We start from the raw sequence: 576,716 nt of genomic DNA on the forward strand, positions 1-576,716 counted from the left end.
AATTGGTCTGGTCACTAAGGGGTTAGAAAGAACAGTGATGATGCCCTCAGGGGTGTGATAACATGATTAGTGGGAAGATTAATTTGGAGGAAACACCATCATTAATAGTCACACACTAATTAACATAATCTTGACTGACTGATTAAAATGATATTAATGAAATCTACTAAGCAAGAAGCCATCATAGTTTAAAACTATATAAACAGTGGAATATATGTGCAGTTTGTTGGGCATGGGGAAGTTTTCATGTACCCTTCAGTCAGAATTTGCTGTCAAAAAATATTGGTAAATCAGTTTTTTTAAATCTAAAGAATATGAGAGATGCCATTTATTTTACATAAGTGGGCTCTTCTCACTATGTTAATGTCAAATGTGGATGAAATACCTATGATTTACCTATATATATGATTTACCTATGTATATGAAATACCTATGATTTATGATGAAATACCTACCTATGATTTAGACATGTTGTGGAGCTCAGAAGGGAAGGAGGGAATTTAGATTTAGGAGCACAGATTTCGCTAGATACAGTTAGGTCCAGAAATATTTGGACAGTGACACAATTTTCGCGAGTTGGGCTCTGCATGCCACCACATTGGATTTGAAATGAAACCTCTACAACAGAATTCAAGTGCAGATTGTAACGTTTAATTTGAAGGTTTGAACAAAAATATCTGATAGAAATTGTAGGAATTGTACACATTTCTTTACAAACACTCCACATTTTAGGAGGTCAAAAGTAATTGGACAAATAAACCAAACCCAAACAAAATATTTTTATTTTCAATATTTTGTTGCGAATCCTTTGGAGGCAATCACTGCCTTAAGTCTGGAACCCATGGACATCACCAAACACTGGGTTTCCTCCTTCTTAATGCTTTGCCAGGCCTTTACAGCCGCAGCCTTCAGGTCTTGCTTGTTTGTGGGTCTTTCTGTCTTAAGTCTGGATTTGAGCAAGTGAAATGCATGCTCAATTGGGTTAAGATCTGGTGATTGACTTGGCCATTTCAGAATGTTCCACTTTTTTGTACTCATGAACTCCTGGGTAGCTTTGGCTGTATGCTTGGGGTCATTGTCCATCTGTACTTTGAAGCGCCGTCCGATCAACTTTGCGGCATTTGGCTGAATCTGGGCTGAAAGTATATCCCGGTACACTTCAGAATTCATCCGGCTACTCTTGTCTGCTGTTATGTCATCAATAAACACAAGTGACCCAATGCCATTGAAAGCCATGCATGTCCATGCCATCACGTTGCCTCCACCATGTTTTACAGAGGATGTGGTGTGCCTTGGATCATGTGCCGTTCCCTTTCTTCTCCAAACTTTTTTCTTCCCATCATTCTGGTACAGGTTGATCTTTGTCTCATCTGTCCATAGAATACTTTTCCAGAACTGAGCTGGCTTCATGAGGTGTTTTTCAGCAAATTTAACTCTGGCCTGTCTATTTTTGGAATTGATGAATGGTTTGCATCTAGATGTGAACCCTTTGTATTTACTTTCATGGAGTCTTCTCTTTACAGTTGACTTAGAGACAGATACACCTACTTCACTGAGAGTGTTCTGGACTTCAGTTGATGTTGTGAACGGGTTCTTCTTCACCAAAGAAAGTATGCGGCAATCATCCACCACTGTTGTCATCCGTGGATGCCCAGGCCTTTTTGAGTTCCCAAGCTCACCAGTCAATTCCTTTTTTCTCAGAATGTACCCGACTGTTGATTTTGCTACTCCAAGCATGTCTGCTATCTCTCTGATGAATTTTTTCTTTTTTTTCAGCCTCAGGATGTTCTGCTTCACCTCAATTGAGAGTTCCTTAGACCGCATGTTGTCTGGTCACAGCAACAGCTTCCAAATGCAAAACCACACACCTGTAATCAACCCCAGACCTTTTAACTACTTCATTGATTACAGGTTAACGAGGGAGACGGCTTCAGAGTTAATTGCAGCCCTTAGAATCCCTTGTCCAATTACTTTTGGTCCCTTGAAAAAGAGGAGGCTATGCATTACAGAGCTATGATTCCTAAACCCTTTCTCCGATTTGGATGTGAAAACTCTCATATTGCAGCTGGGAGTGTGCACTTTCAGCCCATATTATATATATAATTGTATTTCTGAACATGTTTTTGTAAACAGCTAAAATAACAAAACTTGTGTCACTGTCCAAATATTTCTGCACCTAACTGTATCTTTCGGTGGGAGCCATGTCACTTTTCTAGAGCCTTTCGTGCTTTTATCGGTAAACACTGGGAGAAGAATGGGTATCATTGCCGCGCTGCCGTAGTCAGAGAAACATCCAGGAGTAGGTCAATAGTGACTGACTACGGCAGCGCGCCAATCATACCAATTCTTCTTCTACTGGTGTTGGCTGTTACATTCGTGAGGCTGCTGCAGACGTCATTTTGGTCATTTCCAGTTGGTTGTGACTCACGCAACCTACCAAAGTGAGCATTTCCAACACATTACTTCAATCATCTTTATTGGATAAAACCCCAGATTGCGCTTTTTTCCTCCAGCTCACTGCAGTGCTTTTATTGGTGGCATTTTGGGGTACAGAATATTTTGGAACAGTTTACATGTATCCGATGCTCTAGACTGAGCATTTAGATCAGGGTTTCCATTTGAATATCTGAAACACAAGATTCAGATGAAAACTCCAACAGATCCATTCACTAATGAGGCAGGCGGAGTTAATCCAGGCTCCATTTGGTCTCTGTTTAGGGGTGTCTGGCTTTTCAGTGTTGCACAAACCTATGTTATTTATATTTACAGTTACTATTTGCTTACTTTCTGCATGGTGTACACTCATTTTGTTTCTATCTTAGGCCTCTTTCACAAGTCCCTGAAAAACACGCAAGTTTTTCACGGACGTGTCAGAGGTGCGTTTTGCTCTCGTTGTGCCGTGTGTATGGCACTACGTGTGTTCTCCGTGTGTTATTCATGATAACACGTGGAGAAGGGGAACTTTCTACTCACCTGTCCCTGGCGTCACCGTCCGTGGTGCTGATCTTCGGTCTCTGCTCCTGTCGACTCCCCGCTGCTGCTGCTTCCGGCCGCAGTGAAGTGAATATTCAATGAGCATAATGAGCGGCGGTCAGAAGCAAGTGACAGCAGCGGCAGAGACTGCAGGGCTGGAGAAGGTGAGTAAAGCTTTTTTTTCTCACGGACACATGTCTTTTCTCCGGTGTGTGTCACACGGAACACATCCGTGTGGTCCGTTAGCATTACATGGGACACGTTTACGTTCCGTGTAACACTCGTGATGCCGGAGAAAAATGGACATGTCGGCGTGAGAAACACACGGACACACGTATGCACGGAACAGACACACGTTCCGTGCGAAAATACTTACGTGTGTCCAAAACCATACGAATCCATAGGTCTACATGTGTACGTGTCTCCGGTACGTGAGAAAACTGCCAAACACGTACCAGAGGCACGTACGTGTGAAAGAGGCCTTAGTAAGAGGCCACAGTGTGAACATGCCTCTATGCATTGAATGTATACCAACTTATGCTTTGGCTAATCCTTTTGGTTTTGTTAAAACCTAGTTAGAAGTTCTCACAAAGATGGTAAATTGAAAAGTTGCCATTTCCCTACGTGAATGATTTAAGGGCTCCTCCATGCTATGAAACTGGTATATTACCAACTGGTAGGCTGGTGATAAAAAGCTGTTGTATAGACAGGTGCAATGTCTCATAATATAAACACCTAGAGCAAGTTTTATCCATATACTTATAGGATGATAAAGTATATGCAGAATATAGGAAACTGAAATGTAATGTAAATATGGAATATAATCCATATGTGCAGTTATTAACCATATGTCATATTTAAACAGGATTGCAGTACATCACATAATGATGAAAGCGTTGTACTGACATCTGCTGTTCCCTGTAGAAATTTCCAACATTAGAAAAACATCCTTGAAATATGTTTCATTTTTTCAAATAAAGGTGTATTAAATAGGAGAACATATTATTTAAGACCAGACATTAGCTAGTTAGTATTCTGCAACGTGACTCACCAATTACAAATGTCACATGGTACATGGGGGAGGGTTGTTGCATATTGTGTATTGGGGTGTAGGGTGCTGATAAGAAATTTATAAGTACATACTTCCCAACGTACAAGCATTCTGGTAGGAATCTGCAGACACAACATTATAACCAACATTCACCTCCCAATGCATAAGTGAGTGACATCAGACAATCTTTAAGGGCTGAGAGGGCTAGGGGCCGTTCCCATCTGTGATTTTTTTTCTCAGCCCTAATTGGACCGAGAAAACAATTGCAGCATGCTGCGGGTGTAATCTGATCCATATTCACTCGCACCCATAAAAGTCTATGGGTGCAAGTAAAATATTACACTGTACTCGCATGACACCGGAGTGCAGTGTAATATACACATCGGCTGATAGTGGATAAGATAGGGAGACTAGTCCCTCCCTCTCCTCCGCAGCTGTGATCCGATCACAGAATCGGATCACAGTCACATGACACTCGGCTCACACTCGCAGCAGAGTTTGAGCCAAGGGTCATTAGCATATCACATTCAATACTCTCACATTGGATGCCATACGTTTGTGTGTCCCCAGCCTGATGCTGCAACTCTTCTACTATATACCAGTTGCTTACCATTATGTTAGTGGTTGAAGTGCTGAATCCTTTTCTCTTCAGCATTGAAAGATTATAAACTAAAAATATTAGCAATGGGAACTACATAAAATCACCCTTAATGAAAAGTCACCAAGTACTGTAACTGCCACACATGTACTAAGGCAAATGAGCTTGGGTGAAGAAGAAGCACCAAAGTATTCTGTTTCATACATATATCAATGTCAACTATCCTAACAGAATAGATGAGAATACACTATAGTAATACTGTATAGCAGGGATTAGAGAAGGTCAATGCATAAGAGCTCAATTTGATATTACACTTAACAAATTGTCCTATTGTGAGTTTTCAAGAAAGCAAAAAAGTGTCCAGCAAAAGGAATGAAAATGTAATTATTTATTTACATCATTCTTCATTAAAAAAAATAAATCCTAAGATACTAAGTAAAATAATATTGGCATGTTTCAAGCACTGGATCTATTTTAAAATGAAGAAGATAATAAATAGTTATATTTTAATTCACAACGCTGGATACTTTGGATGCTTTCTTGAATTTACTGCGCACCTGAACAAAGGGTGTAGTCTGAGCAGGAATTTCCAACTTTGGAAGGGGATGAGTCAATGCACACTTTTCTATTTTCCTATCATGGGTTTTCCATGCCGAGGTTTTCTGTAGGACATTAAGCAAATTGTTTGAGTTGTTTTAACAGTTCAATGACAGATTCAACTTTGTAACTTCTGTACGCATGAATACAATTAAAGCTATGTGGAACCTCAGTGTTAACAGACATGTAATACTATCATAACAATGTAACTACTGTCCACATTTAAAGATTATGCTACAAACCCAATCAACAACTATTCCAACATGAATAGTCATAGGCAACCTTCAAGACAAAGGTTCGTATTTTTTGAACCATTCGAGCAGAAGTGACCCAACTTGGAGAGTTCTGGAACCATGAATAAAGGTAAAAGATTACAATCAGCCACATTAGTAATAAAAAAAACTGTCTGTAAGGCCTCAATCACATCTGCCATAGGATCCATCCTCACAGACGTTGCTGTAACCAAATATACAAACAGAATTAACTGACGTTCAGTAGAAAGGGAACACAACATTGCTATAGTTCTCTGTCTCCTTCAATGTTTCACCCCCGTATAGTGGCCACCAGCTACCAGGTTGTGCTGGAATTTGCAACATGGTCCACTTTTAGTGAATGGGGCCAAATACAGTTGCGTGCAGAGACGGGTGGCTGTGATCACCACCATGCAGTGAAATATTAAAAGAGGACACAACACTGCACCAGAGATTTAAAAGTGATGGCACATCTGATAATACAGTCATTTGGCATTACATCGTCATTAGGGATGAGCTAACCTGAACTGTAAAGTTTCGGGGTTCGTACTGAGCACCGTATGTTTGAGTCCCGAACCCAAATGCAGACCTTTACCTGTACTTCCAGTTCCTGTTCAAGTTTGTCATCCGAATAAAGCCTGTTGAAAGGCTGCAGAGCAGCCAATCAGCAAGCTTTTTGGTGTGGGCAGTTCTGGCCCCATCACAGCCATGTCAAATATTGGCATGGCTGTGATTGACTGCCACACCACTGTGAAAAAAATAATAATTAAAAAAAATGATTTGGGCTCCTGCTCTATTTTTTCGGCATAGGTAAACCAGATGGCTATGGGCTGCAAACCCCCAGTGGTCAGCTTTACTGTGGCTGGTTATCAAAAAAAGATGTGATCTTATGGCATTTTTAAAAATTATTTAAGTTAATAATTAAAAAAACAAAAAATGGCTTAGTGTCCCCCCTATTTTTATAACCAGCCAAAGTAATGCTGACAGCTGGGGGCTGGAATTATTAGGGAGGGAAGAGCAATGTATATTGGTCCCTCACATCCTGAAAATAGCAGCCAGCAGCCACTCCAGCATTGGCGCATCACATTAGATGCGCCAATTTTCGCATTTTACCATGCTCATCCCAATTGGCCTGGTGTGGTGGCAATCTGATATATGGGGTTGATGTCAGCTGTGATTTGTCAAAAATCACTGCTGCCATCAAGCCCTAGGCTAGTAATGGAGAGGTATCTATGAGACTCTCTCATTACTAACCATCTAAGTCAATTAAAATAAATACAAGCATAGAACAATCATTTATTTGAAATTAAAAAACACACCCTCTTTCACCCCTTTATTAAACCCCAAAACAGACCTGCAGATCTGTTGTAATACAGAGGGAGAAGGTGGGCAATTGTTTCTCAAAGTACCCACACTTGGCAAGTTCCTGGGCCAAGTGATAGGTGTTCCCCACTCTAGCGCTTTGTTAAAGAAAGTACAGACCATAAAAGAATTGTGATTTGCAAACTGTGTTATACCAAAATCTGCAGGAACCTGACAACTATCAGCCTGACCACCACCAACATGCTCAGACACATGTCATCCATCCATCTGACTAGGTGGACCAAATGCCTCTGTCCACAATAAGTGTCTATGGGTGACACCACTGCCTTTTCCCCTGTGCTATGTACTTCCCAATCCCTTGTTCAGGATGCAAGAGCAGATGCCTCCTGCCCTGCACCTGCCATTGCACATTCTCAAGTACCATAATCAACATTGTTTCATTTTTTTTGTACCAGGGCAGCGTTCAGCTGTCCCTACTCTAGGCCTTCGAAAGCAAATGTATATGCCCAACCACTCACCCCCAAGCCCAAACACTAATTAACATGTTGCCAGACTGCTTGCCCTGGAAATATTGCCGTTTGGACACTGAAGTGGCTATCACTTGATACTCGGGCCCCAGCCGCCACTATTTTTCCCAGGGTGCTATCCTCACCTTACACCAGCACATGTCCCATAACATCACCTTGACCAATCAGTTACTGGAAAGGTCTACTTAATGGATGTGCTTATAGCTAGGGATGCTACATTTCCCTCATGGCATACTTAGTGAATCTTGTGGAGGGCGAGATTGAGTCGGACCATGGCATGGCACACGTGCTTCTGATAAACGATTGCAGGCCCTAGTTCCATAAGGGTTTTCTCCACCTCATATGCCAGTTTCTGCACCTCCTCCTCTTCATCCTCCATCTCTGTTTTGTCATCTCGGAGCATGTTGTCCATATCAGTCACAAACTGGAATCACTACGACAATTCCTTGATGAAGCAGCAACATGCTCTTGAGAAACTAATTTGTTTAGGTGACAAACAGTGCACTGACTCAGTTATTGAAATGTATAACAGACCATAAAGAATTCTCATCACTTAGTGTGCAACCAGGCATGTATGCTAATGGCTGTAACCTGGTGGCAGCTCTGAAGCTTGGCAAGCTTGCAAGCATACCATATCTGGCCCAAGTTCTCATCTTTATATCTTAATGGTTCAGATTTTTCTGAAACCATACCCAGATTTGCCTGAGCTATTTGTCAAGGTACGCCACATGTGTACGTGACACGCCCGCACCGGGGCCTGGGGGTACTCACTACCGGGCCGGATCTGTTCTGCTCAGAGGATGTCACAGGGACAGGGCCTGGTTCCGTGACATTGGCGATGTCATTTTAAATGAATGGCGGTGGGGATTATTTACAGGGAACAAGAGTTTGTGACGCCACCTGTAGTATGCGGCAAGATAGGTGCCGCTGCTTCAATTCAGTTCCCTGGGGGTCGGTGGTGCTGCAGCTGAGTTGATATAGCTCTCCACAGGTAGAGCTGGGCCCAAGGGATGGTGGGAGTAGTAGTCTTCGCAAATGGTGGAGATGCAAAGGTGGGGTACAGGGCCAGAGGCGCAGGCAAATAACTGGGCAACACAGAGATGCAATCTCAAGATTTTACTCACTGTTGAAAGTTCCTGGTTTACATGACCAGTCAAATGTCGCCACAGGAGTGCTGAGTCCTTCTGTGAAGGCCTCCAGCCGATTCCCGGATAGTTCGGAGGCACAACCCGATGCACCCTTCTGTGTTCCTTTCCTGGTCGTCTTCCTGTGCTGACTTCTCCCACCTGTCCGACGCCTACACACAAAGAGCCCCGAGCCAGTGTCCACGGACGATGTCGGGTGGCTTGAAGCTCTATCTTTTGGCCCTATCTATGTGGTCACCTTTTCACTAAATGTGTGCAGATGTGGTTTGGTACTTGCAGTAACCTCAGCCTCCGGTTTGCTAGCTGAGACTTGTAGTTCTACACTAGTTGAGGGGCCGGTCCCCTTCTGCGGTTAAGTCCCTCCTCTCCGGTAATCCGATTGTAGAACGAGACCATGGGTGTATGTCACACTTTCTCTAGGACCCTGTTATGATCTGGTCACCGTGGACAATCACAAAAATCCCATCAGCAGAAAAACACAAGAGTAGTTGGAACCTGAGCTGACTGCAATCCCCTATCTGTCAGACCACACTAGACGTAGCTGTGGAGCGTTTATAAACACACCTAGACACCTTGTCACAGCCGGAGAAACTTACTACACCTCACAGATAGAAATGAGGAAACCTATCTTGCCTCAGAGTAGTCCCCAAAGGAATAGCAAGCCCCCAACATATAAAGCCAACGGTGATGTAAGAAAACACAATACACAGATAGGAAATATAGATTAGCAGAGGCCCGACTTCCTAGATAGAACAGGACAGGACAGATAACTGATTGTGGCCAGCAAAAAAATCTGCAAAAAATACCAATCTCCTGAGAATAAAAAATACTGAAACCACACGGACTCTCCCCCACTATATCAGGTACTCTTGTAAATAAGGGTGGAAATAAAATACCAAAAAAACCACAAGAAATACAAAAGTGCGAATAATCAAATAGAACAGGGAGAATCTCCCTTTTCTCCTTTTCTTGCAGTGGGGCCTGCAGAGGGGGAACCCCCATGCTCATCAAAACAGAAAGACAATTCCTCTCCTGCAAGAAAACAGACTTTAAGCAAAACGAAAAGAAACACAACCACCCTTAGGTGTGGTTCAGGCAATAAAGCAAAGAACTTGCAACTTATCTGGAATGGTACAGGCACGGGATAAATGGAAGGATAAACTCCAAGCCAATTCAGAGACTGAGGATAAACATCTATCACCGGCCCCAGCCAGCAGACACTGCTCTACTATATAGCCCAGGCTGATCTGCAATTTGGCTTCCCAAGCCCCCAATTAACTCCCACACCTGTTGAGTCACAGTCAGCTTCACCCCCAGTCCTGACCACCAGAGGGAGCTCCAAATCATCACCCCTTCGGATGACATTCACAACAGGACCCCTTCTCTCCTGTGCTTGGGCCGAGCTGCTCCAGCTCCAGACCACAGGTCTTCACTCCTCCACTCCTACTTCCTGACCGACTAACCTTCTACAGTGTGTTCCCACTAATTAAACCCCACCTCCCAGCCGGCCCCCATAACCCTGGTGTGATGGAGTGTTGCTAAATAGGAGTATATCTGTGTTTGTGTGTATACTGATTTGTGACCTCCTCCTTACCCGGGAATGTAATACCACACCTCTGACTGAGGTGCAGTACCTCTGTGGCGACTGAATCCTCAGGTGCACCACACTCCCCCACAAATCCCAGCACGTCCGTGGGCTGGAACACAAACAGAAATACAACAAGTGTTAAGACTTGCAAAATATTGAATGCTGTTAACAGGTAACATAAAAATATTTTCTTCCCTTTATGGGAGGCACCATTTCTTTAACATTACAAAAATTATTACTTAATATACTTTGGTAATAAAACTCTGCAATAAAATATCACTTCAACATTTTAACATTTTCAGGAGTCCAGGGTGATTCACTTTCTGAGTGTCCTTTGTCACCTGCTCCCGGTATAAGCAATAAAAGCAACATAGCAAGTGGGGGACCCGCCACCAACAAACCCCCAACGTAGGGTCTGGGTAGGCGACAGAGCGTTCCTGACCATGCTTCATTTCTTTGGTCACACCAGATGGGTTTTAACTCCTGTGGTCCATGAATTCTGCTAGAGGGCACGGTAACCAGTACAAACTGTTTACAAACAGTTCAGGCTGTTCATCGTCCACATCCCTATCAGTCTTTGAAAATTAACAGGTTAACTTTACTTATCTATACATATATACCATAAAAAGAAAACTATTATTATTTCTAAGCCAGGTTAACTATTTATATACTGTATATACTGTTCTAATGGTTTTTCTTTATTGGCTGCATTACAGGTGCACAGCTCCCTAGCTGAGAACACTCCAGTAATCCAGGCATGCCGTAGCTAATGACAGGGGTCTGTTTCCTGGTCTCAAGACGCACTCTTTAGGGTGCTGACTTTGACAGGTTCCCAGTCTGGTGCTTCTGGTCACCACTTCAGTGCTGTTTCCTCCTCCAGGCGGTTGATTTTAACATCTAGGGCATACTAGCCCTTTTCTCCCTTATGCCTGGTATAAACAATGAAGTCTCCCTGGTATAGATCACGGCCTGGGTGACCTTTCTGGAGTTGTGATTTGATGTCCCACCGGGAAACAAACACTTCAGAGGTCAGCCCCAGGTTCTTTAATAAAGCGTCATCCCTTATCCAGGTTGAAGCGGACCACCTTGCTGTGTTTTAGAGGTCCCCGCTCTGCAGGTTGGGCCTTGCGGACTTTTTGTTTGGCCTGCATGTTACGGGCCTCCATGGCCTCCCACCGAGCCCAGCACTCCACTGCCTCTGTCGCCAGCTTGCCAATTTTCCACTGGCACAGGACCTCGGTTGCACTGCAGTGTATTGCGCCATGGGCTGCTTCCGCACCCCGGGTATGGTGGTGGGTGGGTGGCAGAGGGGCCACCAGTCCTTCCCCGCTACCGGTCATCACATCCCAGGCCAAGTATTGGGGAACCTAGCTAGGTGCAGGGGCCGGTGGGATTGCGAGGGGTCCCACCAAAGTGTCCTCGACAATGTCCTCAACCATGATAAGGACTTATGGTTTTAGGTTGCAGCAGTAAGGACTGTAAGGCTATAATCCCTGCCTAGATGCCTCTAACACACTATCCATTTTCCACCAGCTATCCCTAAACAAGTTACAGATAAAAGAGATATTATTAAAGAATTGAATAGATTAAAATTAGCCATGAAAAGAACCTTTGGGTTAGAATAAAAGCAGCTTTCTCCAGCAGCTTGCCCTACACTAAATGCAGAAAAGAGTGCTATTATTATAGAATAGAATAGATTTTTTATGTAGCAGCTGTAAGGTCTGTAAGGCTACAATCTCTGCCTACATGTCTCTAATTCACTATCCAGTCTCTATCAGTTCTCCCTACATTAATTGCAGCTAAGAGTGGTATTAATAGAGAATAGAATAGATTTTAAAAAGCCTTCAGAATGACTTTTGGGTTAACATAAAAGCAGTAAGGTCTGTAAGGCTAGAATCCCTGCCAACATGCCTCTAATACACTGTCTTTTCTCCAGCAGCTCTCCCTACACTAATGGCAGCTAAGAGCACTTTTATTAGAGAATAGAATAGATTGGAATAAGCCCTGAAAGGGACTTTTGGGTTAGGGTAAAAGCAACAAGGAATGTAAAACAACAATAATCACTGCCTAGATGTATGTAATACACTATCCAGTCTCCACCAGCTCTCCCAACAATAATTGCAGGTAAAATTGGTACTATTAGAGTATATAATAGATTGTATACGTAGGAGCTACAAGGGCTGTAAGGTTATAATAACTTTAAAACACTATCCCTTCTCCCGCAGAAGCTCTCGGTACACTATTTTTGGGGTACAGTGCTCTGAGATTTTTGTCATCAGTTCTAATATAGACCCGGTAGTGAGATGCGGCTTACCAATCACAGTAATGCCAGTAGCCAACATGACTATGGCCTTACCGTGATTACCAGGCAAACTCTGCATGTTTATTGGCTGAAAAACAGATGCAAAACATGCGAGACAGGGACTCAAACATGGCGCAAGAGCACAAAGATTCTTGATTGAGTGCTGAGCACCCTGATGCTTTATCGAGTACCAAGCATTGCCAAGCACGCTCGCTCATCACTAAATATGAGGTATTTTAAGCCACAACAAACCCCTTAATTCTAGAAGGTGCAAAAGTGACAACATAATTCTGGTGAAAGACGTACAACAGGTTTAGGCCCTGTGCGCAATTACCGGATTTTACCGCGGATTTTTTGCGGTTTTGCTGCATGTTTCGCTGCAGAAAATGTTAATAACATCTCTGCAGTGAATCACCAGCAAAACCTATGGGAAAAAAAATCCTGTGCGCACTAGGCGGATTTTGACAGCTGCATGTTTTGCTGCGGGATTCCCGCAGCAAAAACAATTGCATGTCAATTCTTTTCCGCACGTCGCTGCGGGATTTCACTCCATTGACTCCAATGTAATCGTGAAATCCCGCAGGGAATAACGCAGGCAGCAAATTCTGTGCGGTTCACTGCTTTTTCCTGCGTTATTCCCTGCGGTATTTCGCGGTTTACCTCCGGTAATGTACATCGCTTGCCTGCGGTTTGCAGGGAAGTGATGTCATTGCAGGAAGAGGAAGCGGAGCAGAGAGTAAACACACACACATCACACACACACACAGACATCACAGACATAGAACACAGACACAGACACATAGAATACACATAGAAATCAAACGGAAATATAGAAAACAAAACACGTGGGCTCCGCTGCATATTTACCGTCCAGCCGAGGTAAGCACACAGCGGCGGCCCGGTATTCTCAGGCTGGGGAGGAAGAGGGGCAGGGTTAATGTCCCCCGCCTCACTCCCCCTCCCGCAGCCAAGAATATCAGCCACAGCTGCCCTGGGACTGTCGCATGCATTATGCGGCAGTACCGGAGTGTCCCTGGCTCTTCTTGCTGCCGTGTAGCAGTGGCAGTCAAGGTAATACAAGGGGTTAATGGTGGCGGATCACCGCCATTAACTCTAGGCTTGATCATGGCAGCGTCTATGTGACAGCTGACATGATCAACCCGTAAGTAAAGTGAAAAAACACACACACCGAAAAATCCTTTATTTTAAATAAAACACAAATAAGCCTCGTTCACCCTTTTATTAACCCCTCCCGAAACAAAGCTCCGACGTAATCCACCACTCCGGCGTAATCCACAGGTCCTGCACTGCTTACATCCAGCCGCAACTGACACACAGCGCTGAATGAATGCAGCCTCGCAGCGAGACAGCAGAGGTAATTACCGGTCATTTCCCACGGCCGGTAATGTGAACTCACTGCCGACCGTGGGAAATGCAGAGTGTGCTCACAGGGACTCTATCTATCCCTCTATCTATCTATCCTTCTATCTATCCCTCTATCTATCTATCCTTCTATCTATCCCTCTGTATGTCTATCTATCTATTCTTCTATATATTCTTCTGTCTATTTCTCTATCTCAGAATGAAATGACTTTTTTTTTTTTCTTCAATGTGCTTTATTGCATTGAATGCAATAAAGCACATACCAACCCGCACGCGGCAAAACCGAGGCAATACCGCGAACAATGCCGCGGTAAAACCGCGGCAAATCGCATGCGGTTTTCTGGTGCAGGTTGCCGCGGTTTTTTACCGTGGGTGCGGTAATCTTTGAATACCTGCGGAATTTTCTTGAGAAAATTCCATTTTCCAGTGCGCACAGGGCCTTACGTTGATTTTAAAATGGAATTTTGTCTTAAATAATCTGCATAATAGTGTCAACCTAGGACAACCTCCAATTCTTTTTAGTAGGAGCTGTACCTGGGAGCAGCCTTTGCAGAGGCGACCCAGCTGCTGTGTTGCTTTCCATACATGGTCTACATCCGGCTGCCTGCAGAGCTGGTAACAGCTGATCACTGGGGTGTCAGATGTTGGACCTTCACTGATGTTAATGTTATATTGATGACCTATCTTAAGGCTAGGTCACACATATAAAAGTACTGGGCAACCTCTATTTTTTTATTTTTAATCCTTGAGCTATAATTTTACTACAACCTCAGAATTTTCTCCTAACATTACAGATGTCTCTCGTAGTATTAATCATGACCTGTAAGATGTAACACATGTTCCAGATCTTTCACATGAAAAGCTGTCAGTGTGATTCAACATAGTTATGTTTTGTTTTAAAGTAAAATGTAATTATAAAACATTGGCTCCACATTTCTGGCTCACGGCCCAGCTTTTCAAGGCAGAAAGGTTAATATTAGCTGGAGTATAACCACAGCTGGGGCAGACATGACTTTTGCACTCCAAAATGGATAGAATAACATTTGTTGGAAATTTTAAATAAATTGCTGTTTTTCATATTTGCTACATTTTTCTAAACCAGGGTTTTCCTACATTAACTTTTCTATAACTTTGGTGGGAGACTCATGTATGGGATCTCTGCCATCTTTATAATGCCCCTTTGGATTTCCTCCATTAGGTCTGCTTCACATACACTATTTTTGCATCTTAAAAAAATAATGTTGAACCAAAAAAATTCTTTAAGCATCAATGTGAAACCATTCTTCCTTCCCACATACAGCTAATATCATTCAACAATATCTTCTGCGTAAAAAAGGACAAAGGGTCCTGGAAGTAATAATATGGCCCCCATAGAGCACTGAACTCAACATCATTGAGTCTGTCTGTGATTACATGAAGAGACGGAAGGATTTGTACAAGCCTACTACATCTGTGTTGGTGCCTACCCTTCCTGCTTCTGCTGCCGGATAGAACCACATTTTCATGGATAATGCAGGGTGAGAACATTAATCCTGTGTTCTCTGGGACATGTAGTGCCCTCTAGACTTGAAGTTAACCTCTTAGTGTTTACTTACAGCTGTTTAGCTTGGGCGGGACTGCAAACTATTTAAGCTCCTTATGTGGTATCCTTATACCCATAATTCTGTTCCCGTGTGCCAGAATTAATTTGGCCCCTGAGTTAGGAGATGTATAATTCATTGTATGTGCTGATACTGAGGATTGAGAAATGTGCATTCTTCTTTGTATTTTGCTGCCATATACTGGCTGATGTACTGTATCTGTATGTAATCTCCTCGCCATACCGTGTAAACGGCTGGAAGAATCCTCCCACCTCAGTGCTGAGACAGTGTAAAATAGTGCACACAAGATCATTCTTGTCTAGTCTAGCCTTGGGAGAGGAAGAAAGCACTACTGCCACCACCAGAATGTTTATACTAGTCCATGCTGAGGGGACATCATTCTCCATATAATTACCTCCACAAAAAAGTGAAGATTCATACAGTCAGGAGAGATAATGTTGAACAATGTCTTTCCTGCACATCGTTTTCTTTTTATGCACCTCCTACAGGAACCATTGTACCGTGACTTCTACACCACAAACAGGGTCTGCCTTACTCCCTACTATAAAGAATGGTAGCGCTTAAAGCTAGTGTGTCACCATAGGGAGCCAACTCATTAAAGTCCTTCCTTCAGCGTAACATTACCCTGACTTTATATAATATTTCTTCCAATAACAAGTGAATTGATCTGTACTTTAGCCACCCTGAGAGGTCTTAAACCTGCTGGTTCACAAAGAGAAGAAACCTTCTCTGATGCACAACATACTAGTGTATCCTAATTGGAGAACTGTGCCTTTAAGGGAGAGTGTAACCTGTTATTTCCTTCAGTAAACAAGTGTTATGTTTTCAAGTTCACACCTGTGTATGGTTGCTTATGACACGACCTACCCAGGGCCGGGGGTACTGGGAACCGGGCCGGACTAGTCCGGGGACGTCAGGGGTGGCGGGCCCAGCTTCGTGACCCTGGCGGTGTCTTTTCAATAATCAGGATGATGATGGGAGTTATGTGACGCTACTTGCGGTGTGCAGCTATGGGAGGGAGCCGCCGCTGCGTAGTCTCTCTAACTACTGGGGCTGATGGTGTGACGCAGCTAGGATATTTTAGATTTCCGCAAGCAGAGCTAGGCCCCAAGGAGGATGATGGTGGTTGTAGTGACGGTGGCGCTGAGGCACAGGGCAACGGCAAGTAAACAGACGACACAGGGGCTGCGGTTCAAGATGTTTACTCACTGATTGTCTTTTGTGCCCACGGGGTGCCGGTCTCCACCAAGTTGGGCTCGAGGCGATCCTGAACTCTTTGGATCCCGCTGCCAGTATTATGACTGGTGGGCCCTTCCTCTATGCGCTCTGTTGTTGGCGTGTCCCCATGGCTTAAAGCTACTTGGGGTCCCGTTCTTGTATGTACAAGTCCCGGTCCATCCACAGGCAGCGCAAACCTGTAGTGGGCTGAATCTAAAGCCCACTTTACACGCAGCGACATCGCTAACAATGTCGCTGGTGAAAGCACCCGCACCCCGTCGGTTGTGCGTCATGGGCAAATCGCTGCCCATGGCGCACAACATCGCTAACACCCGTCACACATACTTACCTGCCTAGCGACGTCGCTGTGGTCGGCGAACTGCCTCTTTTCTAAGGAAGCGGTTTGTTCGGCGTCACCGCGGCGTCACTAAGCGGCCGCCAAATAGAAGCGGAGGGGCGGAGATGAGCCGGCCGAACATCCCGCCCACCTCCTTCCTTCCTCATGGCAGCGGCCGCAGGTACGATGATGTTCCTCGTTCCTGCGGTGTCACACATAGCGATGTGTGCTGCCGCAGGAACGACAAACAACCTGCGTCATGCAATAGCAACGATAATTGGGATTAGAACGACGCTTCAACGATCAACGATTAGGGGAGTAATTTTGATCGTTAACGGTCGTTTGTGCATTTCACACGCCACAACATCGCTAACGAGGCCGGATGTGCGTCACGAATTCCGTGACCCCCAAAGACATCTCGTTAGCGATGTCGTTGCGGGTAAAGCCCGCTTTAGTCTCAATTCCCAGGCTCTCTGTGCTGCTGTGCTTCGGACACTAGGTGAAGAAACATGGAATCTCCTCTCCCGGTAGATTTATTAGGTGAGCTTGAAGCGTCCCCTAACCTAGGGCTCCACACCCCGACTGCGCCGGTCCTGGTGAACTGACACCGTATCCCACTGGCAACTGTAACAACCTATGGCCCACCGACGTCACTAGGAAAGTCCTTTCTCCACCGAAGTCCCTCCTGACTCCCTCCTCCAACTGTCACTAACGGTTCTTTTGCTCCTCCCAGTCTCCGGTGACAACTCCTCCCTGGCCCCGAGTCCCGGATCCAGTGGGTCAGGAGTTCCTAAGTGCGGTGGCATCCTATAGACCCAACCGCTGTGGTGACCACTTTTGTGACCTGACCCTGGCCCAGTCCTCATTGGGGAGGGAAGTTTACTGTGGGTAAAGTATGTGGTGTTGTGTGGAACAGGCACTGGTCACCTAGGAATCCGGGATGAGCACAGCACCTAAAATCAGGTTCAGTAACCTGTGGCGCCTGAAGCCACACTTACAATTGCATTAATATGAGCACTCTATCTCCTGCACCCAAAACAACCTCTACAAGAGCACCCCCATCATATACATTGCTAATAAGTGCACCCTCCTGCTATTGATACTGTGGATGCAAAGGAAGTATTTCCAGAAGCCCACTTAACCTATTGTGACATTGGAACTACACGTCCCAGCTGCCCTTTCTGCAATAACTGGGGCCTGTCTCACGGCTCAGCATACTTAGCTTTTGCTATCTACTAACAATAATAGCTCTACTAACTTTGGTGTTCTCCTATGTGGTTTAGCTCTTGTGTTTCCAGTGGATATTCCTGATTCTGACCTCAGCTCATTAACTGACTTTTTTCCTGCATGGCGACTTTGTCCCTACCTGTATTTCTTCATTCTGACCCAGCTACCCAAACATTTTTCCTTCCAGCTTGCACCATTGGCCAACAGCTACTCTGAAAACTAAATATGCCCACATACCTATATGGGTAAAAAGTAAAGGTCCGACCTTCCTTGTGACCTGATTTTTGGAGTAGCTGGCACAAAGTCTGTTTAAGATTGCTCTTTGTAGAACCGTCACATGATCACTAACAGTGCCCCCCTATCACCTACATCCAGAAGATCTGTGGTTAGTTCTCCAACATGCCTGGAGCAATCTCGTTGCCAACTACTTTCAAAAACTATGTACCGTATCTTGAAAAATTAATGTTGTTTTGAAGGTTAGGGTCGATAGTGTCAAATATTAATTTGATTTAGATTTCTGTTTTCCTTATTCACTTTGCATTTTGATAATTGATAAAAATAAACTATTAATATTTATATTTTTCAAGCATTCTTACTTTGCAGCATTCTTCGACACCAAACTTTTGTACAGTACTTTATCTAAAAACTCCCTTGAAGAAGCCACAATTTGTTGGCGTGACATGTGGGATCTGCAGTTTATCCTGCTTCTTATTCACATAAAAAGTAATGCCAAAAGGGTTATGTGCCTTTACTTTTTTGATTTGCTACTCTACTACTGAATTTGTTATTATTTTTATTTTTTGTGCCCCTTTCATTGTTTATACTAGATACTTCTGTCATTCTTTTGTTGTATTGCCCATGTGTACATTTGTATATTTTGCAGGGAGACAACTTATATCTCCACCCTTGTATATTACCATGGAGATCGTGTGTTTTGTGCTAAAAAACCCTTTTTGATTTTGGCTTTTTAATTGGTTTCAAATTGTGTCTATTTATGGTACCTAATAAAGATTTACAAATGTAGCTAGCAATATTCAAATTACATATTATATTATATTAATACTGGTGCTTTGTATTTTTTTACATTTTGTATTTTTTTTTCTTGGTATTTAGTACAGTTTGGGTGATGGTTTTTATCTTTTGTATCTAAAAAGCCTTTTACTTTATGAAATGGGACAATTTGAATTTAAAGAGAACCAGCCAGCAGGAGTTTCATATATAAAGTAAAACCAGTGCTATACTGGTGCTAGGATACTTAATGTAAGCATTACTTCAGAAATATGTGCAGGCGAAATTCCAGCAATGCACTGCTATTTGATTGACAGGTGCAACTGACTCGCCCGCCTGAGGGCCTTAGGGGACTCGGTGTCGGGCCGGACTAGTCCGGGTTAGTCAGTAGTGGCGAACCCGTGACCCTGGCGGAGTCAATTAACGTAGCGGTATTGGGGGACGATGGTAATAAAGTTTATATAAGATTTATGACGCCACCTGTGGATTGCGGCTTTGGAGCCACGGCTGCTGGATGGGACCTCCGAGGCTGGTGTTGTGGCAGCTGAGGTGCTTCTGCTCCACACAGGTAGAGCGGGTACCTCTGGGCAACCGTTTGTAAAGTCTATGGTGGATGTTGATGGGGTGCAGGACAAAGGAGACGACACAGGGCTTGCAGTCAATATGTTTTACTCACTGTTAGTCTCACAGTTGTCTGATCGGTTACCCAGGGTATGCCAGGATTCACTGATCCGGGCCTCCGCCGATCCCGAGCAGGTCAAAGGTCAGTACCGGTGCACCCCTCAATGTGCCTTCCCTGGCTATCTCACTAGCGCTGACCTTCACTTGACTGTCCTGCGCCTCCGCCATCCAGCCTGTCCAAAGGGTGGCTGACCTTGGTCCTTTTATTGCTCCCCCTTGCAAGTGATGGGTGGCAGGTTGTGGCCTCGGGCACCTACAGCAATCACCTGGGCCGTCGGATTGCTAAAGGAAATGTCTTTCTTTGTTTAGCCTGGGGACCGTTCCCGTTATTGCAAAACAGGACTGCCGCGGAAACACCATCACATGTCTCAACGCTGGCAGGAAACTTGCCAGGTCTTTCACCGGGAAGGAACAACCACGGGAAGGGCAGTCTCCAGTCAAGGAAACCGCCTATGCCAAAACATGGTATCCATCCACAGACAGCTGTTTCGGGGTATTTGCCCCTCATCAGTGTGGAGTAGGAAACTGGCTAGTGGGAGCAATGCCTAGTAAAAGACTACATAAGCAAGGATGATTGACCTTAGGGAGATCAACATCCAGCACCACGGAGACACCATCACGTGTTTCTCAACGCAGTTATTCTAGAACAAGGCCCCCTGGGAAAATATGCAAAACAGGACTGCCGCGGAAACACCATCACATGTCTCAACGCTGGCAGGAAACTAGCCAGGTCTTTCACCGGGAAGGAACAATCACGGGAAGGGCAGTCTCCAGTCAAAGAAACCGGCTATGCCAAAACATGGTATCCACCCACAGACAGCTGTTTCGGGGTATTTGCCCCTCATCAGTGTGGAGTAGGAAACTGGCTAGTGGGAGCAATGCCTAGTAAAAGACTACATAAGCATGGATGATTGACCTTAGGAAGATCAACATCCAGCACCACGGAGACACCATCACGTGTTTCTCAACGCAGTTATTCTAGAACAAGGCCCCCTGGGAAAATATGCAAAACAGGACTGTCGCGGAAACACCATCACTTGTCTCAATGCTGGCAGGAAACTAGCCAGGTCTTTCACCGGGAAGGAACAACCACGGGAAGGGCAGTCTCCAGTCAAGGAAACCGCCTATGCCAAAACATGGTATCTATCCACAGACAGCTGTTTTGGGGTATTTGCCCCTCATCAGTGTGGAGTAGGAAACTGGCTAGTGGGAGCAATGCCTAGTAAAAGACTACATAAGCATGGATGATTGACCTTAGGAAGATCAACATCGAGCACCACGGAGACACCATCACGTGTTTCTCAATGCAGTTATTCTAGAACAAGGCCCCCTGGGAAAATATGCAAAACAGGACTGCCGCGGAAACACCATCCCATGTCTCAACGCTGGCAGGAAACTAGCCAGGTCTTTCACCGGGAAGGAGCAACCACGGGAAGAGCAGTCTCCAGTCAAGGAAACCGCCTATGCCAAAACATGGTATCCATCCACAGACAGATGTTTCGGGGTATTTGCCCCTCATCAGTGTGGAGTAGGAAACTGGCTAGTGGGAGCAATGCCTAGTAAAAGACTACATAAGCAAGGATGATTGACCTTAGGGAGATCAACATCCAGCACCACGGAGACACCATCACGTGTTTCTCAATGCAGTTATTCTAGAACAAGGCCCCCTGGGAAAATATGCAAAACAGGACTGCCGTGGAAACACCATCACATGTCTCAACGCTGGCAGGAAACTAGCCAGGTCTTTCACCGGGAAGGAGCAACCACGGGAAGAGCAGTCTCCGGTCAAGGAAACTGCCTATGCCAAAACATGGTATCCACCCACAGACAGCTGTTTCGGGGTATTTGCCCCTCATCAGTGTGGAGTAGGAAACTGGCTAGTGGGAGCAATGCCTAGTAAAAGACTACATAAGCAAGGATGATTGACCTTAGGGAGATCAACATCCAGCACCACGGAGACACCATCACGTGTTTCTCAACGCAGTTATTCTAGAACAAGGCCCCTTGGAAAAATATGCAAACAGGACTGCTGCGGAAACACCATCACATGTCTCAACGCTGGCAGGAAACTAGCCAGGTCTTTCACCGTCCCCGTTATTGCGACCAGATTCTTCCACCCCGGTGTTCTTGATGGAAAAAGTCTACGGAGGCCTCCCACTCATCCGTGGCACTCTGAAACCCTTTTCCTCTTTGTCACCTGGGCCTAGCAGGACCCCAGGGTCTTCACCACAAAACCAAATTCTCTTCACTCCTTTCTCTCAGACTTCATGTCACAGACATCCTCTCACAGACTCCTGTCAACTGTCACTTCTCTGACAGACTGCCCGGTTCAAACTTGAACTAACTGGTTTTCATAACTACCCCGCTGACTCCTCTTACACTCCCCCCTGCCAGGCTCCACCCCTCAAGGACAGTGAATGGGACTTAAGGCCCCATAACCAGGTATACTGGTTGCTGCTCCTCAGCATTAATGGAGGACCTGCCTTAAACCCTGACCCAGTGTGTGACCTAACAATTGGTGTGTGCAGATTTTGTCTGTGAACCGGTAGAAGACCCCCTTTTTACTCAGGATGGGATACAACACCTCTGGATGAGGTGCAGTACCTCTGTGGCGACGAAAGCCTCAGGGGCGCCACACAACAGGAAGGGAATGTGTGGGTCAGGTCTTGCTATATATTTCCGCTCCTGTCTGTCCGCGTGTGCTGGAATTAACATCTATGATGGCGACAGGGGGAGTAAGGCCAGGCAGACAGACAGAAACTGGAATAGATAGCAAGAGCCGACCCACATATCCCCTTCCTGTTGCACCTGTCAATCAAATAGCAGTGCATTGCTGGAACTTTACTCGCACATATTTCTGAAATAAAACCTCCAATCTCTGAATAAAAGGTATGCTTACATTCAGCCTCCTAGTGCCAGTATAGCACTGGCTTTACTTTATATATAAAAATCCTAATGGTTGGTTCCCTTTAATCAGAAAGACCCTAAAAATATACCTCCGTCTTGTCCACTACCTAACGCGGAGGTCGGCACCCTAAAGAAATGAAACAATATGACGCCCCCACTCTCCGAAGGCTATCCCTCACCTGCTCTACCTTGCCCTAACAAAAGTTATGAAAAGTGCTCACATCTAAGGACAAGGTGCAGATAGTGTTGGTGAAATTTTAATAAGTGGACAACCAAAATTGTGTATCAAACGCACACATGTACCAATTCCACCTCACAATATTGAAAGAGGTTTAGGAACGGTTTTGTACAGTAGTCAGAGAGGGGCCATATAGATACATATACGCTATTATTGAACTCTCCCTCTTGTCCACTGCCTTTCGCGAAGGTCGGCACCCTAATGATAAGCGATATGGCGCCCCCACTCCCCGATGGCTATCCCTAAACTGCCCTAATGCACCCAAGCAGTCAGTAGATAAAGTGCTTATGCTAAATAAAGTGCATAGTAATATTTATAGGCAGACAGAATGATCATTAGAATGGTCAGAAGGTACTTATCGTATAGAAAGCCATGTGTGCGTCCCTCAAAACTATCAGTTGACTACTGGTCAGCAGAATATTTTAAGATATTTTTTGCATTGTTATCTAGTAAAAATGGAAAAACCCAACAAATGTTATGTATGTTAAGATATAGATGTAGTGTATTTAATATTTGGCTAATACTTAAAAGTAACAACGTCTTTCAGAAAATGGCTCATGCAGATGTTTGCTTGGCGTCATTAGCGAATTATGAAATGTTTCTATGAAGTGTTTCTTTTGTTCATTTTCACTGTGAATATAGATTAAAATAGGGTTTGTTGGTAAATACTAGTTATATCAAAATTAAAATAAAATGTCACCTGTCTCATATAAATTTTGTAATTTTGATTAAACTTTTTTCATATTGTCTTTACTAACAAACCTTATAATCAACCACGTTCACCTTAACCTCAAAGCGACATATTTCTAGCTCTGGAATGAGTTCCATCTGCTCTACCATACCGTCATACCACAAACCTATTTCCCAGCCAGAGAGACATTGTATAGCCACATATATAAACACTGTGGGTCGGCACATGTTAATAACACCTCTTACTTTGCTGGCAAAATAAAAGAAAAATAAATGTATATTACAAATGAAACAAAGCTCTCACTTTGCTGGAACTCCGTGCTGCACTATCAACATCTGTAGTGGTAAACTGTGCGCTGATTAAGCCAAGAACTCCCCCCTTCTCTTTTTATCCAGAGGACTAACCTTTGGCTAAAAAACTCGCTATGGTCTTTCAAAAAAAGAAGTCCATAAATCGAAAAAAAATGACAAGCTAGAACTAAGGAGGTCTGTGTCTTTTCTGGGTGGTCTAGGGAAGAAGAATAAAAATTGGCTTGTTTAGACAGAATATTCTCAATCTGTTACATGTCCTTGTGAAGCAGTAATAAGATACTTACATAGTAAATAGAACGGCTATTATATTGTCTTTCACATATTTTATCAATTTTGTCCAGTAGATAGTACAGTACATTTAACTATTGTTTCTGGGAATATACATTGATGGCCTTAATCTTAGCATTAACCATCAATATATGATCAGTTGGGGATCGACCCTTGAGATCCTGGTCAATAAAACAAGGGTGGAGCAGTGTTAGGGCTCATGCGCACATTGCGTAATTACACGCATTTACGCTGCCTATTGCACTGCAGCGTAAATGCATGTGTCCTGCGTTCTCTGCACAATCTATGTAGATTGTTCATGAGACATGCGCAGGATGATTTTATGAACGCAGCAATTTGGGTGCTAAAATTTTGACCCAAATCTGTGCGTTCAGAAAAGTAGCATGTCAATTATTCCGTGCGCTATGGATGCAGCTCCCACTCTGTCTATGGTGGGGGCAGCAGCTATAGCGCATGAAATCGGTTTTCTTCTACAAAAAAACTGCATCCATTATGCAGTGTTTCTGCAGCGATTTGAAGTACACATGTGCTGTCAAATTGCTGCAGAAATTTCAGCAGGTACGTGCGAACAAGGACTTAGGCTGAGGGTCACACGTGCGTTTAAAAAAAAAAATCAGTCTGGCTTTCATCCAGAAAAGTGGTACGAATTCATTTTTCTCACTTGTCATCCATATACAAACCATTTTTTTTTTTTTACTCAGCAGCTATTAACCATTTACAGTTTCCTATGGTACAGAATTGTAATGTACCTGTAAAAATGCTATACTGTGGCTATGTATGACATGTGATTTTTTCACAAAAAGAAAGAACTGGTCATCACCACTGCTCTGTTGAATAATATTGATATTGAGTGCTGTCTAATAACACAAATTGGATAGCACTTGTCCGATTTATATAGGGATGTCAACGAGCCCTAAAAATGGTTTACAAGCACATAGAAAAACCCACCAAAAATAAAAAATAATGGATAGGCTATAGAATTGCTTTGATAGAAATTTGATCCACCTGGAATTTTACAAAAAAACTAACCCTTTCTGTGAATCACTTCTTGCAAATACAGCACAAGGACAGCCTGCCATCATTTCACTGGCTTACCTAATTTATTACCACAGCCTTCCACTCTGTTCTCATCGCAGTTAACTCCAACCTCTTCTTTTCTTCTCAGGACCACACAAGACATTATCTTCCAGCACTTTAAATCTGTGTCGAGAAGACAGTTTAGGCAATGCACATCGTGATGTCATGATAGCGACAAGCATCATAACATCAGAGGCTTACATGGCCCCAGAGCGAAGATGCAAGTCAAATTCCAAAGTCAAATTTGAGCGAATTGCCAAATCTGAAATTAAGCAGGTTCTCTCATCACTAATTCTCTGTGCATCTTCTTTTGGTTGGACAGCAATGTAGCTGTACCTCATTCCTTTTAACCTGCGTGGGCTGATCTACAGTATTGGACACCATTGCATCTATGGATAATTATTCGCCTCTGGGAACATTTTTTTAATTAAATCTATGTATTTTGGGATAAAAAAATGTTTTTTTGCAATTCAGTTTTATTAAAAATGTTGACCATTTGTATTTTACATGCTCTTCCTTTCCAGCACATTTTGTAGTCTATGGTTATAAATCAGCAAGAAGAGCTCAGAAACAAGGAGGTAAAAGTTAGAAACTACCATTGGACTGCCAAAATGAACTCACGGGTGGATTCTTAAGGCCGCTTTACACGCAGCGATATCGCTAGTGATCTCGTTAGCGATGTGACACGCCCAGATCATTGCTACGATTTGCTGAGATCGCTCATAGGTTGTTTTGTAGCGGTCACACGTACCCATCTCACAAACGACGCTACATCATTCAGCGATATACTGTTTGACCAAGGCGGTCGTGTGGGCACCGTCACACAGCATTCCTCCTAACGATTCCGGCAACGACAGAGGTGTATAATTGTCCATAGCATACACCCAGGTATGACACCAATCAGAGCGGAGGAGGCATGGAGCATTGCTTGTAACATCACGACTGCGTTGCTGAAGACGGACGCAATAACGATGTTGTTCGTGGTTGGCAGGGTGTCAAACGTAGCAATATGTCTGCTGCGTTCGCAATGATGAACAACATTTTCAAAATGAACGACGTGTCAACGATCAATGATTTTCGCTATTTTTAAGATCGTTCGGAGTCGCTCGTAGGTGTCACACGCAACGACGTCGCTAACGACGACGGAAGTGCGTCACGACAACTGTGACCCCGACGATATATCGCCAGATAGATCGTAGCGTGTAACGGGGCCTTTAGTTAACCAATTCTGCTGCCATCAATAAACAGTACAAAACACAGGAAAAGTCAAATTTTTCCCCTACCTGATTAGGCCATATTTTATAAAGCTGCCACTTTATGCGGCAATAACTCTGAAATGCTTCAACATAGCCGAATAATTCTGAGAATGTTTTTTCATGACATATTGGACTTCATGTTAGTGGTAAATTATGGTTGATGTGAATTGGGTTTATTTAAGATAACATCAAAAATGTTAAAAAAAAATGAAAATTTTTGCAGACTGAACATGAAACAGCAATTCAAGATTTGCTAGTTTTTTTTTTTTTGTACTCTGTTCACTGTGGTAAAAGTGATAAGACAGGTCTATTCTTTGGGTCAGTCCAATAACAGTGATACCACATTTATATCATTTTTTATGTTTTGCTGCATTTTTACAACAAAAACGATGTTATAGAAAAAATAATTGTTTTTGCATATCTCTATTCTGAGAGCTGTAGCTTTTTTATTTCTCCGTTGATAGAGCTTTTAGGCAGCTTGTTTTTGTGGGATATGATAACGATTTCAGCTATACCATTTTTATTTACATATGACTTTTTTTATCCCGTTTTATTCTACTTTTTTCAACAGTATGATAATAAAGCATAGTTTTTTTTACTGAATTTTTTTAAAGGGTTAACTAGTGTGACAGTTTTATAGATCAGGTTGTTTCAGGTGTGGCAATACCAAATATTGGTATATTTTGTTTAATTTTGTTTGTACATAAATATACTTATTTATTTACTTATTTATTGATACAATATTTTTTCCATTCATTTTGTTATTTATTTTGAGAATTTAAAAAAATATTTTTTACAATTTGTATAAACTTTTTTTAAAACTTTTCTATTTAGTTCCTCTATGGAACATTAACTTTTATTTGTCTGATCACATGCATGGCAATGCATTACACTTGTCAGTGTGACACTAACAGAATGCTCCTGGCATGGTCTAAATAGCCACCATAGCCTGCAAACCCAAGGTCGTTATTTGAACTTGGGTTGCCATGGCAACTATCGACAATTCTGTGATCATGTCATGGGGGTCCTGATAGGGTGGGAGCACTCTCCCTCTCCCTGCAAAAGGTTGTGATCGCTATTGATCACAGCATTTAGTGGAGTAAACAACCAAAGGTGGTACGGGCACTGTAAACACTGGACATACAGTAAAACGTCTGTGTGTGGTGTTCAGCTTATCCCTACTTTTGAAGCCAGAACAGTGCAAACAGGTGATCGATTAGATGGCAAATAATGTTTCCAGTCTGTTTCCCTGCACCTATATGTGTGAATTAGGTGCTAGCTTAAAAAAAATGACTACAATAAAGATAATAAGGTGCACACTAACCACTATAAAAATATAAACATGAAAAATGGTAAAGCATTACTGCTATAGGTATATGCTATATTGCTTTACCATTTTTATGTTTATATTTTTATTTGTGGTTAGTGTGCAGCTTATTATCTTTATTATAGTCATGCATTTTTAGGCTAGCACCTAATTCACACATATAGGTGTTCAAGTCAGTCTTTTTTCTGATTAGCATGCAGTTTCTTCTGAATGAGAACCCAGAACCCTGCCCTATTACCAGACCCTATTCATGATCCTATATAGCCAGGAGCCTGTCTGCCCATACTTGCAGATTTTTAATAGCACCTTTAGAGGCATTAAGGTTAGGTTCCCGAAAAATTAGAGATTACTTTGTCATTGGTTTTCGGGCTCATTTGCATTGATCAATACATTTGCTAAACATCTCTACTACTGTCAAATATTCATAGCAGTTTTGCAATACCATTTTTCATGTATTTCATTTTTTCCAGATAGCTAAATGTATTTTTCATAGTATCCCTATAGCAGCAATGCTTTACCATTTTTCATGTTTATATTTTTATAGTGGTTAGTGTTCAGCTTATTATCTTTATTATATATGTTTACCAGCACCATCCTGTCTTCCACATGGTTCAGTCTCAGTAGCAAAGAATCTGGACAATGTAATCCTCAACCTGATCCTCCTTTCTAACACCATGGCGACTTCCAGGAGACAAGGGATCCCATACTCGGACACTCGGAGGAGCGAGTCTTTAAATTTCCATTAATTGATTCTGGCTTCTCTCCCTGCCCGTTTCAAGAGGCTCATGAGGAGATCATGTATAGTGATGCCCAACTATCTGAGCAGCCAAGGTTAGTAGAAGACAACAATGTGCAAGGATAATTAGTGTTTGAAGCGATCGATGATAATGATGATGATGATGAAGCAGTTGTGAACAAGTAATGTTGTTAAATCAATAAGTCAGAAGGATGACCAGAGTGCGGAAGTGTAAGTGTGGCACGCCTGAGGCTTCAGTCGCCACAGGGTACTGCACCTCATTTAAGGTGCAGTATTCATCTCGGGTAAGGAGGGGGTTAATCACTGGTGCTTCCACATTTCCCCTTACATACATCTTAGGTGCCTTCTTACTGGGGACTGGACTTGGGTGGGCTGTGGGACATCATGAAGCATGGGACTTTCCCGGTCACTAGGACAACCACCTGGGGGGGCACCATTTGGGGTAGAAGTAGGAGCAACCTTTACACAAAATTTTCAGTCAAGTTGGGACTACAGTTCTGGCAACATGACACCACTTTCTTCCTTCTTTCTTCACAGAGCCTGAGACTTGGAGCAGGAAGCTCAGCCCGGGCTCCTCACTTCTGAAGGGGCATCCCTTCAGAAAGGACACTTTCAAACACCAATGGCTACCTCTAACTTACCCGGGAACAGCTGGAGCCCATCACGGCAGAGATCGGCACCTCCGGGCAGCCCACGGACAGTAAGTAAAGACCTGGAACCGCAACTACTGTGTCAGCCCTTCGTTGTCGGCGCCGGCGCCTCACGATTCGGCGCCAACGGCCCCTACTACCTCCATCATCCTCCCTGGGGCCTAGCTTCACCTGTGGGAAGCTGAACTATCCTAGCTGCTACACCATTCACTCCAGAGGACAGTGACCGCAGCAGCAGCTAATCCCTGGCCGCATACCGCAGGTGGCGTCACGAGACAACTACTGCTTCCAACATCCCCAATCCTCATCATATTCATCCCATCCCTCAATCTCCTTTTGGTGTACACCTTGGGGCCACGAAGCCAGGCAGGGCCACCTGTGACATCCCAGACAGCGATGAGTATTTTACACCTGTCCCGTGGGGTGCTACATAAGATGAGGTGGTGGACAATGAAGTCACTCACTCAACCTGGCAAGATAAAATGCAGACCAGGGACAGCAGTGCAGAGGCTCAGAAGCACAGCAACCAGCAGGAAGAGGCAGTGGGGTGGCCAGAGGGAGTGTTATGATCTTAAAGCAATTAATAAAGGAGCAAAGGTAACACACTAAAAATGTTAACTGACCTTGCTGATACCCTTACAGATTAGAGATCCCTACCCTGCAGTCCCTTCTGGTTCCTGCTGGAGTTGGACTAGCCCTGACCACAGTCTATACAATGGCAACTTGTGCCTACGCTATCTTATTGGCCATCCAGCACTTCATGTTCCTCCTAATGAACCAGAGGTTAGAAAAGAATGCAAATTACAGTATAAACAGAAGGGGCCTTGTGCTGAAGTAGAAAGTGATACCAGATTCAGTAAGACAAATAAAAAATACAAAATAACAGAGAAGATGAAGATAGTTGCAGAGTGGGCAAAAAGTGGCAAAGAAAAATATCCTAGAAGGTATTCCACTGACAGGCAGAAATTAACAGCAATATGGCTGGACTTTAAAAAGATACTATCACCAGCAGGAAATACCAGCAGGAGGAACTTACTTAAAAACTTACTTAAAGCCAAACTCAAAAGGTGATTGGACAGGCAAGCGAGTAAATGATTAGACGTGTCACCCTAATAAAACCAAAGCACAGATAACACAAACTAAACACCAGTAGAAAAGGTGAGTCTACTGTGGTCCAGCAGACAATGAACCAACAACAGAGCACACATTCAAGGGTTTAAATCCAGACGCATGACAGGAAGAAGGTAGACAACTGTTCCCCACAGCACCCACAGACAGTAAGTTCCCAGGATAAAGAGTTAGGTGTTCCTTTGAAGGGCTATCAAGCAGCCCTCACTCAACTGGCAAAACTTTGTTGAATCAACCAAGATAGTGAGTGGCTATGACGCCATAATCAGTGGAAACCTTCAACTTCTATCTCTACTCACACACTCGCTGCTCTCAATTATAGAGGTAGCATTGTATACGGACCTTTTGGAGATGGAGAAATTATGTATGTGGTCATTTAGGCTTGTGGACTCTGTGGCTTTCAGCAATCTGATAGCAGCGGCCATCCTGCGGTGCTTTGTCTCCAGCAGCCAATATATTTCCAGGTGTGATTTCCTTGCCTTACAACTGCACGTGTCCCATGCCATCACTATGCCCTGACCAACTGAGTTAGGTTACAGCAGCAGTATACCTATAGAAAAATTGTAAAAGCAATATACCTTGCCTATATGCCTCTAATCCAAAACTATCCCTCCTCAAGCAGATATCCCTACACTGAATGCAGCTAATAGTGGTATTTATATGAAATAGAATAAATGTAGGCCTGAAAAGAACTTTTGGTTTTCAGTTGCAGCAGCAAGGTCTGTAAGGCTAGGATCCCTTCCCACATGTCGCTAATACGCTATTCCTTCTCCAGCAGCTTGCCCTACATTAAATGCAGCTAAGAGTGAGATTATTAAAGACTAGAATAGAGCTTTTATATAGCAGCAGCCAGGTCTATGTGGCTAAAATCCCTGTCTACAGGCTTCTAATAATACACTATTCTTTCTCCAGCATCTTGCCCTACACTACATGCACCTAAGATAAGTATTATAACAGAATAGAAGAGGTTTTTTAGGTAGCGGCAGCAAGGTCTGCCTATAATACAATAAACATTTTCCAGCAGCTTGCTCTACACTAAATAAAGCTAAGAGTGGTATTATTATAGTGTAGAATAGATTTTTTAATGTAACAGCAGCAAGGTCTGTAAGGCTAGAACCCCTGCCTACATGCCTTTAATACACTATCACTTCTCCAGCAGCTTACCCTATACTAAATGCAGCTAGGAGTAGAGTTATTATAAAATTATGCCTGAAAAAGACTGTTGATTTTATGTTGCAACAGCAGGTACTATCAAAAATTCAAATAAAAGTGGACTCCTGTTCTGTTGTAAAAAGATAGTCAACAGTAATGGTTAAACATGATTTTATTACGCATTTCAGAGACCATATCTCCTTTCTCAGATAAATCACACATGTTTATTTGAGGAAGGAGATGTGATCTCTGAAACGTGTAATAAAATCACGTTTAACCATTACTGATGACCATCTTCTTACGACAGCGCGAGAACCCACTTCTATTTGAATTTTTGATAATAACTCCTCATGGTGCCTGCTGCAGCTATAACCTACACGCTATCAATAGCAGTTGTGACTATTTTCTTAACTGTATCAGGTGAGCACATCTGATTTTATTCTACAAACGTTTGTAACATTAGTACCCTATTAGCACCTTTTGTCTTTTCAATCCTCTTCACATTGAACAGGAGGTACTGTCACACTATAGCACACTGTACTGTTTCCAGCAGAACCTCTCCCTACAACTATTTCTGGGTACTGTGCACAGAGCATGGCGTCACCGGGTGTTATATAGACCAGTTAACGCGATGCTGTCGGCCAATCACAATAATGCTAGTAGCCAATATGTAATATATATATAAAAATGAGCAGCAGCTCACAAGTGAGTAAAAACAAAAACCAGCACACAGTATACACCGGTGCTATAACAGGGCATACATAGACGAGCCCACATCAGATCACCCTAGGTAATAGGAATACAAGATGGCAACCTTCCGAACAAATAGGGAGCCTCCTATAGAATACCCAGAAGATGATCAAAACAACAAACAGAGACACATACCTCCTTATTGCCAAATGCTAGAGGCCACAATGACGAGCAATAGTGTCCCAAAAACTGCTTCATTAAGGATCAAGAAAAACGTATTTCTCATTTAATCCCCTATAGGGAACGTTCTTACCAGATCCTGAAGAGATGGCAGGGCGACTGTACCAAATTACTAAGGTTTCCTAGGGGAGCCGTCAATCAGCTCTTCAAATCCCACAGGAATGCCACGGAATGAAACTCCATAAGTCTGTCAGAAACACTCACTCCCAATGCGTTTCTTGGGGATCAATCATCAGGGGAGTATGGGTGAAAAGCCTTGGGTACTGCCTCAAAAGTCTCCAAAAGTGCAGTAATGTCATGCCCAAGATACTAAAAAATAAGACAAAGTGTATAAAATAAGCCCTGAGCAGTGTATTATAAGGGCCTATCTATATGCCCCATAGACAAGAAACTCACCGCACACAGCGTGTATCATAGTGAACCTTTTGAAAAGTGCCGCGCTGGCGTCCCGGAAACATGCTCCATTTATATCCCGGCGCATGCGCAAAGGCACAATAACGCTCAGTGACGTGCATACCGAAACCGGAAGTGCACGTCATCGGGCGCCGTGTCTCAGAAAGAGCACGTAGCCCAATCCAGTGACATCATATCCTGGAGAACCGCTCGCACTGAAGGGATAGGGCGCGTTGCCATCGCAACCAAGATGCGACCTCACAGATCCAGAGCGGCGGTTCACAATATTTAGCACATGCTGGCGAAAAACGCCGCATGGTAGGCATAAGGCCATACATGGCAGTGTATCAAAATTGAGATTGACACTAATATCCACATAGCAGGTAGGAGAGATATATTTTGTAAACTAGAGATTAAAAACAGAGGATCAAAGCAAAGATTGTCCCGAACAGGTCTCACAGAGAGCCGAATAACCATATGCAGTATACCTCTATAAGTCAATCAGAGGTAAAAATCTCTTACAAGACAAACTGGAAGAATCAATTGAAAACCCAAAGAGTTGGCCCACAGGTTGTCCCACATTATACCCAGGCCATCACGATTATAGGGTAAAATAAACCCAGCCTATGTAGATTGAGGGCTGGCCAGCGACCACGTAGGAGAACAAAAGGGGCAACAGACGCAACATGAAACGACAGGAACAGATGAAACTAAGGTGCCCGCTAGCAAACCCCTACTGTAGATCCTCTCCCTACCTATCATGTGGGGGTCGGCACCCTATAAGAGCCCGCAAGTATGGTGCCCCCACTCGGCCGTCGTCTCGCCCTCCTATACTTACCCTATATGCTAAAGTGCTCCTACAGGAAGGGTGTAAAGGACAGTGACTCATTCAGACCTAATGGTGCCATCGTGTCAAGGTTGTAAATCCAATAGCACTCCTTCTGGAGTACCTTTTTGTCCCAGTTTCCACCCCTGGGCGGGGGATGAATGAGGTCAATCCCCATGATTCTCAAACTTCTCAGATCACCATTATGGAAGTTGTTAATATGTCGGGCGACCGGGGTGTCATTCTTTTTGAGGATGTCATTCTTGTGTTCCCCCACTCTTCGTCGCAGCTCCCTGATAGTCTTCCCAACATAGAGTTTTCCACATACACATTTCATCCTATAAATGACCCCCTTTGACTTACAGGTGATCATTGATCTTATGGGAAAACTCCTACTGTTCTTTTGGTCCGAAAACTCCTTGCCCTCCTCAATGAACCTGCAATTCACACAGTCGTGGCATTTGAAACAGCCCCTAATTGCGCCCCCCGCCGTCGCCGGCCCACCCTCGCTGAAGTGGCTATGCACCAGTCTGTCACCCAGGGATCTTGCCTTCCTATAAGTGACAGACGGCTGCACTAGCAAATGTTTATCAATCAAGGGGTCCATCTGCAAAACATGCCAATGCCTTGAGAGAATCCCCCTGAGGCTACTCGATCCATTATTGTAGGTCGTGATGAACCTCAGGACGTCTTCAGGCTCTTTTTTCCTCTCATTAGGGTTCAACAGCTTAGTGCGATCCATATTGTGAACAGAAGTATACGCTTTATGGATAATGCCCTCAGGATAGCCTCTATCCCTTAAATGTCCCATTAGGTCATGGGCCTGTTCCTTGAAGCCTGCTTCCTCAGAGCAGTTACGCCTCATTCTTACAAATTGCCCTTTCGGGATTCCTCTCTTCAGTGGGACAGGATGGGCACTTTCCCACCTAAGTAAAGAATTAGAGGACGTCGCCTTCCTAAATGTGGTAGTCAAGAGGCGGCCATCCGTCCCTCTTTCCACCCACACATCAAGGAAGGCCAGGCTGTTTATGCCCACCTCGCTGGTAAATCTAAGGCCAATGGTATTATCATTGAGTTTGGCAATGAAATGGTGGAAACCCTCAATCTGGCCCTTCCAGACCACGAAGACGTCGTCAATGTATCTAAGCCACAAGACGACGTCCTCGGTGTCCAGAAGGCCACCAAACACCACAGTCTCCTCCCACCAGCCCAGGAGGAGGTTGGCATACGATGGGGCACAACAACTCCCCATCGCAGTCCCCCTGAGCTGGTGAAAGAGCCTCCCTCCAAATGTAAAGATGTTCCTGGTGAGACAAAACTCCAAAGCTTTTATAACGAAGTCATTATGCTGGCGGAATTGACTACCTCTCGACCCCAGAAAGTATCTGACTGCCTCCACTCCTGCCGTATGTGGGATCGATGAATACAAAGCTTCCACGTCAATGGAGCAAAGTAACATCCCTTCCTCAAGGAAGATGTCTTCTATCCTGCGTAAAAAGTCAGTTGTATCCCTGAGGTAGGAATTCAGGGATAACACAAAGGGGCGCAAGATTTTGTCGACATACACGCTGAGTTTCTCCGTTAGGCCACCTATGCCCGAGACAATGGGGCGACCTTTCAAGGGGCTCAAGCCCTTATGTATTTTGGGCAGAATATAGAAGGTCGCCACCACCGGAAAGACAGGCAAGAGATACTCAAACTCGTTCTTATCAATTAAATTGGACCCCAATGCCTCCTCCAAAAGGATCTTCAACTCCTCCCTATATCCCTGAAGTGGGTTGGAGTCCAGCATAGCATAGCAGGATTCATCCCTAAGGATATTCAAACAAATATCCTTATAATCACTGGAGTCCAGTATCACCACATTCCCCCCTTTGTCAGAGGGTTTTATGGTGATACTGGAATCATTCTCCAGACTTTTCAGGCTGAATATTTCTGCCTTGGTTAGATTATAATGACCCCTATGTCTCCCCCTGTTGTCTCTAATGTCTTCAGTGACCAGATTGACGAATATATCAATTGCGTCAATCTCGGTCATGACTGGGGGCATCTTCATGCTCTTGTTCTTTAGACCAGTGAAGGGGCCTTCGCCCAGATCATTCGGGTTTGTGTCTCCAAGGTGGAAAAGTAGTTTTACATCCTGGAGAAGTTCCTCTGGAATCCCAAGCTCAGCTGATGTTTTCTCTGTTTGTCTACCAAAAAACTTCTTCCATTTGAGGCGTCTTGCAAAAAGGTGCAAATCCTTAATTGCCTCAAATTCATCAAAGTCAGTTGTCGGCACAAAAGACAAGCCCTTGTTCAAAATGGATAAATCCATCTCAGTGAGGGATCTTGAAGACAAGTTTATCACCTGAGGAGCCCCGCCTACACTTGTGGGTTGAGCTGTCCCTTGCTCCTCAGGTGATATTGGTTGTCTAAAAAACCCCCCCTGTTGCCAAAATTATGTGAAGTTCCTCTGTAGTTGGACCTTCCCCTTCCTCTCTGTTTTTTATATTGTTGTGGGGGTCTAAAAGAATTGTTCCTAGTATCTGAGTCAGAGAACTCTGCATCCGTTGAGGAGATGTCAGTCTCACTATGTCTGGTATTACGATTATTAGGAGGGAAATAAACCCTATTCTCTTTAAAGTCTTGGAGGTCCCTTATATAAAATTTATGTTTCTTTTCTTTTAGTTTGTATTGGAACTTCTCAATTACTCCCTGCAAAACTAGCTCTTTGTTTGCAAACTCAACCTCGTTTGTGAATTTACGGGTGATATCAATATGTTCCTTAAGAGAATCCTCCAAGCTAGTGAGATTCTTTTTTTCTTCCTCTAATAACAGTCTCATGAGCCTAAGGGAGCTTTCAGTCGCCTCCTTTTCCCACAGGCTCATGAAATCCGTATTTTTATGTCGGAATCCAGGCTGCAGTGTAATCCTTAAATGCCGTGGGACTATCCTGTCCTTTAGATAGCTCTCCAAAGACTGGACCTCCCACCACGATGTTATGCGTTCCTTATAAACCCTGGTGAGATCCTTAAATGCCCCACTCAAGGTGGGTGTATATCTCTTTAATACAAGATTCTTTTCGGAAAATACATCTCTAGCCTCCGTGGCCCATTGTCTAGTGTCTAAATCAGTAGAAAGGAAACCTGCCATTAAGCGAAGGTATTGAATACAAAAATAGCAAAGAGCCCTGGGGATCCACAGTAGCAATAGTGTAAATAGCTGAATCCAAGAGGAGCAGTGAACAATAGGATAAACAAGACCTAAAAAATAACGTTTATTAAATATATATATAAAAATGAGCAGCAGCTCACAAGTGAGTAAAAACAAAAACCAGCACACAGTATACACCGGTGCTATAACAGGGCATACATAGACGAGCCCACATCAGATCACCCTAGGTAATAGGAATACAAGATGGCAACCTTCCGAACAAATAGGGAGCCTCCTATAGAATACCCAGAAGATGATCAAAACAACAAACAGAGACACATACCTCCTTATTGCCAAATGCTAGAGGCCACAATGACGAGCAATAGTGTCCCAAAAACTGCTTCATTAAGGATCAAGAAAAACGTATTTCTCATTTAATCCCCTATAGGGAACGTTCTTACCAGATCCTGAAGAGATGGCAGGGCGACTGTACCAAATTACTAAGGTTTCCTAGGGGAGCCGTCAATCAGCTCTTCAAATCCCACAGGAATGCCACGGAATGAAACTCCATAAGTCTGTCAGAAACACTCACTCCCAACGCGTTTCTTGGGGATCAATCATCAGGGGAGTATGGGTGAAAAGCCTTGGGTACTGCCTCAAAAGTCTCCAAAAGTGCAGTAATGTCATGCCCAAGATACTAAAAAATAAGACAAAGTGTATAAAATAAGCCCTGAGCAGTGTATTATAAGGGCCTATCTATATGCCCCATAGACAAGAAACTCACCGCACACAGCGTGTATCATAGTGAACCTTTTGAAAAGTGCCGCGCTGGCGTCCCGGAAACATGCTCCATTTATATCCCGGCGCATGCGCAAAGGCACAATAACGCTCAATTTTGATACACTGCCATGTATGGCCTTATGCCTACCATGCGGCGTTTTTCGCCAGCATGTGCTAAATATTGTGAACCGCCGCTCTGGATCTGTGAGGTCGCATCTTGGTTGCGATGGCAACGCGCCCTATCCCTTCAGTGCGAGCGGTTCTCCAGGATATGATGTCACTGGATTGGGCTACGTGCTCTTTCTGAGACACGGCGCCCGATGACGTGCACTTCCGGTTTCGGTATGCACGTCACTGAGCGTTATTGTGCCTTTGCGCATGCGCCGGGATATAAATGGAGCATGTTTCCGGGACGCCAGCGCGGCACTTTTCAAAAGGTTCACTATGATACACGCTGTGTGCGGTGAGTTTCTTGTCTATGGGGCATATAGATAGGCCCTTATAATACACTGCTCAGGGCTTATTTTATACACTTTGTCTTATTTTTTAGTATCTTGGGCATGACATTACTGCACTTTTGGAGACTTTTGAGGCAGTACCCAAGGCTTTTCACCCATACTCCCCTGATGATTGATCCCCAAGAAACGCGTTGGGAGTGAGTGTTTCTGACAGACTTATGGAGTTTCATTCCGTGGCATTCCTGTGGGATTTGAAGAGCTGATTGACGGCTCCCCTAGGAAACCTTAGTAATTTGGTACAGTCGCCCTGCCATCTCTTCAGGATCTGGTAAGAACGTTCCCTATAGGGGATTAAATGAGAAATACGTTTTTCTTGATCCTTAATGAAGCAGTTTTTGGGACACTATTGCTCGTCATTGTGGCCTCTAGCATTTGGCAATAAGGAGGTATGTGTCTCTGTTTGTTGTTTTGATCATCTTCTGGGTATTCTATAGGAGGCTCCCTATTTGTTCGGAAGGTTGCCATCTTGTATTCCTATTACCTAGGGTGATCTGATGTGGGCTCGTCTATGTATGCCCTGTTATAGCACCGGTGTATACTGTGTGCTGGTTTTTGTTTTTACTCACTTGTGAGCTGCTGCTCATTTTTATATATATATTTAATAAACGTTATTTTTTAGGTCTTGTTTATCCTATTGTTCACTGCTCCTCTTGGATTCAGCTATTTACACTATTGCTACTGTGGATCCCCAGGGCTCTTTGCTATTTTTGTATTCAATACCTTCGCTTAATGGCAGGTTTCCTTTCTACTGATTTAGACACTAGACAATGGGCCACGGAGGCTAGAGATGTATTTTCCGAAAAAAATCTTGTATTAAAGAGATATACACCCACCTTGAGTGGGGCATTTAAGGATCTCACCAGGGTTTATAAGGAACGCATAACATCGTGGTGGGAGGTCCAGTCTTTGGAGAGCTATCTAAAGGACAGGATAGTCCCACGGCATTTAAGGATTACACTGCAGCCTGGATTCCGACATAAAAATACGGATTTCATGAGCCTGTGGGAAAAGGAGGCGACTGAAAGCTCCCTTAGGCTCATGAGACTGTTATTAGAGGAAGAAAAAAAGAATCTCACTAGCTTGGAGGATTCTCTTAAGGAACATATTGATATCACCCGTAAATTCACAAACGAGGTTGAGTTTGCAAACAAAGAGCTAGTTTTGCAGGGAGTAATTGAGAAGTTCCAATACAAACTAAAAGAAAAGAAACATAAATTTTATATAAGGGACCTCCAAGACTTTAAAGAGAATAGGGTTTATTTCCCTCCTAATAATCGTAATACCAGACATAGTGAGACTGACATCTCCTCAACGGATGCAGAGTTCTCTGACTCAGATACTAGGAACAATTCTTTTAGACCCCCACAACAATATAAAAAACAGAGAGGAAGGGGAAGGTCCAACTACAGAGGAACTTCACATAATTTTGGCAACAGGGGGGGTTTTTTAGACAACCAATATCACCTGAGGAGCAAGGGACAGCTCAACCCACAAGTGTAGGCGGGGCTCCTCAGGTGATAAACTTGTCTTCAAGATCCCTCACTGAGATGGATTTATCCATTTTGAACAAGGGCTTGTCTTTTGTGCCGACAACTGACTTTGATGAATTTGAGGCAATTAAGGATTTGCACCTTTTTGCAAGACGCCTCAAATGGAAGAAGTTTTTTGGTAGACAAACAGAGAAAACATCAGCTGAGCTTGGGATTCCAGAGGAACTTCTCCAGGATGTAAAACTACTTTTCCACCTTGGAGACACAAACCCGAATGATCTGGGCGAAGGCCCCTTCACTGGTCTAAAGAACAAGAGCATGAAGATGCCCCCAGTCATGACCGAGATTGACGCAATTGATATATTCGTCAATCTGGTCACTGAAGACATTAGAGACAACAGGGGGAGACATAGGGGTCATTATAATCTAACCAAGGCAGAAATATTCAGCCTGAAAAGTCTGGAGAATGATTCCAGTATCACCATAAAACCCTCTGACAAAGGGGGGAATGTGGTGATACTGGACTCCAGTGATTATAAGGATATTTGTTTGAATATCCTTAGGGATGAATCCTGCTATGCTATGCTGGACTCCAACCCACTTCAGGGATATAGGGAGGAGTTGAAGATCCTTTTGGAGGAGGCATTGGGGTCCAATTTAATTGATAAGAATGAGTTTGAGTATCTCTTGCCTGTCTTTCCGGTGGTGGCGACCTTCTATATTCTGCCCAAAATACATAAGGGCTTGAGCCCCTTGAAAGGTCGCCCCATTGTCTCGGGCATAGGTGGCCTAACGGAGAAACTCAGCGTGTATGTCGACAAAATCTTGCGCCCCTTTGTGTTATCCCTGAATTCCTACCTCAGGGATACAACTGACTTTTTACGCAGGATAGAAGACATCTTCCTTGAGGAAGGGATGTTACTTTGCTCCATTGACGTGGAAGCTTTGTATTCATCGATCCCACATACGGCAGGAGTGGAGGCAGTCAGATACTTTCTGGGGTCGAGAGGTAGTCAATTCCGCCAGCATAATGACTTCGTTATAAAAGCTTTGGAGTTTTGTCTCACCAGGAACATCTTTACATTTGGAGGGAGGCTCTTTCACCAGCTCAGGGGGACTGCGATGGGGAGTTGTTGTGCCCCATCGTATGCCAACCTCCTCCTGGGCTGGTGGGAGGAGACTGTGGTGTTTGGTGGCCTTCTGGACACCGAGGACGTCGTCTTGTGGCTTAGATACATTGACGACGTCTTCGTGGTCTGGAAGGGCCAGATTGAGGGTTTCCACCATTTCATTGCCAAACTCAATGATAATACCATTGGCCTTAGATTTACCAGCGAGGTGGGCATAAACAGCCTGGCCTTCCTTGATGTGTGGGTGGAAAGAGGGACGGATGGCCGCCTCTTGACTACCACATTTAGGAAGGCGACGTCCTCTAATTCTTTACTTAGGTGGGAAAGTGCCCATCCTGTCCCACTGAAGAGAGGAATCCCGAAAGGGCAATTTGTAAGAATGAGGCGTAACTGCTCTGAGGAAGCAGGCTTCAAGGAACAGGCCCATGACCTAATGGGACGTTTAAGGGATAGAGGCTATCCTGAGGGCATTATCCATAAAGCGTATACTTCTGTTCACAATATGGATCGCACTAAGCTGTTGAACCCTAATGAGAGGAAAAAAGAGCCTGAAGACGTCCTGAGGTTCATCACGACCTACAATAATGGATCGAGTAGCCTCAGGGGGATTCTCTCAAGGCATTGGCATGTTTTGCAGATGGACCCCTTGATTGATAAACATTTGCTAGTGCAGCCGTCTGTCACTTATAGGAAGGCAAGATCCCTGGGTGACAGACTGGTGCATAGCCACTTCAGCGAGGGTGGGCCGGCGACGGCGGGGGGCGCAATTAGGGGCTGTTTCAAATGCCACGACTGTGTGAATTGCAGGTTCATTGAGGAGGGCAAGGAGTTTTCGGACCAAAAGAACAGTAGGAGTTTTCCCATAAGATCAATGATCACCTGTAAGTCAAAGGGGGTCATTTATAGGATGAAATGTGTATGTGGAAAACTCTATGTTGGGAAGACTATCAGGGAGCTGCGACGAAGAGTGGGGGAACACAAGAATGACATCCTCAAAAAGAATGACACCCCGGTCGCCCGACATATTAACAACTTCCATAATGGTGATCTGAGAAGTTTGAGAATCATGGGGATTGACCTCATTCATCCCCCGCCCAGGGGTGGAAACTGGGACAAAAAGGTACTCCAGAAGGAGTGCTATTGGATTTACAACCTTGACACGATGGCACCATTAGGTCTGAATGAGTCACTGTCCTTTACACCCTTCCTGTAGGAGCACTTTAGCATATAGGGTAAGTATAGGAGGGCGAGACGACGGCCGAGTGGGGGCACCATACTTGCGGGCTCTTATAGGGTGCCGACCCCCACATGATAGGTAGGGAGAGGATCTACAGTAGGGGTTTGCTAGCGGGCACCTTAGTTTCATCTGTTCCTGTCGTTTCATGTTGCGTCTGTTGCCCCTTTTGTTCTCCTACGTGGTCGCTGGCCAGCCCTCAATCTACATAGGCTGGGTTTATTTTACCCTATAATCGTGATGGCCTGGGTATAATGTGGGACAACCTGTGGGCCAACTCTTTGGGTTTTCAATTGATTCTTCCAGTTTGTCTTGTAAGAGATTTTTACCTCTGATTGACTTATAGAGGTATACTGCATATGGTTATTCGGCTCTCTGTGTGACCTGTTCGGGACAATCTTTGCTTTGATCCTCTGTTTTTAATCTCTAGTTTACAAAATATATCTCTCCTACCTGCTATGTGGATATTAGTGTCAATCTCAATTTTGATACACTGCCATGTATGGCCTTATGCCTACCATGCGGCGTTTTTCGCCAGCATGTGCTAAATATTGTGAACCGCCGCTCTGGATCTGTGAGGTCGCATCTTGGTTGCGATGGCAACGCGCCCTATCCCTTCAGTGCGAGCGGTTCTCCAGGATATGATGTCACTGGATTGGGCTACGTGCTCTTTCTGAGACACGGCGCCCGATGACGTGCACTTCCGGTTTCGGTATGCACGTCACTGAGCGTTATTGTGCCTTTGCGCATGCGCCGGGATATAAATGGAGCATGTTTCCGGGACGCCAGCGCGGCACTTTTCAAAAGGTTCACTATGATACACGCTGTGTGCGGTGAGTTTCTTGTCTATGGGGCATATAGATAGGCCCTTATAATACACTGCTCAGGGCTTATTTTATACACTTTGTCTTATTTTTTAGTATCTTGGGCATGACATTACTGCACTTTTGGAGACTTTTGAGGCAGTACCCAAGGCTTTTCACCCATACTCCCCTGATGATTGATCCCCAAGAAACGCGTTGGGAGTGAGTGTTTCTGACAGACTTATGGAGTTTCATTCCGTGGCATTCCTGTGGGATTTGAAGAGCTGATTGACGGCTCCCCTAGGAAACCTTAGTAATTTGGTACAGTCGCCCTGCCATCTCTTCAGGATCTGGTAAGAACGTTCCCTATAGGGGATTAAATGAGAAATACGTTTTTCTTGATCCTTAATGAAGCAGTTTTTGGGACACTATTGCTCGTCATTGTGGCCTCTAGCATTTGGCAATAAGGAGGTATGTGTCTCTGTTTGTTGTTTTGATCATCTTCTGGGTATTCTATAGGAGGCTCCCTATTTGTTCGGAAGGTTGCCATCTTGTATTCCTATTACCTAGGGTGATCTGATGTGGGCTCGTCTATGTATGCCCTGTTATAGCACCGGTGTATACTGTGTGCTGGTTTTTGTTTTTACTCACTTGTGAGCTGCTGCTCATTTTTATATATATATTTAATAAACGTTATTTTTTAGGTCTTGTTTATCCTATTGTTCACTGCTCCTCTTGGATTCAGCTATTTACACTATTGCTACTGTGGATCCCCAGGGCTCTTTGCTATTTTTGTAGTAGCCAATATGGCAGGCAATCACCGCATGTTTAGTCATTGAAAAAAAGCCGCAAAACGTGGGACGGGGACTCAAATATGGCACCCGAGTAACAGGATACTAGATCAAGTATTGAGCATTTCGAGCATCCCAATGCTCGATTCAGTTTCGAGCAGTGCCGAGCACGCTCACCCATTACTGGTTATACCAAATCTTGTCCTAGGCTTTATAGTTCCACTAATACCACAGTACTATTCATCAGAGATCTCACTTTATTAGGAGAGCCCTCCTCAACACCACCTTTTGTGCTAGAAACCAGGGAGTGATAAAACTAAAGAGACTGCAGTGCTCTGAACTGCTCAAGAGACAACTTGAGAATACCCATTAATCATATATTTGGTATTTATTAAATTATAATTAAGAATAAAAGGGGTGTTTCCATTTTAAATATATTTTTTTACCTCTTTGCATTAATATTGTTGGCACTAGGATACCTTGAGTTGCCTCAGAAACTGAGCTCCCTCAGATGCGAGCTGTATTACATAGCTGAGCAATGATCACTGCTGTCAACCATTTAGATGCCACTGTGAATCTCTGATAGCATCATTTACATGAGAAATTGCAGAGTACGAATGGGAGACAGGGATTTACACTACATACTGCAATATGCAACACTGCAATATATGCTATAAGCGATTGGATATTTGCAGGTCAAAGTGCCTTAAAAGAAAACAGTCGGACGGATTTGCTATATAATCTGAAAGGAGCATAATATAGGGTACAATAGCATGATACCAGGGATGTGTCACTTATTAGGAATCACCGTATCCATAAAAGTCTGTTCTATCCATCCATAGAATTAATTAACTCGTAAGGTAAACACTGTAAGGCTATGTTCACACACAGCGTTTTTTACCTGCGTTTTGGGTCCGTTTTTGCTGCAGAAATTTCTTGAGAAATTCTTGTAACCTTTCTGCAGACATTCCCCAGCAAAACCTATGGCAAAAAAAATTAGCTGTGCACACACTGCGTTTTTTTCTTAAGAAAATTCTTTCAGTAGATTTTCTTAAGAAAAAGAATGAGCATGTCACTTCTTTTCTGCAGCTAACTGCGTTTTTTGCCATAGATAATTGGCACAATAACGCAGGGAGCAACCAGCGGTAAAAACGCATCAAAAACGGACCGAAAACGCACCAAAAACGCACCGAAAACGCACCGAAAACGCACCGAAAACGCAGGTGCGTTTTTGGTGCGTTTTTTAACACAGGTGCACTCTTAAGAAATTTCTTAAGAAATTTCTTAAGAAAAATCATTTTTCTAGTGTGAACATAGCCTTAGGCTATGTTCACACACTGCGTTTTTTACCTGCGTTTTGGGTCCGTTTTTGCTGCAGAAATTTCTTGAGAAATTCTTGTAACCTTTCTGCAGACATTCCCCAGCAAAACCTATGGCAAAAAAAATTAGCTGTGCACACACTGCGTTTTTTTCTTAAGAAAATTCTTTCAGTAGATTTTCTTAAGAAAAAGAATGAGCATGTCACTTCTTTTCTGCAGCTAACTGCGTTTTTTGCCATAGATAATTGGCACAATAACGCAGGGAGCAACCAGCGGTAAAAACGCACCAAAAACGGACCGAAAACGCACCAAAAACGCACCGAAAACGCGGCAAAAACGCAGGTGCAATTTTGGTGCGTTTTTTAACACAGGTGCACTCTTAAGAAATTTCTTAAGAAATTTCTTAAGAAAAATCATTTTTCTAGTGTGAACATAGCCTAAAGGGAAAATATCTAAATGACAGAATTGTGAGTTTTTGGTCACCACACCACTCTGAAAAATTATCAAAAAGTCATATGTAATCCCAAAAAACAAGCCCTCACACAGCTTTATCAAAGGAAACGTAAAAATATTATGGCTCAGCTACTTCAGCAGAAAAATAAAAAGGCTATAGCTCTTAGAATATAGCATTACAACAACAACAGAAACTTAACAAAATGATATAAATGTGGTAACGCTGTAATCAAACTGACTCAAAGAATAAAGCTGTCATCAATTTAACCAGAAGGTGAATGGTATAAAAAAAGAAAAACAAAAAAACAATTCCTGAATTGCTGGTGTTTCTTAATTCTGCCTACCAAAAATTGGAATAGAGAGTGATTAAAAAAAATTATGTGACTGAAAATTATACAAAAAAAACCCCATCAATTTGTCCTGCAATGAACAAACTCTCACATTATATCAGCGGAAAAATAAAAAAGCTATAGCTTTCAGAATATAAGAATGCAAAAACAATTATGTTTTCCATAAAATTGTACATTTTTTTTGTAAAAGTGGCAAAACATAAAAAGAGGATATAAATGTGGTATCACTGTAATCATACTGACCCAAAGAATAAGGCTGTCTTATTAATTTTACCACACAGTGAACAGCTTAACACCCCCCCAAAAAAAAATAAAATCATGATTTGCTGTTTTTTGTTCATCCTGCCTTCCACAAATTGGAGCCATCAAAAAATGTTATGTGCCCAGAACTGGTATTTATTAAAAACGTCAACTCATATGGCAAAAAACAAGCATTCACATGACTCTGTAATTGGAAAAATAAAAAAGTTATAGCTTTTAGAATATAGTGATGCAAAAACAATTTTGTTTTTATTGTGTAAAAGCGGTAAAACCTAAAAAAATATATAAATCTGCCATCACTGTACGTGCAGTGACCCAATGAATAATATTGTCTTATCACTTTTACTGCAAGAAGAATGATGTAGACAATCCATAAAACCAATTCTTGAACTGCTGTTAATATGTTGATTCTGCCTTCCAAAGATTTCAGCAAGATGCAGCTCACATTTGTCCTGCTCTCAACACTGAGCGCTTACTCCAGGGTTTCCAAGTAAAGCTCTGAAATAAACAATTCAGACAGAACACTTAATGGAACAGTTTGATGGTCTTTTTTCGGTTGCAGAGTTAGTGACAGGTTCTGGGTCAGAGTCTCACTTTACCTTGTGAGACTCTCCTAATTAAATGCATTCCCTTTCCTTTGGGGAGGAGAGGATTAATGTCAGTTTACCTTCCAGCAGCTCCTGACTCCTGGTCGGGTGTTTCCGGTTGGGACCACACCCAGGTCCTATATATACACTCTGCTTCCACCAGAGGGTGCTGGTTATTTTCAATTATTTGGAAACTTGACCATGAGTAAGTAGCTGGAGACATCCTCTCTCTGTTGTGCTTTTGGCTGCCGTGTTGGTGCAGCTTGCAGATGTTTGTGGTGTGCGTGTTACAGTGTGGAAGTTACCCTGTAGTCTGTTTACTTCCTCCCTTTTATGTTATTTTCCCTTGTGTACTTTTAGTGGTCCCTTTGTGTGTGGTTGCCATGTGTATAAGTTGCCGTTGTTACCCCTGTTTTGTATTTATTTGTCAGTAGGGTTGTTTACTTCTATTCTTCCCCCTTCCCTCCTTGTGGTGGAGAGTGGGTCTTATCATCAGGGGAAAGGACATGACATAGGGATGTCTGGGCCACCAACCTAGGCCCTAACTTCAAGGGTACCCCTGGGTGTGAGAGTGAGTGCAGGGGCACCAGCCTTATGGCCAGCATAGGTTTCCCTGTGTTCCATGGATACCCGTGACAAATAGTCACTGTAATGAGTCCAACTTTTTAAGCACGCATAAAAGCACTGTCACCACAGTTTCTTATGCACTTTTGAAAAGACTGACACCACTGAACAGAGGCCAGATGGAGCCCAGAGTAATTATGCTTATTCATTATAGTGACTCAATCCCTCAGGGGTTTCATCTGATTCACGTCATTCAAATATTTAGATGGAAATCCCGATGCAAGTGGTTAGTGCAGAACATTGGATAAATGTGCTCCAAAATGTTATGTAAAATGTTCCAAATAAAAGCTTTAACTGAATGCACCCAAAAAACCCAAGTCCCCACTCAGGTCCATCATCTGTCAATGAAAATATGGGGGGTTACTGGTAACACAAACGCTTTGGAAAAGCAGTATGGCTTCTCTCCTCCTTAAAAAATCCAGTAAATTCTGCCCTCCAAAATCCAAATGTGCGCCTCCCTGCTGAGCCCCACAGTGTACTTAAAACTGCAGCTAGCATCAACATTTTCATCATTACTGAAGCAATAGGAGCTTGCAAAATTTAAGGCCTCCCTGTCTCCAGAAGCACAAACTGGGCACAATGTATGGGCATTACAATGCACTCGGCACTACAGTGGCAGATTTGCAATTTTCAATCAGCAACTTCCACTGCAGGTTAGCTTCTGGAAACACCCATGAGTCAAAATTGTCACTGTAAATTACCAAATAAATTACCAGAGGGGTGTAAATTCCATCATGGAGTCACTTGAGGGAGGATTCTGTTCTTATGGTGCTTAGTGGTTCTGTATATGGAGACCACAAATTATTCTATAAAAATTCCAAGACTCAAATAACACTGCTTCCCTCCCGAGTCTCACTGCGTGGTTAAGTAGTACTATACAGCCACATAAGGGTATTGTCACGTTGAGCAGAAATTTTGTGACAAAGTTTGGTATCATTTTTACCCATTTTCCTTTGTGAAAATGTAAAATCTTGGGCTAAAACTACATTTGTGTAGTAAAATTATAATAATTTTCTCTTTACCACCCAATGGCATAAAGATCTGTGACACACCTGTGGTGTCAATATGATCACTATACCCTTAAATTAATTCATTGAAAGATATAGTTTATAAAATGAGTTACTTATGTGGGGGTTCTGCTGTGCTGCTGCCTCAGTGGCTCTGTCAATGTGACGTGGCACCCGCAAACCATAACAGCAAAATCTGCACTAAAATATGGCACTTATTCTCTCTGAGCTTTGCACTGTGCCTCAAAAATAGTTTACATGCATTTTATATGCATTTTTATCTCTTGTTATATATCGATAATATGGCGTTCATTCTCTCTGAGCTTTACACTCTGCCTCAAAACCTTTTTCACCACAAATGGGGTAATGTATTCTGCAGGAATTGCAAAATAAATTGTATGGTCCGTTTTCTCCTGTAAAGCGGGCTTTACACACTGCGATATCGGTCCCGATATCGCTAGTGTGGGTACCCGCCCCCATCTGTTGCGCGACACGGGCAAATCGCTGCCCGTGCCGCACAACATCGGCCAGACTCGTCACACATACTTACCTGCCCGGCGACGTCGCTGTGACCGGCGAACCGCCTCCTTCCTAAGGGGGGCGGTCCGTGCGGCGTCACAGCGATGTCACTGAGCGGCCGCCCAATAACAGTGGAGGGGCGGAGCTGAGCGGGACGTAACATCCCGCCCACCTCCTTCCTTCCGCATAGCAGCCGGGAGGCAGGTAAGGAGAGCTTCCTCGTTCCTGCGGTGTCACACTGAGCGATGTGTGCTGCCGCAGGAACGAGGAACAACCTCGTTACTGCTGCAGTAACGATTTTTGAGAATGGACCCCCATGTCACCGATGAGCGATTTTGCACGTTTTTGCAATGATGCAAAATCGCTCATCAGTGTCATACGCAACGGCATCGCTAATGCGGCCGGATGTGCGTCACCAATTCCGTGACCCCAACGAGTTCGCATTAGCGATGTCGTAGCGTGTAAAGCCCCCTTTACTCTGAAAAAGTGAAACCTTTTGGGCAAAAATGTATTTTTTCATTTTCACTGCTCAACTTTTTAAAATTCTGTGAAACACCTGTGGGTTCGAGGTGCTCACCACACATCTAAATAATTTCCTCGAGGAGTGTAGTTTCCAAAACTACACTTGTTGGGGGTTTCTACTGATTAGGCACATCAAGGGCTTTGCAAACACGACATGGTGTCCGCCATTGATTCCAGCCAATTTTGCCCTCTATAAGTTGAATGGTGCTCCTTTCATTCTGAGCCCTGCCGTGAGCCCGTTTTCAGAAGAAATTGCCCAACAAACTGTATGGTCTATCTTTTCCTGTTACTGCTCAAATAGTAGTTTTACCACCACATATGGGATATTTGCATACTCAGGAAAAATTGCCCAATAGGTTCACCTTTTCCTGTTACTCATTGTGAAAATGAAAAGTTTGGGGTAAAAGCAACATGTGTGGGAAAAATGCATTTCTTCATTTTTATGGCTCGATATTATAAAATTCTGTGAAACACATGTGGTCTCAAGGTTCTCACCACACTTCTAAATAAATTCCTTGAGGGGTCTAGTTTCCAAAATGGGGTCACTTGTGAGAAGTTTTGTTAAACTGTGTTCTGGAAATATTTGCAATCGAGGTTATTAGAACTTAAATGGTTAATTTTTAAGTCCAACCAAGCATTATTAAAGAGAGTTCACTGAGGGTGACTACTTCTTCCTCTTGAGCTTTATTCGCAAGATCAAATACATTTTCGTATTGCCAAAGCAAGTGTAGTTCTTTAAGGTAAGGAGGGGGCTTTTGTACTGTTTGCATGGCTATGTGGGGACCATTAATCTATTTGAAGGCTTATGTGGAGGCCATTATACTATTTGAAGGACTATATGGAGGCCATTATACTATCTGAAGAGCTATGTGGGGGTCATTATACTATCTGAAGAGCTATGTGGGGGCCATTATATTATATGGATGGCTATGTGGGGGCCATTTTAATATTACAAGGGCTATGTGTGCGCGATTATACTATTTGGAGGGCTATGTGGGGGTGATTGTAATTTTTGAAATACTGAGGCCATTATACAATATGGAGGTCTGTGTGGGGGCCATTATACTATATGGAAGCCTATGTGGGGGCCATTTTAATATTTAACGGGCAATGTACAGGCCATTATACTATTTGGAGGGCTATGTGGGAGCCTTTATACCTTATGGAGGGAGATGTGGGATGTGGGGGCCATTATACTATTTGGAGGGCTGTATAGGGACCATTATACTGTTTACAGGGCTATGTGGGGAGCCATTACACTGTCTGCTTGGCTATGATGGACCCATTATACTGTATAGAGGGCTATTGGGGCCATTATACTGTACACAAGCAACTATACAATGTAAAGATTTGAGTGGGGTCCATAAAACTGTGTGCAAGGCTGTTTCAAGGGCTGTTTTGAGGCCATTATGGTGTTTGGAGGTCTGTGTGGGGGCCACTTTGCAGTTTGGAAGACTGTATGGGGGCTATTATGCTGTTTGGAGGGTTGTGTGTGGGCCAATATACTATTTGGACAGTTAGTGGGGGACATTGTGTGGAGGGTTGTGTTGGGATGTTGTGTGGAGGGTCATTATTTTGTATGGAGGAATCCACTGTGGTGGTACTTTTGTTGGTATAATACTTTATGGGGTAATGAAAGGGAAATGTAGGGGCTTCAGTAGGAGGAAAATTACTATACAAATGCTTCAAAGTTGTGAGATACTGTATGTCCTTCTATTACCCCACCAAAAATTATTTTATTTAGGAGGTCCAATTAGAACTGTTATGTGGCCCCATGATTTCTATGTACGTTCCTGCACTCACCTCTACTGTGCTCCCACACATATCATTATTCTGGAGCGTGCTCTTCTATCCCCATTATGTTGTTGCCTGCCTATGATTGGTCAGTATTAGAAATATGGCAGAAGTACTCGTCCTCAGTGAAAGTCATTTGGTAATGCCCACTTGGACTGAAAAAAAGTAACTGTTTAGATGCCGAATTATATGACGGGTAATATTTTTGCAGTGGAGAATTAAAGTAAAAAAAATAAAAAGGACCTTAAAATTCTGCTCTACATTGCATATTACATCATATGTCCAGTTCGGCATGAAAAATTTGGTGATAGTTCCTATAATACTACTGAGCGAGCACCCCATCATTTTAATATCTTCATATAGGTCAACTCATTGATAGTCTCGGACCTGAGATATATGATCATTAATTATGTTCTCCCTTATTGGTGCTTGTAACAGAACAGCCTTCTTTTTTTAATAGGTTTTAATTATTTAAGAAATATTAAGATATAGTTGTATTTTTTAGTTATCAATGTAAATTGGCGGTGTGCGCGGGTCTGTAGTAGTCAAGCTCGAGGGGCTTCATCTGCTTGTGCTCAACAGGCCTCCTTCAGTGAACCGCGCCACAGAGCAAGGGGAAAGGGGTTGATGGCGTTGTTCCTGGTGGGGTGTGTGGACTTTATGTGTGCAAGTGTCGCACCCCAGGGCTATGGGGTACTCGGTCCCGGGCCTGGGTCGACTGGGGAAGTGTCACAGGTGTGGTGGCCGCTGCCGAGTTCCGTGACCCTGGGGGGTTGCTTTTAAAAAGGGAGTATTACAGGGGATAAGAATAATAGTTTTTGTTGTGATGCCATTTGCGGGTTGTGGCAATAGAAAGGGAGCCGCCGCTGTAGTCTCTCACCGGGGCTGATGTTAATGGCAGCCGAGATGTTGCAGCCCTCCACTAGTAGGGCCTGGCCCTAGGGGATAGATGATGGTAAGTATTTATTTAAGTCCGTCAGTGACGACAGGGTGCAGAAAGAAGGTAGACCACACACAGAGGGGTTGCAGTGTAACTGGTGTTTTACTCACAAGGTTTTGCTGGCAACCCAATGGCGGCTGGTCCTCACCACTGGTCCCCTTAGTTCCAGTGGTGACCTGGTAACTTTCTTCCCCTGCACCTGTCTCTGGTTGGTGGGTCCCCATTTGTTGGAGCGTCTGGGGGTCCCCTCCTGGTTATCTTTCAGTCTTAGTCCATATGACAGGTACAGTCATATGAAAAAGTTTGGGCACCCCTATTAATGTTAACTTTCTTCTTTATAACAATTTGGGTTTTTGCAACAGCTATTTCAGTTTCATATATCTACTAACTGATGGACTGAGTAATATTTCTGGATTGAAATGAGGTTTATTGTACTAACAGAAAATGTGCAATCCGCATTTAAACAAAATTTGACCGGTGCAAAAGTATGGACACCTCAACATAAAAGTGACATTAATATTTTTTAGAGCCTCCTTTTGCAAAAATAACAGCCTCTGGTCGCTTCCTGTAGCTTTTAATGAGTTCCTGGATCCTGGATGAAGGTATATTTGACCATTCCTGTTTACAAAACAATTCCAGTTCAGGTAAGTTTGATGGTCGCCGAGCATGGACAGCACGCTTCAAATCATCCCACAGATTTTCAATGATATTCAGCTCTGGGGACTGGGATGGCCATTCCAGAACATTGTAATTGTTCCTCTGCATGAATGCCTGAGTAGATTTGGAGCGGTGTTTTGGATCATTGTCTTGCTGAAATATCCATCCCCTGCGTAACTTCAACTTCGTCACTGATTCTTGTACATTATTGTCCAGAATCTGCTGATACTGAGTTGAATCCATGCGACCCTCAACTTTAACAAGATTCCAGGTGCCGGCATTGGCCACACAGCCCCAAAGCATGATGGAATGTCCACCAAATTTTACTGTGGGTAGCAAGTGCTTTTCTTGGAATGCCGTGTTTTTTTGCCTCCATGCATAACGCCTTTTTGTATGACCAAACAACTCAATCTTTGTTTCATCAGTCCACAGGACCTAATTCCAAACTGTAACTGGCTTGTCCAAAAGTGCTTTTGAATACCTCAGGCGACTCTGTTTGTGGTGTGCTTGCAGAAACGTCTTCTTTCGCATCACTCTCCCATACAGCTTCACCTTGTGCAATGTGCGCTGTATTGTTGACCGATGCACATTGACACCATCTGCAGCAAGATGATGCTGCAGGTCTTTGGAGGTGGTCTGTGGATTGTCCTTGACTGTTCTCACCATTCTTCTTCTCTGCCTTTCTGATATTTTTCTTGGCCTGACACTTCTGGGCTTAACAAGAACTGTACCTGTGTTCTTCCATTTCCTTACTATGTTCCTCACAGTGGAAACTGACAGTTTAAATCTGAGACAATTTTTTGTATCCTTCCCCTGAACAACTATGTTGAATAATCTTTGTTTTCAGATCATTTGAGAGTTGTTTTGAGGAGCCCATGATGCCACTCTTCATAGGAGATTCAAATAGAACAACTTGCAAGTGGCCACCTTAAATACCTTTTCCCATGATTGGATACACCTGCCTATGAAGTTCAAAGCTCATTGAGGTTACAAAACCAATTTAGTGCTTTAGTAAGTCAGAAAAAAGTAGTTAGAAGTGTTCAAATCAAGAAATTGATAAGGGTGCACATACTTTTGCACTTGTCAAATTTTGTTTAAATGCGAATTGCACATTTTCTGTTAGTACAATAAACCTAATTTCAATCCAGAAATATTACTCAGTCCATCAGTTATTAGATATATTAAACTGAAATAACTGTTGCAAAAACCCAAATTGTTATAAATAAAAAAGGTTAACATTAATAGGGGTGCCCAAACTTTTTCATATGACTGTAGCTTCAACCCTTTGGGGTCGGTTTCTCTGTTCTTGTTCCCTGGTTCTCCCGTTGCTACTGTATCCTAAACTTTACAGTTGGTGAGGTCCTGGATGGTCCCTTCACCATGCAGGGGGGCTCTGTACCCCATTGTTGCTATGGTCCCGGGAGTACTCCTCCATGCTCCACCGGTAACCACTCGCCTGGGCCCTCAGGTCACCGCTACACTCTCCGTCAGTACTGTACGTCCATCTTCTTTCACTTCCACTCACTGACTGCCTGGCCCCTCCTTTCTGGTCATCGTCTAGTGGACTGGTTCAGTTCCACCTCTAAGTGGCCATCCATTGGGTCCAACCCTAGCCCGTCACCAGTTCTGGGGGGTAAAACAGGGATTAAAATTAATGCTTTGGTGTTACCGGCACTGGTCTTCTAGGTCCCTGGGTTTAGGACCTGCATCTTTGGCAGGATGCAGTTCCCTGTAGCTCCTGATGGCTTCAGGGGCGCTACAAAAGCCATATCTGACCTTAGGCCCTCATGCAGACCAGGGTTTTCCCACCGAGAATTTATTGGCACAGATTCTTGTTTCTTTTTCAACAGTCTTTTGCTAACAGTTACGCACAGTATCTTGGTCACATCATTACTGTGGGCATGACACTTGAAGATTGAATGGAATGGTACATTAGACTTCAATGCACACTTTTACTGCATATTGCTCCATAGTTCCTGGTACTACTGCTACTGTTTAAACATCCTGTTCCTCACTGTTTGACACCATGGTTTCACTCAATAAAGTCATAGAATCCTGCATGGCCATGGTAACATGTCACCCACAGGGAATCAATACTTTTAACAATTTCTCCTACCGTTGGACAAAGCTCGTCTACTGGTGAGTTTGTGATGACCTGTTCGTGCAAGTCTATGCCAAACCTCTACTCTAGGCTTAGTACCAATGGAGTCAGTCACTACCTGGGAACTTGAGTTCGGGTCTGGTACTCACTACTGCGGAATAGGAGTGATCTGTTGTCCAGTCTTACACTGGAGTCCTTCCGACATGCTATTAATTCTCTGGGATACCCTGAGAGTCTGGTCAAATTATCTCTACCACAGACACCCACTTTTTTCGGCTTGCACACTTCTAGCTACACCTCTCACAGATGCAGCTTGCTCTACTTCTTACTCTCACCTACTCTCCTACTCTACTCATCAAGCTGTAATCGAGCCTGGCTGTAACCTGCAATTGGAGAGAAGCTCTGCGTCACCGATATATAGGTGCAAAGTGGAAAAAAACAGACAAATATAGAGAATACCCCTGGCTGTAACCTGCAGCTGGCTCCTCCCACTGTGGGCTTCCTACAGCACTTTACTGTTTGCTGTCTCACCCTCCCTGTTGCTAGGCAACACCTAACCTCTTTACCAGGAAACAGTACCTAAACTGGCCACATGTGCACATTGTACATAAACAAATTATATACCTAAACACCATTCATATTGTTGTACTGTAATGATGACTGGTGTCTTCAGGACGGGGCACAGGGGCCTAGGACCCTCTTAGAAAGTCTATAGGGCTTTATTCTTAGGCGGCTCCTTAGGCTTAGATTCAAGGATGTAGCTCCACCCTACACAACGATACAAGCCAGCAAAGAAGAGGAGCACTCACATGAGTCTGTAAGAATCGGTAAGAATAGCATTACACTTACAACTAGGATAGTTGATGAAATACAAATTTTCAGGGCCGGATTATAGGCGGGGCAGGCGGGGCTCCAGCCCCGGGGCCCCCCCACAAGAACTTCTGAGGGGGCCCCCACCACCATCTGTGTGGCCGCCATTTTATTACCGCCGCAGTGGTTCAGGACCGCACTGTACCTTTAAAGAATTTCAATCCTGGCCGTCACTGTGCTGCAGACACTCCCACTGCATGCTGTGTGGGCTGCGTTTGCAAGGATGACGTCACCGCGCGCTTCCTGCAGAAGAGGAGCTTGTGGGATGACCGGAGCAGAGGCCTCAGTGGTATGTATGACGTCATCCATCATGGTGCTGGGCAGGAGGCTGCAGTGAGGAGGTAGCAGGACGCCGCTCCAAACGGGATTCCATAGTGTCAGCGGCCGCTCTGCCGGGATCAGTGTGAGATATTGCAGGAGTGTGAACTGCTGAAGATCAGGTCGGGCTGTCAGTGCCGGGTCATCAGGTCGGGCTGTCAGTGCTGGGTCATCAGCCTCATCCTTCCCCTGCAATAACACACTGAGCTCCAGCAGAGAGCACAGACCTCACTACACAGATCCTGCACTGATCATATCTGAGCCTGCAGGACAGCACAGATTATACTATATGGCCCATATTACATATAGAATCTGTGAGGTCCTGTAGGCCCAGGTGTGCTCAGTGCAGGACATTGTATATCTGTGTATACAGATTAGTGTGATATACTGTGTACACACATCAGATGGCATATAATAATGTGTATTTCGTATAACATCTGGTGTCTGTATCACAGTAAACCCGGTCAAATGCAAGGACCCTGGGCTGCCGAGGTGGCCCACTTGCGGTGGCAGGAGTGGCGTACCGCTAGTCAGGGGGGAGCCAGTGCCTGCGCTGTCACCGGGCTCCCACCGCCGAGGATCACGCTTTCAATTGTATCAGCATCGCAGTTGCCGATACAATTGAGAGCAATGATGAGATGGAGCGGCACTTTCTCTCTCATCATTCTCCCCGCTGTGTCTGTCGGCGCTCTGACAACTCAGCAGCGGAGCACAGTGATGTCATCACTGCACGCCTGCTGAGAGGTCAGCGTGAGCGACATCAGTAGATGCGCCGAGGAGACCAGAGCAGCGGGGGAACAAGGAGAAGTGAGTATGTACAATACCTGTGGCTAGACGACCATGGAGGTGCATTAAATGATATGGTGGCTGTATACTACATGAGGATGCCTAATGCTACTGGGTCTGCACTGTGCTATATAGGGGCTGTATACTACATGAGGGTGCCTAATGCTATCTGGGTCTGCACTGTGCTATATGGCGGCTGTATACTACATGAGGATGCCTAATGCTATCTGGGTCTCCACTGTGCTATATACTGGCTGTATACTACATGAGGGTGCCTAATGCTATCTGGGTCTGCACTGTGCTATATACTGGCTGTATATTACATGAGGGTGCCTCATGCTATCTGGGTCTGCACTGTGCTATAAACGGGCTGTATGCTATGTGAGGATGCCTAAAACTATCTGGATCAGCACTGTGCTATATAGGGGCTGTGTACTACGTGAGGATGCCTAACACTATCTGGGTCTGAACTGTGCTATATACTGGCTGTATACTACATGAGGATGCCTAATGTTATCTGGCTCTGCACTGTGTTATACAGGCTGTATACTACATGAGGATGCCTGTTACGGTTGCTGTGGCACTGGAGACTATGTCCAGATTTCTTGCTACTGCACATGTGCAAGCGCTGGAGACTAAGTCCTATCTTGGAGCCATTGCACATGTGCGGGTGACATCATCGCTGACACGAGGTCACATGTCTCTGACACCTTCTATGCCGATTGGTTGTTGGTCATGTGCTTGTAACGCTTTGCTCGGTGATAGGCCAGCGTGATGTCATTTCTGTCGTTCTGGCAGCGGATTGGCTCTGGTGTCCTCCATCTTGGATGAGGCACAGAGTCTATATAAGACCCTGACGCACGCCGCACGGCGCTCAGTCCTCTTGGTTCATGCATGAGAGTAGACGCTCTGTGCACGTTCCTCTAGGCATCTCTCTGTCTATGATAGGTGAGCGCTACCGGCAGGGTAGCGTTCTTATACCTTACAGCTTCAGCTGCAGTCCGTATCCTTACCTCTTAGGGGAGCGGACAAAGGCAGGTGCCTGAGGCACATGGTCCGGCTGGGCCTTGTGATTCTACTCGTAGGTGGACGTTGCCGTAGGGTAACGTTCCTTATACTGCGTCTGGTAGTTGTTCGTATCCTCGCACACTAGGGGAGCGAACAGAGGTAGGAGCTTTGTGCAACTTATGCTGCTGTCCGTCTCTTTTGCATGACTAGAAGAGCAGACCTAGGCAGGTGCCATATCTAGTGGTTCGTGTCCTCGCACACTAGTGGAGCGAACGCAGGTAGGAGCCTTGTGCGGCTTACGCTGCTGTTCGTCTCTTTTGCACCACTAGAAGAGCGGACCTAAGCAGGTGCCATATCTAGTGGTTCGTGTCCTCGCACACTAGTGGAGCGAACGCAGATAGGAGCTTTGTGCGGCTTACGCTGCTGTCCGTCTCCTGGCACCACTAGAGGAACGGACCTAGGTAGGTGCCATTTCACACTCACTGCCTTTGTCTCTGTGATTATTAACAGAGACCATTCCACACACCCTCCAAGTAAGGGAGGAATTGCCTTATTTACTAATTATATTCCTCTGTGAGTTTAACAGAGGTATTGCACTCTGCCATAGTCTGCAGCAGAGTCTTTGCACGGTGGACCCTGACTGTCTGATACTCCTTTAGGTTTTATTATCAGACAGCCCCCTGTAACAATGCCTAATGCTATCTGTTTCTGAACTGTGCTATATGGGTGCTGTGTACTACGTGTGGATGCCTAACACTATCTGGGTCTTCACTGTCCTATATATGAGCTGTGTACTATGTGATGATTATTGACCAAAGAAAAAAAACCCTTAAAAGTACATTTTATTATTTCATGTTAAAACAATCCCTAGACATATACACATAAACAGGACAGACAATCCCAAATCTGCCAACATCCAATGGAACCCCTCTGTAGTCCTAACAGAAAGGAGCAGGCAAATAAATGGGGTAAGTCAAATTATCCCCTAATGAACAAACAATTCATGCTGTATCATGATAAATCCAGTATCGTGAAGGAGTACCAGAAAAATGATAATGGTGCAACCAGGGTATGGCCCAAATTCCCTTCAAAAGGCCCTACCTACCCGCGGAGGTTGGCACCCTAGACCTGGACGCAATGGCGCCCCCGCTCACCGATGACTCACCCTTTTTTCCCTCTACTGATCTCATGTGCAGCTATTCTGGGAAGAGGAGGGAGTGTGGGGAGGTTGCACCAACAAGCTAATCAATAAATGAGGACTCAAACACACATATCAATGATACAGTAGATTTTTCATATTTAAACAGTGTTAAAGTGGACCAGATCAAAAAGAAGGATCACATTCAATATCAAGGTACAATTTCGGATCCTGAGTGCTAAAAAATTCCCCTAGCACCAATCCAGTAATTATCCAACACGCTTCCAGTTGGACAAATAGTGAAATACATTAATGCCTATTCGGTATATTGCATACAGCTACTGTGTATCATAACTAGATCATACAATAGATGCAATCCCTAAGCTAATAATCAATGCAAACGGTGGCAAAGGTCTCTTAAAGGATCACAAAAATAAGATCATTTGATCCCAGAGCAGTCCTCTCTATAAGCTATTAGGGACCATCCACCAGGTTATATCATAAGTAGGCACTTCACAGAAGGCAATTATCATAAACTTTCATAGAAGGCACATTACTATTGTGTATTTCACAAGAATGCAGTGGGTCACCACCAGAATCAATCAGGTCCAAGTAACCATACAACAAATAAATCTGATGTGAACATAGTACTTATCTCATCCTTGAAGTGCTATGAATGGTGAAAATACACCTGGGTCCAAGTTGACACCTGTAAGAACTTGCCCAACGCGTTTCCCCCCGATCACGAGTCACATCGGGGTTCATCAGGGGCACCCTATTAGGGTAAGTAGCACTGACTGCAGTCAGCCACGTGTGCACCTCGGTATCCGTCACCGTCGTTCCAGGAAAAGTGCAGGGCGTCAGTGTTTTAAAAATGGCGCCAGACGCCACCCACCAGCAGTGATCCCGGATGTGAAGTTCCGCCCCCACCGTCATAAGTAATGACGAAGGTGAGGGAAGCCCAACAGAGCGTTGCCCATATAAGGTATAACACAGGAGCAGGCAGAACGATGCCCACGTCACAGGAAGTGACATCAGCAGGCTTCATGTCAGAGCGCTATCTCTGTGATGCATAATGTGGAACGCAACATGCGTTCCACTGGGATTATGCCGGATATAGTGACCGGAGAGAGAAGAAGTTATAGTAAATGACTTCAGATATAAAGCGCTAGAATTACTCACAAAGGGAGGGGAGGAAAAACAACAGCATACAGCCTTTATTATGTGACAAACCAAACAACCAACAGATAAATTGCCAGAAGTGGCACGTAGAAAAAAGGCTTATGTGCTGAGATGATAAGCATCCCCCACAGAACAAGAAGCACCTATAAAAAGTTCCACACAGTTGAGACAACACTTAAGCAAATTGAGCCCATAAGGGTTAATCCATCGGCAAACAATTATATATATATATCTACATATCTCATTTTGACACCCAATAGATATGGTAATTAGTGTCAGTAGATACATTTATAGATTAAACGACCAAGCATGACAGCATAATAGTTAACCCTCCTTATATAGTATTATAACCTCACATTAATTAGTAACATCAAACAGATCAAGATCCAAACAAGTAAACTTATTATGGTTACTAAGGTTTGGGGATATTGTTTTAATCAGACAAATACACATAGGGTAAACAAATCATTATCCCATATCAAATCCCTGAACGGTAAATCACGGCAACATGATGGCTCGTGATAAAAACAATACCGAGCCATAACTGACTATACTCAAGGAAAAATAACCTAAAATATTACAGGCTCAGTCCAAAATTGGAAGGTCCGGGACCAGGAACCAACAAGGGGGGGGAGGGGGGTGGAGGGTGGGGGTTGAGGGGGGGGGGGGGGGGCTGGTTAGATAAAACTAGAGAAGACCAACTGTTCATTCAGACCATTAGGGTTGACAGAATCTAGCCAAAAGATCCAGCGTGTCTCCCTCTGCAGGAGTTTCTTGTCCCAATCTCCTAAACGAACCGATAGTGGGATCACCTCAATGACCCTAAAGGAGATAGAGTCAAGATTCCCATTATGGCAACTATTCACATGGCGAGCTAGGGGGGTATCTTGTTTATTTCTGATGTCACCCAGGTGTTCACCTACCCTAATTTTCAATTGTCTCTTAGTCTTGCCAACATAGTCTTTTGGACAACTACATGTGCACAGATAAATAACGCCCTCCGTTTTACAGTTAGCAAAGTAGCGATTTTTATACACTCTGCCTGTATTCGAGCTTTTAAATTCTTTTGAGGGAGAGACATATTTACAATATGTACATGATCCACATTTAAAAGTCCCCACATCTCTACGGTCTAACCATGTTCCACTCGTATTTGAAGGGGCAAAAAAACTGTGGACAAGTTCATCCTTTAGGGTTCTTCCCCTCTTATATGTGATCGAAGGATGATCACAAATGGCCCCGCCAATATCCGGGTCACTCTTTAAGATGTTCCAGTGTTTCCTCAGTATTGACATAATCCTACCATTTTGATCATCATACATCCCTATCAATCTCGTCATGTTGTTATCATCACGCTTTGGAGTAGAAATCAGAAGATCACTTCTGTTCTTATATAGAGCATTCTGATGCGCCTGGTTGATCACATCTACGGGGTACCCTCGTTCTCTAAATCTATCTTTAAGGCACTCTGCCTGCCTGCTGTATTCCACAGTCGTTGTACAGTTCCTGCGCAATCTGAGAAATTGGCCTTTGGGAATTCCTGCCTTCAAAGTTCTTGGGTGATAACTTTCCCAATTTAAAAGGCTATTAGTGGCATTAGGTTTCCTGTATATTGTGGTGCTCAAATTCCCATCCGGCTCCTTAGTTATCAAAACGTCCAGAAACGGTATTTTACTACCACCAATCTTAAAGGTAAACCTAAGTCCCAAATCATAGTTGTTAAGATGTTGAATAAACTGACTGAATAAGTCAACTGGGCCAGCCCATACCACCAGGATGTCATCAATGTAGCGCCCCCAGAAACGAATCTGGGGGCACCACACCGAATCATCCTCGGTAAACACAAATGTCTCCTCCCACCAACTCAGGAGCAAATTAGCGTATGTGGGAGCACAGGGGCTCCCCATCGCAGTGCCCCTGAGTTGGTGGTAGAACTTGGTATTGAAAATGAAGTAATTATGTGTCAAAATAAACCGGATCAGTCGCAGCATGAACTGGTTATGCGTGGTCATAGAGATGCCACGCATCCCCAAAAAATATTCCACTGCTTTGATGCCAACATCATGTGGAATACAGCTATAAAGAGATTCAACATCTATAGATATTAAGATGTCCTCTGGAGCAACAGTCAGTCCCTCAATTTTGCCAAGTAAATCCAAAGTGTCCCTTAAGTGTGAGGGCAAGGCAGAGACAAAGGGGCGAAGGATCTTATCGATATATATGCTGCACTGTTGGCATAATGCATCGACCCCTGAAACAATGGGGCGACCTTTCAAGGGATTGACCCCCTTATGCACTTTTGGAAGTGCATAAAAGGTCGCCACCATTGGACATTTTGGGAACAAGAAACTGAATTCATCATCAGTAATAAGTCGTAACGTTTTTGCTTCCTCTAGTAGAACCCTCAATTCTCTCATATACACCATGGTGGGATCTTGTTTAAGGATCTCATACGTATTCCGATCGGAAAGGATCACCTGACACATGATGAGGTAATCCTTCCGATTCATGACCACAACGTTACCTCCTTTATCAGAAGGTTTGATAACAAGCTCAGGATTTGCACCTAAATTTTGTATAGCAAATCTCTGAGCCTGAGTAAAGTTGGGTAAGGCAGGTGTAGATCTTGGGTTGATTTTTTTGATATCATCACAGACAAGTTTAAGGAAGATATCAGTGCTTTTAAATTCACTGACAGGGGGCATCCTTTTACTCTTAAGTTTTAAATCAGAGAAAGGTCCCTCCCCCTCAATTCTCCTTCCCTCCTCCTCCAAGTCAACCAGTGTATTATAGTCAGACAGAAGGTCTGGTGATATCCCCAACTGTTTACATTTCAACCGGTCATGATTGGCAAAAAACTTTCTCCATTTAGGTTTACGAATAAATAGATTTATGTCCTTAACCCAGGAAAAAGCATCAAATCTGACAGTGGGTACAAATGACAGTCCTGATCTTAATACTGAACATTCAATGCTGGTCAAGACATGGGAGGAGAGATTCAAAATCTGTAAATCCCCAGAGACTACTTGATTTTTTTGTTGTTGTATTGTTGAGGCTTCCGCCTCAAGTCGTACGGACCCAGATCCCGCATTTCTAAAAAAGAGGGCATTGATACTGATGGCACTGAGGACATAGAGGAAGAGGAGTCCCCAGAGATGAATGGTTGATCCCGAAAGGGGGCCTGAGTGTTTCTCCTCTCTGGGTTTCCTCTCCATCTTCTCTTAGGAGGTCCCCTATTTCTTGATCTCCTATTGTCCATATCAGAAGATTCAGCGTCTGTTGAAGAGATGTCACCAGGACGTTGTTCTTTAGTTAGGAAGCTATAAGCTTGTTTATCTTTGAAGTCTAAAAGATCTCGGACAAACTTTTTATGCTTCCTGTCCTTGAGACTGATCCTGTACCTCTCAATAGTCGTTTTAAGTGTCGTTTCCCTATTTGCGAAATCTGGGTCCGTCTTATACTTCAGAGCCTCTTCAATCAATCTCTGTAGATTAATAGAGGATTTTTCAAGTGTGACTTTCTCCTCCTCCAGCAAAATATTCATGAATCTCAATGAGGACGCTATGGATTCTTCTTCCCATTTAGCTAGAAGTCCATCTGTCCTTGATCTATTAGCTGGGGTGATGGTGATTCTCAGACCCCTAGGGACGATTTTCTGTCTAATATAGTTATCAAGAGACTGGACCTCCCACCAAGACTTGATGTTCTCCTTGTATGCCAGTGTCAGGTCTGAAAACGTATTTCTCAATGAATGACCCTGTGCCACATTGGTGCTAATAGAGGACTCAGAGAATGCTTCTCTAGCGTCATCCAACCAACCATCCACATTTAATGAGCCAGAAAGAAAGCCAGCCATATCATAAGATCAGCCAAAGACCAGAAGAATTTATGTAAAGGGTGTACTCACAATTATTGACCAAAGAAAAAAACCCCTTAAAAGTACATTTTATTATTTCATGTTAAAACAATCCCTAGACATATACACATAAACAGGACAGAGAATCCCAAATCTGCCAACATCCAATGGAACCCCTCTGTAGTCCTAACAGAAAGGAGCAGGCAAATAAATGGGGTAAGTCAAATTATCCCCTAATGAACAAACAATTCATGCTGTATCATGATAAATCCAGTATCGTGAAGGAGTACCAGAAAAATGATAATGGTGCAACCAGGGTATGGCCCAAATTCCCTTCAAAAGGCCCTACCTACCCGCGGAGGTTGGCACCCTAGACCTGGACGCAATGGCGCCCCCGCTCACCGATGACTCACCCTTCTTTCCCTCTACTGATCTCATGTGCAGCTATTCTGGGAAGAGGAGGGAGTGTGGGGAGGTTGCACCAACAAGCTAATCAATAAATGAGGACTCAAACACACATATCAATGATACAGTAGATTTTTCATATTTAAACAGTGTTAAAGTGGACCAGATCAAAAAGAAGGATCACATTCAATATCAAGGTACAATTTCGGATCCTGAGTGCTAAAAAATTCCCCTAGCACCAATCCAGTAATTATCCAACACGCTTCCAGTTGGACAAATAGTGAAATACATTAATGCCTATTCGGTATATTGCATACAGCTACTGTGTATCATAACTAGATCATACAATAGATGCAATCCCTAAGCTAATAATCAATGCAAACGGAGGCAAAGGTCTCTTAAAGGATCACAAAAATAAGATCATTTGATCCCAGAGCAGTCCTCTCTATAAGCTATTAGGGACCATCCACCAGGTTATATCATAAGTAGGCACTTCACAGAAGGCAATTATCATAAACTTTCATAGAAGGCACATTACTATTGTGTATTTCACAAGAATGCAGTGGGGCACCGCCAGAATCAATCAGGTCCAAGTAACCATACAACAAATAAATCTGATGTGAACATAGTACTTATCTCATCCTTGAAGTGCTATGAGTGGTGAAAATACACCTGGGTCCAAGTTGACACCTGTAAGAACTTTCCCAACGCGTTTCCCCCCGATCACGAGTCACATCGGGGTTCATCAGGGGCACCCTATTAGGGTAAGTAGCACTGACTGCAGTCAGCCACGTGTGCACCTCGGTATCCGTCACCGTCGTTCCAGGAAAAGTGCAGGGCGTCAGTGTTTTAAAAATGGCGCCAGACGCCACCCACCAGCAGTGATCCCGGATGTGAAGTTCCGCCCCCACCGTCATAAGTAATGACGAAGGTGAGGGAAGCCCAACAGAGCGTTGCCCATATAAGGTATAACACAGGAGCAGGCAGAACGATGTAGCGGCAGGGTAGCGTTCTTATACCTTACAGCTTCAGCTGCAGTCCGTATCCTTACCTCTTAGGGGAGCGGACATAGGCAGGTGCCTGAGGCACATGGTCCGGCTGGGCCTTGTGATTCTACTCGTAGGTGGACGTTGCCGTAGGGTAACGTTCCTTATACTGCGTCTGGTAGTTGTTCGTATCCTCGCACACTAGGGGAGCGAACAGAGGTAGGAGCTTTGTGCAACTTATGCTGCTGTCAGTCTCTTTTGCACGACTAGAAGAGCAGACCTAGGCAGGTGCCATATCTAGTGGTTCGTGTCCTCGCACACTAGTGGAGCGAACGCAGGTAGGAGCCTTGTGCGGCTTACGCTGCTGTTCGTCTCTTTTGCACCACTAGAAGAGCAGACCTAAGCAGGTGCCATATCTAGTGGTTCGTGTCCTCGCACACTAGTGGAGCGAACGCAGGTAGGAGCTTTGTGCGGCTTACGCTGCTGTCCGTCTCCTGGCACCACTAGAGGAACGGACCTAGGTAGGTGCCATTTCACACTCACTGCCTTTGTCTCTGTGATTATTAACAGAGACCATTCCACACACCCTCCAAGTAAGGGAGGAATTGCCTTATTTACTAATTATATTCCTCTGTGAGTTTAACAGAGGTATTGCACTCTGCCATAGTCTGCAGCAGAGTCTTTGCACGGTGGACCCTGACTGTCTGATACTCCTTTAGGTTTTATTATCAGACAGCCCCCTGTAACAATGCCTAATGCTATCTGTTTCTGAACTGTGCTATATGGGTGCTGTGTACTACGTGTGGATGCCTAACACTATCTGGGTCTTCACTGTCCTATATATGAGCTGTGTACTATGTGATGATGCCTAATGCTATCTGGGTCTGCACTGTGCTATATACAGACTGTATACTACATGAGGATGTCTAATGCTATCTGGCTCTGCACTGTGCTATATAGGAGTTGTGTACTACATGAGAGTGCCTAATGCTATCTGGCTCTGCACTGTACTATATACGGGCTGTATACTACATGAGGGTGCCTAATGCTATATGGGTCTGCATGTTGTATATGGGGGCTGCTTAATGTTATATGGGGGCTGCATAGTGCCATATTGTGGCTGCATAGTGCCATATTGGGGCTGCATAGTGCCATATGGGGGCTGCATAATGCCATATGAGGGCTGCATAATGCCATATGAGGGCTGCATAGTGCAATATGGGGGCCGCATAATGTTACATGGGGGCTAAATACTATATAAAGGACTATGGGAGCTTCATAACACTATATGGAGGAATATGGGGGCTTCGTACTACTATACCCCCAGAGTTGTATGTCCCCTCCACCCCGCTGCTGTATACACCCTCAGAGCTGTATGTCCTCCACCCCGGTGCTGTATTTTTAGAAATAAAAATGCTAACTCCGTTGTTTTCCACCAGGTGGCGCTATAGGTGGTTTCATTGCGTAGCGCATGGCTACTTTACTATACCTAGACACCACTTCTATGCCTATAGCTAACCGCCATTCTCAAGTTAATGGCGGTGGACAGGATATGGGTGGACACACTGTATATAAATGTATAAAAATGTGTCTGTGTGTGCATGTATGATGTGTATCTATGTATGTCAGTAGATATTACTGTCTAGATTTATGTCTATTTATGTGTTTTTGTGAATTTCTCTTGAACGTATGCCTGTATGTGTATGTATCTGTGCATGTCTATGTGTACAGTGTGGAGGGCACAGTATGCTGAGGAGGGGGATTGTGAGACTGAGGTGCAGTATCGAGAAGGGGCAGCATGGTGGCCAGTGTGAGGGCACAGTATGGAGGGCAAAGTATGCTGAGGAGGGGGAATGTGAGACTGAGGTGCAGGATAGTGATTTTGGTACTGAAGGGGCAGCATGGTGGTCAGTGTGAGGGCACAGTATGCTGAGAAGGGGGAATGTCAGACTGAGCTGCAGTATAGATAAGGGGCAGTATGGTGGTCACTGTGATGGCACAGTATGGAGGGCACAGTATGCTGAGAAGGGGGAAAGTGAGACTGAGGTTCAGTATAGATAAGGGGCAGTATGGTGGTCAGTGTGAGGGCACAGTATGGAGGGCACAGTATGCTGAGGAGGGGGAATGTGAGACTGAGGTGCAGTATAGTGACTGGATAGTGAAGGAGGTAGGCAGTGTAGAGAAGGGGCAGCATGGTGGCCAGTGTGAAGGCACAGTATGCTGATGAGGGGAAATGTGAGACCGAGGTACAGTATAGAGAAAGGGCAGCATGGTGGTTAGTGTGAGGGCACAGTATGCTGAGAAGGGAGAATGTGAGACTGAGGTGCAGTATAGAGAAGGGGCAGCATGGTGGCCAGTGTGAGGGCACTGTATGCTGAGAAGGGAGAATCTGAGACTGAGGTGCAGTATAGAGAAGGTGCAGCATGGTGGCCATTGTGAGTGCACAGTATGGAGGGCACAGTATGCTGAGGAGGGGGAATGTGAGACTGAGGTGTAGTATAGAGAATTGGCAGCATGGTGGCCAGTGTGAGGGCACAGTATGGAGGGCACAGTATGCTGAGGAGGGGGAATGTTAGACTGAGGTGCAGGATAGTGATTTTGGTACTGAAGGTGAGGGCAGTATAGAGAGGGGACAGCATGAGGAACAGTGTGAGGGTACAGCTAAGGAGGGGGAGTGTGAGGAGGGGGCATAGTATAGACATTTGGAAGTACAGTATAGTAGAGACACAATGTAGAAGATGGTGTGAAGAGGGAGCCCAGTACTGAAAGAAGAGGCCATGTACCATAAGAGGGACATTGTGTGGGTCATTTTGTGCAGGGAGCACAGTGAGGGTCAATTATTTATTCAGCGTAGGTCATATATTTATATTTAGGAGCGTTACAATCATTCTGCTATTTATTTTTAAGGGCATAATATCAAGATGTGCTGCAGAAGACCCAGGAAGTCTGCAGAGAAGAGCTGTAGAAGTGAAAAGTCATCATGACGTCTGGACAAGATGAAGAAGAAAGATGACTCCGATCAGAGAAGATGTCACCTACAAGGTACCTGGATGTAAATGTATGTTTGTGATACTCAATGCTTCTCATCAGGACTGTGGTTCCTGTATGGTCCAAAGTCTGATAAATACTGATAAAAACTCCCAGCATTTTCTTACAATTGTTAAGGACATACTGGGAGTTGTTAATTCATGTGATTCTACTGTATATAGAGTGCTAGTGATGTATTACTGTACTGCTGGTGGTTCTGGTAATGTATTTATATACCTTTTACTGGTTTCTACATTAATATTTATGTCTATAGCGTTAAAGGTTTGTGATGAAAGTCTCTGTGACTGCAGACTTCTGAATCCTCAGTGTGCACACTGTCAGGACTCTCAGATGCCAGCAGTGAGAGCTTGAAGGCAATAACCACAAGTATAATCACAATTCACTTATATTGAGGCTGCACATGTCGCAGGCGGAGTAGGGGACGCTGCGCTCTCCCACTGCTCGGGTCCGGCTGCCGCTGCTGCTGCGGCCTCTGCTGCTGCTCGGTGGCTCGAGCGATGGGCCGGATCCCGGGGACTCGAGCGGCGCTCCTCGCCCGTGAGTGAAAAGGGGTTTGGTTTTGGGGATTTATTGTCCGTGACGCCACCCACGGTTGTGGTGATTGTATGGACACCACCGCTGCTCTGTATGGGGATCCCGGGAGTGGTGACAGGGAGCAGCTGAGTTGTTAGTTCTCCCCTCCGTGGGTAGGGGTTGGTTGTCCCGGGGCCCAGTGATGGGGTGGGGGATGAGGGATGGCGGGCCGGTGCAGGGCTTGGTGGGGTGCAGGGACTCGGGGGCAGCGCTGTGCCTCACGGCACTGTGGTACTCACTCAGCCTGAGACGGGGACACAGTTCTCGGTAAAACACACGGCTGGAAAGACGGTTCCCACGGACGGCTGCTGTTGCTTTTCCCCGGTAGTTGACGGTGACGGTCCCTTTTCCTGCACCTAAGTCTATGTTGGTAGCGATGGGTTCCCACCGGTAACCCGCTCCCCGGCTTGGATATGGGCCGGAGGAGCCCCTCTTTGCCCGCAGGCACTGGCCCTGAGAAACTGGTGCCTTGGCGGTGGCGGTGTCTCTCTCTAGCGGTTGGACTATTGCCTTCAATCGGGACTTGGTTGTTGGGAGACCCAGAGGTCCCCTTCACTGATGGATTTGGCAAATTCACGGCGACTCCTAGCCTTGCCGGGATCCGAAAGGCCCCTGCCAATGGTGCTGGCTTCTCTTCGTATACCGCTCCGGTACCGCCGGGCCACCACCCGTCCACGGTCCTTTCGGCAACCTCCAAGCAGCCTCTCCTGCAGACGTTCAACGCCGTCTGCTAACCTTGCTGTTCTCAGTCCGGGGCACACACCCGGACCAACTTCAGGCTTTCAACTGTCACTTTCTCTTCCACGTTAACTCCTCTCTCTTGCTCCTCTACCACTTCACTTCACTTCAGCTCTCACTACTCTGAACTCTAACTTCTAACTGCCTGGTTTTCCCGCCTCCAGGGCTGTGAACTCCTCGGTGGGCGGAGCCAACCGCCTGGCCCACCCCCTGTTGTGGACATCAGCCCCTGGAGGAAGGCAACAAGGATTTTTGTGTAGCTTTGGTGTACCTATCCGGGGTGTAGGGTGTGGTGGTGTCATGACCTGTGACCCCTGGCTTGCCCAGGGCGTCACACACATGTCTAATTTGAATGTGGCAGGAAGTAGGCAAATCACATACTTGCGGTGCTCTGACTACTTGCTCATGGCATGGGAAAATCATGACAGCGTGCAGTCCGCAAGCTGTGAGAATTTAGAAGTCTGCAGTCATATAGAATAACTACAAATTTTCATTGTGGACCTGGACAACCCTTTTAATAATAAAATTAAGCCCTGTAGCATGCCCAATCCTAACAACCTGTAATATACTCAATGTAAGGATTCAACTCCGCTTGCCAATTCCAGAAGTGGTCACATGACCACTTGCAGGTCATTTTCATACTTCCAGTCACAATTAGCTTCTCTTCCTGCTTCTCTTTATGGGCTGTAGTATTTCACTGAACATTGAGAGAATTAGGAGGAGCAGCTCATCGGCACGTGGCAAGTGTGAAAATGGCGTATAAGCGGTCACATGACGACCACTCAAACCGCATAAGCTGTGTATAGGAGGGGGCGCCAAACTGAACAATCCCCCTCTGATACTGTATATTGTATACTGTGTACAGACATCAGCTGTTATGTACTACTCCGGAGATAATACAATAGAGAGCACATTGTTATTTTTATCAACCATTGCTGCCAGTGAAAACTTTCCCTTTCTGCATTTTTACTATTCCTTGGCTGTCTTAACATTGGGATCACTAAAAAATGTGAGTAACTCTACTCTGTGTATGTGATGGCTGTGAGTGATCCTGGACTGTATCTGTATTGTAGTACTGTAAAACTGAATGTGGCAGAACAACAGGATAGGATCCATGCTCATTGGATTTATATCTAAATGCTACAGTTCGCACTCTACTGTTATGGCTAAAAATGTTAACGTTATGGGGCCCCCACCAGATTTTCTGCCCAGGGGCCCCCACCAACCTTAATCTGGCCCTGCAAATTTTGTAGGGACTTCTTCTTTAAACAAGTTGCTGAGTAGAAATAAGATTAACTTTGTACTTTATATGTGAGGAAGAAGCAGGGGAGAGGTACAAAGTATGACTGCCGCATCAGATTATAGAAGGTTTGTCTGTAGTCTCGACACATCAATACATTAGCTACAGTCACAAAACAATTGAATAGATTTAATCAAAATACATTTCCTCCTTTTTGATGGTAGGTGTTTGGAGGTATTAAAAAGACAATGTACCGTACTTACTTTCTTATGGACATCCTCCATTTCCTAGATTTTATTTTCCCTTACATGTGCACCTTCATCCAGTGTCAGCCTCCACGTGGCACATTTTATTTTAGCTGTACCGCAGGTTTATAAATTAAATAGTGTTGTTAAAAACACAGCTGGTGGAGTTGGTTCTCTAAAAAAAGGCTGTTTACATTGTGACAAAGTACAACTATAGCTTCTCTGCTGCGACTTTCTGTGTGGGCCCTGTAATTCTGATATAGTGAGAGATTACATAACTGCAGCTGTACAAGACACAACAGCAGCCACTAAAAGACTAACATTTCCTATACTATTCATCAGATCTCTTCATGGTAAATGTTTCAGTAAGTGACATGCTTAGACAATACAGTTCATGAGTGAGTGAGCAGTAAAATGCTTGAGTGCTCAGTACTTGAATCGATCAGGTCGGACACTCATATGGGCTCGATTCGAGTAACAAGTAAAAGGCTATATGCCCACGTTGCTTTTTTTACGTGCAGATATTCCGCACATAAAAAAGCATGTGTGACGCCCATGGACTATCAGGTCGTCACAGGGTATTGCGCAAGCTGTCCTTCTGCATGGTATTCCAAGTCCCTCATGGTTCTGGGTCCCTAGCTAAATAGTGTTGCCTCCAACAGCAAATCAAATCCTAGATACACCCTGCACCACACCCGGACCAGACACAACAGTGGACAGATTGAGTGGAATAGAGTCGCCTTCCTGGTGGGTCGGGAGAGTGAGGTAAGGAGTGTAGTGAGTAGAGAGAGAGAGTGAGAGGAGGTCGGGAGCGGTGGCTCCTAGAGAAGCTGTCTAGGTTGCAGATGGTGGTCTGGGCCTAGATGAGTTGAACTCCCGGTCACAGGGGATTGTGGCAAGGTGCCTGGACCTGTTGAGGAGGACAGCCGGCAGCCGAGCACTATCACCGGTCTGGGACCAAAGGCACAACGGGGTACACGGACTTTAGGCCGGGGAGTAGCTTCAGGCAACCCTACAATTCACCTGAGGAGAACGGAGCCTTTATGATCTATTCCCACCCGCTCCAAAATCGGGGCATTAGCGCAACGAGGGGGATAGGACTTTCCAATCCAAAACGGTCCAGAAAATCCCAAGCATGAGCCCTGAGAGCCAGCTCCCACACTTGGCCATAGTGGGGAGCGGGGCCCAGCAAGTTTCACACTACTGGGCCACCACATAGAAGTCAAACTTAGTGCCAGGAGGCAGGTCACGGGTCACCAGGCAGCACTATTGGGGACGGGACCCGAACGAGCTCCTCTAAGTGGCAGAGGCACCCAGAGAGTTGGTTTACCCGGTTGTCAGTGTCCACTTATTAACTGAGTACAAAAGTGACCCCTGCATCCCACGACATTTCCCCCTTACCGAGTCCCGGGGCATCCCCCTACCCGTGGAGGGCTACGACACCTTGCTGCCCCACTCCATCACCCCAGGTACTCCCAACGACAGTGACGGTACTCCCAAATTACCATACACCACGGGTGGCATCACGAACTATATATCAACTCCCCTGTAAATACCCCCTTTTATTTGAGTTGCCGCACGACCCCGGGTCTGGAGACCCTCGAGCCACAGCGAACCTGGATCAGAGCAGCTCGGCTGCTCCCACGGGGGTGGCACATCTCAAACTCCTGGCGTCATGAACAGGATACGAGCAGGACCCACTTACCTGGGTGACGTGCGCCTTGAAAATCCAAACCGCGAGTCTAGAGTCCTGTTTCCCGCCATTTCCGCCATTTTCTGCCATCTTTGGCGCCAAAACGCCGTTTTCTCGACCAAAAGCGCGCAAAGAAAAAGCCCTGCCCTTCGTCCTGAGAGTTAGCATGGAACCTGAAGTTCCCAGAGGGCCATAGCACAGCAGCAAGTGGCGGGTGAAAACCGAGGGGGCCTGACGGCATGTAGCAGTGGAAGAAAAGCAGGAACGCCAGGACTCTGCCATACCGTTCCTGGACCCCGTAGAGGAAAGATGGCGGCTGTGTGAGACTAATCACCGGAGCGTGCTGCTCTTGGGACCGCGACCTGGATCGAGCAAGAGACGGAGCAGCTTTGCAGGAGGATGCGGACGCAATTCCTCTTCATACTGGACCACTGGAGGGAAAAGATGAGGAGCCTGGCAGTGGCGGTATGAGCCCGTGAGATCGAAATCCCACGTGAGGAGTGGGTAAGTGGTTACCCAGTCACAGTTGATTTCCCTAATCCGGCCTATGCAGCTGTGGGATTCGGTTCGCCCCCGCTCATGGCGAGCACTTCACCACCGTTACTCCCGTCATCGGCGGATGCCAAGCTGCCAATCCCAACAACAGCAGCGGAACCTTCAGCCAAAATTTACAAAGAGCCAGCTGCGGAGCTCCTGGCACCGTCACCCGATCAGGTCACAACAGCGGTCACCCCGACACCGGCCCGACCAGACCCAGCCGCATCACCGGACCCGTACCTTGATACGGAGCACCCGAATTCCGCAACCCCGGCTGCGGAGCAGTCGGTCCTTTTCCTTATCATGGCAGAGGCGGAACCTAAGGAGTTGCCAGTTCTGCCACCGTGTGGCATCCCGGCGGCTGCTGGGGCGGCAGGAGTACACCTACAACCCATGCCAGTAAGGGAGGCGAGGCCGGACGCTGACGCCCTCTACTGGGAACGACACCAGCGTAAGCTACAACAACAACAGGAGATGACAAAACGAGACTGGTGATGACGGGAGATTGCCACCCGTACCCAAAAACAGAAGGACCAGGTGAGAAATGCTGCTTCCTGAGTCCGAGGGCCGCGGTACCGTGGCCTCGTAGATCGTTTTGACCCCGACCAGGGATGGGGGTTCATCCGGGAAGCGAGTCTCACAGCTGGGGTGTTTGTCTCCCGGCGGGATGTGGCACCGCACCTCCCCAGGGGACACCCCGGGCGGAATCGAGAGCCGGAGGATATGGTTACGTACACCCAGCATTGTGGAGAGCAGGGCTGGTATGCCCTGGATGTCACCAAGCAGGTGATGCCTGAAGAGGAGTTCTTGCCGGCGTCCGTAGTGCGTAGCCGTAAAGAACCATGTCTGTGCAGAACCTTGCCATTTAAAGTTAAAAATATTAGAAAGTCTGTGCTTTCCTTTTTTGTTTTTCATAGTTTATTTTCCTTGCATAGTAATAAATAGTAGTGTTTAAAAAGAAAAAAAATAACAAATAATCATACCGGGTTTAATCAACAGAGAATCTCACCAGATTAAGAAAAGTTAATGTAATGTTTGCACCAGGTGCATGGACTCCGTTTCTCATGCATATATTTTAGTAGTAAATATGGACCATGGCCACGGGACTGGTTGTGGCCAGCACGGACTTGTGCTCATTGTACAAAGTTGCACCACCTGTGCCTACCAGAGTCCTCTTTTCAACACCCTGGACCTTAACCTGGTCATGGACCCACAAATAGGAATGCAGTGGGTCAGGTTGTTTGGGTGGTGGGTTGATGGGATCCGGGATGTTGGGACTGGACTGTCGCAGGAAGAGGCTGCAACAGAGTAGGTTGAGCCTCCGCTACTAGCATAACTGGTAGCGTTCCATGGTTAAAAGGATGAACTCTAAATGTTAAAGTAACGTTTAAGTAATGTGCCTCCCTAATGTGGGATGTAAGTTTTAAATAAAATGTTATCTTTCTTTTCTTGCAGTTACAAAAATAAACCTCTGAGTGACCTGTATCTCGAGGATGAGCTACGTTTAACCAAGGGGGAATGTGACGCCCCTGGACTATCAGGTCGTCACAAGGTATTGCGCAAACTGTCCTTCTGTGGGGTATTCCAAGTCCCTCATGGTTCTGGGTCCCTAGCTAAATAGTGTTGCCTCCAACAGCAAATCAAATCCTAGATACACCCTGCACCACACCCACCAGACACACCAGTGGACGGCTTGAGTGGAATAGAGTCGCCCTCCTGGGAAATCGGGAGAGTGAGGTGAGGAGTGTAGTGAGTAGAGAGAGAGAGAGAGAGTGAGAGGAGGTCAGGAGCGGTGGCTCCTAGAGAAACTGTCTAGGTTGCAGATGGTGGTCTGGGCCTAGAAGAGTCGGACCCCCGGTTGAAGGGGATTGTGGCAAGGTGCCTGGATTTGTTGAGGAAAACAGCCGGCAGCCGAGCACTATCACCGGTCTGGGTCGAAGGCACGACGGGGTACACGGTCCCTACATCGGGGAGTAGCTTCAGGCAACCCGACAATTCGCCTGAGGAGAACGGAGCCTTTAAGATCTGTTCCCACCCACTCCAGAATCGGGGCATTAGCGCAATGAGGGGGATAGGACTTTCCAATCCAAAACGGTCCAGAAAATCCCAAGCGTGAGCCCTGAGAGCAAGCTCCCACACTTAGCCATAGTAGGGAGCAGGGCCCAGCAAGTGCCACACTACTGGGCCACCACGTTGAAGTCAAACTTAGTGCCAGGAGGCAGATCACGGATCACGAGGCAACACCATTGGGGACGAGACCCGGACAAGCTTCCCTCAGCGGCAGTGGCACCCAGAGAGTTGGTTTACCCGGTTGTCAGTGTCCACTTATTGACTGAGTATGAAAGTGACCCCTGCATCCCACGGCATTTCCCCCTCACCGAGTCCCAGGGCATCCCCCTACCTGTGGAGGGCTACGACACCTTGCTGCCCCACTCCATCACCCCGGGTACTCCCAACGGCAGCTACGGTACTGCCAAATTACCGTACACCACGGGTGGTGTCACGAACTATATATCAACTCCCCTGTAAATACCCCCTTTCATTTGAGTTGCCACACGACCCCGGAGACCCTCGAGCCACAGCGAACCCGGATCCGAGCAGCTCGGCTGCTCCCACGAGGGCGGCACACATGTTTTGGCAGGAAAAAAGTAGCTGAAAAAAACGCATGTTTTTTTATTGTTTCCCATTTGTTCACATAAGTTTTTTCTTGCTTTTTTAGTCATAGTGATTGCGGGGGGGTTCTTGCACATATACCCCCATGATTGCCATGGACCTGGATCTCGATGCTACAAGCAGTGCTCGCACACCCAGCAGTTTAACCTTGTAAATGCTGCGATCAATACGATCACAGCATTCAGAAAGCAGGGAGAGGAATCGCTTGCCTCTCCCTGGTGATTGCATCCCTGTAATGCTATCACAGGGATATGATTGCTGGCATGGCAACCCTGTTTTGTTACCTTGACGTCTCCGGGTTAAGCTATGTGCCCACGTTGCGTATTTGCATGCAGTTACGCTGCGATCTGCACCGCAGCGTAACTGCATGTGTCTATGAGGATTATGCAGGAGACGTGCGCACGTGGCATATTAGAGCCACATGCACTACATGTCACTTCTTTCCTGCTCTCTGCATGCAGCCCTCGCTCTGTCTATGGGAGGGGCTGCACTCAGAGCGCATGAAATCGGCTTTTTTTTTTTCATGACGGACTCTTTTTTCTGCAGCGATTTGAAGCGCACGTGTGCTGTTCAAATCGCAGCAGAAATTTCTGCAGGGAAAAACGCTACGTGCGCACATAGCCTTACTGAGCTAGTATGCATGGTGTGTGAGGCAAACTGCTGCCCTATAATCCACTATAGTGATAAAACACTGCAGGGGATTATAGAGACATATGTGAGACCACACAATGGAATATGATTTATCCGAAATTTTATTCATAAATGTACACACAAAATAAAACAGGAGTGCACACACATACTCCTGGTTACTAGTAATCATCAGTTATGAGGACATTAGAACCTCACCAACGTGGGGACCAAGACCGGACAAGAGGTGTATAAACTATGCCTGGGAAAGTATAAGGCTAATTGCCACTCAAAATAACCCCTAGGTTATCCCCCAGCATAGTAGGTAAACTCCCTCCACCTGGCTATGATACCGGGTAGTGCAAATACTGAACCGGGATGCTCAAGGCAAATCCGATTCAAACACAGTGTTAAGGGTACATACCGGAAGTCGAAGCAAGTAAGGGAGCCGGTCCAGGGTCCACGCCCGACGCGCGTTTCGGGTACCTTTTTCAGGGGCACCACACGCTGTCATGGACTCCTTTCCCTCTCCCTTAAATACCCCGTAGCCTCCAGGTGATGTCCATCCGTCCATCCGCCGTGCGCACGCGTACATCGCGTCATGGGGAAATCGTATGCAAGCCGGCGGTCAGCGGAGACCCAAATGCGCATGCGTTGGAGAAAATTCTCCGATGACGTCTTTGACGCATGCGCATGGCCTCCTAAGATGCCGCCGGGTGCATACACCCAAGACTCTCGTCTGGACGGTGCGCTGGGAGGGCCAGAAAGGACATCACAGATGGGCAGTCCAAGGTACCAGATAAGTCACATATTACGCATAGTGTTGGTAACTAAGAATTCAGGCATGCCTCATCCACAGTATAGGGCACGGCCTTCATCAGGTCACATAATCACCTTATAAGGTTTATTATTAATTATGCATAACTATAGGCTATACACACAGCGGTTACAAACATGTGTACGCTAATCACATACACAGTCTGTGTCCATAATTAGACAGCCGTGTCACATCTCACATGATGAATGCATGCCGGCTCAGCCGAATGTCACAGTCACATCGGGGACACATCCGCTCGGCTAAACCATATAAGAATCACGTCTCCACCATATGGGCATATATACACTCGGATGGACCCCTACATATACTAACATATGGAAAGGGTTATTTTAGCCAAAGGAACTACATAGTCACACAGTAAAGAGACTCGTCATATTAACGTGTCAGTGTGCCTAAACATCAGGTCCATGCACGTGGACGTGACCACAATCAGGAACCCCCAGACGCCGCCAGAAGTCCCGAAATGGCCACATCCACATCAGGGCACAAGATGAAAAGGCTGCACGTCCAGATCAACATCCGTGATAAGGGCCATATACAACTCATGCATGCGTATGGGCGTGACCACATACCGACACCCCCGGACATGGCCAAGGAGTCCCGACATGGCCACGCCCCCATCCATCCAACCGAACATTAACGTACGGGGTGAAAGGACTGCACGTCCATGTTGGATCACAAAACAACATCCATAGTTGGATCCATATATATTGATCCATATATGTGGGCGCGGCCACAGTCAGACACCTCCAGACACAGTCAGAGGTCTCGACATGGCCACATCCAATTGCATCAAACCAGAGTGGAACGGCTGCAAATCCATATTAGGCTTCCAATCACTAGCGAAAGTGGGTCACTCTTTGCCCTCTAAAGGTAATACTCGCATTCAACATTATGAATATCTTCTTAACACATCAATTGCGAATTTAATTATCATCACAAATGCTGATGCATAGGTAGGCAACAACGCGAGGCCACGTTGGGTATAATAATAATGTCCAATAGTGCTTCAAAAGGCAGCCATCAGGTCTTTTCATCCTTATGTTTGGTTCCAAGGTCATATCCCATCGCCAGGAGGACACACGAGAAAGGAGAGGGGGAAACAGGGAGTCCACAATTCCTCAGATGAACAATTACTGGAATAAAACAACATGCAATTAAAAAGCAGCACGACAATCAGAAGATAATGCATCATAGTCGTCCATAGGACGAAGTTAGAGAAGCTTAACCCTTACGACAGATTAAATGGCCAAAGGTTCCCCATCCAGGGGGTCTAGGTATTCAGAAATGGAGCAAAACTAAGTTGTTCATTCAACCCTGCCGGAGCAAGGGTCCCCAGGGAGAAAATCCACCTACTTTCTAATCTCAGGAGGGCCATCTTGAGGTCACCCCCACGGATCCCACCGCCGACGAGGTCTATCCCCACCACCCTCAGCCCACCAGGGTCACAATTATGGTGGACCTTGAAGTGTCTGGGGAGAGTCCTCAACAGCGATAGGTCCGTCACGGCAGGCGCCCTCAAAATGTCGCGTACATGCTCGCGTATACGAATGCAGAATTGTCTTGTGGTCAGGCCCACATACACTAAATCACAGGGGCACTTAGCATAGTATATTACGTGCGTGCTACTGCACGAAATATACTTCTTAATACGGAAACGTTGTTTCCCATCAGCCGAGGTGAAATCCTTGCCCCTGATGATGTTACCCGACTTACATGTGATACAATCACCGCATGTAAAACTTCCCGTCCTTGGGGTATTGTGTCCAAAAAGGCCCCCAGATGTCTTGGTCACATAATGGCTATCCACCAGGAGGTCCCGTAAACTCCTACCCCTCCTTGAGGTTAGCAACGGGACCCCCGGCAGATCACTAGCCAGAACTGCGTCCGTCTGTAAAATGGGCCAGTGTCTGGACAGTGCATCCCCGATCCGTCTCCACTGACCATTGTAAGTGGAGATAAATCGAGTATGGTTCACACCACCATCCAGTGACCTTATGTTGTGCCCGTACAGGAGATGTTCTCTGGATGTGTGCTTAGCTCTCATATACCCTTGCTTAATTCCGCGGGTACCGTACCCCCTCTCCCTGAATCTCACACGAAGCTCGTTGGCCTGATATTCAAATTTTTGGGGTGTAGAGCATATCCTTTTGGCCCTCAAAAATTGGCCAGCAGGGATAGCTCGAATAGTTGACCTCTGGTGAGCAGACGAGGCATGTAACAATGCATTTACGGAAGTGGTCTTTCTGAATAAATCCGTCTCAATCATGCCCCCCTCTCCAACCTCCACCATAACGTCCAAAAATTCCATTTTGTGTTGATCTGCCTTATAAGTCAATTTAATATTGAACTCATTCCGGTTTAACTCCTCCATAAACACATCCAGCAGAGATCGTGTCCCCTGCCACAGGAGCAGCACATCGTCGATGTACCTATACCAGCACACTATATTCTGGGCAAGCGGCAGCTCGTGTAAAACCGTCTGCTCCCACCTGCCCAGAAACAGCCCCGCATACGACGGTGCACATGCCGCCCCCATGGCGGTACCACGTCTCTGCAGGAAGTACCGGTCTTTAAAAGTAAAAACGTTATGGTGGAGGATGAAGTCCAATAATGCCAAGATGAATCCACATAAAGGTCCTCCCCATGAGCTACAGGACAGAAAATATCTGGATGCCTCAATACCCTGTTCGTGTGAGATGCAGGTGTACAGGGACTCTACGTCCGCTGTGACCAGCCACATGTCGTCCTCCATATGTACCCCGTCTAATTTCCTCAGTAGGTCATTTGTGTCCCGTAAATATGATGGTAAATTCTGCACCAGTGGTTTTAAGTAAAAATCCACATAGGTGCAGATAGGTTCACAAAGGCCACCAATCCCCGAGACGATAGGGCGTCCCGGGGGATTGGCGGCATCCTTGTGAACCTTGGGTAACAAATAGAAAGTTGGTAATCGGGGATTTTTGACCAGGAGACCATCCCTAATTTTTGATGTAATAATCCCCTCTAGTAAGGCCTCCTCTAAAATGGACATCAATTCCATTTTATACACAGGAGTTGGATTTGTGGCAAGCTTCGTATATGTCTCCTGATTATTTAACTGTTTGAACGCTTCACGTTCATATTTTACTGTAGGCCAAAGGACCACATTTCCCCCTTTGTCCGCGTTTTTTATTACTATGTCAGTCATACTGCGTAGTTCTTGTATAGCAGTACGCTGCTGCCTAGTCAGGTTGTCACCAGAGCTATACCTCGGGATCTTTTCCAACTCCTTTGTGACTAGCCTGACAAAGATCTCGATTTGCAGGCAGATGGACAGAGGGGGAAATGTGGTTGATCTTGGTAATATTTCCCTCGGGAAAGTCATAGATAAGCCGCCATCAGCCTCTCTCTCCAGCTCTTCCAAAGTGGCGATAGCCTCCCTCTCCCTCTCTGTCAGTGACTCCTCCCCTTTATCGACCTTATGATGGAGTTTATGTAGAACCAATTTTCGGGCGAACAGGTGGAGGTCCTTAACAGCAGTGAAAAGGTCAAAGGTGCCCGTGGGCACAAATGACAATCCCAGCTGAAGGACCTGCACCTGGGCTTTGGTCAGAGCATGGGTAGACAGGTTAATTACCTCCAGTGGACTTTTTTTATTTTTCGGTTGTTCCTGTGATGTTGTGGGAGATATGCCCTTTCTCTTCCCCTGGGTGGCTCCTCGGGTCTGTCTGGGGCCTCCATTAAATTTTTTATTATTGCTATTCAAAGGCACATGGTTGTCCTCTTTTTCCTCCACCTCCGTGCTATCCCCCGAAGTACGGGACGAGATAGAAATGGATCTGGGTCTATTATAATTGGGTTGGTGTGCCCGTGGTATGAAAATTTGTTCAATTGTTCTTTCTGTGTTATTCACAGTTCTATTTTCTAGATCCATGGATTTTAGGGCACGCGATAACACGTGGCGGTCCCATATTAATGAGGCATTTAAAGAGGACCTCACCTGTGGTTTTAATAGCAAGCCCGATAATCAGGCGGATATGCAAAGATTGAAGCAACTCTTGCATAAGAGAACAAAACTTTGGTGGAATAAAGGTTTTTTGGAGCAATATGTTGCCAGGGGACTAATACCACGCGGTCTACGTATTCAGGTTTTTCCCTCCTTCCCCATTCAGGAAGAGTGGTTTACTAATGCATGGGAGAAGTGTGCAGACACGTGCTCCAAACAGTTTATGGAGCTATTAATCAAACTAAATGAGGCTAATGTGGGGGAATTGGAGGTTGAGATTGAGACTATACAAGAAAAACTCAAAAAAGATCTAACGGAGGAGCAACTGACCAAATTCAATAAAGAAGTTGATGGGGAATTTGTAAAATGGGAGAACGAGATAAGGACAACTAAAACTAAGAAACTCCAAAGAGACATTAATGATCGGGCTAACAAGCAAATGTATAGATGGAGAAAAGGCCGGGCACACCAACCCAATTATAATAGACCCAGATCCATTTCTATCTCGTCCCGTACTTCGGGGGATAGCACGGAGGTGGAGGAAAAAGAGGACAACCATGTGCCTTTAAATAGCAATAATAAAAAATTTAATGGAGGCCCCAGACAGACCCGAGGAGCCACCCAGGGGAAGAGAAAGGGCATATCTCCCACAACATCACAGGAACAACCGAAAAATAAAAAAAGTCCACTGGAGGTAATTAACCTGTCTACCCATGCTCTGACCAAAGCCCAGGTGCAGGTCCTTCAGCTGGGATTGTCATTTGTGCCCACGGGCACCTTTGACCTTTTCACTGCTGTTAAGGACCTCCACCTGTTCACCCGAAAATTGGTTCTACATAAACTCCATCATAAGGTCGATAAAGGGGAGGAGTCACTGACAGAGAGGGAGAGGGAGGCTATCGCCACTTTGGAAGAGCTGGAGAGAGAGGCTGATGGCGGCTTATCTATGACTTTCCCGAGGGAAATATTACCAAGATCAACCACATTTCCCCCTCTGTCCATCTGCCCGCAAATCGAGATCTTTGTCAGGCTAGTCACAAAGGAGTTGGAAAAGATCCCGAGGTATAGCTCTGGTGACAACCTGACTAGGCAGCAGCGTACTGCTATACAAGAACTACGCAGTATGACTGACATAGTAATAAAAAACGCGGACAAAGGGGGAAATGTGGTCCTTTGGCCTACAGTAAAATATGAACGTGAAGCGTTCAAACAGTTAAATAATCAGGAGACATATACGAAGCTTGCCACAAATCCAACTCCTGTGTATAAAATGGAATTGATGTCCATTTTAGAGGAGGCCTTACTAGAGGGGATTATTACATCAAAAATTAGGGATGGTCTCCTGGTCAAAAATCCCCGATTACCAACTTTCTATTTGTTACCCAAGGTTCACAAGGATGCCGCCAATCCCCCGGGACGCCCTATCGTCTCGGGGATTGGTGGCGTTTGTGAACCTATCTGCACCTATGTGGATTTTTACTTAAAACCACTGGTGCAGAATTTACCATCATATTTACGGGACACAAATGACCTACTGAGGAAATTAGACGGGGTACATATGGAGGACGACATGTGGCTGGTCACAGCGGACGTAGAGTCCCTGTACACCTGCATCTCACACGAACAGGGTATTGAGGCATCCAGATATTTTCTGTCCTGTAGCTCATGGGGAGGACCTTTATGTGGATTCATCTTGGCATTATTGGACTTCATCCTCCACCATAACGTTTTTACTTTTAAAGACCGGTACTTCCTGCAGAGACGTGGTACCGCCATGGGGGCGGCATGTGCACCGTCGTATGCGGGGCTGTTTCTGGGCAGGTGGGAGCAGACGGTTTTACACGAGCTGCCGCTTGCCCAGAATATAGTGTGCTGGTATAGGTACATCGACGATGTGCTGCTCCTGTGGCAGGGGACACGATCTCTGCTGGATGTGTTTATGGAGGAGTTAAACCGGAATGAGTTCAATATTAAATTGACTTATAAGGCAGATCAACACAAAATGGAATTTTTGGACGTTATGGTGGAGGTTGGAGAGGGGGGCATGATTGAGACGGATTTATTCAGAAAGACCACTTCCGTAAATGCATTGTTACATGCCTCGTCTGCTCACCAGAGGTCAACTATTCGAGCTATCCCTGCTGGCCAATTTTTGAGGGCCAAAAGGATATGCTCTACACCCCAAAAATTTGAATATCAGGCCAACGAGCTTCGTGTGAGATTCAGGGAGAGGGGGTACGGTACCCGCGGAATTAAGCAAGGGTATATGAGAGCTAAGCACACATCCAGAGAACATCTCCTGTACGGGCACAACATAAGGTCACTGGATGGTGGTGTGAACCATACTCGATTTATCTCCACTTACAATGGTCAGTGGATACGGATCGGGGATGCACTGTCCAGACACTGGCCCATTTCACAGACGGACGCAGTTCTGGCTAGTGATCTGCCGGGGGTCCCGTTGCTAACCTCAAGGAGGGGTAGGAGTTTACGGGACCTCCTGGTGGATAGCCATTATGTGACCAAGACATCTGGGGGCCTTTTTGGACACAATACCCCAAGGACGGGAAGTTTTACATGCGGTGATTGTATCACATGTAAGTCGGGTAACATCATCAGGGGCAAGGATTTCACCTCGGCTGATGGGAAACAACGTTTCCGTATTAAGAAGTATATTTCGTGCAGTAGCACGCACGTAATATACTATGCTAAGTGCCCCTGTGATTTAGTGTATGTGGGCCTGACCACAAGACAATTCCGCATTCGTATACGCGAGCATGTACGCGACATTTTGAGGGCGCCTGCCGTGACGGACCTATCGCTGTTGAGGACTCTCCCCAGACACTTCAAGGTCCACCATAATTGTGACCCTGGTGGGCTGAGGGTGGTGGGGATAGACCTCGTCGGCGGTGGGATCCGTGGGGGTGACCTCAAGATGGTCCTCCTGAGATTAGAAAGTAGGTGGATTTTCTCCCTGGGGACCCTTGCTCCGGCAGGGTTGAATGAACAACTTAGTTTTGCTCCATTTCTGAATACCTAGACCCCCTGGATGGGGAACCTTTGGCCATTTAATCTGTCGTAAGGGTTAAGCTTCTCTAACTTCGTCCTATGGACGACTATGATGCATTATCTTCTGATTGTCGTGCTGCTTTTTAATTGCATGTTGTTTTATTCCAGTAATTGTTCATCTGAGGAATTGTGGACTCCCTGTTTCCCCCTCTCCTTTCTCGTGTGTCCTCCTGGCGATGGGATATGACCTTGGAACCAAGCATAAGGATGAAAAGACCTGATGGCTGCCTTTTGAAGCACTATTGGACATTATTATTATACCCAACGTGGCCTCGCGTTGTTGCCTACCTATGCATCAGCATTTGTGATGATAATTAAATTCGCAATTGATGTGTTAAGAAGATATTCATAATGTTGAATGCGAGTATTACCTTTAGAGGGCAAAGAGTGACCCACTTTCGCTAGTGATTGGAAGCCTAATATGGATTTGCAGCCGTTCCACTCTGGTTTGATGCAATTGGATGTGGCCATGTCGAGACCTCTGACTGTGTCTGGAGGTGTCTGACTGTGGCCGCGCCCACATATATGGATCAATATATATGGATCCAACTATGGATGTTGTTTTGTGATCCAACATGGACGTGCAGTCCTTTCACCCCGTACGTTAATGTTCGGTTGGATGGATGGGGGCGTGGCCATGTCAGGACTCCTTGGCCATGTCCGGGGGTGTCGGTATGTGGTCACGCCCATACGCATGCATGAGTTGTATATGGCCCTTATCACGGATGTTGATCTGGACGGCAAGCCTTTTCATCTTGTGCCCTGATGTGGATGTGGCCATTTCGGGACTTCTGGCGGCGTCTGGGGGTTCCTGATTGTGGTCACGTCCACGTGCATGGACCTGATGTTTAGGCACACTGACACGTTAATATGACGAGTCTCTTTACTGTGTGACTATGTAGTTCCTTTGGCTAAAATAACCCTTTCCATATGTTAGTATATGTAGGGGTCCATCCGAGTGTATATATGCCCATATGGTGGAGACGTGATTCTTATATGGTTTAGCCGAGCGGATGTGTCCCCGATGTGACTGTGACATTCGGCTGAGCCGGCATGCATTCATCATGTGAGATGTGACACGGCTGTCTAATTATGGACACAGACTGTGTATGTGATTAGCGTACACATGTTTGTAACCGCTGTGTGTATAGCCTATAGTTATGCATAATTAATAATAAACCTTATAAGGTGATTATGTGACCTGATGAAGGCCGTGCCCTATACTGTGGATGAGGCATGCCTGAATTCTTAGTTACCAACACTATGCGTAATATGTGACTTATCTGGTACCTTGGACTGCCCATCTGTGATGTCCTTTCTGGCCCTCCCAGCGCACCGTCCAGACGAGAGTCTTGGGTGTATGCACCCGGCGGCATCTTAGGAGGCCATGCGCATGCGTCAAAGACGTCATCGGAGAATTTTCTCCAACGCATGCGCATTTGGGTCTCCGCTGACCGCCGGCTTGCATACGATTTCCCCATGACGCGATGTACGCGTGCGCACGGCGGATGGACGGATGGACATCACCTGGAGGCTACGGGGTATTTAAGGGAGAGGGAAAGGAGTCCATGACAGCGTGTGGTGCCCCTGAAAAAGGTACCCGAAACGCGCGTCGGGCGTGGACCCTGGACCGGCTCCCTTACTTGCTTCGACTTCCGGTATGTACCCTTAACACTGTGTTTGAATCGGATTTGCCTTGAGCATCCCGGTTCAGTATTTGCACTACCCGGTATCATAGCCAGGTGGAGGGAGTTTACCTACTATGCTGGGGGATAACCTAGGGGTTATTTTGAGTGGCAATTAGCCTTATACTTTCCCAGGCATAGTTTATACACCTCTTGTCCGGTCTTGGTCCCCACGTTGGTGAGGTTCTAATGTCCTCATAACTGATGATTACTAGTAACCAGGAGTATGTGTGTGCACTCCTGTTTTATTTTGTGTGTACATTTATGAATAAAATTTCGGATAAATCATATTCCATTGTGTGGTCTCACATATTTTGAAGTTAGATTGGAATGTTCCATCTATATTTAAATCCTATATATGGGGATTATTGCAGTCAGATGACAGTTGCCTGACATGTATTATCACAGTACGTTATACCCCTTTTTCTCTATGAAAATTTGTTCAAGGGGATTATAGAGACGTAGAAAATAAACACAGAAACAATTGACATGCTGCTTATTTCGTCTGCCACAAAATCTGCAAGGAAAAAAAGAAGCAGCACAGCAAGTCAGGATTCTCATAAAGTTTGCCAGGAAGCTTTTTCCTAGCTTTTATTGATTAAAAACTGCAAGGAAAAAATCCATGAAAAATTAAAAAAAAAGCCACGTGTGGATTTGGAAGCGCAGATGTTGCTGGATTTCTATTTTGAAGGGGGGGGGGGTCATAGCATTTGTTGGGAGCCTTTGTGTTTTCAGTAAGGTGGAAGCCCCATCTATTTCCATTAACAGATGATGGCCCTGATTTGTGTTTTTGTGGGTTGAGTTGAATTCTATTTAGTGGGGATTTTGGTGCAAAACATTTTCAATCAGTTCACATTTGTCCTATGCTTTATGCTGAGCAATTGCATGGGGGTTTCCATCTACATTTCCGAAATACGTGATTACCTCAATTGATCCATTCACTAATGAGACAGCAGAGTTATTACAGACGCTATTTGGCCACTGTTTAGCATTGTCCATCCTTTCAAAGGTAAACAAAACTGTTGATAACCGCACTTTTGTGCACGCCTAAAAAGATACTTATAAGATGGACACCGATGTACAACAGGCCAGACCCGAGTTCACAGTGATCCCCTTTACCTCAATACAGTGAATCTTCCTTTGAAAATTTTGTCTGAATCACATTTTTTAGAGATTTAGGGTTTGTGCTCACGATGCGCATATGCTGTGTCCTAGATGTGTCTTCTCCTGCAGGGATGAAAGTATTCTCAGCAAGAAGTTGCCCGTGCCCACAATCATGATTTGGGCACTGTCAAGTTTGGATCTGTTCTCCCCGTGGAGAATAAAGGGGGCTTTACACGCTACGATATCGTTAATGAATTGTCATCGGGGTCACGTTGTTTGTGACACACATCCGGCGTCATTAACGATATCGTAGCGTGTAACAGTTATGTGCGACCTAAAACGATTGCAAAAGTGGCATAAATCGTTTGCAGCGGAGAGGTAGTCCTAAAACAAAAACTCGTTTACCTCTCATTAGCGATGTTGTTCCTCGTTCCTGCGGTAGCACACATCGCTGTGTGTGACACCGCAGGAGCGACGAACATCTCCTTACCTGCCTCCACCGGCAATGCGGAAGGAAGGAGGTGGGCGGGATGTTACGTCCTGCTTATCTCCGCCCCTCCGCTTCTATTGGACGGCTGCCGTGTGACGTCGCTGTGATGCCGCACGACCCGCCCCCATAGAAAGGAGGCGGATCGCTGGCCAGAGCGACATCGCCGGACAGGTAAGTCCGAGTGACGGGGGTAAGCGAGGTTGTGCGCGACGGGCAGCGATTTGCCCGTGTCGCACAACCGACGGGGGCGGGTACAATCGCTTGCGATCTTACTAGCGAGATCGTAGCATGTAAATCCCGCTTAAGTGCGTCTCCGCAAGCATATTTTGTCATGGTGTGGCTCCTAAAGCCGTTCTTCATGTCAGTTTACACTGCAGAGAAAAGAAGCACTGTGGGCATGGGATTTCTATAAATACCATCAACTGTGCTTGTACTGCACAATGCATTGTTGTGGACGCAGCGAAAACATGTTGTGTCCAAAACGCTGCTATTCCTGATTGTTGGCGTGCACCCTTACATGTAATCCCCATGTAAGTGCTCTGTATAGACCGCAGGAAAAATATGATCCGCACATACTGGGATCTTTATGAGACAGAATGAACAAATCAACAGCAGTTGAAGAATTGACTTTATTTATTTATCTTTTACTCAGGTTACCTTGTGGTATAAGTGACTAAGCAGTTTTATTCCTCAATTCAGTACGATTACAGAAAAAACAGATTTATATCTTTTTTAGGTTTGGCTACTAACACACTGAAAACACAAAATAAAGGTTTTTTGCAACACCAGATTTTGAAGGCTATAATTTTTTATTTTGCTACTGACATTCATGTGAGGGATTGTTTTTTGCCCGATGAGTTGGAGTTTTTATTGATAGCATTTTGGGTCACATAATATTTATTGTTTATTGATAGCGTTCTATTCTATTTTTAGGAGGTAGAATCAAAAAGAAAGTGCAAATCAGGAATTGTTTTCTTTTTTTTGTTTATTTTTTTACAGCATTCACCGTGCCGTATAAGTGATAAGACGATTACAGGGATGCCACATTTATATAGGTTTTTCATGTTTTGCCGCTTTTACACCCTAAAAATTATTTTAGAGAAAAAAAACAAAACTGTTTTAGCATTGCTGTTTTCTGAGAGCTATATTTTTTTTGTGCTGATGTAGCTCAATGGCAGCTTGTTTTTTTTCAGGACAAGATGACATTTTTAGCAGTACCATTTTTATTTACGTATTATTTTTTATTGCGTTTTAGTCCACTTTTTTATCGCGTTTTATTCCAGTTTTTTGTCAGCTATATAATGAAAACATATACCGTATTTTTCGGACTATAAGACGCACTGGACCATAAGACGCACCCTGATTTTAGAGGAGGAAAATAGGAAAATAAAATTTTAAGCAAAAATGTGGTCATGACACACTGTTATGGGGCGAGGATCTACTGCTGACACTGTTATGGGGGTAATATCTCCAAATTCTCTACTAAGGTACCTCATCCTGGTAATGATCCTCCTGCCTTGTATATGATCCCCATCCTTGTATATATGTCCCTCATCCTGGTATAGCCCCATCCTGATAAATACCCCCATCCTGCCATATACACCCATCCTGATATATACCCCCATCCTGATAAATACCCCAATCCTGCTATATACCCCCATCCTGCTTTATACCCCCATCCTGCTAAATACCACCATCCTGCTATATACCCCCATCCTGCTATATAGCCCCATCCTGCTCATAATATACCTCCATCCTGCTCATAATATACCCCCATCCTACTATATCCCCCCATCCTGCTCATAATATACCCCCATCCTGCTATATACCGCCATCCTGCTCATAATATACCCCCTCCTGCTATATACCCCCATCCTGCTCATAATATACCCCCATCCTGCTATATGCCCTCATCCTGCTATATACACCATCCTGCTATATGGCCTGTATCCTATGGCACAGAAAAAAATAAACGTTTATCTCTCACCTTTCCTCCCTCCAGCAGCATCGATCACCTTCCTCTCTGCGTCAGCAGCAGCACCGCTGACCTGTGTGGAGCCGTTCCCCTGCAACATCGCTGTGTCCTCCTGTCTGCCGGCCGCTGATGTGTGTGGAGACTACCGGTGCGCACAGGGATGACGTCATCCCTGTGCTCACTGCTCTCTACACAGATCAGCTGGCCGGCAGACAGGAGGACATTGTGATGGTGCAGGGAATGGTGAGTATACCATACTTATTCACTGCCCCCGCACTGATGCGCGGGGGCAGTTAATACAGCCGCACATGATCACTCCAGGCTCTAGCTGCCAGGGGTGATCATGCGGGCCGGCTGTTTACACCCCTCGCCCATCACCTCGTCCCCCTGTCTGCGCCAGCTTCAGCGCTGAGAGATGATGGGCGGGAGGATGGGCAGGCATATGAATTGAGCGGGCCCACGTGGTCACGGTAGGCGCTGCTACAGCCTGCTCGTGCCACCGATGACCCGCTCCACTGCAGCACCCTCATTCCCCACATCTTTACATCCAGACTATAAGACGCACCCGCCACTTTCCCCCAACATTTGGGAGAAAAAAAGTGCATCTTATAGTCTGAAAAATACGGTAGTTTTTGCCTTTTTTACAGTGTTTACTGGAGGGGTTAACTAGTGTGACAGTTTTATAGATCGGGTTGTTATGGACTTGGCAATGCCAAATATGTGTACTTTTATTGTTTATTTTTTCTTTTACACATATAACTATTGGAATTATTTTTTTTATTTTTTGTTCTTTATTTTATGATTTTTTTAAAAAACTTTTTTACTTATTCCCTATATGGGGCATTAACTTTCACTTGTCTTATCACAGCTGCATGGTACTATGCTTCATCATCGCAGTACAATGTAGCTGTCAGAGTTGCACTCAGAAACTTCAGTGATCAAACTGCAAAAGCATGATCCCTGAGGCTTCCCGTTGTCAGGTGACCATGAGGTCGTCATGACAACCTCAGGTCATCATGGTGACAATTGGGTCCCTGCGATTACATCGCAGGGGCACCTATTGGAGGAGAGAGGGACTGCGATCCCTCTCCCAATCTCCTAGGTGTCGTAATCGATATCGATCGTGATATTTACCAGGTGAAACAGCCAGGGACGGCAGAGGGACCATCTCTGGTTGTGAGAGTTGAGACCTGGCTGTTGGTAAAGCCAAGTTCCCAGTAGCAGTCATGGTGGACACAGCTCTTGTACCCCACAATCGCCATGACGTACTACCTATATGTCATTGGTTGGGAACTACTTCCCTCCCTTGATGTATAGATACGTCAATGGTTGTGAAGGGGTTAATCCTCCTGTCAATGTTCCAGTTTCAGTCACGGAACAAGAATTCTGGCTCTCACAGACCTTTTTTTATGTCTTTCTACATGCACTCATAACCTGTATTAATCGCACCTGTTAGAACTCGTTAGAACTCGTTATCTGTATAAAAGACATCTGTCCACACACTCAATCAATCACACTCCAACTTTTCCACCATGGCCAAGTTTATGGGGACTAGAATCCTGTGATTAAAAATGGTGGTAGACGTGATAGGGGGATATGAGCAGGAGCACTATACTTACTGAGGCTCCGGCACAGCGGTAACTGCCCATTCACTTCAGACACTTGGTCACTCAAGGTGGGGATGCATCTGAGTGCAACCAATCACAGACACTTCTCTCTGGGGAGCTGAATTAGGGTAGGCAGGGGGTTGGCCATCACGAAGCATGGGAATTTCTTGGTCACTAGGACAACCACCCGGGGGACGGGTTCCACTTGGGGTAGAAGTAGGAGCATCCATACACAATCACCAGTCACTCTACCGGGACATCAGTTCTGGGACACGACACCATCTTCTCTTCATCTTTTTCTTCCATGGGGCCTAGGTTTAGAGCGGAACGCTCAGTCCGGGTTCCTCACTACTGGAGGGACAACTCTTACAAAAGACACTTTTCAAACACCGGTGACTTCTACCAAGTTATCCGAGGTCGATGGTGCCCATCACAGTGGTGACCAGTGCTTATGCAGCAGCAACCAGGCTTCTTAAAGAACCGTGAGTAAAGACATCTGGAACCACAGGAGCCGACTCAGACTCTTATTACCAGCGCCGGTGCCCAGCGCCTCGCACGGTCGTCGCCACCACCACTACTCCCCTCATTATCCTCCCCGGGGCCCACTCCACCTGTGGGGAGCAACACCATCTCTGCTGCTATTACCATCTGCCCCAGAGGACAGTGATAGCAGCGGCAGCTAATCCCTGGTTGTGTACCACAGATGACGTTACGACATTCATCACCTCCTATTATCCCCCTTCTATTGGTGTACATCTCGAGGCACGAAACCGGGCAGGCCACCGCAACATCCCAAACCTCCGCATCAGCCCGGTGATGAGTAAAACCAAGTACGATACCCGACCTGGGACCCCCCCTTCCCTCTGGGTGCTACATTTTGGCGTCACAAACAGGATAATGTGCCCAGCCAAAAAACGGGTACTGTGCGCCTTATTAGACTGTGTTAAAACCTGATTTATTGAAAGGACAGTCACCATTAGTCATTCCGCGCGGGAAAAGAAGGAGCAGGCCATCATAGGCGGTACCCGAAAAGAGCGCCGAAAAGATCCCCTCTGCTAGCAACTAGCAGGTAACCCTGTGCCTGCAAGGACAAGTCAACTGAGGAGAATTGCATACCTGAGTGACTTCAAAGATAGACTGTACAGCTTGTTTTGACTGCGACTCCAGATGATGAAATTTATCAAAGTTACGGCTATTCTTACCAAACCTGTGCAATCCAAGCAAGGGACTCAGCAACCTGCAACCATTGAACTGGCTTCCAGTGCTGACAGCCTCCCCTGGCGGTGATGTGGAAGAAACCCGCTGCCTCCGGTTCCTGATCGTTACGATGCTGATGGACAGCCGATCTGCCGCCACTGTGACAAGGTTGGACACTTTGCTTGTGGATGTCCTTTGAGTGCCCAGAGCCAGGGGGTTTGGACCAGCCCTCTGGCACCACTAGCAGTCAAGCAAGAATAATTGTTTTTCATGTGCAAATGTTGATATTTTATTGCATAATGGTACTGCTGACCGGTAACTGTTGAAAATGTTTGAAAATTTTTATGGCTGGTGCCTCCCATAAAGGGAAGATTGTTATTTGTTTATTGCATACAAAAATTGTGGTGTACTAACTTTGCTTGGTTGCAGCCTGGGAGTGCTGTCATTTGCTGTGGGGGAATGTGGCGCACCTGATGCTCCAGTCGCCATAGAGTATTGCATATTATTTTAGGTGCGGTATTGACCTCGGGTAAGGAGGGGGTTAATCACCGGTGTTCCACATTCACACTTTACATACAGCTTAGGAGCCTTCTCTCTGAGGACCTGGACCAGGGTAGGCAGTGGGTTGGCCATCACGAAGCATGGGAATTTCCCAGTCACTAGGACAACCACCTGGGGGGCGGGTTCCACTTGGGGTAGAAGTAGGAGCAACCATACACAATCCCCAGTCAGTCTACCCGAGACATCAGTTCTGGGACACGACACCATCTTAACTTCATCTTTTTCTTCCATGGGGCCTAGGCTTGAAGCGGAACGCTCAGCCCGGAATCCTCACTACTGGAGGGACAAGTTTTACAAAAGAACACTTTCCAAACAACGGTGACTTCTCCCAACTTATCCGAGGTCGATGGTGCCCATCACAGCGGTGACCAGTGCTTCTGCGGCAGCAACCAGGCTTCTTAAAGAACTGTGAGTAAAGACATCTGGAACCGTAGCAGCCGACTCAGACTCTTATTACCGGTGCCGGGGCCCCACGCCTTGGCGCTAAAGGACACCGCCACCACCACTATTCGCCTCATCATCCTCCCCAGGGCCCACTCTATCTGTGGGGAGCAACACCATCTCTGCTGCTATTATCATCCGCTCCAGAGGACAGCAACAGCAGCGGCGGCTAATCCCTGGCCGTGTACCACAGGTGATGTCACGACAATCATCACCTCCTATCATCCCCTTTCTATTGGTGTACACCTCTGGGCACGAAACCGGGCAGGCCACCGCAACATCCCAGACCTCCACACCGGCCCGGTGCCGAGTAAAACCAGGTACGATACCTGACCTGGGACCCCCTGCCCCTGGGTGCTACACAAGCAGATACATTATCATAAAAATGCTGCACTCTTGATGGGTCTACTTTAAGAAAAATTATGCTCAGGGGATATACCACGCTATTTTGTTTATTTTTGCCCCATTGTCAATAAAAACTTGGCATTTCAAATTATTTTACGGTACTGCCAGAAGGCTTGATTTTGAACATTTCTTAAAATGCTGAGGTTAAAAATGAATCTTTCATCAAATTTTTTACATTCAATTGGAGTCATAATATGATAGTGGCTGCAGAGTGGATTTTATTTTAATTTCACTTATCCATTGCGAAGATATTAGCAACTATTGGGTTAACTTTTGTTAATGTGATGCTAGTCACTACATGGGAAAGTGGGGAGGCAGGATAGTCAAACTTTCTGGGGTTATGTACCAGGAGATCATGTAAAGATTAAGGGGATAGGCAGAGGCATAGTCAGGTCAATGTCCAGAGTCAGAATACCTGGAGGGAAGAGGATGAGACCAGAGGGTCAATGCAAAATGATGGCTAAAAAAATTCAATGGTCAGGCATCAAAAATCAGTCCCCAGAGCACAGATATAAGAGGCTAATCACACAACTGAGCAGAAGACTTATGCGGGCGTCACACGGGACGATCTATCGTGCGATCGCACGAGCGATCGTACCCGCACCCGTCGTTTGTGCGTCACGAGTAATTAGTTGCCCCTGGCGCACAAAGTCGGTAATCCCTGTCACACGCACTTACTTCCCAGGCGACCTCGCTATGGGCGGCAAACATCCTCTTCCTGAATGGGGAGGGACATGCGGCGTCACAGCGACGTCACACAACGGCCGGCCAATAGAAGCGGAGGGGCGGAGATGAGCGGGACGTAAGCATCCCGCCCACCTCTTTCCTTCCGCATTGCTGGCGGGACGCAGGTAAGCTGTGTTCGTTGCTCCCGAGGTGTCACACTGAGCAATGTGTGCTGCCTCGGGAACGATGAACAACCGGCGCACAGAAGAAGAAATGACTTTTTGAAAATGAACAACGTGTCAATCAGCAACGATAAGGTGAGTATTTTTGCTCATTCACCATCGCTTGTAGCTGTCACACGCTACGATATGTCTAACGATGCCAGATGTGCGTCACTTACGACATGACCCCGCCGACATATCACCTGATATATCGTACCATGTGACGCCCGCATAAGACTGGCAGAGTTCCGAGACCGGCTGCTCAGCTAAATAAAACCACATTTCCTGAATCATAGTGCGACCCTCAAGAAGAAGCCCATGTGAAACACGTCACTGAAAAAAGAGAGAGTAGCGCATATGAGAAGTACCCGCGGGTCTAAGATTAAATTTAGAGGAATAAGAATTTGCTCACCTGGTGAGGTTGTGCGCCCTCGCACAACCCCGGTGTTGGTTGTATGAATCCTCCGATTCAATATGGATTAGGGATTTGAAGCCTTGGTAGCGATCCTGTTAGATCGTGATCTTTGTTGGAGGTATCCGGATTCAGGACCGCTGGTTCCTCCTAGAATCCCCGACACTCTGGGTCTTGGAGTGTTACAGCGATCCACCGTTCTCCAGCTGAAAGTTTCACTTTGAAATGGAATGCCTATGTCTTGCTGCAGCTCTGACCGATTCCCTCAGAAGGGAGTGAGCATGTAGTAGATAATTGGATTATCGGTCTGGCGAGCGCTGACAATGCACAGGTTCCGTTAAAGATTAAGTTGTATCAGGTATCCTGAGGAAAGCATTGATGTATTGCTGAAACGCGTTGTATTATCTGAATAACAGGAGCATTCTGAAAATATTTTAACAATAAAACAACTTAATCTTTAACGGAACCTGTGCATTGTCAGCGCTCGCCAGACCGATAATCCAATTATCTACTACATGTGAAACACGTGTAAGGGGAACAATTTATGAATTGAGCTGACCCCCCCAAAAAAAGAAGACCTACCACAAAAATAAACCCTAGTATGATTTTAGTGGATTTTACCACATAATTTAACAAAAATTAACTCACTAATTGCCAAATAATTTGATTGCTAATATTTCTGCAATGGAGAGGCGAAATTAAAAAAAAATTAAAAAAATCATATATACTCTGAGTGACTCTAGTCTTAAAAGCATTTCTACTGCATCAAATATAAATTATGTGTAAGGGATCTTGCTACTTCCATCAGAATAAATATGTTTCATATTGTTGGAATATTAAACTTACAAAATTAACCTGATCGTAATATTGTCCATCCTCTTCACTCAGGTTTACTTCTGTTTTGGCCATTACTATTTTCCATTTCTAAAGACATTAATTTGGTCATAAGAGTTAAACCCACACTCTAATGACTTTTCCAGGATGAAAGGATAAAATATCTCCTTTTCAACACTAGAAAGAGGTAAGAATTATGTGGTAAAACAAATATTTAAATTCACGAATAAATAGTATAAGTAGTCCTATTAATGACCTGCCATATTCACATCTTCAGATTTATATTATTTTTAAGAGTTTTATTTTGCTCTTACTAATACTTCATTACATTTATGAATGCTATTTAGAGAAGAAACCAGCCAACAGAAGGTAACATTAAAAATATAAATAAAAGTTTATATACAGCATATAAAGACAATTACCATATTTTTTTGGACTATAAGACTCACCAGACCATTGGACACATCTATGTTTTAGAGAAGGAAAATAAGAAAAAAAAATTAGGAAAAAGAATTAGAAACAAAAAATGTTGTGATGACATACTGTTATGGAGGGGATCCACTTCTAACATTGTTATGGGAATAATGTCCCCCAATTCCGTATTAATGTCTACAATCTTGGCCACCTTCCTGGTATATATGACCCCAATCCTGGTATATATGTCACCAATCCTGGTATATATGTGACTCCTCAAGGGAAATGTCCTCCATCCTGTCATATATGTACCCCATCCTGGTATACATATTGCCTATCCTGATATATATGTTACCCATCCTGGTATACATATCCCCTTTCCTGAGCCCGCCCTGGTGTATATTTTTCTCATCCTGGTGTATATGCTCCCAATCCTGGTATATATGTTGCTCATCCTATTATATATTTACCACATCCTGGTATATATGAACCCCCTGCTGGGTCCATCCAGGTATATATGTCCCCCAGACTGGTATATATATGTCTCACATGCTGGTATACAGTTGAATTCAGAAATTTACATGTACTATCTAATAAGACACTTCTGCATGTATTTCTCACTATCTGACATAAAATCAGAATAAACCTTTGTTTTAGGTCAATTAGGAACCAAAATAATTTATATTTCCCAAATGCAGAATAATGAGATTGTTTTAAGGCATTTTTATTACTTTCTTCGAAGTCAAAAGTTTACATACATTTCATTAGCATTTGGTACCATTGCCCTTAAACTGTATGACTTGGGTCAAACATTTTGGATCTCCTTCCAGAAGCTTCTCACAATAGTTGGTAGGAATTTTGGCCGATTCCTCTTGACAGAACTGGTATAACTGCACCATGTTTGTAGGTCACTTTGCCTTGCAGGTCCAACTGGGTTAAAAGAAAAAACCTGATTTAGGCCCGGAATTGATCCCAGATATCTAACCAGATGCCAGTCCCCATTTAAATCTTTTATGACCAGAATTCGGTACTTTTAAATGGTGGTAGAAGGGATAGGGGGATTGGAAAAGGAGCGTTGTACTTTCCAGACTTCGCGCGACTGTAATGCTACTTCCAGTGCCGCTCATTATCCTTCAGACATATGCACTACTTCCTCCCCCACTGGCAGTCTGGGTGATTGGTTGACTGGTTGCTGTCAGACAGCACCCCCAGCCTGTGAGACAGAGTGGCTGACTGCAACTGTCTGTGTCTGTGCATCTCTATTGCTGTAAAACTAAATAAATAAATTAAAATATTGGCATAGGGTCCCCCCATATTATCATACGTAGCCATGATAAAGCATACGGCTAAAGTCTGCAGCCTTCAGCTGTGCACTTATCTTGGCTGTTTGTCAAAATAGGAGTAACCGCAGCCTAAGGCTTTTTTTTTACATTATTTAAATAAATAATTTCAAATACCAGAGTGTGGTCCCCTCCAAATTTTATTCCCAGCCATGATAAAGCCGACAGCTGGGAGCTGTTATTCTTAGGCTGGAAAGTTCCATGCTTATTGGCCCTCCCAGCCTAAAAATAGCAGCCTGCAGCTGCCCATAATTGTTGCATCCATTAAATGCGACAATCCTGGAACTTTACCCAGCTCATCTTAATTGCTCCTGGCATTGCAGATAAAGGTTGTTTGTACCTGCAAATGAAAAATCATTATTATTTAACAAAAAAGAGGTCACTGAGATTATATATTCACAAAATTCCTATGTATAATTGCTATACTTTTTGAGTTGGTTATCTAGAGCTAACAATGATAAATCGCGAAGGATAGATGAATTTAAAAAATTTATATTACAGCTAATCAGCATATACCGTATTTTTCGGACCATAAGACGCACTTTTTTCCCCCCAAATGGGGAAAGTGGGGGGTGCGTCTTATGGTCTGACTATAAGGCTGCGGGGAATGAGGGTGCCGCGGTGCAGCGGGTCATCAGCGACACGAGCAGGCTGTAACAGCCTGCCGTGACCACGTGGGCCCGCTCATTACATATGCACGCCCATCCTCCCGCCCATCATCTCTCAGCGAAACCGGCGCTGACAGGTGGGCGGGGTGATAGGCGGGGGGGGGGGGGTGCGTGCATAATTAGCAGCCGGCCGTGATCACCCCTGGCAACTACAGCCTGGAGTGATCATGTGCGGCTGTATTCACTGCCCCCCGTGCATCATTATCAGCGCGGGGTGCAGTGAATCAGTGTACTCACCCGTCACCGTGTGTAGAGCCATCCCCCTGCAGCATCGCGTCTTCCTGTCTGTGCCGGCGGTCAGCTGATCTGGACACTAGCGGCGTGCACCGCGATGACGTCATCGCAGTGCGCGCCGCTAGTATCCACCAGAATCGATCAGCTTACTGCCGGCACAAACAGGAAGACGCAATGCTGCAGACACCGGTGACGGCTCCACACAGCGGCGCTGCAGCTGAGACAGAGATCGGTGCTTCAGGGAGTGAGGAAGGGTAAGTATAAACGTTTATTTTTTTTTTCCTGTGCCACAGGATACACGCCATCTACCAGGATGGGGGCATTTCATGAGCAGGATGGATGGGGGCATTTCATGAGCAGGATGGATGGGGGCATTTCATGAGCAGGATGGATGGGGGCATTTCATGAGCAGGATGGATGGGGGCATATCATGAGCAGGATGGATGGGGGCATATCATGAGCAGAATGGATGGGGGTATATCATGAGCAGGATGGATGGGGGTATATCATGAGCAGGATGGATGGGGGGTATATTATTAGCAGGATGGGGGGTATATGAGCAGGATCATATACAACGCAGGAGGATCCTTATCAGAATGGGGTACCTTAGTAGAGAATTTGGGGACATTACCCTCATAACCGTGTCAGCAGCAGATCCTCGCCCCATAACAGTGTGTCATGACCATATTTTTTGGTTAAAATTTTATTTTCCTATTTTCCTCCTCTAAAACCAGGGTGCGTCTTATGGTCAGGTGCGTCTTATAGTCCGAAAAATACGGTAGTTCTTTGTCCAAGGATATTTTATCCTTGATAGTTAAAACATGTTTGCTGTCTCATACGTAACTTGGTGATTGGAGAACAAGTGGTTTCAATCGTACATCAAGTTATTCGCATAAATTCTCAAGAAGGGTTCCTATTCTAAACAATATAGGTCGAAATGGTAATGGGAATTTCTCATTGTGTGTATTGGGCAAGGCATGAAATAAGGGAATTTTAGGAGATGTTGGATTCAAGTATTCTATTTGTTTGGAATTAAATCGACCAAGTGCTTGTCCTTCCTCTAATATAGCAGATAAGTGCTTCTTTATATTATCTGTAGGGTCAGTAGTTAGTCTAGTTTTGATGCTGTAACATTGATTTCAATTCATTTTCATGAGTTCCTATGTTCATAATTATGATACACTCCCTTTATCAAAATTTTTAATTTTTATATTTTGATTATTTTGCAAGAACTTTATGGCTAGGGAGTCTCTTTTGGTTACAACTTTGTTTCCGGTGTTACTGCTATTTTTGTTGGCATCATTTAGTTTTCTCAAATCTTCCTCTACCAATAGTTGAAAGTTCTCCATAGCTGGACATTTGGACCAAATTGGATAAAAATCAGGATTGGGTGTTGGAAATGGAAAACTATAATCCTGTAATGTTTGATAGTGCGCATTACCATTTCCAGATAATGTATTTTAAGAGTCAACTGTTAAAAAAAAAATTAAGATTTTCATATTTATTTTTAAGTAAACATGTAGAAACCTTATTAATGGTTAAGTCTGTTGAATCTTCCTTAAAAATTTATTGTTTTAGAGTTCAATTTCTGATGAATTTATTGACATCAAGTAGAATAAAATAAAGGTCAAAATTCTTCATAAGTACAAAGTTTAGTCCCTTATTTAATACTTTAAGCTGGTCAGAATCAAGAATAGCAGCTGATAAATTCAAAATGGTAAGTTCATTTATCTGCGATGTCTTGTGTGATATTGATGTCTTATGATGTTTTCACCCTGATCTTTGTGTTATTTGATAAGGAACAATTTTTCCCATTTTTTTTACTCTTATTTGAGGATTTGAAGGGCCTTTACCAGATGTGCCATCAGTATCATAATCTGAAATGTCCATCGTTAAATCCGTGGCATGTGAGGAAGTAAAACTGACATGTTGCTTAGTACTTGTGCATTTTGTTTGTTTTTGCTATACTTCAATATAGCTCTTGGGGTATTCTGACTTTTTCCAAAACATTTGTAATTATGTACTTGTTGAATTTCATAGTCAAGAATATTCCTCTTTGTTTAATGTCAGCAATTTGATACTTCATTTTATTTAAATTTTCACGAATTTTGTTTTTGTTGGTAATTAGAGATGAGCAGACTCATTGAAGTTCGGTTTGGAGGCTTCATTCGAACTTTAGATAAAGGGTTTGGGACCCGGACTTGACCTGAACCCCAACTGAAGTCACTAATTTGCAGTTTGGGTCTCCACCCACATGCAGCCAGCTATAAACAGAACACTTCTGTGGGTGGAGTGGTGCGAGTGGTGTTTATACATAAAGCACCCGAATTCCAAATCCAAACTCTGCTTTTTTTGTAAAGTCTGTGTTTGGTAAGAATACCGAACACTGGACCTCGAGTTTGCTCATCTCTATTGGTAATATACAATTCAGTATTTACATGTTCAGATAGTGACTTTTCAATGTTTGTCATTGTAGAATTCAATTATTGCACCTTGATTTGTTCATATTGCAGAATACATTTCATGAGCCTACGGGAACAATCTGACAGGCACAGATTCCATTTACTGATACAATTCTCATCAATAGAGTTGTAGGACATTTGTTAATATGTAATCATGAGTATCTGTCATGATGTGACTGTGGGATAGTGATGGAAAAGAGTCTTCTATGCTGTCCCTCACACTAGGTGACCCTAGACTAGCCCTAATCTCCGGATTACACCTGATGGTGCAGATGCCGCAGTCCCGTGCCTTACTATACTCCTGAGTAAAGTGATCTGTTCCCCCTCTCCCAGGGAAGGAAGGGGCCAAAGTGTGATGGAAACACAGATGAGACAGACAGGGTTAACATAAATTCAGTCACAATGTGCACACCCAGGAATAAACAGTAAGAAACTAAAGGGAAAATCAAAAGAAGTAAAACAGCAATAAAAAGACAACAAGAGTTAACACCACAACCGCACACAACAATAATATCACAACCACTAGTAAGACTGGATAAATCCCCCTCTCTAGGCCAAGCTATAGCTGGCACTATAAGAACTGTCTAGCTAGCATATATAGGAGGAGAAGGAATTTGACTGCCTCTCACATAGCATGTGATCAAGGAGATTAACAAGCAGCCCAGTAGAGATTAACTCTTGCTAGCCTGTCTATGACTAGAGGTCTATAGGGTGACGCTTTAGTCACCATGTGCTGATCACAGACATCAGGGAATTTAGAAGGCAGAGTGCAAGAATCTGAAGTTTCCCCAAATTCTGACTCCATCATCACAGTTGGCGATGCCTGCGAATACCTCCATGTGACAATATCATGGATTTTCAATATATATCTGCAAGGTAGTGCATCATGTTCGCAAACTGGTTGTCATTTGTTTTTCTAATGTATTCGAATGTTTTCAGAAGATACCATATGTCATTCTGATCCTCCAAGTTCATAATTGTCCAATCAGAAAAAAAGGGAAGAAGTTTTGTTTAATCTAGCAGGACTATTTAATTAAACAAAATCAGCGTCTTTGAAGTTCTACTACATATCAATTTGCTTAACATATTTTATAATTGCATATGAATGGAGTTCATTGCTCCGAGGATCATGGAACAAACTGAAAGATGAAATCCAGGGTTATCCAAAACAGGTGATAATCCAGCAACACGTCCAGGGGAATATAATTTTAAAATCTTTATTTCATTCTATTAAAAGTCCATAAGCAGGTTTAAAAATAAGGGAATCCCCGTAACTTACATGTTTTGAAAAAAGGTTCTTAGTCATAGCATACACGTATATGTTACAAATCGACTTGTTTAATTGGTGTTCAGCAGGAAATGACAGGAAAAACAAAATTTAGCATAAATGTCTTTTGTTTAACAAGACATAATTTCCTTCTAAGTTTAATTTTTATTTGACAAAGAAAATAAGACATTCAATAACTATATAATAAATCTGATTTGATATTCATTGCAGTTGGATTTATTGTGTCTGATTTTAACATCCAAAAAACTTTTCTTCTGTGAAGCAAACGTAACTTGTCTCCTACTCTTTTAGGTGGAATGGAGTGATGAGCGAATAGTAAAATATTCAGGTTTGGATTATGCAACCTGAATTCCTTCTACTATTCCAGTATTCGTCACAAATAGCAAACCTAATGCAAGTCAATGGGGAACCTGAGCATTATTGTTGAAGATTTCCTAGAAAAATTCCCAATTGACTTTCATTAGGTTCATTATTCGTTACGAATACTTGAATAGTACTAGGTATTCGTTACTAAATATTTGGGTTTGAATTTTTTGTATCTGCTCATCATTACTTGAATCATTTTTTCAAGAGCATTAATGGCTATGCATCACCCTTGTGGCTATTTATTAAAGAGTGCTGTTAGGCTCCTGACAGGCTGTGAGTATTGTTGTTTTTTATGTCATAAATGGGTTCGCAGATGCGTTTTTCGAACGAACGTGACGTGCAGCTGACATATTGTTTACTATATCGCAGCTAATCACATAAACACTCACAGATCCTGTCTGGGGGTCACTAGCATAGTATAAAAATGAATGAATAAATTGGCGTAGGGCCCCCATGGTCCTCCACCTGTAATCGCAGGTAACCTGACCTTAGGTGACCTCAGTAAAGTCAGTGACCTCACCTCAGGAGTTGCCACTGAGTTCACAGACCTGCATCTCCGGGCAGAAAACTGCATTTTTTTTGCCAAGAGATGCAGATTTAAAATTTCAACAACATATTCCTGCACCCAGTCTACGGTATGATGCAGTAGTGATGCAATTTTTTGCCAGGAGGTGTAGATTGGGTGCAGGAATATGGTATAAAATGCAAAACTAAAAATGCAAAATAAGCGTTTTTGATGCCCTGTCAGTGCGGTTTTCTGCCAGGAGGTGAAAATGTGGTGCTCAAATCTGGTGCAGACATTTCAGCACCAAATTTGCACCTCTTGGCAGAACACCACACTGAAATGGCGTCAAAACCGTTTTTTTTTGTATTTTTGGGCCAAGAGATGCAAATTTCTTACTAAAATTTTCACACCATATTCATGCACTCAATTTATACCTCCTAGCAAAAACTCAATACCAAATCTGCATCTCTTGGCAAAAACACAGTGGTTTTCTGCAAGGAGATGCAGGTCTGAGTTTAATGAGGTGACCTGAGCTCAGGTTACCTGCGATCATAGGTAGAGGACTGGAGGAACCTCCACTTGGGACCGCAAATAACCTGAGTGACGTCACGGCTCATCGAGTGGCTCAGTCTCTGCCTGAAGTTGTCATGTTCTATGACTGCTCCTGTCACTTCAGATGTCACTTCAGATGTACCAGAGCTGGAATTATCGCGGGACCTTGTGGGGATTACGTTGGACCTGGGTGTTCTTGGGGGTTAATAAAGTGGTGAAAGAGGGTAGTTCTATTGTATTTTATTTCAAACCATAAACCAAAAACATCATACTCCTAAAATTAAATTTATTAGAAAAATATTGCTTAAAAAATACTCAGAGATACAGAGTATAATAACTCTTATATATATACATAAACAGTCATGTAGTAGTGTCAAAGTGAGTGGAAGGTCAGAAAAAACGTACCACACCTGCTGGTGAGGGAAGGGGGACTAATTGTATTGAAATGAGTGAGCCTATAGTGACAAGACTCTTCATATATGAAACATAGCCTGTAAAAATGGAGGGTAACAGGGGGAATATCTCTCCCTCTCTGGCAACTGCCTACCAGCGGAGGTGCACCTTAAGTTGTTGGGTGCCCCCCGCTCCACGTCGGCTGTCCCTAAACTTTCCCTCTAACCTGCAAGTCGCAAAGAGACCCACCACCAAAGCAATAAAAGTGCAAAAACTAGTCAAAAAGTCATTATGAGGTCTTAATAGCCCATAAGACTAATGATAATACAAATTTGGGAATCAGTATGTGGTTTTACCAAACTACTGGCAATCCAAATTCCTGATTACTGCTGACAATCCAACATTGGGATGTTGGATTGTCAGCAGTAATCAGGAATTTGGATTGCCAGTAGTGACCCCAGCAGATAAGTCCCTTGCTGGGATCATAAGTTCATTTTTTCTATACATCATGATATATGTGTATCTATGCATTATCTAGTATTGGCTACTTTTATATTGATATTTTTGGTAAAACCACATACTGATTCCCAAATTTGTATTATCATTAGTCTTATGGGCTATTAAGACCTCATAATGACTTTTTGACTAGTTTTTGCACTTTTATTGCTTTGGTGGTGGGTCTCTTTGCGACTTGCAGGTTAGAGGGAAAGTTTAGGGACAGCCGACGTGGAGCGGGGGGCACCCAACAACTTAAGGTGCACCTCCGCTGGTAGGCAGTTGCCAGAGAGGGAGAGATATTCCCCCTGTTACCCTCCATTTTTACAGGCTATGTTTCATATATGAAGAGTCTTGTCACTATAGGCTCACTCATTTCAATACAATTAGTCCCCCTTCCCTCACCAGCAGGTGTGGTACGTTTTTTCTGACCTTCCACTCACTTTGACACTACTACATGACTGTTTATGTATATATATAAGAGTTATTATACTCTGTATCTCTGAGTATTTTTTAAGCAATATTTTTCTAATAAATTTAATTTTAGGAGTATGATGTTTTTGGTTTATGGTTTATGAACACTTCTATATTTATTGTGTTTGGTTTAATATTTTATTTCAAATAAAGGATTTTTTCGGCTTATTTATTTTCACTTGCAGATTAGTAATGGGGGGCCTCATAAACCATCCCCATTACTAACCTAGGGCAGCTGTGGGCTGTTATTAACCCCTTATTACCCCAAGTGCCACTGTACGAGGGCATTCAGGAAGAGCCGGGTAAAATGCCAGGATTGTCACAGCTAATGGCTGCGACAATGTTGGACTGCTACAAGCTGCTATTTTAAGGCTGGGGAAGCCCAATATATATAGGTCTCCCCAGCCTGAGAATACCAGCCACCCGCTTTATCATGGCTGGGTATCAAACTCGGGGGGAACCGCACACCATTTTTTTAAATTATTTTTTTTTTTTTAAAAAGCCACTTTTATTTTGATACACAGCCAAAATAAGCACAAGGCTAGGGGCTGCAGACTGTAGCCGTATACTTTTTCTGTGCTGGGTATCATATTATGGGGGGACCCTATGACAATTCATTTATTTAATACCATGATAGTGACTAGTGATGAGCGAGTACTAAAAAGCTCGGGTGCTCGAGGCTCTGGCCGAGCATCCCAAGATACTCGTGTACTCGGCCCGAGCACCGAGCCCAATGTTATCCTATGGGAGACCCGAGTATTTTTATGAAATGACCCCCGGCAGCATGTAGAAACCCTAAAAATGTCACAAAAGTCTCAGAAGAGTGCTCATTTGACATGGCAACAGCATGGGGAAGATCCCTTGAAGCATTTATCACTCAAAAGTCACAGCTGTGAACAATATTGTCCGCATTTTACGCCATTTTTACGGACTCACCAGAAAACCTTCCAAAATGACACCAAAATGAATTTTCATGGCGGAAATGTTAAGGGCACATACCCAATAGTGAGATAGAGCTGGTGTATGTTACTTTTGGAGATTACATGAAAGATTTTATGTGAAAACATTGTGTGGCACTTCGATGTCCCTGAGAAGAGACGTACATGAAGGCCTCTTGAGTCTAATGTGCCCATTTTGAGGAAGTGGGTCTATTGTAGTATAGCCCTTTGGCAGGGCAGCCAAAAATTGGGAGGCTCCACATTGTCCATGGATAGAGACGTGCATGAGGGCCTGTAAACCTGAAGTGCCCATTGTAAGGAAGTGGGTCTATTGTAGTATAGCCCTTTGGCAGGACAGCCAAAAATTGGGAGGCTCCATGTTGTCCCTGGATAGAGACGTGCATGAGGGCCTGTAAACCTGAAGTGCCCATTGTAAGGAAGTGGGTCTATTGTAGTATAGCCCTTTGGCAGGGCAGCCAAAAATTGGGAGGCTCCACATTGTCCCTGGATAGAGACATGCATGAGGGCCTGTAAACCTGAAGTGCCCATTGTAAGGAAGTGGGTCTATTGTAGTATAGCCCTTTGGCAGGACATCCAAAAATTGGGAGGCTCCACATTGTCCCTGGATAGAGACGTGCATGAGGGCCTGTAAACCTGAAGTGCCCATTGTAAGAAAGTGGGTCTATTGTAGTATAGCCCTTTGGCAGGGCAGCCAAAAATTGGGAGGCTCCACGTTGTCCCTGGATAGAGACGTGCATGAGGGCCTGTAAACCTGACGTGCCCATTGTAAGGAAGTGGGTCTATTGTAGTATAGCCCTTTGGCAGGGCAGCCAAAAATTGGGAGGCTCCACGTTGTCCCTGGATAGAGACGTGCATGAGGGCCTGTAAACCTGAAGTGCCCATTGTAAGGAAGTGGGTCTATTGTAGTAAAGCCCTTTTGCAGGGCAGCCAAAAATTGGGAGGCTCCACGTTGTCCCTGGATAGAGACGTGCATGAGGGCCTGTAAACCTGAAGTGCCCATTGTAAGGAAGTGGGTCTATTGTAGTATAGCCCTTTGGCAGGGCAGCCAAAAATTGGGAGGCTCCACATTGTCCCTGGATAGAGACGTGCATGAGGGCCTGTAAACCTGAAGTGCCCATTGTAAGGAAGTGGGTCTATTGTAGTATAGCCCTTTGGCAGGACAGCCAAAAATTGGGAGGCTCCACGTTGTCCCTGGATAGAGACCTGTTAGGTTCTTAGTGCGTCCGTGCTTGCATTTAAAAAACGCACGTGTGTGCCTGTTGGTGGCAGCGTTCAGGTGCACTTGTGTGCGTTTTGCACAAACTTGGATATAACGCACAAATCTAGTGAATACACATCAGCACAGCATTGCAAAATGTGCAAGGGCGTTGGCAACGAACAAGGAAGTGGACGTGATGGTGGTGCAGGCAGAGACCGAGGTCGTGTGCAAGCTCTAATTTCGCCACAACAAAGGGCCACATCTACTCGCTCGCACGTCCTGTCCCAAATTCTTGGGGACCGCAGCAGTACACCGCTCTTGAACCAAGACCAGTGTCAACAGGTTGTTAGTTGGATAGCAGATAATGCTTCCAGTCAGATTGGCACCACCACAAACACTCTGTCTTCCACACGGTCAAGTGTCAGTAGCCGTGATACTGCACCGCACATTTCAGAACCTGATCCTCCTTCCTACCACCAGGCCGAGTACACGTCCACGGACATTACTGATCCCACACTTGGACACTCGGAAGAGCTGTTCACGTTTCCATTCACACATTCTGGCCTCTCACCAGCTCCTGTTGAAGTGGGCCATGACGAGATTGTATGTACAGATGCCCAAATATTTGAGCAGCCACGTTCTCACGAAGTTAGCAATGTGTCTCAACAAGGGGTGGACGATGATGAGACACAATTGTCAGGAAGTCAGGAGGAGGAGCAGGGTGCGGAAGAGGAAGATGACGTGGTGGATGATCCAGTAACTGACCCAACCTGGCAGGAGGATATGCAGAGCGAGGAAAGCAGTGCACAGGGGGGAGGCGTAGCATCCCAACAGGCAGTAAGAAGCAGGGTGGTGGCCCCAGGCAGACGTCAGGCAACCGTTCCCCGGAACAACAACACAACACAAGGTGCCTGTACAAATGTTAGGTCTTTCCGAGTCTGGCAGTTTTTTAAGTTGGCTCCAGATGATTCTAAAAAGGCCATTTGCAACACCTGCCATGCCAGCATCAACAGGGGTACCAAAACTAGTAGCCTGACCACCCCCAGCATGATCAGGCACATGTCAGCCAAGCACCCGACTTTGTGGGATGTACAACAGAGTCGAGGAGCAGTGCTTGCTGATGTCACTGCTACGTCTTCGCTTGTTGTGCATGCGAGCCAATCCCCTGTCCATGCTGCCCGCGAACAAGCCTCCTCCGGCCCTGCACCTGCAGTTGCCCACGCAGAAATAACACCATCATCAAGCACGTCCTTGTCCCAGCGCAGCATTCAGTTATCCATTCAGCAAACCTTTGAATGCAGGCGCAAATACACTGCCAACGCCCCACATGCCACACTTCTAAATGCTAACATTTCGCGACTGCTTGCGCTGGAAATGTTGCCTTTTAGGCTGGTGGAGACAGAAGCATTCCGCGACCTGATGGCGGCAGCTGTCCCACGTTACTCGGTCCCCAGCCGCCACTATTTCTCCCGGTGTGCCGTCCCCGCATTGCATAACCACGTGTCACAAAACATCACACGTGCCCTGAACAACGCTGTTTCAGCCAAACTCCACCTAACCACAGACACGTGGACAAGTGCTTGTGGGCAAGGCCGCTACATCTCGTTGACGGCACACTGGGTTAATATTGTGGAAGCTGGGACCCAGTCTGAGCGTGGGACGGAACACGTCCTTCCCACACCAAGTTTTGCAGGCCCTACCTCATTCAGGGTTTCACGCACACTCAACAGCTCCGGAATGTCATGCTCCTCAGCCTCCTCCTCCTCCTGCGCATCCTCATCCACTTTACCCTCCACACCAGTCCCAAGCTGGAAGTGTCGCGGGCGGAGGAGGGGACGCTGCGCTCTCCCACTGCTCGGGTCCGGCTGCTGCTGCTCTACGGCTGCTGCTGCTCGGTGGCTCGAGCGATGGCCGGATCCCGGGGACTTTAGCGGCGCTCCTCGCCCGTGAGTGAAAAGGGGTGGTTTGGGTTTTGGGGATATTGTCCGTGACGCCACCCACGGTTGTGGTGATTGTGTGGACACCACCGCTGCTCTGGACGGGGATCCCGGGAGCCTGTGACAGGGAGCAGCTTTGTTGTTATTTCTCCCCTCCGTGGGTAGGGGGGTTGGTTGTCCCAGGGCCCGGTGATGGGGTAGAGATGGATGACAGGCGGGTTGCGGGCCTGATGAGGTGCAGGGTCGCAGGGGCAGCGCTGTGCCGCACGGCACGGAGGTACTCACTCAGCCCAATGATGATGACACAGTTCACGGTAAAACAAGCGGCTGGATGGACGGGTCCCTCGGACGGCTGCGGTTGTTCCTCCCTGCAGGTTAGTGATGACTGTCTCTCCCTGCACCTAAGTTCAGTGTTGGTAGCGATGGGTTCCCACCGGTAACCCGCTCCCCGACCTGGATATGGGCCGGAGGAGCCCCTTTTGCCCACAGGCGCTGGCCCTGGGAGACGGTTGCCCTTGGCGGTGGCGGTGTCTCCCCTTCACGGTTGGACGGTTGCCTTCTATCGGGACTTGGCTGTTTGGAAACCCGGAGGTCCCCTTCACTAATGGATTTGGCAAATTCACGGCGACTCCAAGCCTTGCCGGGATCCGAAAGGCCCCTGCCAATGGTGCTGGCTTCTCTTTGTATACCGGTCCGGTACCGCCGGGTCACCACCCATCCACGGTCCTTACGGCAGACTCCAATCGGCCTCCACTGCAGACGGTCACCACATCCTGCCAACCTTGCTGTCCTGTTCGGGCCACACACCCGGACCAACTTCAGGCTCTTTGCTGTCACTTTTCTCCTCTCTACTACTTTCCTCCTTCCACATCCTTAGCTTAACTCTCACTGCCTGTGTTTTCTCTCCTCCAGCACTGTGAACTCCTTGGTGGGTGGAGACCAACCGCCTGGCTCCACCCCCTGGTGTGGACAACAGCCCCTGGGGAAGGCAACAAGGATTTTGTGTTTTGACTATGATGTGTTTGCAGGGAGTGTGGGGTGTGTAAGTGTTGTGTTCTGTGGCCCCTGGCTTGTCCAGTGCGACACAGAAGCACTGCAGCACTGACTCGGTGAAGCGGCAACAGGCTGTGCTGAAGCTAATCTGCATAGGTGACAAACCCCACAATGCAGAAGAGGTGTGGACAGCTCTGAAACAGCATGCAGATCACTGGCTCACACCTCTGAACCTAAAGCCAGGAAGGGTTGTGTGTGACAATGGCCGGAACCTGGTGGCGTCTTTGAGGCGAAGCCAGCTGACACATGGTCCATGCGTGGCCCATGTGCTCAACCTCGTGGTTCAGCGGTTTCTAAAGTCATACCCAGAGCTGTCTGATCTGCTGGTAAAAGTTCGCCGCCTGTCTGCACATTTTCGAAAGTCACCTACTGCTTCAGCCGGCCTTGCCGGCTTTCAGCGCCATTTGCATCTTCCGGCTCACAGACTGGTGTGTGATGTCCCCACGCATTGGAATTCAACTCTGCACATGTTGGTCAGGATATGTGAGCAGAAGAGGGCAGTTGTTGAGTACCTGCATCACCTAAGCCGTAGGGAAATGGGTCAAACTCCACACATAACACCTGAGGAGTGGAGATGGATGTCCGAACTATGTACAATCCGCCAAAACTTTGAGGACTCCACCAAGATGGTGAGCGGCGATGACGACATTACTAGCGTCACCATACCGCTTCTCTGCCTTCTAAAATGGTCTCTGCTCAAAAACAAACATGATGCATTGCAGGCGGAGCGCGATGAGTTGGAGCAAGAAACAGTAGTGGGTGTGGGTGATAACACACAGCCCAGCCTCGTCTCATCACAAAGTGCAGTGGAGGACTATGACAAGGAGGAGGATGAAGACATGGAGCAACTCTCCGGCCAAATTGAGGATATGACATGCAGTCATATCCTCGGTTCAGCGTGGCTGGCCAGAGGACAGGGTAGATGATGAGGAGGAGGAGGAGGAGGAGGACAGCATGTTCAGTCATCGTGTTGGTCAGGATACTGAAGTGATGGCTGTTAAGAGTCTGGCACACATGGCTGACTTTATGGTAAGCTGCCTGTCTCATGACCCTCGCGTTAAGAACATCTTGGCCGACAATTACTGGTTGGTAACACTGTTAGACCCACGCTAAAAGGAGAACTTTATGTCTCTTATTCCCGAGGCGGAGAGGTCAGGCAAAATGCAGCAGTTCCAGAAGGCCATAGTCACGGAAGTAGGCAAAGCATTCCCCTCACAAAACGCTAGCGGCATAGGTCAGGAATCAGTGGACAACCAAGGCGTACAGCCGAGAGGGGCACAAGTCCAATCCGCCAGAGGTAGGGGAACAGTCTTTAAGATGTGGGACAGTTTTCTCAGCCCCTCACATACCACAGCCCCTGAGGTGCGGGGTAGTGCCACAAGAAATCCTAAGTTTGCCCAGATGCTCAAGGAGTACCTTGCAGATCAAACAACTGTACTCCGACATTCCTCTGTGCCTTACAATTAATGGGTATCCAAGCTGGACACGTGGCATGAATTGGCTCTCTACGCCTTGGAAGTCCTGGCCTGCCCTGCCGCTAGCGTTTTGTCAAAGCGTGTTTTTAGTGCCGCAGGTGGAATCATTACAGATAAACGCACCCGCCTGTCAACTGAAAATGCTGACAGGCTGACTCTGATCAAGATGAACAAGGGTTGGATTGGGCCAGACTTCACCACACCACCAGCAAATGACAGCGGAATTTAAAGTTTGTAACGGGAATTTGCCATGTACCTCCACTCACCCATGGTAACACACTTCTGGACTTTGGCTAATCGCTGGACTGCTCCTCCTTCTCCTCATGCTCCATCATGATGACCGTTACAATAGTTAGGCCGTTGTTTCAGGTATACCCCCAGTGGTAAATTTTTTCGCCCATTCTTTCAGAATGGGCATTACAACGACAGGAGACCCGCTCCTTTGCAATGGGAACAATGTTTTGAGGCCCTCATGCATATCTCTATCCAGGGACAATGTGGAGCCTCCCAATTTTTGGCTGCCCTGCCTAAGGGCTATACTACAATAGACCCACTTCCTTACAATGGGCACTTCAGGTTTACAGGCCATCATGCACGTCTCTATCCAAGGACAATATGGAGCCTGACGCTGCCACCGACTGCCACACACGTGCGGTTTTTAAATGCAAGCACGGACGCACTAAGAACCTAACAGGTTTTTAGGAGCGACAATTACTGAGAAGTCTGACACTATCAGACACTGCTGACTGACGTGTATTATTCACTAGACTTGTGCGTTATATAATAGTTTGTGCAAAACGTGCACCTGTACGCTGCCACCGACAGGCACACACGTGCGGTTTTTAAATGCAAGCACGGACGCACTAAGAACCTAACAGGTTTTTAGGAGCGACAATTACTGAGAAGTCTGACACTATCAGACACTGCTGACTGACGTGTATTATACACTAGACTTGTGCGTTATATAATAGTTTGTGCAAAACGTGCACCTGTACGCTGCCACCGACAGGCACACACGTGCGGTTTTTAAATGCAAGCACGGACGCACTAAGAACCTAACAGGTTTTTAGGAGCAACAATTACTGAGAAGTCTGACACTATCAGACACTGCTGACTGACGTGTATTATTCACTAGACTTGTGCGTTATATAATAGTTTGTGCAAAACGTGCACCTGTACGCTGCCACCGACAGGCACACACGTGCGGTTTTTAAATGCAAGCACGGACGCACTAAGAACCTAACAGGTTTTTAGGAGCGACAATTACTGAGAAGTCTGACACTATCAGACACTGCTGACTGACGTGTATTATTCACTAGACTTGTGCGTTATATAATAGTTTGTGCAAAACGTGCACCTGTACGCTGCCACCGACAGGCACACACGTGCGGTTTTTAAATGCAAGCACGGACGCACTAAGAACCTAACAGGTTTTTAGGAGCGACAATTACTGAGAAGTCTGACACTATCAGCCACTGCTGACTGACGTGTATTATACACTAGACTTGTGCGTTATATAATAGTTTGTGCAAAACGTGCACCTGTACGCTGCCACCGACAGGCACACACGTGCGGTTTTTAAATGCAAGCACGGACGCACTAAGAACCTAACAGGTTTTTAGGAGCGACAATTACTGAGAAGTCTGACACTATCAGACACTGCTGACTGACGTGTATTATTCACTAGACTTGTGCGTTATATAATAGTTTGTGCAAAACGTGCACCTGTACGCTGCCACCGACAGGCACACACGTGCGGTTTTTAAATGCAAGCACGGACGCACTAAGAACCTAACAGGTTTTTAGGAGCGACAATTACTGAGAAGTCTGACACTATCAGCCACTGCTGACTGACGTGTATTATACACTAGACTTGTGCGTTATATAATAGTTTGTGCAAAACGTGCACCTGTACGCTGCCACCGACAGGCACACACGTGCGGTTTTTAAATGCAAGCACGGACGCACTAAGAACCTAACAGGTTTTTAGGAGCGACAATTACTGAGAAGTCTGACACTATCAGACACTGCTGACTGACGTGTATTATTCACTAGACTTGTGCGTTATATAATAGTTTGTGCAAAACGTGCACCTGTACGCTGCCACCGACAGGCACACACGTGCGGTTTTTAAATGCAAGCACGGACGCACTAAGAACCTAACAGGTTTTTAGGAGCGACAATTACTGAGAAGTCTGACACTATCAGACACTGCTGACTGACGTGTATTATTCACTAGACTTGTGCGTTATATAATAGTTTGTGCAAAACGTGCACCTGTACGCTGCCACCGACAGGCACACACGTGCGGTTTTTAAATGCAAGCACGGACGCACTAAGAACCTAACAGGTTTTTAGGAGCGACAATTACTGAGAAGTCTGACACTATCAGCCACTGCTGACTGACGTGTATTATACACTAGACTTGTGCGTTATATAATAGTTTGTGCAAAACGTGCACCTGTACGCTGCCACCGACAGGCACACACGTGCGGTTTTTAAATGCAAGCACGGACGCACTAAGAACCTAACAGGTTTTTAGGAGCGACAATTACTGAGAAGTCTGACACTATCAGGACTGTTTTAGACTGTGTACACCAGCCCCAGATATGATGAAGGCTGGTATACGGTCACCACTAGGAATGGCTATATACCCTGCCTGCCTGCCTGCCTGTATACTGCTACAATAGTCCTGACAAGGACTCTTCTGGTCACTAGCCTGTATTCCGACCTGGCTATACCCTGCCTGTATACAGCAACAATAGTCCTGAGAAGGACTCTGCTCCTGTACTCTGACCTGGCTATACCCTGCCTGCCTGTATACAACTATAATAGTCCTGAGAAGGACTTCTGGTCACACTATTTGCAGCCCTGCTACGGAAATAACTATAAAGGGCCGCAAACCTTTCCCTGAAGCAGCAACACTCTCCCTGCACTGACTGTCTAGATGGCTGTGTGCAGAGCACAGCGCGCCCGCCGGTATAAAGGCTCGGTCACGCTGTGCAGGCCGGCCAATCACTGCAATTCCACAACTAACAGGGCTGTGGCATTGCAGTGGTCTGCCAGCCAATCCCTGCATGAGGGCTGGCTCTCAAAAGAGTGCCAACATGCAGGGATGAAGACCACGAGTACAGCACGAGTATCGCGAGATTACTCGGTCCCCGCCGAGTAGCCCGAGTACAGTGATACTCGTGCGAGTACCGAGTAGTAACAAGCATACTCGCTCATCACTAATAGTGACCCTCACACAGGGTCTGTTATTGGTTGCAGTCAAACACTGTCACAAAGGCTGGGGGCACCTGTGTGACTGACAGCAACCAATCACAGATGCCAGGACTGACAGTGGATGAAGGAAGCAGTGAATATGCATGAAGATAAATGAGCAGCCCTAGAAGAAGAGTGAGCAGCCTGGAAGCAGTTACAGCCACGCCAGAGACTTGGTAAGTACAGCGCACTTGCACTAATCCCCTTATCTCTGCTATCACCATATTTAAGTGCTGGATTCTTAAGGCCCAGTCACACTAAACAACTTACCAGCGATCCCAACAACGATACAACCTGATAGGGATCGCTGATAAGTTGCTAGGAGGTCGCTGGTGAGATGTCTATGCGACGCTCCAACGATCCCACCTGCAACCTGACCTGGCAAGGATCGCTGGAGCATCGCTACATGGGTTGCTGGTGAGCTGTCACACAGGCAGATCTCACCAGCAACCAGTGACCAGCCCCCAGCCAGCAGCGCCGCATGGAAGCATGCTGCAATTGGTAACTAAGGTTACCAGTGCACACCGCTTAGCCCTGGCTCCCTGCACACCTAGCCACAGTACACATCGGGTTAATTACCCGATGTGTATTCTGCTACGTGTGCAGGCAGCAGGAGCCGGCTTCTGCGGACGCTGGTAACCACGGTAAACATCGGGTAACCAAGAAGCCCTTACCTTGGTTACCCGATATTTACCTTCGTTACCACATCCACCGCTCTCAGCTGTCAGTCATCATTTTGCTGCGGTTATTTTTCCGCGATTTTTGCCGCGTTTTTTTGCCAGGAAGTGCACATTTGGTGCTGATATCGTCTGCACCAGCTTTCAGCACCAAATTTCCACCTGTGGCAATTTTTTTTTATTTTGATGTAGTTACTGGGAACGCCAGCTGAGCGTCGGCATTCCTGGAGATACGCATTTCTGCTGCTCAGAGCGATGCTTCAGTATCACTATGAACAGCAGAAGTGATTGAACAGTGTCAGCTAGCTTCAAGTCACCCTAAGGGGACTATTAAAATCAATAAAAAGTGTTATAAATGTTTTAAAAAATTTGAAAAAAAACCCCATAAAAGTTCAAATCACCTCCCCTTTTGCCCCATTGAAAAGAAAACAATTTAAAAAAAAAAAAAGATACATATGTTCAGAAATGCCCAATCTATTAAAATATAGAATAAAGTAATCTGATTGTTAAAGGGAGTAACAATAAAAAAAATCAAAACGCCAGAATTGCGATTTTGAATTGAAATGCAATAAGAGGCGAATAAAACATTGCATCTCACAAAAATGGTATAATTAAAAATGTCAGCTCAAGACGCCAATAATAAGATCCTGAAAAATGAGAACACTACTGGTCTCAGGAAATGGTGACAAAAGAGCAATTCTTTTCTTTGACAAACTTCTGAATCTTTTTTCATCAATCAAACAAAAATAACTTTATACATTTTCTGTATCTATGAACTTGTAATGGCCTGGTGAATCATTTTGCCCAGTCAATATTACCATATAATGAACATGGTAAACAAAAAAACCCCAAAACTTTTTTTTTGCAATTTCACAGCACAGAATATTTTTCCTATATTCCAGTGCAATATGGGGAAAAATGAATGGTGTCATTCAAAAGTACAACTCAGCCCACAAAAACAAGTCCTCATATGGCTATACTGACATAAAAATAACAACATTATGGCTCTTGGAAGAAAAGGAGGAAAAAACAAAAACAAAAAAATGTAAAATTGCCACTGAGTGACGGGGTAAACCCTTGGCTGGAGTACATTTCTGCTGTTGGCACACAAAATGTAAAATATGCTCCAAAAGAAGAATGGTATGCTGACTGCTAGTCTATAATCTACTTATCAAGGGGACATTACATCAAAGCATAACTCATGCCAGAAATGTTACTCTAGTTCCTGACCGGAATAACATGTCAAGTGGGTCTCACAGAGATGCACATCATTGAGAAGACCGCAGCGTCCCATGCCCACAATCAGGGTTGCTGCGGTTTTTCTCTCTTTTCTTCCTGCAGAAAAGTATTGCGGCTCCGCAGGAAAAACTTGACAGGCTGCAACTCAGTAAGCCGCACCGCAGGTCAGTTTACCCTATGGGAAAAACAAGCACAATGGGCATGGGATTTCTAGAAATCCAATCAACTATTTTTGTACAGTACAACACAGCGTTTTGTACACAGTGAAAATACACTACGTCCAAAATGCTGTGAACCCTGATCAATGGTACGCAGCCTAACCCAATCTTCGCTTGTTTTCCAATAAAAAATGAAAGAAATCATCAGGATCTGAAATATTTCCCAACCAACGTTGGTAAAAAAAAAACCTTGCAGTTAGGCAAACAATAGCGACAACTTCACATGGACTTAGTTTTAGTGAATATGAAATTCCAACATCATCCGTTTTTTTAGGCTACTAAAGTAACATATTTTCTTACAGTGCTGGCAAAAAGTATTGGCACCCCTGCAATTCTGTTAGATAATACTCAGTTTCTTCTTGAAAATGATTGCAATCACAAATTCTTTGGTATTGTTAACTTCATTTATTTTGCTTGCAATGAAAAAACACAAAAGAGAATTAAGCAAAAATCAAATCATTGATCCTTTCACACAAAACTCCAAAAATGGGCCAGACAAAAGTATTGGCACCCTTAGCCTAATACTTGGTTGCACAACCTTTAGCCAAAATAACTGCGAACAAGCGCTTCCGGTAACCATCAATGAGTTTCTTACAATGCTCTGCTGGAATTTTAGACCATTCTTCTTTGGCAAACTGCTCCAGGTCCCTCAGATTTGAAGGGGGCCTTCTCCAAACTGCCATTTTGAGATCTCTCCACAGGTGTTCTATGGGATTCAGGTCTGGACTCATTGCTGGCCACTTTAGTAGTCTCCAGTGCTTTCTCTCAAACCATTTTCTAGTGCTTTTTAAAGTGGGTTTTGGGTCATTGTTCTACTGGAAGACCCATGACCTCTGAGGGAGACCCAGCTTTCTCACACTGGACCCTACATTATGCTGCAAAATTTGTTGGTAGTCTTCAGACTTCATAATGCCATGCACACAGCCAAGCAGTCCGGTACCAGAGGCAGCAAAGCAACTTCAAAACATCAGGGAACCTCTGCCATGTTTGACTGTAGGAACCGTGTTCTTTTCTTTGAATGTCTCTTTTTTTTCCTGTAAACTCTATGTTGATGGCTTTTCCCAAAAAGCTCTACTTTTGTTTCGTCTGACCAGAGAACAATCTTCCAAAACGTTTTAGGCTTTCTCAGGTAAGTTTTGGCAAACTGGAGCCTGGCTTTTTTATGTCTCGGGGTAAGAAGTGGGGTCTTCCGGGGTATCCTACCATACAGTCCCTTTTCATTCAGATGCCGACGGATAGTACGGGTTGACACTGTTGTACCCTCGGACTGCAGGGCAGCTTGAACTTGTTTGGATGTTAGTCGAGGTTCTTTATCCACCATTCGCAGAATCTTGCGTTGAAATCTCTTGTCAATTTTTCTTTTCCTTCCACATCTAGGGAGGTTAGCCACAGTGCCATGGGCTTTAAACGTCTTGATGACACTGCGCACCGTAGACACAGGAACTTTCAGGTCTTTGGAGATGGACTTGTAGCCTTGAGATTGCTCATGCTTCCTCACAATTTGGATTCTCAAGTCCTCAGACAGTTGTTTGGTCTTCTTTCTTTTCTCCATGCTCAATGTGGTACACACGAGGACACAGGACAGAGGCTTAGTCAACTTTAATCCATGTCAACTGGCTGCAAGTGTGATTTAGTTATTGCCAAAACCTGTTAGGTGCCACAGGTAAGTTACAGGTGCTGTTAATTACACAAATTAGAGAAGCATCACATGATTTTTCAAACAGTGCCAATACTTTTGTCCACCCCATTTTTTATGTTTGGTGTGGAATTATATCCAATTTGGCTTTATGACAATTTTTTTTATTTTTTTTCATTGAAGACAAATTAAATGAAGATAATAATACCAAAGAATTTGTGATTGCAATCATTTTCAAGAAGAAACTGAGTATTATCTAACAGAATTGCAGGGGTGCCAATACTTTTGGCCAGCACTGTACGTTTTCTTCACTCGTCCTTGTGTAACCATTTAAGGTACTGCAGCAAAAGCAACATATAAGTAGAAAAATAATATAACAAGCCCCTAAAAGTGTCATGTTAGAAGAAAAACTAAAGTTACCTGTTGATCATTATTGCCTATGCAAATTCATACAAAAATGAACACTTTAGAAAAATAAATGTAAAAACGCAATACTAAGCTCTTTTCCAGATCCCAGCTGTATAGGTGTTGGCATCTGCCCACGCTCTGTCGTTAGACAAATCATTTGGAGCAGGTCAGCACTCCTGATAATTCACCTCGTGGAACAGTGTAACAAAAACCTTTTCAGGATTGCTGCTCCTATGCTAACTGAATTACTTGCAGATGGTTTAAATCAAATACTCCCCCTCTTTCCTTTTTGTCTTCCCTTTCCTGAAAGTTGGAATGCGTGTGCACTTCATAGAACGCCTTGTGTCCTTTGCTGGGCTGTTACCTCTATTTTACATTTCTCAAGCAGATTTTATTTGCACATGAACATTTCTGAAATTGCTGACCGGGTAGTAATTTGGTGTATGCTATTATATTCTCATATATGATGCATTAATATAGAATGTGGATGACGGGAATCAGATGAACATACTTATGGCCGAAAGTGTTGGCACTCTTGAAATTGTTCTAGAAAATGAAGTATTCCTCCCAGAAAATTATTGCAATTACACATGTTATGCTATTCACACGTTTATTTCCTTTGTGTCTATTGGAACAGCACACAAAAAAAACGAGAAAAAAAGGCAAATTGGACATAATTTATCATAAAACCCCCAAAATGGGCTGGACAAAAATGTTGGCACCTTTCCAAAATTGCCATTAACAACTTTTTTCCTATATGCAATACTTGTTCAAACTCACGTGTGACAAGTAACAGGTGTGGGTAATATGAAAATCACACCTGAAACCAGATAAAAATGGTGTGTCTTTGTGTGCCATACTAAGCATGGAGAACAGAAAGAGGAGTGCATTTTTCTCTGTCCATCTTTGTATATGTGTGCCCCCCCCCGTGTTATCAGCCAGGCTGCTCGCATCCGGATCCGCGGTGGCTCGAGGGGCGTCCGGACCCGGGGGTCATGCGGCCACTCAAATAAAGGGGGTTATTTACAAGGGGAGCTGTAGAGTTCGTGACGCCACCCGTGGTATGTGGTAACTAGGAGTACCACTGCTGCAGTTGGGAGTACCCAGGGGTGATAGAATGGGGCAGCCGGGTGTTAGGACCCTCCACAGGTAGGGAGGATGCCCCGGGACTGGGTGATTGGGAGCTAGGAGTGCCGTGGGGAGCGAAGAGGGACACTTTCATACTCACACAGTCCATAAAGCTGACACCGACAGCTGGGTAAACCAAAGTTCTGGACACCGCTGCCGCTGAGGGGAGCTAGTTTGGGTCCCGTCCCCGATGGTGTTGCCTGGTGATCTGTGACCTTACTCCTGGCACTTAGTTCACTTCTTGGTTGGCCCCGGTAGCATAAAACTAGTCAGGTCCCACTCCCCAGTGTGGCTAACTGGGAGCTTGCTTGGAATTTTTCTGGACCGGAAGAGTGGAAAGTCCTATCCCCCTCGTTGCACTAGTACCCCGATTTTGGAGCAGGTGGAGAGCGGATCTTGAAGGCTCCGTCCTCGTCGGGTCAATTGTCAGGTTGCCTGAAGCTACTCCCTGACCTAGGGTCCACGTACCTCGTCGTGCCCTGGTCCCAGACCGGTGGTGGTACAAGGCCGCCGGCTGTCCTCCTCGTCAGTTCCGTGCCCCTTGTCACGATCCCCTGTGACAGGGGGTCCAGCTCCTACTAGGCCCAGCCCACCATCTGCCACCTAATTACTTCCAAGGAGCCCGGCTCCTGACCTCCTCACACTATCACTTCTCAAGTTCAACTGACCTATAATAATAATAATAATAATACGTTTTATTTCTATAGCGCCAACATATTCCGCAGCACTTTACACCTACTCCTGACACTCGTGACCTCCCCTTAAACCAACTCCCCAAGAGGGCGACCCTATTCCACTCACGCCGTCCACTGGTGTGATGCAGAGTGTACCCAGGATTTTACTGACTGATGTAGGCAACACCATGTAGTTGGGGACCCATAACCAAAGAGGAGGTGGATATTGCACAGAAAGGAAGATTGCACAATACCCTGTGACGACCTGATAGTCCAGGGCGTCAGATATGCACAGTTGGCATCTGTGGGTTCTTGCACCTATGTTAGGTAGGGTATCAGATTGTACCACCTTGTACTCTGTATTTTACATACATAGGATAGATCTATCTGTTACTCTATAGACACTAGTTATACACCTTTGGCTGTATAGTTATTTCAGTGAGAGAGATGTGGAGTTGTGTTTTATATTCCAGTTTGTTGGAATGATTTTAAATGTTTTTATATTGTAAACACAATTTTTTCTGTCAAAATAAAATCACATCTATTGCACATGACATTTCCAGTATGTATTGAATTTATTTGATCTGGAATTACTGGTGCCTCTTTGATACTTTCTTTGGTTTTCAGCTGTCTGAGAACTTGAGAACAAAAATTCTTGAACACTATCAACAATCCGAAGGTTAAAAGTAAATCTCCAGAGATCTTGATGTTCTTTTGTCCACAGTGCGCTACATAATCAAGACATTTATAATGCAAGGCACTGTAGCTAATATCAGTGGATGTCAATGGCAGAGAAAAATTGTAAAAGGTTACAATACAGAATTGTCTGGATGATCTATAAACAGCTACAATCAAGATCTAAAGAAATTCAAGTTGCATCAGTGTCAACGCAAGTTATCCGTCGACATTTCAATAAAATTTAACACTATGGCAGGAGACCCAGGAGGACCCCATTGCTGATACAGAGACATAAAAAAGCTGGACTGCAGTTTACCAAAATGTACATGAGCAAGCCAAAATCCTTCTGGGAAAGTGTTTTGCAGACAAATGAGATCAAGATAGAGCTTTTTGGTAAAGCACTTCACCCTACTGCTTACCACAAACAGAATGAGCCCTAAAAAGAATAGAACACAGTACATACAGTCATATGAAAACATTTGGGCACCCCTATTAGTGTTAACCTTTTTTCTTTATAACAGTTTGGGTTTTCGCAACAGCTATTTCAGTTTCATATATCTACTAACTGATGGACTGAGTAATATTTCTGGATTGAAATGAGGTTTATTGTACTAACAGAAAATGTGCAATCCGCATTTAAACAAAATTTGACCGGTGCAAAAGTATAGGCACCCTTATCAATTTCTTGATTTGAACACTCCTAACTACTTTTTGCTGACTTACTAAAGCACTAAATTGGTTTTGTAACCTCATTGAGCTTTGAACTTCATAGGCAGGTGTATCCAATCATGAGAAAAGATATTTAAGGTGCCCACTTGTAAGTTGTTCTCCTATTTGAATCTCCTATGAAGAGTGGAATCATGGGCTCCTCAAAACAACTCTCAAATGATCTGAAAACAAAGATTATTCAACATAGTTGTTCAGGGGAAGGATACAAAAAGTTGTCTCAGAGATTTAAACTGTCAGTTTCCACTGTGAGGAACATAGTAAGGAAATGGAAGAACACAAGTACAGTTCTTGTTAAGTCCAGAAGTGGCAGGCCAAGAAAAATATCAGAAAGGCAGAGAAGAAGAATGGTGAGAACAGTCAAGGACAATCCACAGACCACCTCCAAAGACCTGCAGCATCATCTTGCTGCAGATGGTGTCAATGTGCATCGGTCAACAATACAGTGCACGTTGCATAAGGAGAAGCTGTATGGGAGAGTGATGCGAAAGAAGCCGTTTCTGCAAGCACGCCACAAATAGAGTCGCCTGAGGTATGCAAAAGCACATTTGGACAAGCCATTTACATTTTGGAAGAAGGTCCTGTGGACTGATGAAACAAAGATTGAGTTGTTTGGTCATACAAAAAGGCGTTATGCATGGAGACAAAAAAAACGGCATTCCAAGAAAAGCACTTGCTACCCACAGTAAAATTTGGTGGAGGTTCCATCATGCTTTGGGGCTGTGTGGCCAATGCCGGCACCGGGAATCTTGTTAAAGTTGAGGGTCGCATGGGTTCAACTCAGTATCAGCAGATTCTTGACAATAATCTGCAAGAATCAGTGACGAAGTTGAAGTTACGCAGGGGATGGATATTTCAGCAAGACAATGATTCAAAACACCGCTCCAAATCTACTCAGGCATTCATGCAGAGGAACAATTACAATGTTCTGGAATGGCCATCCCAGTCCCCAGACCTGATTGATGATTTGAAGCGTGCTGTCCATGCTCGGCGACCATCAAATTTAACTGAACTGGAATTGTTTTGTAAACAGGAATGGTCAAATATACCTTCATCCAGGATCCAGGAACTCATTAAAAGCTACAGAAAGTGACTAGAGGCTGTTATTTTTGCAAAAGGAGGATCTACAAAATATTAATGTCACTTTTATGTTGCGGTGCCCATACTTTTGCACCAGTCAAATTTTGTTTAAATGCGGATTGCACATTTTCTGTTAGTACAATAAACCTCATTTCAATCCAGAAATATTACTCAGTCCATAAGTTATTAGATATATGAAACTGAAATAGCTGTTGCAAAAACCCAAATTGTTATGAAGAAAAAAGGTTAACATTAATAGGGGTGCCCAAACTTTTTCATATGACTGTATCGTCAAATATGGTGGAGTTTCAAAGATGTTTCGAGGTTGGTTTTCCAGCCACTGGCACTGGATGCCTTGACTGTGTGCATGGTCCCATGAAGTCTAAAGATTACCAAAGGATTTTGCGTTGCAATGTAGTGCCTAGTGTCAGAAAAGTGGGTTTGCGTCCTAGGTCATGGGTCTTCCAGCAGGACAATCTACCCAAACATACTTCAAGGAGCACCCAGAAATGGATGGAAACAAAGCCCTGGAGGGTTCTGAAGTGGCAGCAATGAGTCTGGACCTAAATCCCATTGAACACCTGTGTAGAAATCTAACAATTTCTGCTGGGAGAAGGCACCCTTCATATGTGAAAGACCTGGAGCAGTTTGCAAAAAAAGAGTGGTCCAAAATCCCAGTTAACAGGACTGAGAAGCTTGTTGATGGTTATAGCAAGCAATTGATTTAGTTATTTATTCCAAACAGTGTGCAACCAAATATTAAGTAGAGGGTGCTGTGCTGCCGTCACGTCAACAGATGGGCTGCTCGGATCCTGATCCGCAGTGGCCGAGGGGTTTTCCGGATCCGGGGGTTGCGTGGATACCCAAAATAAAAAGGGACATATATGTACAGGGATTGTTATAGATACTTCGTGACGCCACCCACGGTGTGTGGTAATAATATAGAGTACCACCGCTGCTGTTGGGGAGCTCCCGGGAGCGATGGAATGGCAGCTGGATGTTAACCCCTCCGTGGGTAGTGGTTGTTGACCCGGGGCTCAGTGTCCAGGACACGGGGAGTGATATAGGCTGGAGGTGGCGCGCTGGGCCGGACCGGGAGAGGTTGGTGTACTTAATTTTGAATAATGGCACACAAGTCTGTTGGTAAACCAAGGTGTCAGTGGCCGCCCATCGCGTCCGGGTGTACTCGGGTCCCACACCCGGCTCGTGTACCGATGTCCCTTCCCCCAGCACTCTGTAATTTTCCTCACTTCTGGACAACTCCGTATGAAACGGGGAAGTCCACTCCCGGTATGTTCTGGTTGGGAGACGTATCCACGAAAACTGACGCTTGGGATCTCAGTGGGTGTTTGCGGATACCCTATCCCCCGCGGTGGGCTGCTGTTTTGCTCTATCTGGGCTAACACTTCTGGAGCAATGTCGCAACCGTCTTCTAACTAGGATCCAGGTACCCCGCCGGTGCATGGTTTCCTGGCCGGATCTCCGCTGTTGGTACCGGCGGGCTCCAACCCTGTCCCAGTCCACTCTGGATTTCCCGCGACCGGACTCCCGTCGCCTTTGGACACGGTTCACTGCTTGCCACCTAGCCAGTAGACCAGGGCCACTACCCTGGCTACCCTTCACTAGGCTCAAACTTGACTCTCTCCACTACAGTCTGTCACTGACTACTCGAACCTCAACTTAAACTTGAACTGATCTACTGTGTTTCCTCCCCCGGATCCTCAAGACCCCTAGGTGGGCGCTCCCAATCCGCCTGGTCCTGCCCTCTGGTGTGTGTCCTTCCTACCCTGAGGGGGGTGGCTAGGATTTTGTGGCTGATGGGACCTGGTGTGGGAAGGTGTTATGTGGGGTGTGTGTTTTTCTGTGATCACCTGGCGGCGCCAGGGTGTCACATTGCCAACAATTTTGTTTCGTCTATTCTTTGTGTTTTGTGTTAAATAATGGCCAATTTGCCTTTTTTCTCTATTTTTTGTGTTGTTCCAATATGCACAAAGGAAACAAACATGTGTATAGCAAATCATATAAAATTACAATAACAATTTTCTGGGAAAAATACATTTTCTGGGACAATTTCAAGAATGCCAACACTTATAGCCATTACTGTATATACAGATGATAAGTATAATAGTATAACAAATGACCTAATGTAAATATATAATAAGATAAATCTTAGCTATCAAAGGCCAACATTGTCAATAATAAGTGCTAGTGATTTCTGCCTAAAAATGTAGAAATTCTAGTTTCATTATTGTTAAGATTGACAGTAGACTTAAGTCCATCAAGATCAACCTATAAGCTAATATATTGATCCAGAGGAAGGCGAAAACAAAATGAGGCAGAAGCTAACTGACCCTTATGGGGAAAAAATTGCTTACTGATGACATGCCAGGTGCGAAAGGACACCTGGCAAGTGGCACAACACAAAGGAAAAACCAGGGAAGAAGTGCAATGGAAGGCCCTGGTGATAGGGAGAGAGAAGCGAGGTCACCTCCTAACTCCTGAGTCTGATCCATCCACTCCCTAACGTCCCTAGATGGGTCCTTCCCCATGTGCAGCGTCACATGCTTAGGCCCTTGCTGGCTCTGAACTCATGCTGACTAGTGTGAAGGCCAGCAAGACATTAGTTTCACTACTGCAATAAAATACACAAGAAAGGTAAGGCAAACAGGTGGGGAAAGACACAACAAATAGCATTCCATAGCTTTTCCATTAGGAAACTTCTCAGCTGCAACAGAAATGAACACCTCAGCTTCTCCACAGACAGGCTCTTTCAAAGTAGTAAGTATAGATGAACATTAACTGGCATGGAATGAAGCTAGGAGTGGGTAAATATAAAGTAAGGGAGTTGTAATATGATGCTGCAACTGTGATTAAAGTTATGAGTAATCTCAGTCAGACGGGAAAGGGAAATTAACTCCTTCAGCATCAAATGAAGTAAATCCACTCCAATACAAGATTACAGTCAAGTGAGCTCCACAGAAGACCTGCAAAGAATTAAGCATTAAAACTTCCTGATCCCAGATCCCCCAGAGGTATCATTAGGATGTGACACCTGACTTCACATATGGCAATCAGGGCAGTTCCCTGGATCAATGTCCCATCACAGAATTTAGTACCCATAACCTGTAATATTACATTTTCAAAAAAGGATTTTTTTTCTAGTAAATTAACAATTACAACGTCATGTGGCGGAGAGAGTCGCATTGCTTTTACTGGGCTGGGGAAGCAGTGAATATTGATGAACCCTAGTATGCGGGCCTGGAAGAGAATCTGACTGTAGCGTGATAATCCAGGAAACACGGCATGTATAACTAACCTGCTCTTACTACCATTACCATTCCATAGTTGAACTGCAGTCTGATTATGATTAAACTGTCTTTCCTTTAGACATAAACGATGTCCCCTTGTCATAAATGCAGGCCTAGGTGTAAAAAGATCATTAGAGAGATATCTATACTGTCTTCTTATATTTGTACATTGTAATAAGCCTTTGTTTTTCCAAACTGAGTAAGCTCAAGTTTGACTGGACTGATCCCTCATAAACCCATGTGTAGTAATGAGCAAACCGGTAGATATTCTGGTTCGCCAAATCAGCACAGAAAAAAGGGGGTTCAGCAAGCGAACTTGACCCTAAACAATGAAGCCCATACAAGTCAATGGGGACAAGACTTTTGGGGCTGTAAAATGGATGTAGTAAGCACTAGGGGGCTGGAAATGGAGGTTAAATGGTAGTAAGAGCATACTGTGTTTCCTGGAGTATCACGCTACTGTCAGATTCTCTTCCAGGCCCGCTTACTAAGGTTCATCAATATTCACTGCTTCCCCCGCCCACCTTCTGTGCCAGTGTCTGTGATTGGTTGCAGGCTGCTATACACGTCCCCACCCTGTGTCTATGATTGGTTACAGTCAGTTTGCTGTATAGTAGTGCAAAAATAAATAAATAATTTTTAAAACATGACATAGGTTTCTGCCATATTTTTATAGCCAGCACTAGTAAAACAAAAGCTGAATGCTATAGTGCCCACCTGGGAGCTTTACCATGGCTGGATATCAAAATAGAGAGAGGAAAAATGCATAGGGTCCTCCTAATTTTTGATACCCAGCCATGGTAAAGCAGAGAGGTGGGGACTGATATTATCAGGATGGGAGGAGCTATGATTATTGCCTCCCAGTCTAAAAAATACCAGCTCGCAACTGCCCAGGTTTGTCTCATCCATTAGATGCAACAATTCTGGCATTGACTTATTCCGAATGCCCTGGTACAGTGACAATCGGGGTAATTTAAGGGGTTAATGACAGCTGTGATTTGTCAACAAATGACAGCTGCCATCAAGCCCTAGATTAGTAATGAGAGGTATCTATGAGAATCATGTAAGTGAAATCCTGTAAGTGAAAAGAAATAAAACACAAACACTAAAAAATCCATTATTTGAAATAAAAGACACCCTTTTTCACCCATTTATTAACCCCAAAACATTGTTGCAGATCGGACGTAATCCATACAAAGTCCCACAACGATTCCAGCTCTGCTACATACCGAAGTCGCAGTTACAAAACGTGACCACCCGCTGCGGCTTCAGCCAAATACTGACTGAGCGACAGCTGCGACATCACTAAGGTTACTTGCTGTAACACCCATGCCAGCATCCTCGCACTCTACTGCTCCCCTCCCCAGCAAGGATGTCAGTTTCCTCACCTGTCCAAGTGTTATGATCCGGAACCATGGAAGATCACCACAAATCATTGGCAAAAAGGTGACAAGAGCATTGGCAACTAATCTGGCCGCCATCCCCTTACTAACCAACACAACTAGAAGTAGCCGAGGGGTGAACTAACATCCTGTGCACCGCGAACCCAGCCGGAGAACTAACTATCCTAAAGGTAGGAAAGATGAATAACTCTCTGCCTCAGAAAATAGACAAGAATAGCAAGCCCCCCACATTCAAAGACTGCGGTGATATAGGAAAAACACAATACACAGGTAGATGACAGGATTAGCAAAATGTGAGGCCCCCGCTGACTAAAATAGGAAAGGACAGGAAAGGAACTGATGGTAGCCAGAGAAAAACCCTGCAAAATACCAACTTCCTGATAGTACAAAAAGGCCCTCAGATCGCTCGATCTTAACTCCGTCCTATACCAGGTGCCCTTGTCATACCAATGAACAGAAAACAAGAATTATAACAAATTCAACAAGCCATAAACACATGGACCCAAAGGAGCTATACTCCACACAGAACTGCAGGGAGTTCCTCAACAATCCACTGAGGGGGAAAATCCCTGGAAGGAAATAAACTGAAACCAACCACAACAAAAGACAAACCCAGATAAGCAAAAGAACCAGGCAATAAATAAAGAGCAAGAACTTATCTGGAGTGGATGTGGTGTAGAGCAGGATTAAGCAGGCTAGAGATACAAAGAACAACTGACATCTGGCAACAGCCTGCAATCAGACCAGGACTTAAATAAGCAGAGAGTTAGGAAAGGAAACACCCACTGCACAACCCACCTGGTCTCTGTCCAAACCCTTCCTGGCCACCAGACGGAGCCTCCCAGCAGCCAAGACATAACTAATATTCACAACATCCAAGTGTCCTATGGCAGGAGTCCCATCCCGGTCCCATGTTACTGCCTTCCGATTCATCTGTACACCTTGAAGGCTTCCAGCCTATGCTCGTACGGTGCTCCCATGGCCATGCCCCCTTTCTTAAAGGGCCAGCATGCTACTAACCTGGAAGTGCCTCCCAGGTCAGCTTGGTATTTAAGGCACTGCAGGTACTTAAGGCACCTCTGACCTTTGAGTGGTGCCTGGGTAAGGAATTAAGGATGCTTTACACGCTGCGATAGCACCCGCCCACGTCGCTGTTTCATCATGGGGGTGATCACTGCCGTAGCGAACAATATCGCTACGGCAGCGTCACACGCACATACCTGCTTAGCGATGCTGCTGGAGACACCGTACAATCTCTCCTTTAAGGGGGAGGTTCGTTCGGCGTCACAGCGGCGTCACTAAGCGGCCGCCCAATAGCAGAGGAGGGGCGGAGATGAGCGGCCGGAAAATGCCGCCCACCTTCTTCCTTCCTCATTGCCGGTGGACGCAGGCAAGGAGATGTTTGTCGTTCCTGCGGTGTCACACATAGGGATGTGTGATGCCGCAGGAACGACAAACAATCAGCGGCATGCACCACCAACGATATTATGAAAAGGAGCGACATGTCAACGATCAACGATTTCTGACGTTTTTGCGATCGTTGATCATCGCTCCTTTTAGTCAGACACAACGATATCGCTAACGGCGCCGGATGTGCGTCACGAACACCGTGACCCTGACGATATATCGTTAGCGATATCGTTGTGTGTAAAGTACCCTTTAGTTTCATTGCTAGTTGGCAGGTCTCTCAGTGCTGCTGCTGATATTGTGCTATTTATATAAAGTGAAAGCTGCACACAAAATTCAGAGAATTATGAATAAGCATAACTGCTCTATGATACATAAAGAATGTTACCACTATGTATGGTTAAAACCTGCTTGTGTATGGGAAGCCAGGGACCTGGCTATATAGGAAATTGAATAAACATGGCTGAAGGGTGGGACTGGGTTCCCAGACAGAAAAAAACTGCATAACAATCAAAAAGGCTGCTGGCACACCATTGCAAATGTGAACAGGGTGCTAGCTAAAAAATACACAATTTATATAAAGTGAAAGCTGCACACCAAATTCAGAGAAATCTGAATAAGCATAACTGCTCTATGATACATAAAGAAATGAAAAATACAATTAGCCATATGAAAAATTGGAAAAATTGAAAATATAACATTGCATAACTGCTAAGGATTATTTGAAAAAAAGAGATATTTTGCTAATGTATTGATCAATTCATTACTGCCCGATAAATAAGACTTTACCGTGACGTGGTTATCAGGTCCCTAACCTAATGTTACCTCTATGTGCGGTTAAAACCTTCTTGTGTATGGGAAGCCAGGGACCTGGCTATATAGGAAATTGAATAAACATGGCTGAAGGGCGGGACTCGGTTCCCAGACAGAAAAAAAACTGCATAAGAATCAAAAAGACTGCTGGAACACCATTGAAATGTGAACAGGGTGCTAGCTAAATTGAATTGATCATTACATTAGCAAAATATCTCTTTTTTTCATGGAGCAGTTATGCTTATTCATATTTCTCTCAATTTGGTGTGCAGCTTTCACTTTATATAAATTGTGTATATTTTAGCTAGCACCTTGTTCACATTTGCAATGGTGTTCCGGCAGTCATTTTGATTGTTATGCAGTTTTTCTGTCAGGGAGCCCAGTCCTGCCCTTTAGCCATGTTTATTCAATTTCCTATATAGCCAGGTCCCTGGCTTCCCATACACAAGCAGGTTTTAACCACAGATAGAGGTAACATTTGGTTAGGGACCTGATAAATAAGAGATTACCGTGATGTGGTTATCAGGCAGTAATGAATTGATCAATACATTAGCTAAATATCTCTTTTTTTCAAATAATCCTTAGCAGTCACACAATGTCACATTTTAATTTTTTCCAATTTTTCATATGGCTAATTGTGTTATTCATTTCTTTATGTATCATAGAGCAGTTATGCTTATTCATATTTATCTGAATTTGGTGTGCAGCCTTCACTTTATATAAATTGTGTATTTTTATAGCTAGCATCCTGTTCACATTTGCAATGGTGTTCCAGCAGTCTTCTTGATTATTATGCTGATATTGTGCTGTTTGCTGCTGCTGACACTTTTTTATATTTCAGTGCTGTGATACTTCGCTGTTTCTCTGCTGCCGCTACTATCCATGCCATCCCACTATCACGATACCTGTCTCTACAAGTATCCACGCCAGTCATTGCTGCTGTTTTATCCAACCGTCCATCCATCGATCCATCCTGAACGGAACCCTGACACTGGCTGCTGCTATAGTAAAAATCCCAGTGACTGTTGCTCCCATACCACTGGGGCCAGCCGTCGCAGCACCACTCTTCTTAAGTGGCACCCAGACACACACCTGCAGCGTAATACCCTCACCATCAGGGGCTCCGGAGAAAACCAGCTGTAAGTTTGTAGTTCAGCCCCTCTGGGTTTTCTGTGTGCTGTGGCCCAGTGGGTTCACTAACATCCCTGCAGCACAACACACACAGGTGACATATATTTATGTTTATTACTATGCACACACACACACACACACACACACATATCTATATATATATATATATATATATATATAGATATATATCTATATATATATATATATATATATATATATATATATATATATATATATATGTATATATATTGGACTTTCTGAAACCTTGGACAGACTTTCCCTGACAAAGTCGGTGTACGGCGATACGCATGTGGTCTCTCACCTCAGGGTCCTTCCCATCCCCTCTACAGGCCTGCAATAACATTACACCCAGGGACCTTAGAGCAGGTTGTCAACATTACTGACAGGTTTTATATACAACTACTATAAAAAACCTGCTCACGCTACCCATGACTGACTTATGGCTATAACACCTCCTTGTGAGTGTGTACTATGTTAAAAGGGTGTAATATAGGCCATACTGGAGTGCAATATTACAATGATATAGCAGAATAATTGGTCAGCTCAGTCTATTTTTCCTATTGTGACATTCGTGTTGTTATTATTATTAATAATAATAATAATAATAATAAAGTTTGCATCAATTGTATGTATATGCACCTCTGTAATGGATTAATTGCTGTCCTTTCATTAATGTATGCTATATAATATCCTTGCCTGCTTTGGCCATTTTTTTAAGTATTGCTTTGTTGCACACGTGTGGGGGTTTTGAAGCCCCCTGGGATAGTGTGGTATTGTTTTTAATGGTTTTAAAATATTGTGTGACTAAAAGTCTTTTTCTTAAATAACTGATTTTAGCTGTGCTTGCCCTCCATGTGCAGTGTATTTTTTTCTTTGTTCCATATTATATTTTCACTGCACTGGGTAGCACCCATTGTTGTATAACTTGGCTTAATATCTGTGCACCTTATCTCTTTAATTTTTTCTAATGTGACCACGCAAAGCGACTTCAGATGTAGCAGAGCCTTGGGTGTCATGGGACCTTGTGTGGATTATGTCAGATCAGCAGGAGTGTTTTTAGGCATTAATTAGTTAAAGAGGCTGTTTTTTTGTTGATACTTAAAAAAGGATTTTTCTTTGTGTTTATTTCTTTTGATGTACAGGATTAGTAATGGGGGTCTCATAGACCCCTACCAATTACTAATTCAGGGCTTGATGACAGATAACAAATCAAAGCTGTCATTAACCTCTTATATTACCCCAACATATTGCAGCAGGGCAATCGATATGAGCTGGGTAAAGTGTCGGAATTGTCACATTTAATGAATGCAACAATTCTGGGCTGTTGCGGGCTGCTATTTTTAGGCTGGTGAGGGCCCAAACACCATGGGCCTCCCCAGGCTGAGAATACCAGCCCCAGCTGCCAGCTTTATCTTGGCTGGGTATTAAATAAAAGCCACATGTTTTCCCTTGTATCTTGATACACAGCCAAGTTATTGCACACTGCAGGGTGCTGCAGTCTGTAGTTGTCTGCTTTATCTGCTCATATCTCTATACGGGTCACCCTACGTCATTTATTTATTTAGTTCTACGCTTTAATCGGGCAAACATAAAGCTTCTGTGAGGGTAACCATTCTGAGACTCAGGCACGTCAATAGTCTGCCCTCCATCTTAGCTAGAGCAAAATCATACCCTTAGTAGTGGCCTCAAATCTGGGACTCCTTGTTCTTAGCCAAAAAAATCCCACTCCATTTAAATGTAAATGTTTTCTCAGGCCCTGATCTACATGTGTTTGAGGGTGTTTTGGAGTTTCTCCTTATAATTTTTGGCAGCCATTGCACATAAAGCAATTTCACTAACAGTCTAGGAGTTTCAATCCTTCTAAATTTGGGAAAAAAATCTGAGGCCATCCTCTAGGAGTATTCCAGGGTGCATTGCAATCCCTCCTTTCAATTTTTGATAGGTCTTGCACTTAGGGCATAGGATTTCCCGGTCTAGGAGTCTCACTCCTTACAAATGGGAAAAATTAGAAAATCTCATGTACACGGTTCCTTTTTTCCTGACTGAAATGGAAAAATGATGCATTTTTTAAAGATGGAGCATGTCAATGCTTTGTGTTTTTGCAGCATTTTTTCACCACTGAAAGCAATGAAAGTGCAAAATACAGCAAAACTGCTACATGTGAAAATAGCCTAAATGGGTGGAGTCTGCAGTTTTTCTCTCTTGTTAAATTTGCCTTATATACAAGTCGTTATAGAGGAAAGAATGCTTCCAAACAATTTTTCCTGTAAAACCCATGTTATCGTTAATTTGTTATGTTTTATTGTCCGTCTGTTAAAGTGGCATACATCCAGGCAACTTTCCCATGCTGTTCCCATCCCATTAAAGCTCTGCTTCCATCCATTCCAGCGATTGTTCTCCCAACCCCCCCCCCCCCTTTCCCTACCTTACCCCACACCTCCTGGGAGGGTCTGCAGGAAAAATGCTGGACTTTCACATTGACTTCCATACTGTACTATTATCCTCTTTTTATGTTAAACTTAGGATAGATACATTATATGTTTATTGGAGGTATACAATTTACCTACTGTTGATTTTCCAGCAGACACATTTGCAGTCATTTTCATTGGAAGTAAAAACTCTGCATGAAAGACTATAACTGAATTGTGTAATGTTGTCTCCATCTAGTGGTAATCATTATAACTTGCAGTAAAAAAAGTAAAGTTATCCAGGCCCCTTGTTCTCATGCTGCACAGTTGTTGAAGAAGACGACAGCTTTGCTATATATAACAAAAATCCTTAATAAAAATGTCTACCCTTCCTCTGGCCCCGACAGAGACATATAAGCACAGCTCCAGTGTTTTGTTTTCACCTTTGTAGGGGTGATTTTAATCTAAGGTCCCTACACCCAGTCTTAGGGGTACTTTGCCCGTTGTGACATCGCTACTGCGATATCATCGGGGTCAAATCGAAAGTGACGCACATCCGGCGCCGGTAACGACGTCGCAACGTGTAAAGCCTAGATGCGCCGATAAACGATCGCAAAAGCGTCGTAAATCGGTGATCTGTGTAGCATCGGTCATTTTCATAATGTCGCACCAATAGGAGATACGATGTTGTTCCTCGTTCCAGCAGGCAGCACACATCGCTGTGTGTGAAGCCGCAGGAGCGATGAACACCACCTTACCTGCCTCCACCGGCTATGCGGAAGGAGGTGGGCGGGATGTTTACGTCCCGCTCATCTCCGCCCCTCCGCTTCTATTGGCCGCCTGCCGTGTGACGTCGCTGTGACGCCGCACGACCCGCCCCCTTAGGAAGGAGGCGGGTCGCCAGCCAGAGCGACGTCGCAGGGCAGGTAAGTGCATGTGAAGCTGCCATAGCGATAATGTTCGCTACGGCAGCTATCACAAGATATCGCATGTGCGACGGGGGCGGGTACTATCACGCTCGGCATCGCTAGCATCGGCTAGCGATATCGCAGCATGCAAAGTACCCTTTATACTTACCCTCGGGCAATCTTCACCTTTTATATCAATGCAGCTCCAGTCTTGTGTCGCTATTTATGACTACAACTTTTGATTGTCCGGAAGATCAAAATTTGTCCCTCATTTTGTTTTTTTACAAAGTTGCTGTGGCGCCCCTGACCTGGTCAGGCACCACTGAGTACTGCACCCATGCTGGGGACAGTACAATACAGGTAATCCAGAAGGCTGACAGGGGTGTGGTACACAGGCGCATAGTAATCAGCTCTCACACATGTACCCATGAGAGGACCCCTGGGGATCCCAGGAGGGGGAAAAGCCTTGACCTTCACTGGAATAGTGGAGGGGGCCAAAAGCCTCCATCTCCTCTCAAGGGGTGTGGTAAGAGAATCTGGTTGCTAGGTGGCGTAGGCAAGAACAGGAGAGGAGGGGCAGTGAGTCAGTTAGGGCAGAACTCCATAGGGCTCAGTGAGGAGCAGACCTGTGGGGCTGCTGCTGTCTAACAGCGCCCGCGCAGTGGCTACTGACGGGGGAGAACGGTCAACTAGGAGTGCTACCCGAAATCCATCTTCAGCTAAAGAGAGAGCACGGAGTGGGAAGTAAGGAGACTGCTAGAGAGTACCAGGCCCAAACGGGCGGCAGATCCCGAAGCGGAGATAGATCCAGCTTTCTTTTGCTAAACCTGCCGGTGTGGGGCTCTCAAAGCCCACGCCACAACACCACAAAAGCCGCAGCCACGTAGCCACAGTTAGGGCCCATAGCACAGGAGGCAAGAAGCTGGAGTGATCTGGCCCAGGCAACAAGCACACGGCAAACGAAGGGGAGTGAGGCTTCAGCAACTTCCCTGGGTGACCCCCATAGGGACTCAAAGTCGGGGTCACCCCAAACCAAAAAGGGCTAAGGAAGGCGAGTTAGTAGTCACCCTCACAAGTCAGCCTGAAGGACACCTGGTTCCCGCCTGGTTCATCCCAGCTACGCCCGGGTTACTCACCCTGCCACCTGAAGTGAGTAAAAACCCTGAAAGACATTCTGCCTGTGTGGAGTTATTCTGCGCCTTGTGGTACTACGCACCTACATCGGGCCCTGGGGCTTGCCTCACTCTCAGGAGGCTATTCCAACTAACTGCACATACCATCAGCCCCAGGCGACCCTCAACCTGCAGTGGCGGTCCCTACTGGCCGCAATACTGAGAGTGGCGTCACGACAAGAAGAAGATCTCCTACCTGTGACAAGATCCAGCTGAGTGGAGTCCCTGAAGGTAATGCACCGACACAGCGTTAGCGGGGCTTCACATCTGGCGTCACGAACAGGATAAGGACTAGACCTGTTCAGACAGGTGACCATGTGCCTGGGCGGTCCGCTTGAAAAATTGGAAGCGCCGCCATATTGCCACCATGAAAAGCGCGCTGAAAAACAACAGCAGCCCGCGCTGGGAGAAGTTACCGCCCACGAAGAGGTGTGGCTACCCAGAGATCCCCTGCAGAGTTCTGACCTCGCTTGTGAAGAGAGCGGAAGCGTCCAGAGACGGCGGAGCAGGAGAGAAGCCAGCAGCTTGCTAGAGAAAATGGCGTCTGAGTGCAGAGACCCAGAGCCAGGCTCCGCTGCCTGGTGGTGTCGGGAGCTCGCCGAGTTCTGCGATCAACTGGAAGCCAGGGTCGGAAGGCTGATCAGAGAGGGACGCGAGGAGTTTCTATGGATGACCGCGGCGGTTCGGGCCTACGAGGAGAGAGCCGCGCACCGAGTGCCAGACCGGGCGGTGACGACTCAGACCCCGATGCTGCTACCGATGGGTGAGTCCAGTGTTGCCCCTGCCGGCCCGGATGCCCCGACCCCTGCTGCCACGCCCGCGGTCCCTGAAGAGGCGCCCGGTGTGGCGACGCTGAGCCAGGCCGCAGCCATGCCAGGTGCGGCCCGCCAAGCCCAGCCCGCCGCAGCGATGCCCTGCTCGGCCCGCAAAGAACCGGCTGCCACCGCGACCCTCATCCGCGCCGCAGGCGTAACGCTGACCCAGGCCGCCGCCCTGCTAGGCCCGGCCCGCCAAGACCCCACCGCCGCAGCAACGCTCGTCCGCGCCGCAAGTGAGGTGCTGAACCAGGCCGCAGCCCCGCCAGGTGCGGCCCGCCAAGCCCAGACTGCTGCAGCGACGTCCAGACCAGCCTGCACAGAGCCCCCTGCAACAGCGACGCTGATCCAGGCCGCCGCCATGCCAGGCGCGGCCCGCCAAGACCAGGTCGCCGCCATACAGGGCGCGGCCCGCCAAGAGATTGCATCACCATTTACCCCGGCCTGCAAGGCCAGAGCAGACACCGCTCCCCAGTCCAAAGAGGTCCCTGCTGGAAAGCCCACGCTGGGGGAGGACCCCGAATACTGGCGGCTGAAGGCTGACATGGAGGCCAAGTTTCCACAATGGTTGGTGGACCGGTACATGCTCCCTCCGCACACCCCCAAGAGGATTCCAGCAACCCCTGCAGCAACCACGCCAAAGAGTCCCCTGCCTGAGCCTGCTGAAGAAAGCCCATCCCCAGCACTGCCACCACAGGAGTGCCAAGAAGAACTAAGGGGGAGAGGAGGCCAGGAAACTGAGGAGCTGACTCTGGAGCCACCAGCAGTGGATCCATACTCAGAGCCGGAGATGTTGCCCTATTCCCGTTGGGATGAGGAAGACCTGACACCGTCCGCTGACGAAGATCTGCCTAAAAGTCTTACCTGGGAGCTTGCAAGCTGTACCACGCAGAGTTCAGGCCGCAGGACAAGGCGTCGCAACAGAACAACGCTGTCCCCTGCACCGCCATCCCCAGAGCAGAGGGAAGTCACGGCCAGAGACCTACAAGAAAAAAAGGTTCCTGAGAAGAGCCAAAGCACAGGCCAGAGGACCCCTTTGTAGAGGAGTTGTGGAAGACTTTAACTTGAAAAGCGGATACGGCTTTATTGTGGCACCGGGTATGAAAGAGGGCATTTTCGTTAATAGGAGGGATGTGAGAGCCCACTTGCCCAGAGGACACCCTGGCAGAAACTTAAAAATGGGAGACACAGTGCAGTTCACCATGCACCAAGGAGAAAGAGGCTGGTATGCCTTAGATGTAGCACCATGTCCCAAAGAAGAAAGAAAAGACAGAGATAAAGAAACAGATGCAGCAAAGGAAACAGATGAAGATCAAGAAAGAAAAGACAAGGAACCTACAGATGAGACTACCTCAGACGACGACAAAGAGCAAGAAAGCAGCAGGTGCCGCAGCCCAACAGGCCCAAGCCCTGGTATGGAGGAGTAAAAGGAAAGTAAGAAGTTCAGCAGTTAGAAAGTTAAAGTTTTGAAAAGTTTGTTTTGCAACGTTTACGTTTAAGCATGTGCCCACAAAAACTATTGTGAGAAAACCATAAACCTTAAGGCTATGAACTGGCTATAGCCACAAACTCTCGCAGTGTAAATAGTTACACCAGAGGGCACCACCACCACCAGAGTCAGCCTGTTTAGGGGCTTGGCTCGTCTGCAACCAGGGGGCCCGTCCGTATATAGGGCCTTGGCTTACCTGCAACCAGAGAGCATGCCTGTTTATGGGGCCTGGCTCTCCACCACAAAGAGGGTACCTGGTCAGCACCAACTGTGGAGGCCGCCTCTGCATCCTGCCAGAAGAGGCTGAAGGCGCGGATCCACCAGGCCAGGTATACCCTGAAACCACCAGCCCATGTAAGCCGCCTCTACATCCTGCCAGAAGTGGCTGAAGCCGCGGCCAACGTGAGAGGGTTTTGGGTGGGTTAACGGACTTGTGGGTGGAGGGTGGTGATGTATGGTACCTGGTGCTTTTAAAAATGTTTTACATGTTTTAATGTTTTATGCATTTTAAAATGTTGTCTTGCAGCCCGAGGACGTGCTGGTGATAACTAAGGGGGAATGTGGCGCCCCTGACCTGGTCAGGCACCACTGAGTACTGCACCCATGCTGGGGACAGTACAATACAGGTAATCCAGAAGGCTGACAGGGGTGTGGTACACAGGCGCATAGTAATCAGCTCTCACACATGTACCCATGAGAGGACCCCTGGGGATCCCAGGAGGGGGAAAAGCCTTGACCTTCACTGGAATAGTGGAGGGGGCCAAAAGCCTCCATCTCCTCTCAAGGGGTGTGGTAAGAGAATCTGGTTGCTAGGTGGCGTAGGCAAGAACAGGAGAGGAGGGGCAGTGAGTCAGTTAGGGCAGAACTCCATAGGGCTCAGTGAGGAGCAGACCTGTGGGGCTGCTGCTGTCTAACAGCGCCCGCGCAGTGGCTACTGACGGGGGAGAACGGTCAACTAGGAGTGCTACCCGAAATCCATCTTCAGCTAAAGAGAGAGCACGGAGTGGGAAGTAAGGAGACTGCTAGAGAGTACCAGGCCCAAACGGGCGGCAGATCCCGAAGCGGAGATAGATCCAGCTTTCTTTTGCTAAACCTGCCGGTGTGGGGCTCTCAAAGCCCACGCCACAACACCACAAAAGCCGCAGCCACGTAGCCACAGTTAGGGCCCATAGCACAGGAGGCAAGAAGCTGGAGTGATCTGGCCCAGGCAACAAGCACACGGCAAACGAAGGGGAGTGAGGCTTCAGCAACTTCCCTGGGTGACCCCCATAGGGACTCAAAGTCGGGGTCACCCCAAACCAAAAAGGGCTAAGGAAGGCGAGTTAGTAGTCACCCTCACAAGTCAGCCTGAAGGACACCTGGTTCCCGCCTGGTTCATCCCAGCTACGCCCGGGTTACTCACCCTGCCACCTGAAGTGAGTAAAAACCCTGAAAGACATTCTGCCTGTGTGGAGTTATTCTGCGCCTTGTGGTACTACGCACCTACATCGGGCCCTGGGGCTTGCCTCCCTCTCAGGAGGCTATTCCAACTAACTGCACATACCATCAGCCCCAGGCGACCCTCAACCTGCAGTGGCGGTCCCTACTGGCCGCAATACTGAGAGTGGCGTCACGACAAGAAGAAGATCTCCTACCTGTGACAAGATCCAGCTGAGTGGAGTCCCTGAAGGTAATGCACCGACACAGCGTTAGCGGGGCTTCACATTGCGACGTACGCAAAGATGAAGTATATTTATTGAGGAACATCACATAACTGCAGAACCAATATGATACAAAATACAAATCAACAAGAAGACATATTAGGGCACTTAAAAATAGAGGCAAAATTGGAAATAGACAGTGTCTTCAAATCAGTGGTCTCAACACTTTTTCCGCTATAATATGTCTGTCTTCAGTTTCCTGTGACACTCTCACATTAGAATATAGTGTTTCTATAAAAGTTATGTCTTTGTCAATCAGACAATTTTTGTGAGACTTAGGGCGGCTTTGCACACTACGACATCGCAGGTGCGATGTCGGTGGGGTCAAATCGAAAGCGACGCACATCCGGCGTCACTTGCGATGTCGTAGTGTGTAAATCCTAGATGATACGATAACGAGTGCAAAAGCGTCGTTATCGTATCATCGTTGCAAGCTCCGACTTTTCCATAATTTTGCTGCAGCGATGGTACGATGCTGTTCCTCGTTCCTGCGGCAGCACACATCGCTGTGTGTTACGCCGCAGGAGCGAGGAACTTCACCTTACCTGCCGCTGGCAGCTCTACGGAGGGAAGGAGGTGGGCGGGATGTTTACATCCTGCTCATCTCCGCCCCTCCGCCGCTATTGGCCGCCTGCCGTGTGACGTCGCTATGACGCCGCACGACCCGCCCCCGTAGGAAGGAGGCGGTTTGCTGGCCAAAGCGACGGTCGCAGGGCAGGTGAGTGCATGTGAAGCTGGCGTAGCGATAATTTCAGCATAATAAGGAGTTAATGGTAGCCCATAGCTGACACTAAGTCCTAGATTAGTCAATGCAGGCATCTAAGAGACACCCCCCATTACTAATCTGTAAGTGAAAGTAAATAAACACAAGCACCAAAAAATCCTTTATTTGAAATAAAAGACAAAATAGCCACCCTCATTCACCACTTTATTAACACCCCAAACACCCCTCCAGGTTCAACGTAATTCACATGAGGTCCCACAACGCTTCCAGTACTGCTACATCTGACGCTCACAGCGAGAGCCATAGAACAAGACTTCCCACTGATAGCGCCAAACAGCAACTGAAGTGAGTCGCACTATCACCGGTGACATCACGCAGGTTAGCTGGAGGCACAGCTGGAGTCCTGATTTGACAGAAGTGAGCTGCGCAATCAACAGTGCCATAACTCAAGTGATTTCAGGTCACAGCTGGAGTCCTCCACCTGTGAGGCAAATCAGGCCACAACTGAAGTGAGCCGCAGGTGGAGGACTCACCTGAGTGACGTCACCGCTGATCGTGTGGCTCACTTCAGTCATGGCCTGAACCTCACAGCGGTAAACCAATGACGTCACTGCTGCAAGACATGCCGTACTGCGGGGCCCGCAGCTGTGACGTCAGAGGTTCACCCGAGGTCATTCTGATCATGCGGCTCTGTCTACACTCACAGCTGGCGGTCATGTTCTATGACGAACGCTGTGACAGGACAGGGATGTAAGGCACCAAAATTTTAGAACAAAACATTTTTTTAAGAAAACTGATAAGGTCAAATATAGCAAATTTTATTAGAGATTAAAAATAATGATCACCAACCGGCAGTATGACTAGAGATGTGGGCATCACATGTAAAGGTATATTAAAAATTAGGCACAGGTATTCTGCAAGAATATAAGGTATAATAAATATTGAATGTAGGAGGAAAAACACATTACTGAAAGAAACAAGATCAGAATAGGTACAATACAGTAAAGAAAAAAGTTAGAGTATGTCTCAAAAACTATTTAAAACAATAGTAGTGAGTGCTATAAGTGCATGTACTGGTATATGCAGCAACTATGTTTTCTGGTGCATGCTGTTTATGTGAACAGAGCTAATACAGTGAGAGATCATACATGGTGGAGAGAAAGAAGCGTAATGTAAATATAGCAAGGGTGTTTGAACTGCAGCATGTGTTGTTCATGATAGAAACAGTCAGATATACAAAAAAGCCTCCTAAATGTGCATATAGAGAAAGGTCTTTACCTGAGCAGAATGAAACCTGCAAGTACATGTGACGCCAGCCCTGACACGCACGTTTCGGCGTTACCTTCGTCAGTAACCCTCTGATGAAGAAATTTCAGCAGGTACGTGTGAACATAGCCTAAGACTGAAACCTTAAAGATGATTCTGTACAGTTATAATTCTAAACAATATAAATTAGATTACATTGCATAATTTGTTGTTTGCAGATGTTCCTGTTTGTTCTGGATTTGGGAATGGTCACCCTTCTCTTTTGATTACTGAGTGGGAAGTGGTCCATTGGTTTGAATACACACACTGCAATCATGCTGCATATGAATACTGCCACAGCGTTGCCATTAGGGTATGTGCGCACGTTACTTTTTACCTGCTTTTTACCTGCTTTTTTGCTGCTTTTTCTTCTGCGCTGTTTAATGCCAAAATGGATGTGTTCTTCTATTCAAGCAAAGTCTATGGGAATTTGGGTTTCTTGTTCACACTATGTTGTTCAAAATGCTGCCTTTTTGTGGCAGAACTTTGGTCAAAAACTCAGCTTTTCAAAGAAGCAACATGTCAATTGTTTTTGCCATTTGGGTTTTGCACTGCAAAGCTGAGTTTTTGACCAAAGTTCTGCCACAAAAAGGCAGCATTTTGAACAATATAGTGTGAACAAGAAACCCAAATTCCCATAGACTTTGCTTGAATAGAAGAACACATCCATTTTGGCATTAAACAGCGCAGAAGAAAAAGCAGCAAAAAAGCAGGTAAAAAGCAACGTGCGCACATACCCTAAGTCTTTCTACTGTTTCCCTACACAATCACTTTATCTTGCATGGAAACTCCTGCAAAACCCCTAACTATTACAACTGGCTTCCTGGTCTGGCAGGTGAAATAGCGCATTCTCTGTAAGAGTAAGGGCTGATTTAAGCATCCGATTTTGAAGCGCAAGTGCTAACCGTGATTTTCAAGGATAGTATTCGTACCTGTGATAGTTCATTTGGCTATTCACATGTCCCTGATTTTTCGCTGGCCATACGGTCCATGGACAATTGCTGAGACATCAAAATCAGTAATAAAAGCCTATGGGTCAGTGAAAAAATGTGCCAACACTTAGGAGACATCTGAGCGGACTGCCAGAGTAGAGTAGGTGGAGAAACTTTTTTTTCTCCCAGTATGAGAAAAACTGATGAAACTCGGACCACAGTCTGATCATACTCTGATCAAAGACTGGTTCTTAAAATCAGTCCATTTTTTTCATATATGAGAAAGTCAGACGTCTGAATGAGCACTGCATGAATGAGAAGAGAAACAGTAAGGCTACGTTCCCACGATGAGCTTTTGACGAGTTTTTGACACCACATATTTTCGCTGCATCAAGAACACAGCATCTTCAATTCTAGCAAAATGGACAGGATTTATAGCAATCTCAGACCCACTGTGCTTCTTATTTATTCAAATCAAAAAGGTCCGTGGAGCCTCTGTTAGGAGTCTCAACACAGAAACCAGCCAGATATCCCTCTGGAAAGGACCCAGCCAAGGAGTGGCTCTTTTTAGGAAACCACCATAACCACCATATGAAGTGTCCCTTTTAGTCAATATCCAATTCTTTGACAAGTTTAAAGATATGACAAGGGAATTATCAATGCCAGGTATCCATCCACAGACAGCTGTTTCGGGGTATTGCCCCTCATCAGTGTGGAGTAGGATTCTGGCCAAGTGGGAGCAATGCCTAGTAGACCAACAAGACAAAACAATCACTGATCTCGGGGAGACCAGCCAGAGAAATCACGGCCGGCAGCCAACAAGGGCGCTAAAAACAGTGAAATCCTAGGTGCATTGCCCCCTGGGAAATATGCAAATCAAAAAGGTCCGTGGAGCCTCTGTTAGGAGTCTCAACACAGAAACCAGCCAGATATCCCCTAAACAGCTGTCTGTGGATGGATACCTGGCCTTGGTAATTCCCTTGTCATATCTTTAAACTTGTCAAAGAGTTGGATATTGACTAAAAGGGCCACTTCATATGGTGGTTATGGTGGTTTCCTAAAAAAAGCCACTCCTTGACTGGGTCCTTCCCGGAGGGATATCTGGCTGGTTTCTGTGTTGAGACTCTTAACAGAGGCTCCACGGACCTTTTTGATTTGCATATTTCTCAGTGGGCAATGCACCTAGGATTTCACTGTCTTGAGCGCCCTTGTTGGCTGCTGGCAGTATTTTCTCTGGCTGGTCTCCCCGAGATCAGTGATTGTTTTGTCTTCTTATTTATTCGACATAAACTGACCTGTGGTTAATGTTTCAAATCTGTTAATCTGGCGGGTACGCCAAGTTTTCTGTGCAGATTTTCCTCATGGACTTGCATTAGATGCAGAAAATGCACAGGTAAAAAGCATTTTAGGGGCTGTCTAGACGTTGTGTTTTTTTCTGCCATTTTTGTTCCGTTTTAAACTGCACTGTGTCACTGACAAACTCTGCATGCTTTTGATTCCCAGGCAAAGTCTATGAGAAATCAAAATGTCTTTCCGCACGTTGCTTTTTTTTTTAAGCAGCATTTTGTTTGACAAATATTTAACAAAAAAGCAGCATGTTCATTCTTTTTGCGTTTTGGCCAGGTTTTGTCACCCATCGAAATGAATAAGCTGTGTCAAAACACAACCAAAATATTAGCTGTGCATTTGTACTGCGTTCTGGTTGTGTTTTGGATGCATTTTTCTCAACAAAAACGCAGACCTTTTCTCCATTCTCTCTCTCTCTCTGCTTCATACTCACCGATCACCGACACGGCACAACTGTCACAGTACTCCAGCGGCCTCTCCTGCTTCTGAACGTTCTGGCCACTAATTAGGCTCATTTCATATTCACTGCTTACCCCACCCACCAGTGCCTATGATTGATTGCAATCAGACGCGTCCCCACACTGAGTGACAACTGTCTGACTGCAACCAATCTCAACCTCCGGTGCGCAGGCCTATATTGTACAGTAAAATAAATAAATAATTTAAAAATATGGTGTGTGGTCCTCCAAGCAAGGCTAAAGCCTAATAGCTGGGGGCTGGTATTCTCAGGCTGGGAAAACCTACATTATTGAGAGCTCCCCATCCTAAAAATATCAGCCAGCAGCCGTCCGGAAATGCCGCATCCATTAGATGTGACAGTCCCGGGACCTTACCTGGCTCATCCCAATTACCCTGGTGTGGTGGTAATCGGGGTAATAAGGAGTTAATGGCAGCCCATAAGTCCTAGATTACTCATGGCAGGCATCTATGAGACATCCCCTTATCACTAGTCTGTAAGTGAAAGTACATAAACACAAACACCGAAAAATCTTTTATTTGAAATAAAAGACAAAAAAAGACACCCTCTTTCACCACTTTATTAACCCCCAAACATCCCTTCAGGTCTGACGTAATCCACACGAGGTCCCAGAACGCTTCCAGCACTTCCACATCTAACACTCACAGTGAGCGCCATAGAACAAGACTGCCCACTGTGAGCTCCACGCAGCAACTGAAGTGAGTCGTGCTATCAGCGGTGACTTCACTCATGTGATTTCCGGTCACAGCTGGAGTCCTTCACCTGTGACCACAAATCAGGCCGTGACACAGAGACAGAGCTGTGCAATGAGAATGAACTTGGGTGAACTTCTGACGTCACAACTATGGTCCCCACACTACTGCCTGTGTCATGGCTATGATGTCAGAGGTTCACCAGAGCTCATGACAGCACACAAAGAGCCGTGTGAGGACAATGAACTCGGGTGAACCTCTGATATCATAGCTGCAGGCCTCGCACTACTGCCTGTGTCAGAGCACTGACGTCAAAGATTCACCCGAGTTTATTCTCATTGCACAGCTCTGTCTTTGTTTGCTGTCAGCGGGCGGTCATGCTCTCTGGTGCTGCTATGACAGCACAGGGATGTAGCAGAGCTGAATCATCGTGGGATCTCGTGTGGATTACTTTGGAGCTGCAGGAGTGTTTAGGGGTTAATAAAGTGGTGAAAGAGGGTGTTTTTTAGATTTTATTCCAAATAAAGGATTTTGGGAGTGTATGTGTTTATTTACTTTCACTTAAAGATTAGTGATGGGGCGGGGTCTCAAACGACTGCCATCACTAATCTAGGACTTATTGGCTGCAGCGGGCTGTCATTAACTCCTTATTACCCCCAATTGCCACCGCACCAGAGCAATGGGAAGTGCCGGGTCCAGTGCCAGAATTGGTGCATCTTATGAGACGGCGGTGGGCTGCTATTGTTAGGCTGAAAAGGGCCAAGTAACAATGGCCCTTCCCACCCTAATATCAGCCCCCAGTTGTCTGCTTTACCGTGGCTGGTTTTAGAAAAATGAAGGGGATTCCACGTCATTTTTTTACCCCCAAAAATTAAAAAAACAACTGTTCAAGCTAGCTGTTGCTCTATCGAGCTAATTTGTTAAATCTGAAAGTAAGTAGCAATGGGAGAATGTAATCAAGCATTGGTAATATTAGAAGGTTCCATTTCTTGAAAATAATGTTGTAACAAACATTTTTCCATATATATATATATATATATATATATATATATATATATAATTGCCTTAGTCTGTCTGTCTTGCTCCAAAATTGTGTCGTTACAGTGACAGTGTCATTACAGTAACAACCGTCAGATTGGCCGCTGGGCTCGGCCTGGCCCTGCCCCCCCACACGGATTGGCCACTCACCCCGGCCCTCCGCACGCATCGCCCGCTCGGCCACGCCCCTTACCCCGAATTCAAATGAAGCCCCGACTCCCAGGTGACTGCTGCAGTGCACTCCCAGGAGTCCACACCGGCAACCCAGCCCAGACATAACCTTGCGATGCTGGGATCGTGACGGAGCCGGTGTACGCTGGTAACCATGATACACATCGGGTAACTATAGGAAGCGCTTCTCTTAGTTACCCGATGTGCATTATGGTTACCAGCGTACACCGGCTCTCGGTACACATGTGCAGGGAGCCGGCATATGCTGACGCCTCGCCCGCTCGGCCTCGCCCCCGGCACACGTTTGCCCGCTCAGCCCCGCCCTCGGCACACGTTGGCATGCTCGGCCCTGCCCCTGGCAGCCCACTTGGCCCCGCCCCTGGCACACGTTGGCCTGCTCGGTCCCGCCCCCAGCACACTTTGGCCCGCTCGCCCCGCCCCCGGCGACCCGCTTGGCCCTGCCCCCAGTGGCCCACTTGGCCCTGCCCCCGGCACACGTTGGCCCGCTCGCCCCGCCCCCGGCGACCCGCTTGGCCCTGCCCCCAGTGGCCCACTTGGCCCTGCCCCCGGCACACGTTGGCCCGCTCGGCCCCGCCCCCGACACACGTTGGGCACCTATATACCTCCCCCCAAGGATTACTCCTCCCATTATACTCCTCTTTCCTCAGGACTACTACTCCCATTATACTCCTCTTTCCCCAGGACTACTACTCCCATTATACTCCTCTCCCCCCAGGACTGCTCCTCCCATTATATTCCTCTTTCACCAGGACTGCTCCTCCTATTATACCGTAGGCCTCCTATTATACTCCTCTCTGAGTATAATAGGAGGACTATTATAGCATGGGGGATGGAGCATGATGGGGGGTGCGCAGCATGGGGGATAGAGCACGATGGTGGGTGCGCAGCATGGGGGATGGAGCACAATGGGGGGTGCGCAGCATGGGGGATGGAGCACGATTATACTCCTCTTTCCCGAGGACTACTCCTCCCATGATACTCCTCTTTCCCCAGGACTACTACTCCCATTATACTCCTCTTTCCCCAGGACTACTACTCCCATTATACTCCTCTCCCCCCAGGACTGCTCCTCCCATTATATTCCTCTTCCCCAGGACTGCTCCTCCTATTATACCGTAGGCCTCCTATTATACTCCTCTCTGAGTATAATAGGAGGACTATTATAGCATGGGGGATGGAGCATGATAGGGGGTGCACAGCATGGGAGATAGAGCACGATGGGGGGTGCGCAGCATGGGGGATGGAGCACAATGGGGGGTGCGCATCATGGAGGATGGAGCACGATGGGGGGTGCGCAGCATGGGGGATGGAGCATGATGGGGGGTGCGCAGCATGTGGGATGGAGCCAGATGGGGGTGCGCAGCATGGGGGATGGAGCATGATGGGGGGTGCGCAGCATGGGGGGTGGAGCACGATAGGGGATGCGCAGCATGGAAGGAGCATGATGGGGGGTGCGCAGCATGGGGGATGGAGCACGATGGGGGTGCACACCTCCCCCCAAAACACACACACACACACACACACACACAACACACCACACACACTGGGAACTACAAACACCGCCCTACACAGACACCCACACACACACAGACAATGCCGCACACACACAAAACCCAACACACAAACGCCGCGGCATACACAAATATACGCACATACCGGGCAACACACACACACACACACACATTGCATAAAACATACCTCCCCTCAAAACACACATGCACCCCACACCCACACAAACCGCGCAACACACACAGCACCACACACACAATGCTCCACAAACAACGCAATACACACAACGCAACACACAAACAACACCACTCTCACACACCCCCACACAACAACCAAAACATTTACAGCGCCCTACGCAAACACTTGGCAACTACACACAACAGCCTCATTATATATATATATATATATATATATACACACAGTGCCTACAAGTAGTATTCAACCCCCTGCAGATTTAGCAGGTTTACACATTTGGAATTAACTTGGCATTGTGACATTTGGAGTGTAGATCAGCCTGGAAGTGTGAAATGCACTGCAGCAAAAAAGAATGTTATTTCATTTTTTATTTTTTTTTTTAAATTGTGAAAAGTTTATTCAGAGGGTCATTTATTATTCAACCCCTCAAACCACCAGAATTCTGTTTGGTTCCCCTAAAGTATTAAGAAGTATTTCAGGCACAAAGAACAATGAGCTTCACATGTTTGGATTAATTATCTCTTTTTCCAGCCTTTTCTGACTAATTAAGACCCTCCCCAAACCTGTGAACAGCACTCATACTTGGTCAACATGGGAAAGACAAAGGAGCATTCCAAGGCCATCAGAGACAAGATCGTGGAGGGTCACAAGGCTGGCAAGGGGTACAAAACCCTTTGCAAGGAGTTGGGCCTACCTGTCTCCACTGTTGGGAGCATCATCCGGAAGTGGAAGGCTTATGGAACTACTGTTAGCCTTCCACGGCCTGGACAGCCTTTGAAAGTTTCCACCCGTGCCGAGGCCAGGCTTGTCCGAAGAGTCAAGGCTAACCCAAGGACAACAAGGAAGGAGCTCCGGGAAGATCTCATGGCAGTGGGGACATTGGTTTCAGTCAATACCATAAGTAACATACTCCACCGCAATGGTCTCCGTTCCAGACGAGCCCGTAAGGTACCTTTACTTTCAAAGCCTCATGTCAAGGCTCGTCTACAGTTTGCTCATGATCACTTGGAGGATTCTGAGACAGACTGGTTCAAGGTTCTCTGGTCTGATGAGACCAAGATCGAGATCTTAGGTGCCAACCATACACGTGACGTTTGGAGACTGGATAGCACTGCATACGACCACAAGAATACCATCCCTACAGTCAAGCATGGTGGTGGCAGCATCATGCTGTGGGGCTGTTTCTCAGCCAAGGGGCCTGGCCATCTGGTCCGCATCCATGGGAAGATGGATAGCACGGCCTACCTTGAGATTTTGGCCAAGAACCTCCGCTCCTCCATCAAGGATCTTAAGATGGGTCGTCATTTCATCTTCCAACAAGACAACGACCCAAAGCACACAGCCAAAAAAACCAAGGCCTGGTTCAAGAGGGAAAAAATCAAGGTGTTGCAGTGGCCTAGTCAGTCTCCTGACCTTAACCCAATTGAAAACTTGTGGAAGGAGCTCAAGATTAAAGTCCACATGAGACACCCAAAGAACCTAGATAACTTGGAGAAGATCTGCATGGAGGAGTGGGCCAACATAACTCCAGAGACCTGTGCCGGCCTGATCAGGTCTTATAAAAGACGATTATTAGCTGTAATTGCAAACAAGGGTTATTCCACAAAATATTAAACCTAGGGGTTGAATAATAATTGGCCCACACTTTTATGTTGAAAATTTATTAAAATTTAACTGAGCAACATAACTTGTTGGTTTGTAAGATTTATGCATCTGTTAATAAATCCTGCTCTTGTTTGAAGTTTGCAGGCTCTAACTTATTTGCATCTTATCAAACCTGCAGGGGGTTGAATACTACTTGTAGGCACTGTATATATATATATATATATATATATATATATATATATATATATATATATATATATATATATATATATATATATATATATATATATATATATATATATATATATATATATATATATATATATTATATATATATATATATATATATATTGTGAACGTTGCTTACCGCAACCTGGGGGTTTTACTCGCTTGCAGCGGTGCAGGGTAGCTTAGGCATACACAGGCAACACAGTCTCTCTCAAAAATGCAGCAGTTTATTAGTAACCAACATAAACTGCCCTTCCAAAACACAATGAGGCCTCTCCTGGCTTAAAGGAAAATATAACATCCACATACCGTGGGCTTCCAGTCCAATTAAGTGTCCATAGTGGATTCTCCACACTCTGGCTCCAGCCAGCGAACACAAGTCACTGTGGTGCTTCCTGCAGCCTCCAGCCCTCTCCAGCTAGGCTGCAGTATTTTTCCCCAGTCATCACCGGGACTGATTTCCAGGAGTCTCTCTTCAGTCTTCACACAGACTGAGATCTCCAGCACACATCCTCCATGTGCAGCACTCTCAGGCTTCCCCCTGTTTCTAAAACTAACAGTCTCTTAAAACCCAACCGGATACACCCACAGGTGGAGGTATGTGATTCTCCAGCTCTGTCCATCACACTGGTCACAGTTTAAAGGGAACCTAACCCTTAATTACAACCCAAGTTCTATGGAACTACAAGTCCCATAGTCACACCTTCAGTTCAATATGACAGGGGGATCCTTCTCCACTGCGACCATCCACAACATTGGTGGTCGCTACCTCACATATCCCCCCCCTCTGTTCAAACTTGTAGGGTTGAACATTTGATAACCCACAGGGGCCCTGAGACAGGGCATTAGTGTTACCTTGCCCTACAAGTTGAGAGGGCCCTCTCTGATAAATTTGAGCTTTAGCTCCTGACAGAAAGTCGGTCATTGTCACCAGACTCGTCTCAGTCAACCTCCTTGTCAGGTACGCCCCCCGGTCAGACCTATCTCTCCATGACTGTCTCCAACGGCTAGTGTAGTAGCGAAAGTCTCTTCCAGTCGAAACTACTGTCTGGTCTGACTCTGAGCTATCTAATCCACTAAAAGGGCTACTGTCTGGGCACCTCAGCACTGAGCGGATAGACGATCTGCTATATCTAGACCGTCTGCATTCTCTTTTTGCAGATATACTATGGCTTGTTCTGCCATGGCATCTTCGGTTGTCATCGCTTTGTTGGTGTGTTCTTTCAAGACCATCCTTCGCTGTAGATACATCACTCCCTTCATCCATTCCTTTGGAGTTTAGAGTATAGGACTTGGACCATTCAGAGTCTATGCTATAGCCCAAAGTGTAGTTAGGTCTTCCATGACCTTGGTTCCTTTCATTATAGGACCTACTTTCTGTGCCAACTGAAGCAACACCTTTATCAGGTGGGCAACCCTTCTCCTGGCCCCAGCCTGAAAGCGGTCTCCACCTCATACCCACTTGATGGATTTGTTCTGCAATATTCTGCCTTTTTAGGTTCAACTGCCTTAGTTCTTCCAGGTAACCCAGGCGGTACTCTAGGAGGACTCGTACATTTTCAACACACTCCTTTGTTCCCACAATGACACATGGAACCATACCGACTTCACAGAGTATCTTGGCTTCATTATGAATATTAATTCTTACTCTCGTTACACCGGACTTGTCAACCATCTCCTGCATGACTCTTCCATTTCTTCCAATCAGCTTCTTAACCAGTTCTCTGGGCACTTGTGTGACCTCCTCCACAAACTCCAACAACTTCCGAGCTGTCTTGACTGCTCCTGCAGTTTTCCCATAGATTCGGAATGTTCCACTGTTTTTTTCCAATTCAATAGCTGTAATACCTGGAGCCTTCCTGGCTTGCTGAATGTTACTTCTCAGCGCTCTTATTGCAAGCCCAATTAATGGTTTCTTCACAACCACCACTTCCTGAAACGCTGCGGTGAGCCGCTTCATATGCTCCAATCGTCTGGTGTCTTCTTCCATCTTTGTAGAGATGAGCCACTTCGTGCGAAGACACTGTAGGTGCATGCCACTCAGGATAGCCACCCGCTTCTTTGTGACATCACTTACAGAGCACACCATCAACCGACAAGACTCTGGGGCAAAGTACACTTTATAGGCTCCTACGGCCGTCTTGAATTTTTCATGTACCGCCTCACTGGCACAGGCTTTTCTCAAGTCTGCAGGGACTTCTACCATGCACGTAAAGACTGGCCGAATTTCTTTACCTGTAAGGCCATCGGACCGTTCCTTGGGTCTTCCATATCCATCCTCTTTTCTTATCACAGGCTCCACCTTTGGAGTTGCATTCTCCTCAGGTTTTTCCATAGCCTCAGAGCCTTTGAATTTTTCCTCATCTTTGGCCTCAAGATTCTCAATCTTCTGTACCAAGTCCATCTTTATGGCCTCGATCTTGGTCTTATTAGTAAGTTCAGTTAAGCTCTCAGCTGCTGATGGGACTTCTGGGCTAGATTTCCCTACTTTAAGGGTTCTCTCAATTTCTGCAGCTTCAGCCATCTCTTGGGACTCTGCAGCATCTCCCTCAATTTCCTCTTGATTCTCTGCAACTTCAGGAGGCTTTCTTGCACTCCATACCTTCAACCTCAGATTCTCTGGGGTCTACAACAGCTTTTGTGCCGTTTGCACTATTATTCACCCCAGCACTGGGTGGATCACTGGTCTGCTCACCATGACCTTTGTGGAGGTTTCCTCCACCAACAGCCTCCAGGATTTCTTCTCCTATAGTGTTTTCACTCAACAGACCATCAGCTTCACACCAGGAAATCATAGGGGACATCACCAATACTGTTTTGGTCGGCTCCTTTTTTGCACTTTCACCCTGCTGATTTCTGTCGTTACAGTGTGTCTGTTCAGTTTCTGACTCTTTCTTTTTCAGGATTTCACTGTCTGACTCTACATTAGCGGTTGCTACTGTCAACGTGCCTTCCTCAACCTTCTCTCCCCACTCAGACGATATACATTGCACTACCCCTCGGCGCTTATTACGTCTTCGGCGTCGAGAGGAGATTTTCTCTTTCTCAACTGTCTGTACCTCACTGTACTCAGTCGTCAGGTTACTAGAGTCAGTGTCACTCCCCCTGGTGTCCTGGACTAACAAGCCCCCACTTAACCAAGTGTTGAACCCCCTGTCTGGAGCCCTCCCATTTTTAACGGTCTTCCCCTTATTACACAATATCATACTACTAGGAACACTTTCAGCCTCCCGCTGTGATAGGGCTTCCTTTGAGCCTTTCCGGCTTTTACACAAGCAGCTGGCCATTTCTGCCATCGACCACAAGTCCTCAAAAAAATTAAAGTCCCGGCCTATTATAATGGGATGCGGTAAGTCAGGCACTACCCCAACATTAACGGATCCAAACACCCCATCCGTCTCAACGACCACTCGGGACCGTGGATACTCTCCAATGTTCCCATGTCTGCAGCGGGCTTCCATCCTTCCAAGAATCGGGTAGGTATCGAGCGTGGCCCTCACCAGGGACACCAAGCTCACAGAGTCTACCAGCCCAGTCACACATTTGCCATCAACTTCCACAGAACACAGACGTGACTTCTCGTCAGCCGGGCAGTCTGTACCGCAGACCGGACACGAATAGCATGAACACCATTGTCCTTGGCTACTGTCCATTGGTGCCACTACACCTTCGGATTTGGGATGCTCCGCCTCTTTTCGTGTCACCACCGTTTTCTGGGACCCCGCCCCCTTTTGGGTAACCACCCCTTTCCGGGCCTCTGTCCCCGTTTGGGTAACCGCCCCTTTCTGGGACTCCGCCCCCTTTTGAGCGACTACCCCTTTCCGGGCCTCTGTCCCCTTTTGGCTAACCACCCCTTTCTGGGACTCCGCCTCCTTTTGGGGTTTCTGTGGCTTCCTTGCAGTGTCTTTAGACCCGAATTCACACAGTTCCCCTTTATCTCGCTGGGCACCCTGTGTTCGTATTGGCCCCAGAAGGGAGTTCATCAACTGGTCCACTGCTGCCACATCAGTGCGCACTGACGGCTCCTGCTGTCCACGCACAAGGAACTGGTACAGCTCCTCCATAGCATCCATTTGTGAGCCCTCCATGCTGAAACAAGAAAACAAACAGGAGGGGCGCTCCAATGGGTAATACCCGGTGGTCGAAAGAGGGGGGGGTTAGAGAACCACTAAACTTTCCAGGTTGTACCGCCCGTACAACCAGGATCTCCAGCCTGTGGTGTATCACTGCTCACCAAACAGGGCCCCGCAATTCTGGGTTGGCCTGGAACCTCCAGTCACTGGTATCTCGCCACTGCAGCACGGAAGCCCGCAGACCCGCAGATTCACCGCCAGCAGCTGGAGTACGCTGTCCCTGTTCGTGGACCCACCGATCCACCGCCAGCTGCTTGAGTGCGCCAACACGATTTTCGTGGACCCGCCGATCCACTGCAGACAGCTTCGAAAATTGTTTTCGTGGACCCGCCAATCCACAGGCAACACTTCCTTGCAGTGTGTAGACAGCAGAAAAAAAACAAAAAAAACAAAAAAAAAAAAAAAAACAACCTTCGTGGACCCGGCTGATCCACAGGAACAACACCTCTGCAGTTGCTAGACGTGCTGCCTGGATTGCTGCCCGCTATCTAGCACCATATGTGAACGTTGCTTACCGCAACCCGGGGGTTTTACTCGCTTGCAGCGGTGCAGGGTAGCTTAGGCATACACAGGCAACACAGTCTCTCTCAAAAATGCAGCAGTTTATTAGTACAACATAAACTGCCCATCCAAAACACAATGAAGCCTCTCCTGGCTTAAAGGAAAATATAACATCCACATACCGTGGGCTTCCAGTCCAATTAAGTGTCCATAGTGGATTCTCCACACTCTGGCTACAGCCAGCGAACACAAGTCACTGTGGTGCTTCCTGCAGCCTCCAGCCCTCTCCAGCCAGGCTGCAGTATTTTCCCCAGTCATCACCGGGACTGATTTCCAGGAGTCTCTCTTCAGTCTTCACACAGACAGATCTCCAGCACACATCCTCCATGTGCAGCACTCTCAGGCTTCCCCCTGTTTCTAAAACTAACAGTCTCTTAAAACCCAACCGGATACACCCACAGGTGGAGGTATGTGATTCTCCAGCTCTGTCCATCACACTGGTCACAGTTTAAAGGGAACCTAACCCTTAATTACAACCCAAGTTCTATGGAACTACAAGTTCCATAGTCACACCTTCAGTTCAATATGACAAGGGGATCCTTCTCCACTGCGACCATCCACAACATTGGTGGTCGCTACCTCACAATATATATATATATATATATATGTATATAACAAAAATCATACATTAACTACACAATAAATTCTAGAATACCCGATGCGTTAGAATCGGGTCACCTTCTAGTGACAATATAATTTTCTTGTCAAAATGCCTAGTACAAACACTTGCACAGATGAAATGTGTATATATGACAATATTTTATTCAGATTATCTGAAAACATGCATTGCAAATCCGAACAGTAGTATCAGTGGTTGATTATGCCATTTAAGCATTTCACATTAAATAGTGGCATTCTTTGGATGATGGGAAACATCATGGGCATCATGATGGCTGGAGTTCCAGATGATGCAGCGTGTGATATCACCCTGGTTGATGTGTACATGTGAAATTTTAATATTTTAATTAAAGCTTGGGCTACATGGAAACTTATTGTAGGACTCCAAATTACTCTACAAAAGTCTCCATGTAGCTCAGGCCTAAAATATACAATTTATAGTTGCATAAAGCTACAGTTGTGATTTTAATGATACATATTAGTGCATTCCATCATGGCGGGTTCATCATGATTCTTATAAGCTTTACGCTCTTCTTACACGCATCCTTTATTGGCCAGTTGCTCTAAGTTGATGTTTGAGAAGTAGAAAAATTACAGCTGCTTTCCAAACTAAAACACTAGAAAAAAAATGGTGACATATTAAATTTTCTGCTTTGGTTTTGACTGTTTCTCAAACAAGAATTAAATGATAGGTTCTATGACCGAATTAGCACTGCAATATTTTGGTATCAACAAAAGTGTTCACCTGTTTGATAAGGTTCATTCTGCAGGTTAAAGGGAACCTGTCACCAGATTTGGTGACTTTAAGCTGCAGCCACCACCACTGAGCTCTTATATATAGCATTCCAGAATACTGTATATAAGAACCCAGACCACTGTGTATAACGTAAAAAACACTTTTATAATACACACCTGAGGGTGGTCTTGTCCGATGGGTGTCACTGCTCTCTGGTTTGGTTCCCCCTTTCTCTGGTCCAGCACCTCCTCTCTGTGGCGATCTCCATCTTCCTTCTTCTGAGGCCCGTGTGCATGACTCATCCTACGTTATCCACACTAGCCAGTATTGAGGTTCTGCACAGACGCACTTTGATCTGCCCTGCTGAGGGTAGATCAAAGTACTGTAATGCGCAGACATGAGGAAACGTTAAAGACCGCCGACACATGCGCACTACAATACTTTGCCTTAGTAGGGCAGATCAAAGTGCGCCTGCGCAGGACCTCAATGCTGGCTAGTGTGGATGACTTAGATGCATCATGCACACGGGCCTCAGAAGAATCTCTATAGCAAGAGTGGACCATTCATATTACAGCATGAAAAAATATGAAATATTAAAATATAACTTTTAATAGTGCTTGTTAAAAAATGATAATAATCATAATAAAAACGTGAATATAAAATGAATTACCTAATCCCCAGGTCACCAAGCTCAAATTGACCACGGAATCAGGTACGACACAAACAAACAACTTCCTCTCTAGGTCAGGCTTATTGCCAATATTCCCTAGTTGTCTCAAAGATAGTTATCACAGGGAACCACCCTCCACAATCTATCTTAGAAACTTTACAATTTCAGAGAAAAAATAGTGAGATAACGTACCATTGCTTATACTCATGTCATTTTTACCACAAATGATCATTGTAAAAATGGAACAATCTCACCACAAAGCGGGCTTATTCAAAATTTAATCAGACGTGGAGTAAATGCTGATAAACCTCCTTAGGTATCTTATCGCTCCATCCTCCAAATAATAAACCAGGCAGACATCATGTAACTCCCAACGCATTTCTTTTACACTTGAAAATCATCAGGGGAGCCTATGTTACTTGGATTCTGCACGTCTGGTTAGCCACTAGTTAATTCCACATAATGGCTCATTCAGAAACAAGTGCCCATAACGGACATGACGTGTCCACAGACATTCATATTCCTAGTGGGCCTCAGAAGAAGGAGCATGGAAATTGCCACAGAGAGGAGGCACTGGGTCGGAGAGAGGAGGCACCTGACTGGAGAGCAGCGACACCCATTTGACCAGACCGCCCCTAAAGCGGGCTTTACACACTGCGATATCGGTCCCGATATCGCTAGTGGGGGTACCCGCCCCCATCTGTTGCGCGACACGGGCATATCGCTGCCCGTGCCGCACAACATCGCCCAGAGCCGTCACACATACTTACCTGTCCGGCGACGTCGCTGTGACCGGCGAACCGCCTCCTTTCTAAGGGGGCGGTCCGTGCGGCGTCACAGCGACGTCACTGAAGCGTCACTGAACCGCCGCCCAATAGCAGCGGAGGGGCGGAGATGAGCGGGACGTAACATCCCGCCCACCTCCTTCCTTCCGCATAGCAGCCGGGAGGCAGGTAAGGGGAGCTTCCTCGTTCCTGCGGCGTCAGACGCAGCGATGTGTGATGCCGCAGGAACGAGGAACAACTTCGTTACTGCTGCAATAACGATTTTTAAGAATGGACCCCCATGTCGCCGATTAGCGATTTTGCACGTTTTTGCAACGATGCAAAATCGCTTATCGGTGTCACACGCAACGGCATCGCTAATGCGGCCGGATGTGCGTCACAAATTCCGTGACCCCAACGACTCCGCATTAGTGATGTCGCAGCGTGTAAAGCCCCCTTTAGGTGACTATTTTGAAAGTGTATTTTATGTTCTACACAGCGGCCTGGATTCTTATATACAGTATTATGGAATGGTGGTGGTGGTGGTGGCCGCAGCTTATAGTTGCCAAATCTGGTGACAGGTTCCCTTTAAACAGGGATTTGAAGATAATGCTATAGTGAAAAGTATTATCATCCTTCAGATAGACAGTTATTGCATAAGAGGCATGTTTTAATCATTTTTTATGATAATAGGGCATCAAGGCCACCAATAGTCCCATATATATATGAATCCATGTCTCTTACTTTGGGAAGAGGCATGTGGCTACTACTGTTGCTGTCACTATACATAGGACCTATTCCTTTCACTCTTTTAACTTAGGTCCCTAGCTGTCAGTCACACATACCAAGACTGATTTTGAGCTTTGAAAGGGGAGCACTCTCTTTTTGGTGATGAGGATTTAAAAACATTATATGGAAATATGTAAAAGGGGTTGTCTACTAGGAAACAACCCTTATTAATGGCCACAGTGTGCCACAAAACCGATAAAAATCTATATTTTCATCCAGGACTAGCACTGCTCCTCTGCTCTTAGCTATTTATGTTTCTTATCGGTCTCCAGACATAAATAGAGTCAGACTTAAATTTCTAAATGGAAAAAACAGGAGGTAAGCATTGATTTTTTTTTAAGGCCATTAATAAGGGATTTTCTAGTTTTGGACAATGCCTTTCATAGTAATGACTTTCCCGTGGCTTAGTATACAAAAAATGATACGCTTTGTATAGTAATGCCGATCCAACAAACATGAACATACCTCCCAACCGTCCCGGATACAGCGGGACAGTCCCTCTTCTGAGCCTTTGATCCCGGGTCCCGCCCGTGAGGCTGTTTGTCCCGTGGCTCCACCCACCCACTGTAGCCCCGCCTCGCTGTTTCTCCCTTCTATTCATTACAGAGTCGAGCGCGCACCTTGAAACTCCTGTGACTGCTGCTGAGGTATGAATCACCCCCTGCAGCAGAGCGACCCCCCTGCAGCAGAGCCGCCCCCCTGCACCAGAACCGACCCCCCCCTCCCCCAGAGCCGACCCCCCCCCTCCCCCAGAGCGGACATCCCCAGTCCCGAAGCCTGCGTTTCTCTGCAGCTGTTCTCTGACTCCCCGTGTGCGGCTTCCCACTGCTGCAGACACACGGGGAATCAGGAAGCTGAGGAGACCGTGCAATCAGCACTTCTCTCTCCTGCAGATAGCACTGGCCAGTAATAACCTATGCAGAGTGACATCTGCAGGCTTCTATTAGCTTACCGATCAGTGGTCTCCTGCCTGTGGAGCTGCTGGGTCCTAGCTTCCCAACAGGTTCAGCTCTGCTTTATCCTGGCTCCCCTACCAGTTAAAGGGAACCTGTCAGCAGAAATTTCACAATAAAAATAAAAGATTCCCCTCTGCAGCTCCTGGGCTGCTTCTAGAAAGGTTCCTGTTGTTATTGTGCCCCCTTTGAGACCTACAAAAATACTTTATGAAGTCTTACCTTTTTGTATGCAAATGTGTTTTTATGGTCACGGGGGCGGGCTGTCTGGCGTCCGTTATTCCCCCTCCTGCCGCTTTACGAAGTCCCCCATTGCTCATTTACATACACAAGGACGCCTTCCTCATGTAACTGTCCTCCCGAAGTTTTGCGCATGTGAACGCTTTTTCAGGTGATTGCGCAGGCACGAGATTATGGGCGGCGCTGTGATTGTCATCAGCAGCGTTAACCAAGTACCCGCCCATAATCTCGTGCCCACACTTTTCCCTCTGACTCCACCGTTATGCGCAAGTGCTGGCCATATGAACCATGTTACCTATTACTGCTTGCACGAGATTATGGGCGGGTACTTGGATGACTTTGCTGATGACAATCACAGCGCCGCCCATAATCTCGCGCCCACGGTAATAGGTAACATGGTTCATATGGACAGTGCTTGCGCATAACGGTGGGGGCAGAGTGAGAAGCGTGGGCACGAGATTATGGGTGGGTACTTGGATGACGCTGCTGATGACAATCACAGCGCCGCCCATAATCTTGCGCCTGCACAATCACCTCAAAAGCGTTCACACTTTGCACAGTGCTCAGTCCGGCGAGAGTGGCACTGGGCATGCACAAAACTTCAGGAGGACAGTTACATGAGGAAGGCGTCCTCATGTATGGAAATGAGCAATGGGGGACGGCGTACAGCGGCAGGAGGGGGAATAACGGACACCAGGCAGCCCGCCCCCGTGACCATAAAAACAGATTTGCATACAAAAAGGTAAGACTTCATAAAGTATTTTTTTAGGTCTCAAAGGGGGCACAATAGCAACAGGAACCTTTCCAGAATGCAGCCCAGGAGCTGCAGAGGGGAATCTTTTATTTTTTTTGCTAAATTTCTGGTGACAGTTTCCCTTTAAAGGGAACCTGTCAGGTGCAATATGCACTCAGAGCCAGGAGCAGTTCTGGGTGTATATTGCTAATCCCTCCCTAACTGTCCCTGTATACACTAGCATAGATAAAGGCATCTATAGAAAAAGTATTTTTAAAGAGCTTATATCTTATGCTAATTAGCGCGGGGACTAGTCCCAAGGGCGTTACTTCACTTGGCAGGTCGGCTCACATAGCGTGTTAGTACTCACACGGGGGCGTAATAACATGCTAACATGCTATGCGAGCCGACTAGCCAAGTGAAGTAACGCCCTTGTGACTAGTCCCCGCGCTCATTAGCATAAGATATAAGATCTTTAAAAATATTTGTTCTTGATCTCTTTATCTATGCTAGTGTATACAGGGACGGTTAGGCAGGGATTAGCAATATGTACCCAGAACTGCTCCTGGCTCTGAGTGCATATTGCACCTGACAGGTTCACTTTAAAGGGAACCTGTCACCAGATTTGGGGCCTATAAGCTGCGGCCACCACCAGCGGGATCTTATGTACACATTCTAACATGCTGCATACCTCCCAACCGTCCCGGATACAGCGGGACTTTCACGCTTTACGTTGTTTGTCCCGTTGCCACGGGCGGGACGGCCGGCTCCCGGGCTCCGCCCACCCACTCTCTCTCTGCCTCCCTGCTTTTCCCTCCTACCATCCTAGTAGACGTGGCATAGAGAGGAGCGCTGCCTGTGCTGCTGCTGGTACAGTAAACTAATCTCCCCAGCGCTGATTTGCCTCCCTCCCCCCTCACCCCGGCCGGAGCCTGTCTGTGCGGTCGGCCGGCCGCCTCTCTGTGCGGTCGGCCCGCCACCTGTCTGTGCGGGCGCCCCCCTGCCGCCTGTCTGTGCGGGCGCCCCCCGCCGCCTGTCTGTGCGGGCGCCCCCCTGCCGCCTGTCTGTGCGGGCGCCCCCCCTGCCGCCTGTCTGTGCGGGCGCCCCCCTGCCGCCTGTCTGTGCGGGCGCCCCCCTGCCGCCTGTCTGTGCGGGCGCCCCCCTGCCGCCTGTCTGTGCGGGCGCCCCCCTGCCGCCTGTCTGTGCGGGCGCCCCCCGCCGCCTGTCTGTGCGGGCGGCCCGCCGCCTCATTGTGCGGGCGGCCGGCCGCCTCTCTGTGCGGGCGGCTGGCCGCCTCTCTGTGCGGGCGGCCCGCCGCCTGTCTGTGAAGGCGGGCGGCCGGCCGCCTGTCTGTGAAGGCGACCGGCCACCTCACTGTGCGGGCGACCGGCCGCCTCACTGTGGCTGCCTGCGTGTCCGTGCTGGAGGCCCGCCGGCTGCCTGCGTGTCCGTGCTGGAGGCCCGCCGGCTGCCTGCGTGTCCGTGCTGGAGGCCCGCCGGCTGCCTGCGTGTCCGTGCTGAATGGGTGTGGATGGGGAGTGGATATGGGCGTGACTGTGAAATGGGTGTGGTTAGGGGGCGTGGCCTAAAAATTTGCAGCAAACTTTGGCCCTCTTTTCCTTCTTTAAAAGTTGGGAGGTATGCATGAATATAGTAAGTCTGGACACAACTGAATATGTCTGAATATGAAAAAAGACCTTTAGAGAGAAGGTCATCCAAATACTTACCCTGGAAATATTCAGTAGTCTCATGCACATTCTTTTCCACGACAGGAAAAACATTGAGAAGGTCCAGGTCCCCAGCAACCATCTTCAGAGCATAAAGGATCACATATTTTTCCTTCAGCAACTATAGAAAAGTAACATTCATTATTAAAGCTAACCGTACATGAAATATATTGTAGCGTAAAGTTGACGTTCAGGACAGCAATGTTCTTAAAGAGGATATTTAATCAGTTTGAGCATATTACATTGGCCACATCATGAAAAAGTAGCTGCAGAACTGAGTAAAACATAGTTTTTATTTTTTACTTTTTACTCTCATCTCTCCATTGGGGAAATTTTAGCTTGAAAACATTATGTTATAATTTATGATAAGTCTTACTGGACATTACACAGAGATTTGTCTCTAGGGGCATGTACTTTTTCCCCTGCATATGTGACGCCCTGGATTAGCCAGGTAGTCACAGACATAACAACATACACAGCCCCCACCCTAGACAGTTACAACAGTCAACCAAAAACCCTTGTTGCCTCCCTCCAGGGTCTGATGTCCACACCAGGTGGGGCAGAGCCAGGCAGTTGGCCCCACCCACCGAGGAGTTCACAGGCCTGGAGGTGGGAAAGCAGTCAGAGTAGTTTGAGAGGTAAAAGTGAGAGGACAGTAACTGTAAGTGTCTGGGTCGGAGCCCAGGCACTGACAGCAAGGTTGGCAGACGGTGGTGGCCGTCTGCAAGAGTTAGTGGAACCGGTACCGAACCGAAGTGAAGCTAAGCACACAGGCAGGGCCATCGGATATACAGCCACCGCCACAGGCTAGAGATCCAAGGGATAGCGCCTGCGGGCAAAACGGGCTCCTACGGCACCTATACGCCGGGGAGCGGACTACCGGTGGGCAGCCACAGGAGTCAGAACATTCTAACAGGTGCAGGGAAAGACAGCCACCATCACACCGTCCGGGGAGAGCACAACAACACTGCAGCCGGCTGCGGGACCCATCCATCCGGCCGTTTGTTTTACCAGAGACTCTGTCATTGACTGTCTGTGTGAGTACACCAGTGCCATCCGGCACCGCACCGTGCTGCCCCTGCAACCCTGCATCCCAGCCTCCCCGTATCACCACCGGGCCCCGGGATCACCAAACCCTACCCACGGAGGGGACAACATCCTAGCTGCTCCCTACCATCTCTCCCGGGATCCCCGTCACCAGCAGTGGTGGTGCCCTCATCATCACGTCCCGTGGGTGGCGTCAACGAACTCTCTCCCCAAATAAACCATCCCTTTTCACTCACGGGTGAGGAGCGCTGCTCGAGTCCCCAGGTCCGGCCCACCACTCAAGCCATCGAGCAGCAGCAGCAGAAGCCCCGGACCCGAGCGTGGCAAGTGCGTCCCCTCCGCCCGCGACACATAAGATTGACCAATCATAAGCAGGAGGTGTCATGCAGACAAAAACAACACCCCCCAGAAGGTTCTAAGAACATGCTTTCTCCTTTGAGATGTAATGATAGACAGCTCTGCTCAAAGCTTTGATCTCCACAGCTACTGTGTAGTATAGAGTAGAGTTGAGTGTGATATGAAACATTACAGTGCTAACCATGAACCACCATGCCGCCTTTAACCCCTTTCAATAAAAATATAACTCTGGCACACCGGATATGAATATGAGATGTCCAGAATAAAGAGTATAGGAAACTTGCTTTCTTTAGTGATGCTTTAATGTGAAAAAGTTAATAACAAAACAGATACAGTCCATTCAGTCTGACATTTCGGCCTTTGAAAAAATTGGCCTTCATCAGGGTGAAATTATCTATATGAATAATGCAAAATGAGAGATATTCATATCTAGCAAAAAATTGCAAAAGAGGACTGTAGACCTCTAACCAAGATGTAATTGAATAATCTGTATGAGAGCGATTGGTGAGGGATCCGTTTTGAGGCCTGTGTGTGGAGACAGGAACCCAGGAAGAGACTGTTCACTCTAGATTAAGTTGAACCAGTGGAGAGTCATTGAGATGAGTAAGAACCTATAGAGGCGTTAATGAAGCATGGTATGTATCCCACTATATGTCAGGATGTAGGGGAGATTTCATGTATATCGTAATTCCAACGCAGTAAACGTGATAATTATAGTGAGGGTCCTTTCCCAAGAGAATATCTCACCAATGGACATGTTATAGAGGCATAACATGCATCCTGATTTTACCAAGGTGTTAGAAGGGTGTAGTGCAGAAATGGTGTATGTAATCTAATAGGTACTGTAGAGACAGTAGGGTCCTCTTTTTCAAGGATTGTTCTCACAGTGGACCTCAGCCATCATTAAAGGTTAGGGTGGCTGTGAGGGTCCACTTTTTCAGGAAATGATCACACAATAGAGCTCAGCCATCAGTAAAAAGTTAGGTAGAACAGGGTAATTGCAAGTGGAACTTCAGGGAATACAAATACTGGGCTGGAGTGATGGCTTTCACTCACCAGCATAGACTGCACTGACCGGCAGGAGGCTTCCTTACATGTGCCTTGCCATCACTCCAGCCCAGTATTTGTATTCCCTGAAGTTCCACTTGGAATTACCCTATTCTCCCTAAACTTTTACTGTCGGCTGAGATCTATTGTGCGATAATTTCCTGAAAAAGTGGACCCTCATTGCCACCCTAACCTTTACTGACGTCTGAATTCCCCACCCTAACCTTTACTGAAGGCTGAGGTCCATTGTCAGATCATTCCTTGAAAAAGAGGACCCCACTGTCTCTACAGTACCTGTTGGATTACATACACCATTTCTGCACCATACCTTTTCAACACCTTGGCACAAAGCAAGATGCATGTTATGCCTTTATAACATGTCGGTTGGTGAGATATTCTCTTGGGAAAGGACCCTCACTATAATTATCACGTTTACTGTATTTGAATTACGATATACATGAAATCTCCCCTACATCCTGACATATAGTGGGATACAAACCATGCTTCATTAACGCCTCTATAGGTCCTTACTCATCTCAATGACTCTCTGCTGGTTAAACTTAGGCGGGCTTTGCACGTTGCGACATCGCAAGCCGATGCTGCGATGTTGCACGCAATAGTCCCCGCCCCCGTCGCAGCTGCGATATCCTTGTGATAGCTGTCGTAGCGAACATTATCGCTACGGCAGCTTCACATGGACTCACCTGTCCTGGGACGTCGCTCTGGCCGGCGACCCGCCTCCTTATTAAGGGGGCGGGTCGTACGGCGTCACTGCGACGTCACACGGCAGGCGGCCAATAGGAGCGGAGGGACGGAGATGAGCGGGATGTAAACATCCCACCCACCTTCTCCCTTCCGCATATCCTACGGGAGCCGCGGTTACGCCGGTAGGAGATGTTCCTCGCTCCTGCGGCTTCACACACAGCGATGTGTGCTGCTGCTGGAGCGAGGAACAACATCGGACCATCGCGTCAGCGTAATTATGGATTATGCCGATGCTACACCGATGATACGAATACGACGCTTTTGCGCTCATTAATCGTATCATCTAGGCTTTACACACTACGATGTCACCTGCGATGCCGGATGTACGTCACTTTCAATTTGACCCCACCGACATCGCACCTGCAATGTCGTAGTTTGCAAAGTACCCCTTAATCTAAAGTGAACAGACTCTTCCTGGGTTCCTGTCTCCACATACAGGCCTCAAAACGAATCCCTCACCAATCGCTCTCATACAGATTATTCAATTACATTGATTAGAGCTCTACAGTCCTCTTTTGCAATTTTTTGCTGGATATGAATATCTCTCATTTTGCCTTATTCATATAGATAATCTCTCCCTGTTGAAGGCCAATTTTTTGAAAGGCCGAAACATCAGACTGAATGAACTGTATCTGTTTTGTTAATAACATTTTCACATTAAAGCATCACTATAGAAAACAAGTTTCCCATACTCTTTATTCTGGACATCTCATATTCATATCCGGTGTGCCAAAGTTATATTTTTATCGCTACACGACTTCTTACTCTAGAGCAAGGGTGGGGAACCTCCAGCCCGTGGGCCATATATGGCGCACGATTACATTTTCTGCGGAACCCGGGAATTTGCTGGCAGCAGCATCTTGCCAGCTGCCGACCCAGTTTAAATCCCCCTGTGCGCTGCGAGGACGCGCATTAGTGTTCACTACTGAACGCTGGTCAGTGCTTGTGTGCGGAGGACTTAGTTTGTGGGCAGGGTTAGCACTCTGCGCCCCATCCCACAGAGTAAGACCACCAGCAGTTTCACGGCTTCCAGCGCTGTGTGCCCACTCCTCCTGTGCCAGCTCCAGCTGTGCTGTGTGCACACTTCCCCTGTGTGCTCTCCCACTGTGCTGTGTGTCCGCTCCCCTGTGCCTGTTCCGGCTGTGCTGTGTGCCCGCTTCCCTTGTGCGCACTCCCACTGTGCTATGTGCCCACTCCCCTCGTGCCCACTCCGGCTGTGCTGTGTGCCCGCTTCCCTTGTGCATGCTCCCACTGTCCTGTGTGCACGCTCCCCCTGTGCCCTCTCCGGCTGTGCTGTGTGCCCGCTCCCACTGTGCGAGTGAGCTCCTATGGTGCTGTGTGCCCATTTCCCCTGTGTACACTCCGACTGTGTTTCGTGCTCGGTCCCTCTGTGTGTGCTCCCACTGTGCTGTGTGCCCACTCCCAATGTGCGCCCTTCCACTGTGCTGTGTGCCCGCTCCCCCTGTGCATGCTCCCACTGTGCTATGTGCCCACTTCCCAGGTGCCGTGTGCCCACTCCCCCTTTGCCTTGTGCCCGCCCTACCAGGGTTGTGTGCCCCCTCCCCCACCAGGGCAATGTGCCTCCCCCTTAGTGCTGTGTGCCCCTCCTCCCCTAGGGCTGTGTGCCCCCCTCTCCTAGGGCTGTGTGACTCCCCCAATGCTGTGTACCACCCCCAGTGCTGTGTACCACCCCCAATGCTGTGCCCCCCATGTCCATACTCCCCCATACTATCTGTGCTCTGCAAGTGTTTCCCCCAGTGCTCCCTAGTGCTGTCCGTGCCCCCCTAGTGCTGTCTGTGCCCCCCTAGTGCTGTCCGTTCCCCCAGTGATGTTTGTGCCCCCAGTGCTGTCTGTGCCCCCCAGTGCTATCTCTGCCCCAAGTGCTGTCTCTGCCCCTCCAGTGATGTATGTGCCTCCCAAATGATGTCTGTGCCCCAAAGCCATATCTATGCCTCCCAGTGATGTATATGCCTTCAGCCCCTCCAGTGATGTATATGCCCTCAGCCTCTCTTGTGATGTATATGCTCTTAGCCCCTCCTGTGATGTATATGCACAGCGGCTCCTGTGTTGTATATGCCCCCAGTGTCTTCTGTGATGTATATATCACAGGCCAGGCGGGGCTAGAACATATACATCACATGAGGGGCTAAGGCATATACATCACATGAGGGGCTGGGGTATATACATCACATGAGGGACTGGGGCATACACATCACTGGAGAGGCTGGGTCATATACATCATTTTAGAGATGCTGGGGCCATATACATCACAGGAGGGGATGGGGACAAATACATCACATTGGAGATGCTGGGGGCATACACATCAGAGGAGAGGCTGGGGAATATATGTAGCACCCCTGTAGCCATCAGGGCCTACCCCCCTAGGGACCGGGAAGACCAGTGCCAGTCATACACAAAACTCCAGGTAATCCCAGTTTTCCCCAACAATCCCCCATACAATGGTGCAAGGCTAGGGTCGGACCAATGGATGGCCGCCTAGAGCCAGTCCAGTCCACTAGTTGACCAGGTGGGAGAGGCGGACTGAGGACAGAGAGTCAGATAGTCTGAGGAAGTCGAGGAGTGAAGGTGGACAGGAGGAGACGCACTGACATGGGGTTGACAGTAACCTGGTGCCAAGGAGGGTAGTTGCCGGTAGAGTACGGTGGAGTACTATGCACCGACAGGGTACAGGACCCTAGGACAGGCAGAAGCTCCAAGCCGGCCTGTTAACACCTGCACAGCAAGGAGACCATCGAGGACCTTGCTGACCCTAAGAATCCAAGACTCAGTAGCATCTTTGCATCTCTCTTGAGAGCCAGGGACAGGACCAGAGACTCCAACCCCACAGGGTTCACCGTCAGGTGGACAGCAGTTGAAAGAAACACCACTGGACGAGGACCCCCAGTTGCTCTACGTCATGGGGACCCACCAACCAGAGACAGGTGTAGGGTGTGCCGCCCTGCAGCAGTCAAACTGCTTGGATCCGGGGTTGCTGTGGCTCGAGGGACTCCGGACCCGGGGGCTTGCGGCCACTCAAATGTAAAGGGAGTATTTACAGGGGATAAATGTTCGTGAAACCACCTGCGGGTTGCGGTAAGGGGAGTACTGATACTGCCGAAGGGAGTACCGGGGCAGATGGTGTGGGTATGTGATGTTGCACCCCTTTCACCCTCCCGAAGTCTAATGGATGTTTGCTAAAGACTTGTTCGTACTCCTGTGCTACACTGTAAACCCCATGTTTCTGATGTAGAGGTGTAGAATCGGTGCCCACATGTAACTCCTGACACCATTTCTCTGGCTGACTCTGGGAGTTATCACTGGCTGACTGATCTGGTGTGCTTCGGGATTCTACTGCCTGGATGGAATCTGTATCGTAGTGAACAATATGGCAATAATGGCATATCTGGGCAACTTAACCTCCTCTTTCCCGCATTTCAACACTCGCACGGGCACTATTTCCTTACAGACATCAACCACTCCTCTGGCTGTCAAGACTGTGGGCCAGTATTCTGCGGGCAGGGACTCCACCACTGCCTGATAATCCTGTCCACGGGAACCTACAGCTGCCCTGCACTATATCATCATTTCACTCCGCTGGGGCACTACAAGAGGGGCTACATCCATCACCCGCACACCACCAATTTCTCCACCAGATAAATTTACCTTATGCAGCTGCAGGAGGGCTCGGATTTCCCATTGCAGGACCTGCTGTCACCCTGCTCCTTCAGTTTCAGAGAGCTGGTGAAGAAAAAACAGTACTTCCCCCATACAATTCTCAATGACATTTGTGCCCAAAATCATTTTAGGGTTCCAGTCACTAGGGTCATTCTGTACTATGATGAGTCCTTGACGCCCTAACTCCACCTGGCTCACCTTAATGGTCACCTCCTTGAACCCGACTTGAGTCACTGGTAACCCATTGACGGCATAGATAGTAAGGCCGTGATCCGGCGGGGTCAGTTCATCATCTGACCAGAACTTCTTATACAATATATGGGGTATTGTGGTTACCTGAGAGCCGGTATCAAGGAGTGCGGAGGTTGGGTCGCATCCAGGGTGAGGGAAACGATGGACCTTCCTCCCAAATACCGCTCCTGCCAGTCCACTGGGCCTTGTTGTTTTATTCCTGGGGATTAGTCCTTGGCCCCAGGGGTTGCCCATATAAAGGACAGTACCAGGCATAATAGCCAACCTTATTACACCTAAAATAGACAAGCTGTCCATACCGGTCGCTGTTCCTTCCTCCGTATGTCGAGGATCTTCCTCTCATCCAGGGAACATCCTCCGGGCAGTCAGCGAGCTGGATCTTCTCCGCCGGCTTAGTCTTTGGCTGGAGCTGCATCGCCTTTAGGATCCTATCGACGTCATTACTCAGCTGCTGCGTCTGTGAAGATAATTCACTGGAAACGCCCGAAAGCACTGCCGGAAATTTTGGCTCTGGCACTGCTACGGCAAGAAGCTGCACCTGTAGAGGAGATGTGCCGGCTTGCCAGGATGGTGGGAAAGAGTCAGTAGCCTCTGGAGGTTGCAAAGCCTTGATGGCCCGGTCCTTCAAAACGGCAAAGCCCATTACAGGATGTTCCAGGGCCCACAGCCGTAGCTGCTTGCGGTCTTCCACTGACCCCAGGCCTTGCAGGAACTGCTCGACAAGCATCTTATTCCCCTCCTGCTCACTGATGGTACTGGCCAGTTTCAAAGCCCACAGCACCGCTTGCAATCTTAAGGCAAAGTCTCTAATGCTGTCCTGGGGGCACTGTTTGCAACTGTAAAATCTCATCCTCAGCTCAGCCTCAGTGCGGGTCTCAAAGGCGACTTTCAGTCTTTCAAAGATGGCGGGTACCGAGGCCCGGTCCTGATCTGTCCAGGTCTCTATCTCATGCTCGCTGCGCCTGTTAACTGGCCGAGTACCACAGACGCTCGCTACCGGCCGGTCATCGCATAAATATCTAGGACAGTGCAGATCTTACTCTTGAGTCCCTGCAGGGCATCAGGTCGGCCATCGTTCTGGGGCAGCTAGGCGGCACCCGGCACATAAGGTAAGGTGATTGGCATTATTGGTGCGGCCACCTCAGCCTCGGGCACCGCCGCTCATGCGACCGGAGCGGCTTCTGCTGCGTCCGCGTTACCTTCATCTGGCAGGGGAAGCGCTACTACGCTCCCATCATCCGGTGCCGACATCTTCCTACTCCCCCTTGGTTTTCGTCACCAAGCTCTCTGGAACAGGGAATCTCTGGGAACGTCCGGCTCCAGCTACTACCGGTTTCCGGCCGCTCTTTCAGGTCGAACTGCTTGGATCCGGGGTTGCTGTGGCTCGAGGGTCTTCGGACCCGGGGGCTCGCGGCCACTCAAATGTAAAGGGACTATTTACAGGGGATAAATGTTCGTGACGCCACCTGCAAGTTGTGGTACGGGGAGTACCGCCGCTGTCGTAGGGAGTACTGGGGCAGATGATGTGGGGGCAGCCCGGTGTCAGTCCCTCCGCAGGTAGGGAAGGCCCTGGATGGTGGGGGGTAAGGAGATTTGGTGATCAGGTGGCTCGGCCTTGGGAAAGCAGGGTGCAGGGGTCGATTTACTCACTGCGGTAGTCTTGGTGCTGGATTAGGTGCAATAAACAGACACACAGATGTCCGTCACACCCCTGTCCAGTGTTCCGGATACCGGTCCCCGATTCCTGTGGTCCCGGATCACCATCTGCGACCCAACCTGTCGCCTCCCTGGGAGCTACAACTTCCCAGCTCCTCACTCTTTGAGGACCAACTCTCAAAAACCTGTCTCACCTCACACCAGTCTGCCTGACCCCTAGGTTGGCAGCCCTGCTCCAACTTGACCAACCCACTGGTGTGTCTGTACAGGTCATGGTGTGAGGTGTGGTTGGGATTTGTAGTGCGGATGTTAGGGACACCGTTGTTGGGAACCTGGAACTATGGGGGGTAGGCCCTGCACCCTGGGTGACAGGATGCAGTTCCCTGCAGTACTCTGATGTATTCAGGGGCGCTACAAGGAGAAGAAGGCACCAGATTACTAAACTGGCACTGGGATTAAGGGAACCTGTAGGTGAAACCAGCCGGCCTCGGGTAAGCAGTTACCACCAGCAAAAGTGAGTAAAAACCCAGTTGCACTAAACTCTTGTGTGGACTACCTTCTTCCGACACCCGTTACATCACCTACCTTATGGGGCCCAGCCCTGCTTGCGGAGGACCTACCATCCAGGCTGCCATTAACACCAGCCCCAGTAGTGGACATTGTGCAGTGGCGGCTCCATCCACATAGCCGCAACACCGCAAGTGGCATCACATGTGAACATTATCCTAAGCCCTTGTAAATATATCCCCTTTACAAAAAGGGCCCAGGGCACGAAACCGGGCAACGGCCACCAAAGTGACATTCCCCAGATATACACTGCCCGGGACCAAGTATCCCGTATCACTGGGCGCGACATATACATCACAAGAGGGGCTGGGTCATACAAATCAAAGGAGGGGCTGGGGCATCTCCTGTAATGTATATACAGCAGTCCCAGCGTCTCCTATGTGATGTATATACTGCAGTCCCAGCATCTCCTATGTGATGTACAGTGCCTACAAGTAGTATTCAACCCCCTGCAGATTTAGCAGGTTTGATAAGATGCAAATAAGTTAGAGCCTGCAAACTTCAAATAAGAGCAGGATTTATTAACAGATGCATAAATCTTACAAACCAACAAGTTATGTTGCTCAGTTAAATTTTAATAAATTTTCAACATAAAAGTGTGGGTCAATTATTATTCAACCCCTAGGTTTAAAATTTTGTGGAATAACCCTTGTTTGCAATTACAGCTAATAATCGTCTTTTATAAGACCTGATCAGGCCAGCACAGGTCTCTGGAGTTATCTTGGCCCACTCCTCCATGCAGATCTTCTCCAAGTTATCTAGGTTCTTTGGGTGTCTCATGTGGACTTTAATCTTGAGCTCCTTCCACAAGTTTTCAATTGGGTTAAGGTCAGGAGACTGACTAGGCCACTGCAACACCTTGATTTTTTCCCTCTTGAACCAGACCTTGGTTTGATTGGCTGTGTGCTTTGGGTGGTTGTCATGTTGGAAGATGAAATGACGACCCATCTTAAGATCCTTGATGGAGGAGCGGAGGTTCTTGGCCAAAATCTCCAGGTAGGCCGTGCTATCCATCTTCCCATGGATGCGGACCAGATGGCCAGGCCCCTTGGCTGAGAAACAGCCCCACAGCATGATGCTGCCACCACCATGCTTGGTATTCTTGGGGTCGTATGCAGTGCCATCCAGTCTCCAAACGTCACGTGTGTGGTTGTCACCAAAGATCTCGATCTTGGTCTCATCAGACCAGAGAACCCTGAACCAGTCTGTCTCAGAGTCCTCCAAGTGATCATGAGCAAACTGTAGACGAGCCTTGACATGACGCTTTGAAAGTAAAAGGTACCTTACGGGCTCGTCTGGAACGGAGACCATTGCGGTGAAGTACGTTACTTATGGTATTGACTGAAACCAATGTCCCCACTGCCATGAGATCTTCCCGGAGCTCCTTCCTTGTTGTCCTTGGGTTAGCCTTGACTCTTCGGACAAGCCTGGCCTCGGCACGGGTGGAAACTTTCAAAGGCTGTCCAGGCCGTGGAAGGCTAACAGTAGTTCCATAAGCCTTCCTCTTCCGGATGATGCTCCCAACAGTGGAGACAGGTAGGCCCAACTCCTTGGAAAGGGTTTTGTACCCCTTGCCAGCCTTGTGACCCTCCACGATCTTGTCTCTGATGGCCTTGGAATGCTCCTTTGTCTTTCCCATGTTGACCAAGTATGAGTGCTGTTCACAAGTTTGGGGAGGGTCTTAATTAGTCAGAAAAGGCTGGAAAAATAGATAATTAATCCAAACATGTGAAGCTCATTGTTCTTTGTGCCTGAAATACTTCTTAATACTTTAGGGGAACCAAACAGAATTCTTGTGGTTTGAGGGGCTGAATAATAAATGACCCTCTGAATAAACTTTTCACAATTTAAAAAAAAAATAAAAAAAGCTGATCTACAGTCCAAATGCCACAATGCCAAGTTAATTCCGAATGTGTAAACCTGCTAAATCTGCAGGGGGTTGAATACTACTTGTAGGCACTGTATATGGCCCCAGCCCCTCCTGTGATGTTTGTACAGCAGTCCCAGTCCGTTATGTGATGTATATGATTTACCAATCTTATTATAACAAAGAGTTGACTGCGTTCCAGACCGAGACAATCCTGGAAAAGCAGTTGTGAGAGGCAACATGATCAATGACACCAAAAATTAACCACCGCACCAAAGAGAAGCAGCTCTGGCCACCACACTAGGGGTGAGTTAATTAATTGTTTGTCCATATGTAGCTGGGTAATTTTCCCATTGATAATTTTGTGCAGCCACCGAAGGTTGGTAGAGAAGGTTCCCCACCCCTGCTCTAGAGCACCCATAATCAGGTGGTTGAGCCAGACTTCCCATTTATCTATTTTAACCCCTTTCAGTCACACTCACACCACATGCACACAAGTGTGTATGTGACATTAATTTATCACTTAGAGAGGAACCTTTATAGCCCTGTATATTATAGAAAACAAACAAGTAGGGGCGAGTAGTACTTCTTTTTAAAAGGCACAATTCTGAATCTTATGATGACTATGGAAAAGTATGTATAAAGCTACAAAATGAGCTGCAGCCCCCTTATTGTGAAGATGAGTGATACACCTGAGACAACTAGAGGATTGGTTCATTGGCGGGGAACTGATATGAGTCAACTACGATGGATAGGTTGTAAGAATGAATGAGTACCAGACAAGCCAATGCAATGTATTGCTGCCAGAGAGAGGTGACAGTGAGTGTGGAGCTGCTAAAAAGTTTACAAGTATATTTTTTCTTGTTACCATGTCACAGTCATTGTGTGGGATGAGAATCCAGGACAGTAGTGCTACTATGCAACAATGTTAACCAATTATTCATCCAGTTTTATCTTTATCTTTACAGTATTTGATTTTCATTAAAATGAATAAATTAAATAAATAGATTTAGAAGTCATCATTAGGCCGGAGTCACCCTTGCAAGTGATTCCTATGAGGCTCGCATCGCATCACCCGGCACAGCTACACACTCTCCTGACAGTGAGTAAGTTGCATATATCTCTATGCAGCTGAGATGCTCCTGTCCGGAAAGCGGCAGGCCGTGTTGGGTGATGCGATGCGAGCCTCACAGGAGTCACATGCAAGTCACTCGCAAGTGTGACTGCGGCCTTACAAAAATACTAGTTGGGAGTTTTAATCCGTACGGAGGTTGTAAAGGGATTAACCTCTATGGTACAAAAGGATAATTTAGACAATCCTCATAGAAGAAAAGCTCTTACCACATTCTTCTGGGCTTTTGTTTGATATTTTAATTTTTTGCTGTTTTGTTCTGGAAATTTTAGTCCAGTTAATTGTGTCAGAATAGCAAAGATTCTTACTTCGTCTAATAATAACATCACCGTCACTCACTTCTTTAAGAGATTTTAATCCCAGTGAAGATATTGATACATTTGATACAACAAGTGCATATTTCCAACTAAAATGCAAAATAAAACACTTTGATAGTTTATAGAACACAAAAATAAGCTTTTTCATTTTTGGGCTTGTGTGGAGACTTTATGGGCCTCATCTTTCCAAACTACACCTGCAGTCCAGTGGAATACCTTACATGCAACAGTAGTTAAAATTGTATTGTCGAGCTACAAAAATTCTACTTATTTATACCAAGTCTACCTCATGCTATAAAAAAGCCCCATTCATCATTTATGCTTTTTTTTCTTATTTTTCTTAAGTCTTGTGGTTTACACTACTGCTTTTGTGCGCTAAGTTCTTCAAAATGGCACACGTCCTTCATGAATTTTCATGAATTTTGCACAAAGTAGAAAACACTTTTTTTTCCTGTCTTTGACAAGGTCCATCTTTTGCAAAATGGTGACAATATTACACTAATCTAGCTGGCCTATATAAAATCAGTCCAAGGGGTACAGGAGTAAATTTGCTCCACATTTTGCATTTTTTAAATGCATTCAATGAATTAGTTTAAAACAATTTGAAAGCCCCATTCATGTAAAAATCAGAAAACTAACTAAACCAACAAAAAAAAATAAAAAAAAGTTAATTATTCAGTGAATTTTTCTTAAATCAAAAAGTCACTAAATGAGAGGTAATCACACCAAAAAACTGGAAACAATGCATCATGGCATTTTAACTAAAGTGTTGACTTTTTAGTCCGTAGACTTTCTGTTTCCAAAAACAACCTCAAACTCAGCAACGGAGATGAACAGAAGAACTGATACAATTGTTAAATAAAGACATATTGATAAAACTATAAAAACTGTTTACATGGGTCAACAATTTTTTCTGCATTTATTTCTCTAGAGATATTGCAATCTATGTTTATTTAAAAGCAGGCAGCACATACACCATGCTTAATATTTTAGCCACTGTATTGTGATACGTTTGTATCCCTTAAGACCACACAAATTACTCGTAAAAGCTCTTTCTTACCATCTAGATAAATTTGAATCATATACTATATGTAATGAATAATACTCGATATGCGCGTTGGGGTTCTCCACACAGAGACTGTCCTCCACCCAGCACGTTTGTCCTCCACCCAGCACGTTTTCTTTCACTTTAGCAGGTATATACTCTATATCCTCTATGTCCTATTATGCTGACTGAACCATTGTTGCTCTCAGTCTGTTAGTATATGCCTTAATGGACACTATATACAAGGTTTAATATACCCCCAGTGTTGGCAATGTGCAATACCTGCATACATCCCGTTTGTGTCTACATGTATTCTATGTCTTTGTTCATGTGTATTCAGTATTTGGTTTGACATATTCTTGATGTTTATACATTGTGTACCCACTGTAACAATTTTTGTTGTATGTCTATACATGTATTCCCTCACGCTACAATAGGTTCTTTTATTGAACCTTCCCCCTTGTTTTGTAATCATGTATTAATAAAGTTTTTGTATATATTTTGGACCAACAAAAACGTATTTTCTCTCTGTTCAAATGTAATAAAGGGGGTTCTCAAGAATGTAATAAAATGGCCCCCCCTCATCTGAAGAACTTCAGCATGAGATGTGTCTCCACTTACAGGAGCCCAAGAGAAGTGTGTGATAGGAAAAGATATACAGTCAGGGCCAGAAATATTTGGACAGTGACACAAGTTTTGTTATTTTAGCTGTTTACAAAAACATGTTCAGAAATACAATTATATATATAATATGGGCTGAAAGTGCACACTCCCAGCTGCAATATGAGAGTTTTCACATCCAAATCGGAGAAAGGGTTTAGGAATCATAGCTCTGTAATGCATAGACTCCTCTTTTTCAAGGGACCAAAAGTAATTGGACAAGGGACTCTAAGGGCTGCATTTAACTCTGAAGGCGTCTCCCTCGTTAACCTGTAATCAATGAAGTAGTTAAAAGGTCTGGGGTTGATTACAGGTGTGTGGTTTTGCATTTGGAAGCTGTTGCTGTGACCAGACAACATGCGGTCTAAGGAACTCTCAATTGAGGTGAAGCAGAAAATCCTGAGGCTGAAAAAAAAGAAAAAATCCATCAGAGAGATAGCAGACATGCTTGGAGTAGCAAAATCAACAGTCGGGTACATTCTGAGAAAAAAGGAATTGACTGGTGAGCTTGGGAACTCAAAAAGGCCTGGGCGTCCACGGATGACAACAGTGGTGGATGATCGCCGCATACTTTCTTTGGTGAAGAAGAACCCGTTCACAACTTCAACTGAAGTCCAGAACACTCTCAGTGAAGTAGGTGTATCTGTCTCTAAGTCAACAGTAAAGAGAAGACTCCATGAAAGTAAATACAAAGGGTTCACATCTAGATGCAAACCATTCATCAATTCCAAAAATAGACAGGCCAGAGTTAAATTTGCTGAAAAACACCTCATGAAGCCAGCTCAGTTCTAGAAAAGTATTCTATGGACAGATGAGACAAAGATCAACCTGTACCAGAATGATGGGAAGAAAAAAGTTTGGAGAAGAAAGGGAACGGCACATGATCCAAGGCACACCACATCCTCTGTAAAACATGGTAGAGGCAACGTGATGGCATGGGCATGCATGGCTTTACAGTACAGATGGACAATGACCCCAAGCATACAGCCAAAGCTACCCAGGAGTTCATGAGTGCAAAAAAGTGGAACATTCTGCAATGGCCAAGTCAATCACCAGATCTTAACCCAATTGAGCATGCATTTCACTTGCTCAAATCCAGACTTAAGACAGAAAGACCCACAAACAAGCAAGACCTGAAGGCTGCGGCTGTAAAGGCCTGGCAAAGCATTAAGAAGGAGGAAACCCAGCGTTTGGTGATGTCCATGGGTTCCAGACTTAAGGCAGTGATTGCCTCCAAAGGATTCGCAACAAAATATTGAAAATAAAAATATTTTGTTTGGGTTTGGTTTATTTGTCCAATTACTTTTGACCTCCTAAAATGTGAAGTGTTTGTAAAGAAATGTGTACAATTCCTACAATTTCTATCAGATATTTTTGTTCAAACCTTCAAATTAAACGTTACAATCTGCACTTGAATTTTGTTGTAGAGATTTCATTTCAAATCCAATGTGGTGGCATGCAGAGCCCAACTCGCGAAAATTGTGTCACTGTCCAAATATTTCTGGACCTAACTGTAAATCTGACTGAGCACAAAGGATTTTTGTCTCCAGCCTCAGTCCTCTGTAATCAGTCATCCGAGAAGATTTATTTCTACTATTATCACAACCTTTCTCCAGCAGCTCCAGTATGTGTGGTTATGATACAGCTTCTGTCAGATGAGATACAGGTCAGATGAGACACAGGTCTCGGGAACAATGTTTCTTCGGACTGCTGCCCGTACATCAAGTAACTAAAACAGGTTACAATTTGAATTACAGTGCCTTGAAAAAGTATTCATACCTAGAGAACTATGTCACATTTTTTGACATTAAGCCAGCTTTACACGTTGCAATTTGTTGTGCAATCACGTTTGCGATGTGACACGCCCAGATCGCATATGTGATCTAATGAGATTGCACGTAGGTCGTTCATTTGCAGTCACACGTGCGTTAGTAGTCTATGTTAAATTGATCGATTTTGTGTGCGATCCTTTAGATCATGTGTTCTGTGACGTATGCATTGGTCACCCTTTTTTTTTTTTTTATTTATTGACTTGCCAAGCGTGTGTAATGTGTAGGGATGCATTTTTACTATGTCATCTGCCATTCAGCTCTGCTACATGGCCGCTAACAGCAGACACAGACAGCCATGTAGCAGAGCTGAATGGCAGATGACAGCAGACACAGAAAGAGCCGCACGATCAGAATGAACTCGGGTGAACTTCACCCGACTTCATTGTCATGCTACGGCTCTGTCTGTGTCGCGTCCTGATTAGCGGTCACCAGTGAAGGACTCACCGGTGACCGCTAAACTCCTGAGTAACTGAATTGAGCAGCCCTCTCTCATATTTCACCGATCTCCGGCGCGGCGCTGCACGGCATTCACACTGCTCCGGCGGCTTTTACTATTTTGAAAAAGCCGGCCACTCATTAAACAATCTCGTATTCCCTGCTTTACCTGCCCACCAGCGCCTATGATTGGTTGCAGTGAGACACGCCCCCCCACGCTGAGTGACAGGTGTCACACTGCACCCAATCACAGCAGCTGGTGGGCGTGTCTATACTGTGCAGTGAAATAAATAATTAAGTAATTAAAAAAAACGGTGTGCGGTCCCCCCAATTTTAAGACCAGCCAGATAAAGCCATACGGCTGAAGGCTGGTATTCTCAGGATGGGGAGCTCCACGTTATGGGGAGTCCCCCAGCCTAACAATATCAGTCAGCAGCCGCCCAGAATTGCTGCATACATTAGATGCGACAGTTCTGGGACCGAACCCGGCTCTTCCCGATTTGCCCTGGTGTGTTGGCAAATCGGGGTAATAAGGAGTTATTGGCAGCCCATAGCTGCCACTAAATCCTAGATTAATCATGTCAGGCATCTCCCCGAGATACCTTCCATGATTAATCTGTAAGTGACAGTAAATAATCACACACACCCGAAAAAATCCTTTATTAGAAATAAAAAACACAGCAACAGCGACGTCGCTAGGCAGGTAAGTATGTGAGATGGCTCCAAACGATTTTTTGCGCCACGGGTAGCGATTTGCCCGTGACGCACAAATGACGGGGACGGGTGCTTACACCAGTGATATCGCTAGCGATATCGCTGCGTGTAACACCCCCTTTACCTGGGCCAAAGAGAAAAAGAACTGGGCTGTTGCTCAGTGGTCCAAGGTGTTTTCAGATGAAAGTAAATTTTGCATTTCATTTGGAAATCAAGGTCTCAGAGTCTGGAGGAAGAGTGGACAGGCCACAATCCAAGCTGGTTGAGGTCTAGTGTGTGAAGTTTCCACAATCAGTGATGGTTTGTGGAGCCATGTCATCTGCTGGTGTAGGTCCACTGTGTTTTATCATTGCCAAAGTCAGCGCAGCCATCTACCAGGAAATTTTTGAGCACGTCATGCTTCCCTCTGCCAACAAGCTTTTTGGAGATGAAAATTTTATTTTCAAGCAGGACTTGGCACCTGTCCCCACTGCCAAAAGTACCTGGTTTAATAACCACAGTATCACTGTGCTTGATTGGCCACCAAACTTGACTGACCTAAACCCTATAGAGAATCTATGGGATATTGTCAAGAGGAAGATGAGAGATACCAGACCTCATAATTCAGACGAGCTGAAGGCTGCTATCAAAGCAACCTGGGCTTCCATAACACCTTAAAGGTCGCTTTACATGCTGCGATCTCACTAGCGAGATCGCTAGCATGCGTACCCGCCCCCATCGGTTGTGCTTCACGGTTAAATCGCTGCCCGTGGCGCACAACATCGCTCGGACCCGTCACACTACTTACCTGCCTAGCGACATCGCTGTGACCGGCGAACCGCCTCTTTTCTAAGGGGGCGGTTTGTTCGGCGTGACAGCAACGTCACTAAGCGGCCACCCAATAGAAGCGGAGGGGCGGAGATGAGCGGGACGTAACATCCCGCCCACCTCCTTCCTTCCTCATTGCCAGCGGCCGCAGGTAAGGTGAGGTTCCTCGTTCCTGCGGCGTCACACATAGCGATGTGTGCTCCCGCAGGAATGACGAACAACATCGTACCTGTAGCAGCAACAATATTTGGGAACTGGACAGCGTGTCAACGAGCAACGATAAGGTGAGTATTTTTGCTCGTTAGCGGTCGCTCGTACGTGTCACACGCAACGACGTCGCTAACGAGGCTGGATGTGGGTCACAAATTCCGTGACCCCAACGACATCGCGTTAGCGATGTTGTTGCGTGTAAAGCGGCCTTAACAGTGCCACAGGCTGATCGCCTTCATGCCACGCCGCATTGATGCAGTAATTCATGTATAAGGAGCCCCGATGAAGTATTGAGTGCATTTACTGTACATGCTTTTCAGTAGGCACCAACATTTCTGAGTTTAAAATAATTTTTTCAGTTGGTCTTATACTGTATAATCTAATTTTCTGAGATAATGACTTGTGGGTTTTCATTGGCTTGCAAGCCATATCATCAACATTAACAGAAATAAACACTTAAAATACATCACTCTGTGTGTAATGACTCTATATAATATATGCATTTGCCTTTTTGTATTAACCCCTTTACGATCCATGCCGTACTGGGTACGTCATGGATCGTGTGAAGTTAATCCCCACGGGATGTCGTGGGCAGTCCTCGGCGATCCGCATACATATCAGCTGATTTCAACAGCTGACATGTGTGCCTGCTAGTCCCAAGTGGATTCGCGTTCCACGCGCGACTATTAACCCCTTAAATCTTGCTATGTATTGAATTACTGAAATAAATGAACTTTTTGATGATATTCTAATTTATTAAGATGCACCTGTATATACTTATATATACTACTCACAAAAAGTTGGGGATATATGAGTTTCTGGTGAAGTTTCTGGATGCCTAATGGCAAAATTCAAATCAGTTGTTTGATCCATGAATCGCCCACAAAATGGCAGGGTTCAATTAGAATTGGTATATATAAAGAGTCCTCCATGAGACAACATGAGACTAAAACGACACCTAACATTTTATCAACAGTACCTCACCAATGCGAGGCATCAAGTGCAAATGAGATACTGAGAGACTGGAAGAGTCACAGAAGTGGACATCCTTTGGCCACATCCCACACTGATGACTGCTTCATTGTGAACAATGCCCTTCCAAACCGCATAATGAATGCCACACAACTCCAGGCACATTTAAGGGAGGGGAGAAGTACCCAAGTGTCATGTCAGATCATTTGATGTGATTGTCATGCATGTGCCAGGGAGCATCAACCCTGGACAATGGACCAGTGGGCCTCAGTTCTGTTCAATTGATGAAATTTGATTTACACTGAGGAGAAATAATGGTGCCAATGATGTTGAAGGACGTCAAGGAGATCGCTATGCATCAGCCACTGTTGTCACCAGATGAGCCTTTTGTGGTAGTGGTGGTGGTGTTAGTGTGGGCAGGTGTGTCTAGTCAATACAGAACTACCCTACACTTTGTGTATGGTACAGTGACAAGCGCCTACTACTTGAATAACATCCTTAATCCAGTCTTTTTGCCTCTACATGAACAACACAGGTCTAATTTATTCTTCATGGACAACAGTGTTCCAGCTCATCCAGTTCGTATCATTGGGGAATGACTGCTGGAGACTGGGGTACCTCAAATGGAGTGTCCTATACTTTTTCCAGACCTGAATCCCATAGAAAATATTTGGGATCAGCTGTGTCACCATGTAGAGGCTTATAACTCTGTACTCCAGTACCTCAATGACCTGAGGTCCGCCCATCAAGAAGGGAACAGCATGAGATATCATTGTTAAGATGTAATTGATGCTCAAGGCCAGATGACAAATTATTAAGACATTTACTTTTTTGGGGAGAGTACACAGTGGTGTAACTAGAGTGATGAGTCACAGTACAAAGTTTGGACCTGAGCCTGCCCCTCCACGTACACCAACACTCAGGGTACGGGATAATGATGCCGACACTTGGGGTACAGGATAATGATGCTGACACTTGGCTCTTTCCCTCAGCACCCAGGTTTCCTATGATCTGAAATTCCTCATTCTTTCAGCACCCAGCTTTTCTATGTTCTGATATTCATCTTGTCATCAGCACCCAGCTACCCCATGCTCTGCTATACATCTTTCCCTCAGCAGCCAGCTTTCCCATATCAGATCATGGGAAAGTTGGGTGCTGAGAAAAGATGTATAGCAGAGCATGGAAAAGCTGAGTGCTGAGGGAAAGAGTATTTTTCCCTCTGCACAATATTTTCCCATCCCATGCTTGTATCTTTGTCCTTCCTCGTATATACAGTGCCTTGCAAAAGTAGTCAGCCCCTGGAGGGAGTTTGCTGCACTGAAAGTAAAGGGGACGAATAATATTGCACGCCCCACTTTTCAGTTATTTATTTTTTTAAAAAAGTTTAAAATGAGCAATACATTTCGTTCAACTTCACAATTGTGTCCCACTTGTTGTTGATTCTTCACCATAACATTACAATTTTTATCTTTATGTTTGAAGCCTGAAATGTGGGAAAAGGTTGAAAATAATCTAGGATGCCGAATACTTTTGCAAGGCACTGTAGTTCTCCAAATACAATAATGGCCTCCACATAGCCTTCCATATAGTATAAAGGGTCCTACATAACCCTTTATTTATTAGAATGCACCCCAATAGTCCTCCATGCATTATAATGCATTTTCCATAGTCCTCCATATATAAAGTAGCCCTCATAGCCCTCCTATTATTATAATGCAACTCCCATAGTCCTCCATTATAATTCACCTCATAGTTCTCCATATATTATAATGCACCCCCATAGTCCTACCTGTTTTATAATGCACCCCTATAGTCCGTGTATACGGTAGCCCCCAAAGTCCTCCATATAATATGATGCAGCCTCCATAGTCCTATAGTATATGTATTATATTGCATCCCCATAGACCTTGATATATAATGCACCCCTATAGTCATGTATAAGATGTTCTTCATATTGCATTATGCAGCCCCATACTACTGCATGTATAATGCACCCCTATAGTCCACGTACAAGGTGTCTTTCATATTACATTATGCAGCTCCACAAACATCCATGAATAATGCACCTCTATAGTCGATGTATAAGGTGTCCTTCATATTGTTTTATGCAGCCTCATAGACCTCCATGTATAATGGGCCCCTATAATCCATGTATAATGCACCTCTATAGTCCATGTATATGTTGTCCTTCCCATTATATTATGCAGCCACATAGACCTACATGTATAATGCAGCCCCATATACCTCCATGTATAGTGCAGCCCCATAGACCACCATGTATAATGCAGCCCCATAGACAACCATGTATAATGCAGCCCCATAGGCCTCCATGTATAATGCAGCCCTATAGATCTCCATGTATAATGCAGCCCCATAGGACTCTGGCCACCATATACTCACTGATTAAAAAAAACAAACAACAAGTACTCACCTCTCCTCATTCCCCTGCAGCTCCGGCCAGAGCATCCCACGTCATGCATTCTGCGCTCTGCAGTCTTAGTAGAGTAGTCACATAGTGGTGACATCACTGCATTCGGCTGCACTGTGACGTTGAGTGCAGGCACAGGGGGAGAATGATGAAGCATGGAATGGAGCGTGCCGCTCGATGCTTCATCATTGCTGTATGCGATGATGGGCGAGGGTGACCCGGTGCCACCACTGCTGACATTGGGCCCCCTAACTCACGGGCCATATAGCGGCCACGTGGCCTGCCACAGAACAGTGCAGCTCCTCTCTCACAGAGAGAATCCAGCTGCTGATCTGCAGAGCAGGCGCCAGGCACCTAACACTACGATGGCGACCTCTTTGACTGCGGTCATTATGCCCCTGGGAGTACACCCCCCACTGTTATCTTTTGTTTTGATAAATAGTTTGAGATGTGGAGATCACCACTGTATGCTTCTACTTAAAACCCTTATTTCATGATAAAATATTACTGTAGTATGAACATTTTATGTTTTACATAAATTCCACCCGAAAGCCAAATATCCTTTTTTTTGAGTAGTATTTAGAGAATGTATTTGTCACTATTCACTATTCACAGGATAGTGCGGTATTCGAGCTATTCGTTATATTGCGATTAATTGTGTATTTGCCTTGTTGTTTTTGGATGTCCCGCCCAGCCGTTTTGGCGCCTGATTTGCAGTTACTAAACATGCTGGGGTTCTTAACCAATCACAGTAATTCCGGAGCCATCTTGGTTGTGGCATTACTGTGATTGGCTGGCCACACAGCACCATTGGGTCTACAAAAGCCTTTCGCTGCCATTTTGTGTACATTGCATCGGAGCCAGCGTTGTATAAGTATATGGATAGAGTGAGCAACTGCTAGGGAGAGTGCAGGCTTCTTAATAACACAAAAAGCCTTTTTCAGGGCTACCTGCATGGTAGGTCAGTGTAGTGTAGGGAGGGACAGATTTCTGAGTAAAGAGAGTGTTTAAAGCAGCGTGTGTCACTACCTCAATAGTACTGTACAGAAACCAGAATACAATAGCTCTTTTAAGAGCTGATAGCACTGAACAAAGTCACAGCAGGGAGGGAGAGATTGTGGATTAGGTAGGGAATCCTGCCCTGTTTCCACAATATTTAGGGGTTTACAGCCTGCCTTGTGGCGTCCAGATCAGCCACATTAATATGTTGCTAGTGGCTTTTGCAAATAATTACAAAGCAGTACTCTAGCAATCAGTGCTGCCTGATACAGTAAACAACTAGAAAAATTCTATCCATTTCAAATTAATCAGAGGTAAAATCCATCTCTGAAGGAGGCACCTCCAAACAAACATTAAATATCCGGAGGACAAGGAGTTAATGCTTCAAAATTTATTATGCGATTATAACAACAAGAAAGTGCAAAGTGCTTTACAAAGTATTAAGTTAGAAAAACTCCATGATACCGTACTAATCATAACTGCGGTCAAAGTACCACCCGTGGGTCACATGCCGCAAGCACAAATTCCATACAAACATATAATAAACAGGAGAAAAGAGGAATAAATAGTGCAAATATTTTATTGTCAAAAATTGGAACAAAGGGGGTTCAAGTGGATATACATAAAACGAGTGATTAAAAACATGCAGACATGGGAGCTGGGTGCCGGCACGTATAATGCATTATTCTAATAGAAAAAGATGGGTACATGAAGATAATAAATACCAGTGGAGTAAAAGATGTAAAAGCTGCAGGCAAAATGCTATATTAAAGTGTCAGTGCATATATTTCCATATCAGGATGCCTGCATGGCAAATGTTTTTAAAGTGTTACATGCATAAATAGCCTGGCTCACAGGGCATAATAGCCACTATTAGATATAAGTACCCACCAGTAAAGTGCAATCGTGCAGATGTCAATAGTAAGAGTCCAGACAGCCAGATCCCAGGAAGAAGAGTTCCCCCCAACCCACCAACACGTGTTTCGCTATTTAGGGGGCCTGTGCACCCCGTTAGCTTCATCGTTCTTTTACCAGACACTCTAAGTAATGGTGTGTTGTTTATGTGGTATTTTCAACACTATGCTTTTTTTGTTTTAATTGTCTGTCTTGTTATATTTTTACCACATTTTTGTTTACTACAATGTGGGGGCTCATTCTGTATATAGGCGGCTGTGCAAGGCTCATACTGTATATAGGGAGCTCTAGGGGTGCTCATACTCTATAAAGGGTATATATGGAGGCTCAAATTGTATACAGGGGTTATGTGAAGGCCTACCCTGTATATAGGGGGTGTCAGCATACCTAATTCTGCTCAATATTAAGTGATACTGTAACACTCTGGGGTCGAGGGGTTTTCATGTCGCCGGACCGGGGGTGCAGATCCTCTGCGTCGTCATGGGCTCCCCTGGCCCGGTTTCGTGACACCGAGACGTACAGGAAGGAGGATGATGGGGATAGTAGTAAGATGGATGCCACCTGTGGTACGCGGCCAGGGAGTAGCCGCTGCTGCAGAATTCCTCACCGGGTCAGGTGTAATGGCAGCCGGGATGGTGTCTCTCCCTGCAGGCGGTGCGGGTGGATAACGAGGGCAGTAGTCCACAGGAGCGCCGACGAGCGGGGTGACGGCAAAGACATAGACGACACAGGAGGGCTGCGGCTCAAAGTTCTTTTTACTCACAGTTCTTAAGATGTTCCAGAAGTGCCGGAATCCGCCGCGATGGGCAACAGCCGGTCCCGGGTAAATCAGAAGCAAACACCGGTGTCTGTGCAGTGTGAGACCTCCTTTCCTTGCGCTTGGTTGTTGATAACCATGGCTTGAAATGGCTTGGGGACCCCAGTGTCTCTGCTAAGTGTCCCGTCCCATATGCAGGTGGCGTGGATGCTCGTCGTGGGCCCTAGCTGCAATCCCAACCCATATCATCATATGTGTCATTGTGCTCTGGGCAAATGGATGGTGAACGATGGGATTTGAAATCCCTTTCCTCTGCAGATTTTGGCAGACAACATAGAGTATAATCTGCCTTAGGGCTTCTGTACCCTGTCAGTGCTGGCACTGTGGGAATGGATAGGCTCGACCTCCAGCTACCATGTTCTCTCCTCTGTCTCACTATCTCCACTGGCTGTCTCCCGCCCTCTTCCAGTCTGGCTGGTTCTAGCAGGAGAAGCTCTCAAGCAGCACTGTCTCCTGCGACCATTTGTTCAGAGTCTCAGACTTTTCTGACTAGAAACTGGTTGTGTGTTTCATTCACTCCCTCACTCAGTGCCCCCACCCTTGGGATGACTCTTAGTGGCTGTTGCCCAGGTAACCTGGAATTCCCCAGACTGTCTAGCTTTCTGTGTAAAGGTCCAGTCACACTAAGCAACTTACCAGCGATCCCAACAACGATAGGGATCGCTGGTATGTTGCTAGGAGGTTGCTGGTGAGATGTCACACTGCGACACTCCAGCGATCCCACCAGCAACCTGACCTGGCAGGGATCGCTGGAGCGTCGCTACACGAGTTGCTGGTGAGCTCACCAGCAACCAGTGACCAGCCCCCAGCGCCGCGTGGAAGATGCTGCGCTTGGTAACTAAGGTAAATATCGGGTAACCAACCCGATATTTACCTTGGTTACCAGCGCACGCAGCTACACGTGCAGAGAGCAGGGAGCAGCGCACACTGAGCGCTGGCTCCCTGCTCTCCTAGTTACAGCACACATCGGGTTAATTACCCGATGTGTGCTGCAGCTAAATGTGCACAGAGCAGGGAGCAGCGCACAATGCTTAGCGCTGGCTCCTTGCTCTCCTAGCTACAGCACACATCGGGTTAATTAACCCGATGTGTCCTGCAGCTACATGTGCACAGAGCAGGAGCCGGAACTGACAGTGAGAGCGGCGGAGGCTGGTAACTAAGGTAAATATCGGGTAACCAAGGACAGGGCTTCTTGGTTACCCGATGTTTACATTGGTTACCAGTCTCCGCAGAAGCCGGCTCCTGCTGCCTGCACATTTAGTTGTTGCTGTCTCGCTGTCACACACAGCGATGTGTGCTTCACAGCAGGACAGCAACAACTAAAAAATGGCCCAGGACATTCAGCAACAACCAATAACCTCACAGCAGGGGCCAGGTTGTTGCTGGATGTCACACACAGCAACATCGCTAGCAACGTCACAAAAGTTGTTCGTTAGCAGCGATGTTGCTAGCGATGTTGCTTAGTGTGACGGGGCATTTAGTGGTGATTCATAGCTAGATGCTTTGTGTAGTGAGAAAACAAACACCAGTGGATAACCCCTTCATCACCCGAGTCCAAGTATTGTACTTTAAGTCAGATAAAATACCCTGTAGCCACTGAGCCTCAGGGGCGCCACAATACAATCAATATAAAATAATTATAAATAATATGTTAATATTAATTTTGAGCAGAATTAATCTCAGCCTATTGGTTCGGTCCACCACAACAGTCACATTATCTCATTCAAACCCTCGGGAAAATTAATTTCCCCATCTCGGCTCTGTTATGCATAGTGTGGTCATTTTGCATCTGCAGACATGCTCCAGAGCACCTGTGTATTAGTCACATGACCTACGTCATGATCTATCATGACATATTATGTGATGCATCATCAGGGCTGGAGGGGGCCATGCCAGCTAAACTGCCCGCTTCCTTGGCAACTCTTTTCTGCCCCTGTAAACGTCCTAAAAAGAGGGATCCTAAAAGTCACCCCACCAAAGACCATACATTTATCACCTATACTGTGGATATATTAATATTGCTTTTCACTCATTTGAATTTCACTTTAGATGTACTGAAATTGGAAAATAACAGTACATGGTTGTATAGGCTTCTTTTTGTGTATATAATATGGTATATGACATAAATATCACACATAGTAATGTAAATACCTTTAGATTGTACATATCTTACAAATGGAAGAATGACTTACTTGAATTTTGGTCTGCCTCTGATAACTTCAAGATTTTCAAAAATACTCAGATCATTGTACATTTCTGGTAACCACGTAACCACTAAATGACCTGGAACACAAATATTGTGCATTATCTGTCTATAAAGCCATGATAGACTGTTTTGGGTCACATTCATCAAACATGCTGTGAGTTTTCTTTTGGATCTGCAGGCAGTGAAATATAGTAGCAGGAGAGTGTATGTGTAACACCCCAGCAGCGGTTGAACCGCTCGGATCCGGACATCAGTACTCGTGGTTCGAGGGTCTCCGGACCTGGGGGCTTAGGGTCACACCCAAATGAAGAAGAGGGTATTTACAGGGGAGATATATGTAGTTTGTGATGCCACCCGTGGTGTGCGGTGATAGGGAGCACCACCACTGCCTTTGGGAGTACCCGGGGTGATGGAGTGGGGCAGATAGATAACGTTACCCTCCACGGGTAGGAAAAGGCCCTGGGGTTCTGGATGGTGGGGTGCCGTGCAGGGGGGAGCGCAGGCTCGCTGGTAGCAGGAGTTAATCAGGTACTCACTCAGCAAGAAAGCAGACGCTGACAACGTGGTAAACCAAACCTCTGGGTGCCGCTGCCCTCTTGGGGGAGCTCGTCCACGTCCCGTCCCCTGCAACACTGCCTGGTGGTCCGTGACCTGCCTCCTGGCACAATATTTTTAGAGTGTCCTTTGTGGCCCATAAACTTGGAGTTTACTGGGCCCCGCTCCCCACTGTGGCTAAGTAGAAGAGCTTGCTCTCGGGAGCTCACGCTTGGGATTTCAGTGGGCCGCTTGTTTGAAAAGCCCTATCCCCGATCATTGCGCTACTGCCCCCGATCTCTGAGCTTCGAGGGAACAGTCCATAGAGGCCTGTCCTCCGCTGGTTAATTGCCGGGTCACCTAAAGCTTCTCCCCAACCTAGGGTCCGTGTACCCCGTCGTGCCTTCGGGCCTGGACCGATAATTAGGCTCAGGCTGCTGACCGTCCTCCAAGACAGGTCCCAGGCACCTAGCCTTAATCCAGTGCGACCGAGGGTCCGACTCCTCTAGGTCCAGACCACCGTCTGCGACCTAGTCTGCTTCTCCCCTGGGAGCTACAACTCCCAGCTTCCTCTGAGCTCCTCACAGCTTGAGGGCTACCACTCGACTGACTTGACACCTCCCACCTCCAACCTGACCCCTAGGTGGGCGGCCCTATTCCTGCTTAAGCAGCCCACTGGTGTCCCTGGAAGGTGTGGTGCTAGGTGTATCTAGGATTTGTGAATGCTGGTGGAGGCAGTACTGCAGATTGGGTTCCCAGAACCATGGGGGTTGAGCCCTGCACAGGGAGAGAAAGATTGTGCAGAACCCTGTGACTACCAGGGCGTCACATATGCGCTTTGAACAAATGTCATCCATATTTTGCGGAAAGATATGTACATGTGAATTGAAATACAGTGTGGATCTGAAATCGAACCTGTCAGGTCCAATATGCACCCAGAACCATGAGCAGTTCTGAATGCATATTTTTTTACTTTTTTTTTTTACTTTTTTTTACCTTTTCACTTAGTTTATTTATGAGACATTTCCCCACAGGACTTTGATCACAGCTAAAATGTTCTCCAATACTTGATCATTGGAGAACATCTCAGATGTCAGAGCTGCACTGAGAAAGCCTGAGTGATCATGCTGCAGGCATGATCACACAGGGTTTCCATAGTAAGGTGACCCGGAGGTCGTCATTACGACCTCGGGTCACCATGATAATAATCGGGCCTTCGCGGTTACATCGTGAGTGTCCTGATCGGTGGGGAAGTGGGAGCACAATCCCTCCCCCACTCCCTTAAGTGCCATAATCAGTATCGATCACAACATCTAAGTGGTTAAACAGCCAGGGATGGCACAGGCACTATCCCTGGCTGTGAGGGCCAATCCTCGGCAGCGATCGCAGATGCACAGTTCTATGTGCCCCCGCATTCACATGTCCATATAGACAGTGGAGGGCTGATGCTGCTGTCAGATTCCCTTTGATGCCCTAAAATACTTACAATTAAGATATTGAAAATATATATACTTATGTGGAAAAGCAAAGTTTGTATAATTATTTTTAAAGTAAATATACTCTTAAAAGGAACCTGTAAGGTGGCTTTTGTTGCTTAATCTGAGAGCAGCATAATATAAATATTGAGAAGCTGATTTCGAAGAACATGTAACTTGCTCAGCAGTTTGCTGTAGTTTCAATACAGTCAGTGTTTTATCAGCAGGAGAATATCACTACAGGACTAGGTCTCACATGCATGCCAGACCAGCTAATCTGTGTAACCTCGCCCCATCACTAATTAGCAGTTTACTCACAATAAACAGTGTACACAGGAAGCTGCCAGTCAGGGGTGTGGGCGGGGTTATACAGCTGAGCCATTTGAGCACAGCTACATCTTCAACAGAAAAAATAAGGATTCTATCAAAACTGCACCAAGCAGCCCAGTAAGTGACACATCGCTGGGGCTCTCTGCTCCTATATCATTCCATGGCAGAATCACTTCAATACTGTGATAACGTCTTTGCGAATACAACTCCAATTTAGCTAAAGACTTACAAGCACCATCCTAAGAAGTACATTAGATACATTACGTACATGTAATATATTTCAAACTGACCTTCTTGTTCGGTAACTAACCTGTTATTTCTCGAATACTTTTTAAGATATTCAGTTTTGCTTGGTCTATTACAGGAGTCTTGGTGTAATTGTCACTAAAATAAATGTAAAAGGTTTTTAGTTATTGTCTGTATATTATTAAAAATCAGATATTTATTTATTATTATTATTATTATTATTATTAATAATAATAACTAAAATAAGACAAAAAGAGCAGCAAGTCATGTGGCTTGTGACATAAAAAATATGCATGTGATAATAAGGGATCACAAATTTGGACCCCCTATTTGGTGCAGCAAAACAGCAGCCAGTGCTGTAGTACTTTATGGTCTAGTCACTAAGCCAGGGGTGAGCAATTAATTTTCCCATGGGGCCGCATGAGAAATTGTGATGGTTTTAGAGGGCCGGACTAATATAATTACCTCAGTTCTACCCAATACTATATATAGTATATACTATCCCATCATAAACAAACAGTAAGTTAAACAATACAAAGATTCAATGAAAATATGGAGGACCTAATTACATCATTATTTAATGAGATGATGAACGTTAATTAACTTGTGATTGTTCACTTTAGAAAATTGTCAACTTTACAGTGTTTAAAAAACTAAACCTCACATCTTGACCAAAAATAGCACGTTTTTCAGACCGGCATCTGATCAGATCTGGGTATGACTTGTATATAACCACCCTGTATCCACACTTACTGGATGCGCTCTACATAACTATGTCCTCATTTATCCACTTCAAAAGACATCTCTGAGGTCACGGATCCCGGCAGATACTGCTACATGGCTGGTATGTGGGGACCAGCTGCAGCATCTCCCTCGCGCTGATGGGCACACGATCAGGCCCTGTAATGGCGGTGCGCCGCTGTAGGGGGCAGGGTAGGGGGCGCGTGGTACCCAATGTAACGCCGGTACCAATAGCAGTTTCGGGCTCTTCTCTGCGCTAATTCTATGTACCAGACATGCTCTAGTTATATCCCTATATACTACACCTGTATTATACTACACCCCCCCATATACTACATCTGTAATATGCTACACCACTACATCATTATATACTACACCTGTATTATACTACACCACTACATCACTATATACTACACCTGTAATATACTACACCCCCCATATACTACACCTGTAATATGCTACACAACTACATCACTATATACTACACCTGTATTATACTACACCCCTATATACTGCACCTGTAATATGCTACACCACGGCATCACTATCTACTACACCTGTAATATGCTACACCACTACATCCCTATATACTACACCTGTATTATACTACACTCCCTCATATACTACACCTGTAATATACTACATCCCCTTATACTACACCTGTAAAAAATTACATCACCATATACTACACCTGTAATAAATTACATCACCATATACTACACCTGTAATAAATTACATCACTATATACTACACCTGTAATAAATTACATCACTATATACTACACCTGTAATAAATTACATCACTATATACTACACCTGTAATAAATTACATCACTATATACTACACCTGTAATAACTTACATCACTATATACTACACCTGTATTATGCTACACTCCCCCATATACTACGCCTGTAATATGTTACACCACTACATCACTATATAGTACACCTGTAATATACTACACCTCTATATACTGCACCTGTAAAACTACATTCCCATATACTACATCACTACACCCCAAATATTTGTCAACAGTTATATCCCTCCTTCAGCCCCCCACCGCCCCCCATTGTCACCGCAGGTTACTAGTAACCACTCACCTCTCCCTCCTTATTGTCCCCTCTTCAGGCACCTCCGTATGGGCCCCCCGCTGAGCTGCTTCTTCTCTCCGTACGAGCCCCCCGCTGAGCTGCTTCTTCTCTCCGTATGGGTCCCCCACTGAGCTGCTTCTTCTCTCCGTACAGGCCCCGGCTGCTGCAGCTTCTTCTCCTGCTGGGCGGGAACTTTTTAAATGACACACGCACGCCATACTGATGACATCAGGACGCGTGAGTGTCACAGAGAAAGGTGTCGGGCAGGGAACAGAGGAGATATTCCTGCATTCCGCTGCCTACACTGTGCAGACCTGCAGGACCGCTCCCTGCCCTGCACGCAGCGTGTGATGGGCGATCTGACCAGCAACCTTCCCGGAGCCTGCAGCTCCAGACAACAGGTCAGACTGCACTCATCACTGACCAGCCAGCAAGGATGCCCTGAACCAGGCGGGCTGGTCACAGAGAGTAGGCGGGCCGGATGTGGCCCATGGGCCTCCCCTTGCCCAGGTCTGCACTAAGCTGTACTGTAATACTGGGTCACACTGTAAAACTCCCACCACACAATCCATCAACAAGAGGACTGTCATGCAGGAGAAATTTCAATATTTGCAAAGGATACTAAACTCTGCAGGGTAATCGACACAGAGGAGGATAATTTATCATTGCAGAATGATTTATGTAAGATGCCTTTCTTGAAAAATATAAAATTACAGGTTATGGGCACTAGATTCTGTAATGGGACATTGATCCACGGAACCGGTCTGATTTCCATATGCAGAGGTGGGAAGGAATTTTTCCCCTAACAAAAAAGCAATTAGTGTCAGCCCCATGGAGTTTTTCCCTTCCTCTGGATCAACATGTTAAGCTATAGGTTCAACTCAATGGACTTAAAGAGAACAACCACCAGTATTTTGCAATATGAGGTAAAGGCAGTACCATACAGGCACTAAGATGCTGAATCCAGCCACACCTGTTGTAGAAAGATCGGATGCTTGGCTGCAGAAATATCTTTAATCAAAGTTGCAGAAATGCACTGCACTTTGATTGATGGGTGCAACGCAGGCAGGATTTTGTGGGTTAGGTATTCACTGTAAAGTCCTCCCCCGGCGTCTTCCTGAATTTTCTTCATTTGAATATCGTGCACGTGTCGACATTGCTGCTGTTGGTGGCACGTGCATATTGCCACAGTAATTCTGTCTTCATTAAAATGGAGCTGGAGTCTGCGCATGCACATACCGTGATTTCCGGTGCCATTTTATTTATTGTATCATTTTGTAATGTCCTCTTTCCTGGCTTCTATAGTGTAATTATATCACCCATCCTGTAATTGTAGTGCCCTTGAGGCTTCAGTCGCTAAAGGGTATTGTGTACCGCCCCTGCAGCAGTTGGAATGCTCGGATCCGGGGTTACTGTGGCTCGAGGGTCTCCGGACCCGGGGGCTTGCGGCCACTCGAAAATAAAGAGGGACTATTTACAAGGGATAAGAGTTCGTGACGCCACCCGTGGTTCGCGGTAAGGGGAGTACCGCCGCTGCTGATGAGAGTACCTGGGGGAGATGGAGTGGGGCAGCCAGATGATGTTCCCTCCACGGGTAGGGGAGACCCCAGGACTCTAGATGGTGGAGGTGTAGGGAAGCGTGGTGCAGGCTATGCGGGCAGGCCGGACACGGGAGGGCAGCGTACCCACTCAGGCCGTGTTGGTGTTGATGCGACCATTAAGCAGACTCTGACACAGAAGTAAACCAAGTCTCTGGGTGTCGCTGCCACTTCAGGGGAGCTCGTCCGGGATTCCGCTCCCGTTGGTATTGCTGATGGTCTGAAACCTGCCTCCATGCACTAGTATTTAGATGTTATGAATGACCCCTCGGCTTGAAGATTTCAGGGTCCCGATCCCTACTGTTAAATAGAGGAGCTGTGTTTTTGAAGGCTGACACTTGGGAGTTCAGTGGGCCGCATAACCTGGAAAGCGCTATCCCCTTCGTTGTATGGTGCCTTCGATCTCTGAGCTCTCGGGGAAACTTCATAAAGAGACTATCCTCCACAGGGGAATTATCAGTTTGCGTAACACTACTCCCTGATCTAGGGTCCAGTACCCTGCCGTGCTCGGTACCGGTTATGCTATTAGGTACTCCGGTGCCGACCGCTCTCCAAAACTAAGTCTGGGCACCCTTCTCCAATAACCTGCGACCGGGTCTCTGACTCCTCCGGTCCCAGACCACCGTCTGCGACCTAGCCAACGTTTCCCAGGGAGCTACAACTCCCTCAGCTCCTCACTCTCTGAGGGCTACCACTGAACTGAACTATATCCCTCTCACCAGTCTGCCTGACCCCTAGGCTGGTGTCCCTTTTCCAGCTAAACCACCCACTGGTGTGCCTGATAGGGTGTGGTGTGAGGTGTGGTTAGGATTTGGGTGCTGATGGAAGCAATACCAATGGTTAGGATCCCAGAACCATGGAGGATGAGTTCTGTACCATAAGGAAAGGGATGCAGTTCCTTTTGACACCCTGAATAGGTCAGGGGTGTCACAATTGCATCTCACTTAAGGTGCAGTACTCATCCCGGGTAAGGAACAGGTTAACCACTGGTGTTCATTACTTACACAACTCACAGCTTAGTAGCCAGCCACTGGAACTGGGTTAGAGGTGGTCGCCATAACAACGAGACTTCCCCAGCACTGTAGGCAGCATGAGGGAAGTGAGAGAACTCACACCTTTTACCTCAGAACAGTCTGAAACGCAGGAGAAGCAGGTTCACTAAAGGGTGTGCTTCAGAGCTCCTTCAGAGGGACCGACCGAGAGGAGTGCTTGAGAGCTCTCTCAGAACTCAATGTAGAGAGTGCCAAAAGCCTCTTTGGGACCGGCGCAGTCAGGGTGCAGAACCCTAGGGTGGCATACACTTCACGTTGTGCCATCAGAATCTTCAGGGAAGGGGGATTTCCCATCCTATTGTCCAGCATAGAGGTCCCGGGGCACAGCAGCACATAGAGTCAGCAGTCAAGACCACGGTCAGGCCCTCAATTGATTTTCACTGCCTGCGAATGGGACAGGAACTAAACCCAAGGACACTGGGGTCCCCAAGTAGGTTCACGCCATGCGGATCCACATTACAGAGCGCAAGGAAACAAGGTCTCACACTCCACAACACTGGTGGTGGCCTTGGAATCATCCGGGATCGGCTGGGGCCCATCACGACGGAAATTGGCACTCCAAGAGTGATGACCTGACAGTGAGTAAAAGAACTTTGTCCGCAGTCCTGGTGTTGTCCCGTCATTGCTGGTGCCGTCGCCCCGCGCTCCGGCACCAATGGCCGATACCCCCCTCCGTCGTCCTCCCTGGGACCTAGCTCTACCTGTGGGGAGCTGGACCATCTGAGCTGCGTTACCATCTGCCCCAGAGGAGAGCAACATCTCTCAGTGGTGGCTGATCGTTAGCCGCATACCACCGGGTGACACTGCTAAGCCAACCTCCATCATGCCCTATACCAGTCACCTTGCACCTGTTTTATTTACACCTAGGGGGCCCTGGAGCCAGGTTCTGGTCACTCACAGCAACCCCAAATACCACTGGCCCGGTGATGAGTAGCCCTGAGGACCCGTGGCGCGTTATAATAATGTCACCCTTTTTTAAAGTCCTCTTTCCTGGCCCCTATACTTTAATACTGTCCTTTATCCAGGTCCCTATCAAGTAATAATATCCTCCATCCTGGTCCCCATCCTGTAATAATGCCTTCCATCTTCTAATAATTGCCTCCATCCTGTAATAATGTACCCTGTCCAGGGACCTTATTTTGTAATAATATACCCTGTTCTGGGACACCATTCTGTAATATTGTCCCTTGTCCTATAATAAGGTCCCTCATTCTGGCTCCATAATGTAAAAATGTCCCCTATCCTAGGCCCAAATTCTGAAATAATGTCTCCTGTCCTTGACCATCATTCTATACTAATGTTCCCTGACCTGGGCCTCCATTCTATAATAATGTCACCTGTCCTGTAATAATGGACCCCATCATGGTATAATGTCCCTATCCTGGACCCTTTTGTACTTCTCAAGTACATAATAAAAACAAACATTTTTTTCATACCTTCCCTTGCTGCCATGAAGGGTGCCATCCCGCTTTATAGCCAGCGCAAAAGCCAGCAGATCACATCTGCATGCTGGCTAACACAGGATGGACATGACATCACATCATGCGCCGCCTGTCACTAGAAAGCTAACATCTTCTGCTGGCTTCTGATTTACCAGCACCAGATATTGCAATGCAGGGAGCCGGCAGGTCTCTTTGCCATAATATATTTCAACTGGACGTGTGTCACAGGACACATTCACTTGAAATTAGCATCGTCAGGCCCCCTTCAAGCACAGACCTTTTAGCGACTGCAATCATCACGCCCCTGCTAAAAGCAATCTTATTATAAAGTACCAATATACGAATGGACAGTAAGGAGATCTTTGTAACAAACTTTTTACACCTATTCCTGCAACAACGATAAGGAGAGGTCTTCTATACCTAGAGGAAAAGTTTAATCAGAAATTACAAATGGAAATTCTTTACTGTACAAGCTGTAAAACTATGGAACTCTCTGCCACAACATGTAATGTTTGGTTTACTAAAAATGTTCAAGAAGGGACTGGATGCCTTTCTTGATAAATATATTATGGACAGTAAAGTCTGTGATGGGATGTTGATCCAGGGAACTAGTGTGGTTGTTGTAGTGAAAGTTCTTCCTGTGCCCATCATGTTACCTAGAAGATGATCCCGTTAGCTAATTTCTCCCTGGGATCTTGCACATGACATATTTTATGTGGTTAGTAGCATAGAAATCCCTAAAAGTTAACTTACCTCAATGTAAAAATTGAAAGGATCACATTTCCTAGTACTATGGTACAGTTTTCAAAATCATCAATATTTGAAGCATTAACTGCAAGAGCTTCTTTTAACTTTCCATGTCCAATGCCATAACATATTTTTCCTACAAGAGAAAAATCACAATGATGGTATATTTGCAGAAAGAGTGGATTTGCACAGATAATTCCCCACTGCAATTTACGCTACTCAAAACCCCATCCACGTGTAGTGGAAAAAAAATAGTTATGGAAATCAGTGAAACCACTTGTGGAATTTTCTCGGTGGATTTTATCCATGCAATGAATATGATGAAAGCGGCAGAGAACTTCTGCTGCAAGACCCATGTAGGAATAATAGCTATTTTTAGATAAAAGCTTTTAATAAATCTTAAAAATAAAAATGCTGCAAATTCTTCTTTAACCTAAAATGAAATATATCACTGTATTATTTTTTTTTACCAATGGAAACTATAAAGAAAAATGTTACTAATATTCTAATATGTTTTCATTTCTTGGTAGTACAGTATGTTAAAAAATATTTAAGAATTATAAATTTATTAACAATTTAATACAATTAGGATTTCCCTTTTTTATATGAAATATTCATTTTGTGATGTAGCTTTATTCTTTATTTTTATATCCTCATTTGCATTTGTTCTAAATATAGGCATTTCGTAGCTTCATCATTCATTTGTTCATTCATTTATTCATTCACACAGCAATTTTTTTACTGTTTCTCACTTCTTCATTACATGTGGTTTTTACCTTTGTATTTAATTAATGTTACTGTTTATGTTTTAAAGGAATGGAATGTCACAATATGAAAGGGAACCTGTCACCAGATTTTTCCCTTATAATCTGAAGCCACCACCAGTAAGCCCTTATATACAGCATTCTAGGATACTGTACAAAAATGCCCAGGCCATCACCAGTAAGCCACTACAGTATATACAGCATTCTAGAGGCTGTGTGGGGGCTCATACTATATATAGGGGCTATGTGGGGCTCATCCTGTACATAGGAAGCTATGGGAGGTGCATATTGTATATAGGGGGCTCATACTATATATAAGAGGCTATGTGGGGCTCATACTATATATAAAGGATATGTGGCGTCTCATACTATATATTGAGGCTATATGGAGGCTCATACTAGATAAATAAAGGCAATGTGATGACTCATACTATATATAAGGGGATAAGTGGGGGCTCATACTATATATAGGGGCTATGTGGGGTTCATCCTGTACATGGGGAGCTCTGAGAGGTGAATACTGTATATAGGGGGCTTGTGGGGGCTCACACTATATATAAAGGCTATGTGGGGGCTCATACTATATATTAAGGCTATGTGGAGTCTCTTACTATATATTGAGGCTATATGGGGGCTCATACTATATATAGAGGCAGTGTGATGGCTCATACTATATATAAGGGGCTATGAGGGGGGTCATACTGTATATTTTAGGATATGTGTGGGGCTCATCCTGTATATAGTGAGCTATGTGAGGCTCATACTGTATATCGGGGCTATGTGGGGCTCATATATACATATATATTATGTATATATATTATAGGGATGGTATTCTTGGGGTCGTATGCAGTGCCATCCAGTCTCCAAACGTCACGTGTGTGGTTGGCACCAAAGATCTCGATCTTGGTCTCATCAGACCAGAGAACCTTGAACCAGTCTGTCTCAGAGTCCTCCAAGTGATCATGAGCAAACTGTAGACGAGCCTTGACATGACGCTTTGAAAGTAAAGGTAGCTTACGGGCTCGTCTGGAACGGAGACCATTGCGGTGGAGTACGTTACTTATGGTATTGACTAAAACCAATGTCCCCACTACCATGAGATCTTCCCGGAGCTCCTTCCTTGTTGTCCTTGGGTTAGCCTTGACTCTTCGGACAAGCCTGGCCTCGGCACGGTGGAAACTTTCAAAGGCTGTCCAGGCCGTGGAAGGCTAACAGTAGTTCCATAAGCCTTCCACTTCCGGATGATGCTCCCAACAGTGGAGACAGGTAGGCCCAACTCCTTGGAAAGGGTTTTGTACTCCTTGCCAGCCTTGTGACCCTCCATGATCTTGTCTCTGATGGCCTTGGAATGCTCCTTTGTCTTTCCCATGTTGACCAAGTATGAGTGCTGTTCACAAGTTTGGGGAGGGTCTTAATTAGTCAGAAAAGGCTGGAAAAAGAGATAATTAATCCAAACATGTGAAGCTCATTGTTCTTTGTGCCTGAAATACTTCTTAACACTTTAGGGGAACCAAACAGAATTCTGGTGGTTTGAGGGGTTGAATAATAAATGACTCTCTGAATAAACTTTTCACAATTTAAAAAAAAAATAAAAAAAGAAATAACAATCTTTTTTGCTGCAGTGCATTTCACACTTCCAGGCTGATCTACAGTCCAAATGTCACAATGCCAAGTTAATTCCGAACGTTTAAACCTGCTAAATCTGCAGGGGGTTGAATACTACTTGTAGGCACTGTATATATATATATATATATATATATATATATATATATATATATATATATATATATATATATATATATGATGTATATATATATATATATATATATATATGTATCTATATATATATATATATAAATATATATATATATATATATATATATACATATACACAGTAGATAAATACATATATATATATATATATATAATATAAAATGTGTGGTGTCTCACTCATAGTGTATATAAAGAGTTATCTGGGTCTCATACTGCATATTTGCAGCTGTCAATGACCCATCATATTACCTCGATTGCCACTGCAACAGGGCAATTGGGATAAATTGGGTAAATTGCCTAAATTGGCAAATCTAATGATGTGACAATTTTTGGGTGGCTGCAAGCTGCTATTTTTAGGCTGGGGGGGGACCCATAACCAAGGGTCTCCCTAGCCTGAAAATACCAGCCCCCAAATACCAGCCCCCAGCTGTCCGCTTTATCTTTTCTGGGTATTAAAATTGGGCGTGGATCTCAAAATGTTTTTTTAAGATTATTTATTGAAATAATTTAAAAAACGCTCACGAGGTTCTTCAGAATTTGATACACAGCCTAGATGAAGTACACAGCTGGGCGCTGCAGCCTGTAGCTGTCTGCTATATCTGTGCTGAGTATCAAAATACGAGGGACCCTGAAACACTTTTTCCCATTATTTATTATTAAACTCTATTCCAGAGACCCAGACAGCTAGTGTGAGGGCAACCAATCACAGACGCCGGCACAGAGGGTGGCTGGGAGAATCAGGACTGCAGCTAATCACAGACACTGTTACGGAGGGTGGGTGGTGGAATCAGGGAATATTTATGAATTTTAATGATCGAACCCAGAAGTAATGTGACCGCCACACGAGAAACTGTAAGTATAACTCTCCTGCTTTAATGACTGCACATCATTTTTTTTTCTTTCACTGCGCTCCCCAATCAGAGTAAAGCTAGTAGCAAAGATGGCTACGGCACTACAGTGATAGGTAAGCAATCTCCCCATGTTCAGTGGCTTAAAATCAGGCACCGAACATGCGAGGGAGGCGAGGAACAAAATACTGGATGAGTAACAGATATCGCGAACAACTTAATATTCGTTGCTAGTAATGAATAGTGCTGAGCATTTTCGCTCATCACTACGTACAGTTTAGCTGTTTTGAAGAGAGCTCTCAACTGCACTATGTGATACAATTGGAGCTGTGGGATTCTGACATATTAAAGACAATCAGCTTAAAAAAAAGGCTGTATTCACCTTCAGGGCAAGGTCCATCACATTTTTTACAGCGGAGTGCACCATATTCCTCTACCATGTATGAATCTTTACTGCATTTCTGAACACAAGTTCCAGAATCTGTCACCATAAAGTCGACTGCAAAATATAAAAAAAATGCATAATCCAGTGGAATATCATATTAATTTTATATAACAATAATATACATTTTAGTCCTTTATAAGTCTTAAGAGTTAAATCACATTTGAGAAAACTGCACTGGTAGTCGACTACGTTCACACGCCAGTAAAGGTTAACCCAGTTAAGGGGCCTGGCCACTAAAGTCCTGTCCTCTGACTCCTATTGTATGGGGCCACTCTGTTCGAAGATTGGTCTCTCATTTCAAAGCTGTTCACACTTCATATCTCTGTCAAAACTCGAGGTTCACAATAGCCCACCTTCTGTCTCCTCACCTTCACCTTCCTTGCCACGAACTACCCACTGTATGCGACCCGCCCTGATGAAGCCGCTGCTGCGGCGACACGCGTCGGCCTCTAACCTTGAGCACCCTGCTTGACCGCCCCCATGACATGACTGACTAACCCTGGATCCATGACCGGTGACTATACGGTATTCACCAAACCCTGCCCTATATGACATGACTCCGGCCCTCAGGCAGTTGGCTATTTTGAATTGCATTCCTCTTGGCATTCTTGTCTTATATGCAGTCGCCATATGTGTGAGTATTGGCTGTTACTCCCCTGCCTAAATTTGGCCGGATATTTATATACAATCCCAGGGTGGGATGGTCACCGGCCGCAACTTTACCCTTGTGATTAGTTTACTTTATCTAGGCACTTGGGAAGACTGTGATATTGCTGGTTGGATTATAGCTGTATAATCATTGTACAGTTTCTCTAACTAAAGATCGGCTATCAGTATTGATATTCCTTATTGTGGAAATCACTCTGAGACATACTGACTGCTATCCGCATGTTACTGCACCCCTTATCGCCTACACAGGGTTCAGTTCACTGGATCTACTGGGTGATTTCGCCGGCTGAATCATAGCTGTATAACTACTGCACAATATTTGTACCTGAACATTGGCTACTAGTATATATATATTTTTTTCCCTTATTGTAGAAACTATTCTAGGGTATATGGATCGCTAATTGCTTGTTACTGTACCCCTTATTATCTACATAGGGTTTATGCTATTTGGCTTATGGTGTGGTCATTTAAACCACATTGTCCATGCTATGTGTCTGTTGCACAAACCATTATCAAGTGATTGGCATCTGCTAATATACTGTTCAATATATATCTTTCTGACATAGGGCATGAGACTGTAGGACAGGTTTATATTGTGATATGTGTCTACACTCATATATACTGTGATCAGCTACTACCATATTTTTCAAGTATCCTACTTCAGCCCTATAGATTGATTCAATCAGGGACACTTGATATCCAATATTGCATCATCCAGGGTTTCGGTCTTTTTACTATCTTCTTTTTGATACTGTACCGTACTTTATGATTGTACTGTTACTCATGATATATGATATTGGGGCATTTGGTCTCGCTCAAGTGGTGTTCTCTTGTCTTGTTGTATGTTTTTTAATTGATTATAAGATGTTTTTCTTTGTGCAATAAATAAAGGTGTGTTCTTTTATACATTATACTATTGGTGTGCCTCTGCTTGCATGTGCGGAATCTTTTTCTCCCTTGCTCCACTTCATATCTCTGTCAAAACTCGAGGTTCACAATAGCCCACCTTCTGTCTCCTCACCTTCACCTTCCTTGCCACAAACTACCCACTGTATGCGACCTTCACAACTATACGTCCATCAATTTCGCTCACTAAAGGCTGCTTTACACGCAGTGACATCACTAGTGATGTCGCTAGTGATAGCACCCGCCCCCGTCGTTTGTGAGTCAAGGGCAAATCGTGGCAAACAATATCACCGGTACGCGTCACACATACTTACCTTCCTAACAACGTAGCTGTGGCTGCCGAACAATGTCTTTTTTAAGGGGGCAGTTCGTTTGGCGTCCCAGCCACATCACTCAGCTGGCCACCAATAGAAGCGGAGGGAGTAGAGAGCAGCCGCATGAACTTCACTCCCACCTCGTTGCCGGAGGACGCAGGTACGCTGTTGTTCGTTGTTCCCAGGGTGTCACACGTAGCGATGTGTGCTGCCTCAGGAATGACGAACAACCTGCGTTCTGAACGAGGAACGATATTTTGAAAATGAACAACGTGACAACAATCAACGATTTGGTGAGTATTTCTGATCATTAGCAGTTGCTCGTAGGTGTCACACGCAATGACGTCGCTAACAAGGCCGGATGTGCGTCACGAATTCTGGGACCCCAGCGATATCTCGTTAGCAATGTTGCTGCGTGTAACAGGGCCTTAAGTCTTCACTGACTCTTTCAGAATGAACAATCATGTGCCCTTTCAATTGACTCCTCCCATGGTGGACTAATCCCAATGCTTATCTGTTACTTGCCCAACAGTCCGGCAACTTGCCAAACAAGTATTTTGCAATTCTACCACATACAATGCTATACACCATACCTTATATTAAGAGAACACATTACAATCCACATGACATAATAGTTACAAAAAAGCAAGTCATTGTTCACATTACAAGACAATAATGTGATTGGCGTATTCAGGGAAAGGCATGTAACATGGATTGTCTACCACCCTTACATGTGTATTGCAACAAAACAAAAAAAATAAATGGCAACCTGGACATAATTTCCCCAAGAAAATCAAAAATGGGCTGGGCAAAATTGGTGGCACCCTAAATCTAATATTTGGTTCCACACCCTTTGGAATAAATAACAGCAATCAATTGCCAATCGCTTCTTCCAACAGCAATTTTAAGATCTCTCCACAGGTGTTTAATGGGATTTAGATCTGGAATCATTGCTAGCCACTTCAGAACAGTCAAGGCATCCAGTGCCATAGGAAGTAAAACAACCCCCAAAACATCTTTCAACCTCCACCATATTTGACTGAAGGTACTGTGTTCTTTTCTTTATAGGTCTTATTCTATTTTCAATAAACAGAAGAATGCTTTACTAAAAAGCTATATATTGGTCTCATCTGCCCCAAGACAATTTTCCAGAAGGATGTTGGCTTACTCATGTACATTTTCGCAAACTGCAGTCTACCTTTTTTGTCTCTGTGTCAGCAGGAGGGGAGGTCCTACTAGGTCTCCTGCCATAGAATAGAATTCAATTTCATTCAAATGTTAACAGATTTTTCACACTGATACTGATGCACCCTGAGCCTGCAGAACAGCTTGATTTTTTTTTTTTGATCTTGATTGGGACTGCTTATCCACCATCTGGACTGTAATGCAACCTTTCATTAATTTTTCTATGTCATCCATGTCCAGGAAGATTAGCTACAGCTCCATGGGTGATAAACGTCTAGATTATGTTGTGCAAAATGTACAAAGCAATATCAAGATCTGTGGAGATGGACTTGTAACCTTGAGATTGTTGATATTTTTTTAACAATTTTGGTTTTCAAGGACTCAGATAGTTTTCTTCTCCTCTTTCTGTTCTCCGTGCTTAGTTTGGCACACACAGACATACAATGCTAAGATTGAGTCAACTTCTCCCTTTTTTATCTGTTTTCAGATGTTATTTTCATATTACCCACACCTGTTACTTGCCTCAGGTGAGTTTGAATGAGCATGATATGCTTGAAATAAAGTTGTTTAACCACAGTTTTGGAAAGGTGCCAACAATTTTACAAGGACCATTTTTGGGCTTTTGTATGAAATTGAATCCAATTTGCCTTTTTACTCTGTTTCTTTTGTGTTACACAAAGGAAATAAATATATATATAACAAAACATGCAACTACAATACTTTTCTGGGAGAAATGCTTACTTTTTCAGAACAATTTCAAGAGTGTCAACACTTTGAGCCATGGCTGTATTTTTTCTCTATCCTTGTGATGATTTCACTAATCATTAGGATTACTGATAAACAGTTATGTTGCTATGACATGACATTCTAAAACATTTCATGTTTTAACTATAGATTCAATTATACTGCAGCACTATGTAGTGAGATGACAGCACAAAACTATATTACTGTAGTCAACATAAGTGTTTAGAAATTTGGAAGAATGCTGACATTTTAATTTTCCAGAATTATTTTCGCATGGTATCCCCTTCAGAAAGAATTGTACACTTCATGGTATTTCTTCAGGAAGAATTGTGTGCTGCATGATATTTTCCCAGCAAGCACTTAAAAGGGTTTCCAGAGCTTCAATACTAATAACTAGAGATGAGCGAACCGGTCATGGTTCGGCTCGAGTTCGGTTCGTCGAACGGACGTCTCGTTCGAGTTCAGTTCGTCGAACGTTCGACGAACCGAACTCGAACCGCATAGGAAACAATGGCAGGCAATCACAAACACATAAAAACACCTAGAAAACACCCTCAAAGGTGTCCAAAAGGTGACAAACAACTCACAACACAACACAAACACATGGGAAAGTGACAAGGACATATACTCATGCGAAAACAAAAGAGCAGGACAAGGAAAAAGAGGAGGACACACAGATATATGAGTATATGCAAGGAAACGTCGATGCCATTACTGTGCAACTTGAGCCCTGCTCATTTTAGGCTTCCAATCTGGATAAATGGCCTGAGCTTGCCACGTACGCCTTGGGGATCTTGTCGTGTCCTGCAGCCAGCGTTCTCTCGGAACCTGTCTTCAGTGCTGCTGGGGGTCTGCTGGCAGATAAGCACACGTGTCTGTCCACTGACAATGTGGACATGGCTCTCAGAGGACTTTTCTTCCCCTGGCTCATCCAGGGGAGGTGAAAGGCACGCGTATTTTTGAGAGTGCTTCATGCAAAGCATCTTTTTCTTTTTCAAAAGGGGCGTCAACTGATGCCAGTCAAGTGGGGTGTGTGTGGCCCAATTAGTGGCAACGAGGGAGACTGTGGTTGGAGTCCCCTCGCTGTGTTTGTAAAAGAACCAAGATGAACAAGTCATGGCTCTCAGAGGACTTTTCTTCCCCTGGGTCATTCAGGGGAGGTGAAAGGCACGCGTATTTTTGAGAGTGTTTCATGCAAAGCATCTTTTTCTTTTTCAAAAGGGGGGTCAACTGATGCCAGTCAAGTGGGGTGTGTGTGGCCCAATTAGTGGCAATGAGGGAGACTGTGGTTGGAGTCCCCTCGCTGTGTTTGTAAAAGAACCAAGATGAACAAGTCAAGGCTCTCAGAGGACTTTTCTTCCCCTGGGGCATCCAGGGGAGGTGAAAGGCACGCGTATTTTTGAGAGTGCTTCATGCAAAGCATCTTTTTCTTTTTCAAAAGGGGGGTCAACTGATGCCAGTCAAGTGGGGTGTGTGTGGCCCAATTAGTGGCAACGAGGGAGACTGTGGTTGGAGTCTCCTCGCTGTGTTTTACATGATTTTCGAAGGACATGACATGCCTAAGAGGTTGAGTTTCATCATCTGCAACTTGTTGGCAACAGAAAGGCTGCCTTTACACCCTTTTGAGACCGAGGATTTTCGAGACTTTATGCCCATTGCAGTGCCCCAAGAGCCTATGGCCAGTCGTCACTCCTTCTCCAAGAAAGGCATGCCCGCGCTACCACAGCAGGTCGCACACAACCTCACCGATTCCTTGAGAAACTCTGTGTGTGACAGGGTGCATTTCACCACAGATACTTGGACCAGTAAGCATGGACAGGGGAGTTACATGTCGCTGACTGGGCCCTGGGTAACTATGGTGAGAGATGGAGAAGGGTCTGCTGTAGAAGTTTTGCCCTCCCCACGAGTTGTGTGTCAATCCTTCCTCTGTATGTAGAAGTTCCTCCACTGCTTCTGCCTCCTCAACCTCGTGTGGGTCCTCCACCTCGGCCCAAACCCTGTGTGGTCAGGCCACCCACTTTGTAACTGCGCACAAGGAATCCCACACACCTCCTTACTATACTGGCAGCAGAGCTCAACAGCATGAGGCGGTCGACTCTTTTCTTTGAAATGTCTGTGAATTGTGAGTCACACCGCTGAGGAGTTGTGGACGGTAAGCTATGGAGAGTGAGACCGAGTTTCATCAATGGTTGTCTCCACTGAACCAGCAGCCAGGGAAGGTCGGGTGCGACAATGATGCAAACCAGTCTGCGACCCTTCTTCCGGGCAATATGACACACGTGCCTTGTATGGCTCACGTGTTGAACCTGGTTGTCCAGCAATTTCTAAAACACTATCCCAGCCTACATGGCCTTCTGCAGAGGGCACGGTGTAACGCCTGCCTGGATCGACACACTCAGATGGGCTGTAAAGGATAAGCTAGAGGCAAGCCACTTACCAAGCTGGACACCCAGAACCCTGAAACCCTTTAACCCCTATACAGTGATTTGGATTTACACAGGGCCCAAGTTGATCAATACTTGTGGAAGGCTGCAGTTCCAGAGAATAGTAGTCATGCAGGGTCAAAAACATTAATTGAGGAAGAGGAACAGAATGGGATGGCCAGGACTTAATCAGAAAACAAGCAGAGGTAAAATGCGCTATGAGCTCCCTTTCATCCTTCGCACCCAGCAGCTCAACAACTTTCATCGCTCCTGAAGTCTTAGGGTCTGGCGGTTAAACGCCGGAAATGCGATGTTCCGACACGCAGGAATTGGAATCTGCACATGTTGCAGCGTCTGTGGCACCACCGCAGAGCCCTGCAGAAATACGGTCTGACGTATACCCTGGGCTAACTTGATCCAGAGGTGGTGCAGATCACGCTGCTGGAGTGGTGTCAGATCAAGGACCTATGCACCCTTCTACACAGTTTACAAATGTCAACGAAGATGTTTAGCACTGGCGATGCCATTCTCAGCGTGACAATTCTGGTCATCTACAAGATGGAGCACACTGTAAGCATTATTCGGAGTCAGGTGTTGGTCCAAGAGGAAGGGGAGGAAGTACAGGAGGAGTCATATGCAGAAGGGATAATAAGATCTACAAGGTCCAGACGGTGAGCGGCACCTAGGCGGCAGTCATGGTGGGGGAGAGGGATTAACAAGGGCGCATAGTATCAGCAAAAATTGTTGAGGAAGGTGCAGGAGCCCATGAAGAAATGGAGGACGAACTGACGATGGGCATGGAAGACTCAGCAGATGAGTGAGAGCTTGCTCACATTTCGGTTGTGCGAGGTTGGGGGGAGAGGGCAGAGGAAGGAGGCACGATTTTCACCTCTCTGCCACCAACACACCAAGGACTTGGTCCTCCTGGATGCACAAGACACATGAGCGCCTTCTTGCTGCACTACCTACAACATGACCCTCGGATTGTACGAATTCGAAGTAATGCTAACTACTGGGTTCCCACACTGTTAGATCCCTGGTACAAGACAAAATTTGGCGAAATAATTCCTGCCATAGAAAGAGACGCACGTATACAGGAGTATCTGTAGAAGGTGGTACGGATTCTTAGATCTGCTTTTCCAGTAAACACCAGTGCTGCACAGAGTGAATCTCAATGCTTTGTCATGGATAGGAGGAAATGGTCTTTTACTTGTCCACATCTGAGGGACCGAGGGCTGGCTGCTGTGCTGAGATGGCATTGAGTACGGTGTCCCTGCAGACGTGCACTTTTGGTCATATACCAAATGAGTTGAAAAAGGACAGATGCTGGTGGAAAGGGGAACAGTTGTGTTGGAAAGGGGAAAAAAGTTTTTGTCCGTGGGTTTGGTGGTTAAGCAAAAGTAACATTTGATGAAGAAACACCATCTGTTACGGTGGGACTGGCAGATTTGGATAAGGTGGTATATACTATGTTACCGCTAAATAACGAAAATTAATAAGAAAAGAAAGAGAAAGGTATATATCCCCATCAGCAGTCAATGTCCACCGTGCTCCCAGATGGAAAAGGAGAGGTTGGCAACTGGAAGGTTAGGTGGAGGATACAGATCTGTGTGGCTATGAAACTAATAGTTGCCTGAACCGAGTTAGACGCCACTCGGATCTCGAGACTGGGAGCCCTGTTAGCGTCACAGAGTCCACACGCCCACCCAGCCCAGGAACTCCCTGTTAACATCACAGGGGCCATTCAGTACGCTGACCGTGTGCATTGGGGCCACACCTGTGGACAGCAGGCGCATCAGCAGCAGCAGGCCTGTTAATGCCACTGGGCTGCACAAGCAGGACTTGTAGTACAGGAGCTGGTCTTAACCGTTCTGCGTTAACAACTGTGGTGGCGGCCTGCATCGACGCCCTATCCCTGCCTACCTCTGGCCTAAAGCCGCAATGGGTTCAACACATGGAGGTGTGCTCTTTCGGAGCATAATAGAAGACTGCGCACCTCCTTGTTGGCTCCAGCCCGATTTATAACCTGGGTCCACCCCAAACCAGGGTGAACCACAATGCACCTCCTGGAGACAAAAGCAGAGTGACACGTCATGAGTGGCATAACTAGCGTCCTATTTGGAACCGCAACTTCAATAATGACCTCATGGCTGCCACGACACAAACACCTCCCCAGTCATCGTTTGACCATCAATAATGAGGTGACAAGTCATAGGGGCGGGCCTCTGCAAGCCATTTGGGAGTGGCCTGGCCACATCGTCAGGACACCTGATGCCCTGTGGTCTATATGGGCCCCCCACATCAGGGGCAGTGCCAAAGAGTTCATTACCGGACCTTGTCTCTGATGCAGTAAGTGCCTGAGCATGCTCAGTAGCATGAAATACAGTCTCTGAAAAAAGACTATCAGCTTTAGCATGGTGTCTAGGCACAACACAGGACTTAGACCCGGCACGGAGTGCAAGTACCTGTGCAAAGAGGCTTTTCGCACTAAGTGTGGGAGCATGCGCTGTATCCCGAAATGAAGACTTAGCCTCAGGAATGGCACAGTCAGGCTGAGCATACTCACTAGGCGAAACACTGTAGTTAGGCTGCGGCTGGGGTAAATCGGCACATGCATGCGCACTAGCTGCCTCTCCACACTTAGACGTGGAGGAGAAATTGCTCTTCGGGTGTGGACTTGGAGATGCTGTCTATGAACAGAAGGAAAAGATAAAGGAAGCCTCACTTTCTATCCCTCCGAATGATCAAATGCAGCTAGGAATTCCCTGAGTTTGCTATATAATTAGCGTAGCAAAATGTGCATGAGGGTGTCACGCAAAGGTGCTGCAAATAGATTTGCACCAGTGGGACACTAATGGAAGTCCAACAGCCAGTTCTTGTATGCCACTAAATGGCAGCAATTTTTGCTATCATTATAGCTTATTAAAAACAGAGCAGGAGGGTGTCCTGCACAGGTGCTAGAAATAGCTTGGCACCAGTGGGACAATAATGAAATACAACAGCCAGTTCTTGTATGCCACTAAATGGCAGCATTTTTTGCTATCATTATAGCTTATTAAAAACAGAGCAGGAGGGTGTCCTGCACAGGTGCTAGAAGTAGCTTGGCACCAGTGGGACAATAATGAAATACAACCTCCAGTTCTTGTATGCCACTAAATGGCAGCATTTTTTGCTATCATTATAGCTTATTAAAAACAGAGCAGGAGGGTGTCCTGCACAGGTGCTAGAAGTAGCTTGGCACCAGTGGGACAATAATGAAATACAACCTCCAGTTCTTGTATGCCACTAAATGGCAGCATTTTTTGCTATCATTATAGCTTATTAAAAACAGAGCAGGAGGGTGTCCTGCACAGGTGCTAGAAATAGCTTGGCACCAGTGGGACAATAATGAAATACAACAGCCAGTTCTTGTATGCCACTAAATGGCAGCATTTTTTGCTATCATTATAGCTTATTAAAAACAGAGCAGGAGGGTGTCCTGCACAGGTGCTAGAAGTAGCTTGGCACCAGTGGGACAATAATGAAATACAACCTCCAGTTCTTGTATGCCACTAAATGGCAGCATTTTTTGCTATCATTATAGCTTATTAAAAACAGAGCAGGAGGGTGTCCTGCACAGGTGCTAGAAATAGCTTGGCACCAGTGGGACAATAATGAAATACAACAGCCAGTTCTTGTATGCCACTAAATGGCAGCATTTTTTGCTATCATTATAGCTTATTAAAAACAGAGCAGGAGGGTGTTATGCAGAGGTGCTGCACATAGATTTGCACCAGTGGGGCACTAATGGAGTACAACAGCCAGTTCTTGTATGCCACTAAATGGCAGCATTTTTTGCTATCATTATAGCTTATTAAAAACAGAGCAGGAGGGTGTCATGCAGAGGTGCTGCACATAGATTTGCACCAGTGGGGCACTAATGGAGTACAACAGCCACTTCTTGTATGCCACTAAGTTTACTCAATTTTTTGTATTATAATGTCTTAGTAACAATGAGTTTGAGTGTGCAATGCAGGCAGACGTGCTGCAAATATCTTTGCACTAGTGGGACAATACAGAAGGCCAACAGCCACTTTTATGATGCCACTAAGTTCACTCAGTGTTTGCTAGTATAATGGCTTAGTAACAATGAGTTTGAGTGTGCAATGCAGGCAGACGTGCTGCAAATATCTTTGCACTAGTGGGACAATACAGAAGTCCAACAGCCACGTTTAGGATGCCACTAAGTTCACTCAGTGTTTGCTAGTATAATGGCTTAGTAACAATGAGTTTGAGTGTGCAATGCAGGCAGACGTGCTGCAAATATCTTTGCACTAGTGGGACAATACAGAAGTCCAACAGCCACTTTTATGATGCCACTAAGTTCACTCAGTGTTTGCTAGTATAATGGCTTAGTAACAATGAGTTTGAGTGTGCAATGCAGGCAGACGTGCTGCAAATATCTTTGCACTAGTGGGACAATACAGAAGTCCAACAGCCACGTTTAGGATGCCACTAAGTTCACTCAGTGTTTGCTGGTATAATGTCTTAAGAGATGGTCTGGCTCACTGTCAGGTGCCCAGGAAAAACAGTAACAATAATCAAAAAAAGATCCTGGCACTCATATGAAATTAGAGAGACAAATGAAGAATGCTGTAATTCATTTATTTTGAATATTGACGTTTCGGCTTTTGCCTTTATCAAAATAGAGGCTGAATATGAAGAAAACAGAAAAAGAGAAAATAAATCAGTACCATAATTAGCCACATCATTACAGTATGTAAAAAGAAAAAATTATACCTATTTGGTATATGCAATAAAATGAACTTATTCTTCATGTGAAAAATCACATAAATTATCCTGTGTGAGAGATAACAAGAACCGGTCCATTAAAGAAAGGGAGAGGAATAACCACATATCACAAACACAGTGGGGAAAATATGTACACATACAGTTAGGTCCAGAAATATTTGGACAGTGACACAAGTTTTATTTTTGCTGTTTACAAAAACATGTTCAGAAATACAATTATATATATAATATGGGCTGAAAGTGCACACTCCCAGCTGCAATATGAGAGTTTTCACATCCAAATCGGAGAAAGGGTTTAGGAATCATAGCTCTGTAATGCATAACCTCCTCTTTTTCAAGGGACCAAAAGTAATTGGACAAGGGACTCTAAGGGCTGCAATTAACTCTGAAGGCATCTCCCTCGTTAACCTGTAATCAATGAAGTAGTTAAAAGGTCTGGGGTTGATTACAGGTGTGTGGTTTTGCATTTGGAAGCTGTTGCTGTGACCAGACAACATGCGGTCTAAGGAACTCTCAATTGAGGTGAAGCAGAACATCCTGAGGCTGAAAAAAAAGAAAAAATCCATCATAGAGATAGCAGACATGCTTGGAGTATTCAAAATCAACAGTCAGGTACATTCTGAGAAAAAAGGAATTGACTGGTGAGCTTGGGAACTCAAAAAGGCCTGGGCGTCCACGGATGACAACAGTGGTGGATGATCGCCGCATACTTTCTTTGGTGAAGAAGAACCTGTTCACAACATCAACTGAAGTCCAGAACACTCTCAGTGAAGTAGGTGTATCTGTCTCTAAGTCAACAGTAAAGAGAAAACTCCATGAAAGTAAATACAAAGGGTTCACATCTAGATGCAAACCATTCATCAATTCCAAAAATAGATAGGCCAGAGTTAAATTTGCTGAAAAACACCTCATGAAGCCAGCTCAGTTCTGGAAAAGTATTCTATGGACAGATGAGACAAAGATCAACCTGTACCAGAATGATGGGAAGAAAAAAGTTTGAAGAAGAAAGGGAACGGCACATGATCCAAGGCACACCACATCCTCTGTAAAACATGGTGGAGGCAATGTGATGGCATGGGCATGCATGGCTTTCAATGGCACTGGGTCACTTGTGTTTATTGATGACATAACAGCAGACAAGAGTAGCCGCATGAATTCTGAAGTGTACCGGGATATACTTTCAGCCCAGATTCAGCCAAATGCCGCAAAGTTGATCGGACGGCGCTTCATAGTACAGATGGACAATGACCCCAAGCATACAGCCAAAGCTACCCAGGAGTTCATGAGTGCAAAAAAGTGGAACATTCTGCAATGGCCAAGTCAATCACCAGATCTTAACCCAATTGAGCATGCATTTCACTTGCTCAAATCCAGACTTAAGACGGAGAGACCCACAAACAAGCAAGACCTGAAGGCTGCGGCTGTAAAGGCCTGGAAAAGCATTAAGAAGGAGGAAACCCAGCGTTTGGTGATGTCCATGGGTTCCAGACTTAAGGCAGTGATTGCTTCCAAAGGATTCGCAACAAAATATTGAAAATAAAAATATTTTGTTTGGGTTTGGTTTATTTGTCCAATTACTTTTGACCTCCTAAAATGTGGAGTGTTTGTAAAGAAATGTGTACAATTCCTACAATTTCTATCAGATATTTTTGTTCAAACCTTCAAATTAAACGTTACAATCTGCACTTGAATTCTGTTGTAGAGGTTTCATTTTAAATCCAATGTGGTGGCATGCAGAGCCCAACTCGCGAAAATTGTGTCACTGTCCAAATATTTCTGGACCTAACTGTATGTACACACATATATATATAATCACCGTTAAGGGATTATGCCAACATATGACACAATTACATATAGACTGATATAATGATCCATGGAATGAGTAGGCATGCATAAAGAAAGAGGAAGAGAACAAGAAAAGTAGATAAGACAGCATGACAAAATTACCTGAAAGAGTCAAAGGCAAAGGGGACAATATCCTAAGGATATGAGGTATCGTGCCGCTAGGTGAGGAACTGAGAACAACAAGAGACAAAGAAAAGATAAGAATAATGCGATTAAGGAAAAAGCCCAGCATTCTTCATTTGTCTCTCTAATTTCATATGAGTGCCGGGATCTTTTTTTGATTTTTGCTAGTATAATGGCATAGTAACAATGAGTTTGAGTGTGCAAAGGGCAGGAGGGTACAGTGGCAGGTTTGTGGGTCTCTGGGTAGAGGAAAGGAAGCCTGCCTTTATATCCCTCCTAATGGGGAAATGCAGCGAGGAAATCCCTGACCTTAGCTACCCAGACGCTGTCATCTTGTGTAGCTGTTAAACTCTGTTTTCACGGACCTGTCACCTATGGCTCTGACCCTGCCGGTATTAGCCCTTAAAAGGACTGATAGAAAATGCTATCCCTATGCTGTACAGCGCTGTGTATAGAGCGTACACAGCAGTATCGGAGATAGGCGCTGCGCCAGCGGTGACTGACACCCAGACGCAGAAGAGATAATGGCGTCCGGACGGGCAGATACTCGTTTTTATAATGCAGGGACATGTGACATGGACATCCTATCACACATGCCGTTGCTTCTCTGGCTAAAAGTCCACTTAGCTGTGTGTGTGTCTGGGATTGGCTGACATGCTGGCCCGCCCCACTACACGCGCGCGCTTAGGGAAGGAAGACAAGGAAAAAAAAAAAAAAATGGCGATCGCCATTATCCAAACAGCAGTGATCTGAATGCGCTGTTCCCGCACACTATACACTGAAATGTCATAATAGTGTGAGTCACAGAGTGACTTACACTATTACAGCGGAAAGCCAGCTAGTAATTAGCTGGTCTTTTTGCTGCTAGAACCGTTCTCGAACGTATCTAGAACTATCGAGCTTTAGCAAAAAGCTCGAGTTCTAGTTCTATCTAGAACAGCCCCCAAAATCACTCGAGCCGCGAACTGGAGAACCTCGAACCGCGAACCGCGCTCAACTCTACTAATAACAGATTTTTAGAATAAATCATCAATATGAGATGGGTTGGAGTCTGACACATGCACCCTCATCAATTAGTTATTAGCGGGTTCCACCATTTACAGAAGGACACAGTGTTAAAAGTTAGAACTACATAGCTCCTAAGCTACCTTATTCTAGTTAACACATTTTTCGGAGCAGCAGTGTTAAGGCTCTATACACTACGACACAGTGGGACCTGATGGCAACTGATCACTGGAGATGTTGGGTGTTGAACCCCTACTGAGCTGATATTGATGACCTAACTTAGGGATAACCAACAATATATTCCTCCAATCACAAGGCGCAGTAACAAAAAAAAAAATCATGTGAGTAATTTACATTAGTATGCATACATTTAGTGGAATTCAATACCATCATATTTTTAGTGAATATGGTCATGTGCATAAGCTAAATGTATCCAAAATATGTACATTAGTAGTGGAAAAGAGCCCTAATTTCAAAAGAAGAGTTGCTGCCCCCTTACTATAGATGCTTAGATGCTAATAAAAGGCAACATCTAAGGTTGAGAATGTGTGCATGAGAGGGGGAGTGTTACAAACAGAATCTATTCCAGTCGTGGTGTTTCCTTCCTTAACAGCTAAAATTGCACCTGGTATGCCCTAGTTGGTAAAACTCAATCTCATCATTAATTGGGAGACTCATGAGGTTAAATCTTCGGAGAGTATTTGTTTTTCCAATTGTTTATCAAACTCCCTGGCATCTATGAGATCTCTTCTTCATTGTTTATCAAAATCCCTGGCATCTACTGTATGACATCTCTTCTTCCAAATTTTATTCAGGATTTTGAGGATGTTTTTTCTGACCCTGAATGTGAAGTTCTTCCCCCGCATAGATCATATGATTGTGCTATCAAATTCATAAAATGGCCCAAATGCCTAAATCTCATCTAACTTCTCTCTTCCTTAAAGAGGTGCCTTGAAGAAGTATATTTAAAAGAGTCTCTCTAAGGGTCACATAAGGTCTTCCACCTCACCAGTTGCCATGAGTTTTTTCTTTGTTAACAAAAAAGATAGTGGATTGCGTCCTTGTTTGGATGCTACAGAGAATAATAAGATTACTCTAGGTAATACATACTCACTACCTCTTATTCTTGTTCTGTAAATCAACTAGCGGGGTCCAAGTGGTTTTCAAACTGGATCTGAGAGGAGCATATAACCTCATACATGTGCGCCAAGTTGATGAGTGGAAGACTGCCTTCAATACACTTGAGGGTCGCTCTGAAAATTTTGTGATGCCATTCAGTTAGACCAATGCTTCAGCAGTGTTTCAGACTTCATAAAAGATATATTTTCTCCTCTAGTAGGTAGATTTGTAGTTCAGGTTCTTGTGAGGAGTATTGCGAATGGCTTCAAATTCTTCGTGAAAACCATTTATTTGTCCAACTAGAGAAGTTTGAGGTGCAGCTGATTCAGTTTTTGGGTGATTTGGTTTCTGCTAAAGGTTTTCAGAAGGCCGTCCTTGATTGGGTAAAACCTATGAATCTTAAAGCTTTATAGAGGTTCATAGATTTTGCTAATTATTACCATATGTTCATTAAGAACTCCTCTGCCATAGTCAAACCTCTTACTGATAGGTGACTGAGAAGGGGACTGACTTTTCCTCTTGGTCTACTGAGGTTGTTGATGCATTTGCCACTCTCAAGACAGTTTTTTCTAACCTTCCAATCCTTAATCAACCCAATGTTGATTTGCCTTTTGTGGTTGAGGCAGATGCCTCTTCTGTGGGGATGGGTGCTGTTCTTTCACAGAAGAAGGACGGTTACTTTCAACCTTATGCTTATTTTTCTCTGAAATTCTCACAAACGGAATCAAATTATTATACAGGTGATCAAGAACTCTTGGCTTTTCAGAGAGCTTTTGAGTTATGGAGGCATTGGTTAGAAGGGGCTATGCATAAAGTAACAACAGGAAAAGAGGGATGGGACTCAGCACCAATTCTGTATGATAAAACTTGGAATCTTTATTTCAAAAATTAAAACGATCACAGGTCATCCAGAAAAAACGCCATGCGGCTTGTCATGCGGCTTGACGCGTTTCGGACGTAAAGGGGGGATTAAAACCAGTCCTTAATCAGCTTATGATTAAGGACTGGTTTTCATCCCCCTTTCAGTCCGAAACGCGTCAAGCCGCATGGCAAGCCGCATGGCGTTTTTTCTGGATGACCTGTGATCGTTTTAATTTTTGAAATAAAGATTCCAAGTTTTATCATACAGAATTGGTGCTCTGAGTCCCATCCCTCTTTTCCTGCTGTTGCCTTGGATCACGGACCTGCCTGTCCGGGGGACTACGAGCATCCACTCCAGCCTGAAGGTCATTACACGGGTGAGCTGAAATCCATATTTTTTGCTATGCATAAAGTAACAGTCTTTACTGATCACAAATTCTTGAGTGATAGACAGGCTCAGTGGGCCCTTTATTTTAGTTTGGTTTGATTTATCTGTGACAGTCTTTTCACTCTACTCTCAAGATCACATCTAACCATCTGTGCACTTGACCGGCTCCCGTCGCACCTCATCCCCAACATCACCGCAGTCCTCATCCCAGCCCTAACCCATCTCTTCCACCTATCACTAATAAGTGTTGTATTCCCTTCATGCTTTAAACATGCCTCCATTACACCCATCCTTAAAAAGCCCTCCCTTGACCCATCCTCTGTGTCAAACTATCGCCCCACATCCCTTCTCCCCTATGCCTCAAAACTAGTGGAACAGCATGTCCATCTTGAATTGTCCTCATACCTCTCCTCCTGCTCCCTCTTTGACCAGCTACAATCTGGCTTCCCACCGCATGACTCTACTGAAACTGCACTAACCAAAGTCACCAATGACCTACTAACCGCCAAAGCCAAGCGACACTACTCTGTCCTCCTCCTCGTGGACCTGTCCTCTGCCTTCGACACAGTACACCACTCCCTCCTACTACAGATTCTCTCATCTATGGGCATCACAGACTTGGCCCTATCTTGGATCTCCTCATACCTAACCGACCGAACTTTCAGCGTCTCCCATTCTCACACCACTTCCTCATCTCGCCCCCTATCTGTCAGTGTCCCCCAAGGGTCAGTTCTTGGACCCCTGCTGTTCTCCATTTACACCTTCGGCCTGGGACAGCTCATAGAGTCCCACGGCTTTCAGTATCAACTCTATGCCTATGACACACAGATCTACCTCTCTGGACCTGACATTACCTCTCTACTAACCAAAATTCCACAATGTCTGTCTGCTATTTCATCCTTATTCTCTGTGCGATTCCCAAAGCTTAACATGGACAAAACAGAATTCATTGTCTTTCCTCCTCCTCACTCAACTCTTCCAACAAGCCTTTCCATCAAACTTGATGGTTGCTCACTCTCCCCAGTCTCACAAGCTCATTGCCTTGGAGTAACCTTCTACTCTGCTCTATCCTTCAAGCCACACATCCAAGCCCTCTTCACCTCATGCAGACTACAACTCAAAAATATCTCCCGGATCTGTGCTTTCCTTAACCAAGAATCAGCAAAAACATTAGTGCATGCCCTCATCATCTCCCGCCTCAACTACTGCAACCTCCTGCTCTTTGGCCTCCCTTCCAACACTCTTGCACCCCTCCAATCTATCCTAAACGCTGCGGCCCGCTTAATCCACCTCTGCCCTTGCTATTCCCCATCCTCACTACTCTGCCAATCCCTTCACTGGCTTCCCATTGCCCAATGACTCCAGTTCAAAACATTAACTATGACATGCAAAGCCATCCACACCTGTCTTCTCCTTACAACTGTGACCTAGTTTCCCGGTACCTACCTGCACGCAACCTCAGATCCTCACAAGATCTCCTTCTCTACTCCTCTCTTATCTCCTCTTCCTACAATCGAATACAAGATTTCCTCTGTGCCTCCCCCATACTCTGGAACGTTCTACCTCAGCATATCAGACTCTCTCCTACCGTGGAAAGCTTCAAGAGGAACCTGAAGACCCACCTCTTCCGACAAGCCTACAACCTACAATAACCCTCAGTCCAGTACACCACTGCGCAACAAGCTCTGTCTTCACCTATTGTACCATCACTCACTCCCTGTAGACTGTGAGCACTTGCGGGCAGGGTCCTCTCCCCTCCTGTACAAGTATGTTTTGTATTGTTAATGATTGTTGCCAGTTATGTTCCTCTGGATGCTGGTCACAGTCTCTGGATGCCTTCGATGGCATCTATGCTGCTAGCCACGCTCCTTTTGCTGTCATCCACGCCCCCTCAATGCTGGACACACACACTCCTTGGATGCCTTCCTTGTCTCCTCTTGCTGCTGTTGATGCTGGCCACGCCCTTTTTGCCTGCCCCTTCTACCCAGGATCCTCACAAGTGACCGGCTCATCTGCACAGCAGCCACTTCAAAAACGTCTGTTCTGCAACTGAGGTAAGTGCACCAGTGGCAGCAGGCAGAGAGCAGAGTGCATGCATGAGGGGAGAGCAGGGGACAGTCCAGCACTTGTGTCTTCTCAGGTCCCCCCTGTGCCTGCAATAGAAGAAGCAGACACACAGGGGACTCAGAGAAGGCAGCCAGAGGAGCCCTCAGGCTCTGCTGCTGCAGTGCTGCCTGCCTGTGCCTTCAGCGTCCCCAGGGCCAGTATGAATGCCTACCACTCGCCACCAGGGCCAGTATGTATGCCCTCCACTTACCATCAGGGCCAGTATGTATGCTCTATACTGGCCACCAGGGCCAGTATGTATGCTCCCCACTGGCCACCAGGGCCATTATGCATGCTCTCCACTGGCCACCAGGGCCAGTATGTATTCCCTCCACTGGCCACCAGGGCCAGTATGTATGCTCTCCACTGGCCACCAGGGCCAGTATGTATGCTCCCCACTCACCACCAGGGCCAGTATGTATGCTCTCCACTGGTCACCAGGGCCAGTATGTATGCTCTCCACTGGCCACCAGGGCCAGTATGTATGCTCTCCACTGGCCACCAGGGCCAGTATGTATGCTTTCCATTGGCCACCAGGGCCAGTATGTATGCTCTCCACTGGCCACCAGGGCCAGTATGTATGCTCTCCACTGGCCACCAGGGCCAGTATGTATGCTCTCCACTGGCCACCAGGGCCAGTATGTATGCTCCCCTGACCTAATGGTCAAACGGAGAGAATGAACCAAGAATTTCAGCAATACCTAAAATGTATTGTTTCTTCTAATCAAGAGGTCTGGGTAAATTTTCTTCCTCTGGCTTAGTTCACGCTCAATAACTGCACCTTGACTGGTTTTCATCCAGTTTTTGTTAATTTTTTTGGTTTGCAGTCGGCAGTCCCAGAGGAGGAAATAAATGCTTCTTGTTTGATTTAAGCCCTGGAGAAAATTTGAAAATGGTCTGTTGATAACTTGTCACTGAACCAAAAGACCTGCAAACCGCAGACGTAGGAGGGCTTCTGCCTTTAACCTTTTACCGACATTGGACATACTGGGAACGTCCTAGCTCATGTTGGTGTAATCACCGCTGGCTGCTGTGTTGAGCCGGCGGTGGATTTAAAAAAAGGTATAAAAAAAAAAAGTTTTAAAAAAACTAAAAAAAAAATTAAAGTTCAAATCACCCCCAATATGCCCCATTGAAAATTAAAGGGTTAAAAAAATACAAAATATGTACACATATTTTGTATCACTGCATTCAGAAATGCCCAATCTATCAAAATATAAAATCAATTAAGCTGATTGGTAAACAGCATTGCAACAAAAAAATTCCAAATGCTAAAATTACATTTTTGGGTGGTCGCAAATTTGGCACAAAATGCAATGCAACAAAATGCGACATGAGATCAAAATGTAGCATCTGTGCAAAAATGGTACCATTAAAAACGTCAGCGCAAAAAGTAAGCTGTCACTGAGCCAAATATACCGAAAAATGATAACGCTACAAGCGCCACTTTTTTTGGGTAAGCTTCTGAATTTTTTTAATGCTTTAGGTAAAATTAAACCTATACATGTTTGGTGTCTACAAACTCGTACTGAGCTAAGGCATCCCACTGACAACAGTTTAACCATATAGTGAACACAGTGAATAATATACCCCAAAACTATCGTGCATTCGCACTTTTTTTTTTTGCAATTTTTGCGTACTTGGAATTATTTTATAATTTTCCAGTACACTATATGCTAAAATTCATGGTTTCATTTAAAAGTACAGCTTGTCTTGCAAAAAAACAAGCCCTCATATGGCAAGATTGACAGAGAAGTAAAAAGTTATGGCTCTCGGAAGAAGGGGAGCAAAAAAATAAACAAAAAAAAAAAAACGGAAAATTGCCCGGAAGTAAAGGGGTTAAGGTAGAAGATTTTGTGTGGCTATCCTCAAAGAATCTCTGTCTAAGGCCTCTGCCACACTCACGTGAAATTCACGCACGTACCGAGAGACACGTATTTCCCCTGCGTGTTGCGTGCAGGTAAGTACGTGTCTCTGGTACGTGCGGGACACGTGTGTTCTACGTGTGCTATCCGCGATAGCACACGTAGAACCGGTAATTTACATACTCACCTGGTCTTTCCTGCTGTCCGTGGTGCTGATCCTCGGTCTCCAGCACTCCCGTCTCCCCGCTGCTGCTGCTGCCAGGCAGTGAAGTGAATATTCAATGAGAATAATGAGCGGCGGTCGGCAGCAAGAGGCAGCAGCGGCAGAGGCAGGAGGGCTGGAGAAGGTGAGTTAATGTTTTGGGTTTTTTTCACTGACGTGTGTTTTCTCCGGCGTGTGTCACACGGGACCGCATCCACACTACACCCGTGTGGTACGGGTGCGGGCCGTGTGACACCCGTGCTGCGGGAGAAAACACTGACATGTCAGCGCTTTGAAAAACGCACACATGTACAAACGCACACGGACACACGTTCCGTGTGGTTTTACGTGTGTGTGCCTGCTACAATAGGGTAGCATTGCTTAACGTGTCTCCGTGCCGCCGGTACGTGTAAAAAATGACAAACACGTGCCGGCGGAACGGATGTGTGTCGCAGGCCTAAAAGGGTCTGGATTCAAAGCCCTTGAGTCTGTGCTTTGGTTCTCTGTCTACTGGACCACAGTAGATATACCTTTTCTGGGGGTGTTTAGTTTCTGTTATCCTTGCTTTAGTTCTATTAGGGTGACAAGTGTATTTATTTATTCAATTGTCTGCCCAATCACCTTTAAAGTGTGGCTTTAAATACTTTCCTCCTGCTGGTATTTCCTTCTGGGAATATTTTCATTTTGAAGTCCAGCCATATTGCTGTTGGTTTCTGCTAGTCAGTGGAAGACCAACTAGGTAATCTCTCTCTGCTGTTTATAATCTCCACTATGCACCTATCATATGTTTGTTAGTGATGAGCGAGTACTAAAAAGCTCGGGTGCTCGAGGCTCGGGCCGAGCATCCCAAGATACTCGTGTACTCGGCCCGAGCACCGAGCCCAATGTTATCCTATGGGAGACCCGAGTATTTTTATGAAATGACCCCCGGCAGAATGTAGAAACCCTAAAAATGTCACAAAAGTCTCAGAAGAGTGCTCAAATGACATGGCAACAGCATGGGGAAGACCCCTTGAAGCATTTATCACTCAAAAGTCACAGCTGTGAACAATTTTGTCTGCGTTTTACGCCATTTTTACGGACTCACCAGAAAACCTTCCAAAATGACACCAAAATGAATTTTCATGGCGGAAATGTTAAGGGCACATACCCAATAGTGAGATAGAGCTGGTGTATGTTTCTTTTGGAGATTACATGAAAGATTTTCCGTGAAAACATTGTGTGGCACTCCGATGTCCCTTAGAAGAGACGTACATGAAGGCCTCTTGAGTCTAATGTGCCCATTTTGAGGAAGTGAGTCTTTGTAGTATTTTCCTTTGCCAGGGCAGTCCAAAATTGTGAGGTTCACCAATGCCCCTGCATACAGACGTGCATGAGGGCCTGTAAACCTGAAGTGCCCATTGTAAGAAAATGGGTCTATTGTAGTATAGCCCTTAGGCAGGGCAGCCAAAAATTGAGAGGCTCCACATTGTCCCTGGATAGAGACGTGCATGAGGGCCTGTAAACCTGAAGTGCCCATTGTAAGAAAGTGGGTCTTTTGTAGTATAGCCCTTTGGCAGGGCAGCCAAAAATTGGGAGGCTCCACATTGTCCCTGGATAGAGACATGCATGAGGGCCTGTAAACCTGAAGTGCCCATTGTAAGAAGGTGGGTCTTTTGTAGTATAGCCCTTTGGCAGGTCAGCCAAAAATTGGGAGGCTCCACATTGTCCCTGGATAGAGACGTGCATGAGGGCCTGTAAACCTGAAGTGCCCATTGTAAGGAAGTGGATCTATTGTAGTATAGCCCTTTGGCAGGGCAGCCAAAAATTGGGAGGCTCCACATTGTCCCTGGATAGAGAAGTGCATGAGGGCCTGTAAACCTGAAATGCCCATTGTAAGGAAGTGGGTCTATTGTAGTATAGCCCTTTGGCAGGGCAGCCAAAAATTGGGAGGCTCCACATTGTCCCTGGATAGAGACCTGTTAGGTTCTTAGTGCATCCGTGCTTGCATTTAAAAACCGCACGTGTGTGCCTGTTGGTGGCAGCGTTCAGGTGCACTTGTGTGCGTTTTGCACAAACTTAGATATAACGCACAAGTCTAGTGAATACACATCAGCACAGCATTGCAAAATGCGCAAGGGCGTTGGCAACGAACAAGGAAGTGGACGTGATGGTGGTGCAGGCAGAGACCGAGGTCGTGTGCAAGCTCTAATTTCGCCACAACAAAGGGCCACATCTACTCGCTCGCACGTCCTGTCCCAAATTCTTGGGGACCGCAGCAGTACACCGCTCTTGAACCAAGACCAGTGTCAACAGGTTGTTAGTTGGATAGCGGATAATGCTTCCAGTCAGATTGGCACCACCACAAACACTCTGTCTTCCACACGGTCAAGTGTCAGTAGCCGTGATACTGCACCGCACATTTCAGAACCTGATCCTCCTTCCTACCACCAGGCCGAGTACATGTCCACAGACATTACTGATCCCACACTTGGACACTCGGAAGAGCTGTTCACATTTCCATTCACACATTCTGGCCTCTCGCCAGCTCCTGTTGAAGTGGGCCATGACGAGATTGTATGTACAGATGCCCATATATTTGAGCAGCCACGTTCTCACGAAGTTGGCAACGTGTCTCAACAAGGGGTGGATGATGATGAGACACAATTGTCAGGAAGTCAGGAGAAGGAGCAGGGTGCGGAAGAGGAAGACGACGTGGTGGATGATCCAGTAACTGACCCAACCTGGCAGGAGGATATGCAGAGCGAGGACAGCAGTGTACAGGGTGAGGGAGGCGTAGCATCCCAACAGGCAGTAAGAAGCAGGGTGGTGGCCCCAGGCAGACGTCAGGCAACCGTTCCCCGGAACAACAACACGACACAAGGTGCCTGTACAAATGTTAGGTCTTCCCGAGTCTGGCAGTTTTTTAAGTTGGCTCCAGATGATTCTAAAAAGGCCATTTGCAACACCTGCCATGCCAGCATCAGCAGGGGTACCAAAACTAGCAGCCTGACCACCACCAGCATGATCAGGCACATGTCAGCCAAGCACCCGACTTTGTGGGATGTACAACAGAGTCGAGGAGCAGTGCTTGCTGATGTCACTGCTACGTCTTCGCTTGTTGTGCATGCGAGCCAATCCCCTGTCCATGCTGCCCGCGAACAAGCCTCCTCCGGCCCTGCACCTGCAGTTGCCCACGCAGAAATAACACCATCATCAAGCACGTCCTTGTCCCAGCGCAGCGTTCAGTTATCCATTCAGCAAACCTTTGAACGCAGGCGCAAATACACTGCCAACGCCCCACATGCCACACTTCTAAATGCTAACATTTCGCGACTGCTTGCGCTGGAAATGTTGCCTTTTGGGCTGGTGGAGACAGAAGCATTCCGCGACCTGATGGTGGCAGCTGTCCCACGTTACTCGGTCCCCAGCCGCCGCTATTTCTCCTGGTGTGCCGTCCCCGCATTGCATAACCACGTGTCACAAAACATCACACGTGCCCTGAACAACGCTGTTTCAGCCAAAGTCCACCTAACCACAGACACGTGGACAAGTGCTTGTGGGCAAGGCCGCTACATCTCGTTGACGGCACACTGGGTTAATATTGTGGAAGCTGGGACCCAGTCTGAGCGAGGGACGGAACACGTCCTATCCACACCAAGTTTTGCAGGCCCTACCTCAGTCAGGGTTTCACCCACACTCTACAGCTCCGGAATGTCATGCTCCTGAGCCTCCTCCTCCTCCTGCGCATCCTCATCCACTTTACCCTTCACACCAGTCCCAAGCTGGAAGTGTCGCGGGCGGAGGAGGGGACGCTGCGCTCTCCCACTGCTCGGGTCCGGCTGCCGCTGCTCTACGGCTGCTGCTGCTCGGTGGCTCGAGCGATGGCTGGATCCCGGGGACTCGAGCGGCGCTCCTCGCCCGTGAGTGAAAAGGGGTGGTTTGGTCTTTGGGGATATTGTCCGTGACGCCACCCATGGTTGTGGGGATTGTGTGGACACCACCGCTGCTCTGGACGGGGATCCCGGGAGCCTGTGACAGGGAGCAGCCTTGTTGTTATTTCTCCCCTCCGTGGGTAGGGGGGTTGGCTGTCCCGGGGCCCGGTGATGGGGTAGAGGTGGATGACAGGCGGGTTGCGGGGCCTGATGAGGTGCAGGGTCGCAGGGGCAGCGCTGTGCCGCACGGCACGGAGGTACTCACTCAGCCCAATGATGATGACACAGTTCACGGTAAAACAAGCGGCTGGATGGACGGGTCCCTCGGACGGCTGCGGTTGTTCCTCTCTGCAGGTTAGTGATGACTGTCTCTCCCTGCACCTAAGTTCAGTGTTGGTAGCGATGGGTTCCCACCGGTAACCCGCTCCCCGACCTGGATATGGGCCGGAGGAGCCCCTTTTGCCCACAGGCGCTGGCCCTGGTAGACGGTTGCCCTTGGCGGTGGTGGTGTCTCCCCTTCACGGTTGGACGGTTGCCTTCTATCGGGACTTGGCTGTTTGGAAACCCGGAGGTCCCCTTCACTAACGGATTTGGCAAATTCACGGCGACTCCAAGCCTTGCCGGGATCCGAAAGGCCCCTGCCAATGGTGCTGGCTTCTCTTTGTATACCGGTCGGGTACCGCCGGGTCACCACCCGTCCACGGTCCTTACGGCAGACTCCAATCGGCCTCCACTGCAGACGGTCACCACATCCTGCCAACCTTGCTGTCCTGTCCGGGCCACACACCCGGACCAACTTCAGGCTCTTTGCTGTCACTTTTCTCCTCTCTACTACTTTCCTCCTTCCATTTCCTTAGCTTAACTCTCACTGCCTGTGTTTTCCCTCCTCCAGGACTGTGAACTCCTTGGTGGGTGGAGACCAACCGCCTGGCTCCACCCCCTGGTGTGGACAACAGCCCCTGGGGAAGGCAACAAGGATTTTGTGTTTTGACTATGATGTGTCTGCAGGGAGTGTGGGGTGTGTAAGTGTTGTGCTCTGTGGCCCCCTGGCTTGTCCAGGGCGACACAGAAGCACTGCAGCACTGCCTCGGCGAAGCGGCAACAGGCTGTGCTGAAGCTTATCTGCATAGGTGACAAACCCCACAATGCAGAAGAGGTGTGGACAGCTCTGAAACAGCATGCAGATCACTGGCTCACACCTCTGAACCTAAAGCCAGGAAAGGTTGTGTGTGACAATGGCCGGAACCTGGTGGCGGCTTTGAGGCGAGGCCAGCTGACACATGGTCCATGCGTGGCCCATGTGCTCAACCTTGTGGTTCAGCGGTTTCTAAAGTCATACCCAGAGCTGTCTGATCTGCTGGTAAAAGTTCGCCGCCTGTCTGCACATTTTCGAAAGTCACCTACTGCTTCAGCCGGCCTTGCCGGCTTTCAGCGCCATTTGCATCTTCCGGCTCACAGACTTGTGTGTGATGTCCCCACGCGTTAGAATTCAACTCTGCACATGTTGGTCAGGATATGTGAGCAGAAGAGGGCAGTTGTTGAGTACCTGCATCACCTAAGCCGTAGGGAAATGGGTCAAACTCCACACATAACACCTGAGGAGTGGAGATGGATGTCCGACCTATGTACCATCCGCCAAAACTTTGAGGACTCCACCAAGATGGTGAGCGGCGATGACGACATTATTAGCGTCACCATACCGCTTCTCTGCCTTCTAAAATGGTCTCTGCTCAAAAACAAACATGATGCATTTCAGGCGGAGCACGATGAGTTGGAGCAAGAAACAGTAGTGGGTGTGGGTGATAACACACAGCCCAGCCTCGTCTCATCACAACGTGCAGTGGAGGACTATGACGAGGAGGAGGATGAAGACATGGAGCAACTCTCCGGCCAAATTGAGGATATGACATGCAGTCATATCCTCGGTTCAGCGTGGCTGGCCAGAGGACAGGGTAGATGATGAGGAGGAGGAGGAGGAGGACAGCATGTTCAGTCATCGTGTTGGTCAGGATATTGAAGTGATGGCTGTTAAGAGTCTTGCACACATGGCTGACTTTATGGTAAGCTGCCTGTCTCGTGACCCTCGCGTTAAGAACATCTTGGCCGACAATCATTACTGGTTGGTAACACTGTTAGACCCACGCTAAAAGGAGAACTTTATGTCTCTTATTCCCGAGGCGGAGAGGTAAGGCAAAATGCAGCAGTTCCAGAAGGCCATAGTCACGGAAGTAGGCAAAGCATTCCCCTCACAAAACCCTAGTGGCATAGGTCAGGAATCAGTGGACAATCAAGGCGTACAGCCGAGAGGGGCACAAGTCCAATCCGCCAGAGGTAGGGGAACAGTCTTTAAGATGTGGGACAGTTTTCTCAGCCCCTCACATACCACAGCCCCTGAGGTGCGGGGTAGTGCCACAAGAAATCCTAAGTTTGCCCAGATGCTCAAGGAGTACCTTGCAGATCAAACAACTGTACTCTGACATTCCTCTGTGCCTTACAATTAATGGGTATCCAAGCCGGACATGTGGCATGAATTGGCTCTCTACGCCTTGGAAGTCCTGGCCTGCCCTGCCGCTAGCGTTTTGTCAGAGCGTGTTTTTAGTGCCGCAGGTGGAATCATTACAGATAAACGCACCCGCCTGTCAACTGAAAATGCTGACAGGCTGACTCTGATCAAGATGAATAATGGTTGGATTGGGCCAGACTTCACCACACCACCAGCAAATGACAGCGGAATTTAAAGTTTGTAACGGGAATTTGCCATGTACCTCCACTCACCCATGGTAACACACTTCTGGACTTTGGTTAATCGCTGGACTGCTCCTCCTTCTCCTCATGCACCATCATGATGACCGTTACAATAGTTAGGCCGTTGTTTCAGGTATACCCCCAGTGGTAAATTTTTTCGCCCATTCTTTCAGAATTGGCATTACAACGACAGGAGACCCGCTCCTTTGCAATGGGAACAATGTTTTGAGGCCCTCATGCACATCTCTATCCAGGGACAATGTGGAGCCTCCAAATTTTTGGCTGCCCTGCCTAAGGGCTATACTACAATAGACCCACTTCCTTACAATGGGCACTTCAGCTTTACAGGCCCTCATGCACGTCTCTATCCAGGGACAATATGGAGCCTGACGCTGCCACCGACTGCCACACACGTGCGGTTTTTAAATGCAAGCACGGACGCACTAAGAACCTAACAGGTTTTTAGGAGCGACAATTACTGAGAAGTCTGACACTATCAGACACTGCTGACTGACGTGTATTATTCACTAGACTTGTGCGTTATATAATAGTTTGTGCAAAACGTGCACCTGTACGCTGCCACCGACAGGCACACACGTGCGGTTTTTAAATGCAAGCACGGACACACTAAGAACCTAACAGGTTTTTAGGAGCGACAATTACTGAGAAATCTGACACTATCAGGACTGTTTTAGACTGTGTACATCAGCCCCAGATATGATGAAGGCTGGTATACGGTCACCACTAGGAATGGCTATATACCCTGCCTGCCTGCATGCCTGCCTGCCTGTATACTGCTACAATAGTCCTGACAAGGACTCTTCTGGTCACTAGCCTGTATTCCGACCTGGCTATACCCTGCCTGTATACAGCAACAATAGTCCTGAGAAGGACTCTGCTCCTGTACTCCGACCTGGCTATACCCTGCCTGCCTGTATACAACTATAATAGTCCTGAGAAGGACTTCTGGTCACACTGTTTGCAGCCCTGCTACGGAAATAACTATAAAGGGCCGCAAACCTTTCCCTGAAGCAGCAACACTCTCCCTGCACTGACTGTCTAGATGGCTGTGTGCAGAGCACAGCGCGCCCGCCGGTATAAAGGCTCGGTCACGCTGTGCGGGCCGGCCAATCACTGCAATTCCACAACTAACAGGGCTGTGGCATTGCAGTGGTCTGCCAGCCAATCCCTGCATGAGGGCTGGCTCTCAAAAGAGCGCCAACATGCAGGGATGAAGACCACGAGTACAGCACGAGTATCGCGAGATTACTCGGTCCCCGCCGAGTAGCCCGAGTACAGTGATACTCGTGTGAGTACCGAGTAGTAACAAGCATACTCGCTCATCACTAATGTTTGTCAGTAAATAGGCAGTATATTCTTTACTTATGCACACCCTCTCTTGTATTTATTTGTTTGTTTGTGTTACTCTCTCTCTGATCACTTTTTAATTCCTCACACCTTCCCTTCTGTAGGTAATTTGCACTCTTTCCCGCCCTCCAGTTCCTTAGGAGGAACGTGAAGTACTTGATGGCCGATCAGGCAAAATAAGTCAGTTGCCATCATTTAGATTGTGGTCAAGGCTATTCCAACTCCCAAAGGAACCACTGGGATTGCAGGGTTGGGGTTCCTAGTCTATACAGGAACTGGCAGGGTCAGTTACAGTTTTTTGTTGTGTTACCTTTATCACTTTTAGGCTATGTGCGCACGTTGCGTAATTAGATGCAGTTACGCTGCGCTTTGTAGCGCAGCGTAACTGCATGCGTCCTGCGTCCCCTGCATAATCTATGGAGATTGTGCAGGGGCCGGGCGCACGTGGCGTCTTAGAGCGCAGCGCTTCGGCTGCTGCCCGAAGCGCGCGTTCTAAGAAGTGACATGTCACTTCTTCCGTGCGCTTTGCCGGCAGCCCCTGCTCTGTCTATGGCAGGAGCTGCATGCAGAGTGCACGTTCTCTGCTGGCACCATGCGCATCAGAATGGAGCTTTTCAGCTGCGCTCTGAAGCACATCTTTTAGGTGCGGTGCAGAGCGCACACGTGCGCACATAGCCTTAAGTTGCCATATGAACATAACACAGAACTGATCCCAGACCTCATGCATACACAAGCCCATCTCTGGATGCGGTACGGTGCTCTAGACTATTTCAGTCCGGGATGACCATAGGGAAATGGCAGATCTGAGTCAATAGCTGTCCACAGTGGAGCCCAGAGTCACTAGGAGGATCACCTCTGCCTCGCCCTCAATCTCTTTGAGCTCCATGGATTCTTCACCAGCCTCTATGGGTATGCAATGTGGAGCAGTAGCCATAAGCTCTTTTTGTTTTAGCGTCTATACAAGAAATAGCCATGACCAGTCACTCAATGCCCACTTCCTGCACGCATAACTCCACTTCTTCTGAGGCCAGCCTAAGCACACGTGGTCAGTCACTCTCCAACTCTGCCCTCGTCTGCGCCCCCTTTGCTTGATATATCTCGTTCACCAGGCTGCACTTTAGGTTATACTGCGCCTTCATCCGTCCTGGGTCAGCCCTTCATTTTACATCGCGCCCTCCTCCAGTGTGAACCTTTAATCTTGAGCCCGACCTTCACTTCAGCATACCCTTTCTTGCAATCTGACACTCCCATGGGCTCAGTACCTTTTCGTGCTTTTGGGCACCGTCAACTCCCATGTTGGTACGAACTTCCGCTATGTCCTTACTTTATACTTTATCAGGCTTTTATACTTCAAACTAATGACATGTATGTCAAGGCGTTTACTGCTAAATAAATCCTTATCTTTTTTTGAAGAAATCCATTTTTCTTTTTTAGTCAAATCCACAATTGAAATTGTATGCTAATGAGTTACAAGTGCAGTGCGGCGGACTCGTGTTTTGGGGACCTGTCAATCAGAGGCAGGAGGGAGGCAGTGGACAGGGAATAGGGAGAAAAGCAGGAGATGCAGTGACGAACCCCGCTGCACTTCCAACTCATTAGAAAACAATTTCAACTATGGATTTTTCTAAAAATAACATTCCACAATCAAGGATAGGATCTACTCTTTTGCATACAAACCAGTGGTTTTGGGTATAAAATCTGGATAACAGGTTCTCTTTAAGTTTGGTTTAACAGACTCCTATTAACAATGAATTACAATTATTTTAATTAGATATATAAAAAAAAACACTAGGTGCATTAAATACTACATTAAATATAATTTTAAATGCTGATGGTAAAGCTACTCTATTGTAAAGAATAGCACTAAGAGTTTTACTCACTTGGACATTTGATCACACATGAATCTCCCTTTTTATTACTTTCCACTGGATGCGTATCATTAAATGTATGCAGAGGAGGGCAGAATTCCAGGCATTTGTCATAATTATCACGAACCAATTTGCAAGCCTTTGTAGAACAAAAAAACATGTTAAATAAGGAACAAATATTCTGGAGGTCTGCTAAGTTTGGAAAAAATTAATTGAAAATATATTCATGTATTTAAACATATTATGTTTACCAGGCAGTCTGTTTCTTTGGGACCATTGCAACCCGCTGCACACTTACAGTCACAGCAATCACTGGGCTTTGGTCCCCTACATCTTCCAGGACATGTTTGGTCACATGTAAGCTTTGTAACTGAAAGAAATGTGATAAAGTTTCAGTATGGAAGAAAAATTAATGTTCTTTTATCAAGATCAAACCAATGTGATCTGTTTCTATCAAAATAATAAAGTAGCATTGGCTTTAAAAAATCATCATTCATTTGTAGACAGCTACATATTGTGTATTCATGTGGCCCATGATAGTCAGTCATTTCAACAATTGACATTCAATCTTATATCACATATATTTTTATAAATATATATATATATATATATATATATATACTGTATAGTATATATACTATATAGTATATACTATATAGTATATATACTACACTTTGAGGGAAAATGGAAATAATAGGGATATTCAGCCATTTGTTTGTTTCAAAAAATTGCAAAAATAGTGTATTTGTAGAATTATTAAAAAAATGAAGAATCCCAGTACTATAGAAAACAAAAATAATTGTGAGAGGTTTTCCAAAGAGTCATAATTATAAAAGCTGATCAATAATTAAAAAAACAAACAAAAAAACAAAATGTTTAGTTGCTTTTTTAAACAAGATGTATTGTACTTACAAATTTGGCAATTCTCTGGACCATGGCTCCAGCATGAGCCATTACATGCTATGTCACATTCAGAACCTGCAAATATTTTGGATATTGTGATTTTGATATACTTCAAATATAAATAGCTGGACAGGGGTACAAAAACATACAGTTTGACAGTTCTAAAACTTTTCTAAATATTAAAATGGAATTTATAATGTTCATAGTTTGCTCTGGGCTCATAAAATGTCTGCTCAAGACACATCTGCTTGCATAAAATAATAAAGTAATTTTATTTGAAATGTAATTTTAACCTGCTTCCTTCCTTTAATTTTTAAAACCTGACATTATTATGTCTTGATGATAGGACTTTGAATGAATTCTTCTTATATTTTATCACCATGTTTTGTACTAAGGATCCCGCCAACATTTGAAATGAAGGGCGGTCCTATGACGTCTGTATCCAGGGGTATTTACACCATGTTCCAAATTATTATGCAAATTATATTTTTCTCTGATTTTCCTAAATGGTCAGTGCAAATGACAGTCAGTCTAATAAAAGTCATCACCCATTAGAGTATACATCGAATTTTATTGAAGAAACCTCCCTATAATAACAGTATAATCTTCAAAATTAAAAAAAAACCTCAAAATGCACTGTTCCAAGTTATTAGGCACAATAGAGTTTCTAAACATTTTTACAACACGTTTTAAAGAAGTGAAAATGCTCATTTGTGGAATTTGCAGAATTAGGAGGTTACATGCACTGAAATAAAAAGCTATTTAAATCCAAAACATCCTAACAGGCCAAGTTACATGTTAACATAGGAACCCTTCTTTGATATCACCTGCAAAATGCTTGCATCCATTGAATTTCTGCTTCACTTTCTTTGCATGATGTCAGAATAGCCTCCCAGAGCTGCTGTTTTCATGTGAACTGCCTCCCACCCTCATAGATCTTTTGATTGATGATACTCCAAAGGTTGTCTATAGGGTTGAGGTCAGGGAAGATGAAGGCCACACCATGACTTTATCTCCTTTTATGCCCATAGCAGCCAATGACACAGAGGTATTCTTTGCAGCATGAGATGGTGCATTGTCATGCATGAAGATGATTTTGCTTCTGAAGGCATGTTTCTGCTTTTTGTACCATGGAAGAAAGTTGTTAGTCAGAAACTCTTTATACTTTGCAGAGGTCATTTTCACACCTTCAGAGGCTTTAAGGGGCCTACCAGCTGTCTCCCCATGAGAAATTACTCCTCTACCGCCTTGCTGACGTCGCAGCCTTGTTGGGACATGGTGGCCATCCACCAACCATCCACTACGCCATCCATCTGGACCATCCAGGGTTGCTCAACACTCATCAGTAAGGAAGACTATTTCAAAATTAGTCTTCATGTATATCTGGGCCCACTGCAACCATTTCTGCTTGTGAGCACTGGTTAGGGGTGGCCGAATAGTAGGTTTATGCACCACAGTAAACCTTTGAAGGATCCAACACCTTGAGGTTCAAGGAACTCCAGAGGCACCAGCAACTTCAAATATCTGTTTGATTGTTTGAAATGGCTTTTTAGCAGCTGCTCTCTCAATCCAAGAAACTTGCCTGGCAGAAACCTTCCTCATTCTGCCTTTATCAGCACAAACACGTATGTGCTCAGAATCAGCCACAAATCTCTTCACAGTATGATGATCACGCTTAAGTTTTCGTGAAATATCTAATGTTTTCATCCCTTAGCCAAGGAATTGCACTATTTGATCCTTTTCGGCAGCAGAGAGATCCTTTTTCTTTCCCATGTTACTTGAAAACTGTGGCCTACTTAATATTGTGGAACATCCAGTTTTCCTTTTATTGGGCTCACCTGGCAAACTAATTATCACAGGTATCTGAGATTTATTTCAGTGATCCAAAGAACCCTGAGACTCAATACCATCAATGAGTTTCATTGAAAAAATAAATAAAAAAAAACGCTATGACACTTAATACCAATTTGCATAATAATTTGGAACATGGTGTATACTGGTTTATTTTTCCTGATAACCGATTATTCTTGTCATTGCAATATGTCCTAAGGAAGGGGGCTGCAACCTCCGAAACGCATTGACCTGTACTTGGCAATTTCAATAAAGACATGGAATAATTTATTCAATTAAGAAATAATGTCTGGAACACCATTCTAAGGGGTACTTTGCATGCTGCGACATCGCTAGCTGATGATAGCAATGCCGATCGGGACAGTCCCCGCCCCCGTCGCAGATGCGATCTCTTGTGATAGCTGAGGAGCGAACATTATCGCTACGGCAGCTTCACACGCACTTATCTGCCCTGCGACGTCGCTCTGGCCGGCGACCCGCCTCCTTCCTGAGGTGGCGGGTCATGCGGCGTCACAGCAACGTCACACGGCAGGCGGCCAATAGAAGCGGAGGGGTGGAGATGAGCGGGATGTAAACATTCCGCCCACCTTCTTCCTTCCTCATTGCAGGCAGGATGCAGGTAAGGAGATGTTCCTCACTCCTGCAGCTTCATACACAGCAATGTGTGCTGCCGCAGGAACGAGGAACAACATCGTACCTCTCGCTGCAGCGAATTTATGGAAATCACCGACACTACACAGATCACCGATTTACGATGCTTTTGCGATCGGTGCATCTAGGCTTTACACGTTGCAACGTCGTTACCGGTGCCGAATGTGTGTCACTTTCTATTTGAACCCGACAACATCGCAGTAGCGATGTCGCAGCGTGCAAAGTACCCCTAAGTCTGAACTGGGTGCAGAAATCAGAGTAATCAAATTGATGTAGCTACTGTAATGCTGATTTGATGAATTATTGATTTATCACCTGAGGTTTGGTTGTGGTGGAGGTGGATACAATGTGGAGAAACTGATACTCTTTTTGAAAAAAAATTGGTGTCCGTATATGGACTGTTTCTCACGGGTTGTCTCTACCTCCATTAATTAACCAATATTCTTTTGGGAATACTATAATTGTCTAATTTACATCGTTAATGTCGGTGTGCTTGCGCCAACCCCTCCCCCTGTTAGGAGGGTTGTAATTGTGATTTCCACTTCCCTGATTGTTTGCTGTGCGAATACTCTTACTATTGTGTGTTTTTTAATGATATAAGGAATAATAAAGAGATTTTTTATTGACGCTTTAGCACCCTAGTAATTCCTTGTGGGTTACCTGTGTTAATTCTATTTAAGACCCATTAAGACACACATCTGTCTTACTACTAAGACGCCTAGACTTGTGTTCTGTTTGTTTCCTGTATTCCTCTATCAGCTCTTTGGTTCCACCTGCCTAGTGACCCTGCATGCCGGTTGCCTTTGTTGCTTCGAACTTGCCTGCATCCTCTTTACACCTGTCCTCCTGTGAGCTCCAGTTTGCCAAGTCCTTTCTCCACATATGCCTTCCTGCCTAGTATACCAACACCCAGGGTCGATGTGCCCACCCGGTCCTGATGCTTAGTGGATGTATCTCACTAGATGAGTTTAACAACTACAAGGAACATTGTTTAATACACTCACATTATAGGAGGGATTTTTGATGAGGAGAAAATTTCAAGTCAGTTTTGCTATTAGCTATGCGCAAATAAGCCTTTATTTGCACATAGTATTGGATAAAAAAAGCAATTTGTTTTTTTATGCTATAAAACTTTTCTGTTAGTCATTGTTAGACACATCATTTCACCAACTAGTGAACAAGAAGACTGGTGTGGTCTATGTGCGTAGCAGTAATAGAGAAATGTAACATTTTTAAAGGTTCTCTCCAGTCAATGGTAATGATGCTCAATGACAGGATATTAAAAAGGTATACAACTTCTGAATAACATTTATTTTACATTTTTAAACCTTTTCATTATAATACTTAATTGCAAATGAAGAAAAATGTCCTATTTACACTCATTTAGAAGTGTCAATCACAAATAAATATAATTTGATTTATTACTCCTGATTCCTACTTTTAAACCTCCAAAGATTCCAAAATGTTTTTCTTGTACACCGATGCCAAAAATGTTACACAGGGGTTGATAGTTACACAAGTGTACAAGCTAAAGGGTTTCATACTTAAAAGTTGTCATTAAATAAAATGGTTAAAAAAATGCAGATGTAATGGTAAGAATACGTACAGTTTCCAAAAGGCATGTAGCGCACAGATACGCTATAGTTTGAGTGAACAATATCTTTCCAGTTGATTGTATGTAAATTGCAAAGTCTAGGATTGTTTTTGATGTTAACGCCACCATGAATGATTTCTGTAAAAGCAACAGAAAATATAATACAATAAGGACATACAGTAACTTGCTTTTTAAATATCTCACCAATTCAACGCAGATTCCACCAGGGATGGATGCTGGCCAGTAAGTGACCCCGAATAGGGTTCACTCCCATCTGCATATAAAGAATTGCTCCGATTTTTATCCCAAAAAGTTGGATGAGTGAAATCAGTTTGGTTTTCCATATCTCATGTGAGTGCTATGCAAGTGAGCAATTTTTTTCTTGCCTACTATTCATATTACATACGTATGACATGCACTTGTACAGTCATTTACAGGATCAATTCCAGTGTGATATGCTACAGAATGGTAATGTATCCATACAAAACGGATAGGTATAAAGACAATCCATGTGACGTTTGATTTTGTTCTCGCACTCATTGACTGGCATTGGCGAGTTTTGGTTGTTTTTTCGCAACTGTATGCAGCATGCTCAGGCCGAAATCCGTTGAGGAAAAAAAAAATCGCAGATCAGCACTGACTCATTGAACAACATTGGGCTGAGCGCTAGCTGATAAAACATCAGATTGCACTCAGCCATGTTATACGCTCATGTGAGTGAATCCTAAAAGGTGTAGTACATACGCCCATAAAAATTGGTAATGGTAAAAAATGTTCTTGAAAAAGAGTGCAGCTGCATTTGAAATGTGTCGCCGGTTCCCGTTTCCTCTCCAAGTTTGTACTAAAGTTTTATATTTGCAATGGAATAAAGGCAAGCAATTTGTCACGCTGTACAAAGGGGAAGTGAGACGTACAGCAGAGAAGTGAAGAAGAGACAAAGAAACACTGTAATGGAAAGGCAGCTGAAGTACAGCAGAGTAACTTCAGCACGAAGTAAACAGGTGAACCACCAGGGGGCAATAGAGTAGTTAAACAGTCAGGGTCTAGCCAGGAGAGTCAAGTTACTGCAAAGGGAGGATCAATCTCAAAATCAGAAAACAGAACTGAGTCGGAAGCCGGGAGATCAGGTATGCAGAGGGAAACACACACAACAATGACGAACATGGGAGGGTACAGGTCAGGACATGGTAACAAGGAGTCAGATCAAACAGGAATTCTCACCAGAGAAAGTCACAGGCTGCAGAGCAAAACTATAACCAGCACAGGAATTCAGGCTCAGAGACCATATATAGTGTCTCCTGAAACAGAATGAGGCTGATGGGCATTAACCCCTGACATAATGAGGCCGGGTCTATGAAACTCTGGAGCGGAGAATACTGGTCCTGGATCATGACACAATTTTTACTTACATTTTACTGGAGCTGGAGCCTTTTCTTCAGTTTCTTAAACTCTACCGATGCCTGACCATGACATCCTTAAAAAATAGTTGTGACTAGAGTTGAGCGCGGTTCGTGGTTCGTGGTTCTCCAGTTCTAGGTTCGAGTGATTTTTGGGCTGTTCGAGATCGAACTAGAACTCGAGCTTTTTGCTAAAAGCTCGATAGTTCTAGATATGTTCGAGAACGGTTCTAGCAGCAAAAAGCAGGGCTTTTTACAGCTACAGTGTGCAGGAGCCATCGCTGGCAGCCTTCCACAAGCTGGTAACCAAGATAAACATCGGGTATCCAAGCAAAGCGCTTTGGTTAGTAACCCGATGTTTATCTTAGTTACGTGCAGGAAGCCCACACTTTCCCGCTCAGCTCAAGCTCACTCCGCCCCCTCCTGCCTGCGGCATGTACACATACATACACACACACACACACACACACACACACACATCCCCCCCCCCCCCGCTCGGCTTACCTGCGGTGATGAAGTCCCGCCATCCCGACCTCAGCGCTGTCACTGTCCTCCATGGCCGCCGCTTGTCACATCACCTCTCGCTTCCGACCCGAGACTGACTAGCGGTGACGTCACGGACCTCTCGCGATACTTGCTGTGAAGGCGCCGGTCATTGACCTCAGTGACAGGGGCTGTCAGTGTGCTGGAGATCAGCGCAGGTAATGTACCTCGCTGACAGCAGCACTTGTCATCCCCTGCAGTGACCTGGGCTGACCCATTGATGTTAGCTCAGGTCACTGCACTGCTCTCCCAGCCAATGGGGAACATCCTGCTCTTCATTGACTGGGACAGTGTGGATCGTCATGGCAACCCCTTGGATTACAGCAGACCTGGATTTGTTTTTCAATCTAATAAATTGGTTAAAGAGGGAATGTTTTGGGGAGTGTTTTTTCAAATAAAAATGTGTTTGTCGTCTATTTTTTTTTATTACTGACTGGGTTGGTGATGTCGGGTATCTGATAGACGCCTGACCTCACCAACCCCAGGGCTTGATGCCAGGTGACATTACACATCTGGTATTAACCCCATATATTACCCCGTTTGCCACCGCACCAGGGCGCGGGATGAGCTGGGGCGAAGCACCAGGATTGGCGCATCTAATGGATGCGCCACTTCTGGGGCGGCTGCGGCCTGCTATTTTTAGGCTGGGGAGATTCCAATAACCATGGACCTCCCTAGTCTGAGAATATCAGGCCCCAGCTGTCTGCTTTACCTTGGCTGGTGATCCAATTTTGGGGGACCCCTACGTGTTTTTTTTTTAATTATTTATTTAATTTAAAATAACAGCGTGGGGTGCCCTCAGTTTTGGATTACCAGCCAAGGTGAGGTTGCCAGCTGTGGTCTGCAGGCTGCAGCCGTCTGCTTTACCCTAGCTGGCTACAAAACTAGGGGGAACCCTACGTCATTTTTTTTTCATTTTTTTGGCTAAATACAAAGCTAAGCACCCCTTAGTGCCACATGAAAGGTACCAAAGGGTGTTCCACTTTTTCTCCATTTTTTTCTCCACTTTTTCTCCACTTTTTCTCCACTTTTTCTCCATTTTTTTCTCCACTTATTCTCCACTTTTTCTCCTCTTCTTCTCCACTTTTTCTCCACTTTTTCTCCTCTTATTCTCCACTTTTTCTCCACTTTTTCTCCACTTTTTCTCCTCTTATGCTCCACTTTTTCTCCACTTTTTCTCCACTTTTTTCTCCACTTTTTCTCCTCTTATGCTCCACTTTTTCTCCACTTTTTCTCCTCTTATGCTCCACTTTTTCTCCACTTTTTCTCCTCTTATGCTCCACTTTTTCTCCACTTTTTCTCCTCTTAATCTCCACTTTTTCTCCACTTTTTCTCCACTTTTTCTCCTCTTATGCTCCACTTTTTCTCCTCTTATGCTCCACTTTTTCTCCACTTTTTTCTCCACTTTTTCTCCTCTTATGCTCCACTTTTTCTCCACTTTTTTCTCCACTTTTTCTCCTCTTATGCTCCACTTTTTCTCCACTTTTTCTCCACTTTTTCTCCTCTTATGCTCCACTTTTTCTCCACTTTTTCTCCACTTTTTCTCCTCTTATGCTCCACTTTTTCTCCACTTTTTTCTCCACTTTTTCTCCTCTTATGCTCCACTTTTTCTCCACTTTTTCTCCACTTTTTCTCCACTTTTTCTCCTCTTATGCTCCACCTTTTCTCCACTTTTTCTCCTCTTATGCTCCACTTTTTCTCCACTTTTTTCTCCACTTTTTTCTCCACTTTTTCTCCACTTTTTCTCCTCTTATGCTCCACTTTTTCTCCACTTTTTCTCCACTTTTTCTCCAGTTTTTCTCCACTTTTTTCTCCACTTTTTCTCCTCTTATGCTCCACTTTTTCTCCTCTTATGCTCCACTTTTTCTCTACTTTTTCTCCTCTTAATCTCCACTTTTTCTCCTCTTATGCTCCACTTTTTCTCCACTTTTTCTCCACTTTTTCTCCACTTTTTCTCCTCTTATGCTCCACTTTTTCTCCACTTTTTTCTCCACTTTTTCTCCACTTTTTCTCCTCTTATGCTCCACTTTTTCTCCTCTTATGCTCCACTTTTTCTCCACTTTTTCTCCTCTTAATCTCCACTTTTTCTCCTCTTATGCTCCATTTTTTCTCCACTTTTTCTCCACTTTTTCTCCACTTTTTCTCCACTTTTTTCTCCACTTTTTCTCCTCTTATGCTCCACTTTTTCTCCACTTTTTCTCCACTTTTTCTCCACTTTTTTCTCCACTTTTTTCTCCACTTTTTCTCCTCTTATGCTCCACTTTTTCTCCACTTTTTCTCCACTTTTTCTCCACTTTTTTCTCCACTTTTTCTCCACTTTTTTTCCACTTTTTCTCCTCTTATGCTCCACTTTTTCTCCTCTTATGCTCCACTTTTTCTCTACTTTTTCTCCTCTTAATCTCCACTTTTTCTCCTCTTATGCTCCACTTTTTCTCCACTTTTTCTCCACTTTTTCTCCTCTTATGCTCCACTTTTTCTCCACTTTTTTCTCCACTTTTTCTCCACTTTTTCTCCTCTTATGCTCCACTTTTTCTCCTCTTATGCTCCACTTTTTCTCCACTTTTTCTCCTCTTAATTTCCACTTTTTCTCCTCTTATGCTCCACTTTTTCTCCACTTTTTCTCCACTTTTTCTCCACTTTTTTCTCCACTTTTTCTCCTCTTATGCTCCACTTTTTCTCCACTTTTTCTCCACTTTTTCTCCACTTTTTTCTCCACTTTTTTCTCCACTTTTTCTCCACTTTTTCTCCTCTTATGCTCCACTTTTTCTCCACTTTTTCTCCACTTTTTCTCCACTTTTTTCTCCACTTTTTCTCCAGTTTTTCTCCACTTTTTTCTCCACTTTTTCTCCTCTTATGCTCCACTTTTTCTCCTCTTATGCTCCACTTTTTCTCTACTTTTTCTCCTCTTAATCTCCACTTTTTCTCCTCTTATGCTCCACTTTTTCTCCACTTTTTCTCCACTTTTTCTCCTCTTATGCTCCACTTTTTCTCCACTTTTTTCTCCACTTTTTCTCCACTTTTTCTCCTCTTATGCTCCACTTTTTCTCCTCTTATGCTCCACTTTTTCTCCACTTTTTCTCCTCTTAATCTCCACTTTTTCTCCTCTCATGCTCCACTTTTTCTCCACTTTTTCTCCACTTTTTCTCCACTTTTTTCTCCACTTTTTCTCCTCTTATGCTCCACTTTTTCTCCACTTTTTCTCCACTTTTTCTCCACTTTTTTCTCCACTTTTTTCTCCACTTTTTCTCCACTTTTTCTCCTCTTATGCTCCACTTTTTCTCCACTTTTTCTCCACTTTTTCTCCACTTTTTTCTCCACTTTTTCTCCAGTTTTTCTCCACTTTTTTCTCCACTTTTTCTCCTCTTATGCTCCACTTTTTCTCCTCTTATGCTCCACTTTTTCTCTACTTTTTCTCCTCTTAATCTCCACTTTTTCTCCTCTTATGCTCCACTTTTTCTCCACTTTTTCTCCACTTTTTCTCCACTTTTTCTCCACTTTTTCTCCTCTTATGCTCCACTTTTTCTCCACTTTTTCTCCACTTTTTCTCCACTTTTTTCTCCACTTTTTCTCCTCTTATGCTCCACTTTTTCTCCACTTTTTCTCCACTTTTTCTCCACTTTTTTCTCCACTTTTTTCTCCACTTTTTCTCCACTTTTTCTCCTCTTATGCTCCACTTTTTCTCCACTTTTTCTCCACTTTTTCTCCACTTTTTTCTCCACTTTTTCTCCACTTTTTCTCCACTTTTTTCTCCACTTTTTCTCCTCTTATGCTCCACTTTTTCTCCACTTTTTTCTCCACTTTTTCTCCACTTTTTCTCCTCTTATGCTCCACTTTTTCTCCACTTTTTCTCCACTTTTTCTCCACTTTTTTCTCCACTTTTTCTCCTCTTATGCTCCACTTTTTCTCCACTTTTTCTCCACTTTTTCTCCACTTTTTCTCCACTTTTTTCTCCACTTTTTTCTCCACTTTTTCTCCACTTTTTCTCCTCTTATGCTCCACTTTTTCTCCACTTTTTCTCCACTTTTTCTCCACTTTTTCTCCACTTTTTTCTCCACTTTTTCTCCTCTTATGCTCCACTTTTTCTCCACTTTTTCTCCACTTTTTCTCCACTTTTTTCTCCACTTTTTTCTCCACTTTTTCTCCACTTTTTCTCCTCTTATGCTCCACTTTTTCTCCACTTTTTCTCCACTTTTTCTCCACTTTTTCTCCACTTTTTTCTCCACTTTTTGTCCACTTTTTCTCCTCTTATGCTCCACTTTTTCTCCACTTTTTCTCCACTTTTTCTCCGTTCTTTTTCTATGGTCAGTCTACCCATTAGCTCTGCCATGCATACTGTAGCTCTACACCTACTGCACATGTTACTTTATGATTGACATCTCTTTCGTACCAGAGCTGTCTAAGCCTACTCTGACCCCATATTTGTCATTACTATATTGTCCTTGTACTGTATTATGACATTTGTATCATGTGTTTCATTTCTTGCTGTGTTGCAATTTTTTTGCTGCATCCCAATTGTACCTCTACATTGTTCGAGTTTATGTTATTGTTCTCTCACTCTTATGTGATACTGATTATTGTCATTTTTCATGATTACATGCAGATAAGTCCAATCTGACGAAGGCTCAGGCCGAAACGTCATTTGTAACTTGTTTTGGACAAAAACATATATGCTTATGAAAAAAAAATTTTCTTAATACGGACCAATAAAGAGTGATTTTGCATTACTATCCATTGTGACTTACTGACTTAGTCTGGGAGATATAGAGTGCCGAGGTTACTCACTAATTTTATCTATTATTACCTCTGAGCACCTATATACCAGTGAGCAGAGCTTCCTCTACAGTAGTTCTCCTGATTAGGCATGCCCTTACCTCATGAGCAGGGCATTGCAGCTTTGGTAGCAACCATTACGACATGGACTCTGCTGCTGTGGACCCGGGGAGAGTGAGTGCAGATTCATTGCACCCACACTCCTCACATGAAGGGTCCGCACTCCTAGAAAATGGGGGATACGTTCCCTGAGTGTCTCCCCCCCATATTCTAGACGGTCCAGAGTCGTCGTGGGACCCCTTTATTTTTTTTCTTACAATAAATTGGTGAAAGAGGAAATGTTTTGGGGACTGTTTTTTCAAATAAATTTCTTTTGTCGATTTTTTGTTTTTGTTAGTACTGACAGTTTATGATGTTGGGTATCTAATAGACGCCATGACATCACAAACTGCTGGGCTTGATCTCAGGTGACTTTACAGCTAGTATCAACCCAATTTATTACCCCGTTTGCCACTGCACCAGGGCACGGGATGAGCTGGGGTGAAGCGCCAGGATTGGCGCATCTAGTGGATGCGCCACGTCTGGGGTGCCTGCGGCCTGCTATTGTTAGGCTGTGAAGGCCCAATAACTATGGACCTTCCCACCCTGAGAATACCAGACCACAGCTGTCCGCTTTACCTTGGCTGGTGATCCAATTTGGGGGGGACCCTACTTTTATTGTGTAATTATTAATATTTATAAAATAATTATAAAAAAGAGCCTGAGGGGACCTCCACATTGGATCCCCAACCACGGTAAAGCTGCCAGCTGTGGTTTTCAGGCTACAGCCGTCTGCTTTACCCTAGCTGGCTATCAAAAATGGGGGGACCCAACGTAATTTTTTTTTTTTAACTATTTTTTAAATAGAAAAAATTAATGGGCTTCCCTGTATTTTGATTGCCAACCAAGGTAACGGCAGGCAGATGGGGGTGGCAACCCATAGCTGTCTGCTTTATCTGCGCTGAGAATCAAAAATACCGCGGAGCGCTACGTCATTTTTTTAAAGATTTATTTTTACAGCACTGTGATGTCCAGCAATCAAAATACAGGGAAGCCCATTTTATTTTTAGTTATTTAAATAAATAATTAAAAAAAATATATATGGGCTCCCGCTGCATTTTTTGTATTGCTAGCTAAGGGTAATCCAAGCAGCTACTGGCTGCTAACCCCCACTGCTTGGTGTTACCTTCACTGGCAATGGAAAATCCAGGGAAGCATTTTTTATTTTTTTTGCCAAAAAACTACAAAAAAAGGACGTGAGCTTCGCCATATTTTTGTATGCTAGCCAGGTATAGCAGGCAGGTGCTGGAAGAGTTGGATACAGCGCCAGAAGATGGCGCTTCTATGAAAGTGCCATTTTCTGAGCCGGCTGCAGACTGCAATTCGCAGCAGTGGGGCCCAGAAAGCTCAGGCCAACCGGTGGTGCGGATTCCAATCCCCAGCTGCCTAGTTGCACCTGGCTGGACACAAAAATGGGGCAAAGCCTACGTCATTTGTTTTCTAATTATTTCATGAAATTCATGAAATAATATAAAAAGGGCTTCCCTTTATTTTTGGTTCCCAGCCGGGTACAAATAGGCAACTGGGGGTTGGGGGCAGCCGTACCTGCCTGCTGTACCTGGCTAGCATACAAAAATATGGCGAAGCCCACATAATTTTTTCAGGGGGCAAAAAACTTCTGCATACAGTCCTGGATGGAGTATGCTGAGCCTTGTAGTTCTGCAGCTGCTGTCTGTCTGTATGGAGAAGAGCAGACAGCAGCTGCAGAACTACAAGGCTCAGCATACTCCATCCAGGACTGTATGCAGAAGTTTTTTGCCCACCAAAAAAATGATGTGGGCTTCGCCATATTTTTGTATGCTAGCCAGGTACAGCAGGCAGCCACGGGCTGCCTCCAACCCCCAGTTGCCTATTTGTACCCGGCTGGGAACCAAAAATATAGGGAAGCCCGTTTTTTTTTTAATTATTTCACTTATTTCATGAAATAATTAAAAAACAAATGACGTGGGCTTCGCCCTATTTTTGTGTCCAGCCGGGTACAACTAGGCAGCTGGGGATTGGAATCCGCAGCACAGGTTAGCCCGAGGTTTGTGGGCGCCTCTGCTGCGGATTTCAGTCCGCAGCCGTCCCAGAAAATGGCGCTCTCATAGAAGCGCCATCATCTGGCGCTGTATCCAACTCTTCCAACAGCCCTGGAGCCGGGTGGCTTGTTGGGTAATCATGAGTTAATACTGGCTTTGTTTTACCAGCCAGTATTAAGCCAGAGATTCTTAATGTCAGGCACGTTTGACCCGGCCATTAAGAATCTCCAATAAAGGGTTAAAAAAAAGACACCACACAGAGAAAAAATACTTTAATAGAAATAAATACACAGACACATTAGAGACTCCATCTTTATTACCCCCTGTCAGCCCTCCACGACCCTGCTCTTCTGTCTGCTTTCTTTCTAGTGTAGTAGTAGTGACGATTGTAGTGAGGGGCATCACTTGGGGCTGGGGAACCTCCATCCTCACTACAATGCTCACTACAATCGTGCAGCCTTCACTCTGTGAGTGATCAGTGCTGGCTGCTAGCGGTAACGCTGACAGACGCGTTACCATAGCAACGGTGCTCTCGGAGCCGCGGTTAGCGGTGACGTCACCGCTAACTGCGTTGCTATGGCAACGGTGATCTCCGTTAATGACCGGCTGTGTCAGCCGGTCCCTAATGGAACGGGGAGTCGACCGTGTGCTAGAGCATGTCGCCGGTACACGGCGATACACATATGTGCACCGTGTACCGGAGAGATGCACTCGCAGGTCCTACATGACGTGTCATAGTCATGTGACCAGTCTGTAGCCAATGAGATAATAGCCACGTGACTGGTCACATGGCTATTTTGACGTCACGATAGGTCCTGCTTCTCTGCTGGCAGTGCAGGTCACCGGGAGGATTCAGCGATCATCGGATGGAATAGCGGCAGGAGACAGAGTGCAGAAGGGATCGCGAGGACCGGTAAGTGTTATGGCAATGTTTATTAACTGTTTGTGTACATTTATCATGCATTTTTATGTGTTTGTGATTGCCTCCCATTATAGCCTATACGTTCGAGTTCGGTTCGTCGAACGTTCGACGAACCGAACTCGAACGGGACCCCCGTTCGGCGAACCGACCTCGAGCCGAACCGCAACCGGTTCGCTCATCTCTAGTTGTGACCGCTCTAATAAGGTGTTACATAAGATTTCTTCCTAACACTAAGTGAAGGTTAAAGAGTTTTCAAACAAAAGATATTTATGATATGTCGAGCTGGCAAGGCATAGATCAGATTAGTCAAGGTCACCATTACCCATAAGAGTACATTGTGTCAAAGATATTAGTGGACCTGTAAATTAAAGGGGTTATCCGGTCTTCTGCTAAAAGTCTGCAGTTATTCTGAATCCTGAGAACATGCGGTGTACATAATGTCAGGATTCATCAGTATTGCTGGTGACATATGCAATTTGCATGCTTCCGGTCACATTTCGACTAAATGTGCCTGGCTTCTCTCAATGTAAGTGAAGTGAGAAAAACCAAGCACATTTAGTTGGCACTTAATCTCATACAGTTAGGTCCAGAAATATTTGGACAGTGACACAATTTTCGCGAGTTGGTCTCTGCATGCCACCACATTGGGTTTGAAATGAAACCTCTACAACAGAATTCAAGTGCAGATTGTAACGTTTAATTTGAAGGTTTGAACAAAAATATCTGATAGAAATTGTAGGAATTGTACACATTTCTTTACAAACACTCCACATTTTAGGAGGTCAAAAGTAATTGGACAAATAAACCAAACCCAAACAAAATATTTTTATTTTCAATATTTTGTTGCGAATCCTTTGGAGGCAATCACTGCCTTAAGTCTGGAACCCATGGACATCACCAAACGCTGGGTTTCCTCCTTCTTAATGCTTTTCCAGGCCTTTACAGCCGCAGCCTTCAGGTCTTGCTTGTTTGTGGGTCTTTCCGTCTTAAGTCTGGATTTGAGCAAGTGAAATGCATGCTCAATTGGGTTAAGATCTGGTGATTGACTTGGCCATTGCAGAATGTTCCACTTTTTTGCACTCATGAACTCCTGGGTAGCTTTGGCTGTATGCTTGGGGTCATTGGCCATCTGTACTATGAAGCGCCGTCCGATCAACTTTGCGGCATTTGGCTGAATCTGGGCTGAAAGTATATCCCGGTACACTTCAGAATTCATCCGGCTACTCTTGTCTGCTGTTATGTCATCAATAAACACAAGTGACCCAGTGCCATTGAAAGCCTTGCATGCCCATGCCATCACGTTGCCTCCACCATGTTTTACAGAGGATGTGGTGTGCCTTGGATCATGTGCCGTTCCCTTTCTTCTCCAAACTTTTTTCTTCCCATCATTCTGGTACAGGTTGATCTTTGTCTCATCTGTCCATAGAATACTTTTCCAGAACTGAGCTGGCTTCATGAGGTGTTTTTCAGCAAATTTAACTCTGGCCTGTCTATTTTTGGAATTGATGAATGGTTTGCATCTAGATGTGAACCCTTTGTATTTACTTTCATGGAGTCTTCTCTTTACTGTTGACTTAGAGACAGATACACCTACTTCACTGAGAGTGTTCTGGACTTCAGTTGATGTTGTGAATGGGTTCTCCTTCCCCAAAGAAAGTATGCGGCGATCATCCACCATTGTTGTCATCCGTGGACGCCCAGGCCTTTTTGAGTTCCCAAGCTCACCAGTCAATTCCTTTTTTCTCAGAATGTACCCGACTGTTGATTTTGCAACTCCAAGCATGTTTGCTAGCTCTCTGATGGATTGTTTCTTTTTTTTCAGCCTCAGGATGTTCTGCTTCACCTCAATTGAGAGTTCCTTAGACCACATGTTGTCTGGTCACAGCAACAGCTTCCAAATGCAAAACCACACACCTGTAATCAACCCCAAACCTTTTAACTACTTCATTGATTACAGGTTAACGAGGGAGATGCCTTCAGAGTTAAATGCAGCCCTTAGAGTCCCTTGTCCAATTACTTTTGGTCCCTTGAAAAAGAGGAAGCTATGCATTACAGAGCTATGATTCCTAAACCCTTTCTCCGATTTGGATGTGAAAACTCTCATATTGCAGCTGGGAGTGTGCACTTTCAGCCCATATTATATATATAATTGTATTTCTGAACATGTTTTTGTAATCAGCTAAAATAACAAAACTTGTGTCACTGTCCAAATATTTCTGGACCTAACTGTATAAGCAAATTGCATACTTTCGGTTATGTGAATGCCCGCTCTCACCAGCAATACATGTGAATCCTGACAATGAGAGCACTGCACGCTGTCAGGATTAGTGTTGATCCACCCCCATAGTGTTCGAGTTTGGTTCGTCGAACGGCGGGTGTGTTCGGCGAACGTTCGAAGAACGTTCAACGAACACCTTCAAGCCCCATTACAAACATTGGCAGGCAAACACAAACACATAGAAACACATTATACATATACACATAAAGTTAATAAACATTGCCATTATACTTACAGGTCCCCGTGACACGTCCTGCACTCTGTCTCCCACCGCTTTTCCTTCAGATCATCGATGCGTCCTCCAGCGCTGATGATAGGAACTTCCGTGACGTTGTCATAGCATGTAACCAGTCATGTGTCTACTATCTCATTGGCTACAGACTGGTCACATGGCTAGACGTCATGCTAGGTCCTGTCAGTGCATCTCTCCGGTACGCGGTGCACGTTTGAGCATCTCCGTGTACCGGCAAGATGCTTGGGCACATGCTTGGCTTCACCGTTCCTGTATGTCGATGCTCTTTACAGAGTCAGCCCACGAGTCAGCCCACATGCAGGGACTGGCTGCCACAGCCGGTGAATAGAGGCACCGGGAATCAGGTCATAGGAGAACCGTTGCTATAGTAACCCGCCTGTCAGATTACAATAGCAACGGTGGCAGCAGTGACGTCACCGCTTACAACCCGCAGCCTCTGCTCACTCACTGAGTGATTAGACTGCACATGAGCAGCAGCGTCTTCCTCCCGTGCAGTGCTGTCTGATGTAGCAGTGCTGCATGGGTTGAAGGAGAAAGAAAACAGAAGACCAGGATCGTGGAGGGGTGAGAGGGAGTAATAAACATGGAGTCTCTAAGTGTGTCTGTATATTTATTTCTATTAAAGTATTTTTTCTATGTGGGGTGTCTTTTTTTTTAACCCTTTATTGGAGATTCTTAATGGTGGGGTCAAACTTGCCTGACATTAAGAATCTCTGGCTTAATACTAGCTAGTAAAACAAAGCTAGTATTAACCCTTTATTACCCAGCAAGCCACCCGGCATCAGGGCTGCTGGTAGAGTTGGATACAGCGCCAGATGATGGCGCTTCTATGAAAGCACCATTTTCTGGGGCGGCTGCGGACTGCAATTCTCAGCAGAGGGGCCCAGAAAGCTTGGGCCAACCTGTGCTGTAGATTCCAATCGCCAGCTGCCTAGTTGTACTTGGCTGGACACAATCGACATTTTTTTTTTTTTAATTATTTCATGAAATTCATGAAATAATTAAAAAAAGGGCTTCCCTATATTTTTAGTTCCCAGTCTGGTAAAAATAGGCAGCTGGGGGTTGGGGGCAGCCGTACCTGCCTGCTGTACCTGGCTAGCATACAAAAATATGGCGAAGCTCACGTCATTTTTTGGGGGCAAAAAACTCCTGCCTACAGTCCTGGATGGAGTATGCTGAGCCTTGTAGTTCTGCAGCTGCTGTCAGCTCTCCTGCATACACTAGTGTATGGAGCATGCTGAGCCTTGTAGTTCTACAGCTGCTGTTTACTCTTTTGCATACACTAGTGAACGGAGCATGCTGAGCCTTGTATTACTGCTCCCCTGTCTCTCCCTCTAGCATAAAGTCCTGGATGCAGCATGCTGAGCCTTGTAATTCTGCAGCTGCTGTCTACTCTCCTGCATACACTAGTGAATGGAGCATTCTGAGCCTTGTAGTTCTGCTCCCCTGTCTCTCCCTCCAGCATATAGTCCTGGATGGAGGATGCTGAGCCTTGTAGTTTTGCAGCTGCTCTCTGCTCTGCTCCATACAGACAGACAGAAGACAGCAGCTGCAGAACTATAAGGCTCAGCATACTCCATCCAGGACTGTATGCAGGAGTTTTTTACCCCCCCCAAAAAAAATTACGTGGGCTTCGCCATGTTTTTGTATGCTAGCCAGATACAGCAGACAGCTACAGGCTGCTCCCAACCCCCAGCTGCCTATTTGTACAAGGCTGGGAACCAAAAATATAGGGAAGCCCTTTTTTTATTATTTCATGAATTTCATAAAATAATTAAAAACAAAATGACATGGGCTTTGCCTAATTTTTGTGTCCAGCCAGGTACAACTAGGCAGCTGGGGATTGGAATCCGCAGTGCAGGGTGCCCAAGCTTTCTGGGCACCACCGCTGCGAATTGCAGTTCGCAGCCACCCCAGAAAATGGCGCTTTCCTAGAAGCGCCATCTTCTGGCGCTGTATCCACCTCTTCCAGCTGCCCTGGTGATGGGTGGCTCGCTGGGTAATAATGGGGTTAGGGCTAGCTGTATATTATGAACTGGCCCTAAGCCCAAAATTCATGGTGTCACGCCAATATTAGACATGGCCACTATGAATTTCTAGTACAGATAAAAAAATCACAACACAGAAAAATATTTTTATTAGAAATAAAACACAACACAATTAGTGACTCCATCTTTATTAAATAAATAAGAAACCCCCTTCGCAGTAATCCTGGGTCAAGGGTCCCGCGCCATCCAATCCGGATCCAATATCATCTGATCGGTTTGCCAGAAGACAAAGCGATCAGATGATGTGTCAGGTTCAAGGGCCTGAATCACATGACACAGCAGCTGATTGTATAAACGGCTTTTATACAATCAGCTGATGCATCAGTGCAAAAAAACCCAAAACTACACACTTCTGTGCAGACTCCTGTCCGACAGCAGCAGCTGATAGTTTAGCCGGGTGGTAAAAAGCCGGCCTCACCGCTCAACTTATAGTGTCAGCTGATTCCGTCAGGTGGCCGCATCACCTGATCATCGCTAGGTCTGAGAGAGAGAAAAGAGAGAGAAGAGAAAGAAGAGAGAGAGAAGAGAGAGAGAGAAAGAGAGAAAAAGAGAGAAAAAGAGAGAAAGGGAGAAAAAGAGAGAATAAAAGCGAAAGAGAGAAAAAGAGAAAGAGAGAGAAAGAGAGAAAAAGAGAGAGAAAGAGAGAGAGAAAGAAAGAGAGAGAAAAAGAGAGAAAAAGAAAAAGAGAGAAAGAGCGCAAGAGAGAGAAAGAGAGAGAGAAAGAAAGAGAGCGAAAGAGAGAGAGAGAAAAAGAGAAAAAAGAGAGAAAGAGGGAAAAAGAGAGAAAGAGAGAAAGAGGGAAAAAGAGAGAAAGAGAGAGAAAGAGCAAGCGGGAAAAAGAGAGAAAGAGAAAAAAAGAGAGAAAGAGAAAAAGAGAGAGAGAAAAAGAGAGAGAGAAAGAGAGAGAAAAAGAGAGAAAGAGAGAGAGAAAGAAAGAGAGAGAAAGAGAGAAAGAGAGAGAAAGAGGGAAAAAGAGAAAGAGGGAAAGAGAGAGAAAGAGAGAAAGAGAGAAAGAGGGAAAAATAGAGAAGAGAGAAAGAGGGAAAAAGAGAAAGAGAGAAAGAGAAAAAGAGAGACAGAAAGAAAGAGAGAAAGAGGAAAAAGAGAACAAGAGAGAGAAAGAAAGAGAGAAAGAGAGAGAAAGATAGAAAAAGAGAGAAAAAGAGAGAGAAAGAAAGAGGGGAAAAGAGAGATAGAGGGAAAAAGAAAGAGAGAGAGAGAAAAAGAGAGAGAAAGAGAGAGAGAAATAAAGAGAGAAAAAGAGAGAGAGAAAGAGAGAGAAAAAGAGAGAAAGAGAGAGAGAAAGAAAGAGAGAAAGAGAGAAAGAGAGAGAAAGAGGGAAAAAGAGAAAGAGGGAAAAAGAGAGAAAAAGAGAGAAAGAGGGAAAAAGAGAGAAGAGAGAAAGATAGAAAAAGAAAGAGAGAGAAAGAGAAAAAGAGAGAAAAAGAGAGAAAGAGAGAGAAAAAGAGAGAAAGAGAGAGAAAAAAAGAGAGAAAAAGATATAGAAAGAAAGAGAGAGAAAGAGAGAAAGATTGAGACAGAAAAAGAGAAAGAAAGAGAGAAAAAGAGAGAGAGAAAGAGGGAAAAAGAGAAAGAAAGAGAGAGAAAGAAAAAGAGAGAAAAAGAGAGAGAGAAAGAAAGGGAGAAAGAGAGAGAAAAAGAGAAAAAAAGAGAGAGAAAGAGAAAGAAAGAGAGAAAAAGAGAGCAACAGAGAAAAAGAGAGAGAAAGAAAGAGAGAGAGAAAGAGAAAAAGAGAGAAAGAGAGAGAAAGAGAGAGAAAAATAGAGAAAAAGAGAGAAAAAGCAGCTTCATTCTGTGAACTGCTCTGATTTTAGAGGTGTGTCCCACGGCTCACAGCTTATGTCCGGCTCCTCCCCCAGTGCATAATTAAATTAAATTATAATTATAAATAAATAATAATTATAACTTAAAATTATAAATAAATTAAAATCTTTACCGGGACGGCCAGGACTCGAACTCGTGAACTAATTCTAAAGGCCACTTTACACGCAGAGATAAATCTTTGGCAGATCTGTGGTTGCAGTGAAATCATGGAGATATTGTTCCATTTGTACACAGACACAAACCTGGCATTGATTGTCCACAATTTCACTACAACCACAGATCTGCCGCAGATTTATCCCTGTGTGTAAAGTGGCCTTTAGGCGGCAGCTCTACCCATTGAGCCATTGCCTGTCATGAAAAACATAGGAAGATTTGGTAATCTTGACCTCTGTATTGCAGTAGAGAAACCAGAAGTAGATTATTCAGATACAAAGAGGAGAGAGAGAGGGAGATATGAGAGAGAGAGTGAGATGAGATGAGAGAGAGAGAGAAGAGAGAGAGAGGAGACAGAGAGAGAGAGATGAGTAAGAGAGTGAGATGAGTGAGAGAGAGGAGAGAGAGAGATGAGACAGAGAGAGAGGAGTGAGAGAGTGAGATGAGTGAGAGAGAGGATAGAGAGAAGAGAGAGAGGAGAGAGATAGAAGAGAGGAGAGAAGAGAGGAGAGAAGAGAGAGGAGAGGGAGAGAGAGAGAGAGAGAGAAAAGAGAGAGAAAAGAGAGAGAGAAGAGAGAGAGAGAGGAGAGATATCACACGCAGGCACTACCTGAGTGAAGTCTCCGGTGACAGCGCGGCTCACTTCAGTTGCTGCATGGAGTTGACACAGAGCAGTCGTGTTCTATGGCGCTCCCTGTCAGCTTCATGTAGCAGAGCTAAAAGCATCCTGTGGATTACTTCGGACCTGGATGTCTTTTTGGGGATTAATAAAGTGGTAAAAGAGGGGTTTTTTTGTCTTTTATTCCAAATAAAGGATTTTTCGTTGTGTGTGTTTATTTACTTTCACTTACAGGTTAATCATAGAAGGTATCTCAGGGAGACGCCTGTCATGATTAAGGCTAAGTTCACACATCCGTTTTTTTCCAAGCAGGCACAATCCAGTTTGTGCCTGATGCAACGGATCCGTCTCAGATTGTGTAAAAACTGATGCGAAATATCTGGTAAAAAAAACGGATCCGTTTTTTTTTATGCTGAGAGAGAGTCCCCATCATCACCACACAAACACCGGCACTATCACCCCCACCATCACTGCACACGCAGGCACTACCGCACGCATTATCACCGCACATGCAGGCACTACCGCATGCCTCATCACCGCACACGCAGGCACTACCGCACGCATAATCACCGCACACGCAGGCACTACCGCACGCATCATCACCGCACATGCAGGCACTACCGCACGCATCATCACCACACAAACACCGGCACTATTGCACGCATCATCACCGCACAAACACCGGCACTACCGCATGCATCATCACCGCACAAGCAGGCACTACCGCACGCATCATCACCGCACACACGAAGGCACTACCGCACGCATAACCACCACACACGCAGGCACTATTGCATGCTTCATCACCGCACATGCAGGCACTACTGCACGCATCATCACCACACAAAGACCGGCACTACTGCACGCATCATCACCGCACACGCAGGCACTACCGCACGTATAATCACCGCACAAACACCGGCACTATCGCACGCATCATCACCGCACACGCAGGCACTACCACCCCCATCATCACCGCATATGCAGGCACTACCGCACGCATCATCACCGCACACGCAGGCACTACTGCACGCATCAACACCACACAAATACCAGCACTATCGCATGCATCATCACCACACACGCAGGCACTACCGCACGCATCATTACCGCACACGCAGGCACTACCACCCCCATCATCATCACACACGCAGGCACTACCGCACGCATCATCACCACACACCGCATACGCAGGCACTACCGCACACATCATCACCGCACACCGCATACGCAGGCACTACCGCACACATCATCACCGCACACGCAGGCACTACCGCACGCATTATCACCGCACAAACACCGGCACTACCGCACGCATCTTCACCGCACACGCAGTCACTACCGCACGCATCATCACCGCACAAACACCGGCACTATCGCACGCATCATCACGGAACATGCAGGCATTACCGTACGCATCACCACACAAATACCGACACTATCGCACGCATCATCACGGCACGCGCAGGCACTACCGCACGCATCATCACCGCACAAACACCGGCACTATCGCACGCATCATCCTCGCATATACGCAGGCACTACCGCACGCATCATCACCGCACACGCAGGCACTACCGTACGCATCATCACCACACATGCAGGCACTACTGCACGCTTCATCACCGCACACGCAGGCACTACCGCACGCATCATCACCGCACAAACACCGCACTACCACACGCATCATCACCGCACACGCAGGCACTACCGCACGCATCATCACCGCACACGCAGGCACTACCGCACGCATCATCACCGCACAAACACCGGCACTACAACACGCATCATCACCGCACACGCAGGCACTACCACCCCCATCATCACCGCACACGCAGGCACTACCGCACGCATCATCACCGCACACACAGGCACTACCGCACGCATCATCACCACACACGCAGGCACTACCGCACGCATCAACACCACACAAATAGCAGCACTATCGCACGCATCATCACCGCACATGCAGGCACTACCGCACGCATCCTCACCACACAAACACCGGCACTATTGCACGCATCATCACCGCACAAACACCGACACTACCGCACACATCATCACCGCACAAAAAGGCACTACCGCACGCATCATCACCGCACACACGAAGGCACTACCGCGAGCATCACCACCACACACGCAGGCACTATTGCATGTTTTATCACCGCACATGCAGGCACTACCGCACGCATCATCACCACACAAAGACCCGCACTACTGCACGAATCATGACTGCACACGCAGGCACTACCGCACGTATCATCACCGCACAAACACCGGCACTATCGCACGCATCATCACCGCACACGCAGGCACTACCACCCCCATCATCACCGCATATGCAGGCACTACCGCACGCATCATCACTGCACACGCAGGCACTACCGCACACATCATCACCGCACACGCAGGCACTACCGCACGCATCATCACCGCACAAACACCGGCACTACCGCATGCACCTTCACCGCACACGCAGTCACTACCGCACGCATCATCACCGCATGTCAGGTTTCCGGGTTTTCCAGTTCTCTTTTGAACGAGCTTGCCCTCGGTTAACATGGAGTTTACTGTTCTGTTGCCCTACTTCCTGTGCAGCTGCTTAAAAGGCCGCCTCTAAGCCTAGTCCAGTGCCTGAGTATACTGCTTGCTGTGTGCTCCTGCCTTGCTGCTTCTAATTCCTGATTGCCTTTGGATCCTCCTGAAAGACTACCGACCGACTCTGGACCATACCCGGTTTCTTCAAGCTGTGCCCGGACTCCGTCTGCCGTCTTTGGTCAGCACTTCTGCCCGGTTCCTTCCGGTTCGTAACCACTCTGGACTATCATCCCGTACGGACACTTCTGGACTTTACCACTTGCCCCTTGTGTCCCGGCTGCTGCGCATTTAGGCCTTCCGGGGTGATTGCCGGACAGTCCCTGTATAGGGGTTCGCTCTGGTGGTCTCCCTGGGGGAGTCCGGTGCGTGGCCCCGGGAATTCCCTTCGCTCCGTTTCGGGAAGGTATTTCGTGTGTTTGTTCTGCTGTGTTTGTTCCGTTGTGTACCTACCGTGGTTACATATTATAAACATCTTGTACCAAGAACTCGTCTCTGGTTGTCATTGCCCTAACGCTATCGAAATCCTCAGAACATACAATAGTATTACACCGCACAAACACCGGCACTATTGCACGCATCATCATGGAACACGCAGGCATTACCGTACGCATCACCACACAAACACCGACACTATCACACGCGTCATCACCGCACGCGCAGGCACTACCGCACGCATCATCACCGCACAAACACCGGCACTATCGCACGCATCATCCTCGCACACGCAGGCACTACCGCACGCATCATCACCGCACACGCAGGCACTACCGCTCGCATCATCACCACACATGCAGGCACCACTGCACGCTTCATCACCGCACACACAGGCACTACCGCACGCATCATCACCGCACAAACATCGCACTACCACACGCATCATCACCGCACACGCAGGCACTACCGCACGCATCGTCACCGCACACGCAGGCACTACCACCCTCATCATCACCGCACACGCAGGCACTACCGCACGCATCATCACCGAACACGCAGGCACTACCTCACGCATCATCACCACACACGCAGGCACTACCGCACGCATCAACACCACACAAATACCAGCACTATCGCACGCATCATCACCGCACACGCAGGCACTACCGCACGCATCATCACTGCACACGCAGGCAGTACCGCACGCATCAACACCACACAAATACCAGCACTATCGCACGCATCATCACCGCACACGCAGGCGCAACCGCACGCATCATCACCGCACACGCAGGCACTACCGCACGCATCATCACCGCACAAACACCGGCACTACCACACGCATCATCACCGCACACGCAGGCACTACCGCACGCATCATCACCACACACGCAGGCACTGCCGCACGCATCAACACCACACAAATGCCAACACTATCGCACGCATCATCACCACACACGCAGGCACTACCGCACACATCATCACCACACACGCAGGCACTACCGCACGCATCATCACCGCACAAACACCGACACTACCACACGCATCATCACCGCACACGCAGGCACTACCGCACGCATCATCACCGCACAAACACCGACACTACCACATGCATCATCACCGCACACGCAGGCACTACCGCACGCATCATCACCGCACACGCAGGCACTACCACCCCCATCATCACCACACAAGCAGGCACTACCGCACGCATCATCACCGCACACGCAGGCACTACCGCACGCATCAACACCACACAAATACCAGCACTATCGCACGCATCATCACCACACACGCAGGCACTACCGCACGCATCATCACCGCACATGCAGGCACTACCGCACGCATCATCACCGCACACGCAGGCACTACCGCACGCATCATCACCACACATGCAGGCACTACTGCACGCTTCATCACCGCACACGCAGGCACTACCGCACACATCATCACCGCACAAACACCGCACTACCACACGCATCATCACCGCACACGCAGGCACTACCGCACGCATCATCACCGCACACGCAGGCACTACCACCCCCATCATCACCACACACGCAGGCACTACCGCACGCATCATCACCGCACACGCAGGTACTACCGCACGCATCATCACCACACACGCAGGCACTACCGCACGCATCAACACCACACAAATACCAGCACTATCGCACGCATCATCACCGCACACGCAGGCACTACAGCACGCATCATCACCGCACACGCAGGCACTACCACCCCCATCATCACCGCACACGCAGGCACTACCGCACGCATCATCACTGCACACGCAGGCACTACCGCGCGCATCATCACCGCACACGCAGGCACTACCGCACGCATCATCACCGCAAACGCAGGCACTACCGCACGCATCATCACCACACACGCAGGCACTACAGCATGCATCAACACCACACAAATACCAGCACTATCGCACGCATCATCACCGCACACGCAGGCGCTACCGCACGCATCATCACCGCACACGCAGGCACTACCGAACGCATCATCACCGCACAAACACCGGCACTACCACACGCATCATCACCGCACACGCAGGCAAAACCGCACGCATCATCACCACACACGCAGGCACTACCGCACGCATCAACACCACACAAATACCAACACTATCGCATGCATCATCACCACACACGCAGGCACTACCGCACGCATCATCACCGCTTACGCAGGCACTACCGCACGCATCATCACCGCACAAACAACGGCACTACCACACGCATCATCACCGCACACGCAGGCACTACCGCACGCATCATCACCGCACACGCAGGCACTACCACCACCATCATCACCACACAAGCAGGCACTACCGCACGCATCATCACCGCACACGCAGGCATTACCGCACGCATCATCACCGCACACGCAGGCACTACCGCACGCATCATCACCACACACGCAGGCACTACCACCCCCATCATCATCGCACACGCAGGCACTACCGCACGTATCATCAGCGCACACGCAGGCACTACCACCCCCATCATCACCGCACACGCAGGCACTACCGCACGCATCATCACCGCACACGCAGGCACTACCGCATGCATCATCACCGCACACGCAGGCACTACCGCACGCATCATCACCGCACATGCAGGCACTACCGCATGCATCATCACCGCACACGCAGGCACTACCGCACGCATCATCACCGCACAAACACCGGCACTATCGCATGCATGATCACCGCACACGCACGCACTACCGCACACATCATCACCGCACACGCAGGCACTACCACCCCCATCATCACCACACAAGCAGGCACTACCGCACGCATCATCACCGCACACGCAGGCACTACCGCAGGCATCAACACCACACAAATACCAGCACTATCGCACGCATCATCACCACACATGCAGGCACTACCGCACGTATCATCATCGCACACGCAGGCACTACCGCACGTATCATCACCGCACACGCAGGCACTACCACCCCCATCATCATCGCACACGCAGGCACTACCGCACGTATCATCACCGCACACGCAGGCACTACCACCCCCATCATCACCACACAAGCAGGCACTACCGCACGCATCATCACCGCACACGCAGGCACTACCGCAGGCATCAACACCACACAAATACCAGCACTATCGCACGCATCATCACCGCACATGCAGGCACTACCGCACGTATCATCATCGCACACGCAGGCACTACCGCACGTATCATCACCGCACACGCAGGCACTACCACCCCCATCATCATCGCACACGCAGGCACTACCGCACGTATCATCACCGCACACGCAGGCACTACCACCCCCATCATCACCGCACACGCAGGCACTACCGCACGCATCATCACTGCACACGCAGGCACTACTGCACGCATCATCACCACACACGCAGGCACTACCGCACGCATCAACACCACACAAATACCAGCACTATCGCACGCATCATCACCGCACACGCAGGCGCAACCGCACGCATCATCACCGCACACGCAGGCACTACCGCACGCATCATCACCGCACAAACACCGGCACTACCACACGCATCATCACCGCACACGCAGGCACTACCGCACGCATCATCACCACACACGCAGGCACTGCCGCACGCATCAACACCACACAAATGCCAACACTATCGCACGCATCATCACCACACACGCAGGCACTACCGCACACATCATCACCACACACGCAGGCACTACCGCACGCATCATCACCGCACAAACACCGACACTACCACACGCATCATCACCGCACACGCAGGCACTACCGCACGCATCATCACCACACACGCAGGCACTACCACCCCCATCATCACCACACAAGCAGGCACTACCGCACGCATCATCACCGCACACGCAGGCACTACCGCACGCATCAACACCACACAAATACCAACACTATCGCACGCATCATCACCACACAAGCAGGCACTACCGCACGCATCATCACCGCACATGCAGGCACTACCGCACGTATCATCATCGCACACGCAGGCACTACCGCACGTATCATCACCGCACACGCAGGCACTACCACCCCCATCATCATCGCACACGCAGGCACTACCGCACGTATCATCACCGCACACGCAGGCACTACCACCCCCATCATCACCGCACACGCAGGCACTACCGCACGCATCATCACTGCACACGCAGGCACTACTGCACGCATCATCACCACACACGCAGGCACTACCGCACGCATCAACACCACACAAATACCAGCACTATCGCACGCATCATCACCGCACACGCAGGCGCAACCGCACGCATCATCACCGCACACGCAGGCACTACCGCACGCATCATCACCGCACAAACACCGGCACTACCACACACATCATCACCGCACACGCAGGCACTACCGCACGCATCATCACCACACACGCAGGCACTGCCGCACGCATCAACACCACACAAATGCCAACACTATCGCACGCATCATCACCACACACGCAGGCACTACCGCACACATCATCACCACACACGCAGGCACTACCGCACGCATCATCACCGCACAAACACCGACACTACCACACGCATCATCACCGCACACGCAGGCACTACCGCACGCATCATCACCACACACGCAGGCACTACCACCCCCATCATCACCACACAAGCAGGCACTACCGCACGCATCATCACCGCACACGCAGGCACTACCGCACGCATCAACACCACACAAATACCAGCACTATCGCACGCATCATCACCACACACGCAGGCACTACCGCACGCATCATCACCGCACATGCAGGCACTACCACCCCCATCATCATCGCACACGCAGGCACTACCGCACGTATCATCACCGCACACGCAGGCACTACCACCCCCATCATCACCGCACACGCAGGCACTACCGCACGCATCATCACTGCACACGCAGGCACTACCGCACGCATCATCACCGCACACGCAGGCACTACCGCACGCATCATCACCACACATGCAGGCACTACTGCACGCTTCATCACCGCACACGCAGGCACTACCGCACGCATCATCACCGCACAAACACCGCACTACCACACGCATCATCACCGCACACGCAGGCACTACCGCACGCATCATCACCGCACACGCAGGCACTACCACCCCCATCATCACCACACACGCAGGCACTACCGCACGCATCATCACCGCACACGCAGGCACTACCGCACGCATCATCACCACACACGCAGGCACTACCGCACGCATCAACACCACACAAATACCAGCACTATCGCACGCATCATCACCGCACACGCAGGCACTACAGCACGCATCATCACCGCACACGCAGGCACTACCACCCCCATCATCACCGCACACGCAGGCACTACCGCACGCATTATCACTGCACACGCAGGCACTACCGCACGCATCATCACCGCACACGCAGTCACTACCGCACGCATCATCACCGCACACGCAGGCACTACCACACGCATCATCACCACACACGCAGGCACTACAGCACGCATCAACACCACACAAATACCAGCACTATCGCACGCATCATCACCGCACACGCAGGCGCTATCGCACGCATCATCACCGCACACGCAGGCACTACCGAACGCATCATCACCGCACAAACACCGGCACTACCACACGCATCATCACCGCACTCGCAGGCAAAATCGCACGCATCATCACCACACACGCAGGCACTACCGCACGCATCAACACCACACAAATACCAACACTATCGCATGCATCATCACCACACACGCAGGCACTACCGCACGCATCATCACCACACACGCAGGCACTACCGCACGCATCATCACCGCACAAACAACGGCACTACCACACGCATCATCACCGCACACGCAGGCACTACCGCACGCATCATCACCGCACACGCAGGCACTACCACCACCATCATCACCACACAAGCAGGCACTACCGCACGCATCATCACCGCACACGCAGGCATTACCGCACGCATCATCACCGCACACGCAGGCACTACCGCACGCATCATCACCACACACGCAGGCACTACCACCCCCATCATCATCGCACACGCAGGCACTACCGCACGTATCATCACCGCACACGCAGGCACTACCACCCCCATCATCACCGCACACGCAGGCACTACCGCACGCATCATCACCGCACACGCAGGCACTACCGCACGCATCATCACCGCCCACGCAGGCACTACCGCATGCATCATCACCGCACACGCAGGCACTACCGCACGCATGATCACCGCACAAACACCGGCACTATCGCATGCATGATCACCGCACACGCACGCACTACCGCACACATCATCACCTCATACGCAGGCACTACCGCATGCATCATCACCGCACAAACACCGGCACTATAGCACGCATAATCACCGTACACGCAGGCACTATCGCACGCATCATCACTGCACACACAGGCATTACCGCACGCATCATCACCGCACACCGCACGCATCATCACCGCACACCGCACGCATCATCACTGCACACGCAGGCACTACCGCACGCATCATAACCGCACAAACACCGGCACTATCGCCCGCATCTTCATCGCAGACACAGGCAGTACCGCACGCATCATCACTGCACAAATATCGGCACTATTGCACGCATCATCACCGAACACGCAGGCACTACCGCACGCATCATCACCGCACACGCAGGCTCTACCACCCCCATCATCACCGCATATGCAGGCACTACCGCACGCATCATCACCGCACACGCAGGCACTACCGCACGCATTATCACCGCACACGCAAGCACTACCGCACGCATCATCACCGTACAAACACCGGCACTATCACATGCATCATCACCGCAGACGCAGGCACTACCGCATGCATCATCACCGCACATGCAGGCACTATCGCATGCATCATCACTGCACAAACACCGGCACTATCGCACGCATCATCACCGCACACGCAGGCACCACCGCCCGCATCCTCACCGCACACGCAGGCACTACCGCATGCATCATCACCACACACGCAGGCACTACCGCACGAATCATCACCGCACCAACACCGGCACTATCGCACGCATCATCACCACACACGCAGGCAGTACCGCACGCATCATCACCGCACAAACACCGGCACTACCGCACGCATCAACACCGCACACGCAGGCACTACCGCACGCATCATCACCGCACAAACACCGGCACTATGACACGCATCATCACCGCACACGCAGGTACTACCGCACGCATCATTATCGCACACGCAGGCACTACCGCACATATCATCACTGCACAAATACCAGCACTATCGAACGCATCATCACCACACACGCACGACCGCACGCATCATCACCGCACACGCAGGCACTACCACCCCCATCATCATTGCACATGCAGGCACTACCGCACGTATCATCACCGCACACGCAGGCACTACCACCCCCATCATCACCGCACACGCAGGCACTACCGCACGCATCATCACCGCACACACATGCACTACCACACGCATCATCACTGCACACGCAGGCACTACCGCATGCATCATCACCGCACACGCAGGCACTACCGCACGCATCATCACCGCACAAACACCGGCACTATCGCATGCATCATCACCGCACACGCAGGCACTACTGCACGCATCATCACCGCACACGCAGGCACTACCGCATGCATCATCACCGCACAAACACCGGCACTATAGCACACATAATCACCGCACACGCAGGCACAACCGCATGCATCATCACTACACACGCAGGCATTACCGCACGCATCATCACCGCACACCGCACGCATCATCACAGCACACCACACGCATCATCACTGCACACTCAGGCACTACCGCATGCATCATAACCGCACAAACACCGGCACTATCGCCCGCATCTTCACCGCTCACACTGGCAGTACCGCACGCATCATCACTGCACAAATACCGGCACTATTGCACGCATCATCACCGAACACGCAGGCACTACTGCACGCATCATCACCGCAAACGCAGGCTCTACCACCCCCATCATCACCGCATATGCAGGCACTACCGCACGCATCATCACCGCACACGCAGGCACTACCGCACGCATCATCACCGCACACGCAGGCACTACCGCACGCATTATCACCGCACATGCAAGCACTACCGCACGCATCATCACCGCACAAACACCGGCACTATCGCATGCATCATCACCGCACACGCAGGCACTACCGCATGCATCATCACCGCACATGCAGGCACTATCGCATGCATCATCACTGCACAAACACCGGCACTATCGAACGCATCCTCACCGCACACGCAGGCACTACCGCATGCATCATCACCACACACGCAGGCACTACCGCACACATCATCACTGCACAAACACCGGCACTATCGCACGCATCATCACCGCACACGCAGGCAGTACCGCATGCATCATCACTGCACAAACACCGGCACTATTGCATGCATCATCACCGAACACGCAGGCACTACCGCACGCATCATCACCGCACAAACACCGACACTATCGCACGCATCTTCACCGCACACGCAGGCACTACCACCCCCATCATCACCGCATATGCAGGCACTACCGCACGCATCATCACCGCACACGCAGGCACTACCGCATGCATCATCACCGCACACGCAGGCACTACCGCAAGCATCATCACCGCACAAACACCGGCACTATCACACGCATTATCACCACACACGCAGGCACTACCGCACGCATCATCACCGGACACGCAGGCACTACCGCACGCATCATCACCGCACGCATCATCACCGCACACTGCACGCATCTTCACCGCACACGCAGGCACTACCGCACGCATCATCACCGCACAAACACCGGCACTATCGCACGCATCATCACTGCACACGCAGGCAGTACCGCATGCATGATCACTGTACAAACACCGGCACTATTGCACGCATCATCACCGAACACGCAGGCACTACCGCACGCATCATCACCGCACAAACATCGACACTATCGCACACATCATCACCACACACGCAGGCATTACCACCCCCATCATCACCGCATATGCAGACACTACCGCACGCATCATCACCGCACATGCAGGCACTACCGCATGCATCATCACCGCACACGCAGGCACTACCGAACGCATCATCACCGCGCAAACACTGGCACTATCGCATGCATCATCATCGCCCACGCAGGCACCACCGCCTGCATCATCACCGCACACGCAGGCACTACTGCACGGATCATCACCGCACACGCAGGCACTACCGCACGCATCATCACCACACACCGCACGCATCATCACCGCACACGCAGGCACTACCGCATGCATCATCACCGCACAAACACCGGTACTACCGCACGCATCATCACCGCACACGCAGTCACTATCGCACGCATCATCACCGCACAAACACCGGGACTATCGCACGCATCATCACAGAACACGCAGGCACTACCGCACGCATCATCACCACACAAACACCGACACTATCGCACGCATCATCACCGCACACGCAGGCACTAGCGCACGCATCATCACCGCACAAACACCGGCACTATCGCACGCATCATCTTCGCACACACGCAGGCACTACCGCACACATCATCACCGCACACGCAGGCTCTACCGCACGCATCATCACCACACACGCAGGCACTACTGCACGCTTCATCACCGCACATGCAGGCACTACCGCACGCATCATCACCGCACAAACACCGGCACTACCACACGCATCATCACCGCACACGCAGGCCCTACTGCACGCATCATCACCGCACATGCAGGCACTACCACCTCCATCATCATTGCACACGCAGGCACAACCACACGCATCATCACCGCACACGCAGGCGCTACCGCACACATCAACACCACACAAATACCAGCACTATCGCATGCATCATCACCACACACGCAGGCACTACCGCGCGTATCATCACCGCACAAACACAGGCACTATCGTACGCATCATCCTCGCACATACGCAGGCACTACCGCACGCATCATCATCGCACATGCAGGCACCACTGCACACATCATTATCCTCGCACATACGCAGGCACTACCTCAGTGACGTCCCCGCTGACAGCGCGATTCACTTCAGTTGCTGCATGGAGCTCACAGTGAGCAGCGTTGTTCTACTTCCGCTCCTGTCAGCTTCATGTCACCTCTGTGGATTACTTCGGATCTGGAGGGGTATTTGGGAATTTTAATTAAAATGGTGAAAGAGGGGTTTTTTTGTCTTTTATTCCAAATAAAGGATTTTTTTCGTGTGTATGTGTTTAATTACTTTCACTTACAGGATAATCATGGAAGATATCTTGGGGAGACGCCTGCCATGATTATCCCCTTATTACCCCCATTTGCCACTGCACCAGGGCAATTCGGGATGAGGCGGGTAGAGTCCCGGGACTGTCGCATCTAATAGATGCGGCAATTCCGGGTGGCTGCTGGCTAATATTGTTAGGGTGGTGGGCTCCCCATAACGTGGCGCTCCCCATCCTGACAATACCAGCTTCCAGCCATGTGGCTTTATCTTGGCTGGTATCCAAATTGGGGGGAACCGCAGTTTTGTTTTTTTTTTAATTATTTATATATTTATTTTACTGCACGATATAGACCTGCCCGCCAACGGCTGTGATTGGTTGCAGTGAGACAGCTGTCACTCATCGTGGGGGCGTGTCTGACTGCAACCAATCATGGACACCGGTGGGTGGGGAAAGCAGGAAATAACAGATTGAATAATGAGCGGCAGCCATTGTCAAAAGAGGAAAAGCCGCCGGAGCAGTGTGACAGCCGTGCAGCGCCGCGCCCGTGATCGGTGAGTAGGAAAAAGAGAGGGATTGTGCTGGGGACGCAGGACGCATGCAGATATGCAACGTGCGCACATAGCCTTACTGTGAAAAGCCAAGCTTTTGGTGATCGAACCGTTATCGAACGGTAACTCGAATTGCCGAACTTGAAGCAAATCGTTCGAGTTTGTCGAGCGATGCCCAAAATCACTCGAATTTGAAATTGGTGTACGGTTTGAGCCGAACATCGCTCATCTCTTCTCATGAATCCTGAGTCAGGATTCATGAGTCTTCAGTCACATAGAGTGATTGCAGAGTTTTATCAAAAAAAGAGAACAGCAGCTTTAACATTCACTTGCTAAGTTAATGAACTTCAGTTATGGAGAACTCATAAGTTTACACACTTCAGTTAAAATTATAATAGATACGTGTCCAATCCATTTCTTCGCTATATCATCCTCAAGATTGGTACAGGTTTGGTCACATTCTACTTTATCAACTACTATTTTAAGAATAGAACTGTCCAGTCCTGTGAGGAAGCCAGCACTGGCAAGCAGGTGATACTTCACAAAGGAGGAGAACCTATAATATAAGTGGCCAAATATCATGTCCCAAATACATTTGATGATATGCACTGGAAACTCAATTTAAAGTTCATATTAAATATTTTTTTTACAGTTTATTATGCAAATAGTCTCTTCAAAGAGGAAGTAATCAGGAACTCTAGTGCCACCGAATAGATGTAGCAATCCTAAAAGTCAATATCGATCCTTTTGTAAAAGCAAAACTAGTTGGATGCGGAGAGAACTCTGACTGGAGGTCTAAGGGATGAAGTTTCTCCTTGTGGACATAGCCAAGTTGGAGTTACTAAACCAACATATACTGTACATTCAATTTAATTTTAGCCAAAAATGCTGAATCAAATAGCCTGAATATATATAAACAATATATACAAAAATGAGTACAGATGCAGGTGTGTTAAATATGGTGTTATCTCTCACACACACTCTCATGCTCAACTGAGTGCAGTGGCCCAGACCATAAATAGGTTAAATATGACAGGTTCCACATAGAGCAGGCCTCACCATGGTCGATCAAAAAAGTTGAGTACTAATAAATGGAGGAAATACGGTACTCCTGGAAGGTTGTAGGTGCCTGGATAGGATTCACTCCATACAATATATATATATATATATATATATATATATATATATATATATATATATATATATATATATATATATATATATATATATATATATATATATATATATATATCTGGTACTCTGAGGTAAGTATGATGCAAGATACTGAGTTTATTCAAGGTCCAGTAGAAAACGTGTAACACGTGACATTTCGGTCAAAGACCTCTATCAAACTTACACAGAGGTGCCCTTACCCCATGTATAGATTCAGGAGGTCGCACTGAAAAGAAAGGTGATCATCATTGCTGTATTTTAGAGCACTCTACAATACAGTGTCAATAAATAAATTCATTATCTTGCATTATACTCACCATATGAGTTCCAGATAATTTTTTTTTTTAAAATATATTGTAGGAGTTGGATTCTATTCTGTCCTTTGTGAATACCTTTTTAAGTGGCAAAGGATGGTGACTATCTCATTTTAAAAAGGAGTTTGTGGCTGTCGGTTTACAGTAAGTGGCAGTGTGCAATCTACCATTTTCCCCCTTACTGAAAGTAATATTTAGGAAAGTAATTTTGTGGGGATCACAAGTGTAGGTAAATCTTAACCTAATATTATTTTGGTTCAATGAATCAACAAATTAACCCAAAGTCCGACACATTGATGACCCACCCCATCCTCCCCCCAAAACCCACCATTTCCTACCACCAGCCAAGAATAGATTAGCATAAATGGGGGAACAGGGGCTCCCCATAGCTGTACCCCTGAGCTGGTGGAAGTACTTGGCATTGAAGAGGAAATAATTATACGGTAATTCAACACAAAGTGTAATAACTTCTCAATGAATACATTGTAATCAGCACATTCCCTTGCTCTACTTTTGAGGACGTGTGGAACCACCATGATTGCATAGTCATGTGGAATGCAACTATATAGCGCCTCCACATCTAAGGAGGCAAGAATAGTATTCAATTCAACACAGATTTCCTCTAGCTGTTGAAGTAGATAGGTGTGTCCCGGACATAGGACGGGAATGCCGTAACAATACTGTATCAATATAGACACCACAATTTGTGATACTGAATCAATGCCTGACACTATTGTCCTACCTTTTAGAGGGTGTAGGCCCTTGTGGATTTTTGAGAGTGCATTAAAGATTGGGACAACCAATGCACAGGGTACATGGACTTCATATTCATTCTTGGAAATCAACATTTTCCTTTTTGCCTCATCCAGTATGGAGAGAAGGATATCAATATATGCTGAAGTGGGATCAGATAGTAAAATTTCGTATGTGTCATGGTTCCCCAGGATGGCTTGGTAAATGATGATCAATGATAACAAGATTTCAAACCTTATCAGAGGATATTATTATGCGAATTTTTATCACTCTTCAATTTGGTCAGGGACAGTTTTTCTTTTCTTTAAAAATTTGAAACTTGATCCAGTCCACAATATGGAATCTTAGAAAGATCATTCTCCACCATCTTTAAAAATATATCGACACTGGTATAGCCCTGATTTGGAGGTGTTAGTGCTTGGTCTTTTAAGATCTGTAAATGGACCTAATCCCTGATCTTAAAAGTTTAGCGTTCCCTCTCTTAACAGTTTAGTAAGGGTTTCATAACATTCAAAATTTTCCTTCAAAATACTTAATGATTTACATTGTTCTTCAGTTCGTTGAAAGAACAATTTCCATTTTAACTTGCGTCCAAAAAGATGCATATCCTTAACCTACCTAAAATAATCAAAAGGATTAGTCGGCACAAAATTTAAACTCTTAAGCAAGATCTTATATTCATCTAGGGAGAAAGACTGACACAAAACAATTTGGAATCTACCCCTGACACGTGGTACTTGCTTCTGTAGGAAGTAATTCCCCATTGTTCTCTGCTCTAAAAAAGATGCATAGACAGCCGGTGATAAAAAGAAGGATTTTCATTTATTTACAAAGGCCCCCCTTTGTTTGCCTTGTTTCTGTGACCCACGCCTTTCTTCTGGTCTTTCAGAGTCAGATGTATCAATATCTGAAGACGACACTTCTGATTGGCGTTTATCTGAAAATTGATACGCATTATTGGTTTTAAAGTCTGTAAGATCTCTAATACATTGAGAGTCCCTACGTTCCTTGATTATTGTTTGAAATCGTTCAATAGATGTCTGTAGAGTACATTTTATAAAGTCAGGGTCCCCCTTAAAACAAAGGATATTCTCAATATCATTGTTGATTGTTTTAGTAGAATCAGTGAATTGTTTTTTCTCTGATGGTGGTGTCACACACAGAGACGACGACAACGACATCGCTGCTAAGTCGCCATTTTCTGTGACGTAGAAATGACCTTAACAGCAACGTCGCTGTGTGTGACACATAACGATCAGACCCCTGCTGCGAGATCGCTGCTCACGCTTGAATATTCCAGGTCATTTTTTGATCGCTTCTATCCCTCTGCGCCACATGCATCCTTGTGCTTGACACCGCAGCAGTGACGGTCGCGACGACTTTGAAGGCAGTGATGTAGGACTGAAGACAGGACAAGGGCATGTTTTTGCGGTGTATTTTACAACGCCCCCACGACTCCGATTGGTGGTCATCACAGCGTTCCGATTGGGTAACTTGCCGAAGGAGTTACAGTGATTTCATTCTTTAAGTTCCATTCTTTGTTCCACGTAGTAGAGTCTCTGTCTGGTGTCGCTAGTGTGTCATTCTTTGTATCTTCCTTTGTTTGGCACGGTCACCCAATCAGGCGCCGCTGTAGTGATCACCAATCAGAACAGAGGGGCGTGAAAAAGGCAACGCAAAGGCACTGTAGCGATCACCAATCGGAACATAGGGGCGTGAAAAGAGGCAACGCAAAACATGTCTAGGGGTAAACACCACACCTCTATCAAGGTCTGAGTCGTCGCACAGTGACGCGTGTGACACGTCCCAACGACCGTCGAGGTCGCTATGATCGCTGCTCCGTCGCTGCTTAAAATAATGTTTGACAGCTAACTAGCGATCATGTAAGGTCGCTGTTACGTCACAGGAAATGGTGACGTAACAGCGACGTCGTTGTCGTTGTGTGTGAACCCAGCTTTATTACTCCAATAATATTGTCATAAACTTCAAAGAGGAATCAAAAGATTCTTTGTGCTACAGGGTCAAAAGGTTTTCAGAGGCTGTTCTTTTTGAGGATATTAATTCTCAACCCTTTGGAGATGATGTGATGTTTGAGATAATTCTCAAGGCCCTTGATCTCCCACCAAGATCTAATATTAGTTTTGTGACAGTGAAGTAGATCCTTCAACAAGTCCTTCAGTGAGCGATTAGTTTCACCTAAAGGTAGTTCATTGGTAGAAAATATCTGATCTGCATCCTCCGCCCATAATGCAGTATTAACCCCTTCATCCCGTTGCCTGAAAACACTTTCATGACCAGGCTATTTTTTAACGATTCTGACCAGTGACACTTTGACAGGTTATAACTCTTGAATGCTTCAACGGATCCTGGTCATTCTGACATTGTTTTTTCATGACATATTGTACTTCATGATAATTGCAAATTTAGGCCGATATTTTTTGTTTCTATGTGAAAATTTAGGAAAATTTGACAAAAAGTTTAAAATTTTGCCATTTTCAAACTTTGAAATATTATGCCTATAAATCCAAGAGTAATGTCACACAAAATAGTTACTAAATAACATTTCCCACATGTCTACTTCACAACAGTGCAATTTTTGAAACAATTTGTTTTGTTAGGAAGTTAGAAGAGTTCAAAGTTCATCAGCAATTTCTCATTTTTACAACAAAATTTACAAATCCATCACATTTGAAGTGACTTTGAGGGGCCTAGTTGACAGAAAATACCCAAAATTGACACCGTTCTAAAAACTACAAACCTCACAATGCTCAAAACCACATCCAAGAAGTTTATTAACCCTTAAATGTCTTCACAGGAACCAAAGTAATGTGGAAGGAAAAAATGAAAATTTTACTTTGTTTACACAAAAATGTAACTTTGCCATAAAATTTTGCATTTTCACAAGGGTATCAGGAAAAATTGCACCATAAAATGTATTGTAAAAAAAAAACAAAGATGAAAATAATATAAACATATACCCTGCTGTAGCTAATTAAAAGCATAATGCATATAAACATAGGGTCCTTAGTAAACACTGTTTATAATCAAAAAAGCGTAAAGCCATCCCATTGCGACAAGGTGTACCCAATCGGGACAGTACCTACACTCTCTAATATTAAAACCTCACCATGTGTCAACAGACATCAATCTGAATAAGGGCAGAGAGTGGCTGGGTCCCCACTAGACACACAGTCATAATATAAACATTTATATTATTTTCATCTTTGTTTTTTTATGTCTTATGGCCAGTGTGAACGTGAGCTTACAAACTGCATGCACACCAACTCATACTCTGGCTCACTTTCTTGTTTTCTTTTGTAGTCTCTTGTACTCAGTACAAATAGGGTGTGGCCCCCTTCTTAGTGAGCTGGGCATTACATTTCATCTAGTGATTCCCATGTCTGTGTGTCCATTTGGGACTCAGCCACTCTCTGCCCTTATTCAGAATGATGTCTGGTGTTGACACATGGTGAGGTTTTAATATTAGAGAGTGTAGGTACTGTCCCGATTGGGTACACCTTGTTGTGGTGGGATGGCTTTTTGCTTTTTTTTTTTTAACAAAAACAGTGTTTCCTAAGTACCCTATGTTTATTTATATGCATTATGCTTTTAATTAGTTACAGCGGGGTATATGTTTATATTATTTTCATATTTTTTTTTTATGTCTTATGGCCAGTGTGAACAAGAGCCTACAAGCTGCATGCACACCAACTCATACTCCGGCTTACTTTTTTGTTTTATTTTCAAAAATGTATTATGTAATTTCTCCTGAGTACACCAATATCTCATATGTGGTGGAAATAAATTGTTTGGGTGCACAGCAGGGCTCGGAAGAAAAGGAGTACCATTCAAATTTTTTAAAGCAAAATTAGCTGCAATCATTAGCGGATGCCATATCACATTTAGAGACCTCCTGAATGCCTAAACAATGGATCTCCCCCACAAGTGACCCCATTTTTGAAACTAGACCCCTCAAGGAATTTATCTAGATGTTTTGTGAGCCCCTTGAATCCCCGGGGGCTTCACAGAAGTTTATAACATTGAGACGTGAAAATGAAAATGAAATTTGTACCACAAAATTGTTGCTTCAACCAGGTAGGTTTTATTTCACAAGGGTATCAGGAAAAAATGCACCATAAAATGTATTTTGCAATTTCTCCTGAGTACGCAGACACCTGATAAGTGGTGGAAATCAATTGTTTGGGTACACGGCAGGGCTTGGAAGGGAAGAAGTGCCATTTGAATTTTTGAAAGCAAAATTAGCTGGAATCATTAGTGGACGCAATGTCGTGTTTGTAGACCCCTGGGGTGCCTAAACAGTAGAGCTCCCCCACAAGTGACACCATTTTGGAAACTAGACCCCTCAAGGAATTTATCTAGATGGTTGATTAGCACCTGGAACCCCCGGGGGCTTCAAAGAATTTTATAACCTTGAGCTGTAAAAATAAATTTTTTAACTACAAAAATGTTGCGTTAACGCCAAATATTTCAAATTCAATAGTGTAACAGGAGATATTGAACCATACAATTTGTTGTGCGATTTCTGCTGAAAACTACTTTTGAGGTACAGTACAAAATGAAGAAGGGAAGGAGTTGGCTATTGGAGTGCAGATTTAGTTGGAATGGTGTGGGTGTGCCATGTCACATTGGCAGAGCCCCTGAGTGCCAGAACAGCATAAACGCCTGCAAGTGATCCTATTTTCCAAACTGTACAGCCCAATGAATCCATCCAGTGGTGAGCATATTGACACTTCAGGTGTGTCACAAAATGTTATACTCTTATGGGCGGTAAACAAAAAATAATTAAATTTTTACCACTAAAATATTGTTTTAGCCCGATATTTCCAATTTTCACAAAAGGGAATAGGTAAAAAAGGTTCCATAATGTGTTACACAATTTCTCCTAAATGTGGCAATACCCCACATGTGACCATACAGTACTGTTTGGCCGCACCACAGGGTTCAGAGGGGAAGGAGCACCATTTGATATTTGGAGGACAGATTTTCCTAGAATAGTTTGTGGACTCCATTTCCAGAGCTCTTAAGTGCCAAAACAGAAGAAATCCCCCTCAAGTGACCAAATTTTGGAAATTACACTCCTCTGGGAATTCATCTACAGGTGTGGTGATTATTTAGTCTCTGGAAAACACCCATGGTGTCAAACACAGTGAATGTTTCAGAATTAAAAATTGCAAATAAGCCCTTGTGCCCAGTACATTGTAGTGCCTGTACATTGTGCCCAGCTCGTGCTTCTGCAAACCTGCTCCCTGTACATTTAAGTACGCTCTCCTCACTACAAGAATGCCAAACATGTGGACGCTAACTGTGGTTTAGGCATATTATGGGGCTCAGGAGAGAGGGGGCATTTGGATTGGGAGTGCAGATTTTGCTGGATTTATTTTTTTGAGGAGGAGAGCCATAGTATTTTTCAAGAGCTTTTGTGCTACCAGTAACGTGGAAGCCCCCTATATTTCAGCTAATTGATGACAGACCTAAATGGGGACTTGTGCTTTTGTGGGTTGAGTTGAATGCTATTTGGTGACAATTTTGGTACATAACAATTTGCATCAGTTCACATTTATCTTGTGCTGTATACTGAGTACTTACACGGGGGTTTCCATCTACATCTCCAAAATATGTGATTTAGGTAAAACCCATGATGGATCTATTTACTAATGAGGCAGCAGACTCTGTTTTCCCAGTTGAGGACACTCGCGTCTCCATAGCATAAACTGACACACTGCATCTAGGGAAGCCACTCTGCAGGTCAGTTTACGTTGAGGAGAAAAGAAGCACAGTGGGAATGGGATTTCTATTAATCAATCCACTGTGCTTGTACTGCACAATGCAGTGGTTAGACGTAGTAAAAAGACGGAGCTTCTAATATGCTGCTGTTCCTGATCATGGGTACGCACCCTTACATGTAATCCCGGTGCAAGTGCTCAGTATGGAGTGCAGGATAAATATGAGCTGAGCCATACCGCAATCTTTTAGAGACAGAATGAACAAATCAATAGAAGCTGAAGAATTAGCTTTATTTATTTTTTACTCCATTCTTCTTGCAGTATAGGTGATTATTCCTCCTATCAGTACAATTACAGCGATACCAGATTTACAGTTGTGCTCAAATGTTTACATACCCCTGCAGATTATTTTGCTTTTTTTCCGCTCATGGTTAGTGGTTGGGTAAAGCCATTTATTGTCAAACAACTGTGTTTGCTCTTTTTAAATCATAAAGACAACCAAAAGCATCCAAATGACCCTGATCAAAAGGTCTTAATACCGTTTATTGCCCCCTCTAACATCAATGGTAGGTTGAAGTCTTTTGTGGTAGCTGTGGATGAGGCTCTTTATTTTCTCAGATGGTAAAGCTGACAATGCTTCTTGGCAAAAAGCCTCCAGTTCCTGTAAATTCCTGGGCTTTCTTGCATGAACCATACACTTGAGTTCTCCCCAGAGGGGCTCAATGATATTGAGGACAGGAGACTGACATGGCCACTCTAGAACTTTCACTTTGTTCTGCTGTAACCAAAGACAGGTCGACTAGTGTTTGAAATCGTTGTCATGTTGAAACGTCCAAGTATGGCCCATGTGCAGCTTCCAGGCTGATGAGTGCAAATTTGCCTCCAGTAATTGCTGATGACATGCTGCATTCCTTCAACTTTGACCAAGTTTCCTGTGCCTTTGTAGCTCATACATCTCCACATCATCAGCAATCCACCTTCGTGCTTTACAGTAGGAATGGTGTTCCTTTCATCATAGGCCTTGTTGACATCTCTCCAAATGTAACGTTTATGGTTGTAGCCAAACAGTTCAATTTTAGTCTCATCACTCCAAATTACCTTGTTCCAGAAGTTTGGAGGCTTGTCTCTGTGCTGTTTGGCGTATTTTAGGTGAGATACTTTATGGCATTTGTGCAGTAATGAGATTCTTCTGGTGACTTGACCATGCATCCCATTTTTCTTCAAGTGCCTCCTTATTGTGCATCTTGAAACAGCCACACTGCTAGTGTTCAGTGAGTCTGGTATTTCAGATGATGTTATTTTTGGGTTTTTCTTTGCATCCCAAACAATTTACCGGGCAGTTGTGGCCGAAATTTTTGTTGATCTACTTGATTGTGGTTTAGTTTTTACAGAGCACCTGATTTTCAATTTGTTAATAACAGTTTGAACACTGCTGACTGACATTATCAATTCCTTGGCTATTATTTTGTATCCCTTTCTTGTTTTATAGAGTTCAACTATCTTTTCCCGTAGATCCATTGAAAATTATTTTGCATTCCCCATGACTCCCAATCCAGAAACATCAGTGGCTGGATGAAAGATACAAGAGTCTGTCTGGATCCCAAAAAGTCACTCAGCTTTTATGCACACACACTTACTACAAGCAAACAGGTCACAGGTGAGGATGTTACCTTTATTAGCCATTCAAACTTATTTGTGTGAACTTCTTTGCATGTTATCAGGCCAAAATCACTACCAAAAAATCTGATCGGGTATGTAAACTTTTGAACACAACTGTATATTGTTTTTTTAGGTTTGGCGACTATCACACTGAAAAACGCTTTTCACAAAATAATAAAGAGTCATGTGAGGGCTTTTTTTTGCAAAATGAGTTGGAGTTATTATTGGTACCATTTTTGGTCACATAATAGTTTTTGATCGCTTTCTATTCCACTTTTTGTGAGGCAGAATCAAGAAAAAACAGCAACTCAGGAATATATATGTAGATTTTTTTTTTTGCGCCATTCACCGTGCCATAAAAGCAATAAGATAGCTTTATTCTTCAGGTTGGTATGATTACAGCGATACCATATTTATACAGTCTTTTTTTCGGGGGTTTTGCCTCTTTTACACCATAACAACATAGGAAAAAAAACAGTTTTTGCATTGTTGTATTCAAAGAGCTATAACTTTTTCACTTTTCACTGACAGAGCTGTATGGTAACTTGTTTTTTGCGAGATAAAATCACATTTTCAGCGGTACTATTTTTTTTTATATATATATGACGTTTTGATCATGTTTTATTCTACCTTTTTTTTACGTATGTTGAAAAGACATTGTTTTTGCTATGGTTTTTATTTATTATTTTTACTGTATTCACTGAAGTGGTTAACTAGTATGACAGTTTTATAGCTTAGGTTGTTACGGGGACGGCAATACCAAATATGTGTACTTTTTTGTATATTTTATTTTTTTTTACACAAATATGGCAACCTGTGAAGCTCCATGCCAAAGTGAGTTAAGGCAGTGTTGGAATATAATGGTGGCCAGACAAAATATTGACACTTTGGGCACAATTTGGCCATTTTCACTTTGGGGTTTATTGCCAGCGGGTTTGGCATTAATGGCTGTGCGTTGAGCAATTTAGAGGGCACCAAATTTACACTGTTATACAAGTTGCACACTGACTACTGTACATTGTATCAAAGTGTCATATCAACAGTGTTTTCACATGAAAACATACGATACAATGTTTAAAAAATTGTAAGGAGGTACTCACTTTTTAATATACTGTTTATATAGATATGTATCTATCTATCTATCTATCTATCTATATATATATATATATATATATATATATATATATATATCTATATTATATATATATATATATATACATACACATACAGTGGCATGCAAACGTTTGAGCACCCCTGGTCAAGTTTACTGACATTCTGAACAATTAAGTAAGTTGAAGATGAAATTATCTGTAAAAGCCATAAAGTTAAGGATAACACATATCCTCTGCATTTTAGAAAAAAAAATAAAAAAATAAATATAAATATATGTATATATATATATATATTTTACATTTTTAAATTCCCAACAAAAAATAAAGTTGGCCAATGGAAAATATTGGATACCCTGCATGGTTAGTACCCTGCATGGTTAGTACCCTGCAGCACCCCCTTTGGCAAGTATCAACACTTATAAATGTTTTTTGTAGCCAGCCAAGAGTCTTTCAATTCTTGTTTGAGGGATTTTCATGCTTTCTTCCTTGGAAAAGTCTTCTTGTTCTGTAAGATTCCTGGGTCCTCTTGCATGCACTGCTCTTTTGCGGTCTAGCCACAGATTTTCAATGATGTTCAGATCAGGGGACTGTGAGGGCCGTTGTAAAACCTTCAGCTTGTACCTTTTGACATAGGCTAATGTGGATTTTGAATTGTGTTTAGGATCCTTATCCATTTGTAGCAGTCATCCTCTTTTCAACTTCAGCTTTTTTACAGATGGTGTTATGTTTGCTTGAAGAATTTGTTAAACTTTAATTGAATCCATTCTTCCCTCTACCCGTGAAATGTTCCCAGGGCCATTGGATAGAACACAACCCAAAGCATGATTAATCCACCCCCATGCTTAATGGTTGGCGAGATGTTCTTGTCATGAAATTTTTTTCCCAAACATTTGGTTTGATCATTGTGGCCAAGGAGTTCTATTTTAACCTCATCACTTAACACGACTTGTTTCCAAACTACATCAGTCTTGTTTAGATGTTATTTTGCATACTTCTGATGCTAAATTTTATGGCTAGGACGCAGGAGAGGTTTTCTTCAGATGACTCTTCCATGAAGGCCATTTTTCTGTAGGTGTCTCTGAACAGTAGAAAAATGTACCACAACTCCAGAGTCGGCTAAATCTTCCTGAAGGACTTTTGCAGTGAAGTGAAGGTTCTGATTTGCCACTCTAGCAATCCTACGAGCAGCTCTCATAGAAATTTTGCTTGGTTTTCCAGACCTTATCCAGACCTCCACTGTTTCTGTAAGTGCCATTTCTGAATTACTTTTCGAACTGAGGAAAGGGCAACTTGAAAACGCTTTTCTATTTTCTTCTAGCTTTCTTCTGCTTTGTGGGCCTTTACCATTTTGATTTTCAGAGTGCTAGGCAGCTGCTTTGAAAAACCCATGGCTGTTGTTTTCTTTGCACAAGGTTAGAGGAAGCTGGGTTTTTATAAAGCTGTGAAATTTGCATCACCTGCCCTTTCCTAACCATGATAATGAACAAGCCACAAACCAAACAGGCTAATTAGGGTCTGAAATGATAGTCAAAGTTATCTGAGCACACAAATCTCCAAGGGTGCTCAAACTTTTGCATTGGCCCATTTTCATTTTTGTAGTTTTTAAAATGTTAAAGATGAAAATATTTTTTTTTGTTCTTACCTAAAATATAAAGGACATGTGTGATCTTTAACTTTATGCCTCTTAGAGATCATTTCATTTTCAACTTGATTAACTGTTCACAATAACAGTAATTTTGACCAGTGATTCTCAAACGTCTGCATAGCACTGTATAGCACTGTATAGCACAGTGCCTACAAGTAATATTCAACCCCCTGCAGATTTAGCAGGTTTACACATTCGGAATTAACTTGGCATTGTGACATTTGGACTGTAGATCAGCCTGGAAGTGTGAAATGCACTGCAGCAAAAAAGAATGTTATTTCTTTTTTTTTTTTTTTTTTTAAATTGAGAAAAGTTTATTCAGAGGGTCATTTATTATTCAACCCCTCAAACCACCAGAATTCTGTTTGGTTCCCCTAAAGTATAAAGAAGTATTTCAGGCACAAAGAACAATGAGCTTCACATGTTTGGATTAATTATCTCTTTTTCCAGCCTTTTCTGACTAATTAAGACCCTCCCCAAACTTGTGAACAGCACTCATACATGGTCAACATGGGAAAGACAAAGGAGCATTCCAAGGCCATCAGAGACAAGATCGTGGAGGGTCACAAGGCTGGCAAGGGGTACAAAACCCTTTCCAAGGAGTTGGGCCTACCTGTCTCCACTGTTGGGAGCATCATCCGGAAGTGGAAGGCTTATGGAAGTACTGTTAGCCTTCCACGGCCTGGACAGCCTTTGAAAGTTTCCTCCCGTGCCGAGGCCAGACTTGTCCGAAGAGTCAAGGCTAACCCAAGGACAACAAGAAAGGAGCTCCGGGAAGATCTCATGGCAGTGGGGACATTGGTTTCAGTCAATACCATAAGTAACGTACTCCACCGCAATGGTCTCCATTCCAGACGAGCCCGTAAGGTACCTTTACTTTCAAAGCGTCATGTCAAGGCTCGTCTACAGTTTGCTCATGATCACTTGGAGGACTCTGAGACAGACTGGTTCAAGGTTCTCTGGTCTGATGAGACCAAGATCGAGATCTTTGGTGCCAACCACACACGTGACGTTTGGAGACTGGATGGCACTGCATACGACCCCAAGAATACCATCCCTACAGTCAAGCATGGTGGTGGCAGCATCATGCAGTGGGGCTGTTTCTCAGGCAAGGGGCCTGGCCATCTGGTCCGCATCCATGGGAAGATGGATAGCACGGCCTACCTGGAGATTTTGGCCAAGAACCTCTGCTCCTCCATCAAGGATCTTAAGATGGGTCGTCATTTCATCTTCCAACAAGACAACGACCCAAAGCACACAGCCAAGAAAACCAAGGCCTGGTTCAAGAGGGAAAAAATCAAGGTGTTGCAGTGGCCTAGTCAGTCTCCTGACCTTAACCCAATTGAAAACTTGTGGAAGGAGCTCAAGATTAAAGTCCATATGAGACACCCAAAGAACCTAGATAACTTGGAGAAGATCTGCATGGAGGAGTGGGCCAAGATAACTCCAGAGACCTGTGCTGGCCTGATCAGGTCTTATAAAAGACGATTATTATCTGTAATTGCAAACAAGGGTTATTCCACAAAATATTAAACCTAGGGGTTGAATAATAATTGACCCACACTTTTATGTTGAAAATTTATTAAAATTTAACTGAGCAACATAACTTGTTGGTTTGTAAGATTTATGCATCTGTTAATAAATCCTGCTCTTGTTTGAAGTTTGCAGGCTGTATATATATACAGTACATATCTTCAGGGTATTCAATTCAGCAGTTTTGGCTAAAATTAAATTCCATTTATTTGTTGGTTTAGTAACTCTAACTTGGCTATCTCCACAAAGAGAAATTTTATTCCAGTCAGAGTTCTCTCCCCATCCAACTAGTTTTGCTTTGCACAGATGAGGGGCAAATACTTTCAAGCATGTGACTTCAACTGTGGTGTCTCATTTGGCTTCTTCTTCCAGGTCATGTGGTAAGGCTTGCTTACTTTTAGGATTGCTACATCTATCAAAGTGTCATATCTTCTGTGTTGTCCCATGAAAACATATAATAACATATTTACATAAATGTGAGGGGTGTATTCACTCTTGTGATATATTATATATATTAATGTGTGTTATTCTAATTACTTTATTGTATTATATTGTATGTTAAGCAGATCAGCAGATCAGATGAAAATTAAAAGTGATGATATACTGGTTGCACATTTTTGAATAAATTACCTTGTAATTGTCTCATTGGAAGTTCCTTCAGACCATCAGTCGAATTTGGTTTATAATTTGAAAAAATAGACAGTGCTGTGTAATTATACAGTGTTTCCCCTCTAATGAGCCTGAGGTTTTCCAGTGGAATTGACTTTACTTCATTAGTAGCAATGAGAACATATCCTTCTACTTCTTGAATATCCTAAAAACAGAAAAATGCATCATAAAACGTCATTATTTTCTTGACTTTTTCCTTTAAATTGGGTTATTTTGGGTTTAAAGGAGTTTTCTTTTTAGCAAAGTTTATAGACTTCACAATAATGTTCAAAAAACATAGCAGAGAAAAGGCACTACACGAGGAAACAGGTACCCTGAAAGGCAGTCTGCTGCATCCTACACTACATTGGTATTGTGACCTGGGGATGGTATACAGTATATGGATGCTTTATTTCTGTGCTGTTTTTCGCATTTTTGTGTCCTTTTCAGTGAGTCACTTTTAATTTCAGTGTAGGGACTCGCAGGACAATAAGGGTACCTTCACACTTAGCGATGCAGCAGCGATCCGACCAGTGATCTGACCTGGTCAGGATCGCTGCTGCATCGCTACATGGTCGCTAGTGAGCTGTCAAACAGGCAGATCTCACCAGCGACCAGTGAACAGCCCCCAGCCAGCAGCGACGTGCAAGCGACGCTGCGCTTGCACGGAGCCGCCGTCTGGAAGCTGTGGAGACTGGTAACTAAGGTAAACATCGGGTATGGTTACCCGATGTTTACATTAGTTACCAGTGCACACCGCTTAGCTGTGTGTGCAGGGAGCAGGGAGCCGCGCACACTGAGCGCTGGCTCCTTGCTCTCCTAGCTACAGTACACATCGGGTTAATTAACCCGATGTGTAATGCAGCTACATGTGCAGAGAGCAGGGAGCCGCGCACACTAATTAGCGCTGGCTCCTTGCTCTCCTAGCTGCTGTACACATCGGGTTAATTAACCCGATGTGTACAGCAGCTACATGTGCAGAGAGCCGGAGCCGGCAGCACAGGCAGCGTGAGAGCTGCAGAGGCTGGTAACTAAGGTAAATATCGGGTAACCACCTTGGTTACCCGATGTTTATCTTGGTTACAAGCTTACCTCAGCTGTCAGACGCCGGCTCCTGCTCCCTGCTCGCTTCATTTGTCGCTCTCTAGCTGTCACACACAGCGATCTGTGTGTCACAGTGGGAGAGCGCCTTTGAAGAAAACGAACCAGGGCTGTGTGTAACGAGCAGCGATCTCGCAGCAGGGGCCAGATCGCTGCTCATTGTCACACACAGCGAGATCGCTAATGAGGTCACTGCTGCGTCACAAAAAGCGTGACTCAGCAGCGATCTCGGCAGTGAGCTCGCTGTGTGTGAAGCACCCCTAAGGACCCTTGACAGGGGTTGCGAGCATGTGTATTTGGACAAAAGATTGATCAATACCTTAACAAGCCTTATCATGACAAGCCTTATCTATGTGCATTTTTAATACTAGGCAAGCACCCCTTCCATGGATGAAAGGTGTGTGACTTATTGTTTCATCAGTATTTCACATGTGTGCAACCTCCTCCTTTATAATGGAAGTGTTTCAATAGTCAATATATGTACAAGTCATGAGGCAAGGTAGTCAAATGTTAAGGGGTCAGATACCAGGACAGCATGTCAAGAATTAAGGCTATAGACAGAGGAGTAATCAGGTTACGGTGCGGATTTAGAATACCTCAAGGATAGTGGATCAGAGCAAAGGGACAAGGCAAACGAAAGGTCAGATGAGGTCCAAGATCTAGTAGCAATAGATCAGAACAGATAAACTAGGTCAACAAGCATCACTGAGCTATGACTGGCAGTGTTCTTGGATAAACTGCTTAGCTAAGTAGCTGGGAAATAAGAGAAAACAGGGAACACCTGAAGAAATTCAGCACATCACAGTATCAGATTGGATGACTAAGTTGTCACTGAATACACCAGCAGCTCAGCACGCTAGAGCAGCAGTGTGGATGACTGAGTTGTCACTTACCAAACAAACAGCTTTACCAAACTACATAGGTAAGGATGGTTGACCTCAGAGAGATCAACATCCAACACCGCGGAGACACCATCACGTGTTTCTCAACGCAGTGACACTAGAACTAGGCCCCCTGGGAAAATATGCAAAACAAGAATGCCGCGGAGACACCATCACATGTTTCTCAATACTGGCAGGAAACTAGTCAGGTCTTTCACTGGGAAGGAACAACGACGGGAAGGGCAGTCTCCAGTCAAGGAGACCACCTATGCCAAACATGGTATTCATCCACTAGCCAGTTTCCTACTCCACACTGATGAGAGGCAAATATCTCGAAACAGCTGTCTGTGGATGGATATCCTGTTTGGCATAGGTGGTCTCCTTGACTGGAGACTGCCCTTCCCATGGTTGTTCCTTCCTGGTGAAAGACCTGGCTAGTTTCCTGCCAGCGTTGAGAAACATGTAATGGTGTCACCGCAGCATTCTTGTTTTGCAGCTTTACCAAACTGACAATCTTGATTCCTTTGTACAGTAAACAGTCACTCATTGTGTCTAAGTGGCACTAAGCAGAGGAATCATGGCAGTACTCCTTCTTCAAGAGGGCCCAAGGGACCTCCAGGATTCCCAGGAAACCTATGATAGAAGGCTCTGACCAATCAGCCAGAACCCAGGCTCTCTCCTCAGGTCCATATCCCTTCCAAAAAACAAGATATTGGAGGAGACAGGGACGGGGGAGACAATACACAAAGAGACTGAGGGAGTCCCAATCTAAAGGCAACTGGAATGACCAACTCCAGAAACTCAGCCAATAAATTTAGGACCGAACTTTGCTGATGGCCCCTTCAGCTTAATATTTTTGGACAATAACTAAACCTTTTTTCCTACTTTGAAGATGGAGCCTACCAAAAGCTTCCTATCGGCCTTCCATCTTTCTCACGTTGGGCCTCCCCAATATCCTTTTGTACCTCCCTCCAGACATTCCTGAGTTTCTGTATGGCTACTTCTGCTCCTCGACACCACAAACTCATCCTAGAAAATTCACAAAAATGAGTATGAAAACCATAATTGCAAAAGAAAGACAACGTGCCAGTGGATTGATAGACCCAACTGCTAAATTGGAACTTCGTAAGAGGTAAAAATGAGGACTAGTTCTGCTGAGCCACAACAAAACATCTTAAAATTTACTCCAAAGACTGATTTGTCCTTTCTCACTGACCATTGGTTTCAGGGTAATAAGCAGAGGAAAATGACAGATCAGTTTTGAATTTTTTTTTTTTGTTCAACTTTTTATTTTGAAAAAAGGTTTTTTAAAACATATTGTACAACAAACAAGAGAAGAATAACACACAGATATGCAGTTACACGAATAGATACACCATTTCACATACATGTTCATTAATGGACTATATCACCAACGATCTAAGCGTCAAATAGAAGGTGGAAGGTGTCCCCTGATACCGGTCTAAACCCCGAACGTTCATCGCTTCATTCCTGTATCCGGCCCTACATCTGGTATGTGTCCACTAAAGCATCCCAAAGAGACCATGTCACTGTGAACCTATCCATTGTATTATGGAGCTGCGCCGTGAGCCTTTCCACATTCCTAACATCCTTTATTCTGGCATATAGATCTGAGACAGAAGGCGGGGCTACCCTTCTCCAGAACAGTGAAATCAGACATTTGGCCGCAGTAAGGACATGGAGTAAAAGCTGTAGTTCAGGTTTGCTAAGAGAAGATGGGAGGGCATTCAGCAGGTACACTACTGGGTCTCTGGTCACGCTACCCCCCACCAACCTACCAATCACGGATTCCACTTCCTCCCAAAAGCCTTCAATGATCGGGCATGTCCAGAATATATGGTATTGGGACGCTCCCCCACGGCCACATCTCCAACACAAATCTGGACAGGTACGGTTAAATTTGTGTAGGAGTTCTGGTGTGTGGTACCATATCATAAGGATCTTTACTTGGTTTTCCTTATAAAGAGTGCAAATCGAGGACCTAAATGTCCTAGCCCATATGACTGACCAGAGTGCATCTGAAAGAGGGCGTCCAACCCATCCCTCCCATCTCCTCATGTATGAGTGCTTCAATACTTCCGGCGGGTCCCCAATTATCAGTATGTTATAAATGGCCGAGATCAGTCCCCTGGTTGAAGTCCTGCCTGAACAAAGGATTTCGAATGCTGTGGGACGCCGCGCCCCCGCCCGTCCCATAATGTCTGTGAAAAAAAGTGATACCTGTTGGTATGAGGAATACAGGCAAAGGGGTAAGTTGTATTGATATCGTAAATCTGAAAATGACTTTAATTTCAGAGTAACCGGGTTGACCAGGTCTCGAAAACAGTAGAGGCCCGCCTTCGCCCACTGCCCCATCACCCCCGGGTTCATGCCCTTTGTCAGATGTGGTGTGAACAAGAAAGGGGTCAACAGGGAAGACTGTGAGGCCAGCTGGAACTTCATTCTACACCGCCGCCACACCTCCCTTGTAAATGCCATCGGACCCAGGAGCTCTCTGGATGGGGTTTCACTAGGACGTCCCCATATTAGAGAGCTAGGGTGGAAAGGTGCCATCCAAAGCTTCTCTATCTCCGTCCACCTGTTATAAGCCGGTAAAGTCGTCCATGACACCAGGCTACGCAGGTGTGCGGCATAGTAATAAAGCTCAAGATTAGGACACGCCAAGCCCCCTTTTGTACGTGGTGCGCATAATACTGAATCTGGGATGCGGTGCCTTCCTGAGTGCCATATAAATTGCAGGAGTTTTGATTGGACTTTTTTCAGTAACCTCAGGGTAACCCGCACCGGGAGTGTTTCAAACATATATAGAAATTTAGGGATAACTGACATTTTAATTGTAGCGATTTTAACCAAAAAGGAAATCTGAGTGACGACCATTTTTTCAGACTATTTTCCACTTCGCGTATCAGGGGAGGGAAATTGGCTTGGTATAATGTTTTATAACTAGGGGTTATTTTGACTCCTAAATATCGCAGGGAATCTGAACGCCAGGAGTATTTGAAATTTTGTTTAAGGATCTGTAATTTAGTGTCTGGGATGTTAAGCGGCAAGGCCTCTGTTTTATCGGAGTTAAGTTTATAACCCGAGAGTCTAGCGTATTGAGTTAGTACTGCGTGTAAGTTTGGTAGGGAAATGACGGGACAGAACGTCATCCGCAAATAGGGCCACTTTAAAGGATTTATCCCGAACCTTGACCCCCATAATGTCCGGATTAAGTCGGATATGTGCTGCCAGTGGTTCAATGCTTAGGACATATAGCAAAGGGGACAGAGGGCAGCCCTGCCTAGTTCCATTTCGAATGGGCAGGGTATTAGAGTGTGCATGAGGAAGGCGAATCGTCGCCGCAGGGAGAGAATACAGACCCCGCAGGGCTGAGACAAATGGTCCCGACAGGCCGAAGTGGTCCAATACAGAAAACATAAAGGACCAATCCAGCCTATCGAAAGCCTTCTCCGCGTCTAGTCCCAGAAGAAGTGCCTCCACTCCCTCCCTATTCACCACCTCCACCAGATCCAGGATCCTTCGGGTGTTGTCCCCCGCCTGACGGTAGCGAACGAAACCTACTTGGTCTTTATGGACCAGCTGTGGGATCCAGTTATTTAGCCGGTCCGCCAACAGTTTGGTGAATATTTTAAGATCAGAGTTTAAAAGGCTAATAGGGCGATAGCTCGCACATTCCATGGGGTCCCTACCCGCTTTAGGTATGACAGTTATGTAAGAGTGTAAAAAAGTATTTGGGATGTCCTCACCCTTCATGAAAAGATTGAAAAGATGAGCCAAATGAGGCGACAGTTCTCCCAGGAAGGTTTTATAATATAGGTAAGTAAACCCATCAGGGCCCGGAGCCTTGTGGTTAGGGAGATCTTTAACAATCTGATGGATCTCATCCGGAGTTATTTCTCGATTGAGATCCTCCAGAGCCTCCTGGGACAGTTTTGGTAGGTGACATTCAGCCAAATAATCATTCATTATTGTTGTTCTATCTGGGTGTGACATTGGTAGTGACGGAGGGATAGAGTACAAGGATGTGTAGTATGCGTGAAAGAGTTGTGCAATTTTTGTGGGATCATAATGAGGGGTACCCAAAGTATCCTTTATGGCGCAAGGAGCGGAAGTTATCGTTTGGTCCCGGAGCCTTCTGGCCAGCATCGTATGTGATTTATTGCCATACTCATAATACTTCTGGCGTGAGTAACGTAATAGCTTTTCAATTTTCCCGTGTGAGATCTCTTAATTTAGTTCTAAGATCTATTACCGCTTTCAGGCGAGTCTTAGAGGGGTGGGTGCGAAGGCGTTCCTCTGCTGCTCGGAGGTCCGTTTGACATTGATGATAAAGATGCTGTGAGTCCTTTTTGAGCTTGGAAGAAATAGCTATGCACTACCCTCTAATAACCGCCTTGTTAAATTAAGGTGTAGTAGTAAAGGGGCATGATCTGACCACGTGATACTGCCTATTTGTGCTTGTCGGAGTGTTCTAAGAATGAGAACGTTACCAAAGAAATAATCGATTCGGCTATATGAATTATGAGGATGTGAGAAGAAAGTGTATTGTCTTGCTGTCGGATTGTCAATTCTCCACAGATCAAATAGTTGGTATTTATGGATCAGTTTGCGAAATCCCGTGGACAAACCAGATGTCCTATTCAGGCTTGTGGATTGCGAGGGTGCTAGCATTTTATCGGCTCTATGTGAGAACACCATATTGAAGTCCCCTCCTATAATGTGAAAGACCCCCCGGTCTGACGGGAGGCGTGAGAGAACTGAAGCAACAAATCTATTCTGATTAGAGTTTGGAGCATAGAGGTTACATAGGACCAATTTCTTCCCATTCAGCGTGCCCTGGATGATCAGGTAGCGACCTGAGGGATCCGCTTCCCACTTACTCACTTGGAGTGGGCAAGTGTGAGAAATTAGTATAGCCACCCCAGCTTTCTTTTTGATATTTGTAGCTGAAAAGGATTGAGGAAACCAATGGCGGGCAAAGTTAAAAGAGCTTTTTTCCGTGAAGTGTGTCTCTTGTAGAAACACAACATCCGCCAGTGATTTTCGCATCTCCTGAAGAACCAGCCTCCTTTTAACATCGGAATTCAACCCCTTCACATTAAGGCTCATCAACACAGCCATCCCGGTGTCTTAATGTAAGCTAATGTCAGGGCTAGTGTTTGAGATTGTCGCCTGATGTGTACAGTAGACATACTCCCTGGGTCCTTCCAAAACAGAGTGCCTCTACAATAGTGTGTTGCATACCTGTGAGTTCAACCAGAACAAAAAAGAGTAAACCAAAACATCTCTACGTTCTATCAAAAAATAAAAATTCTTCAGTTACACAATAAGGGTATGGAATCAACCCCGACCGTCCACCACCCCACCAGCAGAGTCGACCTACTTTTATGCAAAGTTAAGGATACCTCACCAAGTATAACCTGCACTATAAACCAAAGTGCGAATCAATTGGTTCGACTCTGCAGAAGGGTTAGTGGCGGAACCTCACAAACCGGACTAGGGATCCAAACCTCCCCACACCCCGGAGTTTTGTATAAAGGAGAATGTCCCAGGAAAATGGGAAGCAATATAAACAAACCAGTTTACCCTCTGAAATTTCCATCTGAGATCAAAAAAGAAATGACTATAAAGTCATGTGGAAAAGCATTCAAGTAGGTCCTTCTGCTCTTGGGCCTCTAGGTCGCCGTTTACGTGCTGCTGTGGCCGGCTGCCACGTCTGAGGGAGCTGCTGTATCTGTTGGGGCAAAGTCCAATCTGGCAGATCCGGGACAGGAAGGTCGAATGCCCGGCAAAATGATTCCAGGTCTGCAGGGGTCCGAAGGCTGGCCGACATCTCCCCTCGCCGCGCAGATAGGCTGAACGGGAACCCCCATCTATAGAGGATATTATTGGCCTTTAGGGATGACAGTAATGGGCGGAGGGCCCTCCGCTGCTGTAGTGTCAACCATGAGAGATCCTGAAACAGCTGAATCTTAGCATCTTGGTACATCGCTTGTTTTGGCAGTCGTGCTCTGAACATTATCTCCTCTTTAAGTTGGAAGTCCACAATATGGCAAATAATGTCTCTCGGGTTCCCTGTCAGATTTTTGGGGCGCAAGGCCCTATGTGCTCTGTCCATAGGAATTGGACTATCAGGAGGGCGCTGGAGGAGAGAATTAAATATGGTCTGCAGAATTTTTGTAACGTCCTCCTTCACTTGGGTCTCAGGGACCCCTCTGACCCTTATATTGTGGCGTCTACCTCTGTTGTCGAGATCTTCAATATGACGCTGTAATTCTCTTATGGCATCGGCTTGAGAGGAGGTATGGGACTGGAGGTGGCGAATGGTTGATCTAGCATCATTATGATCAGTCTCCAGCTGGTTTATTCTTTTAGAGATAGATACCACATCCTGTCGGACTGCTGCAATTTCAGACCTACAGGTATCTTTCACTTCAGAGATAAGTGCTTGAAAATCCTTTTTTGTAGGGAGCTGACGTACAAATTCCCACCAATCTGCTGGAGGGCATACAGGCTGCGGGGGCACGGGTCCAGCAGTCAGGGTTCCCGGCGGCCCCCTCATAGAAGCTACTCTGTCAGGCGAGCTCAGTGGGATCTTAGAGTTCTCTTTATATTGTATTACAGGGAGTGGGCTCCTTGGCCCTGCCTCCCCAGATAATTTCTGGTGCCTTTGGGGCATTGGGGTGAGAGTCTCACTTTGTAACATTGGTGGTCCCAGTGGGGAGGGCAGGGGGGCATCTTTATGGGGTTCTGGGTCATCCCACACAGGCTGGGGGATTATTGCAGGTTGCCGGGTCTCCATCCTGGCCTCCCGGGCCTCCTCCTGTGCCTCTCCCCCGTCCCCCACTAAGCCATCCACTATTCCACTGCCGGAGCTCCCCCAGTCCTCAGCTCCCTCGCCCCAGACTAAATCACCGGACTCCCCCTGTGGATGTGTTGTCAGAGCCGACGGACTCCAGCCACCACCACTTTCCAGGATCTCTAATGGGGGGAGGAGCGGCATTTCCCCCATCTCCGTGTGGCCGCCTGAGCTCGCCTATAGGGAGAACGTATATCTCCTACCCGGTCCTGCAGTCCGTGGTCGCACACTCTTCGCTCGCTCACCGCAGTCCTGATCCCGTTCGCGAGCAGGTGAGTCACCGCGCTTCTCCTCTGCTGCCACCGCCATCTTAGCCTCGAGGTCAGCTCCCCTCCTGCCGGCATCCGCGGGATCCTCACTCCTTCCACCATCTGCGCTGCCGCCCTCACCAGCTTCCACATCCCCTCCGTCATCTGCGGTATGCCCCAGTTCTCTGCATCCGCCGTCTCCCATACCTCCCGGAGCTGCAGCGGCTTGTGGAAGCAGAGGATGCGGCGTTCCTGCCATCCGGGCGTCCTCCTGTTCTTGCTCCCCTGGCGGCTCCTTAAGAAGATAGGAGTCCAGGGTGAGCGGCGCTGGGGCTCCCGGGTCTTTAGTAACCTTTAGGCCCTTTCTCTTCCCCATCCTGGGCACTCCAAGCTATTGCAAAGGGCTTATTTTACTCCCGGATGTAGGAGCTCAGTCCTCAGACGTCCTGCTCCATGAAGCTCCGGCCACGCCCCCCAGTTTTGAATTTTTTAACAAAACATACCCTTTAAAATTTCACACACCCCCATCTAATTCAATGTTCAGAGGGACTCCATGCAATCTTACCACATGATTGATAAACAACTTGAAAAGTGTTTCCGCATTAGGTAACCCTGATAACAGAATGAAGTGGGTTGTTTACTGAATTAGTCGACTACCACCAAAATCAAAATCACAGTTTATGACAAAATTTACTGTGTGCACAAGTTTCACAGGCGGATACAAAATCTTTAATATCATTATACATGGATGCCCACCAAAAGACTCTAGCAACAGCTTTCTGGATAGTTGTTATCCCAGAGTGACCACTCAAAATGAAAGAAGTATCTCAGGTACACATGAACAAACAATTTGCAACAATTTGGACCCTGTAGTAGTGGAAGGAGCCAACAACTGGCCTTCACGTCTCTCTGCTTCCAACTCCAAGAATATCATAGAAACCACAGTACCCTGAGGAAGAATGGAGGATAGTGGTTCTGTACAAGAAACAGAATCAAGGAAATGTGAAAAAAAACGTCAGCCCTCACATTCTTAGACCATGGCCTGATCGTAATAATTGAAACATTTAAATTGGAGAAAAATAAGGCCCATCTGGCCTTTCTTGGGATCAACCATTTGACTGATTCAATATAAGGTACATTTTTATCATCTGTCACAATGGTGGCTTAATTCTGCATTCTTCCAATACTAATTTTAAAGCAAGCAACTCACAGTTTCCAACATTATAATATCTCTCTGTAGATGAGAATTTCCTAGAGAAAAAGGTACATGGCTGCAAGTTGATCAACGCTTTGAGACCTTGAGATAATACAGCCCCTACTCCGATTTCAGGATCCAAAATGCATTACAAGATTGTAAAATAGGCCCTCAGACATTATAAACAACGTCTTCCACTCATCACCCTGTGTAACAAATTAAAATCCCCTCTAAAATCAAGTTTGGAAAAACATTTAGTTCCTATAAGCTGATTATATAGGTCAGGGATAAGTGGAAGTGGGTAAGTATTATTAACTGTAAAGTTAATTCATGTAAATCAAGGCAAGGACGGAGACCTCTGCCTTACTTTTTAACTAAGAAAAATACAGCAGCCAAATGCAAGGAAGAAGGACCGATATGACCCTTTCGTAAACTATCATTTACATATTCTTTCATGGTGGCCTGTTCAGGATCAGGACCCAAAAATTATAGAGGTAATTTTGGTAATCTGGCATAAGGGACTAGAATAATAGCACAATCAAAAGGATGATGGGGAGGTAATATCTATGCCCTTTTTCCAAGAACACATCTCCAAAGTCCTTCAGTTACCCTGGCAGACCCTCTTGACTAGCGGAGAAAAACTTGTACAAAATTAAGACATTTCTTATGACAATAGGGACTCAACTAAACAGTATCCTTCTTACACCAATCACTTAAAGGATTATGAATACGCAGCCATGGAGTTCACTTCCCAACACTAACCTTGCAGGTGAATTATCCAATACATAACAGTAGACTCAGAGTGAAGAGTTCCCATTATGAGTGTGAATTCCAGTTACCCGCTGGACAAAGTTTTGGAGTAATGGCATCTTGTCAATGGCAATAATTTGAATGGGTCCTTCAAACGTAACTGTCTTTAAACCTAATCTCAAAACCAGGCTTGAATAGAGATGAGCGAACCGGTCGCGGTTCGGCTTGAGCTTGGTTCGCCGAACGGTGGTCGCGTTCGAGTTCGGTTCGGGGAACCGGTTCGGCGAGCTGTTCGAACCCCATAGGAAACAATGGGAGGCAATCACAAACACATAAAAACACATTATAAGTGTACACATACAGTTAATAAACATTGCCATAACACTTACTGGTCCCCGCGATCCGTCCTGCACTTTGTCTCATGTCGCTATTCCTTCCGATGATCGCTGCGTCCTCCCGGTAACCAGCACTGACAGGACCTTCCGTGATGTCAAAATAGCCATGTGACCAGTCACGTGTCTGTTATCTCATTGGCTACAGACTGGTCACATGACTATGACGCGTCATGTAAGACCTGCGAGTGCATCTCTCCAGTACGCGGTGATCGTTTGTGTATCGCCGTGTACCGGGGACATGCTCTGGCATGTGGTCGGGTTCCCGGTCTGCTTCCCCGTTCCGTTATAAACTGGCTGCCACAGCCGGTCAATAACGGAGATCACGTTGCTATAGCAATGCGCCTGTCAGTGGTGACGTCACCACTGACAAGCAGCAGCTTCTTCTCACTCACGGAGTGAGAAAACTGCACGGGAATTAGCACCGCCTTCTTCCTATGCAGCGCTGCTGATGGATCAGAGCTGCATGTGTTGAAGGAGAAAGAAGACAGAAGAGCCGGATCGTGGAGGGATGCGAGGGTGTAATAAACATGGAGTCTCTGATGTGTCTGTGTATTTATTTCTATTAAAGTATTTTTTCTCTGTGTGGTGTCTTTTTTTAACCCATTATTGGAGATTCTTAATGACCGGGTCAAACTTGCCTGACATTAAAGCCCGCTTTACACGTTGCAATTTCGCATACGATAGCGTATGTGATTTGCAATGCCCCCATCGTATGTGCGTCACGTTTAATTTGTTGAACGTGCCACACACACGATTAAACCCCGTCACACGTACTTACCTGTCCATACAACCTCGCTGTGGGCGGCGAACGTCCACTTCCTGGAATGGGAGGGACGTTCGGCGTCACAGCGACGTCACGCGGCAGCGACCAATAGAAGGAGAGGGGCGGAGCTGAGTGGGATGTAAACATCCCGCCCACCTCCTTCCTTCCGCATTGTTGGCGGCAGCCGTGGGAGGCAGGTAAGTTCTGTTCAATGTTCCCGGGGTGTCTCACACTGCGATGTGTGCTGCCATGGGAACATTGAACAACCACAAGTTCAATTCTAGAGAGAGATACAATGTGTATGCGATGAACGTTTTAACGTTCAATCGCAATCGCACATACCTGTCACACACTGCAATGTACCTTACAATGCCGGATGTGTGTCACTTACGATGTGACCCCGCCGACACATTGTAAGATATATTGCAGCATGTAAAGTGGGCTTAAGAATCTCTGGCTTAATACTAGCTAGTAAAACAAAGCCAGTATTAACCCTTATTACCCAGCAAGCCACCGTCACCAGGGCTGTTGGAAGAGTTGGATAAAGTGCCAGATGATGGCGCTTCTATGAATGCGCCGTTTTCTGGGGTGGCTGCGGATTGCAATTCGCAGCAGAGACGCCCAGAAACCTCGGGCTAACCTGTGCTGCGGATTCCAATCCCCAGCTGCCAAGTTGTACCTGGCTGGACACATAAATATGGTGAAGCCTACGTCATTTGTTTTTTAATTATTTCATGAAATAAGTGAAATAATTAAAAAAACGGGCTTCCCTATATTTTTAGTTCCCAGTCGGGTACAAATAGGCAGCTGGGGTTTGGGGGCAGCCCGTAGCTGCCTGCTGTACCTGGCTAGCATACAAAAATATGGCGAAGCTCACATCATTTTTTGGTGGGCAAAAAACTCCTGCATTCAGTCCTGGATGGAGTATGCTGAGCCTTATAGTTCTGCAGCTGCTGTCTGCTCTCCTGCATACACTAGTGAATGGAGCATGCTGTGCCTTGCCATTCTGAACTGCTGTCTGCTCTCCTCCATACAGACAGACAGCAGCTGCAGAACTACAAGGCTCAGCATACTCCATCCAGGACTATATGCAGGACTTTTTGCCCCCTCCAAAAAATTATTTGGGCTTCACCATATTTTTGTATGCTAGCCAGGTACAACAGGCAGCTACGGGCTGCCTCCAACCCCCAGCTGCCTATTTGTGCCCGGCTGGGAACCAAAAATATAGGAAAGCCCTTTTTTTATTAAATATTTAATGAATTTCATGAAATAATTCATAAACAAATGTCGGGGGCTTTGCCAGATTTTTGTATGCTAGCCAGGTACAGCAGGCAACTACGAGCTGCCCCCAACCCCCAGCTATCTATTTGTACCCGGCTGGGAACCAAAAATATAGGGAAGCCCTTTTTTTTTATTATTTTATGAAATAATTAAAATACAAATGACGTGGGCTTTGCCACAACTAGGCAGCTGGGGATTGGAATCCACAGCACAGGTTGGCCCGAGCTTTCTGGGCCCCTCTGCTGCAAATTGCAGTCCGCAGCCGCCCCAGAAAATGGCGCTTTCATAGAAGCGCCATCATCTGGCGCTGTATCCAACTCTTGCAACAGCCCTGGTGACGGTAGCTTGCTGGGTAATAATAGGGTTAGGGCTAGCTGTATATTATCAACTGGCCCTAAGCCCGAAATTCATGGTGTCACGCCAATATTAGACATGGCCACCATGAATTTCTAGTACAGATAAAAAAAACACAACACAGAAAAATATTTTTATTAGAAATAAAACACAACACAATTAGTGACTCCATCTTTATTGAAATAAAGAACCCCCCTCCGGAGTAATTCTGGGTCAAGGGTCCCGCGCCGTCCAATCCGGATCCAATATCATCTGATCGGTTTGCTGGAAGGCAAAGCGATCAGATGATGTGTCAGGTTCAAGGGCCTGAGTCACATGACACAGCAGCTGATTGTATAAACGGCTTTTATACAATCAGCTGATGCATCAGTGGAAAAAAAAAACAAAACAAACTACACACTTCAGTGCAGACTCCTGTCCAATAGCATCAGCTGATAGTTTAGCCGGCCGGGCGGTAAAAAGCCGGCCTCACCGCTCGACTTATAGTGTCAGTTGATTCCGTAAGGTGGCTGCATCAGCTGATCATCGCCAGGTCTGAGAAAGAGAGAGAGAGAAAGAAGATAAAGATAGAAAGAGAAAGAAGAGAGAAAGAAGCAAAAGAGGAGAAAGAAGAGAAAGAGGAGAAAGAGAGAGAGAGAAAGAAGAGAGAGAAGAAAAAGAGGAGAAAGAAGAGAAAGTAGAGAAAGAAGAGAAGAAAGGAGAGAAGGAAAGGAGAGAAAGAAAGGAGAGATAGAAAGAGAGAGAGAAAGGAGAGAAAGAAAGGAGAGAGAGATAGGAGAGAGAGAAAGGAGAGAGAGAGAAAGAAAGGAGAGAGAGAAAGGAGAGAGAAAGAAAGGAGAGAGAAAGAATAGAAAGAGAGAAGGAAGAGAGAGAGAGAGAGAGAGAAAGAGAGAAAGAAGAGAGAGAAGAGAAAGAGGAGAAAGTAGAGAAAGTAGAGAAAGAAGAGAAAGTAGAGAAAGAAGAGAAAGAAAGGAGAGAAAGAAAGGAGGGAGAGAGAGAGAGAGATAGGAGAGAGGGAAAGGAGAGAGAGAGAAAGGAGAGAAAGAAAGAAGAGAGATAAAGGAGAGAGATAGAGAGAAAGCTCACAGCTGATGTCCGGCTCCTCCCCTCAGTGCATAATTAAATTATATTTATAAATATATTATAAATATAATTTATTAAAAATAAAAAAATTTTTACCGGGTCTAGAACTCGCGACCTTATGCTCCCGAGGTGAGCACGCTAGCCACTCAGATATTGCAGTCTCAGCTGCCTACATAATTCACTTCATTGCTATGTGAAGCTCATGCGGAGCACTCATGTTTTGTAGCAGAGATGACAGTGTCGTGTGGATTATGTTGGACCTGGAGGGGTACTGGAGGATTTTAATAAAATGGTGAAACTGTGTTTTTTTTGTCTTTTATTCCAAATAAAGGATTTTTCGCGGTGTGTGTTTATTTACTTTCACTTTATAAATAGATTATAGTTTAAAATTATAAAAAAAAAAATAAAAAAAAAATTCTTTATCAGGACTAGAACTCCCAACGTTATGCTTCTAAAGGTACTGTCACACTAAGCAACTTACCAGCGATCCCAACAGGGATCGCTGGAGCATGGCTACACGAGTTGCTGGTGAGCTCACCAGTAACCAGTGACCAGCCCCCAGCGCCGCGTGGAAGATGCTGCGCTTGGTAACTAAGGTAAATATCGGTAACCAACCCGATATTTACCTTGGTTACCACTGCACGGAGCTACACGTGCAGAGAGCAGGGATCAGCGCACACTGAGCGCTGGCTCCTTGCTCTCCTAGCTACAGCACACATCGGGTTAATTACCCGATGTGTGCTGCAGCTAAATGTGCACAGAGCAGGGAGCAGCGCACACTGAGCGCTGGCTCCTGCTCTCCTACTTACAGCACACATGGGGTTAATTACCCGATGTGTGCTGCAGCTACATGTGCACAGAGCAGGGAGCAGCGCACAATGCTTAGCGCTGGCTCCCTGCTCTCCTACTTACAGCACACATCAGGTTAATTAACCCGATGTGTCCTGCAGCTAGCTACATGTGCACAGAGCAGGAGCCGGCACAGGCAGTGAGAGCGGCGGAGGCTGGTATCGAAGGTAAATATCGGGTAACCAAGGACAGGGCTTCTTGGTTACCCGATGTTTACATTGGTTACCAGCCTCTGCAGAAGCCGGCTCCTGCTGCCTGCACATTTAGTTGTTGCTGTCTCGCTGTCACACACAGCGATCTGTGCTTCACAGCAGGACAGCAACAACTAAAAAATGGCCCAGGACATTCAGCAACAACCAACGACCTCACAGCAGGGGCCAGGTTGTTGCTGGATGTCACACACAGCAACATCGCTAGCAACGTCACAAAAGTTGTTCGTTAGCAGCGATGTTGCTAGCGATGTTGCTTAGTGTGACGGGGCCTTTAGGCAGGCGCTTTATCCACTAGTCTATTGCTTCTTACAAAAGAGATAGGCAGATTTTCTAATCTTGAAGCCTGCTGTGCTGACTGAAGTCTCTGCTAACTGCATGAGTCCCTTCATTGCTACGGAGCGACTACATCCCGAGAGAGCAGAGCTGACCTTGTCATGTGGATTACTTCGGACCTGGAGGGGTATTTTTGGGATTAATAAAGGGGTGAACCAGGGTTGTTTTTTTGTCTTTTATTCCAAATAAAGGATTTTTTGGTGTGTGTGTGTGTTTCTTTACTTTCACTTACAGTTTAATCATGGACGGTATCTCAGGGAGACGCCTGCCATGATAAAACTCAGTATTACCCCAATTGCCACCGCACCAGGGCAATTCGGGATGAGCTGGATAGAATCACGCAGGACTGTCGGACCTAATGGACCACCGTCTGCCTCCTAGCCAGTGGCACCAGGGCTCCTACCCTGGTACCGTTCAACTTGAACTTCTCCGCTGGAGCTACCCCTAGCTCCAGTCCACAGTCCTTTCCAAACTGAACTTGACTTAAAGACTGCTGCTTTTTCCCGCTGCCTAGACCCCTGGGTGGGCGTGTCCCAACTGCCTGGTCACGCCCACTGGTGTGTCTATCTTTCCCTAAGGGGGGGTGACTAGTGTTTAATGGTTGGCTGTGTGTTTCCTAGTGAGGGAAGGTGTTATGTGGGGGCCTATCTGTGACTACCTGGTTTTGCCAGGGCGTCACACATTGGTAATGTGACCTCATGTTGGTAAATACTGCTGCCTCTTTTCTGTGATTTTTCTTTTTCCATTGGAAAAAAATAACAATTTTTGAGGTTAATATACTAATTAAAATATCAATCCCCATGAGGTCACTCAAAGAAATTCATCAAAGTGGGGGAACCGTGGAACTCCTCTCCCAGTACATTGACCCAGGGTTGATAAGGCAAAGTTTTCAATTCCTCATAGTGTTGCACACCAAAACACCTCATGTGGGGAGGTGAGTTAAGGGTGCCGAGCCATGGGGTGGTATCCTTTTGATTTAATGTATATGAAGTGGTTCTAGGCTGCGAGTTAAGTTAATTTTCTGCTATGGGCTATGAGAGACATGGTTCACAGACGGACTGCTATACTCACTCTGTAATAATTTACACAGCGTTGATATTTTTTGTTTTGTGGAAGCAGATGTCTGTTTTCCTACTCACATGAGAACAAGGAAGGTTACAATATACAAGAACTTTTGGATTTATATTATGAACTTTTTTTTGCTGGGATAATACCTATGATGTAACAGTCTTGTATTGCAAAAGCTGGATGACTATGTCTACATATGTTATAATGCTTGTTAATAAAACTAATTAAAAAAAATATACTAATTAACGTAACACTGACTTTTCCCATGGTGTTGCATTGCTTTTATGATTCAACCTTGTCTTACTACAACCAATTACTGTTTTTCCATCACTAAATCTTTCACAAATGCAATAAGTCCTTCTTTTCCAATTGTTTTTTGATGCATTTACTTTTGTGCCAGTTTTTAAATTGGTTCCTTACTCCCTCAAGAAATGAAAGGGCTTGTCTCATGTTTATAAATGGATATAATTTCAAAGTGTTTGTATAAACAAAAATGGAGGGCTCTTTTATGTTATAGTGTACTACTTCTTGCTGAGGTCACTGGCCACCCTGCAGCCCCAGAGTGGTAGGGTAGGTTAGCTAGGCATGGCATGAGTAGGCGCTATGCTTTACGGCCTACTAGAAGCAGGACAGATCTGCTTCTGCTAGCAACCTGGGAGAGAGAACAGTTTAGACCACCAGTGCAACTATGCTGTTAGTCTAGTCATTTATTGGGAGCACACCGCACCCGGCAAAGTAGGAAGCCAAAGACATAGAAAGATTTGCGACTGAATATTGATTCTGAGATGCCCTTTATTAAAAAAAACTTTTGAGTTGAACAGTTGTTATAATTAGTTAATTTAGTAATTACTAAATTTGTTAGTTGCACCTCTGACTTGTAAAATATTGCATCATATGTAGCACTGTACAAATAAGGATTATCACAAAAGACATGAACAACAGTCTGTATTTTTAAGGGTAGGTAAATGTTAACAGTGAGAGATAGAATATCAACTCCTTTATGACCGGCCAATTTCTCGCTTTCCATTTTTTTTTCGCCATTCTTTTTCCAAGAGACGTAACTTTTTTACTTTTAAGTAAATATGGTAATGTGAGGGCTCATTGTTTGCGGAACGAACTGTACTTTAATATGAAACCATAAGTGTTACCATGTAGTGTACAGGAAAATAGCAAAAAACTTCCAAATGCGGAAAAATTTCAAAAAAAGTATGATAGCACTATTGTTTTTGAGATATTTTATTCACTGTGTTCACTATATGGTAAAACTGATGTGTGGGTGTGATGCCTCAGGTTAGTGCGAGTTCGTAGACACCAAACATGTATAGGTTTACTTTTATATAAGGGATTAAAAAAAATCGAAAGTTTGTCCGAAAAAAGTGGCGCACGTTTTACACCATATTCCGTGACTCGTAGCGTTCTCATTTTTCGGGATCTATGGCTCAGTGATGGCTTATTTTTTGCGTCTCAGGCTGCCGTTTTTAACTGTATCTTTTTTGTGCAGATGCTACGTTTTGATCACCTGTTATTGCATTTTGCGCAAAATTTGTGGGGCCAAAAAACGTAATTTTGGCTTTTGGAATTTTTTTGTTGCTACGCCGCTTACTGATAAGATTAATTGAGTTTATATTTTGATAGATTGGGCATTTCTGAATGCGGTGATACCAAATGTGTGTATATTTTTTATTTTTTTTAACCCTTTAATTTTCAATGGGGCAAAAGGGGGGTGATTTGAACTTTTAGCTTTTTATATTTTTTTAATTTTTTTAAACTTTTTTTTTTATTTATAGTCCCCCTAGGTGGCTATATGAATCAACAATCCGATCGCTCTGCCATATCTGCTGTTCACAGCTAAACAGCTGTAAACAGCAGATATGCTCATTTTCTGCCTCAATCAGCTCCGGGCCGGGTGACACCGAAAGTAATTCATGTGAGCTACAGGAGTCATCATATGACCCTGTGCTACTATGATAACCACCGGAAGTCACGTGATCACGTCAGGTGACTTCCGGTATCGGCCGATGAGTAAATGTTTTCCGCCTATGCCGTTATAATAGCACTGTCACATATTAACAGCGCCATTTAAGGGGTTAAACGGCATGAGAACGGCATGAGCAGATAACAATTCTGCTCGTGCCTGGCAGGCACACATCTCAGCTATGAAAATCAGCTGAGATGTGTGCCGATCGCGGCAAGCTTCTGGCAGCAGACCGCGGACAGTAACACTATGACTACTAGAATGTAATATTACTGCCCACCATCGTTAAGGGGTTAAAAACAAAATCCAAAAAATCACAGGGTATAAATTATATACATTTATTTGCATTTTGCAGAGAGAAATAAGTATTTGATCCCCTGCCAACCATTAAGAGTTCTGGCTCCTACAGACACTTAGACACTCCTAATCAACTAGTTACTTGCATTAAAGACAGCAGTCTTAAATTGTCACCTGTATAAAAGACTCCTGTCCACAGACTCAATTAATGAGTCAGACTCTAACCTCTACAACCTGGACAAGACCAAAGAGCTTTCAAAAGGGGGCTTTACACGCACCCACCCCCGTCGTTTGTGCGTCACAGGCAAATCACTGCCCGTGGAGGACAAAATTGCTATTACCCGTCACACATACTTACCTTCCTAACGATGTCGCTATGGCTGGGGAACAGCCTCTTTTCTAAGGAGGCAGTTTGTGCGGTATCACAGCAACGTCACATGGCAGGCGTCCAATAGAAGCGTAGGGGCGGAGAGCAGCCGCATGAAAGTCACGCCTACCTCGTTGCCGGAGGACCCAGGTACGGTGTTGTTCGTCATTTCTGGAGTGTCACACGTAGCAATGTGTGCTGCCTCAGGAACGACAAATAACCTGAATCCAAAATCAGCAACGATATTTGGGAAATGGACGACGTGTCAACAATCAACGATTTGGTGAGTATTTTGCAACGTTAGCGGTTGCTCATATGTGTCAAACGCAACGACGTCGCTAATGAGGCCGGATGTGCGTCACGAATTCCGTGACCCCAACGACATCTTGTTAGCGATGTCGTTGCGTGTAAAGCGGCCTTAAGGGTATGTGCCCATGATCAGTGTTTGCAGCGTTTTGGACGCAGTAAGCTTCAGCTGCTTCCAAAATGCTGTGTTGTACAGTGCAAGCATAGTGGATGGATTTCTAGAAATCTCGTGCCCACTGTGCTTGTTTTTTCCGCAGCAAACACTGACCTGCAGTGCGGCTTTCTAGACTGCAGCATGTCAATTGTTCGCTGCGGATTCGCATGTGTCCTACACAAGCGAGAGACTGCACCGCACTGAACTCTGATCGTGGGTACAAGCAGATGCGGTCTCCTGTGTTCGCCTGCAGAGGAGACTCGCGGATCTGCAAGTCAGGACCCGATGTGTCCAGGATGCAGTGAGTCCTGATCGTTGGCACATATCCTTAGGCTGTCAGGGACAAGATCATAGACCTGCACAAGGCTGGAATGGGCTACAAAACCATAAGTAAGACAATGGGTGATTGACTGATTAATTGAGTCTGTAGACAGGAGTCTTTTACACAGATGACAATTTAAGACAGCTGTCTTTAATACAGGTAATGAGTTGATTAGGAGTGTTTAAGTGTCTGTAGGAGCCAGAACTCATAATGTTTGGTAGGGGATCAAATAATTATTTCTCTCTGCAAAATACAAATAAATTTATATAATTTATACAATGTGATTTTCTGGATTTTATTTGGGATATTCTATCTCTCATTGTTTAACCTACCCTTAAAATTATAGACTGTTCATGTCTTTGTCAGCGGGCAAACTTACAGAATCAGCAAGGGATGGATCAAATAATTATTTCTTTCACTGTAGATGCTGAAATTTTTTACCATTCTGTTTTGCAAAATAGATCTATGAAAAGGAAGGAAAACCTGTATATACAAGAAGTCTAACTTTATTGCATACCAAAAGAAATATGAAGTGTATGACACTTCTCCCCTGCCTTCCTGGAGTGCGTGGCAGGGGAGCAGTGTCATACTCTGTTCAACCATGGCATCAGGTCTGTTTTATTGATTGATTTCTCTGGGGGTTTCTTCCTCCACAGGTGATGCTCTACATATTTGGCATTAGTATTATGCTGGTACATTGGATTAGGTATTGCATCATCTGTTTGAATCTGTGATGTATATATGAATATAGATGTTAATATTATCATTGAATGTATTGCTATTTGTATATAATTATTAATTACTGGTGGAAGAATTTCATCTAAACCCCTAGTTTTGATTATTTATGACCTTATATAAATTTGAATATGACCTGCTCTCCATGGCCAGTCTTTTTATTCTATGCTTTGATAGCAGCCTTCAGCTCATCTGCCTTGTTGGGTCTGGTGTCTCTCATCTTCCTCTTGCGATTCCCCATAGACACTCTATGGGGTTTAGGTCAGGTGAGTTTGCTGGACAATCAAGCACAGTGATACTGTAGTTATTAAACCAGGTATTGGTACTTTTGAAAGTGTGGACAGGTGCCAAGTCCTGCTGGAAAATGACATTTCCATCTCCAAAAAGCTTGTCAGCAGAGGGAAGCATGAACTGCTCTAAAATATCCTGGTAGACGGCTGCGCTGACTTTGGTCTTGATAAAACACAGTGGGACCTACACCAGCAGATGACATGTCTCCCCAAACCATCACTGATTGTGGAAACTTTACACTAGACCTCAAGCAGCTTGGATTGTGGCCTCTTCACTCTTCCTCCAAGCTGTGGGACCTTGATTTCCAAATGAAATGCAAAATTTACTTTCATCTGAAAACAACACCTTGGACCACTGAGCAACAGTCCAGTTCTTTTTCTCCTTGGCCCAGGTAAGATTTTTCTGGCATTGTCTATTGGTCATGAGTGGCTTGACACAAGTAATGTGACAGTTGTAGCCCATGTTCTGGATACGTCTGTGTGTGATGGCTCTTGAAGCACTGACTCCAGCAGTCCTTCTGGACATCTGTCAAGTCAACAGTCTTTCCCATGATTGTGTAGCCTATTGAACCAGACTAAAGGCTGCTTTACATGCAGCGGCATCGTTAGCGATGTCGCTTGTGAAAGCACCCACCCCCGTCGTTTGTGTGTCACGGGCAAATCGCTGCCCGTGGCGCACAATATCGCTAGGCCTCATCACATGGACTTACCTTCCTAGCAACGTCGCTGTGGTCGGCGAACTGCCTCTTTTCTAAGGGGGCGGTTCGTGCGGCGTCAAAGCGACGTCACACGGCAGGCGGCCAATAGAAGCGGAGGGGCGGAGAGCAGCCGAAGGAAAGACACGCCCACCTCGTTGCCGGAGGACGAAGGTACGGTATTGTTCGTCATTCCTGGGGTGTCACACAGAACGATGTGTGCTGCCTCAGGAACGACAAACAACCTGCGTCCAGCATGAGCAACGATATTATGAAAATGAACGATGTGTCAACGATCATCGATTAGGTATTTTTGATCGTTAGCGGTCGTTCGTACTTTTCACATGCAACGACGTCGCTAATGAGGCCGGATGTGCGTCACGAATTCCGTAACCCCAACGACATCTCGTTAGCGATGTTGTTGCGTGTAAATGGGCCTTTAGGGACCATTTTAAATGCTTAGGAAGCCTTTGCATGTGATTTGTGGTAATTATTCTCATTTTCTGAGAGAATGACTTTTGGGTTTTTAATGGCTGTAAGCCATAATCAACAACATTAACAGAAATAAACAGTTGAAATAGATCACTCTGTTTGCAATGACTCTATTTATTATACGAATTTCACTTTTTGTATTGAATTACTGAAATAACTTAAATTGATGATATTCTATCTGTATTGAGATGAACCTGTATATATAGTATATATAATTATTTTTTATTATTTTTTTAATTAGTATACTGCATTAATAATAATCTGTATTTCTGTAGCGCTAACATACTGTGTTCTGCAGCGCTTTACAGATCAGAGGTTCATATACAAACAAACATTCATAAGTAACAGTTAAACAAAAATACAATAATTAAAGCAAAAATAAAGACAACCCTGATCCTAAGAGCTTACAATTTACAATGGGGTGAGGTGGGGGTGACAAGGTACAGGTGCTTATTTACAACTACGGTCCAGCCATCTCGAAGAAATGGGGGATAGATATGGCTGAATGAGCCAGTGACTAGCCAGTCTTATGGTTTTTGGTGCGGTGTGTCTTTATGTAAAATTATATTCTGAGAAGTAGTGGAGGGGATCAATATGAATTGACTTTAATTAGGAAGGTGAAAGGCCACCCTAAATAGATGTGGTTTTAAGGAGCGTCTGAAACTGTGCAAATTGTGGTTCATCCTAGTTTCTTAGGGTAGAGCATTCCAGAGGATTGTTGCTACATGGGAGAAGTCTTGGAGGCGGGAGTGGGAGGTTCGGATTAGTGTGGATGTTAGTCGAAAGTTGTTTGCGGAGCGTAGAGAACGGGTAGGTTGATGGAGATGAGGATGGAGACAAAGGGGGATGCTGGACTGTGGAGAGCTATGTGGGTGAGAACAAGCAATTTAAATTGGATCCTGTGATGTATAGGCAGCCAGTGCAATGACTAGCACAGAGTAAAAGCGTCTGAATAACGATTAGCCAGATAGGTTATCCTGGCTATATTAAGGATAGACTGCAGAGGAGAAAGTCATGTTAGGGGAGGCCAATTAATAGAGAATTACAGTAGTCAAGGCGGGAGTGGATCAGGGCCACAGTGAGAGTTTTTGTAGTTTCTATGGTGAGAAAGGGGTGGATTCTAGAGATGTTCTTCAGGTGCAAGCAACAAGAACGGGTGAGAGATTGTATTTACTATGTGAAGGAAAGATTGGTGTTAAGCATAACACCCAGATAGTGAGCCTGCTCCCTAGGAGTTATCGTGGTACCACACGCAGAGAGGGGGATGTCAGGTTTAGAGAGGTTAGTAGATGGAGGAGAAAAAGTTCAGTTTTGGAAAGGTTAAGTTTCAGATAGAGAGAAGACATTATGTTGGAAATTGCAGACAGTCACTTGTGTTCTTTAGTACAGCGGGGGTGAGGTCAGGGGATGACATGTATAATTGTGTATCGTCAGCATAAAGATGGTACTGGAAGCCAAATTTGCTGATGGTCTGTCCAATTGGGGCAGTGTAGAGAGAGAAGAGAAGAGGGCCAAGGACTGACCTTGAGGGACCCCAACAGTGAGAGGAAGAGAGGAAGATGTGGAGACAGCAAATGATACACAGAAAGAGCTGTCAGAGAGATAGGAAGAGAACCATGCAAGAGCGGTGTCCTTTAGGAAGATTGAATGAAGCATGGCGAGAAGGAGATGTGGTCAACAGTGTCAAAAGCTGCAGAGAGGTCAAGAAGAATAAGCAGAGAGTAATCAACATTACGATTTGCTGTCAAAAGTTCATTAGTCCCTTTGATAAGGGCAATTTCTGTCGAATGTAGGGGGTGGAAGCCAGACTGTAATGGATCTAGAAGAGAGCGAGTAGAGAGGTAATGGGTGAGTTGAGAGTAGACAAAGTGCTCCAAGAGTTGAGAGATGAAGGGGAGATTGGAGACTAGTCTGTAATTGATTGTTTAGAATGGGTCAAGAGCAGGTATTTTTAATAACAGAGTAATGATAGAATGTTTGAAGGAGGAGGGGAATATACCAGAGGAGAGAGATTGAAGATTTTAGTTAGGTGAGTAGTGACAACCAGAGAGAGGGACTGGAGTAGGTGTGAGGGAAAGGGATCAGTAGTGCAAGTGGTAGCATGAGAAGAAGAGAGGAGCCTAGAGACTTCTTTATCTGTGACTGGGTGAAATGTGGAAAGTGAGCCAGACAGGAAGTGGGGAGGGATGGGAATCTTGACGCTTGATGGCCGAGGGCCGATCTCTTGAAAGATATTTCTATTTTCTCTGTGAAATAGGAGGCCAGATCATGAGCACAAAGGTCTGTAGTAGGGCGCTGCACTTTAGAACTGAGGAGGACGTGAAATGTGTTAAAGAGCTCTTTTGGATTGTTGGAAATTTAGGAGATCAGGCTGATGAAGTAGGTCTGTTTGGCAAGGTGCATGGCAGAGTTATAGTTTTTTAGCATGAATTTGTAGTGGATAAAGTTTTTGCTGATGTGCGGGTTTTCTTCCATAAGCATTTTGCGCTCTTAGAGCATCGCTGGAAAAATGGAGTTTGGAATGAGAGCCATGGCTGTTTTACTCTGTGTTTAGAGGTCCTGAGGGTGAGGGGAGCTATTTTGTCTAGGGTGGTTCTGAGTGTGTCATTGTAGTGATTTACTGCCAGATCAGGACAGGAATGAGAGGTGATAGGGGACAATGATGCGCGTAGAAATATTATGTGTCTGAGGGTTAAGGGTCAATGGCCTGTAAATTTCTGAATTTGTGATAGGTGAAAGTGTGTTGGGGTGGGCGAGGACTTGTGAGCATGAAAGAGAGAATATTGAGGTTAGAGAGGGGAAGAGGTGAGTTATCACAGTGAGAGATTGAGCAAAGACGGCGGACAAAGACCAGGTCAAGGGTGTTACCGTCTTCATGTGTCTCAGAGGATGAGAGCTGTGAGAGGCCAAGAGAGGTGGTTAGAGATAGAAGCTGAGATGCAGATGGGGAGGTGGGGCTGTTCATGGGGATATTGAAGTCTCCCAAGATAAAGGTTGGTAATTCAGAGGACTTGAAGTGCGGCAGAGAAATAGTCAAGGAAACTGGTGAGTGAGCCTGGGGGACAGTATACAACTGCTACTCTGGGGGAGAGGGGATGGAAGAGCTTAATTGTGTGGACTTCAAAAGAAGGGAATGAGATTGATGAAGCTTGGGGGATGACCTGGAAGGTGCATTGTGGAGACAATAGGAGGAGTAAGTTGGAGGAGTAAGCCAACTCCACCACCATGTCTGTTCTCAGGTCTTGGGGAATGGGAAATGTATAAGCCGCCATGAGAAGTGGCAGCAGAGGAAGCAGTGTCAGAATCTTGAATCCAGGTTTCAGTGAGGGCCAGCAGATTAAGACAGTTATTGAGATAGAAGTTGTGGATGTAAGGAAACTTGTTGCATACAGACCGTGGATTCCAGATTGCACAATTAAAAGAGAGAGATGAGGGTGTATAACTAATGTTAATAAGTTTAGCATGGTTTCTATGAGAGGTGGGGGAGGGGGTAAAGTTAGCACGTGGTGGACCGGGATTAGGAGAGAATTAGCAGTAAGAGGAAAAAATGCAGATACTTTTTCGATTTGTGACATGGTTTATGATTAGTGATGAGCGAGCATGCTTGTCACTACTCGGTACTCGCACGAGTATCGCTGTACTCGGGCTGCTCGGCGGGGACCGAGTAATCTCGCGATACTCGTGCTGTACTCGTGGTCTTCATTTCTGCATGTTGGCGCTCTTTTGAGAGCCAGCCCTCATGCAGGGATTGGCTGGCAGACCACTGCAATGCCACAGCCCTGTTAGTTGTGGAATTGCAGTGATTGGCCGGCCTGCACAGCGTGACCGAGCTTTTATATCGGCCGGCGCGCTGTGCTCTGCTCACAGCTATTCAGACATTCAGTGTAGGGAGAGTGTCGCTGATTCAGGGAAAGCTTTGCGGCCCTTTATAGTTAGTTCCGGAGCAGGGCTGCAAACAGTGTGACCAGAAGTCCTTCTCAGGACTATTCTAGTTGTATACAGGCAGGCAGGGTATAGCCAGGTCGGAGTACAGTAGCAGAGTCCTTCTCAGGACTATTGTTGCTATATACAGGCAGGGTATAGCCAGGTCGGAATACAGGCTAGTGACCAGAAGAGTCCTTGTCAGGACTATTGTAGCAGTATACAGGCAGGCAGGCAGGGTATATAGCCATTCCTAGTGGTGACCGTATACCAGCCTTCATCATATCTGGGGCTGGTGTACACAGTGTAAAACAGTCCAGATAGTGTCAGACTTCTCAGTAATTGTCGCTCCTAAAAACCAGTTAGGTTCTTATTGCGTCCGTGCTTGCATTTAAAAACAGCACGTGTGTGGCAGTCGGTGGCAGGGTACAGGTGCGCGTTTTGCACAAACTATTATATAACGCACAAGTCTAGTGTATAATACACGTCAGTCAGCAGTGTCTGATAGTGTCAGACTTCTCAGTAATTGTCGCTCCTAAAAACCAGTTAGGTTCTTATTGCGTCCGTGCTTGCATTTAAAAACAGCACGTGTGTGGCAGTCGGTGGCAGGGTACAGGTGCGCGTTTTGCACAAACTATTATATAACGCACAAGTCTAGTGTATAATACACGTCAGTCAGCAGTGTCTGATAGTGTCAGACTTCTCAGTAATTGTCGCTCCTAAAAACCAGTTAGGTTCTTATTGCGTCCGTGCTTGCATTTAAAAACAGCACGTGTGTGGCAGTCGGTGGCAGGGTACAGGTGCGCGTTTTGCACAAACTATTATATAACGCACAAGTCTAGTGTATAATACACGTCAGTCAGCAGTGTCTGATAGTATCAGACTTCTCAGTAATTGTCGCTCCTAAAAACCAGTTAGGTTCTTATTGCGTCCGTGCTTGCATTTAAAAACAGCACGTGTGTGGCAGTCGGTGGCAGGGTACAGGTGCGCGTTTTGCACAAACTATTATATAACGCACAAGTCTAGTGTATAATACACGTCAGTCAGCAGTGTCTGATAGTGTCAGACTTCTCAGTAATTGTCGCTCCTAAAAACCAGTTAGGTTCTTATTGCGTCCGTGCTTGCATTTAAAAACAGCACGTGTGTGGCAGTCGGTGGCAGGGTACAGGTGCGCGTTTTGCACAAACTATTATATAACGCACAAGTCTAGTGTATAATACACGTCAGTCAGCAGTGTCTGATAGTATCAGACTTCTCAGTAATTGTCGCTCCTAAAAACCAGTTAGGTTCTTATTGCGTCCGTGCTTGCATTTAAAAACAGCACGTGTGTGGCAGTCGGTGGCAGGGTACAGGTGCGCGTTTTGCACAAACTATTATATAACGCACAAGTCTAGTGTATAATACACGTCAGTCAGCAGTGTCTGATAGTGTCAGACTTCTCAGTAATTGTCGCTCCTAAAAACCAGTTAGGTTCTTATTGCGTCCGTGCTTGCATTTAAAAACAGCACGTGTGTGGCAGTCGGTGGCAGGGTACAGGTGCGCGTTTTGCACAAACTATTATATAACGCACAAGTCTAGTGTATAATACACGTCAGTCAGCAGTGTCTGATAGTGTCAGACTTCTCAGTAATTGTCGCTCCTAAAAACCAGTTAGGTTCTTATTGCGTCCGTGCTTGCATTTAAAAACAGCACGTGTGTGGCAGTCGGTGGCAGGGTACAGGTGCGCGTTTTGCACAAACTATTATATAACGCACAAGTCTAGTGTATAATACACGTCAGTCAGCAGTGTCTGATAGTGTCAGACTTCTCAGTAATTGTCGCTCCTAAAAACCAGTTAGGTTCTTATTGCGTCCGTGCTTGCATTTAAAAACAGCACGTGTGTGGCAGTCGGTGGCAGGGTACAGGTGCGCGTTTTGCACAAACTATTATATAACGCACAAGTCTAGTGTATAATACACGTCAGTCAGCAGTGTCTGATAGTATCAGACTTCTCAGTAATTGTCGCTCCTAAAAACCAGTTAGGTTCTTATTGCGTCCGTGCTTGCATTTAAAAACAGCACGTGTGTGGCAGTCGGTGGCAGGGTACAGGTGCGCGTTTTGCACAAACTATTATATAACGCACAAGTCTAGTGTATAATACACGTCAGTCAGCAGTGTCTGATAGTGTCAGACTTCTCAGTAATTGTCGCTCCTAAAAACCAGTTAGGTTCTTATTGCGTCCGTGCTTGCATTTAAAAACAGCACGTGTGTGGCAGTCGGTGGCAGGGGACAGGTGCGCGTTTTGCACAAACTATTATATAACGCACAAGTCTAGTGTATAATACACGTCAGTCAGCAGTGTCTGATAGTGTCAGACTTCTCAGTAATTGTCGCTCCTAAAAACCAGTTAGGTTCTTATTGCGTCCGTGCTTGCATTTAAAAACAGCACGTGTGTGGCAGTCGGTGGCAGCGTCAGGCTCCATATTGTCCCTGGATAGAGACGTGCATGATGGCCTGTAAACATGAAGTGCCCATTGTAAGGAAGTGGGTCTATTGTAGTATAGCCCTTAGGCAGGGCAGCCAAAAATTGGGAGGCTCCATATTGTCCCTGGATAGAGACGTGCATGATGGCCTGTAAACATGAAGTGCCCATTGTAAGGAAGTGGGTCTATTGTAGTATAGCCCTTAGGCAGGGCAGCCAAAAATTGGGAGGCTCCACATTGTCCCTGGATAGAGATGTGCATGAGGGCCTCAAAACATTGTTCCCATTGCAAAGGAGCGGGTCTCCTGTCGTTGTAATGCCCATTCAGAAAGAATGGGCGAAAAAATTTACCACTGGGGGTATACCTGAAACAACGGCTTAACTATTGTAACGGTCACCATGATGGCGCATGAGGAGAAGGAGGAGCAGTCCAGCGATTAGCCAAAGTCCAGAAGTGTGTTACCATGGGTGAGTGGAGGTACATGGCAAATTCCCGTTACAAACTTTAAATTCCGCTGTAATTTGCTGTTGGTGTGTGTGGTGAAGTCTGGCCAAATCCAACCCTTGTTCATCTTGATCAGAGTCAGCCTGTCAGCATTTACAGTTGACAGGCGGGTGCGTTTATCTGTAATGATTCCACCTGCAGCACTAAAAACACGCTCTGACAAAACGCTAGCGGCAGGGCAGGCCAGGACTTCCAAGGCGTAGAGAGCCAATTCATGCCACGTGTCCAGCTTGGATACACATTAATTGTAAGGCACAGAGGAATGTCGGAGTACAGTTGTTTGATCTGCAAGGTACTCCTTGAGCATCTGGGCAAACTTAGGATTTCTTGTGCCACTACCCCTCACCTCAGGGGCTGTGGTATGTGAGGGGCTGAGAAAACTGTCCCACATCTTAAAGACTGTTCCCCTACCTCTGGCGGATTGGACTTGTGCCCCTCTCGGCTGTACGCCTTGGTTGTCCACTGATTCCTGACCTATGCCGCTAGCGTTTTGTGAGGGGAATGCTTTGCCTACTTCCGTGACTATGGCCTTCTGGAACTGCTGCATTTTGCCTGACCTCTCCGCCTCGGGAATAAGAGACATAAAGTTGTCCTTTTAGCGTGGGTCTAACAGTGTTACCAACCAGTAATGATTGTCGGCCAAGATGTTCTTAACGCGAGGGTCACGAGACAGGCAGCTTACCATAAAGTCAGCCATGTGTGCCAGACTCTTAACAGCCATCACTTCAGTATCCTGACCAACACGATGACTGAACATGCTGTCCTCCTCCTCCTCCTCCTCCTCATCATCTACCCTGTCCTCTGGCCAGCCACGCTGAACCGAGGATATGACTGCATGTCATATCCTCAATTTGGCCAGAGAGTTGCTCCATGTCTTCATCCTCCTCCTCGTCATAGTCCTCCACTGCACGTTGTGATGAGACGAGGCTGGGCTGTGTGTTATCATCACCCACACCCACTACTGTTTCTTGCTCAAACTCATCGCGCTCCGCCTGCAATGCATCATGGTTGTTTTTTGAGCAGAGACCATTTTAGAAGGCAGAGAAGCGGTATGGTGACGCTAATAATGTCGTCATCGCCGCTCACCATCTTGGTGGAGTCCTCAAAGTTTTGGCGGATGGTGCATAGGTCGGACATCCCTCTCCACTCCTCAGGTGTTATGTGTGGAGTTTGACCCATTTCCCGACGGCTTAGGTGATGCAGGTACTCAACAACTGCCCTCTTCTGCTCACATATCCTGACCAACATGTGCAGAGTTGAATTCCAAAGCGTGGGGACATCACACACCAGTCTGTGTGCCGGAAGATGCAAACGGCGTCTTAAGCCGGCAAGGCCGGCTGAAGCAGTAGGTGACTTTCGAAAATGTGCAGACAGGCGGCGAACTTTTATCAGCAGATCAGACAGCTCTGAGTATGACTTTAGAAACCGCTGAACCACGAGGTTGAGCACATGGGCCACGCATGGAACATGTGTCAGCTGGCCTCGCCTCAAAGCCGCCACCAGGTTCCGGCCATTGTCACACACGACCTTTCCTGGCTTTAGGTTCAGAGTTGTGAGCCAGTGATCTGCCTGCTGTTTCAGAGCTGTCCACACCTCTTCTGCATTGTGGGGTTTGTCACCTATGCAGATTAGCTTCAGCACTGCCTGTTGCCGCTTCGCCGAGGCAGTGATGCAGTGCTTCTGTGTCGCCCTGGACAAGCCAGGGGCCACAGAGCACAACACTTAAACACCCCACACTCCCTGCAGGCATATCATAGTCAAAACACAAAATCCTTGTTGCCTTCCCCAGGGGCTGTTGTCCACACCAGGGTGTGGAGCCAGGCGGTTGGTCTCCACCCACCGAGGAGGAGGGAAAACACAGGCAGTGAGAGTTAAGCTAAGGAAGTGGAAGGAGGAAAGTAGTAGAGAGGAGAAAAGTGACAGCAAAGAGCCTGAAGTTGGTCCGGGTGTGTGGCCCGGACAGGACAGCAAGGTTGGCAGGATGTGGTGACCGTCTGCAGTGGAGGCCGATTGGAGTCTGCCGTAAGGACCGTGGACGGGTGGTGACCCGGCCGTACCGGACCGGTATACAAAGAGAAGCCAGCACCATTGGCAGAGGACTTTCGGATCCCGGCAAGGCTTGGTGTCGCCGTGAATTTGCCAAATCCGTTAGTGAAGGGAACCTCAGGGTTTCCAAACAGCCAAGTCCAGATAGAAGGCAACCGTACAACCGTGAAGGGGAGACACCGCCACCGCCAAGGGCAACCGTCTCCCAGGGCCAGCGCCTGTGGGCAAAAGGGGCTCCTCCGGCCCATATCCAGGTCGGGGAGCGGGTTACCGTTGGGAAACCATCACTACCAACACTTAACTTAGGTGCAGGGAGAGACAGTCATCACTAACCTGCAGGGAGGAACAACCGCAGCCGTCCGAGTGACCCGTCCATCCAGCCACTTGTTTTACCGTGAACTGTGTCATCATCATTGGGCTGAGTGAGTACCTCCATGCCGTGCGGCACAGCGCTGCCCCTGCGACCCTGCACCTCATCAGGCCCCGCAACCCGCCTGTCATCCATCTCTACCCCATCACCAGGCCCCGGGACAACCAACCCCCCTACCCACGGAGGGGAGAAATAACAACAAAGCTGCTCCCTGTCACAGGCTCCCGGGATCCCCGTCCAGAGCAGCGGTGGTGTCCACACAATCACCACAACCGTGGGTGGCGTCACGGACAATATCCCCAAAACCCAAACCACCCCTTTTCACTCACGGGCGAGTAGCGCCGCTCGAGTCCCCGGGATCCGGCCATCGCTCGAGCCAACGAGCGATAGCAGCAGCCGTAGAGCAGCGTCAGCCGGACCCGAGCAGTGGGAGAGCGCACCGTCCCCTCCTCCGCCCGCGACACTTCCAGCTTGGGACTGGTGTGGAGGGTAAAGTGGATGAGGATGCGCAGGAGGAGGAGGAGGCTGAGGAGCATGACATTCCGGAGCTGTAGAGTGTGTGTGAAACCCTGACTGAGGTAGGGCCTGCAAAACTTGGTGTGTGAAGGACGTGTTCCGTCCCTCGCTCAGACTGGGTCCCAGCTTGCACAATATTAACCCAGTGTGACGTCAACGAGATGTAGCGGCCTTGCCCACATGCACTTGTCCACGTGTCTGTGGTTAGGTGGACTTTGGCTGAAACAGCGTTGTTCAGGGCACGTGTGATGTTTTGTGACACGTGGTGGTTATGCAATGCGGGGACGGCACACCGGGAGAAATAGTGGCGGCTGTGGACCGAGTAACGTGGGACAGCTGCCACCATCAGGTCGCGGAATGCTTCTGTCTCAACCAGCCTAAAAGGCAACATTTCCAGCGCAAGCAGTCGCGAAATGTTAGCATTTAGAACTGTGGCATGTGGGGTGTTGGCAGTGTATTTGCGCCTGCGTTCAAAGGTTTGCTGAATGGATAACTGAACGTTGCGCTGGGACAAGGACGTGCTTGATGATGGTGTTCTTTCTGCATAGGCAACTGCAGGTGCAGGAGTGGAGGAGGCTTGTTCGCAGGCAGCATGGACAGGGGATTGGCTCGCATGCACAACCAGCGAAGACGTAGCAGTGACATCAGCAAGCACTGCTCCTCGACTCTGTTGTACTTCCCACAAAGTCGGGTGCTTGGCTGACATGTGCCTGATCATGCTGGTGGTGGTCAGGCTGCTAGTTTTGGTACCCCTGCTGATGCTGGCATGGCAGGTGTTGCAAATGGCCTTTTTAGAATCATCTGGAGCCAACTTAAAAAACTGCCAGTGTCAGAGTTCCGGGTTTTCCAGTTTTCTTTTGAAAGAGCTTGCCCTTTGTTAACATGGAGTTTTCTGTTCTGTTGCCCTACTTCCTGTCCATCTGTTTAAAAGCCGCCCCTAAAGCTTAGTCCAGTGCCTGAGTATACTGCTTCCTGTGTGCTCCTGCCCTGCTGCTTTTGGTTCCTGATTGTTATTCGGATCCTCTTGGAAAACAACCGACACCGACTCTGGACTTCATCTGGTATCATCTAGCTGTGCCCGGACTCCGTTTGCCGTCTTTGGTCGGCACTTCTGCCCGGTTCCTTCCGTTTAATACCACTCTGGACTCACATCACGTACGGACATTTTTGGACTTACCTATTGCCCTTTTGTGTCCCGGCTGCTGCGCATTTAGGGCTTCTGGGGTGATTGCCAGACAGTCCCTGTATAGGGGTTCGCTCTTGGTGGTCTCCCTGGGGGAGTCCGGTGCGCGGTCCCGGGAATTCCCTTTCGCTCCGTCCCTGGAAGGTATTTCCTGTATTTATGTTCTACTGTGTTTTTGTTCCGTTTATGTACATATTTGCTGGTTGCATATTATAAACGTCTTGCACCAAGAACTCGTCTCTGGTTGTCATTGCCCTAACGCAATCGAAATCCTCAATACATACAATAGTATTACAGCCAGACTCGGGAAGACCTAACATTTGTACAGGCACCTTGTGTCGTGTTGTTCCGGGGAACAGTTGCCTGACGTCTGCCTGGGGCCACCACTCTGCTTCTTACTGCCTGTTGGGATGCTACGCCTCCCTCCCCCTGTGCACTGCTGTCCTCGCTCTGCATATCCTCCTGCCAGGTTGGGTCAGTTACTGGATCATCCACCACGTCGTCTTCCCCTTCCGCACCCTGCTCCTCCTCCTGACTTCCTGACAATTGTGTCTCATCATCGTCCACCCCTTGTTGAGACACGTTGCCAACTTCGTGAGAACGTGGCTGCTCAAATATTTGGGCATCTGTACATACAATCTCGTCATGGCCCACTTCAACAGGAGCTGGCGAGAGGCCAGAATTTGTGAATGGAAACGTGAACGAACAGCTCTTCCGAGTGTACAAGTGTGGGATCAGTAATGTCCGTGGACGTGTACTCGGCCTGGTGGTAGGAAGGAGGATCAGGTTCTGAAATGTGCGGTGCAGTATCACGGCTACTGACACTTGACCGTGTGGAAGACAGAGTGTTTGTGGTGGTGCCAATCTGACTAGAAGCATTATCCGCTATCCAACTAACAACCTGTTGACACTGGTCTTGGTTCAAGAGCGGTGTACTGCTGCGGTCCCCAAGAATTTGGGACAGGACGTGCGAGCGACTAGATGTGGCCCTTTGTTGTGGCGAAATTAGAGCTTGCACACAACCTCGGTCTCTGCCTGCACCACCATCACGTCCACTTCCTTGTTCGTTGACAACGCCCTTGCGCATTTTGCAATGCTGTGCTGATGTGTATTATTCACTAGACTTGTGCGTTATATCCAAGTTTTTGCAAAACTCACACAAATGCAGCGGAAAGCTGCCACCAACAGGCACACACGTGCGTTTTTTAAATGCAAGCACGGAGGCTCTAAGAACCTAACAGGTCTCTATCCAGGGACAACGTGGAGCCTCCCAATTTTTGGCTGCCCTGCCTAAGGGCTATACTATAATACACCCACTTCCTTCCAATGGGCACTTCAGGTTTACAGGCCCTCATGCACGTCTCTATCCAGGGACAACGTGGAGCCTCCCAATTTTTGGCTGCCCTGCCTAAGGGCTATACTACAATAGACCCACTTCCTTCCAATGGGCACTTCAGGTTTACAGGCCCTCATGCACGTCTCTATCCAGGGACAACGTGGAGCCTCCCAATTTTTGGCTGCCCTGCCTAAGGGCTATACTACAATAGACCCACTTCCTTCCAATGGGCACTTCAGGTTTACAGGCCCTCATGCACGTCTCTATCCAGGGACAACGTGGAGCCTCCCAATTTTTGGCTGCCCTGCCTAAGGGCTATACTACAATAGACCCACTTCCTTCCAATGGGCACTTCAGGTTTACAGGCCCTCATGCACGTCTGTATGCAGGGGCATTGGTGAACCTCACAATTTTGGACTGCCCTGGCAAAGGAAAATACTACAAAGACTCACTTCCTCAAAATGGGCACATTAGACTCAAGAGGCCTTCATGTACGTCTCTTCTCAGGGACATCGGAGTGCCACACAATGTTTTCACGTAAAATCTTTCATGTATTAATCTCAAAAAGTAACATACACCAGCTCTATCTCACTATTGCGTATGTGCCCTTAACATTTCTGCCATGAAAAATCATTTTGGGGTCATTTTGGAAGGTTTTCTGGTGAGTCCGTAAAAATGGCGTAAAACGCGGACAAAATTGTTCACAGCTGTGACTTTTCAGTGATAAATGCTTCAAGGGGTCTTCCCCATGCTGTTGCCATGTCATTTGAGCACTCTTCTGAGACTTTTGTGACATTTTTAGGGTTTCTCCATGCTGCCGGGGGGTCATTTCACAAAAATACTCGGGTCTCCCATAGGATAACATTGGGCTCGTTGCTCGGCCCGAGTACACGAGTATCTTGGGATGCTCGGCCCGAGCTTCGAGCACCCGAGCTTTTTAGTACTCGCTCATCACTATTTATGATGCAAAACCCTATAGCATGATGTACTGAGATTATTCAGGAAGGTGAAAAGAGCATGGGAGCTGTACATTTGAGAGGGAAGGAGTTGAAGTGGATGAGTGGGGATTGAGGCTCTGTTCCTAAACCCATATCAAAGACAGAGACCCAATATATGATGAACCAGTATCTCATATATTGGGAAGAGGCTAAAAGTATAATATAAGTAATTCCTTGTTCCCTTTTTTTCACTGAATTCCTGATTTTATCTTAACAATGGGTGCAAAATACTGACTAAATAACCACTGTGAAAAAAGTAAGCTAAAACAGTATATAGATTACTTTGGTGTGGTAAGGAAAAATTTAATTTCAGTAAAGTACCTTGAAGAAGGAGATGTCAGCATTTGCTTTTATATGGGTAATTTCCAAATTTCCAAGTACAATTTGACATCCCTGGTAAATTTTCTTTAGGAACTTGTAATGGTCTTCAACGTCACCCATTTGACTTAAGCGATTTGCAGACCCTGAGCAAACTTATTAGAAAAATAAAGAAATAAATTATTAATAGTAAAACATTCAAAATGATGGTCATGTCATTGCATTTTTAAAGTGTTCTTCCTATCTCACCCACAAGCATAAATGCCATATACCTCTGCCTGTGGCACTCACGGGCAGAAGAGGTCCCCTGTCCATGATCAAGTTTATGGACCATTTGCAGTTCAAGGCTGCTTGCTGCTTTTGGAGGTGGAATTGGCCCCCTTGTAATGCGGACGTCTCTGCACTTTCCTGAATTCCCTCTTTGGCAAGGGATGCTAACGGACTCACTGCCGTGGCCAGAATGCTCATTGCTCTGCCCCTCCTCTGCCATCCATGTGTTCCTTCTGCTTCTGCAACCATTCTCCTGCCCCCTGGGTCTGCACACACTGCACAGGCCTCCCAGAAGCACCTTAGGGCGTGCACGCCTTTCCTTTGTTAAAAGACCAGTTTGCCCTAACATGGAGGCTGAGAGGCCCAGAGCATTTAAGGCATGCTCACCCTATGGGAGGTGCCTACTTTACCACACTTATCATCCATCTACAGAATAATTTTTTTCGCACCTATGTTATTATTAGATATTTTAATACACATGTGACTATTCTATCACATGCAAAAGTGTACAGTATTATTGAATGTGGATTAAGTATTATCCAAATTTCCCTCCAGTGTATATCCAGTGTGTATATATGGTTGTACATTATATTATTGTATTATTTATCATCATGATGAGTCTTCCATAATCCATTAGCGAATTATGCCCCTTTGTTTTTCTGGTGTAATTGTGGCGCCCCTGAGGCTTCAGTCGCCACAGTGTATTGCATCTGACTTAAGGTGCAATGCTCATCCGGGTAAGAAGAGGTTAATTGCTGGTGTTTTTAACTTATACAACATCCACAGCCAGTGAGTCAGACAGTTACACAACTCAGGAAGCCAGCCAGCTTGGGAAAATGAGTCATCCGAAAGGTGGGGGCTGCACTGAGGGAAACACACAAACAGTTTCACTTCAGAAAAGTGTGAGACTCTGAACAACACGGTCGCAGGAGAACATACTTGAGAGCTTCTCCTGCTAGAACCGGGCAGACTGGAAAAGGGCAAGAGGCAACCGGTGGAGCTAGTGAGACAGAGGAGAACATGGTAGCTGAGGTCGAGCCTAACCGTTCCCACAGTGCCAGCGCAGTCAGGGTGCAGAGCTGTGGGGTAGGACATACTCCACGTTGGACTACCAGAATCTGCAGTGGATTTCAAGTCCCATCACTCACCCCCCATTTTCCCGGAGCACAGTGACACAGAGTCTGGGGTCCAGATCACAGTCAGGCTCCACGGCGAGGACCCGCACCACCTGCATATGGGACGGGACACTTTACAAGAACACTGGGGTACCCAAGTTGCTTCAAGCCACGGAAATCCACAAATAAGTGCAGAGGAGGAAGGTCTCACACTCCACACGCCGGTGAATGCTTCTGATTTACCCAGGACCAGCTGGAGCCCATCGCGGTGGAGAGCGGCACCACTGGGGCATCAACTGTGAGTAAAAAGAACTTTGAACCGTAGCCCTGGTGTCATCATTGTCATTGTCGGCGCCGCTGACCCATGCTTCGGCGATACTGGCCATTCCCTCCACCCTCATCTTCCTGGGGCATACTCCACCTGCAGGGAGCAGAAGCATTTCGGCTGCGACATTACCATCCGCCCCGGAGGACAGCGAACGCAGTGCTGGCTAATCCCTAGCCGCATACCGTAGGTGTCGTCACGACAAACATCCACCTCTTAATTCCCCTTTTATTGTGGACACCTCGGGGCAGGAAACCGGGCAGGGCCACCCGTGACATACCCTGACCCTCATCGGCCCGGCAACAAGTAGAGGGTTAACTCCCTGCCCCCTGGGTGCTGCATAAATTTGCCACGTGCACTCATTTTATCTACTTTTTTCAATAAAGTAAAAAAAGTTGCCTAATTTTGAGGCTCTCCTCTCGTACCCAAAAAAGACTGAATGCTGACATTGAGAAAGTACTTTAACAAAGTATTAATAGAATGGTATATATATTTATGCAACCACATTATTTTGATTCTTTATTTTTTACCAGAAAATATTTCAGTTTATTCTTCAATTGAATGGTATATATTATGGGTAACAGGAAAAAGTCCTGAAATTATTCTTTATGGTATGATTTTTTTCACATGACAAAAAAATGGAGTTTTAACAGGGGTATGAAGACTTTTTATATCCAAGGTTCAAGTGGAGAAGAAGGTTGAGGAGAAGGTGGAGATGGATGTGGCGATGTAGGTGGCAGAGCAGAGGTGGAGGTAGCCAACACTATATGTTTTTTTAATTTGGGGAGGCCACAAAAAATTGGGAATGGCAAACTGAATGAACAAACAGCGGTGGCGTATGACAATGGCTGGGTGTGGCTCATATACTTCTCTAGTAAGCCAAAGACTACCCCAACTGTAACCTGACATTTTTCCTTTTTCAAACAGCGTTCTGTCACTACACTATTCTGAGCAAAATTGGCAACACTCTTCCTGATTGCCAATGGACAAAGACAATTGAAAAAATCCAAGTAAAGAGACAGAAGTGTCGCATTTAATAGATTTGCCACTTCTGGGGAGCCTGTGGACTGCTATTGTTAGGCTAGGAATAACCTTTCCAGCCTGATAATACCAGCCCCCAGCTATCTGCTTTACCTTGGCTGGTTATAAAAAATAGGGGGACCTCACAGTATTTTTTACATTATTTAAATAAAATAGTTATAAAAATAAAGGCGTGGGATCCCCTCTATTTTTGATAACCAGGCAAGGTACAGCAGACAGCTGAAGACTGCAATATGCAGCTGTCTGCTTTACCTACACTGGTACTCAAAAATAGGTGGGAGCCCACGTCATTTTTTTATAATCTTTATTGTTCACAGCAGTGTACAGTTATCTTCCGCATGCAATAAAGCTTGTTGATTGGCTGTTCAATAAACTTTATTAGCATACAAACAGCACAGTGTTTGAGTTCGAGCCTCCTGACACTTGTGTCTAGTACAAACCACGAACATTACTGTTAAGGTTCACTCATCCCTACTACTGACACATTATTGTCATAATAATAAGCACCAAATACACTGACAAAAAAGCACCATATAAAGAGTTGGATACCAAGCACTGTAAATAATAAGCACTAAAAATTAGGCATAATGTATTCAATGTGATTTCAAAACTGTCAGAGTCCTGATGGTGGACTCTGACTAAAAAGCACAGTATACAGAGTTGGAAAGCAAGCACTGTAAATAATGATCGTTGTGGACAAAAAAGCACAGTATATCAAGTTGACACCTAAGCACTAAAAATGTTAACCACTCCACATTGTGCTTAGTTTGTACAGTGCTATTCTTCCTAAAACACCAGGGAGGCGTGGTATACAAAACTAGCACCTGTATATGGCACATTAGTACATTAGTGTCATAATAATAAGCATCAGATATTATGTACAATGTAGATACCATGGATCCAGATGAGTACACCAGAGCCCTGATAGTAGCAGAAAGGTGCAGTGTACACCACACAATCGAAAGCTAGACACCAAGTACCAACGTAATAGGAATTAAAGCTGCCCCATTTGTAATGTGAAATAGAAAATTAGCAAACTAGGGCCCTGATGGTAGACTGGCATTAGAAATGCAAGTCATCAAGATTTGGGCTCTACTGGGACTCTATAATCTTGAGACCAAGATAAATGTTTTCAGGACTAATGGATTAATAACTGTATGGTGTTACAGAGTTGAGCCGAACAAAGAAAATGCATGGTGCCCACAGTGAAACATGGTGGTGGCAGTGTCCTAATGTGGGGCTGCATGAGTGCTGCTGGTGTTGGGGAGCTACTGTACATTTCATTCATGGCATCATAAATTCACAATGTACTGTTCTATACTGAAAGAGAAGATGCTACTCTGTGCCCTTGGTAGATGTGCATTTTTTCAACATGATAATGATTCAAATCACACATCTGTTCCATATCTGAAGAGGGTGTAAGTGATTCGGTGACCAATTTTGTCTCCTGGTCTGAACCAAATCAAACACCTATAGGAAATTCTGAAGAGACAAGTTGAGCATCACTCTCCATACAGCATCCAGGCTCTAAAAGAGGTTGTTCTTGAAGAATAGAAAAAAATACATTATACAATATGTCACCAACTTGTTCAGTCTAGGAATAGAAAACTAGGTGCTGTTCTTAAACGAAAAAGAGGTCATACAAAATACTAGATGTAGTTGTTATTGATCTGTGGTATATTAATTTTTGCATCAATTAATTTGAGTAAAACTGAAGATTTGGTAAGGAAAGTTATATTACTAACCTTACCTTTACTACTGGGCTCAGGCTGTGTCGCTTCTGGATATCAGCTTCTGGGCCAAATCCTGAGTGGCTCAGAGAAAGGTAACAATGGGTGGTTATTAATGGAACACACTGTGTCGCTTTTTTTTAAAATGAAGATTTATAAATGTACTAGCTGTAGTACCCGGCGTTGCCCGGGATCGTAACTGTCTCTCTGTCTCTCTCTCAGTCTCTGTCTGTGTGTTGCTGTCTGTCTGTCTCTCTGTCTGTCTCTTTCCTTGTCTGTCTGTCTCTATGTCTGTGTCTGTCTCTATGTGTGTGTCGGTCTGTTTCTCTCTTTGCCCATCTGTCTCTTTGCCCGGCTGTCTCTTTCCAGGGCTGTCTTTTTGCCCCTCTGTCTCTTTGATCGGCTGTCTTTTTGCCCGGCTGTCTCTATGCCTGGCTGTCTCTTTCCAGGGCTGTCTCTTTCCAGGGCTGTCTCTTTGCCCGGGCTGTCTCTTTGCCCGGTCTGTCTCTTTCTAGGTCTGTCTCTTTCTAGGTCTGTCTCTTTGCCAAGCTGTCTCTTTCTAGGTCTGTCTCTTTGCCCGGATATCTCTTTCCAAGGCTGTCTCTTTCCAGGGATGTCTCTTTGCCCGGTCTGTCTCTTTGCCCGGTGTGTCTCATTCCAGGTCTGTCTCTTTGTCGGGCTGTCTCACTGTCAGGCTATTTCTTTGCTTGGCTGTCTCTTTCCAGGGCTGTCTCTTTCCAGGGCTGTCTCTTTCCAGGGTTGTCTCTTTCCCCGTATGTCTCTTTGCCCGGTCTGTCTCTTTGCCCGGTCTGTCTCTTTGCCCGGTCTGTCTCTTTCTAGGGCTGTCTCTTTCCAGGGCTGTCTCTTTCCAGGGCTGTCTCTTTGTCGGGTTGTCTCTTTGCCTGGCTGTCTCTTTGCCCGGCTGTCTCTTTGCCCGGCTGTCTCTTTGCCCAGGCTGTCTCTTTCCAGGGCTGTATCTTTCCAGGTCTCTCTTTGGCCATCTGTCTCTCTGTCTCTTTCCAGGGCTGCCTCATTCTGCCTGTCTTTTTCTGTCTCTCTCTCTATCCGTCTCCCCACCGACATCATATTACCTCACACATAAGCTTCTTATACTAACAGTTTATTTTGTTCCTATAGCAACCACTGACAGTTGCTATTTATAGCCTGTAGCTCCCACCTCCATTCAGTTTAATAGAGGCAGGATTTTGGAAAGTAAAGGCCCCGTTACACGAGACGATATATCAGGCGATATGTCGTCAGGGTCACGGATTGACGCACATCCGGCATCGTTTGCGACGTCGTTGTGTGTGACACCCAAGAGCGACTCTGAACGATCGCAAATAGGATGAAAATCTTGGATCGTTGACATGTCATTCATTTTTAAAAAATTGTTCGCTTTTCGGCATGCAGCCGACATATTGCTCCGTTTGACACCCTGCCAACGACGAACAATATTCAAACGACCGCCTGGGTCCAACAATATATCGTTGACCGCTCATGCGTTGATTTTGAGATCGTAACATGTGACAGAAAATAAACAACCTATGAGCGATGCCGGCAAATCGTAAATACGATCTGGGCGTGTCACGTCGCACATGCGATCGACGCGTGTAACGGGGCCTTAAGTGTAAAGCGCGGGGTTAAATTTTCCCGCCCAAACATAGACTATGACGTTCCCTGAGTCACATGGGGTGTCTGTGCAAAATTTTGTAAATGTGACGGTGCTGATTCCTTTAGCGGACATACATACACACACACACATACACTCAGCTTTATATATTAGATCAGGGGACAGGGATTTTTTTCTATCAACACTAGTTGCTATTTATCACAATTAAAAAAGTTCATTCAGTGTTGAATGACTGATAAAAGTTGAAATCTACAACATTTTATCTATTTTTACTTAGGCTATATTTAAGGGGATTTCCACTTTTTAAAAAATAAATAAATAAAGATTAGATTCCAGTAAAAAAAACAAAAATAAGATATAGAAGTAGTACTCATCATTCCCCGATCCACTGCCAGCTAATCCAGTCTTTTGTGTTGTGGCTGCAGTCATGCCGTTACTACTACGCAAATCACCGCTACAGGAAATCACTGATATTTGCAGCTTGTGCTGTCTATATCTCAACAGAGTCATAGAGCTCAAAAATAGGCTACAGCACTAATGTGCCCTCTAGTCATGTAGTCACCACTGCAGTCTGCACACAGATATGACCAGTGGCGCAGAACATAGCGCTGGACCCAAGAAAAGTGAGTGCTAGTTTAATTACTAATATCCAAACAGACTAAAATGAACAGGACACTGTTTTGGCCTCTGTGTCATAATTAAAGAGGTTTTCCACTACTTTAACATTGATAGCCCATCCTTAGGATACACTATCAATGTCTGACCGGCCGAGGTCCGACACCCCACACCCCTTCTGATCAGCTGTTCTTGCTCCCGGCTGCTGTAGCAGGCAGCCAGAATGGTCAGTTACGGAGCTGCCTCGTCAACTGATAGCAGCCGCGGCCAAGTACTAGACATCTGCCTACCATTCAAATCAATAGGAGGCGATATGCAGTACCTGAATGCAGACACTATCAGAGGACAGGGCAGATCCGGAACTCAGCATTTCGAGCTGTCAGCTGCTGCCTCCAGGACCAAAGTAGCCCCGGGTGATCAGACATTGATGACCTATCCTAAGCATAAGCCATCAATGTTACAGTAGTGGATAACTTCTTTAAGCCCTATGAATACAGTACAGACCAAAAGTTTGGACACACCTTCTCATTCAAAGAGTTTTCTTTATTTTCATGACTCTGAAATTTTTAGATTCACATTGTAGGCATCAAAACTATGAATTAACACATGTGGAATGAAATACTTAACAAAAAATTGTGAAACAACTGAAAATATGTCTTATATTCTAGGTTCTTCAAAGTAGCCACCTTTTGCTTTGATTACTGCTTTGCACACTCTTGGCATTCTCTTGTCAACGGAAATGGTGGGATTTCCTGCCTTATAAATGAGGTTGGGACCATCGGTTGTGTTGTGCAGAAGTCTGGTGTATACACAGCTGATAGTCTTAGTGAATAGACTTTAGAATTTGTATTATGGCAAGAATAAAAGCAGCTAAGTAAAGAAAAACGAGTGTCCATCATTACTTTAAGAAATGAAGGTCAGTCAGTCCGAAAAATTGGGAAAACTTTGAAAGTGTCCCCAAGTGCAATGGCAAAAAACATCAAACGTTACAAAGAAACTGGCTTACATGAGGACCGCCCCAGGAAAGGAAGACCAAAAGTCACCTCTGCTGCAGAGGATTAGTTTATCCGAGTCACCAGCCTCAGAAATCGCAGGTTAACAGTAGCTCAGATTAGAGACCAGGTCAATGCCACACAGAGTTCTAGCAGCAGACACATCTCTAGAACAACTGTTAAGAGGAAACTTTGTGCAGCAGGCCTTCATTGTAAAATAGCTGCTAGGAAACCACTGCTAAGGACAGGCAACAAGCAGAAGAGACTTGTTTGGGCTAAAGAACACAAGGAATGAACATTAGACCAGTGGAAATCTGTGCTTTGGTCTGATGAGTCCAAATTTGAAATCTTTGGATCCAACCACCGTGTTTTTGTGTGACGCAGAAAAGGTGAACGGATGGACTCAATGCCTGGTTCCCACCGTGAAGCATGGAGGAGGAGGTGGGATGGTGTGGGGGTGCTTTGCTGGTGACACTGTTGGGGATTTATTTAAAATTGAAGGCATACTGAACCAGCATGGCTACCACAGCATCTTGCAGCGGCATACTATTCCATCCAGTTTGTGTCTAGTTGGACCATCATTTATTTTTCAACAGGACAATGAACCCAAACACACCTCCAGCCTGTGTAAGGGCTATTTAACTAAGAAGGAGAGTGATGGGGTGCTACGCCAGAAGACCTGGCCTCCATAGTCACCAGACCTAAATCCAATCGAGATGGTTTGGGCTGAGCTGGACCGCAGAGTGAAGGCAAAAGTGCCAACAAGTGCTAAGCATTTCTGGGAACTCCTTCAAGACTGTTGGAAGACCATTTCCGGTGACTACCTCTTGAAGCTCATCAAGAGAATGCCAAGAGTGTGCAAAGCAGTAATCAAAGCAAAAGGTGGCTACTTTGAAGAACCTAGAATATAAGACATATTTTCAGTTGTTTCACAATTTTTTAAGTATTTCATTCCACATGTGTTAATTCATAGTTTTGATGCCTTCAATGTGAATCTACAATTTTCAGAGTCATGAAAATAAAGAAAACTCTTTGAATGAGAAGGTGTGTCCAAACTTTTGGTCTGTACTTTATGTTTAATGCCTACATGACGATTTTTCCCAGCATATGTGCTAAATGTAGTGTAAACACATAACATGAATTTACCCTAAGGGCGGCTTTGCACGTTGCGACATTGCACGTGCGATGTCGATGGGGTCAAATCGAAAGTGACGCACATCCGGCGTCGCAGTCGATATCGCAATGTGCAAATCCTTTTTGATACGATGAACGAGCGCAAAAGCGTCGTTATTGTATCATCGCTGCAGCCTCCGACATTTCCATAATGCCAGTGCAGCGACAGGTACGATGTTGTTCCTCGCTCCTGCGGCAGCACACATCGCTGTGTATGAAGCCGCAGGAGCGAGGAACTTCACCTTACCTGCCGCCGGCTGCAATGAGAAGGACGGTGGTGGGCGGGATGTTTACATCCTGCTCATCTCCGCCCCTCCACTTCAATTGGCCGCCTGCCGTGTGACATCGCTGTGACGCCGCACGACCCGCCCCCTTAGGAAGGAGGCGGGTCGCCGGCCAGGGGGACGTCGCACGGCAGGTATGTGCGTGTGAAACTGCCGTAGCGATAATAATCGCTACGGCAGCTTTCACTAGATATTGCACGTGCGACGGGGGCGGGACTATCGCTGCAGCACCGGTAACACATTGTTACCGATGTCGCAGCGTGCAAAGCCCGCCTAAGGCTATGTGCACACGTAGCGTAATTACATGCAGTTACACTGCGCTTTATAGCGCAGCGTAACTGCATGCATCCTGCGTCCCCTGCACAATCTAGGGAGATTGTGCAGGGGACGTGCGCACGTGGCATCTTGGAGCGCAGCGCTTCGGCTGCTGCCCGAAGCGCTGCGTTCTAAGAAGTGACATGTCACTTCTTCCGTGCGCTTTGCCGGCAGCTCCTGCTCTGTCTATGGCAGGAGCTGCAGGCAGAGCGCATGGAATCGGCTTTTTTTTCTCTACGGACATTTTCTGCAGCGATTTGAAGCGCACGTGTGCTCTTCAGATCGCTGCAGAAATTTCTGCAGGGCTAGTATGCAACGTGCGCACATAGCCTTAAGGCTACTTTACACACTGCGATATCGGTCCCGATATCACTAGTGTGGGTATCCGCCCCCATCTGTTGCGCGACACGGGCATATCGCTGCCCGTGCCACACAACATCGCCCACAGCCGTCACACATACTTACCTGTCCGGCGACGTCGCTGTGACGGGCGAACCGCCTCCTTTCTAAGGGGGCGGTCCATGCGGCGTCACAGCGACGTCACTGAAACGTCACTGAACCGCCGCCCAATCGCAGCGGAGGGGCGGAGATGAGCGGGACGTAACATCCCGCCCACCTCCTTCCTTCCGCATAGCGGCCGGGAGGCAGGTAGGGAGAGTTTCCTCGCTCCTGCGGCGTCACACGCAGCGATGTGTGCTGCCGCAGGAACGACGAACAACCTCGTTACTGCTGAAGTAACGATAATTGGGAATGGACCCCCGTGTCGCCGATTAGCGATTTTGCACTGTTTTGCAACGATGCAAAATCGCTAATCGATGTCACACGCAACGGCATCGCTAATGCGGCCGGAAGTGCGTCACGAATTCCGTGACCCCAACGACTCCGCATTAGCGATGTCGTAGCGTGTAAAGCCCGCTTTAGTCATGAGGAAAATTCTGCACTACAAGAACTTACCTTTTTTGTCAATGGTATTTAAGACATGAATGGCATTTAAGACATCCACTTTAGGTCTGTCCACTTCGGATGTGATGTTATAACTGTAGGAAAGATAGAGATTATTTTGACATTAGGAAATGCATAAATGAACTGAATAATGATGTTGTTATTTAATTTTTCTTGGATATAACTAAATGTTTTAATAAGAATGACATATTCCTCATTAAACACTTAATAGCAATGTCTAAAACCTTTTTTTTTAACCCCTTCACCCCCTGCGATTTTCCGTTTTTCTTTTTTTCTCCCCTTCTTCTGAGAGCCGTAACTTTTTTATTTTTCCGTCAATCTTGCCATATAAGGATTTAGTTTTTGCGGGATGAGCTCTAAGTTTAAATTAAACCATAAGTTTTACCATATAGTGTACAGGAAAACAGCAAAAAAATTTAAAGTGCAGAAAAACTGCAAAAAAAAGTCCGATCGCACAATAGCTTTTGGGATATTTTATTCATCATGTTCACTATATGATAAAACTGATGTATATGAGTGATGTCTCAGGTCGGTATGGGATTGTACAGTCATGGCCAAAAGTTTTGAGAATGACACCAAAATTATATTTTCACATGATCTGTTGCCCGCTGGTTTTTAATTGTGTTTGTCTGATGTTTACATCACATACAGAAATATAATTGCAATCATATTATGAGTACCAAAAGGTTATATTGACAGAATGAATTAATGCAGCAAGTCAATATTTGCAGTGTTGACCCTTCTTCTTCAGGACCTCTGCAATTCTCCCTGGCATGCTCTCAATCAACTTCTGGACCAAATCCTGACTGATAGCTGTCCATTCTTGCATAAGCAATGCTTCCATTTTGCCAGAATGTGTTGGTTTTTGTTTGTCCACCCGTCTCTTGATGATTGCCCACAAGTTCTCAATGGGATTAAGATCTGGGGAGTTTCCAGGCCATGGACCCAAAATCTCTATGTTTTGTTCCATGAGCCATTTAGTGATCACCTTTGCTTTATGGCAAGGTGCTCCATCATGCTGGAAAAGGCATTGTTGGGCGCCAAACTGCTCTTGGACAGTTGGGAGAAGTTGCTCTTGGAGGACATTCTGGTACCATTCTTTATTCATAGCTGTGTTTTTAGGCAAGACTGTGAGTGAGCCGATTCCCTTGGCTGAGAAGCAACCCCACACATGAATCGTTTCAGGATGCTTAACCCCTTCACGACCGCGGGCAGTAAAATTACGTCCTATTTTAACGTGACTTAACGACCAGGGACGTAATTTTACGGCCTAAACTTCATTTGATTGCCGTGGCCATAGCAGCGGCTTTCAAATGATGTCCCCTGCTGTTTCTTACAGCAGGGGACCTTTGCTTGACCCCAGGGGGGGTGGCATCGCCACCCCCCATCGACGATCGATGTGATTGGCTGTTCAAATCTGAACCGCCAACCACATCGTTCGCACTAATTTCGGCAAAAATAATGCCAGAATTACCGCCGCCGCCGTAGCTGAGGTCACCGCTGCTGCTGCACGTGAGTACTGTGCTCACCTTGCAGCCCGTGCGCGTTCCCGTAGTGCCCCGCGCGCGCTCCCGTGATGGCCCCTGCCCGTGCCCCCCTGCGATCTGCCCCCCCACGCCCCGATTCGCCCCCCCAACATCCCGATCTGCTCCCCCCGCGATCTGACTGCCTCCCCCATTATCTCTATTCTGCTTTTGCAGCTGTGAAGCCCCACAAGTGCAGTGTCGGTGCATTACCTTCAGGGACTCCACTCAGCTGGATCTTGTCACAGGTAGGAGATCTTCTTTTAGGATTGTCGTGACGCCACTCTCAGAATTGCGGTCAGTGGGGACCGCCACTGCAGGTTAAGGGATGCCTGGGGCTGATGGTGGGTGCAGCCAGTTGTAATAGCCTCCTGAGAGTGAGGCAAGCCCCAGGGCCCTGTGTAGGTGTGTAGAACCACAAGGCGCAGAATAACTCCACACAAGCAGAATGTCTTTCAGGGGTTTTACTCACAGAAGGTGGCAGGGTGAGTAACCCGGGCGTAGCTGGGATGAACCAGGCTGGAACCAGGTGTCCTTCAGGCTGACTGATGAGGGTGGCTACCGACTCGCCTTCCTTAGCCCTTCTGTGGTTTGTGGTAACCCCGACTTTTAGTCCCTATGGGGGTCACCCTGGGAAGTAGCTGCTCCCCTCGTTTCTTTGCCGTTTGCTTGTCGCCTGGACCAGATCACTCCAGCTGCTTGCCTCCTGTGAACTATGGGCCCTAACTGTGGCTACGTGGCTGCGGCCTTTGGGGTGTTGTGGCGTGGGCTTTGAGGGCCCCACACCGGCAGGTTTAGCAAGGAAAGGTGGATCTATCCCCGCACCGGGATCTGCCGCCCGTTTGGGCCTGGTACTCCCTGACAGTCTCCGTACTTCCCACTACGCTGCTCTCTCTCTAGCTGTGTGTGGGGTTCGGGCAGCACTACCAGGTGACCGTTCTCCCCCGTCGGTAGTCACTGCGCGGACGCTGTTAGACTGTCACAGCCCCAGGGGTCTGCTCCTGACGTCTGCTCTCCCTGGACTGCACACTAAACCGGCTCACTGCTCCTCCTCTCCTGTTCTTGCCTACGCCACCTAGCAACCAGGCTCTCTACCACACCCCTTGAGTGGAGATGGAGGCTTCGCCCCCTCCACTCCTCAAGTGGAGGTGAAGGCTTTGCCCCCTCCTGGGATCCCCAGGGGTCCTCTCAAAGGTACATGTGTGAGACCTGATCACTATGCGCCTGTGTAGTCACACCTCGGTCAGCCTTCTGGATTACCTGTATTGTACTGTCCCCAGCATGGGTGCAGTACTCAGTGGTGCCTGACCAGGTCAGGGGCGCCACATTCCCCCTTAGTTATCACCAGCACGTCCTCGGGCTGCAAGACAACATTTTAAAATGCATAAAACATTAAAACATGGTAAAACATTTTAAAACCACCAGGTACCATACATCACCACCCTCCACCCACAAGTCCGTTAACCCACCCTAAACCCCTTTCAGGAGGCAGGTCACCGGTTTCTTTTGGTAACCAGGTCTGGGCCATCCACTTCCCCAGACCTTTCCTCCAATCTTCCTCTCCCGTTGGCCGCGCCTTCAGCCACTTCTGGCAGGATGTAGAGGCGGCTTTCATGGGCTGGTGGTCTTCAGGGCATACCTGGCCTGGTGAAGCCGCGCCTTCAGCCTCTTCTGGCAGGATGTAGAGGCGGCCTCCACAGTTGGTGCTGACCAGGTACCCTCTTTGTGGTGGAGAGCCAGGCCCCATAAACAGGCGTGCTCCCTGGTTGCAGGCGAGCCAGGCCCCTAAACAGGCTGGCTCTGGTGGTGGTACCTCTGGGGTAACTATTTACACTGCGAGAGTTTGTGGCTATAGCCAGTTCATAGCCTTAAGGTTCATGGGTTTCTCACATTAGTTCATGTGGGCGCATTTCTTAAACATTAACGTTGCAAACTTTTCAAAACTTGTCAAACTGGTAACTTCTGTACTTCTTTCTTTACTTTACGCAGATTCCTCCTTACCAGGGCTTGGGCCTGTAGGGCTGCGGCACCTGTTGCTTTCTCCATCTCTGTCTTTTCTTTCTTCTTCTGTGTCTGTTTCTTTTTCTGTGTCTGTTTCTTTTTCTGTTGAGACAGCAGGTTCACTGTAGGGATTGCTGGGACATGGTGTAACATCCAGTGCATACCATCCTCTTTCTCCTTGGTGCATGGTGAATTCCACTGAATCTCCTGTCCGTAGGTTCCTTCCTGGATGTCCTCTGGGCAAATGGGCTCTTACGTCTCTTCTATTAACAAAGATGCCTTCCTTCATACCAGGAGCTACTATGAAGCCATATCCTGATTTCAAGCTGAAGTCTTCGACTACACCACGACAAAGTGGACCTCTAACCTGGGATTTGGCCCGTCTCAGGAACCGTTTCTCTTCCAAGTCTCTGGCCATGACTTCTTTCTGCTCTGGAGACTGCGGTGCAGGGGAAAACCTTGTTCTGCTACGGCGCCGTGTCTTGCGGGCTGGGTTCTGCTGGGTTGCGGCTTCACTGTTTGCAGGCTCCCAGGTGAGGTACCTGGACAGATCTTCTTCAGCAGAGGGTGTCGGGCTCTCTTCATCCCAGCGGGAATACGGCAGCATCTCTGGCGCGGGGCATGGATCCACTGCTGATGGCTCCGGGGTCAGCTCCTCAGCTTCCTGGCCTCCTCTCCCCCTTAGTTCTTCCGAGCACTCCTGTTGTGGCAGTGCCGGGGATGGGTGGTCATCAGCAGGCCCGGGCGGGGGACTCTTTGGCATGGTTGCTGCAGAAGTCGCCTTGGGGGTGTGCGGAGGGAGCAGATACCGATCCACCATCTCCTGTGGGAACTGGGCCTCTAGGTCAGCCTTCAGCTTCCAGTATTCGGGGTCCTCTCCTATTAGGGACTTCCTAGCAGGGACTTCCTTAGACTGGGGAGCGGTGTCTGCTCTGGCCTTGCAGGCCGGGGTAAACAGAGGTACATTCTTGTCTTGGCGGGCCGCGCCTGACATGGCGGCGGCCTGGTCTTGGCGGGCCGCGCCCTGCATGGCGGCGGCCTGGATCAGCGTTGCTGTTGCAGTCTCAATCAGGGTCGCAGCTGGAGTCTTAGCGGGCATCGCTACTGTGGCCGGTTCTTGGCGAGCTGAGCTGGGCGTCGCTGCAGCGATCTGGGCTTGGCGGGCCGCACCTGGCGTGGCTGCGGCCTGGTTCAGCACCTCACTTGCGGCGCGGACGAGCGTCGCTGCTGCGGTGGGGTCTTGGCGGGCCGGGCCTAGCATGGCGGCGGCCTGGGTCAGCGTCACACCTGCGGCGTGGAGGAGGGTCGCGGCTGCGGAGGGATCTTGGCGGGCCGGGCTGGGCGCTTCTGCGGCCTGGACTTGGCGGGCCGCGCCGGGCGCTTCTGCGGCCTGGTTCAGCGTCGCCGCGCCGGGCATCTCTCCTGGGACCGCGGGCATGGAAACAGGGGTCGGGGCACTCGCGCTGGCAGTGGCAACACCGGACTCACCCATCAGTAGCATCATCGGGGTCGGAGTCGTCACCGCTCGGTCCGGCGCTCGTCGCGTGGCTCTCTTCTCGTAGGCCTGCACCGCGGCAGCCATCTCCAGAAGCGCCGTGCGTTCCTCGCTGATCTGTCGTATGACTCTGGCCTCCAGTTGGTCGCAGAACTGGGCAAGTTCCTGATACCACCAGGCAGCGGAGCCTGGCTCTGGGTCTCTGCGTTCAGACGCCATTTCCTCTGCGCCTTCTTCTGCACGATTTCCCAGCAGCGGACTCGTCGCTGCCTCCAGTAGCAGGCTCTTCAGTTTCTGCTCCGCCTCTTCCAGCAGCAGGCTTCTGGCTCCCTTTCTGTCCCGACGTCTTTGAACGCCTAATCCGCTCTCTTCACTTGCGAGGTCAGGACTCTGCAGGGGATCTCTGGGTAGCCACACCTCTTCGTGGGCGGTAACTTCTCCCAGCGCGGGCTGCTGTTGTTTTTCAGCGCGCTTTTCATGGTGGCAATATGGCGGCGCTTCCAATTTTTCAAGCGGACCGCCCAGGCACATGGTCACCTGTCTGAACAGGTCTAGTCCTTATCCTGTTCGTGACGCCAGATGTGAAGCCCCACAAGTGCAGTGTCGGTGCATTACCTTCAGGGACTCCACTCAGCTGGATCTTGTCACAGGTAGGAGATCTTCTTTTAGGATTGTCGTGACGCCACTCTCAGAATTGCGGTCAGTGGGGACCGCCACTGCAGGTTAAGGGATGCCTGGGGCTGATGGTGGGTGCAGCCAGTTGTAATAGCCTCCTGAGAGTGAGGCAAGCCCCAGGGCCCTGTGTAGGTGTGTAGAACCACAAGGCGCAGAATAACTCCACACAAGCAGAATGTCTTTCAGGGGTTTTACTCACAGAAGGTGGCAGGGTGAGTAACCCGGGCGTAGCTGGGATGAACCAGGCTGGAACCAGGTGTCCTTCAGGCTGACTGATGAGGGTGGCTACCGACTCGCCTTCCTTAGCCCTTCTGTGGTTTGTGGTAACCCCGACTTTTAGTCCCTATGGGGGACACCCAGGGAAGTAGCTGCTCCCCTCGTTTCTTTGCCGTTTGCTTGTCGCCTGGACCAGATCACTCCAGCTGCTTGCCTCCTGTGAACTATGGGCCCTAACTGTGGCTACGTGGCTGCGGCCTTTGGGGTGTTGTGGCGTGGGCTTTGAGGGCCCCACACCGGCAGGTTTAGCAAGGAAAGGTGGATCTATCCCCGCACCGGGATCTGCCGCCCGTTTGGGCCTGGTACTCCCTGACAGTCTCCGTACTTCCCACTACGCTGCTCTCTCTCTAGCTGTGTGTGGGGTTCGGGCAGCACTACCAGGTGACCGTTCTCCCCCGTCGGTAGTCACTGCGCGGACGCTGTTAGACTGTCACAGCCCCAGGGGTCTGCTCCTGACGTCTGCTCTCCCTGGACTGCACACTAAACCGGCTCACTGCTCCTCCTCTCCTGTTCTTGCCTACACCACCTAGCAACCAGGCTCTCTACCACACCCCTTGAGTGGAGATGGAGGCTTCGCCCCCTCCACTCCTCAAGTGGAGGTGAAGGCTTTGCCCCCTCCTGGGATCCCCAGGGGTCCTCTCAAAGGTACATGTGTGAGACCTGATCACTATGCGCCTGTGTAGTCACACCTCGGTCAGCCTTCTGGATTACCTGTATTGTACTGTCCCCAGCATGGGTGCAGTACTCAGTGGTGCCTGACCAGGTCAGGGGCGCCACACAGCTCCCTCTCCGGTCTCCCCCTCTGCTCTCCCCCCCTCCCCCTCTGCTTTCCCCCCCCTCCCCCTCTGCTCTCCCCCCCTCCCCCTCTGCTCTCACCACCTCTCCCCCTCTGCTCTCCCCCTCTGCTCTCCCCCGACGTCCTCTTACCTGTCTTCACCGGGTCGTCCGAGGTCTTAACTGGCCCGATCACCTCTGCCTCCATCGCTGGGTCCTTCCTGGGCATTCTGCTGATCTGCCCAACGTCCTGCCTGCTGCTCCTGTAAAGCTGTTCCTCCTGCAGCTCTTCTGGTCAGTGATCCTCTGGGTACTGTGAGTATAACTTTTTTTTTTTTCCTGTATCCTGTCCATTTTTACACCTCATCCGTCCGTGCGTCCCGCCGAGCGCTGATCAGGGATGCAGATAACGGATCGGCATCCCTGCTCAATTTTTGGCGTGACTTTTTTTTTTCCGTATCCCCGACGCTTTTTGTATCGCATCCGTCCGTGCATCCTGCCAAGCGCTGATCAGGGATGCACATAACATATCTGCATCCCTGCTCAATTTTTGGCGTGACTTTTTTCCGTATCCCCGACGCTTTTTGTATCGCATCCGTCTATGCGTCCCGCCAAGCGCTGATCAGGGATGCACATAACGTATCTGCATCCCTGCTCAATTTTTGGCGTGACTTTTTTCCGTATCCTAGACGCTTTTTGTATCGCATCCGTCCGTGCGTCCCGCCAAGCGCTGATCAGGGATGCACATAACATATCTGCATCCCTGCTCAATTTTTGGCGTGACTTTTTTCCGTATCCCCGACGCTTTTTGTATCGCATCCGTCCGTGCGTCCCGCCAAGCGCTGATCAGGGATGCACATAACGTATCTGCATCCCTGCTCAATTTTTGGCGTGACTTTTTTCCGTATCTGCGACGCTTTTTGTATCGCATCCGTCCGTGCGTCCCGCCAAGTGCTGATCAGGGATGCACATAATATATCTGCATCCATGGTCAATTTTTGGCGTGACTTTTTTTTCCGTATCCCTGACGCTTTTTGTATCGCATCCGTCCATGCGTCCCACCAAGCGCTGATCAGGGATGCACATAACGTATCTGCATCCATGGTCAATTTTTGGCGTGACTTTTTTTTCCGTATCCCTGATGCTTTTTGTATCGCATCCGTCCATGCGTCCCACCAAGCGCTGATCAGGGATGCACATAACGTATCTGCATCCATGGTCAATTTTTGGCGTGACTTTTTTTTTCCGTATCCCCGACGCTTTTTGTATCGCATCCGACCGTGCGTCCTGCAGCGGCCGATTAGTGCACCGCATCTATGCGTTTGAAAAGTCAAATGGCGTTCCTTCTCTTCTGAGCCCTGCCATGTGCCCAAACAATTACTATCCACCACATATGAGGTATCTACGTACTCAGGAAAAATTGCACAATACGTTCTATGGTGCAGTTTTTCCTGATACCGTTGTAAAAAAAAAAAAAAACTACCTGATTGATGCAAAAAAATTGTGGTTAAAAAAAAATAATTTTCACGGTTCAACGTTATCAACTTCTGTGGAGCCCCTGGGGGTACAAGGGGCTCACCAAATATCTAGATAACTAGACAGTTTTGTGGTGAAAAAAAAAATTGTATTCCTGGCTCAACATTATTAACTTCTGTGGAGCCCCTTGGGGCTCGATAAATATCTAGATAAACTCCTTGAGGGGTCTAGTTTCCAAAATGGGGTCACTTGTGGGGGAGCTCCACTGTTTAGGTACCATAGGGGGTCTCCAAATGTGACATGGCGTCCGCTAATGATTCCAACCAATTTTGCTGTCAAATGGCGTTCCTTCTCTTCTGAGCCCCGCCATGCACCCAAACAATTACTTTCCACCACATATGAGGTATCGCCGTACTCAGGAAAAAATGCACTATAAATTTCATGGTGAATTTTTTCCTGATACCCTTGTGAAAAAAAAGCTACCTAGTTGAAGCAACCGTTTTGTGGTAAAAAAAATGTTTTTTCTTTTCACGGCTCAACGTTATAAACTTCTGTGAAGCCCCCAGGGGTTCAAAGTGCACATCAAACATCTAGAAAAATTATTTGAGGGCTCTAGTTTCCAAAAATGGGGTCACTTATGGGGGAGCTCCCTTGTTTAGGCACCTCAGGGAGTCTTCAAACCCGACATGGCGTCCACTAATGAGTGCAGCTAATTTTGCACTCAAAAATTCAAATCGCGCTCCTTGCCTTCCAAGCCATGCCGTGTGTCTAAACATTTGATTTACACCACATATGAGGTATCTGCGTACTCAGGAGAAAATGTACAATACATTTTATGGTGCATTTTTTCCTGATACCCTTGTGAAAAAAAGCTACCTAGTTGAAGCAACCATTTTGTGGTAAAAAAATGTTTTTTCTTTTCATGGCTCAACGATATAAACTTCTGTGAAGCCCCCAGGTGTTCAAAGTGCTCACCAAACATCTAGAAAAAATATTTGAGGGCTCTAGTTTCCAAATGGGGTCACTTGTAGGGGAGCTCCATTGTTTAGGCACCTCAGGGGGTCTTCAAGCCCGACATGGCGTCCGCTAATGAGTGCAGCTAATTTTGCACTCAAAAATTCAAATGGTGCTCCTTGCCTTCCGAGCCCTGCCGTGTGTCCAAACATTTGATTTCCACCACATATGAGGTATCTGCGTACTCAGGAGAAAATGCACAATACATTTTATGGTGCATTTTTTCCTGATACCCTTGTGAAACAAAAGCTACCTAGTTGAAGCAACCATTTTGTGGTAAAAAAAAAAATTGTATTTTTTTCTTTTCACGGCTCAGCGATATAAAGTTCTGTGAAGCCCTCAGGTGTTCAAAGTGCTCACCAAACATCTAGAAAAATTATTTGAGGGCTCTAGTTTCCAAAATTGTGTCACTTGTGGGGCAGCTCCATTGTTTAGGCAACTCAGGGGGTCTTCCAACCCGACATGGCGTCCACTAATGAGTGCAGCTAATTTTGCGTTCAAAAATTCCTTCCCTTTCGACCTCTGCCGTGCGCCCAAACAATTGATTTTTACCACATATGGGGTATCAGCAGACTCAGGAGAAAATGCACAGTAAATTGTAGGGTGCACTTTCTCTTTTCTCCCTTGTAAAAATGAAAATTTTATGGCTAAAGTAACATTTTTGTGTTAAAAAGTAAAATTTCCATTTTTTCCTTCCACATTGCATTGGTTCCTGTGAAGCACCTAAAGGGTTAATAAACTTCTTGAATGTGGTTTTGAGCAGTGTGAGGGGTGCAGTTTTTAGAATGGGGTCACTTTTGGGTATTTTCTGTCACCTCGGCCTCTCAAAGTTACTTCAAATGTGATGTGGTCCCTAAAAAAAATTCTTTTGTAAATTTTGTTGGAAAAATGAGAAATTGCTGATGACCTTTGACCCCTTCTAACTTCCTAACAAAAAAAAAATTTGTTTCGAAAATTGCGCTGATAGAAAGTAGACAAGTGGGAAAGTTTACTTATTAACTATTTTGTGTGACATATCTCTCAGATTTATGGGCATAAATTTTCAAAGTTTGAAAATTGAGAAAATTTCATAATTTTCGCAAAATTTCCTAAATTTTCACAAATAAACGCAAAAAATATCAGCCTAAATTTACCACTGAAATGAAGTACAATATGTCATGAAAAAACAATCTCAGAATCGCCAGGATCCGTTGAAGCGTTCCAGAGTTATAACCTGTCAAAGTGACACTGGTCAGAATTGCAAAAAATGGCCCGGTCATTAGGGTGTTTTAGTGGCCGGGGGTGAAAGGGTTAACAGTTGGCATGAGACAAGACTGGTGGTAGCGCTCACCTCTTATTCTCCTAATAAGCTGTTTTCCAGATGTCCCAAACAATCGAAAAGGGATTCATCTGAGAAAATGACTTTACCCCAGTCCTCAGCAGTCCACTCCCTGTACCTTTTGCAGAATATCAATCGGTCTCTGATGTTTTTTCTGGAGAGAAGTGGCTTCTTTGCTGCCCTCCTTGAAACCAGGCCTTGCTCAAGCAGTCTCCGCCTCACAGTGCGTGCAGAAGCACTCACACCAGCCTGCTGCCATTGCTGAGCTAGCTCGGCTCTGCTGGTAGTCGGATCCCGTAGCTGAAACAGTTTTAAGATACGGTCCTGGCATTTGCTGGTCCTTCTTGGGCGCCCTGGAGCCTTTTTGGCAACAATGGAAGCTCTCTCCTTGAAGTTCTTGATGATGCGATAGATTGTTGACTGAGGTGCAATCTTTGTAGCTGCGATACTCTTCCCTGTTAGGCCATTTTTGTGCAGAGCAATGATGGCTGCACGTGTTTCTTTAGAGATAACCATGGTTAACTGAAGAGAAACAATGATACCAAGCACCAGCCTCCTTTTAAAGTGTCCAGTGGTGTCATTCTTACTTAATCATGACTGATTGATCGCCAGCCCTGTCCTCATCAACACCCACACCTGTGTTAATGGAACAATCACTTAAACAATGTTAGCTGCTCCTTTTAAGGCAGGAAAGCAATGATGTTGAAATGTGTTTTGGGGGTTAAAGTTCATTTTCTTAGCCAATATTGACTTTGCAAGTAATTGCTGTTAAGCTGATCACTCTTTATGACATTCTGGAGTATATGCAAATTGCCATTAGAAAAACTTAAGCAGTAGACTTTGTAAAAATTAATATTTGTAGCATTCTCAAAACTTTTGGCCATGACTGTAGACACCAAACATTTATAGATTTACCTTTATCTAAGGGGTTAAAACAAATTCACAAGTTTGTCCAAAAAAGTGGCAATAATTTTAAGCCATTTTCCGAACCCCGTAGCGTTCTCATTTTTCCGGATCTATGGCTCAGTGATGGTTTATTTTTTGTGTCTCAAGCTGACGTTATTAATGGTGCCATTTTTGCACAGATGCTGCATTTTGATCTCCTGTTATTGCATTTTGTCAAAATTTGCGATGACCAAAAAATGTAATTTTTGTGTTTGGAATTTTTTTGCCGCTACCGCCGTTTACCGATCAGATGAATTGATTTTATAATTTGGTATATTGGGCATCTCTAAACGCGGCAATACCAAATATGGGTATTTTTTTTATTTTTTTTTTAACCCTTTAATTTTCAATGGGTCAAATGGAGGGTGATTTGAACTTTTAGATTTTTTTATTTTTTTTAATTTTTTCAAAACTTTGTTTTAACTTTTTTTTAGTTTTTTTTATTTTACTAGTCTCCTTAGCGGACATTAAGGATTAGCAGTCTGATTGCTCTTCTATTTCTCCAGATCACAGCTACACATCTGAGATCTAGAGAAAAGCTGCTTTACTCTCACACAAGGCAGTCTGCCGGCAGTGAGAGAAAAAGTGACTCATGACAGCTACAGGAGTCATCAGATGACCCTGTGCTACCATGGCAATCACTGTGGTCACATGACTTAAGATGGCGCTGGGTAAGTTATGCTCACGGCGGCGCACTGTTACATCTCGCTGTCAGAATGTGATAGCAAGATGTAAGGGATTAATAGGCATGGGTGGAACGCGATTCCACTCGTGCCTGGCAGTTACACATGTCAGCTGTTGAAATCAGCTGACACGTCCACAGATCGCCATGGACTGCCCACGGCAGGCGGCGGGGATTAACCTCACACGATCCATGACTTACCCAGTAAAGTAAATGTACAAGAAAACTACTATAATTTCCTTTGCTTAAGTGCTTTTTGGCTTAAATAATCTACAGATTCCACCCATGTAATTGTGAGCATGTAGTGCCTCTCAACCATCTGGCTGGAGGAAGCAGTAATAAGAATATAGGCACCGATTCATTAAAGCTTTATGCCAAAAAATTGCGTAAAACCTATGAGACGTGGCGCCAACATTTTACTACTTTGGTTGTTTTCACAACAGTTTCTCTCAGCTCCCTTGACACTAATTCATGACAAGCTATGGTGCTCCATAAGCCAAAAACCGAACTCCAATCCCTGACAGCAGTAAGATTTCTGGCACCGCACACGTAGTTGCACGCAATTTGTTATAAATAATTTAAGTATATTTGTTTTGCAAGAGGCTGATACAGGTACATATCAATCTAATGTAGAATTACTTTTCTTGCAAATATAAAATGTACAGCATATATTGGTAGAAGCTACTATACTTACATTTCTTTTCGAGGTTTCAGGATGTATGTATTTTCCTTTAGGACATTATTTATAGATGTATATCCATATTTAGTCCAATCACTTTTTAAGGCTGAAAATAAGTAAAAATATAATTGCTTCAAATCATATACAAGCAACTTTTCTATCATTTCATACAGTGCCTTGAAAAGAAATTAGCAGTCAGTATTCTATTTATTCTTAAAAATATGCAGATTATGGGATAAACTGTGATAAATTTTTGTTGAGCCTCCTTAGGAAAATATTGTTATTATAGCGTATTACTAATGCCATTAGACTGAATAATAATTGAGAAAATCTAGCTAATAATAAAATAATTAATTCAATTACAATTGGAGCAATCCTGGTGAACCAGCAGCAGTGTTCGTATCTAGTGATACTTTAGCCTATGCTAGCACTATACTAGTAGACTGGTGTTCACAGCTTGTATGCATTCTTAGCAATGAAAATGTGTAACTACACTTAAGAGGGCTTTACACGCTGTGATATCGCTAACGATTTATCGTTGGGGTCACGTTGTTTGTGACGCACATCCGGCGTCGTTAGCGACATCGCAGCGTGTAACATGTACAAGCGACCTTCAACGATCGCAAAAGTGTTCAAAATCGTTGGGTTTGGAGAGGACGCCCAAACAACAAATATCGTTGTCTGGTGAGTAACGAGGTTGCTTGTCGTTTCTGTGGCAGCACACATCGTAGTGTGTGACACCGCCGGAATGAGGAAGCTCACCATACCTCCGTCCCGCTGGCAATGAGGAAGGAAGGAGGTGGGTGGGATTTTCGGCCCGCTCATCTCCGCCCCTCCTCTGCTATTGGGCGGCCACTTAGTGATGTCGCTATGACGCTGAACCCCTTAGAAAGTAGGTGGTTCGCCGGTCACAGCAACGTCGCTAGGCAGGTAAGTATGTTTGACGCGTGTAAGTGATGTTGTGCGCCACGGGCAGCGATTTGCCCGTGACGCACAACAGTCGGGGGCGGGTACGCTCGCTAGCGAGATCGATACCGATATCGCAGCGTGTAAAGTATTTGTCACAATTCTGCTAACTACTAATCAAACAATGCTTGTAATAAAAAAGTTGCTGGAGTAACGTCCTATCCATTCCGTCATCTGATTGATAAGGCCACAGGTAACCAAGAGAGGAAACATCATCAGTTATGGTGGAATGACATCCCATTAAACAGTTTCCCGAAACTTCAGCTAACCAATGGCTTCAGTGGCGAAGTGACTAGACAGGACATTATCACTTTTAGCCCTGATGAAGACCACTAAAATGGTGGCAGTGGTTTGCAGGGGTTCAGATTGCCATTGTCAAACAAAAAGTTAACTTTGTTCATATTTGAAAAAGGACTGGAAAAGTCCTTTTGAAATGAATCTGTCACAAGGTTTTTGTTGATGCATCTGAGAGCAGCATGATGTAAGGGTAGAGACCTGTAACATCTGTGTGGGTTTCCGCTTTTGCCACTAGGCGGTGCCACATTGTTGCTGTGGGTGATGCTTGATTTATCAATCCTAATTTATTCCTGTGACTTTTGGTGCTGACCAGTCTGGAAACTCTGGTTAGTCTCATTGTTTTGATTTTTGTCTGCTGTCACCACTGGGTGGGGTTCTATATAAACTCCAGAGAGCCAGCCCTCACTGCCAGCCAACAGAGATTTCTGGTCCAGAATGTCAGACAATGAAAGATTATATAGCAGGCATTCTGCAAAAAGTGTTCTCTAGACCATCCAAGTCACCATTATGCTCCGATTTCTTTTTCATTGGCTTTTGCCTGACTTTAGTTTAAGAATAATAAACTTCCTGACATCTGGTGATCAATTTGGCTGTGTCTTTGCCATGTTTTATCCAAAAAACACACAAACAAACAAAAAAATAGGCAAAATTAGACTACCCATGACAAAATATGCAAAACATTTGGCCCAGCAAATGTGGAAAATTAACACAAAAAGGTATAAAACAATGTCAAACACAATTTTCATCCTTAGATCTGATAACCATTTGCTGCCGGTTTACTAAAATCATCAAAAAAATGGCATCACAACAACCAGACACAAGTCATAACACTTTTAAAAAAATGCAAAACTTTTGGTCGCCACTGTATAATCACAGTAAATAAGTAGCAAGTAAACTTAAGGTCCAGTCACACTAAGCAACTTACCAGCGATCCCAACAACGATAGGGATCGCTGGTAAGTTGCTAGGAGGTTGCTGGTGAGCTGTCACACTGCGACGCTCCAGCGATCCCACCAGCAACCTGACCTGGCAGGGATCGCTGGAGCGTGGCTACACGAGTTGCTGGTGAGCTCACCAGCAACCAGTGACCAGCCCCCAGTCTCCTAGTTACAGCACACATCAGGTTAATTAACCCGATGTGTGCTGCAGCTAAATGTGCACAGAGCAGGGAGCAGCGCACACTGAGCGCTGGCTCCTTGCTCTCCTAGTTACAGCACACATCGGGTTAATTGCCTGATGTGTGCTGCAGCTAAATGTGCACAGAGCAGGGAGCAGCGCACACTGAGCGCTGGCTCCTTGCTCTCCTAGTTACAGCACACATCGGGTTAATTGCCTGATGTGTGCTGCAGCTACATGTGCACAGAGCAGGAGCCGGCAGCACAGGCAGTGAGAGCGGAGGAGCCTGGTATCAAAGGTAAATATCGGGTAACCAAGGACAGGGCTTCTTGGTTACCCGATGTTTACATTAGTTACCAGCCTTAGCAGAAGCCGGCTCCTGCTGCCTGCACATTAGTTGTTGCTGTCTCGCTGTCACACACAGCGATCTGTGCTTCACAGCAGGACAGCAACAACTAAAAAATGGCCCAGGACATTCAGCAACAACCAACGACCTCACAGCAGGGGCCAGGTTGTTGCTGGATGTCACACACAGCAACATCGCTAGCAACGTCACAAAAGTTGTTCGTTACCAGCGATGTTGCTAGCGATGTTGCTTAGTGTGACGGGGCCTTTAGGCTCTAAGCAAATGAATCTGTACTAGTGATTCACTAACTCTGACTCAGTTGTGTTGTAAATCTTCTCTTAGCTAGTCAGCTAGATAAATAATTATTTATAATTCCCTTCTTCAGAAACACAAGGGTGGACAATATATCTATGTAGCACCTGACAATACAATTCCTCCTGTTCCTCCAGCCATACTTCATAACATTGTTTGGTTGAATTCTTCTTATCACCCTGCAGGGAGTCAGCTCCCACCGATGTTCTAATTAGCATTCAATGTCTTTGTTGGAGACACTCATCCTGCACAGGGGTTTTGTTCAGGTGATTTCCTAAAAGTTCTGTTTCACCCACCGCTTTAATGTTTGCAGATGATGTTGATGTTTACATTACAATGCATTAAAGATGGCCCTTGTACAGTCTTCTTCATGATCGAGTTATAACTCCATGATAGCCATTCCGACAGATATTTGGACGTTCGGTACATCTGGAATGGAATCTGGCAATACCTTTCCCAAATGGGAGAAGCATTTCCCATTGGAATCTCTTGGTGAATGTGTCTGGTGCAGCTGAAGTTGGATACCGATTCAGGTGTGCTTTCATCTGCTGACTCTCGCTTTGCCTCCTTGGTGTTCGAAGGACCCGACCTGAGCCCATTGATATTCTTTTATTGAGGTAAATATTATAGCATGAGACCGAGTAAGATTTTCCAGAATTACACAAACTGGGGCCACTTCCTTTTTAGAATTTAGCTGCAATTTTGCTCCACTCAGATTCTAACACCTCACCAATACTTGCTCTTGATGGGCATCTCTTCTCCTACATCTAAGGGGTCAATTTGTTCTCCTTCTAATGCCACCTGGACCTGAACTGGCATTGTGAGTAGTACCATTTGTCCAAGGTGTAGAGTCAGCATAGACCTAGAGTGCACAACCCCTTTCCCCAACAGCTTGGATTAGCAAGTAGCTTCTGGACTGACTGTGAATGAGTTGTTGGAATGTTTTTTTAATATGAAAGATGGTGTGCCACTCGAAGGTGACCATGTCCCAATGGTCCATTAGCCAATCAGCCAGGCACTGTCCCACCTCTCTCAGAACATTCATTGCCAAGTTATCAGTTGGTCCATTTCTGTTGGAGCCTTTCCCTAATATGATTATTTTCTATTTCAGATTCTTTCCACAGACTTGTATCTTCATCAACACCACCCTGCAACTGTGATGAGCAACTGATTAGAAGCCAGCTTCCCTATAGCAGGTTCTCTTTTGCAGTGGCCCAGTTGTGGGAAAATGTCATTGGAAATATTCTTCAGGCATAGTGATTAAACTCAGCCCACATAGTTGGTCTCTCAAAAACTATATCCTCAGAGTCTTCATCCCTACCCTTAAAAGGTATCAGACCCCATGGTGTGCTCCTTGATTGTGTGGCACATTAGTTTAATGATTGCCTGCTCTGCCGAATTTCTTGTCACGGGTAATTTCTGGAGATATGTCCTTTCCTTCCACAAGTGCAACATTCGACCCCATGTACCTACATTGGTGGTATGGCCACTATTGCTGATGATTAGAGGATAGTTACTCCCATTCTGTTCTGTCGTCATACCGAATTGTGGCACCTGGCTCAGCTATTTTTTTACATCATGCAGTTCTCCTTTAATTTCCTCAATCTCTTGATGAGATTCACGAGCCCAATCTGGCTTCACACTGGATAATTCAGAAGTGGCCATTACATGGATTCAAATCACACCGGTCAACAGTAAAAATTCTTGCTCATGGACTCTGGTTTCAGCTCCAACTATCATAGGCATTACAGTAAAGCCTGATTCAGATAGGGATAACTTTGACCAGCAATCAATTGATCTTGTAAGACTTTGTCCAATTTTCCCAGGCCTTGTAAATCTTCTTAAGCTTTTTTTTAGTTATATGGACCATAGCTTCCTGCAAGGCGTTCCCGTACTTGGCCATGGTCTCCCCTTCTCTCTGGACCCAACGAAATTGACAAATGTGCAGATTACCCAGATCAGTGATATCACCATGCATGCCTTCTAAGACTCTAAAGACTTTGTCCACCATATCATGGTCTTGTTGTAGCTGAAGCATAACTGTCTGTGAGGCCTCTCCATCTAAGGTCAGTGGGGCCAGTTCTGCCTGGAAGGCAGTAGTCATGGGATGTATGCATAGCATGCTTTTCAGTCATTCTACCCAGTCCCACAACAGCAAATTATTCCCTGCAGAGAATTATTGCCAGGGGTATGCCCTCCGTTATGGTCTCAGTCACCGCCTGATCTGCCATTTCTGTGCTAGAATGTTACATGCTACCGACTACACCAAATGTAAACTGGAGTCGTGTATGCAAAGAAGGCAACTCAATGTGACTTTACAAGATTATGTATATTGTACGGGAAAAAGGAAGTGGTGGCGGATGGTTGAACAGAAAACAAGTTGTAAACTCAGAGTGTTAAACCAGATTACAGTTTTACAGTTGGTAAGCTTCATAGTTTGACTCATCAATGGCATGCAATCACTGTACAATTCTAACATTTAAAGTTGCTTGGACATGGAAATCCAATGAAAGATGAAAGGCAATCCAGCTTCACGAGTAATCATGGACTGCAACACACAGGTGTGCCAAAGACTTTTGATCTGTATGCTTTTGGTGCTAGGAGAGTGTTATTGAAATTGTTAAGGTCCAATCAAAACAAGGGATGAATTATTGTGTCACGCATGAATTGGCTATTTTCTGTGCTAAGCATCTTCATTTTCTATGTATATTCTATAATCATAGTACTGCAGTTTAAACTTTACACATTCAAGGGTAAAAGTATATGGAGACCTTTAGGGGCATTTTTTTTACTTAAATGTATGTGTTTTAGACTAAAGATATTTCTTTTGCAATAAGGTTAAGAACTCTGAAGTGTCTGGCTTTGAATAGCCCTATGATTCACAGTACATAACTAGCTACAGAAGTCATTCATAGAAGTCAGTGACTTTGATCTGATTGCAGAGCTTGCAGCTCTTATCTTTCTTTGCCTGGAGTCCTTTAAGTTATGACTACATCAAAATTGAACTGGAGTGCTTATGGGTTGCCATGACTGCCGGGGGTCTGCTGAAGACCCCCTTGTTAGTATTGACAAGTCTCCTGTGACAGCCAGCATTTAACTAGTGTGATAATGTGATTTTCACTATACATGGCAGTGTATATTTTCACTATGCATGGCTAAAGCACTGCCATGTATAGCACATGGTGATCAGTGATCAGATGGTTGCAGGCTCAAGCCCCCTAAGAGGACCAACAAATACACTAAAAAGTGAACAAAATGCTTTAAACAAATATATAAAGGTTCAAATCATCCCCCTTTTTTGCCCCATTAAAAATAAATAAATAAAAAAATAAAATAAAATATATATACAGTCATATGAAAAAGTGTGGGCACCCCTATTAATGTTAACCTTTTTTATTTATAACAATTTGGGGTTTTGCAACAGCTATTTCAGTTTCATATATCTAATAACTGATGGACTGAGTAATATTTCTGGATTGAAATGAGGTTTATTGTACTAACAGAAAATGTGCAATCTGCATTTAAACAAAATTTGACCAGTGCAAAAGTATGGGCACCTCAACATAAAAGTGACATTAATATTTTGTAGATCCTCCTTTTGCAAAAATAACAGCCTCTACTCGCTTCCTGTAGCCTTTAATGAGTTCCTGGATCCTGGATGAAGGTATATTTGACCATTCCTGTTTACAAAACAATTCTAGTTCAGTTAAGTTTGATGGTCGCCGAGCATGAACAGCACGCTTCAAATCATCCCACAGATTTTAAATGATATTCAGGTCTGGGGACTGGGATAGCCATTCCAGAACATTGTAATTGTTCCTCTGCATGAATGCCTGAGTAGATTTGGAGCGGTGTTTTGGATCATTGTCTTGCTGAAATATCCATCCCCTGCGTAACTTCAACTTTGTCACTGATTCTTGCACATTATTGTCAAGAATCTGCTGATACTGAGCTGAATCCATACGACCATTAACCTTGACAAGATTCCCCGTGCCGGCATTGGCCACACAGCCCCAAAGCATTGGCCACCAAATTTTACTGTGGGTAGCAAGTGCTTTTCTTGGAATGCCGTGTTTTTTTGCCTCCATGCATAACGCCTTTTTGTATGACCAAACAACTCAATTTTTGTTTCATCAGTCCACAGGACCTTCTTCTGAAATGTAACTGACTTGTCCAAATGTGCTTTGGCATACCTCAGGCGACTCTGTTTGTGGCGTGCTTGCAGAAATGGCTTCTTTCGCATCACTCTCCCATACAGCTTCTCCTTGTGCAATGTGCGCTGTATTGTTGACCGATGCACATTGACACCATCTGCAGCAATATGAAGCTGCAGGTCTTTGGAGGTGGTCTGTGGATTGTCCTTGACTGTTCTCACCATTCTTCTTCTCTCCCTTTCTGATATTTTTCTTGGCCTGCCACTTCTGGGCTTAACAAGAACTGTACCTGTGTTCTTCCATTTCCTTACTATGTTCCTCACAGTGGAAACTGACAGTTTAAATCTCTGAGGCAACTTTTTGTATCCTTCCCCTGAACAACTATGTTGAATAATCTTTGTTTTCAGATCATTTGAGAGTTGTTTTGAGGAGCCCATGATGCCACTCTTCATAGGAGATTCAAATAGGAGAACAACTTGCAAGTGGCCACCTTAAATACCTTTTCTCATGATTGGATACACCTGCCTATGAAGTTCAAAGCTCAATGAGGTTACAAAACCAATTTAGTGCTTTAGTAAGTCAGTAAAAAGTAGTTAGGAGTGTTCAAATCAAGAAATTGATAAGGGTGCCCATACTTTTGCATCGGTCAAATATTATTTAAATGCGGATTGCACATTTTCTGTTAGTACAATAAACCTCATTTCAATCCAGAAATATTACTCAGTCCATCAGTTATTAGATATATGAAACTGAAATAGCTGTTGCAAAAACCCAAATTGTTATAAAGAAAAAAGGTTAACATTAATAGGGGTACCCAAACTTTTTCATATGACTGTATATATATATATATATATATATATATATATATATAATTTTTATTTTTTTTTTAATGGGGCAAACAGGAATGATTTGAACTTATATACAAGTAAAATATATCTTTGTACCGTGTTAGCCAGTAGAGATAAAAAAATTGTTTAAAAGAACAGAGAGTCCTCAGTGGTTGATACCAGGTTGAGACCTGAGTAGTCTCGAAAGCTTGCAATTATTACCATCTTTTCAGTTAGCCATTAAAAGGTATCAACCACTGAGGACTCTCTGTTCTTTTAAACAATTTTTGAACTTATATATAATTGGTATTGATGCATTTGTAAATGTCTGGTCTATGAATATATAAAAAAATGAATCGGTAAATGGCGTAATGAGAAAAAAAAGCAAAACCCCAGAATTCAGTTTTCTGGCTGCCACAAAATTTCAATAATATGCAAGAGGCAATTAAAATATTGTATCTATCCAAAAATGGTAATAGTAAAAAGGTCAACTCAGCGCAAAAAACAAACTCTCATACAGTCAATTATGCCAAAAACTCTACAGCTCTGAGAAATTGGTGACACAAGGTAATTTTTTGTTTTCTTACAAATTTCTGAATTTTTTTCACTACTTAGACACTAAACATGTACGGTAGATTTTTTTCTTTCAGTTAATGTACTCATCTGGAGAATCATATTGTAAGGTCAGTTTTACCTTCTAGTGAATATAGTAAATTAAAAAAAACCCAAAACAATTGTAAAATTACACTTTTTTGCAATTTAGAAACATTTAGATTTTATTTCCCTTTTTTGAGTGCATCACAATAAAATGAATAGTGTCATTTAAAAGTACAATTTGCCCCACAAAAAAAATCAAGCCCTAAAACAGTTATGTGGATGGAAAAATAAAATAAAGTTATGGCTCTTGGAAAATAAGGAGGAAAAAATGAAAATGAAAAGTAGCCCAGTCATGAAGGGGATATAGATAACAACTTTACTCAAACTAGTATTATTCTACACTTTGGATGGTAAAATTACTTCCTTCATCAGTAACCGTTTCTTAACAATAGTTGCTATTCTATTAGGTAGATCAACAAAGGAAATGGAAACATGAAGGGGACCGAACACACATCTTTAGAAAATGAGTCCCGTCTCCCATGTGTCCTTTTGTCTAAAAAGCATAAACCATTTGTTATAGCAGCTGTCCGTCCCCTGGAGGTGATAGCATTATGCTTTCTATGAAATCAACTTTGTTTGTATGTGACACAACATGGTAATGGTGTATGTTTTTTTCATGATCATTCTTTCATGGATTACTAATCACCTTCTAAATTTAACAACATAGTTCACTGACTATATAGTAATTTTTTTATTGATTCAACTTTAAGCTCTTTACACTCCATAACATGTATATTCATCATGGTGCTAATCGGAGAATGTGAATCTGGCTCCGGTATTGAGCCCACACCACAAAAGGCATGTGCCAGCTGTGTAACACAGCTGGCATCTGTCTCTAACAGCAGCTCTTAGGCAGGCTTTGCACACTACGATATCACAGGTGCGATGTCGGTGGGGTCAAATTGAAAATGACGCACTTCCGGCATCGCATGCGACATCGTAGTGTGTAAAGGCTCGATGATACGATTAACGACCGCAAAAGCGTCGTAATCGTATAATCGGTGCAGCGTCGGCGTAATCCATAATTACGCTGACGCGACAGTCCGATGTTGTTCCTCGCTCCTGTGGCAGCACACATCGCTGTGTGTGAAGCCGCAGGAGCGAGGAACATCTCCTACCGGCGTCACTGCGGCTTCCGTAGAATATGCGGAAGGAAGGAGGTGGGCGGGATGTTTACATCCCACTCATCTCCGCCCCTCCTCTCCAATTGGCCGCTTGCTGTGTGACGTCGCAGTGACGCCGCACGACCCGCTCCCTTAACAAGGAGGCGGGTCGCCGGCCAGAGTGACGGTCGCAGGGCAGGTGAGTCCATGTGAAGCTGCCGTAGCGATAATGTTCACTACGGCAGCTATCACAAGGATATCGCTGCTGCGACGGGGGCGGGGACTATCGCGCTCGGCATCGCAGCATCGGCCTGCGATGTCGCAGCGTGCAAAGTACCCCTTACGGCTAGCTCTAATGTTTGCTGATTTACCTCTTAAATGTCACTGTCAATCACTGAGAGCAGCATTTAAGTTGCACCATCCTAGTAGTGCTTATGTTCTAGAGGGGAGTCTTATTGATACGGCAGCTGAAGGTCACCATTGCTATCATCTTGGTACAGTTGTGAAGCCATCTCAGCTAAACTTCATAAGGGACAGTGATTTGTCCTACATATTGAAGTATATATTGCTGTATATAAAATGAGCGATCAAACACAGGTGTAAAGGGGTATTCCTATCTCTAAAATCCTATTGCAATATGTAGTAGGCATCATAATAAAAATGTTAGCAAATAACTCCAATTAGAAATGTAGGATACCTCTTCTGATTTACTATGTCACTTACTTCATGTGCAGGACATTGCAGAAACATAGGTATCCACGGTTATGACCACTCAAATAGTGAGCTAGTTAGTTGCCAGTGATTATAACCATGTATACCTAATAATTACTGAAAAGTGATTAGTAAAATATGCGGGTTTGAATTATTCGTACCGAATACAAAATACTATTCCAGTATTTGCCACGAATAATGAACCTAATGCAAGTCAATGGGGAATCCGAGCATTTTTCTTGAAAGTCTTCAAGAAAAATGCTAGGGTTCCCCATTGACTTGCATTAGGTTCATTATTCGTGATGAACACTGGACTAGTACTAGGTATTCGGTGCAAATAATCCAAACCAGCATATTTTACTATAATGCCTAATGTAATGCCCTGCACATGCGGTAAGTGATGCAGCAAATCAGGAGAACTATACTACATTTCTAAGTGGAGTTATTTTCTAATATTATTATTACATCTGCTACATATTGGGATAGGATCTTTGAGATGGGAATACCCCATTAAATGAAAAATAAATCATTTATTAATTTAGAATTTATAAATATTAAAAGTACTAAAAAGGAAACATACAAATTTAAATCACCTCATATCTCTGCAGTTAAAAATAAAGTAAAAAAAAAAATGAAAAAGAAACCTTTGCATTCAGAAGTGTGTCATTTATGAAAATAGAAAATTTATTTAACCCATTCAAAAACACGATGAAAAGAAAAAATTTGAAAACGGTAAAATTGCCTAAAATAACATTGTACCAGAAAAACAAACCTTTACAGAGTTCCATTGATAGAAAACTAATTAATGTTTTTGTATATTTTACAAAGTTTTAAAAAAAGTCACTAAAATAATAATAAAAAAAAAATATTACAAGTTTGGTATCGCTGACCTGGAGAATCTTGTTACAAGATTATTCTCACTGCATAATAAACACTGTAAACATCGGATGTTGGTAAGATATGTTGCCTGGCAACAGTATGCAGGGCAAGTGACAGTTGGCAGTTGGGATTAGCTCATGGGGGAGGAGCTAGTGCTGAGGGAGAGAGACTGACTCTATCTTAGAGTTCAGGTGGGGAACGACTGGAGTTGAGTTCGGACATACGGGTCCGTCAGGTCATTTTGGATGCATTCTTCTTGTGAGTTTTTGCAGGAAGAAGTGAAAGACCAAACAAGGGTAGCGAGAAAGTACCCCGGAATTTTGGAAGTTGGTTACAGCCAGAGACAGGAGGACTACAAGCCTCTTTGGCAAGTGGTCCCTGGCTCAGGTGGAGTGGTTGGTGTTCGGTGGTTAAGCCTCCCTTAGGCCTAGTCAGGTGTGCGATGGGTTAATAAAAGTTTAGAATTAAAAAAAAGGGTCAGTTCAAGTTTGCAGCAGGGATGCCTGGCCAGGCCCTACTTTATGTGGTGTGAGCGGTGTTGTGCCTGCTCCTTTCCCTATTCAGTCCTATTGTTCCTCCTTTTGGGAAATGGTTTACTCCAGGTGTTTCTAATGCCACCCCCCACTGGCCTGCGGCCTCTTTTTGGCATCGGCTGACACAAGCTGCACCTGTGCTGCAGCTGTCATTACCTGTTTCCCAAGGCAATGGCCGACATGGAGCTTCTGGCGATGCTGGCTGCATGCCTGCAGACAGGGGACCCACAGCTAAAGTGGCGTCTGATGGAGATAATAGGTAGCGCTGCAGGTAGTCTCCCGGCCCACTGTTCCAGTGTGCACGCTGATGCGGGGGGCAGGCGCTTGTCGTGCCGGGTCCGCCCACTACAGAGGCTCAGTCACAGCTCCCATGATGCATGCCAATGGCACAGGGGAACTGTGAGACAGCCGCGGCAGGCTTCCTCAGTTTCTCACAGGTGCACATGTGACCCGCACCTTCCGTTTCCTGCACCAGCACATTGGCTTCTGGCCACAGGAGCTGCAGCTGTAGCCCTGCCCCCTCAGCACCCACGGCTATCTTTAGGGACAGCGCCTATACGCAGCGCGGCCTACAGAACATCTGCAATTTTGGCCCTCACAGCCCCAAATTCAGCTTCTAATACAGCCCATACAGCCCCAATTATAATGTGGAACATGATACAGACAGTGTCATCAGCGGAGGAGCCCCCTACACCCCTCCTACTCAGAATCCTGCTGAAGTTCAGGAGTAGGCCACAGGGGAGGCCTCTGTGGTTCCAGCTATGGCAGCCGTGATTCCCTTCAGTGCGACCCCTGTTTCAGATATGCCCATTCCAGGTACACCAGAGTGTAGGTACTGCAGGAGAGCATGGTCTATGTCTTGCTCCCGCGGTGTGGGTCGTTGGTCAAGAACTCCGGCCTATGAATGCAGGCATTGCTGCAGGCGTGCTTCCAGAGCTTCAGGAGGCAGCTCATCATTCCCGCTCTTTGCGGTGGTGCTCTCTGTCATCGTCAGGCAGTTCCTGCAGCTCCGTCTGGTCAGATTGGAACAGGAGGCACAGGTCATCGTTGTCGGCGAGTGGGCCATTTCGCGAGGTGAGCCAAGCCAGCTCAATGCTGCTTTCCCTGCCTGGGTCAACGTCCACTCCAGCTGACCATGATGTTGAGTTCAATTTTGCTGCGGCTTGGGGTTTCATGGAGAATTAGAGCAGCTTAGTAGTAGTGATAAAGGCATTGCTTCCGAAGCTAGGGTCAAGTGAAACTCTGGGCCCCTCGGTGCCACAGTCGGAGACTTTATCTCAGGATAATGTACACAAGGAGGATTTTTCTGCAGGATTAGTCTACTAAGTTCCCATTTGGATGAGGAGACGAAGTTAAAAATCTGGTCAAACCAGTATGTAGATACTTGCTGTCTGGTCTTGGTTGGCAACATACTATAGACAAAAAACAGAGACCAAATAATGATAGGGTATTTGACAGTGTACTTCCAATAGGTGGCGCTGTGCTAGAGTTTGTCTCCTTTACTGGAGAGACAATTTGAATATTTCTTAGAGGGGCGTGGCAGCTATAAGTCCCCTTACCTGGCAGCCAGACTGGCTTGCAAAGTCTCCTTAAGGAGAATAGTGTTCCCCCGTGGTCCCCACATAGCTTTCTCATGAGCCAGATCAGACACCCCCATACTTTGCAATGACGAGGGGCAAGCACCCTGAAACACCGTGTCTGCAAATTGGGATTCCGATCTGGCTTATATATCCTGAGTCATATTGCAAAGGATTGTTGAAAATCCACTTGTGACTTTTAGGATCGCTACTTCCAATAAGTGGCGCTGTGCTAGAGTTTGTCTCCTTTACTGGAGAGACAATTTGAATATTTCTTAGAGGGGCGTGGCAGCTATAAGTCCCCTTACCTGGCAGCCAGACTGGCTTGCAAAGTCTCCTTAAGGAGAATAGTGTTCCCCCGTGGTCCCCACATAGCTTTCTCATGAGCCAGATCAGACACCCCTATACTTTGCACTGACGAGGGGCATGCACCCCGAAACACCGTGTCTGCAAATTGGGATTCTGATCTGGCTTTTATATCCTGAGTCATATTGCAAAGGATTGTTGAAAATCCACTTGTGACTTTTAGGATCGCTACTTCCAATAGGTGGCGCTGTGCTAGAGTTTGTCTCCTTTACTGGAGAGACAATTAGGGTTTTTGACAGGCAGCCAAAGGTGGCTCACAGGATGGGGAATTGGATTCAAGCTTTTATGATGTTAGGGCGGCTTTGCACGTTGCAACATCGCACGTGCGATGTCGGTGGGGTCAAATCGAAAGTGACGCACATCCGGCGTCACTTTCGACATTGTAGTGTGTAAATTCTAGATGATACGATTAACGAGCGCAAAAGCGTCGTTATCATATCATCGTTGCATTCTCTGACATTTCCATAATGCCGCTGCCACGACAGGTATGATGTAGTCCCTCCTTGCTGCGGCAGCACACATCGCTGTGTATGAAGCCGCTGGAGCGAGGAACATATCCTTACCTGCCGCCGGCGGCTATGCAGAAGGAAGGAGGTGGGCGGGATGTTTACATCCTGCTCATCTCCGCCCCTCCGCTTCTATTGGCCGCCTGCCGTGTGACGTCGCTCTGACGTTGTACGACCCGCCCCCTTAGGAAGGAGGCGGGACGCCGGCCAGAGCGACGTCGCACGCCAGGTGAGTGCATGTGAAGCTGCCGTAGCGATAATGTTCGCTACGGCAGCTATCACAAGATATCGCTGCTGCGACGGGGGCGAGGACTATCGCGTGCAACATTGCAGCATTGGCTTGCGATGTCGCAACGTGCAAAGCCCGCCTTAGGCTGTGTAATGGGCCAGAGGTATCCGGAGCGCTGTTCAGTGAATCGGTGTCGGTGTCGAAATCTCGTCTCAGCGGGCTATTGCATCACGACATGTTAGTTGGCAATGGGACTGTGCGCATTAGGGCTCAGCGATCAAAAACGGACCAGTGTGTGCGTGGCAACTGGGTGGTGTTGCACCAGGTTCAGGGTCCTATATGCCCATTGAAGATTGTCAATGATTACATGGCTTTCCACAGAACAGGCATTCTTCAATTCGGTTTTTAAGAAATACTTGGCAGCGGGGGTGCACCTCCTTTTGATACCCATTTCTTCAGGATCGAGGCAGCTATGGAGGCGTCCAGAGCGGGTTCGTCCATGGGGCATGTAAAGCAGATAAGCAGGTGGAAGTCTGATTGTGTCACGGTTATGTTCGCCCTAAACTTTTGATCTGACAGTTTCTCTTTAACAGGTCACCACCACCCCTAACGTCTGGCTTATCGGGCATTCATATATATACTAGGCTTCGCAGAGACCCGCATGGTGGCCAGGTGGGAAAGAACTGGGTTTTAGGAATGTCAACATATCGTGGAGAGGAATCCATGGCCTCAACTGGACTCAGGTGTTACCGGAGGCCATGGAAGTTAGCAAAGTTGCTCGTTTGACTATCCTGGTAATTTATGCGGGAGGTAATTATTTCTGCTTTCTTAAGATGGCGGAGTTGATGGCCCTTATGTGGGTGGACCTGGAAAGAATCATGGGTTTTTTTTGCTGAGATTATCATTGTATGATCCATAATGATCCTAGGGTCACTTGGCAGGGTGTCAGGGATGTAGTAGCCATTGAAAGGCTGCGGCATACGGTGAATTGCCAGCTTTCGTGTTTTGTGCGGTCTAAATCTGGGGTAGTAGTGTGGAATAGACAGCTCAAGGGAGTAACCGATGATTGATGGGGCCTGACGGCGTTCACCTCAATGGGATAGGTCTTGACATATTTTTGTCGGGTTTGCAGGACGTTGTCAAGCAGGTTCTCCTGTTGCTAGGTGGCAGTCGGTACTTGGTGTAGGGGTTCACCAGCCCCTTTCATGGCGGTGATTCAAACCGGTTATGGGATTGAGGAAGCATGTGCCCTTCAGGAGTCTGGAGGGGCAAACCGTATCGGTTAAAGAAGTTTCAAGTTCTATAGTTGGAGTTTTAAAGAAACAGTTTGAGAAAAGAAAGTTAAAGCTGTGGCCAAACCCATCCACTAAAAAAGAGCAGTTGTGGTGTGTTTTATTTGGGTGGGTATAAGGGAAGTTTTGGTTCGCTGGGATGGTGAATGGCAGCAGTCTGGAGGACTACAAGGCTCTTTAGCAAGAGGTCCCTGACTGATGGCTCAAGAGGAGTGGTTGGTGTTCAGGGGTTAACCCTCTCTTAGGCCTAGTCGGGCGTGCAACCGGTTACTACAAGTTTACAATAAAACAAAAAAGAAGAGGATCAGTTCAAGTTTGTAGCAGGCGTGCCTGGCCAGGCCCTACAGTATGTGGTGTGAGCAGCGTTGTGTCCCTATTCAGTCCTACTGTTCCTCCTTTTAGAAAATTGTTTACCCCATTTGTTTATAAGGCTGCCCCCCGCTGACCCTGCGGCCTCTTTCCGGCATCGGTTGATGGAAGCTCCCTTCCACCGTCCCCTTTTTTTATGTGTTGTATATGTGTTTTACAGTTTTTAGTATTTGTGAGTGCTAAAGTCACAGCTGGCGGTGATTCCAACCGGTTATGGGACCGAGGACGCAAGTGCCCTCCAGGATTCTGGAGGGGCAAACCATATCAGTTAAAGAAGTTTCAAGTTCTACAGTTGGAGTTTTAAAGAAAGAGTTTGAGAAAAGAAAGTTAAATAAAGCTGTAGCCGACCTAGTCTACTAAAAGACAGCAGTTGTGGTTTGTTTTATTTGCATTGGTGGGTATAAGGAAGGTTTTGGTTAGGTTGGATGGTGGATGGCAGCAGTCGAGACCAACAGTGAAATCTGGGACTGGGCGAAGGTCATAGCATATACATTGTGGATAGGGTATGTGGACGGATGCTTAGTAGCAGGCCCCGGGTACCTTACAGCTGAAAGGAAATTGGCTGACACGGTGGTGAATGAGAAACAAGAATGCAGTTCTGGGCAGCAGATGCGGGAGCGTCGCTACTTGCTGTTGCTGGGAGGACGTGGAACCGTGTGTGGACTGGTGGGACTCATGAATCGTACTTTTGTGTTATGCTGGGTTGCGCTAGAAAGTCTAGGAATAACCAGGACAGTGACATCTAAAGTGAACGTTGAGGAACTGTGTCTTGTGGTATTTTGTGTAAAGGAAACGTCCAATAAGTTATGCACATTTGTCATTAAATGCTCACTTCAAGTAACCCCAATGTTAAGGAAAGTTGCTTATATACATGTAAGATCAGCATTTTAAATTCTTTTGTTCCTGCATATGCTAATTAGTTTGACTAGTCGTAGTGGTGTGTACTTCTGCTGAGCAGTCCAGGTAAGCCAGCCGATATCATGTCTATAGAGGCATGGTAATGGTACCTGTATTGCCCCTCTGTTTCCTTCCAACATCCTATGTCTCAAAAATTCCTGAAGGTAGCTGTGACCTCTAGGGTGCACAGTGATATGCCTGTGTGCCATTAGGCTATGTGCGCACAGTGCGTTTTTCGCGGCGTTTTTGCGCGTTTTTCGGGTGCGTTTTTGGCCTCAAAACTGCAGGACTTTGCTTCCCCAGCAAAGTCTATGAGTTTTAATTTTTGCTGTCCGCACACATCTGTTTTTTTTCAGCTGCGTTTTTGTGGTGCCACAAAAACGCAGCATGTCAATTATTCCCGCGTTTTTCACTGCGCTTTTCATCCATTGAGTTCAATGGGATGTTGAAAGACGCAATGAGAAACGCAAATAGCTGTGTTTTGGTGCATTTTGAAGACCAAAAACGCAGCTATAAACGCAGGAGGTGGGTAGTAAAATGACGTGTACAGGAAGAGGATTCCTTCTGTCAGTATATACAGAAGCGTGAATCCTCCCGGTACCGTCACCACCGCTTCCACCTCCCGTCCTGTGCATGTATGCTGCCGTGCGGCGCCAGGTACAGGCAGGAGGTGGAAGCGGCTGCGAAAACAAAAGTTAACAGTAGAAAAAAAAAAAAAGTTATACTCACCTGTCTGCAGACTCCCGGTGCCATGCCCGCTCCCATCTCCTCTCACGGTATCGCCACCCCCGCTCCGGCTGTGTGCAGACGGCCGGGAAACCTCTGATGGATGCAGTACCTGGCGATGGATCACCTGATGCAGTCACCTGACGCATCAGGTGATTGTAAGTATCGCGGTGACGCGGGCGCCCGGCCGGTATCAGCGGATGCGTCAGGAGACTTCATCCCTGATTACCGGCAGCTGCTGCAGCGATCGGACGGGATCAGACTCCCGCCCCATCGCTGCAGGAGCTGCCGGTAATCAGCACATAAGTGAGTATTATTTTTTTTATTTTTTTTTGCACCGATGCATCAGCTGATTGTATAATCGGCTTTTATACAATCAGCTGATGTGTGATGGGATTCAGGCACTTGATCCTGACACATCATCTGATCGCTTTGCCTTCCAGCAAACCGATCAGATGATATTGGATCCGGATTGGACGGCGCGGGACCCTGACCCAGGATTACTGCGGAGGGGGGGTTCTTTATTTCAATAAAGATGGAGTCACTAATTGTGTTGTGTTTTATTTCTAATAAAAATATTTTTCTGTGTTGTGGTTTTTTTTATCTTTACTAGAAATTCATGGTGGCCATGTCTAATATTGGCGTGACACCATGAATTTCGTGCTTAGGGCCAGCTATACAGCTAGCCCTAACCCCATTATTACCCAGCGAGCCACCCGGCTTCAGGGCAGCTGGAAGAGTTGGATACAGCGCCAGAAGATGGCGCTTCTATGAAAGCGCCATTTTCTGGGGTGGCTGCGGGACTGCAATTCACAGCGGGGGTGCCCAGAAAGCATGGGCACCCTGCACTGTGGATTCCAATCCCCAGCTGCCTAGTTGTACCCGGCTGGACTCAAAAATTGGGCGAAGCTCACGTCATTTTTTTTTAAATTATTTCATGAAATTCATGAAATAATTTAAAAAAAAAGGGCTTCCCTATATTTTTGGTTCCCAGCCGGGTACAAATAGGCAGCTGGGGGTTGGGGGCAGCCCGTACCTGCCTGCTGTACCCGGCTAGCATACAAAAATATGGCGAAGCCCACGTCATTTTTTTTGTTTGGGGGGGGCAAAGAAATCCTGCATACAGTCCTGGAAGGAGGATGCTGAGCCTTGTAGTTCGACAGCTGCTGTCTGCTCTCCTGCATACACTATTGGATGGAGTATGCTGAGCCTTGTAGTTCTGCAGCTGTCTGCTCTTCTGCATACACTAGTGGAGAATGAAGAACACATTGAAGAAGGAAATGACATCAGACCTTTTTTTTTTTATTCACTGATAAAAAACGCATAAAGACGCAGTGAGCAAAAACGCAGCAAAACGCAGCAAAAAAACACACCAAATAGCGGCAAAACGCGTGCGTTTTTTGCCGCGTTTTTTTGACGCGGGTAAGTTTTTGTGCGGTTTTAGCGGCCAAAAACGCACAAAAACGCAGCATCAAAAAAACGCAGTGTGGCTGAGAGCTCCCCTCTGCAATATGATACCATGATGAGCCAGGAGGTAGCTGCTCATACAAGTAACTTCTGCGTATGTGCCACTACATGTCGGCTAGTGCAACACACAGCAGCACAGCACATGAGCTGTGAGAAGAGCTTTGTCCTGGTCTGCTCTGTCTTCTCACACCAAATGTCCTGCACTGCTGTGTATCAAACTGAGCTGGCAAGTAGTGAGCAGTCATTTTTCCGGTGTGCAGTGTATTGCCAGTGTAATGGCACACAGGCAGAACACTGTGCACAGCAGCCGCCAAGGATTTGTGTGACAAAGGATATTGCAATGAAACAGAGGGCACTACAGAAACTATAACTGCGCCTCTATGGACGTGAAACCATTTGGCTTGTCAGCACTGCTCAGCAAAAGTATTTACCCCTGATGAAGCCACACATGGTGGCGTAACGCGTGGGGCAGGCGCACCCACACCTCCTCTCTCATTATTTACTCATCTGGTATTGTATTGGCTCTCTCTGATCTGTACCATATTTATGTTAGTCCTACATTTGGTGACTATGTATTGCTGTATACTGTTCTCTGGTACTGTTATTTTTGAGCCTATGTGATTTATTCCATCTGTATTATTCCATGAAGTTTCAATGGTGATGTGCTAAACTGTTCATGGGTGGATCACCCCTTTGATCTTCCCCAGTTTTAAGTGTTCTTAATAATATTTCTCTGTGTTATTAATAAACTTGTTTACACTTTTTGCATGCAACAAGGGACTCCTCTTGCTTCATTCCATTATTCTGGATTTTCCAGTATATGTTTGGTGTAGTTGTGCCCACTCTTTCCCATGTGTTGTTTTCTATGTTCTATTTATGGGTTGGAGCACACTTCCATAATCTATTTATTCAAGGTGGTGCCGTCCCCATTTGTTTCTTGCTCAGCAAAAGTACACACCACTGTGACCAGTCAAACATAGCATATGTGTGCCGCCCCGGCGCAGACCGGGGTGCTCGGATCCAGGGTGGTCGTGGCTCAAGGGGTCCGGACCTGGGGTCGGCTAACACTCCAATCCTTGGAAAGGGGATATTTACAGCGGAGAAGTTTGTGACGCCACCTGCGAGTTGCGGTAATGGGAGTACCGCCGCTGCGAGAAGGAATACCGGGGCAGATGGTGTGGAGCAGCAAGGTGTCAGTCCCTCCGCAGGTAGGGAAGGCCCCGGCTTCTGGGGATTTTTGGTGTGGGATGGTTGGGAGCGCAGGGTGCAGGGGGAACAGGTTACTCACTGTGGGTAGTCGTGGTGCAGGATAAGGATTATAAATCAGACACTCACACTGATGATAAACCAAAGGCTCTGTGCATCACAGTCTCTACAGGGGAGCCCATCCAGGTGTCCACTCCCACCGGTGTCACTTGATAGTACGGACTCACCCTCCGTGCACAACTTTAGTTGTCTGTTGTGGCCCCTTGACATGAAGCTGTTGGGGCCCCGCTACCTGTGTTTAGGGCAGCTGTGCTCTTGATGGCTGGCACTTGGGATTTCAATTGGGCTGCTTTTTATGGAGAACCCTATCCCCCGCGGTGTGCTGATGCCTTCAATCTCTGAGCTTTTAGGGAAGATCATGAAGATACTCTCCCTCCCAAGTTAATAACCAATACGATAAACCTGCTCCCGACCTAGGGTCCTGTACCCTGCCGTGCTCGGTATCGGTCAGTTCTTTTGGGGTTCTGATGTCGACAGTCCTCCTAGACTATGTCCGTCGCACCCTTTCCAATATCACTGCCACCGGTCCCTGACTCCTGTGGTCCCAGACCACCGTTTGCGACCCAACCTTGGTCTCGTTCCCTGGGAGCTACTACTCCCAGCTCTTCACTCTTTGAGGGCTACTCTCACTCTTTACTCCTTGAGCTCCCCAGAAGCTACCACTGCAGCTCCTCTCACGCTGAGAGCTGACACTATTCTCCTTTCAGTCCCTCCCACCAGTCTGCCTGACCCCTAGGTGGGTGGCCCTACTCCAGCTTGACCATCCCACTGGTGTGTCTGACAGGTTTGATGTGAGGTGTGGTTGGGATTTGTAGTGCTGATGGGTGACACCGGTTATTGGGAACCTGGAACCATGAGGATTGGGTCCTGCACCCTGGAGGACAGAATGCAGTTCCTTGTAGCACCCTGATACAGTCAGGGGCGCTACATACAGTACAGACCAAAAGTTTGGACACACCTTCTCATTCAAAGAATTTTCTTTATTTACATGACTCTGAAAATTGTAGATTCACATTGAAGGCATCAAAACTATGAATTAACACATGTGGAATAAAATACCGTATTTTTCGCTTTATAAGATGCACCTGATTATAAGACGCACCCTTAAATTTGAGGAAGGAAAAGAAATTATTATTTTTTTAATGTTAAATGGGGTCCATCTTATAATGCCAGTGTCTGTCTAACAAATCATATAGGGTATATGTCCCTCATAGCCCCCATCTTAAAATTAGCCCCCCTTAATCTGGATATGGCCCCCTTATATTGAATATAGCCCCCTTGTGCTGGGACACATCCCCCTGTGCTGCCCATGGCCACTATAGATGGCACACCTCCCCTGTGTTTGATATGGCCCCCATACTGCTGCCCATGGCCACTATAGATGGCACATCTCCCCTGTGTTTGATATGGCCCCCATACTGCTGCCTATGGTCACTATAGATGGCACATCTCCCCTGTTAGATATGGCCCCCATACTGCTGCCCATGGCCACTATAGATGGCACATCTCCCCTGTGTTAGATATGCCCCCCCATACTGCTGCCCATAATAAAATAAAACACTCTTTCCTTACCTTCTCAGCACTGTAATCCCTGTGTCTCCCTCCGTGGGGTTGAGCTCCGGCTTCCTCCACTTCCTGGTTCTTGCTGCCGGTCATGTGATCGGCAGAGCAGAGTGATATCATCTCTGCGTGCCTTATCACAGACAGCAGCAGCAGGAGACCGGGAGATCAGCGCTGGAGGTAAGTAAAGCTTTTTTTATTTTACTATGGGCAGCAGTAGGGGGGCCATATCTAACACAGGGGGGATCATGTGCGATCAAAGGAGGGCGCAGGCAGAAATAATATGCCCCGCTGCCCCAGCCCATCAGCGCGATGTGGTTTCAGCACCATGCTGATGGACAGCGGCTGTGCATAATATATGAGCGGGAGCAGGAGATCTAACGCTGCCGCCCGAAGCTTCACCAGCTCCCAGCACCGCTGCAGAGCGGACCTTGGAGTGTATACAGTGCCTACAAGTAGTATTCAACCCCCTACAGATTTAGCAGGTTTGATAAGATGCAAATAAGTTAGAGCCTGCAAACTTCAAACAAGAGCAGGATTTATTAACAGATGCATAAATCTTACAAACCAACAAGTTATGTTGCTCAGTTAAATTTTAATAAATTTTCAACATAAAAGTGTGGGTCAATTATTATTCAACCCCTAGGTTTAATATTTTGTGGAATAACCCTTGTTTGCAATTACAGCTAATAATCGTCTTTTATAAGACCTGATCAGGCCGGCACAGGTCTCTGGAGTTATCTTGGCCCACTCCTCCATGCAGATCTTCTCCAAGTTATCTAGGTTCTTTGGGTGTCTCATGTGGACTTTAATCTTGAGCTCCTTCCACAAGTTTTCAATTGGGTTAAGGTCAGGAGACTGACTAGGCCACTGCAACACCTTGATTTTTTCCCTCTTGAACCAGGCCTTGGTTTTCTTGGCTGTGTGCTTTGGGTCGTTGTCTCGTTGGAAGAGGAAATGACGACCCATCTTAAGATCCTTAATGGAGGAGCGGAGGTTCTTGGCCAAAATCTCCAGGTAGGCCGTGCTATCCATCTTCCCATGGATGCGGACCAGATGGCCAGGCCCCTTGGCTGAGAAACACTCCCACAGCATGATGCTGCCACCACCATGCTTGACTGTAGGGATGGTATTCTTGGGGTCGTATGCAGTGCCATCCAGTCTCCAAATGTCACGTGTGTGGTTGGCACCAAAGATCTCGATCTTGGTCTCATCAGACCAGAGAACCTTGAACCAGTCTGTCTCAGAGTCCTCCAAGTGATCATGAGCAAACTGTAGACGAGCCTTGACATGACGCTTTGAAAGTAAAGGTACCTTACGGGCTCGTCTGGAACGGAGACCATTGCGGTGGAGTACGTTACTTATGGTATTGACTGAAACCAATGTCCCCACTGCCATGAGATCTTCCCGGAGCTCCTTCATTGTTGTCCTTGGGTTAGCCTTGACTCTTCGGACAAGCATGGCCTCGGCACGGGTGGAAACTTTCAAAGGCTGTCCAGGCCGTGGAAGGCTAACAGTAATTCCATAAGCCTTCCACTTCCGGATGATGCTCCCAACAGTGGAGACAGGTAGGCCCAACTCCTTGGAAAGGGTTTTGTACCCCTTGCCAGCTTTGTGACCCTCCACGATCTCTCTGATGGCCTTGGAATGCTCCTTTGTCTTTCCCACGTTGACCAAGTATGAGTGCTGTTCACAAGTTTGGGGAGGGTCTTAATTAGTCAGAAAAGGCTGGAAAAAGAGATAATTAATCCAAACATGTGAAGCTCATTGTTCTTTGTGACTGAAATACTTCTTAATACTTTAGGGGAACCAAACAGAATTCTTGTGGTTTGAGGGGTTGAATAATAAATGACCCTCTGAATAAACTTTTCACAATTTAAAAAAAAAATAAAAAAAGAAATAACATTCTTTTTTGCTGCAGTGCATTTCACACTTCCAGGCTGATCTACAGTCCAAATGTCACAATGCCAAGTTAATTCCGAATGTGTAAACCTGCTAAATCTGCAGGGGGTTGAATACTACTTGTAGGCACTGTATATACAGTCAGGGCCAGAAATATTTGGAGAGTGACACAAGTTTTGTTATTTTAGCTGTTTACAAAAACATGTTCAGAAATACAATTATATATATAATATGGGCTGAAAGTGCACACTCCCAGCTGCAATATGAGAGTTTTCACATCCAAATCGGAGAAAGGGTTTAGGAATCATAGCTCTGTAATGCATAGCCTCCTCTATTTCAAGGGACCAAAAGTAATTGGACAAGGGCTCTAAGGGCTGCAATTAACTCTGAAGGCATCTCCCTCGTTAACCTGTAATCAATTAAGTAGTTAAAAGGTCTGGGGTTGATTACAGGTGTGTGGTTTTGCATTTGGAAGCTGTTGCTGTGACCAGACAACATGCGGTCTAAGGAACTCTCAATTGAGGTGAAGCAGAACATCCTGAGGCTGAAAAAAAAGAAAAAATCCATCAGAGAGATAGCAGACATGCTTGGAGTAGCAAAATCAACAGTCGGGTACATTCTGAGAAAAAAGGAATTGACTGGTGAGCTTGGGAACTCAAAAAGGCCTGGGCATCCACGGATGACAACAGTGGTGGATGATCACCGCATACTTTCTTTGGTGAAGAAGAACCCGTTCACAACATCAACTGAAGTCCAGAACACTCTCAGTGAAGTAGGTGTATCTGTCTCTAAGTCAACAGTAAAGAGAAGACTACATGAAAGTAAATACAAAGGGTTCACATCTAGATGCAAATCATTCATCAATTCCAAAAATAGACAGGCCAGAGTTAAATTTGCTGAAAAACACCTCATGAAGCCAGCTCAGTTCTGGAAAAGTATTCTATGGACAGATGAGACCAAGATCAACCTGTACCAGAATGATGGGAAGAAAAAAGTTTGGAGAAGAAAGGGAACGGCACATGATCCAAGGCACACCACATCCTCTGTAAAACATGGTGGAGGCAACGTGATGGCATGGGCATGCATGGCTTTCAATGGCACTGGGTCACTTGTGTTTATTGATGACATAACAGCAGACAAGAGTAGCCGGATGAATTCTGAAGTGTACCGGGATATACTTTCAGCCCAGATTCAGCCAAATGCCGCAAAGTTGATCGGACGGCGCTTCATAGTACAGATGGACAATGACCCCAAGCATACAGCCAAAGCTACCCAGGAGTTCATGAGTGCTAAAAAGTGGAACATTCTGCAATGGCCAAGTCAATCACCAGATCTTAACCCAATTGAGCATGCATTTCACTTGCTCAAATCCAGACTTAAGACGGAAAGACCCACAAACAAGCAAGACCTGAAGGATGCGGCTGTAAAGGCCTGGCAAAGCATTAAGAAGGAGGAAACCCAGCATTTGGTGATGTCCATGGGTTCCAGACTTAAGGCAGTGATTGCCTCCAAAGGATTTGCAACAAAATATTGAAAATAAAAATATTTTGTTTGGGTTTGGTTTATTTGTCCAATTACTTTTGACCTCCTAAAATGTGGAGTGTTTGTAAAGAAATGTGTACAATTCCTACAATTTCTATCAGATATGTTTGTTCAAACCTTCAAATTAAACGTTACAATCTGCACTTGAATTCTGTTGTAGAGGTTTAATTTCAAATCCAATGTGGTGGCATGCAGAGCCCAACTCGCGAAAATTGTGTCACTGTCCAAATATTTCTGGACCTAACTGTATATGTATATATATATATATATATATATATATATATACACACCCTATATATTCGGTTTATAAGATGCACCCCCTACTTTCCCCCAAAATGTGGGGGAACAAAAGTGCGTCTTATAAAGCGAAAAATATGGTACTTAACAAAAAAGTGTTAAACAACTGAAAATATGTCATATATTCTAGGTTCTTCAAAGTAGCCACCTTTTGCTTTGATTATTGCTTTGCACACTCTTGGCATTCTCTTGATGAGCTTCCAGAGGTAGTTACCAGAAATGGTTTTCACTTCACAGGTGTGCCCTGTCAGGTTTAATAAGTAGGATTTCTTGCCTTATAAATGGGGTTGGGACCATCAGTTGTGTTGTGCAGAAGTCTGGTGGATACACAGCTGATAGTCCTACTGAATAGACTGTTAGAATTTGTATTATGGCAAGAAAAAAGCAGCTAAGTAAGAAAAACAAGTGGCCATCATTACTTTAAGAAAAAAGAAAAGCTGGGGAGGATGTTGGGTAAGAGGCTTTCTCTGACATGACATCACAGCAGCAACAGACCATTGTTATCGCTGAGGAATGGGACGTGTGAATTAATTTTCACCAACTCTGACTATAAAATATATATTTTTTAATCATTAGTTTTAATATAGGTGCTAATGGATAACAAACATACCTTGTTCACAAGGTTCTTCATAATTTTTACAGTTGTATACATTGTTTCCTCCTATTTCAGAAGTGCCCAAATCACATGAAGGTACACAAGATCCAGAATCTGATACAACATATTTATCTGAAAATAAAAACAAAAAAAAACAAAACACAAAGCATCAGTTTAGAATCACATCAATGAAAGTAAAGGAAGAGACAAACTATCATAGTTTACTCTACCACTGTGTAGGAACAAAAATAATCTATCAAATCCTAGAACTGTGCTTCTTCCATATAGTATATCATTATAGACTACAGGCGAACAGAACAAGTGTTTCAATAGAACCCATTTTAAGAACAATGGTCTTGATGTGCAGGTGTGCTGGAGTCAGATATGAGCGGCTCTTCATGGATCAGGACCATTGTAGAAGTGGCACACACTTCCGTACTCACCTCATGACTAATCTTACTTCAAAGACTGGAGTAAAGGCCGCTTTACATGCTACGACATCGCTAAAGCGATGTCGTTGGGGTCACAGAATTTGTAACGCACATCCGGCCACATTAGCGATGTCGTTGCATGTGACACCTATGAGTGATTTAGAATCGTTGCAAAAACGTGCAAAATCGCTAATTGGTGACATGCCCCCTATTCCAAATTATCGTTGCTGCTACAGGTACAATGTTGTTCGTCATTTCTGCGGCAGCACACATCGCTATGTGTGACACTGTAGGAATGAGGAACCTCACCTTACCTGTGACCGCTGGCAATGAGGAAGGAAGGAGGTGGGCGGGATGTTACGTCCCGCTCATCTCCGCCCCTCTGCTTCTATTGGGCGGCCGCTTAGTGACGTCAGTGTGACACCGAATGAACTGCCCCCTTAGAAAGGAGGCGGTTCGCCGGTCACAGCGACGTCACTAGGCAGGTAAGTAGTGTGATGGGTCCGCGCGATTTTGTGCACCATGGGCAGCGTTATGCCCGTGACGCACAAACGATGGGGGCGGGTACGCACGCTAGCGATCTCACTAGCGAGATCGCAGCGTGTAAAGTGGCCTTAAGGTTTGTAACGTAATGAATGCCACGGCTCATCATGAATTTGACAACTGGTGGTTGCCCTGCCCAGTCCTGCACCAGCTTCACCCACTTTGTTGGATCTGGGTAAAAATAGTGTGAGAACTTCAAAAGTTACATAATTTTAGTGCCCCTTCGAGTTTTTCCAAAATTTTACCTGGTTTCAAAGCTTTTTTGGACATACATGTACATCTCAATAAATTAGAATATCATCAAAAAGTTAATTTATTTCAGTAATTCAATACAAAAAAAGAAAATGTATATATTATATAGTCATTAAATACAGAGTGATCTATTTCAAGTGTTTATTTCTGTTAATGTTGATGATTATGGCTAACAGCCAATGAAAACCCAAAAGCCATTATCTCAGAAAATTAGAATAATGACCATAAAACACCTGCAAAGACTTCCTAAGCAATTAAAATAGTCCCTTAGTCTGATTCAGTAGGCTACACAATCATGGGAAAGACTGATGACTTGACAGATGTCCATAAGGCAGTCATTGACACACTCCACAAGGAGAGTAAAGGCTGCTTTAGACGCTTCAATTTCTCGTGCGATCGTACCCGCGCCCATCGTTTGTGCGCCACGGGCAATTTCTTGCCCGTGTCGCACTAAGTCGTAAGCCCCCGTCATACGAACTTACCTTCCAAACGACCTCGCTGTGTTCGGCGAACATAAACTTCCTGAAGGGGGAGGGACGTTCGTCGTCACTGCGATGTCACACAGCGGCCGGCCAATAGAAGCGGAGGGGCAGAGATGAGCGGGACGCAAACATCCCGCCCACCTCCTTCCTTCCGCATTGCCGGTGGCCGCAGGTAAGCTGCAGTTCATCGTTCCCGGGGTGTCACATGGAGCGATGTGTGCTGCCTCGGGAGCAATGAACAACCAGCGCGCAGAAGGACGTTCGATTTTTAGAAAATGAGCGACGTGTCAGCGAGCAACGATAAGGTGAGTATTTTTGCTCGATCACAGTCGCTCGTAGCTGTCATACACTCCGATATGTCAAACGATGTGCGTCACTAACGATGTGACCCCGACGACATATCGTTTGATATATAGTAGCGTGTAACGTGCCCTTAAGCCACAAAAGGTCATTTGTTAAAGAAGCTGGATGTTTATAGAGTGCTGTATTCAAGTATATTAATGGAGAGTTGAGTGGAAGGAAAAAGTGTAGTAGCAAAAGGTGCCCCAGCAAACGGGATAACCGCAGCTTTGATAGGATTGTTAAGAAAAGGCCATTAAAAAATTGGGAGAGATTCACAAGGAGTGGACTGCTCCTGGAGTCAGTGCTTCAAGAGCCACCACACATAAACGTATCCAGCACATGGGCTACAATCAAGCCATTCATGACCAATAGACAACAGCAGAAGCATCTTACCTGGGCCAAGGAGAAAAAGAACTGGACTGTTGCTCAGTGGTCCAAAGTGTTATTTTCAGATGAAAGTAAATTTTGCATTTTATTTAGAAATCAAGGTCCCAGAGTCTGGAGGAAGAGTGGAATTTTTGGATAAAAGGGAGACTCTGCTTGGAGTCCACTTGCGGTGTTTTTAAAAATGAGCCAAGATGAACAAGTCATGGTTCAGCAAAGACTTTGCTACCTACCCCGGTGTCATACTGGGGACAGTTAAGGCTGGCGTATTTTTTAATGTGCTTGATGCTAATCAACACATCCAGTTTGCAACTGGGGCACAAGTGATGCCACTGAAGTGGTGTCTGTGTGGCCCAATTTTTGGATAAAAGGGAGACTGCTTGGAGTCCCCTTGCGGTGTTTTTAAAAATGAGCCAAGATGAACAAGTCATGGCTCAGCAAAGACTTTGCTACCTACCCCGGTGTCATCCTGGGGAAAGTTAAGGCTGGGGTATTTTTCAATGTGCTTGATGCAAATCTACCTGTCAAGTTTGCAACTGGGGCACAAGTGATGCCACTGAAGTGGTGTCTATGGGGCCCAATTTTTGGAAAAAAGGGAAACTCAGCTTGGAGTACCCTTGATGTGTTTTACATGATTTTAGAAGGGCATGACATGCCTATATCTGTGTCTCCTCCTCTTTTTCCTCGTCCAGCTGTTTTTTTTTTCGCATGAGTATATGTCCTTGTCACTTTCCCATGTGTCTGTGGTGTCTTGGGAGTTGTTTGTCACCTTTTGGACACCTTTGAAGGTGTTTTCTTTGTGTTTGTATGTGTTTGTGTTTGCCTCCGCATTGTTTTCAATGGGGTTCGAGAGGTTCGTCGAACGGTTCGTCGAACCGAACTCGAACGGAGCCTCCGTTCGACGAACCGAACTTGAGCCTTCAGAGGCTTGCTCATCTCTAACCAGGAGCAACCACACCCTCACCACACTCCCTGTTCTCAGACTGGAGGGAAGCAGACATTATTACGGGGTTGTGTGTTATTAATAGCAGGGAGCAGGCCATACCCATTGATTTGTGATGTAATGTCCCAGAAACAAGGGGAAGCAGCAAAGAGAAGCTCCAATGTCACAATGAATTACAGGTAGTGTGAGACTAGGAAACAACATTGCACATTTCATCTTTATAGTTTACTAGCTATAGTACCCAGGCATTGCCCGGGATAGTAACTGTCTCTCTGTCTCTCTCCCAGTCTTTGTCTGTGTCACTGTCTGTCTGTCTCTTTTTTTGTTTGTCTGTGTCTATGTCTCTGTCTGTCCATTTCTATCTCTGTCTGTCTTTGTATCAGTCTATCCGTCTCTATCTCTGTGTCTGTCTGTCTCTCTATCTGTGTCTGTCTTTATATCTGTGTCTGTCTGTATGTCTCTTGCCCCGTCTGTCTCTTTCCTTGTCTGGCCCCTTCCAGGTCTGTCTCTTTCCAGGTCTGCCTCTTTCCAGGTCTGTCTCTTTCCAGGTCTGTCTCTATCCAGGTCTGTCTCTTTCCAGGTCTGTCTCTTTCCAGGTCTGTCTCTTTCTAGGTCTGTCTCTTTCCCTGTCTGTCTCTTTCACCGTCTTTCTCTTTCCACGTCTGTCTCTTTCCCCGTCTGTCTATGTCTGTCTCTCTGTCTGTCTCTTTCCCCGTCTGTCTCTTTCCAGGTCTGTCCTTTTCCAGGTCTGTCTCTTTCCAGGTCTGTCTCTTTCCCCGTCTGTCTCTTTCCCCGTCTGTCTCCTTCCATGTCTGTCTCTTTCCTGGTTTGTCTCTTTCCCGGTCTGTCTCTTTCCCCACCTGTCTCTGTCTGTCTCTTTCCAGGTCTATCTTTTTGAAGGTCTGTCTCTTTTCCTGTCTGTCTTTTTCCCCATCTGTCTCTTTTCTTGTCTGTTTTTGTCTGTCTCTCTGTCTGTCTCTTTCCAGGTCTGTTTGTTTCCAGATCTGTCTCTTTCCCCTTCTGTCTCTTTCTCCGTCTGTCTCTTTCTCCGCCTGTCTCTTTCTCCACCTGTCTCTTTCCCCGCCTGTCTCCCTGTCTCTTTTCCTGTCTGTCTTTGTCCATTTCTTTGTCTGTGTCTTTTCCTGTCTATCTCTCTCCCTGTTTGCCTGTCTCTGTCTTTCTCTTTCCTTGTCTGTCTCTATCAAGGTCTGTATCTTTCCCATCTATCTTTGTCTGTCTCCTCTTTCCCTGTCTGCCTGTCTCTGTCTCTGTCTTCCTGTCTGTCTGTCTCTTTCCAGGTCTGTCTCATTCCAGGTCTGTCGCTTTCCAGGTCTGTCTCTTTCCAGGTCTTTCTCTTTCCCCATCTGTCTCTTTCCCCATCTGTCTCTTTCCCTGTGCGTCTCTGATTGTCTCTGTCTGTTTCTTTCACCGTCTGTCTGTCTCCATCTCTCTGTCTCTTTTTCCCTGTCTGTCTCTGTCTGTTTCTTTCCTTGTCTGCCTCTTACTATGTCTGTGTCTATGTCTGTCTGTCTCTTTCTGTCTCTCTCTGTCTCCCCACCAACATTATATTACCTCACACATAAGCTTCTTATACTAACAATGTCTTTTGTTCCTATAGCAACCAATCACAGCTGCTATTTAAACCAGCAGTTCCAGGCTCCATTTACTTTAATGGAGGCATGTTTTTTGGAGAGCAACTGTAAAGTGCGGGGTTAAGTTTTCCTATCAAAACATAGTCTACAACGTTCCCTGGGTCACATGAAGTGTCTGTGCAACATTTCGTGATTGTAAATGCGACGGTGCGGATTCCTTTAGCGGACAGACATACACACATACACACATACACTCAGCATTATATATATAAGATGAGGCCAATGACAGTAGAAGAATTTTTTATCTCCCTGGAGTACCCCTTTAAACTAGATGCCAGAAAACAGACCCCTGATATACTCCCAAAAATATACAGACCATCATGTCAGATGTTATAAATAAATAAAGACAGCCTAAACAAAAACAAACCCCAGACTAGACCTAAAAATTATATTACCCAGAATAAAGTATAATGTATTTAAATCTATAAGTAAATAGACCAGTGGCCAGACCCTCAAATAAACCTAGACCATACCATCTAATTACCCAGACCACCTTAATAAATGCAGACTCCAAAATACCTATAAACCCCTTAAAAAAGGACCATAGACACTCTCCTCTGTGGAGCTTTGAAAAATGGCTTGAGGACCGGCAAAAATTATTTTATGAGACCAAAGCTCTACAGGTATTTCAACAGTAAAAAGTTCTGCACACTTAACGAGATAGTTGTAAAATGCAGTTTGATTGTGGTTTTTTTTACTTTTTTATTTCACAAGCTCAAATATGCAGTGCAAATCGATCAATCTTTGTAGGGGAGTGACACCGTTTGGCTCAATAATACTGATGTATCAGACAGCACTAGAACCCATAGAGTCTCTCAGCCCCATTGAAACATCTGTAAACATGATGGATCCGAGAATGAGAACCATGAAACTCCAATGTTGAGGATGACAATAGGTTGTAATCAGTGGGTTTGTGTGAAAAAATCAGGCAGCACTCCAACATTCACACAGATGTGTGCACCCTGAGGCCTAAAGGCCGTTTTACACGCAACGACATCGCTAACAAGATATCGCTGGGGTCACGGAATTCGTGACGCAAATACGGCCTCATTAGCAACGTCGTTGCGTGTGACACCTACGAGCGACCGCCAACGATCCGAAAAACGTCAAATATCGTTGAATGTTGACACGTTGTTCCTTTCCCAAATATTGTTGCTCATTTTGGACGCAGGTTATTCGTCGTTCCTGAGTCAGCACACATCGCTACGTGTGACACCCCGGGAATGACGAACAGCAGCATTCCTGCGTCCTCCGGCAACGAGGTGGGAGTGACATTAATGCGGCTGCTCCCCTTCGCTTCTATTGGTGGCCCGCTGTGTAATGTCGCTGGGACGCCGCACAAACCTCCCCCTTAAAAAAGAGTTTGTTCGCCGGCCACAGCGATTTCGTTAGAAAGGTATGTGCGTGTGATGCGTACTAGCAATATTGTCGATGTGGCAGCGTGTAAAGCGGTCTTTAGGAGTACATACTGTAATTGATGTATAAAACCAGAAAACAACAGTTACTTACATGGACACTTATTCACACATAAGAATCCACAACCATACTTTTTGGTGCCAGCTTCCACTAGATTTTTCCTTATGTTGTAAGAATTTGTCGAAGAGCAGCTTTCCAAGCATGTGTCACCATCACGAAATTTCAGGCATGCCTAAAAAAGCATTGGTAGGTGAGCGATACAATTTTGAAAAATATACTAAGTACTAAGCCACGGATCAGTGAACTCAGGTGCGAGACTGAAGAATGAGCACTTGTATAAAGCAGAACCTCTACTTGAAAATGAACACTACTCTAATGTGTGACCATCAAAATCGGTCAGAGAACTCATGCTGCCCAAACCGTGGCCAACACGAACCAGTGTCTGGGTGCACAATTGTAGCCAGATATATTTTTCTCTGAAACAGTCCAGAGAAAATCTACCCTAAAGATTGATCCTAGGCCAAAGACGAGATTAGTCCGGCTTCTCCCCTGGTGGGCTTTCCCCTATGTTGCTCTGGGAGAGACCTGTCTATCACCTGCAGCAGCACTTATTACAGCTGGACTAGTTTAATCTTCAGCTATGGTTCCCAGACGTATTTTTAAAGTATATTTTCCCTGAAACACTGGACCGTTGTGCATTTAGACTGATTCATGCTGCCTGTGATTTGGACACCATGAATCTGGGGACAGATCCCCTTTAACTTGCTGGGCAGTCATAAAGTCCAAAACTGAATACAATAGCTAATTGCCATATTCATGTTACTTTACAATGTTACCTTCTGCTAAAACATCACTTTACTGGCTTTACCCTCCACCCTATTAAAATCATCCCCTCCACTAATTGCTGCTTATCCTTACAATTACAGAGAGTGGAAAACATTGGACATTCACTCTTAGCTGTGAGAAAACCCTTTAAGGCCATGTGCGCACTAAAAATGTACGTTTTATTAAGGAAAAATCGGACCCTCTAAAAGAATCCTGCACCTGCGGTAAAAAACTGCACCAAAACAGCAACGAAATTCGCATGCGGTTTTGCCGATGTTTGGTGCAGTTTGGGTGCGGATTTGCCGTGGTTTTTCCGCAGGTTGGTCCCTGCGGGTTATTACCATTATCTATGGCAAAAACTGGAGGTACCTGTGGAAAAGAAGTGACATGCACATTAATTCCACAGCGGAAAATCCGCAGGTATAAAAAAACGCAGTGTGCGCACAGCATTTTTTTATACCCATAGGTTTTGCTGGGGAATGACTGCATAAATGTTAGAAACATTTTCTGCAGCAAATCCGTGGTAAATCCGCAGTAAAATCTGTGGTAAATCCGCAGCGTGCACACATAGCCTTAACCTGTGTATACTAAACATAGTTACACAACCAGAAAGAGGCAGATAAACTGTGCACAACATTTCATCAATATCTATACTGACAAAGCATTAAAGCAATGTATTGCAGCCTTTGTATTACCAGGCAGTCTGTTTCCGTCGGACCTGTACATCCAGCTGCACACTGACTGTGACAGCAATCACTAGGCATTTGTCCCCTGCATCGTCCAGGACATTCCTGAGCACAAATGAGCTTTGTCACTGAAACACAGAATAAAATCTTTACAACATGTGATATTCAGTAGAAATTCTATATTATCTGATGGCAAATAATGTAAGATAATTTGCATGTATATCTCTAACATTCAAAAAAAGTATATAGTGCAGTATACATTTTTTATCTTTTGCATCCCTCTTTATATGATAGTAAAGACTTTCTTAAGGGACAGTTAAAGTACAAGATAATTGTGAACCATGGTTGTCAAAAATGTTCATTTCATGATAATTTTTCAGTGTATACAGGGTATCGATTGCCGGATGAACAAGCAAAATGCTCATTCATCAAATGAAATGATCTTTTCTGCAGTGTTAAGGATCATCACTTGCGCAGGTGCATTGTCCTGTGCGGCAGCCTATATGCACTCAGCAATCTAGAATTGTTGGCATACTGTATGTTTAGTACACCAACACCAATCCTGTCTATTAGTGTTCAGTTGCTAGGTTTGTGTGCTGTTAATAAAGTTAGAACAAAAAAAAAGAAAAGGAGAGAGGAGTATGTGACTGTAATCTGTATTAGGCGGGCTTCACATCAGTGATATTCTGTCGCAATGCCGGATCTGGCACAAATGCGTTTCACTTCAATGCATTTCCTATGGACTCGCGGCAAGTTCCGGTCACATGCGGTTGTGTATGTGTCACGCTCCCTGGGTCCTCTGCTCCGCTTCCCGGCTCACCTGCCACGCTCCCCGCTCTCCAGCCTCCATCGCCCGCGCTTCCCAGGCCTCCTGGTCCCCGCTCCCGGCGCCCGTCGGCTTCTCAGCCCCAGCCCGGCTCTGCTGCCTCCTCTCCACCACTTCCTGCTCTGGCTTCTGGCACCCGGGCCGCGCGCATGCGCATTAGGGCGCGCGCGCGGTCACTGACCCTTTCTTAAAGGGCCAGTGTCCACTGACAGGAAATGAAGCACACAGGTACGGGGTATAAAGGGGTGCAATGTCCAAGGGGCGGGGCCTGATCTTCGTGTTTCCCAAGCTAGGAGTCAGGTCTCCTTGTGTTCCTGTGAGATACTTACCTCTCTTTTCTAGAGCCGATCCTGCATTGCCATCCGGTCCTGCCGTATCCCGAACCCCGAACGCTGCCATCCTGACAGTCCGCACCTTCTCTGTTCCCTGCGGTGACCCGTCATCTCGCTCCAACGGTTCCGGACCCCGCCTGACATCATCCCGGCTTCCGAACCTGAGCTCCGTCACCCGGACCACCATCAGTGACCCCGTGGTTCCAGGGACTTCTCCATTGTGCTCTTGTGCGCGGACTGTTCTGCTACCTATAGTGCTCCGGCTACCGGACTCCTTTCCCTCATCGGGGAGTTCGGCCCAGTGGATCCACCTTCTGGGTCTGCCCATCCACCTGGCCCTAACAGTATGATGCACACAACCTCATGTGACCGGTACTTGCCACGAGTCCATAGGAAATGCATTGAAGTGAAACGCATTTGTGCCATATCTGGCATTGCGGCAGAATACCGCTGATGTGAAGCCTGCCTTAAGGGGGCTTTTCACGCAACGACATCGCTAACGAGATGTCGTTGGGGTCACAGAATTCATGACGCACATCTGGCCTCGTTAGCGACATTGTTGCGTGTGAAACATGCGAACAACTGCTAAAGATCAAAAATACTCACCTTATCGTTCAACGTTCACACGTCGTTCTAATCCCAAATATCGTTGATGGTGCTGGATGCAGGTTGTTCGACGTTCCTACGGCAGCACACATTGCTATGTGTGACACTGTAGGAACGAGGAACAACATCTTACTTGCGGCCACCGGCAGTGAGGAAGGAAGGAGGTGGGCGGGATGTTTCGGTCGCTCATCTCCGCCCCTCCGTTTCTATTGGGTGGCCGCTTAGTGACGCCGCTGTGATGCTGAACGAACCTCCCCCTTAAAGGAGAGATTGTTCGGCAGCCACAGCGACGCCGGTGAACTGAGTGTGATGCTGTTGTAGCGATATTGTTCGCTACGGCAGTGATCACCCCGTGACACGCCACAGACGTGGGCGGGTGCTATCACTCGCGACATCGCTAGTGATGTCTCAGCATGTAAAGCCCGCTTTAGTCTAGTTCTAGTTCCTGTGTCTATATGAGAAGCTACCTGGAGATGCTGCAGATACAGACACACAGAAAAGATTACTTGATGATTTATGAAGCTGATTTTATTTGTTCCTGATTGTTCCTGAATAAAACCAACAGTTATTGTGCTGCACGCTTGGAGAGTATCATTGATAATCCGCTGCCAACAAGAATACATTGCTCATCATTTGCGCATCATGGTCTGCCTGTATAAACAGGCAGTCAAACAATCACCAATCGGTTGTATCGAGCATCCGGTCAGACTGTGTAAACCAGGGGTACACAACCTTTTTGGCTCCAAGGGCCCGATTATCATATTGAACCAATCCCAAGGGCCATAATTTTAATATAGTATTATTGCATTTGGGAAGTACATGCCATAAATATCTAATAGGTGCTGGTTCCATTTTTAGGGCTCCCATCTATCAGAAAGGTAGAGGTACTCTTCCCAATGGTTTGTGTGAAGCCCCTCACCTTCAGGTTGCCTCAGGGTCTTCACGGGCTGGAACTCTTACGGCAACAGGTATGTCATGTTAACTTCAATAGGAATCGAGACTCCACTCTCGGTTTTGTGGTCAGTGGGTGACTGCCACTGCAATTTAGAGAGCGTCTGGGGCTGATGGTAAATGCAATCTGCTGTTATGGCCTCCCGAGAGTGAGGCTGGCCCCAGGGGCTCAAGTGTAAGTGTGTAGTACTTCAGGTCGCAGAAGAACTCACACACAGGCAGCAATGTCTTTCAGGGTTTTTACTCACTTTCAGGTGGTATAGTGAGGCAACCGGGGCGATGCTATGATGAACCAGGAGGAACCAGATATCCTTCAGGCCAACGTAGGGGTGACTACTGACTCACCTTCCTAGCACTTCTTTTGTTTTGGACAAACCCTGACTTAGAATACCGTGGGATACATCCAGGGAAGTCGCGGCTGCCTTCCTCCCCTTTCTGACCCGTTTGCTGGCAGCGTGGACCAAGGTTAAGATGGCTCCAGGCTCAATCCTCCTTATGGGCCTCATCGTTGCTGCTGATGCTCGGGCTCTGTGATAGTTGGTGTGGGACTTGTTGTCCACCCCACCGGCAAGTTTAGTAGGTAGTTAAACTTGAGCCTACTTCGGGGACCTGTTTCCCCTGCGTGCCTAGTCCTCCAGAAGTCTCTGTACACGACCAGCTGGTTCCCCTCAGTGTCCTCCAGACTAGCTGATTTTCCCCAGGGTCTTTCCTTTCAACTTCTGTGACTGTACTCCTCTGCCAGCAGCCACTACAGGTGCAGGGTCTGACTAGTGTCCTGCTCTTCAGCTCTACACTTCAGACTCGGCTGCTCCTCTCTTACTCCTCTTACTGAGACTGCACACTCTCCAGTTTCCAGTCCCACTACCAACCACTAGCTGAGACGCGAGGGCTACGCCCCCTCCTCAGTCTGCCCAGGGGTCCCCTCTAAGCTGTGTGTGTGTTGCCTTGGTACTACGTGTTTGTGCGTACACACCCTAGTCAGCCTTTGGGAAATACCTGTTTGTATGCACCCAGCATGGGTGCAGTACTCAGTGGTGCCTGACCAGGTCAGGGGCGCCACATTCCCCATTAGTTATCGTCAGCATGTCCTCGGGCTGCAAAGACAAGAACATTTTAAAACTTTTAATACAACTTCCCCACACAGGGGGTTATTCACATAAAAGCATCATAAAACATATAACATTGTACCAGGTACCATTTTTCACCACCCACCAACCACAAGTCCATTACTCACCCAAAACCCTCTCAGAAGGCAGGTCACCGGTCTTTTTAGCAACCAGGTCTGGGCCATCTGTTTCCCCAGACCTTTCCTCCAATCTTCCTCTCCTAGGGATGGTGGTTAAAGGCAGGCCTTATAAACAGGCGTACCTGCTTCCGCGTGGTGGAGAGCCAGGCCCCATAAACAGGCATGCTCCCTTGTCGTAAGCGAGCCAGGCCCCAAAAACAGGCGTGCTCTTACCTTTTGGACAGCATGCGCCGTCACAGGCGTGCTTCCTGGTGGTGCAGAGCCAGGCCCCATAAACAGGCGTGCTCTGAGTTGGTACCTCTGGGGTAAGTACATACACTGTGAGAGTTTGTGGCTATAGCCAGTTCATAGCCTTATGGGCCGTAGTTTAAGTGCTTAAAACAGGTAAAACTTGAGGATTCTCACAAGAGTTCTTGTGGGCGCATCTTGAACTTTAACGTTGCTGTAACTTCAAAACTGGTAGAACTTTTCTTTACTTTTCTTCACTGGGATCAAACAGAACTGTGCCTTTCAAAACCAGGGTTTGGCACTTCGATGCACTGAAACCTGGAAGTTGGTTCTGGAGCAATTTGGGTTTGTTGGGCTAGTTGTGCTGGTTGAGCTTGCTGTGGTTGCTGAGCTTGCTGAGCTTGCTGTGGTTGCTGAGCTTGCTGTGGTGATGACCTTATGGACTGAGTGGAAGCTGCATGGCTGTGGCTTGAGCTCTTTGGGCGTGGAACCACGTCTAGGGAAAACCAGCCCCTTTCACCCCTGTGCCTGGTGAATTCCATGATGTCTCCATACGCAGGTCTCGACCAGGGTGTCCTCTGGGCAGGTGGGACTGGACGTCTCTTCTGGACACAAAAATGCCCCCTTTGACACCAGCCTCCACAATGAAGCCATAGCCGGTATGTAGATTGAATTCTTCTACCACCCCACAGTGGAGAGGACCTCGGGTCTGGAACCCGGTCTGCCGCAGGGACTTCTTTTCTTGTAAATCCCTGGCCTCCACTCTTTCTTTTTCTGGGGAAGGTTGCACAGGGGGGTGCCTTGCCCTCATGCGGCACTGTCCTCTGCAGGCTGGTCTCCTCATCACCACTACCTCGCTGTCTGCGGGCTCCCAGGTTACACACAGGCTGGGCATAAAGGCGTTGAGTTCTTCCTCTTCAGCAGGGGGTGTTGTAACCTCTTCCCATCGTCGGGGGGGCAACAGTGCGACCTCAGGGCCTCCCTTACATGCAAAGGGTACTGCGTCCTCCTGCATCCATTTGGGGATCATTACTTCAGCCTCCAGGCCTCTCCTTCTCCCCCTCAGTGGTGCTGTGCACTTTTCCGGTTGTTCCAGCAGCAGCTCCAGGGATGGGCCTTCATCAGAGGGCCAGGGTGGTGGGCCGCTCTCTGGCATGAAGAGTGCTGGGACCGCTCCGGGTCCGGAAGACTGCCTGGGGACCAGGTACGTGTCCACCAGGTGCGTGGTAAGCATGCGCTCAATTCCTCCTTGAGCTGCAGGAATACTGGGTCTTCTCCCGGCGGGGACCCAGGACCCGGTTCGTCGGTCGGCGGCTAGGGCGCGGTGGCAGTATCTGCTCTGCAGGCAGGGGTAGAACGCGTTGCGGCCTAGCCTGGTCTGGCCGGGTGTGCCGTGGCTGCGGCCTGGTCTGGCCGGACGGGGCATTGTTGCGGCCTGTTCTGGTCAGACCGGACGCAGCGTGGCTGCAGCCTGGTCTGGTCTGGCCGGATGCGGCGTGGCTGCACCGGATGTCGCAGCAGGGGTCACAGCGGGAACCGCAGCAGAGATCACCTCCGGTAGCAGTGCTGGCAGGGTCAGCACACCCGATCGGGCAGGGGCAGCGTGGGACTCACCCAAAGGCATCAGCAAGAGGGTCTGGGTGGTCACTTCCCGGCACGGCACTTGTCGCGCGGTCCACCTTTCATAGGCCCGAACCGCCGCAGCCGTCTCCCGTAGCTCCGTGCACCACTCCATCACTTGCTGGATGATCCGGGCTTGCAGCCGGTCACAGAACTGGGCGAGCTCCCAGTCCCACCAGGCGGCAGTGCCTGGTTCTGGCTCGCTGAGTGCAGCCGCCATCCTCTCTCCGTCGCTGCTCACCAGGTTCTGGTCACGCTGCAGCCTAAGTTTCATTTTCTCTCCCTCTCCTCCCAGAGGACTCGAACATTCCAGCAGTCCAGGAACAGATCCGCCTTCATCTTCTCCGTGCACTCTGCCAGAGCGCTCCAGGAGTTCTCCGACAGCCACACCTCTTCGTGGGCGGTTACTTCTTCTTGCGCGGGCTGCTGTTGTTTCTTGGCGCGCTTTCTTCGGTGGCAATATGGCAGCACTTCAAATTTTTCAATCAGACTGCCAAGGTAAACAGTCACCTGTCTGAACAGGTTTAGTCCTTATCCTGTTTGTGACACCAGATGTGAAGCCCCTCACCTTCAGGTCACCTCAGGGTCTTCACGGGCAGGAACTCTTCTGGCAACAGGTATGTCATGTTAACTTCAATAGGAATCGTGATGCCACTCTCGGTTTTGTGGTCAGTGGGTGACCGCCACTGCAATTTAGAGAGCATCTGGGGCTGATGGTAAATGCAGTCTGATGTTATGGCCTCCCGAGAGTGTAAATGTGTAGTACCACAGGTGGCAGAAGAACTCACACACAGGCAGCAATGTCTTTCAGGGTTTTTACTCACTTTCAGGTGGTAGAGTGAGGCAAACCGGGCGATGCTATGATGAAACAGGAGGAACCAGATATCCTTCAGGCCAACGTAGGGCTGACTTCGGACTCGCCTTCCTAGCACTTCTTTTGTTTCAGACAATCCCTGACTTAGAATACCGTGGGATACATCCAGGGAAGTCGCGGCTGCCTTCCTCCACTTTCTGACCCGTTTGCTGGCAGCGTGGACCAAGGTTAAGATGGCTCCAAGCTCAATCCTCCTTATGGGCCCCCTCGTTGCTGCTGATGTTTGGGCTCTGTGATATTTGGTGTGGGACTTGTTGTCCACCCCACCGGCAGGTTTAGTAGGTAGTTAAATTTGAGCCTACTTCGGGAACCTGTTTTCCCTGCGTGCCTAGTCCTCCAGAAGTCTCCGTACACGACCAGCTGGTTTCCCTCAGTGTCCTCCAGACTAGCTGATTTTCCCCAGCGTCTTTCCTTCCAACTTCTGTTACTGTACTCCCCCGCCAGCAGCCACAAAAGGTGCAGGGTCTGCCTAGTGTCCTGCTCTTCAGCTCTACACTTCAGACTCGGCTGCTCCACTCCTACTCCTCTTACTGCCACTGCACACTCTCCAGTTTCCAGTCCCACTACCCACCACTAGCTGAGACACGAGGGCTACGCCCCCTCCTCAGTCTGCCCAGGGGTCCCCTCTAAGCTGTGTGTGTGTTGCCTGGGTACTACGTGTTTGTGCGTACACACCCTAGTCAGCCTTTGGGAATTACCTGTTTGTATGCACCCAGCATGGGTACAGTATTCAGTGGTGCCTGACCAGGTCAGGGGCGCCACATTTGCATTCTGGAAAGTAGAAGATTATGCATTCAGATCTCTCCATTGTAGTATATGCCGGGTACTAAAGCAGTTAAGGGCTCATTCAGATGACCGTTCCGTTTGTCCTGGTCAGTTCCTTTTTTTTGCGGTCTACGGACAAGACCATGTTTTCAATGTGTTTTGTGTAGGATCGCAAGCCACACGGAAGTGCTTCCAGTGAGGACCCACTGACTTGTATTGTGTTACCGTCCGCATTTTGCGGAACAGAATAGGACATGTTCCATAATAAAGGAATGACATACATACAGACATAGATGGCACACAGAAGTACAAAAACAAAAAACGCATTGAAAACATGGTCTTGTCAGTAGGTCCGCATAAAAAGAAAAAGAATTGAGCTGGACAATTTTCGCATTGCACTCGTCTATTTCTTACGCTCGTGTGAGCGTACCCTGTAAAACAGTCTGCACAAAGTGTTCCCAGCACTAGTTGCAAACCCAGAGCCGAGGCATCTCTATCAAGTCTGTACAGGTTACAAGCCTGTCACACAAATGTTTAGTAAACTGACATTTTCCCTACACAATATTTCCATTTATTAGGAACGCCTAAAAACAATTGCACATGCTCCTCTTTATATCTAGTATACTGCTCAACATTATATTAATATTACACAATCTCAGTTTCCTGGTAGCCAAAATAATTTTTTTATGCCTGCAAAGTAAAAATTGTTTACGAGGTTGCTGAACATCTTTATAACGTTCGCTGAACAAAAATATAAGCGCAACACTTTTGTTTTTGTTCCTATTTTTGATGACCTGAACTCAAAGATCTAAGACTTTTTCTATCTACACAAAAGGCCTTTTTTTCTCTCAAATATTGTTCACAAATTAGTCTAAATCTGTTACTGATCACTTCTCCTTTGCCGAGATAATCCATCCACCTCACAGATGTTGCATATCAAGATGCTGATTAGACAGCATGATTATTGCACAGGTGTACCTTAAGCCTGCTTTACACCTTACAATTAAGCATACGATATCGTATGCGATGTGACACGCCCCCATCATATGTGCGGCACGTTCAATTTGTTGAACGTGTCGCACAAATGATTAACGTCACACGTACTTACCTACCATACGACCTCGATGTGGGCGGTGAACAACCACTTCCTGGAGTGGGAGGGACGAGGGACGTCACATGGCAGCCGGCCAATAGAAGCGGAGGGGCGGAGATAAGCGTGACGTAAGCATCCCGCCCACCTTCTTCCTTCCGCATAGCCGACGGGAGCCGCGGGACACAGGTAAGCTGCAATTCATCGTTCCCGGGGTGTCACACACTGCGATGTGTGCTGCCTCGGGAACATTGAACAACCCGACGTTCAATTTTTAGGTTTTGAACGTTTATTCGTTCAATTGCAATCGCACGTAGGTTTCACACACTACAATATCACTAACGATGCCGGATGTGCGTCATTTACGACGTGACCCCGACGACAGATTGTTAGATATATTGTAGTGTGTAAAGCCCGCTTTAGGCTGCCCACAATAACAGGCCACTCTAAAATGTGCAGTTTTATCACACAGGACAATGCCACAGATATTGCTAGTTTTGAGGGAGCATGCAATTGGTATGCTGACTGCAGGAATGTCCACCAAAACTGTTGCACATAAACGGAATGTTCATTACTCAACCATAAGCCATCTCGTAAGGCATTTCAGACAATTTGGCAGTACATCCTACTGGCCTCACAACCGCAAACCAAGTGTAACCACACCAGCCGAAAACCTCAACATCCAGCATCTTCACCTCCAAGATCGTCTGAGACCGGCCACCCAGACAGCTGCTACAACAATCAGTGCATAACTAAAGAATTTCTGCACAAACTGTCATAAATCATCACAGGGAAGCTCATCTGCTGCTCGTCATCCTCATCGGGATAGATGCTCATGAGAAGAACATAGTTTTACTCTTATACAAATCAATAGTGTGACCACACTTAGGCTATGTGCCCACGGGGAAAATGTCCTGCGGGTATATCTGCAGGACATTCCGTAGGATCTCCCAAACCGCAGCACAACTTTGTCTGTTTCCATGCTGCGGTTTTATTGCGGAATGCCCTGCGGATATGGTGCGGGCATTCTGCATTGAGGATACAGTACCATGGCTTCGGCACTGCATCCTCAATGCAGAACAAGTGCTGCAGTGATCGGGGCGTTCTTACTTACCTCCATCATGCAGCACTTCACTGTCCGGCTGTCAGCATCTGCACTGTGCAGGAGAATTTGGGCAGGCCTGAACTAGCTCCGGCTGTCACATGACCGGAGCTTGTGCAGGCCCCGCCCACCTCCTGCTTCCTGCTCCTAGCTCCACTGCCGTGACGTCCTCTGCACCGGAAGAAAGTGACGAGGGTCTGCTATCAAGGCAGGTAAGCCTCTATCTCCATAGTGGAGCACCGGGATTTCCGCAGGTAAATCCTCAGGAATAATTGACATGCAGTTATGTGCAGCTGAGGGACATCCGCAGGATATTCCGCAGCCGCACATTCCGCAACGTGGACACAGACACTCCCCATGTCCCATAGGATAACATGGGGAGTGTCTGTACATGCTGAAATCTGCGGATTTATCTGGAAAATGCAGATAAATCCGCAGGTTTTCCGCGGCAAAATCTGCAGGAGCAAGCTCCCGTGGGCACATGGCCTTAGAATACTGCAGCTGCCCACTAACTTCCTCTTGATATTCGATGTGTCCGAAGATGGGGAGATCAAAGCCAGTGCTGATTTGGGCCAGGGCTATCATGACACAACAATGTCATGTAAAACCCTGGGAGAGTAGTGTTGACACTGCTGGAACAGCACTGAAATGTGAGCATAAGGTCAGGGTCACACTGGCGTATACCATCCGATGGGAGAGAATTGGAGGCAATATACTAATGACACTCAGCTGAAACTCTGCTGCGAACATGAGCTGACTGTCATTTTACTTTGTTCTGGTTCTCTTGCATGGGAATATCAGATCACAAGTGAGGAGAAGATGGAGAGTTTAATCTCTCCATCTTCTCCATTGCCTGTCTCGGAGTATATCGGGCTGCATTAGGATGACATCCGAGTGCAGTCTGATTTTTCACACGCACCAATAGATTTGTATGAGTGCACATGAACTGAGATATGCAGCCAATCGTAGCATTCAGCATTTATATTTTCTCATGCCGCATTAGCAAAAGTCAAAAAACGCTGATCGGCAATGCTCCATATTATCACTCTGAATCAAGTGCTATCTGATAAAACATTCTATAGTACTCAGCTGTGCTATACTCTCATGTGAGTGAGCCCAAATTTTGAGAATTTAGTCTGAATGTTCCCTGGATATATATCATATGTAATATTTGTTTTGCATTTTATTGCATGAGTTCACATGGTTGTGTGTGATAAGTATTTTATTGAACAGTTATATTGTATCTGTTGTAGTAGGTATGCTTATGTACATGCTACTCAACTCAATGTTATACTACAGAGCACTACAGATCTGGGATTTTTTTTCAACATGAGAAAACAGTTTCAGCATGCTGCCATTGGCAGCGCGTCTAAAGGGCGCTTTACACACTACAATATATCTTACGATGTGTCGGCGGGGTCACGTCGTAAGTGATGCACATCCGGCATCGTAAGTTACATTGTAGCTACGTGTGATTGCGATTGAACAGTAAAACGTTCATCGCATGGACATCGTTCATTTCCTAAAAATTGAACGTCAGGTTGTTCATCGTACCCGGGGTAGCACACATCGCAGTGTGTGACATCCCGGGAACGATGAACAGATCTTACCTACGTCCTGCGGCTCCCGCCGGCAATGCGGAAGGAAGGAGGTGGGTGGGATGTTTACGTCCTGCTCATCTCCGCCCCTCCGCTTCTATTGGCCGGCTGCCGCGTGACGTCGATGTGACGCCGATGTGACGCCGAACGTCCCTCCCACTCCAGGAAGTGGACGTTCGCCGCCCACATCAAGGTCGTATGGACGGGTAAGTATGTGGGATGGGGGGTTATTCGTTTGTGCGACACGTTCAACAAATTGAACGTGCCGCACATACGATGGGGGCGGGTACGATCGCATACGATATCGTATGCTTAATTGCAAGGTGTAAAGCAGGCTTAAGACAGCAGGCACGAATTCAAGTCAATGTCTGCTTTCAAAAACATCGGATTGCCCCCGTTTCTCCTCTCCAGCAGTGAAATTTAACCTAACTGGGGCTGCAGCAACCGCCATTACCTCAGACTTGCATAGGAGTTGTGACCTCTTTAGGTGAGTGTCTCTTTATGTACATCTCCCTATAATATCTGGTAAGACCTTATTGGCACTCTTTTTCCTTCAGCTTTCATGTGAAAATCATTGGATGTTATACACCAGTGTGACTCTGGCCTTTTTAGACAATATTCAAACAGCCAAATCATCCAATACTGAAGTATAAGCAAGTGCCATGTAAAATAATATTCACTGGCACTGAGTAGGAATAACAGTCTACTTACAAATCTGACAGTTCTCTGAACCAGGACCCCAACATGAGCCAGTGCAAGCTTCCACACATGCAGGACCTGTAATTATAAAGGACAGTTGATGAAACTACATGCAGATTTTAGTGTATAGTTCACAATAGTACAATTGCCTGGTATTTTGAGATAGCTGTCTATTTGTCTATCTAGCTGTCACGCCCAGGGAAGGGGTACTCGGTCCCGGGTGGTAACAAATGGGAATGTCCCTCTAGTGGCCGTTGCCCGGTCCCGTGCCCTGGAGCTTCTTTTGTAAAAGGGGGTATTTACAGGGGTGGTAAGAGTTAATGTTCGGATGACGCCACCTGCGGGTTGCGGTTAAGGATGGAGAACCGCTGCTTCTAAATGTGGGTGCACCCAGAGCTGGTGGTGATTGCAGCAAAGGTGTTAGGCCCTCCTCAGGTAGGGCCATGCCTGGGAGATGTAACAGGGTAATAACGGAGGCCACACCAGGTTGTCTTTAACAGTCTTTACTCACTCGGACCCAGGGGTTGCTGGTTCAGGTCCCATGGAGTATCAGTGCCAATGTAATGACCCAGGTTGCTCTGTCCCCAGCACTCTCTGTTGGTTGGGTCCCCGTAGCGTGGAGCATTTGGGGCCGACTGTCCCTTTTGGGGTACAGTCTCCTTCTCCGTACGGCGGGCAGTGCGGACCCTGTGGGGAGGTAAGTGTCCAAACCCTGATCCTAGTTTACTACTAATGCCCCCAGATTATTTGGTTCGGTAAAGTCCATGAAGGTGTCCTCACCGTGCAGGTTAATATCAAGCCGTATATATGAGGAGATGAGGGCAAAATGTGACAAATAATTATAACATCAAATCCAGACTACACCCTATTAATTGATATAGAAACAAGAGGACTATGGGAATAGTAGTCACGAGGTCATAGGATGACCAATTCAAAATGACAACAGTCACTACTTTTTTGCAAAAATATAACAAATATTTTATTAGTATAATAAATAGCAAAAGTGACATAACACAATGACAACAGCATTAGACAAAGATCAGGCTTCAACAAGGAGATGTCACTGACACAAAAGAACCAGGAGTCCACCGTTCATTGGGGAGGCAGAATCACCCAAATAATAGGTGGGACATGGCCAGAGAAAGCAACGGATAATGGACCCAGATAAACCCAATGATCCGAGATGCGCGCACCTGCTATAGTGCGCACCAAAAGGGATCAAAATACATAGGGGATCCAATACCCGGAGGGTCAGACCATGTACCACACCACAATTATAGCAGGGACAAGTATTAATCAAAATACATCACATTAACATACATAAGTCCCTGTGCTGCACTCACCCATAATGAGGAAGGTGGAACCCGAGTAAAACGTGCCCCGACGCGCACGTTTCGATGTCTTCTTCGGGGGGCCGTGGTGTACTGTCACATAGAGGGACTGCGTTTAAATATACCGCTCCCCTGTCCAGCCGGGCAGCGATTGGTCGCGTGCGGGGTGGGACTCCGGCAGTGGGCCGCGTCATAGGGCATTCCCGGATCTGACGCGGGCGCTTCCTGTGTCGTCACACAGAGCGCACGCGTCACTCCGTACGGAAGCCGGCCGACGCGAGCATGCACGGAGTCACAGCGCGCACGCGCTCCACAGCCGCGGCCATTAGAAGAATGGGCAAGGAAGAGGGCAAAAGAGACGGCGGTATATATGTGTGTCCGAAACCATAAACTACCCCAAAAACCATATACATACACGGGCAATATCATAACGTCCGCTGAAACCAACGAATACAATCGTAAACCAGCACAGAAGCAAATCTGAACTCCAGGGCAACCGCTGTTATAATGATATATAATAAGTAGGGGATAACCATACTAATATCGCTTTACAATAACCATGCTGGTATCCAATAGACAGCGGCCCTAATTGCTTCAGTGCAACCATCTAATCCACAATGTAAAGTTATAGATAAAGTCCAGAAGTGTATATCAGCAATCCATATGGGGACAAACACGATTCCATCTTCAATGCCCTCCTCCTTCATGCCATCTTCATCTTTTACACCAAACATTGATTAGAGACAGGGTATATCATCAGTCCACGGTATGGGTCCATAGATGTAGATATATTCAATGCAGCCAAAATTATTTCATGCACTGGTAGATACATCCATGTCCCCATTGGCAAAAAGGGGGACGGCAGAAATCCAAACGCAGACAAATTAAGCCTGTAGAAAAGGACAAACCAAAAAACAAGAGACAGACACCAACATAAATGAACAAAGTTTTAAAACCAAAGCACTGAGGCAAGTGACTAAAACATCACAGATAAATGAGTCAGAAAAGGCCGAGTCGGGTGGAAAAAATTGACTGACGGAGTAAGACCTCATAAAAAGGGGGCAAAGGACAACTTCTCATTAAGTCCCCCAGGTGTCATGGTGCCCAAAATGACAATCCATCTGCATTCAAGGCGCGACAACGCCTGCTGGTAATTGCCGCCCCTCGAACCCAGATGTAATTTGTCAATAGCCTTCACTCTAAAAGACGCCGGATTGCAATCGTGATGCGTCTTATAATGTCGAGGGATGGTACGAAGAGAGCTCAAATCCTCAACATCCTTTGCCGCCACAATGTCTCTGACATGTTCGCGTGTGCGCACCCGAAATTGTCGGGTTGTCAAACCGACATACAGCAGATTGCATCCGCATTTTGCCAGATAGATTACATGATCGGTGTTGCACGAAATGTAATGTCTAATTGTGAACTCCTTCGTACCATCCACCGACAAAAAAGAGGAGGCCCTATCAATGTTTTTGCAGGCGATACACGAACCACAGGGAAAACAACCCCATCTTGGTTTCCCGATGTTAAATGGAAGGACATCACAATGCACATAGTGGCTGTGCACCAAGATATCTCGCAGATTCCTACCCCTCCTTGCCGTCATGAGGGGATGATCAGAGAGAGCCTTCGCCAAAGAAGGTTCCGTTTTCAAAACAGACCAATGTTTGTCAAGAATACGTCTTATCTCACCCCACTGGTTATTAAAAGTGGATATGAACCGTATTGGTCCAGTGCTAGGCTCCGTTTTTTTGGGTACAGATAAAAGTTGGTGTCTAGGAGTGGCTCTGGCCCTGGAATGGGCTCGTTTCACATTCCGAGCACTGTATCCCCTGTCCCTGAACCGCTGGGACAGATCTCCGGACTGTATAGCAAAGGACTCATTAGAGGAGCATATCCTCCTAATCCTCAAAAACTGTCCCACAGGGATTGCCCTAATGGTTGAGGACAGGTGGGAGGATGATGCATGTAATAGACTGTTCACCGACGTCTCCTTCCGAAAAACGTCAGTCTGAACAGACCTATCAGATTGAATAGAGATGTTAATATCCAAAAAGTCCATGGACTCCGAATCACTCCTGAAGGTCATCCTGACATTACGATCATTGGAATTCAAAGTAGAAATAAAAGAAGATAATTCAAGGTCGGTCCCCCCCCCAGATGATGAAAACGTCATCGATGTATCTCAGCCAGCACTGCAAATGGGAGGCGGCGCAGGCGCCGTCGCCGAAAATCTCCCTCTCCCAATAGCCGAGAAAGAGATTTGCGTACGACGGCGCGCACGCCGCGCCCATTGCAGTGCCACGCTTCTGGAGGAAGAACCGATCCTTGAAAAGAAAAAAATTCCGTGTCAGGATGAACTCCAGGAGTTCGAGGACCAAATCCTGCATAGACGTCTCCCAGCGGCTCATTCGCAGGAAAAACTTGGTTGCCAACAGCCCATCCTTGTGCTGGATACAGGAATAGAGGGACTCCACATCAGCTGCCACCAAGATAGAACCATGATCAAGATACAATCCGTCAATCCACCTCAGGACGTCCGACGTATCTCTGACATAGGAGGGGAGCGTTTCAACCAATGGATGCAGATAGTATTCAATGAATTTACAAATTGGGTCGCATAGCCCTCCTATGCCAGAGACAATAGGACGCCCAGGGGGACAACGGGGGTTCTTATGTATCTTGGGCAGCAAATAAAAAGTTGGAGTTACTGGAAATTTGATGTGGAGCCCCTCATACACTCTTTTGGTAATGATTCCCCGGGACAGAGCCATATCCAGAACACCAACCAATTCAGCCATAAATTCACCAGTGGGGTTGTAAGACAATGAGATATATGCATCCTGATTTCTCAACTGTTTAAAGGCTTCCCGCTCATACATCTGGACTGGCCAGATGACCACGTTCCCGCCTTTGTCCGCAGGTTTGATTACAATCCCCTCCATGGATTTCAATTCGCTTAAGGCGTTTCTCTGTTTCATGGAGAGGTTGTGATGGTGACCTGATCGATCAAGTTTTTTCAGATCTTCCATCACTAGTTTGTTAAAAATCTCCACCTGCGGGCAAAGGGCAACAGGAGGAAACGTGGTTGATTTGGGATACACCTTAGGTGGAAATTTACCTGTTAAGGTGCCCACAGACTCCTCCTCCAATTCCTCCAAAGTGGCGATTGCCTCCAGTTCTCTAGATGTAAACTGTTGGGAGTCAACATTGCCTCGAGAATGCAGTTTGTGGAGAACAAGCTTTCTTGAAAATAAGTGAAGATCTTTAATCACTGTAAAGAGATCAACATTAGAATCGGGAGAGAAAGTAAGCCCCAACTTAAGAACCTCCACCTGATCTTTACTCAAAGAAATATTAGATAAATTTATCACCTGGAGATCGTTTTTACTCTTCTTATCAAGTGATTGTGGAGGGGTCAACTTCCGTTTCTGGTTGGGGCCTTTTCCCCCCCGATTTTCCGTTCTCAGTGGTAAATGGAATCTTTCAAGGAATTTATTGGCCTTGTTTCCCACAGGCTGCATCTCTTCAGTTGAGGAAATTGAGGAGAAGGAGCCAGAACGAGAGCGTGTGCCTTGTTTCTTTGATGGACGATTATGTCTCCATCTGTATACATAGCCACTGCTATAATCGGATGCATCTCTCTGATACTTTTTAGTCTTGACTCCAATTATCTCCTTTTCCCATTTGGCGAACTCTCTCTCCAAATCCTCATTCAAAGAGGAGAGTCCCTCACTAGATAGCGCCAAAGTAAGTTTCTCATAGATTAAATTAATCTCCAACTCCAATTTGCTAAGAGTACTCATATTATGCTCAATCAACAAGTTCATATATGTCACAGAGCATATATTGGAGGCTGCTTCCCATTTTTCCTTAAAGGTTGCCTCCTCAATCTCAAAGGAGGGGCAAAGTTGGATCCGCAATCCACGGGGGATCAAGCCCTTCTCCACATACCGCTCCATGAAAGTCTTGTTCCACCAGACTCTCGTTTTCTGATTCAATAGTGATTTCAATTTATTCGTCAATAAAATAGTTGCCTCAGTGTCTGAATTAAAACCAGCGACAGGACTCTCCTTGAAGACCTGATCAATTTTTTGGAGCCATGCAAGTTCACGTGCCCCTGAGTCCATCTGCCCTCTAGAGACTGCTGTGAAAGACACAGGAAAGAGACATATATATGAGGAGATGAGGGCAAAATGTGACAAATAATTATAACATCAAATCCAGACTACACCCTATTAATTGATATAGAAACAAGAGGACTATGGGAATAGTAGTCACGAGGTCATAGGATGACCAATTCAAAATGACAACAGTCACTACTTTTTTGCAAAAATATAACAAATATTTTATTAGTATAATAAATAGCAAAAAAGTGACATAACACAATGACAACAGCATTAGACAAAGATCAGGCTTCAACAAGGAGATGTCACTGACACAAAAGAACCAGGAGTCCACCGTTCATTGGGGAGGCAGAATCACCCAAATAATAGGTGGGACATGGCCAGAGAAAGCAACGGATAATGGACCCAGATAAACCCAATGATCCGAGATGCGCGCACCTGCTATAGTGCGCACCAAAAGGGATCAAAATACATAGGGGATCCAATACCCGGAGGGTCAGACCATGTACCACACCACAATTATAGCAGGGACAAGTATTAATCAAAATACATCACATTAACATACATAAGTCCCTGTGCTGCACTCACCCATAATGAGGAAGGTGGAACCCGAGTAAAACGTGCCCCGACGCGCACGTTTCGATGTCTTCTTCGGGGGGCTGTGGTGTACTGTCACATAGAGGGACTGCGTTTAAATATACCGCTCCCCTGTCCAGCCGGGCAGCGATTGGTCGCGTGCGGGGTGGGACTCCGGCAGTGGGCCGCGTCATAGGGCATTCCCGGATCTGACGCGGGCGCTTCCTGTGTCGTCACACAGAGCGCACGCGTCACTCCGTACGGAAGCCGGCCGACGCGAGCATGCACGGAGTCACAGCGCGCACGCGCTCCACAGCCGCGGCCATTAGAAGAATGGGCAAGGAAGAGGGCAAAAGAGACGGCGGTATATATGTGTGTCCGAAACCATAAACTACCCCAAAAACCATATACATACACGGGCAATATCATAACGTCCGCTGAAACCAACGAATACAATCGTAAACCAGCACAGAAGCAAATCTGAACTCCAGGGCAACCGCTGTTATAATGATATATAATAAGTAGGGGATAACCATACTAATATCGCTTTACAATAACCATGCTGGTATCCAATAGACAGCGGCCCTAATTGCTTCAGTGCGACCATCTAATCCACAATGTAAAGTTATAGATAAAGTCCAGAAGTGTATATCAGCAATCCATATGGGGACAAACACGATTCCATCTTCAATGCCCTCCTCCTTCATGCCATCTTCATCTTTTACACCAAACATTGATTAGAGACAGGGTATATCATCAGTCCACGGTATGGGTCCATAGATGTAGATATATTCAATGCAGCCAAAATTATTTCATGCACTGGTAGATACATCCATGTCCCCATTGGCAAAAAGGGGGACGGCAGAAATCCAAACGCAGACAAATTAAGCCTGTAGAAAAGGACAAACCAAAAAACAAGAGACAGACACCAACATAAATGAACAAAGTTTTAAAACCAAAGCACTGAGGCAAGTGACTAAAACATCACAGATAAATGAGTCAGAAAAGGCTGAGTCGGGTGGAAAAAATTGACTGACGGAGTAAGACCTCATAAAAAGGGGGCAAAGGACAACTTCTCATTAAGTCCCCCAGGTGTCATGGTGCCCAAAATGACAATCCATCTGCATTCAAGGCGCGACAACGCCTGCTGGTAATTGCCGCCCCTCGAACCCAGATGTAATTTGTCAATAGCCTTCACTCTAAAAGACGCCGGATTGCAATCGTGATGCGTCTTATAATGTCGAGGGATGGTACGAAGAGAGCTCAAATCCTCAACATCCTTTGCCGCCACAATGTCTCTGACATGTTCGCGTGTGCGCACCCGAAATTGTCGGGTTGTCAAACCGACATACAGCAGATTGCATCCGCATTTTGCCAGATAGATTACATGATCGGTGTTGCACGAAATGTAATGTCTAATTGTGAACTCCTTCGTACCATCCACCGACAAAAAAGAGGAGGCCCTATCAATGTTTTTGCAGGCGATACACGAACCACAGGGAAAACAACCCCATCTTGGTTTCCCGATGTTAAATGGAAGGACATCACGATGCACATAGTGGCTGTGCACCAAGATATCTCGCAGATTCCTACCCCTCCTTGCCGTCATGAGGGGATGATCAGAGAGAGCCTTCGCCAAAGAAGGTTCCGTTTTCAAAACAGACCAATGTTTGTCAAGAATACGTCTTATCTCACCCCACTGGTTATTAAAAGTGGATATGAACCGTATTGGTCCAGTGCTAGGCTCCGTTTTTTTGGGTACAGATAAAAGTTGGTGTCTAGGAGTGGCTCTGGCCCTGGAATGGGCTCGTTTCACATTCCGAGCACTGTATCCCCTGTCCCTGAACCGCTGGGACAGATCTCCGGACTGTATAGCAAAGGACTCATTAGAGGAGCATATCCTCCTAATCCTCAAAAACTGTCCCACAGGGATTGCCCTAATGGTTGAGGACAGGTGGGAGGATGATGCATGTAATAGACTGTTCACCGACGTCTCCTTCCGAAAAACGTCAGTCTGAACAGACCTATCAGATTGAATAGAGATGTTAATATCCAAAAAGTCCATGGACTCCGAATCACTCCTGAAGGTCATCCTGACATTACGATCATTGGAATTCAAAGTAGAAATAAAAGAAGATAATTCAAGGTCGGTCCCCCCCCAGATGATGAAAACGTCATCGATGTATCTCAGCCAGCACTGCAAATGGACCGCACGCGACCAATCGCTGCCCGGCTGGACAGGGGAGCGGTATATTTAAACGCAGTCCCTCTATGTGACAGTACACCACGGCCCCCCGAAGAAGACATCGAAACGTGCGCGTCGGGGCACGTTTTACTCGGGTTCCACCTTCCTCATTATGGGTGAGTGCAGCACAGGGACTTATGTATGTTAATGTGATGTATTTTGATTAATACTTGTCCCTGCTATAATTGTGGTGTGGTACATGGTCTGACCCTCCGGGTATTGGATCCCCTATGTATTTTGATCCCTTTTGGTGCGCACTATAGCAGGTGCGCGCATCTCGGATCATTGGGTTTATCTGGGTCCATTATCCGTTGCTTTCTCTGGCCATGTCCCACCTATTATTTGGGTGATTCTGCCTCCCCAATGAACGGTGGACTCCTGGTTCTTTTGTGTCAGTGACATCTCCTTGTTGAAGCCTGATCTTTGTCTAATGCTGTTGTCATTGTGTTATGTCACTTTTTTGCTATTTATTATACTAATAAAATATTTGTTATATTTTTGCAAAAAAGTAGTGACTGTTGTCATTTTGAATTGGTCATCCTATGACCTCGTGACTACTATTCCCATAGTCCTCTTGTTTCTAATATCAAGCCGTGTAGAACTGGCCCTGATCTAGGGCCCTGTGCCCCATGCGTGCTCCGGTCCCAGCGGTATCTGCATGTACCTGACCTGGCGATCTCTCTCCCGTGCCCCCGGGGTCACCGTTGCACAGACCCAGCTCCGGCACGTCCGCACACCTCTCTGTGTGCCACCCTTCTCTAGACTCACTGCTGACCCCTCCCACCAGGCTGGCTAATCCCCAGACTCGTTCCTTTCCATGGCGACCATCCCTTTACATGGTTAACCCTCTATGCGCGGTGTGGAGTGGAGAACTAGGATTTTAGTTGTGCTTTGGTGGTATCGGCACTGGTACTCCAGGTCCCAGGGGGTATGTCCTGCATCTCCAAGAGGATGCAGTTCCCTGTAGTGCCCTGAGTGGCTCAGGGGCGCTACATATCTACCTAGGATGTGAGTCCCTAAGCTGTAGAGAGTATGCTCCAGGAAGCACTATTGATTTCCTTCCTACGATATTACACAATGACTGGGAGAAACACAGACATGTGTTTTAACTAACACTGACCAACAATGATTTTGCTACTGAGAGAAAATGGGATTTATTCTAAATTGAACGTGCTATTTCCAAGTATGAACTCGGATTTTGCCTGACACATCTACATTTTAAGTTATAAAAAAGAAAATAGGAACAGCATAGAACAAAAATAACATAGGGTTCAAGGCCAACAATAAACCTCAAATCCCAATGGCAACATTATATATTTGAAAAAAGGATATCAACATTCCAAAATGAATGAAAAAAGTGGACTTTATTAGCCCATATGGCGTGGCGACGTTTCGGCTGTGACTAATAAAGTCCACTTTTTCTCATTCATTTTGGAGTGTTGCTCTCCTTTTTTAAAATACATTTTAAGTTATACATTCAAAGCCTTTTCACTTATAATATTAATGCATTATATCTTGGAAATATTCCAACGGACATGCTCGGACCTGTCCAGATCTGCTCAGACAGGTGTATCGGCTGATGTCAGCAGTAAGTATATAAGGCAAGCCGGAAAGAAATCGATAAAGTAATCTGTTATAGTGCGATCAGTTTTGAAACTTAAGATGTATAGATGCAAATGTGTAAATAATTCTGCTACATATGTGGCAAATACACTACTTATGATCACCGCAAGAACCGGACAAAGAAAGTGCATACTGCTTACAAGTATTACTTTGACTGTGGGCTAGTGCAGTGGTCGAATGGTAAAAGGAAAGTAATGCCTTTTGCAGTGTCAATGATTTGGTGTGAGTAGAAAAATCACCATTTGTATGACTAAAATTGCCGAATATTCAAAGAGAAACAAGTCACAAATTGTGTATTTTGTGTGAGGAAGTGACCTGCTATATTGTAAATCTTCACTATGTATCACAGAGGCAGAGATCATTTGTGATGTAAACCTGGAACATTTACTCTGGGACTTATAGTTCCACCACAAATCGTGTTAATATACTAAGGGCCAGGTTTTACAAACACTAAGGAATAATCTCGCTTCCTCTGCCTTTTTGGCTGGTGCCAGAAAAAATGAATGATATACAAGTGCATCTCAATTAATTAGAATATCATCAAAACATTTATTTATTTCAGTAATTCAATTCAAAAAGGGAAATGCATATATTATATAGAATCATTACACACAGAGTATCTATTTATTTCTGTTAATGTTGATGATTTTGGCTTACAGCCAATGAAAACCCGAAAGTCATTGTCTCAGAAAATTAGAATAATTAGCACAAAAACCTTGCAAACGCTTCCTAAGAGTTTAAAAGGGTCCCTTAGTTTGGTTCAGTAGGCTACACAATCATGGGGAAGAAGGCTGACTTGACAGATGTCAAGAAGGCAGTGATTGACACACTCCACAAGGAGGCTTAGCCACAAAAAGTCATTGCTAAAGAAGCTGGCTATTCACAGAGTGCTGTATCCAAGCATATTAGTGGAAAGTTGAGTAGAAGGAAATAGTGTGGTAGAAAAAGGTGCATAAGCAACCAGTATAACTGCAGCCTTGATAGGATTGTTAAGAAAATGCCATACAAAAATTTGCGGGAGATTCACAAGGAGTGGACTGCTGCTGGAGTCAGTGCTTCAAGAGTCACCACACACAGACGTATCCAGGACATGGGCTACAACTGTCGCATTCCTTGTGTTAAGCTACTCATGACCAATAGACAACTCCAGAAGCGTCTTACTTGGGCCAAAGAGAAAAAGAACTGGACTGTTGCTCAGTGGTCCAAGGTTTTGTTTTCAGATGAAAGTAAATTTTGCATTTCATTTGAAAATGAATGTCCCAGAGTCTGGAGGAAGAGTGGAGAGGCCACAATCCAAGCTGCTTGAGGTCTAGTGTGAAGTTACTTGAGGTCTAGTATGAAGTTTCCACAATCAGTGATGGTTTGTAGAGCCATGTCATCTGCTGGTGTAGGTCCACTGTGTTTTATCAAGACCAAAGTCAGCATATCTTTCAACCACGAAATTTTAGAGCACTTCATGCTTCCCTCTGCCTTTTTTGCCTTTTTTTGCTTTTTTGATATGGAAATGTAATTTTCCAGAATGACTTTGCACCTGTCCACACTGCCAAAAGTACCAATACCTGGTTTAATAACCCCAGTATCACTGTGCTTGATTGGCCTGCAAATTCATCTAACCTGATCAAGACGAAGATGAGACACCAGACCCAACAATGCAGTCGAGCTGAAGGCTGCTATCAAAGCAACCTGGGCTTCCATAACACCTCTGCAGTGCCACAGGCTGATCGCCTCCATGCCACTCCACATTGATGCAATATTTCATGCAAAAGGAGTCCCGACCAAGTATTGAGAGCATTTACTGTACAGATTTTGTAGGCACCAACATTTCTGAGTTTAAAATCATTTTTTCAGTTGTTCTTATATAATATTCTAATTTTCTGAGATAATGTCTTTTAGGTTTTCATTAGCTGTAAGCCATAATCATTCAAATTAACAGAAATAAACACTTGAAATAGATCACTCTGTAATGACTCTATAAAATATATGTTTTCCTCATAAAAAAATGAGGAAAAAGAACAAAAAAAATTAATAAAATAAAAAAAGAAAAAGATGCTCACCCTACATTAAGACACCTAAACGAAGAAAAGAGAAATACATTGAATAAATCCATGTTATATGTAAGATAATATACACCTGTATGAACTACATCACAGCACCTAGGGAAGAACATTATATTCTCCTTTTAATCCATACGTTTTGAGAGTCTGAAGGGTATACAGTTAGGTCCAGAAATATTTGGACAGTGACAAAATTTTCGCGAGTTGGGCTCTGCATGCCACCACATTGGATTTGAAATGAAACCTCTACAACAGAATTCAAGTGCAGATTGTAACGTTTAATTTGAAGGTTTGAACAAAAATATCTGATAGAAATTGTAGGAATTGTACACATTTCTTTACAAACACTCCACATTTTAGGAGGTCAAAAGTAATTGGACAAATAAACCAAACCCAAACAAAATATTTTTATTTTCAATATTTTGTTGCAAATCCTTTGGAGGCAATCACTGCCTTAAGTCTGAAACCCATGGACATCACCAAACGCTGGGTTTCCTCCTTCTTAATGCTTTGCCAGGCCTTACAGCCGCAGCCTTCAGGTCTTGCTTGTTTGTGGGTCTTTCCGTCTTAAGTCTGGATTTGAGCAAGTGAAATGCATGCTCAATTGGGTTAAGATCTGGTGATTGACTTGGCCATTGCAGAATGTTCCACTTTTTTGCACTCATGAACTCCTGGGTAGCTTTGGCTGTATGCTTGGGGTCATTGTCCATCTGTACCATGAAGCGCCGTCCGATCAACTTTGCGGCATTTGGCTGAATCTGGGCTGAAAGTATATCCCGGTACACTTCAGAATTCATCCGGCTACTCTTGTCTGCTGTTATGTCATCAATAAACACAAGTGACCCAGTGCCATTGAAAGCCATGCATGCCCATGCCATCACGTTGCCTCCACCATGTTTTACAGAGGATGTGGTGTGCCTTGGATCATGTGCCGTTCCCTTTCTTCTCCAAACTTTTTTCTTCCCATCATTCTGGTACAGGTTGATCTTTGTCTCATCTGTCCATAGAATACTTTTCCAGAACTGAGCTGGCTTCATGAGGTGTTTGTCAGCAAATTTAACTCTGGCCTGTCTATTTTTGGAATGATGAATTGTTTGCATCTAGATGTGAACCCTTTGTATTTACTTTCATGGAGTCTTCTCTTTACTGTTGACTTAGAGACAGATACACCTACTTCACTGAGAGTGTTCTGGACTTCAGTTGATGTTGTGAACGGGTTCTTCTTCACCAAAGAAAGTATGCGGCGATCATCCACCACTGTTGTCATCCGTGGACGCCCAGGCCTTTTTGAGTTCCCAAGCTCACCAGTCAATTCCTTTTTTCTCAGAATGTACCCGACTGTTGATTTTGCTACTCCAAGCATGTCTGCTATCTCTCTGATGGATTTTTTCTTTTTTTTTCAGCCTCAGGATGTTCTGCTTCACCTCAATTGAGAGTTCCTTAGACCGCATGTTGTCTGGTCACACAGCTTCCAAATGCAAAACCACACACCTGTAATCAACCCCAGACCTTTTAACTACTTCATTGATTACAGGTTAACGAGGGAGACACCTTCAGAGTTAATTGCAGCCCTTAGAGTCCCTTGTCCTATTACTTTTGGTCCCTTGAAAAAGAGGAGGCTATGCATTACAGAACTATGATTCCTAAACCCTTTCTCCGATTTGGATGTCAAAACTCTCATATTGCAGCTGGGAGTGTGCACTTTCAGCCCATATTATATATATAATTGTATTTCTGAACATGTTTTTGTAAACAGCTAAAATAACAAAACTTGTGTCACTGTCCAAATATTTCTGGCCCTGACTGTATATCCAATAGGACTCTTTTTTCCCTCTTGTTTTAATTTTTCCTCTTTTTTAATTTTATATTTATATTTATTTTTATTTTTTATTTTTTGGTAACTTTACAATAGTGTTTTCCTTCTCTCTATGCTCACCCTCTTCTTTTCCTTGTTTCAACAGTATTGAATGTTATTAAACATTTAATTAGAAGTGCTACATTCACCTGTGTGAAAAACATGGTTTTCATTCAGGACAATGCTTCATCACATGCATCCAACTACTCCATAGCGTGGCTGGCCAGTAAGGCTGGGTTCACACATAGCGACAGCGACAACGACGTCGCTGTTACGTCACCATTTTCTGTGACGTAACAGCGACCTTGTAAGTCGCTGTTATGATCGCTGCTTAGCTGTCAAACACAGCGACGCAGCAGCGATCATAACGTCGCTACATGTGCAGAGAGCAGGGAGCCGCGCACACTGCTTGGCGCTGGCTCCTTGCTCTCCTAGCTACAGTACACATCGGGTTAATTAACCCGATGTGTACTGCAGCTACATGTGCAGAGAGCAGGGAGCCGCGCACACTGCTTAGCGCTGGCTCCTTGCTCTCCTAGCTACAGTACACATCGGGTTAATTACCTGATGTGTACTACAGCTACATATGCAGAGAGCAGGGAGCCGGCACTGGCAGCGAGAGCGGCGGAGGCTGGTAACGAAGGTAAATATCGGGTAACCAGGGAAAGGGCTTCCCTTGGTTACCCAATGTTTATCTTGGTTACAGCTTACTGCAGCTGCCAGATGCTGGCTCCTGCTCCCTGCTCGCTTCATTTCATCGCTCTCTTCGCTGTCACACACAGCGATGTGTGCGTCACAGCGGGAGAGCGCCTTTGAAGAAAACGAACCAGGGCTGTGTGTAACGAGCAGCAATCTCACAGCAGGGGCCAGATCGCTGCTCAGTGTCACACACAGCAAGATCGCTAATGAGGTCACTGTTGCATCACCGAAACCGTGACATAGCAGCGATTTCGGTAGCGATCTCACTATGTGTGAAGCACCCCTAAAGGTCTAAAAGATAAAAAAATAATGACATGGCCCCCTTGTTCACCTGATCTGAACCTCATAGAGAACCTGTGGTCCCTCATAAAATGTGAGATCTACAGGGAGGGAAAACAGTACACCTCTCGTAGCAGTGTCTGGGAGGCTGTGGTGGCTGCTGCACGTAATGTTGATCGTAAACAGATCAAGCAATTGACAGAATCTATGGATGGTAGGCTGTTGAGTGTCATCATAAAGAAAGGTGGCTATATTGGTCACTAATTTTTTGGGGTTTTGTTTTTGCATGTCAGAAATGTTTATTTCTAAATTTTGTGCAGTTATATTGGTGTACCTGGTGAAAATAAACAAGTGAGATGGGAATATATTTGGTTTTTATTAAGTTGCCTAATAATTCTGCACAGTAATAGTTACATGCACAAACAGATATCCTCCTAAGAGAGCCAAATCTAAAAAAAAAAACCACTCTAACTTACAGAAATATTAAGCTTTGATATTTTTTTGAGTCTTTTGGATTGATTAAGAACATAGTTGTTGATCAAAAATAAAGAAAATCCTCTAAAATACAACTTGCCTAATAATTCTGCACACGGTGTATTTACAGTATATACTTTATGTTGGATTGTTCTTTTTTCATAATGTAATATCTTGTATGAAATGAAATTTGGAGATATTGTGTGGATACACTCTTCTTGTCAATAATATTTTCAACTTATGATATGTTGATTAAAATTTTGTTATATTTATCATGTGTTTATATGTAGACTTACGTTGAGAAAGGCTTGTCATAAGCCGAAATGTTTGGATTTGTCTATGGTTTTGTCTATGATGATTACACAATAAAGAGAATTTTTGTTTTTGGAAGAAAAAACTTTTCCAGGTTTTACGAATAGTCAAGTGCTGGGCAGGTCCGGCTATTCACATACCTCCACCCATAGGGTGTCTCAGGTGTTATAATGAGCCAGTTTGTTTGGTCACATGCTTTCTTTGTGCCTAGAAGAAATTTATTTCTCGGAGACACACTACGAGGAGGCCAGGTGTGTGTGGCGCCTGAAGTGGCTCTGTGCTTAGAAAGCAGCAGACTTCCTCAGGGTCTGGACTGACAGGAGTCAGTGTCTGAAGGAAATCACAGAACCTGGTCAATGATCCAGTGAGGCAGTCTTCCTAAACGTCAATACTGACAGGAGTCAGTGAGTGGAGCCTTGCTCAACCTCACAAAAGGGGGTTGTATTCTGACTGAAGTCAGTGAGTGGACAGTGTGATAATTCCATAATTAAAGTTGAAATTGCTCACTACACCCCATGATGACTTCCTTGAGAGGTGTAGTTTCCAGTATTGGTTCACTTATGTCAAGTTTCGGCTCTTTTGGCATGTCAGGTGATCTTTAAATTTGACATGGCATCTGCAATCTATTCTAGCCAAAAGTGATGCTCCTTCCATTCTGAGCCCTGCTACATGCTTAAACAGTAGTTTTAAAGTACACATGGCAAATTGGTGTACGCAAGAGAAATTGCACAAAAAAAATTGTATGGTGCATTTCTCCTGTTACATTTGTTAAAATACAATATTTGGGGCTAAAACAACATTTTTAATGGGAAAAATGTGATTTTTATTTTGACGGCTCAACATTATAAAATTCTGTGAAGCTCCTGGAGGTTCAAGCTTCTCACCCTATAGCATCCTGTGCCATATTTAGATCAGCAGAGGCCTGACCACTACCAGCCTAACCACCACTAGCATGCTCAGGCAGACGTCATCAAACCATCTGACTAGGTGGGCCAAATGCCTGGGTCCACAATCAGTGTCTATGGGTAACACCACTAGGAATTCAAATGTGCAGGATTCCCCCAATCCCCTGTCCAGGATGAAGCCACAGATGCCTTCCACCCTGCACCCCCTGCACCTGTTGTTGGACATTCGCAGACACCGTAAGCAACTGTGCTGCCCCTACAGAGGTCGAACCGCTCGGAACCGGGGTCTGCTGTGGCTCGAGGGTCTCCGGACTCGGGGGCTTGCGGCCACTTCAAATGAAAAGGGGTATTTACAAGGGATAACGGTTTGTGACGCCACCCATGGTTCGCGGTCAGGGGAGTACCGCCGCTGCCGATGGGAGTACCCGGGGGAGATGGAGTGGGGCAGCCAGATGACGTTCCCTCCACGGGTAGGGGAGGTCCCGGGGCTCTGGATTATGGAGGTGGTGTAGGAGAGCATGGTGCAAATTGGAAGCAGGGGAGGACAGCGTACTCACTCAGGCAGTGTTGATAGTACTGCGATCGCGCAAAGCAGACTCTGACACAAAGGTAAACCAAGTCTCTGGGTGCCGCTACCCTCTTGGGGAGCACCTCCCGGTGTCTATCTCCTCTGCTACTGCCGGATGGTCCGGAGCCTGCCTCCGTGCACAAGTTTTGGAATGTTCTCTTGGCTCTTTAGCTTAAAGCTGTCCGGGTCCAGCTACCTACTTGTTGGTAGTGGAGCTGTGCTCTCAGGGGCTCGCGCTTGGGATTTTTGCAGGCTACATGGATTGGAAAGCCCTATCCCCCTGGTTGCGCTAGTGCCCCTGATCTCTGAGCTTCTTGGGGACAGTACGTGAAGACACTATCCTCCACAGGCTAATTGCCAGGTTGCCTGAAGCTACTCCCCGACCTGGGGTACCTGTACCCCACCATGCGTTCGGTCCCGGACCGGTTATTAGGCTTGTGATGCTGTCTGTCTTCCAAGACCGGATCTAGGCACCCAGCCTCAATACCCTGCGACCGGGTCTCTGACTCCTCCGGGCCCAGACCACCATCTGCGACCCAACCAACTACATACAGGGAGCCACTACTCCCTTAGTCCCTCACTTCTTGAGGGCTAACACCGTTCTGCTCACTTCCCTCCCACCAGCCTACCTGACCCCTAGGTGGGCGGCCCTATTTCAGCTAGGCAGCCCCCTGGTGTGTCTGACAGGGTGTGATGTGAGGTGTCGTTGGTATTTGGATGCGGATGGAGGCAGTACCATAGGTTGGGAACCCGGAACCATGAGGGGTTGAGTCCTGCACTAAAGATAAATGGTGCAGTACCCTGTGACACCCTGACTAGTTCAGGAGCGTCACACAACCACGTCCAATTTTTTGTCCCAGCGGTCAGCTGTCGCTACTCCAGGCCTTGGAGCTGAAATGTAAATACCCAGCCACCCAACCACACACCCAAGCAGTTTAGGCTTGTGGACACTGAGGCTTTCCCCATTCAATGGGGGTGGTCGTCCCTTGTTACTCGGTCCTCAGCTGCCACTATTTTTCCGATGTGATGTCCCCACTTTACACAAACACGTGCCTCATAATATAACCCATGCCCTGATTAATGCAGTTATTGTGAAGGTCTACTTAACGAAATACACATGAACAACTGTTTATGGACAGGGACAGGTCATTTGCCTGGCGGCACACTGGTAGAACCTTTTGGAAGCTGGGAACGAATTGGACTGTGGGAGGCACACGTGCTGTAAATGACAAGAAGTGCATAGCCGTAAACATTGTGCATGCCTTCTAGTGGAGGTAGCAGTCTGCCAGATTACAGTATGGGAAATTTATGGAAATGAATAAAAAGTCTTATGAAAATAAAAGTTATTCTTAGTATGTTTACCACAATACCTATCATGTAAGAGGAAGAATTGGCTCCAGATGAGGTAAGCTCCCTAATCTAATTGAAACATCTATTTCACTTGTGGCTTACTAAGAAGCTTGAATGCTGTGAGGGCCGGGGAGAACTGGTAGGTCCAGGAGGTGGATCCACTGGACCCAGCACCCCACCTGGAGGGCAGGGTACACGGTAGCCGGAGCAGTAGTATGGCAGGAACGGGAAGAACCAGGTCACCAGGGTCATGGAGTCCCATAGGACAGTACAGGAACAGGCGCAGGCAACAGGAAGCAAAGACAGGACCAGGTCAATAGGGTCACAGCGTACTTTAAGGCAGTAATACAGGAAACAGGAACAAAAGGACCTGAGCATCTAGCTCACAAGACAAAGCAAAGAAACACAAGCGATGATCAGGCCCCGCCCACATGGAAACGCCAGTCTTATATACCCAGCACAGCCTCAGGTCATTTCCTGTTGCAGCAGTGCTGGGCCTATAAGACCAGGTGAGTGGGCGCGGCCCGGTCCTATACAGAGGTATCAGTCAGAGTCAGACTCCTGAGACCTGGAACAGGACTCAGGGGAACAAGAGCGGGAGCGGTAGGCGCGACCGGTGGACGCATGGACCGGACCAGTGAGCAAGGAGCGGTGGTGCGATGGCGAGACTGGATCAGTAGGTAAGGAGCCATGGTGCGATGCAGGGACTGGCTCAGTGAGCAAGGAGCGGTGGTGCGATGGTGAGACTGGCTCAGTAGGTAAGGAGCCATGGTGCGATGCAGGGACTGGCTCAGTGAGCAAGGAGCGGCGGTGCGATGGTGAGACTGGCTCAGTAGGTAAGGAGCGGTGCCGAGGCATCGGGAGCATGACAGTACCCTCCCTTTAAGCCCCCCCCTCCGAGCAAAGGACCCCCGGGGCACCCTGGACCGAGCCTCCGGACCGTAACCCAGCACAAAGGTAAGGAGGGACTGCTGAGCCCATGCACCCTTCCGGACCGCAACACGCTTAACCGAAGATTTTCCAGCAGAGGCAACGGAAACAACGGAAAGGGAAGGACAGTCAGAAGCAGGACTGGAATCATGGACGACCGGATCGAGCGTCTCTGACCGGGTACAGGACAGTGTCTCATCCTCAGTAGCCGGTGGACTCAAAGTCTCAACTCCAGAAGGCGATGGAATTAAAGTCTCAGATGCCTGGGGCGGTGGAACGTCACTGGATAGCGTTGTCTCTTCTTCAGGATCCTACAGATTGACTGAGTCAAGTGCCAGGGGCTGAGGAACAGGCTGCAAGCAGGTTTCGTGGCACAAAGGACTCCAGCGGGTAATCGCGCCAGAGCATCAACTAATAACAGGGTCATGGAGTTTCAGCCAGGGCAGGCCCAACAGGAGCTCAGGAGCCATCCTCGGGATCACATAGAACGCGATGGTCTCTGTATGCGAAGTGCCAACCTGGACGTTCACAGGCTCGGTGATATACCGGACAGGCTCGTAGAGTGGTTTGCCGTTTACGGAGGCGAACCAGGGGGGCTTCTTCAGCGGAGTGACAGGGACCTGGTATTTGTCTACCGTGGCCTGGTGGATAAAGTTGCCTGCTGCCCCGGAATCGATGTGGGCCTCTGCCGAAAACCGGGTCCCCTCTGTCGTCACATGAACCGTCTGTTTAACTGGGACTGAAGGGATTCCGGTGGCAAGGGTGGCGGTTCCCACCATCCCTTGGACCTGGGGTCTACCAGGTTTCTCAGGGCATGTTCGAAGCATATGTGACCCGTCTCCACAATAGAAGCACAGGCCCCGGGCGAGCCGCTCTGCTTGGCATTGCTTGGCTTGGGTCAGACGGTCCACTTGCATGGGTTCTGGTGACGATTCGCAGAAAGGCAGGGACGAGGGTGCGGTAGATTTCTGCGGGGGCAAGACATGGCGAGGTGGTCGCTTCTCCCGGACTACCTCCTGGGCACGCTCCAGAAAACGGAGGTCAATTCGGGTGGCCAAGGAAATCAAAGCATCCAAGGTGCGTGGAACGTCATGGCCAGCGAGTTCGTCTTTAATACGACCAGAGAGACCCTCCCAAAAGGCCACCGTTAAGGCCTCATTGTTCCAGCCCAGCTCCAAAGCGAGCGTGCGGAACTGTATGGCATACTGGCCGACTGTTTGGGTCCCTTGGCGTAGCCGGAGGAGCGTAGAGGTCACTGCGGTAGTTCATCCGGGTTCGTCGAAGGTGCCCCGGAAGGCTCGTAGGAACTCCTGGATATCGGTGCTAATCGGGTCCTCGTTCTCCCACAGGGGGTTAATCCAGGCCAGGGCTTCACCTTCCGGGTGTGACATCAGGAACGTCACCTTGGCCTGGTCTGAGGCGAACAAGTGCGGGAGCAACTGGAAGTGCAAGGAGCACTAGTTCCGGAAGCCTCGGCAGGACTTGGGATCCCCTGCGTAGCGAGACGGAGCAGCAAGGCCAAGTTGCGAGGCCGCGGAGGAACCTGGTTCGGACCTGGAGACTGGTTGCTGCATGGACTGAGACGAGGCGGCGGTCTGCAGTGTATACAACCAGTGGTCCACGGACGTCAGGAATTTCAGCATCCGGTTCAGGGTTTTGCGCTGTTGCGCCAGTTCCTGGCGCAGCTCAGCCAGCTCTGATTTTTGTGTTTCAGCGGGATCCATGACCTGATCATACTGTGAGGGCTGGGGAGGACTGGTAGGTCCAGGAGGTGGATCCACTGGACCAAGCACCCCACCTGGAGGGCAGGGTACATGGTAGCTGGAGCACTAGTGTGACGCCCTGGCACAGCCAGGTTGTCACAGAAAGAGTTAATCCTCCTTGGTAATCTGATCTCACACCGGTGCAGCCAGACAAGCCACAGCCCCAGTGTAAGAGAAAAGCAGAGGAGAGGGGAGGGGCTGGAGCAGAGAGTGTGTAGAGGGCAGACAGGACAGAAGTCTGAAGTTGTAGCTCCCAGGCTGGGAGTGAAGCGTGCTCCGAAAGGGCCGGGACAGGCCGTAGTGAGGAAGGGGCCAGAACAGGTAGCCGGAGCAAGGCGGTGGCCCCTCGGTACCTGGGTACCCGGATCACTACAGGGGAGTGGATTCCCCGTTCCCGGCTGAGGAGAAAGAGGAACAGAGAGGAGAGAAAGGCACTTGGCTGCAGGGAAGGAACAACAAGGGCTGCTGCACCGTGTGTGGGACACTAACACCCCCGTACCGAAGGCTGCGGACACCGGCAATTCCTAGTTTACCAGTGACTCCGTGTGACTTTCTTGTGAGTACACCCGTGCCCTCGGGCACCGCACTGCAGCACTGCGCCCTGCTCCCTGCTTACCCCATCACCGGGCCCCGGGACAACCCACCAACCCCTGCCCACGGAGGGGCAACACAACATCTAGCTGCTCCATACCATCGCTCCCGGGATCCCCGTCCAGAGCAGCGGTGGTGTTCCAAATCACCACAACCGTGGGTGGCGTCACGGACAATTTCCCTTACCCAAATCCCCTTTTACTGTGGAGCCTGGGATCACAGACCGGGTCACGCCATCGTGATACCCACAGAAGTGACTCTGTGGCCCGGATCTGAGTACCCCTGGTCCCCGGGCGAAACATTTGGCGTCACGAACAGGATCGAACCCATCCAGTTACCTGGAGGAAGTGCGCCTTGCCCCGTCCATCAGCGGCGTCCCGCTGAGGAAAAATCCCGAAGTCCGCCATTTTAGCCGCCATTTTAGGCGCCAAAAACAACAGCTTGGCGCCTTCTTCTCTGAGCGGCGGGCGCGAAAAAGAGGCTCCACCCCCTGAGAACGCGGGCGGAAGTGAAGCTCCGGAGGACCGGAAGCGAAAGAGAAACTTTAAAAGTTGCTAGAAGGACTGCTCCCGAGTACCAAGGGGGAGCAGTAGGAAGGAACTGCAGTTCATGTGACCGGGACTGTAAAGGCAGGGACGCCAGGACTCTGCTAGCATTTGGTTCCTGGAGAGGCAGCCGCAGCGATGCACCGACCCGTTACCCCTGTTACTGGTAGCGGAGCCCGCAGCGCCTGTTGGGGAGGACCCAGACCTGGGGTCCCCAGACCTCGCCTTTGTCACCGCCCTGCCACCGGCCCCGGCAGTCCGCCCGGCCGCGACGGAGATGACGACTAGTGATGAGCGAGCATGCTTGTAACTACTCGGTACTCGCACGAGTATCGCTGTACTCAGGCTGCTCGGCGGGGGACCGAGTAATCTCGCGATACTCGTGCTGTACTCGTGGTCTTCATTTCTGCATGTTGGCGCTCTTTTGAGAGCCAGCCCTCATGCAGGGATTGGCTGGCAGACCACTGCAATGCCACAGCCCTGTTAGTTGTGGAATTGCAGTGATTGGCCGGCCTGCACAGCGTGACCGAGCCTTTATATCGGCCGGCGCGCTGTGCTCTGCTCACAGCTATCCAGACAGTGAGTGCAGGGAGAGTGTCGCTGATTCAGGGAAAGCTTTGCGGCCCTTTATAGTTAGTTCCGGAGCAGGGCTGCAAACAGTGTGACCAGAAGTCCTTCTCAGGACTATTCTAGTTGTATACAGGCAGGCAGGGTATAGCCAGGTCGGAGTACAGTAGCAGAGTCCTTCTCAGGACTATTGTTGCTATATACAGGCAGGGTATAGCCAGGTCGGAATACAGGCTATTGACCAGAAGAGTCCTTGTCAGGACTATTGTAGCAGTATACAGGCAGGCAGGCAGGCAGGGTAGTGGTGACCGTATACCAGCCTTCATCATATCTAGGGCTGGTGTACACAGTGTAAAACAGTCCAGATAGTGTCAGACTTCTCAGTAATTGTCGCTCCTAAAAACCAGTTAGGTTCTTATTGCGTCCGTGCTTGCATTTAAAAACAGCACGTGTGTGGCAGTCGGTGGCAGGGTACAGGTGCGCGTTTTGCACAAACTATCATATAACGCACAAGTCTAGTGTATAATACACGTCAGTCAGCAGTGTCTGATAGTGTCAGACTTCTCAGTAATTGTCGCTCCTAAACCAGTTAGGTTCTTATTGCGTCCGTGCTTGCATTTAAAAACAGCACGTGTGTGGCAGTCGGTGGCAGGGTACAGGTGCGCGTTTTGCACAAACTATTATATAACGCACAAGTCTAGTGTATAATACACGTCAGTCAGCAGTGTCTGATAGTGTCAGACTTCTCAGTAATTGTCGCTCCTAAAAACCAGTTAGGTTCTTATTGCGTCCGTGCTTGCATTTAAAAACAGCACGTGTGTGGCAGTCGGTGGCAGGGTACAGGTGCGCGTTTTGCACAAACTATTATATAACGCACAAGTCTAGTGTATAATACACGTCAGTCAGCAGTGTCTGATAGTGTCAGACTTCTCAGTAATTGTCGCTCCTAAAAACCAGTTATGTTCTTATTGCGTCCGTGCTTGCATTTAAAAACAGCATGTGTGTGGCAGTCGGTGGCAGCGTCAGGCTCCATATTGTCCCTGGATAGAGACGTGCATGATGGCCTGTAAACATGAAGTGCCCATTGTAAGGAAGTGGGTCTATTGTAGTATAGCCCTTAGGCAGGGCAGCCAAAAATTGGGAGGCTCCACATTGTCCCTGGATAGAGACGTGCATGATGGCCTGTAAACATGAAGTGCCCATTGTAAGGAAGTGGGTCTATTGTAGTATAGCCCTTAGGCAGGGCAGCCAAAAATTGGGAGGCTCCACATTGTCCCTGGATAGAGATGTGCATGAGGGCCTCAAAACATTGTTCCCATTGCAAAGGAGCGGGTCTCCTGTCGTTGTAATGCCCATTCAGAAAGAATGGGCGAAAAAATTTACCACTGGGGGTATACCTGAAACAACGGCTTAACTATTGTAACGGTCACCATGATGGCGCATGAGGAGAAGGAGGAGCAGTCCAGCGATTAGCCAAAGTCCAGAAGTGTGTTACCATGGGTGAGTGGAGGTACATGGCAAATTCCCGTTACAAACTTTAAATTCCGCTGTAATTTGCTGTTGGTGTGTGTGGTGAAGTCTGGCCAAATCCAACCCTTGTTCATCTTGATCAGAGTCAGCCTGTCAGCATTTACAGTTGACAGGCGGGTGCGTTTATCTGTAATGATTCCACCTGCGGCACTAAAAACACGCTCTGACAAAACGCTAGCGGCAGGGCAGGCCAGGACTTCCAAGGCGTAGAGAGCCAATTCATGCCACGTGTCCAGCTTGGATACACATTAATTGTAAGGCACAGAGGAATGTCGGAGTACAGTTGTTTGATCTGCAAGGTACTCCTTGAGCATCTGGGCAAACTTAGGATTTCTTGTGGCACTACCCCTCACCTCAGGGGCTGTGGTATGTGAGGGGCTGAGAAAACTGTCCCACATCTTAAAGACTGTTCCCCTACCTCTGGCGGATTGGACTTGTGCCCCTCTCGGCTGTACGCCTTGGTTGTCCACTGATTCCTGACCTATGCCGCTAGCGTTTTGTGAGGGGAATGCTTTGCCTACTTCCGTGACTATGGCCTTCTGGAACTGCTGCATTTTGCCTGACCTCTCTGCCTCGGGAATAAGAGACATAAAGTTCTCCTTTTAGCGTGGGTCTAACAGTGTTACCAACCAGTAATGATTGTCGGCCAAGATGTTCTTAACGCGAGGGTCACGAGACAGGCAGCTTACCATAAAGTCAGCCATGTGTGCCAGACTCTTAACAGCCATCACTTCAGTATCCTGACCAACACGATGACTGAACATGCTGTCCTCCTCCTCCTCCTCCTCATCATCTACCCTGTCCTCTGGCCAGCCACGCTGAACCGAGGATATGACTGCATGTCATATCCTCAATTTGGCCAGAGAGTTGCTCCATGTCTTCATCCTCCTCCTCGTCATAGTCCTCCACTGCACGTTGTGATGAGACGAGGCTGGGCTGTGTGTTATCATCACCCACACCCACTACTGTTTCTTGCTCAAACTCATCGCGCTCCGCCTGCAATGCATCATGGTTGTTTTTTGAGCAGAGACCATTTTAGAAGGCAGAGAAGCGGTATGGTGACGCTAATAATGTCGTCATCGCCGCTGGAGTCCTCAAAGTTTTGGCGGATGGTGCATAGGTCGGACATCCATCTCCACTCCTCAGGTGTTATGTGTGGAGTTTGACCCATTTCCCGACGGCTTAGGTGATGCAGGTACTCAACAACTGCCCTCTTCTGCTCACATATCCTGACCAACTTGTGCAGAGTTGAATTCCAACGCGTGGGGACATCACACACCAGTCTGTGTGCCGGAAGATGCAAACGGCGTCTTAAGCCGGCAAGGCCGGCTGAAGCAGTAGGTGACTTTCGAAAATGTGCAGACAGGCGGCAAACTTTTACCAGCAGATCAGACAGCTCTGAGTATGACTTTAGAAACCGCTGAACCATGAGGTTGAGCACATGGGCCACGCATGGAACATGTGTCAGCTGGCCTCGCCTCAAAGCCGCCACCAGGTTCCGGCCATTGTCACACACGACCTTTCCTGGCTTTAGGATCAGAGTTGTGAGCCAGTGATCTGCCTGCTGTTTCAGAGCTGTCCACACCTCTTCTGCATTGTGGGGTTTGTCACCTATGCAGATTAGCTTCAGCACTGCCTGTTGCCGCTTCGCCGAGGCAGTGCTGCAGTGCTTCTGTGTCGCCCTGGACAAGCCAGGGGCCACAGAGCACAACACTTAAACACCCCACACTCCCTGCAGGCATATCATAGTCAAAACACAAAATCCTTGTTGCCTTCCCCAGGGGCTGTTGTCCACACCAGGGTGTGGAGCCAGGCGGTTGGTCTCCACCCACCGAGGAGGAGGGAAAACACAGGCAGTGAGAGTTAAGCTAAGGAAGTGGAAGGAGGAAAGTAGTAGAGAGGAGAAAAGTGACAGCAAAGAGCCTGAAGTTGGTCCGGGTGTGTGGCCCGGACAGGACAGCAAGGTTGGCAGGATGTGGTGACCGTCTGCAGTGGAGGCCGATTGGAGTCTGCCGTAAGGACCGTGGACGGGTGGTGACCCGGCCGTACCGGACCGGTATACAAAGAGAAGCCAGCACCATTGGCAGAGGACTTTCGGATCCCGGCAAGGCTTGGTGTCGCCGTGAATTTGCCAAATCCGTTAGTGAAGGGAACCTCAGGGTTTCCAAACAGCCAAGTCCAGATAGAAGGCAACCGTACAACCGTGAAGGGGAGACACCACCACCGCCAAGGGCAACCGTCTCCCAGGGCCAGCGCCTGTGGGCAAAAGGGGCTCCTCCGGCCCATATCCAGGTCGGGGAGCGGGTTACCGTTGGGAAACCATCACTACCAACACTTAACTTAGGTGCAGGGAGAGACAGTCATCACTAACCTGCAGGGAGGAACAACCGCAGCCGTCCGAGTGACCCGTCCATCCAGCCACTTGTTTTACCGTGAACTGTGTCATCATCATTGGGCTGAGTGAGTACCTCCGTGCCATGCGGCACAGCGCTGCCCCTGCGACCCTGCACCTCATCAGGCCCCGCAACCCGCCTGTCATCCATCTCTACCCCATCACCAGGCCCCGGGACAACCAACCCCCCTACCCACGGAGGGGAGAAATAACAACAAAGCTGCTCCCTGTCACAGGCTCCCGGGATCCCCGTCCAGAGCAGCGGTGGTGTCCACACAATCACCACAACCGTGGCGTCACGGACAATATCCCCAAAACCCAAACCACCCCTTTTCACTCACTGGCGTTTAGCGCCGCTCGAGTCCCCGGGATCCGGCCATCGCTCGAGCCAATGAGCAGCAGCAGCCGTAGAGCAGCGTCAGCCGGACCCGAGCAGTGGGAGAGCGCACCGTCCCCTCCTCCGCCCGCAACACTTCCAGTTTGGGACTGGTGTGGAGGGTAAAGTGGATGAGGATGCGCAGGAGGAGGAGGAGGCTGAGGAGCATGACATTCCGGAGCTGTAGAGTGTGTGTGAAACCCTGACTGAGGTAGGGCCTGCAAAACTTGGTGTGTGAAGGACGTGTTCCGTCCCTCGCTCAGACTGGGTCCCAGCTTGCACAATATTAACCCAGTGTGACGTCAACGAGATGTAGCGGCCTTGCCCACATGCACTTGTCCACGTGTCTGTGGTTAGGTGGACTTTGGCTGAAACAGCGTTGTTCAGGGCACGTGTGATGTTTTGTGACACACTGGTTATGCAATGCGGGGACGGCACACCGGGAGAAATAGTGGCGGCTGTGGACCGAGTAACGTGGGACAGCTGCCACCATCAGGTCGCGGAATGCTTCTGTCTCAACCAGCCTAAAAGGCAACATTTCCAGCGCAAGCAGTCGCGAAATGTTAGCATTTAGAACTGTGGCATGTGGGGTGTTGGCAGTGTATTTGCGCCTGCGTTCAAAGGTTTGCTGAATGGATAACTGAACGCTGCGCTGGGACAAGGACGTGCTTGATGATGGTGTTCTTTCTGCGTAGGCAACTGCAGGTGCAGGAGTGGAGGAGGCTTCTTCTCAGGCAGCATGGACAGGGGATTGGCTCGCATGCACAACCAGCGAAGACGTAGCAGTGACATCAGCAAGCACTGCTCCTCGACTCTGTTGTACTTCCCACAAAGTCGGGTGCTTGGCTGACATGTGCCTGATCATGCTGGTGGTGGTCAGGCTGCTAGTTTTGGTACCCCTGCTGATGCTGGCATGGCAGGTGTTGCAAATGGCCTTTTTAGAATCATCTGGAGCCAACTTAAAAAACTGCCAGTGTCAGAGTTCCGGGTTTTCCAGTTTTCTTTTGAAAGAGCTTGCCCTTTGTTAACATGGAGTTTTCTGTTCTGTTGCCCTACTTCCTGTCCATCTGTTTAAAAGCCGCCCCCAAAGCTTAGTCCAGTGCCTGAGTATACTGCTTCCTGTGTGCTCCTGCCCTGCTGCTTTTGGTTCCTGATTGTTATTCGGATCCTCTTGGAAAACAACCGACACCGACTCTGGACTTCATCTGGTATCATCTAGCTGTGCCCGGACTCCGTTTGCTGTCTTTGGTCGGCACTTCTGCCCGGTTCCTTCCGTTTAATACCACTCTGGACTCACATCACGTACGGACATTTTTGGACTTACCTATTGCCCTTTTGTGTCCCGGCTGCTGCGCATTTAGGGCTTCTGGGGTGATTGCCAGACAGTCCCTGTATAGGGGTTCGCTCTTGGTGGTCTCCCTGGGGGAGTCCGGTGCGCGGTCCCGGGAATTCCCTTTCGCTCCGTCCCTGGAAGGTATTTCCTGTATTTATGTTCTACTGTGTTTTTGTTCCGTTTATGTACATATTTGCTGGTTGCATATTATAAACGTCTTGCACCAAGAACTCGTCTCTGGTTGTCATTGCCCTAACGCAATCGAAATCCTCAATACATACAATAGTATTACAGCCAGACTCGGGAAGACCTAACATTTGTACAGGCACCTTGTGTCATGTTGTTCCGGGGAACAGTTGCCTGACGTCTGCCTGGGGCCACCACTCTGCTTCTTACTGCCTGTTGGGATGCTACGCCTCCCTCCCCCTGTGCACTGCTGTCCTCGCTCTGCATATCCTCCTGCCAGGTTGGGTCAGTTACTGGATCATCCACCACGTCGTCTTCCTCTTCCGCACCCTGCTCCTCCTCCTGACTTCCTGACAATTGTGTCTCATCATCGTCCACCCCTTGTTGAGACACGTTGCCAACTTCGTGAGAATGTGGCTGCTCAAATATTTGGGCATCTCTACATACTATCTCGTCATGGCCCACTTCAACAGGAGCTGGCGAGAGGCCAGAATTTGTGAATGGAAACGTGAACGAACAGCTCTTCCGAGTGTCCAAGTGTGGGATCAGTAATGTCCGTGGACGTATACTCGGCCTGGTGGTAGGAAGGAGGATCAGGTTCTGAAATGTGCGGTGCAGTATCACGGCTACTGACACTTGACCGTGTGGAAGACAGAGTGTTTGTGGTGGTGCCATTCTGACTGGAAGCATTATCCGCTATCCAACTAACAACCTGTTGACACTGCTCTTGGTTCAAGAGCGGTGTACTGCTGCGGTCCCCAAGAATTTGGGACAGGACGTGCGAGCGACTAGATGTGGCCCTTTGTTGTGGCGAAATTAGAGCTTGCACACAACCTCGGTCTCTGCCTGCACCACCATCACGTCCACTTCCTTGTTCGTTGACAACGCCCTTGCGCATTTTGCAATGCTGTGCTGATGTGTATTCACTAGACTTGTGCGTTATATCCAAGTTTTTGCAAAACTCACACAAATGCAGCGGAAAGCTGCCACCAACAGGCACACACGTGCGGTTTTTAAATGCAAGCACGGAGGCACTAAGAACCTAACAGGTCTCTATCCAGGGACAACGTGGAGCCTCCCAATTTTTGGCTGCCCTGCCTAAGGGCTATACTACAATAGACCCACTTCCTTCCAATGGGCACTTCAGGTTTACAGGCCATCATGCACGTCTCTATCCAGGGACAATGTGGAGCCTCCCAATTTTTGGCTGCCCTGCCTAAGGGCTATACTATAATACACCCACTTCCTTCCAATGGGCACTTCAGGTTTACAGGCCCTCATGCACGTCTCTATCCAGGGACAACGTGGAGCCTCCCAATTTTTGGCTGCCCTGCCTAAGGGCTATACTACAATAGACCCACTTCCTTCCAATGGGCACTTCAGGTTTACAGGCCCTCATGCACGTCTCTATCCAGGGACAACGTGGAGCCTCCCAATTTTTGGCTGCCCTGCCTAAGGGCTATACTACAATAGACCCACTTCCTTCCAATGGGCACTTCAGGTTTACAGGCCCTCATGCACGTCTCTATCCAGGGACAACGTGGAGCCTCCCAATTTTTGGCTGCCCTGCCTAAGGGCTATACTACAATAGACCCACTTCCTTACAATGGGCACTTCAGGTTTACAGGCCATCATGCACGTCTCTATCCAGGGACAACATGGAGCCTCCCAATTTTTGGCTGCCCTGGCAAAGGGCTATACTAAAATAGACCCACTTCCTTACAATGGGCACTTCAGGTTTACAGGCCATCATGCACGTCTCTATCCAGGGACAATGTGGAGCCTCCCAATTTTTGGCTGCCCTGCCTAAGGGCTATACTACAATAGACCCACTTCCTTACAATGGGCACTTCAGGTTTACAGGCCCTCATGCACGTCTCTATCCAGGGACAACGTGGAGCCTCCCAATTTTTGGCTGCCCTGCCTAAGGGCTATACTACAATAGACCCACTTCCTTCCAATGGGCACTTCAGGTTTACAGGCCCTCATGCACGTCTCTATCCAGGGACAACGTGGAGCCTCCCAATTTTTGGCTGCCCTGCCTAAGGGCTATACTATAATACACCCACTTCCTTCCAATGGGCACTTCAGGTTTACAGGCCCTCATGCACGTCTCTATCCAGGGACAACGTTGAGCCTCCCAATTTTTGGCTGCCCTGCCTAAGGGCTATACTACAATAGACCCACTTCCTTCCAATGGGCACTTCAGGTTTACAGGCCCTCATGCACGTCTCTATCCAGGGACAACGTGGAGCCTCCCAATTTTTGGCTGCCCTGCCTAAGGGCTATACTACAATAGACCCACTTCCTTCCAATGGGCACTTCAGGTTTACAGGCCCTCATGCACGTCTCTATCCAGGGACAACGTGGAGCCTCCCAATTTTTGGCTGCCCTGCCTAAGGGCTATACTATAATACACCCACTTCCTTCCAATGGGCACTTCAGGTTTACAGGCCCTCATGCACGTCTCTATCCAGGGACAACGTGGAGCCTCCCAATTTTTGGCTGCCCTGCCTAAGGGCTATACTACAATAGACCCACTTCCTTCCAATGGGCACTTCAGGTTTACAGGCCCTCATGCACGTCTCTATCCAGGGACAACATGGAGCCTCCCAATTTTTGGCTGCCCTGCCTAAGGGCTATACTACAATAGACCCACTTCCTTACAATGGGCACTTCAGGTTTACAGGCCATCATGCACGTCTCTATCCAGGGACAACGTGGAGCCTCCCAATTTTTGGCTGCCCTGGCAAAGGGCTATACTAAAATAGACCCACTTCCTTACAATGGGCACTTCAGGTTTACAGGCCATCATGCACGTCTCTATCCAGGGACAATGTGGAGCCTCCCAATTTTTGGCTGCCCTGCCTAAGGGCTATACTACAATAGACCCACTTCCTTACAATGGGCACTTCAGGTTTACAGGCCCTCATGCACGTCTCTATCCAGGGACAACGTGGAGCCTCCCAATTTTTGGCTGCCCTGCCTAAGGGCTATACTACAATAGACCCACTTCCTTCCAATGGGCACTTCAGGTTTACAGGCCCTCATGCACGTCTCTATCCAGGGACAACGTGGAGCCTCCCAATTTTTGGCTGCCCTGGCAAAGGGCTATACTAAAATAGACCCACTTCCTTCCAATGGGCACTTCAGGTTTACAGGCCATCATGCACGTCTCTATCCAGGGACAATGTGGAGCCTCCCAATTTTTGGCTGCCCTGGCAAAGGGCTATACTAAAATAGACCCACTTCCTTACAATGGGCACTTCAGGTTTACAGGCCATCATGCACGTCTCTATCCAGGGACAATGTGGAGCCTCCCAATTTTTGGCTGCCCTGCCTAAGGAATATACTATAATACACCCACTTCCTGACAATGGGCACTTCAGGTTTACAGGCCCTCATGCACGTCTGTATGCAGGGGCATTGGTGAACCTCACAATTTTGGACTGCCCTGGCAAAGGAAAATACTACAAAGACTCACTTCCTCAAAATGGGCACATTAGACTCAAGAGGCCTTCATGTACGTCTCTTCTCAGGGACATCGGAGTGCCACACAATGTTTTCACGTAAAATCTTTCATGTATTAATCTCAAAAAGTAACATACACCAGCTCTATCTCACTATTGGGTATGTGCCCTTAACATTTCTGCCATGAAAAATCATTTTGGGGTCATTTTGGAAGGTTTTCTGGTGAGTCCGTAAAAATGGCGTGAAACGCGGACAAAATTGTTCACAGCTGTGACTTTTGAGTGATAAATGCTTCAAGGGGTCTTCCCCATGCTGTTGCCATGTCATTTGAGCACTCTTCTGAGACTTTTGTGACATTTTTAGGGTTTCTCCATGCTGCCGGGGGGTCATTTCACAAAAATACTCGGGTCTCCCATAGGATAACATTGGGCTCGTTGCTCGGCCCGAGTACACGAGTATCTTGGGAGGCTCGGCCCGAGCTTCGAGCACCCGAGCTTTTTAGTACTCGCTCATCACTAATGACGACGGCTCCGGCAGTCCGCCCGGCCGCAACGGCAGCAAAGTACCGGTCCCGTTGACCAATCTGGAACCGTTTCTGGACTGGGGTCAAGGGGTGCTGCCCACTTCCTAGGGGCAGCACCAAGGCTAGGTTGTTTGGGTGGGTGACTAAAGGACCCGTTACGTTGACATTATTAAAAGTGTTATTTGTTGTTGCAACGTTGAAGCAATGTGCATCCCGCTGTGGGAAGATTGAAAATGTTTAAAATGTTTTATTCTTTTTCCAGTTTTAATAAATGTCGGTGCCTAGACGGCTCGAGGACGGGCCGTGTTTTACCAAGGGGGTGTGTGACGCCCTAGCACAGCCAGGTTGTCACAGAAAGAGTTAATCCTCCTTGGTAATCTGATCTCACACCGGTGCAGCCAGACAAGCCACAGCCCCAGTGTAAGAGAAAAGCAGAGGAGAGAGGAGGGGCTGGAGCAGAGAGTGTGTAGAGGGCAGACAGGACAGAAGTCTGAAGTTGTAGCTCCCAGGCTGGGAGTGAAGCGTGCTCCGAAAGGGCCGGGACAGGCCGTAGTGAGGAAGGGGCCAGAACAGGTAGCCGGAGCAGGGCGGTGGCCCCTCGGTACCTGGGTACCCGGATCACTACAGGGGAGTGGATTCCCCGTTCCCGGCTGAGGAGAAAGAGGAACAGAGAGGAGAGAAAGGCACTTGGCTGCAGGGAAGGAACAACAAGGGCTGCTGCACCGTGTGTGGGACACTAACACCCCCGTACCGAAGGCTGCAGACACCGGCAATTCCTAGTTTACCAGTGACTCCGTGTGACTTTCTTGTGAGTACACCCGTGCCCTCGGGCACCGCACTGCAGCACTGCGCCCTGCTCCCTGCTTACCCCATCACCGGGCCCCGGGACAACCCACCAACCCCTGCCCACGTAGGGGCAACACAACATCTAGCTGCTCCATACCATCGCTCCCGGGATCCCCGTCCAGAGCAGCGGTGGTGTTCCAAATCACCACAACCGTGGGTGGCGTCACGGACAATTTCCCTTACCCAAATCCCCTTTTACTGTGGAGCCTGGGATCACAGACCGGGTCACGCCATCGTGATACCCACAGAAGTGACTCTGTGGCCCGGATCTGAGTACCCCTGGTCCCCGGGCGAAACACTAGCATGGCAGGAACGGAAAGAACCAGGTCACCAGGGTCATGGAGTACCATAGGACAGTAGAGGAACAGGTGCAGGTAACAGGAAGCAAAGACAGGACCAGGTCACTAGCGTCACAGCGTACTTTAAGGCAGTAATACAGGAAACAGGAACAAAAGGACCTGAGCATCTAGCTCACAAGACAAAGCAAAGAAACACAAGCAATGATCAGGCCCCGCCCACATGGAAAGGCTAGTCTTATATACCCAGCACAGCCTCAGGTCATTTCCTGTTGCAGCAGTGCTGGGCCTATAAGACCAGGTGAGTGGGCGCGGCCCGGTCCTATACAGAGGTATCAGTCAGAGTCAGACTCCTGAGACCTGCAACAGGACTCAGGGGAGCAAGAGCGGGAGCGGCAGGCGCGACCGGCGGACGCATGGACCGGACCAGTGAGCAAGGAGCGGTGGTGCGATGGCGAGACTGGATCAGTAGGTACGGAGCTGTGGTGCAATGCAGGGACCGGCTCAGTGAGCAAGGAGCGGTGGTGCGATGGTGAGACCGGCTCAGTAGGTAAGGAGCGGTGCCGAGGCATCGGGAGCGTGACAAATGCACCTTATACAAGGCTCAAATTATACATATCTTACTGCACAGTTTTAACACTATGAACTTTCCAATACACGTGTGATTAAATTTACATGGATATTGCTCTATATGTATGTACTTATTTGCACTGTATGTATGCATTGAGATTTGTTAATGATGAATTAAGTGATTATATAATTTGAACACTATTTAGACTTGTCTGTGACACCACAGCTACTTGAAAAGGATTCTAGATGGATCTACATTATAAAATGTTACACAGAAATGGATATAAGTAAATAAAAATCTTTTTTTGCTTTAGTTTTTTTTTGCTGGACTAGTAAAGCAGAAACACAGTCAGTGTCCACGGATCTGTACCGAGTTCTACTTTTTTCTTATCTATCTATGTTTCTATCTGTCATGACTCTGAGACACTTTTGATGGACAATCAATGAGGCGGGGAAGTCAAAGAGTCCAAGGTCACAAGCCATGAAAGTACATCAAAGGTAAAGGGGATAAGACAAATGGGTCAGACTGAAACAGCAAGAGGGCAATTTGGGGCCTCTTAAGGCCCCTTTACACACTGCAACATCGCTAGTGATATCGCTGTAACGTCACTAGTTTTGTGACATAATAGCGACCTCCCCAGCGACATTGCAGTGTGTGACACGCATCAGCGACCTGGCCCCCACGGTGAGGTCGCTTATCGCTACAAATCTTTCAGGAAAATGTTTGTTCCTTTGTTTACCACTGCGCAGCATGCATCGGTGTGTTTGACACCGTTACAACTACATCGTTAGCGACATAGAACCCAGCCCGTAGGCGTGCTATAGCGTTCCCTTTCCCACCCCATTACCTCCGATTGGTGGTCACTGTTGCGTTCTGATTGGGCGGCTTTCACTGAAAAGAAGGCAACTTTAGTGCTTCTGTCCTTTGTTTCAAAGCTACCTTGTTCCTGAGTGTGCTGGTTTGCGCATCATTAGAGAGTTCTCCAGTCTGCAATACTATAAAGCCTATACGGTAAGCATCATTTGATTGAAGCTGTATTGATGCTGTATAGATAAAACAGTGTGGAGTCACCGCACAGAGAACTCTACAAAGATCCGCTAAGCAACAAAAGCTCAGGAACAAAGGATATACAAGCGCGACTTTTGCCAATCTTTCCAAGCTCGGGGTCGCCAATAAGAACGCACTAGCGATCACCAATCGAAGCTGAGGGGGGCGTGTAAAAAGGACACATAAGTGGCTTCAGCGCCAAACACCACACCCCTAACATAGGTGTGAGTCATTGGCCAGATCTGCTTGTTTGACAGCTCACCAGTGACTTTCCAGTGATCCCGGCCAGGTCGGGATCGCTGGTGGGATCACTAGAAAGTCTCAGTGTGTAAAGGGGCCTTTATATCCAGAGTGATGTAAGACAGTCCTCCCCTGGTCTCTGGAGCAATGGAAACAATCTAAAGAGTGATTAAAAATGTTTCACTATCTTGCAGTTAAGTGAATCTAGTTTTGGAAGGTGTCTGCAGAACATTACCTGCCAAAATGCATAAAGTACATACTGTAAAATTTGGTGCAGAAAAGATAATAGTAGTGAATAGGTTTTGATGGTTTATTCTAGTGAGGTGATTTTATTTTACAGCATACAACGTTTTAGACAAATGTAAGATTCCAACTTTGTGGCAACGGTTGAGGAGGGCCCTATCCTGTCCCGGAATGAGTTTGCCACTGATCACAAAGCGAGATCTATAAAGACATAGTTTGAGAAGGTCTGTGTGAAGGCACTCAAGTAACGTGAGCAGAGCCCTGACTTCTACCCCAAGCAGTGCATAAAGTGGATTGCAAACCATACACTAGTCAAATATCACAAATGCTTTTTGGCTAAATTGAGAAATTTGATTTGTTTTATTTTGAATTGTAAATCAGGACAGGTACCGTATATGTAGCTATTATATAACTCTAGAGATATACATGGGAAAATAATACAAAAATATGGCAAATATCAAAATTATCACACACCAAATGTTATTGTATAAGTAAAATATAAGTAATTATTATGAATACATACAATGTGAAAGGGAACTCTGGTTGATGTTAATATCATTGCCTGCGTGAACAATGTCATTCCATTTGATTGTTTCCAGGTTGCATAGCTTTGGATTCTTTGCAATAGTAACTCCACCTTCAAGGATTTCTGTTTTTTAAAAATAAGTAAACATTCAGAAAAAAATAATTTGGCTAACACATGAACATAATAAAGATGTCTTCATATCATACCCTTAAGTTGTCTCATTGGCAGCTCCTCCAGACCTTGCTCAATATTATTTTCATCAATATTGGAAAATATGTAAAGTGCAGAGTTCTTATACAAATTGTTCCCTCTTATAATCCTAAGATTGACTAGTGGTATGGTTTTAACTGAGTTAGCCACAATTAGAACATATCCCCGAACTTCTTGTATTTCCTATAAAGAAAAGAACCATTATGCAGTTAGTGTCAAATAACAATCATGCAGAATTAGATGCTAATGCAATAGGGTTTTTCTAACCAGTTCACATGGATTTCCTTTTTTTAAAGGAGTTGTCCATTAATTGGACAACACCTTCTCCATCCCTATGTTTCCCACCAACAAATAATGCCAAGTTGTGGACAACCCGTTTAGATATCATATTACTGAAAAGAATATCATATGGGTAAACAGGATCTCAATCTGACCATATAAAGAAATGATCAAACGGTGGGGGGAGGATAAATCACCCCACCCACACAACTCCATAAACAAGGCAAAAACCGGAGGAAAAGGAGTCTTTTGTGTAATAAACAATTATTTTTATTGAATGCTAATAATTTTTTAAAGTATTATATGACAAATTACATGAGGTAACGAAAAAAGTAACAGATGAGGACATACACATCTAAAAACCAATTATGGGTAAAAAAATGTGAGGTTGGGAGATACCAAGAGGGAAAGAGTATTATGAGGCTCAGCAAAATACATGATTGTACACGAAAAAAAGGGTTATGACTTAATTGGGTTTCAAAATTAGGTACTATCGCCTGCACACTGATGCATGTACCAACAAAGTGCCATGTGCGTACAAAAATTGCAGTTGCCCAGTATAAAGTGTCACAAGTAGCAGCAATGATGGTAAAGTGCTAAGTGCAAACAAGGGGCAACAATAGGGGAGCTAGTTAAGCTGGTCATAAAAGGTAAATTGCATATTAAAGACCATGTGGGCAGCAACAAGCTTCCTTAAATAAAGTGCTAAGTGCAAACATAGCAGCATTGGTGATAAACGCATAAATACAGCGTGTAGATCACATACCATCAAAAGGGCTCAGGCCGGCTCAAATCCCAAAAAGTATCCCCAAGAAGGAAAAAGTTCCCCCTACATCCACCGACGCACGTTTCACCTAGGGGAGAAAAAGTGTCCCCGTGTCTTCAGGGAGGGAAAGTGGTGGACTAGGAATTTCCCATCCATTATATGTGACACTTCCAGCACTTTACTGGGATCATCCTGATTCCCCTGATGCGGTGACAATCAGGGTAATAAGGGGTTAATCACAGATCACAGCTGCCACTAAGCCTTAGATTAGTAATGGGAGATCCCATTACTAATCTGTAAGGGGAAAGTAAGTAAACACAAACCATGAAAAAATCCTTTATTTCAAATAGAATACAAAAAAACACCATCTTTCACCACTTTATTAACCCCCAAAAGGCCCAGATCTGACGTAATCCACAAGAGGTCCCTTGACAATTTCAGCTCTGCTACATTTGAACTGACAGTGCGCGGTCATAGAACATGTCCACATGCTGTAACTTCAGGCAGAGGCTGAACCTCAGCAATAAGCAGTAACATCACTCAGGTTAGTTATGGCCACAGCTGAAGGTTCTCACAATACCCTAACTGTGTCCGCAGGTAACCTGAACTCAGTGGACCTCAATGAACTCAGGTGAGGTCACTAACTTCACAGACCTGTACCTCCTGGCAGAAAACTTCATTTATTGCCAAGAGATGCAGATTTGGTGCAGAAATTTCTACATCATATGCCTGCACCCAATCTACACCTCCTGGCAAAAAACATGCATCAAAACAACATGCAATTTTGATGAGATTTTTTGCCAGGAGGTATAAATTAGGTGCAGGAATATGCTGTAGAAATTTTAGCACCAAGTCTAAATCTCTTATAAAAAATGCACAAAAACTATTTTCACGCTGCTTTGGTGCGGTTTTCTGCCAGGAGGTGAAAATTTGGTGCTGAAATCTGGTGCAGACATTTCAGCACCAAATTTGCACCTCTTGAAGAACACTGCACCGAAATGGCATCAAAACTGTTTTTGTGCATTTTTTTTACCAAGATATGCAGATTTGGTGCTGATATTTTTACACCATATTGCTGCACCCAATCTACATCTAGGGCAAAGAAAACGTATTAAAACCACATGCATTATGATGCAGTTTTGATGCATTTTTTTTTTGCTAGGAGGTGTAGATTAGGTACAGGAATGTGGTGTAAAAGTTCAGTACCAGATCTGCATCTCTTTGCAAAAAACCTGAGTTTTCTGCTGGGAGATCCAGGTCTGTGAACTCAGTAACCTGAGGTGAGGTCACTGAGTTCATTGAGGTCCCCTGAGGTCAGATTACTTGTAGTCACAGGTGGAGGTCTATGGGAACCTCCAGTTGTGATCGCAACTAATCTGATTTATGTCCCCACTCATCGCTGAGGCTTAGCCTCTGCCTGAAACTACAGTGTGCAGACATGTTCTATGGCCGCTCGCTGTCAGTTCTGATGTAGCAAAGCTGGAATCGTCATAGGACCTTGTGTGGATTACATTGGACCTGAGTGCTTTTGAAGTTAATAAATTAGTGAAAGAGGGTGGCTTTTGTATTTTATTTCAAATAATTATTTTTTGGGGTGTTTGTGTTTATTTACTTTCCCTTACAGATTGGAAATTGGGGTGGGCCTCATACACGGCTCCCATTACTAATTTGGAGCTTAGTGCCAGCTGAGGGCTGTTATTAACCTCTTATTACCCTGATTGTCACCGCACCAGGGCAATCTAATGGATGCGACAATCCTGGGAAGCTGCAGGCTACTATTCTTAGGCTTTGGGGCTCAATATGCATGGGTCTCCCCAGCCTGAGAATACCCCTTCCCAGCTGTCGGCTTTATTTTGGCTGGATATCAAAATACAATTTTTTTAAAAAGATGCACGCAGTTTATTTTGTTTCGATAAACAGCCAAGATAAGCGCATGGCTGGGGCCTGCAGTCTGTAGCTATATGCTTTATCTGTGCTGGAATCAAGGACCCTGTGACAATTTTATTTATTTAGTTATTTATTTTATACCACAATAGACCCGCAGGCAGGGTTTGTGATTCCAACCAATCATAGATGCTTTCTGGTGGTGGGTTCTGACTGCAGCAAATTATAGATGCCGGTAGGTAGGGAAAGCAGTAAATACTGTATGTATGAGGGATGATCAGCGGCCCTGGAAGTACAATCGCGGGAGCAGTTACAGCCACAGCTAGACTCGGTAAGTATATTGTGCTTTGCTTACTTTTTTTAACAGTAATTTCCTTGGCCAATCACAGCTATGCCAATACTTGACATGGCTGTGATGGGGCTGGGAGTGGGTTTTCTACAAGCGAACAGTTACCAAACATTTCCGACTTTTGAGCAAAGTGTTCGGTAAGCCGAGCCCAAGCAAACCGGCCAAGGTTTGTACCGAATCTGAAATTGGCAAACTCAAACTGAACAGATTCACTAATCTCTAATCATAATAGTGTGCAGGCAAAGATCTAAGGCAATTTGTAGCTCATCAATACGGAAAAAAAGCCTACAAATTAAAACAAAAACCCTGACAAAATTAAAGGAAAAAAGCAGAACCTTTAACCTGCCTTAAACATTTACATGACTGTATAGCCATTTACAAGATAAATTAATCCCGTTATGACCCTTTAAGCACTGCTCCAGAAACAAGAAATCAGGTTTTGAAGTTGTGCCTGGAAGTGCATTGGGTGTGACGATGTACTTCTTGTTCTCATACTCATATTCTTTTCACCTTCTCAATCTGATTGACAGTTCAGTAGGCATGTATCTGAGCAAGTGACCTGTCAATCAATCAGGGAAGAAGGGGGCTGCTATGTGGTAAATAGAGCATGAGGGGCTTAGAAGTTTATTGTGATGTCCCCAATGCACTTCCAGATACAGCTTCAAAATGCAATTTCTCGCTACTTGAGCAGTGCTTTGAATTTACAAAGGGATCAACTTTTTTATATTGCAAAGGGCCACACAATCATATTAATGGTTTAAGGGGGTAAAAGTTTCTATAAAGTCCCCTTTAAAGCTTCTGATCACAAAAGCAAATAGCTTATAAATGAATGCATAGACATTTTGTGACATTGTCATGATAGAACATGGACTTGGAATACAAACACTAAATGGTGCTTTACACGCTGCGACATCGCTAACGATATATCGTCGGGGTCACAGTGTTTGTGACGCACATCCGGCGTCGTTAGCGACATCGCAGTGTGTGACAGCTAGGAGCAAAGATCAATGATCGCAAAAACGGTAAAAATCGTTGATCGTTGACACGTCGCTCCTTTTCATAATATCGTTGGTGGTGCATGCCGCTGGTTGTTTGTCGTTCCTGCGGCAGCACACATCACTATGTGTGACCCCGATGGAACGACGAACATCTCCTTACCTGTGTCCACTGGCAATGAGGAAGGGGGTGGGCTGCATGTTCCGGCCGCTCATCTCCTCCCCTCCTCTTCTATTGGACAGCCGTTTTGTGACTTCGCTGTGACGCCGAACGTACCTAGCGATGTCGTAGCGTGTAAAGCACCCTTTAGTCTAGGCATAAAGACTGCTGTAAAATTAATTTACTATATCAACAAATAATATTGTTGCATGATGTTGCAGCGCCCCACGGGGCAGGTGGTTAACCTACTTGTTGCCGGCCATTGCGGGTCGGGTCAGGTGATGTGATGGGTGGCTTTGCCCGGTTCCGTTGCCCTGAGACATGCAGTAAATGAAGGGAAAGCGCAGTTATTGCAGAAAGTTTGTCGTGACGCCACATTTAGGTATGTGGCCAGGGATTAGCCGCCGCTGCAGGGTTCCTTGCTGGGGCTGGTGGTGGTGCAGCTCGAATGTGATCAATCCCCACAGGCAGAGCGGGCCCCAGAAGGATGGTGGGGGTTGTAGTGGTTGAATGGGGTGCAGGGCTGGGACGCCGACAGTAACTAGATGACACAAGTTGGTAGTTTCCTCTTTACCTTTACTGGTCAGGTGTTATGGTCCAGGTTTACAGTGGTCCGGTCAGCCCAGAAGCAGCGTGGATCTCTCCTTGTCTGGCGGGTTGAAGGCCTTCTTTAATGCACTCTTGGTGGGAGCCGCTGCGGCCTGGAGCAGCACAGCATCCCCTTCTCTCTCTTTACTTGAAGATGACTGCCCCTGTCATGGGCAACGTGAACCGGTTATGGGATCTGCTTGTATTACTGCGATCCCGGGTTCTGTATTGCTGCTGCCTCTTGGAACTAAGGTGGGCCAGGAATGTAGAATTTCTTGCCCTCTGGTTTTTGCTACTGAGCCATTAGCACCCAGTAACCAAAGACCCCAGTGTCCTGTTCTAGCACTCGGTCATGGAAAGCTCGCACCAAAGCTCTCAAACAGCAAACATTCTTTCTCCTCACCAACGCTGTTCTGTCTCACTTCCTTCCTGTTCACTCCAACCCTTCCCCCAGGTCAGCATGTACAGAGAGACTCCCTTCAAAACAGGTTATGAGCTCCACCTGCTGGAGTAGGAGCTGTTGTAGGTGATGTTCCTGACAAGGAGAGGTCCCCACGCTGCCTCCCAGCATATCATTGATCCTGGTGAGGAAAACAATGCCACTGTGGCTCCCATGACCACTGGGGTGCCACAATGTTAACAGACCTCAACCTAAGAATAAGGGGACAGGTCTTACAGGAGCAGGGGCTTAGGTTTCACTTGGGCCCTGAAGCTATAGGTTTCCTAATGGGTCTTCTGTCCATATGACGAGACCCGTACAATAAACTATACATTTTAGGATGCACCATAACAGATTTTTCATCAGAAACTTTACATCATGCACCTAAATATACACACTGAGCATCATCACAATAGATCATAGCTTATACATTAAAAACTCATGTAGTTATACATTAGATCAGGTTTTGACTGAGTGTAAACATGTACCTTTAGGAATGAGGTATCATGATGCGGTTGTAAATGGGTGATTTCTAGGTTTCCCAGGACAACTTCACACCCTCCATAAATTTCCTTAAGCTGATTGTAGTGCTCTTCCGTTGTTCCCAGCTTAATCATCTTGTAATTTGTTCCCAAACAAACTGTGAAAGGAAGAATGTAAGCTATAATATAGTGAATATAATATAGTAAAAAGGACATTCAGAAGTTAGAGTCAGTTCAAAGGCGGGCAACTAGACTATTACAAGGAATGGAAGGCCTCCCATATGATGGCAGGTTGAAAAAGTTAGATATGTTTAGCTTAGAAAAAAGACGTCTCAGAGGAGATCTCATTTATATGTATAAATACATGTGTGGTCAATATAAAGGACTGGCACATGACTTATTTCTTCCAAAAACAATACTAAGGACCAGGGGGCACTCACTGCGAGTGGAAGAAAAGCGATTCCGACACCTAAATAGGAAAGGGTTCTTTACAGTTAGAGCGGTCAGACTGTGGAATACCCTACCACAAGAGGTAGTAATGGCAGATACTATAACAGCTTTTAAAAAAGGGCTGGATGATTTCCTCAGTACACAAAACATTGTTGGTTATAAATGACTTAGTGACTAAATGTAGAACTGGTGGAGGAAGGTTGAACTAGATGGACCTAGGTCTTTTTTCAACCTAAGTAACTATGTAACTATGTAACTATGTAACTATGAAGAAAAAAAAGAATTTATAATAAATTCTACAGGGTCTTAATTATTAGGGGAACATACGGCAATCTGTCACAAGGACTATAAATAGTAGTGGGACAGATTTCCTAAAACTGTCTAGATTTCAGACCATGAGACTACATAGTCTTAAAGGGAACTTGACACATAGAAAAATGCTATTAACCAAGGGTGTCAACACTTTCGGCCACGACTGTACATGAATGGAGCGATAGAAAAGGTATAGTTCTTGGAGGAAGGGGAAGAAAATACAAAAGCACAAAATTGAAAATTGACTGCAGTGGGAAAAGGCTAAATTATACAGGACTTTTTAAGGTGGGCCGAGGAAGAAAATTCTACAATTAAAGAGATGGTTCACCTGTTTTCATAGGCACATCGATATTGTATTGAGAAACAAGGTTTCTCTCAAATTCCTTGTGTTGCCAATAGTGCTTGTGAGCGGCGATATTGCGGTCCACTCATCCCCTTCATGTGACCCCCAGACTCCGTGACCTCTGGGATCCGGTGATGTCACATTAACTTCCTGTTGACCTGACATCACCGCGGCCGGCTCCAGTCTCTGTGAGTCACTGGGCTGTGGGCAGCTTTTCCCCGCACATCACAGCCCAGCATCGCTCCTGCTTGCAGCGCTCTGCAGCGAAGGAAAGAGCACATAAGATGCTGTGCTGTGATGAGTGGTGAAACTCCACCCATAGCCTAGTCACTCAGGAAGACTAGGGCTGGCCTCAGTTGACATGACATCACCGGACATCAGAGGTCACAGAGCCCGAGAGTCATGCGAAGGGGGTAAGCGGACCGCAATAGCTCCGTTCACAGGCACTATTGGTAATGCAAGGTATTTGAGAGAAACCTTGTTTCTCAATATAATATTGATGTGGCCAGTAATGAAAAGGGAGGAAACACTCCTTTAAGTATTTAAACTGGTCACTGAATAAGACTTTGGAATTTTGTTGTACATGACACTCAACTTTAGCATAAATGAGAGGCATCCGCAACCAAGGCAAATAAAATCATGAGATGCATCAGAGGATGGGTGGATTATATAAACGGTATATAGTTAGAATGCTCATATATCTAATACAGTGCATTCCCTATTGCTTAACACCTACGTACATCATATCGGAGAGTACAGATGCAAAGTGATTCCGAGAAAGTTTTTTCGGGACACATTGTACTTCATGTTGGTAGTAAATTTAGGAAAACATTTTTTGCGTTTATTTGTGAAAATATAAGAAATTTTGAACTTTTCAAACTTTTAATTGTAATGCTTTTAACCCATTTTTGAATTTTTTTTTGTTAGAAAGTTTAAAGCATAAAACGTTTACCAGTAAGTACTAATTTTTCCAATAAAGGGATCACTTCACATTTGAAGTGACTTTGAGAGTTCTTTATGACAGAAAATACCCCAAAGTAACACCATTCTAAAAACTACACCCATCAAACTGCTCAAAACCACATTCAAAAAGTTTATTAACCCTTCATGTGCTTCAAGAGAACAAAAGCAATATGGGAGGAAAAAATGAAAATTTTATTTTTTCCCACAAAATGTTACTTCAGCCCCAAATTTTGCATTTCACAAGGGTAACAGGAGAAAATGCACCTTACAATTTGTTGTGCCATTTCTCCTGAGTATAGAGATACTCCATATGTGGTGGAAAAGTACTGTTTGGGGGCACAGCAGGGCTCAGAAGGGAAGGAACGTCATTTGACTTTTGGAATTCAAAATTTTCTGGAATCAATAGCAGACACCATGTAACGTTTGGAGAGCCCATGATGTGCTTAAACAGTGGAGTACCCCATGTGTGACCCCATTTTGGAGACTAAACCCTTCAAGGAATTTATCTAGATGTGTGGTGAGCACCATGAACCACCAGATGTTTTATAGAATTTTAAAATATTGAGTCAAGAAAATAAAAATCATATTTTTCTACACAAATGTTGTTTTTGCCCCATATTTTGCATTTTATCAAGGGTAAAAGGAGAAACTACACTATAAAATTTGCTGTGCATTTTCTCCTGAGTACACTGATACCTCATATGTGGTGGTGGAAAACTACCATTTGGTTGCACAGCAGGCTAGGAAGAGAAGGAGTGCAATTTAGAATCATAGAATCATAGAATATTAGAGTTGGAATGGACTTCCTGGGTCATCTAGTCCAACTCCCTGCTCAAAGCAGGATTCACTAAATCATGTCCGTCCAACCTCTTTTTAAAGACTACCATTGAAGCAGAACTCACAACCTCTCGTGGCAGCCTGTTCCACTCGTTGATCACCCTCACTTTCAAGAAGTTTTTTCTAATATCTAATCTGTGTCTCCTCCCCATCAGTTTCATCCCATTGCTTCTAGTCTTTCCTTGTGAAAATGAGAATAAAACTGATCCCTCTACAGTGTGACAGCCTTTAAGATATTTGTAGACAGCTATTAGGTCTCCTCTCAGTCTTCTCTTTTGCAAGCTAAACAATCCTAAATCCTGTAACTGTTCCTCATAGGACATGGTTTGCAGACCAGTCACCATTCTGGTCACTCTTCTCTGAACTTGCTCCAGTTTGTTGATGTCTTTTTTTAAATGTGGTGCCCAGAACTGGGCACAATATTCCAGATAAGGTCTGACCAAAGAGGAGTAAAGGGGGATAATGACTTCACGTGATCTAGACTGTATGCTTCTGTTAATACATCCTAGAATGGTGTTTGCCTTTTTTGCTGTTGCAGCACACTGTTGACTTATGTTCAGTCTGTGATCTAGTAGTATACCTAAGTCTTTTTCACACATGCTTTTGGATAGCACTATTCCTCCCATGCTGTATATGCTCTTTTTATTATTCTTGCCAAGATATATGACTTTGCATTTCTCCGTGTTAAAAATCATTCTATTAGTTGCTGCCCATTGTTCCAGCTTGTTTGGATCTTGTTGAATCCCCTCTCTCTTCTCTAGTATTAGCTATTCCTCCTAGCTTTGTGTCATCAGCAAATTTAATCAATGTACCCTTAATTCCTTCATCTAAATCATTGATAAAGATGTTGAACAACATGGAGCCCAGGACAGAGCCCTGTGGTACCCCACTTGAGAACGCCTTCCAACTGGATGTGCAGCCATTTATGACCACTCTTTGACTCCGATCACTAAGCCAGTTACGAATCCCTCTAAGGGCTCGTGCGCACGTTGCGTCGTGCCACTGCAGAAAATTCTCCAGTGATTTGACAGCTCATGTGCGATTTCAAATCTGTTACGTCACCACCGGAGTCTGCTCCAGCGACTTCTGCTCCGATCGCCAGGCGACACCGTGTTCCTGCCGTGGATGGTGCTGGTGATGGGAGAGGAGTCGATGCCAGCAGTACCGGTGGGCGCAGGCTCCGATCATCCACTGGGCTGGGTTATCTTGGGATCTGCAGTTCCGCTGGCTGACTGTAGGTGGCGGGTGTCTCCCAGCTGAAGTACCATCATTCAGCTACAGCTAATGGGAAGACACCACACCCTTCTTATTCCCCATCCTGTCTGCTGGACTCTGCCAGAGATAGTTCTGATTCTGGCTCATGTGTTGTTTGTTTTGTGTTTCCTGTGCGCTGACTTGCTTGTTGTTGACTACCCTTCTGCCTGCTGTTTTGTACCTCGCTGCCCGACCCGGATCTGACCACTGCTACGTTTTCTGTTTACGCCTTTGCCTGCCGATTCTGTCCCTGTTCTGCTGTTCCTGGTTTGACCCTGCCTGACGACTACTCTCATCAGACTGCAGCCTTCCACGGGTAGAGATCTCCAGTGCCTTGTGTAATTCCAAATCCCTGTATAGGGGTTAAAGGGTTTCAGGGTTCTGGGGTCCTGCTTGGTGAGGGGCTTCCCTTTAGTCCGTCCATTACATCCATTACATTTATCCAGGCAGGCGTTACATTATCTCTGGCCCACTAAACAAAAAAAAAAATGGATTCTCTCCATGCTGTGCTGAATCAGGTGCACAACCTTTCTGGCCTGGTACATGGACTTACACAGCAAGTGCAGGATCTCAGGTCTGCTCAGGTTCAAGCCCCTACAGCACCGACCTCCGCATGTCCAGAGTCCCATCGACTGCAAGGCAACAGATCACGTTGTGGAGCCGATCGTGGAGGGCCTGGATCTCTGAGGCAATCGTTTCCAAGGCAGCAACTGCACCTGAGCGGGCCCCAGGGTACCCGCTCAGGTGCCCAGGTACTTCCTGCAGACCCTATGAGGTTAATGATACCTGTCTCATTGTTTCACCAGGGTAAATCTGTGCGGCTGCAGGCCTTTGTTGATTGTGGATCTGCTGCTAATTTTATAGACACTATTGTAGCAAAAGAGCTGGGTTTGACTTTGCTAAGGTTAAATGCGCCTATTCGAATCTCTGCTATTGACAGTACTCCTCTCACGCAGGGTGTGGTTACTTTTGTAACTCCAGAGATCTCCATGTTTGTTGGGGCTCTGCATGTAGAATCCGTGTCATTTTTTGTTCATGAGAATCTGATGTCAGCGGTGGTTTTGGGCATGCCATGGCTACGTAAACATAACCCCGTCATAGACTGGCATCAGGGTGAGATTGTGCGATGGAGCCCTGTGTGTCAGGAGACATGCATGTCTTTATCTGTTAACCTGACTAGAGCTGAACCTATCTTCATACCTCATGCATTCAGGGATTTTGCTGACATGTTTTCTGTATCTGAATCTGAAAAATTACCTCCGCACAGAGATTATGACTGCCCCATAGATTTGGTACCCAATTCCCGACTCCCCAAGGGTAAAATATATAATCTTTCTGGTCCGGAGCGTCAGTCCATGAAAGATTATATAGCAGACAGTCTGCAGAGAGGGTTCATCAGACCATCCAGGTCACCAGTCGGCACTGGATTCTTTTTCGTTGATAAGAAAGATGGTGGCGGAATTCCGGGAGGTGGAGCTTCGGAATGGCTGCTTCTTAAGAGAGCTCCCTGTTACAGCCTGAGAAAAGCCCAAATAGAAATCAGCAGAGGGCTTACCGAAAACCAGGCAGTGGGGATAAGGTCAGGACAAGGGCAGTGCAGCATTAGCCCGGCTCTCCTGTGTCCCCGGGGGTCCTAGAAGCTCGTCACACCGAGCAGCAGCAAGCTCAGCAAACAGGACTGCACGCTGTGTTTACCTGTCACACAGAGCTCCGTGGACAGGCCCACCGTCTGAGATACTGTGAGTGAGGGGCGAGGGGGGAGCTGAGAGCCCCTGGAGACATTCGGCTGTGAGAGCAGGTCAGGAGATAAACGGGGCTGAGGAGGGGGCAGATACATCCCTGCAGGTCTCATCTTAAGTGGCTGCTGCACAAGGCCTGTAATCTGCAACAGTAAACAGAGGCAGATAAGCCTGAAGTGCATCACAGCTCAACTTGATTAACCCCTACTTCACCACTTCACCAGCACTGACAGTATAGAAGAGGGTGAAAAACAAAAAGAAGTGGGATCAGTCATCTGGCCTGCCTCCTGCCCTTCTGACTGGTCTTTTTCAAGTAACATCTATACACTCTCATACACAGCGTGGAAATAATTGTGAAACAGCCAAGTTTACCATACAGATGTAATTAAGCTTATGTTATGTGATGTCACCACAGTCTCTAAAGAAGCTCCATATTTACAGTTCTTACTATGGATAAATTTGTGGGTAAGAGCAATGCCACACAACCAAGTAAAGGAATTAGACTGCAAAGACGAAACCAAAATGCACCCCCATCACCAGGGGCTTCCCCTGAGGCAACTACAGACGCACCCCAGTCCACTGCTAAGGCCATCATGGATCTCTTGATGCCGGTGATTGATGGGCGGCTGGCAGCCTTCCAGTCTTCATTAGACGTTATAGTCACCCAAGTTAATGCCCAGGGTTCAAGGCTAACAGATGTGGAGCAGAGGGTCTCTGACATGGAGGACTCTGTAAAGGAAATTTCAGAGATGCTGGAGAGCAGGAATAAGGACATTTCTGTATTGCTGGACAAGGTAGATGATCTTGAAAACAGGTCCAGACGCAATAATTTAAGGTTGGTGGGCATCCCTGAATCGGTTCGGCAAGCTGATCTACTGAAACTCACTTCAGAATGGCTACCAGGAGCTTTGAAATTGGATCTAAAGTCGGGGCCAATTGCTATTGAAAAGGCCCACAGAGTGGGCCCACCTCGAAATGATGGAGAGGTCAGACCCAGACAAGTAATTTTTAAGGTCCTGGACTTCCAATAAAAGATCAGATTGCTGACAGCATTTAGAAAAAATCGCTCACTTACATACAATAACTCTAAACTGCTTTTGTTCCAAGATTACTCAGCAGCCTTGACAACAAGACGCAAAGCCTTCAATCCAGTATGCAAACTATTGGCGGAAAAAAATATTCGCTTCAGTCTACTGTATCCTGCTGTTCTATGCTTCACTACAGGGGGGAAAGAATTGGACTTTTGAAGATCCTAAGTTGGCTTTAAATTACCTTCTTCAGGAAAATGGAGCTTCGCCAGCAGTCAACATAGACACTTAAATCGGAGACGTCACTGTGCTACAGTTCTGAAGTTCATTCTGTTTTTCCTTTTTTTTTCAGTGTCAGGACTGCCAGAGAGGCAGGTGACATTGCCATTAGATTAAGGTTTTTGTTTAGATGGGAAGGGGTTAGGGGGCTCTGCGTGCGTACCTTTAGTTTAGCTCTCATATGGGTTGTCGCGTTTACTCGCTGGGATGGACGTGGGAACCCAAATAGGTTGTTTATAATTTTACAATTAATTCCTTCTTCTGGAATAGGATAAATGACTAACACAGAGAGCACAAATGTGTCCATGATTAAATCGCTGTATTGGTGCTCCTGGAATGTTAACGGGTTAAACTCTCCTATTAAGAGGAAAAAAGTTTTAAATTATCTACATCGTTTAAATTGCCATATTGTCTTCTTACAGGAAACACACTGGATGAAGGGCAATCACCCATTTCTTCACAGCAGAAAATATGCCGTATGCGCAGAAGCGTCATTTACGAGAAAACAAAGAGGGGTAGCTATATTGATCAATAAGCATATTAGTCATGAAGTTCTGGAGGTTTCAGAGGACCCTAGGGGGAGATTATTATTGGTGAAAGTGAAGATAGAGGGCACTATCTATAACTTAGCAAACATATATGCACCAAATAATCCTGATCCACAGTTCAGAGCCAGATTGATCGAAAGTATCACAGGTTGGGATATGACTAATTTAATTGTAGGCGGAGATTTCAATGAGGCTCATGATGGAATTTTAGACAGGTCAAGTCCCCAGCCATCACCTCTATTGGCGCTCCATAGTGGTTTGCAATATCTCGTCAATCAATTGGGACTAATAGACACATGGCGCATGCAGCACCCAATAGATAAAGATTATACATTTTATTCACATGTCCATGACTTACATACACGGATTGACTATTGGCTACTAAGCCCAGCACTGATGCCACATTTACTTTCCTCCAACATCCTAGACATCTGTATTTCGGATCATGCACCGGTTACTTTTAATTTGTAATTATCTACCACAATACTACAGGAAAGAAGGTGGAGGTTTCCTTCATATTTATATCAAACTGAGGATTTCAAAGCTTCTTTACAAAACTACTGGAGCTTTTATGAGAATGATAATCACGAGCATAGTGGGGACGCTGGTTTGTATTGGGCTGCCTCCAAGGCAGTAGTAAGAAGTCAGATAATATCATATGTCATCCATAAGAGAAAAAAGCTCCTGGAACAAACTATATCAGCACAAAAACTTCTCACGCAGGCATATAAAGATGTTAAAAATAACAACACGGATACGACAAAACAACATTTCTTGGAGGCCAAGGAGGCGGCGGACACCTTGGCCCATGAGATGGCACTTAGTAACCTGGAGTACCAGAAACATAAATACTTTAAATGGGGCAACAAACCTGGGAAATTACTAGCTTCTTTAACCAAACCCTTTAGAACCACCACTAGAATCCACAAAATTAAAAAGAAAGATGGTACCATGGTAACAAAAGATGAGGAAATAGTGGAGGAGTTCAGGGCATTCTTTGGCTCGCTGTATGAGGCGGAACAGAGGGAGGTTGACGGGGAAGCTGATTTTATCCATGGTACCATAGCTCCCATCTTGACAGAGGAAGAAAAAGTAGTACTAAACGCCCCTATAAATATTTCAGAAATAGTAAAAACTATTGGCACTCTTAAACTAGCCAAAAGCCCAGGGCCCGACGGATTTAGTAACGAATATTATAAGATCTTGGGAGCCTCTATCGGTCCTCATCTATGTGCAGTGTATAATAAGATAGTCACAGATAGAATAATTCCCGACAGGTTCAATGAGGCAAACATTATAGTATTACCTAAGCCAGGAAAAGACCCACTACAGGTGGAGGGATACAGACCCATCTCATTACTCAACTCTGATTTTAAAATCTTTACTAAAATACTAGCTGGTAGATTACAACAAGTGATTCCAGATCTTATTCTGCCCTTCCAAACGGGATTCGTGCACGGGAAATCCATCACCTATAACATCAGGATGGCTATTGGGGCTATCTCTTATAGCAGGAAGCATAGATGTACCAAACATATAGTAGTTAGCCTTGATGCGGACAAGGCCTTTGACAGGGTCTCTTGGGCCTATTTACATAATCTTTTGGCATGTCGCCAGGTGGGATCCTGGTTTTGCGAAGCAGTCAAGATGATATACACAGAACCCAAATCCAGACTATCTATAAATAATACATTCTCTGAGCCATTTGAGGTACAGAGGGGAACGAGGCAGGGGTGTCCCTTGTCACCTTTATTGTTTAATTTGGCTCTGGACCCAATGTTGAGGACCCTACATAATTTAGCAATATTTCAGGGCATGAAAGTCGGTGGGACAACAATTAAACTTTTGGCTTTTGCCGATGATATTTTATTGTTTATTGCCAATCCCTCTCAAGCGATTCCAGAGATAATGAACACATTGAATAATTTTGGAAAGGCCTCAGGCTTCAGGGTAAATTACAAAAAAACTGAGGCATTGGCAATGTACAAATCGGGTAAAATTGATAACAACTTATTTCCCTTCCAGTGGTGTACCAGGTCCATTAAATATTTGGGGATTCAGCTCCCAGCAAACCCCTTGTTACTATATCAAATTAATTATAAGCCTCTTATAAATTCATTAATACATCTACTCCAATCTTGGAAACATCTGAAAATATCCTTTTCGGGCCGATGTCACTTAATTAAAATGGTAGCATTCCCCCAAATAATGTTCTTATTTCAGACCCTCCCGTTGCTTCTACGCAAATCAGATATTAAGCTACTAAATTCATCCTTAGGAAAATTCATTTGGGGGCACAAGGGGCGTACTAGGATCAGCTTAATCAAGCTTCAATTACCAAAAGAGGCAGGGGGCATAAATCTTCCAGATCTGGGCAGATATAATCTAGCAGCAAATTTGAAATATGTGGTGGACTGGGTGCGAGGAGTATCTCACTTTGCCAATGTACAATTGGAACAACAGCTATGTTCACAAGTCTCGTTAACAGCATTTCTGCATTTAGGGAACGAGGAAATACCGAGTGAGGTTAGGGATCATCCAACACTATGGCATACTATACAAACGTGGAGGAAGGTGAGGAAACTTGGTAAAATTAACACGTCAAGTTCCCCATTTCAACCCTTTATTGGAAATCCGAGATTCCTCCAGGGTCGCCCTCCGAGGATTTATGAAACATTGTCAATGCAGGGTTGTGTTTATGCTGCAGATCTAATGGAGCCTGATTGGTCGTTGCTTTCTTACGAGAAGGCGGCACACCGATTTCCAGCTTTTGTGGGTCAGCCTTTTCTTTTTCTTCAGTCGCGTAGCTTGGCACAAAAATATCTTGTTGACAAGCCAAAGGGAGATCTTGGAGGAAGTGTGGATAACTTTCTTAGGAGGGCAAGAAGCCAGGCGTCCTCGACTAGTCAGGTTTATTCAATGTTGCATACAGTTTGGACATGGGAGGGGAAAACAACAGTTCCAGCAAAATGGAAGGTAGACATGCCAGAGTTCGAGGTAAAGGATTTTTTACAAGCCACACTGTTGCAACGTAAATTTCTCTCGTCCAGTAGCTACACAGATATGGCCTTGATGATTCTACATAGAGCATACATTACTCCAAAAATTCAATCAAAAATGGACACAAATGCCTTATACTTTTGTTCTAAATGTGGCATAAGAGACACTGACATGTTTCACCACTTATGGGACTGTGTTCAGATACAGGGAGTATTGAGAAGCGTTCACTCAGTCTTACAAAACACATACAATATTCAGTTTGCTCTGACACCACAGTGGGCGATTTTTAACATGTTGGAGGAGGCTCAACAAAGTCTTCTGAGAGGTACCAGGGCAATGTTAACTATTTGGGCCTCGGCCACTAGGAAAAGTATCCTACATCTCTGGGTAAATCCTGAAGCACCCTCTCTAGCGTTTATCCAATCAAAACTAATGTTCATATTCAAAATGGACTGGCTGGATGCACTGTCGAATAAGGAGAAGTTGACTAAGCGTTTCTTTGAAACATGGTCTTTATTTATACCTTGGCTACAGTGCTTAAGGATAGACTTAAATCTCAGTTTGGACAGACCTCTTGATACCTTCTTGAACTGCTCAATGGACACATACCAATTACATAAGTTACCATTTTAAGTTGCCTCTGGTCGCACGCAGAGCGGGGGGAGGGGTGGGCGGGACTGTTTTGATTATAATGTCATCAATGGCATGCTTTTTGTATAAGAGCGGATTGTAAAAGAAATTCAGTTAAAATTCAATAAAAAGATGTTTAAAAAAAAAAAAAAGAAAGATGGTGGCCTCAGACCTTGTATTGACTACCGTGAACTGAATGCTATTACTGTAAAGAATCAGTACCCTCTGCCACTCATCCCCGATCTGTTTAACCAGCTCATAGGAGCCCGGTGGTTCACCAAGCTGGATCTCAGGGGAGCCTATAACCTAATCCGCATCAGAGAAGGGGATGAGTGGAAAACGGCATTTAATACTCCAGACGGACACTATGAGTATCTGGTAATGCCTTTTGGATTGAGTAATGCGCCGGCGGTGTTTCAGAACTTTGTAAATTACATTTTCAGAGATATTTGTGGTCAATATGTGGTGGTCTATCTGGATGACATCCTGATTTATTCTCCTGATGCTACGTCACATGTCCAACATGTCCGCACTGTACTCCAGAGACTCAGAGAGAACTCCCAATTTGCTAAATATGAGAAATGTGTTTTTTTTGAGGCAGAGGTTAATTTCCTGGGTTATATATTGTCCGCAGAAGGCTTCCGCATGGATCCCTCTAAGCTTCAACCAATTAAGGAGTGGGTACAACCCAAGTCTCTGAAAGCCTTGCAGCATTTCCTTGGGTTTGCTAATTATTACCGCAAATTTATTAGAGATTTTTCCAAAATTGCCAAACCCCTCACTGATCTGACTAAAAAGGGGGCTGATGTGGTTAACTGGAAGCCAGAGGTGATCCATGCCTTCTCAAAATTAAAAGAATGTTTCTCCTCAGACCCGATTCTGGTTCAGCCTGACCTTATGTGTCCGTTTATTGTGGAAGTCGATGCATCCGAGGTTGGAGTGGGAGCGGTGCTATCACAAGGTACTCCGTCTCTCACTCAGCTTCGTCCTTGTGCCTTCTTTTCCCGCAAGTTTTCTCCCACAGAGAGAAATTATGACATTGGTAATCGTGAGCTGTTGGCAATTAAATGGGCCTTTGAGGAATGGCGCCACTTCCTCGAAGGCGCCAAACATAAGGTCACAATCATCACAGACCATAAGAACCTCACTTATCTGGAATCTGCTAAGAGACTCAATCCTAGGCAAGCTAGGTGGGCATTGTTCTTCTCCAGATTTGATTTTGTAGTAACATTCTGGCCCGGTACCAGGAACACAAAGGCTGATGCACTTTCCCTTAGCTTCTGTCCCTCTGTCTGAAAACTCTGAACCAGAGCATATTTTAGCTAAAGGCATTATTATGTCATCTGTTTCCTTAGATTTAATAGAAGAGGTCCATAATACCCAAGACCAAGCTCCAGAAACCACTCCTGTCCATAAACTGTTTGTCGCCCCCTCACTTCGCCTATGGGTAAGGAATCCCACAAGTCTGTGCTGGCAGGTCACCCTGGTATTGGCAATACCCTCCGATTAGTAACAGGAATTTTTGGTGGCCAACCGTAGCGAAAGATTGTAAGGATTATGTACTGGCTTGTGAAACTTGTGCTCGAGCCAGGCACCTCGTACCCGCCCTGCCGGATTTCTCTAGTCCCTACCTACTCCAGTAAGCCCTTGGACACATCTCTCCATGGACTTCATCACTGACCTTCCACCCTCAGAAGGGAAGACCTGTATCTAGGTAGTAGTGGATAGATTCAGCAAACAGTGTCATTTTGTTCCTCTGTCCGGATTACCCAATTCTGAAACTCTTAGCAAGTTGTTTATTAGGCATATTGTGTGGTTACACGGGGTTCCAGAAAATATTGTTTCTGACCAAGGAACACAGTTCGTCTCGAAATTCTGGAGGGCATTTTGTAAGAAGATCAATATAGAGCTATCTTTTTCTTCTGCCTACCACCCAGAGACCAATGGTCAGACCGAACGTTCCAATCAAACCCTTGAACAATATCTCCGGTGTTATGTGTCTGACCGTCAGTCTGACTGAGTGGAATATATGCCGCTAGCTGAGTTCGCAATCAATAATCAGTATAAGGAATCCATCAAGACTAGCCCCTCTTTCTGCAATTTAGGGTTGCATCCCCGTTTTTGTTCTTTTTCTTCCGCTGTGGTGGATACTCCTGAGGCTGAATCAACTGTGGACAAATTGAAGGCTATCTGGTCTGAGGTGAAAGAGAACCTGAAGAAGGCAAAGGTTGGTCAAGCCTCCTCTGCTAATAAGAAACGTTCCAAGGGCCCTAGCCTTGGAGTTGGGGACAAGGTATGGTTATCCACACGGAATATCAAACTCAAGGTCCCTTCTGCTAAGCTGGATCCGAGATTTATTGGACCTTATGAGATAATCGAGGTCATTAATCCCACAGCTTTCCGTCTGCAACTCCCCCCGTCTTTTAAGATATCGAATGTATTCCATAAGTCCCTACTCAAGTTCTATTGTGGCCCCATTCACCCAGTCAGTGACCCCCCTTCTCCTGTTTTGGTTGAAGGTAACTTGGAGTATGAGGTACAGAGAATACTTGATTCCCGTATTGTCAGAGGGGCGGTACAATATTTGGTGCATTGGAAGGGTTACGGCCCTGAGGAGAGGTCATGGGTCCCTGCAAGTGATATTCATGCTAACGGTCTGGTCCGGCGGTTTCACCTCCAATTTCCTGGAAAGCTGGGTTTTGAGGGTCCGGAGGCCCCTCGTGGAGGGGGGGGTACTGTTACGTCACCGCCAGAGTTTGCTCCAGCGACTTCTGCTCCGATCGCCAGGTGACACCGTGTTCCTGCCGTGGATGGTGCTGGTGATGGGAGAGGAGTCGATGCCAGCAGCACCGGTGGGCGCAGGCTCCGATCATCCACTGGGCTGGGTTATCTTGGGATCTGCAGTACCGCTGGCTGACTGTAGGTGGCGGGTGACTCCCAGCTGAAGTACCATCATTCAGCTACAGCTAATGGAAAGACACCACACCCTTCTTATTCCCCATCCTGTCTGCTGGACTCTGCCAGAGATAGTTCTGATTCTGGCTCATGTGCTGTTTGTTTTGTGTTTCCTGTGCGCTGACTTGCTTGTTGTTGACTACCCTTCTGCCTGCTGTTTTGTACCTCGCTGCCCGACCCGGATCTGACCACTGCTACGTTTTCTGTTTACGCCTTTGCCTGCCGATTCTGTCCCAGTTCTGCTGTTCCTGGTTTGACCCTGCCTGACGACTACTCTCATCGGACTGCAGCCTTCCACGGGTAGAGATCTCCAGTGCCTTGTGTAATTCAAAATCCCTGTATAGGGGTTAAAGGGTTTCAGGGTTCTGGGGTCCTGCTTGGTGAGGGGCTTCCCTTTAGTCCGTCCATTACATCCATTACATTTATCGAGGCAGGCGTTACATTATCGCTGCAGAAACACTGCATAATGGATGCAGTGTTTCTGCAGAAAAAATTCAGATTTCATGCACTCGGGATGCTGCCTCTCCCATAGGCAAAGTGGGAGCTGCATCCAAAGCGCACAAAATAATTGACAGGCTGCATTTTTAAACACAGTGATTGTCAGATTTTTGACACTCAAATCGATGCGTTAAAAAAAGCATCGTGCGCACAGATTATGCACAATCTTCATAGATTGTGCTGGGGACGCAGGACGCATGCACTTACGCTGCAGTGCTAAACGCTGCGTAAACGCATAAAATTACACAACGTGCGCACGAGCCCTAACAGTTGCCTTGTCCATTCCACACTTAGTCATTTTTTCAATAAGGATTGTATGAGATACTATGTCAAATGCTTTGCTGAAGTCAAGATATACTATATCTCCTGCATTTCCCTGATCCACCCAGTCAGTGATTTTGTCATAAAAGGAAATTAAGTTAGTCTGACATGACTTATTAGTTACAAACCCATGCTGGCTCTGGTTAATCACTTCATTTCCATCCAGGTACTTACATAAATGTTGTTTAATAATCTGTTCAAAGATCTTTCCTGGTATGGAAGTCAGGCTCACAGGCCTGTAGTTCCCTGGGTCCACCTTCTTTCCCTTTTTGAAGATAGGGACAACATTTGCTCTTATCCAGTCTTCTGGAACTTCTTCCGTTCTCCAAAAATTTTCAAAAATTATGAAGAGTGGTACTAATATTTCCTGTGCTATCTCCTTAAGTACTCTGGGGTGTAATTCGTCTGGACCTGGAGACTTGAATTCATTAATGTTAGCTAAGTATTCCCTCACTATCTCTTTGTTTATTGATGGCCTGGATCCTTGTAATCCTACAATAGAACGGTGAAGATCAGTGGATTTTACATTTACTTTTTCAGAGAAAACAGATGCAAAATAACAATTTAAAAGTTTGGCCTTCTCAACATCATTTTTTACAACTTCACCATTTTCATCCTGTAAAATTCCTATAACATCTTTGACTTTTCTTTTATTTTTTACATAACTCAAAATCCTGTTTTATTGCTTTTGACATATCTTGCAAGCCTTATTTCATTATCAGCTTTGGTTAATCGAAAGTGTGCCCTGCAGATTTTGCAGACGGTGTTATATTCTTCTTTAGATATGCCTCCCTCTTTCCATTTAATAAACATTTCTTTCTTCCTTTTTAGCATGTATTTAAGTTCTGTGTTCATCCATCCTGATTTCCTTACATGTTTCTTATTCTTCCCTCTTTTAGGGATTGTTAACGATTGCGCTTTGAGAATATAATTTTTCAAGATGTCCCATCCTTCCTGGGCATTTCTGTTCATAAGGACATATAGCCATTGAATCCCTGATATCCTCTTTTTGAGTCCCTTAAAATCTGCCTTTCTGAAATCCAGCCTTGAAGTTTGAGTTTTCACAGGTGTTCCTCCTCTAGTTATCCAAAACTCTATGATAGCATGGTTACTGCTTCCCAGGGTCCCAGCCACCCTTACCTCCTCAACCATTTCCTCCCTGTTTGTAAGGAGGATTAGATTCAAGGTAGCAGAACCCCTTGTTTTCTACTCCACCTTTTGGAAGATAAAGCTGTCAGCAATAGAGGATAAGAATTTGTTGGAACTGTTACTTTTGCCTGAGAGAGATTTCCAACAAATGTCTGGATAGTTGAAACCTCCCATGATCACAACATCATATTTTTTTTGAGAAGATGCTCATCTGATGTATAAAGAGTTTATCCATATCCTCCACTTGTTGAAGCGGCCTGTAGTACACGCCTACAATGGTGCTCTTTCCCTTGTTTTCTCCTTGTAGTCTTACCCAAACAACTTCCACAGAACTCCCAGTCTTTGAAGCTTCAATCTCTGTGGAGATATATGATTTACTAACATACAATGCAACACCTCCTCCTCGTTTATTATGCGTGTTTCTTGCAAATAAGTTGTATCCTTCTAGCTTTCTATTCCAGTCATATGTATCGTTCCACCAAGTTTCAGTGATGCCAATGACATCATATTTCTTTTCCTGAGTTAGTAACTCCAATTCTCCTTGTGTGTTGCCCATGCTCTGTGCATTTGTATAAAAACATTTTAGTTTGTGATTGTCCCATATTTTCATTATTCAGATTTTTTTGTCTTAGTTCTTCCTTTCCATTTCTAACAGCAGAGTTTTCAATAGTATTTGTCACCTGTATGGCTTTCCCTGGACTTTTTCTTCCCTTCCCATGCTGTTCTAGTTTAAAGCTCTCTTGATGATTTTTGATGATCTTGATGATCAATTTTGGCTAGAATAAATTGCAGACGCCTTGTCAAACAACTGACCCGATTTTGGAAACTAGGTCCCCCAAAGAATTTATCTAGATGTGTGGTGAGCATCTTGAACTCCAAAATGCTTCATATAATTTTCTAATGATGTTTTTGCCCCAGATTTAGTATTTTTACAAAAGGTTACAGGAGACATTGCACCATACCGTTTGTTGTACAATTTCTCGGTACAGCAATACCCCACATGTGGTGAAAAACTACTGTTTGGGTGCACGACATGGCTTATAAGGGATGGAGCGCCATTTTGGCTGGAATAGTGTCACGCTAGGTATGAGGAAGTACCAAGTGAATGGCAAAAAGGAAGGGAAACCCTGTGCGTATGTAAAGGGGAGATGGCAACCTCTGACTAAACCTACCGCTGGCCCCTGGATTCCCTCACCACCCTAGATAGATTTCGCACCTATGCATCTCGCCAGATACCTGCCCTGGCTGACCTTGAAGTAAGTGCTAGGTAGGGAGCAGCTGGGATGAGCTCTTAGTCAACAAGCCTACAACCTACAATAGCCCTCAGCCCAGTAGACCACTGCGCAACCAGCTCTGTCCTCACCTATTGTACCATCACCCATTCCCTGTAGACTGTGAGCCCTCGCGGGCAGGGTCCTCTCTCCTCCTATACCAGTCTGTCTTGTACTGTTAATGATTGTTGTACGTAGACCCTCTTTCACTTGTAAAGCGCCATGGAATAAATGGCGCTATAATAATAAATAATAATAATAATAATAATAATAACCCCGCTAAGCTTTAAAGAAGACACGAGGATAACAAACATGAGGAAAATAAACAAATAACTAATCTCCAGTTGACAAAACAATAGGACCTGCAACAACAGCAAAGCTTCTTCAGATGTATACAAGCTGACTGCTTGCACTGAAGACTTGTTACGGGTATTAGACCTATCACCATCACAGAGTAAGGAGAAAGAAGGGTATATAAAGACATCAAGGGAAGTGCTGATGAAAAACAGCTGAAAGGGTGAGGAACTCCGCAGGGTCCTAAAGGAAATGAGAGGAAAACAAACAGAGGAGATACACAGGATACCAAATACACCAACCAGGAATAATAGAAGGTCAGGGAGAAATTTGTGCAGCCAAACAATGTGACCTTCTATAGCCGGATACCACAGGACTGTCTGTCACCCGTGACACATCCGTGACAAATAGATTGTGGACACCATGTCACATTTGAAGAGCCCCTGACATGCCAAAACAGCAGAAACCCAACAAGTTACCACATTTTGGAAACTACACCTCTTAATTAATTCATCTAGGGTAATAGTGTGCAATTTTAACCCTCAAGTATTTCACATAATTGTATAACATTGGGCTGAATAAATGAAAATTTCCATTTTTTCCACTAAAATATTGCTTTGGCCCCAAGTTTTTCTTTTTTTAAAGGGGTAATGGGTGAATATAAATTAATGAATATGTATGTTTAATGTTTACATATTTAAGCTTTTAGAGTGCTGCTGTATATTTTTGTGATCATATTGAATTTTCAGCTTACATCTCTTCACACCTATTGGATGTGCTAGTCAGTGTTTTATATTTGTATTCCATTCCATGACTGAACACTCTGCAGTACAGCCAGGGCATTTTCATTTTAGCTGGTGCCCAACCCTTGTAGGTTTTTTAACCAAAGGAGGCACATATTAGGATAGGATCCTGACAAAGACATACACTTTGTCATGGGTTGTCGGGCTCAAATGGATTGGCCAAATTACAAGCTAAGTATTTAATTTTTTAAACATAGTTCCAATAGGCACTCTATTAGACTGACAAAGACTGTCTGTCTTTCAATCATGAACAAAAGTGTTGTTGACTGCACTTTTCTGCACGTCAAAAAAACGCGGAAAAAGATGGACACTGCCTGACCACTTTCCAGACGGTAGTTCAGTGTGGCTCCATCTGCCTCATTGCAGTGAATTTTCCTTTTTTCAGTGATTTACATTTAATCCCTGATGTAAGCACTCAGCGTAGAGCACAAGATAAATGTGAGTCACACCTGACTGTGATCTTTGAGAGGCAGAATAGACAATTCAGCAGCAGTCGAAGAATTGGCTTTATTATTCTTTTTTTATGCCATTCACCTTACAGTATTTATTTTCAGATCAGTATGATTACAGATTTATATAGGTTTTTTTAGGATTGGCTACTATTACACTAAAGACGCTTATTTACAAAATAAAGTGTTTTTTTCCATTACCGAATGTTGAAGGCTATAGTTCAATGTTCGGTGTTTGTACCAAATACAGACTTCACAAAAGACAAGAGTTTGGGTCCTTTACATATGCAAACCACTTACGTGAGCATTGTGCTTGGGTGTGCTCGGAGCTCAGCCCAGCGTGAGCCGCTTGCAATGTCTGAATGACTCGCATTAGGGATGACAACAGCAAGATTAGATGTAGCGCGTGCAAAAAAAAGGAAAAACCCAGCCCATCTTCCCCTGGAAGTGTTATGTTTATGGCTGGCTGCATGTGGGTGGAGACCTGAACTGCCCAATTAGTGATTTCCAATTTGGTTCAGGTCAAGTCCAGGTCCCAAACTGACTGAACTTTATCTGAAGTCCGGTTGCACCCGTTGAACCGAACTTCCACAGGTTTGCCCATCTCTAGTCATCTGACTACCAATGAGCCACAGTGGAGTAGTTTCCAGAAAAATCAGGAAAGAACTGAGGTTCCTCCTGTGGTGTCGGCCTTTTCCTCCTACAAACACATCATGTACCAGCAACACCATAACCAGTGTCACTTACCATCTCCACACCGTCCCATGGAATTCCTCAGCTGTCCACCTCACAAAGCTTCTATAGAAAGAGGAAATACTCTCCTACTCTCCCACGAGCTCTGGCCCTGAATGACACCATTTCAAAATTGCTTGCCTTTGAAGTGCTGCCATTTTGGCTGGTGGAGACCGACAGTTTTGCAAAAAAAATGATTTGAGTAGCTGTCCTGCAGTATGTTGTTCCCAGTCGCCACTACTTTTCCAGGTGAGCCATCCCTGCCCTGCATATGTGGCGCCCCTGAAGCGTCAGGTGCCACAGGGTATTGCATCCGGTAACAGGTGCAGTGCTAACCCTAGGATTCCTGAAAACCTGTGCCAGTAAATACTATTCAAACACACACATCCATGCCCTCTTTCCTCAGAATGGGTAACAGGCTAGGGACGGAACTAATGGATGGCCACCTATTGGTCGGGATTCATCCAACCCACTAGTCAGAAACCTGGGAGGGGGGGGGCTAGTCAGTGGAGTTTTACAGTAGACAGACATCTTGAGAGAAAGTAAGTCAAAAGTGAGTCGAACGGTCCGTCCGAAGTCAGTCAGAAGTCGACACTCAGACAGGGAGTGTAAAGTTACCGGTTGGCAAAAAGGAGTACAGTTGTCCGGGAGAGTACGGTGTGAGTACTCACGGAACCGAGCACCGGCGGGGTGCAGAGCCATAGATCAGTAGCATGTTTCAAGCTCCCCTTAAAAATCTGCCCGGTGAGGGAATCATCAGGGTTCCTCACCAATGTTATTGTCTGGGGCACAGCAGCAAAGAAGGAACCCGGGAACGGGGACAGAGGTTTAACCCAAGGGAGGTTCAAGCTGCCTGCTATATGGGCCCAGACTTTGACAACAGGGGGGGGACCCCAGAACGCTCCAGGCCACGGGCACCCACCAACTGTACATGGGCGCATGGAAGTAAAGCTCGCCAGGTCACTACACCGGCACTGGGCTCAAAGGAATACCAGATTGGTAAAGACCAGCACCAGGCGGATTGCAGCTCCAGGAAACCTGTGAGTAAAGCACCAGTGAACCGCAGCCCCTGTGTCGTCTGAATTCTTCCTACACCTCTGCATCACCATACTACAACCACCATCATCCTCGCCTGGGGCCTAGCTCGACTTGCGGAGAGCCATAACACCCAAGCTGCTTAATACCACCAGCCCCAGTAGTGAGAGACTTTGCAGCGGTGGCTGCCCTCAATTAGCCGCATACCGCAAGTGGCGTCACGAAAATGAACATTTTATTTTTAATATTCCCTTTTACATTCCTCTTTTTAAGCGACCTTAGGGTCACGGAACTGGGCACTGGCCACCCGTGATATGTTCCCTTGATTCAAGGCCCGGGACTGAGTACCCCAAGGCCCTGGGGTACGTCACATACACATGTTGCAGACCAAATCCTCACCTTATCGTTTGTTGCTGTTTCTATCCCTGAGTCTTCTTGGAGATAACTTATTTGTTTCCTCCTCCTGTTTGTGCTCCCTGTGTCTTCTTTAGAGCTTAGTTGGGTTAACTAAGTGCTCATCCCATCCGTTCTTTACCTAGGACCCAGTTCAGGGTCAGCCAGGGCCAGGTATCCTGCTTGACAGATACATGCAAAACCTACCTAGGGTGGTTAGGGGAGCCATGGGCCAGCGGAAGGTTTGGTCAGGGGTCACCATCTCACGTTCCCTTGACACAAGGTCTCCCTTACTTCCCTTCCCTGTCGCTGTGCACGTGGTACGTCCTCATACCTAGCTACAGAGTCACTTTGACCTTTTTGCTCACCGCCTAATATGCGATGTACCAACAAGGTGGAACTCCAGCTTGCATATGCTGGAGACACTGTGAGAGCAGCAACAGGCAATAGTGGAGTTTCAACTGCAGCAGGTACAGCAGATTTGCAATTCAGAATAACATCACTTCATTCCGAAAGAGTGAGCCTCCATGCGGGATCTGTTGCACTGCTTCCAGTACTCAACCAACATGGCTAACACTGATGACGCTATCATAGGTGTTATTATATCGCTTGTATGCCTGCTTGAAAAATATGGTTGAGGCCATAATGGATGAAGTGGTAGGATAGGAGGAAGAGGAGCATGAGGAACGGTTAACACTGACACCTTTATCCGGGCTGTCATCCACACAGAGCTCTAAGATTGGTTTGCTGGTATGCATGTCCCCAACTTTCCAGCCAGAGGACAGTTTCAGAGGAGCAGGAAGAGGAGGAACCATCAGCAGGGTGGTAGGAAATTTACTCAGGGGCATCACTGCAGCATGGCTGGAGGGATACAGATGACCCAGGCCACACACCTGCAATTAAGGACAGCTTGTTGTTGCCTCTGGACAGCCTGGCACCCATGAGCCCGTACATGCTGTTGTGCCTGTGCAAAGACCGGCAAGTTGCTATAATTCTGACCAGTGCTGATTACTGGGTGGCCAACCTGCTGGATTCATGGTACGAAGACATTTCGGCACTTTAACAGAATCTTAAAATGCGTGAATATATGTTCCCGCTAGTATAGGCTCTACTTATGGCATTCCCACCAGAGAGCGGGGGCTCAGTGCAGAATGAGGCAGAGGAGGAGGAGGAGGAAGTGGCCAATACAGCCATTGCACCCGCACCACCTCAGAAGGGAAAGTTATCAGCCACAATGTGGCACGAATTCATCTGCAGCACGCCACACCATCTGGCAACACCATCTGCTATGGTGTGTATTAGCAGGAGGCAGCATTTATCCAACATGATGGAAGAGTACTTGTCTAAACATCTATCATTGCTTACTGATCTGCTTACTGATCGGTCTGCACCACTTAACGTCTGGGTCTCGAAATTGGATACATGGCCTGAGCTTGCACAACACTACTTGGAGGTGCTGGCCTCCCATGACACAAGTGTACTGTCCGGACGTGTGTTTAGCATGGCAGGGAGGTCATCACAGACAGGTGCATCCGCCTGTCCTCAGCTAACGTGTACAAGCTCACTTTTATTAAAATGAATAATTTGTGGATAACACCAGACTAGTCCATACCTTTGGCTGACAAGACAATTGTACCACCCGTAACCAGACATTGGTGTACTCCATTGGCCATTACAAATGTTTGAGGGCCTTAAAAAATACATTTACTAAAAAATAATAAAATTGAATCCCTCTAAAAAAAAAATGGTTGTCTGTCTCCACCCACAAAAAAAGAGTTAGCTACCTCTTTTTCTTGGCTTACACCTTTTGTTTTTTTGGATTCCATCTTATTTTAAAAGGGCTCTGGGTACTTTGTTTGTCAGCTGGGAAAACAGGTTCCCAAACTGAACTTTTTTTTAAAGTCCATCCACACGCAGCAAACCTGAACATCCATGGGTCTGCTCATCTCTACTCCAGACGGACACTGTAAGCTAAATGCACAGACACAGTTTGTACTAAGCCTAAGTTTGTTAAATCTCAATAATTGCTCTATATTTATCTTTACAATTCTTACTTATGTAATTCATTATTAGTGTATGTTCTTTCCAATTAGTAAGACATTGTAACTGTCATGTCATAAAAACTGGAATGGTTGTAATTCTTATCCACGCTTTTCAAGCAGAGCATACAATGAACTACTTTTGATTCTTGCGTTCTTTGTCCTCAAAACCAACCTGGTCTCCAGAATCTTACATTTTGTTACTCAACTATAGTGGACTATTGACTACAATATGCACAATTTCTGATAATAATATCATCTTAGTTACATTTCACTTATTTGCCTTCGAAAGAGGTGACTAACTAGTGTTTGAACTTATCTTGCGCATAGGAGACGGTACATTTTAATTTGATTTCAGATATCTGAAGCAATCATCCTGACCTATTACCTTTATTCCACTGCTCATATTTCCTAACTCCCCGGTCAATGGCATTAAAATAATTTTATTCCAATATATTTACAGACTAGAACAATCAACGTTTTCTTCTATATCTTTAATAACATAAGATATTTGAATCTATTAATACCTCTGTACCCTTTTAACACAAAACTACATCCTAAGTAAGCATGAATATTTTGTCCTTATTACCTATACATCCAAACTTCCAAATCCAATCATCTTATCTTACTTTTGCTGTCAATGGCTTAGGGCAAAGATGTTCCTGGCTTCTCTAACTAAATAACCCCAAATGGTCTCGCCTCTTCATTTATACATATTAATGGCTGCAGGCATTTGTATAGCAACCCTGCTTTACTTTGAGGTTGTCAACGCTTTTTCACTTCTACTGACACATATGTAAGGAGATGGACATACTGCCCCTTTCCCCCTTGAAGACATCAATAGTGTTGTTATGTAATGTGAAGTGCAATGTGATGTTTGCTTTTTAAAAATTATGCATTATACTGTAATGAAGCTGTGTTCTGCCCAGCAACAGGCAGTGAGTAGAGCAAGAGACAGTTAACACTTAGGACTAGCCCATAGTGGGAGGGGCTAAGATGCAGGAACAGTGACAGTTTCCTGTGGGAACTATAGAATAGGGCCCTGCATAAAACAGAGACAGACCTTAGGTCTGGTTAATTCAAAGCTGCATGACAGCATGGGAGAAGATATCAGAGCAAGGAATAGTGATAGAGATCCTGACTAATGAGAAACACAGTAAGGCTAGGATCACACACCGCGTTTTTTTGACGCTGCGTTTTTGTGCGTTTTTTGCGGCAAAAAACGCACAAAAACGCGCCCGCGTCAAAAAAAACGCGGCAAAAAACGCACGCGTTTTGCCGCGATTTGGTGCGTTTTTTGCTGCGTTTTGCTGCACATGGGTATTACATTACTTTGCTCTGCCCTCAGCAGGGCAAAGTGAAGTACACCTATGTGCCACCCTTGCAGCAGTCAGACTGCTCGGATCCGGAGTTAGCTGTGGTTCGAGGGTCCCCGGACCCGGGGCTCAGCGGCCACGCAATTAAAAAGGGGGAAATATTTACAAGGGATAGTTTGTGACGCCACCTGTGGTTTGCGGTAAGGGGAGTACCGCTGCTGCCGATGGGAGTACCATGGGGCAGATGGAGTGGGGAAGCCATATGGTGATCCCTCCACGGATAGGGGAGGCCCCAGGACTCTGGAGGAAGGTGGCGGATAGTGTTGTGCAGGCTATATGGACAGGCAGGACGCAGGGAGGGCAGTGTACTCACTCAGGTCGTGCGGATGTTGATGCGATAAGCAGACTCTGACACAGAAGTAACCCAAGTCTCTGGGTATCACTGCCGCATTGGGGAGCCTGCCCTGGTGTCCGTCCCCACTGGTATTACTTAGTGGTCCAGAGCCTGCCTCCATGCACAATTGTGTAGATGTTCTTAGGTGACCCGTCGGCCTGAAGCTGTAAGGGTCCCACTCCCTTTATTTAGTGGAGCAATGCTCTTGATGGCTGGCACTTGAGATCTCAGTGGGTCACATAAGCTGGAAAACCCTATCCCCCTCGTTGTGCTGATGCCTTCAATCTCTGAGCGCTTGGGGAAAGTTCATAAAGAGATTATCCTCCACAGGTTAATTATCAGGTTGCGTGAAGCTACTCCCCAATCTAGGGTCTTGTACCCCGCCGTGCTTGGTACCGGTCCGGTTACTGGTCTTTCTGGTGCCGACCGTTCTCCAAAACTAAGTCAGTACACCCTTTTCCAATACCCTGCAACCGGATCTCCGACTCCTCTGGTCCCAGACCACCGTCTGTGACCCAACCAAGGTCACATAGGGAGCTACAACTCCCTCAGCTCCTCGCTCTTTGGGAGGTACTACTCAACTCACTATGTCCCTCCCACCAGTCTGCCCGCCCCTTAGGTGGGGGGCCCTATTCCAGCTAGACAAACCACTGGTGTGTCTGACAGGGTGTGGTGTGAGGTATGGTTGGTATTTGAGTGCTGATGAGAGCAATACCAGTGTTTAGGAACTCAGAACCATGGAGGGTGGGTTCTGCACCATGACAGACAAGAGTGCAGTTCCCTGTGACACCCTGATGTAGTCAGGGGCGTCACACCTACACTTAAGCTCAAGTGGGGGACAATGATGTAGAACGCATCATTCACATGAAGCAAGCAGGTGGATGTCAACTGTGATAAGAGAGGAGGCGCTGAAGGCGCTGAAGACCAGTGACACCCATTTGACCAGACCACATGGTATGGGAGTATTATAAAGGTATTTTTTGTGCTGTGCAGAAGGAATTGGGAACTTACATACAGTTTACTAAAACACTGTAAAGAGGTCTTACAGGTGGTGGACGCACTTTATATTAGGAAAACCTGGAGACAGGTTTCCTTTAAAGCACCAGTCAGAAGTTACATTATAAGCGCTTAATGCAAGTCTATGAGAACCAGAACAAGGCCAGAACGATGCTCTCATATGCTTAAATTGAGTTGTGACCTTAGGCATGCTCAAACCGATGGAAACTGACTGGAGCAATGCTGGAAATAGATGAAGACACCCCACTCCAGCGCTGAAATTAAAAAAATCCTGGAGTGGTGCATTAATGCCAAAAAAGAAAAGCAAACAATAAAATTGTCACTATTATCACTGGCAGATACAAAGAGACTAATATAGTCCTCTGGGATGAATCTCTGTAGTGCTACATTGTATATACACCTTCACAACAATGCGTCAATATATAAGAAACAAATAGTGGCACTCGCTTACATTTATTTATGAGCTTTAACAACAGCATTGCTTTCCCTAACCTTGGTCATGATTTGGGAACATACCGACTGTAAATCCACTGTGGGTAAGGGAGTAAGATGCACAATGTCTTATCTTCCTCTATTTTTTACTTTTGACATTGTGCTATAAAATAAACTGATAATTGAAACTAAATCTAGCCAGAGATTCCCTAGCCTCATGGAGACATCCATTTTTTTCATAAAAGAAAAAAAGTCCAAGTTTCATAAATGTGCTTTCTTCACTTTTTGGTCTTTGTGTCAGTTTTTACCATTAGTGATTTTCTTGTATGTATATAAAAAAAATGTACATTTATCTGCTGCCCATAACAATGTTAAAATCGACAGCACACAGACTGTGCACAGATAGCCTGCTTGTCTTGCATGGGTAAGTTTGATTTATGACTCGGACAGAAAATAGACGCCTCTATGCATTTTTTGCAAACAAACGAATCCCAAACAACACAGGCAGTTAAACAGCCCCATAGACTAATATGAGAATGTGTGATAGCTGTGAAAAACAAGGATAGAACATGTGCATGAAAAATGGATGTCTAAATGAGGTCTAAAGCGGGCTTTACGCGCTACGATATATCATACGATATGTCGTCGGGATCACGTCGTAAGTGACGCACATCCGGCATCATTTGACATATCGTAGCGTGTAACAGCTACGAGCGACTGTGAACGAACAAAAATACTCACCTTATCATTGCTCGTTGACACGTCGCTCATTTTCAAAATATAGAACGTCCTTCTCTGCTCCGGTTGTTCATTGTTCCCGGGGCAGCACACATCGCTCCGTGTGACACCCCGGGAATGATGAACTGCAGCTTACCTGCATCCCGCCGGCAATGCTGAAGGAAGGAAGTGGGCGGAATGTTACGTCCCGCTCATCTCCGCCCCTCCGTTTCTACGGCCGGCCGCTGTGTGACGTTGCTGTGACGCCGAACGTCCCTCCCCCTTCAGGAAGTGGATGTTCACCGCCCACAGTGAGGTCATTTGGAAGGTAAGTACGTGTCACGGGGTTACAACATTGTGTGCCACGGGCAACAAATTGCCCGTGCCGCACAAACGATGGGGGCGAGTGCGATCGCAAATGCGATCGCATGATTAATTGCAGCGTGTAAAGCAGGCTTAACTCAGACTTAACATTCAATCTATATCTTCTGTTAGAAATTAAAGTAAAACTAATCAATAGGAGCAATCAATATACCTAAACATTTTTAGGAAAACACAAAACAGTATAATAATGATATACAGAATAAATAATTCAGTTACAACATAAAAAACACAATTCTTACCCTTTTTGTCTACCTCCGCATTACAAGACAGGCTGATAAACAGCAGGAAAATAATCAGAAAAATGTCAAGTCTTCGGTGTTCCAGATCTAGGCTGAATGCTTTCATTTTTATATGTTACTTTAAGGAAATAAGACTAACGTGACAGAACATAGAGTAATAATAATATGTCTTAAAGACAAAAATACAAATACTTCCTTAATTCACTAATATCACTAATGCTACAGCTACAAAATTTCCCAAAACTTTAAAGAATCTGTGTCTATCACTGAGCTGGTGTGGAGTATTTGTAATATGCTGACCAATACTATTACTGATAATAATCTGTCCAGAAAAGATTTTTGATGCCCGCCCACTGCCCAGAGTTTAGTCACATCCCACAAATGTCAGGAGTATCAGGTGGAGATGTGAAATTCCAGTGAATGGCCAAAATAAACAAACTCAGCCTCCACTGGTATAAAGCAAACAAGAAGAGAACAAGAAGTTAACATGACAGCTCTCATGACATGACCACTTTAGTAAATATTAGTTTTCTGTATTGCAAATATGAAAATGGCTATTTTTGAGTTTATACATTATGTTAAACTATAACATATTGTTTAATCAGACAGACAAAGTGTACATGGTTACATAATCTTGTGTATACTTAAGGGTTTCTGTGTGTTTATCTTGAATATACAGACAGAAAATATATCCATTGTAGCAGAATCTTTATGATTTAGTACAATGATCTGATGTGTATTCTTGGGAGATTTGAAGTGTATGGGTTAATTGCCCCATTGTCTGATGTGTGGTGTATCTCTGATTCATCTAAGCCCAATGACTGGCCATCAATGGGCATGGATCAATAAGACTACAACACATTAAGGGATACTTCTCACATAGCGAGATCGGTAGCGAGATCGCTGCTGAGTAACGGTTTTTGTGACTCACCAGTGACCTCATTAGCGATCTCGCTGTGTGTGACACTGAGCAGCGATCTGGCCCCTGCTGTGAGATCACTGCTCGTTACACACACTGCTGGGTCATTTTTTGGACGTTGCTCTCCTGCTGTGAAGCACACATCGCTGTGTGTGACAGCGACAGAGCAACGATCTGAATGTGCAGGGAGCAGGGAGCCGGCGTCTGGCAGCCTGCGGTAAGCTGTAACCAAGGTAAATATCGGGTAACCAAGCAAAGCCCTTTGCTTGGTTATCCGATATTTACCTTGGTTACTAGCGTACGCCGCTCTCACTCTGCACAAGTAGCCGGAGTACACATCGGGTAAATAAGCAAAGCGGTTTGCTTATTAACCCGATGTGTACTCTGGCTAGGAGTGCAGGGAGCCAGCGCTAAGCGGTGTGCGCTGGTAACAAAGTTAAATATCGGGTAAGCAAGCGCTTGGTTACCCAATATTTACCTTAGTTACCAAGCGCAGCATCGCTTCCATGCGTCGCTGCTGGCTGGGGGCTGGTCACTGGTCGCTTTTGAGATCTGCCTGATTGACAGCTCATGAGCGACCATGTAGCGACGCACCAGCGATCCTGACCAGGTCAGATCGCTGGTGGGATCGCTGGAGCGTCGCTAAAGTGTGACGGTACCCTAACTCTAAGGTTTGTAATTTTTGTGCAAGCCCCTATTTAAGATCAGATGAAATATGGCAAAGACAGAAGTTCATGTACCTGCACCGTGAGACGTCCGGTCCGTGTGGTATGTCCAGAAGTTCTCTGTCTATGTCATGCTTCTCTGACTGCAGTTCCAGACAGATGATGTTCAAAGCTCCTTGGTGATGTAAGTATTTAAAGGGAACCTGTCATCAGAAATTTCGCCCAAAAGCTAAAAGATTCCCCCTCTGCAGCTCCTGGGCTGCATTCTAGGAAGGTCCCTGTTATTATTGTGCCCCATGTGAGACCAAAATAAAGCCTTTATAAAGTTCTACCTTTTTGTATGCAGCTTCTGTAAATCTGACACGGGGGCGGGCTCTCTGCCGTCCGTTATTCTGCCTCCTGGTCCTGTATGCCGCCCCCATCGCTCCTTTCCATATCTGATGCACCGCCCACTGCTCCAGCCATCCCCGCGCATGCCCAGTGCCAGTCTCACAGGACTGAGCAGTGTGACCGCTGGTGACGTGTGCGCAGGCAAGTGATTATGGACGGGACTGTGACTGTTATCAGCAAGTACCCGGCCATAATCTCGTGAGCGCGCAAACCTCTCCAGCATTCACACTGAGCTCAGTGTAGATGCTAGACTGTATGGGCTGCTTCCAGGGATGACGTCCCTTTGTCATGTGATAGTATTTCGAACACGCCCCTATCACATGACAAAGGGACGTCATCCCTGGAAGCAGCCCATACAGTCTAGCATCTACACTGAGCTCAGTGTGAATGCTGGAGAGGTTTGCGCGCTCACGAGATTATGGCCGGGTACTTGCTGATAACAGTCACAGTCCCGTCCATAATCACTTGCCTGCGCACACGTCACCAGCGGTCACACTGCTCAGTCCTGTGAGACTGGCACTGGGCATGCGCGGGGATGGCTGGAGCAGTGGGCGGTGCATCAGATATGGAAAGGAGCGATGGGGGCGGCATACAGGACCAGGAGGCAGAATAACGGACGGCAGAGAGCCCGCCCCCGTGTCAGATTTACAGAAGCTGCATACAAAAAGGTAGAACTTTATAAAGGCTTTATTTTGGTCTCACATGGGGCACAATAATAACAGGGACCTTCCTAGAATGCAGCACAGGAGCTGCAGAGGGGGAATCTTTTAGCTTTTGGGCGAAATTTCTGATGACAGGTTCCCTTTAATTAACTGTACTTAACCTTTGTATGTTGAATATACAAAAGTGTACGCAATATCATACTTTTCCTTTAAGTTTGTATTTCATATTAACTTTTTTAATAAAATTACTTAATTGCCTTCTTTAAAGTCATATCTGAACCTTAGTGCTAAAAATATAGTAAAACATTTGCCTAATAACATTTTGACTCATCTTTTTTAGAACAACTATATTGTATTGTACCTCCATTGTTCTCTCTGGAAGTCTACAAATAAATTGACAACTGGATGAGATTGACTGACAGCTTGCTCTGCGCAGAGGCACCACACAGCCAAATGTCAATCATGCTGTGATGCTGGACACTATGTGATGTAGTGTGATGCTAGTCCCTAGGTGGCGCCAGATACTACTTGTGTGCAGTGTGAACGGAGAGGTAGTCAAACAAGCTGGGATCAGGAAGATCAGGAACCAGGAGGATACGACAGTATACAGGGAGCAGGCAGAGACGAGATTAAGATACAGGCTGAGGGTCAGGATTCTAGGAGAGTACGTATAGGATACAGGGAGCAGGAGGAGACATGGTCAGGAGAAGATCCGAGGTCAGAAGCCAGGAGGTAACAATAAAGTCGGGGGGCAGACTAGAGTTAACTACAGTCCACGGTCAAGAAGTGAAGATCAGATAGCTGTACACTAATGGGAGCAAAGAGCACTTACTGCGGAACGAGGAAATATGACTGGTGACGTTCTGGGCGAGTGTACCGCCCCGCAGGCTCGGCTGCGACCGCCAAGCCGCTTGGATTCGTTCTCGTACTGCGGGTGGTGGCTCGAGCCTCTCACGGACCCGGGGGTCACGTCGCTCTCCAAGGGAGTTGGCGCTACACGCGGGGATTTGGGTGATGAGTTCCACGGCTAGGGCCACGGTGGTTTGGTTTTGGATGTTAGTTCGTGACGCCACCCACGGTTTGTGGTGATTGTAGACACCACCGCTGCGGTGAAGGTATGGGGGGCTCCCGGGAGCGGTGTAATGGAGCAGCTAGGTGTTGACCCCTCTGTGGGTAGGGTGTGTTGGTCCCGGGGCCCGGTAGGCGAGGGCCGGGGTGCAGGGTGAAGTGTTGCGGTGCAGTGCGGTGCGGTGCTTTATGGCACTGGTGTACTCACTCTGACACAAGACACTGTAGTCTCTGGTAAACCAAACGGAGTGATGAATGGGGCCCGCAGCCGGCTGCAGCTTCTCCCAGAATAGGTTGGTGGTTTCCGCCTTTCTCCTGCACCTCTGTGTGTAAATGTTTGACTCCTATGCCTAGACACCGGTAGTCCGCTCCCCGACTTGCATATGCCGTAGGAGCCTGTTAGCCTGGAGACGCTGGCCCTTTGGGTCTCTATGCCTTGGCGGTGGCTTTACCCTGTATGGTTGGGCTGTTGTCTTCTAAAGGGACTTGTGTGGGATAGGTCCTTAAGTCCAGTCCACAATCAGTTGATTCGACTCGGCCCTGTCGGTTCAGGGCTTTGTACTGGGTCTGAGTACCCTGCCTGGTGCTCCGGTATCCAGTTGGCTCCCCGGTTCGGTCCCGGCGGGCCACTACCCTGTCCCGGTCCCTTACGATTCCACCGGTCGCATTCTCGGTCTCCTGCAGGCGGCCACCACCATCTGCCTCCTTGCCAATGGTGACTGGGCTCCGACCCAGCCACCTGGTAGTCTCTTATCAGGGCACGGACACAGGACTGCCCGTGGCCTTGACTGCTCTCTCCTTGTCATTGAACTAGACTCGACTAACTGTTTTCCCGCCTCCAGGCCTGTGAACTCCTCGGTGGGCGGAGCCAACTGCCTGGCTCCGCCCCCCAGGTGTGGACATCAAACCTGGAGGGTGGTGTGGTGTCAAGGTTGTTAGTTTGACTGATGTTACCTAATCGGGAGGGGGTGTGGTGTTGTGTGTGACTACCTGGGACGACCCGACTAGTCCAGGGTGTCACATTCCCCCTTGGTTTAATGCAGACCGTCCGCGGGCTGCCCGTCCATCACCGGTTTATTTTTGTTTTTCTGAAAGATAGAAAACGGAACATAATACAAGCATAATAACATTTCAACATTTTTATCTTTTGGATCTTCCCATACGGGAGGCACATACTTGAACGTTACGATAACATTTTTAATAACACGGGAACCGGGTCCTCAGTCACCCACCCAAATAACATAGACCTTGATGCTGCCCCTAAGAAGTGGGCAGCACCCCTTTTCCCCAGTCCAGGAACGGGCCCAGGTATGTTTAACAGGATGGGTGCAGGTTTCACAATCTTTTCAGAAGCCCCACGTCCAGGGGACCCCTGACTCGGAGGATGGCCACCGGTTGTAGTGGTGGCGGGCCTCGGCCAACAGCTTCCCGCAGGCCCATCCTCCAGTCTGTCTCTCCGGAGGCGGTGAAACCAGACGGCCGGTTAAGGGGGAGGGTATTATTTACAAACCCAAAAGTTTTTGGGGTGGCCTGCAAGTTCTCGGCCTTGTCTTTGTGAAATGGGGGCAACAAAAGTCCCAACGGGGACGGGCAGTCAGGGTCCCAACGGGAAGACTTCAACATGGTAGCCGGGAACCGCTACCGTACTTTAACTTTCTTCATACTACTCCTCAATCAAGACCTCGGAGCTATACGGTGGGGGAGGGGACTGGGGCCGCCTTGGAACATCACGGCTCTCCTTCCTCTTCACATTGAGGGCAAACCAGCCCCTCTCCCCGCAGTGACATGTGTATGTCACCAGATCACCGGGTAGCAGTTCACGGTTTGGGTGACCCATCGAGAGGTGGGAGTTAACGTCCCAACGGGATGCAAAGATTTCAGCCTCCAGGCCCGGTTCAAAGACGAACCCCCATCCATGCTGGGGGTCAAACCAGCAGACTTGGCCTTAATAGGTCTGGCCTCGCACCCGGAAGGGGGCACTCCGCAGATTCTCTTTTTCGCGGATGGTGTGGGCCAGCACCTCTGCTTTCTGCCGTTCCCGGGCTGCAATTTCTCGGCCCAGCTGGTTCGGCTGCCGCTCCCAATACGGGGCATCCGCATGCTTCCGCTGCGCGAGGTTCGGGCCCTGCCGGAGCTCCCCCGCACCAGCTACGACCGGTGCCTTTGAGGCTGGGGAACCCTGCAGTGACGTGGCCTGTATTGCTGCTCTGCAGCGGCAACCCTGCGCTGCCTCAGCTGAGGCCTGGGGTTTGGGAGTGACGGGCCTCACCTGCCGGGCCTTCTTCCGGACAGCTTCCACCTTCTCCGTGGCCGGGCAGACTGCCGGGGCCGGGACCTCTTCAGGCGCGGTCACTTCCGGGACCGGCGGCTTCACCGATGGGCACCTCCCGGGGAACCTTCCACGGCAACGGGATTAGTGCAGGCTGTACGAAGGGCCGTCCACAGGCGGCGTCCACAGGCTTGTCCTCCTGGGCGGATGGGATGGACTCCGCAGGCCAGTATCGGAGGCAGCGGACCGATTGGCGGGGCAGCAGCAACCGATACGGGCGGCGGGGGAAACAGCAGGGTGAGCGGGAGCAGACTGAGCCCCTCAGCCGCAGCGGCCGTTCTCTCAGGGACACAGGGACGTGGGTCGCCTACCCGCTCCTCCAACACTGCCTCCATCTTGCGTTTCCGCACGGCCACAGCTACTTCCTCCATTTCGGCCACCCACCTTTCCATGAGGTACCAGACTTGGGCCTGTAGACGGCAACATATCTGCGCCGTCCGGGCTTCCACCCACGCCGCTGTTCCTGGCGTGGGCTCCGGGATTTCGGGTTTGCCAGGTGGGATGGACATGCTGCTCAGTGGATGTCCAGGAACCAGACGGGTAGCAGAGTCCTGGCGTCCCTGCCTTTTATCTCCTCAGTCACATGAGGCCGGATTTTCACCCGCCCCCCCCCCCCCTTGGTGTTTTCTGAGGACTTCGCTTGCTTTTTTCTCCACTCTGCTCTCGGGGGGCGAGGCTTCGTCTTCGCGCCCTTTCTATTTAGGGAAGACGGCTCGGGAAGAAACTTTTCGCGCCCAAGATGGCAGATTCTCCAATTTTTCAGCTGGACGCCGCTGGCGATGATCTGAAGGCGCACTTCCACAGGTAAGTGGATGGTTCTATCCTGTTCGCAGATGCCAGAAGAGTCGATGTGTAAAGCCCCGCGGGCTCGGCAGCGACCGCCAAGCAGCTCGGATCCATGCTCGTACTGCAGGTGGTGGCTCGAGCCTCTCACGGACCCGGGGGTCACGTCGCTCTGCAAGGGAGTTGGCGCTACACGCAGGGATTTGTGTGATGAGTTCCACGGACGGGGCCATGGTGGTTTGGTTTTGGATGTTAGTTTGTGACGCCACCCACGGGTTGTGGTGATTGTAGACACCACCGCTGCGGTGAAGGTATGGGGGGCTGCCGGGAGCGGTGTAATGGCGCAGCTAGGTGTTGACCCCTCCGTGGGTAGGGGGTGTTGGTCCCGGGCCTGGTAGGTGAGGGCCGGGGTGCAGGGTGAAGTGTTGCGGTGCAGTGCGGTGCGGTGCCTGATGGCACTGGTGTACTCACTCTGACACGAGACACTGTAGTCTCTGGTAAACCAAACGGAGTGATGAACGGGGCCCGTAGCCGGCTGCAGCTTCTCCCAGAATAGGTTGGTGGTTTCCGCCTTTCTCCTGCACCTCTATGTGTAAATGTTTGACTCCTATGCCTAGACACCAGTAGTCCGCTCCCCGACTTGCATATGCCGTAGGAGCCTGTTAGCCTGGAGACGCTGGCCCTTTGGGTCTCTATGCCTTGGCGGTGGCTTTACCCTGTATGGTTGGGCTGTTGTCTTCTAAAGGGACTTGTGTGGGATAGGTCCTTAAGTCCAGTCCACAATCAGTTGATTCGACTCGGCCCTGTCGGTTCAGGGCTTTGTACTGGGTCTGAGTACCCTGCCTGGTGCTCCGGTATCCAGTTGGCTCCCCGGTTCGGTCCCGGCGGGCCACTACCCTGTCCCGGTCCCTTACGGTTCCACCGGTCGTATTCCCGGTCTCCTGCAGGCGGCCACCACCGTCTGCCTCCTTGCCATTGGCGACTGGGCTCCGACCCAGCCACCTGGTAGTCTCTTATCAGGGCACGGACACAAGACTGCCCGTGGCCTTGACTGCTCTCTCCTTGTCCTTGAACTAGACTCGACTAACTGTTTTCCCGCCTCCAGGCCTGTGAACTCCTCGGTGGGTGGAGCCAACTGCCTGGCTCCGCCCCCCTAGTGTGGACATCAAATCTGGAGGGTGGTGACAAGGTTTTTAGTTTGACTGGTGTTACCTAATCGGGAGGGGGTGTGGTGTTGTGTGTGACTACCTGGGACGACCCGACTAGTCCGGGGCATCACACAAGCATTCTACCTAATGAAGCAGAGTAATCACCTGCCACGAGGAGCATCTGAGAAAGCCCCTCCCAGCAGCAGCGTAGAACCCAGTGCTGAGAAACAACCCATCCACAGGAGATCAAGACAAACAGCAGAGCTGCTAAACCTGCAATACGCTCTGTGCAACAGAACAGGCAATTGCCGACTCTGCAGGAGAACATTGCAAAACATAACAGAGCAGAAGATGCTCCGCACATCGGAACAGTGACACATACCTCCCAACTTTTAAAGAAGGAAAAGAGGGGCCACGCCCCCTAACCACACCCATTTCACAGTCACGCCCATATCCACTCCCCATCCACACCCATTCAGCATGGACACGCAGGCAGCCGGCGGGCCTCCAGCATGGACACGCAGGCAGCCGGCGGGCCTCCAGCATGGACACGCAGGCAGCCGTCGGGCCTCCAGCATGGACACGCAGGCAGCCGGCGGGCCTCCAGCATGGACACGCAGGCAGCCGGCGGGCCTCCAGCATGGACACGCAGGCAGCCGGCGGGCCTCCAGCATGGACACGCAGGCAGCCGGCGGGCCTCCAGCACAGAGACGCAGGCAGCCACAGTGAGGCGGCCGGTCGCCCGCACAGTGAGGTGGCCGGTCGCCTTCACAGACAGGTGGCCGGCCGCCCGCCTTCACAGACAGGCGGCCGGCCGCCAGCACAGACAAGCGGCGGGGGGCGCCCGCACAGACAGGCACCGGGGGCGCTCGCACAGACAGGCGGCGGGGGGCGCCCGCACAGACAGGCGGCGGGGGGCGCCCGCACAGACAGGCACTGGGGGCGCTCGCACAGACAGGCGGCGGGGGGCGCCCGCACAGACAGGCGGCAGAGGGCGCCCGCACAGACAGGCGGCGGGCCGCCCGCACAGAGAGGCGGCCGGCCGCTCGCACAGACAGGCGGCGGGGGGCGCCCGCACAGACAGGCGGCGGGGGCGCCCGCACAGACTGGCGGCGGGGTGCGCCCATACAGACAGGCAGCGGGGGGCGCCCGCAGAGACAGGCGGCCGGCCGCACGCACAGAGAAGCGGCCGGCCGCACACACAGACAGGCGGCCAGCCGCACGCACAGACAGGCGGCCGTCCGCCCGAACAGAGAGGCGCCCGGCCGCACGCACAGAGAAGCGGCCGGCCGCCCGCACAATGAGGCGGCGGGCCGCCCTCACAGACAGGCGGCTGGCTGCACGCACAGACAGGCGGCCGGCCGCACGCACAGAGAAGCGGCCGGCCGCACGCACAGACAGGCGGCCGGCCGCACGCACAGACAGGCGGCCGGCCGCACGCACAGAGAAGCGGCCGGCCGCATTCACAGACAGGCGGCCGGCCGCACGCACAGACAGGCGGCCGTCCGCCCGAACAGAGAGGCGGCCGGCCGCACGCACAGAGAAGCGGCCGGCCGCCCGCACAATGAGGCGGCGGGCCGCCCTCACAGACAGGCGGCCGGCCGCACGCACAGACAGGTGGCCGGCCGCACGCACAGAGAAGCGGCCGGCTGCACGCACAGACAGGCGGCCGGCTGCACGCACAGACAGGCGGCCAGCCGCACGCACAGACAGGCGGCCGTCCGCCCGAACAGAGAGGCGGCCGGCCGCACGCACAGAGAAGCGGCCAGCCGCCCGCACAATGAGGCGGCGGGCCGCCCTCACAGACAGGCGGCCGGCCGCCCGCACAGACATGCGGCCGGCCGCACGCACAGACAGGCGGCCGGCCGCACGCACAGAGAAGCGGCCGGCCCCACGCACAGACAGGCGGCCGGCCGCACGCACAGACAGGCGGCCGTCCGCCCGAACAGAGAGGCGGCCGGCCGCATGCACAGAGAAGCGGCCGGCCGCCTGCACAATGAGGCGGCGGGCCGCCCTCACAGACAGGCGGCCGGCCGCCCGTACAGACAGGCGGCCGGCCGCACGCACAGACAAGCGGCCGGCCGCACGCACAGAGAAGCGGCCGGCCGCACACACAGACAGGCGGCCAGCCGCACGCACAGACAGGCGGCCGTCCACCCGCACAGACAGGCGGCCGGCCGCCCGTACAGACAGGCGGCCGGCCGCACGCACAGACAAGCGGCCGGCCGCACGCACAGAGAAGCGGCCGGCCGCCCACAGAGACAGGCGGCCGGCCGACCGCACAGAGAGGCGGCCGTCCACCCGCAGAGACAGGCGGCCGGCCGACCGCACAGAGAGGCTCCGGTCGGGGGTGGGGGGGGGGAGGGAGGGAAATCAGCGCTGGGGAGATTCAGTTTACATACCAGCAGCAGCACAGCGCTCCTCTCTGTTATGCCACGTCTACTAGGATGGTAGGAGGGAAAAGCAGTGAGGCGGGGAGAGAGTGGGTGGGCAGAGACCGGGAGACGGCCGTCCCGCCCGTGGCAACGGGACAAACAATGTAAAGCGTGAAAGTCCCGCTGTATCCGGGACGGTTGGGAGGTATGGTGACACATGGTGTTGGAGCGTGCTTACAGTTGCCACTCACAGTATAGTGAAAGGTGCTGTGAGCGGTGACTGTAGCCGCTTTTTCCAAGCCTTTATGACCAAAAGCCAGTGGCTCCCATGAGGAAATAGGTTTATTTTCTCCCATAGCTGCACTCTCACCAATACAGCCAGGCAGCATTGTAAAGCTATTTGCCTACAGATTATCCCTATATATCAATATAAATAGCATTTTCTCAGGTGACAAGTTCCTCTGCACTCTTTTGCCGCTCTTCCATGTATATAAATTAAATTGGTTTTAGAAGTTTTTAGCAATAACGAAAAGGGCTGAAAAAAATTGTCTTGAAACTGCAATCAATTGACTACAAAAATAAATGATTCTGTGACTTATTTTAGGTCATCGCCTTGCATAACTTAACAGGGTGATGACTATTGCATAGATGTAAGTCTTCCATGATAATACATTGGCACCATTTTTGCAGAACACCTTCGATGTTATAGTCATTGATAGGTTCACAAATTATTTCACTGTTTACATCATTAAAAAAATAATTTGTTCCACAGGGGGACTAATTTTTTGCTATAAGGCATATAGGTAACTGTTATAGCAAACCTAACAAGGCTATACGCAGAATAGCTATGGGGTTTGTGATAGGCTCACAGCTGTCTCTTATCTCTTATCATCAAGGCTGGGGATTTCTATATTTGGAGCAGTTAACTGGAAGGAAAATGTAGTCCCCTTTCCTTATATAGTTACATAGTTACTTAGGTTGAAAAAAGACCTAGGTCCATCTAGTTCAACCTTCCTCCTCCAGTTCTACATTTAGTCACTAAAGGGGGCTTTACACGCTGCGACATCGCTAATGCGGAGTCGTTGGGGTCACGGAATTCGTGACGCACATCCGGCCGCATTAGCGATGCCGTTGCGTGTGACACCGATAAGCGATTTTGCATCGTTGCAAACACGTGCAAAATCGCTAATCGGCGACATGGGGGTCCATTCTCAAATCTCGTTACTGCAGCAGTAACGAGGTTGTTCCTCGTTCCTGCGGCAGCACACATCGCTGCGTGTGACGCAGGAACGAGGAAGCTCCCCTTACCTGCCTCCCGGCGGCTATAAGGAAGGAAGGAGGTGGGCGGGATGTTACGTCCCGCTCAGCTCCGCCCCTCCGCTGCTATTGGGCGGCGGTTCAGTGACGTCGCTGTGACGCCGCACGGACCGCCCCCTTAGAAAAGAGGCGGTTCGCCCGTCACAGCGACGTCGCCGGACAGGTATGTATGTGTGACGGCTGTTGTGCGGCACGGGCAGCGATTTGCCCGTGTCGCGCAACAGATGGGGGCGGGTACCCACACTAGCGATATCGGGACCGATATCGCAGTGTGCAAAGTAGCCTTAAGTCATTTATAACCAACAATGTTTTGTGTACTGAGGAAATCATCCAGCCCTTTTTTAAAAGCTGTTATAGTATCTGCCATTACTACCTCTTGTGGTAGTGTATTCCACAGTCTGACCGCTCTAACTGTAAAGAACCCTTTCCTATTTAGGTTTCGGAATCGCTTTTCTTCCACTCGCAGTGAGTGCCCCCTGGTCCTTAGTACTGTCTTTGGAAGAAATAAGTCATGTGCCAGTCCTTTATATTGACCACACATGTATTTATACATATAAATGAGATCTCCTCTGAGACGTCTTTTTTCTAAGCTAAACATATCTAACTTTTTCAACCTGTCATCATATGGGAGGCCTTCCATTCCTTGTAATAGTCTAGTTGCCCGCCTTTGAACTGACTCTAACTTCTGAATGTCCTTTTTAAAATGTGGAGCCCAAAACTGGATCCCGTATTCCAGATGTGGCCTTACAAGTGATTTATAGAGGGGTAACAATACGTTGGGATCACGGGATCTAATCTCTCTTTTTATACACCCTAAAATCTTGTTTGCTTTAGCAGCTGCTGCTTGACATTGAGTGCTGCTGCTCAGCTTATTTGTAATGAGAATACCCAAGTCCTTCTCCTGTTCTGTAGTCCCGAGTTTACTTCCATTTAATGTATATGCAGCAATAGGATTACTCTGTCCTAGGTGCATTACTTTACATTTATCAACATTAAATCTCATTTGCCAAGTATCTGCCCATTCTGACATCTTATCCAGATCTTTTTGTAATATTGTACTATCCAGGTCAGTTTTTAATATCCTACATAGTTTGGTGTCATCGGCAAAGACTGACACTGTACTATCAATCCCATCCACAAGGTCATTAATAAAGAGAGTAAAAAGAATCGGTCCAAGCACAGATCCCTGCGGCACCCCACTGCTGACTATAGCCCATTTAGAGAATGTACCATTTATGACTACTCTTTGTTTCCTATCTTTTAGCCAATTCCTTACCCAGTTGCATATTGTGTCCCCTAGTCCTTGCTTCTGGAGCTTTAGTATAAGGCTATTATGTGGTACAGTATCAAATGCCTTTGCAAAGTCCAAATAAATCACATCAGCTGCATTACCAATATCCAGGTTTGAACTTACCCCCTCATAGAACCCCAACAGGTTGGTTAGACACGACTTATCTTTCATGAATCCATGCTGTTTGTCAGTTATCATATTATTTTCTGCAATATATTTTTGCATGTCATCCCTTAAAATGCCCTCAAAAACTTTGCATACTACTGATGTCAGGCTTACTGGACGGTAGTTGCCTGGATCTACCCTCTTACCTTTCATAAATATCGGTACCACATCAGCAATCCTCCAATCCTGAGGCACCAACCCTGTTACAAGTGAGTCTAAAAAGATGAGATACAGCGGTCTGTCGATTACGGAGCTCAATTCCCTCAATATTCGTGGATGAATGCCATCTGGCCCTGGGGATTTGTCAATGTTTAATTTACTCAGACGTAGGCGTACTTCATCTTGTGTTAAATTAATTATATCAGGTGGTGGACTTTGATTTTTCACTTGTTGAATGATCCCTGGTACAGTCAGTTCCTTGGTGAATACAGATGAGAAATGCCTATTTAATATCTCAGTCTTTTGTTTGTCCTCTATAACTAATTTGTTATTATATTTTAAGGGGCCGATACTATCCTTTGTTTTCCTTTTGGCATTAATGTATTTATAAAAGATTTTGGGATTTATTTTAATGTCATTGGCGATTTTTGTTTCAGTAGCTAATTTTGCTTGTTTGATTTCTTTTTTACATTTCCTATTGATATCTTTATACTCCTGCAATGCTATTTCTGTATTCTCAGCCTTTAAGATTTTAAATGCCCTTTGTTTTTGTTTTATTATACTTTGTACAGTCTTATTTATCCATAGTGGTTTCTTTTTATTCCTGGACATTTTATTACCAGAGGGTATACGTTTTTTACAGGACTCTAGTAGTATATCCTTAAACTTACCCCATTTATGTTCGGTATCCCCAGTTACCATGACTTTGTCCCAAGCTACACATTTAAGCTCTTCCCTTAATTTGTTGAAATCAGCTTTCCTATAATTCCAGGTTTTAGCATTCCCCCTTTGAAATGTTCTATTGAATATTATGTTGAAGCTTACCATATTATGATCGCTGGTGCCCAAGTGCTCCCGGACCTGTAGATCTGAAATTGTATCCGGTCTATTTGACAGGACCAGATCTAGCAAATTATCTCCCCTGGTCGGTTCACCTACCATCTGAGAGAGGAAATGGTCTTGAATGGTAGATAAGAACTTACAGCTTTTAGCAGAACCAGAAGATTCTATGTCCCACTGAATGTCTGGATAGTTGAAATCCCCCATAATAAGAACCCGATTATTATTATTAGCTGCCTTTTCAATTTGTTCCAGCATTTCACCCTCTATTTGTTCAGGTATGTTAGGAGGCTTATAGCAAACTCCAATTAGCATTTTTCCATTATTCCCCTCCCCATGTACATTTACCCATACTGACTCTACATTGTTGCTGTTCCCCTCAATGTCATCATACAACACAGGTTTTAGGTTAGATTTAATAAATATACACACCCCACCACCTTTTTGGCCTTTCCTGTCCTTCCTAAATGTACTATAACCCTGTATGTTTGTCACCCAGTCATGGCTTTCATCCAGCCAGGTTTCCGTAATGCCCACCACATCATAATCCATGGTTGACATAAGAGTCTCCAATTCATTCATTTTGTTTGCAAGACCTTGCATTTGCCAGTAGACATTTAATCCTATTAACACCTTTATTACTCCTAGCCTCCCTACGTTCCTTGTATGTCCTATCCCCCCCTAATCCTTCATTGACCCCTACCGTCTCCCTGTCTCTATCTGCTCTATCTATCCCCTTATTTGCTCCACTACCCTCCCTCCCCCCCGATCCTAGTTTAAAAGCTCCTCCATCCGTCTGACCATTTTCTCCCCCAGCACAGCTGCACCTTCCCCATTGAGGTGCAGCCCGTCCCTACCGTAGAGCCTGTAGCCGACTGAGAAGTCGGCCCAGTTCTCCATGAACCCGAACCCTTCCTTCCTGCACCAATTTCTAAGCCACATATTTATCTCCCTAAGCTCCCGCTGTCTTTCTAGTGACGCTCGTGGCACCGGTAGTATTTCTGAAAACACCACCTTGGAGGTCCTGGACTTCAGCTTTTCTCCTAGCTCCCTGTAATCATTTTTAAGGACCTTCCACCTGCCTCTAACTTTGTCATTAGTACCAATGTGCACCATGACCGCTGGATTTTCCCCAGCCCCACCCAGCAATCTGTCTATCCGATCCACAATATGCCGAACCCGAGCACCCGGCAGACAACACACTGTTCGGCATTCACGGTCTCGGCGACAGATGACCCTGTCTGTCCGCCTAATTATAGAGTCCCCTACCACCAACATCTGTCTGGGCTTTGCTGCACTCCTATTTCCCTCCTTCCTACAGCAGTTGTTTTCCTGGTTGCTAGGAGCAACATCCTGCTGTAGTGACCCTAGTCCAGGCCCTTCATTCCTAATATCAGCCAAACAGGCATATTTACTAGGTTGTGCCAGGTCAGGACTAGGCTCCCTGACACTTTTCCCCCTACCTCTTCTTCTAACTGTTACCCAGCTACCTACTTCTGGGTCCTGATCTTCCCCACTTCCACCCTCCTCCATATCACTGGCCCCAGCCAGAGAAAGCTCAGTGAGCTCTAAACTCCTCTCCAGGTTTGCAATGCACCTTAGTGTTGCAAGCTGCTTATTTAGATCAGTTACCTTGGCTTCCAAATACGCCATGATATTGCTGAGGGTGGTAAGTAATAATTTTAGCATTATATGGGCTTAGCAACCATTTGGCCTGACCTGTTTTTGATAAGTCTTCATATTTGTTAAGAACTCTTCTGAGAATTAATTTAGAGAGTAATGTCTGCTCACTCGAAAAATCGAGTGCTCGAAAAAAAGAAGTCAAATAAAGGTAGATTATTTTCGGCACACCATAGGTGAAATAATGAGTCCAAAGAATAATATTTGCAATATAAGTCCACTTTTTATGTTTCAAACAGAAAAAAAGGGGGTAAAAAAAGAGAATACAGATGTCCAGAGACCAACATTTCGGCCTTTTTGGGCCTTTATCAAGGTACTTATCTACAAGTGATACAAAACATCAAATCAAAGAATATAGTATACACATAAGGCCCCTTTCACACGTCAGTGATTCTGGTACGTTTGTGCTTTTTTTAAAACGTACCAGAATCACTGACATACGCAGACCCATTATAATGAATGGGTCTGCTCACACGTCAGTGATTTGTCACTGCACGTGTCTCCATGCAGCGTACCCGCGTGTGCGTGATTGCTGCACGGAGACATGTCCATTTTTTTCTGGCATCACTGATGTTCCACGGACCACGCAGTGGTGTGGTCCGTGAAACACGTCCCAGAAAAAAACGTGCATTTAAAATAATAAACATTTTAACTCACCCGGCGTCCAGCGATGTCCTCTGCAGCCCGTCCTCCCTGCTGCTTCTGAGCCGGCTGATTACTGTCGCGCATATTCATTATGCGCGACACAGCCGACCCGGAAGCAGCTGCTGCGGGGGTCACCGCCGGCCGGATGCTGCGTCGCGGGAGCGATCAGCACCATGGACAGCGGGAGCGCGCACAGGTGAGTTGATTTCTAAGTGCAATCACGGGCCACGGATAACGGAACCCGGATTGCACTTAGACAACCCACGTGTGCCGTGAATCACGGCACACGCAGGGACATGTGCGTGTTTTACACGCCAGTGAAAAACGTCACTGTTTTTCACTGACGTGTGAAAGGGGCCTAAAACATATGATAAATCACATCGTGATAGACAAAAATGTGTATCTGCTTGATTGACAGTGGAGTCATGTAAAATAATCATAGAAAATGAGAATATTAGGACCATTACTTAGTAAACAAGAACAAAATTGTAACAAGAGGTCTTAGAGGCAGAGTTCAGACACATCATATTGGTCCAATATGGTTACACAAATGAAAAAATAAAATAAATGAAGGAAGGAGACCACAGGTTTGCTATACCTGGAGAGTCTGTGTGCACAGTGTCTTATAAAATCAGAGAAATGGCACTCAGGTGGATTCCATAGAAGCTTGTGGAAGATGTAGAGGGCTCTAGATAGGGGAATATGATGCAAAAGTATGGTCAGGACACATATAATATTAACGGTCTCCTGGTAGGAGATACATGAAAATTGCATAATAAATACCCCAAGGTGACATATGAAACTAATAAAATAAAATTGTGTAGGTGAGTCTGTTCAAAAGGAGGGTCCAGTCATACCTGCGTTACCAGGAACTGACAAATGTTTCCTGTATCTATGTTGTAGCGAACACAGTTATACACAAGGACATGTGTTGGACACCAGTCCTATATCTGGACCTATAAAGCGGTATATTAAGAGTTAAGGGGACATGCCATAATGCAAGAGTTGTTCATATGCATATTAAAGCCAGGGCCCACCTGTTTCTTATACTTCAGCGAAATATAGGGAAAGCCCCCTATGAGGTATTGTGTGCACAGATGTCCTATTTACTTCCAATATCTGTGTGGGTATGCAAATCATGAGATCCACCTTAAGGGGTTAAAAATGGAACACAATATCAAAGTATTGTCTATTAACATATATACTGGTGTTCTCAGAAATAAGTAATACAAGACCTTGCTTAGGAAGAGAGAAGAGACATCTCAAGGGGCTTTATTCATACATGCAAGGTGCTGTTGTCCTCAGTGTTCTGAGCCTGTTAATATCAGGGATAGGTAGCTGCTACCTATGTAAATGTAACAATGGTTGTGCTGGGTTAAGATTAATGGACTGCGCCCTTGGATGAGGAGAACTACTGTTGTGTTGGTGTAACATCCGTACCGGTGTCCCCATGCTGTCCTGTGACTCTCGCCTGTGGGGATGCCGGCATTCTCACCTTCCCAGCTGCCCTGTGATGACTCGCCCATCCTTGATTCCTGCTGCGGTCTCCCTGGGCCTGCGCACACCACACAGACCTCCTGGCAGTGCCCGTAGGGTGGGCACGAGGACACATCCCTTTTTTTAAAGGGCCAGTATGCTTTCACCCAGAAGTGCCTCTCAGTATGGCAGAGAGGCCTCAGGTATTTAAGCCACCCTCCCCTCAGGGGAGGTACCTGGGTAACATGTTTAGACAGTGTATCTGCATGTTTGCCAGTTGTCGGGTCTCCAACAATGTGTGCTCGTATCCTGTGCCTACTAGCCCATACCTGTGTTCTAGTAGTTCTTGTACCTGCCGTATCTGCTGTACCTGCTTTACCTTCTAGCTCTCAGGTCCTTTTGTGTACTGCCGCTGCTGTTACTGTGATGTGTGCTGTTGCTGACCCCAATCTGTGTTTCAGTACATGACAAGTCTGTTGCTGCAACTACCCATACCATTCACTGCAACTGCATCCATTCATCCATCCCATCGAATCCCCGATACTAGCCGCTGCTGCAGACACTATCCATACCGGCCGCTACAACTGCATCCATCCCAGCCGAATGCACGACACTGGCTGCTGTTGCTACTTCTACCATCAGAGACTGTCAGTGTTTGTACCTTGCAGATAGCTGTTGCTGCATCAATCTTTCCGAGTGCCACCTGGTCTCCTACCTGCAGTGCAACACTCTCACCATCAGAGGCTCTGATGCAAACCATGTGTGTTTCCGTAGTCAAGCCCTTTAGGTTTTCTGTGTGCCCAGTGGGTCCACTAATCCCTTGCACGCCCTGTGAGCATTACAGCTGCCTTGAGGTCATTTGTTAAAAATGGATTTGAACTTTTTGTCTCCAGGGTCCTTACCTAGGAGGACTGGCTTTGTGCTGTCTCAGAAGCAAGAATATGTCATTTGTATTAAAGAAAGGGAATTATGTTAATTAATGTTATATATAATATTGCATTGGTGTCTTCTAGGTCTCTGGATGGTGGAGGACAACCATCATTAAAGAAGAGAGAAATGTTAGGAGGTGGATTTATGGTTGTGTTTCCCTGAAGAGACCAATCACAGTGTTGTAATGTGAATTATGTATTTCGTAATTGTGGAAGTAATGTGCCATGGCAATTGTGACGTAATACATAATGTGCAGTAGTGCTTTATGTGTTAGGCTGACAGTAGGGGTCAGAAGTAGTTAACGGTTGGGACTAGCCCATAAGGGAGTGACTAAAATGTAGGGTAAGTGATGATTTTCTGTGGAACATTAGATAGTGCGCAGACAGTGATACAGATAGACATAGGGTCTAAGTGTTAGTCAAGACCACATGCAGTGGGTGACCTGTGGTGAGGAAAAAGGAGACCGGGACAAAGATAGCAAGATCCTGAAGGACAAACCAAGACACAAGGAGAGTGGTAGAGAACCAGCATAAAGAACAGTGTCAGGTCCCTGGACTGATCATAGAACATAGTAACCCAATCAGAAAGGCCCCAAGTAGCTTATGGCTTCTAAAGGTAACAGGCCAAGACAGACTAGAAAGTGAGATGAAAGAGTGGCTTGTGTGAAAGTTCCTTAGGCTTCAGAAAGCTTGGAAGCTTCAGTCCGGCCATATTGGCAAACTCTATCCTCTCCATAGAGAATCAGACACAGAACTGCAGAAAGACAAAATGACTTTCACAAACTACTGTGATGCTAGGCTTGGTTGAGGTGGAGAAAGCAAGATCAGTGAAGACAGGAACTACCAAGTTGGGAATAATAGTGTGTCTGAAGTTGCTCTGTGCCAATGAAACGTACGAGAAGTTGTGTACCCGCTATCTTGTGTATATAGTTGTCATCAAAGGACTGTTAAGTAAAAGTACTACATTGTTTACATTGTGTACATTGTAAAGAACTGGTGGTCTCTCTTCTTGAAAGGATTAACATCTGGACCTTGCCGTCACGATCGTACCTCCCTCACAACACAAGTCCCCACACCCAGCCAGGACCCCATCTTGCATGTAGCATACTAGGGCATAAGAGAATAAACCTTGCTCATGACCACTACCCTGTGCCATGCTAAACACACTGATACGGTAAAGGGTAACAATAACAATGATTTGAACTTTTGACTATCAGGATCCATATCTCACCATCCACTATAGTTTTGAACGTGACACTACCTCCATTTTATAGACAATCACATTGGTTATCTCATACATAAATTTGACTTACAACTATTTAGCACATGATTAGTTATTCAGATTTGTCATTTCACTGCATTTACTTTTTTGCTCTTGGAGGTGGAAAAATATTTTTCTTCCTGTCTACTACAAATTACAACCTGTTCTCACATTCCCTAATTGCTCACTGTATTATTAGGTTGATTCCCAAGCGACAGATCACTGGTTGAAATCAAGGAGCAGCCATGACGAATATTTCCCAAGAAAAGAGCATCATCTAGGTCATCAATAGCAGTCTTTTGGCCAAGAAAATTGCCAAATTGCATCATGTGAGTGCCATGACATTTACAAGAATACAAAATTAAGTCTGTCCATCCATTCAAAAGCCAAGAGGTGGATGTCCAGGCAAAATATTGATGTAAAAAAGTCGGCTCATCACATGACCCATCAGTTTTGGTGCTACAAACACAGCAGTGGAGATGACTCATATGCTTCATAATAGTGAGATCACAGATGGCCATGTAAGCACCGTGCAACGGACATTACACAAGTCTGGAATGGTGGCCCAAAAAAAGGTGAAGAAACCTCAAATTCAATATCGACATAAGAAGCGTCGGCTCGAGTGTGCAAAATAGTACAAAAAGTGGAAAGTAGAAGATTAGAAACCAGTGATTTGAAGCGATGAGACCAAAATCAATAGATGAGTGAAAATGGGCCTGTAAGAAACGAGGGAAAAGGGGGCTTATTGATCAAGAACCAAAGAAACCGTCACGTTCAGTGTAGGAAGCCTGATTATATGGGGGTGACCCGAATCAATGGTGGTCTCAATACTGATCTATATGTGAGTATCCTACAAGATGAGTTACTTTGTACACTCAAATACTTGTATTATGGGCATGAAAAGGATGACAAAGTGTTTAAGCAGGACAACAACCCGAAGCATACGTAGAGATTTGGAAAGAAATGGTTCAATGAAAATGAAGTAGAGGTGCTGGATTGGTCCCACAGTTCCCAGACGTCATCCCAATTGAACACTTGTGAGTAGAAGAAAAAACTGTATATATATCCAAGTGAGGAGACCAGTATCCAACACCAATGGGAACATGTAGAAGAGACCTGGGATTAGATTTCGGTTGACACATGCTTGAATCTGATTTAGAGCATGCCCAAACGGATTCAGTCAGTGTTGAAAGCCAAAGGATTTACAAACTACTAATAATATAATAAAAGTTTAAATATAGATTTTTAGGAGCAAAACAGTAACAATGCAGTGACATGACAAGAATATGCATAATTAATTGTATGCTAAATAGTTGCAAGTCAAATGTATATGTGAAATAGCCAAGATGATGGTCTATAAAATGAAGGTAGTCTAACACTCGAAGCTGTTGTAGCTGGTGAGATATCGAGCCCAAAAGTGAAAAGATCAAAGTAGGTATATGTCTCTTTGCAAAATGTGGTTTTGCTGGAGCTCTGACTGGAGAAAGCAGAACTCTGGCCTGGAAGCCCAAAAACACAGCTGCAGTACTTGAGTAAACCAAAATCCTTCTGGGAAAGCGCTTGTGCTGTGATGAGTGGAGTCGCAGATATCCGGGAACAACAGTTCCTAGTTGTCTGGTTTTTAACATCTGGCTCCGGGCCAGGTGCCAGTCCCCATATAAGTCTTTGAGGACCAGAATCCAGTGATTAAAAATGGTGGTAGAAGGGCTGGGGGGATAGGAGTAAGTGCGCTGTACTTACCAAGGCTCTGTTGCGGCTGTAACTGCTCCCGCGGCTGCCAATTCACTTCCGGGGCCATGCTTATCCTTCATTTCATATGCACTGCACTCCCCACCCACCGGCGTCTGTGATTAGTTGCAATCAGACGCGCTTCCACCCTGAGTGGCAGCGTGTCAGCTGACTGCTTCCAATCACAGAGGCTACATGCGTCTATAATGGTACAGTAAAAATAAATAAATTTAAAAATTGGCATAGAGTCCCCCCCCATATTATGATACCCAGCACAGATAAAGCATATGGCTACAGGCTGCAGCCACCAGAACTGCACTTATTTTGGCAGTGTATCAAAATAAGAGGAACCACATGTGGCTTTTTTTTTTTAAATTATTTAAATAAATAATTAAAAAAAAAAATGACATGCGGTCCCCCCAATTTGGTAACCAAGATACAGCCTGACAGCTGGGGGCTGGTATTCTTAGACTGGGTAGACCCATGCTTATTGGGCCACTCCCCAGCCTAAAAATAGAGGCCTGCAGCCACCTAGGATTGCCGCATCCATTAAATGCAACAATCCCAGCACTTTACCCAGCTTTTTTCGATTGCCCTGGTGTGTTGGCAATCAGGGTAATAACAGCCCATAGCTGTCACTAAGCCCTAGATAAGTAATGGGGAGGGTCTACGAGACCCCCATTAATAATTTGTAAGTGAAAGTAAATAAACAGAAACACTGAAAAAATCCTTTATTTGAAATAAAATACAAAAGACACCCCTCTTTCACTCCTTTGTTAACCCCAAAACACCCCTGCAGGTCCGACATAATCCACACAAGGTCCCACGACACTTCCAGCTCTGTTGCATCTGAATTGAAAGCATGCGATCATGGAACATGACTTCCCACTGTGAGCTCCAGGCAGAGAATGAATTAGCCTGTGATCGCAGGTAACCTGACCTCAGAGAGCCTCAGGGGACCTCATTAAACTCAGTGAACTCACCTGCATCTCCTGGCAGAAAACCGTGTTTTTTTGCTAAGAGATGCAGATTTGGTGATGAAATTTTTACACCATATTCATGTACTCATTCTACACCTCTACATCAATAACGCATCATCCAGCATAAGGACTTGATGCATTTACTTTGCTAAGAGGTGTAGATTGGGCGCATGAATAAGGTGTCAAAATTTCATCACCAAAATTTGCATCTTTTGGCCCAAAAATTAAAAAGCGTTTTTTTTCTGCTAGGAGGTGAAAATTTGATGCTGAAATCTGGTGCAGACATTTCAGCACCAAGCAGAAAACTGCACCAAAATGGTGTCAAAACCTTTTTTGCATTTTTGGGCCAAGAAATGTAGATTTGCTGATGAGATTTTTACACCGTATTCATGCACCCAATCTACACCTTCTGACAAAAAAATTATCAAAGCTACATGTTGTTTGATGCAATTTTTTTTTGCCAGGAGGTGTAGATTGGTTGCAGGAATATGATGTGAAAATTTCAGCAACAAATCCATATCTCTTGGTAAAAAAAAACACAGTTTTCTGCCAGGAGATGCAGGTCTCACCTGAGGTGAGGTCACTGACTTTACTGAGGCCACCTGAGGTCAGGTTGCCTGTGGTCCTCTCCCATCACAAGCACCATCCACGGCAGGAACACGGTGTCGCCTGGCGATCGGAGCAGAAGTCGCTGGAGCGGACTCCAGTGGTGACGTAACAGTGCCCCCCCTCCACGAGGCAGAGGTCCCTCAAAACTCGGCTTGCCAGGAAATTGGAGGTGAAACCGCCGGACCAGACCCTTAGCATGAATATCGCTCGCAGGGACCCATGACCTCTCCTCAGGGCCATAACCCCTCCAATGCACCAAATACTGTACCGCCCCTCTGACAATACGGGAATCAAGTATTCTCTGTACCTCATACTCCAAGATACCTTCAACCAAAACCGAAGGAGGGGGGGCACTGACTGGGTGAATGGGGACACGATATAACTTGAGGAGGGACTTATGGAACACATTTGATATCTTAAAGGATGGGGGGAGTGGCAGATGGAAAGCTGTGGGATTAATTACCTCGATTATCTCATAGGGTCCAATAAATCTTGGACCCAGCTTAGCAGAAGGGACCTTGAGTTTAATATTCCATGTTGATAACCATACCTTGTCCCCAACTCCAAGGCTAGGGCTCTTGGAACGTCTCTTATTAGCAGAGGAGGCTTGACCAACCTCTGCCTTCTTCAAGTTCTCTTTCACTTCAGACCAGATAGCCTTCAGTTTGTCCACAGTTGTTTCAGCCTCAGGAGTATCCACCATAGCGGAAGAAAAAGAACCAAAACGTGGATGCAACCCTAAATTGCAGAAAAATGGGGTAGTCTTGATGGATTCCTGATACTGATTATTGATGGCGAACTCAGCTAGCGGCAGATATTCCACCCAGTCAGACTGACAGTCAGACACATAACACGAGAGATATTGTTCAAGGGTTTGATTGGAACATTCAGTCTGACCATTGGTCTCTGGGTGGTAGGCAGATGAAAAAGATAGCTCTATATTGATCTTTTTACAAAACGCCCTCCAGAATTTCGAGACAAACTGTGTTCCTCGGTCAGAAACAATATTTTCCGGAACCCAGTGTAACCGCACAATATGCCTAATAAACAACTTGCTAAGAGTTTCAGAATTGGGTAATCCGGACAGAGGAACGAAATGACACTGCTGAATCTATCCACTACTATCCAGATACAAGTCTTCCCTTCTGAGGGTAGAAGGTCAGTGATGAAGTCCATGGAGAGATGTGTCCAAGGGCTTACTGGAGTAGGTAGGGACTGGAGAAATCCGGCAGGGCGGGTACGGAGTGCCTTGGCTCGAGCACAAGTTTCACAAGCCAGTACATATTCCTTACAATCTTTCGCTATGGTTGGCCACCAAAAATTCCTGGTTACTAGTCGGAGTCTATTGCCTATACCAGGGTGGCCTGCAAGCACAGAATTGTGGGATTCCTGGAGTACCCGTAGGCGAAGTGAGGGGGCGACAAACAGTTTATGGACAGGAGTAGTTTCAGGAGCTTGGTCTTGGGTATTATGGACCTCTTCTATCAAATCTAAGGAAACAGATGACATAATAATGCCTTTAGCTAAAATATGCACTGGTTCAGAGTTTTCAGACTGAGAGGAACAGAAGCTACGGGAAACTGCATCAGCCTTTGTGTTCTTGGTACCGGGCCGGAATGTTACCACAAAATCAAATCTGGAGAAGAACAATGCCCAACTAGCTTGCCTAGGATTGAGTCTCTTAGCAGATTCCAGAAAAGTGAGGTTCTTATGGTCTGTGATGAATGTGACCTTATGTTTGGCGCCTTCGAGGAAGTGGCGCCATTCCTCGAAGGCCCATTTAATTGCCAACAGCTCACGATTACTAATGTCATAAATTTCTCTTTGTGGGAGAAAACGTGCGGGAAAAGAAGGCACAAGGACGAAGCTGAGTGAGAGACGGAGTACTTTGTGATAGCACCGCTCCCACTCCAACCTCGGATGCATAGACTTCTACAATAAATGGATGCATAAGGTCAGGCTGAACCAGAATCGGGTTTGAGGAAAAACATTCTTTTAATGTAGAGAAGGCATGGATCACCTCTGGCTTCCAATTAACCACATCAGCCCCCTTTTTTAGTCAAATCGGTGAGGGGTTTGGCAATTTTGGAAAAATCTCTAATAAATTTGCAATAATAATTAGCAAACCCAAGGAAACGCTGCAAGGCTTTCAGAGACTTGGGTTGCACCCACTCCTTAATCGGTTGAAGCTTAGAGGGATCCATGTGAAAGCCTTCTGCAGACAATATATAACACAGGAAATTAACCTCTGCCTCAAAAAAAACACATTTCTCATATTTAGCAAATTGGGAGTTCTCTCTGAGTCTCTGGAGTACAGTGTATACATGTTGGACATGTGACGTAGCATCAGGAGAATAAATCAGAATATCATCCAGATAGACCACCACATACTGACCACAGATATCTCTGAAAATGTCATTAACAAAGTTCTGAAAGACAGCCGGCGCATTACTTAACCCAAAAGGCATTACCAAGTACTCATAGTGTCCCTCTGGAGTGTTAAATGCCGTTTTCCACTCATCTCCTTCTCTGATATGGATGAGGTTATATGCTCCCCTGAGATCCAGCTTGGTGAACCACCGGGCTCCGATGAGCTGGTTAAACAGATCGGGGATGAGTGGCAGAGGGTACCGATTCTTTACAGTAATAGCGTTCAGTTCATGGTAGTCAATACAAGGTCTGAGGCCACAATCTTTTTTATCAACAAAAAAGAATCCAGCGCTGACTGGTGACCTGGATGGTCTGATAAACTCTCTCTGCAGACTGTCTGCTATATAATCTTTCATGGCCTGACGCTCCGGACCAGAAAGATTATACATTTTACCCTTGGGGAGTTGGGAATTGGGGACCAAATCTATGGCGCAGTCATAATCTCTGTGCGGAGGTAATTTTTCAGATTCAGATACAGAAAACACATCAGCAAGTTACTTGAATGCATAAGATATGAAGATAGGTTCAGCTCTAGTCAGGTTCACAGATAAAGACATGCATGTCTCCTGACACACAGGGCTCCAGCGCACAATCTCAACCTGGTGCCAGTCTATGACCGGGTTATGTTTGCGAAGCCATGGCATGCCCAATACTACTGCTGACATCAGATTCTCAAGAACAAAAAATGACACAGATTCTACATGCAGAGCCCCAACAAGCATGGAGATCTCTGGAGTTACAAAATCAACCACACCCTGTGTGAGAGGTGTACTATCAATTGCAGTTATTCTAATGGGAGCATTTAATCTTAGCAAAGTCAAACCCAGCTCTTTTGCTACAATAGTGTCTATGAAATTAGATGCAGAGCCACAATCAACAAAGGCCTGCAGCCGTACAGATTTTCCCTGGTGAGACAATGAGACAGGTAACATTAACCTCATAGGGTGTGCAGGGAGTACCTGGGCAACTGAGTGAGTATTCTGGGGCTCAGTGAGGTGCTGTTGCTGCCTTGGAAGTGATTGCCTCTGAGATCCAGGCACTCTATGTTTGGCTCCACAACGTGATCTGCTCCCTTGCAGTTGACGGGACTCTGGACACGATGAGGTAGGTGCTGCAGGGGCTTGAACTTGAGCAGACCTGAGATCCTGCACTTGCTTTGCAAGTCCATGTTCAAGGCCAGAAAGGGTGTGCACCTGGTTTAGCACAGCATGGACAAAATCCATTTTTTTTTCTCTCCTTGTTAGATGGGCCAGAGATAATGTAACGCCTGTCTGGATCAACAGACTCAGATGGGAAGCAATGGACAGGCTAGAGGGAAGCCACTGACCAAGCAGGACCCCCAGAACCCTGAAACCCTTTAACCCCTTGTGAGACTGTGACCGGGCTGGTCCATGACGGCCGGTACGTCTCGCCCCGGTTGTGCTCCCTCCATGTATAGTAAGCAACTCCACTCCAGGGTTAATCCTGTTTCCCTACAGGCTGAAAGGAGGGTTAAAAGGAGACAGGAACATGGGCGTGGTGCCTAGTGTGTGAGGGAGTGAACACAACTCCCTGAGTCTCTGCCGGAGACACAACTGTATGCTGTATTGGACTTTTGGTTTGTGCAATAAACCGTGTGCTGTGACCCTTGGTGCCTGGATCCCGTGTCTTCGGCCGCGCAGCCGACCGCGCTACCTCACATATGGTGGAGAATCGGCGGGCATGCCAGCCCGGTGAGGTGTAGCTTCCATTCCTGGTGACCCGGTGGCACATGTCCTGGATTCAAGCGGCTATACTACAGCCCAAACCCGGCGACGCCATGGAGGACATACTAAAGCAGCTGGTTCAGGCCAATGCACGTCAGCAGCAAGCCTTGCAATTGCAGGAACAAAGTCACCAAGAACAGATGGTTCTACTGGCCAAGTCGATCCGTGCCGGACCGGCAGCAACAACCCCGGGACCGGGTGACGACGGCAGCGTCCGGAAAACGGTGAGACAAGCGTTGCAAAAGATGACCCCGGGGGATGATGTGGAAGCGTTCCTGGCGGTGTTTGAGCGGGTGGCCGAGCGGGAAAAGCTGCCGACCCCCCAGTGGGCTGAGGTATTGGCGCCCTATCTGACGGGGGAGCCCCAAAAAGCATACCTGGACCTCTGTACCGAGGACGCCATAGACTATGCGACCCTGAAAGCCGAAATACTTGCTCGGTTGGGGGTGAATACCTATGTACGGGCTCAGCGGGTAAATCAGTGGTTCTATGAGGAAGTCAAACCCGTACGCTCCCAGGCCTATGACTTGTTGCATCTGGTAAAGAAGTGGTTGCAGCCTGACACTCTGAGCCCTGTGCAAATGGTGGAAAGGGTAGTGGTTGATCGCTTTGTGCGTACTTTACCCGTCACCATTCAACGGTGGGTAGGACAGGGCGACCCAAGTACCCTGGACCAATTAGTGAGCCTGGTGGAGCGGCATGTGGCTACGCAGGACTTGATACGGGACACCGAGACTTTGCGTGCCGCCCGTCGGTCCGGCCCCTCTAAGCCTCGGGCTAAGGACCCACCGCTGACACCGGTGCGGGAGTCCGCTACCGTCCCATCTGAGGCCGCGCCCGAAGTCCCGGAGGTCCGGAAGGCTATGTACCCTAAACGACAACTCGTCAAGGGGGTATCCTTCCCTATTAGATGTTGGCGGTGCCAGCGGGTGGGACATATGGAAGCTCAGTGTCCACTCACCACGGAGCCCATGGATTGTGGGGTTACCCGACGAGGTTCAATGTATGCTCAGGCGGTGTATACCGCGGACCTTGTCTCCCCGGAGACTGAGCCCCACTTGTGCCAAATACAGGTGAATGGATGTCCGGTTACAGGCTTGTTGGATTCCGGAAGCTTAGTGACCCTTGTGCGATCAACCCTAAGGGCTAAAATAAAGGCCACAGGACGTACCGTGGGGGTAGTTTGCATACATGGGGACCGCCGAGACTATCCCACGGGGGTTGTCACCATCACAGCACCCTGCGGGCAGGTGCAACATGAGGTGGGACTTATGAACTCTCTTCCCTATGACGTGATCCTAGGAAGGGATCTGCCGTATTTTTGGACTCTATGGAAGGGGCCTCCTAAGTCCCCTCAGGTATTGGACAGTCCGGGACCTGAGCCCGACAATCCCGAATCCGGGACACCTGCCGTAGGGGTCCCCATAATAGGGACAGAGTGTGAACCAGATAGGTCGCCCCTAGAGGTATTGGCAGGAGAGGCTGAGTTGGTCGAGCCCATCCCGGAGTTGGAGACGTCCCCGGATACGTTTGGGACAGCCCAACTCCAGGACCCTACATTAATACATGCCCGGAGTCGGGTGACAGTGGTTGACGGGGTGGCACAGCTGCCCGGTGCCCAGGTAAGGTACCCCCATTTCGCTCTTAAGCAGGATTTACTCTACCGGGTAGATGAAATACGGGGCGTGGGGGTAGAGCAGTTGGTGGTGCCCCAGCCGTATCGCCGGCGGGTCCTCGACTTGGCTCATAAACACCTGATGAGTGGCCACCTAGGGGTCAAGAAAACGCAGGAGCGAATATTGCAAAGGTTCTATTGGCCCGGGGTCTTTGGGGAGGTGAAACGGTTCTGTGAAACCTGCCCGGAGTGTCAGCTTACCGCACCCCTGGCCCACTTTCGCAGTCCGTTGGTACCGTTACCCATTATAGAAGTCCCTTTTGAACGGATAGGGATGGATCTGGTGGGGCCCCTCGTAAAGTCCGCTCGAGGGCACCAACACATCCTAGTGATCGTTGACTATGCCACCCGGTATCCAGAGGCGATACCTCTCAGACATACTGCAGCAAAGCTTATAGCTCGGGAGTTGTTTGCTGTGTTCTGCCGGGTGGGGTTGCCCAAGGAGATCCTTACGGATCAGGGGACCCCATTCATGTCTAAAGTGACCAAAGAGCTATGCCGGCTGCTCCAGATCAAGCAGTTGCGTACGTCTGTGTATCATCCTCAAACGGACGGTTTAGTGGAGCGTTTCAATAAAACCCTGAAAACCATGCTAAAAAGGGTGATTTCCAAAGACGGGAAAGACTGGGATATGATGCTTCCCTATTTGATGTTTGCCATACGAGAGGTGCCACAGGCATCCATGGGGTTTTCGCCTTTTGAGTTGTTATACGGGCGACATCCCCGGGGATTGTTGGACCTGGCAAAGGAAACATGGGAGCAGGAGCCCACCCCCCATAAAAGTGTGATTGAACACATTTTAGGAATGCAGAACTGCATAAGCGCGGTCATGCCAATTGTGAAGGAGCATTTACAGGAGGCTCAGGCCGCGCAAAGCGGCCGCTACAATAGACAAGCCACCGTGCGGACCTTTAAACCCGGGGATCGGGTGTTGGTATTAATCCCCACGGCGGAGAGTAAATTCCTGGCTCAGTGGCAATGCACCCTACGAGATAAAGGAAAGAAGCGGGGTGGTCAACTATAAGGTATTGCAGCCCGGTAGGCGGAAACCTGAACAAATATACCATGTCAACCTGTTAAAACCTTGGCAGGAACGGGAAAGCCTGATGGTTGATTTTTCCCCATCTCCCTCCTCTTCGGGTCGTTCAACCCCGGCTCCAGCGACCTCCGGAGAGGACGAACCGGAAGTAAGGATTGGAGAAGCCCTCACCAAGCAACAGAGGCGAGAGGCCAGACGGCTGGTTCAGCAGAACCCCGATGTCTTCTCCGAGCTGCCTGGTAGGACAAGTCTGATACGACATGACATTGTCACCGAGCCTCACCTGAAGGTACGCCTGAAGTCATACCGGGTACCGGAGGCTCGAAGACAAGCCATATCAGAGGAAGTGAAGACAATGCTACGACTAGGGGTCATCGAAAAATCCCGGAGTGAATGGGCTAGTCCCATTGTCCTAATACCAAAACCCGATGGCTCCTTAAGGTTCTGCAATGACTTTAGGAGATTGAACGAAATATCTAAGTTCGATCTCTACCCCATGCCCCGGGTGGATGAGCTGATTGATAGGCTGGGACAGGCGCGATATTTCACCACGCTCGACCTAACCAAGGGGTACTGGCAGGTGCCACTGACGGAGTCCGCCAAGGAGAAAACCGCTTTTGTTACGCCGGAGGGTCTCTTCCACTATGTTGTCTTGCCTTTTGGGTTACACGGCGCTCCGGCCACGTTCCAGAGGTTGATGGACTTGGTGCTGGAACCCCACCAGGCGTATGCATCAGCGTACCTTGATGACATCATTATTTACAGCTCCGAGTGGCAGACCCACTTGGAACAGGTACAAGTGGTGGTGAACGCGCTCCGAACAGCCGGATTGACAGCCAATCCCAAGAAATGTGCGTTGGGACTCACGGAAGCCCGCTACTTGGGCTACGTAATAGGCCAAGGAGTGATTAAGCCCCAAATTAACAAAGTTGAGGCGATCCAGAAGTGGCCTAGACCCCTGACCACAAAGCAGGTTAGGGCTTTCCTGGGTATTGTGGGGTACTACAGGAGGTTTGTAAAGAATTTTGCGGGACTATCGGCCCCCTTGACGGACCTTCTCAAAGGCAAGAAGTCCGTCATGGTGCGCTGGACTCCGCAGGCCGAGGACTCCTTCCGGGCCTTGAAGGGGGTCCTGTGCGGACAGCCCGTTCTTGTCAACCCTGATTTCCGGAAGGAGTTTATAGTACAGACTGACGCCTCTGAGGTCGGCCTGGGGGCAGTGCTGTCTCAGGTGGTTCAGGGGGAGGAACACCCCGTCACCTTCTTGAGTAGGAAGCTCACCCCTCCCGAGCGGAATTATAGCGTAGTGGAGAAGGAGTGCCTGGCGATTAAGTGGGCCTTGGAGTCCCTACGCTATTACCTGCTGGGACGGCAGTTTCGCTTGGTGACTGATCACTCTCCGCTGGTTTGGATGCGGTCCACCAAGGAACGGAATGCCCGGGTTACCCGGTGGTTCCTTTCTCTGCAGAACTTCTGTTTTACGGTTGAACACCGGGTCGGTAGGTTGCAGGGCAACGCCGATGCCTTGTCCCGCGGCCCGTGTTTGCTGGCGGGAGTTCAACCCCGCGCGCTTGAACTGAGGGGGGGGGTATGTGAGACTGTGACCGGGCTGGTCCATGACGGCCGGTACGTCTCGCCCCGGTTGTGCTCCCTCCATGTATAGTAAGCAACTCCACTCCAGGGTTAATCCTGTTTCCCTACAGGCTGAAAGGAGGGTTAAAAGGAGACAGGAACATGGGCGTGGTGCCTAGTGTGTGAGGGAGTGAACACAACTCCCTGAGTCTCTGCCGGAGACACAACTGTATGCTGTATTGGACTTTTGGTTTGTGCAATAAACCGTGTGCTGTGACCCTTGGTGCCTGGATCCCGTGTCTTCGGCCGCGCAGCCGACCGCGCTACCTCACACCCTATACAGGGATTTGGAATTACACAGGGCCCTGGAGATCACTACCTGTGGAAGGCTACAGTCCGTTGAGAGTAGTCATCAGGCAGGGTCAAACCAGGAATAGCAGAACAGGGACAGAATCGGCAGGTAAGGACGTAATCAGAAAACGTAGCAGAGATCAAATTCGGATTGGGCAGCGAGGTACAAAAACAGCAGGCAGAAGGGTAGTAGAAAACACGCAGAAGTCAGCACACAGGAATCACTAAACAGAATAGGGTGGACCAGGAGCCAGGAAATCAGAACTATCTCTGGCAGAGGTCAGCAGACAGGAGGGAGAACTAAGAAGGGTGTGGTGTCTTCCCATTGGCTGTAGCTGAACGCTGGCAACTTCAGCTGGAAGACACATGCCACCCACAGTCAGCCAGTGGTACTGCAGATCCCTAGATAACCCAGCCCAGTGGATGATCGGAGCCTGCGCCCACCGATGCCGCTGCCATCGACTCCTCTCCCATCACTAGCATCATCCACGGCAGGAACACGGCGTCGCCTGGCGATCGGAGCAGAAGTCGCTGGAGCGTACTCCGGTGGTGACGTAACAGGTGTATTTGGTTGTGAGTGTGTTTTTTGTATTTTATTTCAAATAAGGATTTTTTGGTGTTTGTGTTTATTTACTTTCACTTTCAGATTAGTAATGGAGGATCTCATAGACCATAGTGGCAGCTGTGGGCTGTTGTTAACCCCTTATTACCCTGATTGCAACCACACCAGGGCAATCAGGAAGAGCCGGGTGAAGTGCTGGGATTGTAGCATCTAATGAATGCAGCAATCCTGAGCAGCTGCAGGCTGCTATTTTAAGGCTGAGAGGCAGCCCAATAAGTATAGGTCTCTCCTAACTGAGTAAACCAGTCCCCAGCTATTGGGCTTTATCTCGGCTGGGTATCAAAATTGGGGGGACCGCACACTATTTTTTTAATTATTTATTTAGATAATTAAAAACAAATTGCATGTGGTTCCTCTTATTTTGATATACAGCCAAAATAAGTGCCAGGGGCCTGCAGCCAAATGCTTTATCTGTGCTGGGTATCATAATATGGAGGCACCCTATGCCAAATATTTTATTTATTTATTTTTACTGTACGATATAAACCCGGAGACAGCGCCTGTGATTGGTTGCAGGCAGACACTGTCAAGCAGGTTGGAGGCATGTCTGATTGCAACCAATCACAGATGCCAGTGGGCGAGGAAAGTAGTGCAAATGCATGAAGCTAATAAGCAGCCCCAAAAGTGTATGGGCGACCACTGGGAGCAGTGTACTGGCGCCACGTAGCCTCGGTAAGTATGAAGCGCTTGTTTCATTTATATTTTTTTTATTTTTCCTTTTTTATTTCCCGATTTGCTGGATTCGGATCATCAAGGGTCCGGGTCTGGCACTCGGATAAGTTTGAAACAGCGTGAATCCAGACTTTTACAGTCCAGGTCCACCCACCACTAGTCTTGTGTACAGGTAAGACCAAGATAGAGCTTTTTGGCAAAGCACATCTTTCTACTGTTTACCAAAAATGGAATGAGAGTTACAAAGAAGAGAATACAGTACCTACAGTCAAATATGGTGGAGGTTCAAAGATGTTTTGCATATGTTTTACTGCCTCTGGTACAGGATTCCTTGACTGTGTGTAAGACTTCATGAAATCTGAAGATTACCAAAAGATTTTGGGATGTAATGTAGTGCAGAGTGTCAGAAAGCTGGGTTTGCGTCCTAGGTCATGAGTCTTCCAGCTGGACAATGACCCCTAACAAACTTCAGGAAGCACCCAAAAATGAAAATAAATAAAGTACTGGAAAGTTCTGAAGTGGCCAGCAATCAGTCCGGATCTAAATCCCATTGAACACCTGTGGAGAAATCTTAAAATTACTCTTGAGAGAAGGCAGCCTTCAAATATGGGAGACCTGGATCAGTTTGCAAAAGATGAGCTGTTCAAAATTCCAGTTGAGAGGTGTAAGAAGCTTGTTGATGGTTATAGGAAGTATGAGTTAGTGTGCCAGTATGAGTTAGTGTGGAAGTATGGCCAGTGTGAACATGAGCTTACAAGCTGCATGTACACCAATTCATACTCCAGCTCACTTTCTTGTTTTCTTTTGTAGTCTCTTGTACTCAGTAAAAATAGAGTGCACCCACCCTCCCCCTTAGTGAGCTCGGGATTACATCTAGTGCTTCCCATGGCTGTGTGTCCAGTGGGGACCCAGCCACTCTCTGCCCTTATGCAGATTGATGTCTGTTGACACATGGTGAGGTTTTAATATTAGAGAGTATAGGTACTGTCCCGATTGCGTACACTTTGTCGTGGTGGGATGGCTTTATGCTTTTTTTGATCAAAAACAGTGTTTACTAAGTACCCTATGTTTATTATGTTCATATAGCATTATGCTTTTAATTAGTTACAGCAGGGTATATGTTTATAATATTTTCATCTTTGTTTTTTTATGTCTTATGGCCAGTGTGAACATGAGCTTACAAGCTGCATGCACATTAACTCATACTCTGGCTCACTTTTTTGTTTCCTCAAAACATGTATAATTGCAAAAAAAAAAATAATTTTATATTTGAAATTAGCATTACTCACACTATATGTGGGGTTAAGCAGCTATAAAATGTAACATTAAGCTTACTGGCACCCCAGCAAACCTCTTTTAATCATGAAGACACGGGAATTTACATGTAAAATTCATAAAATCAGTACCCCAATATTTGGTAAAAATATTTTCCTGTGCCCCAAAAGTTCTCTCCTTATCTAAGAAAATACTAATATCTAATCCACAAAGAGTTTCCAGATTCACGTTATTCTGTTGTGATAGAGTAACGTGATGTCTTGTAGAAAACTTATTATTAAATAGGTAAACTACACTGAGCATGTGCTAAGTGCAACAAACTACAGTTTACTAACATGAAAGGAATAATGCATCATGTAGTTTTTGGGAAACTTCCTAGAAAGGATGACTAACAAATTGAGAAATATTTGTCTGTACACTGTTGTGTTTGATTTTTGTGGGTCACTGTCAGTCTAAACCTTATGTTAATCATTTATATTTAATATGGAGGGGTCAAAAAGCAACATTTAGTTTTATGACTCTTTAGCTGGTTTTTATTTGTCTCAAGTCTGGTCAAAAATAGATACCAAAAAGTAATGTCCAATGACCTTCGTTACAAGCACAGGGTCTGACTTATGAACAGTTGATTTGCAGACAAATTTGAAAATCTATTACTGGATAATATTAATCAACAGAGATTCTTCGAATCATATCACTGAGGGCCAGTGATTAGGAACAAAGGAAAAATAGGCCAAAAATGTCACAAATATATCAAAGTGTTACACAATTACAGAACATATGAAATTATTGTCTGGTCATAAAACCCTACAATAAGCATTTCCCTAAGGTAGGGGTGTCAAACTCATTTTCACCAAGGGCAACATCAGCACTATGGTTTCCTTCAAAGGGCAGTTTGTAAGGGCTCATGGAGATGTCCGTGCAACATGGTACAAGCATGGACTGCAAAGCACAAACTGGCATGGGGCTATGAGATAGATGTCCCTGAGTAGTAAAGCCATAATGGAGCCATAATGTCTCTGGGTAGTAGCGCTATGCATACATGTGGACAGCTGTCCACACTATATAGGGATATGAGAGTTGTTCCTGATTAATAGAGTTGTGCCAAACTTCCGAGTTCAAGAGGGCCTGCTCCCCATGCTAAGTACTGGCTGTGTCTGCAGCCCTTCAAAAAACTTTATTAGGAGACAAACAGCACCTGAACTCTGAAGTCCGTGTTCAAATTCGAGCCCAGGACACCTGATGTCCTGTAAGAACCCCAAACGTTCCCATTCATGTTCGCTTATCCCTACTGAAGACTTTCACGTTTGTCATGATGATTCTCCAGTGAAAACAAGCTATTAACTGGCATCAATAGGAGTCTATGATTTTCACTATACATTGCATGTATAGTACAAGTGATCCTTAGAGGGACTAATAAATACAGTGGCAATTTAAAAATGTTTTAAAAATATAAAAATAAAAAAAATAAAAGTTCAAATCACCCCCTTTTACCCCATTAAAAATAAATCAATTTAAAAAATACAGATAGTTGGTATCGTTGCATTTGTAAAAGTCAAATCTATCCGATTATAAAATAAATTAATCTGATCTGTAAACGGCATAATAATGTCAAAAAAGTGGAATCCCAAGAATTCTGTTTTATTGTCAGCCGCAATATTGCAATAGAATGGAATAAGAGGTGATCATAACATTGTATCTTCTCCAAAATGGTATCAGTAAACACCAACTCAGGGCACAAAAAACAAGCTTTCAGAGATGTGTCCAGAGATCTTCCCCATGCTGTTCCCATTCAATTTCAGCAATGTTTGCATCCATCTCAGTGGTTTCTGCACTTCACTCAGACCTCTCAAGAGGTATACCAGAAAAATACTTGAGTTTCCCATTGGTTTTCATTATGCTCGTTACTTGAGAACTCGAGCATTTTAGTGCTCGCCCATCACTAATTATAATCTTTGGTGCAAAACACATAGAGACATCCATTTTTTTCCAGCAGCAAGAATGACAAAGACCAATACAAGTCTATGGGTCCGTGAAAAACACGTACAGCAGTCAGATGGCCTATGTGTGTTGTACTTGTTGATCATTGCAAAGTATAGGAGAAGGTTTCTACCTTATTTATTTCTTTAGCCATTCATGAAAAACACTGATGACAAAAACAACCAAATTGATGAAACACTAATGACACACTGATGATACTCTGATGCAAAACACTGACTGACACCAGTACTATTTATTTTGTACGTGTTTTACATGGACATGTGAAAGAGGCCTTAGACATTTCATGGTTTGTGCCAAATTCTTCCAGTTATTCACACTTATAAAACACTCTTTTTTATTTAAAGGTCAATATCCTCTTCAGCATGATTCACTGGAGCACCGGCTTTATCAGGGAAAGTGAAGCTAGTGGTTCATAAAACACCAAATTAGTCTTTCTCTAAGGCAGAGACTTTAAAAAATATTTCGAATAATACGAGCTGTAATAAATTTGCAGACATTTTCCATTTAACAAGTCATTAATTTACATATTATTTAATTCAGCAATTGTTACCTGAAAAGCTGAAATACATCAGGAACAAAGAAATATTATCACAGATTTGCTCCGCTTCTGGTTTTGGCTTTCAAATACTGATGTAAAATACTGGCTAATATACTTCTATGTGAAATTGAACATATGTTTGATGATTGTCAAACAATCTTAGTGAGAAAACAGCTTTAATTGAAAGAATCACTCCAGCATTTTTTTTTTTATTTTAGCGTGAAGTGGTGCTTTAACTGTAAGTCCCCTGACCCCTGTCTTATACTCAATATCACGGATATGAAATTACTACACAGGGGCTCCTAGACTGAACCTCAGACTAGAGACCATGCACTGTCCCTTATCTCAGAGGTACACTTTTGATGGTGGCGAGGTCTGAGCCCCAAGCGTGACCCCGACACCTGTCCAATCCCTTGGGGCAGGCCAGAAAACACAGTAACAACACTCCAATGATAATGACACAGATAAGGGAAAACCAAAACTCGTACACAAGCACTCAAACACAAGGGAGAGACTATACATGTACAGAGGGAATAAAGAAAACAAGAAGGAAGTAAATGCACAACAGGGGCACTTCTATACCACTCAAAATAGAAAACTACTGGTCATCAAAAACTGGATCACCACAAAAGACCAGAATCACTGAAGTTATGCTGAAGCCATTATCGGCTCAGAGAAACAGACTTATATCCCTTGAATAGGAAGTAGACGGCTGTGGGTAGTAATCAGCAATCTGAACTCGGAGGAGCCGCACACCAATCCACAGGAATTAACATCTGGAGGGCTGAGGAGAAATGAATCAGCCAACTCTCGGCTCATGTTGAGCAACTAGGAGACATCAAGTTGCCTGTCAGACTCTAAAATGTGAAGAGTCTGATGCCGTCTTGGCACCCCGTGAGCATGAAGCCAAACATCGCATGACAGTACCCATCCCTCTCCGGATGTCTGCGGTGGAAGGTTCCAACCTGGTAATCTGCATGGATGTTTGACACTAGCACCCAAGTTCTCTAATTAGGATCATAACCCCACCAGTGCACCAGATACTGAAGGGAACGATGCACCACACAAGAATCAATAATTTAAGACACCTCAGGCCTCCAACACACATCCGTGAAAAACACGCACGTGTGTTACGCTTCATTTTTCGGGTCCATTTTCCGTTTTTTAGTCCGTTTTTATGGTACGTGTGGCATCCATGTGAATTGTGTATGCTAGCCGTGTGTGTGTGTTCAATGTCCGTGTGTGCGTGAGATATGTAAGTGACATGTCCGTGTGTTGCCCGTGTGAAATGTTCCGTGTGTGATGTACAATGTCATTGATACATACCCGCTGACAGCAGACAGCAACGTGCGATGAGAATGAACTCGGGTGAACTTCACCCGACTTCATTGTCATACCGCGGCTCGGTCTGTGTCGCGTACTGATTAGCGGTCACCTGTGAAGGACTCACCGGTGACCACTAATCTCCTGAGTCACTAAAGTGAGCAGCGCGATTAGCGCTGCCGTCACTCAGGTTACCCGCGGCTAGCTGGATCCTCCACCCATGACAGCAACTCACCTGTGACTTCATCGCTGTCACTCGGGCAACTTGCAGTCACAGTTGGAGGATCCAGCGGTGGCCACGAGTAACCGCAGTGACATCATCACTGATCGCGCTTCTCACCTCAGTTGCTGTGTGGAGCTGACAGGAGCGACGATGTTCTCCTGCAGCTCTTGTCACCTTCATGTAGCAGAGCTGGAAGTGACGCGAGACCTCCGTGGATTACGTCGGACATGGATGGGTTTTTCGGGCTTAATAAAGTGGTGAACGAGGGTATTTGTTAGTGTTTATTATTCCAAATAAAGGATTTCTTCGGGTGTATGTGTTTATTTACTGTAACATACAGATTAATCATGGAAGGTATCTCGGGGAGATGCCTGACATGAATAATCTTGGACTTAGTGGCAGCTATGGGCTGCTGCCATTAACTCCTTATTACCCCGATTGCCAACGCACCAGGGCAAATCGGGAAGAGCCGGGTAGAGTCCCAGAACTGTCGCATCTAATGGATGAGGCTATTCTGGGCAGCTGCTGGCTGATATTGTTAGGCTGGGGGGCTCCCGATAATGTGGGGTTCCCCATCCTGAAAATACCAGCCCTCAGCCATTTGACTTTACCCTGGCTGGTATCAAAATGAGGGGAACCGCACGTCGTTTTTTTTAAATTAATTATTTATTTATTTTACTGCTCGATATTGACCCACCCAATGGCGGCTGTGATTGGTTGCAGTGAGACAGCTGTCACTCAGCGTGGGGGCGTGTCTCACTGCAACCAATCATAGGCGCCGGTGGGCGGGGAAAGCAGGGAATACGAGATTGATTAATGAGCGGCTGGCTTTTTCAAAATAGTAAAAGCCGCTGGAGTTTTTTCTAACAGCTGTGCACCGCCGCGCACCGGTGATCGGGGAATGGTAAGTATGAGAGAGGGGGAAGACAGACCGACATGGACAGAGAGAGAGAGGGACAGACAAGACAGAGAGACCGACCGATGGACTGAGGGAGATTGACCGACATACACAGAAAAAGAAAGAATGACTGACCGCTAGAAAAAAAGCACAAAACGTACACAGAGCATACGGAGATGCATCTTTGTCACGTACGTGCGCTCACGGACCCATTGGGCTTCCATTGGGTCCATGTGTGCGTGTTTCGTGCAGAAAGCGGACATGCTTCCGTGCAAAATGGATACACTTACGTATCACGGATGAATAACGCACGTGTGACCTCAAACATAGCGTAACATTGGTGTACATTTGTCAGTGTGTCCGGTATATACGGAAACAGACCAAACACGCACATGTTTCACGGATGTGTGTTGGAGGCCTCAAACTGTAGTGCACCATCAACCATCACAGAAGGAGGAGGGGGACCCACAAATCTATTTAAAAGAGATTTGTGGAACACATTGTGGATCTTCTATACCACTGGCAATGCCAACTGATAGGCCAGAGGATTGATAATAGCAGAGATTCTGAATGGACCAAAGAAATGAGAACCCAACTTAAAGCCAACCTGTCACCAGTTTTTTCACTATTAAACTAAAAGTATCACCTTCTGCTGCTCCTGGGCTGCATTCTATGAAGGTGCACCTTGTTCCCTGACCCCCCTTGCAGACCCCAAAAATAACTTTATAAAAGCTGACCTCCACATATGCTAATTACCTGTGTGGCTCAGATGGGCGTCCTCTTTTTCAGCTCCTGTCCCCTCTCCTGCTGATGCTCGCCGACTTCCTTTCTTGATTGACGTGGATGACGCCTCCATCATCCACGTTGCTCTTTCAATTCTTGCGTCTGTGCAGTCATGTCCGCTTGCGCAGGCGCAGTTCGCTCTGCCATATCGTGGGCAGAGCAGAAAACATATCTGCCCTCACGTGCGCCGGTGAGCTATTTGCGCAGGCGCGAGATTATGGTCGGCGCTGTGCATGGCGTCACTGCGTCATCCTCGTACCTGACATTAATCCTGCGCATTTAGCTCACTGGCGCGCGCGAGGGCAGCTATATTTTCTGCTCTGCCCGCTATATGGCAGAGCAAACTGTGCCTGGCGAGCAGCATGACTGTACAGGCGCAAAATTTGAAAGAGCAACTTAGATGATGATGGAGGCATCATTCACATCAATCAATAAAGGATGACGGCGAACAGCGGCAGGAGGAGGAACAGGAGCCGAAAAAGAGGACGCCCATCTGAGCCACATAGGTAGTTAGCATACGTGGCCAGCTTTGATAAAGTTATTTTTGGCGTCTGCAAGGGGAGTCAGGGAACAAGGTGTACCTTAATAGAATGCAGCCCAGGAGCTGCAGAAGGTGATAATTTTAGTTTAATAGTGAAAAAACTGGTGACAGGTTCCCTTTAAGAGATGGTTCCTTCAGCTTAATGTTTTTTTGTGGATAACCATACAGTCCCTGACAGAAGTTCTGTCGCTTATCCATGTTATGTAAATAAAAGCTTATAACCTGACTTTAAATTCATCCATTGGTTTTGTAAATTACTCTTTTGAAAGCTGAAACCCTCCCAAATTTGGTTTAGGTTATGAAAATAAAGTTGCTGCAAAGCTGAAATATTAATCATTTAATGAACACAGAAAGGTAAGATTTTGGCAAGACAAAAGTTTTGTTGCCCATAGAAAATAATGTGAAATTCAAACAAGTAATTAACTTCTAATATAAAGATATGTTGCATGACATTGGTGAATGAAGTCGTGATGCTATTAGAGCCATATTTAATAGTTTGTGTGACTTCCATGAGCTTGAAGGACTGCATCCATGTGGTTCAACAATGATTCATACAATTTATTGATGAAGTCATCAGGAATAGCAAAGAATGAAGTCTTACATGGTTCCCAGAGTTCATCTAGATTTTTTGGTTTTGTCTTCCAAGCTTCCTCTTTTATCCTACCCCAAACATGCTCAATGATGTTCATGTCTGGTGACTGGGCTGGCCAGTCCTTGAGCACCTTGATATTCTTTGCCAGGAGGAACTTTGTTGTAGACATGGATGTATGATATGGAGCACCATCCTGCTGCAGAATTTGACCCCTTTTATGATTGGGAATGTAAGAGGTAGCTAATACTTCTTGATATTTTAGGCTATTGCTATTGCCATCCACCTTGAACACCACCAAACTGAATGTAACCTCAGACCATGATCTTTCCACCACCAAACTTAACTGTTTTCTGGATCCATACAGGCTCCAGTAGGTCTCCTGCAGTATTTTCGGCTGCTGTGGTGTAATTCAGCTGAAGATTCATCAAATAAATCCACCTTCTGCCACTTTTCCAGCGTCCATCTGTTTAGCAGGCTGTGGGACTTGGCTAATACCACATGGCTTTTTAATTGCCTTTTGTTTAGTGCTGGCTTCTGGGCACTGATTTGACCATGAAGGCCATTTCGAGACAGAATCCTACAAACTGTTCTAGTTGACACAGGGACGTGAGGTGACCAGGCCTTTTAGAGCTGTGCTGCAGTGGAATAGGGTCTGGCTTTGGATTTTCTAACCAACAAACGTTCCTCCTGAGAAGTTGTCTTGCGGGGTCTGCTGGACCTGGGCTTGTCAAAAACATCTCCAGTCTCTTCAAATCTTTTTTTAATTCTTTGTACTTGATGCTGAGACAAATTAAAGGTGCCAGCCACCTCTGCAGAGGATCTGGTCTTCTGCCTCTTGATAATCAAGGCTTTGGTCGCACGGTGGATTTTTGGCATGTTGTTAGAGGTCAAGTTGCAGTTCGAGTGAAGGTCTGGGATGCTGGGTTTCTTTTTATACACACCCACTAATTAACCGATCATTTAGTGAGCACAAGTGAGGATGTAAACTAGGATTGGGTGCATTATATGACAAGGGACAAAACTTTTGTCTTGCCAAAATCTGACCTTTCTGTGTTCATTAAATGATCAAAATTTCAGCTTTGCAGCAACTTTAATTTCATAACCTAAACCAAATTTGGAAGGGTTTCAGCTTTCAAAAGAGTAATTTATAAAACCAATGGATGAATTTAAAGTCAGCTTTTATTTACACAACATGGATAAGCGACAGAACTTTTGTCAGTGACTGTACTTAATCACCCACACACAGGTCCAGACCAGGCATATGTCCACAGTCAGCCCCACGCCTATATCTAGCGCTTATGCTGCGTAAATGCCACTGAACATTACACCATGTAGACTATAAAACGCACCCTGTCTGGTCCTCATTCGGTACCCCGGAAGAGTAACCCTTATGCAATGTACAAAACCGAGGATATAGACCATTGACAATACTCCAGAGGACTTGTGATGGTGGTTGTTAATGGCAAACTCCGCTAGAGATAGGAATGCCGACCACTCCTTCTGATTATTGGATGAATATAAGTTTATTGGCGACCTGCTCCTGTCAGGAGAGTTTGCGGCTTTGCTGGGTCCCTTACAAGTGTGACTCCGGCCTAAGAGAAACCGCATGCGGCTTTTTTTTATTTAAATAAATTATTTTAAAAACGACATGCGGTCCCCCCAATTTTGATACCCAGCCAAGATAAAGCCAGCTTGGGGCTGGTATTCTCAGCCCACAGCCGCCCGGTATTGCCGCATCCATTAGATGTGACAATCCCAGTGCTTTACCGGCTCTTCCCTAATTGCCCTGGTGCAGTGGCAATTGGGGTAATGAGGGATTAATAAGAGCGCACAGCTGCTACTAAACCCTAGGTTATGATGTCACAGGCGTCTATGAGATACCTGCATCACTAACCTGTAAATGAAAGTAAATAAGTACAAACACAGAGAAAAAATCCTTTATTTGGAAAAAAAATACACCCTCTTTCACCACTTTATTAACCCCAACAAACCCCTCCAGGCCAACTGAACTGGTGAGCTTTTTTCTACTCAATTGACGATAGCTTTATATGGCCAATCTGTTCTTCAGTTACTGAGAAATCAGTGTTTGCATTGATATGAAAAGCAGGCTGAAAGCTGAAGGCTCTGTCACTCCAGCTCTACTCCCCTCTTCCTGAGTGATTAGCAGCCTTTATGCTGTGTGCCTTTAGGAAAAGGAGTTGCACCTCGGTTTGTTGCTTGGCCATAATATAGGTTCAATAAAAATGTGGGCTCACATGTGCTTGAGGTACCACTTATGTGGGACTGATGTGGCATGTTTAGCATGTACAGGAGTGGCATGTCAATGGACATATTCTAGTGACATTTCTTCTCCAATCGTGTCTTACCAATTTGTTCTAGTGAGGCCTTATAATGGTCTTGGCGGTTTATTTCTCCATGTGTTTATGGACTTGTCATAGCCTTTTAAAGAGAGTCTGTCACCTACTCACCTGCCAACCAGAAGGCCCTGCAGGTGAGTAGGTAACAGGTTTACTTTGTGACTGTGAATGATTATTAAACTTCAGAAAGGCCTTTATGTGGGTCACAGTGATGATGACAGCTGTGAAGTTAATGGGGATGTGAGTAAAATAAATACATTAACTTCTCCTTCCCTACTAGTTACATAGATCATTCAATTAGAAAAACAGTGCAAGACAAAGTGCTATTTCACAGATGTACAAAAAAGACCAAAGACCAAAGGGAAATAGGCTGTAAACTCATTATGTCAATCCCCAAAATCTCTTATATTGCCCTTAAAGTGGGATTAAACATCTGGAAAAACTCCATCATAATGACTACAAAAATGGTGTGTAAACACACAAAAGGGAGTACAATTTCCATAAAATATAATAATCTTTATTAGAAAAATAGAGTAAAAACACAGAAATATACAAAATAGTATTACATCAATTGTGAGGATAAAGGAGGACCTCTACCAAAGCATCACCCCCCACAATAGTATGTGTGTGTGCTCAATGAAAGCATATAATAATGCCTGTAGCAACCATGCAGACAGAAAAAGTCAGCATATCCTAGGATTAGACAATGAACAAATCCCGAGAAACTGCTGCATTGGAAGCACACAAGCTCCTAAAACTGGCCAGGGGTAAGTGCCTATATCATAGTCAAAGAGTAACAACCAGTAAAGTAATTAAATGTAACTTACCTATAGAAGGACAGAAGGAGCAAAGAGGCACACACAGTGGGGAGAAGAGGAACCGCAACCAATCCCAAACGCGTATGGCTATTGCTTCCTCAGCAGGACGGAGGCAGGGGTGGAAGTGCGTTCATTCCCCATTAGTCAGGTTTAAATACCCTAAATCATTTAATCAGTCCCCAGGTGGCGCGTCAGCGTCATAGCGGCGCACGCGCAGTGAGCAACCTCCGGTACTTGTGTACTGCACAGTGCAGCACTCAAGCCTCAGTGCGCATGTCCCGGGAAAAATCCCGATGACGTCATTGAGCATGCGCACTGGGCAAAGAGAGGCCGCAAGGTGCATACACCCGGAAGGACTGCACCAACGCACGCACATCACAGGGGGACAGAGAGCAGCTATAGACACCAACAAGTATGTATTAAATGTAGATGGTAAAGTGCAGTCCCGAATTCCCCAATGCACATGCAAAACATACATACACAGTTAGAAGATACGTTCACCATCTAAAGATAGGTGGAATGGATGTGTGATCATTTTTTCTCCACAATTGGGAGGATCAACCCACCCTGGGGATCATCACATTAATACATTACTTAGCTATATGCATTGCTAACATATGTGTGCATAGACATACGTGTATCTATATAAATGCATGTATACAAGGAACTAAGTATAGAGATAGCACCAAAATTGGGACCACGGATGACAGGAAAACATTTCATAGGGGTGTAGATCACCTACTATGTTATATTCACACCGTAAATATACCATAAACATGTGTACTGCATACAAGAAGCCATATGAAAAAGGCCACAATACAACAAGGCACATGTACAAATTAATAAAGAACATTCAGTTCCAACTTTTATTACTAAGGGGTCAATGGTCATATGTGATTACCACCAATGGGAAGTCGTGTTATCCGGGGTCCCAAGGCAAGATGTCACGCTCCCCGGGTCCTCGGCTCCCCTCCCCGGGTCCTCTGCTCCGCTCCCCGGGTCCTCAGCTCCGCTCCCCGGCTCACCTGCCACGCTCCCCGCTCTCCAGCCTCCGGTGCCCATCCTTCCCAGGCCCCCTTGTCTCCGCTCCCGGCGCCCGACGGCTTCCCAGGTCCTGGCCGGCTCCCCTGCGTCCTCCTCTCAGCTTCCTTCCCTGGCTTCTGGCACCCGGGCCGCGCGCATGCGCATTAGGGCGCGCGCGCGGTCACTGACCCTTTCTTAAAGGGCCAGCGTCCATTAACAGGAAATGATGCAAAACAGGTACAGGGTATAAAGGGGTTTATTGTCCAAGGGGGCGGGGCCTGATCTTCGTGTTTCCTAAGCTAGGAGTCAGGTCTCCTGGTGTTTTTGTGATATACTCACCTATCTCTCTTGTAGAGCCGTGCCTGCCTCGCCATCCGGTCCTGACCGAATCCCGAACCCCGAACGCTGTCCATCTGCCATCCTGACAGTCCGTACCATCTCGGATCCCTGCGGTGACCCGTCATCTCGCTCCAAAGGTTCCGGACCCCGCTTGACATCATCTCGGCTTCCGAACCTGAGCTGCGTCACCCGGACTACCACCAGTGACTCCGTGGTCCCAGGGACTTCTCCGTTATCCTCGTGTGCACGGACTGTTCTGCTGTCTATAGTGCTCCAGCTACCGGACCCCTTACCACCATCTAGGAGTTCGGCCCAGTGGATCCACCTCCTGGGTCTGCCCGTCCACCTGGCCCTGACACAAGACAATAAATACCAAGGGGAAATCCAATACAATAATCATACAATACAGTGGATAATATCAGATAAATAGGAAGTCCATAAATTCCATGTATGTATTCGTCAGCTCAAATACACTGATGTATCCTCCACACAAAGAATGGGGGTTCGGGTGAACAAGTGGTGTTCCGGAAAGCTTGGCTCCATAGGGTTACAAGGGCATAGATCCAAATGATGTAACATCACTTAAAAACAAGACAACAAAACACAACACAATTAAAAATGAATCACAAAACACCATGAATAATAGTCTACTCCTGACCCTCTACAAGAATGGGGCGAAGCTGAGCTTCTCATTAAGCCCACTTGGCGTCATAGTACCATCTGCACTCTAATTGTGCCAGTTGTTTTTTTAGGTCACCCCCTTGGATACCACAATGTAAGATGTCAATACCTTTCAACTTTAATGCAGACGTGTCACACCCATGAAAAACCTTGAGGTGTCTAGGGATTGTCCTAAGGGATGTGTCATCTGTGACCTGTCTCGAGTTTATAATATCTCGAACGTGCTCCCTCGTCCTTACCCGAAGCTGTCTTGATGTCAGTCCGACATATAGTTTGGAACAAGGGCACGTAGCGAGGTATATAACAAAAGAGCTCTTGCAGGTTATGTACTTTTCGATCTTAAAGTACTTTTTACCATCTGATGATCGAAAATCAGAACCCTGGACAATGGTGTTATCCTTACAGGCCAAGCACTCATCGCAAGTGAAACAGCCTTTTCTCCTGATAGGCTGTTGTGTTAAGAATGGATTAGTCACCTGGGCCACATAGTGGCTATCAACAAGAATATCTCTGAGATTCCTCCCACGACGTGGTGTCATCAGGGGAACCTCCGAGACATTCCTGGCTAAGATCACCTGGGCCACATAGTGGCTATCAACAAGAATGTCTCTGAGATTTCACAGATGTGTCTGATTATAGCAAATCCCCAAAAGTAAAGGCTCCGTCACACACAACGAGATCACTAACAAGATCGTTGCTGAGTCACAGTTTCTGTGACGTAGCAATGATCTCGCCAACGATCTCGTTATGTGTGACACCTACCAGCGATCAGGCCCCTGCTGTGAGATCACTAGTCATTGCCAAATGCTCGGAACCATTTTCTTCAAAGGTGTTGTCCTGCTGGGCAGGACAAATTGCTGTGTTTGACGCCTACCACTGTGTTTTCACGCCTGTGTTTGATCATTTTATAGGTTGCTCATCATTACTGGGTCGTTGGTAAGGTCTGACTGTGTGACATCTCACCAGCGACCTCCCAGTGACTTAGGGGTATTTCACACACAGCGAGATCGCTACTGAGATCGCTACTGAGTCACGTTTTTTGTGACCTCATTAGCGATCTCGCTGTGTGTGACACTGAGCAGCGATCTGGCCCCTGCTGTGAGATCGCTGCTCGTTACACACAGTGCTGGTTCGTTTTTTTATTGTTGCTCTCCCGCTGATAAGCACACATCGCTGTGTGTGACAGCGAGAGAGCAACAATCCTGAATGTGAAGGGAGCAGGAGGTGGTTACCCGATAAACCAAGGTGGTTACCCGATATTTACCTTCATTACCAGCCTCCGCAGCTCTCACGCTGCCAGTGCCGGCTCCTGCTCCCTGCACACGCTAAGCGAAGCGGTGTGCGCTGGTAACTAAGGTAAACATCGGGTAACCATACCCGATGTTTACCTTAGTTACCAGTGTCCGCAGCTTCCAGACGCTGGCTCCGTGCAAGCGCAGCACTGCTGGTCACTGGTCGCTGGTGAGATCTGCCTGTTTGACAGCTCGCCAGCGACCATGTAGCGATGCAGCAGCGATCCTGACCAGGTCAGATCACTGGTCGGATCGCTGCTGCATCGCTAAAGTGTGAAGGTACCCTTACCAGCGATCCTTATGAGGTCGTATCGTTGTCAGGATCGCTGGTAAGTCATTGTGTGTGACTGGGCCTTAAGAATAAACTGTAGCTCTAACCTCATAGCTTTTAAAACTATCATATCTGGGGCAGATGATTGTGTCCAGCATGTGAGTGTTCAGCACACTAATTTCTTTTGCTAAATTCGCTAAACATTAACCATTGTTAAACAAAGATTAAATATATAAAGAAACAGGATTGACTTAACGGCATAAATGGTCTCATGAGGTCAAATAAATCCTTTGTGTTGCTTTCTTGTAGTAAAGTTACCCAGGTCTTCTTCTATTTTGTGTTTTACTGAAATCCTTTGTGTCATGTGTTCTGAGTGGTTGGAAGAGAAAACAATCAGAACCTATTTATGTGATGAAACCCTGTAAATACTCATAGCCATAAATCTAAGCATTTTCTGCAATAAATGTGATACTCTTAGTATTTTATCCTTTGAGGAGAACATGAAAGCTGCTGCCAAGAGAAGCCTCCTTTTTGGACTAATCACTTGAGTGTCATGATTCCCAAACGGCTTTTAAATGATTTTTTATCCTCTGAAACACTGCAATGTTCCAGAGTAAAATCTAATTGACTCAAATGATGGAGCCGGAGTCTGACACATGCTGATCAAGTCCCCTTACATTTATTCGCAAATATTGATAAAACAAAGTTTTAACAAAGAAAGTAACAGTAAAGATTTTGTTTAAAGAACGATAATAAAATCATATCAGATTACCAAACTGTAGGGGTATATTTTTTATTTAACTTTAAAGTGAACAGGTGAGGTCCCCCGTGCCCCCAGAACCACCAGCAGCTGTGTGTACCTATCTAAATTCCCTGCCTAACAGTCCCTTTGTTACATTGCACACATAAACACATCTTTAGGCCCCCTCCACTCATCTGTGTCTCCAGTATGTGTGACATTCGTTTTCACAGGTACCGGAGACACAGGCACACTTAGACCTATTAAAACCAATGGGACTGTGCACACGTGCGTGTCGTCACATATCGTGTGTCTGCATGGAGCATATCCACTTTCTTTCGACCCCGCTCATTATGCTCATCGCATATCCACTGCTCTCACTTTGGGCCGGAAGCAGCAGCGGCGGTTAGTTTGCGGGGTCGGAGACCGCAAAGCGGAAGATATCAGCACCACGGACAGCAGCACCAGGGACAGGTGAGCAGAAAGTTCCTGCTCTCCATATGTTATCACAGACAGCATTTGTGTGCCAAAATCACGGCACATGGAGGGTCATATACACCTTTTACACGTCCATGAAAAATGCAAAACGTGCGTGTTTTTCACAGACGTGTGAATGAGGCCTTAGAAAAAGTATGACCCCTTTGAGTAGTCGAAGGGGCCTTAATCTATCATGGTATTACATTATTGACTAGAGAGCCATTGTTTCTCCTAATAGATCTCTTTAATATAATCACTTTAAACCTCAGATTGTCTCAAAAACTTGTCAGTTTTAAGTTAACTTTAAAGGGAACCTGTCACATCTACACACAGTGTGATATGTGAATATTACAGCTCAGACTGTGGCTGAATATCATAGGAGTACCAAGATGGCAGCTACAGGGGCATTCAGCAGGCCCCCGGCTGCCGTAATAGCCCTTTGCAGCCCAGTGATCGTCCTTTTATAAATGTTAGTGATTTTAGTCACCTGTGGCAATGGGACTAAATAAAAACTTGAATTCAATGGTTATGACTGTCCTATTACTTTTCTCATAGATGTATTTATTTTACCATGGTTGGTTTTGTTTGAGGAGAACTGATCACAGGCACCATACATTCCATATTTCATCAGAATAATGGTTATCCCAATATAAATTTGGGAATTAGTGTGATACCTTATTCGATATGATGACCCTTTAGGGCAGAGGTCTTAAACACGCGGCCCACGAGCCACATGCGGCCCCTGAGGCTGCTTGTTGCGGCCCACAGACCCCCCTGACGATCGCGGGTCGCTCTATGACGTCACCTCCTTGCATCTGATTGGCAGGCGGCTGCTCTTGGTGCAGTGCAGACAGCTCCTCTGCGCGTTACCGCAAATGAGTCAACTGTAGTAAAGTTCTGCCGGTGCTGACCCCCAGCATAGGGCCACGATCGTCTTGGGCCGCAACAAGCAGGTAAGGTACGTTCCTACAATCAGGACCCGCTGCGTCCTGGACGAGGCGGGTCCTGACCTGTGGGGTTGCAAGTCTCCTCCTCGCTGTGTTCTCCCTAGGGAGGTTGCATGCAGCTCCTCAGCAAAGATCTGACATGCTGCGGCCTCTGAAAGCCGCACCACAGGTCAGTGTTTGTTGCGGGCCACACACGCACAGTGGGCATGTGATTTATAGAAATCCCATCTGTCGCGGGCGGGGAGGGGGCCGTCGCTGCTGCGCTCTCGCTGGCGCTTGGGTCCGGCGCTGCTGCAGTCTGCTGCTTGCTGCTCGCTGCTCGGTGGCTCGAGCGGTGGGCCAGACCTGGGGGCTCGAGCGGCGCTCCTCGCCCGTGAGTGAAAGGGGGTAGTTTTTGGGATTGGGGAAGTCGGTTCGTGACGCCACCCACGGTTTGTGGTGAGGTTGGGACACCACCGCTGCTCTGGACGGGGATCCCAGGAGCGATGACAGGGAGCAGCCGAGATGTTTCTCTCCCCTCCGTGGGTAGGGTTTTTTTTGGGTGGTCCCGGGGCCTGGTGAGGGTAACTGGAGAGTGGATGGCAGGGTTTGGTGAGGTGCAGGGTCGCGGGGGCAGCGCGGTGCCAGATGGCAGTGTGGTACTCACTCAGCCAGTAACGTACACGGAGTCTCTGGTAAAACAAACGGCTGGATGGACGGGTTCCGCAGACGGCTGTGGTGGTCACTCCCGGTAGGTTGGCGGTGACTGCCTTTCCCTGCACCTGTAGTGTGTTTTCGGCCCCGATGGCTTCCCACCGGTAACCCGCTCCCCAGCGTGGATAGATGCCGAGGGAGCCCCTTTTGCCCGCAGGCTCTGGCCCTGGGAACTGTAGCCTTGGTGGTGACTGTATTTCCCTTCACGGTTGAGCGGTTGCCTTCAATCGGGTCTTTGCTGCTGGGAAACCCCGGAGGTTCCTGTCGCTAACGGATTTGACCGGTTTAACGGCAACTCCAAGCCTGGTCGGGGTCCGTAGGCCCTGCCGAATGGTGCTGGCTTCTCTTCGCTCCCCGGTTCGGTACCGGCAGGCCACCGCCCGTCCCTGGTCCTACGGTTCCGCGTCGATCGGCCCCTCCTGCAGACGGTCACCACCGTCTGCCAACCTTGCTGTATGTGTCCGGGCCACGTACCCGGACACGGTCAGACTGCTCCTCTACTGCCACTTACTCCTTCCACTTCACTCTCCCTAGCTGAACTCAACTGCCATCCTTTACCGCCTCCAGGACTATGAACTCCTCGGTGGGTGGGGCCAACCGCCTGGCTTTACCTCACCTGGTGTGGACATCAGCCCCTGGAGGGAGGCAACAAGGATTTGTGTGTGACTGATGTGCCTAACCGGGGTGTGGGGTGTGTTGTTGCAGTACCTGTGACGTCCTGGCTTGTCCAGGGTGCCACACATCCACTCTGCTTGTACTGAACATCAGGGTTTGGATCACAGCTGAAACATGCTGCATCCAAAACACTGCTAAAACTGATCGTGGGCAAACAGCCTAATAAGAGGGAATGGAGGAAAGGTGAGGAGAATTTTTTTTTTGTGAAGGCTGAGCACAATATTACAGGGCACAATGATGAGCACAAAGATGGGCACAATACTACAGGACACAAGGATGAGCACAATATTACAGGGTACAAGGATGAGCACAATACTACAGGGCACAAGGATGAGCACAATACTACTGGGCACAATACTGCAAAGATGGGCACAACACTGCAAGGATGAGTATTATACTACTGGGCAAAATACTACAAGGATGGGCACAATACTATAGGGCACAATACTACAGGGAACAATACTACAAGGATGAGCACAATACTACAGGGCACAATACTACAAGCATGGGCACAATACTACAGGGCAAGAGGATGGGCACACTACTACTGGGCACAATACTACAAGTATCGGCACAATACTACAGGGCACAATACTACAGGATGAGCACAATACTGTAGGGCACAAGGATGAGCACAATACTACTGGGCACAATACTACAAGGATGGGTACAATACTACAAGGATGGGCACAATACTACTGGGCACAATACTACAAGGATGAGCACAATACTACAGGGCACAATACTACAAGTATCGGCACAATACTACAGGGCACAATACTACAGGATGAGCACAATACTGTAGGGCACAAGGATGAGCACAATACTACTGGGCACAATACTACAAGGATGGGTACAATACTACAAGGATGGGCACAATACTACTGGGCACAATACTACAAGGATGAGCACAATACTACAAGGATAGGCACAATACTACTAGGCACAATACCACAAGGATGGGCACAATACTACAGGGCACAATACTACAAGGATGAGCACAATACTACTAAGCACAATACCACAAGAATGGTCACAATACTACTGGGAACAATACTACAAGGATGGGCACAATACTACTGGGCACAAGGATGGGCACAATACTACAGTGCACAATACCACAAGGATGAGCACAATACTACTAGGCTCAATACTACAAACATGAGCACCTTACTGCAGGGCACACGGATGGGGGACATTATTACAAGATGTTGGCTAAGATTACTATATGCTGCTAATTGTGAAACAATATTACAAAAAGGTGATAAAATGTAAAAAAAAATCAAAATAAAGTATGAACATTTTTTATTGACATTAAAATTGCGTTTTTATATATAAACTTAACTACCGTAAACAAGAAAGTGCAGGTTTGTTATAATAAACAAGAAAAAAATGTTCAAAAAAGTGATGCAAAGGTGTATAGAAAGAAAGCATGGAATCATTAAAAAATGTCACTTTGTCCTGGATGCAGGACAAAGAATGTAGCCCCTCTCAATTTTTTTTATATGCGACCCATACACCCAGCTGAGTTTGAGACCCCTGCTTTAGGGTGTTCCTAAAATGGTGATGCTAGGCATCTATATTACCAAATCGCTCACCTTTCTGATTACAAATGGTGATGTATCTATATATATAATTGCCTTATTCTGTCTGTCTGTCTGTCTTGCTCCAAAATTGTGTCACGTGACAGTGTCACCGTGTCATAAAAGTGACAACTGTCAGATTGGCCGCTGGGCTCGGCCTGGCCCCGCCCCCCCCACGGATTGGCCGCTCGCCTCGGCCTGGCCCCGCCCCCCACATGGATTAACCGCTTTCCCCGGACCTCCGCATGCATCGCCCGCTCCAGCTTACACCGGCTCCCGGTACACATGTGCAGGGAGCCGGCATACGCTGACGCCTCACCCGCTCAGCCCCGCTCCAGCTTACACCGGCTCCCGGTACACATGTGCAGGGAGCTGGCATACGCTGCGGTCAATAATGAAGTGTCATGCAGCGGTGAAAGAGTTAAAGACACTGCAAGACACTTCATTATAGGCAGCGGGCACCCCCGGAAGAGAGAAGACAGAAGAAAGAAGACCCCGCAGTCATACTCACCAGACGCCGACCGGGAGCAGGTGAGCGCATCAAGGTCCTGCAGCGCCGGAACACACACACACACGCACACACACACATAAGAACAGACACACACACATCAGATCACACTCACTCTCACACACACCTCCCACACACATCAGATCGCATCCACACACAACAACATCCAGTGATATCGCTTACTTCTCAGCGGCGATACTGTGCGTGCAGTGACCTTCCAGGACCTGCCGGAGGATCACATGGCCGGAAGCATGTGGTATCTCCGGATGTTGTGAGTGTGTGAGCGCGTATGTGCGATATCGTCAGTGTGTGTGTGCGTGTATGCGATAGGGTGTGTGCATGTGTTCTGATGTGTGAGTGTATGCAATCGGATCTGTGAGTGTCGGCAGAGGAGCACGGCGTGCAGCACAGCTGCTGGGACCACCCACCGGAGGGCACAGGGAGAAGTGGGGTGTGAGTGTATGCGATCAGATGTGTGCGTGTATACTGTCTGATGTGTGACTGTGGAGCACGATGGGGAGTGCGCAGCATGGGGGATGGAGCACGATGGGGGGTGCGCAGCATGGGGGATGGAGCACGATGGGGGGTGCGCAGCATGGGGGATGGAGCACGATGGGGGGTGCGCAGCATGGGGGATGGAGCACGATGGGGAGTGCGCAGCATGGGGGATGGAGCACGATGGGGGTGCACACCTCCCCCCAAAACACACACACAGCGCCACACGCGCACCGCACAACACCCCCCCCACCCAGACAACACCCAGAACATTTACAGAAACACTGGCAACTACACACAACAACATTGATATATGTAACAAAAAACATACATTAACTACACAATAAATTCTAGAATACCCGATGCGTTAGAATCGGGCCACCTTCTAGTTATTATTAGTGATGAGCGAGTACTAAAAAGCTCGGGTGCTCGAAGCTCGGGCCGAGCCTCCCAAGATACTCGTGTACTCTGCCCGAGCAACGTGCCCAATGTTATCCTATGGGAGACCCGAGTATTTTTGTGAAATGACCCCCCGGCAGCATGGAGAAACCCTAAAAATGTCACAAAAGTCTCAGAAGAGTGCTCAAATGACATGGCAACAGCATGGGGAAGACCCCTTGAAGCATTTATCACTGAAAAGTCACAGCTGTGAACAATTTTGTCCGCGTTTTACGCCATTTTTACGGACTCACCAGAAAACCTTCCAAAATGACCCCAAAATGATTTTTCATGGCGGAAATGTTAAGGGCACATACCCAATAGTGAGATAGAGCTGGTGTATGTTACTTTTTGAGATTAATACATGAAAGATTTTACGTGAAAACATTGTGTGGCACTCCGATGTCCCTGAGAAGAGACGTACCTGAAGGCCTCTTGAGTCTAATGTGCCCATTTTGAGGAAGTGAGTCTTTGTAGTATTTTCCTTTGCCAGGGCAGTCCAAAATTGTGAGGTTCACCAATGCCCCTGCATACAGACGTGCATGAGGGCCTGTAAACCTGAAGTGCCCATTGTAAGGAAGTGGGTCTATTGTAGTATAGCCCTTAGGCAGGGCAGCCAAAAATTGGGAGGCTCCACGTTGTCCCTGGATAGAGACGTGCATGAGGGCCTGTAAACCTGAAGTGCCCATTGGAAGGAAGTGGGTCTATTGTAGTATAGCCCTTAGGCAGGGCAGCCAAAAATTGGGAGGCTCCACGTTGTCCCTGGATAGAGACGTGCATGAGGGCCTGTAAACCTGAAGTGCCCATTGGAAGGAAGTGGGTCTATTGTAGTATAGCCCTTAGGCAGGGCAGCCAAAAATTGGGAGGCTCCACGTTGTCCCTGGATAGAGACGTGCATGAGGACCTCAAAACATTAAGTGTCCATTGTCAGGAAGTGGGTGTATTATAGTATAGCCCTTAGGCAGGGCAGCCAAAAATTGGTAGGCTCCACGTTGTCCCTGGGTAGAGACGTGCATGAGGGCCTCAAAACATTAAGTGTCCATTGTCAGGAAGTGGGTGTATTATAGTATAGCCCTTAGGCAGGGCAGCCAAAAATTGGGAGGCTCCACGTTGTCCCTGGATAGAGACGTGCATGAGGGCCTGTAAACCTGAAGTGCCCATTGGAAGGAAGTGGGTCTATTGTAGTATAGCCCTTAGGCAGGGCAGCCAAAAATTGGGAGGCTCCACGTTGTCCCTGGATAGAGACGTGCATGAGGGCCTGTAAACCTGAAGTGCCCATTGGAAGGAAGTGGGTCTATTGTAGTATAGCCCTTAGGCAGGGCAGCCAAAAATTGGGAGGCTCCACGTTGTCCCTGGATAGAGACGTGCATGAGGGCCTCAAAACATTAAGTGTCCATTGTCAGGAAGTGGGTGTATTATAGTATAGCCCTTAGGCAGGGCAGCCAAAAATTGGGAGGCTCCACGTTGTCCCTGGGTAGAGACGTGCATGAGGGCCTCAAAACATTAAGTGTCCATTGTAAGGAAGTGGGTCTATTGTAGTATAGCCCTTAGGCAGGGCAGCCAAAAATTGGGAGGCTCCACGTTGTCCCTGGGTAGAGACGTGCATGAGGGCCTCAAAACATTAAGTGTCCATTGTCAGGAAGTGGGTGTATTATAGTATAGCCCTTAGGCAGGGCAGCCAAAAATTGGGAGGCTCCACGTTGTCCCTGGGTAGAGACGTGCATGAGGGCCTCAAAACATTGTTCCCATTGCAAAGGAGCGGGTCTCCTGTCGTTGTAATGTCCATTCTGCAAAGAATGGGCGAAAAAATTTACCACTGGGGGTATACCTGAAACAAAGGCCTAAGTATTGCAATTTGTAACGGTCATCATCATGGTGGCGCATGAGGAGAAGGAGGAGCAGTCCAGCGATTATCCAAAGTCCAGAAGTGTGTACCCATGGGTGAGTGGAGGTACATGGCAAACTTTAAATTCCGCTCTCATTTGCTGGTGGTGTGGTGAAGTCTGGCCCAATCCAACCCTTGTTCATCTTGATCAGAGTCAGCCTGTCAGCATTTTCAGTTGACAGGCGGGTGCGTTTATCTGTAATGATGCCACCTGCGGCACTAAAAACACGCTCTGACAAAACGCTAGCAGCAGGGCAGGCCAGGACTTCCAAGGCGTAGAGAGCCAATTCATGCCACGTGTCCAGCTTGGATACCCAATAATTGTAAGGCACAGAGGAATGTCGGAGTACAGTTGTTCGATCTGCAAGGTACTCCTTCAGCATCTGGGCAAACTTAGGATTTCTTGTGGCACTACCCCGCACCTCAGGGGCTGTGGTACGTGAGGGGCTGAGAAAACTGTCCCACATCTTAAAGACTGTTCCCCTACCTCTGGCGGATTGGACTTGTGCCTCTCTCGGCTGTACGCCTCGGTTGTCCACTGATTCATGACCTATGCCGCTAGCGTTTTGTGAGGGGAATGCTTTGCCTACTTCCGTGACTATGGCCTTCCGGAACTGCTGCATTTTGGTTGACCTCTCCTCCACGGGAATAAGAGACAAAAAGTTCTCCTTGTAGCGTGGGTCTAACAGTGTTACCAACCAGTAATGATTGTCGGCCAAGATGTTCTTAACGCGAGGGTCACGAGACAGGCAGCTTACCATAAAGTCAGCCATGTGCGCCAGACTCTTAACAGCCAGGACTTCAGTAGCCTGACCAACAAGATGACTGAACATGCTGTCCTCCTCCTCCTCCTCCTCCTCCTCCTCCTCATCTACCCTGTCCTCTGGCCAGCCACGCTGAACCGAGGATATGACTGGTGTGCATGTCATATCCTCAATTTGGCCGGAGAGTTGCTCCATGTCTTCATCCTCCTCCTCACAAATAAGGAATAACGTTTGGAACACCATTCTAAGTCTGAACTGGGTGCAAAAACCTAAAAAACATCACTATGGGGAGATAAGGTATGCACACCAGTGACTATGTAAGGGGAATACATGAAATAGCAGAAACTGCTGTGTGAATACTGACTTGAAAAATCCAATAGCTATATGTAAGAGTGAAAATGTGAAAAATGGAATCTGCATTACTGCCATGAACATATGAATCAAGAGAAATTTAGCTACTGAATTGATCAATGCAATAGAGCCCCAACACTACGCCAAAGTATTTCTCTACGTTGGGGTCCCTAGCTTGTATGTGTCCTCTCATGCAGTTAAAAAACTTACCGTGTATGGGAAGCTGAGACCCAGGCTATTTATGCGTATGATATGAATTGGCAATAGGTGTGGTTGGGGAGGGTTCCCAAACGAAAAACTACTAACAAATAAGGAATAACGTTTGGAACACCATTCTAAGTCTGAACTGGGTGCAAAAACCTAAAAAACATCACTATGGGGAGATAAGGTATGCACACCAGTGACTATGTAAGGGGAATACATGAAATAGCAGAAACTGCTGTGTGAATACTGACTTGAAAAATCCAATAGCTATATGTAAGAGTGAAAATGTGAAAAATGGAATCTGCATTACTGCCATGAACATATGAATCAAGAGAAATTTAGCTACTGAATTGATCAATGCAATAGAGCCCCAACACTACGCCAAAGTATTTCTCTACGTTGGGGTCCCTAGCTTGTATGTGTCCTCTCATGCAGTTAAAAAACTTACCGTGTATGGGAAGCTGAGACCCAGGCTATTTATGCGTATGATATGAATTGGCAATAGGTGTGGTTGGGGAGGGTTCCCAAACGAAAAACTACTAACAAATAAGGAATAACGTTTGGAACACCATTCTAAGTCTGAACTGGGTGCAAAAACCTAAAAAACATCACTATGGGGAGATAAGGTATGCACACCAGTGACTATGTAAGGGGAATACATGAAATAGCAGAAACTGCTGTGTGAATACTGACTTGAAAAATCCAATAGCTATATGTAAGAGTGAAAATGTGAAAAATGGAATCTGCATTACTGCCATGAACATATGAATCAAGAGAAATTTAGCTACTGAATTGATCAATGCAATAGAGCCCCAACACTACGCCAAAGTATTTCTCTACGTTGGGGTCCCTAGCTTGTATGTGTCCTCTCATGCAGTTAAAAAACTTACCGTGTATGGGAAGCTGAGACCCAGGCTATTTATGCGTATGATATGAATTGGCAATAGGTGTGGTTGGGGAGGGTTCCCAAACGAAAAACTACTAACAAATAAGGAATAACGTTTGGAACACCATTCTAAGTCTGAACTGGGTGCAAAAACCTAAAAAACATCACTATGGGGAGATAAGGTATGCACACCAGTGACTATGTAAGGGGAATACATGAAATAGCAGAAACTGCTGTGTGAATACTGACTTGAAAAATCCAATAGCTATATGTAAGAGTGAAAATGTGAAAAATGGAATCTGCATTACTGCCATGAACATATGAATCAAGAGAAATTTAGCTACTGAATTGATCAATGCAATAGAGCCCCAACACTACGCCAAAGTATTTCTCTACGTTGGGGTCCCTAGCTTGTATGTGTCCTCTCATGCAGTTAAAAAACTTACCGTGTATGGGAAGCTGAGACCCAGGCTATTTATGCGTATGATATGAATTGGCAATAGGTGTGGTTGGGGAGGGTTCCCAAACGAAAAACTACTAACAAATAAGGAATAACGTTTGGAACACCATTCTAAGTCTGAACTGGGTGCAAAAACCTAAAAAACATCACTATGGGGAGATAAGGTATGCACACCAGTGACTATGTAAGGGGAATACATGAAATAGCAGAAACTGCTGTGTGAATACTGACTTGAAAAATCCAATAGCTATATGTAAGAGTGAAAATGTGAAAAATGGAATCTGCATTACTGCCATGAACATATGAATCAAGAGAAATTTAGCTACTGAATTGATCAATGCAATAGAGCCCCAACACTACGCCAAAGTATTTCTCTACGTTGGGGTCCCTAGCTTGTATGTGTCCTCTCATGCAGTTAAAAAACTTACCGTGTATGGGAAGCTGAGACCCAGGCTATTTATGCGTATGATATGAATTGGCAATAGGTGTGGTTGGGGAGGGTTCCCAAACGAAAAACTACTAACAAATAAGGAATAACGTTTGGAACACCATTCTAAGTCTGAACTGGGTGCAAAAACCTAAAAAACATCACTATGGGGAGATAAGGTATACACACCAGTGACTATGTAAGGGGAATACATGAAATAGCAGAAACTGCTGTGTGAATACTGACTTGAAAAATCCAATAGCTATATGTAAGAGTGAAAATGTGAAAAATGGAATCTGCATTACTGCCATGAACATATGAATCAAGAGAAATTTAGCTACTGAATTGATCAATGCAATAGAGCCCCAACACTACGCCAAAGTATTTCTCTACGTTGGGGTCCCTAGCTTGTATGTGTCCTCTCATGCAGTTAAAAAACTTACCGTGTATGGGAAGCTGAGACCCAGGCTATTTATGCGTATGATATGAATCATAGCTAAATTTCTCTTGATTCATATGTTCATGGCAGTAATGCAGATTCCATTTTTCACATTTTCACCCTTACATATAGCTATTGGATTTTTCAAGTCATTATTCACACAGCAGTTTCTGCTATTTCATGTATTCCCCTTACATAGTCACTGGTGTGCATACCTTATCTCCCCATAGTGATGTTTTTTAGGTTTTTGCACCCAGTTCAGACTTAGAATGGTGTTCCAAACGTTATTCCTTATTTGTTAGTAGTTTTTCGTTTGGGAACCCTCCCCAACCACACCTATTGCCAATTCATATCATACGCATAAATAGCCTGGGTCTCAGCTTCCCATACACGGTAAGTTTTTTAACTGCATGAGAGGACACATACAAGCTAGGGACCCCAACGTAGAGAAATACTTTGGCGTAGTGTTGGGGCTCTATTGCATTGATCAATTCAGTAGCTAAATTTCTCTTGATTCATATGTTCATGGCAGTAATGCAGATTCCATTTTTCACATTTTCACTCTTACATATAGCTATTGGATTTTTCAAGTCAGTATTCACACAGCAGTTTCTGCTATTTCATGTATTCCCCTTACATAGTCACTGGTGTGCATACCTTATCTCCCCATATTCATCCTCCTCCTCGTCATAGTCCTCCACTGCACGTTGTGATGAGACGAGGCTGGGCTGTGTGTTATCATCACCCACACCCACTACTGTTTCTTGCTGCAACTCATCGCGCTCCGCCTGCAATGCATCATGTTTGTTTTTCAGCAGAGACCATTTTAGAAGGCAGAGTAGCGGTATGGTGACGCTAATAATGGCGTCATCACCACTCACCATCTTGGTGGAGTCCTCAAAGTTTTGGAGGATGGTACATAGGTCTGACATCCATCTCCACTCCTCAGGTGTTATGTGTGGAGTTTGACCCATTTCCCGACGGCTTAGGTGATGCAGGTACTCAACAACTGCCCTCTTCTGCTCACATATCCTGACCAACATGTGCAGAGTTGAATTCCAACACGTGGGGACATCACACACCAGTCTGTGAGCCGGAAGATGCAAACTGCGCTGAAAGCCGGCAAGGCCGGCTGAAGCAGTAGGTGACTTTCGAAAATGTGCAGACAGGCGGCGAACTTTTACCAGCAGATCAGACAGCTCTGGGTATGACTTTAGAAACCGCTGAACCACGAGGTTGAGCACATGGGCCACGCATGGAACATGTGTCAGCTGGCCTCGCCTCAAAGCCGCCACCAGGTTCCGGCCATTGTCACACACGACCTTTCCTGGCTTTAGGTTCAGAGGTGTGAGCCAGTGATCTGCCTGCTGTTTCAGAGCTGTCCACAGCTCTTCTGCATTGTGGGGTTTGTCACCTATGCAGATTAGCTTCAGCACAGCCTGTTGCCGCTTCGCCGAGGCAGTGCTGCAGTGCTTCCAGCTTGTGACTGGTGTGGAGGGTACAGTGGATGAGGATGCGCAGGAGGAGGAGGAGGCTGAAGAGCATGACATTCCGGAGCTGTAGAGTGTGGGTGAAACACTGACTGAGGTAGGGCCTGCAAACCTTGGTGTGGGAAGGACGTGTTCCGTCCCTCGCTCAGACTGGGTCCCAGCTTCCACAATATTAACCCAGTGTGCCGTCAACGAGATGTAGCGGCCTTGCCCACAAGCACTTGTCCACGTGTCTGTGGTTAGGTGGACCTTGGGTGAAACAGCGTTGTTCAGGGCACGTGTGATGTTTTGTGACACGTGGTTATGCAACGCGGGGACGGCACACCGGGAGAAATAGTGGCGGCTGGGGACCGAGTAACGTGGGACAGCTGCCGCCATCAGGTCACGGAATGCTTCTGTCTCCACCAGCCTAAAAGGCAACATTTCCAGCGCAAGCAGTCGCGAAATGTTAGCATTTAGAACTGTGGCATGTGGGGTGTTGGCAGTGTATTTGCGCCTGCGTTCAAAGGTTTGCTGAATGGATAACTGAACGCTGCGCTGGGACAAGGACGTGCTTGATGATGGTGTTCTTTCTGCGTAGGCAACTGCAGGTGCAGGAGTGGAGGAGGCTTGTTCGCAGGCAGCATGGACAGGGGATTGGCTCGCATGCACAACCAGCGAAGACGTAGCAGTGACATCAGCAAGCACTGCTCCTCGACTCTGTTGTACTTCCCACAAAGTCGGGTTCTTGGCTGACATGTGCCTGATCATGCTGGTGGTGGTCAGGCTGCTAGTTTTGGTACCCCTGCTGATGCTGGCACGGCAGGTGTTGCAAATGGCCTTTTTTGAATCATCTGGATCCAACTTAAAAAACTGCCAGACTCGGGAAGACCTAACATTTGTACAGGCACCTTGTGTCGTCGTGTTGTTCCGGGGAACGGTTGCCTGACTTCTGCCTGGGGCCACCACCCTGCTTCTTACTGCCTGTTGTGATGCTACGCCTCCCTCCCCCTGTGCACTGCTGTCCTCGCTCTGCATATCCTCCTGCCAGGTTGGGTCAGTTACTGGATCATCCACCACGTCGTCTTCCTCTTCCGCACCCTGCTCCTCCTCCTGACTTCCTGACAATTGTGTCTCATCATCGTCCACCACTTGTTGAGACACGTTGCCAACTTCGTGAGAACGTGGCTGCTCAAATATTTGGCCATCTGTACAGACGATCTCCTCATGACCCACTTCAATATGAGCTGGCGAGAGGCCAGAATGTGTGAATGGAAACGTGAACAGCTCTTCCGAGTGTCCAAGTGTGGGATCATTAATGTCCGAGGAGGACGTGTACTCAGCCTGGTGGTAGGAAGGAGGATCAGGTTCAGAAATGTACGGTGCAGTATCACGGCTACTGACACTTGACCGTGTGGAAGACAGAGTGTTTGTGGTGGTGCCAATCTGACTGGAAGCATTATCTGCTATCCAACTAACAACCTGTTGACACTGGTCTTGGTTCAAGAGCGGTGTACTGCTGCGGTCCCCAAGAATTTGGGACAGGACGTGCGAGCGACTAGATGTGGCCCTTTGTTGTGGCGAAATTAGAGCTTGCCCACGACCTCGGCCTCTGCCTGCACCACCATCACGTCCACTTCCTTGTTCCTTGCCAATGCCCTTGCGCATTTTGCAATGCTGTGCACTGCTGACGTGTATATTCACTACTTGTGCGTTATATCAAAGTTTGTGGAAATTGCACACAAGTGCACCTGTACGCTGCCACCAACAGGCACACACGTGCGGTTTTAAAAACCAAGCACGGACGCAATAAGAACCTAACAGGTTTTTTTGGGGAGCGACAATTACAGACAAGTCAGACACTATCTGGACTGTTTTACACTGTGTACACCAGCCCCAGATATGATGAAGGCTGGTATACGGTCACCACTACCCTGCCTGCCTGCCTGCCTGTATACTGGTACAATAGTCCTGACAAGGACTCTTCTGGTCACTAGCCTGTATTCAGACCTGGCTATACCCTGCCTGTATATAGCAACAATAGTCCTGAGAAGGACTCTGCTACTGTACTCCGACCTGGCTATACCCTGCCTGCCTGTATACAACTAGAATAGTCCTGAGAAGGACTTTTGGTCACACTGTTTGCAGCCCTGCAACTGAAAAAGCTATAAAGGGCCGCAAAGCTTTCCCTGAATCAGCGACACTCTCCCTGCACTGACTGTCTGGATAGCTGTGAGCAGAGCACAGCGCGCCGGCCGGTATAAAGGCTCGGTCACGCTGTGCAGGCCGGCCAATCACTGCAATTCCACAACTAACAGGGCTGTGGCATTGCAGTGGTCTGCCAGCCAATCCCTGCATGAGGGCTGGCTCTCAAAAGAGCGCCAACATGCAGAAATGAAGACCACGAGTACAGCACGAGTATCGCGAGATTACTCGGTCCCCGCCGAGCAGCCCGAGTACAGCGATACTCGTGCGAGTACCGAGTAGTTACAAGCATGCTCGCTCATCACTAGTTATTATATATTTACCCTGTAAAAATACCATGGGGATGGGTAAATGTAGGAGGAGTATGTTATTCTACATTATAATCTGATATTTTATGTAGTTGATTAATTGAAATAAGGCTGAGTCCCAGTGACTTGAATGTTATTATAAATACTGTACCATCCAGTAGAAATTGTGGGGCTAGTGGGCACTAGGGCTGTGTGTCTCACAGAATTGCTGCAGCAACTAAGGAGTCATGCACACTCAGTGGTGGTATGAGTGTGATCCCTGCTGTGACTGTGCTGATCAGGTATGTGCCTGCTGCTCCTGCGCATGCGCTGGTTGCCACGGCAGGAGGAATCACACACACACACACACATACACACACACACACACACACACACATGTGGGCATCGACTGCGTAGGCACAGGGGACAGCAATCTTAGCTGTCAACTGGAAGAAAGATGAGTCACATAGTGGACCTGGAAACACTGCACATGTACCAATCTGAGTCATGCGATTGACCTTAAGCCCCCGTCACACACAGTGAGATTGCTAGCGAGATCGCTGAAATCTCACAGGTTTTGTGACGTATCAGCGACCTCACCAGCGATATCGCTGTGTGTGACAGGCAGCAGTGAGCAGGCCCCTGCTGCAGATACGCTGATCATTACAAAACGATCAGGACCATTTTTTGCTCGTTGGTCTCCTGCTGTGCAGCACACATTGGTGTGTTTGACGGCGGGAGACCAATAATCTGAATGTGCAGGGAGCCGGCGTCTGGCAGCCTGTAAGCGGCGGTATGCTGGTAACCATGATACACATCGAGTAACTATGCAAAGCGCTTTGCTTACTTACCCGATGTGTACCATGGATACCAGCATACGCCGCTTACAGGCTGCCAGACGCAGGCTCCCTGCACACGTAACCAATCGCTTTGCATAGTTACCCGATGTGTACCCTGGCTATCAAGCACAGCATCATTACATGGATCGCTGGTGGCTGGTGGCTGGTCTCTGATCGCTGTGGAGATCTGTATTATTGACAGCTCACCAGCGACCATGTAGCGATGCTCCAGCGATCCCTGCCAGGTCGGATCGCTGGTGGGATCGCTGGTCGCGTCGCTACGTGTAACGGAACCCTTATAACAAAAGTCTATTTGCATATTTAAAGACCTTGAGGGGCATTGTATTACTTATAGGTCTTCTTTCGCTGACTTAGTACTGTCCACAATTAGAAACTTCACCCCTTAGACGTAACTAGACTTCTCTACTCTGAAATGCTGTAGGTAGAACAGTAGACCTTCATTATCTTCATAGGTGGCAGTTTAAGAAATGGAACTCTTAAGGTACCGTCACACTAAATAACTTACCAGCGATCCCAACAACGATACAACCTGATAGGGATCGCTGGTAAGTTGCTAGGAGGTTGCTGGTGAGAGGTCACACAGTCAGACGCTCCAGCGATCCCACCAGCAACCTGACCTGGCAGGGATCGCTGGAGCATCGCTACAAGGGTTGCTGGTGAGCTCTCACCAGCAACCAGTGACCAGCCCCCATCCAGCAGCGACGCTGCGCTTGGTAACTAAGGTAAATATCGGATAACCAACCCGATATTTACCTTGGTTACCAGCGCACGCAGCTACACGTGCAGAGAGCAGGGAGCAGCGCACACCGCTTAGCGCTGGCTCCCTGCTCTCCTAGTTACAGCACACATCGGGTTAATTACCCGATGTGTGCTGAAGCTACATGTGCACAGAGCAGGAGCCGTGCACACTGCTTAGCGCTGGCTCCCTGCACTCCTAGCTACAGCACACATCGGGTTAATTACCCGATGTGTGCTGCAGCTACATGTGCAGAGAGCAGGGAGCAGCGCACACTGCTTAGCGCTGGCTCCCTGCTCTCCTAGCTACAGTACACATCGGGTTAATTACCTGATGTGTACTCTGCTACACGTTCAAGAAGCAGGAGCCGGCACTGACAGTGAGAGCGGCGGAGGCTGGTAACGAAGGTAAATATCGGGTAACCAAGGACAGGGCTTCTTGGTTACCCGATGTTTACCGTGGTTACCAGTGTCCGCAGAAGCCAACTCCTGCTGCCTGCACATTCAGTTGTTGCTGTCTCGCTGTCACACACAGCGATCTGTGCTTCACAGCGGGACAGCAACAACTAAAAAATGGCCCAGGCCATTCAGCAACAACCAACGACCTCACAGCAGGGGCCAGGATGTTGCTGGATGTCACACTAAGCAACATCACTAGCAACATCGCTGCTACGTCACAAAAGTTGTTCGTTAGCAGCGATGTTGCTAGCGATGTTGCTAGCGATGTTGCTTAGTGTGACGGGGCCTTTACTTGCCAAAGACAATGCATCAGCACAAGATTGTGATCTTTTGTTGCACAGACATTATTTGCTGTGCATCCCTATATTAAACCACAAGCAACAAAACCATCAATGAGAAAAAGGATCCAGCAATTGTCAAAAATAAAAATAAATCACATGAGCTCTTTGTGGATAAATCCTGACGTTCTGCTTTAAATAATCAAAATACAAATCTATTTATAATTTTCAAATAAGTTCTCATCCTTATAACCAACAATAGAGATATCTTGTACTTCAGTCATCAGCTAATGAGCTCATGCATTTTTTTTCAGTGCAAATTAATTTGATCTTTTTTTTTTCTGAAAAACGTATCAAAAAATCAGCCAACACCTCTTCCAGAAAATTGGAAAACCTTAATGATAAAGTTAATGGATATTATAAATCTACAGCTAAATATACTGATTGGAACACTTTACCTCCAATTATATGAGCAGTAAAAATTGCAATGACCTCCCATGTTCCACCAACCTCAAAGAAAAATCACGGACACTTTTTTTTTGTAGATACTGAAAAGATGTTGAATTTCTATATTTCTATCCTGACTGGGAATTGAATTGCATTATACTTATCAATATAGTGAGCTGTGAGTTACCCTGAGTGCCATAGACGTTATATGACATGTGCCACTACTGCCTCCTCATGGACATCACAGAAATTCCGGAAAATCAAAATTTGGATATGGTTCTGCCGACGTTATTTTATTGTGTATAGGGCCTTTAGAGCCTACACTCCAAGTATTGCAATTTTTTTAAAGGTATGTGACCAACTAAATCAGGGTGGTCATAGATTTTAGAACTGAAGATAGAAACAGAAAACAAAATCTTTACTTATAATTGCCCATTTTTCATATCTTTAAACAACATAAAGTTTTCACCTTTGCTTGTTTTTTCTTTTGAATGTATCCATTGTATCAGGGAAGTCAGTTTAATGGGGTGTTCTCAAGTTTGAAAGTTATCTGCTCTCCTAAGGAGAGGGGATAACTTTTCGATCGTTGAGGGTCCAAACGACATGCCACCCACCGATTTAGAAAACAGGAGCTCGGCAATTTACGGTGTTCGCATTAAGAATTAATGTAGCGGTAGTGTGCATGATCAGAGGAAGAACCCTAGTTCTTGGATTCTGTGGAGGCCACAGCACTTGGACCCCAAGCGATAGTAAATTCATCCCCTATCCCATAAAGAAGGAATACCTTTTAAAATTGAGGACACCGCTTTAACTCGGCTTCAAGGGACAAATTAGTTATAAATTAATTTGCTTTGAACCAAACAGGACAGATTTCATCTTTCAACATCCGGGACTACTGGGCCACCCTCAGAACTAGTTTTATAAAAATCTTTCCAAACATATCCTACATCTCTTGCCTTGTCATAAGAAATTTACAAACATTTTATTAGCTACTGCTACATAAGAAGGATATAGTAGAAAGGGTAAAAACTCTACAGGGTATAGAACCCTAGGGAAACTAGACAATTCTATAAAATGAGCTCTTCCAATTATAGATAATAGGAAATTTTCTCACTTTTTTAACTATTCTTTAAATTTTTGCATAATTTAGGAATAATCTAGTTGTACTCTTTTAATCTGTACATAGCCAGATACCTAAGTACATGTATCTTTCTCAAGCTACTGCTTAAACCTAATTTCTTTAGCTCCAATGATTAGTGATTGAGTTAAGAATAGTGATGAGCGAGCACTAAACTACTCGAGTGCTCATTACTCAAATCGAGCAGGTCGGATGCTCGGATGAGCTCAATTCAAGTAACAAGTATATTAGAAGTCAATGAAAAACTTGAGCATTTTTTCAGCACATTCCCCTAGGAGGGCTGAAAAATAGCTGAAATGCAAGGAAACAGTGCTCAAATGGAATGGGAAAAACATCAGGAAGATGCCTGGACGTGTCTTTGACTCCCAGTTTGCTGCTGGGAAGTAAGTAAATAATTTAAAAAACATAATGTGGGGTCCCCCCTATTTTTGTTAACCAGGCAAGGTAAAGCAGACAGCTGCGGGCTGATATCATCAGGCTGTGAAGGTCCATGTTACTTGGCCCCTTCCTAGCCTAAATATACCAGCTTCTAGCCTTCTCAGAATTTATTAGATGAAAGTGGAAAAAAAACACAGAAAAAAATGTTTATTTGAATAAAGACTCCTCCACATTATCTCTCATTCACCAACGTATTATTTTAAAAAAATCCATGAAACTCGGATGTAATCTATGGTGTACTGGTCCCATGACATCTCCAAAATCGATACTCAAACCTATGATGCCTCGTTCAGAGAACGAGGTTCCATAGATCACTCACGATCAGCGCTAGGTCCGGAATTTCTCACGTGTGGTAACGTCAGTAACTCAGTAACATTACAAAGCTGACATTAACTCCCAGAAATGTTACCCTGATTGCCACCCACCAGGGCAATGGGGAAGAGCTGGTGTGAAGTGCCAGAATTGTCGCAGCTAATGGATGAGCCAATTCTGAATTGGCTGAGGGCTGCTATTTTTAGGCTGCAAAGGGACAAATAACCATGGACCTTCCCAGCCTGGTAATACCAGTATGCAGCTGTTCATTTACCTTGGCTGATTATCAAAAATGGGAGGATCCAACGCTGGTATTTTTTTATGATTTATTTATTAAGTTAAACAAGGCTAAAAACATCTGTGAGGGTAGCCTGGGCTATAGGTTGTTTGTTCAGATGTAATAAGATTATCTATGTATGTAAATAATCAAAATATAGATGTCGTTGCATAATTATCTGTGTGTCTATATGACAATCGTACAGATGCCATAATATGATTCTAAGCTGTATGTTCAAGAGGGTGTTAACCAGGGAGAGTGAAGCTGGTCAACAAATGTACAAACAATGAAGAGAGAAGGCCTTCATAATGACAAGTTAGGCTATGTGCGCACACTGCGTTTTTTTGACGCTGCGTTTTTGTGCGTTTTTGGCCGCTAAAAACGCACAAAAACGCACCTGCGTCGAAAAAACGCGGCAAAAAACGCACGCGTTTTGCCGCGATTTGGTGCGTTTTTTTGCTGCGTTTTGCTGCGTTTTTGCTCACTGCATCCTTATGCGTTTTTTATCAGTGAACAAAAAAAAAAGGTCTGATGTCATTTCCTTCTTCAATGTGTTCTTCATTCTCCACTAGTGTATGCAGAAGAGCAGACAGCTGCAGAACTACAAGGCTCAGCATGCTCCATCCAATAGTGTATGCAGGAGAGCAGACAGCAGCTGCAGAACTACAAGGCTCAGCATCCTCCATCCAATAGTGTATGCAGGAGAGAAGACAGCAGCTGTCGAACTACAAGGCTCAGCATCCTCCTTCCAGGACTGTATGCAGGATTTCTTTGCCCCCCCCAAACAAAAAAAATGACGTGGGCTTCGCCATATTTTTGTATGCTAGCCGGGTACAGCAGGCAGGTACGGGCTGCCCCCAACCCCCAGCTGCCTATTTGTACCCGGCTGGGAACCAAAAATATAGGGAAGCCCTTTTTTTTTTAAATTATTTCATGAATTTCATGAAATAATTTAAAAAAAAACTGACGTGAGCTTCGCCCAATTTTTGAGTCCAGCCAGGTACAACTAGGCAGCTGGGGATTGGAATCCACAGTGCAGGGTGCCCATGCTTTCTGGGCACCCCCGCTGTGAATTGCAGTCCCGCAGCCACCCCAGAAAATGGCGCTTTCATAGAAGCGCCATCTTCTGGCGCTGTATCCAACTCTTCCAGCTGCCCTGATGCCGGGTGGCTCGCCGGGTAATAATGGGGTTAGGGCTAGCTGTATAGCTGGCCCTAAGCCCGAAATTCATGGTGTCACGCCAATATTAGACATGGCCACCATGAATTTCTAGTAAAGATAAAAAAAAAACACAACACACAGAAAAATATTTTTATTAGAAATAAAACACAACACAATTAGTGACTCCATCTTTATTGAAATAAAGCACCCCCCTCCGCAGTAATCCTGGGTCAAGGGTCCCGCGCCGTCCAATCCGGATCCAATATCATCTGATCGGTTTGCTGGAAGGAAAAGCGATCAGATGATGTGTCAGGATCAAGTGCCTGAATCCCATCACACATCAGCTGATTGTATAAAAGCCGATTATACAATCAGCTGAAGCATCGGTGCAAAAAAATAAAAATAAAAAAATAATACTCACTTATGTGCTGATTACCGGCAGCTCCTGCAGCGATGGGGCGTGAGTCTGATCCCGTCCGATCGCTGCAGCAGCTGCCGGTAATCAGGGATGAAGTCTCCTGACGCATCCGCTGATACCGGCCGGGCGCCCGTGTCACCACGATACTTACGATCACCTGATGCGTCAGGTGACTGCATCAGGTGATCCATCGCCAGGTCCTGCATCCATCGGAGGTTTCCCGGCCGTCTGCACACAGCCGGAGCGGCGATACCGTGAGATGAGATGGGAGCGGGCATGGCACCGGGACCCTGCAGACAGGTGAGTATAACTTTTTTTTTTTTTTCTACTGTTAACTTTTGTTTTCGCAGCCGCTTCCACCTCCCGCCCAGACATGGCGCCGCACGGCAGCATACATGCACAGGACGGGAGGTGGAAGCAGCGGTGACGGTACCGGGAGGATTCACGCTTCTGTATTTACTGACAGAAGGAATCCTCTTCCTGTACACGTCACTTTACTACCCACCTCCTGCGTTTATAGCTGCGTTTTTGGTCTTAGAAACGCACCAAAACGCAGCTATTTGCGTTTCTCATTGCGTCTTTCAACATCCCATTGAACTCAATGGATGAAAAGCGCAGTGAAAAACGCGGGAATAATTGACATGCTGCGTTTTTGTGGCACCACAAAAACGCAGCTGAAAAAAAACAGATGTGTGCGGACAGCAAAAATGAAAACTCATAGACTTTGCTGGGGAAGCAAAGTCCTGCAGTTTTGAGGCCAAAAACGCACCCGAAAAACACGCAAAAACGCACTGTGCGCACATAGTCTTATCAGTGGTTTCACACAAAGAAGGAATGTGTTATCTGTGGGATGAAATGTGTGTTCCTATGTTCCTATGCATCGCCCCAAACCTCCCTATACGGCTTTGATGTATGAGAAAAGACAGATTTTGATACTTTGTATATGTATGTCTAAAGGTTGAAATGTTATACTAATATCTGAGCTATTCATTACACGAGTCAGTCGCCTATACTGGCTCAAAGAGTGAACACAGTCTCTGTGGTTATTATTTTCTGAGTCATTTATTATATCTGTGCAGATAGCTAATTTGGCCCTGTCCTCTGGATTTGCCCTGAACAAAGACTCCATTAGCAGTCTTACCTAATAGTTCTCCCTTGACACATCTTTTAGTGGTACATAAAAGACACTAAGGAATGCAAGAGTATACAACACTGCGTAAATGCCTACTGTAATCTAAGTTCTCCCTCCTACATCAACTCTAACTTAACTGCTTCCAGAGTACAGTGCACCGAGCATTGCGCCCCTGGGTCTTGTATAAGACCCAGTGATGTGATGCAGCTGGCCAATCACAGTAATGGCAGTAGCTAATATGGCGCAGGCTTTACCGTGTATAGCAGGCAATCCTTGCATGTTAAATGGCTGTCTAAAAGCCGTGAATCATGTGGTGCGATGACATGACCTTTCGCTCGAGTACCCGCTATACTCGATTGAGTAACAAGGGTACCAAAGTACCCCAATGCTTGATCGAGTATCGAGCAGTGGCAAGCACGCTCACTCATCATCACTAGTTAAGAAAGAAAACTTCACATTTACTTGCATTTATTCTAAACTCTGAAATGGTCCAAAATTATTAATGATATCTATTTTAATTGTAGAAGAGTAACGGAAGAAACTTCAGCACTGCTCACTAGAGTTGTGTGAGTACCTAACTATTCGTATTCGCTGTACTCATAACGAGTACTGTCTAATACTCGCAAATTAATTTCGTATAGTGTGTGCAATACAAGTCAATGGGGAAAAACTCGCAAAGTAACGAGTAACCCAAATGCCGTTCTATTCGTGTGAGTAGTGAATAGTGCGGCATTCGGATTACTCATCACATTGCGAGTTTTTCCTCATTAAATTGCATTGCACATGCTATTTGGAGCGAATACGTAAGTGTTAGACAGTACTCGTTATGACATCACTCAACAAACCATTATTGTAATAAAACAATGGGTACAAGAGATTCATGCATAAATATTTTAATAGTAATATTTCTAAAAAAATACAAGAAATACAAAAACATCAGACAGAGACATTCCTATGAGGGACAAGGATGCATGCACTTAATAAAATCAATCCGTGCTACTCATCGTTGAATTTAAATTCGCGGGGCCATATATAAATATATATTAACACATGCTGACAGTACATAGCTCATACAAATGAGTGCAAATATATATAGGTAAATTTATGCTAACACAACATATGGGACCCGCGTTATAATAAAGGCATTAATTTTAAATATAGCTGCCACGACCTAAATAATTATTGTTTATTGATTATTCATGTGCACATATATAAATAGCACAAGGAAACAAGGGATCACTACTGATTCACCGACAAAGTCTCTTTATGCTGGAGGTGTGTGCGCTGCGGCTTGGCTAACAGCAATACATAGTAACGGCTTGCAATCCACATAGGCTGATTGGTGGTTCACTTTATGTGTGAGTGCGCATGTCTACTAAATCTCTTGTTGCCGCCACAGACTGTGTTTGACACACTCACAGCTGTTCAGCATTTAAAACGCCATTACTGAGACGTAACACACTATATAAGGCTAGTATTCCCCCACCATGACACGCCTCCTGGAAGAAGCCTGGAGGCGAAACGATCATCGAGGTGGAGGGACGTGTATGCTGCCAATGGTGCATTATTTGTTTTCATCTTACCGCTGCTACTAAGGTATTATACTGTGTACATTTTTTAATGTGCCTTTGACCTATATATGTTTACTATGTACTACTTGATATCTCCCTATATATTATGAATCTGCTGTGTTTGCATAGGCTTTACTAGACGGGTGAACGTGCATGGCATCACTATGTAAGCTCTACTTGTAACTTCTGTGATAGAGCTAAATAGTTTTTCAGCTTTAAAACATTTATTTACTGCACTGATCCTTTGTGATCAAATCTAATGTCTATTACGTCAGCAGATTATATTATGTGAGATGTTTAGCTTATAGCTCAACATCCATTTTCTGCCTTATGGATTTACTTGCAGTATCTCTGCCTAAATCACAAGCGTTTTTTCCATACGTGGACTAATTGCACCAATTTGTTCTATATTGGGTTGTAGACTATTGTCACATTATTTTTCATACTATTTACAGTATGGCATGCATTTTCCCCAAGCAGAAATACACATGTTTTTTGTAAATAGCGGGGATTTTATGAACTATCAGTTGTTATATTGATATCTTGTTTCCTTGTGCTATTTTTATATGTGTACATGAATAATCAATAAACAATAATTATTTAGGTCGTGGCACCTATATTTAAAATTAATGCCTTTATTATAACGCGGGTCCCATATGTTGTATTAGCATAAATTTACCTATATATATTTGCACTCATTTGTATGAGCTATGTACTGTCAACATGTGTTAATATATATTTATATATGGCCCCGCGAATTTAAATTCAACGATGAGTAGCACGGATTGATTTTATTACCTGCATGCATCCTTGTCCCTCATAGGAATGTCTCTGTTTGAAGTTTTTGTATTTCTTGTATTGTTTCAGAAATATTACTATTAAAATATTTATGCAAGAATCTCTTGTACCCATTGTTTTATTACAATAATGGTTTGTTGAGTATAATTATGATGAAGTGTCATGCACTCATGCTGTTCAGGACTACCATAATAGTACTCGTTAGGAGTATAGTGAGTACGAATAGTTAGGTACTCACTCAACTCTACTACTCACACATTTAAAGGTTCAGTGAAGGAAAAACAGTGATGAAGACTAGAATTTAGATGCTGCACTTGTGAAGTCATGGTAATATCCATAAACAAAGTAGAAAACATCAGTGCCACTCGTCATCCTTAAAATCCAAGCATTTATTTGAAAAATGTTAAAAAATGCAGGAGGAAGTAGGGTGTATTAGGACTAGTGATGAGCGAGTACTAAAAAGCTCGGGTGCTCGAAGCTCGGGCCGAGCCTCCCAAGATACTCGTGTACTCGGGCCGAGCAACGAGCCCAATGTTATCCTATGGGAGGGAGACCCGAGTATTTTTGTGAAATGACCCCCCGGCAGCATGGAGAAACCCTAAAAATGTCACAAAAGTCTCAGAAGAGTGCTCAAATGACATGGCAACAGCATGGGGAAGACCCCTTGAAGCATTTATCACTGAAAAGTCACAGCTGTGAACAATTTTGTCCGCGTTTTACGCCATTTTTACGGACTCACCAGAAAACCTTCCAAAATGACCCCAAAATGATTTTTCATGGCGGAAATGTTAAGGGCACATACCCAATAGTGAGATAGAGCTGGTGTATGTTACTTTTTGAGATTAATACATGAAAGATTTTACGTGAAAACATTGTGTGGCACTCCGATGTCCCTGAGAAGAGACGTACATGAAGGCCTCTTGAGTCTAATGTGCCCATTTTGAGGAAGTGAGTCTTTGTAGTATTTTCCTTTGCCAGGGCAGTCCAAAATTGTGAGGTTCACCAATGCCCCTGCATACAGACGTGCATGAGGGCCTGTAAACCTGAAGTGCCCATTGGAAGGAAGTGGGTCTATTGTAGTATAGCCCTTAGGCAGGGCAGCCAAAAATTGGGAGGCTCCACGTTGTCCCTGGGTAGAGACGTGCATGAGGGCCTTTAAACCTGAAGTGCCCATTGTAAGGAAGTGGGTCTATTTCAGTATAGCCCTTTGCCAGGGCAGCCAAAAATTGGGAGGCTCCACATTGTCCCTGGATAGAGACGTGCATGATGGCCTTTAAACCTGAAGTGCCCATTGTAAGGAAGTGGGTCTATTTCAGTATAGCCCTTTGCCAGGGCAGCCAAAAATTGGGAGGCTCCACGTTGTCCCTGGGTAGAGACGTGCATGAGGGCCTTTAAACCTGAAGTGCCCATTGTAAGGAAGTGGGTCTATTTCAGTATAGCCCTTTGCCAGGGCAGCCAAAAATTGGGAGGCTCCACATTGTCCCTGGATAGAGACGTGCATGATGGCCTTTAAACCTGAAGTGCCCATTGTAAGGAAGTGGGTCTATTTCAGTATAGCCCTTTGCCAGGGCAGCCAAAAATTGGGAGGCTCCACGTTGTCCCTGGGTAGAGACGTGCATGAGGGCCTTTAAACCTGAAGTGCCCATTGTAAGGAAGTGGGTCTATTTCAGTATAGCCCTTTGCCAGGGCAGCCAAAAATTGGGAGGCTCCACATTGTCCCTGGATAGAGACGTGCATGATGGCCTTTAAACCTGAAGTGCCCATTGTAAGGAAGTGGGTCTATTTCAGTATAGCCCTTTGCCAGGGCAGCCAAAAATTGGGAGGCTCCACATTGTCCCTGGATAGAGACGTGCATGATGGCCTTTAAACCTGAAGTGCCCATTGTAAGGAAGTGGGTCTATTTCAGTATAGCCCTTTGCCAGGGCAGCCAAAAATTGGGAGGCTCCACATTGTCCCTGGATAGAGACGTGCATGATGGCCTGTAAACCTGAAGAGCCCATTGTAAGGAAGTGGGTCTATTTCAGTATAGCCCTTTGCCAGGGCAGCCAAAAATTGGGAGGCTCCACATTGTCCCTGGATAGAGACGTGCATGATGGCCTTTAAACCTGAAGTGCCCATTGTAAGGAAGTGGGTCTATTTCAGTATAGCCCTTTGCCAGGGCAGCCAAAAATTGGGAGGCTCCACATTGTCCCTGGATAGAGACGTGCATGATGGCCTTTAAACCTGAAGTGCCCATTGTAAGGAAGTGGGTCTATTTCAGTATAGCCCTTTGCCAGGGCAGCCAAAAATTGGGAGGCTCCACGTTGTCCCTGGGTAGAGACGTGCATGAGGGCCTCAAAACCTTAAGTGTCCATTTTAAGGAAGTGGGTGTATTATAGTATAGCCCTTAGGCAGGGCAGCCAAAAATTGGGAGGCTCCACGTTGTCCCTGGGTAGAGACGTGCATGAGGGCCTCAAAACCTTAAGTGTCCATTTTAAGGAAGTGGGTGTATTATAGTATAGCCCTTAGGCAGGGCAGTCAAAAATTGGGAGGCTCCACGTTGTCCCTGGGTAGAAACGTGCATGAGGGCCTCAAAACATTGTTCCCATTGCAAAGGAGCGGGTCTCCTGTCGTTGTAATGTCCATTCTGCAAAGAATGGGCGAAAAAATTTACCACTGGGGGTATACCTGAAACAAAGGCCTAAGTATTGCAATTTGTAACGGTCATCATCATGGTGGCGCATGAGGAGAAGGAGGAGGAGTCCAGCGATTATCCAAAGTCCAGAAGTGTGTACCCATGGGTGAGTGGAGGTACATGGCAAACTTTAAATTCCGCTCTCATTTGCTGGTGGTGTGGTGAAGTCTGGCCCAATCCAACCCTTGTTCATCTTGATCAGAGTCAGCCTGTCAGCATTTTCAGTTGACAGGCGGGTGCGTTTATCTGTAATGATTCCACCTGCGGCACTAAAAACACGCTCTGACAAAACGCTAGCAGCAGGGCAGGCCAGGACTTCCAAGGCGTAGAGAGCCAATTCATGCCACGTGTCCAGCTTGGATACCCAATAATTGTAAGGCACAGAGGAATGTCGGAGTACTGTTGTTCGATCTGCAAGGTACTCCTTCAGCATCTGGGCAAACTTAGGATTTCTTGTGGCACTACCCCGCACCTCAGGGGCTGTGGTACGTGAGGGGCTGAGAAAACTGTCCCACATCTTAAAGACTGTTCCCCTACCTCTGGCGGATTGGACTTGTGCCTCTCTCGGCTGTACGCCTCGGTTGTCCACTGATTCATGACCTATGCCGCTAGCGTTTTGTGAGGGGAATGCTTTGCCTACTTCCGTGAGTATGGCCTTCCGAAACTGCTGCATTTTGGTTGACCTCTCCTCCACGGGAATAAGAGACAAAAAGTTCTCCTTGTAGCGTGGGTCTAACAGTGTTACCAACCAGTAATGATTGTCGGCCAAGATGTTCTTAACGCGAGGGTCACGAGACAGGCAGCTTACCATAAAGTCAGCCATGTGCGCCAGACTCTTAACAGCCAGGACTTCAGTAGCCTGACCAACAAGATGACTGAACATGCTGTCCTCCTCCTCCTCCTCCTCCTCCTCCTCCTCATCTACCCTGTCCTCTGGCCAGCCACGCTGAACCGAGGATATGACTGGTGTGCATGTCATATCCTCAATTTGGCCGGAGAGTTGCTCCATGTCTTCATCCTCCTCCTCGTCATAGTCCTCCACTGCACGTTGTGATGAGACGAGGCTGGGCTGTGTGTTATCACCCACACCCACTACTGTTTCTTGCTGCAACTCATCGCGCTCCGCCTGCAATGCATCATGTTTGTTTTTCAGCAGAGACCGTTTTAGAAGGCAGAGTAGCGGTATGGTGACGCTAATAATGGCGTCATCACCACTCACCATCTTGGTGGAGTCCTCAAAGTTTTGGAGGATGGTACATAGGTCTGACATCCATCTCCACTCCTCAGGTGTTATGTGTGGAGTTTGACCCATTTCCCGACGGCTTAGGTGATGCAGGTACTCAACAACTGCCCTCTTCTGCTCACATATCCTGACCAACATGTGCAGAGTTGAATTCCAACGCGTGGGGACATCACACACCAGTCTGTGAGCCGGAAGATGCAAACGGCGCTGAAAGCCGGCAAGGCCGGCTGAAGCAGTAGGTGACTTTCGAAAATGTGCAGACAGGCGGCGAACTTTTACCAGTAGATCAGACAGCTCTGGGTATGACTTTATAAACCGCTGAACCACGAGGTTGAGCACATGAGCCACGCATGGAACATGTGTCAGCTGGCCTCGCCTCAAAGCCGCCACCAGGTTCCGGCCATTGTCACACACGACCTTTCCTGGCTTTAGGTTCAGAGGTGTGAGCCAGTGATCTGCCTGCTGTTTCAGAGCTGTCCACAGCTCTTCTGCATTGTGGGGTTTGTCACCTATGCAGATTAGCTTCAGCACAGCCTGTTGCCGCTTCGCCGAGGCAGTGCTGCAGTGCTTCCAGCTTGTGACTGGTGTGGAGGGCACAGTGGATGAGGATGCGCAGGAGGAGGAGGAGGCTGAAGAGCATGACATTCCGGAGCTGTAGAGTGTGGGTGAAACACTGACTGAGGTAGGGCCTGCAAACCTTGGTGTGGGAAGGACGTGTTCCGTCCCTCGCTCAGACTGGGTCCCAGCTTCCACAATATTAACCCAGTGTGCCGTCAACGAGATGTAGCGGCCTTGCCCACAAGCACTTGTCCACGTGTCTGTGGTTAGGTGGACCTTGGGTGAAACAGCGTTGTTCAGGGCACGTGTGATGTTTTGTGACACGTGGTTATGCAACGCGGGGACGGCACACCGGGAGAAATAGTGGCGGCTGGGGACCGAGTAACGTGGGACAGCTGCCGCCATCAGGTCACGGAATGCTTCAGTCTCCACCAGCCTAAAAGGCAACATTTCCAGCGCAAGCAGTCGCGAAATGTTAGCATTTAGAACTGTGGCATGTGGGGTGTTGGCAGTGTATTTGCGCCTGCGTTCAAAGGTTTGCTGAATGGATAACTGAACGCTGCGCTGGGACAAGGACGTGCTTGATGATGGTGTTCTTTCTGCGTAGGCAACTGCAGGTGCAGGAGTGGAGGAGGCTTGTTCGCAGGCAGCATGGACAGAGGATTGGCTCGCATGCACAACCAGCGAAGACGTAGCAGTGACATCAGCAAGCACTGCTCCTCGACTCTGTTGTACTTCCCACAAAGTCGGGTGCTTGGCTGACATGTGCCTGATCATGCTGGTGGTGGTCAGGCTGCTAGTTTTGGTACCCCTGCTGATGCTGGCACGGCAGGTGTTGCAAATGGCCTTTTTTGAATCATCTGGATCCAACTTAAAAAACTGCCAGACTCGGGAAGACCTAACATTTGTACAGGCACCTTGTGTCGTCGTGTTGTTCCGGGGAACGGTTGCCTGACTTCTGCCTGGGGCCACCACCCTGCTTCTTACTGCCTGTTGTGATGCTACGCCTCCCTCCCCCTGTGCACTGCTGTCCTCGCTCTGCATATCCTCCTGCCAGGTTGGGTCAGTTACTGGATCATCCACCACGTCGTCTTCCTCTTCCGCACCCTGCTCCTCCTCCTGACTCCAAGTGTGGGATCATTAATGTCCGAGGAGGACGTGTACTCAGCCTGGTGGTAGGAAGGAGGATCAGGTTCAGAAATGTGCGGTGCAGTATCACGGCTACTGACACTTGACCGTGTGGAAGACAGAGTGTTTGTGGTGGTGCCAATCTGACTGGAAGCATTATCTGCTATCCAACTAACAACCTGTTGACACTGGTCTTGGTTCAAGAGCGGTGTACTGCTGCGGTCCCCAAGAATTTGGGACAGGACGTGCGAGCGACTAGATGTGGCCCTTTGTTGTGGCGAAATTAGAGCTTGCCCACGACCTCGGCCTCTGCCTGCACCACCATCACGTCCACTTCCTTGTTCCTTGCCAATGCCCTTGCGCATTTTGCAATGCTGTGCACTGCTGACGTGTATATTCACTACTTGTGCGTTATATCAAAGTGTGTGGAAATTGCACACAAGTGCACCTGTACGCTGCCACCAACAGGCACACACGTGCGGTTTTAAAAACCAAGCACGGACGCAATAATAACCTAACAGGTTTTTTTGGGGAGCGACAATTACAGACAAGTCAGACACTATCTGGACTGTTTTACACTGTGTACACCAGCCCCAGATATGATGAAGGCTGGTATACGGTCACCACTACCCTGCCTGCCTGCCTGCCTGTATACTGGTACAATAGTCCTGACAAGGACTCTTTTGGTCACTAGCCTGTATTCAGACCTGGCTATACCCTGCCTGTATATAGCAACAGTAGTCCTGAGAAGGACTCTGCTACTGTACTCCGACCTGGCTATACCCTGCCTGCCTGTATACAACTAGAATAGTCCTGAGAAGGACTTTTGGTCACACTGTTTGCAGCCCTGCAACTGAAAAAGCTATAAAGGGCCGCAAAGCTTTCCCTGAATCAGCGACACTCTCCCTACACTGAATGTCTGAATAGCTGTGAGCAGAGCACAGCGCGCCGGCCGATATAAAGGCTCGGTCACGCTGTGCAGGCCGGCCAATCACTGCAATTCCACAACTAACAGGGCTGTGGCATTGCAGTGGTCTGCCAGCCAATCCCTGCATGAGGGCTGGCTCTCAAAAGAGCGCCAACATGCAGAAATGAAGACCACGAGTACAGCACGAGTATCGCGAGATTACTCGGTCCCCGCCGAGCAGCCCGAGTACAGCGATACTCGTGCGAGTACCGAGTAGTGACAAGCATGCTCGCTCATCACTAATTAGGACTATGACCGTTTTGCGCAGCCCATGCTTCAATGGGTCCCACCTTAAAATATTTAGTTGACTCTGGTTTCTATAATATCAGAGTTTTCTTTTTGTGGGAAATTTCAATGCCCTCAAGACCGATTTGAAGGATGTCATGGTTGCCGGGTTTAATAACATGATATTAGAAGATAGTTATTTCAAGACCAGTGTACAAGCCTTTATTAAGGTTATCCTGAAGAATGGCAAAGACCCTAAACTACCTGGGGCATATTGGTAAATATTTCTGATAAATAATACGTTAAACTCTTGCCAAAGATATTGGCTGATAGAATGGTCTTCATCATACCAGTGATTATAAAGACCTCTCAGGCAAAGTTTTAGGGTAGGCAATGAGTCAAGATCATTAGAAAAACAATGGTGGTAAATGTTGTTGAGCAAACTTTAAGCATTCTTGAACATGCTTTTTGTTTCACAATGGAGTCTTGCCTGGTGAGCGTGCAGGCAGGCCATGGAGGTTGAGTGCATTACTTTTTTTTTTAAAATTGTTTAAAAGAACAGAGAGTCCTCAGTGGTTGATACCTTTTAATGGCTAACTGAAAAGATGGTAATAATTGCAAGCTTTCGAGACTACTCAGGTCTCTTCATCAGGCATGGTATAACACAAAATCTGAAGAGTCACGTATTTATACACAACAGGACTTAGAATAGTGCAGTAAAAAAAAAAAAAAAAAAAAAAAAAAAAAAAAAGAACAAGTTATATGAAACAGAACTATCTCTATGGCAGGGGGACAAGCTGTTCTAGCCATAAAGAGATAGATATAGATATATATCTATATATATATAGATATAGAGATAGTTCTGTTTCATATAACTTGTTCTTTTTTTTTTTTTTTTTTTTTACTGCACTATTCTAAGTCCTGTTGTGTATAAATACGTGACTCTTCAGATTTTGTGTTATACCATGCCTGATGAAGAGACCTGAGTAGTCTCGAAAGCTTGCAATTATTACCATCTTTTCAGTTAGCCATTAAAAGGTATCAACCACTGAGGACTCTCTGTTCTTTTAAACAATTTTTTTCTCTACTGGCTAACACGGTACAAAGATATATTTTTTTTTTAAAGAATTGCACCTGCTGATTCTAGGTGTTACTGGAGCTCAAACAGGTGGTTCTTGGCTGTTGGACAACTCTTCTGATAATTCTTCAGAAATCTTGCAAGGAGCAACTGGTCGTGACCGGATTTTGGTTAAATAATGTTCTTTCCACTTCTTGATTATGTCCCCAAGTGCTTACTAGAAGCTTCAGTAGTTTAGAAAGTATTCTGTAACCAATGCCATCAGTATGTTTTGCAACAATAAGGTTGCGAAGGTCTTGAGACAGTTCACTGATTTTACCCACCATGGGATGGCCTTTTTATAGGCCATCAGTTGAACCAGTTGATATTATTTTTCACTAAGTGGAATGATTTATTTCTAATTACTGATAGATTTCAGTTGATGTCATGACTTTCCATGGCTTTTTGCACCAATCTTTCTTCATGTGTTCAATACTTTTTCCCTGTGTCATTTCTCATTATTACACATCACTAAATGTATGTATATCTATGGTTTGATCTTTCTGCCTGTGGGAATTGCATGGGTTGTTGCCAACACCTGGTGAAAAATTCATGTCAATAGCACCTTTAGAAATATATTTACTTAGAAAATTGGTGAAGTGTTCAATTGCCATGGCTGGCTGGAGGGAGAGGGGGCCTTAACTTGGGAGATCTTCTTCCAGGTCATCCTAAAAGAACAGTTCTATGCCAAGTGCCCTATTGAGATCCGAGAATGGGTGCCAATGGGTGCCAGAGGAAACCAGAGACAGTAGAACAAGCTGCAGCTCTAGCTGATGAGGTGCTCACTATCAAGCCTCAGTGGAAGAAGCTGCTAGCGGATGGAGGCAAAATGACTAACACCCCAACACCAGAGGTTCCTTGTCCTTCAGTAACCAATGTTCTTCGACCTCCTAGGTCACCACCTCATGTGGATACCCGTGTGAATGTACCTCCAGTTGCTCCTACCACATTTTCTGGAATGCAACGAGGAAAGAAATTAGAAGAGCGAAGATGTTATAGCTGTGGGCATCCCAGGCATCTGCAGGCCATATGCCCATCTAGCCAGTGGAGTCATCCTCCAAATCGATAACCACCTCCAGCACCTGCACATCCTTATCAGTCACCAAGTTCTTCTACCTACTTCTCCAGTATGCAAACTGAAAGGAGTGAGATGCAGCGCAGATGTTAACGATGTGGACAGCCTGGCCATCTACAAGACACTTGCCCTATTGGTCAATTGAGGAATGACCCTGCACCAAATCGACCTGTTAACTATCTTCAGCCCAGTATGATGAGGGAAGAGGTGTCACCCCCTTAAGTTGACTTGCCTAATGACTCAGACACTCATGTTCGACCACTAGGTGTGTATGGGGTGCCTCAGCCCCAAGTTCTTCTTATCACTTAAGAAAGCACTTACAGGAGGTTGTACTGGATGGACAGAGAGTTCTTGGATTTTGTGACTCTCGTGCGTTTCTCACAATATCTGATCCCCGAGTGGTTCGGCCAGAGGCGATATAGCCAGTACCAGGGTTTACAATTGAATTGGTTGGAGGACAAAGGAGAAATATCCCAAAAGCAAGTGTAGAACTGGATTTTGGCTTTGGGGTCAAGCAATGTGTGGATGGGGTGATGAGTGGCCTGCAATGATGTGGGAGATCTACAATGCCAATGTGTGGGTGCAGTAAGCAGAGTTTAAGTAAAGGAGGATACATACTGGAGCCAGACCCATCAACCCTACAACTCCAACATACACTAAAGAAGATGGAGTCAACACAATATGCCGATGGATTGTCCAGACAGGAGGAGCCCTGAGTCAGGTCAGCCATGTTTACGTGTACTTGACAAATGACCTGTTGAGGTCACTAGTCTGAACACAATTTGAGGGGGTATGGGGTTGTAACAATGTGTCCCCCCAGCCTGCACCATAATGTAATCAAGCCTCCAGCAGTATTGTAATGTCCCTCCCTGGCCTATAGCGGCCTTTACATGCTACAATATCGTTAATGAATTATCGTCGGGGTCACGTTGTTTGTGACGCACATCCGGCGTCATGAACGATATCGCAGTGTGTGACGTTTATGTGTGACCTAAAACGATCACAAAAGTGGCAAAAATCGTTTGCCATGGAAAGGTCATCCTAAAACATAAAAACGTTTTCTTCTAATTAGCGATGTTGTTCCTCGTTCCTGCGGCAGCGCACATCGCTGTGTGTGACACCGCAGGAGTGAGGAACATCTCCTTACCTGCCTCCACTGGCTATGCGGAAGGAAGGAGGTGGGTGGGATGTTACGTCCCGCTCATCTCCGCCCCTCCGCTTCTATTGGACGGCTGCCGTGTGACGTCGCTGTGACGCCGCACGACCTGCCCCCTTAGAAAGAAGGCGGATCACCGGCCAAAGCAACATCGCAGGACAGGTAAGTGCGTGTGACGGGGGTGATTTGCCCGTGTCACACAACCAACGGAGGCGGGTACGATCACTTGCGATCTCGCTAGCGAGATCACAGCGTGTAAAGCCCGCTTAAGTGTTTGGACTTTAATGTAATCAGGCCTAGGTCAACATCTAGTGGGCGACTGTGACTTTGTTCTTCTCTGCATGGGAGTCATCCAATACAAACCTGTAGTTTCTGGAAACTTCTCCATATAAAGCCTCATACTCAAAAGTGGGTGAACTCTTTCCCATCCAGGGGGTGGATCTAAAGAGAGGTGAAAGATTCAGCCACATGTTTTGAGTTAAGGCCCTGTCACACAGAGAGATAAATCTGCGGCAGATCTCTGGTTGCAGTGAAATTGTGGACAATCAATGCCAGGTTTGTGGCTGTGTGCAAATGGAACAATATGTCCATGATTTCACTGCAACCACAGATCTGCCAAAGATTTATCTCTGTGTGTGACGGGGCCTTAAGTTAATGCTGTGTCTGGTGAAGGGCTAGGATCTGTTGCTGCGGCCAGGTCCTGGTGCCCATGTATGGACTATTGAATAGTGAAGATCGGCTGGCACGTGGGATTGTGTGGCCTCGGCCACACTTCTAGATTTAAAGAACTCATCTAAGGACTGTTGTTGCATTTTCCTTTCCTTTGTGTGGACTCATTGTGGACTCAAAAGAACCATTTGGATATTGGATGTTCTATGCTCCCTGACTCAATAAATCTCATTGGATTGTTCCTCGGAAAAAAAAATCCTCTGTATATCAGTGTAAGGGTACGCTCACACGAGCGTGAAAATCGGACGAGAGCAATGCGAGAAATTCTCGCATTACACTCGGACCAATGTTATTCTATGAGTGCGAGCTGTTGGTCAGCTTTTCTCGCATCCAGATTCTGGATGCGAGAAAAGTGGCAGCATGCTGCGTATTCATACGTAAAACGTCTCTGACTCGCCAATACAAGTCTATGGTTGCTAGAAAAAAACGGACGGCACACGGACCATCCTAGTGACATCCGTTTTTATGAATACAATTCTATCATGTAGCATAGAACACTGTAAATGTTCATGTTATTGACTGTAAATGACTAATAGCTGCTGAGAAAAAAACGGATTGCACACGGACAGCATACTGAGAGCACACTGAGAGCACACTAATGACAAGTGAGAAAAATTCGTCCGACTCTCGCAAACAAGAATGGGACCGTTTTTTAATACGTTCGTGTGAGTCCAGCCTGAGGGTATGTGCACACGTTGCTTTTTACCTGCTTTTTACCTGCTTTTTTGCTGCTTTTTCTTCTGCGCTGTTTAATGCCAAAATGGATGTGTTCTTCTATTCAAGCAAAGTCTATGGGAATTTGGGTTTCTTGTTCACACTATGTTGTTCAAAATGCTGCCTTTTTGTGGCAGAACTTTGGTCAAAAACTCAGCTTTGCAGTGCAAAACCCAAATGGCAAAAACAATTGACATGTTGCTTCTTTGAAAAGCTGAGTTTTTGACCAAAGTTCTGCCACAAAAAGGCAGCATTTTGAACAACATAGTGTGAACAAGAAACCCAAATTCCCATAGACTTTGCTTGAATAGAAGAACACATCCATTTTGGCATTAAACAGCGCAGAAGAAAAAGCAGCAAAAAAGCAGGTAAAAAGCAACGTGCGCACATACCCTTAAGGTCACCCCCCTGATAGACATAAAGCTTTCTCACCTGCACTGCCTGGACTATTCATGCTAATTGAGGCAATAAGCAGGGCAATCCAGGTAGGGGTAGCCTTCCCCGCTGCCTCACTAGACCCCACTCCTGTGTACACATGACAAAGGGACCTGTCAATCTCCAGGAGCAGTGCTGGGAAGAGCCAGCCTTAGGCTGGGGCCACACGGGCACTACTGCGATCCACTTGCATGAGACTCGGCTCGTGCTGGCAGTACAGCAGAGCCGAGTGTCATGCCTGTGTCTTTGCAACTGAGGTCCGTTCGTGCGAGCAGACCTCAGCTGCGGGGGGCGGGCCGGCACTCAGGAGGGGAGGGAGGGATTTCTCTCCCTCTCTCCTGCATAGTCGGCTATAGCCATTCTCGCACTGCACTAGCAGTACACCGGTGTATCGCGAGTGCAGTGCGATTTTTCTCTCGCCCCATTCACTTGAATGGCTGCGAGAGAAAGAGTCTCGGATTACAATCGCAGCATGCTGCGATTGTTTTCTCAGTCCGATTAGGGCTGAGAAAATAATCGCTCATGTGTGCTCACACACAGGCTAGAATTGGTCCGAGGGGAATGCGATGTTTTATCGCACTCCACTCGCACCGATTTTCTCGCCGTGTGGCTTAGCCCTTAGGGTGTGACCGCACTTTGCTTTTTACCTGCAAAGCTGAGTTTTTGCCCAAATTTCTGCCACAAAAAGGCTGCAGTTTGAACTGCATAGTGGGGTTTAGAAACCCAAATTCCCATAGACTATGCTTGGAAAGCAGAACACATCCATTTTGGCATTAAACGCTGCAGTTGAAAAAGCAGCTAAAAAGCATGTAAAAAGCACGTAAAAAGCAAAGTGCGGTCGCACCCTTAGAGTGGCCCTAGTCTAGTCTAGACGCTAGCTATGGTCCCCAGCCGGACTTTCAAAGTTTTTTGGCGTTTCTGGGAATAATGTACTTGACTGCAATTCAAGCTGGCTGTGGTTTGGGTGGCATGAATCATCTGACAGGTTCCCATTAACCTTTTCCGTTTTTCATTTTTTTTTCTTCCACTTCTTACTAAAGCAATAATTTTTTTATTTTTCCATCAATATTGCCATATAAGGGCTTATTTTTTGTGGGATGAGTTGTACTTTTGAATAGCATCATTCATTCTGCCCATATTCTAGTGGAAAACTGAGAAAAAAATTCCAAATGTGGAGAAATTGTGAAATTCCACAATGGTTTGGGTTTTTTTATTCACAATATGGTAAAACTTGGGTCTTTTAGAAGCCTCACGTCGGTACGACTTCGTAGATACCAAACATGTACTTTTATCTAAGTGGTGAATAAAAATTCGGACGTTTGTCCAAAAAAGGAATTGGGCTTTTGTCGCCATTTTCTGAGACCCATTTTTCGGGATCTGGGGATCATTGATGGCTTCTTTTTGCGTTATGTGCTGGCTTTCTTAATTATACCATTTTTGGATAGATGCAATATTTTCTTTGACTGTTATTGCATTTTAATGCAATGTTGAAGCGACCAAAAAAGCTTAATTTTGGCGTTTGGAATTTTATTTTCGCTACGCCATGTACCTATCAGATTAATGGATCATATATTTTGATAGATCGGGCATTTGTGACAGTTGCGATACAAAAATATGTGGGGTTTTTTATTATAAATGTATTGTTTTATTTTCAATGGGGCAAAAATTTAAACTTTCAGGTTTTTTATTTTTTCATATTTTTTAAAACTTTACTAGTCCCTAGGGGACTTTATGACTGTATACTCCGATCATTTTTCCTGATCAGAGCGATGCTGCAGCATCGCTCTGATCACAACTGCAATGTTCTTGTGAGAGCCTACGCTCTGCCGGCTTTCACAAGAAGTGACTCATGACAGCGATCAGGAGCCATCGTCTGACCCTATGCTGTCATGGGAACACATTGGTGCCCTGTGATCGTGTTTGACACCGTGATCTAAGGGGTTAACAGGTGAGGGTGTATCTCTGATCCACCCGCACCTGTTAGCCGCATATGTCTGCAGATCAGATCAGCAGACGTGTGGCGATTATCGTGGGCTTGCCGCAGGTAACTGGAAGGACACAACCAATGACTTAATGGTACGTCATTGGTTGTGAAGGGGATAAACAGGAAAACATAACATAGCATGTGTATGGATGACATAGAAGTGCTATGCTTTTTCCAGAGACATATTCACTTGTATGGGTGAGCTTAAAGGGAATCTGTCACCAAGTTTTTGCCAACTAACCTCAAAGTAGCATAATGTATGGGCAGAGATCCTGATTCCAGTGATGTGTCACTTACTGGGCTGCTTAGTGTAGTTTTCATAAAATCACTGATTAATCAGAAGTAGATTATCATTACAGGACTACTTGGCATTCCTGCCAGATAGTCCAGCATATTCATGAATTCTGTATAATGCCTCCCCTAGCACTGATTAGTAGCTTTCTGTGCACACTGTATAAGGCCAATCAGTTTTGTGGGCGAGGTTATAAAGCTCCATATTCAAATAACTGCTAGATCTGCAGCAGAGAAAACACTTGCGTTTATTAAAATGACATCAAACACCTCAGTAAGTGACACATCACTGGAATCAGCGTCTCTGTCTCTACATTATGCTGCTGTCAGATAGCGGGAGCAAAAACCTGGTGACAGATTCCTATAATTTGCAAATTGGATAAAATAACAGACATAAAACAACTACTGTATAATGGGTGCTGTTCTGTCCCCACTTAAAGGCGATGGAAGGTGCGTAGTTGTGAGAGGTTGTGAGAATCTTACCTTCATTTTTCCTATAGGTGGGGCAGACAGGACCAGAGCACTCCAGAGTGAAACATGCACATGCTGAGATGAAACAATGGTGGTTTATTTTCTCCAAAGGTTAGGACATGCAGAGTGCAGTAATCCAAGTACTTGGCATTGTAATTCTCCAGTGATGCTTGCCTTTGAAGCTACTACGTGGTCAGAAGACTTTGCTCCTAGTAGCTCCAATCCAATAAGGGATGTTGTTCTCACAAACTCTGGTTTGGAATGAACATACCAGGATGTGATGCAAGAGGGTCATCAGACACTCCCATGGGCTGGACAAAAGAAACAGAGGAGCCGAAAGGTCTGACCAGTAGATGGCAGCAGAGACAAGCATGAAAAACATTAAATAACAGTGTTAACTAAAACAAATAGAAACAGCACACTCCCCGTCTGAAATTCACTTTGGGGATTTCACTATTAAGTCCATAATACAACCTGAAAGGAAAGGCATGTTAAATGCAAAAACAAGCTCAATTGAGTCCAAAACAAGAAGGATGGCTCAAAGTTCAGGTCCGGTAGCGTTCATCCTGTAGGGACGCTCTCTATGGGCAAAAGCAGAACAAGTTCGTGGATTGGCCTTGCAAAGGTCTTCGTCTCACCTTTCCTGATGACCTTTAGCTCCACCTTCCGAACATTGCTGTCCTGACTAGGCAGTATCCTAGTAATTAGTCCCATAGGCCAGTCAGTCCTTTCTGTGGTCTGATCTTTCATGAGGACTAGGTCTCCTTCCTTGAGGTTCGGCTTGGGATGTCGCCACTTCTTTCTTCCTTGAAGAATGGTGAGGTATTCCTTCCTCCATCGGTTCCAGAAGTAATCAGCCAAGTATTGAACCCGTTTCCAGTGTTTTTGATAAGTGTTCGCGTGGGTGAACTCTCCGCTGGGCATTACCGCGTTGTCAGTTTTTTGGGTAATAAGAATAGTAGGAGTCAATATGGTTGGTGTTTCTGGATCCATGGTCACTGGCACAAGGGGTCTTGAATTGATAATGGCTGAGACTTCAGCTAAAAGAGTGACTAGAGTCTCATGTGTGAGTCTTGAGGAATTGACGTCCATTAGCATGGAGTTCAAGATGTTGCGTGAAATCCCGATCATCCTCTCCCAGGAGCCTCCCATGTGAGAACTGTGAGGGGGATTGAAGATCCAGGTGCAACCTTTCTCTGCCAGCTGATCTTGGATAGGTTTGGTGTCGATGTTCAGTTCTCTACATGCACCGACGACGTTTCTTCCACGGTCAGACCTCAGCTGTTTCACTGGTCCTCTGATGGCAAGGAACCTTCTCAAGGCGTTGATTAGGCTGGAGGTATCCATGGACTCTAACACCTCAATGTGAACGGCTCGAACACTCATGCAGGTGAATAACACAGCCCACCGCTTGCTGTTTGCTTGGCCTCCGCGAGTTCTGCGTGTGGACACCATCCATGGTCCGAAAACGTCTAGGCCCACGTACGTGAAAGGTGGCTCTGTAGAAAGTCTGTCTGTAGGCAAGTCAGCCATTTGCTGGTACAGTTGTTTTCCTCTCGCTTTACGACAGTGCACACAATCGTGTAGTATTTGTGCTACACATCTCTTCATTCCAATAATCTAGAGGCCTGCAGACCGTAAAGCACTTTCTGTAATTTGCCTGCCTTGGTGTTCAGTCTTTTCATGGTGGTGTCGGATCAGCAAGACTGTAACATGGTGTTTGTTGGGAATGATGAGAGGATTTTGTTCTGCAACTCCAAGATGAGCCTGATTTAAACGACCACCAACTCTCAGTAAGCCGAAACTGTCAATGACTGGGTTTAAATTGGCGAGAGGACTTCTTAATGGAATCTGCTGTTTGTTGTATAAACACTTCCATTCTATGGCGAATTCACTCTGTTGGAGGTGGCGTATTATGAGGGACTCGCTATGGGAGATGTCCTCAGCAGAAAGGAGTTTGTGGCAGACATGCCAGCGATGACAGTCTTTGTTTTTAAGGTCCGTATGATAGCATCTGGCGATGTGCACTAACCTAGCGACAGTCCTGACGAGCCTCATCCAGCTGGAGAAACGTTCAAAACATTGGCAACCGAGGTTGGAAGTTTTTTCTGCACTGGTGGCCAGGGTATTGACTTCAGCTCGGACATCTGGATCGTTGTCTGGATCTAGGATTCTGAAGGTTTCCTGGACACCTTCTTCTGACTGTCTCAGCAGGAACTCTGGACCTGTAAGCCAAGAAGAGTTAGCAAAAGAACTTATAGACGTAGGTCTAGTTGCGTGATCTGCTGGATTCAGTTCAGCTGGTACAGGTTCTGCTAGGTTGTTGCAGACTTCCTTGTCCATAAAGGCGACGCTGTGTTCTCTCATTGCAAGCTTGTTGTTCATAGAATGCTGAAGAGAGTTAAATCTGGTCTGAGCTTGAGCTCGGTTGTTTGGGAGTCTTATCCTGGTAGATCGGAAGGGTAATGGAGAGACCCAATGGTTGATTTTGTCTTTAGAAAACTCACAGTCCATTATTCCGATGAATTCTCTGTCCTCTACTGACAAGGCTACTTTATCGTCGTCCTTGGTTGTGTGAAAGACTGATCTTCCCAAGTTGTCGATATGCAGAGAAGAAGCGATGTCAGGTAGCTGTATTGTGTCTGGAGACTTCTCTTTCACTCCATAGTGATGAGGACATGGCTTTAAGCAGGTTGGTCGCCCATCTCCATGCACATAAGTCTTGAAGGAATCAATTTCTGATCGATCAACGCACACATTTCCTATGACTACCCATCCCAAGTCCAGTCTCTGGGCGTATGGTGCATAGTAAGGCCCATTACACTGCTATCGCACCTTGTGTACCCTTAGATTGTCTCTGCCGAGCAGGAGTAGAATCTCTGCGTTATTGTCCAGAGGTGGGATAATACTAGCGAGGTGTCTTAGGTGTGGTTGATGAAATGCAGCTTCTGGGGTAGGAATTTCATTCCTGTGGCTGGGTATTTGGTCACATTCAACGAGCGTTGGTAGAGGTATTTCAGTCTTCCCATTGATAGGAGAAGCAATGAATCCCTGGGCTCTTCTGCCGCTAGTCTCTATGCGACCCGAGCAGGTGTTCAAGGTGTAGGGTTCTGATGGTCCATTAATTCCGAAGGCTTCAAAGAATTTGGTTCCTGCTAGGGACCGGTTGCTTTGGTTGTCTATGATGGCATACACCTTCATTTCCTTTTCTGGATGTCCCTCGGGATAAACCTTGATGAGGCATATTCGGGCACAACATTGCTGTGTTTGGCCCTCTCCACATACCTCTGAGCATGAGCAGGAGACGGCTGTGGTGGTGTCAGTCTGATTCTTGGGCTCCCCACCATGACTTGGAGTGGGAGTGGTGGTGACTGCAGCCAGTGTGTCTCTAGCTAGCTGGGTTGGGTGCATGGCTGAAACGTGTTTTTCACTATGACACTCCTCACACTTGACGATGGATTTACAGTCCTTGGCCATGTGCTCAAGTGATGCGCAGCATTTGAAACAGATCCCAAGCTCTGTGAGGACTTTCTTATGCTCCTGTAGGGTTTTGGATTTAAACCCTCTGCACTTGTTCAGTGAATGCGGTTTTTTATGGATGGGACATTCTTGATTGAAAGACTTATCTCGTGATGGGATGGTGTTCTGTTTATCTGTGCGTGCTGCAGGTGATGGTAGCTCAGTCTTCCTAACACTCACAGTGTTCTTAATGTCTCTGCGTTTGTGTATGGCACCTTCATACCTTGATGATGATGTTGCAGCTGGCGAAGTGTTGATCTCTAGAAAGTCGAGGCTGGGGTCGTTCCTCATCTGGGCCTGCTTGTCGATGAACTTGCAGAACTGAATAAATGGGGGAAAGGTGACGTCATGCATTCTTTTGTACCTTGAGACTGACGTTGCCCATTTCTCCTGCAGACTGTATGGCAGCTTCACCACGATTGGGTTCACTCCATGGGCTGTATCCAGGTAGCACAGCCCAGACAGACGAGGATCTCTTTTGGCGAGCTCCAGCTCCATGAGCAGATCACTTAGGTCTTGAAGCTTGTGGACTTCTTTAAGGTTGATCTTTGGGATGTCCTGCAGTCTCTTGAATAGGGCTTTCTCTATTGCTTCTGCGCTGCCAAAGGTGCGTTCCAGTCTCTGCCATGCAGCAGCGAGACCTGCTTCTGCTTGTCCCACATAGACGGTTCTGAGGCTCTTGATACGGTTTGTAGAGTCTGGGCCCAACCACTTGATCAGGAGGTGGAGCTCCTGTTCTGCAGTGAAGTTGAGATTGGCGATGGCTGCCTTGAAAGTTGCTTTCCAGGCCCTGTAGCTCTCTGCACGATCATCAAATTTCGTGAGACTAGTGTTGATTAGCTCTCTGCTCACCATGAACCTGGCAAAATCAGACATATCTGATTTCTCACCACTTGTTGCCACGACGACTCGTGATGCCCCTGGGGCGTATGGGCTGCCTGGCGTGAATGGATGAGATGTTCCCGGGTAAAATGACGTTGCTGCAGGGTTGAGCTGTGGTTTAGCCTCTGTAGATTCTGATGACCGCTGCTTGAGCTGTGGAAGTGGGTCAGGAAACACTTGGTTGCCATCTTGCCGTGGTGACTGTGTTTGAGAGGGCACCTCTTGTTGACTGTTATTAATTTGCTCGGGTGCTTTAGGTGGCACTGGCACTGGTATAGGTAAGTTGGAGGTTTCGGTGTTGTCGGCTTGGACGGTACTGCAAACCGGAGTTGCTACAGGTAACTGATTCAGTACATAGTCTCTTGTGCGATCAACTGGATTGTCTGCTTCCAGTGGTGGCGAGTGAGCTGGATCAGGACCTTGGATCAATGCTTGCTCAAGTAGTCTCACTTTAGCTAGCGCAACTTCCTCTTCCATCTGTGACCGAAGAATCTTTATCCGAGCCTCCGCTTCATCCCTTTTGGCTTCCGCTTTAGCAGCTTCTGCTTTTGCAAGGGCTTCTGCTTTAGCGGCTTCTTCTTTTGCAAGGGCTTCTGCTTTTGCCTTTTTGGCTTCTGCTTTAGCGGCTTCTGCTTTTGCAAGGGCTTCTGCTTCTGTCCTTTTGGCTTCTTCCTCTACTTCTCTTTCTGTGAAGGAACGTCTCACCTTGGATTCCTCTGCTCTTATGCGGGCCTCTAGTATCCTGTCGCTCAGGGCTGAGCTTCTTGAGGATGATGACCCAGATGACCGAGAGGAACGTCTAGATGACGTTGATCGGTGTGATCTGGTTTCTTGCTGGTGAGAGATCCGGTGTTCTGCCTTGTCTATGGCATCTTGCACCTTGGCATCTCTTTCCTTGTCTACCTCTTCTGCCTTGCTCAGGTCTGAAAGAGCTTCATCAATTTTAGAGTCTTTTAGAAAGGTAATGTACCTTGTTGACAGTCTCTTGTATCTTTCATGAGCTGTGTTCAGCCGTTCCAGAGCGGCTTGTAAGCATGTGGCATCACCTGATGAGGATTCAAGTCTTGACATGTAATAGGTGACTCGTTCCCACTGTTCCTCCAGGTGGTCACATAGCTCATCTTTCATAGTGTGATAGTTTTCAGTGGCCTTTATCGTGGGTTTGGAAGAGCGCTTCGGTCGGACAACTTGGTCTGCTGAAAGCGTGGGCTCTGCCTCCTGGGCTTCATAATGGACAGTATCAGATTGTATTTGCTCTGTTTCAGCAGTGGGGAACTGTCCAAGGTCTTTTTCAGCCATTTTGATTTAAGGTGTACTGTCTCTTTAAGAAACTTGCCTTTTGAATAGGGGTCCAAAAATCGTTGTGCAGCTCTGCAAGGACTCCCTGATGAGATTCCCAAGGTGTCTTTAGTAAAACTTGGGGTTCGCAGTGCAGCGATGTGCAGTAATGAGGTATAATGTACTGCAAGTCTATAGAAGGAGTATAGCAAGAGAGAAACAGCAGGTGCATAAACTGTCCCTTTACAATGCAAGCAGAGGTGACACAGGACGTGGCAGATGGGAGAGCTTCCCCTTAGGCTTGTCCAGGCATGCACTGTGCAGGCAGACTAGTGCACAAGGCATACAAACAACCACCTCCAGCTTTTCATTATCATCAAACTTGTCTTGCAGACTCAACCAACTGAATGCACAACAACCAAGAAAAAAAGGGGAGTCTCTGATGCAATAGTATATTTTTTGCAAAAATTATCAGTATTCACTTTATTATAATAAAAGAAACATAGTACAAAAATGGTCTCATAAAAAGCACATACAAGGTCTCAGGCAATGACTCATAGTCCAGGATAAACAGGTTCACACAGAGATATGCTCAAAATATTTTTATGTATGTTTTTTAGGGAAAACCTACACAAATTCTGGTCTCATTATTTTTGACACTTATTGACTGGACCCATTCTTCCAGTCGTATTGTGTTAAGGTTAATTAAGGTCTGCTCTATACATTGAAAAATGGCTGTTATATTTACTTTTTCTCAAGTGGATATGTAGGGGTTAATCTTCCATTTTATTTAGCCTCTTCCAAGTAGAGCAGAGAAACATCAAAGGGTGGGTGCGCACTTGTGTGTGCCATTAAACCTGACTGCCATTGAGATCCTCTCTAGATTGAATCTCTGGATCAAGATAAATACTGCAGCTAAATAGCTGCCAGTCAGGTACATATACCAAGTAAGAAGTTATGCATCTATGCAAAGTTTTTTTCCCCTCCATCAGGCACACACAAATGCGCTTTTCTCATGATAAGGTGAATTATATATAACCTATTAAATTTAATATACAAACACCACCCCTGTTATTGAGAGCCCATGGATTCAGTGAAGGTTAATCTTTTTTAAATTACCCATTTTTACTTGAGCAGCTTCTGAGTGTGACCTCTTATGCCTCCAATGCGCATTTCACCAAAGCTTCATCAGGGAATGGCACATGAGCTGGTTATACTCCCACTACTCATATAGCCCGCCTCAGATGTTATATCCAATGGTAGTGCATTTTTCGGCGCATGCCTCGTGACATCCCAGATCTCCGTGGGCCGCCGTTCCTCTCCTGACAATGCCCGAGCGCTGAGACACCCTGTGTATCAAGCGCGCAGGCATCGCCGCCAGACAACAGCAGCATCCACAGGAGAGCAGGGAACACCAGGCACGTGCACAGCACCGCCACGGAAGCGGTACAAAACCCTCCGTTTGAAAAAATTCATATGCAAGGTGCATGACATTGCTAAGCCCCAAAACAATGAACACAATTAATTAACTTTACAGCCCACATACAAACATGTGATGCTGACCCATCTATATCTTTATTCTATTACCTATATACTCACATACAGGTATATGCCAGTAAAACCTGCATGTATATAGGCAATCTCATAAATCCACAAAGATATTAGACTATAAACTTTAAACTCCAAGTGACATAATATCCGATGAATTGGGGCTACTTGCTTGTAGTATGATGTTTCACATATATGTTTAGTTTTGTCCATTGACAATGATGGGAGGATAAATAGATTTCCTTTATTGTTTCATCACATATGGTGTGGAAGGTGACATGAAGAATATTTCACATGGATTATGTATTGCTGTAAAAAAAGAAAAAAACACATAAAGACATTATTAAAATAATATTTAATAAAAACCAACGCTGTCATCTTTGGCTAAGGGCAGCAGAAACAGTGCAACTCAATGTTTCTGAGGCAGAAATACACGAAGTGGCCATGAAGTGCGGTCATATGACCACAACAAAATTTAATTACAGAAAGAGAGAGATATATATGCTGCCACAGATCCGCACAATAATAGATTGTCACAGAAAGGAGGAGAAACTGTTGGACTCATTGAGTCCGACTGGTGCCAGAGTCCCCAGCATTGTAATCCACTTGCATTCTTTTTGCGCTAGAATGCGTTTGACATCACCACCTCTGATACCAAGCTGGACACGTTCAATCCCCCTCACTTGGAAGCTTTTTGGATTACTAGCATGCTCTAATTTAAAGTGATGGGGGATCGTCTTCAGTTCCTCCAGGTTAGTAACCGATTTAGAAGCCAGAATGTCCCAGACATGTTCTCGCGTTCTCACCTTAAGTTGTCTAGACGTGAGACCAACATATATCTTGTGGCACCCACAAGTCGCATAGTAAATCACCTGAGCCGTACTGCAGGTAATATACTGTCGGATTTCAAATTTTCGGGAGCCATCTGCTGAAATGAAATCCTTTGCTCTACATATATTAGGACACTCCACACATTCCCCACATGGGTAACATCCCCATGTTGGTGGTCTTATTCCAAAATGTGTCTTTTTTTCGGGGACATAGTGGCTCCTAACTAATAAATCTTTCAGGTTTTTACTCCTTCGTGAAGTCATCTGTGGATATTCAGCAAGATGTGTGGCTAGTGCTGGTTCGGTTTTTAATATCGACCAATGCCTCTGCAGGATTCCCCTCAGTTCCCCCCACTGAGCATTGAATGTCGATATGAACCTAATCTTATTATTTGTTTTCTCCTCCCCTCTGTGAGATTTTTTCAAAAGTGCCTCTCTGGGGGTCCTCTTAGCTCTTATATAGGCCTTTTTAATACAACGGTTGCTATAGCCTCGGGACTGGAACCGTTCCCTGAGATCATCCGCCTGCTGTTCAAATTTGTGTACTGTGGAACAAATCCGCCTCGCCCTCAGGAACTGACCAACTGGGATAGCTTTGATGGTGGAATGGTGATGACTAGATGTTGCATGCAGCAGGGAATTCACTGATGTGGGCTTTCTGAATACGTCCGACTGAACACGATGATCACCATCAATCTCAATTTTGACATCAAGAAAGTCCACAGTTTCCCTGCTGCATGTGTAAGTCAATTTGACATTATAATCATTTCTATTCAATCCCTCGATGAATTGCTGGAGCCCGTCCGTATCACCCTGCCAAATAAACAAAATATCGTCGATATATCTCAGCCAGAGGGGCACATGGTTCAAGGACTGACCGCCCTCGCCCATCTGCAGACCTCTCTCCCAGTACCCTAGGAAGAGGTTTGCGAACGAAGGCGCGCAGGCCGCCCCCATTGCTGTGCCCCTCCACTGTAGATAATACCGATCATTAAAAATAAAAAAAATTGTGTGTAAGGACAAACTCCAGCAACTCTAGAATTAATTCACATATATCGCTATCCCAGTTACTGTTCCCGAGGTAGAAGCGGACCGCCTCCAAGCCCTGCTTATGGTCAATACATGTGTACAGTGACTCCACATCTGCGGTCACCATACACATGTCGTGATCCATATATATGCCATCTATTCGAGTGAGCACCTCCGTCGTATCTCTCACATACCTGACTGGCAGCTACTTAGCTGCGGTATTTATCTTGATCCAGAGATTCAATCTAGAGAGGATCTCAATGGCAGTCAGGTTTAATGGCACACACAAGTGCGCACCCACCCTTTGATGTTTCTCTGCTCTACTTGAAAGAGGCTAAATAAAATGGAGGATTAACCCCTACATATCCACTTGAGAAAAAGTAAATATAACAGCCATTTTTCAATGTATAGAGCAGACCTTAATTAACCTTAACACAATACGACTGGAAGAATGGGTCCAGTCAATAAGTGTCAAAAATAATGAGACCAGAATTTGTGTAGGTTTTCCCTAAAAAAACATACATAAAATATTTTGAGCATATCTCTGTGTGAACCTGTTTATCCTGGACTATGAGTCATTGCCTGAGACCTTGTATGTGCTTTTTATGAGACCATTTTTGTACTATGTTTCTTTTATTATAATAAAGTGAATACTGATAATTTTTGCAAAAAATATACTATTGCATCAGAGACTCCCCTTTTTTTCTTGGTTGTAGTGCACAAGGCTTGTTGCTAGGCAGATTACATGGGAAGTTACAGGGTTCTTAGGGATCTGTAGCCGGGGTATTGAGCTCTTAAGCAGTCTTCTGACTGTTCTGTCCCCACTTAAAGGCGATGGAAGGTGCGTAGTTGTGAGAGGTTGTGAGAATCTTACCTTCGTTTTTCCTTTAGGTGGGGCAGACAGGACCAGAGCGCTCCAGAGTGAAACATGCACATGCTGAGATGAAACAATGGTGGTTTATTTTCTCCAAAGGTTAGGACATGCAGAGTGCAGTAATCCAAGTACTTGGCATGGTAATTCTCCAGTGATGCTTGCCTCTGAAGCTACTACGTGGTCAGAAAACTTTGCTCCTAGTAGCTCCAATCCAATAAGGGATGTTCTCACAAACTCTGGTTTGGAATGAACATACCAGGATGTGATGCAAGAGGGTCATCAGACACTCCCATGGGCTGGACAAAAGAAACAGAGGAGCCGAAAGGTCTGACCAGTAGATGGCAGCAGAGACAAGCATGAAAAACATTAAATAACAGTGTTAACTAAAACAAATAGAAACAGCACAGGTGCGGCGTTCTGTCTGAGAAAAGCTTGGATAAAACAGAAACGTGGAAGATGCAAGGCCTTATTCTGACGTTGTTATTATGCTGATATTAATATTCTGATTCTGCATTTATATTTTGAGACATAACGGTTAGTTCTTCTAGTTCTTCTGCCGACATCGCTATGTGAAGGCTGATTTTTGCATCTTTATCGAATTTTTATTCCATTATTTAAATGCCAGGTTGAACAAATATAGCAATTCTGTCGCTTTGTTACCGTTCAGGATAAAAGGCGTTAGTTATACGGCACAGGCCGCTATGTAGGCGGAAGTGACACGTCTGCCGATTGTTTGCGGTAAAGATGGATGATGATGACCGCACGATGTGAAGGCTGAAAACTGCTGGCAGATTCAAGTCATTTCAGTTTCTGGCTCGCACTCAGACTACAGACAGGCGGTTTGTTTTTAGCAGATAATATTGGGAAAAGGGGAAATTTTACTTAAGACTTTTGGAAATAAAATGGCTTTACTGGGTACTGGGTGGGATAAGGGTGGAACAAAAAAAAAAACAGTCAAACACCTCGAAAACTTCTCACTGAGCTAAAATATATATCAGTGGGTTATTCATTTGTAATTATTTGCAGGCAGCACTTCCGTTCCTGACAGGCACATTTCTTTCCCTGGCGCTGACGTAAACTATAAACCAGTGTTCCTTAACCTGAACAATAAAGTTGTTGAATAAAAAAAAACAAGCGCAGTATTTCCAACGCCAGCTCAGCGCCTAAAGACTCCTCCCAAAATACCATAGAGACTAGAAGAAATGCTGGAGCGTCTCTACGGCGTCCTGTCCGCATTCCTGTTTTACGTTGACGTTCTCTTTCACCATTGGCTGCTGTGAGGCTGAGATCCGGTGACGTCAGCAGTATAGAAGTTGGATCTCGGGGAGTGCGACGTGTCTCACTTAGCGGCAGCCGAGCAGTGAAGACGTGAAAGGCAGAGTCATCAGCCGGTAATTATCACAGACGAGCGGCTCCGGGCCCGGCAGCTGCTGTGTACATGCTGGCGCTGTATCCTACCCTCCATCACAAGCTGTGACTGTTATACAGGGGTTATGTAGTGTGCGTGGTGCCGGGCTCACTGTGGTGGCAGTTACAGGGAATATGTAATATACATGGTGCTGGGCTCGTGTTACAGGGGTTTTGGTGTATAATATATGTACTATACATGGTGACAGGCCCATAGTGGAGGCTGTTACAGGGGTTATGTAGTATACATGGTGCTGGGCTTGTGGTGCAGGATGTTACAGAGGTTATGGTGTGTAATATATGTACTATACATGGTGACAGGCCCATAGTGGAGGCTGTTACAGGGGTTATGTAGTATACATGGTACCGGGCTCATAGTGGAGGTCGGTACAGGGGTTATGTAGTATACATGGTGCTGGGCTTGTGGTGCAGCTGTTACAGGGGTTATGGTGTATAATACATGTAGTATACATGGTGACAGGCCCATAGTGGAGGCTGTTACAGAGGTTATGTACTATAATGTGTATAGTATACATGGTGCCGGGCTCACTGTGTATGCCGTTATAGGGGATATGTAGTATACATGCTGGGCTCGTGGTAGAGGCTGTTACATGGGTTATATAGTATACATGGTGCAGGATGTTACAGGGGTTATGGTGTATAATATATGTACTATACATGGTGACAGGCCCATAGTGGAGGCTGTTACAGGGGTTATGTAGTATACATGGTGCTGGGCTTGTGGTGCAAGCTGTTATAGGGGTTATGGTGTATAATATGTCGTATACATGATGGTGACGGCTATTTCATGGGTTATGTTGTAAACATGTGCCAGGCTCATTGTGGAGGCTGTTAGGGAGGCTTATGTGGTGTATATATGGTGCTGAGCTGGGCTCCCCCTGCGGATATGTATATAGCCTAATAGAATATATGGACCTTTGCTCACACAAAATGCTCCTCCCCTATTGAGCTGCTGGGAGCCTGACTGATCACATGTAGAGGGATCTCTTGTGAGGTCTTTATCCATAGAATAGTGTGGTCTGTCCATCCAATGGGCATGGGACCCCTGTTCTTCAGATCCTCACTGATAGTGCCCCATTGATTCAGTTGCTATGTGGGATAGTTGGGTGCAGTGGATGAATCAGTGCAGCTGTGGTTTGTTGTTACTGATGCTCCTGTTATCTGTACGTTATCTGTAATTGACTCACAGGTCACTTCTCCCCATCACAGTCCCCACCACCAAAGCTATAAACTCCATTCATGTCTATGGTTTGGGACGTTGCTCCTCACTGATTTCATGCCTTGTGCTCGTACACGGCTGTTTCCTTTCATCACTAGTTTGAATGGTGGCTCTTTGCTGCCTCTCACACATTGCAGAGCAGCAGGCATGAGAGCGTTGGCCTTCTGATCTTTCCATGGGTGTCCACCACTGTCTTCGTTAAACCCTCCTTTAAATGCACTTGTAAAATACCAATAACAGGTACTCTCCTCATCCACCGGAGCCAGCCTTACAATGTCGTTACCGAGGCTCATGTGAGCTTTATCAGGCGAGTGTTGTGACACCCGGTACTGACATCACTGGAACGAGCTGTGCAGGATATGCGTGTGAACTGTTCTTAGTTTACTCCAAGGGGCTCATGTATATAAACGGGTTGTCCAAGTGTTCTTTAAAGGGCTTGCACTCTGCTGATCAGGTATCCTCTCGCAGTGGTGCTGATCACTGGGTCACTGTGTTCTTGAGAACTGTCGTCTAAATGGACTATACATATTGTGGTCATGCACTGTACATTTACTGTATGTCTTCATGTTCCAGGAATCATGGATCAGGTAATGCAGTTTGTCGAGCCCAGTCGCCAGTTTGTGAAAGATTCAATCAGACTTGTCAAAAGATGTACAAAGCCAGACAGAAAAGGTACGTAGTGCATCACAGTTCATTGCAGCTTCATCTTTATTACCCTGCATGTGCCGTTACCAGACAGACCCCTTTAAGAAGTAGCATCGACAGAGATGATGTTCCTGGATGGGTGACAATGTGAAGGGCATGCTCTGTGAAAAGAGCTTATGAGATCTGGGACCCTATGGAAGGCTACAGTGACAGATTTCTTGTACCAGAGCTTGTCTGTCCTCATGACAACTCTTCTCACTTGTCAGCTCAGTGTTGTCATTAGGACAGGGCACCTCATAGACACTAATCTCCCTTCATTTTGCTACATGGCTTTCTGTATCTTCCAGTCCCTAATAAAAGTAGAACATACTGTATGTGCATGCTGCCATCTGATGGCGGGGTGACGAGGCACCCTAATTCTCAGAATGTCTACATCCTACAATCACCAGTTTCTATTAAATCAATAACCGTAAAGCGCTGTAAACCGCCACCTCCCACTATCAGCTGTTTGCAGGTCCTTAGTGGCCAGAAGTGAACTATGTTGGGACCACCACAGCTCTGCACTCTGTTATGGTCATTTTTGGGTACTGTGTTTATTTCCCGTTGGAGTAAATAGATAAACAAATCTCCAGGGATTGCATCTGTGAATCCAGTGTTGGGCTTGTCTCATGGCACTCCTTCAGTTTCCTTCTTAGGCCAGAGTCACACTTGCGAGTGCCTCGCGTGAGTCTCTCATTGAATCACCCGGCATGGACTCACACTCTCAGGACAGGAGCATCTCAGCTGCATAGACATACATGCAACCGACCCGCTCCTGTCAGGAGAGTGCGAGTCCGTGCCGGATGATTCAATGAGAGACTTGTGCGAGTTACACGCAAGGCACTCGCAAGTGTGACTCTGGCTTTAAAGCACCACTCCAGCGTGTTTTTTTTTTTTTTGTTTTTTTTTATTACACTTGTGGAGGGGTGCTTTTAAAGGGAATCTGTCAGCAGGTTTTAGCTACCTAATCTGAGAGCAGCATAATGTAGGAGCAGAGATCCAGATTCCAGTGATGTCACTTACTGGGCTGCTTAGTATAGTTTGATGATCTCCTGCAGATTAATCAGTGATTTTTATCATTAGAGGACTACTTGGCCTGGTGCCAGGTAGTCCAGCATATTCATGAGCTCTGTATAACTGTTAGATCTGCAGCAGAGAAAACATTTGATTTTATCAAAATGACAGCAAACAACTCAGTAAGTGACCATCACAGGAATCAGGAACTCTCTACATTATACTTCTCTCAGATGGGGGAGCAAAAACCTGGTGTGGTGACAGATTTCTTTAAATCTAAGACACCTGTATTATACTCTCCTTCCGGGGGCTTCACTCGCTATTGTTGCCTCTCCAGTCCGTCTCTGGCAATTTGTGACCTCCCATTATTTCATTGAGTGAGCTAGAGGTCACTCTTAAGTGCAAATCTATGAGTCTCATCACCTACTGTATCCTCACCCATCCCTTGTAGACTGTGAGTCCTCCTGTACCTGTCTGTGTCTTGAATTGTTTATGATTATTGTACTTGTCCCCATTTTGTATACCCCTCTCACATGTAAAGCGCCATGGAATAAATGGCACTATAATAATAATGATAATTCTGGATCTCATAGATGTATTGGGAGCTTGTGACCAACTTCTGCCTTTCAGAGAGTCAGTTATTGTTGTTATTATTATTATTATTATTATTATTATTATAATACAGATGTGGTGCCATCTTGTGACGGTCACACACGAGCGGAACGGCGTCACTCAAAGGTGAAGCCGCCAGAAATTGCATATATTAAAGGGGGCAGGGGACTTAGATTTAAAACGCCAATGCAGCATTGAAAAATCAAAACAAAACGCACGGCCAGATGCTGTAATTTTATTTATGCTTTGTAAAATGATGTAAGCTGGATAGAGAATAGATTAAAGTTAATGGATAGTGATGGGCGGACCCGGGGTGTTAGTCTGGATCCGCACTGTTTCAAAGGTCTCCGGGTGCTGGAACTGGGCCCGGGATTACAGGTGTTTGATTCGGATCAAAAAAGGAAAAAATAAAGAAAATAAGAATGAAGCGAGCGCATCATACTTACCGAGGCTCCGACGCGGTTGTACACTGCTCCCGCAGCCTCTCCATCACTTCATCATTGCTCATCCATATGCCCTGCTTTCCCCTCCCACCAGGACAGCCTGGCGTCTGTGATTCGTTGTAGTCAGACTACCCCCCAAGCCTGTGTGACAGCGTCTGCCTGCAACCAATCACAGGCGCTGTCTGCTGGTCAGTATCATGGTATAGAAATAAATAGACCAACTAATACCCAGGATAATCATGGCTGGGTACCGTAATGGGTGTTTGGGGGGGGGGGGGGTGTCTGTACACCATTTTTTTTAAAAAAATGTATTTAAATGATAAAAAAAAAACCACGCGGTTCTTCTTATTTTGATACACAACTGAGATAGGTGCCTGGCTGGGGGCTGCAGCCTGTAACTGCGGGCTTTATTTGTGCTGGGTAACATAATATGGGAGGACCCTACATCACATTTACTTATTTTTATACCACGATACTGACCTGCAGACAGTTGCACTGCATTCCCCGTCCACCAGCCATCCTGGCGCCTGTGATTGGTTGTAGTCAGCTGACACTGCCATTTAGGGTGGGGGCGCGTCTGACTGCAACCAATCGCAGGCGCCGATGGGTGGAGAAAGCAGTGCATATGGATGAGCAGTAATTAGTGGCCCAGGAAGTGAATGCGTGGCCTGGGAGTAGTGTACAGCCATGTCGGTGTCTCAGTAAGTACACTATGCTTGCTCCCATGCACCTCTTCCTTCTACAACCATTTTTAACCACTGGATTCTAGTCTCCATAGACTTCTATGGTGACCGGAATTTAGAAACCAGATCACCAGGATCAGCCGGTCCGGTTATCTGCAAATCCACTATTCACTATTAATGGGACTTTTGGTCTCTTCTGATGTCATGTGATCGTTCCAGGTTTTAGTTTTGTTACTATAACCAAATAGAACACTGGTAATGGAAGTACAGATGTCAACCCCAACTTAACATCACTTAGTTGGACCTTCATGAATCCACTGGAGCAAACTTGTAGTCTTCCATGTCTCTTACCATCATTTACATGGTAAAATGTGCATGTAGCAGAGATCCCAATACAGCCTGGGATGGATAGTGCTGGGCCGGGAAGCTGAGACTGCTCTTAAGTGTCAAAGGAACTGTATTCTGAAGAGCAGAATTCTGGATCACAAGACAAACTTTACAAATCTTTTATTTCAGAATTCCAGAAGATCGCAATGGCCACCGCTATTGGATTTGCAATAATGGGATTTATCGGCTTCTTTGTCAAGTTAATCCATATTCCTATCAACAACATCATTGTGTAAGTCATTCTTCAGTTTTTAAATCCATGAAGTGAGTGTAATATAATCACACACATGCACTACACATACATTGTACTAAAGTGACTGCATGAAGGGCCTGTAATATCAACATGTAGGAAAGTGATGGAATCCATCACTAGCTAATTCTGGGGACATTGCTAATCAGGTCGTTTATTTGAAGAATCAAGTTTCAAATCTGCAGCCAAACATTTGATTATTCTATCAGCTTTTGATATTTTTGTTAATTTTGGAGCTGCTGATATAATGTTAGCAGTGGCTGGCTCATCCAGAGGGATATATTTTGTAGTCTCTCTCAAATCCAGCTAATCAACGGACGGATCTCTGTGCGGTTGAAAAGGACGGGACCTAAATGATCCCTCTGGATTTGACCGCTGTTTCAAATTAATTGTCATGTGTTCACATGAGACTAAAAATAACGGACAACAAGTCAGTTATAACTATCTCCATGACTGGCACTGACCAAACTGGTCTTTATTGTTTGAAACTTCGATAGCTCTTGAGAAATGAAGGGTGTATACGAAAGTTTAGTCCAATCAAGTATCGTAGGCTGGACTTCAAGACGTATAGAAATTAGCATAATCTCGTCTTGATTGGTCAGTCCAGGCTTAGGAATGTCTTCTTTGTTCAACATCCCGGGTCTAGGCAGGATGTGGCAGTCATCTTTAAAATTACATATGCTGGTATATAGTGTGTGAAGGAAAATACACTGAATATGCAATATACATACAGTTAGGTCCAGAAATATTTGGACAGTGACACAAGTTTTGTTATTTTAGCTGTTTACAAAAACATGTTCAGAAATACAATTATATATATAATATGGGTTGAAAGTGCACACTCCCAGCTGCAATATGAGAGTTTTCACATCCAAATCGGAGAAAGGGTTTAGGAATCATAGCTCTGTAATGCATAGCCTCCTCTTTTTCAAGGGACCAAAAGTAATTGGACAAGGGACTCTAAGGGCTGCAATTAACTCTGAAGGCGTCTCCCTCGTTAACCTGTAATCAATGAAGTAGTTAAAAGGTCTGGGGTTGATTACAGGTGTGTGGTTTTGCATTTGGAAGCTGTTGCTGTGACCAGACAACATGCGGTCTAAGGAACTCTCAATTGAGGTGAAGCAGAACATCCTGAGGCTGAAAAAAAAGAAAAAAATCCATCAGAGAGATAGCAGACATGCTTGGAATAGCAAAATCAACAGTCGGGTACATTCTGAGAAAAAAGGAATTGACTGGTGAGCTTGGGAACTCAAAAAGGCCTGGGCGTCCACGGATGACAACAGTGGTGGATGATCGCCGCATACTTTCTTTGGGGAAGAAGAACCCGTTCACAACATCAACTGAAGTCCAGAACACTCTGTGAAGTAGGTGTATCTGTCTCTAAGTCAACAGTAAAGAGAAGACTACATGAAAGTAAATACAAAGGGTTCACATCTAGATGCAAACCATTCATCAATTCCAAAAATAGACAGGCCAGAGTTAAATTTGCTGAAAAACACCTCATGAAGCCAGCTCAGTTCTGGAAAAGTATTCTATGGACAGATGAGACAAAGATCAACCTGTACCAGAATGATGGGAAGAAAAAAGTTTGGAGAAGAAAGGGAACGGCACATGATCCAAGGCACACCACATCCTCTGTAAAACATGGTGGAGGCAACGTGATGGCATGGCCATGCATGGCTTTCAATGGCACTGGGTCACTTGTGTTTATTGATGACATAACAGCAGACAAGAGTAGCCAGATGAATTCTGAAGTGTACCGGGATATACTTTCAGCCCAGATTCAGCCAAATGCCGCAAAGTTGATCGGACGGCGCTTCATAGTACAGATGGACAATGACCCCAAGCATACAGCCAAAGCTACCCAGGAGTTCCATGAGTGCAAAAAAGTGGAACATTCTGAAATGGCCAAGTCAATCACCAGATCTTAACCCAATTGAGCATGCATTTCACTTGCTCAAATCCAGACTTAAGACGGAAAGACCCACAAACAAGCAAGACCTGAAGGCTGCGGCTGTAAATGCCTGGCAAAGCATTAAGAAGGAGGAAACTCAGCGTTTGGTGATGTCCATGGGTTCCAGACTTAAGGCAGTGATTGCCTCCAAAGGATTTGCAACAAAATATTGAAAATAAAAATATTTTGTTTGGGTTTGGTTTATTTGTCCAATTACTTTTGACCTCCTAAAATGTGGAGTGTTTGTAAAGAAATGTGTACAATTCCTACAATTTCTATCAGATATTTTTGTTCAAACCTTCAAATTAAACGTTACAATCTGCACTTGAATTCTGTTGTAGAGGTTTCATTTCAAATCCAATGTGGTGGCATGCAGAGCCCAACTTGCGAAAATTGTGTCACTGTCCAAATATTTCTGGACCTAACTGTATATATGTATTAGTAAAAAGAACAAAGACATACATAAATATGTGTTAGTTTACATCTACTAAACTATATACCTGAGTCTATGAAATGGCTGAATTAAGTATTTTTGGATACTCAATTCTTATCCTCAACACAGTTACTGTAGTTGCTCAATGCATGCCTCTGACTAGAAGCCGGCAGCTCCAGGGAAGAAATAAGTTGATTTTCTCCAGGTAGCTGTGCTTCAAATAAGATGGCCGTACAGCTTTGTAAAGGTATTGCCCTGCAGATTTACCCTGCATTTGCAGGTTAGTAGCGTAACTGGACATGACAGGTTCACTTTAAGGCTGCAGACACATTAGTGTATGGCGTCTAAGGCGAGAGTCTGTTTAGGGCTCTGAAAATAAAAATCGCTGATCTGAGCTGCTGCATGGTCTAACATGGGGCCGAGTGCAATGCGATATTTTCTCGCATTGCACTTGTCCGATTTATATGCTCGTGTGAGCGTATCCTAATAATCATAAAATGGGGGCGGAAACAATTATCAAAAGTTGTGTGATGCATACAAAGGAAGAAAACCTGATTTCCCCATTAGGTGATTTTCTGACTACTTACCTTTTTAATTACAGTTCCACCTTCATTTTACCATTAGGAGGTGGAGAAATCTCGCAGCTTTCAGTATTGGGGAGATAGAGAATTTGTACACATTTAAGCTAATTCATCAAGACTGGCATTTTGGGCACCAGTCCTAAGGTGGTCCCTATCTATTTAATGGAGTAATCTAAACTAATTTCTAATATGGTTGCATTTAAAATTCCCGAGAGCTCACTTAGTACACTATCCAATTGATAGTAATACCCCCCCCCCCCCGTTCCTGTATGATGCTTCATTTGACAATCCTAGTGTATCCTGGTACTCTCAAAGGAAGAGCTATAAGGGGGCAGAGGCTGCAGTCATTGCCACAGCCTCTGCACCTGCCTAAAATGAAGTCATCAGTGACGATCATTTCAGGGGCAGCTCTGTCCCTGCATGCTGTCAGTGTGTGATGTGCACTGTGTTGCCTGCACAGATTAACTGGCAACAGAGCAGACAGCTCATGTTATCAGAGTGCTCAGCTGTGTTCAGAGGTCAGCGCCGTCCTCATTAGTGCTGTCACTTATGGAGCAGTGCTAATCTCTGAACACCGCTCTGGCAATGTGCCCTGACTGTCTGCTCTGTTGCCGGCTCATTACAGCTGAGCTGTGCACATCACACACTGACAGCGCACAGGGACAGAGCAGCCCCTGACATGAGCATCACTGATGACTCTTCGTTTCAGGCAGACAGCAGCAGCTGTGACAGTGACCGCAGACTCTGCCCCTGATGACGTTTTGTTTGAGAATCCTAGCATGCACTGAGATTCTCAAATGAAGCGTCATATAGGAAGCAGGGAACAAATCAAGGTCAGTTACACTAGTTGGTGAAAGTAGGGAATTTTGAATGCAGTCATATTAGAAATTAGTTAAGACTACCCCATTAAATACATGAGTATTTGTTTGGTACTTGTTACGCAGTATTAAAGGGGTGGTCAGAAGGCTGAACTCTTGTACAATCCTGTATCTCTAAATGACTTTAGCTTATCTTTCAGCTGTTGGGTGTCAAAGGCAGAAATGTACTAATGTGAAAGTCTGTTATACATTTCTCTTATAAATCATGGCTATATTATAGTGAGTCGCTCCAGTTACCCACAAACTGATGACTATGCCCTTTGGGAGAGATATATCATGACTGGTGCAAAACCAAAAATGGGTTAGCTGCAGATGGCACCAATGGAGTCCCTTTCATTGTTTATGTTCGTGTTTTTATTTATTTTTATATTGCTGTGTACATGTTAAGATCAGATTCGTTGGCTAATTCTTGTTTCTTCTTCACTTTTCAGGGGCAGTTAGACCTCCCCGATAGAAATGACAGCGACATGGAATTCTAAATATCGACAAAGTGTTATTGGACAAATGCTCTTTTGTTTTATGTATATTTTTTATTTGGCCTAGTTCATGTAATTAAACACACTAAATTGTTTATTCTGTAGTTGGCAAACTTTTTTTTATTTTATTTTTTTTTTCTCTTGCATACAAATGATAGTTCTAAGAGTATTTAACCCCTTAACAACCGCGGACAGTAATACGTCCTAGCGGTCATAGTGTTACTGCCCGCGGTCTGCTGCCGGCAGCTTGCAGTGATCGGCACTCCTCTCAGCTGATTTTTCCAGCTGAGATGTGTGCCTGCCAGGCACGAGCAGAATAGTTATCTGACTGTGCTGTTTAACTCCTTAAATGGCGCTGTCAATGTGACAGCGCCATTATAATGGCATCGGTGGTAAACATTGACTTAATGGCCGATACCGGAAGTCACGTGACGTCACTTAAATCAACCATCATGCATGGGGATAGATGCAGACTCAGTGTTTGAGCCCGCATCAAATACGGGGACACTAGCTTTGATGTAAATATACTTCAACGGTTGTGAATAAGTTCAGGTTGTTTACTCAAGTATGTTTTGGGAGGGGGGAGGAATCCTAGCAAAAAGTGCATCAATTGAACATGGTGTAATGGTTCTAGCATGGAACTGGAGCAGGAATAAATTTGGAGGGAGCACAGCCCAAAGATAAAGGGGTGGATGGAGGGCAATAACTCTTAAAAAGGGTGTCCAGTCTAAATCTAAAAGTCTGCAATCACTCTTGCATTCAACGAGGCCATGCCCCGCTAGTCGAACGCTGGCCGCAAGTCTGCATATTTCACACTTGCGGCCACATGACTGCCGTTCCAGGCTCTGGCACCAGTGCCTCCACATGGCGCACAGTGTTTTTCATATCACCATATGTAACATGCAGTGATAACCAGTATTGTGAAAGAAGGAGCACATAGAGCATATCCACTGTTATACACGTCCAATAGCTAAAAATATCCAGACCTATTACCATCTGACATTTATGGACTAACATGCCCTAATGTCAGAAAAGCGGCATATTCTTGAGTTGGATGTGATCCCAGCAGTTAGACTTGCCTCTAATAGAAATGGAGGAATTCTCATATGGGACCTATTGAAATTCCATATAAATGACATTTTACATCAATTTATAAATGTTTTAAGTGATGGCTAAATTCTAGCTGTATTGCACATGTCAAATCAGCCAGTAGGGCTCAAAATGTAACAGATTGGCGTTAAGTGATTAAGCTAGACTAGTAATTGATTTCCATAATCGCGTTCCCCGCTGACATTGTGGCACTTTACTAATATGCTGGTTACTGTTTGAGCCAAATGCTGATTTCCTGGTGCGGCCATGTAAGCACTGTGGTGTGCGTGGTAATATTTTCTGATGCTAAGCTCTGTATTACAATGCCAGGTCTGTGGGTGAATATAATGAACACAATCCAGCAGAATTGAATACGTCAAATTAAGTGTAGATAGAATGTAAAAAAACCCCAAAAAACTAAAGGAAATATCAAATTCTAAACACCTTTTTAATCAGCTATTTCAATCTGGAGGTAACCACTAAAGAAATATACTGGCTACCATCTTGTTACCCTGACAGCAACTTGTCCTAGAATGTAGGGACAGGAGTCTGTGATCATGTGCAGTAGGAAGATGTCACAGAAATAATTACTCCCATACTTTTAGAATATAAGTCTGTGCTTCATCATCCATTGACAAATACTTATGCACATAAATCACAAGTGCTTGGCCTGCACTTCGTTCTCTGGCCTCGCCACCTGTCCGTGACTGTCAGGGCACATGTGCATATGATATTGTCTTCACTGTCATGACTGAGCTTTGGTTCTCTGGTCTCATGGCATGGCCACTCTTGCATTGTCTCAGGAGAAGCTACAGCATGTGTGGTGCCCCTGACCTGGTCAGGCACCACTGAGTACTGCACCCATGCTGGGGCAGTACAATACAGGTAATCCAGAAGGCTGATCGGGGTGTGGTTACACAGGCACAAAGTAACCAGGTCTCCCACCACCACCCGATATAATTAATTTAACACAAGATGAAGTACGCCTATGTCTAAGTAAATTAAACATTGACAAATCCCCAGGGCTAGATGGCATTCATCCACGAATATTGAGGGAATTGAGCTCCGTAATCGACAGACTGCTGTATCTCATCTTTTTAGACTCACTTGTAACGGGGTTGGTGCTTCAGGATTGGAGGATTGCTGATGTGGTACCGATATTTAAGAAAGGTAAGAGGGTAGATCCAGACAACTACCGTCCAGTAAGCCTGACATCAGTAGTATGCAAAGTTTTTGAGGGCATTTTAAGGGATGACATGCAAAAATATATTGCAGAAAATAATATGATAACTGACAAACAGCATGGATTCATGAAAGATAAGTCGTGTCTAACCAACCTGTTGGTTTTCTATGAGGGGGTAAGTTCAAACCTGGATATTGGTAATGCAGCTGATGTGATTTATTTGGACTTTGCAAAGGCATTTGATACTGTACCACATAATAGCCTTATACTAAAGCTCAAGAAGCAAGGACTAGGGGACACAATATGCAACTGGGTAAGGAATTGGCTAAGAGATAGGAAACAAAGAGTAGTCATAAATTGTACATTCTCTAAATGGGCTGCAGTCAGCAGTGGGGTGCTGCAGGGATCTGTGCTTGGACCGATTCTTTTTACTCTTTATTAATGACCTTGTGGATGGGATTGGTAGTACAGTGTCAGTCTTTGCCGATGACACCAAACTATGTAGGATATTAAAAACTGACCTGGATAGTACAATATTACAAAAAGATCTGGATAAGATGTCAGAATGGGCAGATACTTGGCAAATGAGATTTAATGTTGATAAATGTAAAGTAATGCACCTAGGACGGAGTAATCCTATAGCTGCGTATACATTAAATGGAAGTAAACTCGGGACTACAGAACAGGAGAAGGACTTGGGTATTCTCATTACAAATAAGCTGAGCAGCAGCACTCAATGTCAAGCAGCAGCTGCTAAAGCAAACAAGATTTTAGGGTGTATAAAAAGAGAGATTAGATCCCGTGATCCCAACGTATTGTTACCCCTCTAAATCACTTGTAAGACCACATCTGGAATACGGGATCCAGTTTTGGGCTCCACATTTTAAAAAGGACATTCAGAAGTTCGAGTCAGTTCAAAGGCGGGCAACTAGACTATTACAAGGAATGGAAGGCCTCCCATATGATGGCAGGTTGAAAAAGTTAGATATGTTTAGCTTAGAAAAAAGATGTCTCAGAGGAGATCTCATTTATATGTATAAATACATGTGTGGTCAATATAAAGGACTGGCACATGACTTATTTCTTCCAAAAACAATACTAAGGACCAGGGGGCACTCACTGCGAGTGGAAGAAAAGCGATTCCAACACCTAAATAGGAAAGGGTTCTTTACAGTTAGAGCGGTCAGACTGTGGAATACACTACCACAAGAGGTTGTAATGGCAGATACTATAACAGCTTTTAAAAAAGGGCTGGATGATTTCCTCACTACACAAAACATTGTTGGTTATAAATGACTTCGTGACTAAATGTAGAACTGGTGGAGGAAGGTTGAACTAGATGGACCTAGGTCTTTTTTCAACCTAAGTAACTATGTAACCTTGGAAGGGACCCCTGGGGAATCCAGGAGGGGGCGCCGCCTCCATCTCCACTCAAGAGGTGTGGTAGAGAGCCTGGTTGCTAAGTTGCATAGGCAGGTACAGAGGGGAGGAAGTAGTGAGTCAGTCTGAAGTGAAGCTCGGGGAGAGAAGTCGCAAGGAGGAGACCTGGAGGCTGTCACTAGTCAGACACCGCAGGTGCAGTGGTTACTGACTGAGAACGGTCACCCGGGAGTGCCGCCCGAAATCCACCCAAGGCTGGAGTGCAAAGGGGTGGCTGAGTACGGGGACTGCCAGGAGAGCACCACTCCACACGGGGTTACAGGTCCCCAGCATAGGGTCCCATTCAGTTGACCTGCCAAACCTGCAGGTGGGGGTACTTCATACCCTCCACCATAACACCACAGAGTCCGGAGCCACGTAGCAATGAGAGGGCCCATAGTTCACAAGAGGCAAGCAGCCAGAGTGACCTGGTCCAGGCTACAAGCAGACGGGCCGAAAAAGGGGAGAACAGGCGGAAGCAACTTCCCTTGGTGACCCCGTAGGACTAAAAGTCTGGGTCACCACAAAAACACAAGGGCTAGGAAGGAGAGTCAGTAGCCACTAGTGTAATGACAAAAAAAATTTTTTATGAAACCATGTGCAATCGAGGAACTTTTATGGGTAATTTAAGAATAAGTGTTGCTTTTTTTTTTTTGTTTGTTTTTTTTTTTAAAAAAAAGTCCCCCCTTTCATTCAAATGAAATAAGGCAAAAAATATTTTTTTCCCCCCAAAAAAAGACATGCAATTTTGCATTATTGAAACGATAATAGTAATAACTAAGCAACTTTTATTATTTATTTATTTTAACAAATATGGTATAAAACAGTTAATTATAAGTACAATATGTACAAAGTGTTTAAAAATTATTTTTTCCTATGAATTTTAGATTCAAAAATTCAATTTTTTCGTTTTCGCATGTAGTTCCTCCATCAGTTTTACAGCACGTTCAGCATTTTGGTTAGATCTGGGAATGTCAATTAATGACTCCTCGACCAACCAGTGCGCCTTCAAACACTTAATTGCCTTCTTGCACTTTCTCTTGGTGAGTGAGGTTAACAGTTCATTGAAGGACGCTTCGTTGTAGTGTTGCAACTGGAACCAGGCATTTGCCCATTCATAGCAGATGAAGTCACATGCTATACCGAGGACGCGGCGCCATTCTGGTATCAGAAAAAATATGCTATAACAGCATATACAGCTCACGAGTTCCATCTTGCCATGTGCAGATTTAGGAGTTTCTTCCAACTGATTCGAGGCCAACGTGATGTTGTTTTGCAATGACGATATGCCTGACATAGTTCATATAAGAACTTGAAATCATCTCGCCATCCAGGATTCTCGCCTGTGTTGACATCATCTGTTGCAACTTGGTGGTAATCAATCTGAAGTGAGGCATAGTTTTCTGTTAATTTGTCAATAAAGAAATAATTGAGTTCTAGTTTCTTTGTTGACTCTGGAATAAGGAAATTCATGACGTGCTTCAGTAGGAGGTCGAGTACATGGTGTTGACAGCCAATGTATTGTGGCTTCTGAAAGCCCTTTCTCAAGACATCATCCTGTATCAGCGTTACAATCCCGTTCAAACGACCAGTATTTACTGCTGCCGTGTCGCAGATTATCATGCGAATATTTTCCCAAGCGTCATATTGATCAATTAGCTGATGTAGTCCATTGGTTCTGCCACGGCTATTCACATTCTCACATTTCAGAATACCGAGTTTGATTTTGGTTGTGGTATTTTTCAGCAGAACTACTTGATACTCTTCCCCTTGGATTCTTTTACCATCGAAGTGGAGACAATAGGGATCTTTGCTTTGAAGTTTTTCAAAAATTTTGGTTTTCATTTTCTGTCCTTCTGAGATTATTTGTCTCCAGACACCCGACTGACTTGGAACTGGTACATCATGACCTTGTTCAGCAATGGTTGAAAGCACTTTATTTGCTTTATGTGTAGAAATGTTGTTTTTCAGTACCAGTAAACTCGCTGTTGTAGTGCTTGCTCTTTTGTATTTCGGTGTGCGTTCAGGAGAAGATGATGCGGAAAAAGAGGTTGGCTTGGGAGTCTTGGGTAAAGATTCAGAGACAGTATCATGTGTGGTTTGCGATTGCGAAGTGCTGGCTTGATCTTGAAATATTGATAGTCTGATTCGTTTACTTGGATGAATTGATTCCAAAGGAGCACTCTTTTTCATATCAACATTTACTTTATTTTCTTTCCCAATATTACTTAGAAATCTATAAACATTTACACTATTTATTACGATAATTTTATCACTTTTTCACTTCAAATACACTTTTTAAATTAAAAAACTTATTCACAGTAAAATTCACTTTCTAGTATCCAAGATGGCTGCCTGACTCCAAATGTACCACATGCTTTTCAAGTCTTTCAGCTCTTCTTATAGCACGTTTGTAAGGCTAGATCTAACTTTTAAAGAAAACGTTAAATATACATTTGTAATGGGTAACAATTAATGTCATTTTTTCAGTAGATTATTCTTATTCTAGATGTTCTAAATTATTCCTGAATATCCTAAATCATTCCAGAATCTTCAAAAAATTAAAACACGAAAAATCGTTTTTTTGAAAATTTTGAAATGAAAAAGAGGAGGTACTTTTTTGAATATTTTACAAATTTCATGATACTAAATGTAATTTGAATGCAATTGTTCCTCGAATGTAAGGGGTTTAATTTTCGTTTTGCAAAATTTTTAAAAGTCATCACACTAGTAGCCACCCTCACAAGTTAGCCTGAAGGAGCCTGGTTCCCTACTTAGAGCATCACAGCATCGTCCGGGTTACTCACCCCTGCCACCAGACGTGAGTAAGAACCCTGAAAGACATTCTTGCTGTGCGTGTGAGTCATTCTGTGACCTGTGGTTCCACACACCCAAACTGGGGCCAGCCTCACTCTCAGGAGGCCACTACATCTAACTGAATTTAACATCAGCCCGAGGCGTCCCCTAATCTGCAGTGGCTGTCGCCCTGACAGCAATACCGAGAGTGGCGTCACGAATCCAACAGAAATCAACCTACCTGTGGCGACCTACACCTGAAGG

At 46.0% G+C, this 576,716-nt stretch overlaps 3 protein-coding genes across 3 annotated transcripts; 1 reads left to right on the top strand and 2 right to left on the bottom strand.

Annotated features, from left to right (window-relative positions):
- Positions 1 to 156,039: 156,039 nt before the first annotated feature.
- LOC142243948 (epidermal growth factor receptor-like) lies at positions 156,040 to 347,604 on the bottom strand. Its single transcript, XM_075316140.1, has 16 exons — positions 347,535 to 347,604; positions 343,045 to 343,135; positions 330,163 to 330,245; positions 319,722 to 319,873; positions 283,018 to 283,201; positions 237,719 to 237,844; positions 233,620 to 233,685; positions 232,959 to 233,077; positions 199,179 to 199,212; positions 198,443 to 198,572; positions 198,023 to 198,109; positions 191,829 to 191,902; positions 189,166 to 189,256; positions 175,032 to 175,228; positions 162,458 to 162,578; positions 156,040 to 156,462 (listed from the first exon to the last, which is right to left on the bottom strand). Exons 1-15 carry the CDS (start codon positions 347,602 to 347,604, stop codon positions 162,478 to 162,480), a joined length of 1,605 nt encoding a protein of 534 aa, XP_075172255.1. The 3' UTR covers positions 156,040 to 156,462; positions 162,458 to 162,477.
- Positions 347,605 to 348,970: 1,366 nt separating this feature from the next.
- On the bottom strand, positions 348,971 to 459,869 carry LOC142243949 (epidermal growth factor receptor-like). Its single transcript, XM_075316142.1, has 9 exons — positions 459,764 to 459,869; positions 431,949 to 432,100; positions 425,997 to 426,183; positions 425,788 to 425,913; positions 389,426 to 389,491; positions 377,486 to 377,604; positions 376,059 to 376,197; positions 369,536 to 369,652; positions 348,971 to 349,041 (listed from the first exon to the last, which is right to left on the bottom strand). The coding sequence occupies exons 1-9, from the start codon at positions 459,867 to 459,869 to the stop codon at positions 348,971 to 348,973; spliced, it is 1,083 nt and encodes a 360-aa protein (XP_075172257.1).
- Positions 459,870 to 560,207: 100,338 nt separating this feature from the next.
- SEC61G (SEC61 translocon subunit gamma) lies at positions 560,208 to 570,060 on the top strand. Its single transcript, XM_075315156.1, has 4 exons — positions 560,208 to 560,314; positions 562,144 to 562,242; positions 565,523 to 565,625; positions 569,921 to 570,060. Exons 2-4 carry the CDS (start codon positions 562,149 to 562,151, stop codon positions 569,928 to 569,930), a joined length of 207 nt encoding a protein of 68 aa, XP_075171271.1. The 5' UTR covers positions 560,208 to 560,314; positions 562,144 to 562,148; the 3' UTR covers positions 569,931 to 570,060.
- The last annotated feature ends 6,656 nt before the right edge of the window (positions 570,061 to 576,716 follow it).

Source organism: Anomaloglossus baeobatrachus, chromosome 6 (assembly GCF_048569485.1).
Source record: "Anomaloglossus baeobatrachus isolate aAnoBae1 chromosome 6, aAnoBae1.hap1, whole genome shotgun sequence".
Taxonomy (NCBI): Eukaryota; Metazoa; Chordata; class Amphibia; order Anura; family Aromobatidae; genus Anomaloglossus; species Anomaloglossus baeobatrachus.

Excerpts from the sequence above, each read along its gene's own strand:
- LOC142243948 (XM_075316140.1), bottom strand. The coding sequence starts at position 347,604 with ATGACGACAGAACAGAATGGGAGTAACTATCCTCTAATCATCAGCAAT. Across the intron at positions 330,246-343,044 it reads CTGAAACCTCGAAAAGAAAT|TTATAACATCACATCCGAAG; the intron begins GTAAGTATAGTA and ends TCTTTCCTACAG. Across the intron at positions 198,573-199,178 it reads TAATGAAGAAGTGAGAAACA|GAAAAATATGTTATGGCATT; the intron begins GTAAAAAAATTG and ends TTTCTCTTGTAG.
- LOC142243949 (XM_075316142.1), bottom strand. The coding sequence starts at position 459,869 with ATGAAAGCATTCAGCCTAGATCTGGAACACCGAAGACTTGACATTTTT. Across the intron at positions 389,492-425,787 it reads CCAGAGTTCCCTTTCACATT|GTCCTGCATGTGTGGAAGCT; the intron begins GTATGTATTCAT and ends TTATAATTACAG. Across the intron at positions 376,198-377,485 it reads CGACGGAAACAGACTGCCTG|GCATGCCTGAAATTTCGTGA; the intron begins GTAATACAAAGG and ends ATGCTTTTTTAG.
- SEC61G (XM_075315156.1), top strand. The coding sequence starts at position 562,149 with ATGGATCAGGTAATGCAGTTTGTCGAGCCCAGTCGCCAGTTTGTGAAA. Across the intron at positions 562,243-565,522 it reads TACAAAGCCAGACAGAAAAG|AATTCCAGAAGATCGCAATG; the intron begins GTACGTAGTGCA and ends CTTTTATTTCAG.